Source organism: Ciconia boyciana, chromosome 6, assembly GCF_034638445.1.
Source record: "Ciconia boyciana chromosome 6, ASM3463844v1, whole genome shotgun sequence".
In the NCBI taxonomy this organism is placed as follows: domain Eukaryota; kingdom Metazoa; phylum Chordata; class Aves; order Ciconiiformes; family Ciconiidae; genus Ciconia; species Ciconia boyciana.
The window spans coordinates 17,803,056-18,379,771 of NC_132939.1; the positions used below are offsets into that span (position 1 = coordinate 17,803,056).

General features: G+C 41.5%; 6 protein-coding genes across 21 annotated transcripts; 2 read left to right on the plus strand and 4 right to left on the minus strand.

Annotated features, from left to right (window-relative positions):
- Window positions 1-686: 686 nt before the first annotated feature.
- Window positions 687-367,225, minus strand: KCNQ1 (potassium voltage-gated channel subfamily Q member 1). 3 transcript variants are annotated; one of them, XM_072864542.1, is made up of 18 exons: window positions 366,741-367,225; window positions 319,048-319,138; window positions 278,376-278,502; window positions 276,523-276,601; window positions 275,479-275,575; window positions 274,719-274,859; window positions 262,395-262,505; window positions 259,740-259,835; window positions 257,326-257,448; window positions 256,189-256,330; window positions 254,843-254,869; window positions 252,392-252,457; window positions 248,999-249,119; window positions 114,310-114,385; window positions 107,235-107,329; window positions 106,498-106,544; window positions 105,619-105,680; window positions 687-2,767 (listed from the first exon to the last, which is right to left on the minus strand). In XM_072864542.1, the coding sequence occupies exons 1-18, from the start codon at window positions 367,136-367,138 to the stop codon at window positions 2,567-2,569; spliced, it is 2,100 nt and encodes a 699-aa protein (XP_072720643.1). In that variant the 5' UTR covers window positions 367,139-367,225; the 3' UTR covers window positions 687-2,566. The 3 variants fall into 3 exon arrangements, with proteins under 3 accessions (XP_072720643.1, XP_072720645.1, XP_072720644.1); XM_072864544.1 differs by lacking the exon at window positions 366,741-367,225 and adding an exon at window positions 366,410-366,485; XM_072864543.1 differs by lacking the exons at window positions 252,392-252,457; window positions 254,843-254,869.
- Window positions 367,226-381,288: 14,063 nt separating this feature from the next.
- TSSC4 (tumor suppressing subtransferable candidate 4) lies at window positions 381,289-443,804 on the minus strand. Of its 11 annotated transcripts, XM_072864557.1 has the most exons (5): window positions 443,573-443,776; window positions 443,092-443,218; window positions 442,159-442,231; window positions 440,257-441,089; window positions 381,289-381,398 (listed from the first exon to the last, which is right to left on the minus strand). In XM_072864557.1, the coding sequence occupies exons 4-5, from the start codon at window positions 440,999-441,001 to the stop codon at window positions 381,304-381,306; spliced, it is 840 nt and encodes a 279-aa protein (XP_072720658.1). In that variant the 5' UTR covers window positions 441,002-441,089; window positions 442,159-442,231; window positions 443,092-443,218; window positions 443,573-443,776; the 3' UTR covers window positions 381,289-381,303. The 11 variants fall into 11 exon arrangements, with proteins under 11 accessions (XP_072720658.1, XP_072720650.1, XP_072720649.1 ...); XM_072864549.1 differs by lacking the exon at window positions 381,289-381,398 and having other exon boundaries at window positions 438,637-441,089; window positions 443,721-443,804; XM_072864548.1 differs by lacking the exon at window positions 381,289-381,398 and having other exon boundaries at window positions 438,637-441,089; window positions 443,684-443,781.
- Window positions 393,449-436,534, plus strand: TRPM5 (transient receptor potential cation channel subfamily M member 5). The gene is made up of 24 exons (XM_072864541.1): window positions 393,449-393,565; window positions 395,155-395,335; window positions 399,827-399,993; window positions 403,374-403,554; window positions 406,020-406,084; window positions 407,939-408,130; window positions 409,468-409,570; window positions 410,469-410,587; window positions 411,213-411,563; window positions 414,009-414,140; window positions 415,317-415,440; window positions 417,428-417,573; window positions 418,348-418,460; window positions 419,926-420,021; window positions 422,449-422,707; window positions 423,788-423,906; window positions 424,428-424,560; window positions 426,992-427,166; window positions 429,692-429,860; window positions 430,536-430,714; window positions 432,013-432,145; window positions 434,204-434,276; window positions 435,306-435,396; window positions 436,434-436,534. The coding sequence occupies exons 1-24, from the start codon at window positions 393,449-393,451 to the stop codon at window positions 436,532-436,534; spliced, it is 3,519 nt and encodes a 1,172-aa protein (XP_072720642.1).
- A 10,139-nt stretch (window positions 443,805-453,943) lies between the features above and the next one.
- Window positions 453,944-487,592, minus strand: CD81 (CD81 molecule). Its single transcript, XM_072864949.1, has 8 exons — window positions 487,432-487,592; window positions 474,455-474,569; window positions 462,363-462,460; window positions 459,258-459,332; window positions 456,368-456,475; window positions 455,356-455,454; window positions 454,934-455,023; window positions 453,944-454,206 (listed from the first exon to the last, which is right to left on the minus strand). The coding sequence occupies exons 1-8, from the start codon at window positions 487,495-487,497 to the stop codon at window positions 454,144-454,146; spliced, it is 714 nt and encodes a 237-aa protein (XP_072721050.1). The 5' UTR covers window positions 487,498-487,592; the 3' UTR covers window positions 453,944-454,143.
- Window positions 487,593-496,106: 8,514 nt separating this feature from the next.
- TSPAN32 (tetraspanin 32) lies at window positions 496,107-529,686 on the minus strand. 4 transcript variants are annotated; one of them, XM_072864633.1, is made up of 8 exons: window positions 529,549-529,686; window positions 527,361-527,475; window positions 525,930-526,027; window positions 517,951-518,025; window positions 504,033-504,134; window positions 502,413-502,505; window positions 500,705-500,788; window positions 496,108-498,001 (listed from the first exon to the last, which is right to left on the minus strand). In XM_072864633.1, the coding sequence occupies exons 1-8, from the start codon at window positions 529,612-529,614 to the stop codon at window positions 497,906-497,908; spliced, it is 729 nt and encodes a 242-aa protein (XP_072720734.1). In that variant the 5' UTR covers window positions 529,615-529,686; the 3' UTR covers window positions 496,108-497,905. The 4 variants fall into 4 exon arrangements, with proteins under 4 accessions (XP_072720736.1, XP_072720734.1, XP_072720735.1 ...); XM_072864632.1 differs by lacking the exon at window positions 496,108-498,001 and adding an exon at window positions 498,520-499,808; XM_072864635.1 differs by lacking the exon at window positions 500,705-500,788 and having other exon boundaries at window positions 496,107-498,001.
- Window positions 529,687-537,678: 7,992 nt separating this feature from the next.
- ASCL2 (achaete-scute family bHLH transcription factor 2) lies at window positions 537,679-538,447 on the plus strand. Its single transcript, XM_072865613.1, has 2 exons — window positions 537,679-538,205; window positions 538,311-538,447. Exon 1 carries the CDS (start codon window positions 537,679-537,681, stop codon window positions 538,192-538,194), a length of 516 nt encoding a protein of 171 aa, XP_072721714.1. The 3' UTR covers window positions 538,195-538,205; window positions 538,311-538,447.
- Window positions 538,448-576,716: the final 38,269 nt, after the last annotated feature.

The following is a 576,716-nucleotide window of genomic DNA, read 5'->3' on the forward strand; positions in this document are numbered from 1 at the left end:
TAGCTCCAGGCAGCTGCATGGCAAATTTGGATGGCTCATTTTATGACGTATCTCTTCAGCTGGCGAAATGGATCACCTTCTTTTTTTTAGGGTGAGGTGGATTATCAGATTTGAAGTAGCAGGTCTCAGAGTTGGTGCTCTTTCTGAAAGGATCAGCTGGACCCAGGTGAGGAATCACTGACCTCGTGAAAACTTGCCACCACCCTTGGGAATCTGTAAAACCTGGTTATTCCCAGGATTCTGGTAATGGTGATTTTCGGATTGATATAGACCAACTGACACATCAAGAAAGGGAAATTGCCAGGCTGTTATCACCAAGATTAGCTGCCAAACAGAAAATATAGGTATGGTCTTGGGAACAAACAGGTAGGAATGGATGCATTTTCTGGTTAACACAATGCCCTTAGAAATGTATAGACCTGGCTGCTTTCAGCAAGGGCTACAAGACACACCTTTCTCCCCAAGGCCACCCTGGCGGATTAAGTCCTGTTTTTCTTTTATTTCTCTAGTAGAGAATCAGCAGAAGGTTTCCAGTCCTGCATTGCAAATAAGGCATCTGTACACTGTACAGTGGGCTAAGAGAAAAAAGAAGAGCAAAGCCAACAGCTTTCCTGTGTGGATCAAGTGTCTGGATTTTAGAATAACCAAAAGACATGGCACTCTTGTCCTGTATTTTATTAGGAAATTAACAGGCTGATTGATAACCTGAAATTACATAGTGAATCTCATTTAAAAAATGTTCAAAATCATGACAATAATTTTGATTTCTATAAAACATAATGCCCAGATACAATTCCTGTTTATGCCTGTAAATTTTTACACCCTTAACGTTTATCTACCGTACAGCAGCAAGGCTGGATAATTGTAACATAATCTGTAAAGTTAAATACAGTATACTTTTCTCTGCAGCCCAAGTGAAAGAGGTGAAATGTTGAAAAGAAAGCCCGGAATATGAGCAGCACTATGAGAAGGTTCCCTGCGATCTCAGTTCATTACACATCAGTATTTCAGACTGCTCAATGATATTAAAGACTGGTAACGTTAACTGCTGTGCAAAGTTACGAGGCTTTAGGGCATCAGTTTTCCAGGACAGGGAGAGAGACCGCCGTGAGGTACAAGGCTCTGCAGTGAGGGGAATAGGGTGCACTGGATGTGTATGATGCTCAAAGTGCAAGAGCTGATAAATCTGCCTACATCTCCCTCTTTTGCCAGTGGCATGGGCTACCACCACACCACATTGGACTAAAGAGCTTTTCCTGACACTCTGTCAGCTTTAAAGATGTTCCATATTCAAAGCAGGGCTATTATGGTACAGGTGCTGACTATCTGCAAGGGTTGAATTTCAACCTCAGTAATCAAAGCCCAAATCCTGCTCACATTGTGTATGTGAAAAATCATACTGAGCCACACACTGCTGGCTTTATTGCCACTATCATGTGGGGTAACATGGTTCAGCTCGGTGGGTTGTAGCTGAGGCCCTTGGTCCTCTAAATTAGAGCTGGCACTTTTCAATACCAAGTGACTCTTGTAGGGAGTTGAATTTCTCAAGACATTATTCAGGAAACTGTTCAAATTGTCATATATGCTGTCTGGATGAGAGATGCTTTCCTGACCTCGGGCCTCGATTCCTGCGAGAATTATGGATGCTCCATAAGTGGCCAGCTCAAGCACTTGACCAGCAAGTCCAGTCACTTCAGCCTCTTGTACTATTCTTGGCCATGGTAAGCTAAAAAACAGTAGACTTAAGAAGTAGTCGGTCTTCTTTTTAAAAAGTTATTTCAGGACAAGTACATTCAGACCACCGTGTTTTCTATTTATACATAAATTCTTTGGCAACAATTTTCTAGAAAGCAGAATCATTTTTTCTATGTAATACTTTATTGTCTCCCCATGAAAAACTGGTATCTTAAAAAATCTATAGCGCTTTCCACTATAAATAGTATTGTTCCAGATTAAGGATTAGATCCTCCCTGAAGAAAAACAGATTTAAAAAACCTGGTTATTATCTGATAACTGTTTATGCAGCAATGTTAAAATAAAACAGAAAAAGAAAATCATTCAATATGTGGTTTGTCATTCTCTAGAATGTTAGTGCACGTTTATACAATAAAAACAACATAAGTTATCCTAGTTTGTTTTAAAAACTTTAGTAGTAGAAATATATTGCTATCTGCAGATTTATAAACAATGCACTTTTTCCATCTAAGTTCAAGTATTATTAGAATATTATTATTACTATTATTATTATTAAAGGAGCTCTAAATCCTTGCCATTTTGCCTGTCTTTACATTGTTTTGGTCTTTCTGAGAAATAACGAGTTGTAATCATTTGTTCATGAACAAAATCAACGTGGAGCTTCAGTAAGTTTTTCCTGGTAGAAGACAGCCTGGCAATCCTTCGGCTATTATGAGCGGCTTTAGAAGAGCGTATTAGAGACTAGTGGTATAGATACAGTAGTCACATGTTTTCTTGGATGGCTGATGAACTTAATTCCTTCCAACTTCTCAACATTCAGTCCCATTTAAAGGAGAAAGGTGGGAAAAACCCAACCCAGACTTATACCACATCAGGATATATCATCTTCATTTCTTCTTGGTACTGTCAGTTGCTCATAGGTCGGCAGGGTGTTATTGGGGAGGAAAAGATCTGAATTGACATTGTTGCCTCTCTGAGATGACCTGCTGTTCCCTTGATCCCCCTGCTGACGGGAAACCAGATGATGCAGCATATCTGTAATGAGATTCAGTTTCTGGTCCATTTGTATAACCTACAAAGGCAAAGGGAAGGCTTGTTTAGTAGCAGCACGTGAGAAAATTGCAACAAACCATGGGATACAAATGCAATATTAAAATGACAGTTTTCTTAGTTAGGATCACAACAACCTCTACGAAGACACCACAGATTCACGGTCCATCAAACAGATAATTAGAAATTTAATGCAATAGGTCAGAGTTGGATGAGGACAGGCCTGTTAATACTCACCTCTGGTATGTGCTTTGACACTCCTTTTACACCTGGATGAACACATGACAAATGGGCTTTCAAAGAGACATGCTGGGATAGAGAACTAAGTCCCAGAACTGAGTTTCTGTGGTTTTTTGTTATTATTATGTCCACATTTTTTTGAAAACATGATAAACTTCTAACACGCTTATATGCCTTAATAATATCAATATGCTCTAGTAAATGTCTGCTCTACTTGCAGTGATCTAATCAACTCTAAGCTAGGACTGACTGTTGCTCTTTGTTACATTTGGGCCCAATTACCAGCTCAGACCACAAAATGCCCCACAGATATTTTTGCTGATGCAAGTGTAGAGCAGCTGGGGTCTGTGGCAAGGGCTAGGAGTGGGGCATGATTCAGTTTTACGCTCTCAACCCCCAATGACACAGTGTTCACTAAGATTGCCGTTTGAATGACATGATTCACAGCAAGCCAGAAACTCTTCTAAGAGGGGTGGAAGCTAATTTTTCAACTGGAGGGCTGCAGGGGAAGGTTCAGACTGAATCCATAATGCTCATTTTCTTCTGCTTTTAGACAGAAGCCCCTTAAATTCTTTAATTCCTCTTTTTTACTTTTTCTTCTCTTTCTTCTAATCTTTAGGAGAAATATAATGAAGAATCAGGATACTTAATAGAGACTAAGTTATGGATTTATGGAGTTATGAAGTTATGGAGACAAAATTTAGACTCTATTTGGTGTACACTTGTGGTACTCAGAGGAAAATCAGGAATGAAATGTTTCTAGGAGCACCACAGATTCAGTCTCTGGTTTCTTGCATTTTCCAATCAAGAAGTAATCTGTACCACCCCTTTTATCTGGCATGGGAAGCCTCCTGAGGGGAAGATGGGCGCTTCCAGCTTCAAAGTCTTGCCCGCTCTCTGCCCCCTGGCATGGCAAGCATTGAAATTGGGCAGTAAGAGTCTTTCTTACGGCCTCCTACTCCCTTCTACAAGCTTAAAGAGAAAGCCACGATTTTGCCATTGTAGTCTCTGACCCATTGATCCACAGGGATCCTAAAACACTAACTAAATTCTAGGCAAAAAGATGTAATAGGTTTTAAACAGGGAAAAGAAAGTAAGCAGAAAAAGATGTGACAGGAATAAATTGCTGCCTAAAATATCTGCTAGAAAGTAGTGAAAGGCACATAAAACCACCAGAAAGAGCATGAGTGGGAGCAATTTATATGTGCCTGGCTATCATCCAAGTATCACACAGGATAGTAAAAGACAGTAAGGCTGAGCAGAACATCAACAAACCTGGAGGATTTCAGCAGAGACTAAAATGTTTTTCCACTGTAGAGAAAATGCTGTTTTTTTCAAACACTTTGTACAACTGGTAGGGAAGCAGATACAGTGATTTAAAAATATGAGGTGCCAGAGATTTATACTTTGCAGCTGGTTTTGAAAATGTTAGGCAAAGCACCCTAGATGGTACATGAAACACTAGTAATTCTGGATGGAAATGGCTGTTGAAAGATGAGATTCTTCAAATGAGGAAGCTGAAGAACACATAAGTTCACAATTTCTAGAAGAAACTACAGATGGAAAATTGAGCAGATCATCCGGTTTTCATTTCACCACCATTTGTTCACTCCCTTAAAAAAAGGCATGCTTTGCCCAAATGGTGCCCATCACAGATGGCAAACTCATGATGCTCCAAGCGTGACAGTACAAATCAGTGCTAGTGAAGCCTGCAAAAATACTTCATTCCTCTATCCCTCACTGCCCAGGTATCACTTGCTTTCCAAGACAGCTGTGCTGGAAAGATTGAAGTGGAAGACTGCAGACAAACAGCTATCTTCAGAGTCCAAAGGACAACTTTTTCTCTAACAAGAAATGCCTTTTTGCTAATTATTCTAAACTAACTAGGGGATTTTTATAGATATATTTCTTAATTTGTAATTCCAGTCAGGGATTACCAGAGGAAACACAGACTGAAGATATATCTGAAAAATGTGCTTTTATGAAACTCTTGCAGTGATGAGCTATTGAACATGACAGTAGATTGGACTGAGATCTGGATAGTCCTTCAAGAGCTATGCATCTTGATGATGAAGTACTGGAGAGAAGTGAGATGTGAATATTCTTGCTGGGAAATAAATTCCCAGAGATAATTGTCTAATTTTTTCTAGGGAACAAGGTTTGGCTGCTGCAGCTGTGGAGTGCAGGAGGCCCACAGAAGCAGAGGCAGAAGCTAATTACTATTGAGCTGAGCCATATGAGATAAAAAGTAAAGACCTTTGTCTTCCACGTTCCTGCTTATTAGGGTAGGGCTCTAAAGCCACAAAGCTTTTGTGGAGGGAGGTCCAGATAGCTGGTTGTGTTTAATTGTTGTTTAATCAGTTTTGCTTTCCAATAAAGCAAGCCATTTCCCAGGGAGTTCTGCGCCCGTGAGGGGCTTGCTCCAAGACATGCTGAAGTCAGTGGTAGTTTTTGGCAATATCACAGACTTCCAGTGACTTCAGCAGGCTCTGGATCAATCTTGGACTGAATTGTCAATCCCAAATAGTAACATATTTTTTGGATATTACAAAAGAAGGAGCAGTCTGAATTTCTGTACGTTGCTCTGTTCTTGCTTCTTGGGGCTGGATCAGAAAAGATAACATTTGCAAATGAGATGGCAATAGGACAATGGGCCCCCATCCTCAGTTCTGCCAAAGGGCTGTCTGCCTAAAGTATGAGACATTTTAAACAGAGAATTGAAAGCCACCAGAAGGCAACCTCTACTGTCATCACAGGCCTCTGATGTACAAGAATAAGAGGTTTGCTGGTGAACGGCCTTGCTTATTAGCATGCCCAATCTGCCTGTCATCATCCAAATACACATCCTGAAATACATCGTTCACTTGTTTGCTGCAGAGATAATTATACCCACTAGAAAAATGTCATTGTGTGCAATACCCTTTTTATTAAACTAGCTTTATGCACTTAGCATGAAGTGTATCATCTCCCCTGAATCAAACTTTCAAACACATTTACTTGATTAGAAATTAGCTATGATGCCAGAATGAATAAAAGTAAAGCAAACAGAAAAACTGCTGATGTTGCTATAATCTTAACTGCTTTGGACAACTCTGATCCCTCTACTTAAAACAGCAAACAGCGTTAATTACGTAGAAAAATAACTCAGACTGATTTGTTTCTTTTAGGAAAAACTAAGTAAGCTCTTTCTAGCTGATTTATGTTTTATTAGAAGCATGATGTTTGGATGATCAAATTCTTTATATGCAAATAATTTCCTTTGTATTTTATAGTTGTTGGGGAGGGGAAGCAGTGTTTGAAACTCTTCAGAAATTACACACCACAGTTATTCCGAAGTCTTACTGAAATATTATATGAAAACAAGATTTTTCCATCTTCGAGATAAGTTTTTTTTAAAAAAATATCCAAGGATCATAGATTGAGCACAGACGGAGAGAAGCAGATTTAAACAAGTTTTGAACCTAGCTCTTAGAAATGAATAAAAACAATCCCATCCATGCAGTGCACTGAGAAAAAAACCAACCAAATAGTTCTTCACAAAGGCTGAAAGATTAGAGCACCAATCTTAAATGGCACATCATGAAGAAATGTAGCTATGTTACAGAACAGATTTTTGCTCTCCCTAAAGAGTCACAGAGGCACATGACTACTCTGACACACAACAGACTAGTGGCGATGATGTAGTTCCTATGAACCACAAGGTCCTCTTAGGTCATGTTTCCAGGAGCAGCAGTTCTCTACAACTGGATCTAAAGCGATATGCCAACTTTTATAAAGGTATCAAAGGCTTTCCAGGAGGTGCTAGTGAACAAGGCAGAGACTGTTTTTGTGAGGAGAGGAGAGAACAAAATAGTGACCAATTTATCTATTAAAATTCTCCAGATCTTCACATTATATTAATTTTAAATGCCCTGTAATTTTAAGCATTCATAACAAAATCATGGTATGCTTTAGAACATAAAATGTAACACTGAATTTCTTTCCTTGCTTTTTTTTAAAAAGAAAACAAAGAAGCCTGAGTGGCTCCGGGGACATCTGGAGGAAAGTCTCCTTCATGCACCCCTGTAATGGAGAACTAAAGAGCAGCACTCTGGAGACCTACTCCCAAAACTGGGAAGGGGCAAGGACAGGTGGAATTATGGAGCTGAGGGGAACGGTATTTTCAGCCATGGATATTCAGGATGGTGGGGAAGCTGAAGGACAAGATTAGGAGTATGGCATAATTTAGGCCACAAAGACCACAAATAAATTATGCCAAGCGCTGCTCCATGATCTAGAGGGATCAAGTCTGATTAATGCTGTCGATTAAAGCTGTCTCTTCTGCCCTTCATTCTCATTCTCAGAGATTTCAAAAGTAAATATTATTAAGGGTAAAAATCATAGTCCCTTTGGAAAGAATGATGGTTTATAACTACTTATGTTCTTAACACGGTTGACTGATTAAACAAATAATTTCTGCTTAATGAAGAGATTTTTTATCAGCACAGTGCTCATGCAGTGGGTTCAGGGGGACTGTGCTTGTTCTTAATACAGAAAGCCGAGTGTGAAGCTGCTAAAGGAGAAGAGGAAAACCAGAACGCAAGCTACACTTGGCTGAACAAAAATGTGATAAAGGAAAATTTCAGCTACTTTTCCAACATTAGACTCCCAAGTCTGCTATCCTGACTTATCCTGAGTAGCACTCATTCCTGAGGGTGCAGCTTTTTAGCTCAGAGGGAACCAACTCTTTAAGGCACTTTTTCAAAATAACTGAAGATGACTGGGGAGATCTCATGTATTTATCACTCCTGGTGGCCTCTTAATAAGGAGGACCCTCATGCTCTGTAGTGTGGCAAACTTCTAAGGAAAGAAAATGACGCTTTCTTCACCTGTGCATCCTCATAAGCGATGTTGTACAGAATCCCTAATGTGTTTGCTATTCAATACTATACTTAGTAATAAGCTAGCTTTATATTTCAGAAAAACGCAGAAAAATGTCCTTTCTGTTAACAAAATCATAGTCAGGCACACTAATTACTCAGTTGAAGAAAAGATAAGAAGCAAAAAATATTCCAGAACTTATGATACCTGTTAATGGCAACGATATGAAGGAAGGTATCAGTACCAAGAGGTACTTAAGAAAACAGTGAGTGTGTTCTGCAAGTGAAGGTGTGGTTATAAATCATGTTTTTCTTTGGTGGGATCCATCCTATTTAGGTACTGTTCTTGAGAATATTTGAGGAAACTTCAGAGAGCAGCTTCCCTGACTCCTCTTCTTGCTAAGTCCCTGCACATTTTGGTATCTCAATATTTCTAAAAGTTAATGCTTTAGTTTTGAGGGCCCTGTGGACAGGAACAAGTATGATCTTAGGAGTGGCTTTCTAGAGAATCTCAGGGATAGGTATGGGAATCTTCACAGAGGATTTATTTTGAACATTTCTCTATAACTATAATAGTGGCAGGAGAGACCAATAATTTCAGTATTATTAAAGAAAGTTTCTTTCTTCAGGTACATGATTCTTCAAAAATCATGGAAAGAGTCTTCCTTCCACTTACAGTACCCAAGATCCCAGATTCTTGCGAATCCCCTTATCAGAGCTTCTGGCTTCCATTTGTTTATTTTGTTGCCAGAGATTAGGCAGCAGTCGTGCTGGAGGTTATATGCCCGTCACTGAGGTGTTTATAGGAGAATGTAATCTGCACGAAGGAAGATTCGTTCTCCAGACAGACTGTACTTTCTCTTGAAAGTTGGCCAAAGAAGGGAGTATGTGTGTGGTGTCTCGGGGAAGGAGAGAGGAAGTGGAGCCAGTGAGAAAACACTCTCTTCTAATATAAGATTACTCATCCCTAGAAAAATATAAAGGCTGAGCTTCTGAGGAATAAAATTAACAGGTTTTGAGGGTTGCATGTGACAAGTCACTTTCTAGTCAATGAAAATATTACAGGAATATTGTAACCACTGTCTTAACTGACAAATAGAATGGATAACTTTGAGACAAAAAGCATCTTTGGAAAGAAAGGCACTTGCTACGCAGCATGTCCTAAAATCAGCTCTCTTGCATAAAGCTATCAGTGCCAATCTCTTTTTCGTGTTGAGATACTAAAAATTGTTCTGTTTTTTCAGTAGACTGTTGCTGGTCTCATATTACTCTGTATTTTTATAGTAAAATATTTCTACTACACTTCTCAAAAGTGTAAAAAAACCCTTACTTTTTGTAGTAGTAACCCTTAAACAGCTGCTGAGAATTCAACATTAATCAGAGTGTGCCGCTTGTGCTTTCAACAGAGGGTGATGACCTGAGACTGGGAAGAAACTTCTGAGTCATTGAGTCAGGGTCAGAGCTCAGAAACAGCCAGGTTTTATAAGCCAGTCGCTGGCTCCGATTGTCCAAAAGTTACCTCGATATCAGTGAACTGCTATTAAAAAGGGCTTGACTTGGCATAGTAAATTTCTAATGCACCGTATAGAAACTCAGTTTTGTCACACATTTTTCTTAATTATGTTGGGAAGTAAAACAAACTGGTAACACCAGCATGTGGCCATTTGATTACTGGCTGTAACACTTGTGTCATTTTAAAGTAATTTTTGTTTGTTTGAGGAATTTTGTCCTGATTGTGCAGCACAAGCTCTAGGGTACCAGATGCTCAAGCTATAGGAAATGGGAGAAATGACAGGGTTGATTTATGCATTCTTTCTTTCCATTAGAATTGGGAAAGCAATTTTGATAAGCAAGTAACTATACTGCAGAGAATTATTTTTCCTTTCCAAATGTCCTTTTCTCCAAAGAAAAACATCTTTTTCTAAAAGCTTCCTCAAAGTTTCTGGAAATATGACATCTCTGGTTAACTATTCACTCAGCTCCATTTCTTTCATGTGGAATTTTCACGATTCTTGGAAGAGTGTAGATTACAACCATAATGCTATTTTTCAGATTAGATGTCTCCCTTGAATTTTATTTGAAATTGACAATAGTCAGAGACATGCTCTGACAGGTCAAAAACTGAAAAACTGTTATGAAAAAGCCACTTCAGTAATACGTGATTAAATAAATAATATAATATAAAATACAGCATATATGTTATCAAACACAGAATATCGGCAGCATGTTTTTATTACTGCCTCTTTTATGATACTGCCATTTTTCCCCAAATGAAAATGAAGGTACAGCCTTCAGGAACAGCAGTAGCTGAAGAAGATATTACGCAATAAAACAGAAACCTTCCCAGCTATCTTTGACTATTTCCAGCCACTTACACACAACTCAGGTACACAATCCTTATGTGAATAAATGCTGCAGATCAGCAGCAGGCAAAACTTCAAGGACAAGAGGCACTATTAAATGAGACCTACAAAGAAACAAGCGGCAACAACAGATGCTGTGCTTATATAAGAGAGCAATTTCTTTAAGATCTAAAAAATTATGAGATATAAATAGAAATCAGAAGTTACAAACACACAAGTTTATTTGGTTTTTACATGTCACCTTCATAAAATTATCTGGCTATAACTTGCTGCTTGACTAAAGGTAGCAAGGTAAGATGAATATATACCTCTCCTTCTAACAAGGAGGTTGGTAGGACACTGGCAAACGGAAGAATTAAGTTACGGGAGAGTGAAATACACTTGGCCATGGACTGTTGGACTTGAGTACAAGACCTCAAAAGGTGGAAAGCTTTTGGGGCAGTGCTTATTTTAGAAGTGGAGAGGATTCAGAAAGGCCTGAGGGTAAAGAAAGTTGGAAACGGATGACCTAAAAAGCTGCTAGTCAAGACAGAAATGAGGACCACGATGGATGTGGCTGGAGGAGATAGTAAGAAGCAGAGACAGGATATGGCTGCTACTTGAGAAGAAAGAGCTGAGAACGGTGGCCTTGGTTCTGCACTTTTGTTGCTGCTATTAACAACTTCTTCCAAAAATATTTGGCCTATTTAAAACACCCAAACCATTGGAAATCAGCTCTTCCTGAGAAAGTTTCTTTAGCTCTAGGTGTAGATTTGGGCCACGAAGCCCCTTTGCTTGCTCATCGCTCCCCATGCTCCCAGGCCAGTTCTGCTGGCCTCGCAGTACTGAGTGCATGCCCAGATGTGCGCAATGCTTGCAGATCTATCTGGCATCCAGAAGGCTATAGCCAAGCAATTAAAATTTGTGGTCGACTCTTGTTGTAGATAAATGAGACAAGACTTAAAACACATGGAAATTTTCAAGTTAGGACAGTGTCCAAAATCTACAGTCTTTGGCCCAGCACTGCCTCAGGATACAGCATTTTTTCCTCTAAAATATTACAAAGGTCAGATACTTATTTTTTTAACCCTTTCCTCTAAACTAACAGAGTATCAGTAGATGAACAAGGGAGCTTGGAATATTTTTGTCTCCTTGCATGAAGCCAGGAAAGTGAAGTTTAGGGTCTTGTCTCTAAATATAACTTTTATCAGAAGCTACTAAAGAAGATAAAATCCCCCTATCATATTAACTGAATACTCTGGATTTTTCAAGAATTTGCTTATCTTCATTTACTATAGCCCCACCTTCAGGAAATAATATCTCTTTGACCAGACACAACTGTCTTCCATCTCCATTTAAAAATGAGACACAAGTTGGCAAGAAGAGAGGGATTCTTTCCTTACAAGTGAATCAATGATACCAAAAGTATGAGAAGTTTATGTATCCACAGAAATCACTGGACATCCATCTAGCACCATCATCATAAACAGTTTCCCAAATTATGCTTAAATTGAAATCCAGCCTTATGGGGGATGTCAAACAGGCTTGAGATAACAAGAAATATAAGGAAAGTATTGATCAAAGAAACCAGGAAAAAAACCCCCTTATCTTTATGCAATAGTTTGGATATAGTTATAGAATAAATGGCGGTCATTAGTGCATCTTATATCCAAAGCACCGTGTGAACCTTTGTGTATCTATACAGTAGAACACTGCAGTAGATAAGTACTGTTATTGCTAGCACAAAGTGGGGAAAACTGAGGCAGTAAGGTTAATGGCCACCTTCAGATACGCTAAACATCTTTAACTTCAACTTGGGAGGAGAAGCTCTAACAAAACCTTAAAAATCTTTTGCCCTGCCTTGGCAGATCTTCAGATCTCAAAGAAAACTTCAAAGCACTTCTTTGTTTTTTAATGATACAGAAGGTTAGAAAACTGATTGCTTTCTCATTCTCAATCACATTCTTGTTCAGCAAAACATTCCTATGTTGGGTCCTTCTGGTTGAGCACCCCAGTACCTATCTACAGAGGAAAGGAAGACTCTCTGTTTAGCTAACAGGCACATTTCAGATGCTTCAGTTCCACAGATGTGAAGAAAATTCCTCATGGTACTTGCCTCTGGAGGACTCTTTCTGCTGGTTTAATCATGGCAGTACAGTCTCTGCATATCTCTCCATATTTTTGTTGTCAGAAGTTTGGCTATCAGACACAGCTTTCTCCTAGCTGTAGATTCCCATTTCCAGTGTGGAACAGTGGCATATTTACAACACTTTAGGGTTAAAAAAAAAGTAGAAGATCCAACTAGCATAAAAATATGTCCCAAACTCTTCTCCACAACAAAATAAACCCCAAACCAAACCACCCCCGCCCCCACTACCCTCACCAATTAAAGAAAACAAAAGTGACTAATCTTGACCTCTTTCCAAAGGGGAATGTTTTGCTTCTTGAATCCTTGGCTCTGGCTCTCGTATGATACTGGGACTATGACTAATAACCTCTTGCTGGAGTACTGCTGATAATTTCACCATTGAGTAGCTGTTCTCGTTCTGGATCATCATAGTATGCGCTTACGTTGCCAAGATTTTATTTTTAAAAAACAAATAATAAGATATACACTCATAATCCCCAGTGTCAGAAATACATTTTTCAGCTTTAACTCTTAGGTTTTGCCTGACAATTTTTCCTCATTCCTCCAAATTGTTATTTTTCAGATGCCTGCTACGAAATGGTTCCCTTTTTCCTTTCTTTCTCTCAAACACTTTTCCTAATTCAAAACAGATTTGAGACTGCTGCTCTTTTTAAAGCAAATATGCCATGTATCACATTGAGTTAGGTCAGCATCGCTTATGTTATGTTTCACACTTCACCCAAACGAGGCATCCATACTGCTTTTCAAAGGGAATAAAGCCAGACTAGGTGCACTGGGTTTTCTGGTTGGAATAGAAAGTGAGACACATGCACAGGTTATGGATCTAATCTTATGGCATGGCATGAGTAGGGAAGGGCACCACTATCTGCTTTTTGCTTAAAATGTTAAAAAACAAGATTACTCAACTGTTTTTTCAAAAAAAGATTTTTGGTGAGGTCCTTTTTTAGCATCCATAATCTACTCATTATTTATGATTTGATAGTTACTATATGGGCAAAAAAGGTAAACTCCTTTGTACCTAAAAAGAGCTTAAAAAATTAATAACCATACGATGACTTCTGCAGCAATCAAAAATGGAAGGGGAAAAGGAGGGGGGGGAGAGAAAGGGAGAGAAGCAATTATAACAACAGTGAGTTTTGAGATTCCCTGAGGGCTGCTGGTAATTAAACCAACGGCAACATGAATCTCTGTTTGATGTGGTCATGAATTTGTTTTCAAAAGAAAAATCTTTAAAAAGATTCTTTCAAGAGAAATTTTTAGAGAACAAGCTCAGCATGAATAATTAGACCAGAAATACTTTGATAAATATTATTATGGAGAAGTCATTTATGGGCCATGGCATTTGAAGATTAGAAATCCTGGTGATAAATAAGGTGGCAAGTTTGCACCCATTCTGAACACACAAAACCAGGGCTGTATTCTTGTATGCTTGAGTCTGCTCCTCAGAAAGGAGGTGGCCTCTTGTTTTGCCATTGCATTAAGCTTTACAAAGACACAGATGCAAGACAGAAAATTTCAGTGGGAAAGCTCAGTGGAACGAAAGAAAACCACACACAATTCCAAAGGCACTTTTCATTCCCAGGGGCTGCTCAGAGATCAGAGGTGAAATTTATTGGTGATAAAAAGTCTGTGAGCCCACTCTACTCCCCCAGCCTTTCCAACCGCCATTCACTTCTGCTGAAATCATATCCTCAGAAATATCTCCTTCAGAATACTCTAAAAATAAAAGTGCTTTCATTTTGTAGAAAAGTCAGCACCCAGCAAAACCACTGAAATCCAGAGAAGATGCAGGTGCTCTGTACTCTCTAAAATCAAGTTGCCTTGGACACCCCAAAACAGCATTTCATTTGTTTACTGACCACTTCAAAAAGTGGAGGCAGATGCAATCAATCACAAGCCAGCAAATAACCAACGAGTGGACTAGAATGTAATATATTTACCAGTGGAAACCCATGTTTAAAAGGAAAAGAAACTGCTTGTTGGCTGTCATGGTATTATTCATAAAGGCAGACTAGTAGATCTTATGGATACCAGGAGCAAAACTACAACAAAGGCAACCAACTGCTAATGAAGTAGGGTTTTCAGTCAAATTTCATGGGTCATACAAAGTCATTACCATGCCTGCAGGAGTTCAACAGCTCTGCCAGTTGAATTTGGGGGAAAATGAAGTGATTATTTTGTTATGCATTTTGTAGTTTTAGACATTTTTCTTTAAATTCCAAGTCCTGAAGCCAACCAGCTATGCGAGAATACCAGCTTCAATTTCCAGAGTTAGCTTCTAACCAACATCATTGTAGAGGAAACCTTGAAAACAGGTCTTCTGTGTATGCCAAGGTCTCAGAAACCAGATTTTAAAGACTCTGATATCTGTTTCCTTTTTTTTTGCTTAAATACAACCTTATGGCTTTAAGCCAATTTCCTAACACTTTGGGGGTTCGACTCATTTTGAAAACTAAGAGGCAGATCATTTGGCTGCTGCTGGTAACAAGTTCTGCATGGGTTAACTTTCCAAATTGGTTCCATTGCAGGTTTCCCTCTGGTTTTGAGTCAGTTAAAATATCAAGGCTCTTCTCCATAACATTTTAAGTTATAATGACTTCAAAAGTAAACAAATGTTTCTGATAAAATAATGTGTTTGAAAAATGTAATGGATGACAAAGATAACAAAAAATCCTTAGTGCTTTTCTTTGTCGATAACTTCTTCTAGGAATATAGCAAGGCTGGGCATTTATTTGGACTGGTAAACCATGACTCAAAAAGTGGATCTATTGGCAGTGTAAGCAACTGCTCAGTGGTGGAAGCAAAAGGCCCACAGTCTTTCCTAGCCAATTAATCATCACGACGGGCTTGAAGACTAAATGATCTGCCCACCTCAAGACGTTAGATGTGCATCCACCTCTTGCTATTCTTCTGGTTCATAGGCAGTAACCTGGATTATTCATTCTTAAGATAATTATGACAATTACTGTTCAAAACAAAAAGGATTTGGGCTTTGTAATTTTATCCTATGATAGAGGAGGCTTCTACACAAGATAACACAGTATGTATAGTCTAGACATGATGAAATACCAGAAGATCCTTCAGGCAGAGGTGGTGACAGTCTCGCACATAAAGCTTTGTGAAGTTTCCCTTCTCCATTCCACCTCCTACCAGAACTGTTATCAATTGCACAAAGAAGGAGCATGAATATGTAGCTGGATCTCTCCCCTCAAGCCCCTGCCATGAAGGGCTGCACTAGCCCCTGTTAAATCAATAACAAAATGTAGCTTCTCTGTGTTGGGAGGCAGCATCTGTTTCACAGCACACGGTAACACTCCACAGCATTTACAGATAGGAACAAAGAGTAGTGATATGACAAAAGCATAGGAGAACATCACGGTGGCAGAAAGAAGCTACACAACCCTGTGTGAGACAGACAAAGAGTACTACAGGATCTTCATTGGTTGCAGGTGATGAGAGACATCACTTTAATTGTCATCTAAAGGATGGTCCTCCACAGAGGGACCAAGTTTGTCTTGGGCATCAGTCAGGAAGGACTTCATTGACAGTGGCACTCCGGGAAGGGAACACCAGAGAATCAGCACCCTGCTTTCTGAAGCAAGCAGCAGCCTGCTCCTCCTGGATATTGATCATTTTTGTTCACAGAAGCCAGACCAAGAAGCTTTACTTGGAAGATCTGAGTATCAGCGCACAAACTGGTTTAGCTGCAGGATTTTCTTATTTTCCCTTTGCATATTTTCCTTGAAAGAGTGAAGGAGGTTACTATGGAGTTATTTATTTTCTTTCTTCTGCTAATCTCTTTTGCTAAGTAGTATCCTTCCCCCCATCCAACAGAGAGTAATCAGCTACTGAGTGGAGAAATTCATTCACCCCTAATCATGTAACCTTTGAAAAAAGGTTGTCAGATAGCACCTACTAAGGACTTCACAGATTAAAATGCTAACATCATTCTGAATTAATTAAGGCATTTTAATCCATTTTCATGGATGGTTTTATGTGATTTGGCTAACCATTTTAGCTCTGACACATCTGCTCTGAAATGTGAAAGGAGTTTAATTCAGTCTCAAGCATCACGGTTCCTTTCAGTTATAAGTTGCTCCTTTTTACTTTACAGTACCTGCATTGTTGATTTATATATTCAAGCAACAGTCTTTCCAAATCAAGAAATAATCTTCTCAAATTATATCTAAGTTTTAAGATAGATGCTGAACAACAGTGGGAATAATAAAAATGATAAAAATACCAAGTGCTTCTGTTTTTATTTTTGACCTCCAAGCCTCAAAATGCTTTATGATACCCAGTACTCACGGCTAAGGAAATGGAAACAACAGAAAGTGAAATGACTCGCCTCAAGTCCTGCAGAAAATGATGGCTGAGTCAGGAACAGCACCCACACCACCTGAAAACCCCACAATAACCACACCAATGCGTCTTTCTAGATGGGACATAGACTGTCGTGATGACACAAGTGTCTGACACTGCCTTTTAAAAGCTGATTTACAGAGAAGGCAGAGGAGGTCTGGTTGCAGTTATTCCTCTCTGGCTCAGACAGTACTCGCAGTGTACTTGCAAGTGAGAAGACCACATGTGACCAGCTCTGATATGCATTATTTATATAACAGTTCTACTGACTGAAAAACTAATAAATCCACAGCCTGCAGACGATGTGCAGACATACAGACACATCATCACAAATATCACTTTATCTTGATTCTTTGTCTTTTTTTTTCCCCTGCTGCAGCATAACAGAGCATCTAGTACAACAGCAAAATAGGCCTCTGGCTAAAGCAGCAACTTGTTTAAATCACAGCATTTCTCCACATACAGCTGACACATAGGAATAAGTGTCATTTTCCAGGGAAACATTTCTATATGAATATTTCATATAGGTCAAACTTTGTCAAACCCATTTGCAAGACAGTGCTGCAAGGTGCTCACTTACTTACTTTAACACTTCCCTTACTCTCTGAGCGCCCTCAACTCCCAGTCAGCTTTTCAGTGAGGAAGGTCCATGTATTTGGGAAGAAGTATACGTGAAACACATAGTCTATAACTTTCCGTAACAGTGATTGCACAATATAAGAGGTCAAAATTAGGTTTTTCTCCTTATGTATTGTACCTATGTTCTATTTATAATTCTACAGTTAATTTAGGGCTTGTATATCTGTGCTGGACAACGAAGCTTGCCATGTGTAGAAAATGACATGAACTCAAATCTTTGCAGACAGTCCCAGAGCCTAAAAATGCTTTTGTTAGTACAGTGAACACCTGTACTAATTAGGTACTTCACTCACTCGGGGGTCATTGCTCATGGCAAAGGTTTTAAATCAGCCACCCCAGGAGACAGACATCCTTATATTTCTAGAGCAGTCATTCTGATGCTGCAAAAATAGGCAACCCTGGAAACGTACTCACACTCTGAAGTCTCTAAAGGTGAAAGACTAATACCCCATTGCTGAGCACAAGAAGACAGTCCAGAACTTTTGAATGGATAGAGAAAATGAAGTGAGTAATCAGATACTGTTGTTGAAATCTGAAGTTTAGTGTTATTTTTAGATTTAAGCATACATTCTTCTGACTTTCATGTAAATGACATTTTTTCCATCTCTCATTGTATACCAATACCTGATCCAGCAAAACTTGTAAGCATGTGAGAAATGTCAAATAATTTCATTTTATTCACTTTGTAATTCATAGGTGCTATTTATATATCTAAAATTATGCTGGAACTCAAATGCCAATGTCAGCACTCATTTTTTTCACTGATGTAGTTCCCCAGTTGAAGTAATCTGCAGTTCTCCCCAGATGGTCCCGGCTCACACTTCAGTGCAAGTACTTCCCTTAGCTCGGTATGCAAAACCTGAAGAATCAATGGTATATAATCTGAAAACCAGCATCTAACCGGTCAGAGGGGGCAGAGATACCTGCATTTCACATTCCTCTTCTATTCTGTCAGACTGCACGTAAAACCTGTCAGCAGATTTCTCACTGGGAAATCACAGAGCGGAAAGTTACTTTAGGTAGGTGCTTCCTTCAATTAAATACACTCCAAGGTTTCATGCTGTCCCCAATATAAAACTAACACCATTTCTACCAAAGGCAAGGAGCACTGACAGCGTGGGCAGGGCTCTCCACCCAGCTGTTTACAGCCGCTCAGCACCGCAGTACCGTACATAGCGGGGTAAGTAAAAGGGGAGCAGGAGAAGAATTTGTTCAGAAACAGCAAAGAACAGGAGCAAGGGCAGAAAAATAATGGAGCAAGGACAGAGAAGAGATCTTTGAAGCGTTCAGCATTTTCACAGTTGCCTCCTCTGTGAATGCTAAAAAGGTTTTCAAGGATACAAATGACCAAATACACAAATTCTTCATAAGGTGCCTAGGACCTCTAACATTCAAGCTAAAGGCAATGAATCGATTCATTTTCTATCAAATTATCTCCGAACTCTTTAATCTGTACTTCATCTTGTAGTTTACCAGCACACAGTATAACTTTTCACAGATATGTAGATGCAATTTTTTTCTACCATTTGTGTGACCCTTTTCAGTCAGATTCAGTAGGCAACATTAGAAAAAAATAATCCCTTGAGCTCTGTGTACCCCATGCACCTTTCTCCCTCCCTCCACTGTGACTCAGGAATGGGACATGCTTTGCAACAACGTATCCTAAATATACAATGGTCCCAATTCGCTTCTCTTTCACCCCAGAGTAAATGAGGAGTAAATTTATTGACGTCAGTGGGATTAAGGTAATATAAATGGCCTGAAAACACGGATCACCGTTAGCACTCAGAAGAGTACACTCCAAAGGCCTGTCCACTTGCACACAACATATCCCCTATAATAACAGTATATAGTACATGTCACTGCAAAAAACTCATACGACTAAATGGTGCATTGTTTAAAGCAGATCTTTCTTCAGTGCACAGAGACAGCGTTTTCTTTTACTTTTTAAAAAAACAACCCTGTCATGCAAATTCTAGCCATGTCTTCATTCTTCTGTTATTTAAATTCCTTGAAACTTCACAACTTCATAGAAAACATGCTATAAAAGAAAAAAAAAACAAAACAGAAAACACCAAACCTGGCAGGATATATTCAGAGAAACTATAGTTTTGGAAAAGAAATTGCAAGGTTTTTAGCATACACTGTAAAAGTAATGATAACCAAAAGGTTTTCTGAAGTGTAATTTAAATAAATGTGTTTGCATCGTTTTCAGATATAACAATCCCAAGGCCATGTGTAAAAGTCCCAAACTGCAGGACAGTAATGAGTTTGTGAATCAGGAGTGTAAATTCCCTGTGCTGCAAATGTGGGAGCCATCAGGAGCACACACGATTGAGTCAGCAGTTACCAAGACACATACATACAGTACAGGCCACTCAAGTCTCCAAACTGCCATTTATCATTTCCTGAGAGAACAGTTTCTTGGCAAGCCTCCTTTAAAAACATTTTTTTTCCAAAACAACCAACTATTCCAGCAGGCTATGAATACCACTATAATTCGGTCTATTTTTCATATCAAGTAGGCTATGGGCTCTGGTTTTCAGTTAATTAAAGAAACCTTCTTTTCAGATTTCTAAACGTTGTTTGCAGCAGGGTAGAAATGAGCCAGCTCTAAAACAGTGCCAGTCGCAGCCGAACCGTATGGAGATGGAGAAAAAAAACCCCAAAACATAAATAAAACCACGGTTTGAAGCTGCAAAGCCCAGATTACATAATGCCAAATTCAGTCACCCTGCCAAACTGTTCACTTTTGTCTCTGATGAAAATAGCTGTCTTGGGCTCAACTGTATTTCATACTCCCGAATGTGTAATGGCTCAGAGCTGTCAGAATTTGAACTCCATCTGTTGTTATTATTATTATTGTTATTATTATTATTTTTACTACTACTACACACTAATAGCACTTAGGGGCCTTGTCTGAGATCAGAGCCCTGATGGGCTATGAGTTGTCCACACACACACAGAGAAACAGCCCTTGCCTTAAAAAATGCATGATCTAAATAGATGAGATTAAAAAAGGGGTGGGACAAAGATTGCATTTTCATTCCTGTTTTATACATATGGAACTGAGATACGGAGGGATTAAATGTCTTGCCTGTGCTCACACAAAAAATATCTGGGGCAAAAGCTAGGAATTGAACCAAAGTATTCAAGTTCAAATCAACTTTGCCTTCCTTCATTAACCCTATGCTTACTAACTACAAGATTGTACTCAAATCTGTATTTATACATCAGAGCTACATTCAGCCTTTGGGCATACAGGGCCTAAGCACAGGAAGGGAACAACATGCCTCTAATCTCTTGCAAGAATATATACGTTCGAATAGCAATAGTTACTTGTGGCTTTGCTTCTTGAAGCTTTAGAAAAATTAAACTTAGGAAATAAAGTCCCATATTTTGATTTCCTATTTGGTGAAGGAAGTCTGGATTCTGCTATTTCTCTGCAGAGTCCTCTATGCAAGCAGCCACAGAAACAACAAACTGTGCCATGCTTCAGGAAAAAAGTAAATAATCACTTAATGGGTTTCTCTAAACATCTGACCTGCAGTTCACACATTCTTACTAAAAAAAGAAAAGGAAAAAATGAGTAGTTATATACACGTTTTAGTGAAGAACTATTATGTTACTTTGTCTTCAGAAGACTTTTGCCTTCTGAAAAAAACAAGTAGTTTTCTACTTCAGAAGTAGTTTCCTTCTGAAAATCAAATAGTTTTATTTTTTTTTAAATTCTTATTTAGAATCATAGAATCATAGAATATCTCAAGTTGGAAGGGACCCATAAGGATCATCGAGTCCAACTCCCTGCTCCTTGCAGGAGTACCTAAAACTAAACCATATGACTAAAAACATCGTCCAGACGCTCCTTGAGCTCTGACAGGCTTGGTGCCCTGACCACTTCTCTGGAGAGCCTGTTCCAGACATCGACCACCCTCTCAGTGAAGAACCTTCTCCTAATGTCCAGTCTGAACTCCCCCTGACGCAGCTTAATTCCATTTCCTCGTGTCCTATCGCTGGTCACCAGAGAGAGGAGATCAGGACCTCCTCCTCCGCTGCCCCCCTCTACCCTAAGAATGTATGATTTTAGAGGCTCTTACTTTGGCCAAATAAAAAGTCACGTTTTTTTGTTGTTGGTTGGTTGGTTGTTTTTTTTTTTAAGAGAAAGAATAAATGTACCTGAAATTAGGACAACTTCCAGACAAATTTCAAGTCTTCATTCCAAAGGATGCAGGAGAGCATCTCAAAACACTTACAAGATTTAAAAATAATCACAATAATATGGGCAACATTATGTGTGTCTTCCTAACTTTCTTCTTGGAATGGCTGAAGCTTTTCAGCTGAAACATCCCCAAAAATTTTAGTCTGAGATGCCCAAAATGGAAAACTTCAGGTCTGATGGTTGAAGTTGCACACAACTAAAACAAAGTCTTATAGCGGGAAATGTCTTATAAAGTTTTAGTAAGGCTCCGAAGTGCTCCCAATGCCCAAGAACAAGCAGGTGAGTATACATAATAAATCCCAAAATATGTTTACATGGGAGACAAACTGTTCTTCATTACTTGGCTTCAATACCACACTTTTGGTTACTTTTACAGAGAAGAGGACTGTCATTACTTGCCTTGGTCAGTAAACAGAGTTTCTGTTTTATGGGAAATTATGGCATATCACAATTTTTTTAACCTCTCAAAATATTGAGATATTTCAAGGAGTGGAAATTGCAAACTATTTTAATTTGGAAACACATAAATGGCTTTAGCTTCATAATGAATGTTGATAGTACTGAAACATTTCATTAAAAAAGTAAAAACTTTTTTACTACCACTATCCCAAAGTGCCTAAAAGGAATAAAAAGACAACAAAACAGACTAAGAACAGCATTTCAATGTCCTTGGATTAAAATGCTGATCACAATGAGAAAGTCTAAGTCAATGATTCCAAGAAGGTTTGACTGAAAATGTTATCCAAGTAACCTTGTTGACATGTAACAACACAGAGGTTTCTAATGGGACTTCTATTTTTTTCCAAAAGGGTATTTTTTGCCAGCTCTATCTAAAATAAGGCATTTAGGACTTCTTACTTTTTGAATAACATCCCCTCTCCCTGACAAAACCCAATCATTTCTCAGTCCTTACTTGCCATTAGCTTGCCCTCCTGCAATGTTGACACAAGTGCCTGCTCATTGAGGAAGCGCTTTGGAGCGGGCCTCTGAAGCACCACCTGTTATGAGGGCTATCAGTTTTAAAATAATTTACAAAACTGCAGAATTTCCTGTTTCTTTAAGTGGCTCTAGCTAGCTCTTTCCAGCAGAAATCTCTGGAGAGGCAAATTGTTTTCCCCTGTACAGAACTGCAACTGCTAATGCTGCAAAGTAACAGGACTGCCAAAAACCTATGTATGGTCCTTGGACGGTTGAAGTACACCTTTCCATCTCCAGCTTTGCCCAAGGTGAGCAGGTAGCAAGCCCTGCCTGGGAGCCTTCCAAAGCAGACTGTGTTTTGGGATCACTGTGTGAAAATACGATAGGTTGGGTGTCCTCTAAAGCCAGTGAGACCTTTGCCATTGACTTAAAAGGAGCAGAAGCACAGTTGAGAATAATTATTTTTTATCAACAACATATTTACTTTAGGATTAGCCCCAGGAGCATTCAGGTCAGGGCTGGCCCTGGAGGTGCTTCAGTCTGAACAGTCAATTAGTGTCAATACTAGTCTACCTTTTCAAGTCTTGATAAAAAAGTCTCTCCAAGACTTTTAGTTGTGGAAATGAATGGAAAATATAAATCCATCCAATTATTAGAGGTGAAAATTTTCCATTAAACTCTGATGTTGTGCAGGTTTGGTGATATAAGAAACCATCTTGATCCTATAGCCCAATTTGTTAAGCCAGTCTTGTACACCTTGATCTGATTACCAGGGAAAATACAGAGGGGAAAGAAAACAGTAAGAGCTGGTCATGTGGTTTTATGAGACACAGGTCAAAAATCTTAGACCTGATTGCCTCTTGAGGACTGTATCAAACTTGGGTTTACCAGGAATATCCCTGCTCAAGAATAAATGCAGTGAGATCTGTAAGCTGCACAGGATAACACTGAGCTCCATGATGCAACTGGCAATACCAATGGAGACTTACAACCACACCTGACGAGACTAATGTACCACCAGAAACACTGTGTAGAGGACATTTAACATGGAAAAGGAAGGTGCTGAGGATTGCTGTATGGAAGATCCAGTTGCACAGAGCAATTCTGGAAAACATGGGGGGCATTGCCCTTTGAAGAAACCTTGCTTGGGAACTCCAGCATATTCTGTCCACTTCCCAGGAATGCCTGCACCTTGATTTGTATTCAAGGAGTTCATAAGGATAACATTTATTTCCTGGAAATCAGGGTATGCCTGCTGACTGTCTGAAATGCTTTCTTAATGAAACCTTTACCTCTGCTTCTGATAGCGCTCTTGTACCAGGCCGCCGACTCAGCTGCTGGAGACCCTCCTCCGCATCCAGAGGGATCTCCCTCTTTGGCTATAGAGGTTTCTATATAATTTTTAAAATCCTGTTTGCTAGACAGGCTCTCTACTCTGTGTAATTATAACATTGTTTCTGATATGAATGGTTCTCCTTGCCACCAACCTCCTCCTTGCCATTCCCCCAGAATAAAAAATCCTGGTTGAAAACCAAAACAAATAGTAGATTTTTATCACATAGAATTTGTTAATAATACTTTCCCTGAAATAGTTCCCAGGCCTTTTTTAATGCTCAAATAAAGGCCCAGACATTTACAGCCAGCACTCTAAGCCAACTAATAATTTATTTGGGCCATACTGAAAAGCTCAAGAGGGATTTTGAATGAAAAATCTGGTGAATAAACTGATAGCCAAATACTGCCTTGGAGTCCTGCCACTGTAACACACAGGATGCATGGAGCTCTGCCGGTGACCAAGGCATACACTGAAAAACAAACAGTCAATCAGATAATAGTTAAGTCTTGTCAATCTAAAGCAGAAAAGATAGTGTCTTCGAGTAAACCATGAGCCTTAATATTTCCTAACTTCAGTGGCACACAGACGACTGGGTGTTAAACCCCTACTGCTTAAAATTTATTTTTTTTTAAAAGATATTTAATCATTTGACAATAAGATAAGAAAGGCAAAACTCTGCTTTCAAAACTTCATGGGAAACTTACTAGATGGAGAATTCCCAAAGATTTTACTGAGTGTTACAGAATATGCATGTACAGAGCAGGATTAAATCTTGTAGTATTAGATCAGAAGAGACAGATGTATTTAAAGTCACTTCAGAACTTTAAAATTGCTTTGAGGTAGCTAAAACAAGATGATTTTCAGGGCTCTGGCTGCCATTTTGCCAAATGTAAAATAAAATATATGTCAAGAAGTAAAAAATTTTAGGGCATGTAAACAAACAATCTTCTCAACTTAGTAGTTTGTTTAAAATGTCTTTAAATTCATTATTTTGCAGCATCATGAACTTAAGACAATGGAAAAGGTCATTCTGTAACTGAAAAGGTTTTTGCTTCCTCCTTTTGTTTTGTCTCAGATTTTTCACCCTATTTTGTAGCTGAAAGAAAATGAATTCATATAAGAGCAGCAGCAACATGAAAAAATAGTCTTTACAATTTACTGCACGGTAGTTTGTTTCCAATATTGCAACAGATTGGAGTTTTGAGCACCCTGTGGCTTTGGCTGGACTGAGAGGGCTGGTTTAGCCTTGATTTGAACCTGCTGTTTACAACACACTGTAAGCCCTTCCCATACGGCAGACTTCTAGTGAGGGCTGTGTGAAAAAAACCTCACTGCTAACCAAAACCAGGAAAAAGTAAAATATTTTGCATGTGTATATTTCTTTTTACAATTACTTTTGAGTGCAAAATGAAAGAATTTATATTCAGAGAAAATGTACAATTTTACTCTGACAAAATAATTGTGCTGCTCTTTTGCTTGCTTTTTGGCTTGCATATAACATACAAAAGATGTGAGAAACTTCAGTTGTAGCCTATGAAGAGACTGGATGTCCAAACTGTTGCAGTCTTTGCAGCTTTTCTGAACTGGGCTCCTGGTGCCTTTTAAACCTTCTGCACCATTAACCACCTCGGGGATATTCTGTGCATGTGACTATTCACATGAGTGTATTTAATTGATTGTTTCACCTTCTGAACTACTCGGAGATCTGGAAATTACTTTCAACGAGCAAACAAACCATTGGAATCATCTCTGGAACTTATGTCAACCTCTGGAGACTCCAACGCTGAGCTAAATAGACCAGGAAGCCTGGATTTGTATTTCAGCACTTCTATTTCTAACTACAACCCAGAATCAAAGATGAAAATTAACAGGAAAAGCAATTTATAGCTAGAAACAATTCAAAGATAATTTAGCAAGGCTAAATCGTATAGTATTTCATGTGTCCCAACTGTCCCTTTGCTGTGTATGCTGAAGCCCTAACCAAGACTTATGGATGTGAACAACTATGTGCACTGAGAATATTCCTCATCCACTTTAATGGTATTTCTCAGGGTGCAGAGAGGTAAGCGCAAAGGTACGTCTCAGTGGTGCCTGGGCTCTAGAGCACACTCCACCTGAGAGCTGCAAAACAACCTGAAGAAGACACATGCTGTCATAATTAAAAGTATACAGCGTGGGCTCATGAGATTTGGGTTAGTAGGATCTTGAGTGGATTGTTTTAGAGAGAGATTTCTGAAGTATGTAAAGAATTTAACTACTAGTCCCATGGTTTCGCTTCAATTTTTCATGCTCAACTGTGCACGCTTTTCCCTGTCGCCACAGTTCCCAAAATATAACATACATCTTTGACTCATAACGACACGGTTGTGGACATAAATGCATCTTGTCTGCTGAGTGTTCACATTAGGCCAATAGACGCCTACCAGCTATAGAGGTGGGAGGAGAACAGACTTACAATTGCAAAGGTGGAGTTGAGCCTCCCAAATAGAAATGAACTGGAAGCAAACTTCTGAACTTTGGGAAAGTTTAAATCTGTCTTTTCTCAACTCACAGCATTCTGACTCAATACTCATCTCAATGGCTCGCCACAGTTTGGGGAGACAGGGAATAATATTTTTATTATTCCCATTCTACAGATGGTCGAACTGAAGCACTGCAAGGTTTATTGACTTACTCAGAGTTGCACAGCATGCTTGAATGGAAGCAGAACCCCAGCTGGCCTGATTCCCACTCCTGGGCTTTTAGCCGTTACACTGTATTTGCTCCTTTTAACATCTGATTATTTTACTGCTCTAATCAGCTCCCCATTTTATACTCAAATTATTTCTTTAAGTTACATTAAACCCCTTTGTCTCAATACCCAGACAAAACTATAGACATTTTTTTCCAGCAATGCATGGGCAGAAATTTAGTTTCTTTTGTTTAAATGCAAACATGCATAGGGTCAGTGAGAGGATCCAGCCACTGAGAAATTAATTCTCTCCTCATTTTCATGTTCACAACATGAATTAAATTACGAGCAGAAATTAGTCGTTAGTATCTTCCTTGTATTTACTGCAAAACTAATAAAACATCAAATTTTAAATGCTTGTTACTGCATACTTTTGTTAGCATATCACCTCTCCCAGTACCAATGACTAAACAACTAACATAGCACAGTAATGTTTTCCCTGTATGACTCTCTTGCTTAAGCAAATATGAAATAGCTGGATCTTGGCTGAGGCTGTTATATAACAGCAGGAACACTGGTGAAGCATCTTCCAAAAGTGAGTTATTTATCTGGCCAGGGAGCTTTCTTTTCCCCCCCCCCCCTTTCTCTCTTTCTTTCTATGTGCGCTCATGAACCTGACCCAACTTGTTTCCAGAAGAGACTCTGCGGTTGTTGTTGCCAGACAATGCCTGCAATCATTTTTCTCTAGCCATACATCCAAACTGGGGGGAGGGCGAGGAGGAAGGAAGAGAGAAAAGCTCTTTTGTTTGGAAGTGTGAAGAGCTCTGTTGAAACACTTCTCTTCAGAGTAGTTTTAAGTTGCAGAACTGATAAGAAAAAAACAACGTAATGATTTCCTTCTGCTTGCTGTGCCTACCCTCCAAGCACTGTCCTCTGCTCCTGGTGCCCATTAGGAATGAGGTAACTCTTGAAGAAAAGACCCTCCCATACCTCAGTGGAGATGAATACATTCACTACACACATTTTTTTTAGGTTTTCTAACGTTTGACAAAAATCTTGTCCCTATAATTCTTCCCCACACCACCACCAGGTACTTCCCAAAAGGGCTTCTGTCTCCACATTAAATTGATGGAGTGTCCCAATGTATCGGACAATCTCTGCTGACCAGGCTCTTGTGTTCAAAACTGATGGACTGTGGGGCTTTCAGAGGGGAGGGCTAGTGCTTATTTGGAGGCTCTCTTCCATCCTGACTCTGAAACATGTGAGCTGGGGAAACTGCCGCTGGCCAGAAACCAGCCCAGAGAAGTTTTACTTGAAAAAAAAGTCTCTCAATGGCTTAGCAATAAAACCATGGGATCTGCTGGAGCATCTGAGAGTTAGAGAGAGTTAGCTTGCTACTGATTCAACTTGGTTCACAAAATTGAAGGAAAAGCATCATGCATAAGCGAAAAGGGAGTAGGTTCATGCATAAGCGAAAAGGGAGTAGGTTGCAAAAGTGGTATATAAGAAGCGATGGAGCATCCAACAGGCAAAAGCTCTTGATTGTAAGGAGAGCGGGAAAACAAGCCAAACGGTTCTTTCCACACTAATTAATTAAATAAATAATATTCCTGCCAAAAAGTTGCCAACCACCTTCAAACGGAAGAGTAACGTGTTCACACTGGATCAGCCTAGGAACGTAGCAGTTCCTGTCCATTCCTGTTTACAAATGTCTTTTTTTTTTTAATTAAATAAAAAAGTGCCTTTGCTTTGGAAAGAATTTTCTAGTGTGTGACTACTGTAATACATAATAAATCAGTCTGCTTACTCTTTTTATGAAAGATGAACAAAATAAATCAGTTTTTGTTCAAGTTTGTTCTAGAAAAGAGCTGGACCTAATCCTTTCATAAAAAGCCCTGAATCTGTTCATAGACTACTTTAGCCATTTTTCAGGGAAAAAAATATGTACCTAAACTCCAAGGTACCCATGCTGCTAATCTGGATCCTGCTATGCTAGGCTAATTTGTTAGACCAGGTTTCTTTTCTCTTTAAGAACATACCAGAAGAAACAAACGGGAATGAACAATCAGAGGAAAAACTACAGCTAGCTTGGGGAAAGGCTCTTTTCTAGTTTAAATGGATGTGCAGCCAATTAGAAGCCGTTTATGCAACGAGCATCATCGTTTTACCCAGCCTCTGCCAGGCTGCACTGTCTCACTGTTTAAAATGAAAATTCACTGCATGTATCTGGTCTGTATCTGGTATCTGTATCTGTGCATGGAATCTGGTCCAGGTGAATAACATCCTTCAGAAAGGCAGGATGGCTTGTTTACTAAAGGCTGTGGAAACCTTTTCACCTTCGGAGTGCTTGTCTGAACTCAATGCTAGGCAGTATTGACCCAAGTATTCTTCCCTGCAAGCCTTAACATACACAGGAGTTTGGAGTCTCAGTGCAGTTTTCCCTGGCTGAGCTGTCAGTAGCAGACCTTATGTTCAGCTGAACCTTGCACACATAGCTCTGGATTGATGAACTCTGCTAAAATACATGGGAGAGGCTTGACTTGACTGGAGTTTATCTCCAGCGCAGTCAAACCTGCCTGTACTAACTTTGAAAAGAAAAAGGAAAATGTTTAGACTTTCCCTCTTCTCGACCTCAAGGACAGAGTTTTGCCTTTCTATATGGTTAAAAACAGGTATGAGGTAGTCTTCAGCTTTCCTCATGTGGTAGGGAGGAAAATATGCCTAGAGGATACTTCTCTCACCAATCCTAATCAAATTAATCAGTTACTTCTATGGATTAGTAACTTGAGGAAAAATAGGCAGGCTGAGATAGGGGCTCATGCAGATGCAAGTATCTACCACATCATGAAGAAACTTCATACCTTCTTCCTTTACAAAGTATGTCTGAATAGTCTGGGGACATCTGGAAACTCACACGTTCCTTTTGAAAAGGTTTTACTTTTGTTTTCTTCAAAATTAATAACAATTTTAATGGGCTTTTTTTTTCAAGTCAGAAAAAAACCCACCCAAAACCCAGAAAAGTTTTGATGGCTTTAAGGAATAGCCACAAACAACTTCAGGGGCTTTTTTTGGACATCTGATGCACACAGACCTTTCTCCACAAACACAGATGGTGACAATAACATGAACCTTTGGCACTGATGGAGCCAAAGCAATGCATAAGTTTGTACTGCTGCTGATACGAGCTTCCTCCTCACAACTTCTGTAAAGGACATGGGAGAGGAATAATGTCCCCATCCCTTTATGCTGATTCAATGAGCAGGTTAGATAGTATGCAGCTGACAAATGTTTCTGGAGGGCAGGGAAGATTGCTTTTGTTTCCACATGCAGCCCAGGGTCCTGGCTTCACACGAGACCTCCCTCCTGTGACATCTCTTGGGCCAGCAGATTTCTCTCTTACCTAGATGCGATTCGGAGGCCAGCAGAACTCAACTAGAGATCAATATTTTTTTATTCTTAAGTTTTCTGGGGCAAATTGTACAACAGCTTCATATATCGAGCTCTGCAGATATGTCAGCACACTGCTGTTTTTACACAACATGCAATGATAAATCACTGATCCCAAACTAGCTTCTGTCCTTCACAGAAGTTTCCTGTTCTGAACGCCCTCCTGTGCCTGATAGGTTCATCAGCTGCCAGAGAGATTGTGAATAAACTGTTCTTTATTTATGACATGCTTTTCACTTCTCTGGACATGTGTTCTGCTTAATTTTACAGCTGTAGAAATCCTTCAGTAAACAGATTCCTGTTTAAACATGGCATAGGACAAGAGCATCAGAAAACACTGTTACTCCAGGAGCAGAGAAGTGACTGATACAGGGGCTGAGTCCTGAGGCTTATATACTGTATACTACCCCAAACAACGCTCATGTATTTCACACCAAATACTACCTTCGACATACTTACATGTCATGAACAAGCCACTTTGTAAACCAGCATTTGGAGAGTGTAAATTTTTGCATTAACTAAATACAACAGCGAGAAATAACACTGTAAGTTCCCTGCTCACATAGCTAATGGCTAGACTTTATGAAGGGAGTTATTCAGATAAGTAAGAGCCTCCAGCTAATCTTTTCCTGAAACCATACAGAAGGCAATAACCTCGTACAAGCTTGAGCCAGCTGTCCCTTCCACTTACATCTTCAACTTGCCTGACAGTAAATTTATTTTTCCTTTTATCAAAGAACCCTTAACTGACCGTTTTATAGGGTCTGATTCAGCTTCCAATGAAATAAATGGCAATTGAATTGCGTCCTTAAAATACTTAGAGAAGAAAATGAAAATAATCTGAAACCACTATGTAGGCAAAAACCTTGCAGTGAGTTACCTTGCTTACATTAAGCAAGGTAACAGGCACGTACAACAGCGTATATAATTTCTAAAGGACACAAAGGCAAGTTCAGAAATTGTTCTGGTTCTAAATGATAGCTCAAACCAAAGGTCGGTTTACTTTCATCTTAGTTAAAAGACACAGAGGAAAATCCCTTCTCAATCATAAAAGTGAATAATTACAAGATCCTTGCAGTGACAAACATTTTCCATTTCAAATCCTTTCTTAAAAGTTAATTTCACAAGTATGAAGTCTATGTGTCAATGTCTAACCTAGCCCTCTTTTGAACTTAGTTTCCTATGAATGCAATGACCCCCAATCTTCCTCAAGAGTTAGCAGGTCTGTTCCCAACAACAGTAAACCTGGAGAAGCTTAAGAAGCCACAGAAACATTGCTGTGTGGAAATGCAGTGTGAATGTACACTGGAGGAGTCCTTTACACACTTATACCACACGCGTGACAATAACAACCATTATGATCATTTGTACTATGTATATATTATCATAGTTCCAGGAAAGACTAACCTGATCAGGACTTCAGGTGTGCTAGACTCCATATTAAAAAACGGAAGGGAACAAGGGGAAAGACAGTTCCTGCTTCATATGTCTTCCAGTCCAAGTGTCATACAGTGACAACAAATAGATGGGGGACAACAAGGCCATAATAGCAGCACGATAGGCAGTTTATACTGGCATGAGTTTTACAGAAGGATCTGAAAAAGCAGAATACCTTTAAGGTTGTTATGGAGACCGACTCCGAGCAGATATATATATATGTGTGAGACAAAGTACAAAAGGGCTTCACTAATGACCTAGGAAGTAGGTGACGCAAGCTGGTGTGAGCAACGAACCAAAGGCAAGGTGACAGACAGGAAGGAAATAGATCATGAAAGGTCTTGAAAATGAATATAAGTGCCATATACTCAGTATGATGGTGAAGGAGTTAGAAGGATGCAAAGAGAAGGATGAAACATCAAAGCTGTGGACTTGGAAACTTGGAAGCAGCAACAGATACTTTAATGAATTAAGACAGGGTGAAATTGTTTCTTTTAACATCAGATAAAATAACGTTGCAGTAACTGAAATTTCAATGGCAACAGCCTAAACAAGTCTTAATATTAATTAACATCAATAATTAATATGGTGTGACCCAACTGAAAACAAAATGCTAGAGATTTTAGGGTGGATTTTCATCTGGGATAAATCACTATTTCCAGTGAGTAAATGGTGTTACAGCAGCTTACACCAGTTAAATACCTATGTCCTCACAATTCAACAAAATTAAAACATTTTAAAAAATGTATCAAGTTTTTGAAGAAGTTACTCTGTCTTGCTTGGAAAGGGATAGGTTGAGTATGCTTTTAACATCATTGAAGAAAAGTCATGAGTTTCTATGCTGTTACTCAGTTTTGCAGTATTAAGCTCTGCACTATAAAAACATACTCTTTCAGGCATCACAGGTGTTCAAACATACACATTCTGGCATCCCATGTCCATAACTCATGTTACAAATGTGTACAGTTACAGCTGTTATTTACTTTTCTTCTGTTTGTTTTTTGTGGTGTTTTTTTTTTTTCTTACAGTGAACCTGATTTATGTTAGCACTGACAATAAGAAGTAGGAAGAAAAATAAAATTTTCATCATCTTTAGCTTATCCAGTTTGTGATGGCTATTACAAAGACAGATGAAAGCCTGAAAGAATCACCCACGGATTCTTCATAGGGAATTGGATTTTAATAGGAAATGGCACAGGTACTCTGGCAACCTGGAAGCTCAGTTGAAAAAGATTTGGAGCTCTGAAGAAGATTTCACCATCTTCTTCATGGTTTGTGCTTTGTGTGACATTAAGTACAGACTTTGGAATCACCTGTACTTGTGTCTCAGTACAGCATATTCCATAAGAAAGACTGGATTTAATGCATGACAGTGAGTTAGTATTAGCCTTTAAAGGCATGTTTTAACAAAAATTTGTGTCAGCATACAAGTATATGTTTTAAGAAATATCTATTTTACATTCAAAAATGACAAAACATATAATTTTCATACTTAGAAAACCCCAATAATCAAAACCAATTACTTGAGACAGCTGCAAGGATGAAATAGCTATTAAAAAACCCAAACATGATGCTTTTGAAATGTAGAACAAACTTCATCCATCCAAACTTTACAAACTAGCAAATAAGTTAGGGAGACTCACACATCCTATAAAGCCTTCCTTTTAATTTCTAAGAAACACTTGGTCAACATACTCAAAAGCTTAACAAAAACTTCCACAGAGATGTTGCGTATCTTCACTTTATATATATATTAATAAGTATTACACATGTTAAATGTATATTAACAAATCTACGCTTCCAAATGTTGCACAGTCAATGCTTTTGGGAAATTATTTTGTCTTCACACTGCTAAGGACACTGAAAGATTCATCTATCAAATAAAAATGTGGTGGCTTCTCCTTGGTACAGTATGAATGTTCTGGATATAACACAATCCAGCACCTCTGGAGCAATGCTATATGAGTGGTCTACATTACTGGCAGAGGTGTATAAAGAGAAGTGAATGATTTGCCAAGACAAATTGGAGAATAACCTATTTCTCAATGATTCAGCTTTCAAGAGTGTAAAGCTGTGTCATCAATAACCCCAAATTAAACTTAAAAAAGTGAATATTATCACTTATAATAAAAGCTATGCAACTTCTTACTGGGTGGAACTTGTTTTAAAATGGAGATTACCTTGAAGTAACCTCTGTTCCTTTTACAAGATTGCATTTCCAGCCACGCCAGCTACTATTGCTCACATGTAAAATTAGCACCAGAAGAGTAGATGAGGCTTTGAAACTCTGCATGACTACTTACATGGTGAGACCACCAGTGGGAAACACATCTTTTGAATAGGCTACACTAATTTTATGTGCCTTATGTAACAATAGTTGGCCATTCATATGGACAACTTGCGTAATTATATACCATGTTAACCGAGAAATCCAACCTACAGACAGTTTGTGTTTCTATCCCTTTGTCACCTGAAAGAAACTGATTGTGATGCATCCTTCAAATTCCTACTGTAAAGTTAGGACTTAGCACTGTAAAATCTCACAGATTTTTACACTAGAGACTCTAAAGCAAACTCTGGAGCTGAGCAACACAGGAATTTCTTGAAGTTAGGGCTCTACAGTCATACTTTACTCATAGCTCTTAACTACATCATATCTCTACTGTTTCCCAAATTCTGAGAGAGTTCAAACCCCAGTATTGGCTTATCACCAATTCATACTTTAAAAATAGCATTTATTAAAATAATTGAAGATCTCTCCTTTGACTTCAATGAATTTTGAGTCAGACCCATAATCCATCAATCTCTGGTCTTCCCCCTAATCACAAAATTACCTGCAGGAACACATTTTTGCAATACAGACCTCTGTTTGGCAGAACACTGGCATGGCTCCACAAAGCTCACTTCAGAGACGATACAAGTTCTTACCTCTTTTAATTCTCTTATGTTAGAAGCGAAACACTTGCTGAGTTCATGGCCCTCAGATTAAGAGCTATGACATGCACAAACCAACAATATACTTGTCTTTGGTAGACAACTTAAATGTTAGACTATGAGAGAGACTGGGGGGTGGGAGAGGGGAAGGCACACAAAAACCTCCAATGGTCTGAAATACACGAAGAAATATAATTTAAAGAGTGAGCTTTGAAAGTTAGTGTCTACTCACTGTGGAAAAGTCTTAAGGTTACGTATTTACAGGGATTTTTAAAAAATGTGTTCCCTTTTCATGCTTCGTTTTATTTTTGGAATCTGCAAAAATCTGGGTTTCACTGTTGATCAATCAATACAAGTGAATTGAGTTTCTGATGTCAAATAGCCCATGTCAGTACTGAATCATCTTTATGTAACAAAACTGCTATCAAACCCATCATGTTAGATGTCACAAACCAAAGGCCAAAGCAAACCCTTGGATAAAACTGACTTTCCTTCAGCCGTGTTTTGTGCTAAACTTCTCCTTGCTTGGAAGTTCAGTTAAGCCTTATAAACATACCAGGGCAGAAATAGTTGCAATTAATTACAGGAAAATGGAGATCTACATCATTAATTCTTTCACTGGCAAAAATATACCAAATGCTTTCCTACACCTCATATGAATATATAATAACAGTCAATTACACCACAACAGACAGGCACTGTAACTTATTTTGGAGAATTTCTTTCCTGTTTAGCTGTCTCTCAAGATTCCTGCTTTGGGGCTGGAGAAACAGTGCTCTGTTAACTTTACATTACTTGACAAGTTACTTTTCATTTCACCTGTTTCTTCCTGGAGTTACAGCTACTGGTTCACAAAATTGCCTGAGCCTGGAGAGATAAAACCCAAAATAAAAACCAAAACAAACCACCCCCCAATCTTTGTCTCATCCTGAAATATCTCAGTTTGATAATAATGCAAATAAAGGGAGATATATCTCTCCCATGAATAAATTTTTTTCTTTCCTCTCCCTGCAAATCTTTGTAGTAGTGGCAGGTTTTATTAAACTGCATCTTGCAAGATTCAGTGGCTAAAGTGACTTGGGCATCATTGGAGCTCAAGGTTTCTAAGTCTTTTGTCAAACGGTTAATACGCATGCTTTCCTCTTGGCAGGAAGGAACAGATACAAAATCCTCTTCCTTCTGCTTCTGAAGAAATGACAGATCCGAGCTAGGAAATGAGCTCACTTCTGCACCGGCATGCTCCACTTCACTTCAGACACTAGCCTCCTTTGTGACTGCAACACCTGAAGTCAAAAAATTTCATTTCAGCCACAGTAGTCATTCCAGTTGTCATAAAATTCAAGGCACTGACTCATTCAAGCAACCGATGGCAGTTCCATGTGGCAACATATGGCTCTTAGTTTTGGAAAGGACATTTTAACGCTATAACCCTCACGAGGGAAATCAGTCTGCCAGTCGAGAGTACCATTTCCTATCATTATGGGGTTAAGGACATACTAAGTGGGTCTCATGATCTATAGAAATCTCATTAAGGGGATGTAGACATAAACATAGTAATGAAATACTTTTGGTGGAAATGTGACAGCTCCAAGCTACCCTATGTTTCTGCACTGATTATGATCTTTGAAAGAAACACTTGCTTGTCAAGGAAGCCTCTTCCAAGAAAAGTAGAATAAAAACATAGAAGTAATTTAGTAATTCAATGGCTTGATTAACACAACAAGCATTGTCACCAGTCATTGCCTCATCCAGTATGTCAGACAGAAGCTCAAACATGGTAGTTTTATGGCTAAATGTAGACTCCCCATGATCTATTTGTTTAAGTCCTTTGGATGACATAATTTCCAACAAATAACAGGGAATTACTAAAAAGAAGCCAAGAAAAATTTGACTTAAAGCAGGGTATATTTTAAAATTTCCAGTGCAAAGAATTAATCAAATTAATAAGATTTAAGAATATTTCATCCTGACAGAGTTAAATCCTGGAGCAGTGGTGCATACTTGCTTGCTGCTTGCATTCCCTGTCCAACTGGAGGATTCCCTTTCTCCAGGAGAGTCCTGGGTGGTGGAGAAAGTTGGCATATCTGATTTTATCACTATAGGGAAGTGCTGTGTGGAGGAAGCATGACCAAAAGCTAATGATTATTTGTGGAGCAAAAAGCTCCTTAGTTGATGCTGCAGCTGAGGTTAGATGACAACAGCCTGAAGGCTGCTCCATGTAATGTGCAAGCTCTAGGGCACAGACCACCTATTTAAAGCTGCCTTTCCACACTTCTAGCCAGATCAGATGAAGTACCAGCCCCAAAGGAGAAGTGATAATGCTGGTCAAACATCACAAAGCACGTTACAAAAGTTACTTAAAAGCACCACTCTACCCACTTACTAGAGGACACATGGAGAAAATAAGAAATTAAGTTGCTTTCACAAGGAGCTGGGTAGAAAATGGCTTCCCCATCTGTTCAAAACAAAATATTTTTTATTTGTCCCTTTCCACTAGGGACAACCTGAAAACCTTGCAAATCTGTGAGTGTAAAGCCACAGAGACAATCTCAATTCCCTCCTCCCTGGGACAGCAGAGTCTAGTGGTGAGGATGGTATCAGGAATGGGGGAAAGCCAGGCCCACATCGGTCCTCTGTGCAGTTCAAACCAAGAACCAGCCTTTCGCACCCCAGGTGGTGGCCCCAGCCACCATGACATTACCAAGTCCCACAACCTCCTCTTTATGCCAATCGTTTGCTGGAGCAGAGATTTCAACAACAGCCCCCTCCAGTGCATGTGAACACTACTGGCTCCTCTAGAAGAGCCGAGAAGAGGAGTTCGCTTGCTTTCTGGTTTTCCAGGAATTCCAACCTGGGCCCCGAATCATCTTCCCATTAAAGCTTTGTTGAAACTGGCATGTTCCTGATTTTTTTTTTTCTCCTTATTTTCAGTTTTTACTAATTTGACACTCTCTAAGGAAGAAAAACCAACAGCATGTTGCTGGAAAATTTTTAAACAGCTCTTGTTACAAACTGTGGCGGTGCCAAACCCAGGAGCAGAACCGAGGGAGTCTAGCAAACGGTCACAGCTCTAATCACTCAGCTGCGTGCTTTCATACTACTAATTTGTCATAGAAAAACAGATGGTGATGGTGGTGAGCTGGGCCAGATTCTTACACCTCTTTAACATTTACGACTTGTATTGCAACAGCATCTTTGGGACTTCAGGAAGCCTGGGGCCCTGTTATGTTAGGCACTGTACAAACAGAGAGTAAGATACAGTCTCTGCTCTTAAGAGCTTCCTGAGAGACTAAATAGACAAGACAGATAAAGGAGGGAGGAAAGGCAGAGAAGCAATTTGCCCAAGGTCACATAGGAAGAGCTTGCAGAGCTAGGAGTAGGTCTCCGATCGCAGGTCAGTATATTTCCACTTGTCCAAACCTCCTCTGCAAACAAACAGCTGTGACCATTAAATCACTTGCTGAGCCTCCAAGAACTTTAATGCAACTCGCCACTCCATAACTACCCTGTGTATTTTTTCCTACAAAGTTACCAGGAGAAGTTCACCAGCACGGCAAAGATGGGCATCATTGTTGCTGTACTCCACAAGGACACAATCAGTCCCAGAACATGGGGTGTGCAGTAGCAAAGTACTGTGCAAAGGGGAATTTTCACATCAGAGTGGCTTTATGCAGAAAGTTACATTAAAATACAAGGACACTGAGTACTAGAGCAAATGCCTGCTTCCAGTAGACCCCAAATACCATATAAACTCAGATGGCCAAAGGCTGAGGCACCCTTTGCCCTCAGGTGTTTTGCTCTAATATCAGGTTCACTAGAGACACCAAGTGCACTTTAACCCCTTTTGTATCATGCGTTCATAAAAATACTCAGCAGATGCAGGAGTGTGTGCGTAAAGTTTCCATCTTTTAAAGGTTAAAAGAACTGTCTTACAATGAAGGCATTACTTTTCATGTGGAATAACTGAAATGTAATCTCATGGGAGGCCACAACTACTGCAAGGATGTCCACTGTATTCCACAATACGTGTGTTCTACTCAGGCTGACAAAAACCTTAGTTTTTCACAAGAATTTCAGTAGAGGCCAATTAACAACTGCTTTCCCAGAGCCTCACAAAAAATTACATATACTCTAATAAGTTCAAATGTGGTTCACTGCTGCTGCCAGGACAGCCAGCTAGATGGATTTCCCTTCTGATCAATAGATCGCCTCTCATGTCTCATGATAAATAGAGACCTGAGGCACGATGGCATCAAGGCCTGGATGCTACCCAGAAGTGCTTTATGTCAGAAGTGGAATTGGTTTAGATTCCCAGTGTGGCCAATGCAACACACACTGGAAGATCCTATTTCTAGAGGACTTTAGGTGACAGGAGGGTAAACTCGTGTGGAATGAGTCCAGGTTGTATGACTGTATAGCTTTGCCTAAAATAATGCAGAAAAATATATAAGATTAGAAACTGAATCTAAGCCACCTGAGTCCAAGGGGTTCTAACCACAGAGCTATCTTTGTTAGCTAAGAATAATAACTAAATAAAGCATAATCACAAAACAAGTCACAGATATGCGCGCCCTCTCCCTCTTACCCTTCAGACTGGGCATTCCCATTCGGTGCAGAATAAAAGGTAAGGGGAGAGAGTTTTCTGCATTTGGGAACCAGTGGCTGTCTCTGCATCAGCAAGCGAGAGAGTGCAGGTGAGGGAGATCTCTGCAGCAGAGCAGCCAGTGTGGCAGAGCTGTCATCACCACCCCACGCCTCTGGAGGTGGGTTTGCTCCAGACTGGCTGAAGTCCGGACGCAGGGAGGGAATGCCCCTTAGGGGTGGGAGTGCAATAAGTGTACTCCTGGAGAATATGTACAGTTTGATTTAATTCATAACTCTCTCATGTTCTGAGACTGCTCTCAACAAAACCAAAACCGTAATAAATAGGGATTGTCAGATTATTGCTTCAAAAGTGCATTCCTGCTCTGAGCTAAAGCACCAAGGCACCAGTGACCTACACTGCAGTATTACCATTGATTTTTTAAAATCAAACAATATTAAGTAATTTAGTGTTCAAATTTTCATTAGGTTTTGTTAAAAACAAAAAACAAACAAAATCCAAATTCTTAATATCCTTAGGAGTGTTTTCATCGCTTATTTAATTGACTTTTCCCCTAGAGCTTTTGCAATCCCACTGCACTAAACTGTGAAGCAGGAAAGAGGATCTTCACTATAATAAAGTCTGACAAGTTAAATTCTCCCAAATTGAGCAAGCAGAACAAAGTTAAACAAGATTTAGAACAACTGTATTAACCCAGCATATGATAAGCAAAAAAAAAAAAAAAAAAAAAGGCACTTAAAAAAAAATCTTGATAACCATCCTTAAAAATTATTGGAGTAAACAGAGATGGGTACTGGTAGCAGCTCTCGTTGGGAAGTTTACGTCTCTGTGTCACCATACACTTGACTACCCATCCTAACATCCCACTGAGCATGGTGAAAGAAACAGCAAGAGTTTACAGAAGAATCTTTGGCGCTCTCAGTTGACAGTATTTTTTTTCTTCTACCTTTGCTAGTTAGTGCTGCAATTCTTGCAGTGTATTAGGCTATCACTAGACATTTCTGAAGCAGAAGGATCAAAAAGGACTGTTTTTGGCACTTGGCTGGAAGGAAGCAAGACCCTTCTCTTTGTGTGAGGACACTGCCACACATGTAGTGCAACTGCTGCCCTTTCAGGCTGGGTATTTGCCCCGTACTCCACCTGGGATGCACTTTCAAAGCACCTGGCTACCTCTAGTAATGCAGAAAATGACAGGTTTTGCATTGAGCAGTACTTCATGGACCAAAAGGTTAAAGATACAGATTTTGATCTATAAATCGCTACGTAGCTAAGAGAAAAGGGGGAGGAACTACCATATTCCATAATTGCCTGCAGCCCTAAAGGCAGCTGGGATCTGAGTCCTAGCAAGAAACGTTGAACAGATTGTAGGTGCTGGCTTTGGGGAGTGGTTTCTTGTTGGCATGGGAGCTGGATGTTGATTCAGTGCTAGCAAAGCTTTCCTCTGCACCCACAGAAGTTAAATCCTCTGTCACCTCTCAATGAGTACATAACGATGGCAGAAGGCTTTTTTTCCTAGCTGATGACAAGGAAGCCTGTGAGGCTTTTCGAAGATCAGAGGAAAAAAAAACACAACCTGATAATGCCTTCTGTTTCTCTAAGGTGATCCTCAGCTTCATGTAATCTTGTTTGTGAAGTGAACGAGATACCATGGTGAGCTGGCAGGGAGTTGTGCAGAGCTCCTCTGAGTGGGAGCAGGGAGAGGATGGGTGGGCAGGATGTCAGATGGGAGGTACCACTCACAGCCCATGTCCGAGTGACTCTACTTCCATCCTGTGTCACTGAAACAAGGAAGCTGACAGTATAGATTTTATATTTTCAGAATTTATGACTTGCATTTTAAATTTAAGGAGGCAATGAAGAAATAAAGAGCAACCATCCTTCGTGATAAAGCATGGCAAGTCTCTCCAACAGCAGTCACCTTGTGCTGCCTTAGAGAATAGCTGGGGGACTAGCTGATGTTTACATTATAGCATATAAAAAAGTGACTGCAGGTTTGTATTTATTACATGCACACATACCACTCCAGGAGCTGTGCTTCTGTGTCCACTGCTGTTGGGACCCAGGGAAACTGCTTTCTGCAGTGCGTGGTTATACTCAATAACCAGAAAGACAGACCTTGCAGGGGCAGAGTTGGACCCAAGAGAAAGATCAGGTGGCAAAATGCTGCCTAAAGGAACAAATTAGCCAACAGAAGATGAGATTAGTTTTAGTTTCTTCTACTACAGTATAACTTTTTCACCATATGTTTGGATGAGGTAAGAGAGATTAACTGTATCTCAGGTGCAAAATTTCAGTATAATTTTCTGACAAAAAAATTAATAATCAGATTTTTATAATAAAAAATTGAGGCTTAAAGGGAAAACTATTAGTGATCTGTCAAATTCAGCATCATGGGACACAGTCTTTATGTAAAAATCTTTTGGGTTTGTTGGGTTTGTGGGCTGAGGGGTTAGGTGTCCCTTAGTTTCAGTTCGAGGTTTTGACCCACAAACCATGTGGGAGCTGGATTTTCCTCATGTTGCCATGTGAAACCAGAAATCAGCTCCAGCCTGAGTGCAAGAGGGCCCAGTTTTGCTGAGCAGTCTGGAGAATAGTCGCAAAATTTTCCACACACCTGGACTGAGCTTTGAGTCTGTAACAAAGCTGAAAGTTGGCCAAGTTTCTCCTGGCTTTGTTACCGGGCTTTTTGCACAGATCTATTATTCACTGCATTAATTTTTTTTTTTTTCTTCTTTTAAAACTGAACCATTGGGGGAAAAAGGTTGGGGGTGGGGAGGAGAGAACGTAAAAGAAACAAGAGCGTGTGTTTGCCTGCGGCAGCGAGATGCAACGCTGCAGCAATCGGTACCACTACATGCACCAGCAGCTACAAACAGGCCGATAGCTTCAAATGTAGGACAGTTCAGGGGAAGAAAAAAAAAAAAAAGAAAAAAAGATAGACGACAGCATGAGCGCTGTTTGTCTTGGCTGGTTAGCACATAATCCCCACCTGCATTTGATTCTGCTCAGTCTCCAGACTCCTCCCTCACTTCGGAGCCATGGCAATACAGGAAGGCAGGAGGGGAAGGGAGACAGAACACTTTGTACTAGCAGCCAGACCACTGTTTAACTTCTTCAGCCAAAAAACAAATATGAATATGGAAAGATTTTATGGAGAGATACATCAACAGACTGAAGCAGTTCTGAAAATCTTTCTGCAGTTGCTCATTCAAGGGTTTCAACCTGCGGACTTTTCTTATGATTAATCCCAGTGTTTGTTTTGTAGTGGTAGTACTAAGTATTTACGAAGTGATGTGAACCATCAGTTCTGTCATACAGAGCTCTGTGTGCTGGGAGTATTTTCTGGTCTTCATAATTTGTACTCATATCCAGCCCTCGTTGCTTTTTCAGTTTCACTATGGTTTGAAAATGAAACCCAGAAAATAATCTCTGTGCTTACCAGCAGCAAAGCCTGGGTGCAGTGCACAAGAAATACAGCAGCCTTGAGCTTTTGAAAATGCACAGAGCAAGCAAAAATTCTGTTGCAAACTATACTTCTGTATGCACGGTAAAAATTACATCACTCCTTTATTTACTTTAAAAAATTCTTTTATGTCAGCCTGCTTTTGCAGATATTCTCCCTCTAAATGCAGAGCAAATTTTAGCAGCACAACGGCTGTGCACAGGCCTTAGGTATGCCGAATCTGGCAATATCCCCCCAAATGATGCCGTGCAGAGCAGACAGAACAACAGGCATCTTCCTCCTTCATGCCATAAGAGATCTCAGAACTAAAAGTTCATTTTTTTAATGGAGGTGCCTCACATAAAGAGACAACAGAGAAATTAGAGGTAAAACTTGCAGGGCACCTGATGGTGCTGTGACAAGCGCTTCTCATGAACCAGAAAGTCTCTGGGGACAGCTAGATAACAACGAAGTGTCTCTCTGCATCCACAGGCATCACATCATTGAAATATCCTGATCTCTTCTAAAGCCTTGGGGATGGTAAACAAGGATCAACTTCTCATCTCACACTCAGAAAAAATAAAGTTTCTAGAAAGTTGAACAAAACAGAATTAGAAATGTGAAAACCACTATTTTCATGAGTCATGAGATTTTGTACAAAAAAGCCCATCACTGTAAAACCATGGCACCTAAAAGCAATTGCTTAAAAACTGTTGAAAATGAATGTCCAAATAGATATTATAGTACAACTTTACACCTATCCTGCACGTTACATATAGATTATTGATTTTTTTTGTTAATTTATTTTGAATTGAGGGAGGGAATGGCACTCTTTAGTGGAAGCTGCAATGTTAAATTACAAACCTTTGAAAATGGGGAAACACAAAATTAAGATAAGTGTTAAATGAAAACAAACAGCTAGAAAGAAAGGAAGAAGGCTAAAGACCAATTCAACATGCCTTCCTCCTTCCCATCTCCTCCCCCTCACAGGCACAAGGGAGCGTGCAAATGGAGGGCTTAGGAACCACAAACAAACAATCCTGATCCCTGAGTCACTCCTGAGTCTCACATAGAGGAATGTTGCCGAATATCACTATACATACTGTATTGTTGTCCATAATGTAACAACACTGATAGGGTGACTTTCCAGCTAAATACCATGGTGGAGCTTTTTTCATGTCATTTCAGTCCTCTCCAGCAAATGATCTTTCTGTAGGTATCAACATAGATGTGTGTCTTGGAGCTAGTCATATTGATGCTTTTTGTAGTCAGTGGACAGAAATGGGCAGCTAGGTTGTAGCCCATGCAATTTATTTAGACGTCTATTTTAGGATGAGATGCATCATGCTCTAGATATGCCTTTTTCCCTCCCCTGACCATAGAGTCTAGACATACAGATCAGAGGTCATTGCTTAGAGTAAAATACCCAGAGAGTCAAGATGAATCACCCTCCCTCTGGGTTGAAACCTTTGCCCCGTTGCAGTGAATAAGGTTCTGCCATCAACTCTGATGAAACCAGAATCTCACTTATCGTTGCTCTGTCTCCGTTTCAGCTGCCCTGCCATACCATGCCATAGCACAGTCAGCAGACCAAGAGTCACAACCTTTTGAGGCTGTGGGCATAGCCTTTTCCAGTTTAGAAGCTAAGCATGTTGTCCAAAACCCAGTAGGAACAAGGATAAGCTGCTAGCAATAATAACTTGCCTTGGCTAAGGCAGTGGCTCCTACAGACCTGGGGCTCAAAGAGAGGCGAGAAGAGGGAGTCAGTGCCTAGGTTCCCAACAGCAATAATGCAAACCTTTACACCTCAACCGGAACTGCACAGGATGAGCTTGGAGTGCTCATCCTTTTCCTTTGCCATTACAGGAACATTCACCAACACAACTTTTTAATATCTACAAGAATTTGGCTTTTGGTAGTTCTTTAAATGGAGCATCTTAAACCCAGCAGTGAAAGAAACAAACATGGACTTTCAAAGCAGAGCCATTTTTGTGACAGCCTTCCAAAAAACTATGAAGACATACTAATTTTTCTCAAATCAAAAATACCTTTTCTTATTCTCCCCAAATTTCATTATCAAAGCTTAAGTGGATGGGGTTGAACATAAGAAATTTTTGAAGACTGATGTCTAAGAAAGAAACCTAAAGAGAGTCAGAAGAAGAAGAAATGGTTTTCTAATGAAAAAGTTTGACACACTATTCAGGAAAGAGAAGCTATGGGATCACAATAATAGACCATTTTCAAACAAAATTTCATTGCCTTTCACTCTGTTAATTATGCTTCAAATTGCCCTAGACGGTGCCAGAAACAGTCTTAGAAGTAGAATAAATGATGATAATAACACCAGTTTGGTTTTGTGGAGCCTCCATAACTGGGTGGCACCTAAATAAAAGCATCTAAAGCGCCAGAAGCCAATTTGTGGTTTGGTTTTGGATTCATTTACAATTTGGTTTGGCTTTCAAACAGATCTAAGTATGATTGGGGTAGGGTACAAGAACACAGAGCCCTCTTATTTCTGTGGGGTGGGCAAGATTTATATTTCACCATCACTGATTCGTGGTTAGCCTCTTCTTTTGGCTATTAAATTTAATCAAGATTATAGAACTGTTGGTTGCTTAAAGCACTGCTAGAGTTAGTGATGCTCTGCATATGTATACCTCTAGGCTTGTGCAGATGTGGCTGCAGAATCAGGCCCAGAATTTGGGTAGCCTTTAAGTACATACAGAACAGAATACGGTGACATTTACTAAAATACAAGATGGGTAGCTAAGTAAGTGCTGACTGCCTTAACAAGGTGACCCAGGAGAAGTAATCCAAAATACCATTTTAAGTCTTCCACAACATAGCAGTTTCAGTGCACAGCTTTCTATCAAGAATTTGCAGGTAATGAAATCAGGGGAAAGTACTGACAGCTATATGAGCATTTAAGCCATATGCATTTATAAGAGGCTTAAACAAGGAAAATTAAAACTAGAATGGCATAACAGACAGAGTTTAGTGTTTTTGACAATGTTTAAAATATTAGTCAGATCCTTATGATTTATGAAATCCCTTAAGATGATTGGAGTGTGAAAAGTGACATGATAACAACATGCCTGGTTCCAGGGTTTCTTTATGCTGGAAGCCATACGTGTAGGGGCACATACCAACTTTCTAAAAACGTTAACTAGGTCAGGTTACACAATTCTTAGAAGAGAAGAGAAGGTGGTTATTGTTTATTGTATTTAGATCTGCTTTGATTGCCTTTGTGCTGCACCTTCCATCTTGCTACTTAAATGGAGAAAATGGGGACTCCAAGAGGTCTGTCCAGCACAAGTACAGGGGTAAGAGCTTGGCAAGACCCTGAGCCTTGATACTTTTCCTTTCATTTTAAAATACATGTGTAGGTATATGTGAAAGTGCATCATTTATATGTTTTAACAAATGCACACACACACTTACTGAACATTCATTGAACAAGTTTCAAGTTTCCCAGATACCCTTTTTCTAAATATCTTAAGGACAATCACAGCATTTTAGAAGAAACCATGTTTCAAAGAAGGATCACAGAGATTATTAAGGGAGAGAGAATGCATCCTGTGACAGGAAAATGGAAGAACTTGGCTTGTTCAGCCTCATAAAGCAAAGGCAGAGAATCATGGCCCTGTATGACTATGTCCGTAGAGCATAAGATCAAATTGCAATAAACTGGTCATGAATAAATGTAGTTAAAGCTAGAAAAAGGTTTTTAGCTGTCTGAAGAGTGAAATTCTGTAAGCTGCTTCCACATGAAACTCATGGTGACAGGATGCCTAAATGGCTTTCAGATGGATTTTGAGGGGATTAGGGAAGGGACTGATTAATTTATAGAGAAAAATTCCCAGAAAATACGTTTCTGATGCACATCTGTAGGTATCCAGCGTATTGGTACATACAAGGGAGTTTGAAAGGGGGATGTATCTCTGTTTGTAGTGTATTTATACCAAATTAACTTCAAGCTTTCATACCTTGTGGTGGCCAGGAAGAATTATTCACCCTCCTGCCCTTGTTTCTCATATTTTCCTCCCTCCGCTGAACGACTGGAGACTGGCAGTAAGAGATGCAGACACACTCACGCTTCATACCATTACATTCCCTTCAGTGTCTAGTTGGCACGTCCCACTGGCACTCACGAAATAGCCCACATTTTTCCTTCAGGTCATACTGGCAGGTACCCTACTGGGTTTCCCTCTTTCCTCAGAAGCAAAGGATATTAGCTTTTTTGTCACCTGGGAGTTGTACTTCACACATAATCTCATTTTGCAATGCCCTTGATCTCTCGTGTTACGTTCCTATGACACATTATAGCGTGGCTTTTGACCTTCCACTATAAATCTGTATTTTTAGAGGCTGATAAGAAATATTTTGTGTGCTATGATTACAGGAATGGAAGGTCTGTGCTCTCCTGAACTGGGCATCTCTCTCATTGTTGCAACTGTGGGAGTATAGCCTGAAAGGTAGAAGGTGGTTCTTTCCAGCCCGATGTTCCTGAATACCATGACAAACTATTATAAAAGACCTGCATATCCATGAACACAGGGATTGGAAAAAAGTCAATAGACAAGTCTTTTTGGCTTGGGTGGCATTCAATAACTGCATTTGAGAAAACAGCTGAAAACAGGTTTAGCACGGATTCATCTGAATTAGGTAGAACATCCAGTTCCTTCCTCACTTTGGCCTCTCTGAGGGCAATTTTCAACCCAGACATTTCAAGGGCCTCAGCTTTGAAATGCACATAAAGGGAGATAAAACAGATAGCTTTCTGGCAGGCAAGAAATACCACAAGTGGAACCGTGATAGGAAGTATAAAAGGGGAAGAGAAGTCTGGCTTGGGAAGAGAAGACAATGAGGTTGGAACTGCAGTACCCCAAGGAATGGAAAGGCCAAAAGGACCTGACATTTTGTGATGTGCCCCTACTACAAAAATACACCTTCTGGATCTTCAAAGAACCGCAGCTAGTTTATATTCAGAGATATGCTTTGAAACAGGTACATTTCATTTTAGTGTTAGGAGAAAGCAACAGAGACATTTTCCTTCTGAGACATGAAAAATCACCCAAAACGAAGATCGGAACTCAGGACCTTTTTCCCCTCCGTCCCATATTTACTCCTCTAGAGGACACTGTTGTATAAGAGCAGATGCACAGTAAATGCTAAAAAACACCTTTTCTTTTTTTTCTTTTAAGAGACAAGACCCATGAATGTCTGGTATTCCAGGGAAGTATCACTGCTGAATGATTTTTGCAGCGCACGTATATGTTTCTTGGGCATAAGAACTTGCTGAAGCTCTGGGTAGGCAATACGAGGGTTTACCTCTCTGTAACAGCACACCGCCATTGCCATCACTAAACCATGGAGCCGCCATATATACAATGGTGCCTTCTCCTTCAAAGCACCACCTCGCCATCCTGGTCTTTAGTTGAGGGGGATTGGGTTGGGTGCAGTGGTCAGTCCTTCCTCTGTGCTCCCCTTTCTAGCTTAAAAAACAGCACAATGACCACATAATTGCACCATGGAAAGAAATGTTTAGAATTTATTAATGGGGAAAGAAAAAGGAAAGAAAAAGCCTGTAGCTTCCTCAGGTACTAGGGTGGAAATGGGGTAGATGCTAACTTGGGTACAGCTCTTTAATGAGTGAATAAATAGCAGTAACGAGGCAGTTCCAAAGTTTATCAGATGATTGTATTCGTTTGCTCTAAATATCGTATTTAGTGATTTGTGCTGATTCTTCAGTTTGTGGGATTAGTTACAGTTCATTGTAAGTTCTAACTGTATTTCCATGTATTGTGTTAAGACCTGATTCAGAGTAGTTTGATTTGATAAAAACCAGATGTTCTTAAAAGAGACTCTCTCCTTCACAGTACAAAACATTATTCTTAGCAATTGTAAGTACCTTACAAAATTAATAAGCACAGCATCTCCCTGCGTGACATATGACATTATTATATTTTTCCCTGTTGAGAGACTTTTAAGCCGTTGGGGTCACGACCTCTGTGCCTTATGAGAAATGGAGAAGCACATGGTTCTAATTTTATCTTCAACCCTGCCCTCCTGCTGACATGTATGTTTACAATACGGTTCATCTGTTGACCCTTCACTCACATTTAAAATATTAGCTAACATTTTTCAGTCCCAATCACAACGGTGCATGGAGATTAGCTTTTAAGACCAGTTGTTTTCTTTATTGCCTTTTGACATGCACATCTTATCCAAAAGCCCTTGACTGTTTTTCTAATTTGAAAACAGCACCAGCCACAAAACCAGCTCCAGTTTGCCTGGACGCTTCTGCTCTTGTTATGACGCAGGGCACTTCAGATCTTTAAATACATGATATCGCCCCACTCACAGAGGAGACGGGAAACGTCCTGCAGTGGTTAGAGATATCCCCGAGGAGCCACCCGGCTCAAACCCCACTCTTGGCCGCCCTTCAGTCCCGAGCTGAGGTGGGTCGGGGTGAGCTCAGCCTGACGCGTGTCCCGGGGGACACAGTCTGCTCCCCAAGTCCCCCCGCACAAGGCTCCCTGAAGAGAGCGGCTGGATCCTGCTACAGGCAAGTCAGGAAGAAACCGTTCCAGAGAAACTAGCCCTTTCCCTGGTCTGTGTCGAGTGCTGAAAGAACACACGCTCACTTTTCAGCATGAAGTGAAAGAAAGTGCAACCAGATAAGGCTGACTTTTTGAAGGGGGGGCCCCCTAAAAAATGAGAGCGCTGTTTATTCTCCACTCCGTTTTCCCTTACATCAGAAGGAAGGTGAAGGAAAAAGGAAAGAAGGGGGGGGGGGAGAAAGAGAGAGAAATAATTTCATTTTTTCTTTTTAAAAAGTGGAAAATTTTAACAGGAAAAATAACAAGTACTTTCCTTTTAAATCAAAACAACATAGAAAATTTAGAAAGATACTTTTAGCACTTGAATCTCTTCAAGATTTTTTTATTATTTTAAATTATATTTTTAAATTTTAATCATTTACATCAACAATATATAATGTGCTCTGGTAACATGATTTTGAAAAGAGCATAAAGCAGTTTCACTTATATAAAGCAAAATTATTTACTTGGTTATTTTCACCATACTGTATTAAATGATACCATATTAAATGAGCTCATATAAATATATGCCTTAGCTTAAACTGCATAATTGGGCATCACATTCATCATTTTCTCAGTTCAAGACATTTTCATAATTCTGAAGCTCAGCACTCTCAGTTTCCCTATAATCCGCTGTCCCAGTAGGTATTTTCAATGTGTTTATTAATGTATTTGGCTGCCTATAAAAATTCTGTAAATAATTTCCAGGCCTGAAATGTACCAAGCTTATTACACTGCTAAAGAGACCTTCAGAAGTGTTAATGCCTTATTTTTAGGGAGTGCGAGCGGGATCTCTTTTCAGTCGTTATTATGGGAAGACATTTCAACGAAAACTGGGCAGATTCAGGATTACCCTGTTTCTTGGAGGAAGGGATATGGATATCGCAGCTGTAAGTCAGGCTCTGAAAACACCTGGTTCCTGCAGGTTTCAACCATCACATATATGTCCTCAAAACCCTTGAGAAGGGCTGAATAACAAGGTAGGGGAAGGACAGAAAGAAAAAAGCTTCAGGCAGCTGTAGGCTAGAGCCATTGCTTTGTACTGTGGAAAGAACCAGCAGAGAAAACTGAAGAAAGATGCTGTCTTCACCCTAATGAGCACAGAAGTACACCTAGACACCATGGAGACATTGTTGTGTACAGCTATAACCTCATGATAACTGCAGAGAGATTTCCCATTCTATATATTTGGGTAATCCCATGCACCCCCAGGATGTAATTTGGCTATATATACATACAAATAACCATATGTATATTTATTTAATAGCAACTGATATACTCCCAAGCTATCTTGTAAGAGTCCAATCCATAAATAATCCTGTTGAAGTGTTGAAGTCATTGCTGTTCACAGTGAGTTGATATTAGCTGAAGAACCAGACCCTAAAATTGCCTTACTTTGTCACTCCTATAATTCCTTTAATCTTCCCCCCCGCCCCTTTCTTGATGGCTCCAATTGCCAGAATGGCAGATATCAGCCAAGAGACTTGGCAACCCTGTGTCTCAGGAGCTGATGCCAATGGCAGTTGGGGGAGCAGCACTGATGTTCAGCATATTTGGCTTTTATCCTTTGAGTAATGAAGACATCATACTGTTTCTGCTCTCCCACCCCCATAACCTCTGATCCTGGATGTGGTGTCTCTGGGCATGAAACATGGAGCCTCTCACTGCTGCATAAAATCAATCAAAGCCAATGCCACCAGGGAGGCTGTTACTTGCCATGTTGGCAATTCACTAATAGCTTCCATTATCACTCCGGTGAGGAGGACAGATGGACGTAGCACTCCCTGAGTCAGCTGCAAACTGTGATCAGTTTCCACATACAACTGTTTCCAAAAACTTCTAACATAACCCATCTTTTCTTGTTTGCGTCTTTGGCTTATGCAGAATTTAAAACTGCATCATTAGCATGTTGAATCTGTGCCAGTTAGACAGGCATGACAAAGCCATTTTTCCCTTCAATAGTTGGGTGCAACTCAGCTTTTGAAGAGAAAAAAACAATCCATAAATTCACCAGCTCAAAATTATACTGTAATTTATTAATCTGTCACTGTAGGAGGTTGGATTTCCTGCCTTCATTTCCACCAATACAGAGCAATGCAAGTAGAGTACTTGAAGCTTTCTTAATGCCTGCTTGCTCACAATTCCTATAATCTCGTGACAATGAAGAGCAGATATATTTGTTGCATAATACTGTCAATAATGGTCAAATAATTAAAACATGGCCATACAAGTATTCTTTATATGCTTAAAGAAAAGGATCAGTAGCAGTAAGGCATAGAGATCACACAGCACTTTGCATTAAAGTCTTTCATATTGTACCTTTCCCATGATTTCTGAGCTCACCATGGAACTACTTATATTTTATCAATAAGGAAAAAGACACAGAAATTTTTCCAACGTGACAACTTTTCCAACATGACAATGAATGACTTAATACAAGAAAGAAAATCTAGTATGTCTCAGGTCTCAGTCTTCTGCTTTTTTCTTTCCACTCTGTCACTCCAATCCCATAGCCATAACTTAATGAATGTTTTACTCTTCATGCAATGGTTTACAATGCTGAAGCTACTTCCTAGAGTAGTTCATTGGTACATACAGCTTTCAGCTATGGAAAACAGGTGGGAAAACTACACCAATAGCTACTTCTACTAAGGACTGCCTTTATGCCAGAAAAGGTCTTTGACTGCTCTGGTTCTGATACAAATCTTTATTTTTGGTACATGGAAGAAGAACAAGTTCTTAACCTTCTCATAACAACATGAGCATGAAAGTCATCACATAGGACCCTGCAAGATGATGAAGTGCTTTCATGGATGGCTAAGATACTGATGTACATGAATACAGACACTTCTCTTCTGTGAACAAGGCTACCACTATCAGCACAGTTTGCAAAATGTCAAAGAGAATTGTCTGCATAAACTGAATAAAAAAATTACACAATATAAATTCCAATATAAAATAAGCTACTTCTCATATGTAAAAATTTGCCACTCTTGAAGTTAATACTGTTAAGAAAATTCCCATTTTTGCTTTAAAAGAATCTACTTGTTGATATCCACCAGCTCTTTAGAAGATGGAGTCTTTCTAGCTTTGCAGTTGTGTGAACCAACTACTAGAGAAAAAGATCCTCATACAGAACATCTCTCCACTCAAACCTTCGCTTGCCTGATGCCGAAGAGCACCACTAAACATCATGTATCACTGCTGATCCATGAGTTCATTTCTGTTCTACTGTAACACGCATATTTATGAGATTAGGAAATGTGATTAGTAAAACACACGAGAAGCCACATTTTGCTCACTTTTTACGTCAGCCTCATGGTTTCAGGGCTTCTGTGGACCAAGTTTACTGGGAAGACAGTGTAAGTGGTGGTGCTGTAGTAAGCAAAGTGATCAGCAAGAACGTGCTTTGTAGTCACACTGGCTAAGGCCCAGTATATCCAGAAACAAAAAGTCAGATGGGACTATTTCATCTTATGTCTTTATGCTGGTTGCATTTCCTTGTTGTCTGCCTCTGGTGTACAAACACTAACTTACAGTCACACAGATTTACTTGCATGTAGTATATCCCAACTACATCTGATTTGAATTCGACACCACATGCTTCAAGCCTGAGGCTTAATCCATTAAACCAGTCCTTTTTGATTTCAGGTTGGTAAACCCAAACCAGACCTGCAGGGCCTTATTTGAATAAGCCCTCGAAACAGAGTCCTTCCAAGGGGAGTGGAGGGAAGTCAGGAGCAAGGGCTGCTTGCTGGGCGTTGCAGGGAGTCCTGCCAGCAGGGAGGGGAGATGCGCTGCAGCAGGGACCCTGGGCTGGAGCAGGGACCCCAGGGCTGGAGCAGGGACCCCAGGGCGTACTGAGGAAGGAGCTGCAATGTCAGCAGCAACACCGCAGCAGGCTCTGGCTGGGAAGAGTGCACTTGTCCTCTGTACTCATAGAGGGATTACTGAACAATTCAGTATCAGTTACTGCAGTAAGGCATACAAGATCAGATGTTTAGCAGGGATCAATGTAACTCCTTGTTAAGCCAATATATGAAGGGTTAAGACTCGTCATTCTGTTTCTCATGCACTCTTGACAGCTTCTCATTGCTACAAACCTCCTCTCTGCTCCCGCTGCCAGTCAAGAAGAGGATGTACAAGACTCCTAAAAGCTGCTGACCTACTTAATTGCTTCTTGGCCGTGGCTGAAAAGCCTGAGGTACTGAGCTGAGGTCAATACAAGTACCAGAGGTTCAGCCACATTGCTACAACACATGCAAGAGTATTCAAATCTATTTTACTCTCCAAATCAATCAAACTTGATAATTTCTGATTCCTCTGACACATGTGGCATCATCACCAACAGTTCAGCTCTTCTGATCTGCTGCAGCTCACTGTTCCTTCTCCCCACGCCTGGTTTCCAACTGATCTTTTGTCTGGGACGGGACCCTCTCTTTACCCTTTTTTGTAAAAACTTAGTGAGAAGAGGGCTGGGCCTTGAGGTACTACCATAATTCAAATATTATGGTTACTATTAATAATAACAAGAGCAACAAGAATAGGCATATATGTCACATTAATATTAGAAGCGCTGTGTTGACAGCTTCACTTATGCAGAGGTAAACACTGATGTTTAAAACCATAAAAAGCAAGGGAACGTTAAGTGTATGCTGACTTAAAAGGAGCTTGCTTGAACTGTTACAGCACTGTGGAAGACATAACAAGAAATGCTTCAGATACTACATACACACAGATTTATGCACACATATACTTTATCCATTTTTGTGCAGTGGATTTTCACACAAATCCTTTGCTGAAATTCAGAAAACCATCAAGTTTTCAATTTACTCAGATAAAACAGCTAAAAAACATTAACTCTACCGAGGGTGATTTGAGCAGATAAAGGAACTCAACAATGTGAAAAAGTACTTTCAAATTCTAACTGCAGCAGATGTTGTTTTGGTCATTTCTAGCTGGCTGTGAAGTTAAAGCCCCAGAACTGTGGTTTCGTATGTGGTTCAAGTGTTGGCTGTATTTATGCTGGGGGAAAAAAAAAAAGGATGCTTGCATGCAGGACCTGGCATGCATTGTTTTAAAAAAAACAAAACAAAAACCCAAACTGTGGCTGTCTTCAATTATTTTCCATTACAGCATTGTCTGCATATAATTGCTCCATGTTTTCCATTAAGGAGTGCCAAATGAATGAGTATGTTAGAGTATAGGATGTACAAATTCCACTGGTAATGCTGCCCTGTATCAGTAAATAACAAGAAACACAATCTTCCTTGACCTGTATGACGTTTTCATACAATTAATCTGCGTTTTTCAAGTGTCCAACATTATTTACCATATCTTCCATCAACAGCTGAGACTGGGGACTCAGAGAAAATCCAGGCAATGGGAAGTTAGACAGTGATTTCAAAGAGGTCTTAACTGGGGCTAAATGGTCAAATGCCTTGTGAATGGGCTGTTGCCAGAACATGCAGATAGGGCTGGTTTGTATTTTTTGTCTTGTTTTTAAAATCCGAGAGAACTCCACATCACATAGGTCTTTTCTGTGTGTGAAAGTAAAAGACTTCCACAGGTTTCCACAGATTTGAAGATCAGGCCTCACATGTCATTTTGGTTGCTCCCCAAAGTCAACATTTTTATCATTAGTCTTTCTGTAAAAGGCTTTGTCTGCTTCTATATTCTGGCTACTTGGATCAGACTCATTAGGCTGGGGACAACAGGAGCCCCCAGGAGCTGGTGCCTGGGGATCCATAGCAGACCCCGTCTGAGCTGGGCTTGGTCATCCCTTCCCAAAAGCAGAAGGCATGCAGTAGCAATGCACACCAGGAAGCATATCGTACCAAACACGATGCAGGGTAATTCCTATGACGGAAGAATCCAGGAGACATATTGTCATTTGCCAGCTGTTAATGTCCTCCTGCACAGAGCTGAGCCTGGACTCAGCTCAGCTACCGTGCAGTTTTGCTTTTTATTATCAATACTTATTAACACCTATAACCAGAAAATATAGTACACAGCCGAAAATAATTACATTGTACAGCAGAAGTTAATATACCTGACCTGTAACAATACACGCATGACTACTTCTGCCAAAGGGGTCTCAGTAAGCAAATTGGTTAGGTTTGGCAGTTCATAAATAAGTTGTAATTACACACTGGAAACAGCATAATTACACCTTAACTGCAACATAGCAATACTCTTCCCTTATTACTCTGACCAAGCTATCGAGATATATACGTCTAAACAAAATAAATCCATGATCTTCACATTATAAATATTGTACTACTGCATCCCTTCCTTTTTCCTCATGTGTGCACTACCCCCCTCAGCAGTGTTAGCTGTAAACTCAATACTGCACACTCTTGGGTATAACCAGCTGTGCTGCAAGATGGGAAATTTGAGCGTATGCACACTCTAAAATGAAACTCAAAAAACATCAGAGAAAACAAAACAAAGCTTCTCATGTAAAAGAAGACACAGTCACACTATTTTACATTAATGAGGGAATGATGCCCGAATGCAGACTGATACTCCATCACAGAAACGTCTGCAGAAGAAGTTTTGAGAAGGTGAAGAAGTTATGATTTGCTATGGAAAAATATTCAACTGCTATCTGAGCTGCTTAATTGAACTTGACAGAAGACGTGTGCACTGACACTACTAGGACATTCAGAAACTGAAGCTGGATCAACTTCCTAATGGAGCAAGAGAGAAATATATCAACTGTTAAAGAGGCTGAATTTTCACTGGAATGGTTGTTTTTTTTTAAAAACTTGATGTGATGGGGAACAACAGCAATTACAGCACACATTGAATAGAATACATTTTAAGTACAGCCGCTAATTCTTACTTATTTTGAGGGGAAAAAATTAAAAATACAAAATATACACAGAGTTTTTAAACTAGTGGTATGATTGTAGCTGAATATTTGGTTAAAAAAAGTAATTGATTATTTGTTCAGACTACTTCCAAAAAACAAATGCTTACTCTGAAAGCAAAAAGCCATTGTGCTAACAGAGCAGACTTTTTCTCCTACATGTACAACAGCTTTCTGTGTGCTATGGGCTTTGAGCTCCTTCAGGCAGGATAGCTGCCTTCTGTGCCTTTAAGTAACTCCTAATACAATGAGGTCCTGATGCTGACTGCATCCTAGAGAAAAAAGAAACAAACCCTCCTGCCCCCCTCAAAAAAAAGAGAAAAAAAAGAAAAAGACTATATATCTGAATCTATTTTATTACAAGGATCTGCTTCAAAAACACATTCATACTGCAAAATGGAACCAAGTCCTATTCCCATGCCCATTTCACATAGAGCTTGCATCTAGTTAGCAGCTAAAAACACATTCCTTAAATATTTTCCTTTCCAGAAAGAAGAGACCTCCAGTATCAACTTTCTCTAGCCCATAACACGGTGAAGTAGCCTTTTCCAGAGCTTTTAATTCTATCTCAAGCACCTTATTCTGTGAGCAATCTTACTGACTACAAGAGGAAAACTGCTAGTACCGCTCAGCATGTTGGGATGCATGCAAGGACACAGTTTTAGACAGCCAACTTTGAAACAGGCCAGCTGGCCATATTTTTTTGAGATGGGAATCATTAGATTCTCTCCTCAGATGCGCATGCATAAAACCAGAACTTTTCCCACAGAAGGCAACAAGTGAGGGTTGGTACATGGACTCAGTTGGGTGGGGACCAGAAGACCCCTTGCAACTCTTCGGGAATATGTCACTGTCTGCCAAGTGCTTTGTAGCATTGGGCCTTTGGTGGTAGATGCTAACGCTTGCATAATCTTGCCATCATTTCTTTTGAGAAAGGGTAGGAGTAAAATCCTGGTCTAGCTGAAGTTGAAGGAATTTTTTCATCAACTTAATTGACTTACATTTGGATGTCCCAATCTGTGCTTTGTGGTTTTTCACAAAATGGGAGTAACAGAAATCAAAGGTGTGGAAGTGTGACTGGCACATTTTGCAAAACAGCACATGGAAATGAGTCTGACTGAAATGCAGAAGCTGTGTTCTCTGCCATGTCTGAGCTCAAACCTGCCGCATCTGAGCTCAAACCTGGGCTTCATAATAGGGGATCAGAAAACAAGAAATAAGGAACTCTGTAATCTATAGTGACCTAAAGAAGAACAAGAATAAAACCCCCAAGTTTCTCATGATAGGTGAGAAATGAAGCAAGTAAAACGCTTCCTCTTACCCCTAACTCTACCAGTGCCTTTCCAGGTCTTTTCTACATGTAGGAATGGCACGTGTAACTGGGAAGTAATAATTTTCGACAGCGTGCCTTTTCAGCAGCTGTTAGGACATCTGGATAGAAATCCATCTGGTGCTTAGCATAGCAAATGCCACCATAAACTTTCAGAGTCCCCTTCCTTTTGCACAGTTACATGAACATGAAACAACAGCAGAGCTCTGAAGTAAGTTCTGCTTCCAGGAGGGGAGGTGGGGAGCTGTGAAAAGAAGGCAGCTTTCAACATGGAGCTTCGGATACTAACAGAAAAAGTCCAGATTCCCTACAGAGTCTCAGGGACAAGCTTTTGACTAGGTACTCCCTCTACCCCAGGTCCTCCACAAAGGCAGCAGCCTCTCCAAAGAACTGTACAGAGTTTGATTTCATCTCATCCCATCCTTTCCTGGGTATTTTTCCATTAGGGTTTTTCACAGAGCCCGCAGGATTAGGGAAGAGCCAGATCTGAGTCTGTCAAGCTGTGGTTCTGTTTTCAATGGTTATATATTGTGTTCTGTGTTGAATTAAAACTACAATAAAAGTCCTCTCACTTGTTACTGTATTTGTGTAATGTTCAAATTAGTTGGGAACAGTTATTTGAGAGAAACTAATCAAATGCATATCCAAAACCACATCAGGTTTTAATATAGAAGCTATCTACTAACACACTGCATGGTCGAGTGGGGAAATTCCACCAGGTCTGTATTACTCAATGTCAAAGACCAGCAAAACTGGCCCTTCTGACTATCATCTCCCCCACTGCCCAGGATAACAACATGAGTTCATATAAATGCACAGTGTGAAAATCTTCCAGGTCGGATGATAGCTTAACATGATTTTAGGCTTCAAATGATCAGTCGGCTGCCTTCACGTTCACAATGGAAGTCGTGGCACCTGAGAGGTGAAATGTTAGGAGGTGGCTGGGCTACGCAAGAGTTACAGATGTGTTTTACTAGAAGCAGAAACATCTGAAATGTGGAAGGAGGATCCCAATTCAGGTTCCTGAGCAGTGCCATATTAATGAATATGGGACTGAGTTGCAAAAGAGCCATGGTTAGAAGATAGGCAGAGGAATTTATAGGCTCCTTGAAATATTTTGGCCCTTCATTTTCTGTATATGTGTAGCCTGGCCTATATAATTTGGGTGGGGTCCAGAGTCCTAGGTAGCCAGTTGCTACATATCAGCAGATAACACAGGATCTGTTAATCAGGGTTTGAGTTCGGCTATGTTAAACACCTTACTATTTTAAGCTGAAAATAGATTTGCTACTTTTTTTCAAGAGCGATGTGGATTGCTTTGTGTACACACACTGGATTTGCATTGCACATGCAGAAGTCAGGTATGCGGTTTTAAAAAATTATCCTTAATATTTACATAATATCTATTATGACAGTTTTTGATGTTTAAATTGGTACTAAATCATCTTTCATTAACAACCTGTTCACTGCTAGCAGTAAAGATCAGAAATACTAATTGCAATTGAAAGTTAAAGATGACATGGGAAAAGTCCATAAAGTTTAAAACTGGAACTGAACTGCAAAAATTAGAAACATATATGAACTGGAGCTGTTGTTCAACCATTCAGAAGATGGACAAAGACTGCGGGGTGTTTGCATTAGCAGTTATGATTGAGGACTTCTGGGGACTGGTACACTTGTAGAATTGGATCAGAACTTCAGTACATTACTGACATATATCTATTCAGTTTAAACAGTAACATCTCCAACTTGAACAAGTCTTTTGGCAGATCAACACCAGCACGATTTTGTTTTTAGAAAGAGACAATTAAAACAAGCGCTGCCCAGGACTACATTCTGCCCTGGAGCTCTGACTGAATTAATTTCTCGTGTTACGTTACGTAGTTTATCAGGATCTTATCCATGGAATAGTTTGCTAAATTAACAGCTCAAACAGAACAGATTGCATTAAAATGTTGCAGGTCAGGGGAAAATTAACTCCAAAGTATTACACTCCCGAGCCCAAATCCTACACTTACATTACTGTGGATTTACGCCAGTGTAAATGAGAGCAGAATTTGGCCCCTGACCTTCTCCAAGCAGGTCATTATAGTTGAAATAGTAACTGATCTTAGAAAAACATTTTTGCTGTGAGGTATTTATTTCTGTATAAAGGTTTATGGAACATCATATTCTTTGCCCTTTAAGACTGATCTGACATATGTAAACACCACTGGGCTTGGTGTGCCATAGCTTAATCCAGCCTCTCTAAATCTGGCTAAAACAATGGAAATATCTTCTGAAACCATTGTGGGTTATATCCAATATAGTTAAAAACATCTGACTGCAACCACAAATATGCTGGTATTCGGTTGTGCTATAAAAACATTTTTATGTCAAATACAACTGGGACTAATACAGTAAACTACAAGTACAGTTAACCCTTGGAATGAACCACACTTAGATGCTTGAAGGTTAAGGTAGTCTGCATTGGTTGCATTTTCTTTTGAAGAGCATAAAATGAATGTAGGGTATAAAAACTAATTACAAGTACTAATAGAGTAATTGATATTTATATAGCACCTTCTACACTATACTATAAACACACCAGCAATGCTATTAAACTCCTGTAGCTACTAGCTATGGACCTGATCATGTCCTGCGTGCTTGAAGAAAATCCCCAGGAGTGTTGAAATGCTGCTTCTGTTAAGTGAATGAACTTGTGCCCTCTTTCCCCTCCACACCTACACGTACTCACGTGCATACACACACAAGGACCTTTTCAACTCTCACCAACATGTGGTTCTGCCAGAGGGCTAATCAATGCTTAGAAAAGCACAAATGAGGAGAGAAAGGGAAAGCAGAGTTAGTTGGGGTTGCAAGGAGAGTGTTTAGCTGGCAGAGTGGTATTACATGAAAAGGCAGGTAGGACACCTGGGGCTCTTGGTTACAACTAAACAAAAAATTTGATTTACATAGAAGTTACTGAGAAACTTTGTTGAGAAAAATGTTTTCCACGTAAGAGGTGTTCCAGCACGAGACAAGGGATAGTGCTGAGCATACTGCAGGATCTCGGTTTGCTGCTCTGCAGTTCAAGGCCCCTGGCAGCGCTGTGCTGGGCTCTGGCTCAGTAAGAGCATCTCTTGCGACGGTTCAGTCCACCATCATCTGTTCAATACACAAATAATGGAAATGTATGTGGTGTACAAATACTTTAATGTATATTTTTAGATAAAACTAGTATCTGAAAGTTAAACTCACATAAATGCATAATCTACAATAACATGTTAAGACATGCTTAGGAGCCCCTGTACCATTATCTAAATGGACTCAAGCACTGCAAATCCTGCATCTCATCAAAAGCCTTTTTGGACAGAGGTTGGTGAAAAGTCTTGCTATGGTGATACAAGAAGATACTATCCCTAACCACCCCCTCTAGGTGAAGTTGTTGGTCTTACAGCCAAGTAGGTAGAAGGGAGCACTGTGCCACTCCAGGGACACTTCCCTGCCAGTACAAGCATCGTGGCTCAAAGCCCTGATCTGTCTGCAGTGCAGATACTCAAACACTTGATAAAGCAGGGCTTGTGCCCTTGCACCACGGCAATGCTTTGGAAATCTGCATTTTGTTCTGTATTATATTAATAAGATATTTATTATGTATAAAATGCGTGTTTCATTCTTTGTGCCATTCCTAATTCTTCTCTGTACAGCATTTGGGGAGTGAATGGATGTTTTCATCTACAAGGACTCCTCATCTCTTCCCTGAGTGGTAACAGCTAATTCAGAGCAAGCCTTGTATATAGCAAGAATGTTTCTCTCCATATACATTGCTTCGTATTTATTTACACTGAATTTCATCTGCCAGTCACTCAGTATCATGTACCTCCACACAATTAGTTTTAATTGCTGTTAGCTGGAATAACCTTGGATCACTAGCAAACACTGTCAGCTCACTGTTGTGCAGATCATTTACGAATACATTGAACAGCTCAAACTCCAGGCCAGATCCCTGTGGGAATACACCACTACCTCTCTAGCCATTTACTCACAGCCATTGCTGTGATCCCATCTTTCAAATCTGTGGGTGATCAATGAGACTGTTCTGAGATGACTTAAGAGTCCTTTAGCAGGCATAGTATCAAACCCCTCTGGCAATTCATACACAGCATTTCAAACAGGTCACTCGTCCATGTGAGTGGTGGCTCCTGTGTGTGCTCTTACACTATTCCCTGGCTGGGAAGTCATTAAAATATTGTTTCCTACTATAATATAAATGTCAGTTTTACACTTCTAAAATAAATAAACAGGACTGCTATGGACTTCAGCAGTAGTCATTTCACAGTTACATGTAGAAACAGTGCAAATAAGATAACCTTCTCCAGCTGCCTGCAAATCCAAACCTGCCAAAGTTTCCTTGACCTTCGCTACTAAGTCATCAGTAACTTATTTCAATTAACTTACAAATATTAGTGCCATCTGTTTTTGTATCAGGAAGCAGCCAGTGGTTTTTATTTGCACATTCACTACAAAATTCTTCATCTTCAGAGTCTAACTATTTGCATAACTTTAATAAGATCGTATATATGGCTGAAGACACTGAATACCCCGACATCAGTTCATCAAAGCACATACACAAGCAGGTTCCTCATTTAACTGCTATCCTCATCCAGCCACACACCGGGTCTCACTGACCTTCTCACACGTCTCTGCCTGTGAAGAACATGAACAACACCCGAACATGGACCCGATCCTACTCCATTCAAGTCAAGGGCAGTTTTTCCAGCAACGCTATAGAAGTTCAAATGTAGTACTACGAAAGTTGTCAGCTGCTCAGCTAAAGCTCTCAGCACCTTCCAGAGTCAAGCCAACATCTCCCTAACAGTTACACAGTGAACCTGGATGCTAATAATTCAAATTGCCATATCTGAAAATGGCGACACATTTAATTGTTACTGAGTTTAACTCAACCATTCTGCCTTTTCCTTCCATAACAACTTTATAATCAGATGGCGAGTACTGAGCTCCTGTCTTAGATCGATGGTCAATATCCACCACAGCAAGAAAACAAATAGCATCCCTTAATGCGTTTCATCATTAGGCATCCTTTTTAAATGAGGTGTCAGCATTGTTAAATGCTGACATTTGAATTGCAGATTGGTTGATCCTTATTTTCCAGGTGGATAAAGCTGAACAGACCCAAATGTCAAAGGTTCTGTTATCAGTTCACATCATAGTTTATCAATAGCTTCAACTGCATTTTGTTAGTCAAGAATATGAGTCTCTGGTTTAATACCCAATACAGAAGAACCAAAGTTACCCTCTACAAAATGAACAACAAAGTTTTAGTAGCTTATCACAGTGATGCATTTGCTTACGTCATATTTTGATTTGAGTATTTAAACTCAGAGTTATATATTCCAGTATAGAAAAGCTTTGTGAACTAGGCAAGAAAGCATAACGTGTATTTTACTTTTTGATATCAATGAAATAGAGGAGCAGGCTTAATTGTGTAACTCCTCTGATCTTCATAATTGAGACCATCCTGTTTGTACTGTATCTCATATGTAACTGATGAAAGCAAATGAGTGGGGGATGAATTTATTTGATTTTCAGAGCTATAACAGCAGCTGGTCAGCAGGCTCAGTCCAGTCCTCTCTCGTAAAAGTAGTTCAGGACCAGTGAGGCTTAGATCTTTTATTAGAAGAGGTTTGGGGGAAATGCAAATTATTATTCAAAACCAGACAGCTGGAGGGCAGGAAAAGTGGGGAGCAACCACAAAGCATTAATATGTACTTGCTATTCTAATTAGTCTGCTAATGAGAAAAGAGTGGGATATTTTGTGTCTATTACCCTCTACCTACATATATTTTAGCAGGGTATTTATATATACCCTGCTACACCTATATATATTTTAACTTGTTTCTTTTAAGCAAGGGTCAAATTATACCAAAATAAAAATCCTGCCAAGTTCTGCTGAGAAGTCCATCCCCTTCCTGCTTCTCTTCCTTCCCTCATATGGATACTGCCAGCACAGTAGTGCTGAGCAACAGCTGAGAGACGGACAAAGAAAGTACAAAACAATCTTAGTGTATCAGCAGTCAAACACTGAGATACAGGAGTGACCTCCCCAAATAAATATCCTTCTGGCTCCCATAGAAGAAATTAGAAGGATGAGTTAGCACAGCTGAGCTCACGTATATGGAGGACAACACCACGTATCTCTGTAGGAAAGGAAAGAGCATAGCAAATAGCCCTTTCTGCATTCATCTGATTGCCAAATGTCTAAGCTCTGTGGGGTCACCTTCAGTTTTTCCCCAGGACAGAAGGCAGGAAGCCCACAGCCTTCTGCTGGGCCTGGAGAGAACTTAAAAGCAGACTGTGATTTTCCAAACTGAAGGTAACTCGTCCTGTATTATCTCTAGGCTGCCTTCTTGGAGAACATGTACAGAAAATAAACTGCACAGTGGAGGAATACTTTTCATGCCTTCCATACTGGAGCACACAAAGACTCCAAAGATTTTATTAATTCAGTTCATCCGCACTCTCAAACCTTTAGGCTGTAGGGAGTAAGCTATTTATCTTTTGGTTTCTTGTAAGGAATTCACACTAGACTCGCTGCTAAATCATTTTCCCTGTACTACTAGTACAGGAAATTAACTATAAATGAACTATGAAAACAAATCATTCTGCTACAATTTTCCACTGATATTACTTTACAGTTTTAGTACATTTAGGAAAAGCAATATAGATTCTAAAAAAGAGTTACAACTTAGTTATATACTGATCCTTAAATTATGCTCTTTCCTCTTTTAACGGGCCCTACTTAGAAGATATTTCTTGCTTATTCTGCATTGCAATACTGAAGTTGGAAGCATCGTTATGACTACGGCATGATAGCATGATTTCATAGTTAACACTGAAGACGATTTCACTTTGAGACTACTATTTACTGAAATCTGTGGGGGATGAGATAAAAGTCAGTTCCTTGTATTCTTTACTATAAAGCAAACAGCTTCTGTTTATATAAATGGTAATATTGAGATATTCTGTGTTTTTTCAGCAGTTAGTGATTTATTCATAATTTCCTCCCTGAACAAACACTACTGCATTTCTTCATAAAGATTAAACACCAAGGATTTATGCCTTCATTAAGGCCCATGTTTTTCACCTGTTTGAAGAAATAAGAGATGGCGTATTCTAAATATGGAATATGCAATTTGCTCTGAAAATGTTTTTTAAGCAACACACAGAGGTAATTGTGGAGAAGTTCTACAGTTCTGGGGGGGTGAATCTACTCCATACTGTTTGAAATTCCATTGATAAAGTCTTACACCAACAGATTGTCAAATTATTTAACACAGAATATCTGCTGAGAGATATTGACTGGAATTTAATGTTAAACTACGAGTATGCTACAAGTTTTTTAATGCATATTTACAAGACAAAGAAATCAGAAATGACAATGCTCTGATCTGAACACAAACAACAAAATATAAGTTCTGCCCCACTGTAATGCAGTAATTTCAGGAAATATAGAGTATTTAGCTTACACATTTGTGCATTCCTATCAGGGCTGTGTGCTCTGAAGCACTAAGTGCTAGTTGGAGTGAAAGCAGTGGGCAGCAAACTGAGTGCCTTTGAGTTCATGGCAAAGGCAAGTCTCCTGTGCTGCAGAAAACAGGCAATAGACATCTTGTTCTCCACACTTTACAGTAGATGAGCCATGTGGAAATGAGGGCTTCCACTGCTACAGATTGCAGGCTGGGACTGGTGGCTACAGTCGTGCCCATCCATTTTAATGTAGTTTACCATTTAAATAGCTAGGGTCAAGTTCTACAGCGAGGATTTGGAGTTGAAGTCTTTACATGGATGAGTGGGAGCAAAGTGTGCTCTTGTTTTTTTCTAGCAGTATGGTGGTAGCTGTTAGAACTGGTGGAGAAACCAATTTTTTTAAATTAAAAAAATGTAAACCTGCAAATGGAAATCTGCAATTCAAAAAGCAGTTTTCTGTGAGAAATCCTGAGGCAGATATTTTTGTGTGAAACCCCGACTCCACTGAACTCATTGGAAAACCATCACTTCCTTCACTAGAGGCACCATTTCACTTTTTGTTGGAATTTCTTTCAAATTAACATTTCCCTGCAGAAAATGTTTAAACTACCTTCCCCCTCCCCCCCCCCAGTAGGAATTGCTTTTTTGCCAGAAGCATTTTGGTCAGACCTACAAAGGAGCTGTAGACAGAAGCCATGAACAGATGTACTCTTTGGTACCCTGCTGTGAGTTGGAAGAGGTTACTACTCTCAGCTGCTCAGCACCATCCCCTGCTCTCCTCATTAGGGATCACCCCCACTGATGTGCTCATTGAACAGTTTGTATGAACACTTCCTACAAGGCCCAGCTTCAGGCTAAGCCAGTTATCTTGGTGCAGACCAACAACGAGCAAAACAAACAGAGTTGATTTTGCTTAAAACAAATGAGGGAGCTCCTACACAACTTGCTGTGTGAGTAGATGGAGAGGGCAGCAGCCTTTAACAGGGGAAGAGCAGTGAGTAGTTAAAGGTTAACTTATTCTGGTGACATGGCTGAATTTGGAGAAGTCTGTCTGTAGCCTGGAAACTAGTAGTCCCTCCGGTATGTAATAGAGAGTTAGCTTGACTTCAGGAGGAAACTGGCTCCGAGACATTAAACTAAAAGAGCATTTGTCCCGAAAGTGATACTACAGACATTAAAAGCTACTAGCGAGTAACAGAAAGCAGCTACGCAACATGTAGCTCAACAAGAATCAGAAGTAAACTAAATGACGGTGTGACTTCCCACCGAAAGACACATTCTTCTAGATTCCTGAACATAAGCATCCTCCAACTACTTTGCAACTCTCGGGTATATTTTGGCCTGTGAAATCTGCCCCACGTAAACCCTGTGCTGGAACTCAACTGCCCTCACTAGACAAGCAAACAAGCAAGCCTCCACGGCCATGCATTCCTTTCAGGAATCCAGAAACATTCATAGGAGTTCTCACATCTTCCTAACTACAACAAATAGTCAAGTTACCTTTGTTAAGCAAACCAATTTTCATTGCTTTCATTCAAACGGCCTTAAAATAGAATTCTTGCCTGCTTTATTTTGTCAGATGTAAAGAAAACTGAGAAACTGTATCCATTGTTCCTTAAAAGAGCTTATTAGTGAAACAAAGACCTTTTTTTCCAGTGAATGCTGTTTGTGCAGTTACTTCATGACATTTATTTGGATTTGGTCCCAGGGGAAAAAGGCCAAATTCGGTTTCAGCATTTGCCTACTACAGCATAAACACAGTCATTAGTTAACAGATCTTTTTTGGCGGTCTTTATGTAGCCTCCAACATCAAAGCACGTGATATTCATGAAATAATCAAAGCAACATATGTACACTGAAGCACTGTACGTACATTATTTTTCAGTAGCCTAGCAATCCTCAGAAATTTGAAGAGGTTCTCCTAGGCCTTGAGCCAAAGCCCTTGGAAGTCGATGGAAATTTTTTTTTCCTTTGATTTCAATGGATGCCGAGTCTGGCCCTCAGATAATCACTGCCATGTTAATGGCAAACTACTTTCCATTTTTGTATTAATTTCCTGCTTGAGGGAGATACAGGGCCAAAAGCACTGGAGAATGAAATCATTTGCCCTGTTTCTATGCAGGGCAGAGAAAGCCTGGGTAACAGCAGTCAAATCCTCCCCTTAGGGTTTCACTGATTCATCCTAACCGTGGGATGGAAGAGCAAGTGAATATTTCCTTTGCCACAGCTCCTCCCCTTACTAAGGACACCGTTAGCAGTACAAATAACTGCAAACCATCACAGTGGTTTTTGTGCCGTGCCCTCTAGAATTGGTAATAAGGCTGGTTTCTTTTCTCCTGTAACACCAAGCTGCTGGCAGTCACTTCTCCTCTAGGTCCAAGTTTTAGGGAGATCCTAGCTATCTCATACCTGACTTTGCCTCCCATTTTTCTACATCCTGCCATGGTACTGGTACTGCCTGTACTTTCAGCTCCTGTGTAACATCACAGCTCCTTTCCAGGCCCTTTAAAGAAAAAAAAAATCCAACCAAAACCAATAAAGTAATGCATTTGCCAATCCCTCCTAACATGAATGAGTGACGTTATTTGACATGAGTCAGGTGGGGGAATAACCTTTCCCTGCTGTTAGCATCAGAGGGTGCATATGTCCCTGTGCTCTTGCTCTGCATCTGCTCTTGGGCACTGCTGAGAGCTGTCTGGCTTTTGAACAATGCAGAAGTATATCTATATAACCTGGGTGTATTTCCCTTTAATGAGATTCTGAACTATCAAATTCCTTTTCAACTATTTAGCAAAAAACCAAACCAATGAGAAGGTTTGTTACAGCTGCTGAAAGGAGGACCTTGAAAGAACAGTTTTTACAGAAATTAAGTGGGTTTATTAGGTCCTGCTTTAATAACCATTAACTAGTCTTGAGTCCAAGAAAATTGCTAAGACAGCAGAAAAATTGCAGATATGAAAATTAGAGGATAATGGGTGGCAGAAGGATTTAGGAGGGACATTTGCAAAGGCACCAGTATGACTGACCTCTCTTAATACCACTGTGGTACGTGAAGAAAGGTGATTTTTGTATTGCTAGGGGTCTAGCTCGGAAGATTGAATGCACATTCAATCAGGAAAAACTACATGCTAGCACTGAGAGGTGGTAAGTGATAGCAACCTTTAGACTTAAGATTTGAAAGGTTAAATTCAGTTTTGCAATACTAGAAATGAAAACCAATGCCTTTGATTTAAAAAAAACCACCAAAACCCCAAACACACACATGGGGAGCCACACACACACACTTTAACCTGGAAAAGGAAGGTGGACTGGTAAAGATTTTATTTTGAAGTGGTGGCCAGTCACTTCAGCTGTTTGAGATGGAATTTTTGCTCTCTCACCATGTCTGCCCTGTCTGGTTCAACACTGCAACAGGGGCTGCTCCTTCCCTCTGTGTGTGCATCAGTCCACCGCAGCCAAGCACAGATCTTGGTTGTAGCCCCTCCTGCGCTGCAGTGTTACAAGTAATAAATGAGGTGACGATTAAGCAAGGTGTGGAAAACAAGACTAATATTTAATAAGGCTCTCAAGTTCACTGTCTGAAATGACTGTGAATACATGGCCTGATTTGATTAAATGAAATCTATTGTAATGAAAGAAATTTGCAATGTTTACAGGCAAAGAGGCACAGTAGACAAGATTTGCTGAAGTGGAAAGAGGTGGCGGAGTTGGCTTGGGAGGGACATATATCCTTATGGAGAGTGAAACCTAAAACAAAACCCCCATAAGGACCAATGATAAGTAGTTTACTGTTAGCTGAGTGAAAACAGAGTTCTGAAAAAGAGAGTGAGAGAGTGGGAAAGTGAGCACATGGGCAAAGGACTGCAACAAGGTTTGAATTTTACAAGAAGCAACTGATGGAATATAAAGATGGTATTCAAAAACATAAAATCCATGAAGGTCAAATGGCAAATCATAATGAATTTTAAAATAAAATAACTTTGAGATGTACTTGAAGGTTGAAAATAAAATGAACTTAGTGGAACTATTAAAGACAAGATCCAAATCCCAGTGAAGTTGGTGGAAAGACAATCACCGACTCCTACGGAGTTGGACTGGGACCAAAGAGAACAACAAAGAAATTTCCAATGACTGAAAAAGAATCAAGAAAATCTCAGTGGTTTCTTCACATCTGTGTTTGATAACAAAGAACACTGGCGACGTTCATGAAGGATGTGTTTGTGGGTACTAATGAGGACAAAGTAAAGGAATCTGTGAAGTAACCAAGTACAGGAACAAAATAAAGACAGATAATAAGTAGTAATGGATTACACCCAGAGATGAAGCACAGCATTTTGTGAGTGCACACTGTAATATTTGTCCTGCTCTGTTGAGGAAAGTCCTAGAAATAGATAGTATATAGTGTCTCTGAGCACCCTGTGCAGCTAATAATTAAATGTCAGTAGATAAAAATCAAATAGAAGGCTAATATTTTTAAATACTTTGTGGTTTTGAAAGATTAATATATATTTTGGCAATAAATTAGTAAATGAAATCGACATTTTTAGCTATTACTTTCAGAAATAGTTCCTTCACAAAAAACAAGCCATGACATGATTTGTGGTTAAACAAGAACGATTTGGACTGAAGGTCTGGACTCCCACTTGTTTCTGGTGACTTTTTTTAATTAAAAAATTGTATCAACAATATGCAAGCTAAAACATTTCTGAATATGAAATACCATGTGTGATATGGGCATAGAGCACACTCATTAGATTTAAATACGTCATTATCAGAAGGAGCTTAGGCATGTCTGAACAAAATTCTCTGTATCTTTGTGTATGAACATGCCCACTGGCAAGCCACGGTTCTTTGTCTCAACACATCTTTACGAACTGCAGTGAACTCGAGAAGTATAATTCCCTAGGCTAGCACCTTAATCATCCTTTCCTGTGTGCTGTGCTGTTCCTTTGTTCCTACAGGACACTGTCACAGCTGAATGCAAAAGTCTGGACTGGTGAATACTGCAGGTTAACTGCAAATTGCTAAATGTGCTTTGTACTGTACTTTGCTGTTAATCGTCCTTTACCTGCTATGTCTGTTCCAGCTGAAGAAGTTGGGAAGACGGGATAGACCCCAGTAAAGCATGCATATGCAGTGTAGTGGAAGAAATAAAGTGGTATTTGCAAAGTCAGATGCTAATGCTTTTTAAGAGAAAACCATCAGGATGTTATTCCTTTGGGTAAAACAGAAAAGAACAGACCATTCAGAGACATAAACATGCAGTGCTACTCCACAAGCCCAAACTGACTGCAATTCTTCCATCAGTTAGTCCCTGTGAAACTGTTATAATCTCATGACCCAGCTGTGAACTGTTCCCTTCAAAAGCAATTCCTCTGGGCATTGGGCTTCTGATTATCCAAGAGAGCCAGATGCAAACAGAAGACCTGCACTACATATTTTAGGTGCTATTGAAATGCAAATACATATAAGGTATATTCCTGCTACTGCTCCTGGAGACACATATTTCAAGTTGTTTCATTTGCAATGCAAATTTATTATGGGAAAATATTGGGCTCTAAAGTCACAAAGTGGTAGCTTACTCTTAAAGGTCTACAGACATGATCCTGATTTCTGCCCTCCAAGAACTAGGAAGACTTGACCTCTGTGGTTTCATAGGTAGGATTGCAAAAAATGCCCTGTGGTACAAGCTCCTACGCTTCAGTCTGAGCTGTTTTAAATGTCCCAAAAGATGTAGCCTCTGGCTCTCCATCATTTCCTCTGGGAGACGAGTTCTACTGTGTCAGGGCTTTTCTCTCTGTTCTGTAATACATAGCCCCTACTGATATTTAATGATATAAACCACAACAGATGGCTGGCAGAGCACTGTGCTAAACTAATAGCAACTCTTTTAGGCATTTAGAAGCTTGAAAAAACTTGGAAGAATGCTCGAGTATGGATTGTAACTAACATAAAAGTTTATGATATTATAGATTTTTTTGTCCTACTTGAAATGTAGGACCTGTCACTGTTACCAAAAAAACAAGAAAGATTTTATTAATAAACTGAAAGGGAGTCAAGGAAAAACCCTCCCTATACATAAACTGAGTTTTCTTTGGCACGTAGTAACATTTTGGCCTGCTTTCACAAAAAAAACCATTTTGTATATGCGGCTCATTCAAGGAAAGGCAAAGTAGCAGGTGATGGTGTTTCATGGTGTTACCTGTCCAGGCAGCAAATTCCTGAGGGAACATCCCAGTTTGGGATCCCAACAGGGAGCACCAGCCCCGTGTCCATTCCTGACTAGGTGACTGTGCAGATTTGGCGGGTGCCAGGTACATGTCTGCAGCTGGGTACCTGAACAAACGAAGAGGCACATCACTAAATCTGACCTCGAGACAAAAGCCTCCAACGCATTTGCTCTATCAAGGTGAGGTGAACTTCAGTGTCTCTGAAATCCTTCTCTTGTACTCTAACACTAACCTCTGAAAGATATTTAAGCGTTCCAGTCCCACTGACTTCAATGGCATTTAGGTACCTAAATACATCTCAGTACCTGTCCAACAAGAACAAGAGCTACTTGCTTGGATATTTTAAAATCTGAATCGAGTCATTTTTGCCTCTTTGTCCTCCCAGTCCTTCCAAACCCCAGACATTTTACTTTCTTTAGCCCAGAGCTACCAAAAATCAAGTATAGCATTTTAAAATACTATCCCTTTTGCTCCTCACATTTCACTGACTGTGAAAGAGGACAGTGATGTATTATGTGCCTTGGCTAATGATGCTGCAGCCTGTGCTGCTGTGGCGCTGGACAGCTCGGCCAATAACCCGTCACTGCGCCGCCCCGGCTCAATCCATTTTATGAAATGCTACTGTATTTTCTTACATGGAAAACAAACAATGCCCCCGAGCTGCGCCCCGATCCCCAGCAGTGATGCTGGGGAAACTAATAACGCCAAAGCTTGAGCTACAGGAGCGCGAGGCTGAGTTTTTGTCATAACTTGCATAGTATAATGGGGTCTGGAGAGCTGCTGATTTCTGAGAAAGAGTGTATTAAATAGATTTTTATAGCTTGAAGGGTGGGGGGACAACGACTTCTGTGAGATTTTAATGAACAGACATTAAGGCTCAGACTATAAATAAGTCACTTGGAGGACTGGTATGTACACACACTTGTGTAACATTCCTGTTGATTTTATTTCCTTCGATTACAGCCCCTGGGTGGAATGACAGCTCACAGTTACGGGGCAGGGGCTGGCTTGGCCAAGCACCCTCTCCAAGGTGGGAGCTCTCCTCCACGCAGGCTTGGCATGCAGAAAGGGATGGGCTGAACTCAGGCAAACAGAAGTTTAAAAAAATAAACACTTCAATATTTCAGTACTTTCAAAACTTCACAAGGTTTATAAAAGGGAATGTGAAATGCTTGTCTATATTTAGGTGACTTATGTAGGGCTGCATTTACTTTGTAAATCTACCACCTCTCTTTTTTCCCCCACTCCTCTCCATTCAAGCCAGGTGCCTTTCATTTTTCCTTTATATACTTAGAAGCACTTATTTGGTGTACGGCACAGTCTTCTGGCACTCCATCCTACCTTGAACTTTTGGTAGGGGAAGCTGGAAGGATTTGCAGGTAAAGAGTAAGAAAGTTCCTTTCTATGAAAATCCCCTTTTAAATTAGAAATTTCAGAAAAGTAGAAAAACTTATTATACAATGGTTTAGTTCCCAGGTCCACACCAGAGTCTGGAGGACCACTGGTCTGGGCCTTCTCCTTGGAGCTTTTCTGCTTCCTAGCTACCAGCTGGGCTGGAAGAACATTCCTGAGATGAGTGGGTAAAGCTGGTGTATCTTTATACTTTGATGGGTTTTCCCTCTTTTTTAGTGTTTGCTGAACCAGAAAATCTAGGTCACGGAGAAATAGCCAAATCAAATAGCAAACTGCACTGACAAGAGAATCCAGAAATGACCATGCCAGGGGAAAAAGGTGCACCTTTAACATATTTATCAGTTGGTTTTATGATTTTTCTTGTTCCTGGGACACCAAAGCGTGGAAAAAACAGGAAGGCAGAGATTTGAAAGAGAAACAGTGATAGATCAGGAAATACATAGTTAGTACTTTATATTAAGTACTTTTAATACTTTTTATAATGCTTTTCCAAAATATGCCTGAATTTTTATGTGTTCAGCTGAGATCTATTTTTGGTAGTTGAATAAAACAGGAATTTTGCCAGTGATGTCTGATCAGCTAGGGCCTGACCATGGCTTTGTCATGCATTATTAAAGTCCAAGTTTCTAAAGCATGGTTCCTTGTGCATTAGAAAATCCATGTAGCCTAAAGTAGTTTCCTTGTACTGCCACTGTATTGCTTTTTGCCACTGACTTCTAACACTTACCTGTTTATCTAAAAATTTTTGGAGAACACCTACTGAATGTCTCTGAATATCTCTGAATATTCCTAGAACTCTGACTGCCGATCTTCAGAGAAGTCTAAAACCAGCCTGGGCTCAATGAGACTTACACACCATCTGGGAAGTTTCTTTTTGGCTTGCTATTGCCAAATGTAGGTGCAGTGCTACAAAATACTTAGTGTCTTTCATTTTTATGTTCTCAGTAAACACTAACAGATGTCAGCACCCATCTACTCTTAATCTAAAAATAAAACTCATTCACACACTACAGAAACACTCTTCACTATTACCATAACGTAAAACCGCCTTGCCTTCAAAAGCTCTGAACTGCTGATAAATGTAGTGGCATAGTTTTAAAGTTAGCTTAAAAAGAATGAACAGCAGCAAGTATTTAGCTTTTTTTTGGTAGCTCTTTCCACTTGCAGATCAAAAAGCACTTTAAAAAGCAAGGAAGTATCATTATCTTGGTTGCACAGTCAGGTAAACTGAAAAAAAGGGAGATTATTCTCCTAGATACTCCCCCACAAAGCCAGCGCTGGAATACAACCTTATGGACGTCACCCAGTCTGATGCCCTGCCTGGTTCAAGCAAGCCTCAGGGTGGTAACGTGGCACCTTAGCTGCCTGCCAGCAAAACAAACATTTGCCTAGGACTTTGGTGCCTGTGCATCTTCTATGAAAACCTATACTGACTATTCATGATCCCAAGTTAATGACGGGACTAACTCCCCTTGTTCCTGCTGATTTCAGTAGAACCTGAAGACCCTTCAAGACATGCTTGGCATGCTGCACAGCAGGGCTTTTCTTTAAGAAGAGAAAACAAGGATGCTAAAAGTACAGAGTAATGTACCTTTTTTTCCATTTTAAACAAGAAAGTGAACTGAGTCCAGCTAGGATATCAGTGAATAAAAATAACTTTCTTCAGTAACATGCAAGAATCACTCAGGTAAATTAAAAATCTTTCAGAACTAAAGATTATTCTGGTCAGAGAAGCTGTAAGCTGAAGCATCCTCACTGGAGCAAACTCAGCATCATTACCTGAAGCTAGATTTAACAGAAGCATAACCTCTCCATGTGGTTGGTAGGGCTAGCCTTGGTTTCTTGAGTGGTTGCTTTGATGTTACTAATTGTGCACTATATTTAGGAATTCAGAATAAAATGGTGGCCAGTTGGCTCTTTGATGAGCTATTATTCATAAGCAAATGGGGAGGTCACTGTGAGGACATGCTGGGCATAGCTGAGGTTACACACACCAAAACAACTGTTCTGATTTCTAATTTGAGCAACGCAGCCATTACTTCTCCCTGATCTGCCTGGAAACCAAACAGAAGAGTTCATCCCCTTCTTTTATTGACCAAACAAGTTTAGTCACACGTTTTACTTATGCTATCATCACCACATAATTGCTTACAAATTTTTAAATTAGCCTGATACTCTGACAGACTTGATATGGAAATGGTAACAAAAATCCATTACAGAGTTGCTCCAAACTAAACGAAACGTAACCTCACTTTAGGGTCTTCATTTTTCCTTAATGTTAATGCAAAATTCCTTTTCAAATCATTATACTTTTGCTCAATTGACTGCGATATCCTTTGAGTGCAGGATGAGCAGGAACAACCCAGGAGGCAGGTGACCCTACACTCGGAACCTGATCAGGGGCTGGTGACTGTATGCTGCAGAGAGGTAGGATGCCAAAGAAACTACAGGCTGTATAATTCACTTATTCCAGAGCCCTGAAAAATCACACTTGCTAACAAACCGTAAGAGTGTGAAAACTAGGGACTAGTATGGAGGACAAAGAGGATGGAAATGAAAGAACCAAAGCATACCCTTGGATGAGAAGAGCACAACAACCCCTGCCTGTTCGCTGGGTCTTGCTCATTCATTTAGCGGTGTCTGGTTCAGTCAACCCATACTACCTCTGGTCTTTACCACTGCTGTGATGATAAATACTGAGCCCATTATTGTGAATGGTTTTGTGAATGCATTGCCCGCATACATGTCAGCTCTCAGGCACATGGCTAGTTTTTGTCCCACTTTGCAACACTTTCTGCTGAATGCAGAAAAGGCGTGAGTTTAACTCAGTTTCTAGCATACACATTACTTGTCTACTGAAGTAAACAACACTGACGACCAAGGTATGCAACTCTGATGTCCTAAGCCAGGAGCTTCAAAAGGACCCAGAGATATTGAAGGACCTCTTTCTCGAGACACTTTTCCCTCAGAAAGCAGGCTGACATGGTTTCTAGCATTCCTACTTACTAGTCACTTCGAGTTCAAGCCCTTGCTACAAGCAACATCATGCCAGAAAGCAAGCAGCAGATTGACCGGATGTGCCACACAGGCTCCATGATATTGCCACTGGGACAAATATGACCCCTTCAAACTGCAGTTATCAGTTTGTTGGGGCCCACCTGAACAAGCAGAGCTTTCTCTTCTGCAACCTGCCCGGGCTTGCCCAACATGGATGTGTGCCAGAGGCTTTCTGCCCAGTGCTAGGGGAGGTTGAATTTTGTGGAGGCCGGTGCTTCGTTTTGAACTTAGAGGTGGCACTTCCTATGCAAAACAGAGATACCCATCACAGCCGGTGAGGCGGTGCTCAGACCCCTGTCCCTCCTACACACTCCCTCTTTCAGTGGCCATTAAGAAGCTAAGCCCCTTAGATTTGTTTGGAAATCCAAGCTGTAATGCACGGAAACAACATTTATTGCCTTTCTGTTTCTAACCTGACATATTTTCTGCCATTGTATGACTTGTTTCCAGCCTAATAGTACCTGTGTTAAAATCCTGTCCACCCCAGAGCTCACACACTGTATGTGAATGGATATCGTCCAAAGATCTCTGCATAAAATGCACTCTCCGCAGCGCGTCTTACTGGTAAAAACAGTTAAATGTTTTACCATCTGACCAGCTGCTGATGCACATATTTGATTTTCCTGGCATTAAGCGAATTTAAGTGTTCTGGGCACAGAATCAACATTCTGGTAATTTTCTTATACTTTGGCTTTCCCAAGGGCAAAGGCAGAAGAACACAGAAACCATTTCACAGGCAGAGTCACTCCGGATTCAATTCTGCAGGTCCAATTGGTATTAATGCAACCAAAAAACCAGGAAATCTTTTCATATCGGTATTGCGATACATGCTTTTCTTTTTCGTAATGTTATTTTCATCCTGTGTCAGACAAAAATTTACTGCAGATCTGAAATACTGAAAGTATTTTCAGAGAATGTGATTAAACAGAAAAAACCCAAGCAGAAAATAAAATCCACCCAAAGATCAATAATACAGCATTCCTCATGCCATGAAGTGAAAGCCCCGTTTACCTAGGCTTTACCAATGAAGGGAATGTCTGCATCTTTTAATGACTGTCTTATAAACATCCTTTTCTAATACTGTCAAAACACAAAACAGACCCCAATCTTTAAATTAACTTGTCAGCATTTGTGAGATGCTAAGCTAAAGAGAAAAATACAGAAGCTGTATGTGGCCACATATGCAGATTTTGTATATTCATGATGTTTTCTTTTGCTATGTTGACAACCTCAGTCCTTCATTCCCATTAACCACAAGAGAGATGCACCTGTAGCAACTCAGAGTCTGGAAGTCAAGCCTTTAAAAATCAACTTCAATTAGCATGCCTCTGTGTCACCTGATGTACCTCTGAGGCGAAAAAAGTGGATATGAAAGTGTGTTTGTTTTCCTTTGCCATGCCTTGCAATAAGAAATTTCATTCAATATTTATCTAAGGATTTCAGTAGTAAGTAGAGAGTTTGTGGCAATTCAGTGAATGTTTTCACAGCGCTGTTGTTACTGCAGTTGTAAAGTTTCACTTATGATTGAATGTTCGGGGCTGGTAAAACCCTGTGTCTACTGCTCACAGATGTGTCAGAAAAAAATTTACTAAATGCCTGGTTTTTATTACTGCTCTGGTGATCCTTTTTCTGTGGACATTCCGAAATGCAAGTTAAATCCAATGGTGAATGTATCTTCCAGATATTCACATTAAAGGACGTAATTCATGTAACATAAAACATACTACCATAACAAAGCTGTAAGATTTAAAAACAGATTTTTTGGAAGCAAGATTTAATTTCATCTCTCACAAATGTTCTCAATTCAATTCTTGAAATAAATATATACATGTGTATATATGGTTTATATATATCTACTTTATAAAAATACATGTGGATAAATGTAGCTATCTGCGAAAGGTACCCACAGGTTCTGCCAGTTAGATGTCGATGTAACTGCCTGCCTCTGAGGGAGTGTTTTACAAATTCGTACACAGACATTAAAATCTACTTTGGTGTTTTGTTCATTTACTTCATCTGACTTTGAATCATTTACGTAGCAACTCCTGATATTTCATGGTATCACAGCCAAATCTCAGAACTCATCATACATCCAGCGCAAATAGTCCTTTGGTTGGACAAAGCTGTCAGGAATTTTCTGCACGTCAAAGGTCAAACACACACTGACTGTTCAAGGTCCTATTTTTATAAACATTAATGACCAATGAATACTGCTAAATTCTTTTCCTCTTTTAGGCCGATAACCCACCTTTTTAAATAATAAGTTTTAGAAGGATGGCAGGAGCCTTCCATCACCTCCCAAATTATATCAGGGTCTATTCCACCAGTGACACAGGGCTATCATCATGGCTCACGTGTTGGGTTTTCTAATCTCATTATGACTTCTGTGGCCAATTGCACAGAACAGATATAACTGGACAGTTTTTTTCTGGAAACAGATTAGGCAGGGAAAAAACCCCCTCACTTTTTCGATAATCAGAGAGAAGAAATCATTGACATCTCACAAGACCCATTAATTTAATGTACTGTATTCGCCTATAACACAGATGCTGGTAGAAAAATGTTTAAAAATACAGCAGCCCAATACAACTCTACAGGCTCTTAATCTTTTATGTAATTGAGATGATGTAAATTTGCACAAAAACCTGTAATGTGTTTCATCTAATAAAGTACAGATAAGATTGAAACTAAAAAAAGTCCATACCACCATCCAGACTGGATGTTAGATGTACCACAGAGCAATGCTACAATCAACATCTTGATTTAATAATTTTACTCTGCTTTTGTGAACATACAATCAGTTATTTACATTACCAAACCGGATTTTCCTGTGATATATGACTAATAAACACTGATGCTCAAGCACCTGCAAAAGAAATGTCACTGCTTTGTAGTTTCTGCCATGAACATTTCACCTTCTATCATCTGAAATGATCTTAAATTCTTCTCATCAAAGTATATGTTATTGAGGCAAGGAACCTACTTTAGTACATTAAACACATGTTATAACATCCACTCTATTTAATCTTCCTGCTTTTTCCCTCTGAAAAGGATGCTGTCATGTATGAATATACTGTTCCTTTATGCAACTTCTGCTATGAAGCCAACCACGTATTCCACACAAGCTTTTGCCTTTGTTGTGGTTCACTGTCTTTTGAAATGATCTTTTCAGCTGCATTGGAATTAGTTGTCATCCATCATGCTACAGACCCAAATAATAGATCTAATGAAAACAAAGGTTAATTTCATAGATTTTGTTCAATGGAAACAAATCTCCTTTATGCCTGTGCTGTTGCTAACCAGATGACAATGCAGATGCTAAACATCTACTGAGGTGCCAGAGGGGTAGAGAAGTGGCATCTCCTTCCAGCTCTCAGGAAAACAATCCGTGTCAGTACTACAGAAAGAAATTAATGTTAACCATACTGAGGTAAATGCCATTTGTATAGTGATAAGATAGAACTGTCTTATCGGATTGAGTCTCTGTGACCAAATACCTGCTTCTTTCGATCAGAGCACACTTACTGTCCTTTAACAAAAACAGCTGTGAAATACATCAACTGTTATGAGATGAGATCCACCATATATAAAAAGAAAGCTGCAGCAGTTCAGTATTAACTAGTTTTGACACAAATTACATGTGGCATGCACCATCTGGCTTCCTCAAAAAAAAAAGCAGACAAGACAAGGAATAGGCTGGGAGACTCCACCGCCTTTCGTGACTGAGCATGATCAGAGAAAAGCAAGCTCAAGCAGTGGAGATTTGCTGCAGGTAATGGTATCAGGGTATAAAAAATGGCAGCTGTCAGAGGGATCCTGAACTTGTTTCAAAAGGTGCAGTAACAGAAGGACCTTTGCTAATTAAATATTTTATAAAGCAAAGGAAAAGTACAGGACAAACAATAAATCACACAGCTCCTTAGAAGTCATTGCGCTTTGAAAAAAAAAAACCCGGTGATTTTTATGTGGGGAAAAATATTTCAAAGTGAGTATTCTGTGCGAAGCCACATGCAGAAAGTGTTTCTGTGTCGTGTAAACTTGATAGAGTTCTTCTGTTCTGTGCTCTGTGCCTCTGGGACCCAGTCTGGCACCATTTGACCTCCAAGGAGCTTTAATGAAAAGCACATCAAGCCCAAGCGAGGGACTTTTTGATGTTAGCACTGCACATCACTAAAGAAACCAATACTTTTCAAGTGGTGTTGCACCTCCTCTGGTAAAAGCAGCTTGTACTCAGACAGCAGCATAAGAGTTTGAAAATGCAGCCACTAACTCTTGCAGCTCTCACACTTGCACAGAAATGCCCATGAGTCCACTCACAACAATTCCCACGGGGAAAAAGAGTATCAGTGCGTTTATCTTGCAGTCAAAGTATACCTCGGTATAAAACACAAAGTGCCAACAGTGTTGTACATGAATACAAACTCTGTTTTGAATGAGTAAAATAGACGTTGTCAAAATACTATTTCTGAGATTGGTAAGACATTACATGATGTCCACCTGGAGCAGCAGAGCTGTTCCATGGCTAAAGCAGTTCAGATGGTCAAACCCCCCCACCCTTCCAGATGGACGGTGCCCTTTAGCTGAAATGCATTCCTTGTAACCACCTGATCAACCAACCCTACACCACAGAAATCCCTAAGCACAGAACTTTTTAGGGTCTTAATCCAGTAGGAAACCTGACAGGATGGGAGAATGAAGATGTGTCTTCCAAACTGCAATTAGATAATGCAGTAGCTCACCTGCACATGCCAGTACAAACTTAGCTCACCTCCAGAGACATTTTAAATAGTGCTTAAGCAGCAGGCAGCATTGTCTGGTCATCAGAAGTTTCGACTGATTCCTCAAATGAAACTTAAGCACTTCAGCCAAAATGTACTTTTAGAAATATAAAACATACATTGTGAAATGTATTTTTACAAAAACGATTTTTTTCTGATAAAGTACCATACTAAAACTTTCTTGCACAAAATTCTCAAATAGCTTTTGAAAACAAATATAAAAATAATTTTAAATTATGAAAAAATGTAATGAGATTTCTCCCAAGCATAATACATACATATTTATAATCAGTGTTCAGTTCCCCTCAGAGCAGAATACAGGTCACTGAAATTTAGTGGCTTTATAGGTGCTACTGTCCTGAAGTGTAACATTGCCTAGCTTGCTCCTTGTGATCCTACTTCTGATCTTAGAAGCAAGGTCATGATCCTACAACCTTAAAGTTAATTGGCAGGTTTTCCACACACTTTGATGTGAACTGAACTGGGGCTCAAGGCAATCCTGGATATACTTAAGTTCCTTTAAATCAAAGTGACTGCAGGGAGGGGAAGACAGCAGAAGCACTGCTCTTCAGAGCCACCCTGTAAAAATGGAAATTCTCCCTTCCTGAAGCAACTCCCATTCCCTGCATATCTGGAGACTTTGTCAGCAGTTAGTAAATTAGTTATACTTTCTCTCCCATTTTTCTCTTTTGACTGTAAGACATCTATAAAAGTTCAGAGGTTGCGCTATGAAAATGTACATTTAATAATATACAGTGGAAAATGCTCAGTGTCATAGCTCCTCCTCAGCATTTATTTAACAAACTATTCTTGATTGACAAGTAGTTACTCCATTTAGAAAAAAACCCAAGACATTATCCAGAGAACAGCTGGGAGAAATGCCAGATTATGTACAAGCACACAGATGAGTGCTTTCATTGGAAAACAATGGACAGAGATGTCACGTTTGGCTTAGGAAGAAGCAACAGCTATTGATATAATCACATTAAATGCAGAACTTCCCACTTTATATCATTAATTATTATTGTTCTTATTTTTTAGTCTTTCAAGGCTTTCTGGGTTGTATCTTTTTGAAGAAGCTGCTGAAGAAATCTCATATTTTAAGCAAAATAGTGATTTCACTGTAAAATAATGAATTTTGGGGTTCAAATGTAAAGTTCACAATGATTTAGCTAATGGATTTTTTTTTTGCCGTAATTTCTGTAAAGTTACACTTATTGCATGTAACCAAATGACTTAATTCTACAATAGTTCCATGAATTTGATACAGTTGTTTTGACTCTGATGGGTGCACCATGACCCAGGTGTCTCTTTGAGCAAGTGGCATTTAATTCAGAGACCAGGGGGCAACAAGAATGAAGTGAGACAGGAAAACAGAAACAAAAATACCAAATGCTCAAAATGCCAAATGTCAAAACACTGGGAAACCCTCTGGAGAATATGAAACTTTGGTGGTTATGCATCAATTAACACATTTAAAAAAAAAATACTATGACACAAATTCTTTCCTGGACTGTGTGTGCTTCCTTGCAATGTCAACACCTCCCATTCCAGCTCCTTCCCTGTCGCCTCAGCCAGCCTGGGTTCTCATACTCTCCTTTGGGCACATCCCATTTCAACCTGCCTTCTGGGGATGCCTGCCAAGTCACACTTCATGCCTTGCACTGCTTCTCAGACCTCTGCACAAGTCTGCCAGCAGATTCAAATCGCTAAAGGGTAGGAGCATGGAAACGACTTATTTAGATTTTTGGCCTCTCTCTCCCAATTTTCTATTTATTATCAGCTACACTGACAGTAGAGCAAAGAGGGCTATCAGCCATGACCTGAATGCTGTTGAGCCAGCTGAAAAGAACTTCTTGGTTTAAAAAAACAAAGAAGGTAATGAGCGGAGGGAAGGAAATATCCCATCACCCACTACATTGATAGGGATTTGATGCACTCGTATAATAAAGACCTGCAGGTAGACTTGGGCCTTGCCAAACCTAGTGTCAGAACCACCAACCTTTACATAGGTGGCCTGCAATTTGAGTTTGGTATTTAGGCTCCCTACGCAATGCGCGGTGAGAGACAGGTGACTCAGACTGGGGAAGCTACAGGCCGTGTTTTGAGCTGTTTTAACCAGCCAAATGTAGCAACGTAGAGAGGAGTGCATGCCACATCCTACTCCTCTGCAGCTGTAGGCATCTAGCAGGCTGCTGGGAAATATCCAGCTAATCTCAAGGTTGACTGCCCATGACACACCGGGAGATGCCAACATTTGGCTCTGAATTTATTTACTGTGAAAAATGTCATGGGGAAGGAGCTCCCATGTAAGTCTTCTGAGCTTTATTGATACCTAAAACTCATCACTGTTCCTCCCTACACACCCAAGCAGCAGTAACTTTCTTATTTTTCTTTCTAAGCAGCCTTCACAGCTATTTTCACTATGAGGGATCCTTTCTTTGACTAAGATGTGATAAGACTTTTTCATTGCAGAAAATAAGAGAGAAATTACACATGGACCTACCTTGCGACGTCTCAAAAGCACTTCCAGCTCTAAGCATACCCTGTTTCCACTAATCTGTACTGCCATGTGAGATTTATCAGTGACTTCCTAAATACTGTACAACAGTGCTGACTGCTGAAAAGGAGTAAAGGGCTGGAAGGAAATCTCATGAGTCCTGCATAAATGAATGGGACACATGGGACTCTGCTGCTTTTCAGCAGTCAACACTGTAATATGTAACTTATTGGCACATAAAGCGAGCTTCTGAGGTTGTTTAGCCCTGATTTCACTGCAGTGATCTGATCTTCGGGAATCTGAATTTTTTGTCCTGGCAAATTGTCTAGCCCTTATCCCTGGAGATAAGGAAGTTAAAAATTTCTAGCCATACATGGATTTTAGGACATGTGGTTAGAATCCTCTGCTTTCACACACTAAGCAGGATTTATACATACAGAGACAAAAGGCCACAGCAGTCGTGATTCAACTCTCCTTGTAAAAGCTGGAAGCTTCTTAAAAACAGTAAAGTCACAGTTGTTTTTAAAGTTAGGAAAAAGAAACCTAACTACAAATGAGGACCTTTGTTCAACAAGCTACTTAAGCAGAATATAAATCTGAAGCAATAGTACTTCCAACTGAAGTGGACAGTAATCATTTATACTTACACATAGCATGTACTTAAGTACCTTGCTGAATTAAAGCCAAGTGTGCAACATTAAATTTGGGAACAGTCTTTTTCAAACAAAATGTTTTTACAATGAGCAAATAACCTCAAAATGTGCTACAGCTTTAAGCTAGCGCTTCCAGAGAACGCAACCTGCTACAGTGAAGGTCAACGGAGTCCAGTGGGTTAAAGCAGCATAATTAAACCACTGTGTAATTGCTCACTTGGAGTTTGGTCAGACTTACAAGCAAATGCCAAGCAATTCTGTATTATCCTAATGCCTACTCTCTATCTCTGATAAGTTTTATCATTCACATGCATTTTATTTTTTCATGTTTCAGGGAAGTATTTAAAGCAGAGCATCTCTCCTTTAGATTAAGGGTTAAATACAGCTATTGCTGTTCAGTTCCTGGTGCTTTTCAGAGTCAGTTCTAGAAACTTACTGCCCTTTTCTCTTGCGTGCTTGTAGCCCTATTGACATTAATGAGACTTACACACAGGAAGGTTGAGTGAAAACAATCTTTGAAACGGCTGACTGATTTTTAAGCACCAGTGTATTGCAACATCATCATTAATGCTGAGGAAAGAGCCTGGCAATTTTACTCAGATGGATTGTTGTAAAGGTACCCACAACAGTAGCCCACGGCAAGTTTGCCTTTCTTTTATCTCCTGGCTTCCCCTTTGCTTTTTAATTCCACTTCAGCTCACCCTCCTTTGAAGGTGCTGGCTGGCTGGTTACAAGGAGGCACGGGGCCCTGGAGTCCCCCTGCGCATAGTCTGCTGCGCCTACTACAGAGATGTGCTGCCTGATGCAGGCCAAGAGGACAGTGACAGATTTAAGGCGCTTGCAGCTATGGATATTTATTTCTTTATTTTTACTACAGCTCATCTTTCAAAATCTTCTACAAAAAACAAAGTAACACTTAGGTAGACATGTATATGTATGCATGCACACACACACTTTTAGCACAGAACTATTTTTTCATTTCACTAAATCCTCCTATTTTTTGAGCTTTCCTGGAACTATAGCCCTATTTACCCAGTGCAGTGAATTGTTTGTTCACTGATAAATAATACTGACTCACCAATACTGTTTTTTTGGTAGAAGCAAATATTAAAGGCTTTAGAAGACTGACAAGAAAACTCACTTTCTACAGTTATAAAATCAAATCCTTAAGAGGGCCTTGCATTTCCTCCTTCAGTTAGTGCTTGACATGCTCAATTGTAAAAGGTTTTATAACTGTAATCAAAATGTATATTTAGAATTGTAAAATGAGTCAGACATTCACTCAGGTAATAAGAACAGTTGTAACTAATATGTTAGCAGTTGTATAGTCTATCCCATGCTTCCTGTTAGGTGATAACTCTTTAGTAATTCTGCCAAAGTACAACTCTTGGGACCAATTTCGTTGATGCCGAATATCTGCCTCAAAGTCTTTGGGAAATTTCAGACAAATTAATTGCCTTTTCTAAGAGTGATGTCAAGGAGAAACCTCAATTCTGATAAGACAACATTTTGGACGAAGGATGTGCTTTCTTGCTAATCATGTGAAAACCACAGTATTACTGTCTGGAAAATGGCAGGTTTTACCTCCCCAGTACAGAGGTGCCAGTGGCAAATATCCCTTAGCAGTCTGTTAGCCCATGCTCCCAAGCAGCAAAACCCCATGACTTTTGCTTTGCATGATATTCAGGTCTGGTGTGGGTTATGCCAAGACTGAGATCACCACAAGTGAGTGCAGGAGACTTACCCAGCATTGCCAATTAATCCTGTCTGAGCCAAGACAACACAGAAAAAAACTCTGATTCAAAGGCAAACGAGAAAAAACACATATAAGGTAGAGTGGGAAGCACCTGGGAAAAAGTTATAGCAGAGGTGAGCCTGGGCACAGTGGGGAAATGAGATGATAAACATGAGTGAGGACTGGAGAGAGCGAAGGAAATCAACTTCCAGGCCTCAGGGCTTCAGAAGAAAAAAAAAAATCTGGGAAAAAAATCATTGAAGAGTACACAGTAGAAGACATCAAATCTGGCAGAAAATAGAAGGAAAAGCCTGCATCCATCAAAATATCACTGCCTGTCGTAGCCTTGAATGGAAACCACAGTTACCAAGGCTCACCAGTCCCTGATGGCAGCAAGCAACAGCAAACAAGTGGGTTGTGCGTCTGTCCCTGGGGCTGGTCTGTGGAGTGGATAATAAACTACTGTGGTTTATTAAGCTGCTTTATTCATGTAGGCAACAGAAGTCTGTGTGGTTGGTAGAGGAGTCTTCAGCCCAGTTGATGAGACATCACATAACCATACAGTTGCATTTAATGAACCTTCTCCTTCGTTCTGTTAAATTTCTGAAAACATAGCAAGTAAAAATTTCACTGCATGCTTGTGTTTTATTTTTTTTCCACAAGCTCTCTCTGTCTTACTAGCACCCAGGATGGACAGCATTCAGGGAATTAAATAGCAGGGACTAACAAAGAACATGTTACTTGTTGGATCCTGCTTTATCCACTACAAAAATTGTAGGTGCAACTTTATCTTGCAAATGTATTGATTCAGTAAATGAGATGGTCCAGTTCTTAACACAACCTTTACTGCAGAAATTTTCCTCGTTCCTTATAGTCCCTACGGCTTACAGCTGCTCCCGCTGAATTCCAAGTGAGGTACATCACAGAGCTATGTAAGAACATTACTGCATTCTCATTACTGAAGCTATTAAATTGCATTTAATGTATTTGTGATCAAGTTTACTTCCACAATATGAGAGAACTCAGTAGCTCTTTTTCCAAATCCTACTGTGTCAAGCAAGTTATTAAAAATAACCCCCTATCCAAATAGAAAGGCAGAATGATAATCCATCTATTCAAGGACTTTCCTTATCTAGCAAAACAATTTTATTATTCACTCATAGGCTATAAGAGTTTCTTTAGGAAAACCAGAGAACCCCAAATCTAGCCATTTCTAGATATTAACCGTAATCCCCTTTGCAAAATTAAGAAGAAAATGTTTCTTCAATAGGCAGTATTAAATTATTTCCTTGAAAAGTCTATTAAGGCTCTGGACAACAGCAGAAAGTGACATAATAGCAGAAAAAGTCAGGTTTATGGTGCCTGCATGTGATATGCTGTGGCACTTGCACCCAAAGGAAGAATTTGGATCTGAACATGGTATAGTCTGAGTATTCCCATACATGTCTGTCAATAGCAGGAATGCCTCACCAGTGCTTTCCATCCCACTTGTGGTCATGTGCATTGTATCCCTCCTCCTGGACACTGTTTATCATCAACCTTGCGACTCTGCACTGATTGCTTACAAGAAACAATAAAATACCAATAAAATAATAAAAGAGTGGTTTATGTGCTTTGGCTTCTTTTTATTTATGGATTCACAAGCTGGAAGAAAGGAGTAAAAGCCTGAACTATGTGACTGTCCAGATCTTGACTGGACCTGAGTGGACAGCCCACAGGCTGCCTTCTAGAAATTGTTATATTACGGTGTGTAGGTCAATATTGGCACAACACCTATAGCTCAGGGGCTAGGGTTACATGATGGTACTGCCTCAGAACAGACAAAGCTGTAGCTTGATCTAGATGAACCAAAGAGTGGGGGACCTACCAAAATTAGTCAGAAAAAAACCCAAAACCGAAAACCTTCAGCTAGAGGTTGAAGAAACAAATCTTGTAAGTTCCACATTTGTGTAGTTTTTATCCAGATTTTTGCCCAACAAGAGAACAGGAGTAAGAAATAGATGAAGCACAAACTATATACAAGTCAAGGCAGGGCAGAGCTTCTTTAATTCCTGGAGGACAAAGGGAAAGCTAGAAAGAGGGTATCAAGAATGATACGACAGGATACAAACATTAAAATGCAAATTCTGTTATATGTAGATGAAAGGCTTTTTTCTTTTAATTTGGAAAAGATATATCTTTCAAACATAGCAGAAACACTGTTCTGATGACAAATTATATTTTTAATTTTATTATAATTATTGTTTTTGTTAATTCAGAGCTGCTTCTCTGATAACATTTTATGTGCTTTATTGAGATAAGTTGTATCATCCCAGAAACTGAATTATTTGCCTCTTCCCCTCCCAGGAATTCCTCCTAGCAAGGCACTTGCAACACAAGGTCAATATAATTCATTTCCCAGTGCTGTTCTGACTAGCAGAGTTTTGTAATTGGTACAGACGCTAAACTTGCAACCAGAGATGTAGGTAGATACATTATTGCTGAATAAACATCACTTAAGTGCAAAGAAAAACAGGATGAGTACTAGAATTGGGTCAGAATTCTCTGCTATAAATATGTATATTAAGAGAGTGTGTGTGTGTGTATATATATCTATATAAGAAACTGCTGACACAGCACTGTGGAAAGCACTGCTAGAGAGCTTTCGGCTGTTGCCAGCAATGTCATCATAAATCAGAAGGATTCTCAGGAGCAACTCTGCGGTTAACCTGCGAGAGGATACTGAACAACAGCCCATTGTTGCCAGAAGAGGACTACTTGACACAGCTTGGCATCACCTTGCACACTTAGTGAACTAGACTTTATACCTATTTCAGATTTCTTGCTTGGTTTAAGCAGAGAACAAAAAATAATTAGTATTTCATAAAAATCAAAACAAAACAGGCACCAGTCAATATCAGGAAAAACACAACCCTATCTCCCTGATGGTTAGCACTTCTCCAGCCCATTTGTTTAAAGACAAATATTCAAACATCTTTGTATCAGATTACTTTTAGAAAACCAGGAATTGAGAGAAAAAGACCACAAGAAATGATTACTTCTGGAAAGGTTTTATTGCAAGACCTACCATCTCTGGATACCCCTGCAAAAATCCAGCTCAGAATAGACCAGCTTGTAATATGAGCAAAAGCAAGAGATTGCCAGGACCTCGCAAAGCCACCTGGCAATTGCAGCTCAGCACTCACTGCACATTGCAGCAGCCTTGGGTTCATCCCACCTACTCTGCAGAAGCTGTCTTGAACATAAAGTCTTTCTCAGCTGCCTGGAAAGGGATGTTAGTGCTATGGTTTCACGTGCCTAAAATTGCATGAGATTAATTCAGGCCTTAACCTCACAGTTTTACCAAAACCAAAGTCCCACAAATACTCAAAAAATACTGGGGCTTTCATGAGTTTGCTAAATAAACCATCATTAATTTGGTGATGTTTTCTGAGTAGCAACTGATAGTGGAAGAGATGTGTGGTGCTCAGGAACAGTGAAAAATCAAGTTTTCTAATATTTTAAAGATACATACTGTAAATGGCAAAGTTTAGAGACAGCTGTGCTGGCAGAGTTAACTTGCTGATATTCAAGGATGAGCTTACACACATCAAGACAATTTGCAAACTTCTCCAAACCATGTGAAAAGATGGTCAGAATCAGATTCCTAGCATTTTATTTTCTTCATGATGGAATTTAGTCTGTAAATTACTGCAAAGAAAGAATCAAATAGCATGCAAACTTACCGGCAACTTACCGAAAGGCTACAATGTACCAATGGATAAAGGAGCAAACAAAACAGGGGATGCATTTCCTCACTAATTTGATGAAATCAGGAAAATGAGATTACAAAAACACAGAGCTTCACTACTGCGTCTCTGCCAATGCAACTATAAGTTGTCACTTGAATGCAAGGTTTCTAAGACCATGTTTCTTTTCTTCCTGTCTTTTATTCTGCCTGAGGCAAAGCTTCTGTACCCTGGAGTAATATATGAATGTGATTTAGTAATTGTAGAGTGACACCTTCAGTTTCAGAAAGATGGGAGCAAGGTGAATCCTCTATTTGCAGGAATAACTATTTAAGATCCTTAATCCTCAGACTCTAGGTGCATCAGTGCATTTGCTCCCAGAACAATAGTGCATCAAGATATTTTGCATGAGATACCATTCCCCATGTGTATGCATGTGAACAACCAAAGCACACAGGACTCACTGGGAAGGAAATGAAGATGTGGGTAGCCCTCACCTCTTCTGATTCCCCAAGAGACAAGGAACTTCATAAGGATCATCAGATTTGCAGGAAATTTTTTCCTGTTTTGTATTTTCTGAAGTTTTGTTTTGTTATGTTCAAGGGTGGTTATTTTGCCCCCTGGAATTTTTAGGAATTTTGCCTGCTCAACACTGTCTTGAGACAAGGCACTGCTGGGATCTTAAAGACCCCAAACTGATTTCATTGTTGAAAGAGCCATTCACCCTGCAGCCTTCATGTACCTTGCCTGGTTACCTTCTGACCGAATACACATCTCTCTTTATATGGGAAACTTGAGACTCCATGGCACTGTTCCAGAGGCTAAACAAAAAGAGGTTGTAAACTTTAACCAATCTGCCTCCCTACACATAGCTACAGAGCCTAGTTTTCTGAAATCAAATCCTCTTGTCTGGAAACAGAACACACTTTTGGAAGGGCCTTAGGTCTACAGACTACCATGAACCAAAACCAAGCTATCTTCTTCTTCTTGCCTTGGGTAAACAAGGATAAAGTCAGAAAGTCTTTGACAGAAGCAGTCAAATCTGAACACTTAGGGAAAGCATCACCACCAGCAGTCACAGGGAATGGAAAAATCTGAAATGAAAAAGACGACGAGAAAAAAAGAATGCAATGTACTGTTCCCCATTGTGGGGAAAAGCCCTCTTCTCCGAGTCGAGAAAAAAATCACTGGGGAAAATATGGAAACTTTTGATCACAGCAATCTCTTTCAATATTGTGTTTTAGAGTAGTTGATTATTGATGCATAGGAAATAGCTAGGGATGACCAAATAATGCATGCACAAGAAGTTCTCATTTGTAATACTCCAATACTACAGTGATGGATCTCTAGCAAAAATATGCAAATAAAAACTCATTAGTCAACTCCCCCTCACCTGCTTTTTTTCCTTTATATTCAGGCTGGGCCAGTTTCCTGTACCTATATAGGAAAAGCAAAGTGTATACTCTTCTTCAGCCTCATCCCTAATAGCATAGGTAGCATTTACCAATTTCATACAATGAATAGAAAACAGGAACAGAAAGGTCCCTCTTAGTTACTTTCTAGTTGAAGTTGGGTCTCCTGTTTGTACTTCAATAGAGCCTGGTACAGCTATCCATGCTTATCCATTTCACGCTATTATCATAAGGTTAATGACACCATTATTCCAAATTACAGATCGTTTGAGAACTTTGTTGAACTCTACTCTTTCTGTTTTCATAGAGATCAGCAAGGGCGGGTTTAGCTCTTCTGATGCTCAGTGTCGTCAGTGTGAAAAGCAGCTGTCTCACCAAACATGCACAGGCAATATGGCATTATATTCCTTTCCAGAGGAGAGGTAGGGGCTGATTTTTAAAGTGATGCTGAGCACCCACAGTGTCTGCCACCACCTCTGAAAACCAGGCTACTGAGAGATGTAATAGGGAGCAACAGAACTAGATCCTCCTAGCTTGACTTTACTTCCTTTAGCAGCACAAACAATGGAAATCGACACAGAATAAATTGCATCCATTAGACAATTATTCTAGAGTAAGTCAGTTCAGCTGACCATTATTACAGCACATATATGGCTTTTCAGGTTTTTTTGTGAAAGGTTATCACTTACTTCTAGCTGTCCTGAGTAACCCAGTCACTGTAAGCATACCAGCAGAGGACCAAAATCACGGTAGAAAAATTCACTAACACACCACCTGGACAGTCTTGCAAAAAAAATCTCATAACATCCCTCACAATTATAATGTTTCTTTTTCCTTTTTTTCCCCAGGGACTTTCTTTGTTCTTAAACATCTATAGCTGTTAAAGGAATATTATCAATCTAAAAGCAAAGAATGTGTTTGTTGTTGTGTTTTTCTTTAAAAAAAAAAAATCTTATATATCCAGTGGAGCTTTTTGATTCTATGCCCAGCTACCTACATTAGAAAATATAAGACAAAATTATAGGTACATAGTGAGCCAAGAAAATCAACCCAGCGTGGCTTGCCCAGGCTTTTTGAAAGAAAGCATGCATAGTGTGTCACCATTATGATTTAAAATAGCTGGGCCTCTAAAGTCATAACACTACTGTACTATAGTACAAGGTGCCTGCAGATGCCTGTAGCAGCAAGCCAACTGATTAGCTTCAGGACTGCGATGAAAGTACGACTTTGATTTCTGTTCAATGTGAGTATCTCACAGCTTCATTTCGGTACAAAACAAACCTACAATGAAATGAAAGAAAGCTTAGGAGGAGGGCGGAAATAACCTGAGTCTTTTACAATAATCCTCGTTATTATTTACTACGGAGAACAAACATCTCTGCTTCAATGGAGAGGGCAATTTTCTATGGTAAAGCAGAAGAAAATGGGGTTTTGCATTGTAAAAGGACTTCTGCTTCTTTTGGGTTTAAAACAGCTCAGAAAAGCTTGCAGTTCTCTGAGCTCAAGGCTTGCTAGAGGTAAAGAGGAGTCTGTATCTATGTGCACACACATTTTCCTGCCAGAGAGAGCCCTCTAGCATGCTTCCAACGTTACCTTCTACCTTCTGCATTGCTGAGAATCAGGACAACACCCAAAGAGCTTTTGGATGTGCTCTGACACTTTACCAAACAATTTTTTTGAAACTGGAAAGGAATTTTTATTTGTTGGCACCATTTTGGTTTTTTTTACAATGCCCTCCAGCTGCTCTGGGATCCAGGTTAGAAGCAAGGTTCAGGCTGCTGCAAGTTCACAGATGTCACAGGATTCAATACAAGTACTCACTAGCACAGAGAGGAGACACACTCTGACCCCAGCTCCCTCAGCTTCATGTGAGTGAGAGCTATTCAGCAGTGAGAGGAGGATATAGAAATGACAGAGGAAGGAGAGAAGATCCCTATTCCATGAGTTATTGCCCGATAAATGCCAGCTGAGCTTAGCTAATACAATTTTATCCTTAATTAAACCAGTCTCTGCCCTTACCTTTGTACCACCTTCAATTTGTGTTAGCTTTCTTAGATCATTTCAAAAAGGATGCTTTGCTGACTAAAATATTGGTACTGTTCCTACACTTTTCCAACTGTGGCCTAAAAAGAAAGCATTTCTGAGTGTGACCAGTATGTACGCTACTCTACAGACATCAGTTTACTCTGAAGAAACACTTGTGTCGTTAAGGAAGTAATCTAAATTACTCAAAATACTAACTTTTATTGTGAATTAATAATAGACTTGTAAGAGTTTTGTACCAGAACAAATCTCAATTTGAAGTTATCCTGCCTGCCTTTTCCAAGGTTAGCAATTACTTCTTCCAGAAGAAATAGCAATCAAAACATCACACAAAATTTTTGAAATAGTACTATATATGTAGCAATTGCATTTTTCTGGACTTACATTTAACTGGTTTCCTTTTTTTCCCCCCCTTCACTACAACCATACTACAAAAAAGGATGAATCCACATTTTTCTATAACAATTTCTGAAGCTCTGTACTGTTTTTTAAGAGTACTAGTAGCTATCTACCAGTTATGTAATTAGCACAGAAAATACCTATGTTTTGATTTGTTACTGCTGTATTTACATTGTTTCTATTTTATGTTTAAAAGCCTAGGCATCTATAATACACAAATCTTCTGGGCTAGAATACTGTTTTACTGTTTGGCATTGATAATATCCAAATTCCAGCACCACTGGAAAACAGAAAAGTCCCATCTAAACACACAGCAAGGCTGGAGCTCAGAGAGCTTACAGCCTAGATGAGCACCCCAGGCTTCACTCAGGAGCAGAAGCCGAGAGGGGTGAAGATGCCTGTTCAAGGTTACGATACAGGTCAAAGCTGTGGAGAAATACAGGGCAGCTGTAAAGAGAAAAATGAACTGGAATTATTATCAAGTGGGGGTTGGACTAATTCCATTCCATTATAATGTTTCTGCACTGCAAAGAGGCCATAGATCTCAAAGACTTCAACTCCCTGAGTGCATCTCTGTGCCTCTGAAGACAGAACAATTCATTTTTCTCTAAGTTTTTCTGCTGCACTTACCAGTTTAACAGTTATTTGCTTCACAGTTATTAATTAGCACAAGTGTCTCTCAGGAAGGGTGTGGGGACTGTACGGATGGGGAACTTCAGTGCGGAAAATTTAAGGTCAATTTTTTTTAGGGCTTCGTTTCACATATAATTCACACTCCTTTAACATATAGCTCTTTGAATAATAATATAAAAGTAGCAGTCACTGATGTATCTCATGAATTTGCTTGTGTCCTAATTTAATTATACCTTCAGATATGCCATACAATAAAAACGAAGTTGTAAAGGCTGCTGCATTCCTCCTCTTATCTCGCAGCCCTTCCACCAGCAGTGGAAAGAAAAGGTGCCAATCCTGTAGTCATCAAAATCAGTAAGGCATTTGTAAACAACTGCTACGCATGTGCACTGTGCCTGGTCAGGTTTTTATTACAGCAGCCATCTCAGGACTGAATGACAGCTGGCCTGTGTGTTCACTGATAATAAATATCAAAGGGACAGGAGAAAAAAAGGAAACTATTTGTTTGGACTTAGCACAAAATAATATACATCAAGCTGGGCTCTCTGGATTTACCACAAATAACATAACCAAAAAACCCACTCCAACAACAAAAAAGTTCTCATTCTGTTTCAGGTCTAATATGATGATCCACTGCCTTTTTTTCTAGCTGCCATGAGATTCAGAAATTCTTCTGCACAGAGATTCAGAGAGCTTGGATTCAAAACCAGCTTTGTCGACCACTATCTTGGAGCAGCCTATGAATGACCCATTCATTCTGAGCATCGTTCAAGTTGGCTACGATCAAAAGCATGCTGCAAAGGGAGCTGAACCAGTGCTGCCCAAGCTTAAACCAGAAACAGCTGGACCTTTGCAAAGTATCATGCCCAAGCTAAGAAGTCATCCATGGATGCAGTGCCACCCAAATGCTGCTAGATGGATCTGTGGGCCCTGGGCCAGTGCGCCTGCAGTGCACCGTGTTAGGTGGAAGAGTATGGGATTAGTGCAATAGCAGAAACCGCTGCTCCTTTGCATCGGTGAATAGGCACTGTGTTCCTCCCCAGTCACTTCTGCTACCAAAATTCTGCTGAGAGTTTTTGGCAGCATCTCTGTGGGACTGATTATTTGACCTCAAAGCTTGGCCAAAACTGCCTAATGTAACTAACATGAGGCAAACACAGAGATAGAGGACCCATGATTATGGCTCAGCCAGTCTCTTTTTGCGAAGTAGCAAAAATTATCCTTGCCCATTTCCTTTCTAAGGTGTTCTCCTGTAAAACTCCTCTGGTTGAAACTCTCTAGAAACTTGGGCGCAGCAGAATAAAAGCTTCCTTCAGTACCCTGATGACCACAGAATGCAACCACAGACACTGGTGGCAGAACTAGAAAGTTTCCAGAAAACTTCAGCTATGATGAAACACAGACCCCATCTCCATTCAAGCTGACATTTTGAATATATTTTACTCTTGGGTTTTTGGTTTTGACTGCCTCATTTGGCAGGATTATCATACATGATAATCAAGCCAAGTCAGATGTCTTTGTTGCTAACATTAACTAGAGTGGCACAACTAATACTCACATATCCAGCTACCCAGGGACAGTTAAGCTATGACAACCAGAGACAAAGAACCATCAGAGAATCTGCACAAAGCCCAAGTGAACAGGAGGGAAATCACATACGAATGGTGGCTCCATCATGAAATCATAAAACAGAGAAAGGACAGCCCAGGCAGGGCAAAGAGCCAACCCACACTTGGATTGGTAGACACGTACATAGACATATATGTAGACGTAACTTCTATTGTCAACATATTTTTTTAATAGGGATAATTTTAGAATATTTATAAGGCTGTACACATTTTCAGTTTGAAACTGTATTTATTTGCTCTTTTTCTATGGCTGGACAAAGGGCAGTATTTATTAGGTGTAGTGTCTGACAAAGCCTTTAGTGCTGTTAATCACACCAGCTTCCTTGATATATTAAGGCTATTAGGACATAACTAGATAACGATGCACATGTTACTAAGTGAATCACCTTCTATCTGTCTAATGGAAACCAAGTGTTGATTTAAGTGGAGTCATCTGTTTAAAAAAAGAGAGAGAAAGAAATTGAAATAAACCCAAGATTAACAGATGTCGGAGAAGGGTCAATGGCGAGCAGTGCTAGATCCAAGACTTTTAAAATAGAAATGTACATGAATATTTGAACTCACGTGAATATTTCTTTCTGCTTGACTGTGCAAATGTGGCATTTAATATCATTTGTGTAGCTTTAAATATTACATGAATAATTTTCTATATGTAGGACAGTTTCCATGTCATGTAAGCATGTTCAGTCCTCTCCACCCCTAGGCTCCTGGGCTACAAAATGATGTTAGGAGATTAATTTCTAGGTGATTTAAAATCGACTGTCTAAAATAGTGCCAGTACATTTATATTGGCTGGGTTGGTGTGGTTTATATGTTTACATATACTGTTCTCAAGTACTGGATGGTTTTAGTATTAATGGGCTATGATTATGTTGAACACTGCACTGGCCAACATAACTATTCAAAACTAGAGGAGCTTTTAAACACAATAACAAAAAGGAATGCTGATTTGTGGTTAAGTCCCAGACATGGCTTAAGTTAAATTCCTGGCTGTCCCACAGATGCCACTGTGATACCTCGGGCAAGTCACTTCCTGCACTTTAGCTGTAAAAGAGGGAAACACTATTTTATTTTTCCCTTCCTTTCCCTATTTTTGTGTGTTTAGTCTGTCAGAGCAGGAGCTCTCATGTGATGATGAACCTAATGAAGCTACCACAAAGAAGGTCCATCCTAAAGGGAGGCAGCTCATCAGTCAACACGCCCATGGCATACAAGGGCAATTACACTCTGCCAGGTTGTGTTGCTGGCTGATCACTGGAGCTACCAAGTGTAGTATCAGTTACTCTGGGATAGAAAGAGAACCTGTGAGACAGGTTCACAGCCCTGTGCTAACTGCTGAAACAGTGGGATACTTTAAAGACGTGTAAAAAGTCGTCGTAATCGTATTTGTTCTAGATTTTTATAGGAGTAATGCAAATCTTGTTTTTCATATTGAAAGAGGAATCGTGGTCATTTTGCAACCCCAGTGGGTAGGATGCAGGAACAGAGAAGGATTTGAGGAAACTATATTTGTCATCTTGGTTTCCTGAGCTCTAGGAAGGGTAAGTATACTTTCAACCAGGTGTTCATATTCTACTTTTTATTGACTGCCTATTTTTTTTTTCTTATCTTCCCTTTGACTCCCATAGCTCTAAGTAGGAGTCAGACAGCAAAGGCTCCTTCTCCTGTTTCTCTTCCTGCAATCTAAGCAGCACAGGATCATTTCTGTTTTGCAATTTTTATTAGGGGGGGGAGAGCAGATAGGTTGACAGAAGGTATGGACTTTGCATAAGAAAGGAAGTATACCTTCCTTTACTCTGAATCTTTTCCAAGAGCTGAATAGATTCCAACCTGAAGAGACTGCAGCCTGAACAGAGTCCTTTCAACTCCATGCATTTTTCCTCCCTGATACTCAACTGCAAATTAAAATAAAATATTTTAATTCTAGTGAGATCACTCTAAAAACACATCTTTGACAAGGAACAATTTCAACTTTGATGCATCTAACTTAAGTAGATGTTCATTCTAGTGTATCAAAACCAAAATTTGCCATTTATGTTAGAGTGCTTTTTGGTTGCTCATCTGCAACACACACACAAAAAATAAAATGCAGAGATGATCTTATGGTAATTTATTTTCCTTTAACCTATAAGAAAGACAAATAAAAGTCTTCTGTGTAGCACACTGTCCACATGTGTTGTTCACTTAAATCCCTTTTCTCTGATCTGCTCTACAAGGTATTTAGTACATACAACTCTTCCACATTCTCTCTCATATTCACCATGCATTTCCATTCCACATCAAATGTAAACAGTCTATGCACAAAAATGATGGAGGCTATGTTTCAAATCTTGCTTGGGTTTATCTTTCAATTCCAGACAAAATAGGCTTTATGTGGTTTAATAAAAGATCGAGTCATCTCAATTTGCAGACCTTACATCCACTTGCATACCTACTCAAATATAAACACAAACAGTTGATCCCCAAACCAGCAACTAATCTGAAGATTGTTTAAGAGATTATCAACTGGTAACAGATTATTTCATTCCTCCTTCCTCCCCCACCCCCCCGATTCCTAGATTGTATAGGATATATTGCATATTACCTAAAATTCCTCTGGGATTTCTGCTCTTAATAAGCAAGTAGACAGCTATGCAGATCACATGTATGCAGCTGTTGCCAGTGTTAAGAATTCAAAAGTCATTAATCAGATCCCAAACAGGGAAGAAATCAATGAGATTAAAAAAACCAATACATATATATAACACTTTGTATTTGTAAAGGTTTGCACTCTGCCTTCAGCGTCATGCTTCCAAACTACTGTCTGCATCCAGAAGCGTTAGAAATTTGGAGCAAAATCTATAGCGACTCACTTAAACAGGAAGTATTTTCTTTAGGAATATTTCACTTTTGCTGTTTTGCTTTTAATAAAATATGTAGAGGAGTATCACAGATGACTGCATGTGACTATGATCAGAGCTTAATTAGTCATTGCTTCTGAACACTAGCATGGCAACTGTGTGCTAGTTTGAACTACCTTCAGTCACTATTCTCTAGAATACAGTTAATATGTTGTCTTGCTTAACTTTGTTCTACAGGGTTGAGAGAGCGTATACTCTCAATTCCTGCAACTAAGCTAATGAGCTGCAGTATCCTCACTGGCTGTGGCTATTTACGTTCAGATACTAGATTTGGCGTTTTTTATTTGTTTGTTTGTTTGTTTGTTTTATATCATCACATTTCCTGTGATCCAAGAGCTGACACTACAGAAATAGACCATAAAACATAATGATAGCTTGTAACACTGCTCTGTAGGCCAGGTCTGTAACTATATCTAAGCTACTGCACCTAGATAATAGCCTAGAGGTTACAGGTAGTACTTAACACTGAGTATATTAAACAATTTCAACATTAACGCAAAAATTGATTGTTTTTCATTTGTGCTGCAGTAGGATCTAATGATCTTCAAACAGATAAAATTAGTGCTAACAAATAGTTGCAAGTGAAGGCTATTCCAAAGACCTTCAAGGCACAGTGCTGCAAAAACTCACATGAATGTCCTCTAGACAGGCATAGTGGTCTGCCTGCACAGCCTTCATAAACAGATCAAGTCTAAGACACTGTACAGCAACGTTCAGCTGCATAGGGCTGTATGGGTGACCAAATCCAGTAGCAAGCAGCTGTGGATAACAACCTAGCATAAAAACGGCTGTATCAAACAAGACTAAAGTTTATCTCACCCAGTTATCTTGTTTCTGGTGCAAGCTTGTAGCCAAGCCTTAAAAAAAGAGTGTAAGAAAGTACATATACATAAAATCATGCTTTTCGTCTTTTTACCAACTCATCGCTAACTACTGTTTAAAGTACTTGCTAAACTGGAGTTTACATACAGACTTCCTGTTTAATAATCCTCAAGTGAGCCCTTCTCCATGACTTTGCCTAATCTGTCTCTCCGTTTGTTTCTATTCTGGCTACCAAAGCTTCTGGCAGCAGTGAATTCTACAAGTAATTATTTTTTTTTTTTCATTTTTAACATGTATGCCTGATAATTGTATTTCACTGTAGCTAGGGTGATGGAAAGTATAGGATACTGGAAATGGAAATCTGCAGTCTGTCTTTGTTTACCCACTGAAATATTATCAGATTGGTGAGAGAAAAGCTATTAAAATTTTAAGGCTGCCTAATGACCTAGATTGATGAAAGATGTGCTTAGTTGTAGTCCAATTTATAGAAAATAGGCATCCTCCATCACAAAGTTCAGCACCAAAATTGCTTCCGTATGCTTGTACTTCAGCATCTGGAAAAAGACTAAGGATTAAATTAATAGGGATACTTAATCTTCCATATGCCTCTTAATATTCCTCCACATCCCCTACGTTATTACTTCTGTGTTATTGCAAGATCTATATACAAGATGAGTAATGGCTTGGCAGCGGTTATTTTGATTTTTATTGATATTGCATGTATTTTAAAATTTCAATCCAAACCCACAGTTTTTTGTTCTGTTTCTAGCTATCAGGAAGGCAAATCCTCACACACCTATTGCAGAAGCTGCCAATATTCAATACCTGAACTGCCTCACATATGTTCAGCCTGCAAAATGCTGAATATTTCTACACCAGACACTTTCTGAAGCCATCTCTTCCAACTGATGACTCATGGCTCTAACCATGGTTTCCAGCACCGACCAGAAATTCAGAAGATGGTTGGCTGTCAGTCTTTTACCATCAATTTTTCAGCATCATTACTCAATTAAAAATAAAGCCAAAATGTCCCTATCCATTACACACTGATGTGAAAGAAGGCCATCGTCAGTCAAGGCCTTTTTTGGTTTGCACTAATTGCTTTGTTACAGCAGGAAGCAGAGTAACTGTTTCCCACAGGCTACAAAATGCCATAAAAAATAGACAAAAAAACCCACCAAGGTTTGATCCTATATTAGATAAGGCAGATATTTCACATAAAACTGGAAGACTGGCCACACACGAAGCATTATTTTAGGTGACCAAGCTGTCAACATGAAACCTGGTCTTTGTGAACCCAGGAAGAGGTAGATGAGATAATACTTTTCTAAGTAAAATGTTAAACTACCTAATGTATGCTCTTAGGATTGTAAATATGGAGCATCCAATAATGAGACACACATATATCCAGACTTATACCTCCATTTATGACAGAAATGCTGTCATGGAACACATTTGTGTTACTGAGCAAAACTGTATCATATTAACCAAAAGAAAAAATCCTCTCAAAGGCATACAACTTTAATGAAGCTTAATGCTTCTACCTACCCTGATGAAGGAAGGCTGAAATGTTGGCTTATCAAGGCTACCTTATGTTTTTATTAAAAGGCCTGCTTCACAGCCTGACAGGTCAAAGGAAAGACTCCCATCACCTTTAATGGGCTCTGGAGCATGTCCTAAACCTTTCTGTGTTGGATGGGCTGGGAGTTTATTATTAGAAATGGCATGATTACAATTTACCTTGTGATACAATGAAACATCAAATTTAACATTACAGTGAAATTCCTCTGCAATATATAACTCAAGCTCATATATTTTTGAGAAAATCAACAAAAGAAATAAGTTAGATGTGAAACTTTTTGCAATGGGGAACTATTAGTTGATCAGAAAGCAAGAGCAGGAAAGAGCAAGAGTAAAATTAGTAACTAGACCTAGACTTATCAATGGTCATTCTGTTCAGCTGGACTGTGTTTAACATGGTTCCAGTCAAACTGGTTTCTAATACACATATGGATAGAATCAATGCTCTGGTGAAACAATTACAGAAAATTATTTGGCCAGAAGAAAATGTCATATCATGTATATAAATGTTGTAACATACAGGTCCACCACTTTTTGAAAGCCACCTCAAATAAAGCCTTTGCACTTACTTATCTTTAAAAGTTTCATACTTGGCACTCACAGTGAAAAATGTATCAAATATATATCATATTCTTACAGTTTTACTGAACAGGGGATCTATATATTTAACAATCAAAGACATTGTAGCTGGAAGACAGAAAACACAATCACCATAATCAGACCTTCAAAGAACTGTGCAAAGAAGAGAACTTCCTTTCAGTTTTGGTTTCCAAGATCAGTTCAGATTTCCAGTAGGGAACTCAGGCAGTACAGTAGCATCTATTTTAGGATAGATGTTTTCATGTGATAGATTTGTTTTTAATTGATTTAAGAAGTTGTCTTCTTAAAGTTGTCTTTATAATCTGCTTATAAAGTAAATCTGAAAAAGTGAAATGATCCTCTGTTCAGTGCTGCACTGCATGTTTGAAGTTCTGCATGTTGCTCTTTGGGTTGGTACTAGTCAGAATACAAGGGTTCACATTTTCAGCGGTGAACATGCAAAATGTGCATATGCTTGGAATGAATATTGTCTTGCAAAATTGTTGGATTCACATCAAAAGGTGTCACGTCTCACTACTACATACCTTCTGTATAAACAGAAATCTCCATTTAAATCTCTACAACTTAAAATTTAGCAGTAGATAGCATTACTCCTAATATTCCTTATAATTGAAAAAGACTATTATAAGGTGTTAGTAGTGACCTTGTCAATACTGATATTAATACTGTACTTCCTGCAAGGTACAGGAATAGTTCTGAGTATATAGAAGGGACTTGCTATAACTATGGATTGCTATAACTATTCTTAAAAGGCAAATTTTGAAGTGTCTAAATCATTGCAGAAGGTTAAGTCCTATTTTTAAAACAACTTAACAGACAATAGAGCATAATGTCTACTGCTCAGAATGGTTTTTAAAAGTTTTTTGTAAATCTGGGTTCTGTTATTCTGCTCTGGGAGGTCCACAGGCAGGACCTACTGACATCTGGGGGAGCCTGGTATGTAGGCACAACAGACTGGCGAGAGTCCAGGGACTGTCAATTTCAGCTCTCGCTGTATATTCTAGATGATTTTGGCAGTGCCCATATTTAAGACTGAATTATCTTAGGGCAGCCAAACAACAAGCCTGCCTGACTACCTAAAAAGTGCAAGTGGTGCCTGTTATATCTAAGTTAATGGTCAGCAAAAGGTTGAAAAAGAACAGATTAATTTATTCTAAAAAGTTAGCATTACAGTCATTTATAGCCAAGCTACAATTAAAGCAGTGAAAAGAAAAGAGGAGATGTAGCATACAGAAGTTTTTGAGTGCACTATGGGCTTGTTCCTGGATCAAGCTGCTGGGCACACCCAGAATTAAACCACTGGCACGCAGTGCTCTCTGTGTGAGGATTAACAGTGCTGCGCACACACAGCTGTGCCTATCTGGAAAAACTGTTTTTGATTTTGATTTTGGTAGCAAGCCAGCAGTGGCCAGGTTTCTTGAGTGTAGGCTGAATAGTCACTCACAGATATTTCAGGATAAAAAGAGAGAAGGCTGGTCACCGCAAATAAATTGATTTGCTGCTGTAATCCTGCTCAACAACATTCTCTGAGGGACTGGATCGGCGTATCTACATGCACACACTTGGACCATTGCTACTTAGCAGGGTTTATGAGCTCAGTCTAGGCACTGCACTACTGCAGCTACATGCCTTCTGGACCAAAGCTGGCTAGTGTCCCAAACAGATTGGGGTGTGGGCATGGCGGGTGCCTGCAACTGCCTGCACTCAGCCATGGCAATACAGCTTTAGAAGAAAATAGCATTTGCTACCCTCAGCTTTATAAGCAACAGAGAACAATGGCAAAGTGAAAATATGCTGTGATTACATGTTGGATTGTGATTTCTTTTCACGAAGGCCTATCAGGTTGTGCAGTTTCTAGTTACATTTACAAAACCTCCTTTTCAGTTGCTTGCCAAAATTAAAAAATTCTACTGGAAGGAATCTGCGGGAAGGTTCCTGCAAGTGTGATTCATCCTCCTGGCTTTTGCATATTAGGAAACAATATTTAGTTACATTATCACAAACGGTATATATTACAAGGTCAAAGTTTCACTCAGTGCACAAGATGAACAGACTCTACAGACACTGCCCCCCCAACATATTCCTAAATTTAAAAGAAGAAAACATGATTTTTTGCTGATTTCAATACTTCAAAATTCAGATTTGTGCCACAAAGTATCATAATTCCTGTCAATATAGTGTTGTTTGACTCAAGTATTTTATTTTTAAGATGTCCCTTTCAGGTGCCATTCCCTCTTGTACTGCCAGCCATGTATGTGCCTCTAGAGCGTGTTTGCTTGTGGCACAAGTACAAAAGCTTTGCAAGAGTGACATGATGTCCCAGAAACACGATTAAATACTCTTGAAGACAGAATTAGCTTTATTTGTAAAAGCTTCTCAACTTAAAATCCACCTCCACAAAAGCCTATAGGAATATACATAAAATTGGATTCTGCCTCTGTGATGTGCAAGTAGCAGATCCTGTGCTGACAGCAGACATCCATAAGCAGAAGCACCCAAAAGTGTAAAAAATTAAGGTTCAGGGTTTCTTCTCTGACTTTCTGCTTTAACGCATTCTGACAACTGTACACCAGCCTTCTGCCGCAATGAGCATACTAACAATCATTGAGAAAGATCTGTTAGAAGAACTCAGCTTATTCCTGTGGCATGGGAAGTACCGTGTCATTTCTTGCTGTAGCAGGAGTGTCCAAATAATTTCAGAAGGCTACGGCTCATTTTAAAATGACTTAAAGGAGATTTTTCAAATGCACAAAAGGTGGTTAGATGCTAACAATAGCCTGCACCCCTGAAAATCTCTCCTTCAGAAGTTCAAGATTCAAAACTAATTCACAAACAAAACGGGATGTAACTGTTTAAAATACGTAGTCACCTTAAAAACCAGCTGATACAGATTTCCTTTATGTAGTGCTCAGCTTAGGAAGGATTTAATTGTATGTTGAAAGCATACCATGTACCATGTACTTTACAGGAAAGAGAAGGCCAATCTTGAAGAGCGAAAATACCAAAAAACTTGCTTTGGCCACCATCTGCAGCTGCTGCAAAAATGTGATCTCAGCATTGCCAGTGTGTTGTCATGTATACCACTGTTTGCCGAGTCCAACTGAAATTCTCTATTTTTAGCCTTTCAGCTACTTTCAGATAAAATTCCTGCAGATAGGACTAGCTGTATAGGGCAGATAACATACAGCTCTGAAACCACAGATGACCTCATGCAACTGCAAAGAAAGAAAGGTCTGTTACTTAAAACAAGGCTAAAATTTAACCCGGCTATACTAAAATTAAACAGGGAGTGTTTTACAGTCCCATTACAAGACATAAAACAACAGTCACTATAAATTCATGGTGTACTTATTTGTAAGGATGTAAAAAGAATAATTAATAACCCCAAACCAGCTTATCTCTGAGCCAGTACAACACCAAAGCTTTCCCAGGCTCGTTGGAGATTTTACAAATAGCACTAAGAAGCTATTATAGCTGTCATTTGAGAATTATTTGTCCAAACTGAAAAGTCATTGCTCTTTGTCACAAGTCACAAGACATTTTTTTGTGTTCCACATTTTCAGTTGACATTATGGAGGGAAAATAAATAAATGTAATCCAAACTTTCTGGAAAGGGCTTCCATGTGTAAGAACAGTTACCAACCACAGATCTGAGCGAGCACTGCACAGTGATTCTTCTTTGTGCAAAATGCACTGTACCTTCCTATCTTCTACTTCACCCTTTCTGTGTGTCACCCTATATAACAAAAGGCACCTGTTCCCTTTAAAATGCCATTTATTTCCAATAGATTGAAGTATAGTTCTGAGTACTATCATTCAAGTTTATCTTAAGTATTTAAGGAGAAATGTGTAAGGAACGGATATGCCACAAGTGAATCGATACAGATCAGAGTGTTCAGTTTGCATCCTTTGGGATGTGTTGCTCACACCTCTTTTGGTTTGCAGAATATTTGCTGGATATTTCTTCAGAACAAATCCTTCATGAGGTTATCACATACTTCCAGTTGTGGAAGAAACACTCTGTAAGCTCTTTTCCTCAAGAAAAATTTTCACTCCTTAATACCGAATGAACAGTTTAGATATATGAGTGAAATAATCCTAAGGTAAAGAAATTCTTTCACCCCCTCACCAAATCACTGTAAAAGATCAGTAAAGGATTCAAACCATTTCTCTTAACTCTCCCTTTCTCTCCTTAATACCAGCATAGGCAAACCTATATTTTTTAACAATGACATAGCCTCTACCTGTCATCTAATTTTTCCAGCACAGCCAGCATTGAAATAAAGGGTTATGAAGCACTTAACTGTTAATTTGAGATTATAGAACAAGTCTGATTTTTTCTGGCTTCACGTCACTTGAAAGAAGAAACTCCATTTATCATAAGGAACGAAAACCAGGACAGAACATGGTTTGCTATCGCTCTTTCTAAGGAATTGTAGGTGGAGTTATATAAACAACAGAGCAACGATCAAAGGGAAATCTTAGGGACCGTAATATACTGAGGTATTAAAGGAACAGAGTCTTTTATCTATTGTGGAGGAAGGAAGTAGAGCATTGAGACATGTGTAATATATACAGTTAAAAATCAAAAACCCAAGCGAGCCCCAAAAGAGACCGAAATCAATTAAAGTCTGTTTTCTTCTTATTCTGTTAAAATGACAAGAAAGAACCAAAAATGCAATCTGCCACTAAAATTACGCTCCATCACCTGGAAAAGCCAGGCATTCAACTCTATTTTAAGCTGAATTTTGCCCCACATCCTATGAAACAAGCACTGTTCGATCACAGACCATGTCCTCATTCACTGCCAGTCTAACTGAGGCTTACCTTGTCCTCCACTCTGTTCAGCCTGGCACCAATCGTGTTATTCCCTCGATCTTTGCTTTTTTCTGTGGAACAAGAAACATTTTCAAATTAATATATGGTGGTATAACAAAATAGTAGCAAGCCACAACAGGGTGTGTTTAACTAGCCCACCAACGCAGTGTAACTGAACACCTTTGCCAGGCTGCTAGTTCTATTCCTTAAAAGAAGCTTTTTGTTTCTTTTTATAGCATTAGCCCATGCCATGTCTTTTAATAGCCCTTAAGTTTAAGGCGCCTTCAACCTTAGTTTTATGCTTTAACCTGTGAGAACAAAACTGTTCCCAATTTAATTAATGTTTTAACTGACATTTAAAAACAATCTGCCACTATGCAAAAGACTCTTGAACAGCCTACTTGAACAATGCATTTGGTAACATTTTATCTTTTTTCCCCTATGAACTATATAGAAACATGCTTTTGAAAATGACATTAACAAAGAGTTTTCATTAGCCAGACTTGTCGCAAACAAACTTAGTACTTTGTGCTCCTTTTCCAGTCTCTTTTCAAAGCTATCAAAGCTCTATGTGAATATTACTGATTTCATAGGAACTCCGTAATCATAGCATGCCATTTTATTGAAAATATGGTGAGTCTCGGAGAGATTAGAGCCAACATTTTGAAAACTTCAGTGAAAGTAGGTGCTTTAAATATCTAAATAACAACAACCCTATTTTAAAGGTGTTGATGACTAAGTATTATTGTGGATGCCTAAACTTCAGACCACAATTGGCTGGCACTGTTTAAAAACTTGGCAACAAAATAAAAATTATTTTAACAGGTATTTTCCATTAATTATATCTTAATCAGATTAACTTTAGACACATCCTTCATATTAATTTACCTGAGACAGAGATAAAAAGAGATGGCTTCCCTATGGATTGGTCCAACCTGTAAAACCAAAAGAATCATTTTTAGTTTTTATCAGCCTGAACCAGCCTTCACACTTTCTCCAGCTGGAGAGGGGAGACCTCTTCACAAACAAGCAAAGTGAAGTTCAAATAGTTCTGGTTTGTACTGTAAGTGAAGCAGTTGCTTTGGGCTAAAAATAGCTTCAAATTAAAAAAATAATAACAAAATGGGATTAGACTTAGATTGGTCTTTAGCTTCTTTAACCACTGTAAAGTTTTACCATGCCCATCGCTTTTCCACATGAACAGCATTGTCTCCTCTTTTCCTTGTTCTTCTGCAGCTTACTTGTTGCATCTATCTGTCATCTCTTAGTTTGCTCTTATGTGCAATTCTACCAGAGCAGGCAACAGTATTTCACTCTGCACATATAATACAGCCCCTAACATATAGGAAATACAGTGTATAGTCAAAGCTAGCAGGGACTGAGGCAATACATGTAAGTGTGATGAAAATTGTAAGTCCCGATCATCAGATTTTTAAGCTCTTTGCCTTTTCCTTCCTGTGTGAAAAGAAAACTTTACTTGAATGCCATTTTATATTCCGTAACTTTGCACAGTCCTACCAATATGGCACCTGTAACCCTGTCAGTTTTTGATCCCCGGCCCCAACCACTGACTTATTTACAAACATCCCTCTGCTGGATACAGACACTGAACTTTATTGACATACCTCCTCTGTAACTCCTTGATTCGCACCATCAGGTTGAGGTGACCCTGAGAATACTGCTCAATAACATCTCGAACATCATAGGGCTTTCTAGCTTGCTGTAAAATAAAAACCAAAACCCATGCCTTTAAGCAACAAGGATGTAGGAGTAGTCTATGGTAATGTAGATTTTTTTCAATAATAAACAGTAAGTTCTTTTAACCCTTTTTAACACTGTGTAAACATTTGAGATATTTTGATTGTTGCCATGATCATACATTTTTTGTGGAATAATTATGACAGTTCTGATTTCCTCCACCTTTTTGTTACTGCAGGTCTACATGCCTTTCAAGAGATTACCCATCGAACTTGAGGCCAAAAGAACTTGGGGCCAAAAAAGTGTATCTGGCACTTTGCTCAGAAGTTTGTGGTCAGTCTAGTTTCTTCTGGAAATAAGGTTCATACTCTTCGGCCACCAAACAGTAAAGAGGTCTTTCACATGCACAAGCCCTTATTCTCAGTCAGCAGCAAGACAGCTGGAGTTCTCAGTTCAGCTCTTACCATGGGAAGGTTAAAGCAGAGTCCTGGCTGAAGGTGCAGGACTGATTTCCTCTTCCAGAAAGACTGGCTGAGCTTTCAATTGTACTGGGAAATACTGGGAAAATATTGGTGCAAGGAATGACCAGGGAGAAAGCCGTGCATCTGTAATTTGCAATTCATACATGGGAAAGCCTTAACCTGACCTATTAGTAATAAAAACACTTTTGTGTAGTATTGAAGATAAAGAAAAAGACCATAATTTTAACCAATAAACACCAAGACTAACTGGAAAGCAACTGAATGAAGTTGTCAAAGTGCAGTGACAAATTAAAAGTATCTTAATCCTACATCTAGAAACTAGAGTCCAATCAGTGCCAGAGCTACCTATAAGAAGCAGCAATGAAGCTCTAACACAACAGAGGAGAGAGGAGAGGAATATGAGTAGGGTGTAAACCTCACACATTAGACCGAACAATAACACCTGAACTTACGATTTGCTAGAAAACTTTTTCTTAAAGATGTTAATCAAATCAGTCGAACAATACAGTAACAATAAATATGCCAGCAGGTCGAGGGAAGTGATTCTGCCCCTCTACTCTGCTCTGGTGAGACCCCACCTACAGTACTGCCTCCAGCTCTGGGGCCCCCAACATAAGAAGGACACGGAGCTGTTGGATTGAGTCCAGAGGAGGGCCATGAAGATGATCAGAGGGCTGGAGCACCTCTTCTATGAGGAAAAGCTGAGAGAGTTGGGGTTGTTCAGCCTGGAGAAGAGAAGGCTCTGGGCAGACCTTATTGTGGCCTTTCAATACTTAACGGGGGCTTATAAGAAAGATGGGAACAGACTTTTTAGCAGGGCCTTTTGCGACAGGACAAGGGGTAATGGTTTTAAACTAAAAGAGGGTAGATTTGGACTAGATATAAGGAAGAATTTTTTTATGATGAGGGTGGTGAAACATTGGAAGAGGTTGCCCAGAGAGGTGGTAGATGCCCCATCCCTGGAAACATTCAAGGTCAGGCTGGACGGCGCTCTGAGCAACCTGCTCTAGTTAAAGATGTCCCTGCTCATTGCAGGGGGGTTGGACTAGATGAGCTTTAAAGGTCCCTTCCAAGCCAAACTATTCTATGATTCTATATTTCTGACTCATTCATTATGCTGTCTATAGATACTCTGTAGATAATTTTCAAGGTTTGGTAAAAGCCTTGGTAACACTAAGTTACAACTTTTCCTTTCTTGCATCTTTCGAGAACAAGGAAAAGAGTTTACAGTGGTAGCTTCTAACATACCAGAATTTGTATCCTATTTGAGGTGTCAGAAATATTTTGTCACCTATACTTCAAAAGCAGGAGATGTCTCTGCACTGCTTAACCTTATTTCACACACTGCAGCTTCTCCTCAATTCCATGCCACAAATACCTTATTTTTTAAGCCAAAGGAAAGTGAGATACAATATAAAACCCAGGCTGTGGCACCTTCATGCAGTCCCCTGCACCTGCCTGGGAGGTAGCTCCCACATTTTAGGAATCATTACTTTAATAATCATTACTTTAATAATATCACTTCATCAAACAAATTATATTTCAGTCTGCCAGATTCCCCAAAGCCAACTGCAAACCTTGGGTGAAGGTGAGATAGTCTCTAGTGGAAGGCTAAACAGGAATGGGAATTGCGTCAATCTAACCAAAGAGCACACAGAAGAATTCCCAAGAACCCTGACTGCTTACACACATAAATCATAACTAACATCCACAAAGAAAGAAATATGATTCAGTGATGGCATAAGCCCATAAGTCTTTCCATGGACTAGTACTGTAAACATGATGATATTAAAAAAAATGAATTCTTGGATTATTTTTGTGCTATAAATAAGCAAGAGAGAAATTGGCAAGATCAGCTTGAAAACTCCAAGTTCAGAAAAGCTGTTCAGTAAGAATAAAGATGCAGAGCTTTCTCCTGCCGTCCTCACACTCTGACGCAGGTGTGTGACAGCAGAAAGAGTAGGTAAGTCCCTGCCTGTTTTTCAGTTACTGGGCTGCTTTTTTCTCTTTAAAACAAGAACTGAAAACCTGGAGTAAATAGAATTTATGAATGAAGCTGAATTTCTGAGAAGGATAAGGTATTTAATAGTCAGTACTGATTATTCTGTAATTACTTCATATTGAAAGCTGATCTTTCAAGAGAAAATACTCTTGATGTTGACAACATGTTAGTTTTGTAGAAGAAAAAAAACCTGCAGGAGGCCATGGATGAGTATTGAAGATACGAAAGTAGAAGGCAACCCCACAGCTTTCCTTAACTTCTTCTCTTCCTTACTTTCGTCCCTCTGCTAATTAACCAATACTAATGGAAAAAATCTTCTTAAATGAGTTAAAATTTCCCCCATCATATACGGAAGTTTGCAAAAGGCACAAAAGCCAATGTCAAATATTAAATGTGCACCACTGGCCATTGCTGTTCCCTAGTAACTGCATGTGCAGGGAGGCAGACCCGGGAGAGGGGAATCCATGCAAGGGGAATTTCTGGGAAATGTAACCAAATAACAGTCAAATAAAATGGGTAGAAATCCTTTGAAGCACAGGACACTCTGAACGACATTGTTTGTACAGACTAGTATGGAGATTAGAAAAGATTACACACACATTTCATGATTCATACCATGACAAATGAATTACATAAGATGATGAATTATAAGACTATACATGCAAGATTTTCCAGTGAAATTGTAACAAACCAGGCTACAGTTACTCATGCCATCAGTGGAAGTCCAACCTGTATTTTTAGTTTATGCTAGGTATAGAATATTTGCCATGGTGAAAAACATAACACAAGTTAAAAACATATTTTAGAAGGAAACTGATTTACTCAACAGGAAGAATTTACATGGAAAGAGAAAAAAAAAAGATTTCAAAATGACAATGGGAAATCAGATCAAATCCCTGGTCTCTGGATCTGTGATGGATATCACAGTTGTATCCATGTGCGTAAGTCTTAAGACATTTAGAAACTTTCCTAATTGGAAGACAAAGGTTATTTACTCATGAATCCAGCTAATGGAATAACCGAGTATGGTGATTTTCTTTCTGAAATTCAGTTGTAAGGTTAGACTGTGCCAAAGACATCTGATTTATAACTAATATATGAAATTCATTTTTGGTAGGTGGAGTGAACAAAGCCTAGAAAACCATTAATTTCTAAGTACTGTTTTCCCTATAACCTACAGAACCCTTCCTTAACCATGAGCCATTCACCTTAACTGATGCACAGGACTTGTGTTGATTACTAGCAGAATATAATCTTTCCTACACGATTTGAAACAGTCCTACAGACTTTACAAGAGCATAAACACATCCATAAAAGAGGTATTAATTCTTTATAATATTATGCTGGGTTCTTACATGGACATCGTCATATGGACTGTACTCAAACCTGGACTTTAAAACAGAACATAAGTTTATCTCCTTCTTTTAAAGAGGAAATAATGCCCAAGTGTGATGCTTCACAACAAATTGCTTTTCATGTCCTTTGAAATGTCTTTGTATCTCTGTTTAGCTTCTCTTTATTTATTTTATTTAATTTTTTTAAACAGGAAGTCTCTGCTTTCTCACTGACTTTCGTCCTTGTGGTGCCATCACTCTCTGTTATTAATCGAGCTCTTAAAAAAGATAATGTATCTACACAAATTCAGGCATACAGGTGTATCCTGCAAACAGCTGGTATAGTTTAAGAACCATGTTGGGTTCATGCTGGGACCTATTTTGCAAAATCTTCCTCTTCCTCTCCCTCTTCCTATGCTTCCACTCCCCAAAAGCTTCAGAGGCATCTCTAAAAAATACTCCTTTTAAGTGCTGGCCTTGCAATTACTTACGTTCCAGCTAATTTTAAGCATGCATAGTCCAATGGACTTCAGCTGGGGTTTTTTCAATAGTTATAGAAAAAAATCTGAATTTTCTTTTAGGAAGATACATTTCACATAAACACAAAAAGCTTACAAGGCAAAGATCTACCAGAAAAAAGCTATGCAGACCTCTTAAATGCTGAAAGATAGATACATTTTAAAAATGCATCTTCTGCTTTACCTTAATTTAAGATATTGTGTTGGACTGGTTATTAGAAACTGTATAGTGATTACTTGGCACATGTTTAAACATTTTAATTTCTTATGACTATTTTATGCGCACACAATAGAACAAAGCAGATTTACAACATACTTTTGAGGAAAGAATAATGACAGTGGTTATCTCTTAATTACAGGAGAGATTTTCAAAAGCACCTTGTGGCTTGAATTTCAAGGTGACTTTGTGCATTAATTTACTTAGGTGCTTTTGAAAAGTGTACCTTCGGTTCTCTCCAAATTTTTAAACTCAGTCATAACCTTGTATTCCCAAATTATGGAGAATTATCAGATATACCCTGTTACGTTCTTATTGGAAGATTCTGCTTCTGACAGAAACAGCAGCGTATCACTTGTATGCAGGAGTGGCTTGAGATACTTTTCACTTCAGCTTAACTGACATTTTTAGTTCTTTAGTAACAGCTAATATTGATAGCTCAGGAAGCAGAAAGACTACTAAAGAAGGAGGAGAGACAACCTTGTTGAGGGATTTTGTAGATGGCCAGGACCAGGTCTTTTGCAGATGCGAAAGTGAGAGTACAACTGAGAAGCCAGATTAGCAACCGGGACACCGAGTACAAACAAGTTTTAAGTATGAACTGAATAGTCCCATTCTATTCAGTCAAATGCTTTTTCAGCTTCTATCAAGTCATCTGCCGCAGGGGAGTTTCATTTATTTGCCAGGTGGATAATGTTGCACACAGTGTTCAGGCATTTTCAAAATCTGTTTTTGACAAATACCACTTGGGAGGTAGATATATAATGTGCAGATTTCTTGTTTCTAGGCAGTTTAGTTAATACCATGGCAAGTATTTTATGATCTAAATTTATGAGAGCAATGATTCAGTAATTACCACAGAGCAAAGGATCAAAATCAGGTTTTAAAATGAGAATAAATTAAAGTTTAATGTAACTGGCCACATTTAGGCAGTTTTTCACAGAACAGCTGTGGACACATCACTGGAATGGGCCACATCCCTTGCCAAGTTACAAGTGCTGACCACCAAGTGTTAAGGAGCTTCTCAACAAAATGACTATAAAAATTATATTCAAGTAGTCCAGACATTGTGCCTTTCTTAATTTTAGTCCAATAAAAAAACCAGGTGAAATGTGCTAGCAGAAACTTTCTGAAAGTGCTCCCTCCATGACCCTGGACATGGGAGAACCCTGGACATGGGACATTTTAACCTATATGGTGACAGTCTGAATACATTATACATAACTGAAACAAATTTCTGAAAAGCTCAGGCAACCTTAGCCATAAATTAGCTCATGAATTTTAGTAAAAATAAAAAGATTCAAAGTAGGAAACTGCTAAGAATTCAGGCAGTTCTAAATTTCAATGAGGAAGTCACAATCACAGTTTTGAAGTAGCAGCAAGCATCGCCTTACAGAAATGATGCTCTCTTGGACTGTTAGTCATCATCATCGTAATCTTTTTAATCCTAACTTTTTGCTTCAAATATTTGAAGGAAAAAGGACACCCTCCCCTTTTGGGGGGGGACAGATTAAGGGCAGGAAAGCTTTTTAGTCTACCGTAAGCAGTAGTGCTGTGGTCATATATGAAAATGGATGTGGGCAGTTAGGCCCCTCTGTTTCTTTGCATTTTAAGTTGTGAAGCCTGTTCTCCAGGGATTGTCCCTTATTAATTAATTTTAAGTAAAGTAATATATTTCTTTCATATATATATTCACCTGGTTTAAATCAAGCTGAAGGCTGTTGACACATGGGTGTTTACTGGATTAATGAAATTGATTTAGAAACCACATTCTTAGAAAAATTGCAGTCAGAATTTTTTATTCAGACCAGGCAACAAGGTTAATGAGCTACCATTAAATGCTTATGGTGTGGCAATATCACAGCAAGTGAAGTGGCACACAGGAAACATATGTCATTGAGGGCTAGAGGAGTAAAGAGAACCGATATCGCACAAACTCGGAAGCAGGTCTCATACCTATGCAGAGGGATGAAGGGAAAAGGAAGGAGAAGCCTTCCAATACACCAACAAATTTCCACCCCAGTTTCTTATCAGGACTTCATTATCATTAAGTAAGAGACAGAAACAAGGCTGAGGTAGTGTTTTAATCTCTAATCCTACTGACTCGGCATGACAGTAACATACAGCTCAGAATTAATGGAGACATATGAGAATGTTTGCACTGCAAGAAAGAGACAGCGATAACAGAGGGTTAGGGGTCAAGTCCATTAGCAGAAAATAACGTTTTAATTCAGACTGCATTTCAGGAGTTTAGCCTATTTCCAGTGCATCCACAGTTGACTAACCTGCTGCTAAACAATCACCCTATTGAAAGAGGGAGAGAATAGTGGGTGTAGCTCACCATTACTGAAATGAATTGTGTTAGTCTCTCTTAAGTTTCTAAGAGAAACAATGAATCAGGAGAATAAAAGGGTTTATTTAGAAAAGGAGCTTTCTATTCACAACTCACCTGAAACTTTTTCTTGGCCACAAAATACTGCATCCTACGAATCACCTTAATTGCAGCACGGTGGTGTTCTCGAAGCCTGTGGGAAAAAGGAGGAAAGTGAGTGGGGGGAAAGAGCATCTCCATCCAGACAATAAAAACAACAGCCTGCAGTAATTGCTTCAGTAACATGTGAATGTGTAATGTAAGCAGATGCGATTCAGCCTGGGAGCACAACACGCTATTATGTTGACCTTCCCCACCTTCCAAGGCGGCTATAAAAATCCAGGATTTTATCTGACCTATGCTAGGTTTGCATACATTTGACAGTAAAAAGCGGTGTCCACATAACCTCCTACTATGTCTAAGCAAACCTCCACCCATCTTTCCTAATTTATTCTCAGAAAAAACCCCAGCTATCAAGTTCCTGCATATTCAGCCATACACAGCTTTTATACATGGTCACTCTAGAATTCCAGCTTTTGGTGTTTTTTGGTTAGGTTTTTGTCGTCTTTTTGTCTGTTTGGTTGGGTGGGTGGATTTTGGTGTCGGGTCCCCCCTCCCGCCCCCCCCCACTCCCAAGTCTTGTACAGTATGTTTCTTCACATATATGAATTTATTTTTCAAAATTTATTACAAAAAAAAACCACTTTGAAGATTTTTGAGTCAACTGCTAAACAATCCAAATGATCTTGTGATAGCTGAATGCAACACCTACCTACACATGTATCCCAAACCCAAACTGTAAGTGTATATAAAGACAAAATAATCTGGAAAATCTTTAAACAAACATATCTCCCTTTTCAAGCACATGTATATTAACTGAAAACAGAATTAAAAAATAATAATTTGCTCTTTGTACTTAAAATAACAGATTTTCATAGTGTCCGATATTAGTTTTTAAACAATTCATTAAGAGCAACAGATATTTTAAATTTTTCCAAGTTTGCAAAAATGATGGATTTTTCTTCTTAACATTAAAATATCAAACCAAACATTTAAGCTATGCCAATAATTTATTCTACTTGCTCATTCTATTACTCTTATCAAGATGCGCTCATATGACATTATTGCACAATCTTTCTTTCCTTTTTAAATGCATGAACAACTAGTATTTCTAACTCTCATCCCAAACAGACTTCTAGTGATGGCTTTGGGGAAGCAGCAGTAAAAGCAGAGTTAGATATCCCAGATGTTTTATGTTTATAAAATTATTATTAGCAATGATGATACAGAGGCATATTGAGATGTCACTAGGCAGTGCTTTCTGTCTGTACTGAACCTGACAGCATTCATACTCACTATGGGATGGAAAAATCATATTTAAGTTCTGTATAGGTTTGGGTCTTTGGTATGATATAGCATGGTATCACCCAAGCCTCTTCAGTTAAATATAACCTGGAATTTTAGTGAGTATTCACATATTTCCTCAGGACAAATTTCCCCCAGCAAATAGAAGTTCTGCATGTGCAAATGGTGGATGTCTGTCCTCTGAACTGCATGGCAGGTGTAGCTGGGGCATTCCCTTTCTGAAAACTCACACTTTTTAGTGGGAAAATAGCTTTCTCCTAGACCAAAAGCAGAACCAAAAAAAGCTCTAATTTTCTACTTCTAGATACTGCCTCTCAGGTGGTTTCTTTTCGTTACACAAATTGTTCAGATTTAGCAATGACGTCAAGAAAAGGTTGCTTTCTCCAGATACAGTGTAAAATATGGTTGCTTTTCAAACTAATAACGTACAGCTTTTCACCACAGGTCTACAGATCACTAAGACTGTAAGTGCATTTATATAAAGTGACTGTGCCTCAATAATTATCACCGATCCATGAATGTGCAGTTGGATCTGTATAGGAAGGCCCTTCCCTCTTAATATCTTACTGATGTGTCTTAGTGAGACTCTCTCTAGGTCCCTGCTCCTGCAGATTTGACTGCAAGATCATGTCAATTTGTAACAATTTATAACATCATGATCAATGATCAATGATCTTTTTATAAATTTTAAAAATGTATTTTTAAAACTTTAAAATTTTTATATATTTATAAATTCATGATCAATTTATAACATTTCCATGTTATAAAAATGGAAATTCGCTCCTCCTAACTGGGATGGCTGCCTGTTTGGATCACGTCCTGGTGAACAGAGTTAGCTTGATGTTAATTCACGGTATTCCCGTTCTGTGAGCCCTTGCTGCATCTCTCTGCTGCTAGGGACAAGGACAACTTCCCCAAAAAACAAAGGAAATAAAGTGTTTGGGGTTTTTAAGTTCTGCTTCACAGAGATGGGAGCCAAAAAGATAAACGCTGCTTAATTTGCTATTAAACATCAAAAGTGTGAAAGTGTAACTGGCATGCAGCTATACATCCTACACATAAATGCACACAAAAACATCTTATGACAAATAGAAATAAATTTCAATTGTAATAAAACTGCTTGTAGTATTTTGGTTTATGCCTTGTTTCCTCTGGGATGTTCTTCACAGTTCATTATTTCTGAGTAAAGTATTTTTCTTTTGGACAGACGGTCACTAGTAAAGGACACTAAATCCCTCATTCTCTATCTAGATGACAAGTCTCATCTATAAGCAAGCCAGCCGGATAATAAAAATGATATTCTCCATTCAGTAAAGTAACAAAACTATACCACCAAAATGATTTTCCAATGCAGCCATTTTACATCAATTGTTGTTCAGTGCTAACATGAACTTCCATGCCAGGAGGGAAAGTTAATATTCTCATTTTATTCCTTCCTATTTCCAGCTTCAGTACAAAACCTTACAGTAAGCTTGTTTCTGCTTATGCTGTAAAAGCTAATTCTGCACAACAGGCTGTCCTGATTCCCCAAGATTAAATGCTTCTGCGATGAGGGAAGGGAATAAAGGATTTAATTAGTAGCCAAGGTTATGATTCATGGTTGTTTGATCTCTTTCGCAAACTGGTAACAAATGCTTTAGTAAATTGAGAGTTTAACCATTAACTGGCGATACTTGTTTGTTCAGCCCCTTGTGACATCTCTGAATTCGGGTTACAGAACGTCTGTCTGCAACCTCTGGGGACATACAGCATGTTTAGATGCCAGATAGCCACCCAATACATTACTGTCCTCAGAGCAAGAGTTTCATGAATACTTCTTTAGGAGTGTGGCAGGAAATGACATCATCTGAGAGTGCTTACAGACAGCAGCAACATACCTTCGCTGTGCATGCATCCCCACAGCAAGTGGGAGACACCCTTTGGAGAAGTACTGCCGTGCAGAGTGAGTCTCCGATGGCAGAGTTGCCCTCCCTCAGCCCCTACAGACAGAGTTTTCTGGGACTACTGGGATACTCTGGAGAGCCCGCCTGCTTCAATATAGCTGTGTGAGCTAAGCTCTCTTGTGACTGAAATCCCTTATTTTTTTTTACACATTTGGTTTTGCCTAACTTTGGGAGAAAGCTTGTTTGATAAGTGCATTAGAAACAGGGTCAGCAGACAAGGTTTTTGCCCTTTTGTTAACAAAGCTGTTTTCCTCTCCTGAGCATCCATCAGGCTTAGAGCCTCACCCTCACCATACCCATTAATCTCATGATAAGCGGCATCTGCAGGGACTTGCCAATCGCCATTTGAGTGACTCCAATAACCATCAGCATATTACCTTCAAAAATAAACTGAAGTAGTTTGTATGCCTGTAAAATCAAGCTAACGATTACTGCTTCCAATACTAGACAACATTTCAGCCTGCACCTTTCAGAAGAAAAATTGTCAATGGCTTTCACTGGCTACCAGTACTTTTCTTTCTCAAATATAAACAGGACATCAAGATCACCTTGAACACGGCATATACTACATGACATTTCCTGTGGACTTCAACTCATAGAATTAGGTCCCAAAGCTGCCAATGAAGCCATAACATTGTCAGACCCCGTAGGAATGTTCCAGAAGGATGAAGGAGGATATAACAACTCATCAACAACAGAAAACCATCCTGGCAGTAATAGGGTCAATAGATTCATACAAACCTACATTATTTGTAGGTATAAACTAGGTATGCTTTATTTGTGCACTGAAAAAGTAACCTGTTGCGGATGCAGGCACTCCTCAAAGCATAAGAAATGGGGATAAAAAAACCCCTGGCAACAAAATACAATGGATTGAGCACCCACATTACAAAATAAAGCCTGACAGAATAAAATGACTAGAAATCATTACTTTTTCCTGCCTTCTTTTGTTGTTAGGATACTAACCTACAACAAGTTGTTTGGAGGAAACCTGATCTCTTCATTAGTCCATCAGAAATCTGGACTGGAATTTCATATAATTTGGAAAACAAGCATGCTGAAGAACTTCAGGTAATTTTACAGAGGTTCTCATTTGGTTGGAAAGTTGTTATACATTTATAAATGCCCCAAACTATTGTAATGGAGCCATTTGTACATTTGACTGCAATATTATTCATTTTTCATAACACAGCCAGCCAAAATCTCAATAGGTTACTCAAGGTGTGGCTCACTCCCCAGTCCTGCACTCACCGACAGCCACAGTGAATGTCACCAGCTTCAGCCAGCACCCACCTGCCCTCTTCCTGCAAGGGGACTTGCAGGGCCACCCCAGAAGAATGCTTTCTGGGACCAAGGCTAAGATTTTTGGTTACAAAAAACAGGTGGCTTTACAAAAAAGGAAGTAAGCAGTTGCATGGTTTGGTTGTTTTATGTTTAAAAAAAAAAAAAAAAAAAATTTAAATGAAGTTTAACAAGATTAATCCCTATTCTGAAATACACAGTTCTTTCATTAAAGAACAAGAAAGGAAAGACAATTACTAATTAGAAATATTTATTGTCCTTACAATCCTTAGTAATGCCATTAAAAGTTTGTTCCCCTTTTCATCTCAGGAAGGTGTTCTACATATTGGTTTAGTGTTAACAGAAATATTAAAGCAACAACACAGAGGAAAGGTGGTGCTAATTTCCTATTTATAACACCTGCCTTTTTGTTCATTTGTAGAACATTTTATTATCAGGGCCATAATGTCTGGCACAGCCCTCCCAACATACACGGTTGCTGATATTATAGGAATTAAAAAAATCAACGCTGTCTGTTCAGAAAGAGTTTAACAAGAACGAAAACTCAGTAGGAGAGCGCCACAGATTTATAATGTCTTTTACAAAATACCCATTTCTCAGTAAACCTAACACTGATTTGAAGTCAAGCTCAGTTTTCAAACATATTTAAATTCTCTGCAGTCATCTTTAATTTCTGACTTAGTACAGAGCTAAAGTACTAAGAAAGAAGGCTGAAGTTGGTTGGCCTGAAGATTTTGGCACTAATAATTATTTAGACTTGAACTTTATCTTTAACACATCAGATTTTAATAATCTGTTGTGCATGTAAACCGAAATATTTTTTCCATTCAGGCACTGAAAAGTGCTCCTTGTCACAGAATCTGATGGACAAGATTCAGAGTAACTACATTAAGCCATTTCATTAGTGCATTTACAGCTAATGAAATCTTTCATTGTTAGTCCTCCAGGGGCTTTTGGTATAGAATTTGCTGTGGCTCAAGGTTATTCTTGTCTTTTCACACATTCTGTCATTCCCTGCCCATTACAGTTGATGGAAGTCTCTCTGTACTGGGGAACATTTTAGATGCGATAAATTGGAAGGGATTAGGTTGCATCGCTGTGTATTCTGTAATAGAAAATGCTTGGTCATCATACCCAGGAACGAAATCAGAATCACTGATTATTTCAAATAATGTGGGCTACCCAGCTTTTCCTTTCATTTGTTGCTAGAGCTTGGCAACTGTTGTTTGCCATCATCATGATACGTTTATCAGGGCCCTCAAAATATACCCTCACCCATAAACGATTCACAAAAACTATCTTAAGGACAAACCAGTAAAAGCTGCCTGGAAGTGTTAGAAAAGTATGACACTTGAAGAGCACACCAGTTACAAAACTGAAGTTTTATTAAATGGGCTTCAGCCAAGCTTAGCGTTTACTTAAATGCTCCCATAACATTTTCAATGTATGAATGTGTTTATTTTTAATGGACAAACATTCTTTACTAGTCTTTGCCCTCTGGACTTCCCATCCATTCATGAATGTAAAATTAGAAACTAGTGACAAGACAAATGAAATTAATTCAGCTGCCTCCACAGTCCTCACCTCCAGGGTCTTCACAGGTTTAAATGCAAAAGGAATACAGAAATAACAGATATACATAGAACAAGGATAATCACAAATAGCAGGTAAGCTAGATTTTTAAAACGTCTTTGGTCTTAGCAGTCAAAGGCATTCTAGTAATTATTGGTGAACAAGCAATCTGGCTACGAAAGATCTATGTCTCCTGAACTCTTACGCATGCTTCCAAATTGGTCATGAACAGGTAAGTTTTCATCAAATGCATTTGTTCATCTAAACACTGAATAATTCAATGTCAGCAGCAAATGATTTCTATGAAGACATTTGATTAATGATTTCTACAGAATAGTATGTTTCACGTGTTTAATTTTAAAAATACAAGCTGCTTTGACTTAAATGCATGTGTCTCCTATATGTAATTTCTGTTCCCTACCTAGGGGAATGCAAGGGCTGACTTCCCACAGGAGAATTAGTTATTATAAATTTAAAAATTGCTCTGCAAGAATACTCTGTAAGAGTAGTGTCAAATTCACTCTTTTGGTGAACCCTTCAGCCAGTGAACATCTTGGTTATTATTTACTGAATGTGAACATAGCCCCAAGGGAATTAGATTAAGCTGAATTAACATTTGTAAGCTCCTCCCCCCCATGTATTCTCCTAACTATTTGTGGTTGCTCTTTTTAAAATTCAAAATATGTAATTTTAAATACACAGTCATCTTTTAATGGATTTGTATTTTATTTTACAGCAGCTTTCATGTCTCCGTTCTCCAAAGTCTTAGGCTTAACTCAGAAATACTTTCATGTAGTTATAGCAATCCTCTTTCCTCTACAGATAGTCTGGTTTAGCTTGGTTTGTGAATTTCTAATAGACATGCAAAAAAGAACAAGTTTAAAAAATAACATTGCCTTTGGAGGATTTTGGTGTTTTAATATCTTCAGTTAATAATAAAAATAGCCTCCTATTGTAAGAAATGTTTTAAAAAGGAAAAAAATTGTGTAGGTTTTTCACAGTTGTGCCATTGGAGCATGGTATATAAATGGAGGAAGCCATCAGAAAGATGCAGCCTCCCCGTGGGGCGGGCAACTCAGCAACCACAACTTGAAGTGTGATGTGATCTCCCCAGCTCTCACCTGCATCTCAGCAGAGCTGTAACACTGACATACAACTGGGGAAGGGCATACACACTAGCTTCAGCACAGCACTGGGGATTGTCTCCTGCTTTGGGAGCCTTCACGCAGCTGGTGGGAAACTTGATCAGCCACATTCGGCAGGTCAGGAAGAATCTCAAGCTCTGTGCCGGTGGCCTGGGAGAGGTGTCCAAGGGGCAGTGGGGAAGCAGGAGGTGGGGGTTCATATGGAACGAGGAAAACAAGCTCAAGTGACTTGACTTGTTTCAGGCATTAATGGCATTTTGAGAGTCAGAACGACTCTGGAAAATACAGCTAATCAGTCTAGCTCTTTAAAATATGCTCATATCAAGGCAATCTGAAATGAATATTTAAATGCAAGACTGAGAAGGGATAGAACCATTGCTCTCCTGACCTGGAGTTTACACAAGTAAAAATAATAACTGCCATGTGGATCAGCAAGAGATAGCACAAAGCACAGAAGTTTTTGGAAGGTGTTTTTCTGAGAGGGAACACAAGTCTTACAAGGGGCTTGGCTTCATAACTCACCCGAAGTACAAACTCTCTAATATCTATACTGCTGCACAACGACTATATTGCTGTAACTCAAGGTGGATCCTTTTACAACTGAATTTTCAAGAACAGCTTTCTGCAAAGCATTCATGTGATACTGGGAGACTGGACACAGGATAAGGAAGATAAATGCACCATGAATAACAAAGTTTTCAAGCATGCTGACCCTCTGCTCCATCCCCAGTTGTCCCTCTATTCCCTAGCATATCCTGACAAACAAAATAAAAACTCATTTCCAACTAAACAGAAGAGGATCCAGAATAGCTAAACAGCATAGGTTTTAGAGTGCAACGCTCAAATTTGTTCAACTTTTCTTAAGGGAAATGGTCCAACACATAGTACGTCTAGAACCAAGACAAATTGCTGTAGCTAGAATAAGCATCATGCATACGTTTTCAGAACTAATGGTATGCTGGGGCAAACAGATGTAGCATCAGAGATTTCCTTTGTGGTCTGCCCACAATGATGCTAGCTAAGAACATAACCCTTACTATAAAAGTTTGTGTTGAAATCAGGCAAGAACATGAGATTTCTTGTACATCCTAAATCGCCTTTGCTGTATATTTTCACAATTCTGTTTTTACTTATGTCTGTTACCAGGGTATGAAGAGTTGCACAAAGGACATGGGGAAAAAAAAATAGGAAGTCAAAATTATTTTTGGAAGGGACTGAAATATCCTGTAGAGAAAGCAGGACAAATATAAAAACCAGTTCCCATTTTATCAGAATTGGCTGTTGTTCCCCAACTTTGGTGATATCATTATCAAATACCAATTGATATTGATACCCATATCAAATCACAGCGAAACTTTATTCAGCTCTTCACTCTATGCATCTTGTTGAGTCAGAAGGCAGTTGCTCTTTTACGTGGTTTCAAGGCCAAGCAACTTGAAAGTAACTAGACACAAATGAGATCACAGATAAGTAAATAATAATGTACGGCATTGTCTTACGGATGTAGTCTGACACGTTAAACTCCTTTTCTAAAGAAGTTGAAGACAGAACACAATGGAGCTGTAGTTCAGTGCACACAGAAAGCCATGGATATTATTATTTTGCAGCATCTGGTTAAGAGCAATCTTTTCAGATTAAAAAAAATATTTTTTGCAGAGCTTGTCATTCATGGCTCTGAATTATACAAGGATATGCAGGGCTACAATCAGTGATACTAGGAAGAAATAACCATATTGCCTATGGTTACTTGCCTCGCTATTGTTAGCCTATTAAACTTACAATAACCTTTGAATATTAAACCGGCTGTTGTTACACTACTTCGTTATGCTCAACAAGCTGTTAACGCTATGTGGTAGCTCTTTGTCATATTCATCATAGGGAGTTACAAGACCACTGCAAGCTCAAGGCTGAGCTTGGCTTTTCTATTTGGCTTAAATTGCATTGTCCAGAATACACATCAGATACAATCTGTACACAAAAATATCTAATGCCGAGTATGAGATGTAAAAGCATCAAAATTATGATCAATTCATTAAGAAATCTCAATTATTTGTCTCCACTCTACAAAATACTTTAACATGCTAATTTAATATATGCTGTATCCCACATCTTAATTAAGACTCATCACGTAATACTACTAATAACATCCCATTTAACCTTTTGTTTTGAGACAAAAGAAATAAGCTTTTATTAGGTCAACTACTGACGCAGTTCATAGGGGATCCATGGAAGGTCAAAACAATATTGTGTTGCTACTTATTTAACTTCACACAATGACTTTAGACAGAACCTCCTTCAGTTTTTCCCCTCATTTCAGTAATATGTGTATTTTTAAATAATGGTGAATAGAGACAAAAAAGTTGTTTTTTCTTTGTAAAACCAGTCATAGGCAAGAGGTTAGATTCACTCATACACCCTCACAAGTTCAGGCTGTTCTACCAAGGCAAAGTAAGTAAAACGAGAGAGTATCTCAGCTGTTCAACACAAATGAAAGTCATTACTCAGTTGTGACTGACAGAATAAAGCAGCTCCCCTATTGCAGAGACAGGAATTAAAGCAGGAAAAAAAATCTGAAAGGAAAAGGCCACTGACCTGAATAGCAATACCAAAATCAGTGATAATACTACTTCAGAAATCCTACCATTTTCCATGTTGTTTTCTGCTACAGAGATGATCGGCAAATTCTTCTGCCATTTAATAATGAAAAAGAGAAGATGGATGTTGCTGCTGTGAAGCTGTTTCTAAGTACTATATTCTGAAATCATACCGTATCAAAAAATACCCCATCATTGCCACAGAAATCAACTGAAAAACATGAGGCCAAATTCTGTGCTGATTTACACCATGAGACGCTAGAAGGGACTGGAAGCTGATGGACTGTTAGGTCACTGTGGCTTCTGGCCTGCCATCTCTGTAGGGGCTCTGGATGTAACTTATGCAGAATGATATAAGTGTCTGCTCACAGCTGTACTTTTTAATGGGTGTATCCTCCAAAAATAAAGTGATAGAAGACTATAAACATAAGGGTGTCACTACAGTTTGTATAAGCTACAATGAAAAGCATGGCAAACCTTGAACGGTTAGCATTACGACAAGGGGACTTCACTTCCCATGCCAATGCCATCACTTAAAAAAAAAAAAACAGTTACAAATGTAGTTCAAAACTGCAATTTTTGCAACTGGAGCATTCTCAAGGATTTGTTATTTTACAATGGTGGAGAAACACATGGGATTTCAACTTGTGGAGAACAGCCTTTTCCTATAAATCACAGAGAGTAATCTGAAACCTAGAAATAGCACAGGGGCTCACATTTATGGATTTAAAACAGATGAAGAGCAAGCATGCTCTTAACCCTTTCCCCATAATTTCTTCCCAGTACAAAATGAAAATGAATTTGCAAGTACTGAACAGAAATTAACTTGGTAAAAATCAAGATGAATACAATTCTGTAAACACTGAAAACTTCAGCTCTTTGACCGACTTCCCTAAGGACACAAGCACAGAATTGTCCTAAAGCAAAGCACTGTAAAACAGTTAAGCATAATCCACTATTCGGACTGTTCTTTCACCAACTTTTATTTAAGCAGTTTATCTTGTTGAGATTAGGATCTCTCTTATAGAGCAAGACCTGGCAAACACAGGCCTCTGGTTTTGAATATCAGGCTATATTTCACTGGGAAAGAAGTAACTAGCAGCCTGTCATCTCACCATAAGGTTATAAACTCCTTAATCAGGCAATAGGAGAACTAATACTAACACATTAGCAGTAATTTCTCTTCAGAAATACGTAAGAGTATTAAGACAATATAAAGAGCTTTTATTTATTGCCTTTTAAGATCCCCAGTCATTTCCCTATCATTTTAGCCTTTCTCATGGCTCACTGGACAAAAACAACCCAAACCCAGCATACCCTGTTCAAACTTGAATCCTCAGATCCAGCCTTTTTTTTTTTTTTATTTGAAATACAAAAACGCAGTGTAAAAGAATGGATTGGAATATCAGCATTGCCAAGAAGCATTAGTCTTTACCTTGTCAGGGTCAGAGTTCCAGTACTTCCAGAAATTCACTCACATACATCACACAATGGTATGATTAAAAACAGAAATGGGCTCGGACTTAAATAAAGTATGATGGTACATCATGTTAAATCTCTACACCAATGTAATATTTTAGAGAAAATCCTAAACCAACCAACCCAGGACAGTTGAAAGGAGAAGAGGAGAGATAATTTTAAGCTTACTGCAAGACACTCATCTGCACACACAATATTTGCCTGTGGTAATCCAACCTCTGTCCCTTTATTGTCTGCAGTTCAGTGAAGTGGTACTTTTGTCCATGTGTCCTGATGAAAAGCTAGGGTAGTACATCAGTGAAAAGGTTGCAATTCATAAGAAAAATTTGTCTAAAGTGGCAATGATGGGCAGCTGAATATTTTTCAAGTGAAGAAGTAGCTACCTGAGAACATTACAAAAGCACAGCATGAAAATGAATTCAGTCTTAGCTACAGGGCATGGTGTGGGAGCATCCAAAAAATGCAATCATGGCTAAAATTTTGTGCTGCAATAATCAGAGAGACAACGTAAAAAAATCTGAGTCCTTTTTTTTAAATAGCTTGCTAAAACTGTTTTATGTAATTGCACTTGCAAAGAAAGATTTGGGGAAAACAGAGAAAGTAAGAGAGAATTTATGTTATTAGCACAGTTCTCTCTTATGACCAACATTTGATATGTGAAATCATGCGTTAGCAAATCTCAATAGCCAGAATAGTCACCATGACTTTTTTTTTGGAGATTGTTTCAAACCAAAGACTGACTTTTTCACAAGCTCATACTTTGCTGAAAATTTAAGATTAGACCCTCAACTGCTTCACCTTCATCTTATTATCGCTACAAGTCTTTAAAGCCACAGTCCAATTTCAAAGGCAATCTCCCTTGCTTCGCTTTAGTCCTGCAGATGCTCAGATCCAGATCTCATCTTTTTCTTTTGTGAACCCAAGATCATATTTGTACACAGACACTTATAGATGTCCCCACTGGGATTTCCAAAGGTGTCTATCAGCCCTTCTAATTAGGTTGGGATACATAGTTCTGAAAAATCTCATGAGATACCTAAATAATTGTGACAATCTGACCTATTCTATAAGTAACCAGATGTGCAAATTGTATGACTATGAAGGAAGAGGCACTTCGCAGCTTGAAAGCCACTTAAAATATGGACTGTATCACATTTACTGAATTAGGTGTTCAAAATGGCTAGCTAGATAACCCTTCTTTAAAGTACATCCTGTGCAAAAGTTCCTGCCTAAAGGTACCAAGTTGCTTTGAAGCCCCCTATCTCACCAGAGTGGGTGTAGGACTTGATGTGCATGTATAGCCTTATTGAAGTCAAGGGGAGAACATGTGCCTGAACTTACACGCTTGTGTAAATCGAGGGATCAGTAGAAACTTGAAAAATTTGTACATACAGGAAAACTTTTAAGATAGCAAATATAGATTATATATTGAGGAGAATTCTAGATACACATTTACTAACTAGGTTCATATCTTTTGTGTGGAAAATCTGACCTAAAACATCCGAGTTCTCTTCTATCTAACAGTTAAAGAATATGCTGTGTTATTACTATTGCAAAAAGACAGGAGAAATTTTATGAGCTGATATGCTGGAGGCAGAAACTGGCTGGGACTAACTACTCTGGTATGTGAACTTCATTTCTTTCTGTGTCTTCAAAGCACAAGCACAGCTCAACAACATATTTTTTTGGCCTAGAATTATTCTCTAGTAAGTTAGATATGGAAAACAGCATGTGTTTTAATTACTTTCTCTGTCTCAATTCAGAAACTGTTAACAAGCCTGTTGTAACTTTCAACTTAAGTTCTGTTACATAGAAAAGAATATTTTGCTTAATATTCCTATCTCATTGTTTAAATATGTGATGATGGGTACAGAATGATTTACAGTCAAGTACTTTGTTAAAAATATCATCCCACTTTGTAACTTTACAGTTTTGCGACACACATTTCTGCAAAGCAACATTTCCTCAATAAGGGTTGAGCATCAGCTGAACTACACTCAGTGTAGCAGAGAGGAATCCCTTGATCTTGGCCAGTTTTAGGTGGGCTCTATTAATTCTATAAATCTTTTTTTCTGCGTTATCAATACAGTCAAGGAATCCAGTATGTAAAGAACTAATGCGTTTCTCTTGGCAGTATCAGCACAGAGTTAAATGGAAATGAAAACTGAACTCCCAATGTCCAGAAGAGTGACTAAAGTCCAGGACGGACAGTCATTCAAGGGAACATACTAGTAGTGGAATTAAAGAGGACTCAGCATTGCCACCATTTGTGTTATATCTGTCTGAGAATCAGGAGATTCCCACCTCAAGATTAACATTGTACATCATACCACAAAACACATGGCAAATGTTACCTAGGAAAGGGGAGAGACATATTGCTTGACTGTGATACTGTGAACTACTATGACAATTTACTTTTTTTGGATGCGGGATAAGACATATATAACGTGTATATATATACACACACAACGCTCAAATGTCTTACCTGCATAAGAGGTAGAATCAGCAATTAGCCAGACCCTCAGCTGGTTCAAATCAGAACTCCACTGATTTAATTAGATAAGCACAATCCTGAAAGTCTTATTTAAAAGAGCACTGCATCAGGCTCTCATCTCTTCTTTCCCTGCATGCTACTATAAGCCAGCTCTCTTTTCTAGCTGCCTTCCTTCACATTAGCTCTTGGCCCCTCTTCTTCTCCTCTGACTTTCCTACACTTTCCAATTACCTTTTTCTCCCCTTTACCTTTATGTTTTCTGCATCTGTCCTGTGGTTCCTCCTCTCTGTTGTATCAGTCAAGTTACTTATCTCCATTTTCACAGCCCTTCATAGCCTACTGTGACTCTAGCTATCAAATCTCATAGGTGTCTTCACTCTGTGTGCCATCGCTCAATAATCATGCAGGTATGTTTCCACATTTCCTTCCTTGCCACCTTTGTACTAAACAACACTGCAATATAACTTTTTTCTATTTCTCCGTACTCTTTGGCTGCACAGCATCTCTTCACAATGGAACACAACTCAGAGAATATACCCCTCATATTTTGAGGAGCACAAAGGCTAATTAGAAACATAGCAAAATTAGTCTTTCAATGTAGTTATTAGTTTTGCAACTGTGCTTTCTGTGTTAAACTAATGATAGGGATGCCCTAAAACCAAGCAAAAACTCATACATTCAAACTTTTGTGAGATCCCAGACCAAGTTGGGGTTTTTTTGAGGAAAAAGGACTTACCAAATCACACTAGCACTTCCTCTAAGCACTTTACCGATACAATGGTAGTACAAGACCATAAATTATTTCCAGCTTTGAAAAATTATTTCATAAAAATATCCAATCATATAAGCTAACATATATAGTAATATATGTATATGAAAGTATTCATTTAATACAAGGCAAGTAAGTTAATGCAAGCTGCAAACAAGAACTGGAGAGAAAAGGAGTAAATTTTGATTTTGAAAATACCAGAATCAATAAGATATTTTAAGGTAATGAGAAGTCAAAATCATTATTAATAAGAAGACTTTTGATAGATATCAGCAGTGATTCCTCACTGAAAATCTTCCAAGTGGGGAAAATCAGGAGTACTTTTCTACCAGCTACTTTTACACCTTGTATATGCCTCTATATCCATGAGTTCTGCACAGGCCAAGAGCAGAGAGGAGAGTAGGCTAAGCATACGCAAGAACACTGAAACAAAGTTAATCTCATTTGTATTCTAGGGCATCACAGAGTTTTTACCAGCACGGTGCTATGTACAATGCCACCCTCAAAGGAAGAGCGGAGAGCTGACTTGACAGTTTACATTACACAGAATCACAGAATCACAGAATCGTATAGGTTGGAAAAGACCTTGAAGATCATCGAGTCCAACCGTTAACCTAACACTACCAAGTCCACCACTATACCATGTCCCTGAGCACCTCATCCAAACGTCTTTTAAATACTTCCAGGGATGGTGACTCAACCACTTCCCTGGGCAGCCTGTTCCAATGTTTAATGACCCTTTCAGTGAAGTAAAATTTCCTAATATCCAGTCTAAACCTCCCCTGGTGCAACTTGAGGCCATTTCCTCTCATCCTATGACTTGTTATTTGGGAGAAGAGACCGACACCCACCGCGCTACAACCTCCTTTCAGGTAGTTGTAGAGAGCAATAAGGTCTCCCCTCAGCCTCCTTTTCTCCAGGCTAAACAACCCCAGTTCCCTCAGCTGCTCCTCCTAACACTTGTGCTCTAGACCCTTCACCAGCTTTGTTGCCCTTCTTTGGACACGCTCCAGCACCTCAATGTCTCTCTTGTGGTGAGGGGCCCAAAACTGAACACAGTATTCAAGATGTGGCCTCACCAGTGCCGAGTACAGGGGGAAAATCACTCCTCTGCTCCTGCTGGCCACGCTGTTTCTGATACGAGCTAGGATGCTGTTGGCTTTCTTGGCCACCTGGGCACACTGCTGGCTCATGTTCAGCCGACTGTCAACCAACACCCCCAGGTCCTTTTCCACCGGGCAGCTTTCCAGCCACTCTTCCCCAAGCCTGTAGCATTGCATGGGGTTGTTGTGACCCAAGTGCAGTACCCAGCACTCAGCCTTGTTGAACCCCATACAATTGGCCTCAGCCCATCGATCCAGCCTGTCCAGATCCCTCTGCAGAGCCTTCCTACCCTCCAGCAGATCAACACTCCTGCACAACTTGGTGTCATCTGCAAACTTACTGAGGGCGCACTCAATCCCCTCATCCAAATCATTGATAAAGATATTAAACAGGACTGGCCCCAAAACAGAGCCGTGGGGGACACCGCTTGTGACTGGCCACCAACTGGAGTAAACTCCATTCACCACCACTCTTTGGTGGTGATGAATCATTCACCACACCACACATTATCCAGGTCTTTAATTTCAGTCTTTATTACTACAACTCTGCTCACTTTGGGGATTGAAAAACAACTAGGAATTTGGAAACGATGCTGAAAAGCATGGGAGTAGGCATGGCCTTACTGAGTCCATTGAGCAGCTTTCTGTGCAGGTTTAATACCACTTTCTTCCCTGGCTTGTATGGAAAGAGAAAGCAAGCCAAGTGTGCAGATGGTGCAGTTTCAGCTAAGCCAGGCTCTGAGGCTGTATTTGTTCTTCCCCCTCATATGCCCCTTTTATTAATATTATTTTCCTCTCCTTCCAGTTAATGAAAGCATACTCTCACTGGATTAATCTACTGAGACCTTAACTAGAGCTTGAGCAATACCATAGGTATTTGTGCAAACAGGTAATCATGAGGATCTAGGCTTTTCCACATTCAAAAGTGGAAGTGCATGGGATATTCCCCCCTCCTTTGTCTTCCTCTACATATTTTTATTACTCAACTTTTGCAAGGCTTTTAAAATACAGAAGAAAGAACAAACATTAGAAGAAAATTAAAGTTGCTTTTTCTCCCAGCATTTCTGAGTTTGTATTACTTCTCCTGGAGATTTGCTGATGAACAATTCAGGTATCCTGAATTCCACTTAACAATCCTATTTAATGTCCTATAGTAAGCAAGTACGAGGTTACCATAAGAGTTAATGTCACATCATTAAGGCTGTTTTAAATATGAACTGACAGCCTAGTCAGAACACAAGGGAAAACAAGCTGATAAATTGCTTAAAATTCAAGCAAAACCAGACAAATTGCAAACAAGTTTGGGTAATGGAGTAGGTGACTACAGGTGGAGACTCCACCCTGGAGTGCCGTAATGGGAAGCTGTTAAAAATCAATGTTTATTTGCTGGCTCACGCAAAAAGGCAGAGCCAGGCACAGCCACCTCCTCGTGGGCAGAAAATGCCTGATGACAGCATGCAGGACACGGTGACTCCGTTGTGCATTTCAGAGGTCAGGGACTCAGCAATGACTTTTTTCAAGCCAGGCCTGATGTCTGTTGGCAAGCAGCTCTGTGGAGCTGTGACTGCTGCTCGTCCTGTGGGCAATTTATCCCTGTAGCAACACCAGTGTGAGACCTATGAAAAGTTACATCTCTTAAGAATAGCAGGGCTTAATGCACAGGGCTTACGTGCTTTTTGCAAGTAAATGAGAAGTTCAGCCTCTAGCACTTCTTAGTAACATTGGATTTTTTTAAACATACTAAGTAAATTCCTAAAGATGCAGACAGACAACTAACTACAAAGCACTTAGGCAAATCCTACCGATTACCCATCTGTCTCAGAATTGTTTTATACCTTTAAAAGTGTGGTCTTTCATTCAAACAGAAATAATTTCACTTAATCTCAGACCAAACCAGAAATAAATGATTTGGTCTTCGGAAAAGTCTTGGACTTTTCACATTTAAAAAGGTTTAAGTATCTTTTCCTCATACTATTTTTTCTGTTTGCAAGCCAAGACCTAAAGCACCAATGATTAAATGCCACAATAAAGAACATTTTCACAGAATTTACAGTCTGAATTGGAAGCAGGAAAAAACAAACAAACAAAAAATCAGCTCAAACTCTTTTCCCACAAGACTTTTATGACCCAGTTTGAAAACTCATGAGATTTGGATGAGTCTGAGAGATTCCATATGAGGCAATCTTTACCCAAATCTCCGAATGTTTATCCACTGCTAATTTTATTGAGAAGACTAAGATGACATTGCTCTCTAGAACGGATTCTCAAATTGGTATTGTTTGTCCCGTAACCAGACAGCCCCTGCCTAGGTTTAAGTGGAAGTCTAAATATACCCAAGTATACTTTCCTGCCTATTTTCTAAGTTTAAATATTGCTCTCTTAAACAGTACTTACATGTGTTGTCTGTGTGTATATGTATGTAAACCAGATAAAATAGAGCAACGACAAACAAATTACTTATATTGGTATAATCAGGTGACTAAATTGAATTTGTGCTGTTTTTTTTTCATTTAGCTCCTTTTTTCTCCACCGGTATGGAATGCCCCGAAATGTTTTATCCTACACAGCAGCCTGTACTGACACCTCTAGCTGCTGCTTCCCAAGGACACATTAATACCAAGCTATTATGGCAAGTATTTGGTTGCAGTCAGGCCTAAAATGAAGGCCCCATAAAATGATTTTTCATATAAGATTGCTTTCCTGAATCTGAGTGGAAGCGAATGCTGTTATGATGTATATTACTGAAGAGCAACTGCAGGGTCCTTAAACAATACTTGCCGCTTAAGATTCACATTCAGATAAAATTAAAGTGCTAATGGGCTAAAGACAGTTTTTTATAGTACAAAGACCTGTCCTAAAGCTTGTTTTTATTCTAATACTTGAAATTATTAAAGCAAAGCACTGTAAAAGTTCACCTTCAACTACAATAATGGGCATTTCTTAAATAATTATAGCTGTGTCACAAATTAAACTATGTCCAAACTATATCTGGACAGCCCTTTACCATATTGACTTCTTAGAAAATAAGTACATCTAATAAGGCTAAAAAACCCTATCTGGTTTTTAAAAGATAGGTTTTTATTATTTTGAATTTCGTAAACATGAACTTCTAGATAAAAATGGAATCTCACTTCATGTTAAACAGCACACCACAAAACGATTTATCAATAGCAGTATCACAATCCTCACAGTTTTAACAGAAAAATAGCTTTATTTTCTTCCCCTGTGTGTGTGTATGTAAATATATATATATTTGCGTGATTATTGTTGGAGTGTTTCTACTGAACTATGGGTTTAGTTTACTTTTTTTTCAGGTAAGGGGAATATTAAAGCAGTTGGTTTGAAGGAAAAAAGAAGTGGAATACAAAATGGAGGAAATGCTGTATCCTGTAAATGAGGTCACGCCCTTTCAAGTTTGTTGGTTCTTGCAAGGATTTTATACACAGGACCAATGTGTAAGCTTCACGGCGCTTTTCCACTTCAAAACAAAGCAGATATACATCTAACTCGAAGGCCCGAAAGACAGAAGTCCAAGTATCCTGTTCAGTCAGTGGCAATTCAGAGAATTTTAGTGAGATAGCTAAAATAACTGGTATGAATCCACTGGAATAAAAAATCTGCCCTACTATGTGTTACTCACGTATGTTACTCAGTTACTAAGACAGCCTTAAATAAAAACATATGGATTATATAATAACATATAGTAGGTTAGCTTTTGTAATGTACTTTCACCTAAGTAGATAATTGGCAATGAGGACTGAACATGAGAACTTTTGACCTGAAAGCACATAGTTTTTTTCTGAATTCAACAAGAACATACTCTCTCTTTTCTCAAGACTTCAAGCAATTTACAATGGTAATGAATTTTTTATTTAAAAAATGTGCTTAGAGAAGATTGAATAGTTCTTGGAATCTCAGGAAAGGTATCTAGCATGATGGTATCTATCTTCAAACAGGAAAAATGACAACATAGATGCTGGCATTGCCAGTGCTCAAATCAGTGTTCATGAAGTATCAAATGTATAATCACCTGTTAGTGAAAAAGAACCAAGGGAAGGTCAAGAACAGCATTTATGCTTTGTTTTTCTCACACATCCTAAAATTAAGTGTTCAACTATGCATTCACACCAGTTCTTGAAGAGAACATAAAAGGCAGAGAGGTCATAATACAAGAGGATGTGCTCTAAAATTATTTCTCATCTTCATCCATTTGCTGAGAGCTGTTCTTTCACAAGGGTTAGCACAGATCTGTGATGGGGTAAAATCTTGGCCTGCCGAAGTCAATAAAAGTTTTGCTATTGACATCAGTGGGTTGGAATTCCTTCTATTATCTTTAGATACCTGGATAGCTGCCTGAACATCTGCTGAGATTGTCTCTAAAAAGTCATAGCGCAGTTTCTTAGAAATACTCAGATCTGCTGATGAGGATAATTTCATCCCATTAAAAAACATTTACAAATTAAGGGTTCATTAGAAGTTGTTGTGCCTGACTTGTTTGGTAGATTTACTATGGAGATCTCTCATTTGAGAAAACATGATCAAATACTTCCTTGCTTCACATAACCACCTTTTTCCAGACCCCTGTCAAGATGTAGTATATTAAGCAACTTGTGCAAGGTTAGAGAGGAAGCCTGTGGCAAAGCCAAAAATTCTGAGTCCTATGAAATTATTTGAACACCTTCCTGTTCTTTTGAAATACCAGTCAAGAACAAGAACATGAGGGAAAAAAGAGGGAGGTATATACTGGTGAACTAACATTTTTCTAGCCCAACACTTCCTACAAGCACAATGAATTAAAGTGCAAAGAAAACATTGTACACGCACATATGCACAAACATAAAACAGGTAATTTCCCAATTTATGATCAGATATATAACAATATTCATCCATAACATATTCAGGCATCTCTGCTTATAAAGGCACAAAGAACAAGCAGTGGTCTGCACAGGAAGAAAGCCCTGGTTTATGGTTAGAGACAAAGCACAAAAGCCAAGCGCACCACTGCATCTGCTCTCAAACCTGCCTGTACAACAGATTTTCTCAGTCCCCAGCTCTCCTACCTTTTTCTGTGCCTATGAATGGCAACATTTGTGTGACCATTTATAGCACAGTGACAAAACAAGAATGCAAAATCTGTATTAAAACAAAAAAGATATTTTAGACAGATTTCTCCATAGCTGCTAATTTTCTCTCCTATTAACACCTCTATTCACATTTCACTTCCATTGCTCACTTTTTGTATTTAATGTAGTTTTCTTAACTAAGCTTTGCAATTATACAGATTTCCCTTTAAATTTGCTGTTCCATGCAAGAAATCAATGCATTTTCTAAAAATGACTGTTTTTATAAAAACAGGGTCATTGGCAGGAACACAGTCTCACTACACTTGCTGATGTTAAAAATAAATGAATGGTATAGTCTAAGTTCATTAGTCCAAAGCAGAATTGACTGATATATGGGTGACATTAAACACTGTTCGGCCACACGCTCTTGCTATGTTGATGTTCATGCAGACTTAACAGTACCTGCCTGTCTCAAGGGTACGTGTCCTGAAGAATGTTTTCATTCTTTTAATATTTCACTTTATCTGCAATCACTTCAAGCAACTTGTATTCAGCTGAGCTAATACAAGATGAGTAATTTGACAGACCATTTTCAGAAATACAGCAAGAAACATCCAGCCTTGCTACAAGTCTGTTCAATGCTTCAGCAGGACACAGAACCCCTCCACCTCTCTCCACGCCCCTAAAAATCTCCTTTTCTCCAGACTGTGCAATGCACTTGCTTAAGGGAGCATAAGGCATCACAACAGCAACAAAACATACAGTAGTGTTTAAACTCTGACATTAAGCTCAATCAAGTATGTTCAGGGACTCAAGAAAGATCTTGGCTGAGAGGAAAAAAAAAATTGCTGGGAAGACTGAGGAACATAAAATTTAAAACTTTTGTAAATGACCATACTGTCAGCATGTTGGAATCAGACATGTATGGGGCTCCAAACTATGTGATTTATTTCCTTTTAAAGAAAAAAAAAAAGAAGAAAAAGAAGTGTTTCCGGCATTTAGAGCATTAGGGCAAACTCAATGTTTTCTTTCAACTACTTCTTCATGGGAAATTACAAATCAATTGTCTTGAGGAACTGGGACTTGAACTGACAAAATGAGCCAAAATAGACATGATGAGACTGGTCATAAAAAGTCATGAGAGCTGACCCATGTCAAAGATAGAAAAACAGGTCCCAAACTATCTTTTAGCTATGCATTTAGCACTGGCTGAGGAAAAGCAGGATTAAAGCAGGGCTTTAATTAAGGGATGTAAAAGCTCTGGAAGGAAATGTAATCTATATCAATAGATAAAACAAATTGGTGCCCATCCTTTGGCCCTGAGGGCAAGGGCCAGCACATGGCATGTGTCCTTACAGTTTGGCACACTCTCTAAACAACTCTGAGGCTTCTTAGTTCCAGGTTTCTCATCTGAATACCCTACACACTGTAATAAGTGGAGGCATGGGTCAACATTAGTTTTCAAATGTATTCTAAATTGCATATGATCACTAAGCCATTGACTTTTGTGATCATGAAATAAATTCATTGAGGAATATTAGCTGGGTAGTAATTAATCTTCATATTCAGAATCAAATAAATGAGTTCACAGACAGGATCTTTTGTTTTGATTTGTCATCTGCAATTCCCGTAAAAACAACAGGAGTTCATTAAAGTGGATGATTAGCATCTTCTATTCCAGTGAGTATGTGCATATTACCTTACCCCCCCCACCCCCAACGTGACCATGTACTAGTTGTGTATTAACACATACATTCATTATGTAAAACACAGATTTAGAGTATGTGACTACTTTGCAATTAAAGTGGTGCATACAGGTGACTTCCTGCTCTCTCCATTAAAACATGTCTCCCAGTATGAAGAGCAAGATGTTAATACTCTTTCCATACTATGTTGTACATGTATGTTGAATTTATTACTTCGACTCCTTTGGACTGCTTTGTTACCTAAATATCAACAGTCATTCAAATTTTCCATGGAGTTTGCACACACACAAACTTGATGCGTTTACATGAGAAAGAGTCTCTCCAGGAGTCAGAAACAAAAGATATTGTAATTTAACTGAAAAGATCTTGCAGTTGCAATTCCATGTTGCTATGACTATATGAACACTTCCACTGAGTGCACTGGGCAATATCTCATGCAAGGTAGAGCACCCTTGTAAGATTTTGCAAGGATGAGGCCTAAGGTTTTTTGCCCTCTTGTGAAGAGGAAACAGCTCACTGAAAGATTGTTTTAGGAAAAACCAGATTAAACAGAGGACTAACACATTAATTTTGCAGAACTTGATGTTATCCAAAAGACTGTGGACTGTGCTGAGATACAAATATTCAGCCTGATAATATTTATATATTGAAGTTAATACCTACAAATATAGTGATAAAATGCAAAATACACAAAGGCCATGCAAGAAGACTCTCCAGATAAAGAGGCAGTATGAGACGGCATGTTTCTACCTGAGGTGCTTTGTCATCTACTTTCAAATTTAAGATTCTTCTGCTACAACTTCTACCCCAAATACTGAGGTCTTGCAATGTCCAAAGCACTTCAAGACAAAATTTACAGCTTCTTGGGAGATGCTGGTATGAGTAAAAACTTCACAGCAGAAGCGTTAATACAGTGAAGGGAAATACCGCTGGCAATTTTAAATTCAGATCAAACCTTTGTTCCAAGCTTATTTTCAAAGTGCAGTAAGTCACTAGCAATTTTCTATTACAATGCCATGCTGTTAAATTTAAAGTGGTTTACCAGATTTATGGAAATCTGATGTACTAAAAAAATACAAATAAGAACCCACTATTCTTGTAATGAGTAATAATCCTGTTTTTTCAGCTCTGCCTTCAGCATATCGCTGTCACTGGCAGGAAGGTAGAATTCAAGCAAGAAAAAGCAAGATTTTACTTTTGTCCTGCTTAATTTGCAAAGCAATTCCATTTCTTGTGAATTCAGTAACATACTACAGCCTTTAGTGAACAGTAATCATTGGAAGTATTAGGAAACAGAAGTTAAGGATTAACCTTGCATTAAAACTACTGTTGACCTTATAAGAGTGATTATTTATTAGTCTGTGAAAATCATGACATAACCTCACAGCTCATATAATTATTCAGGTGTATTATAAAAATAAATAAATACCATCCTTCTCCCACCACCAACAGTACTCCACTTGAAATCACTTGCACTTAAATCACTTGAAGTTTTAATATTGATGTTTAACAGGTCAACACAAATACAGCATTCAGCTGATTGTTAAGATTAAAAAGTAAGTTAATCAGTAAATTTAATAATTGCTGTATGATTAAAATCTGCCCATAAAAAAGAAAGACTCAGGCCTGCTTTGTATTTAAGATGTGTAAGGAATTTTGCTTAGAATATATAGAGTTAAAAAGCAACTACTTGGTCGTACTCAGTTGTTTGTGCAGCACCAAATTTAAATCCAAGAGAGATTATGAGAAAATTTGCTGCAGGCTGTCAGACCTCATTAAGTTAATGGAACTGGTAAATTGGCACATTTCCAGCACATTGTAGAAAGAAAAGCGCTTTCAGCTCAAGAGCGAAGGAGATCTAGTTTCGGTTTGGCAGCTAAACGAGATTATTAGCTATAAATAATGGCTGCACTGAGATGACTTATATGGGACTGCTTGACCAAAAAGAAGGTGAAGAGACAAAAAACATTAACATTTTGAAACAAACAATACAGTCTTTTTGTTGGATGGAATCTAGAACAGCTTTGTAGACATTTTCCTTTTAAAGCCCTACTATTAACAAAATAATCTAAAAGTCTTCGTAACAAGCTTAGCTACCACTAAACTCATTAACAGCGAGAAAATTCTTTGTTGGGTCTTTGAATTTCTTTAAAAGATGTTATGAAACCAATGGTTCAGTGTGAGGTGGTGATGTACTCGCTAATATAAAAGTATTATATTATTTTGGTCTGAAATACTGCAGAGTGTTTTCAGAGCCAGGACAGCAGAAGGGTATCAGTACCCAGGCAGGGCAGGGAGCAGAAATCAGTAGACTCAGGAGATACTAGTTCCCTGAGCCACCAGAGAAGACAAAATGTTGAAGAATGTGACAGAGAGAAATTTCTCTTCGGACAATGAGATGTGCATGGTAAGACATTTTTCTTACCTCAAATTTCTAAATGATAAACAGACTTTGAACTAAAGAAGACCAGATTATCCTCTGAATTTATACCAATAAACCCAAAATTGTATATGCAAAAATTAACAGTAGAACATGTGTCTGGATTGCAAACACTTCAAAATTCTGGGGCTTACTTAGATACTGAGATCTGCAAAGTTCAAGTCAAGATTTCAAACACCACTACGGCCAGGAATTGGTTCTATTTATTTATTTATAGTTAGGTGTATCTCTGCTTTGAAGTCGACTGAGTATTATTCCATTCTTTAGTGATGAAGTTTTTTGAAACAGGTATTGATTCACAGCACTAAAAAAAAAGTGCAAGCCCTATTTCTTCTGCATAAAATGAGAACAGGGATTCTACTGCTTACTTCATTCTTTCTTTGTCCTCTTATTGTTTCTCAGGAACACATTTTGAAGGAAAATTAGGCCAATTTCTATGTGTATTTTGGCCTCAGCTTCTCTGTCAAGCGGTTGGTGCAGGGGTGCATATATGCCTCTGAGCTAGTTAGGTAAGAGCACCTGTCACCTTGCAAACTGGATTAAGATCACATAGATCCCTTGTCAGCATTGCACGGGAGGGACTTTTACTTCTGAGCAACTCAGTCCAAACTGAAGCCAACTACCTTCACTCACAATAGGACCAACTTCCCCAGGCACCCAGTCACAGTGGGTATAGAAGGCACTTCAATATCTGTATGCATCTGCTTTTACTTTAGATTTACTGGTGAGTGATTGGTGAATTCTGCCAAAAAAAGTAAACATCAGGTTCCCTCCTGATGAATGAAAGCTTTATTATGCTCTAAAAATTTCTGCACAGAAAAGGCTGCCTCCAACAACCAGCTGAGCTAAACGTGAAAAAAAAAAAAAAATTAAAACATTAATGCAGTAACACACACTGCTGTCACCAGGGATCTGGGGGAGGAATATATCAGACTGTAGGAACACCAGTCACGTTCTGATGCTGTGGTGCCGATTTGAAGAGTTAGGCACACTAAAAAACCCGTAATTCACTACATCCCTTACACATAGGGTAGAAATTCTGCATCTAACACTATTACTTACACTCCCCCCCCCCGCCACCCCAAAACCCCAACCTGAAACCACTTTTTATTTTTAATACTGTTCAAGACTAGCTTACCTCCTGTAGACAATAAAATGCAGCGTGTGAATGTTTCTGGAGGAATACTCACTAGGTAAATTTACTGCTTAGCTACTCTGAAACATGATATCAATTTACTTACATTAAGAACAGCATTCCTGCATAAAGTCCTCTCTACCCTTTAGGAAAGGATACATGTAGATCATAGCTAAATAGTTTACCCAAGTGTTCAGTTTGAATAGAAAACAAAATTGATTCTTTCTTTTCTAAGCACCCTGCATGACAGAAGCCAGAGAGAAGGCATATGGAATTAACAGCTACCATCATGAAGACTAAAGATTACACATCCAAAAAAAGGATGTGTAATCCTTTAACCTTTTTTTCCCACACACACACAAAGGAGTGAAGAAAGACTGACCACAGTTTCAATTTAATGTTAAATATCAATTTAATATTTAAACAACTAAGTAATAAAACCCCAAGCAAATATAAACAGGAAGTTTCTCTTACTCATCAAATAATGCAAGAAAACAATTTTTTCCTTTGTAACTTTTCAAGTACATAAATAGACTTAATTCTCTCCCATTACATAATTATACACTTTATGTACTACAGATTTATAACAAAATATCTCATTAATATATCCAAGTAATGCAGACAGGATCCTGGTCAGCAAATACACCCCAAGAGACGTGAAGCACTAAGTACCTTCTGATATTCTTCTCTAAACATCTAAATTAAATTAAGTAAAACATATATCCATATCCTGGGCTGCATCAAAAGAAGTGTGACCAGCAGGTCAAGGGAGGTGATTCTACTCTGCTCTGGTGAGACCCCACCTACAGTACTGCATCCAGCTCTGGGGCCCCCAACATAAGGAGGACATGGACCTGTTGGAGTGAGTCCGGAGGAGGGCCACAAAGATGATCAGAGGGCTGGAGCACTTCTCCTATGAAAACAGGCTGAGAGAGTTGGGGTTGTTCAGCCTGGAGAAGAGAAGGCTCCAGGGAGACCTTAGAGCAGCCTTCCAGTACCTGAAGGGGGCCTACAGGAAAGCTGGAGAGGGACTTTTTACAAGGACATCTAGTGATAGGATGAGGGGTAATGGCTTTAAACTGAAAGAGGGTAGATTTAGATTAGATATAAGGATTAAATTCTTCACTGTGAGGGTGGTGAGGCACTGGAACAGGTTGCCCAGAGAAGTTGTGGATGCCCCATCCCTGGAAGTGTTCAAGGCCAGGTTGGATGGGGCTTTGAGCAACCTGGTCTAGTGGAAGGTGTCCCTGCCTGTGGGAGGAGGGTTGGAACTACACGATCTTTAAGGTCCCTTCCAACTCAAACCATTCTATGATTCTATGATATATGACAAGGTTCTCCAAACCCAGCAGCATTTGATATTTTGCAGTCTAGTCAACCTCATCTTTTAACTGAACTTTTTTGAACACTTTGGATTACGCATTAAATTTAGGAAAATCTTCTAATGAGCTGAACATTATAAACCTTGACAGGAGTGAGGACCGTTCCTATTTCCCATGATAAATTTACATCACTGTTTTATATGGATACTATAAGCCAGAAAAAGTAAACAGATGCCTGAAGGCAGGGGTCTCCCAATGAAGGTAAAGAGTAAGAATGGTTATTGAGTAACCTGGAAGGAGAGAGAGAAGGAGATGATGCAGTCCCATCTGCAGGTTGGGCAGGAGCCCAATGCCCAGCCACAAGGAACAAAAGGCAGGGAAACAGGGCGAGAAAGGAAGGAGCAGAGAAAGACAACTGAGAGCTGCTTGAGTCGAGGGAAAAGAATTCAGGAAGATATTTGAGCACATGAATACACTTAGTTGATAGAGACTCAGTTATATAGTTCATTTCTTTGAGGAAACAAATTTAAAACAGCCTGAATAAAGTGTCCTATTTTGAGTGCAAGATATTCCAGAAAAAACAATATTCAAAGAACTGTAATATTCCTGCTTTGATATGTACGTTTTTTTTCTGTAGCTGAAAGTGTCAGTATACTGAATTTTACTGACTTTGTAGATCAAACTATAACCTTGCATACTATCATTGTATCAACTGCCTTCCTACTTGGACATATTAACGGGGCATTCTTTGACCACTTGTCTACTGTAATTACATTGATTTCCATAGAGTTTTCACCCATTTCCAGCTGTTAATCATGAACTTTTCTGTCCTTAATGTATTCCAAACAAAACAGAAGCCAAAATTACTTGCTTGCTACTCATCATCTGTCTTTTGGGTGCATATCAAGACTGATACTCCAAACATATAGTCATTAAAGTCACATGCTTCTTCATTATGACAATGACAAATAAACAAACAAGATTCTTATAGTAAACTTAGTAAAAAAAAGTCTTCTTCAGTCACAAATTGCTAATCAATATACAGATAAGCAACAGGAAAACAATAGGATACTACAGCAATCACTGCTGTAGCAGTGAGTCACTGCTGACTCACAAATATCCATCTTGCTACATAAAATATGAGTGAGTGGTACCTGAATGTCAGCTTCCATGAAACATCTCAGTGGTTCAAGGCTGATACAATTTATCAATGTAAATAAGCTGAAATAGTTCATTCAGCTCTTCCTCAAACACAGAAATGTACTAAAAATCTTACACCTGCTAAAAATTTCCCAAAGAAAAAAAACATCGATTTTGCACATCCCAAATTTTAATCTGAACTTATTCCAGTCACTTCCATACATCCGTTTCTTGGTGACATTTAATTTAATTTTCTGCCTCCATATAGCCAAAGATAGTTACTCATAAATAGTACAGAGTGAAAAAATATTTTATAAAAAAAATATACACATATATAGCCTAAGCATGAAAGATTCAAACTGTTTACAAAAAGGAATACATCTAAAAAAATAAATTACAGCCAAACACATGTGTTTTCAAAGTGCTGCATGTACTGCCTAGCAGAAATCTACAGATGTGAGGGGAGTTTTTATAAAAACTATACATGAGGAACTTCCTTCCAGGAATGAATTATTAGGAGTATGTACTTAGAGACACTGGAAATTAAACTGAGAATAGAAGAGCATACTAAATACATCTTATTATAGCCACTTTTAAAAAAAAAATAAATCTATCTAGCTCTGATTGAGAACTAATGCCTGCATACACAGATCTAGGACACAGAGAACATACAGATACCCTACCTTCCACATATAGTCAGATACGTTTGAAGCAATGTATCACTTATACTCAAGGTAAGATAGGACAGAACAAATAGGCCTACATTCCTTCACAGAACTTAATTTTCAACATTGAAATTAATTTTTACAACTATTCAGGATTAAAGAGAGGTCAAACAACCAATTACTTTGGGCAATGGCACAAAATAAGTACTAGTAAAGTAATTAATGGCCTTTTCATTGTTTCCACATCATGCAGTGTTAATAAATTGGGCTTTTCTCACTATTCGGTATTTTCTTCACAACAAATTTCTTCACTCCAATCCATCTTTTTTTATGGGTCCCTGTTAATACTTTAAAATACCAGACTAATTAGATTTGCATTTCAACTGTTAAGTCACAAGCTCCATTTTCATCTCTGTTCAGACTCTTTATTTTCTGATATTCCTAATGAGGCAATACTTTTATTTAAAGGGTGTGATCCTTTATAGAATTTCTAGTGGCTTAGTAGTTATGTGAAGAGGATCTTTCCGGAGTTCCCACGTATATCGCTTAAGCACAGCATAGCGGCACACACATTAGCGATGAACGCTAGCACACCGTTAAATCCAAGACCTCCTATAGCCTGGAGTTCATCTTTTTACAGGATCAGCCTGTTTGTAACTGCAGCACTCTAATTATTCCCTTCCCTCATATGATATTGTGATTCATTTCATCCATTTGAAATGTGTTCACTTGACCATGGCACTAGTTAAACATCTTATTTACTTCCAGGAAAGGTGAAGAGAAAAAGCAGGACTGGGCAGTGTTGTCACCTATGAAGACTGCTTCAGAAATGAGTGCTTTCCCTGTATTTCGGGTGAGTTCTGTATCTTCCAAGAGAACTATCGAGAAATACATAACTCAGTAAGGAGGCCAGTGTCACAGACAGCAATCCACCCAGTATTTTATAGAGCCGCCCACATAAAAAAGGCTCCTTTTCTGTAAAACACAACTTACCTCTTTCCTGTCAGGAACAAGAAAATGGGAAAAGACAGTAATTTCTCTTCTGCAGCATGAACTGATGTAAATTTTTACTCTGAAAGGGACAGAGCATCTGCCTTTGAAAAGGAAATTGCAACAGTAGGAGGAGCCTTTTTGCTGAAAACACTGTGTAAACCAAAAATATTTTAAGGAATTTTTCTTCCTGGAAAAAATATAAAAAAAAATTGCTAGACTCTCCCACCTAGCTGCTACTACTGAGATTTATAGAGAGAAAACCAAGGTCACACCAACAGCAAGGCTTGGACCTCATCATATATATGGAAAAATGAGAAACCTCGCTCCAAGCAGGCAAGCCAATCAAACTGCAGAAAAACTGGCTTCCTCCAGTCCTTGAAGAAAACTCAAGGATCTCTGCAATCCAGGCCTTTTGTATGATAAAATACTCTGCATGGCAGCATCATGAGTTAAATCAATGGTCAGTGTCACTGTACCCCAAATGCTTCCCATGCCTTGGAAACATGTTTGGAATTAGCCCTCCATCATCAGATGCTGAGATGCTACAAGTTGGCATAAATGCTGTGATGAGTTAATATACACGCAGCACTGAGGTCTGAGCACATACGTCAAGCGTTTCTGAAGCCAACAAGAATTATGCCTGTACCTCAAATGTAACTTTGGCCCATGTGCATTTCTGGTCCTTCTCCCATTTCTGAGTAGCTTGTGGTGAAGAGAAGGAAAGGATAAGAGCCAAGCATGCCAAATGCAGCCTACATCACCATCTCTGCTTCACTCAGTGGTGAATGAAGTCATTAGCTTGAAAATCTGGATCTGGAAGAGGCTTTGAAACCACTTACAGCCTCCAGAATTCCACCTGGGAGATAATTTGCCAAGGTGCTAACTGGAGACAGAGCCAAAGCTCCTGGTTCAGCCAACCCAGCTGCATGGCAAGAGCCTCCTGCCAAGAACGTGGAGGTACAGAATTGCAAAACCAGATATAAGACTCTACAATTCCCACAATCATACACCCAATTTAAATCCCTGCACTGATGTTTGTAAAAGGCCTTGAAGATGAAAAGTACTATATACAATAAGCCCTAAGTAAAATTATTAAAACCAACACTTCATGAAAAGAGATTAATTATGCTATTACTGTTTGCACATGTGAGTTTTCCATAAAAATAGAAATCTGGGCCCCAGTTCAACCAAGCATTTTAACATATGTCTAACTTATAAGTACAGGAGTAGTCCCATTTAAGTTAATGAGACCACTCTTGCTTAAAAGTTAGGCATGTGCTTCACTACTTGGGGCCTTGGGATTAGAGACACAGGCATAAAGAGACAGGTACCTAACACCTCTTTAGGCATCTTGATCTCAAACAGTGACGTGTTTTCTTACCTCAGAGGAACGTAACTATCTAGATGTCAAATTTTCTGCCCATAACCATCACCTACACACCTAAAAGTCTGCCACATGGAATTTGCCAGTATGTCCTGATATTGTCCCACAGGTAGGCATCTACACATTCTCAGGCAGACCTCTCCAAAGGTGTCTAGTGTTAAGGACATGACTACTGGATGAGATCTTGCCCAGACCTTGGCTTTGAAAAGGTAGTATCGACTTCTACCACTTGCCGAGAATTTAAAGCACTCACTTGGGAAGAGTGAAACCAAATTTCCTTCTTCCTTTTCCCAGCTTTGCTCAGTACAAACAAAATTTAATGGAGATGACTCCAGTTCTACAACTGCCTGTAAAGTTTTTAACCACTGTATTGAGTTTAAAGGGTGCAGAGCTACATTTGAGGGACAGGGTTAAATACCATTAAAATTGCAAATACTGTTCTTGCAGTTCCTTTATTGTATGTACTTTTTACTGACTTGAAAGCACAGTTAATACTATCTGCACTTACCTTGCTTGTTTAGATTGAGGATGAAATATAACAGCAACCAGAACTTTATGGTCTATCCTATAGTTCATGTTTCTGAAGATATTTATTACTTTTATGCTCTTAATTCTTTAAAGGGTTGCTCGGGCTTCTCTTGAACTGTTTTCTTTAAAAGTTAAATTGAAGGCGGAAAACAAATGACAAAGCAAAAAGAGCTCAAGACTTTTCTTTGTTTTTTACTTTGAACAATGCACAATAACTGCCCTTTCCTGTAGCCACAATCATTGCAAGGAGACCAGGAGGAGGTTCTTTTCATTGATTTATATGCAATTGCCATCCTGAGAAAGAGACCCTACAACTGAATTTTCCTTCCTGGAATGGCTTATGGATTATGTACTGGCACATGGATTCATTAAAAGAGAATCAAAGGAAATTTCTCAGAAAAAGAAACCCCTCTCTTCCTTATTTTAGTGCTACATATATTATTTCATGACACAAAATCTGTCTGATACTTATTAGTCCTTCAAGTGAAGTATTAACTCTACTCCCAGAGATCAAATACTTTCTGTATTTTCAGATCAATATAGCAGCAATTTTTTCAATGTCCAAATAATCTACAAATTAAACCCACACAAATGTTGACATTAGGCAGCCAGAGCTCTCTTTACTGCTTGAGGAATATCTGTTTTGCTTTGCCAGCGTCCTTCAAGTGACACAACTAAGAGCCCCCAAAAGCCTTCAAGAAATAATAATGGGAGAAAGAAGGCAATTCTGGCAGACAGAGAATATAATTTTAGGTAAACAAACTTTGCACCTGGTACACTCTTTGTAAAAAAAAGTAATTTATCTGGAAATAAACCCCACTTTGAAAGAAAAATCTGGATAAAGTGAATACTAGAGAGAAAGTAAATCACTTATCTTTTTGGAATAAGAACAATAGGGCTTTTTAATTACATATATGTTATACAGAAGTAATTCAAATGCTATGTAATGAAAACAAGAGTGAAGTACAGAAACTAGCAGGGAACTTGTGAATGCTGCATTTCACAGCCATGTAAAATACCTTTATTACTTGATGTCCTCTTGTGTAAAAGCCATTGATAAGTTTTTCTTCCTACTTTTAATAATATCCACTTGCTATTTTACTCTGATTTGACATTCTCTTACACACACACACACACGTGTAGATACACTCCTTATAGCCAGCTCTGTGAGAACTCTCCATCTGGTCTGCAAACTGTAGAATTTCCTTTCCCATCTATCTCAGAAATATAGTCCCATGACCCACGGGTCACCATCTGCTCAGTTACACTGGCACAATGCCTAGTATGCTTGAGGTAATGCCACCATCCTTTCCTCCAATTGTAAACTCCCAACAAGGCAGACATCTACCAGAGTGTTTGCACACAATGAGGCAGCTCCCAGTGAGATTATACTTAAGACACCACAGAAATTCCCTTCATCTACAGTAGCCTAGGATGTGGGAATGACCAAAGACACATGCAGTCTCTCTTGATCAAAGGTCATTCTAAGGAACAAAGCAGTCAGTGCTGATGTGTCCAAGATAGCATAATATAACACACACACATAATTGTGTCCAGCATGTGTGGTTCCCCCCCAGTTCCTCTCTTAATGATCTTTGCTTCACTCAGTATTCATTTGCGTACAATCTCCTATTCTCAGGATGCCCTAGAGCAGAACAAATTATACTAAACATAAGTGAAATCAAACAAAGTTTTCATTGAGTACCATTCATAACATTTACAAACAAGTCTCTTGTGTTAAGTTTCTCAGAAATAATTGGCAGGTTCAGTTTTACACAACTAGATTTTCTTTTTTTTTTAAGGTGTAACTATGCAATACTGTAACAAAAAATCTCACATGACTTATTAAGAATAAAGATAGTGGAAAATTGAGACAATTTTTATATCATAGAAAACAGTAGATAGGAATAAATATTAGGAATAAATCACCAAATTAGACAATGTGTGTGCGAAGATGTTTTTCACTTTTTTTTTTGCAAGTGTTATTAGATATAAAAAAACTCTATGAATGAATGTTCACCAGTTTCTGCAGTAGAAATTATAGTTAAAAGTCTTCTTTTAAAGTGCTCCAGTATTTTAAGTCCAGAGTAACTCCAGTGGCTTAAGTAGAATTACTGCAGGTTGATATACTTATTCACTAAAATCCCCCATAAAAATTAGAATTCAGTGTTCTGAACTTGAGATAAACATTATAATTCTGCTTTTGCATCAGCTTCAGCTTTTAGCTTTGATAAACGCCTTTTGCTTTTCCATACATACTGGGCTTATACTACAGAGGTACATCTGTTAATGAACAGAGAAATGCATTTGCAATTTACCTCTCTATTGTACTTCCCTTTTCTGTCCTGCTACTCAGAAACACTCTGTGCAATTTTTGTTATGTACTTACCTGTGGCTCACTAGCTAGTGAGTGGGATGATTAGCTAGCATGGTGGGATGACTCACACAACTGGAGTGCTGCAATGGATGGCTATAAACTTTTCAGAAGGGATAGGCAAGGAAGAAGAGGCGGTGGGGTACCCTCTATGTTAGGGAGTGTTTTGATTGTCTAAAGTTTAATGATGGTGATGATAGGGTTGAGTGTTTATGGGTAAGAGTCAGGGGGGAAGGCCAACAAGGCAGGTATCATGGTGGGAGTCTCTTATAGACCACCCAACCAGGATGAAGAGGCAGACGAAATATTCTATAAGCCGCTGGGAGAAGTCTCACAATCGCTAGCCCTTATTCTCGTGGGGGACTTCACCTTACCAGATGTCTGCTGGAAATACAACACAGCAGAGAGGAAACAGTCTAGGAGGTTCCTGGAGTGTGTGGCAGAAGATAACTTCCTGACACAGCTGGTGAGTGAGCCAACTAGGGAAGGCGCCCCGCTGGACCTCTTGTTTGTGAACAGAGAAGGACTTGTGGGTGATGTGACAGTTGGAGGCCATCTTGGGCATAGCGATCACAAAATGACAGAGCTTTTGATTCTTGGAGAAGTAAGGAGGGGGTCAGCAGAACTGCTACCTTGGACTTCCTGAGGGCAGACTTTGGCCTGTTTAGGGGCCTGGCTGACAGAGTCCCCTGGGAGACAGTCCTGAAGGGCAAAGGAGTTCCCGAAGGCTGGACATTCTTCAGGAAGGAAATCTTAAAGGCGCAGGAGCAGGCCATCCCCATGTGCTGAAAGATGAGCCGGTGGGGAAGAAGACTGGCCTGGCTGAACAGAGAGCTTTGGCTGGAACTCAGGAAAAAAAGGAGAGTTTATGACCTTTGGAAGATGGGGCAGGCAACTCAGGAGAACTACAAAGATGTCATGAGGTTATGCAGGGAGAAAATTAGACAGGCCAAAGCCCAACTAGAACTTAATCTGGCTACTGCCGTAAAAGACAATAAAAAATGTTTCTATAAATACATTAGCAACAAAAGGAGGGCTAAGGAGAATCTCCATTCTTTATCGGACATGGTGGGAAACATAGTGACAAAGGATGAGGAAAAGGCTGAGGTACTTACTGCCTTCTTTGCCTCAGTCTTTAAAAGTAAGACCAGTTGTTCTCCAGGTACCCAGCCCCCTGAGCTGGAAGACAGGGACAGGGAGCAGAATGAAGCCCACATAATCCAAGGGGAAATGGTTAGCAACCTGCTACACTGCTTAGACACACACAAGTCTATGGGGCCAGATGGGATTCACCCAAGAGTACTGAGGGAGCTGGCAGAAGTGCTCACTGAGCCGCTTTCAATCCTTTATCAGCAGTCTTGGCTAACTGGGGAGGTTCCAGTTGACTGAAGGTTAGCAAATGTGATGCCCATCTACAGGAAGGGCTGGAAGGAGGATCCATGGAACTACAGGCCTGTCAGCCTGACCTCCCCTGCTGGGGAAGGTTATGGAGCAGATCATCCTGAGTGCCATCACACGGCATGTAGAGGATAACCAAGGAATCAAGCCCAGCCAGCATGGGTTTAGGAAAGGCAGGTCCTGCTTGACCTGATCTCCTTCTACGACAAGGTGACCCACCTAACTGATGACGGAAAGGCTGTGGATGTTGTCTACCTAGACTTTAGTAAAGCTTTTGACACGGTTTCCCACAGCATTCTCCTGGAGAAACTGGCTGCTCATGGCTTAGACAGGCATATGCTTCGCTAGGTAAAAAACTGGCTGGGTGGCTGGGCCCAAAGAGTGGTGGTGAATGGAACTAAATCCAGTTGGCAGCTGGTCACAAGTAGTGCTCTCCAGGGCTCAGTATTGGGGCCAGTCCTGGTTAATATCTTTATCAATGATTTGGATGAGGGGATTGAGTGCGCCCTCAGTAAGTTTGCAGATGACACCAAGTTGTGCAGGAGTGTTGATCTGCTGGAGGGTAGGAAGGCTCTGCAGAGGGATCTGGACAGGCTGGATCGATGGGCTGAGGCCAATTGTATGGGGTTCAACAAGGCTGAGTGCTGGGTACTGCACTTGGGTCACAACAACCCCATGCAATGCTACAGGCTTGGGGAAGAGTGGCTGGAAAGCTGCCCGGTGGAAAAGGACCTGGGGGTGTTGGTTGACAGTCGGCTGAACATGAGCCAGCAGTGTGCCCAGGTGGCCAAGAAAGCCAACAGCATCCTAGCTCGTATCAGAAACAGTATGGCCAGCAGGAGCAGAGGAGTGATTTTCCCCCTGTACTTGGCACTGGTGAGGCCGCATCTTGAATACTGTGTTCAGTTTTGGGCCCCTCACCACAAGAGAGACATTGAGGTGCTGGAGCGTGTCCAAAGAAGGGCAACAAAGCTGGTGAAGGGTCTAGAGCACAAGTGTTAGGAGGAGCAGCTGAGGGAACTGGGGTTGTTGAGCCTGGAGAAAAGGAGGCTGAGGGGAGACCTTATTGCTCTCTACAACTACCTGAAAGGAGGTTGTAGCGCGGTGGGTGTCGGTCTCTTCTCCCAAATAACAAGTCATAGGACAAGAGGAAATGGCCTCAAGTTGCGGCAGGGGAGGTTTAGATGGGATATTAGGAAAAATTTCTTTACCAAAAGGCTTGTCAAGCATTGGAACAGGCTGCCCAGGGAAGTGGTTAAGTCACCATCCCTGGAGGCATTTAAAAGCCGCGTAGATGTGGTGCTTAGGGACATGGTTTACTGGTGGACTTGTCAGTACTAGGTTAACGGTTGGACTTGATGATCTTAAAGGTCTTTTCCAACCTAAACAATTCTATGATTCTATCATTCTAAGTGTTTTGAAACACCAACAAGTCAAAAGCCCACTGGCAGAACAAAACTGAAATAGGCCTTTTTCTAGAACATTGTGCAATTTCTAGCATGTGCTTCTCCCTAAGCCATCATTTCAGCTTCATTACTCAACTACGTAACTCTTTGTTCAGGTAATGTTATACTGGCAGAGTAATTTCAGCAACATTATGCTTATTAATCTTCAAGAATGCCAGAGCTAAAAATAAAATCCAAACAGTGTGAGAATCTAGGCAGGGTTACAACAGCATTTCTCAAGGGATCAGAATGTCATTACTTTTACTCCTTAGAGGGAATTTTCTTCTCAGCCTTTAAATCTTGCAAGAGGAGAGGTCAGACCTCTAGCCGGCTGTGCATGCATGTGCACATATGCCAACATAGGTGTTTTCATCTGTATAGCTAAGTACATTGATAGGGATGATGCAAAGCTTCAAGGACTGTAGCCTGAATTCAACCCATACAACTAAAGTGGGTTTGGGTGAAAAGTAATACACACCAAGGAGATTGCCGGCAACTCTCTCCTTTTTAACTGTAGGAAAATGATCTTGTCATCAAAATAACACAGAAGCTCAGATCCTTCTTGAAACTTTCCTTGACAGCACTAAATAGTAGCATCAGTGATTTAACCCAACACTTATCTACATTTTTCATGGGAAAACACCTTTTTCTTTCTAACTGGGATTTAGCCATAGCAAGCCACTTAAGCTGCACTGTCAGACGAGGCTCCTGGGATTCATGGCATGTTGGTCTCCAGGAGGTAGATTCCAACTTGTGGGGACAGGGGACAAAGCTGCCTAAAATGACCTGTTTCTACACAAGCTGAGTGCCTAAATAGATTGATTATTTTTGGTAATCCAACTAAATATGCACTTACTTTGGTGTCTTAATACCGTTGAAATGGTCTAAATTCAGAAGCAGCAGAAGCATAGATTATTAGAGACAGAGAGCTGGAGTTGGTAGTGGTAAGGATGTGTGTGTCATTTCTACATACACATGTATGAGAATTATCAAACATCAAGGAATGAGGAACAGCTTTCTTAGCTGGAAAACAGCTGTAAGTGAAATTAGTTGACTCCTAGAACCTTTTCCTTGTTATATATTTGGAGTTAAATGTTGATTTTGGTAGTTAAGATCCATATTATTTCTCAACCTCTACTAGTGTTTCCGCATGTGACTGGATTACATTTTCTTTTCGTTATGCTAAATTGCGTTACTAAATTTTAAATTAAGGGACAGTTATGGCAAGTGACTGGCTACAATCTTCCTAATTATTTCCTGCATTGTTACTTAATATTAAACATCCAGGTGTCAGAGAACATAATAGGAAAACAGTCTGAGTAGATATAAGCAAGGACTTCACATGGGTTATAAAACATCATAGGATGAACTTCTGTGTCTTTCAGATAAAAGAATACTATAAGCATATTAACATTAAGCAGGTATTTGCAGCAATTACTACAGGAAATTAACTTGAAAAAATCAAATTGCATGGAAAGGTCATGACAAACCCTCTGAGCATAATTTGGAAGGAATCAGAGATTTACTTCGGAGCATGACAGGGATCCATGTTCTCATGTATGTGCTGGTTCCACACCACGCTCCCTGCCCCAGGGGACATCATGACTTGTCCTCACTGCACATTTCTCTGAAACAAGTTTGTTACAGAATTAACTGGTTAAAAGAAAGGTGACCATACAGAGCAGAAAGATGTCTGAAAGATGAAATTTATTTTTTCCTGGCTCAGTGTGTTTATTTTTTTGCCTTGCTTAGACCATGCCAGTAACGTCGTTGGAATATAAATGTAATCCACAAGTATGAGACTAGATCGAATGCTGATTAATATAAGTGTCTTAGATCCACAGCTTCGTGTATGAGCTAAGCTTGGGTCAGAAATGCCAAGTTAAATAGTGGCACAACTCTTAAGAAATAACTTGTGACTTGGACAATCCGTAAGGAATCAATAACAAATTAAAACCAGTCAGTAGCAGTGAACTGAATAAATGAATCATTCTTCCCAAAACAAACCTAATAGTAAAGTTCATTTGTCTATCAGGAAATTAGTGCTGTATTTTTGAAAGATGCTAAATTACTTTTTAAAGATATCATAAAGCTGATATTGAAAACCAGTTAAAAGGCAGCTTTCCACATTGCTTCACTCTTACTTAATAGGTAAAAGTACCATGTTTATGCTTAGTATTGCATTCTTCAAAAATGTGTAGAAAATTCTTTTGTTTCACTTTTGAAATGTTTACACAGCACAGCTTTCCCAAGAAGCCTTCTGGAAAAGTTTCCAAAGGATTTGGGAAAGATTATAAAATAGTGTAATTGTGGATTAGCTCTGAAGCAGTAACTGAACCCAGAACACCACTGGAAAATGGGCAAAAAGTAAGACATTCATTATGCAGTGTTAGCTGAAAATCTAGTTTGATAAGAATCAGAGCTAACAATTTTGAAAATTTCCCAGGAATTCCAGGAATTGTGACTAAGTATGAAATTGTTGTTCAGATTTAAAGGACTACAATATTGGGTTATTCCACATCAAAATAACATTTAACTAATTTTAAATGCATGTGTATTCAAAACGTTGGTAGAAGGAAAAAAAAAAGACAGACTTGTATTAAAGGATTTTAATAGCAAATTTGTGCTAATAAACTGTGCTTTAATTGAGATTAATTGTATCCTCGTTCTGCAAAAAATTGTGAATGATACAACTAAAATCATATTTAGCAATTAAACAACTCTCTGTTTTGCTGGGAACCTTTCAATGAGCTTTGAATCAGTTCCTAACTCCTGATTATATTTCAAGTATGCTAATGGATAGAGCAAAATGTTTTCTTATTCTGTCAAAAGACCAGGTCATGTAAAACTGACCAAGAACTTCTTTTCTTTTGCATGTTTAAGTATTTCCTCATATCGTTTCACAGTATTACACCTAGAGAGCAACCTCTTAGCTGAGGTAGCTCTACCATAACTTGCAAGAACTGTTAGAGCTGGGCAGATCTGTGCAACCAAAGATCCAGCCCCAGTGCTCAACCCACAGCATAAAAACGCAGTGCTATTCAGCAATAAGCGCCATGAAATATACTGCAAAGTGTACCATTATGCAACTGCTGGCTTTTCCCTCCAATACCACAGTCTATTTCTTCTTACTACTGCAGAGAAAATTCTAAATATGTTTACACAAAATAATTTACTCAGTAGAAAACACTGTCTTTCCAATGATATTTTTTTCTCCCAATACTCCATTGAAAACTTTCTATAAATAATTCTTTCCTCCAATTAACATGTCTTATAAGAGCAGCAGAAAAGATCATAAATTACTGTAGCTGTAGGCTTCTCAGTGTAATTTATTACTGAAAAGTCACGAGCGCTACTTTGGAAATGCCAGCCTGTGAATCTGTAAACCTCGGAAATTATGAACTAAGCTGGTCTCTTTTCCCTGAGGTCAATTAGAAGTGACACCAGCAGACTTCTCGGTGACCTGGGGAGATTTATAGCTTACCATGTTAGGCCTATGGTTCAGCCAGAAGATTAAGATCACAACAGCACCTGGTAGACTGTCATCAGTTAAGACAGGCTGGACCAATGGCTCCAGGCTAAAATGTGCACAGGAAAAGAGGTCATGTCATGGAGCCTTTGTTTTTACCAGGGCTAAGGCACATGTGGAAGGTACTTGTTTGAGAGAGAGCGCGAGCTGGGCTAACAAAGGTCTCATATACGGGCATTGGACTGTCCTGTAACAGGAACAAAGGCAGCAAGTTGTCCAGGCACTCTGACTTCTCTCATTACTAAAAGTCGCCTCCAAAGATATTTGCTACTTGATGAGGCCTCATGTGATTTACAAATCTTGTTTTTTATTGCTTTTCCTTTGTTATTTTTAGAAATGCAACCATTAGCTATGGAATGCCTCTCATCATAAACCCTCACGATTGAGGATAAAAATTTGATCACTTCACTCTGCTGTGAGAATCTTACAGGAAAACAAAAAAGGCTGTCTTTTAGCCACTCATAAATATTTTATAATTTGGTAAGAACAATAGGCTACAAGGTTAAAGTTCAGGATCGGCGTAGTCAACAAGATCCTTGCAAGACAATAAAAGGGAAAGCTACCCTTTGTTTTATAACAACTTTAGAAACAACTTCACGGAGGCAGTGGAAGCTTACAGACTTTCCATTGTATTCAAGTCATTTGTGCAAGTTGCCCTTATTACAGCTTTGATAAGTGATGTTTGCAGTGGAAAAGGTGTTTAGTGTTTCTGAGCATCGTGAGTATTTAGATCCATGTCAAGTATTCAACAGGGACGTACAGAATAGTGCACAGCTTAGAAAGCAAATGTCATTTTCTCAAGTGACCACAGTTCTGGCTCAAAGAAATATTTGCTTAATTTCTTCTACTGTACATAGGCCCAGATAGGAGGACAATTAGAGAAGAGGAGAGCAGATCATAATGTTTGGGTTCTCTGTGTCTTTAAAATGGGGGTAAAAGGAGACATCTGACTCACAGTGCTGCAAGGCTAAATGAATGCTCAGAATGCTATTTATAAGCTGGATAACTGAAACCCCTGGACAAGCAATTACTAAATTTTGTTACTTTTGAGAAATCAGTACAACAGGTAAAATCTTTGTCTCCAGTTTTTTCTATCTTTCACAGTATAAAATTAAGCCGTCTAAAAAAAAAATCTGAAAATGCCCTGAGGATTTACTAACTTAAGCCATGGTGTTCCTCATTTTGTTATTCTCTCATGGTTTATAAAGTCATAGGCAATAACTCTAGACATGAATCCAAACATTAAGCTGTATTACTTATTTACTGGATTAAAACATATCTTGCAACTTGCCACATGCCCAGAAAAGATGAAACCCAAACTTCTCTTTCCAGCTTCAGACTTGTGGATGTCACTTCATAGCCTACCATTTTTGTGCACATAATTTCTCATTTCTGCATGAAACGTTGAGGCTTTCACAATGCCTGGACAGTTAGATTTATTCTTGTAGTTAAATACGGACGAACAAAAATGCCTTCATTTGACCTTGTTTGTATTCTGAGCTCCTCCTAGAATTCTTTGACCCAGCTGAGCACTACCGTACTCTTAGATGGAATGGGAAATTATGGTCCTTAACAGTGCTTTAAATTAAAATATATTTTTTAAAAAAATCACTGAAGCTTTACAAGTTTTTGATAATTTTTTTTTAAATTGTTTTTTCTAGGTTTGTTTGATGTCCTTAGAATCAAAGAATAGTTTGCTCAACTAAAAGAACTGAAAAGCTTTGCTATTCTTCCATCAACCTTCTCTCTAGGAAGGAGGGCCAGTGCATGCTACGATATACTTGACATCAATCTACTAAGCACTAGAGTTTTGAAATGGGTACCTAACGAGTCTCTCTGAAGTTCTATACATGCAAATAAATGTACTATCTGTAGAAATAATACTAAATACCCACCTGCTTGATAGAACTGACCAAGATGACAAAAAATATTACAATTAAGTTATAGGCATAGCCTCGGCAAAGTCAAGAAAGATGGAGGTGTAACAATGTCAGCTGGCTGCAGCGTTCATACGCAGTGATGTTCCTCACAGTGTATTAAATCTCTCCACAGTAACCACAATCAGTATAAAATTTAAATGTTTTTAAACATTTCAAGCTGTCACATCTATGTCCTTCATGAGATCGGAGAAGGAATAAAGTCAAACAGCTCTTCTCCTGAGGCAACTTTTCCCGAGTGATGTAGTCCAGAGACTAGCTTGTTGGCATTTGTTATTATAATCAACTTTCCATAGCTTTTACCAAGGCATAATCCTTAGTTTATGTTTAACCAATGCAGATAGATTTTCAAGTCATACAACATAAAACAAGTGCACAGGGTGTTATGCATCATCAAGAACACAGTGGATAATGTTCAGTTATCCACTTCTTTTCTACTCCAATTCCATCCCCTTGGATAGTCTCAACTCTTATTTGAATGACCCCAGTGTTTTAGTCTTAATAACCTTCACAGCAGCCCATTCCAAACATTTATTACTCCTGGGTTAAAAAGCATTGCTCAGCTACATCTGTTCTTAATTTGCTTTTGTAAAAGTTTTGGGTTTGGTTTTTTTTTTTTTAAATGAGCTATTTTCAATGGAAGAAATATTCCTAAAAGCTCTACTTAGGGAAAAAATTACACAGGCCAATGCATGTGAAAGGGTGTGGCAAGCATGCCTTTTGTCAGAAAGCCTAATTAATGGGCACTGGCTGATACTAAGAGCTTGTGGGCTTTCTTGCCAGATAAATGTCTGTCATTTCTGTGGATGTCCTTCACTCAGAAGTTGAAATATATACACACAAAGGAAAAGGTTCATGCTGGGAATCCTACTGTTGCTCTTATTTAAGTATGTGATGAACAAGATATCTTGGACACATTCAGCTCTTTTTCCTTGCATACATACCACAGACAGCATGTGGCAGACAGGTCTGGTACTGCAAAGATACCAGGGTAGGTAGGTATCCTGCAGCTCCAACTGCTGGGGGCTTTGGGCAGCTATGCAGACCATAAGGAATTCTGGGGAATCTGATGGAAACTAAAATTCTCTGAAGTATTAATAAAGCTATCCTGTGCTGTGATAGACCAGAGTGTTACTTATATACAGCCAGCTTTCCTCCTACTTTCTCACCCTGTTTTAATGCACAAGCTGCGCTCATCGCTACATTGGGGACTGGACGAGTCTCTGATCAGCTCAAGAGGGCTGTGAAGGTGGGACAATAACCCACCTCGGTGCTCCTTTGCTCATGGGCCATCTGCAATTAGTTGTTTTTTTCAGTATTGGCAGGCCTGTCTCAAAGATCACCCATGGGCATTGTCACACATTGACAGACACTGCAAGTTAATGGAATTGTTCCTAGCATGGGCTGCCCTGGATAAGCTGTAATGGGGTGGAGGGAAAAAAACAAACCAAACCAAAACCAAAGTTCCTGCTAAGGTAACAAGCAAACCCAAGAAGATTCACACAGACACATTTTCTATTCTATTTCACTTATCATGATTAGTAATGGTTTCTGTTTTCCTCTGAGTCACTCTTTCAAAGAGCACTTTTTAATGCTTCATGGAACGAAAAGGTCTCTCTGCCCACCGAGAAGGAACTTTATGAAAGTTCACATCAATTGACAGCAGCAGCAGCAAAGCAAACTGTGCTCCATCTTGCTTCAGTGCCCTTCTGGCACTGCTCTGATTGCAGCGCAGACTGTAAACAGTAGTGTGTTTGTGTGCAAATAGCATTCTCCTGAATGATGTCTGCACCTGTGTAAACTGACATCAGTATTTTTTTTTAAATTCAGTTTATTTAAGGAGTTCACAAGAGACACCTGTTCCATGCACAGGCACAAATGACATTCAATGAGCTGAAAAAAACATGTTTGGGGGGAGGGCAAAAGCAACTTGCAGGGCTTTATATGCAGGCATGTCTATATCTCCTGGTCCTACAACAGACAGCTGCTGTTGCTTTAATTTCTGGTCTTCCTGGTCTAAGTTCGTATTTGCAAAATAAAATACAACTACACTGAGTTTTAAATACTGGCATGTTAAAGTGAATACCTAGATAAATACTGGGGAGGAATGGAAGAGAAGGGCTGGAGCAGGCAGAAAACAGCCTGGCCCAGGCCATCATCTCCGAGAACAGCAGCCCCCTCCACCCCATTCCCAAACTATATAAAATAAAGACAGTGAAAGCCTCAGCCTGATGGCTTATACAGGAGCTGCTGTGGCAGATTTTCCTGCTTCACTCTCAGTGGCCATGCTCTGTTCTTCTCTATGTCCTTTTACAGGTGGTATGCTACCTGGTTTTGGTGCGTTTTGGTTTGTTTTGGGTTTTTTTGTTGTTTTGTTTGAGAAAGGGCACAGTAGGCTCTGAAGGTTTGGTCTCCACAGCAGTCACACTGTTCTGCAAGGACACCGCTCCCATTCAGGACACCTGCCTCAGATATAATAAAGCAGGAAAAGACTATTTCTACTCTGGAGGAAATGGAGAGACAGAAGCTGCTCACATCCCATTTTACTGAAAGCATTTTAAGGAAAGCAACATTGATATTCGCAATTGCTAGCCACCTGGTGGGTTCTCTTTTACCGAAGCAATAGTTTTAAAAGTATTAGAGATGTCTTTTTCAAACTCACTGTTAAGATCTCAATTTTTCAATGCTGTAGACTGAAAATGACTGAAATAAAGAGGGATAATTATCTCTGGCATATCGGACGCAAAGAAGAGAAAATTTCTGCATTCATTAACAAGTGGCAGATCCTATCAGGTGGATATTCTCTCAGGACTATTCCCCACCCTGCCCAGAGGAAGCAGTAGGCATCAGGTCTGTGCCCCCAATATGCAATACTTCTTAATAGAGGATCAATGAAACAAGCTGATTTACAGAAATAGAATCCGTTAGTAGTCAAAGCTGGGGGAGAAAACTAGCTGGAAAGATAAGGATTTAATGTAAAGAAAGGTATTTTGAGGAAAGTCAGGTGGCAAGGACAAAGACTTCCAGATGACTGTGGTGGACAGTGAGGAATTAATTCCCACCTCCTCTTATCTCTGCAGGATTAGGGACAGGGACCACTGCTGCAGGCGTACAGTGAACACACAGTGGAGAAACTGAGAGAGTCAGACAGATAGTCAGAAGCACTATGGCAGGAAAATTAGGTAAAACTGAAACATAGCAAGGTGGAACAAGACAACAGAATGTGTTTAAAAGGAGGAAATAAATGATTTTGAAACACATCACAATTTTGAAAATTAATATAATACCCACAAAGTAGCAGAGGTTGAGTTATCATGTACAGCCTTTGTAATACACCTGTCAGAACAGTCACATTTGGAGGAAAAAATGGATTTGTGCCTTTAGACAAAAGCAGCCTTCCTGCCAAAAGAACAGCCTTGTTCCTTTCAGTGAAATAGGGATGGAAATCAGGTTTGCACCATATCAGGACTATGATCCCCAAATCACTGAAATCTTTTGCCTCCTTCTTCTATCAACAAATAGCACATCTCATGTCAACACTTTAGACTTTTCAAAAATTAATGTAGACCATGTCATCACCTGAAGTAGGGCAAATGCAACAAAAGATAACTGGAAGCTTATTTTAAAGGCTATCAAATGTACCCATTTTTATCAGAAAAGCACACAAGACCTCACACCTCATTCACTTTCTACTATGTCCCTTCTTTGCTGATAAAAAGCATTTTCCTGAGCAAAACATCACTAATGTTTAAACACTGAATTTTACTTCAATGGAATTTGAATGTTTTCATTTTACAAGTAATTTTGGCCATAGTACTGGATTAGGAACTTACATCCTCTAGATGTCTCAGTGCCATTCCAGTGTCACACCCTAGTCCTTTCCAGACACTGTGCCCTTCCCTTAAACCCCAGTGCTACTTCCAATCCCAATACGCCAGTCCTCTGTTTCCATGACAGTAATGATGGGAGGCAGACAGACAACTACTTCTCAATCACTAGGAAGACCACATCACACAACCTGCGATACAGAAACAACAGAAGTTTAATAGTGAAGATCCTCAACTAACTTTACAGTATATAGAGGTGCAAAAAGAAAGCACTTGAGAAATTAAGTCTGAAGTATACTTTTTCATGGAATCACAGAATAGCTGACGTCGGAAGGGACCTTTGGAGATTTTCTAGTCCAACACTGCTGCTCAAAGCAGGGTCAACTTGGAGCAGGTTGCTCAGGGTTGTGCCTAGTCAGGTATTGAATATCTCCATGGAGGGAGACTCTACAAACAGCCTGGGCAACCTCTGCCACTGTTTGAGCACTCTCACAAGCAAAAATGCTTTTTCTTATGTTTTAATGGAATTTCCTGTCTTTCTTGACAATTATTTACAGCCATAAAAATACAACAAAATACAGTAGAGTGGGGCACCTGTTCCTTGTGAAAAATAACCCCTTGTCATTTGTCCATAGGTCTGTGCCCTGACACCACTTAACTGCAATACCGTCATGCTACCTAAGTGAGAGCCCAGGATCAACAATCCATTCACAACTTGTACACTAACAACAAGTTTATAGCACGGAAAAAAACCAAGCAGGTTAACTGCTTTTTAATCTAGGCCTACATTCTCAATGACATAGCACTCTGCACAAATTCAGGATGCCGTGGATGCTAATGGAAACTGAAGACAAAGTTCCTTTCTTTTGTCTTGTGCCAAAGTCAAGCCAAAGTCAAGGCTTTGACATTTTTGCAGTGATTTTATTTTATTTCGACTTTAAAAAAAAAAAAAACATGCAGAATTGCCAAAGTCAAGTCCAGTTCTACAGAAAGAGCCCATCTCCCTCTTGAGGATATTTTAATTCTTTGAGATGACAGTCTGGAGAACACCACGATTCTCAGAGCTCTCGTCTCAGCGTTTCACATACAAACCCTTTTGTGCCCTGTCAATTTTAACATAGTTTATTGGGAAGTTCAATCTAACCCAGATGTTTGCTGACAGAAATTTTACAGGTGACGACAAGATTCCATTAACTCAATGTGCATGATGTTAGTTAATGTGAGTTTCAGAGAAATCTTATTCTATGCTCCCGGTCCTGTATCCACATCTACTGCTGTGCGAAGCCTTTTTACTGAAGCAAAAGACAAAAACAATGTTTGCATGAGTTAGAGATTTACTTACCCATATATTTCTTCTTAAAGTGTGAAACAGACATGTTATGTGATGGTTTGTAAAATAAATTGCTAGTCTGACAGCCAGATTAAAAATAAGAGTAATTGCATGCTTATAGACACAGAATTAGACAGCCGGATAGGATTTACAAAACCACTTAAGCAAGCCAGGTTCCTAAGTTTTCTCTGGTATTTCCCAGATGCAATCAGCTTTGAGTAACTCTGCATGATGGTTTGGTCTTCCTTTTTCTTTTCTGACTGTAACACACTGGCTCAAGAAGGTAGCGACTTGTCAGTATGGCAATTCATTACCTGGGGCTGGACCAGCCTCCCAATACATGCTCTGCTCAAAGGTTTGGGCTGTGAGGGGCATGCAACACTTTTGAAAACAAAAGCCTTCTTTCTTAACTATCCCAACTCAGCTTGATAAATTAAAAATGTATATCATTAAATTTTCTGAAGTATTACGGGCTATTTTTGTCCAATGTGAGGAACATATCCCTAATTCCAAACCCAATACAGTTACTTCTCTTCCAGGGCACATCATCTCTCTCACTGTATGTTCCTATTCCTCCTTTTTCCTCACCCTCTGAAATCTCCTTATTGCTGCAATGAGATACAGCAACTTACATATTACGATCGAGTAATGACACTTTGATTGCTCATGGCACAAGGCCAGACAGCTCCTAAGGCAAGTCATTATTAGACTGCAATACACACCACGTCAAGTTTCACCACTGAAATGGATGATGGAAAGGAACACAGTAAAATGAAAGCAGAGGCACTAATTTAAAACTATCACTTAAAGCAGCTAGGAATCCTGCAGTGCACAAGAGAACATGCTTCTCACTGTATCTTGGAACCCTTAAACACATGGATGGCAGAGCAGAAGAGATATTGAGAAACTACCCTTAGCCTCTTAAAAATATAAGGTATATATCAACTACGCATGTACCTCAGTCACATGGAAGTGGAGTACAAGAAATGTATCTTCTTAAAGAGTATTGATTCACAGAGTATTGATTAAAAAAAACAAACAAAAAAAGCAGGAAATTCAGATTCTGATGAACATAAATCTGGTATTTAAAACAATCACTAGAGCACATGTGACTAATGGTTTAGGTTTAACTGTCACTGATAATTTCCTTGATTTAACGTTATTTCATTGTAATTTATTTTAAATTTCATTATATTATCTCAAGGGTGCAACAATGTAAGTCTCATTTCTTGACCATTAGTCTTTCACATAAAGACAGAAGTTCTTCAATATATACTATCTCAGAGAAACAGATTATCTCACAACTCTCTCTTCTGCAGTACCATAAATTACATGGCAGTTAAGGAAAAAAAAAAAGCTTCAAATGCATGGAAAAGGTCAAACAAACAATTTGCTTTCACACCAAGCTCCTTTACCTCCAGTCACTGCAAATTTAGTAAGTCAAAGTTGAGGGAAAACTCTCAGAAGAAGAAATCCTAATTTTTATCCTTTACCTAAGTGTGATGACACTTGCGGCCTTTTTTTTAAGCCTCAGTTTTGACAGTGATGTGACAGAAGAAACCGGGCAACTTGCACTCATTTTCTGACCTTCCTCCAAGCTATCTGTAGTGAAAATTTTTTTATGCAACAAACACTAAAATATTCCTAGTGACCCCTGGTTTCAAAATTAGGTCTTTAGGGGGAAAAAAAAAGAAGGAAAAAAAAAAAGAAAAAAAAAGAATCAAATGTTGTGAGAATATTCAATAAAATCATAAGAACTGGAATGCCTGAGTAGAAGCTGGGATTTAATTTTCTGTCCAGACAGACTACAGAAATTAAAGGCTCTGAAACCTCAATTGATAACAGAAGCCTCTGGTATTGTTTGTTGTGAGACTACTGTTTCCTAAATTTAAACTTTCTATGTGCAGTGTAAAGACACCTTAACAGTACAAACACAGTGTAGGAGAAAAAAGAAAAGCAAGCAACAAATGACACATGACTGTGGAGCAATCACAGGATGCATCTCCAGCCTTTCACGATCCTTAACTTTTGGTAGGAATTCTTCCCCTTCTAATTCAATTATTCCAAGGAAAGGCAAGGAGGTGAAGAAGAGAAGCAGAAATTTGAGGAACGTTAAGAAGTGATTTCACAGTCACATTTTACCTTAAGCCAAATAAGACTTTAGTTTTCAATGATGAGTGCATTTGAGCCATTTAAATGGAAAAACCTGCCTTACTTTCGTCTTAAAAGGCTAAGCAAAGTTTTCAGCAGATGACTTTTAAAAGTTTCTAAACACGTGCAGATCACTTTTTGGATCTAACTGTTGAGAATACAGACATGCAACATGTGAGAATTTACTTGGTAAGGGAGACTTCATGTATCAATTAACAATTTTGCACCTCTTAAGCGGGAAACATAGCAGTCATTTCAGAATTCATAACTCACTATGGCTGCCCTATTTAAATTAAATATATCCCCAAATCCTGCCTCAGGAAATAAGTTGCGAGTTCAGTTAGTTTCTGAAGAGCTTAAGTATATCATTAGTATGAAAATGATCCCTTTTTATGAGGTGCCGTTATTTCATAGGATATACTTAATGTTTAGGAATGTGTACATCATATACTGAAATTATGTACAACATATAATGAAGCACATGTAAAATTGCAGTAGCACTAGGAGCACCGCTGCAGTTAAGACTATGACAGACTCTCCTTTATAAACTTATATTTTAATAATACAGAATTCCAAGATGAAATCTGAAAAAACCACCAAACCAAACCCAAAACATTTGGAGGATACAGGCTACAATTTGTGTTTACTTCATACAGAAGCAAAGAAATGCAAACAAAATTTCTGTCCTTATTCTGTGGTACATTTTCTTGTTGGAGGGCAAAAAAAAGTGCTTTGCAGATTACAAAGTTTCCAGTTCCTGGATTTGAAAAAATACATATATTTTTATTTAGTATATTTCCTCCCCTCCTCCCCCACTTTTTTCCCCCCTGTGAAACTCAGCAAATTTACCATCCACCATAAATAAAAGCCTGCTTGTCGCTGTGCTTCCTTGAGAGAAGACCTTGTAAGTAAGTGTGACTATAATTCCCTATAATTCCGAAAGCAAATGTTTCTGCCTTGCACTAGATCAGTAGAGATAAGCAATTTAATCAACAAAAAGAATGTCTATGAATATACTTAAATCATAACATTGGTGGTGTGTGTGCATAAGTGAAAAAAAAAAAAATCACAGCACACATACACTTTAAAATTGAATAGTTTGAATAACTATTTGATTAATTATACTAATTTCTAAATGCATATTTTTATGACCAAAAGCAGGATGTTAAGTACATAATCTAAGGTGGTGAAGGGCAAAGAACGTTTAGAAGCTGTCTGTATGGCTATAGGTATAGATATTTCTCATTTCATGGGACCATTGAACACACACCCCTGTTACTTTCAAAGATATGGCTCAAGCCACCTTAACCAAATCATATAGAAGTTGCATCCTCTAGTGCTCAGACAAAAGTTAATTCAGAAAATAACCAACTACCTTGGAATAATGATAGACAATCTCCTGGGAAAAGGTTAGTGAAGAGTAACTGTACAGCAGATTTTTGTGCAATGACTTTAATAAATACATTTGGTCCAGAAACACGTAACCTGAAAAAACTCTTGCATGTCTGATGTCAAAACCAAGACAATTTATGCCTTAGTACATTGGAGAAATTGTTCATGCTTATGTAACGATTTCCCCCATGGTGTTTCCAAGGTCAGTAATTTACATAGAATTTGCATCAGAACTCAACAATGCCTGTGGAAAAAAGAGACTCCTTTCTCCCTATTTTATGATGAAGTTCAATACTCAAAATATTTTTTTCCAAGTTATATTTTCAAGTATAGATCACTTCTAAGAGACAAAGAGATTTTACATTGTCCTGTTCCAGATAACACTTCTGTTAATTTTATAAAAAACTGTTTATATACCACTGAAGTGGGCATTTGTTCAACAAACTCTAAGGCTTCACATCATCCTTCGGTAAGAAGTTAGGCAGCAGAATCACGTTCCACCTATTCATATCTTTTTCAAGAACCAGATTTTCTGTCCTTTATTCAACCAGAAATCAGCTATCAAGGACAAAGGCCCTCAATTAAGAAACCTCTTAAAGTCTAACCGTGTATACAAAAGCAAGTGGATGCTTAAACCTTTTGCTGAATCAGCTGAGTGGAGAGAAACAGGCTACACTGCATTTACACAGGGAGAACTTTCTTAAAAGCAACCCCTATATTGTTCATTTTCTCCAGAAGTTTACTAAAACATATCTACCCATATGAACTATGAAGTGAAATACTTAACATACTTCCTAATTAAAAATAGGACGCAGTAATGATCTACAAGTCTCTCAAAATTCAGGGGAGGGGTGGAATTTAGCCTTGTATATTGTAAACCATTAGATCAAAATTAGACATACGTTACCACGTTTCCTCAGTAACAATCCTCATTTTAATAATTCATTAATTCTTACAAAATGTTCTATAATAGAATCTTCAAATTTCCAAGTATAAATTCCCACTTGTCTTGCCTACTTATAAGCTAAATTTCAGAGACTTGAAATGGAAAGTGCTAGGTAAATAATTATATACCATCTAGAAAAGTATTTAAAGTGTTATATTAAACCATGTTATACTTGAATGTAAAGTTGCTTAAAAGACTCAGAAGATTTCCAGAATCTAATACTGGAAGTTAGCATTTTGTTCTAACTGTTTCTCTTTTGATTATAATACTTACACAGCACTCACCAGTAGGAGAAAATAAACTGTGTGTTTAGCACTCTCCACAGTTTTTGAAGCAGGGAAAAACATGTTTCTCATGTTATAAAAGGATAAAAAGAGCCTACATCAAACCAGTTCTAGCTAACTGAAAGGGAGATCCTGGAAACAGTCCTGAGCAATCATCCTCTTGATGGCATTACCTGCAGGCAGGTCAGCTGGGCTCCCTGTGTTACTTATATGTGGGGAAGGAGCAGCCATACTCCCCAGCTAATCTAGTGAAACAGTCCAAAAGTCTGCTGGACAGAATGAGCATTGTTTTCCTATGGTCCACAAAGAGAAATGGTCATGCTCCTGCTCAGTGGTAACAATAAAAGCAGAAAGTAATTGCTGGTCCATTGATTTACCAAGGGAAAGCCTTAGATTTTCTAATGTCCCAAAATATTATTGTATGACAAATTCTGCCAAGTTTCAAACAGTGTAAGAAACTGGAGAGCCCAACAGGTAATTCTCTTTCTAAAGCTCTTAATATTACAGATACTCTTGCAAGTTACATCACTGGTGACTTTCAGCCCTTACATGCACGCTGAGGCTGTATTTCACAAGAAGGAGACTAGACCCTATGCCAGAATATGAAGCGAAGAATTCTAAAAAAGCAATTGTGGACAAGCTGAAAACACAGCCAAAAAATGTCAGGGAAAAAACAAAGAACAAATCAAAACATGTTTTAGATACTAATAAGTCAACAATGCCTCAAAGGTATCATGTCAAAAATATGATACCGCCCTACAAATCTAAAAACAGGTCTAGTATTTCACAGTGAAAATTAATGCAACAGGTTGTACGCTATACAGTTTTAAGACAAATTTGTTTTCCATTTTCTGGCTACTGGACAAAGCTATTTCTACATCCAAATGTAAAATCCAATATTCTATCACAAAATTTTTCCTACTCTTTTTCGTTGTGGTCTACAAAGCGCCCTGGAAGAGCCCCAAAAGCAATGTTTGCCCTTATTGCTGTACTTTGTTATGTTGTGCGCTCTGCAATTATTTAGATGGTTTAAAAAAGGAGAGGGAGAACAACTGTGAAATGCATTGTGCAACCGCAGATGACTTCATGTTAACCCCTGTTACTGGGTTCCACCCTCGGGTCAAATGCCTATGAGTCAGTGTCTAGCACAGATGAATGATGTCATCCTCACACCACCTCTTTAGCAAGAAAATGTGGTGGAGCCTTTCATTGTCTGATCTTAAGAGACCCTGGGTTACTAAATGAAGTTCCCAAGATAAAAAAGAATGTGCCTGAACTTAAAAAGACAGGAAATGAGCACATCATTCCAACGCCTTTGAAATATGTTCTAAGAAAAGGATGGTGATGGATCATATACAGCAAAAATGACCAACAGGAAGCATGTGTTAAAAGTCAAAAAAAGATTTGCATACCCTGCCCCCCAAAAGACAACATAAGTACCTCATCTATCCATTCTAATACAGGCAAATGACCTAAAATAAAATAAAATGGGGCAATGGATGTGATTTCTCTTTCAGGTACCCAAGCGATGATAGATCAGATATGCAAGGAAAAACTCGAGTTCAGTGAAACCTGAATATAGTACACCTGTGTGGACTTAAGGAGATAGTTCCATATTGTTTTAATACACTGCAATGTGCAAATAATTGGTTTGATTGCAGTGTAGTTCTTTGGTCAAAAAAATCTTTGAGAAGCGAATCTTCAGATGAAGAATTACTGCATCTGAAACCATCAACTAATTAATCACTTTTTTAAATACAGGAAAGCATAGAAGCGAGAACGAAGTGGAAGGGGGGATAAAATAAAATGTACTCCTGGATAAAGAACACATAAAATGACTCAGAAAATATTTAAGGTGGTATTAGGTGGAACTCAATGCCACTTTAAACATGTTCCACAGTGCCCTCCTGGTTGTGAAAGCTACTCTGTGTGAGGGCTGGTATGACACACCTTTGCAGGGACTGAGATCTGCAAGAAGGGCATCCTAATCTCCTCAACTCCAAAAGTGGAGTTTCACAGGGGAAGGAGGAAGATGCATCAAGTAAAGCCATGAAGGGGAGCCTTCGTATCATGACTTTATAAAGCCTGACTGAGACTTCAGAAGTATGGATTTAACAGCGTTTTTATTAAACAGATCCAAGGTGATCCAGCTGCACATGGAAAGAAACAGCAGCAACTACTGCTTTCTGTGAAGTTGTGATAGTAGGACAGGATTTTTATTTTTCTTCCTAAATGTAAAAATCTATGTTATTTCCAAAATGTACTTTTAAATAATGCGACAGTTTGTATAGGTACTGACAGACTGGTGTCTCCATGAGGCTCTAGCAATCGTTAATGTAACATTGGTTAGGGATACTGTTAGGACGCTTGCTCTCTCTGCTAGAAGAAATATATTGTCGTCTTTTACTCTGCTCTCTGAAAACGAACAAACATTAAACCAGACCAACATTCAAACAAACCATCTTTCAGAGGAATTCCAGTAGGAGTGAAATATGTATAACTAGGAATATAAAGTATCAAATTCCATTTCTGTTTGACAACGTGGCAGCTAATAAATTCAAATATATACATACATAAAGGTCCGCCCTTATTTACATTTTCTTTTCTTTTTTGTCCAGTTGCCATTTTTTGGCATATAGAAAACAATCCTCTTCTTTCAAGTTAGATTCCACTGTAACAATGCCCTTTCTTGGTAGTCCTCCCTCTCACCCTACACCCACAAATCATGATAAAAAGCTGCTCAAAAATCAATCTACACTTGAGCAAACACAAGCCTGTTATCTTTGTTTTTTTTACTCTTGTCTCTATTCATACTAGGTTTTTTCCCTCAAAAACCCAATCAATTGCTTCAAAGAAGAAAATGATGCAATTTGCCTGGATTTGCAGCTTTTCCTTCCCACAGTCATGACAATTCTTATCCCCTCTTTCCCCATCCACTTTCAGAAGGTCTGTGGTTAGATGGTCTTCCTCTACTTCCACAGCTCCTGCAGTTGGCTACATCCTATCATTCTAATCCTAGGTCTGAGTTTCAGTCTTTCATGCTATACTGAAAGCCTTCCCTCATCCTTCAAACAGGTTAGTATTTATGCTAGACCGTAATTTTCAACATTCCTTGAGCTCACTGTCCTCCATAAGCCTTGGTAGCAACCGAAATCATAGTCCTTGATAGCTACCAGAATCTCTTGTGCATTTTCTCCAAAAACTGAAGGTTTCTTCCAGTCCATAAGGATAATTTCCTTCCTTCTCTCTGCAGAGTCTGTTTTAAAAGATGAGCTGTACTAATAAACAGAGAAAGGCTATTTAGAACCAAGATTTACTTTAAAAATGAGCTGGATGTAGCTCAACCTCCACAGTACAGAAAGTGGTCCCCAATGAACCCTCTAGAGCCTGGTATGTGTGTTATATGTAAAGAAAAAGATAACTATTGTGGTTGCTGCACCACATTATTGTCATTTTAAAGTGACTAGTATCAGATGAAAAACACTGAGGCTACAATAACGCAAATTATTACTCTAGTCTAAATCACTCAGACCATTTAATTTATATGTGTATATTTTACATGGCATGAAGAATCATCTTTCCTCCCTCCAATGGTGTTCCTCTGTGCAAAGACGAGATCAACACAGGACTATTGGGCTATTTAATCAACGAGATCAACATGGGCTATTTAAGGGCATAATTGTGTACTCATGTCTAATTTTAATATAATGCCAGGTGATCTGAGCGTGCAAAAATTCATTACTAATGAAATGACACTATCATCAATAATATTTCTTTTGTTTATGTATCAGCTTACACAAGCGTGTTAACAAAGCAAAATGTAGTAGTTCTGGATTTGGCTTAAAAAGTCCTGGATTTTGGCTTATTAATAATTTATATGCATAAGCAAATGAACAACACTTTAGTTCAAGTAGAAAAGATCTCTATTTCCAGAACTAAATGCCAAGATCTGAGGTAGCAAGAGTTTCAGGTGTAGGTTCTGCATCATCCCTGTGGTAATTTCGTCTTTCTCCCCAACTCTATGGGTAGATTACACTTCCACTTCTTGAAAATCAGTTTTGCTAAATTATAATCATTGACATGCTAGCTGGGGAAGGAAGGGTTTCAGGCTTGCTTCTTTATTCTTAAATCGAAGAAGCATGAACACAATAAGATAAATCTATGCTCTGCTCAGGTCATACATTTCAGTGTCTGAGTATTCCCATAACCTGCAAGCTCTTCAGTGCACAGCTCAACTTAAACAACTTAAAATAGTGTAACAACACTAATATAAAATTACTATACCAAACTTCTGACTGTTGGGCTTCCAGGACCAAATACTCACCTTTGAGAAGAGCAGATGCTCTAGTTGTTTTGAGGTCTAGCAAATTTGATCTTCTTGCATGATTTTGGTATTGGTAAGAAATCTGGTGCACCTGGTGCTCTTACCCTTGGCAACAGTATGAAACACTGAAAGAGGGCTTGTGCAGTCTGGCTCAGAAAGAAGGAGGGTTTAGCCTGTGATGTCTCAAATCTTAGTACAACTCTCTGATGAATTGCAAAATACAGCTAGCAGTTCTAGTGCTCAGCTTTTTTTACTGTAAACTTCAGATGACAGTCAGGCTGAAAAATTCCACTAGCTTTTTTCCGTACCTTAGTAAAGAACTGAACTCTTCAAGCACTGAAAATGTTAATGGGTGCTTTCAACCTAATAAGAAGCCAGAAACTGTAATGCTGGTTTAGAGGCAGACAGGGATGTATAAATAAGACTATTGTTTCTATAGAGTAAAGCTTAAATATTGTTATATGGTGGTTAAAGTAGAATATAATAGTCTATTGTTTCTATGAATAGGTTCTCCCAAGCACCAATCAACACCTTATCGTTAACATTAATCGCTGGGATATCTTCTCCAAGATCAGATAAACACTTCTTGAGAGTTCAAACTTTGACTTCAGGAAAGTTTTAGTGTAGTAACAGATTAGATTTAAATCCCGGCAACTATATCCTTATTCGAATCTTATTTTAGTGATTAAATGTTACATAAAGCCATTGGAAAAGGATTAAGAAGATTGTAAGTAAATGTGCAAAAAAAAAAAATTCCAGCAACTAAAAGTCTATGTTAGCCAAAGAATCTTTGGTTTTGCTCTTAACGTCTGGTATATGGAACCATAATCTCATTTCTATAAGGTAAGATTTTTAGAATTGCTCTGATTAACAGTATCAGCATCTAACAATATTATTTTATCAATATACCAGCTTACTTCATTTTATCATATTTGTAAATATGTTTTAATATTCTCTTGTTGTTAGCAATGAACAGGCTTTTATTTTTAGAAAGAGGAATGTGATTCTGGATCAAACTAGTCTGCAGGGCAGCCAGGGCCAGATGCTTCAAAGAAAGAAATCCGATTTCCAGGCAGTTTTGACAAAACATTCCCCAAGAGCTCATATACTGCAAGGCTCAACAGTTGTCTGCAAACTGGTATTTCTTAAAGCATGAGCTTTTATACTCCTGTGATTTTTTAAAATATCGATTCTGCAGTTCCCAGTTCTTTTTATTGATATACATTTCCGATTCAGCTCAGTACTCTTCTCAGATGCTACAGTCTTCTATTCTTCTAAAAGTACAAGCCAACCTCTTCTACACAATGCAAAGTTTGATAGTATTTCAAACATGTTGCATGTAATTTACAGTTTCTGTAACCTCCACACAAAATTTCCCTACTTAATTTTTCTTACTTATTTATGTTGCAAATGTTGTTGCACTTTTATTTTTCCCTTAAAGGAAATATTGGTGTAATACTGCTTCCATCTACAATTTTTTCTGGGATCACATGAAGGTCCATGCCAAGTACTTGCAAAGAGTTACTTTTATAAGTAATAATTTTGTTCCTCTGTCTTTTCATTATTCTGCATTGAGGAACTGTTTTTGCATTCAATGCAATACAAAATCAGTAGGAAGGAATAACTCTGTATTAGTAAGGGTTGCATCAGTTTGCAGAGGTAGAACACCTGCTCTGAAACTAGTCCAATATTTCTGTTACTTTTATTCATCCCAACCAGAAAAAACGATGTGTTTTCCAACAGCTTTACCTGTTACCAGTGGATATTTTCCATTAATGCTGGCTTCAGGATCTCCTTGAGGCTACAGGCAGCTGACATGTATTAGAGAGCAGCCCAGCTCTGCCCCCCACTGCGTTAAAAGTGTCTCACCTCATATAAAAGATACCAGCTGCCCTGGCTGGTCATCAGCGCACTCTGAGGAATACAGGTCACAGCAGGACAGGGCACAAAAGGCTGCCTTCCGAACAGCCCTGCTTAGCTCCCGGGCATAAGCAAGGGGCTAACCCAAGGAGAGCACCAGCACAGCTTCCTCCTCTCAAGCCAGCTTTTGCAAAAGTGAGAGAGTGCATGCGTTAGCACTCCAATCTTGCATGAAAAAGGGAGAATATAATTAATTATTCCCTAACATCATTCCAAGGGCATACTTCAAACCGATGCAAGACAATGGAGATAGTTGCAAGTTCCATTTTATCGTAAAATCCAGATATTTTGATTTCACTGAGTTTTCTTCTTGAAAAATTTCTCTACATCAGTAACCCTCAGGTAACAGCCCCCGACAACTTCATGTTATTTTTTTGTGCCTGAGAGTACCTGGAGGCCAACTGCACAAAAAATTACTTAGCCTTCTTTCAGAAATATCTTTTCCTGAGATAACAGCAGCAAAATCCCTTCAATAAATGTTTAGTCCCTCCACCTGTAGCAACAGAATGTAAAACTGTTTGCAGTTCCCCATGCTTTCCAATGGAAATGAAATAATTTGAGAAATTCTTGAAGAATACAACTATACCAAGGTTTAAGCCAGGGAAGAACAAACTTTCTATTAGAAAACAGTTCATGTAGTACTCCATTTCTGCAATATGTCCTGTATGCTTAGGAATGAACATTTTTAAGCAACTGAAAGACAGGACTACTTAATGGTTTTGTGCTACTACTCGAATTAGCAACCAAATCCTTATCTTGCAGTGGTTCAGCAGACTCCACAGAGGAGCAGGCTGACCAGGACTGTACTTCTCCCAGTTAGTTTTCTTTCCAGAGGGCGGATTTGGGATTCAGCTTTTTTCAGTTTATCAACCTGACCACATATACTGTGGGCATGAAAAATGAGCAGCATTTTTGGATCTGCTATACATAGTATACTGATCACAATGTAAAGAAAAAAAGAAAGGGTGAGTCGCAAAGTGAAAATGAGGGTGAGTTGCTTAGGAAAAAAGGACATAAGCATCAAATAGACAGTGCAGGGAAACAACAAAAGACACAAAGCTGATAGCGACCAACAATAATTCTGTTTTGTTGATAGTGGTTTTCATTGATGAAAACAATATAAAGCGATGGCCTGTAACCAGCAGGAGGTAAGCTCTGTTAGACAAATCTTAAAGACAAGTTGTTGCTATGGTAAGGAAAAGTAAGGTGTGGAAATGGAATATTCTGTAAAAGAAAGGAACCTGTTAAGAACACACTATTACACTTCTGGTTTAGGCAGTTTCTGGATTTGATTTTGGCTAACAGAAGGAACAGCTCAACAGGACACAACTATTTCTTTAGAAGTTGCTTTAAACTTTTAAAGCTCTCTAAATTTAAAAAAGAAAACAACAAAAGGTAAAGTCCTCTCCTTCCCACATCCACAGTTCACAAGAGAGCCTCCAGCCCCAATTCCATCAGTTTCTTGCTAATGTTTCTTTTGTGCCTTAGAAAACTGGGTAAGGCGATAGCAGCCTCCCAGCTAAAAGTTGGCCAGGATCCTTTTGAGAATCTACCAAACAAGACATGGCAAACTCCCTCCTTCATGGGAAGGACTATAATATTGACATGAAAATCCAATAGTCTCCTATGATGAAATAAGTCTTGGTTTTCTTTTCCTTCTGAAGGATGAGGAGGGAAATGAGTGCTGTGGGTCAGCAAAACACCGTACAAAATAAGTAATGAACTATTCAATCTAAAAGGCTCTCAGGTAGGATGGGAGACCCATTCCATATAAAATATTCTAAGTTTTCTGACAGAAAAACCCTTAACCTTATCATGATCTCACATAAAGTTTTGCTTTTGCTGAGAGTGCATTTTCCCCTGATGGAAATTTAGCTGGAAGTTTCCAACAGGATCATTTTCAGGATGTATGCCAGCACAATTTGATGTCCATGATGTCATTTGGGTTGATTAGTCCAAATGTGTCAAACAAAACTGAAAATGAATCCAGTCTTCAGGAAGAAGTATCAGTTGCCTCCTGTAGCTAACCCAAACTAATGTTTATAACAAAACAAAACCAGCATATGCCTCATGTAGTTGAGACAGTGAATAAAGGCATTTGGAGCTCTGAAGCTTTCTCACTGGCTTCTTCATAACCTTACACATACACTACACTGCCCTGACAAGAATTTAGCACACTGTTTTTCTTTTTTTGCACCCTCATTCTCAAACCCTAGAAACTTTTTTCTTATCTACTACCTGTTATCCACATAAAACTGAGCATAAAAGCTTAAGAGTCTGGACTGAGGATCCTTGGTTTTTTACCAGTATGTTTGTATGGAAATATTTGCCTCAGCCAGACACTAAATCCAGCAAGATTTTAAGTAAGGAACTTCATTCAAAAGACATTATAACATCCAGCTCCCATGATGGCAATGAGGTCTTTATGTTTGTTTTCATTCCTCCTCAACAGCTGAGAAAGAAATATTTTGCTCTGAAAGTTCACAGAAACTAATATACGCTGCTGCTAGAGAAGTTCAAAACTGCATGACAGTGAATCCATCAAGATGCACCTTGCACTCAAACATGCTTGACACTTTGTGCCATGAACAAACACAATTTGAGGTAATCAGCTACTTTTCTCTCATTCTCATCAGGCTTCTCTAAATTGTGAGAAGCAAGCAATTAGAGACACGTGTCTCTAGATCACTGAATGAGGTTCTATTTTTGGAATCGCCAAGTGAGCAGACTTATCAGAAGAAAGATATAAGAAACAATGCCAATATTTTTGGGATCAATTCAGATCAAGTTCGCCACAGTCAGGTAAAGTGGCAACTATTTAGCTGTTGTCTCATTGTCTGAACTTACAGCAAACAGTGGTTTCCGAGTTCTAGCCACACACTGGATGCTAAAGGCGACCCATAGCTGGGGTGATGCATCAAGCAGTTGTACAGACTGCAGCCTCTCGCAGCAAGGATCATTTTTGTTACTACTAAATCACCATTAAAAGTATTTTATAAACCCTAACTGCATTTATACATGCATATGAAGATATTCTGAACATTTGAGAACACTTGCTGATTCACATAGTACCTGCTGCTGAAGCAAGGAAGGCTAACAGGATTAAAACCTTACAGAAGGAACACATTGGCCAAAGGAAAAATTGAAGGTGATACTTCTAAGTTGAAATACTGGACACAGCATTTAGCTCTGCCTCTGTTGAAAGCCACCTCTGACATTTATAAAGCTTGTAAGCTGTCAAAATTTCACTTAATGCTTCAACCCAATAATGAGACATTAAGTAGCATAGTGCCTTTTCCTACACATCAGAGCAGGAGCTTAAATAGCATGGGATTTAGATGCAAGCACAGAGGCATATCGTGCTATTTTAGGCACTTTTATAGTATCCAAGACACCTGCATGGGGTTGGCAGCTATGGCATCAGACCCATGCCCTTCTGGAGAGGCAGATGTAGATCAGGCAAAAATAAGTTAGGTCACCTAAAATGGCACTAGGTATTGACACTTGAATCTCTCCCAGTAGAGTCAGTTTATCCAAAGCCACCGAGACCACTGTTAAAGTCTCTAAAGTGTAAATCGTGATTTGAGTTTTGCTTTTAAAATCTGAAGAGATTTCCATGAGGATGATTGTCTGCTCCTCATAGAAAGCTTGCTGTACCTATTTGTTTGTTAAAATGAGATATCTGTTTTGAAAGTACTTTGCCAGTGCCTGAAAGGTTAATCCCTGCATATGAAGGGCAGCTTGCTATAACTCTATATTCCTTGCTATTTTCTGCAGGCACATTGCTAAATATAGTTCTTAAAGTACTGAGTCTTGAGTTTATAAAAGCAGATGGGCTCGCCACTTGCCTAAATTGGGAGGCATTAGTGTTGTGTGCAAATGGACTGTCGTACAGTCCTCTCTGTACATAGCAGCAGGGGAAAAGGGGGGACAGGGGCTGAAGCAAAGAATGCATTGAAATGAGCCTGACCCCAGAAGGAAACTGAAAGATGCTGGCAGCTGGCAGCAGTGCGAGTAAGGTGGCTTCCTTCATTTTGAAGGAGTTAAAGTAGCAGTGTATGAAAAATATGGAACAAAGTTTATTCTTAAGGGAAAACAGCACACATGCTTTATTCACAAAGCATACATGCTTTATGCATGATGCCAAGTCACTCATTAGCATCAGTATACTCACATGAAAGGGTCAAATCCCACGCAATTTAGTGTGACCAAATGCTTCTCAGTTTCTCTTCTTTGGGAAATGATTACAGGACACTGGCTGCCAAGAAAGGGGGATCTCTTGAAACAGTGGGCAAATGGACACTCTAGGTAAGGAATGACCGTATCGGAGGGTGGTGGGAGCTATCCTGAGGGAAAGCAGGGAGGTTTAAGTGAAAGGGTGTAGCAGCACTGAAAAATACAAAGAGAGCCTGCTGACAGCATGTGTCGTATATAGGCCTGCCCTTTCCTCACACAAGCTATTGGCAGGGTATCTGTTTACCTTTCATCTTGCAAAGTCCTAGCTGAGGTTTGTTTGAAGTGCTCTCACTTCCTACTTGTGCACTGCTCTCCCTTTTGTCTAGTTAAGAAACCAAGCAGTTTTTCTGGAGGTGCTCTGTAACTCTTCGCCTGCATGATGGCTTATTTCATGTAGCATATAAAAATTTCCCTCTGTTCCAGAAGCTTTACTGAGGTGTGACTAGACTATCCAAGATCTCTGACCAGAAAAGAAGGTTTGCATTTAAAACTGTGAAGGTAAGAGACTGTGTCAGCTTGCAGGCTTGCTGCAGACTCCTACAACTTTAAACCACATTGGAATGATTGCACAAGCCTGTCAAAACATCATTTATCAACCTTACCTAAACTTTCTGCTACTTTCTGGTCATGGATTGTTTTTTACTCAAGTTAGTTTTGTCCTTTTTCTGTGAGCATTGTTTTGAAGGCATAAACAATTACACCAGTTTTACACCTACGGTTATTCTTGGGTTGAAACAATTTCATAGCAAACAATTCTCGTCATAAATATTACTCCAAGAATAGAGCCACACAACAGATAGACAGATATCTAAGTAAGATCACTTGCATCTACTGGAATGCCAATTTCTGGGAGGAAAAAAAATAAGTTCTTTTAATAACAACAAATTCTAAGTGCTTTTAAATGTGTTGGTTATTCCCCATTTTGCATTAATAAACTGAAACTTGGAAAATTGCTTTTCTGATATTTCACAGCATCTCTTATTGAATGCAACTTAAATAGGAGACAGATACAGACAGAAAGAACTCTATGACAGTCCGTTTGCACACAACACTAATCACACTTGACATGTTTGTTTAGCGATCTACTTGTATACTTCAGAGCTTGGATATATGCATTTTTAAAAGTCTCAAGAATAATTATTTATCCATGGTACCACAGCTATATGCGTGAAGTAGCAGTCTGATCTGGTAAAATATGGATATATTTTGTTCCTCTGTATTTGTCCCAAGCCAGGCTACTCTTTGCTAGAATGCTTCGAATGAGGACGTACCCTTTCATATCCTTTTAGTTACACAAGCAGGAGTTTCTATTTCCTTGTTTATCCTCAATGAAAGGGTGAGCAGTCAAGTCAAGCATTGGGCAATGCAGCAGATGTGCACAAAGCACCCATCTGACAATGGCCAGGGTTCCCACTGAGGCTTTTGAGTAGAGAATAATTGTACTTTCTTTTGGTATGAACCAGGGGTACAAAATCACATTTACGTGTGCAAGCCTTTGCCCTCTCAACATGTGTTCTCAGCTGCATTAGAGTAGCTGGCGAAGGTCAATTTGATTTTCAGTCCTAAAAGCAATGAGTGATGGTAGGAATATGGCAGATAGTAACATTTTAAAACATAGTATTTCCTCTCCCCCCAACTACACTTAGCTTTTATTAATTAGGGTTTGCAGGAAAAAATCTTTTAGAAATAACACTCAATAATAAACAAGCTCAGGTTTTTCAAAACCCAGAAAGAAGAAAAAGAAAAAAAAATCTGATATTGCACAGAATTACATTTTTTACACTATAATTTTCAAAAAAATCTCTCAAATTAACACAAAAGTTCAGTATTTAGTTTCAGGCTATGTGCTGTTTTCATAGAATGACTCCTCCTGTGGTTTTCTTGATGTTATTTCCCTTTCTGCATCTCAATTCTTTCTAAGCATAAAGGACCCTCAGTCTAATCTTCCATCTGTTACGTTGTCTGCCCTCTTTTTCCTTTCCATTTTTCCCTCCCTTGATCTACCTTTTTTGTCTTATCTCCTTTTCCCAACCCCTGAATTCCCTACTACTCCTTCCCATTTGGGCCTCCAGTTCTTGGAGTACTAAGCTTTTTTCCATCCATTAGCAGCACAACAAATTTTACCTGAATCTCACCTCTTGAAATTGAACTGAAATACATTTTGATTTGCTACATTTTGGATAAGAATTAAGCTGCAAACCAAGAACAAAAAACCCCCCAAAAAACAAAAAAACCCCACGCACACAACACTCTGGAAATAACAACTCCTAACATATTTATGACATAGCAAAGAGTTCATCCTTTGAGGTAAATGTGTGTGCTAGTTCCACATCTGAGTAGCTAGAGATTTGAAAGCAGTACTCAGTCAGAAACAAAGTGAAATTTGTGTGACCAATACCTACTGTAAGACTATTTCACTTACCTTAAAATTAACAGCAAGAAATAACCCGCTTTTCATACCTTTGTAAAGACACAGAACTTCTGACTTCCAACTATATGCTTAGTTTTCATGCTGTTTTGTTTTCTTATAGATACAATTTTGAGAAGACAGTAGCAGATATCCATCAGTCTCCCAACTTTTTTACTTGGCAAGACCTAATCACATATGATCTTATCAAAATAGAAACCCATGGAGTACTTACAGGTTCATACAACCCATCAAACCCAAGACAGAGAAAATAGATATATTTCTTGAAAGGTAGATGAGAAGGCCAATTAGAGTGAAACCCCTTGACTATCCAGCTTCTCTGCCCTCCCTGCAAACTTCTTAAAAGGTCACAAACCAGATATTTGAGACCAATCTACCAATTTTCTGTCCTTTTAGTGAAGAATGCCCAACCCTTTAATAACAGGATTTTGCCTCAGCTCACTATTAAATTGATGGTACTTCATACTTCATCCAGCCTAATTTTCTCCTGCATTAGACCCTTCTGTTGTTCTCCCTCTGAGTAACATGCTACCCCATACTACCCTCATGTACTTCTTTCCTGTGTTGTTAACGCTGGAAATGCGCCTGCACAAATGCAACCAGTGCTCAGTGAGATATGCAGCACCACCACTTCGTTTCAAATGACTTCTAACAGAAACTGCAACTATTTTAAGCTCACTTGAAAAGGATGTGACTTGCAGGGACATTTAAATGATTAGGTAAGTGTTTAGAGTAAAACCCCAAACAAAGCAAGTTTTGTGGAACCATTTTGTGGGACCTGTTTTTTAATTTTATTTTAAGAGCTCCCTCTGGCTCTAGACACGATCATACCAATATTTGTCAGGACAGCTATTCTGAAGTCAAGATGCATTGACTGTCCGTGTCCACTACTCCCAGATCACTCTGTGCTGGCCATCCTATGGGAGTGGCAGTTTAAAGGTTAAGCAGCAGAGGGCACAGAACACCACCACCTCCTTTACTGAGCCCTGAAGCAGAGCTGCCCACATGGACCGAAGCCTGGTGGGCAGCGCTGCCTGCCCAGCCCTGGCCGCCATCACAGGCATGTGATTGTTTCCCACCAGAAGGCGGGAGATCCCCCTTCTTCCCCCCATCATTCTCTAAGCTCTTTCTAGTTACAAAGGCAGTAAACAGTACCTTGCTGAGCTGGCAGGGATGGAACTGGTCCATTGCAGCTGCTCCCAAAGCGTCAGACCTCATTGGATTGCAAAATTAACTGAACATCCTCCCAAACCATCTCTTGCCAAATCTGTAATTTGCCAAGTGCAACTTACTTGGCATTTACAAGTCCAGGTACTATATTTTGGTCTCATCTGGGAAAGCACGGGCAGACGAGATATAGAACATGTTTGTTATATATCAAACATGCTATTAAATGATTGGTCACATAACTGGGGACTAGGGGGGAAGGAAACAGACCAGCCAAGCCCCAACTGCACAGAATAATGTGTCCTCATGAACAGTCCAGAAGATGTGACAGATTCATATGGGTAAATGTATCCTCGCATCTGTAAGATGCTTTAAGAGGGAAAGAGACATGCACTCAGAGAAACAGCAGAAAGACAGCAGTAACCATCAAAACTCTCAGCTACTGAAATGCTTACGGTGATTTCTATGCTTTCACAAAAATTGCCAAGCAGGGTGTTATGAAGCTGGTACATTTATAAACTCAGGCCATGAATGAAAAAGCTCAAATGCGAGTTAGATACACCATGTATTTAAGAAAAAAACAACTCACAAAGACAGGGAAACCAAAGCTGATGGAAGCTGAACTGAAGTTGAATTAAGAGTGAACTCAAAGCTTCACAGCATGGGATGGTTTATTAGCAGCCTGAAGACAAAGGCCACAAAGCAGTTTTATTCCCTTAGAAAGAGGAGCCCTATTATGGAGCCTTTCAACTCCCCAAGAATTGCCTTTTAACTCTCCCTCCACAGTAGGACAAACAGGGGAAAGAAATTAGTCTTGGATGATGTTAGCTGTTTTGTAACTTGTAGTGCTAGTCCCACTGGAGCACTTCTGACTCCTGTCAGATTTATCCTCTTGACATTCAAAATGGATTAACCTAAGGTATCTTTTTATAAATAAAAAAAAACCAAACCAAACCAAAACCAAACCCATAGCATTTTCTCCCTCTGCCTCCAAAAAAATGGGGATTAGTTAGATGGCCAAATGATATTTCCTGGATTTAGTAATAATCTCTCCATGACTGTAGTGCTACTATTAAAGGAAATGCTATATGCTTACACAGAACCTGCCCAATCAACTACATTATGCTGTCACCTACCTACAGTGTAAAAACATAAAAATATCCAAAAACTCCTTGTGCTTTCAGAGATCTCTAGGTCATTGAGCCTGAAACATTATCTGTAGCAAAATGCATTCAATACATCAGTATATCCCACTCAGATTGAACTAGTGCGTTCTTATCAAGAAGAGAGAAAGCTATTATTTTTCAAACAATTTAAGATGAACTCAGACAAATGACTCAACCTTATTCTGGCTATCTGGTGCTGCTTACTGAAGAGAATTTTCTTTAGATGTGCCCAAATTCTGTCTTCCTGAAAACAGCTCATCCTTAGGTCTTTTGCTCTAATGACTAACATACAGCTAAGTCATATGGCCTCTCATCTTATATTATTTTGTTACTGTAGGATTGTTTGGGGGGGAAAAAAAAGCAATGTGCTAACTTGAGCATCAGTTCAGAGCAAAAGTAATAAATATATATAACTCTGCTCCTGTAAGAAATGGATATGCTTTATAAAGTGGTGTAACTTGGGAGTGAATTTGCTTCATCTAAGCAGGTAGAGCTCAAAGCAGAATTTGGCCCACATCATATGGAAAAATACATTTACTGTTGTAGAAAGTAAAGCAGTATGTTAGAGAAAAAAGAAAATCCACATGACTTATGGTGGACTCAGCTGCAACATAATGGGCACATAAACAGCTTGAATCTGCTCTCACAAGACACATTTCATGATCTTGTGTCTCTGGTCACAGGCTGCAATGCCCCACGAGGTGCCACATTGCTTCAGGAATATTTGCAATAAATGCCTCTAATAGTATAACGCATTTTTCACCTGTAGGGCACCAACTAAACATCTCAAAACAACTAGCTTTTTTGCATTGTCACAATAGATTCTCATGGGGCTGACATGCTGAAAAAAATAATCTGACACCATGAAAAGCTTTCAGAGGCAGGGATATCTGATCAACTTTCCAACTTTTATCATGCTCCTGTTTTTACAGCATGCCCAGCACCATAGCATCTGCAAATGATAACTCTGAAAATTGTCATTGTGGATTTTTCCATGTGATTAGCAACTATGGGATTCATGTAACCAAACCACTGCACAATGCCCTAAATATCTAAGGTATCAAGATAAGTCCTAGCAAGACAATAGTATATTTCGTATTCAAAAAAGGAGCATAAACATTTAAATGCTCAGCAAATATACAGTGGATTTATATTTTTATAAGAAATGCCCAGTATTTCAAACATCCAAATTTGAGGTGTCTGTTGCAAGAGACATCCTGAATCACTACACTTTCAGCTATAATAAGGTGGTCTAGTCCGAGAGTCTTGTCAGTAGTCTTAGAAGAAGGATTGATGCAGAACAGAAATTGAAACAGCACAGAAAAATTGTGAAAGAGGGGAGAATGGAGAAAAGAAAACTTGCACTGGCAAGCATTGTTTCACATTTAAACACTAGAGTGCTAAAGGAAGAACTAATATGAACTTGTTATCACAACTATTCATACGAAAAATAGTATGACTAAGCAAAAAGTAAAAAAAAAATTATTACGCACTCAGTGTAAATAAAAGCTTACTGTTATTTTTACACAAATGCATGTGCATCCCTATATACATGCATACACAGAGAGGGCAGGCAGTCAAACGGGTCTGTCACTTAGAGAACATTTCTTTAAAGTAGAGATGCTACTTTCTGAACCTTTAACACATATGTTGCAAACTGTATTGAACCTGTGAGGATTTAGGTCAAGACCACACACTAGCAAGGACTCCTCCAGGATTATGGCATGATAAGATGAACAGGTTAAACAAGTCCTATGCAGTAGTGCATGGTAGTATTTAGTGTTCCACAGCTGGCCCCACACCTTTTGGTTTTTGCTAGCAGGACATAAAATTTGTTTTCCAACAGCATCTCCTCTCAGTGCCTGATTTGTTGTCCCTGACAATGCATCTGTTCACACAGTTATATTCCAGCAACCCCACAAAATAACAAGCATAAGTTTTGCTGATTTGAAGCCCTATTTATGCTAACCTCAAGATCACATTAACAATTACTGTTCAAGTCTGACACTCATAGTTCACACCAGCATTTATGCATTACTTTGACGAAACTTTTTCACATCCATCCTTCCTGTTATTTCAAAGTGTGCAGAATAATCTTTTTAACAGTCTCTGCTGAATGGCTAAGCACGTACTTCATGTTTTGATCAGGATTCATTATACAAAGTGTAGCAAAACACTGAAAAGTGTGCTATTCATTTGGTCATGTACAAAAACACCCTCCAAATCATCTGTATGAGAAGTGGAGAGTTTTTAAACTGGATTTCATTTCTTAAAATGTGGGGTCTTCCATTTTTATGGCTTACTATAATTGCTTTTCTCTTAAAACTGGAGATTTTGTCTAGTAATGTAGCAGTGGAACCGATCAGTTAAATGAAGCATGAACTGCAGCCTGCAGAGAGCTGGATTAAAAACTGCTGAGTTTTCAACATGATCCTTAATCAGAAAGGGTTTCTTTTAGAGGAAAGAAAATGTAAAACATAGGGGGCAGGGAAAAAAGGGGTAGGGATGGAATAATAGTGTTCTTTTTAAAATAGCAATGCATTTTCATTTTTATGTAATACGTAAACCCACAGCACCACAATTCATAAACTTGTACTTCCATTAATAATTATTAAAGACTACAGTCATGGCTTAATTCTGGCTTTTTGTATGTTCATACTACAACTTGTCATGCAGGCTGCCCACAAGAGTTATACAAGAAAAATCATTTAACAGCAGCAGCGGCCTTAACCTGTTTTCACCCGTTCTAGCTATAGTCATCATATACATTCACAGACGACCCCAAGATGCTAAATTCACAATGTGTATTTTAGTTTTGCATTGCCCTGGAATAAATAACCTTAAAGGATCAGGAGGCATCTGTAAACTGTGCCTTTTGTGCAGATGAATAAAGCCCATTTCTCGAATAGCTGGCAGAGTGAAAAGAATGGGACAAGGAATGAAATGAAGAAAAAAAAGAGAGGAAACGTCACGTTGCTTGCCTGCAAGTGCTGCCAAATGGACATACTTGGAGAGCAACCCATTTCCCCAGTTAATGTTGAGGCCACTTTCACTATGCCTGAGCTCCTTTTTCTTTTTGTTAATCCTGTGCCTTGCAAGGTTCATTAACCCTGTTTACACAGAAAGGTTGGGTCAGTCTGACATGCTAACAAAATACACGTATATCTGCACATACACATATATACTTCAGTTTCTTTTTAACAAGCTTTCCAACCAAAAAAAAAATCCCTGGAACGTATGTGGGTTTTTTTCCCACTTCATATAGAAAAAAAATCTAGCAAATATAGCACTTACTTTTAGAGAGAGAACTGAGCAGGAAGCATGAATCCACAAGAAACTTTTCACTGATACTTGTTCCCTTCCTTCTCTAAGGTTTTAGAGAAGCAGCACGTTACTCCAACAGAATGGCACCTACAGATGGACCAGAACACTACCTCATCCAAAGGGGCTCCGGAGCACAGTATTAAATCCAAAGACCAGTGCAACCCCAAAGCAAACACTGAACTGCAATTTGCTGGTTTACCCGGGGCAGAAAAGGGATGCCGCAGCAATTTTCAAGTTGAATGCCTCTAAACCAGTACTGGTATCTGGGCTAACACAAAACAATGTTTTGAACATCTCTGATTTAATACGAATACGTGAAAGCCTGAGATTACATCAAACAAAATCCTGACAGGGGGCTTAACAGAGATTTTTCCCTCATGGGCTATACTAAATCACATGTAATCCTGTTTATTATAAGGGCACTTGGTAGGTGCCTTCCACTGGGTCTGGAAGAGCTGTGTGGACATTTTATGAGTGTACTGTACACAAACAGAAAAGGATGCAGCCCAAATCTAAACAGAGTTTAAACTGCAGATCTTAACACTTCTGGCTTGAGAGAGGCTGAAAGCTCAGAAGTCTGCCTCTCAAGAAGCACCATGACAAAAAGAAGGGATACAGAGCAGTTCCCCAAGAAGAGAAGCATCTTTCCCTAGAAGGTAGAAAGGTAGCACTGCCTTTTCACTTTAAAAACAGAGCATTTTTTCTTCCATTTTCCTGACAGAATTGTCCTGTTTTTTCACAGAGACTGAGGTATACATGAAAGACTCCTAACACAAGCCTGTTGACTTTGTTAACCAAAATTCCAGTTTTATGAGATTTGCAGGCTCCTTCATGTAGGGAAATAAACTTACCATGATTTTAAACAACCCAAAGGCTGTTGAACAAGAGCTGGATATCAGAGGTACCGCGAGCCAATGTTGTACACACTCAGTGTCTCATGAAAAGCAGCGTGTGTTTTTTTGGAAGTCCCTTCCCACTGCTGATTCAATAGTTCATGGTTATACAGTAATATATAGAAGAACTGTGCCCAAACATTAGCACAGCAACAACCTTACTGTTCATTCAAGTCTCCTACAGTGAATTACCTCAGCCCAGTAAGGAGTCTATTAGTAGTCTGCAAAAAGGTATTTGGAGAATCTACAGAAATTCCATTTATGATTTTGTAATAATACTGTCTGTATGTCTTGATCTTGCCAGAGTTCACTTGAGTTTATGGGAGGAAAACTGCAGTCAAATTCTTCTTAGCCAGCTCCATTATGGAAAAGAATAGGATACTGATAGGCATATCAGGTACAATTCTGCCCCACATTAGCCTTGTTTTAATTAAGCCAGCTATGATCTCATGGCAGGATAATTTTGTAACGTTGGTGTTTAGGAGAAAGGCTTACATTGAAGGCTAGTTTGGCTGCCTTTAGTTAAGAATGTGATTCATGTGAGTGGGAGAAAACAACGCAGCAAAATCCACATTTTTCTGTGCACATAGAAAATAGGAGATTTGTACACCAGAGAAAGAAACCAAAAAATAGAGCATGCATCTTTTGTTTACTTACACTGTAAGGAAATTCGCTACAGGAAGTGATAGCTTGTCGCAACAGCACCATCACTATTAATACAATACTAGGTCTATAGTGAGTATTCATGTGCCATACGCATTTGGTGCTTGTTTAAACATCTCTCCATCATCTGAAACATGCACATTTGTTTCACTGCTCTGAATTAACAATAGTATACCATGCTGTATATTTACATTTGTGAACACAAAAATAACTGACCCAGAATGTTTTTTTTTTTAATAAAACATAACATAGTCTGAACTTCTTACCAATTACCGTAGCGCACCTTTCTTTCTTTACAGAAAATATCTTTATAGAGAAATTCTGAATATTTCATTATTGAGGCTCATCATTTTAATAAGAACGGGTAATCTGATGGTTTCTCAATGCATGGGTTTTAAATTCTGAATCTTCTTATGTAATCCATTTTCAAGGCAATAACGCACCTCTTCAAATAGCCAAGCTGAACATAGTGTCCTATGAGCCATGCAGATTTCCACTAGTAACTTGTACAAGTGAACTGGATAAATGCATTAAGACACAGTTTGTAGTGAAGTGGAATGTAAGCGCTGAGTTTCACTGGCCTGAAACTCCTGATTCTAATGAATTTCCATGTACCTATTTAATACAGGGAAAAAATCCCCTCATTATAAAAAACAAGTTTGCACTGTAAGGCAAACAGTATCATTTACAATATTATTCTGTCACTGACAAAACTTAGAATTTCTTGTCTTAATTTTGAAATACAACCAGATGCAGAACTGATAGGCAAAAAACCTTAAAGCAATAATCATCTGTCTCAAGCCACTTTCTTAGTAAAGATACTCTAGAACTGTTCAGACTAGTCTCTTCATTTGAGTTGTTGTATTGAAAATTGCTATATTGCCATACATTTTCCTTGTTTTGCATCATGCTACCTGAAAAAAAATAGTTACCCCTTACCTAGCTTACAACTTCCAAGACCAGCTGGGACTTAAATGTTTTTTTCAAAACAATACTTTTGATAAAAATATTTAGGTTGTCCCTTAATAACACAGGAAACTAAGTCATGTTTTCAGAAATTACTTAAGAACTTGCTAGATTAAAGGACTGTCTACACATGGAATTATTTAGTCATGACTGCTCAAGAACAGCTATTCCTGAATAACTCCATGTGTAGACACACTTATTCCAGAATAAGGTTGTCTTATTTCTGTTTAATTTAGCCCATCAAAGTGTGTTAAGCTAAACAGAAACAAGAGTGTCAGCACATGGAGTTATTCAAGAATTGCTGTTCCTAAATAATTCCATGTGTAGATGAGTGCTTGCAAAAACTGATGATCAGCTCTGTTATCCCCAACCACGTTATCTCTGGTATCACAATTAACACAAGGCACTTTCTGGTATATGTACTGCTTCTTATGCTGTTGCTTTCGTTACTTCAGTTCAAGAAAAAAAAAGTCTTTTAAATTCAATGTTCATTGTTAAATGTGAGCTGAACAAATACAATTATATAGTCACTCAAATACAATTCTTTTAGAGATTAAGTACACACTTTGGCATATTTTGTTTTCTGAACAAATAAATCTTTAAGGATGGCATTTATTCTTGTAAACTGACCGTGCACAAAAAAGCCAGCTCTTTATGAGGTACTAGGGACAAATGAAAGTAATTGGGATTTGGTTTTCCTGAGATGGAAACAATATGGCCAACTGCTGAATTAACATTTAGATAGACATTCTGTTTTGTTTCAGGTATTAAAATAAAGAATTAGTTCATCTTGTTAGACAGACTCACTACTGGGTAATCAATCACAGCACATGCTAAAAATCACATTTTCAGCAAGGCACAAATCTGTCAGAGAATGTAATAATTACTGAAAAAAAATCACAAATACCTATAATTATAGGACTTAATAGTAATGTGTTAGGCCTGGCTGGAATACAGTGTTAGTGACCTCTAGGCTTCTACCTCTGGAGACCAAAGTTCAAATCCAAAGTGATAAGAAGTGACAATGGATTTTTATAGTCCTACAGCACCTAGTAGACCAAATCACAAAACCACAACCCAGCTGGGTCTTATTGGAAGCCTATTGAAAGACCCCTTGCTGGAATATCAGAGGTAAACCAGATGCACTTCTGTGCATCCCTGAAACTCCTGCAAACTGTGCTTGACTCTAGCCATCATTTTTAGTGACATTTTCCATGACCATGTGAAGTTGTGAACTACAAGAAATTGTAGCTTTTATATTCACCTATAATGCCGTATGTAATAAAACCAGTATGATAGCGCTAGTGTTTTGTCTAACTGGATCATTGTTTTGTATTAGCTAAAACAAATGTACGTTCCTAAAAACATTTGTAACTTTATTCTAATTTTGTGCAAAAGCATGTGCTTACAGCTGAGAATGAATGTGTGCCATGATTTGCCCTAAATATACTTTAATAAGAGATAATCTCAGAAGGGAATAAATAGTTAACAGAAGAAAAAACCCAACATTTTCATTGTTATAATAATCTTATCTGAAATTGAAACTAACTACTTTTTTTTTAACTGAGAAGGTTTACTACAGGTACACAGTGAAAAAAGTGCTAGAAAAGTATATGCATGGAGGATTATTATATATAATCTCTTATTGCTGAGACATGCAATCAGAAGCTGAAAAGTACATAGTACTAGTCCTCTTTCCTTTAGCATTATCATCCAGACTTCAACTAAATGTTCACTCATGGCTTTTGTGCAACAGCCCTGGAAACCTGAGTTCACAGAGGGGACCACTCATTCTGTAAGCATTTTGTTTTCTCCTACTCATGAAGTGTGAGACCCTTTCTTTATTTGCTTCACACTCTCCAACCCTTATGATGAATACAGAATGATTAATTACTTCAAGGTCCTTTCCATGAGTGAATATAAATGCTTTAGAAATATCAATACATTTAGCTTCAAAACACTCCTGGCAGCTGACTGGTATGACACCACTCTCACTTTGCAGCTCAGAACTAGAGAGGCAGTGTGATTATGGCCAAGAACATCAACTAACTTTACATGTGTAAAAGCTGGATTTTTCAAAACGAAGGTACCTCTCAGTTTCCATGATCTGATCGACCCAAGGACAACTGCAGATACTCGAGATAATTCTACTGGAGTCAGCACCAGGACCCACGGAACATCTATGCTGAGCCCCTTGCATGTCTTTGCAGCATCTTTTTCAGTATCACCTTACAGTGTATCTGCATTTTTGGTCATGAAAATGAAGAATCAATTGCAGTTAGCATCACATGACAGTTGACAGAGTCAAGTACAGCTTCCATTGACTTCAGCTGCAACTATTAATGTCAACCTTTTTCAAATTCAGATCTTTAGATCTCACATTCCATGTCCAGAAAATGGGAGTGTTTTATATTTAGAGGAGTTCAGATCACAAAAGAATTCAGTAACAGACATGAGATAAAAAACAGTGAATGCTCCCCTGGGGAACCAGAATATCAGTGTTTAACTTTTTACCCTAGCATTAACCTAATACCAAAAAATGAGTGTAAAAATGTTATAAAACCCACATGTGCAATATTTTGTTATGAAATCTGAAAACAGTGTTGGTGTTTCCAAAAGGTTAACTAAACTTACACAAGAAGATATTGGGGAAAATGTGATGGCATTATAAGCACTATTTTAGGAGGAATCACATAAAGAAAGTTCAAATAACAAGTATAGAACTAATTTTTCCTAGTTATCATTGTGACTTAGTACATGCTTTCTAAAAGCTGAGCAAACAGAAGATAAAGGACTAACTGGGGGCATTTCCACAAAATGCAAGCCTGTATTTACTTATTCAATCTAGATATTCATTTAAAATAGACTTCGGCAGCGCAAAGTGCCATTAATGTGCTGCTAATTTCAAAATGCTGTTAGATCCATGCTTAGTATAAAACACCTTATATACCAGATCTTTTACTCAATCATTATTGTCACTGAATCCAAAAAGGATGCAGCTTAATGGTTTACAAGGGTTTTTTAAATCAAAAACTAAGCACAATCTTTTGCAGTTTAATGAAATCTATTCACTACCAAAGATGCTCAAGGTGGTTTTTAGTAGAACTGCTATGTCTGTGTTTTAAAAAGTACATTTATAGCTCTCCATTTCTGAGATCTGGGTCTGGATTTTACATTTATGATTTGTTGGGTTTTTTTCCAGTCCAGAGCACTTACTCTGAATGGATGCCTATAAAAACAGAGATGAATTTAGATTATCTGCCTCGTAATTATAAATCAGAACTACCTCCTCAGCTTAGGCTTTTAGTAAATTCCAAGAGATAATATCTGAATAAACTGCCAAGATTTTCTTATGGCAGTATTCAGGAAAAAAAAGTCAGCGTTAGGCAATTTTGACTTAAAAACTTTCATAGGCCACTGTGGCACAGCAGTGCCGAAGCCAAAGGACACTTTGCTAAACCTGAGGAAAAGAAAAAAGAAAAATGAGGCTCCCTACTTTTGAATCTTCAGTGAAGCCAGGATTAAAAACAAAACCCCCCAAAACCACAGTATTTGATATGCTCATTCTACTAGTGAAAGCTTGTCTATCACAGAAGCCTGGTTTGTAATGAAATAAAACATGCTAATTATACAAATGGAATACAATTGAAAGAGATAACAACTATCATCCTAAAAAGAAAAGGAAAAAAAATCAATATCAAATTTTTCAGGTAAGGATCTCAAACCTGGGTTTTTATAGTTAAATATCCATATTCATAGATTGGTATTAAAAAAGCTCAAGTAACTTGATTTAAGAGCCAACCATATATGAATTCTAAATGTGTCAGAAAAAAAAACTTTTAGCAGTCAGATTATTTTTATTCAATATCTACAGAGAAGTTTAATTACCTGATTCTACCCTCCAGGTTGGAAATCACTGCCTCTCTCATTTATTTCCTGAGCAGCTCTAGGTAATATTTCCAAATTCTATACTTTGAACACCCAATCAGGTCACCCTACTGCAACGACTGGTGACACCAGATGTTTCTTACATTGTTTGCTCTGATCTTTTATGATTCTTCTCCATTAGTCTAAGAGCAGCTTACTACCCCACCTCTCATCCTACTACATCTGGGAAAAAAACCTCCCATTCTCACTTCATTGCATGGAAAAGCTGATGGTACAGCCTGTTCTCAACACTCCACCCCATGAAAACATCCCTTCTCCTCCTTCCACTTCCAACACCACCAAGGCTCATTCTGTAGCTTTCAGGGAGGAAAGCTCTGTGCAACATGCCCCTCTATCAATGTATTGCACTCACCTTTATAATGGATAAATTTTTGTGTATTGTTCTCAGGCAATATTATCAAAAAGCTTGAAAACTTCTATTGTCAGTAGAAAAGTGCAAAAACATAGAAAGGAACACAATTTTGTTAAAATACAGGACTTTCAAAGTTCAAGTTAAATGTGCAAGAAAGCCAGATCTGTAAAAATTGGTTTTAAAAGTTAATAGTGTCACACTGATACCACTCTTCCTCCCTTTTTAGTGTCCCTGCCTTTTTTCCTAATAAGCATGCATGCCTTTCTTGTGAGTGTTACAGGTCTTGCTGGTACAGTAAACTGAAATAAGCAGGGCAAGGACATTTTGTCCTATTGCCATGTTCATGGCTCTAAAAATTAGGTGTCGATTAAATTTCAGATATCAGCAGAAGTCTAATGGATTTATCCCGCAACTTAATCTACTCAAGTAAGTTCAACACTGATTTTTAGGTCAAAATGAAGAGAGCAAGCAAAAGCAGCAGCAGGTAAATGCTTCTGTCAAACTGTCACAAGTGGGAACTCCTCTGCCCTGTTTATAAATTAGGAAAAGAACATTTATCTCAGGAACAGGCTTCTTCTATCAGTTTGGAAGTAGACAATGTAAATTATTTATAAAGAACATTGAAAAAGAAAGAATGCTAGAGTGAAATGTATACATGAAATTTTTTTTCTAACTTTGAATCTAATTCAGTGTCCAAATTTTACATTTATTCTCAAACATACAAGGCTATGCCTACCATTCACTGTAGTAACCTCCAAATATATAATAAAATTAAATTTCTACCTCAGCCGCTACCCTTCATTCTCCCCTTCAGAATCCAAAGAAATGCAGAAATGAAAGCACGTGACTCACTCCCAGTACTATCAAAACTGCTTAGCATTTATATATTAAATCAGAGGCCTCTGCATTACCTCTTCTGTCAGACATGCTTTGGGTTTGTTGGGGTTGGGTTTTTGTGCATATAAAACATGCCATAAATTCTTACTTAATCTACTAGAGTATATCTATAATTTACCAGTAAATCAAACAAAAACTAACATAACAGTGAGTTTAAAGTGTAACTATTTTATTTCACTATTTTTCCTCTAAGTATAACAACCACTGGATTTAGAAGCAGTTAGCTGAAGTATCACTCAAGTGCCACGGCCAAAACTAAAGGCATTATCTTTGGAGTCAATGAAGTCTGCAGCTGCTGGAATCTGGAATGGAATGCATCTTTTCATTAGGCTGGTGCCAAATTAGAAATGCCTGCTCGTCCAAATGAACCATGAATGCAGTACTTTAGAAATATCTGCTCTTCGCATGTAACTCAGCATGCTAGAGAATGTGACAAGCCTAGTAACACTCCATCTTTGGCACTTGTGAGGCAATGAAAAATGTCACTGCCAGTGTCCTTGTCTGAGCACTCACACTGCTGCCCTGTCCTAGAGGTGCAAAGGCAGACTGAAACTCGGCCTCCATTTTCAGCTCCATGCTGCTGCTCAAAATAGAATACTTTATTGTTAGATGACTTACACGGAGAGAAGATCATAAAAACCCAGATAAGTAAAAACAGATCTGGAAACCGCAGTAAGAACCAAGAAGCTGTTATGCTGCTTAATTAAAGAGCATGGAAATATGACTTGCTACACATCATGGTACAAAAAAAATCTCCCTCAGCTAACACACTGATGCTTACTTGCTGCCATAGCAGCCTAAGACACTATCTGTTCTTTGTGTCTCTTTCTCAGAACGTGTTAGCCCAAAATCACAGGTTGCAGAAGGATTCAAGGTATCTAATTATGCCTTTTCTTTTTTTTTTTTTCCCACCAAATACACTAGAACTTTCTGCCTTGCTAGCATTTTGTACTAGCTGAAATTTCTCAAGCAGTGAAGGATTCAGTGAGTCCAGGAACTTTTACATAGGCACAGACTTGCTGAAAAAATAATAGGGGGGGAAAAGAAATTAAGCAAACTCTTTTGTCTCTCTTTCAGCCAATGTTCAACATATATTATCCATGAACATTTTATAGCGTTCAATTTTAAAAGCCTCTAAGCACAGTGATTTCAAAGACTGCTCTGGGGACATTGTTCCATAGGTTAAGTGCCCTTATGAAAAAGTCTTTCTGAACTCCTGAATTACAAAAAAATCCTTTAATTTTTATCATGTACATCTCAGTGGATCAAAACTTGGAGTTTGTATGCTCTGGACCTTATCCATGTAACTACAATAAATTAAAAATAAAAGGGTTATTTAACCCAAACTCACTTGCACGCAATTCTGCTGATATTTTACTGATTATATCTAGACTTATTAAGTATTAGTCACAGAGTATGGTTAAATTTCTCTGACACTTGCACATATAAAATACTCTCATTAGCTGATGCAACAAACGGTAAGGGCCAGAGCATGCGAACATCTATTACACAGAGTCATGGTGTTTATTATCACAAGCAGTCCCACTGAATATCACAATTCATAACATTCATTAAAAAAGAAAGTGCTAGAGTAGTGAACATTACAGCCACTTTGACAATGCTCATTTGCAACAAGAATTCACTAGGAATCAATTGTACATGGTATACCACACCGCTTAGAGGGAAAAATGCAGCAAAATAAGGGCAAGGAACCTGCCAGCACTTTCAGCAGACACCTAAAAAAAAAGTCAAACAAATATTTCCCATAACTATGGTTGACAGAACTAAGACACAGTGTAGCCTCCTCTCAAGAAATAGCAACCTTGAGAGTTGTTCACAAGTTTCATGCCACAGACAGCTTCAAACAGCCAACCCTATTGATGCTACTTTTCCAATATTTAAAATATTTATTGTCACGAGAAATTGAAGGAGAATTCAGTGTGCTCCTTTCTTTGATTTTACACACATATACACACAGACATAAATGTGTTAAGCAAGCAGTGAATCAAAATAAGAGGTCTATGTTCCTGATGCCGCCATGGAAGGAAGCACACTAATAGATGCGTGTAAAGTACCAAGCGAGCAGTTGCTGCTTGGCAAACATCAGTTAGTTTGGCAGACCAATGATAGCTAACTGTAAACATTGCTATTTCTTACCTCTAATACAGAGCTTTCAATCAGTAGATCAAAAGCACTTTCTGAAAAAGACGCATTACTTCCACTTATTCAAACAGACAATTGAAAGTTGCCTGCCACTATTTCTTAATGGCAATAACAAGCAAAACTAGTATTACAACTGACAAAATCTTATCCTAACTGGAGCTAACAAAAATACTGGATATTGCCAAAGAGAGAATATGCAAGGCATGCAACCACTAAATATGGAAGTGGAAAGAGAAGATCTAAGAAAAATCTGAATAAATAAAAAGATCAAACTCAAATCACTGGTTTGTTGCAGACACTGAATTAAGAGTCAGTGCACCTGCACTGTGTAGTGCCAGGGATGAGGGTACTCTCATCATGCCCTCTGTCACTATCAGGAGCTCCAGAGACAGTATAGAAGAGAAATATTCTTTCCATTTTGGAAGTATTTTGTAGAAGAACATACGTAAAGAAATACTGCTTTTGTTATTCCCATAGTGCCCCAAAGAGCACTGAAGCACGAGAAGCTGTCCACAGCATGCAGACGGTGCCTCCCTCCTGTACCACAATACAGAGGAATCTCTCCTTTTGGTGAGTCATGACCCATTTTGGCCATGTAGTGAAATCCAGAAATTACGCAGAAAGGCATGCACAAAATTTCTGTTCTTAATACAAAGCCAGGCACTTCAGAATGTGCCACAGGGTATCTACAGCATGAGACTAAAATAAGGAAAAGCAATTACAAATGTAATGAATTCATTTTCAATTCCGCTGTTCATGAGTCTTCAGATTTTGCTAGTTAATTATTGTACAATATTATATCATAATGATAGCTATTATATCTTGTAACTATCATTGCCAATAAAAGACCACATATTGCTATTTAAATTTTAAGAGATTAAGAAATTGACTACTTGAGTTAGGGATGTGATTTAGCAGGTGACAAATCTTAGCTTTTTTATTGCTGCAAAATCAACCAGAATTCAAGAGATAGTTCATTTATGTCCAATAAGTTTTACCTTTAGGCATAAAATTATTATAATAGACATCATTCCAATCAACTATGAGCTATAAAGACATTACAGAAAAGAAGTTACAGTCTACACAAATATATAACAGCTCCACTAAGCATAAAGATTAGATCCACATGTGACTTTACTAAATGTTTCAAACATTACATCACTAATTATGTGATACTGTCACTTCTGGTAAACCACAGATGTAACATGAAAAATATTCAGCTTGGTCTCATGTAGATCTTATCTCAATGTGCAGGTTCCAAAAAAAACTGAACCAACCCTTTTGATCTCTGCACTGTATTAGCTGTTAGCTTAAGAGTGAGCTTGCTGAGCTTAGGAATTTTTGCAAGACTTGCTTCAAATCTCCACATGATACAGGCAAGAGGTTGCACTTAAAATATGAAATGCTAACTTTCATTTAAATCACATATTGTAGCATTTATGTAAATCATCAAGGTTAGCTTATGTTTTTGGTATTAGATACAATGTCCTTTAGAAAAGTCCTCGTCTCTCTCATTCCTCTGGATTTTGAGTAAACAAAAGCAAAGTTCAGTTCAACAGCTTGCTGTCATGTAACTAGCTTAAAATTAAAATTTCTCCAAAGGTTTCAAAATTCAATAGCCACAAAGGCACTACAACAAAACATTTTATTGGAAAAACCTGCAGGTACAGGTAATACTGAATTAGCTGTACCTGCTTTAAGTAACAAAGGTCAAAACTTCACCTAGGTTACGATTTCATTCTTCTGTCTGCCAGCGCCATTGGCCTCCAAGGTTTCATTTGCAGTGCACATGAATGAGGTTTCAGTGAACAAGATTTCACTTGGACACAGCAGGTCCCAAAGCAGGCACTAATCCAGCACATGGAGCATGGCTGCTGGGTGGGGAAAGGGACAGCCCAAGAAATAAAAAATGTCCCAGTAAGGGTGCAGGAAAGGGAGCCAATGTTCAGCGGAAGGAGAAAAACATCAAATGAGCAGAGCTGGGAGAGAGAAGAGGAAAGGGGAGACAAACATCAAACTGAATGAAACTACAGGAAGACAAACCAAAATTCTCAAGTTTTATGTCCAGCAATTAAACAGCCCATTTCTAACAACTACAAAGCCTCTACTCTTTGGAGCACTGCCTTTTTGATGATTCAGAGTAGTTTACACAGACAGGATTTGGTACCAAAATTTTATTACTCATTCAGGTAGAATATATTTCCTATGCAGGCCCCTTGGCAGCTGAGGGGCTACAAGCAACGCCATGAGAGCTGTTTCCAATCTCTGCCTGTCCCAGCGCATGGCTTCCTGCCTGCCAAGATAAGAGCTCTCACTGGCCCCCAACCCATTCTGCTTAGTGGACGTGAACACATCTGAAGCACTGATGGAAGTGGCTTAGCAGAGAGAAAGCTTGCTTCTGGCAGTCATATAATGCCAACATCCCAGTGATGAGCAAGATCCAGAAAGGTGTTTTTTTTCTCTCTGTTATCTTCCTCCATCTTACCAATTTTATTTTAACATACAACTGACTACTACACAAATGTTCACAAATCTCTACAGCAGCTGCTATCATCATGCCAGCCACCCTCTGAGACAGGACACTATACCCTATAGATCACTAATTTAGATCTAATATGATGACAGAGCAGCTTCATCCTGGAGCCTGCTGTACCTGAACCTTCCTGAAGGAAGGATGATGGGGGAAAATGGAGTCCTGGCTTTCTCGCCTCTAATACCTACAGAGTGAAAATTCAGTCTCCATCGTAGCCAGCAGACATTTCCCTGTGAGTTCAACAGCGCCAGAGCGGTGTAAACAGGTTTTCATCTCCTTGGCCACTGGCTATAAACACGTACAGGGGAAGAACAGTAAAGAGAGCCCATAAAGCAGGGTGCTAATATTTTCTTCTATACGGGAGAATAAAGTAAACAACATTCAACAGTCATTCTATTTGGGGTCTTCAACCCTTCTGTAAAACAAAGTAAAGAGGAATAGCACTGAGGTGTTGGTCAGGCAGTGCAGAAATTCTCCTGAGAACGGTAATCTGGAGAAGAAACAACCATGGGCAGTTTTACAAGGCCGAGCTGATTTTTGCCAGGGGTTTAATAACTGTGCTATGTCCTCTGCAGCAATAGAAGAGTAAAGACAAGGAAAGAATAATCTCAAAAAAGGGAGGAATTAAAAGGTGCACAACAACAGGCAGAGAAGCAAAGAAATCAGAAAAAAAATATTTATGAAGTTTCCCCTCTTCGTCTTTCGCTGCAATATACGTTAATCAGGGCTCCTGTCTCTTTTTGGGACCTTGATGAAGATGAGGTGAAACCAAATATGTTTAATGATGTCTGAAATGAGGCATGAAATTGAACCATTGTTTGATTCTGTGTTGCCTTTGCTTTCATAAGCACAGCAGTTCTTTAAGCCTGGGTGGTATACCAGCATTCACTGGGAGGCTGCTGAAGAGAAAGATATTTTGCTTTAATATATTGTTCTTTCTCCTTTCTAAAGCTTAAACTGACCAACCCATTTATATACATCATCTGAACCTGTTGCATAGATGACAAAACATAATATTTATTATATGTAGCTAAGGACAAAGAAATGTCGCTACTTCATAACCTGATAGGAAAAATGGAGAAGAGAAAGAATATAAACAAAGAAAGGTTATCTAGGAAAAACTCACCATGAAGTGATCTAGAATAGAAAAATTCTAAATGCATTGGAAAATTTTGGAATTAAGGTATTTTAAAAAATGAGTTTTGATGCCTTTAAAATACTGCTCTGATATAAAAGCTTAAAGTAGGGGAGTTACACTCGAACAACTAAGTTTATATTCATTTGCCTCATACTTAACTTGATTTCTAAAGATACTGATATAATAGGCCTAGAGCTACTCTGTATTCATTTGTTACTAGTTTATGTCAACCTCACTGCTGGGATTAATAGCAATATGATGGGATTAATAGCAGGAATCAGACATGGCTCTAGATTTGGTATACTTTGCATTGGCAAAGAAAGCCATAATTGTCATTTTAAAAAGAACTGTGGGGTGAAGGAGGTGAGGACAGAGCAAGGTATTCAGAGGATGGGAGCAGACTTTTAGCTTTCTTCTGTGGTGGCTGGAGTTAAGCCTGCAGTTCTGTGAGGGGACAACAAGCCTTATATAAGAAGGATGCATACATTTAAAAGGAGTAAAAATTATTCCTTTAAACACTTTTTTCCCAACTTTGTTACTTTAAGAAATGCTAATCCCACCGTAGGCTACCAACAGGAATGCTCATCTTTATTTCTACTTCCATTTGAACCTTTTGGGCAAGCATAGGTGATACACAGGGTACAGTGTCCCTGAATCTGATAAAACACACACTGGAGGGAAGGACCACCTGCATTTATATGATTTCAGCAATCACATCACAGATTTCCTCCATCAATTGACTCAAGAGCTATGCAAGTAGCTGTTTGGTTCCTGCTGTTCAAACTCCTGTTGGAGGGCAGCTCCAGAACCTTACTTTCTTGTAGTCAGATTTTTTTTCTCCCTTTTCCAGCCTCAATTCATTCATGGCTAGCGGATAACAACTTGTGCTTTTCCTAGCAGTTCACTCTGCAAATCCTTTCACTTTCGGTTGTTTTTTCTAGCTATTAACAGAACATGGCTAGTGGTTGCTCTTTAGGGACATGGTATAGTGGTGGTCTGGGTAGCGTTAGGTTTACGGTTGGACTCAATGATCTTAAAGGTCTTTTCCAACCCATACGATTCTGTGATTCTCCATATATTCTTCAGGTCTGAGTCCTAACACTTAAAAGCACAGCTCTCCTGTTTCTGGTTGACAAACAGGCAAGAGGTGCGTACAGTTCAGTTCACTGTATAAGCCACACGGGACTGATTACTGCCCTGTAAGAAAAACAGCCCGAAAAAATAAATGTGGTAGAGTTTTGGACAAAAATAGCAGCAGCAATGTCAACTGTCTGAGAATGTTTTCAAACTAGCTTTCTATCCCTGCTTAGCCACAGAGTACACACATCAGGCATAAACATCAGATATGTAAGAAATGCATGTTACATTCACCCTGGCTTTTTTTTTTTTTTAATGTATATATTTACATTAACTGAGTATATATAGATGTACACACACACATATTTTAATATGAATTTTTCCTGTTAGAACCCCTGCACATTTATGCATGCAAATGCAGCAAATTTTCCCATGGATCACAGCAGTTAAATTTGTAGAACTCAAGTACTGCATGTTTGCATGCAAATGAAAGAAAAACAGAGAAACACAGCAGGAATTGGCATATTCCATACAAATGATGTGTTGTGTGTATTAACAAATGAACAGCACACTCCCAAGGGAGCTAAAGTGCATGGACCAGAAGTTCACTTCCTTGCCAATTTATTTCAAATATTTCACTAGTTGTTCTTGCTGCAAAGAGCACACAAATACATTTGATGTCCAATCAAATCTCTTCAGTTTTTAAAAAGTTTGCTTTCTATTTTTAGAAAAAAATATGCACTAGAGAAATAAACAGAACATTAAAAATTAACTATTCCATGTTCTGTGGCAGCATAACATGCATGTGCCTTTGATTAGCTGAGGTAAGTGAAGTTAAATGTATCAAAAGGCTATATTATGGTTGTAATTAATTCATAACAATGGATTTGAATACTTACCCAAAGCAATGGCAGTCACAACTGAATGTAATAAAGCAATTCCAAAAGTAATTTGCATGCATAGTTTATAAAAGTCCCAGAACTCTTTTAAACATATTTCTTTGATTATAAACAGCTGACGTACAAGAGTATATTCAATTTTTCCAGCTATACTTCCAAAAAAATATTACATTCATAGCATAAGGTGAACTAAATCATATTATAAACACAGGCTTTGTGCGTGATTTTAACAAATCATAGTCCAGCTGATTTTAAGAATCCGAAATATATCAGTGCATAAAAAGCTCGATATCCAAAAAGTTATTATAAAGTTTCCCAAGCAAGCTCAGTTATACCAGTTTTCCTTAAATGAAAAGCCTGCTGGATTTTAGCAGATTTTGTGAGTCAGTAGCATGTGAAATATACACAAAACTACCAGTGCTAATGCTCCACTTTGCCCACTGTCCTCTCTTCAGAAGAGGACTACTCCCTAAAGGATCAGTCTTCATTAAAAGCACAACTGAAACAGATCCACTGCAACTCAGAAGTTTTTTGAAAACATCCTCTAAGGTGTCAGAATACATACATTTGCCATTGAAGCCAAAAAATTATAAGCTCCTATTTGCAATATGATTTGGAAGTCAATATAATGTTAAACTCCACATAAACTAAACCTTTCAAATGCAAGGTATGTTCTCTTACCAAAGCAACAACATTAAAGAAAAAGTATGCATGGCTGAGCAGGGGGTGGAGAAAAAACCCTATATTTTCTTGCAGCTTTTGATCCTTATAATAAAGCAGCATAGTACCCGTAACTTCTGCATCTTGTCCAAACATATGGTAAGTACCATTTGTAAGTAAGGATTTTAAAAAATTTCGGTATCTATTTATGCTGATGAAGACTTTCTTCTATGAATAGTTTCTGTGAAATCAGTGTGACTTCTAGGCAGCACAAGGCACTACTTCAGCGTGAGTATGGACCTCAGAATGTGACCCTACATCTCTGCTTCCTTTGAAAGTGATATAGCTAACCCACACTTCAACAGAATATCAGGTTAACACTTTAAGGGGCTCATAGAAGTGTATGGGGCAGATCCACAGCTAGTGAACAGATTCAAGAGCTGAGTGAAAGAGAGTCTTTTTGTTCTGTGAAAACATATATGATTTCAGAAATCATTCCATCCCAGAAGACGGGGGGAGACAAAAAAAAAAAATCAAAAGAGGATTTTCAAATAAAAATGTAACAATGCTCCAGTTTTCATCAATCAAAGCACTTTAAAAGTTGGTTTTCAAATTCCAAGATAGGTTAGCTTGTACTTCATTACAAAGTGTTGCCTGAACATGAAAGGTCTTTTTATTTAAAAAAAATGTCGACAGGGACATTTTAACTATCTCAGATCTTTTTTTCTCAATTTTTTTGAGTTGAGCCATAGATCAAAACAGACTGTGTTGTAAAAGCTTTTTTAAAGATGAGCTAGATTTCTTTTTTGACAGCTCTCCCCTCTCAGAAATTCACAAGAAATTGCTGACTAGTTCTAATGATTGAATTTTCCTGTGAAAATTTTCCCAAATCTATAGCTGAAGCCAGACTTCATCAAGAGTCATCCATGAGCAAGTCAAAAGCCTCTAAGTAATTTAAATGACGTTCTGTGAACAGTAGGGGATTATCGTCATTGCCAGGAGGAAGAGAGATGTTCTTTCCTGGAAAGTCCTGACCAAGTTTCTAAAGAGACCTTCATACTGAGAAGTCTAGACCTCAGACTAAATCAATGGGATTATCTTCTTCGGGGCCTTTTCAACATGGAATGCGTGTTTCAAAATTATTTAGGTAGTTTTTCAAATAATACATCCCCAAATTTCAAAGCTTCTGAAGAAGACTATATATGCAGATACTAAGGGACAACATCTCTAGGCATTCTGACTACTGAGGAAGTAAGTTGAAGGCACAGGATGAGCACTGAGTTAAGAGCAGTCCTCATGGAACACAAGGATGAATGGGAGATGACAAGTTGGTGTTGCAGCTCATGAAAGGACAAGAGCAATAGTGCTGTGCCTCAGCTAATAACCCCATCTGATGCTGTTACAAAGAATGTAGAGACATCAGAGAACCTTGAAAGAAACAGCCTAATGTTCAGCAGGGCCCGTACTCACAATAAGCAAATAAACCTCACTAGAAATAAGATAACTGTATAGTCAAATAACTGTACAGCACTGCCTACTGTGAGTTAACTGGAAGCTTTTAGCTCATATTATCCCAGATAGTAGGGGTTCAACAGTTAACAGTTATACTGGTCCACCCTACAAAATACTTGCAGCAGGAAGGACACAGGGATGAACAATTCTTGACCATGCATGAAGTCACTTGGCATGTTCAGTATTATCTACTGAATGAGACAGGGAATTACAGAAGAAGGGAAAGCCTTATGCTTGAGGCAGGGCTATATATTCATCCAAGAAAACTCATTTCCCTCTTTACCTTTGCAACACTGAGCACAACATTTCAATACAATTTTTGGCTTACAGCCCTAAATTGTGGATGTACAAATTGAGACACCTGGGATCTAGTACAGTCCTCCAGTGGAAGTCAACAGGACCTGTAGATGTTCAAAATTTGCAGTAAGGAAGTGTAATTTTGGGGAGATCTTAAATGGACTTTAAAAGGTCTTGAATTTTAAGTCTGGGTTTGTTATTGATACACTTTGTTATTTTTGAAAGAACTCTTCCTGCTATTAATGGAGATAAAGCTGATAATACATGGCTGGTGCTCAGTGATGACGCCTGCAAAACAGAACAAAAGTATGTCCTCTGGATTCAGTAAACACTGAATGTTGATGATAAATATCATTAAGCAGCTGTCCTACTAATTAAGTCCTGATTCTCAAAAGCACTGAAATCTGTGCATCAATCAAACTGCTAATCATCAGTGCTCTGCCCTAACAGAGCTTTTGCACTCAATCCCAGCCCTTCTACCTCCCCCTACATAGCCACTGAAACTACAACAGCCTCTGTATATCATAAAGACCTCTGGGCTCATGAGTTGGAGCTGAAGGGGCCAACAACTTCCTTAACACTGTGACTCACCAGCCAGCACCATTTCTATACATTTACACCTATTTTGAAAAAGCAACTGGTAAGAAAATAATGGTCACTGACACCGGGTTACTGTTAGGCAGAATATCTTTTCTCAGACAAGCCACCTGAGCAAGAAACAAAGCTCTTGAGCTGGAATGCAATCAAAGGAAGGTCTGTTACAGTAGAGAACAGCCTGCTTGCAGATTCTCCGTTAAAATCCATGAAGCATTTGTCAAGTATACTGTCTCTGGATCCTTCATCGTGTCCAACATGTCTGTCTCTCTTTTTGCTTCCTTATTTTTTTCCCTTTTACTGTTTCATGATACAGGTTTTAGCTGCACAATTTATTTGAAAATTGCAGGGAAGGGAGGAACTGGGTGAAGCATCACCTTTAATAACCCATTTAGTGCTTTAGAAATCCCCAACACTAAGTCAGGACAGTATATTTTTTAGCAGAGCATCTGGTACAGAGGCGTGTGTTTAGAGATGGTCCTTGTGCCCAAATTGAAACTCATTATAGAACAAGTCACCATTCACTGTAGAGATGATCTACGGTTGTGTTCCTGGCTGGCGTTCACAGGATTCTCCTATAAGCATCTCTGAGATGCTGTTATATGTCAACCTAAACTCCAAGGGTGACAGAAAAGGATTGTGGTCTGGAATTCTTGATTTGCATGTGCTGAAGCAGAAAGGCAGATATTTGTTGACCTAACCAAATTGTCCTAAAAAAGTACATCATGATTAATGCTGTCTTTTGCTGACTTTTTTTAGCTATGTGGCTGAAATTACTTTTGCTTCACCACAGAAGCAAAATGATGTTTAAAGGGACACTCACTTGAGTCAAAAATATCCAATACTTTTTCCCCTAAAACTAACTTCCTTAAAAAAAAAACCAAAAACCAACAGTGTTTCTCACACTGCCACCCCCCAACAAAAAAAACCCAACACAAAACCAAAAATGAACAAAAACCAAGCAAACAAAAACACCACCAAAAACAAACAAAAAAAAGAGACCAAAATGAAATGAACCTAAAATAGTGAAAAAACTAAAAAAGGTCTCACTGGAATCAAGACGGGATGAAGATTACTGAGCTTAGCAGTGATTTAAAAGCTGCAGTTCAAATGTCTGCTCTAGAGATATATGCTACTGCTGTCAAACCAATTACTGAAACCTACTTGAAGAGGAATTATGCTAAATATTTTATTACTCTATAGAGCATAGATATGCAAAATTCTATACTCTAGACTAGGAAAAAATGTAATAGGCCAATTCTGAAAAATGGCATGATAGAATGAAAGACAGCACCTTCTGTACTTACGATGCTTATGTACTTCTGTACTTATGTATTAGCTGAGTCACAGTGTTGATGTTTCCCCATATTGGTAAAGCCTTTTGCAATACTGCGAAGCTGTATTTCAATGGAGAAATATGAGACTGGCATATTACTGAGGTCTGTTTGATATATTCTCTATATGAAAATTAACAGAGCAATTCAATCTCTGGACTCAAGCTTACAGATCTTGATTACTTTTCAGAAAGATTTTTAAGTTTAAAATTTTATAAAAACAAAGTGAATGATGAAAGCAAAAGAAAAAAATCAATCACATTAAACATTGTAGCCCTAGGGCACTGTTGCCTACTCTTGCTATAAGGAAATACACAACTTGGCTTCTGCTGCAGATGATCTGTGATGTCCCTTCTATGCTTTATTATGAAGCTGATAAATGACTCACTAGAAACATGGTGAAAGCTTTTGGAATTCATTGTGCTATGGAAAACAAATTAGAAACTTAAATTGTTGCATGAGGGATTACCCTTCACAGCATGGCCTTTACAATGTGAAACTAATTATTGCAGGGAAGATTTATGGTGTTTACAGTCAAGAATTCAGGGTCAGTTTGACCAAATTCATGTAACTTTAGACCTCAGGCTTGTCTGACTCTAAATAGAATGATGACTTCAACAAATTTAAAGACAAAAACAATACTTTTTTTTCCTATTGAACTGCTTAGTAAGAAGCTTGGAAATAGGGTCTAAACAAATCTAGGTTTAAGTATTTATTCTGAAAGCTTTTTCTTTCTGAATAGGCAGATAATGCAGTGTGTCAGAAAAATGTATTTTAATTTCTGTAGCTAATTTCAGAAGAATCCACCAAAGTGTTAAACCCTGGAACTCTTCAAGTGTTTTCATACAATCATTCAATTATGATCAAAATATGCGCTACTGATCTGGAAATACGGCTGGCTGCATAATGAAGAGGCCAAGCTGTTTATCTTAAGTAGATCATCAACAGTGAGTTAAATTTTAGAAAAATTAAAAAAGCCAACATTTAATACACAATATCTAACAAGGAAATTGGTTTCTCCTAAATTAGAAAGTGAAGCAAACACTTAACAGAATAGCAAGTGATTTGTGTGTCAAGAAATTATTTCTAGTAGATAAATATTTAAGTGTAGGACTTACTGGATTCTAATTTGTTCTTAAGATATATAAAAAGTTTTCTACCCAATTTATCATCCCTTGAAAATTATTTTTGGTTTGCTAATGGCAGAACCCCTGGCTTATGAGCACAACTTGAACAAGTTTGAGACAAGTGTCTTATACTTAAGAGCATCCTGTAACATCCTACTGTAGCTGACCTACTATACATTTTTCCCAGTCCCTCACACATTCAGAAAAGCATTTAAGCTTGCACTTAATTGAAATAATACAGTAGCTCCTTCAACATGATTTAAGAACCTGCTTAAGCTGTATTGAACTAGGGCTCCTGTATCTGAACCTGCAGATGCTGGCTACATCCAATGGAATATCTTCAGCTTCTATGAACTCACACAGGATTTAAGCAGCTGTATGAATAACATTAATGACAATAGCTAACTGTGATTTCAGTTATGCTTCCAGCCATGTTAAGAACTTGACAACCGCTGTGAAAGCAGATAACCCCTGAAGTAAAACACAGGTAAGCCTACCAAAATCAGCATCACCATTTTCAGATACAATGTCTTACCTCGCTACTGTTGATACAAAGATACATCACTGTTTATGAAAGACTGAATTCAGTCAAACCACTCTAGTTTATCTCTATCCAAAAGAAATGCAGGAAAGTGAATCTTTCAGACTGAAGAGCTGACGCATAGCTAATCCAATTTAATTAACTGTGTGTCTAATAACATTTCCCTTTTAAAATACAATTTATAATGTTTTTCTTGGAAAACACTAGCTCATAGATTTAGCAATGGCCTAAGCATGACCTGAACTTTTCCTGTAGCCTTACCAGGAAGTGATACCCACTAAGTAAAGAATTTGGAAGAAAGCTGGTCGAAGCCAAGAACAAAACACTGACACTAAAACCAACACACAGAGGAGAGTTACAATGGGGCCATACTCTTATATTCCTTAAAGTGATGATAAAGACCTTCTGCTGATTCTATAACTTAACAAATATTACAAGCTTATAGTAATAATTACTGTGATAGGTTTTACTTATCATAACTTATATCCATGTTATTGCAGGCTGTTTGGAACTGTATTGTGGTGCATCAAAACATGGTCCTAGTTATAATTTCTTATTTATCACCAGCAATGACACAGGAGCAAAGAAACAGCTCTTGACTTTCAGATTCCTGGATGAGTTTGCAATATTGACAATATGCATATTCATTTAGAAATCAAACCATTTGACAGGTAGTGAAGTGATGCCCTTTTTATACTTTTTCATTATACAATGACTTTAAGTCAGCCACTTCCAACAAAAAAAAATTACATATATGTATTATCTGTTATCCATATTAGCAGCTAATGAGAAACAGAGAAATCAAGGGGAAAATTTTTTATTTTTATTTTTTTCAAAAAGGGTCCACACAGGGGTAAAAGATGCTCTATTTTCCCTGAAGGATCCCACCCTTTCCCAAGCCAGTTCCTCCACCTCTATCAGGAGTAGTGCTACTGTATGTCCACAGATTTCAGTAAAGGCAGCTCCTTTCTGGGCTTCTGGAATCCTGATCAGAAGCAAGAGCAAGATCTCAGTACCACACTAATGTCCAATGCAGGGGCAGGCTCCAGCAGACAAAAGAACATGGTGCCAGTGAGAAGAGGGACTTTGAGCACTAGCTCTAGAATTTAGTGCTATGGGGACAACACAGCAGGTGATGTTAACAGCAACCAACTTTCATCAGTAGAGTGGGGCAAAGAGACAGAAAAACTCCAGGGATGTGAGGCAGACCAGAGGTGCCAGGGTGACTTGATGAAGAATGAGAGAATACATAATTTTGTGGTAAGAGGGTGAAAGGAAAGGGTACAGTTCGGGGCTTGCAGGTACTTTAGGACAAGACACAGGAGGACAGGAGCTCTACCGTGGAAGGAGGTCTAGATTAAAGGAGGGAGGTCTACTGCAAGAGAGTTGGTAGAAATGCAGTGGCTTGGAGCCTCATGCACGTAGCTACTGCTCAAACAGAACTGCTGCCTCTCCCCCAACACACATATTTGGTGTCCTGCTTTTAATGTTAGGCAATATGGTAGCCTGATTCAGAAGCATTCAAGGTCTCTAAACTAATAACCACCTTGACCATAAAACCTTCAATGGCCCCATGAACTGAAAGTTGAAATAATTCTTATTATTTTCCCTGTTACTTGTGGTGAACTTCATGTTGATGTGTATAAGATTTAGTTACTATTAGAAACATTCTTATTTATATAATTTTAACTTGGCTATTGTAACAAATGGAAATAATTTATTTTTATATACAAAAGGTATCACCATTTCTTAAGGGAGCTTATCAGCTATGTTGCAGGTAGATTCTATCACATATTAAAAAATAATTCCAAATTTGGATAATTTTAGAACAGCTGTCAAAGTATGGTTCAAGCAGCTCACAAATGATGTATACAAGTCCAACATATAATTTAACCAGACAGTACTCCACAGTCCTGAAATGGAAACACTTATTATACTCTAAATGCTTTCATAAGGGAATAGTGTTATCAAATTATTCTTGCTATTCTCCAGAATACTCAGAGCTAAAATAGAGCTACATTTTAAATGAAACCACAGGCACAAGAGTAATGCATTCAAGCCATTTGCTATATATAAAAAAATCTAATTAAAATTGCAAAGCATGTAAGAAAAAATAAATCTGCTAACTGACTTTTTGCTGCTGTACACAAATTCCTTTGAAGGAACACTATTTTTAGCTTACCAATTGAAACAAACATTTCATACATGGAAGCCCCTAGAATGGACACTCTTCTGAGTGAGGTTTTCTAACACACATTTCGAACACACTGCAAGTTCAAGAGATTCAAGATCCTCTCCCAGTACATACAAGTATTTGTCAGTTATTCAGTCTCAGAGACAAAGACAGCTGAAGAGCTAATGCTGTAACATTTTCTGATTTAAAAAAAGCTATAAATCAAAGCCTCAGTCTCATTCAGTTTTTACCTAATTATTTGCAGAACTTATTAAGCAACACAATCTTAGTATTTCAAAGATCTGAATCCTATTTAAAATGATCAACCCTTCCCCCTTCCTATGTACACATACAATTAAAATTATACTTGCAAATATAATGTCAGTAAACCTGACAGGCCACATACTGGCTATTCCTACTTTGCATGGCATCACGCATTTGGGTTATGAATCACCAAAGTCAGGTTGATGAACAAGCATCTAAGAACCAGACACTTTGTAGCAAATTTCTTATTTGAATGGAAGGAACAATGCTGGCAGAAGTCCCAGAACTGCTCACACCACGAAAGGAACAATGTGACAACAGCATGGCAGGTTTATGATAAACACTTCAGAAATGTGTCTTTTAGCAAGAAAGGATTATTATAGACCTTGGGGATAAAAACATTCCCAGTAGTGTCTAGTTGGCATCTCTTTTATGCAAAATAAAAAACACAGCGCAGAGAGTAATTTCTGTTTGTTTGAATGCAAATTCATAAATATTAGGACCAAAATAAATTGTAATTAATTTATGGTCTTTCACTGGGAAAATCTGAAGAAAACTTTGTCATTTAATTTATTGTTAAGAAAAGCTCATCTGCGCATTCTTTTCCAGGATTTTTAATGTGCATCCAGTGCCAACAAGTAGGAAGGAAAATCACCTTGACAGGACATGGGTGAACAGTTCACCATCACCATTTCCACCATTTCATTTCAATATATGATTTAGCAGTTTTCACTTAATGGGGAACAGGGGTTACACACAAGACACTAAAACGCGGAGGAACCTTGCAACAAACCCAAAAGGCACTCCATTCAAGTCTGTTTTGCTAGTCACCATCGTGAACTTGTGTCCCCAAGTAAATAACAAGTAAACCCCTCTATAAAACAACAGATAAAAGAACATTTACAACATTCAGGTACAGTAAAACAAGCTACTGTCAAAACTGTAAATGCTTCTGTGTGTATGGAGTGAACATTGCTTAATGTAAGCCCCCTCTCTGTCAATCTGGTAATGAACGTGAGATTGTACTATTTGGCTGTACAGCAAGAACAGCTGTCTGTAAAGTAAAAACACCACTAGATCTAGTTAGAATCTGGAGGAGGTATACTGAACATACAATACAGATTATTTTTTTCCTTTATATAAAAGGAAGGCCCTGTACTGCTAACTCAGGCTCACAATGGCTTTAAAATTCACTAACAAATCTGTCAGCATTTCAGAGAAATTACATGAAAAGTACAGCCTAGGAAGAAGCTGTCCCTCACAGTGAAGTTGCACTTGAAACAAAGTCACACATCTCCAGTGTGTTTTTTTGCTTTTCTCTGTAGTAGTTAAAGTCAACATTCACTCAGTGTTAGGCAATGTAAAAAAAATACTAGAGAGTGCGAGCTGGTGAACAGCTCGCTCTGACAAAAGCACAGATATTTCAGTAACAAAGATGCTTTACACTGAAGTTCTAAGAGCAATATTTATTAATAATGTTATAATTACAAAATTTAGACTCTTAATATTTATTTTAGTACATATTGTTTTAAGGCAACATTGCTAGTAATGAATTTGTGTTACTTCCCTGCTGGGGGGGAAGAAAGAAAGGTCTTTAAAAGGAAAAAAGAAAAAAAAAAAAAGGCAAATATTTTAACATAAGCTTTTGCTATCCAGTGAGGTTCAAGCACAATTAGTTGATAAGACGCTGAACACTATCTACACACTGCTCTCTGTTGTTCAGATAAATAAAATACTGTAAAGTGATTTTCATGTTTTGGACTATTTCATGCACCACAGCTCCAGGTGCCTCTTTTTTTGCTAACCCTACATATAGTTTTAGGCTTTTGGACTGCCTCTACCAATGCAAAAATGTTGATTCTTTGTGCACAGGAAGATTGAACTCTATTAATAAATATGTATGTATGTATAAGGCATACAAGTCCAAATGCACTTGATATTACATTTTGAAACTAAAGAGAAAAATGCATGCTATTATAGTCAGGGTAGCAAGGAATACATAAATAAAAGAGCAACATACATTCTGTTAAAAAAAGATGAGTGACAAGAAAAGGTAACCCAAAACAACCCTTAACATTAACCCACTATTACAAATTCAAGACCAGTCATCTTTGATCATATGAACGTTGTTTGCATTATTTAGTATATACAGTTTGATTCAACTGTCACCTTTAAAGAAAAGTATAGAGTTCAAGCATATAGGCACTTTATGCAGCATGGGGGGGTTGTGAACATGCCAAAACTAGTATTTGTTACTAAACCTGGGCAAAGCTCTTAATTGCTATTACATATAATTTGTCATATGGATAGCTCTTCTTGGCAGGCAGTGGAACTATTCTCTCTTGTCTGTCCTCTTCCTCCAAAAATGCTCCAATTCCTTCATGTGACAGTAACACGTGAAATATTGGTTGAAGTTTGCACTTTTTCTAAGCTAGCTATTTCTTCTTTTAGTTAGTTGTTTTTCTACAGGTGATTTTTTAAAATTTTTTTTAACTAAGTGATTAGACATTTAATGGGAATTCCACTATCACCCCACAAGAGCGCACAATACACAGTGAGAAGGCGGTAGTTTGACAGGAAAGCTAGCGATCCAGATCTTTACCTAAATTTACTCAGCTACTGACTCTAAGAGACCTATGCCTATTACACTGATGATAAGCTTGATCTGTGTCCAAAACAGAAGCAGTATGCCAAAAAAGAAGCTAGCTAAGAGCTCTGACTTCACCACCAAGTGAAATCAAGTACTTATTAGCCCAAGCAGAGCACCTGAAATGGAGAAGTTGACAGAGCACATCCCTGTAACTCAGGAGCCAATGTAACTGTTGATAAACCTTTTTTGCTCTTTTACCAACCAACATCACTTGCCCATAGATCACAGCTTAAGGAATTCTTAGTCCCATCTGTAACCTCACCTAGACACCACTCAAACACACCTGGTGGGTCAATGGAGACATGCACAAACTCAAACCTATGGACAAACTGGTTGTTATTTTCATATGCCTCTCAGCTATTGACACCCAAAATGTCAAGAAAACAACACGATTTATAGCCACAGCAGAAAAGCTGCTTGCAATGTTCATGAAAATACATATTAGCTATGGATATGAGTAGAGTACAACACTGTGCAAACAAAATGTCGTTAACTTTCTTGATCATATTGTTGAAGCAAGAGCTAGAATAATAACTTTTATTATTTTACCATTAGCCACTTTACCGTATGTTCCAAAAATAACACATTTTACAACTGATCATTTTAAGTTACAAGTGAGTGTTGCAAGCACAGTATTACTGGTTTTGCTGATCTGTGCCTATACACATAGGGCCAAATTCATTTTTTGTCACATTGATTTAAATCTGGATTATTTCCCCAGCTTTGAGTGAATTTGGGATATTGTCAGCATGATGTAATGAGAGTTTAGTTTATCCTGATGTAGCAATCACATGTTTTCTGATAATTTTCTAATTATCATCTGAAAGTAAAGTTTAAATAATGCTTTGGATTGACCCACTGACAGCTGGATAACACATGATAGTGAAGAGACACATAAATGATGGGGCAATCTTCATAGCTCCGTAGATGGCACTAAACTACACTGGCACAGTTGTATTTCAGACACATGCATCTTCCTGACCCTCAAATTTTCATGTGATCAAAAATCCTATGATACATCACGTACCTTGGAAAGCCAACACAAAACAGCTTTGAGAAATGTTCACATACACTGAACAACTGCAACTCCATCACCATGGTGCCGTCCTGCACGGTCTCAGCAGTCCCTCTGGTTCAGTCCTGCTTTTGCTGGTAATAAGATGTATTCCCAGTCTAAGAGCCACATGCATCTCAAGTATTTTCTCATGTGATGTGCTGATCACCCTGATATATTTAGTATGAATGGACTGAGTATGTATTAAAGACAACATACGGCAATAAAACCTGTGCTTGTACTATGCATGAGTAAACAGGTTTGGAATGTGACTTTGAGGGTAACCACTCATATCAAAAAATCACTTAATTTTGAAAAATTAATCTAAAACCCTTCAGTAATAAAACGATAACACAAGCCCAAAATATTTAGAAGACACTTGGCTCTGTATGCACTTGTAATCTTTTCTTCTTCAACATGAATCATAGTGGGAAAGTAGTCTCTTAATTTCTTCAAATTTCTTCACTCTGAAGTGTTTGGCCACATCAAAACACATGATTGTATGACATCCCAGTCACATAACCACAGCAACCAACTACCATGACCTAAAAGCAGGGCTGGACATTTATGGAAGACTGCCCTTTATACCACAATTAAGCAATTATACAGTAATTAAAGATGTAAGACCTATTCAATACATGGGATATTAGTAATTTTTGTCTGTCTTTGTTTTGTACAAAGTCCTAACAGTACTTGCACTGACAAGAAACAAAGGCAGGAACAAGAGAGCAAACACAGACCTTATCACCAGGATTATCTAAGTAAGAATTTCTTTCTTTAAACTATCTCCATTTCCAAAGTAATCTGCAATAAGGATGGAGACTTAGTGCACAGAGTGAAGAATCTATAAAATGAAGACATACATGAACGCGTAACTGGAAAGCCATAGGATGAGAAGTCAGTTTGAGTTTCATGAATAAGCACACTGCTGATTTATGCCAGATTTAAACCACTATTATTGGCCTCCTGACTAAGAACACCACTGCCATATTCCATGGATAAAGCACTTCTAGAATGGCTTAGTATGCAAAAGAAACCCCTCTCTGGTTGCAACTGCAATTATTAATCTTCTAATACTAAACCAGCTAGACTCGGTGTAGTCAATGCACAGGCAAAGAAGGACAATGGGATAACAAATGCCTTAATGAGAAGTCAGCATTGTTGAACTCCAGATTCCCAGCCAGTTAAGCAAACGTAATGACCCTTGATGGAAGCAGTAAGTGAAGTGCTGTAATATACAGAATACTTTCCCATTGCCTAAGACACGGTTTTGAATACTCCAGTAAATGAAAGTCCTAATATAAAAACAAGACACTTTCTAAGCAGACGATTTACTGATTAGACAAATAAACAAGTTATATATGAAAAGTAATACTGCAATTGCCCATTCACAGATTTTTTTTTATTTAAATTATTTTTTTTAAAAAATATTTATACCAAAAAATATTCTGAAATACTTCCCTATTTTTAAAACCATAAAGGCAAAACAAAGTATCTAGCAATAGCATATCACGGAATGACTGCTGCAGATGCAAGAAGCTCTCCATCACACATTATCAGCTAGTATCTCTGTCCCCAAGCTAACATTTAAAGCATTCTTTTTAAAGAATTAAAGGAAAGAGGAGATAGAGACAAACGTGTAATTCTTCCTCTCAAGAGGATGGAGATTCAAAGTAAGGACATAAAGAAGGTGCACATGTTCTGCTGAGGATACCTGTAAAGGTGGGGCATAGGAAGAGAAATAGTCATACTCGCTTTTAAAGTACTAAATATTATGCAACCCACTGGAGTTGGCTGCCTACTAAAAGCAACAACAGGAAGTGAAATAAGAAGCTGTCCAAACTTTTGCCAAAGCCTGAAAGTGAATATATTGATAAATATATTGAACAGGAATGGCCCTAGAATTGAGCCCTGAGGAATACTGCTGGGTGACCAGTCACTAGCCAGATGTAGCCCCATTCACTACAACCCTTTGAGCTCTGCCCTTCAGCCAGTTCTTCACCCAGCACACTGTGAACCTGCTCATCCCACAGTTAGACAACTTGTCTAGAAGGATGCTGTGAGGGACAGTATCAAAAGCCTTACTAAAATTCAGAAAACACACATCCACCGCCTTCCCTTCATCCACTAGGTGGGTGACCTTATCATAGAAGGACAGCACATTAGTTAAACAGGACTTTCCCTTTGTGAACCCACATTGACTGTGCCTGATGACTGCATTATTCTTTAAATGCCTTTCAATAGTACCCAGTATGATCTTCTCCATAATTTTTCCAGGAACGGAGGTTAGTCTAAAAGGTGTGTAGTCTCCTGGGTCTTCCCTCATGCCCTTCTTGTAAACTGGAATAACATTGGCTAGTTTCCAGTCAGCAGGGACCTCCCCAGAGTCCCAAGACCTCTGGTAGATGATCGAGAGAGGTCCTGCTGTAACATCCACTAGCTCCTTTGGTACTCTGGGATGAATCCCATCAGGCTCCATGGACTTGTGAACATTCAGCTGATACAACTGGTCTCTTACAATTTCAGTGTACACAAATGGGAAGTCACTGTTCCCGCACTCGTGGTCCTCCGACTCAGGGGACCGGGCAGCCCAAAGTCTATCCGTAGTATTAAAGACCGAGGAAAAAAAAGCCATTGAATGCCTCTGCTTTTTCTTCATCCCTATTAGTCAGGTGATCATCTTCAACAAGTATTGGTCCGATGTTTTCTTTAGACCTCCTCTTGCTATTAACATACATAAAGTTTTTTTCTTGTCTAAAACAACACTGTCCAGTTTCAACTCTAATTGAGCTTTGGCTTTTCGTGTCTTCTCCCTGCATATACAAACCATGGCTCTGTAATCTTCCTGCAAAGCCTGACCTCGCTTCCAGAGATACCCAGAGGTAAAAGCCATTACCCAGACTCAGGAGTCAGGGAGCTGTTAACATCATCACTACAGACTAGTGTTTTTCCAGGAAGCCAAACCAGGTTGTGACGTCAGCCTTCCAACTTCTTATTCTCTTCCAAACAGAACCAAACCTAGAAGCCTTTTGATTTTTTTCCAAAATCCAATACTCAAAAATAAATCAAGCATTTCTGAAGACATAATTCTAAATGGAAGAAAGGACAATGCTGACAGAAATTTTATTTTTTGAAAGAAAATAGTAAAAGGGTCTGACACTACCACACTGCCTAACTGTTGCCAACTGAATTTAAACAAAAGGTTGGCCCAAAAGTAAGTGTCAAGTCTATACATCCTCTAAACCTGGGGGAGGAGAGTTTAAGATTTGGATCCGAATTCTGCAGCACAAGCCCATCTCTAATTAAAATGAATTAGATTTAAGAAGGAGAAGATAATAAATACGTAACTTAGACTCCTGTGTTGACAGCAGTCTGTGTGCCAAGTTCTTGCCGAGGGCAAATTTCTATGGTCAAGCTATGAGGCTATAAAAATAAGGGTTTATAATAAAAGTACTTACAGATGCTTAACTACAGCAGTGCTTTCAGAGACTACTATAACAAATGCCACCTTGAAAAGACAAGGTCCGCAGTCCATTCACTGTACAGCCTGTATTTAATTGTAATGCTGATTCAACATCCCTCTTCCCAAAGAAACAACAGAGCATCTCTATCAACTGTAGCATCTCAGATGTAGTACATTCCAGCAATTCCGCAATGTTCTTCTACTTACTGATCAGTTGCAAGAAGCTTTCTGAACTGACTTTTTTCCATCTAAAGATAATGTACGTAAAGCATGGGTATAAATCAGCTCCTGCAAAGTCAAATACCTAAATCAAGCACAATGATTCCACAAGAAGTACAGGATAAACACATAGCAAAAAGGAAAGCAAAAAGTTCATCCAAAGACATTGGAGAATATAGAGTGTAAACTTTTTATAAGTCTAATTATGGAAGACAAAGCTTTTCAGTTTGTAATGAGACATGTTGTTTATAACAGACTAGAGTGCCAAAGGTAATAAAAATAAGGCACTACAACCTTGAAGGTTATCTACAGCTGCCAGGAAGCTTCTAATTAAGATGAGCCATTTCAACCAGTAATCAGAGGGGAGGCAGTAGGGACACGCTACCACATTGGCCTTCCATCTCCAGGGCTCTTATCAGGTCGTAATTCTCTCTTCCTGACTCCACAATAATCACCTCTCCCTTCTCTACCAGGGAAACACAGTGCTGGGTCTTTATTAGGCATAGAGGTATATATTTAAAAAAGACCATCCACAGCCAAAGTAAGCTAGAGATGTGGTTTCAAGAGTAGTCAAACTTTGCAGGAATTCTCCTAGAAAGCAGCTGTGAAATACGACTGTAGACACCTTTATCTACTTACAGTCCTGCCACATAGTGCAAAAGGGTACCTCCAAAAGCTGAGCTGCCAGGCCAGTGCCAGCCATATGTCCATGCAACTTGCACAGGCAAATAAGACTCATTCATTGGGGCTAACACAAGCATTGTGAATCCTATCCTTGTGTCTATCACTTTAGATCTGTGTCTTAGAGATCTGTCAGACCTCACAGAATAATTTCCCATTTCGCATTCTCCTGCAGCCAGGGGCTGAACCTAACACAGTTTGGGAACTGCACTTTTGTCTCTTTGTCCGTGCATCCCTGTGTCCTAGATACAGCTAGGTGGCAAGGCTGATGGTTCAAGGATATCTGCTGGATTCCTACTGAGTTGATAGCAGTATCAACAACTGTTTGTTTTACCCCTTCTTTTTACACATCTTCCATACCTACAGGTCAGAGATGCTGCAGAGTCTACGTAGATCTCCCTAAACTGGGAATATGCCAAACAGTCAGTTTTATAGCTCTTTTAGGTTACCAGGCTATTGTAAAGGGGCTGCAATTCCTTTTAACATCTGGATCAAAACTAAACAGTCCAATGTGTGATTAAAAAAAAACCAAAACCACTAAACCACAAACACCCACCCCCCCCCCCCGCAAACCCAAACCCCAACCAAACTACCAAACCACCCCTGCCTGCAGCTTCATATGTCTTCTGTATTTCTGTCACTGTGTACACTGTTACCTTTAAACCAAATATACAGCATAGGCTACATAGCTGAGCCACAAGTGCTGTTATAAACATGAGGCTGAATTTCATCACAAACTTTTACATAGTTACAGTGGAAAAACACCAGGTTGATGAACACTCAACTGGTATTTTGGGGTTTGGTTGGGTCCCCACCCCCAGGGAAAAAACTTTATGCAGTAGCATTTTTTCTTTAATGGCACAATTATTAGACTTACAGGTACCTGAATAGTGTAAACTGCCAAGGACAGCAATGGGAATTACTTAGCTTAAGTTCCTTTAGATTTGTCTCACAGTAATGGTCTGAAGTTAAACAAAGTTAAATTTAGTTTACAGAGCAACAGAAAATTTCCTAACAGTAAAATCTATTAGACTGTGAAACAGTCTCTTAGGGAATGCTTTATCACTTGAGTCAGATAAAAATGGACAGTCTGACACTAGAGGGAAAACACAGTAGGACACAATCCTGCATTGGCAAGAGTATTAGCCAAGATGATCTAAATGGTTTTCTTCCTTCTTTGATTTCTGTGAAGTGTGAATTCTCCATAATGTGATTGCAGTGGAATATGTTAAAATAAAGTATTCAGGACCCCACACACACATTGGCTACCAGTCATTCCCTTTCAGCTTGCCACAGCCTTCTTCCTACCAAATATAACAGTACCTTTTAACCAGTCCAAAAGGAACAGAGCCTTTCTGCAAGGCTGCAACATCACCCTTTCAAAGCCTATGCACCCTGGAGTCACTGCATCCTACCGAGTACGCACACTTTGAACTTTTCAACAATTCTTAACACCTACTGTGTCTCTGCTTGGTCTCTTGTAGTAGGATTAACACAAGTATGTGTGACAGGAAAAGCAGCTTTGATTTGCTTGTCTTCAATTCAACGGTCAGTGTGCTATTTCTGAACTGCTCAGACTGCAAACTAGCAGTGCACTAGTTCAGAATAACCATCAGAAGTTAATTATTTTGCAAGCATCAGAGACATTTTTTTGGTTGATTTCAAGTCAGCATTTGAATTAAACCTGAATTTTTATCTTTAAAAAAAAACAACAACAAAAAGACAAAACCCAAACCTGATTTCTCCTTTGCAATAAAAATGTTCTTAATCTCTACTAAACCAGGTACATACTGTTCAATCTCCATGCAGAAGGGTTTACCATGGTTATGAGATGTGTACAGCAACAAATCCTTTATTCCATTCTGCTTGCAGAACTGACTAAAATATTACTTCAAAGGAGTAAAGTCTCAGTTCAGAAAAATATTCAAGAATGTGCTAAGTCTAAGCATATCAACAATCCCATTAACTTCAGTTAGATTTAAGGACATTGCTCAGTAAGGATGTGATTTATAATGTGCTTAACCTTAAGCATATACCTATACACCCTACAAAACGTACATACCACTTGACAAATTTACCCAGAAAGCATTAAGGTAGTAAATACTAGCAAAAAGTATGTAAAGATGCCACAGATAAAACCTTTTGATAAAATTAGACTTTCAAAATAAAGTCCATTCCTGCTTTACTTGAGAATATTGCTTTAAAAAGCTCTTGCAGATGTAGAAAAAGCTCAGGCACTGGAGGAGACACAAGTGACTCAACAATTTTTTCATACTCAGAGGAAAGAGAAAGAAACAGTAGAACAGTCCAGGTACAGTTCTCTGCCTGAGGCCACAAAATATAGTTCTACTACAAACCAAATAGTAAACATGAAATATTATTCATCAAAGCACACGGTAAAATAGTCCAGGACAGTTTTTGTCTTTGCTGTCAGCTCCTTCTCAGCGTTTAACATACTTTGATAATCTGTACAATATTTTTCACTAGCAGAACATAAAAGGATAGTAAAAGTGGGTATTCTCCTTAAAGTTAGCCAAGGGCATCAGTCACAATTTCCTATCTTGAGGCTTTCATTCTATAGTTTTTAAGGAAAATGTCAATCAAATTTCTCTTAAAAGCTTACGCTAGCATTTGCTAAATTAAGATTTTAACTAAAAGATTTTTAAAAGTTCCTTTTCATCATTATCTTGTCTTTTGCACAGGTTCCAAATGGACAGTTATATTAAATTTCTTCAATTAGAATTTAATTTTACATCTTCATCCTAAAGTGCTATAAAGCTCTGCACTGCTTAGCAACTGGAATGAACACACTGTGCATGGTCAGTACTGCAGTGCAAACTTTTTATGTAACTTTGTGTTTAGCAGGCGTATATCATTTAGCAAGTCTCTCCTGTAAAGCAGCTTTTTTTAAAAAAAAATACAAATTTAAACCTGTTATTAGCTTAGAATACTATTTAGGTATCATGAGAACAAATGAAACTATGAGTGCTGTAAATTGAAAATAAGTTGTGGCAAACCAGTACTGGCAGAGTTACTACCTGTACTTCATTTGTTAGTTGGTATACGTTCCTAATTTAGCATGAAGTGCTTACTTTACTGATGCTTTGTTGAATGAGGCACCCATTTGCCAACCTGATGCACTCTCTAGAGAGGTGTGCTACTTACCAGGGCCTCATAACAAGGATGTCACCGACACGCTACCAAGCCTCATACAGACCACTATTTGCTGCTGCTGCTGTTTCACGTGGGCACCAGCGATACAGCCAGGAACAGTCTGAGGAGTATCAAGAAGGATTATAGAGCCCTGGGAGTGGCAGTAAGGGACTCTGGAGCACTGGTGTTTTTTTCATCAGTCCCCCTGGTCAGAGGGAAGGGGTTTGAAAGGGCCAGTCAAATCTGGCAAATCAACAAATGGTTACAGGACTGGTGCTACAGCCAGGGGTTCAGCTACTTAGACTATGGGACTCGCTTTGAGAAACCTGGTTTACTAGGCACTGAGGGGGTCCATCTGTCAGAGAAGGGGAAGAGCATCTTTGGTCATAGGCTTGCCAAGCTGGTGAAGAGGGCTTTAAACTAAAGTTGCCATGGGAGGGGAACCTCAATCCATCCCACTCCTACCAGTTTGATGCTAGTGCCAGCGATAGATGCCCAGAGCCTGGAGAAGGATCACAGGTCAGGAGAGCACCTGAAGAGCAGCCCAAAGGAATTCCAGCCACTCCAGCCAGTAAGTCAGCTTCATCGGAGGCCCAACTTAAATGCCTCCATGGAAACGCATGTAGCATGGGGAATAAACAAGAGGAGTTAAAGATGTGCACACACCTGCAGGGTTACGATCTTATGGTATCACAGAGACATGATGGGATGGCTCTTATAACTGGAGTATTGGAATGGAAGGATACAGGCTCTTTAGGAAGGACAGGCAGGGGAGACGAGGACAGGGTGTCGCCCTCTATGTTAATGACCAGCTGGAGTGCATGGAGCTCTGCCTGGGGATGGATGAGGAGCCAACCAAGAGCTTATGGGTTAGGATTAAAGGGAGGGCAGGGACAGGTGACATTATAGTGGGGGTCTGCTACAGGCCACCCAACGAGGAAGACCAAGTGGATGAGGCCCTCTATAGACAGATAGGAGCAGCCTCATGTTCACAAGCCCTGGTCCTCATGGGGGACTTCAACCACCCCCATACCTGTTGGAGGGGCAACACAGCAGGGCATAAGCAATCCAGGAGGTTCTGGGAATGCGTTGATGATAACTTCCTTCTGCAAGTGATAGAGGAGCCAATGAGGAGAGGTGCTCTGCTGGACCTTGTTCTCACCAACAAGGAGGGGCTCGTGGGGAATGTGAAGCTCAAGGGCAGTCTTGGCTTCAGTGACCATGAAATGGCGGAGTTCAAGATCCTTAGGGCACCAAGGAGGGCGCACAGCAAGCTCACTGCCCTGGACTTCAGGAGAGGAGACTCTGGCCTCTTCAGGGATCTGCTTGGTAGAGTACCATGGAATAAAGCCCTGGAGGGAAGAGGGGCCCAGAAAAGCTGGTTAATATTCAAGGATCACCTCCTCCAAGCTCAGGAGCGACGCATCCCAACAAAGAGGAAGTCAGGCAAAAACACCAGGAGGCCTGCATGAATGAACAAGGAGCTCCTGGACAAACTCAAACACAAAAAGGAAGCCTACAGAGGGTGGAAGCAAGGACAGGTAGCCTGGAAGAAATACAGAAAAATTGTCTGAGCAGCCAGGGATCAGGTTAGAAAAGCTAAAGCCCTGATAGAATTAAAACTGGCCAGGGACATCAAGGGCAACAAGAAAAGCTTCTATAGGTATGTCAGTGATAAAAGGAAGACTAGGGAAAATGTGGGTCCTCTCTGGAAGGAAAGGGGAGACCTGGTTACCCAGGATATGGAGAAGGCTGAGGTACTCAACAGCTTTTTTTGCCTCAGTCTTAACTGGCAAGTGCTCAAGCCACACCGCCCAAATCGCAAAAGGCAAAGGCAGGGACCGGGAGAACGAACAGCTGCCCACTGTAGGAGAAGATCAGGTTTGAGACCATCTAAGGAACCTGAAGGTGTACAAGTCCATGGGACCTGATGAGATGCATCCGCGGGTCCTGAGGGAACTGGCGGATGAAGTTGCTAAGCCACTATCCATCATATTTGAGAAGTCGTGGCAGTCGAGTGAAGTTCCCACTGACTGGAAAAGGGGAAACATTACCCCCATTTTTAAAAAGGGGAAAAAGGAAAACCGGGGAACTACAGGCCAGTCAGTCCCACGTCTGTGCCCAGCAAGGTCATGGAGCAGATCCTCCTGGAAACTATGCTAAGGCACATGGAAAATAAGGAGGTGATTGGTGACAGTCAACATGGCTTCACTAAGGGCAAATTGTGCCTGACAAATTTGGTGGCCTTCTATGACAGGGTTACAGCATTGATGGATAAGGGAAGAGTGACTAACATCATCTACCTGGGCTTGTGCAAAGCATTTGACACTGTCCCGCACAACATCCTTGTCTCTAAATTGGAGAGACATAGATTTGACGGATGGACAACTCGGTAGATAAGGAATTGGCTGGATGGTCACACTCAAAGAGGACATCAAGCTGTTGACTGCCACAAGTGGAGACCAGTGACGAGTGGCATTCCTCAGGGGTCAGTATAGGGACTGGCACTGTTTAACATCTCTGTCAGTGACATGGACAGTGGGGTTGAGTGCACCCTCAGCAAGTTTGCTGATGACACCAAGCTGTGTGGTGCGGTTGACACATTGGAGGGAAGGGATGCCATCTGAGGCACCTTGACAGGTGGGACCATGCAAAACTCATGAAGTTCAACAAGGCCAACTATGAGGTCCTGCACATGGGTCGGGGCAATCCCAAGCACAAATACAGGCTGGGCAGAGAATGGATTGAGAGCAGCCCTGAGGAGAAGGACTTGGGGTGTTGGTTCATGAGAAGCTCAACATGACCTGGCAATGTGCGCTTGCAGCCCAGAAAGCCGACCGCATCTTGGGCTGCATCAAAAGAAGCGTGACCAGCAGGTTGAGGGAGGTGATTCTGCCACTCTACTCCACTCTGGTGAGACCTCACCTACAGTACTGCATCCAGCTCTGGGGCCCCCAACATAAGGAGGACATGGACCTGTTGGAGTGAGTCCGGAGGAAGACCACGAAGATGACCAGAGGGCTGGAGCACCTCTCCTATGAAAACAGGCTGAGAGAGTTGGGGTTGTTCAGCCTGGAGAAGAGAAGGCTCCAGGGAGACCTTACAGCAGCCTTCCAGTACCTGAAGGAGGCCTACAGGAAAGCTGGAGAGGGACTTTTTACAAGGACATGTAGTGATAGGATGAGGTGTAATGGCTTTAAACTGAAAGAGGGTAGATTTAGATTAGATATAAGGATTAAATTCTTCACTGTGAGGGTGGTGAGGCACTGGAACAGGTTGCCCAGAGAAGTTGTGGATGCCCCATCCCTGGAAGCATTCAAGGCCGTTTGAGCAACCTGGTCTAGTGGAAGGTGTCCCTGCCTGTGGCAGGAGGGTTGGAACTACACAATCTTTAAGGTCCCTTCCAACTCCAACCATTCTATGATTCTACAAATAGAGACTTATATCTTTGAACTGCTCTGTTCTGATGCTTCTATGCACTCCAAAGCATGTGTTTGCCCTGCATGAAATTACACCATACCAAGTACTGATTCAGAAAACTGGATGTGTTAGAAGTTTCTAATGTCCCTAATATGAAGCTTTTTATTTTGGTCTGTGTCTTTATATCCAGCTTTCTGCAGGCTGGTTTCTAAGAAATACATCCATCATGCTTACCTGCACTTCTACCCCACTAATCAGGCCCTCTCCCTTCTTGCAGCACCATTCATTATCTCATGACAGCTGTTGGGTTGTTTTCTGGTACGTTCAACTTCAATTCCAGCTTCAGTACTAAAGTAATTCACAGTACATTGCTTTCAGGTCAGTTTAAAAACCATAATCACAAGCACACAGATCCTGTCTAGATTAGCATCATTTCTACTGCAGCAGTGTCCAAGACCCTCAAACAAGCGCTAAGTTTTGATTATACCATCCATGCACCGTACAAAGCAGCTACTAAAGACAGTCAGGCACATAAGGTTACAGTTCAGGACAAATTCTGGAAACAAAACAAGGCTGAAAACTGTGGATAAAATCTAAGGCCTGCTCAAATTTCTGGCAAAAACCCCCACTGACTTCCACGAAGCCAGGAACTATCCACCTTGTACCTCACAACAAAGGAATGCTATCACTGAATATGAATTTAAATGTTGGCTGCACTGCCAGGGCCATTTTTGTGCAGCACACTAAATACACATCACTAGTTTGCAGCACTGAGCTACCAACTCCCAGGGATGCCCAATCTGCCGAGGCCACTGATGCTGTGGAACTAAACCCAAGGTAAACAAGTGTCAGCCAAACTTTTCTTTTCTCCTTCCCTTCCCTGAGTGCTCTATTGAAAACACCGGGGGAAGGAGAGCAGGAGGAGGCACAGATTATGTTTCAAACAAAAATAAATGCAGTTGTTCCCAAACCAGTCTGCAGCTGCTATTTGTCATCTTCTCGGAGCCACAATACAGGTTGTCACTACTTGGAGCCACTGACTGCCAGCTCAGAAGAGTTCAAGGACAGGAATACACAGGTTACACTACTGAGATACAGAAAAGCTGAGTGTGGGAAGCCCGTACCAGCCACCTGCACCATGCACTCAGAATTTCCTGAGCATCTTTTAATTAAATTACATTAATGAACCAAAATAAGAAAAGCTGAGGAGAGGAGGGAGAAACAAAGAAAAGACAGTCAGAAATATATCCACTAATAGGGAAGAAACAAAAAGGAATTATAAATTATTTTCACACTTTTTTTAGAATGAATTGGTAAAAAAAATACTTTAAAAGCTCTTTAAGCCAATTTTTTTTAAAAGGCGGTCTGTGTTACATACAATATTTCTCAATGGAATGCCTTCTACCAGATTTCACTCTAGCATGTAATGCTGATCACCTCATTCCTTGTCCAAGACTGCTGACTTCCCATCAACGTTTACCACCAGGATTATCATCTTTAGGAACTGCAGAAAGAATTGTATAATAAATAACGGTCAATGAATCAGGCATGACTTCACTGCTGAATTATGCAGCTTCCCTGACAATTGCCTACACTCACAGAACCTTAAAGATTAGAAGGTTTAGCAACAGAGTTTAGAAGTGTCATTGGTAATAGAAGACACATTTGGGAAATTAAAAAGCTTTCAAGCTATTACTTTAGTTTGCTTCGAATCCCAGACAAAGGAATGGAAAAGGTGGCAACTTCTCCCTCTTAAAAGAAAATTAAAAGATTCTTACATTTTTTACCAAACTCCCAAACTGGAGTTGCACTATTTATAGTAAAATTGCTTTCAAGGCCACACGTGTTCAACAAATGCAATGAAAACAGCAGTGTGGATCTGCACTTTGTAAAAGAGGCTTTGTGGTTACATCTTTAATAATTCTAGTGAAAGAAGAAAAAAAAAAAAGGAAGTAATTTGGTGAAAATGTCGATATGCAATTCCACATAGGTCTGATTTCCCATACAATGTTCCTATTGTTGAGCTAGTGCTTCAGCCAAAGCTGATGGCCCAAGGTACAGCTACACATGCCCACAAACAAAAATGTAAAGACACCAATTAATTATCATGAATTCTTTAGAAACAATCATCACTGTTAGAAGTGCCAATATACAAATACCCTACCTGAAATGCAAGTTGCAAAGTGACTTTGCTTCCATCATAGCTCCATATTAAAGAGTAAACAACATTACTTTGGGAAAGATTTTAAAAAGAAATGGGTGATAATTTATTAAGTGTTTTGCACTACTGTTTTTCTCTTTTGTGAACTTTGCTTTGGCTGGTTTGCAATAGTAGGGAGTAAGGGGAAACTAGCTGAACATAAACTGTTTGATTTGAAAGTTTGCATCTGTAAACTTCTGAGACAGCCTGAGGGAGGAGGTGATAATTCAGTATCTTATAATAGCAGGCAGCATAGGGATCAAAGAGAAGGAAGACTTGGCTGAAACTAACTATGACTGCTTGACTGTGTGAGGTACTAGTAAAAATAAGATATTTTTGATGCCCAAGGAAGACTGTCTGAATTGCAGCCCTGTACACCTTCCACTTTTCATGCTCTTTTGCGCTTTGTTGCAGCCACACTGCAGTAAGAGCCTCCTGCTGATGTATGTGTCTTTGATAAAAAGTTTGGACTAGATGTGAAGGCTTGACATTGTATTTTCAATTAAAAGACTGTGCAAGTGTAGCAGTTTTGTGTACAATTAAAAGTTGAGGCTTTTTTCCCAGCATACAAAGACAGAAGCTAGGAAATTATGGAAAACACAAGCTCCTTGTGGTACAGGTAGAGACTGTCTCACTGTGTAACACAGCGATGGGTTCCTATGCACCACCTCAGCATATGGACTAAAGTGCCAGTACTGAACACTGACTTTTTCTAAAAAGTCAAAGCAGACTATTTCACAAAGCCTGTGTTCCATTTGGGTGGGTCTTTTGCTGATGTTCATCAATTATGCCAGGCTACAAGCCTCAGGGTGTGATTTTGTACATCTCTGGGAAGACCCTGGAGGCTGGCTGACCTATACACAAACACACAACTTCTTTCTGTAAACCTAAGAAAATTGCATGTCTAGTACTGCATGTGTTTATCCAAATACTACTTAAAACTTTGTTATGCAATTTTTTCAGGGCATGCAATTGCCAAAGAGTGGCTAGACTACTTCACTTCAGCTTTCCATCTACATCCTATCACAACGGCAAAACAGCAAGTGATCCAACACAAACGTAGACATTTCTTGAGATCAGAGAAATATATCCAGGTAGAATACACAGGGTTCAGGATGCCCATTCAATTTCATACATGCATTATGCCGTTCCTTTTTATTCACAAAGTAGCCAAAAGGATTAGGTTCTGATTCCCTTGAGGTGCGCTCTTCTTTTTTCACACCTTGCTGCATTGCCCAATGATGCCGTTAGGATGGGAAGATCTTGGATGATCCAGGGGTGTCACACAGATGTGGAAATGGCTTTTGACTTAATTCATATCCAACTTGTTATAGGCATGAGCCCAGGGGGGGAAAAAAAAAAAAAGCATTTGCTTATCCATAAGCTACAAATCACTTGATGCTCCAAAAAACACTTAAGATAGTGCTTAAATCCTACCCAGGCCAATAGCTGCCTAACCCCCACTTTGAACAAGCACGTCAAAGCATTTTGCTGAACTATAGCTTTGGAAAACAATGCAAGGCCCATTGAATTCCACTGGCGTGACCTCAGTAAGTGAAAAATAAAACAAGAAAAAATTTCCTTCCCAAAAAATAAATGAAAGTATGACAAAGACAGAAGGAGTGACATCATCATATACTTGTGCCAATTATAGCTTAGGTGCTAAAATGACAACTCCACAAAAAATAGCTACGAAAAAAGTGATACCCCATTACATTGATATGTTGGGAAAAATAATGCAAAAAGGATTTTTCATCCTATATCAAGATATCCAACGTTGTTACTGATAGTTAAACCATTTGCAATTCTGATTACACCACCACCTCAAGGCTCCGTGCAAATAAAGAAAAAATAACTTATCTATGAAAAGTAATTTACTAATTAATTTGCTGATAAACAGGTTCTTTATCAGGTTATTTATCAGGTTATAAACAGGTTATTTCTTATCCTTCCCCAGACTTTTAAATATGTATGCTGAAGCAAGACTGCATGTTTCAGATCAGTAAGGCTTTTTTCTGCCCCCCTTTTTTGTTTGTTTCAAGGATGCTGATTAATCTAAATTACTACATATCAGACTTTTTAATTGTGAATGTTTTCAAGCCAGTGTCTGCCTTACATCTGCATTCCCATTTAATATATAAATATTACGATAGAAAATACTTTGTATATAAAGCACTGAAAAATACATCACACAGAGAAGAATAGCCTGTGTTGTATATATACAGCAGACAAACAAAATTCCATGGAAAAACACACACTGTAAACATCAATGCCTTCCCATTGAGGACAGCTGCTGTAACACAATCCAGGGTGCCTGCTGCCAGGATTTTCCACATGAGTGCATCTTCTTTTAACCGCTGCTCAAACACTGGCTGAAAGAGGAGCTGCTAGACTGAACATGTGTCTGTGCTCGGACGACAAACACACAGCACAGCAGTGGAATGCAGAGCAAACCTCGGGATTTGGGCGGGAAACGAGCTACCCGCTGCCTACCTTTGGGTCGAGTTCACAAACACTTTTGCTCTGGTTTTCAGAAATGCATTTTATACTTCCCAATGAGAACTAAGTGTGCATGTTTGTGAGAATGCACGCAGTTGCAGAGATTTTAAATAGAAATTGTCAATAAATTAATCACAATTTATGACAACAGTACAAAATATACATCTCCTATTGCTTGCATTGGCAGCTGAGTAGAAAGGAAGGATAACCCTGTTGGACACATATATTAATTTTCTTAGATTAAAGAAAATGGATATTGGCAGAAAACTTCAGAGATATAAAATGCTTGGGGGAGGAGGTGAGAATAGGTCACTGCAAAGAATCTGTTCATAATATTAACAAAATGCAAAACAAGTCCTAGATTAGATAGAAAATGGAATCAGGTTTCCCTGCACAAAAAGCACCTCAGCTGCCAAAAGTACAAGAGCAATTAAGGAGCACAAATCAGCTTAAAAGCAGAGAGGAATAAATGGTGTAGAAAAAGGGAAGTGCTCACTTGAATTAATGAGTTTGTAAACGAACATACACACACATTTATACATACACCCGCAGCCTTCCATGCCATGAGGGTAAAGCATCCTCACTGGATGTACACCAGGCTCAGGGGTCTGCTTGACACTGGGCTCGGATGCTCTCTAGTTTCCCCCAGCTCAAAGGGCCGAGGTGCTGGTTTTTTCCTTGACTTCTGCTGCATACTTCCTGCTACACCGTTGCAAAAATTGAATTATTTTACCCAGATATTCTAGGCAATAAAAAAACCACTGTCAATTCTTGACATATTTCTCACAGGTTAAGCTCACAAACATTCTAGATTTAAAATTCCAGATATGTACTGGAATATGTACTGGTATTCCTCTCTCTGGGTGACAAAAGTAAACAAAGACATAGGACATGTGTGTGTGTGAGAAAGAGGATATATAGATCAAGAGAAAGAATTCAAGAAAAAACTGGAAGGATCGAAACTTCAAGGATTTATGGGAACATCTTCTATTTTTAAAGTGTATTTCTAGCTTTACAGAAGAGCTTGAACCTATGTATAACCTAAGTGTTAAGAAAACAAAAGGTTAAAAAGAGATGCCAATACTTCCTTAAGTCTTGTGATTCAGCAGGGTCTAACTCACAATTTATGACCTTTTCGAGGCTGGCAATGCTATGATTACTCAACCTGGCAGACACAGTCCAAACAAGAGAATTGGAGAATCTCAATTCTAATCCCTGATCTTTTAGAGGGATTCAGCTGGATCTGATTCAGCAACACATGCAGGCACATGCTGTACGTTAAACAAAACATTACCTCCATTGAAGCTATTAAGACTCAGAAAGCACTCAAAGTGCATGCTTAACCAATTACCTAAATCAGGGTCTACATGTTCACAAGACAGCTACTGCCAGAAGTTGTGTATTTTTCCTTTGGCTTAATTACCAACTCAGCTGAGTGTGTTTGGTATTTTGTGGGAAGCATGGGATGGTCAATACCAGAATTATGGTCCGATAAAATGCATGCTACAATATTTAGTTGTAGCAATAAACAAAATTATCAGTGCAGCTACTAGGGCAGAAGAAGCAGAAAGCACAGCCTGACAGCTTTCTGCAACCTTAGAACCACCCTTTTAGTTCCACCATACCTTGTCTAAGAAAATGTTTCCCAAAACTTCCAGCTATAGCGTATCCTCTGGTTATTGACTAACCCTGCTAAGTCTAGTGGCTTCAGTCTTGGCATGATTTAGTCCTAACACCTCTCAGCTTCAACAGGTGGGGAAAAAAAAAAAACAAACATGAAAGCAAACTGTTCACAATCTTAACAGAACCCAGAAGGAATCCCACATTGATCTTAAGATTCTTTTGGCTATAAATGGCATCATCACATAGGCAGAGCTAAGAAATACATGAGCTGTGAGATCCGTTTTAGAAATCTTGATGAAATGTCATTAAAGAATAAAACTAAATGGAACTATGATGTTGAAAAATTAAAACTCTGAATACAGGAGATGGATAAATGATAGAACAGAAAAGAATAAGCACAAGATGCAAGGTCACCAATTCCCAATACATGAGTTGTTGAGCACCCCTTGAAATACTAAAACTTTATGCTTTCCTTTAATGTTAGAATTGCTCATGATTCCCTCATTGACATGGTGGGGTGCGTAGTAGGCCAGTAAACACCAGTACTTTCAAAAATAGAATCAGGTACAGCTGGACATTAAAAAGCCCCCACTTTCTGGATCTCTTAAAAGATCACCTAAGAAAATGGAAGAGCCTCAAACAATTAAACAGAAAAGCAGTAAGAAGCACGTATGTGCATGGGACCAAATTCATTCTTCTGTGAAGCCACACCATTTAGAGACCTAATTTCTTTTGCATTTCACATAAAAATGTGAACCCCTGCCTTATATAGTTAAAGGGATCATGGCATACTTTACTGTGAGGGGGACCAGTGAAGTCTGCATCCCTGTAAATGAATATCCACAATATCAACCAGAGACGAAAAGGTAGCTGGTGGGGGGGAAAGCTCAGCATGAGCACCAAGGGTCAGACACGGCTATGCACAATCAGACATTTAATGAATTTCTGCAGACAGCTGCTTACATAACTGTCAAGCTGTCCTACCAGCCCTTCAAAAGCACTGAAGCATTTCCCCTTCTTTAAGGAGGGGGGGGAAAAAATATCCCACTCTAAAAGATAAGAAAAGCAAAACTCATAAGCTGCAATAGTTGCAATTACTTATAATAGCTTATGACTACATGGATTAAGCTTTAATTATTACACTGTTGCTGTTTGTCTACTATTGGATGTGTGGAGAAACCAGTTCTAACCTGTCAGATATGACGGACTCATGTTTTCTAATGTTTAAAGCGTTATAGTTTGCCCTTGCCTTTTGCCAACAGTATATTTCCACAATTAAAGGAAGTTATTTTATACTATTTTAAACAAAGGTTGAAGAAATTTGCCGTAGGAACAGACTTCCTGAGTTTTATTATCCAAAGCTTTAAAATGACTGGCAAGCTTCACTTTTGAGTCATATAAGTTAATTGATGACACCATAATCATGAGAAATAATGCTAGTCTAGTCAGGTATTCTTTCTTCCTGGTAAATACAATCCAGGATACCCTGAGGGATTCTGCTAAGCACAGATGTAGAGAAAAGCACACAGAAAAAGAGGACAGGAACACATTTTTCAACATGTCTGTTCCCCTTATTCAACTGTCGAAGAGAACAAACGCATTGTCCAACAGGGATTATAAATGAGCCTCTGCCCAAAGTTAAAACTGAACTTCTGAAAATATACATGCTACCACTTTGAATTTCATCCTTCAGATATTGACAACTTTTATCCTATGGCAAAGATTTACAAGAGATAAAGGTATTTTTAAAATCATTTAAATCCACAAAACAGATTATGAAATTATATACTTTGTCTTTCCAGTGAAAAGAAAGGACAAAAGGACAAAGGAATCCAGCCACCAATTTATCCACGGATTTTCCAACTCCCATGACAAGCTAATGAACAAACCTTTAACTTTATTCCCATTTGATAAAAAACTGTAGTTTAACAATCTTATAGGAAGGCCCATAAGAACATATTCACCTACTTTTAATTAACCAAGACTAATTAGCACACTCTGTAGCTTACTTCCCTGCCCATAATGCAGCAGCACTTTCCCTCTCATGAATGCATCAAAAACAGGGTTAAGATGCAACAGCTAAGAGGAACAAGTATTGGAAAAAAGTCAGTGATGGACTCCTACGCAATCCTTATGAGATGTAATTTCAAGAAAAAGAAAATTCTTCAAGCCCTATCAGAGAATATGGATAGTTTTGGCATGTGTACCTCGCTTGTTTTGTCCTTTCATGGAGATGAGTAAAACATACTGCTGTCAGAAAAATGAATTACTTTGACTGATACTCTAAGCCTTACATTGTCAAAGAACTGCTGCAGTATCTTTCTCCCTATCTGTCCCAAACAGAGCTGTTATATCTACTTTTCCCTCTACAACCTGGAGTAGAATATACACAATTTCACATTGGGAGCAGATAGATGCTGGAAGTGAAAATACCTAGTTCAAGGTTAGTGTAATCTCACTAGTTAGGCTTTGAGTGAGTGTGAAATATTCATTCCCTGAATCAAAACATCCATCGAAGTGTCATATGAAATCAATCTGAACGTACTTATCAAGAAGAGGAGAAAAATTATGGGGGGGACAGGGGTTGTCCCCAGGTGTCAACCATTTAACAGCTGTAAAGATACTGGCTTACTACAAGAAGTGTAAACATAGTTGAGAAAACAGCCTATTGCTGCAATCTTCCCTAATGATTTCATTGCTCATGTGGTGTACAGATGTATATTTACTGTAGGGTTTCACTTCCTTAAATTATAGGCATTTCCCAACTTTCAAGCTTAGATATCATCTCTCTAACAGAAGAAATAGCTGTATGCACAGGAGAATTTACAAAACTTGGTTTCTTGTGGCTCCCTGTGTGGATTGTGCCTTGTCTAACAGAAAGACTGAATGCAGACTAAAACCTTTCACTTTAGTGGAGGAACCACCTGAGAGCTTTCCCTCTTCCTCCTCTCCTATACAACTGCTTATTTAATGAAATTGAGTATCATTTAGATTTACCTCCTATGAAATTAATGTAAGACCGGACAACATGTTAAAAAGCTATCTGGGGATTTGTGACTGGTGACATGCAGACAAGAGGATCACATTGGCCTTGCATCCTTGCAAAGAAATGATTTATGCAGCAGCATGCCTGTCTATGTATTTTTCTTGTTAATCTTACCTGGCTAAGGAGGTTAAAATAAGGGAAGTCATGAAGGAGAAATAATCTGAATCTTTTTTTTCTTTTGTGCCAGCAAAGTATGCCACACATGATGAAACTAATAATCAGTCCAAAATATATATATATAACAAAATACTGTCAGCCATGTTAAAGAAATCATTAAAAAAAATGCAACTTCCCAAGTACCATAGTTTTCCAAGTAAAAGCCCACATTCTACAATAATGACCTCAAGCAAGACACACTAGGAGATGGCAACATAAACTTTAGGATTATCACCCATCTGAGTCGCTTACACCCTGTTTACGTGTAGTTGGAAGGCTCAGTGGTTCCAGCACTATTTATAACATTTTGTCTCATCTTTCAATGGATTTTCCTCCTTCTGTCTACCAGGGAGATTTCTGACATGCTAAAGTGGCCAAATGCTATAGGTAGGCTTGTTCAGCAGCAGAATACTAAAGCAATTAATTATCAGGTCTATCAGCTTTTAAATATGCGATCTCTCTTAATAGGAAACAGGTTCCAAACTTAGAGTTATATAACATGCTAAGCTGCTAACTACTTTTCCTCCCTGCATTCTCCTCTGAGACCTATTCTCACCATGGACCTATGTTTGAAACTTGTATGCAAGGCTATGTTTGAGACCTATGCTGCAAGACTTGTCCTGATGTGTCATGACAGATTAGGATTAAAATCACTTTACTTTAAAACTATAGTTCTGGAACTCTGTGCTCATGCAACCTCACCTACAAGGCAACTCAAGCAGATTCACTTTCATGTTAAGTGTAGTTGAATCTTTCAAACAAAAAACAGAAGACGACCTTGACCCAGGTAAAACGTTATCACTATCTGCCATCTTTAAATTTTAATGCTTCCCAAAAAGCACTGAACACAGTAATTGTACTGAGTCTTCGCTAATTGTATTGAACATCACCCAACTGGCCTTTCCAGGAATGCAATGAGCAAGGATGTGAAAGAGGGAAATGAGGGTTCTTGAGTGCTATCCTATCTCCTGTCCAAAACAAATTTTGAGAGATCTCCTACTCAATCCCTCTCAAAGAACCAACAATCTTTAAACCAAGTCCACTTTCTAACTAAAATCCTTTGTATCCAGAGTTTTTAAGAGATATGTTTAGATTTCCTCTTATTCCCCTGCCCTGAGGCTATATTAACACTTGAGTGAGATGCCTGTAGGTGACAAGTGTGGAAGTACTGCAGTCATCTCATCTAACACTTACATTATCATATACATACATACATATATATATTTAACCTGTAAGAACAGTTTATCGTATACTCACAGACTTTTTTTTTTCTTAAAAAAAAAAAGATTACAAATAAATCTTTCCTAAAATTCTGGCAACCATTCTACATGGAGCATCAGCAAATCCTGCTGAAATGTAAGACTGCACTTACGCCACCCTACAACACTAATTTTGTCATCCAGTTGACTATTAACTCATGGTTGAGTAACTCAAAAGTAGACATAATTTCATATATAACATGACTGCCCCCTTGTGTCAAACTAGATTCCCTTCCTTTAGCAGGGGGATTTCTCACATTTCTAACTTATTTCTCTTAATATTGAAAAAAAATTAAACTACTTTCTTGAGCATGAAACTACAGCTCTACAGTTCTTGAAACTATGACAACAGAAAATGTAAGGTATGGATGACAGAAAACAATTTGGAAAATAGCAACACATATTTCCAGTGTGATACATTCCTAAATCACTGACAGGCTTATTCACAGCAAAAAAAAGGAAAAAGCTGTTTCCATCTCAAAGGCTGTTTTCTGTACATAAGTCCTTTTTTTCTTATAGGTCGGTTATAAAATTAATTATATGAAATCATATAGCAAGATTGTTAGCTAACTTCACCAAGTCAGACATACAGTATAATTCACTAGTAGCTCTGAATACAGAAGCCTACATCAACATGTGCAATATACTATACTACATGGGGAAAATTCACAAAGGACATCAGAGGTCCAAGTGGGCACATAGACATATACAGGATATACATTTACGTTTAAAATTATTTGCTCAAACAAAACAACACCTTTGCTGAACACATGCAGTTTGCAAGTTCCGAGGGATTCATAAAGGCTGTAATATCTTTCTAATGAGAATTTGGTCCCATGCAAAATTTACATATATTAACACACTATGCATGTGTTTTGAAACTTAGAAATTATTTCAAATGTGTTACAAAATGTTATGATCTGTCCTTTAGCATAAGGGGCCAAGATAGGTATATGGGGTTTATGCAGGCGTCAGTAACCCATGTGGCACCTCTGAAGTGCTAAACAAGGCTCTGGACTCAGGCCATAGAAAAGCACTGCCATCAAGGAAACATGGACAGATTTTTATGCTTTTTTTGCCCCCCCCCTTTTTTTTTTTTTTAAAGCCAAGAGGGTGAATGTCAGTGAGAGCCTGTCGATGATGCTGGCAGATAGCAGGCAGTCAGAGCTAGACTAGATGTTTGCCATCAAGAACCAAGGGAAGAACTGGTTACCTTTCTTTATGACTAAGGTAAAGGAAATTTAAATAAATAAATAAAGAAGAGAGGCCCTCTGTCTAAGGAAGACAATCTTTGAAAAGCAGCATATAAACTGAGTCAGAAGATTGAACTAGAACTTTTCCCCCTCAAAAACCCAGGCCACAATACAGCCACAGAAAATGCCTCATTTTTGCCCATTTCACCCATCTATCAGTCCTTCGCAAAACTAAACCAAAAAGCACTGTTATATGGATATTTGGATATGTTATATCCAAATGACCAGACTGCTTGCCCTTTGGCCTTCAGCACTGACTTCAGCTAATGGATTGGATCTCCCCTTCGGTTTTCCCTTGGTGCTCTCTAAAGTTTGTGGTGCCATCAGGTACTCCCTTCCTTTCTTCTAAGGAAGCAGCTGTCTCTGTCCTACTAGCACATGCCCTGTGTGAGCACACACAGTAGTTGGGAGTGACAGCAGGCAAGATGAACAGGGAAGACAGAAATAATTTCCTATCTGCAGAACTCCAATATCTTCTCTACATAGACGTCTGGAGGCAGGACAAAGCACTGGTGTGGGGAAAAATGCTGGGCCAAGGTGCTCCCCTGATTCTTGGAAAAGGGAAACACTGAGGGCAAAAAGTGAAGAATTGAAACTAAGCAGAAAGAAGTGAGTTGAACTGATGGAAACAAGCTGCATATTCTAAAATATCACTATTGTTCACAGCAGATCTCTCAGTTCCATGCCAGGAAACTGGAAGCTTTTGGATAGAAACGTAGGAGGAAAAAATGACAGTTAGTTTCCTAGAAGTTGCTTCTTCTGAATATACATCCGCATCCACACAGTTCCTAGAGGAGTACCAAGTATGAGAATGTAGCATCACAAATTTAACATCTGAAGAATATGAAAGCCATCAAGCCAACTTTAATAATCTGAGTCTCTGAAATATACCAATGCCAACAGAATTAAAGGCATCACTTTCAAAGCATAAATGTGTCCAATGGTATCACCAAGATCAGCCAACTTTTCTCCCATATCCTCAGCTTGTTTCCTCCTTCTATCACTGCTGATATGACTATCCTTCCTGTTCACCGAAGCTTACATCCTTCAAATTACTCTCTTTCCTCCTCTCTCCTTCTCCCACAATCCATCTGCTTCACCACAGCATCTCCAAGACTTGTCAACCCTCCCCCCCAAAAAATCATGTATGCGTTTATAATGCTCTAGCCTTTCAATGAGCTGACCAGAGGAAGTACAGATGGGACAAAGGTAAGCCAGTAAATAAGGTACAGCTTTCCAGCTCGTTTTGCTTTCCTACTATCAAAACTTTACCTTTCTCTTTTTTCAGTCTCTGTGCTAGATCTGTCACTACTGCCACATGCACTTTGAATGTTTTCTCCACCATGTGTAACTCTGTAGAGCTATCAATCTCATTCTCTACTGCATGTTTTATATCTTCTGCATTCTACACAAATGCCCTGCTTAATCAGAAAGGAACTTAACTCAAAAGCTTGCAATTTAGATGTGAATATTCTCAGACTTCAGACTCTTGGCTTACTCTGATCCTTTCCTCCCTTTCTCGCCTTTTTTTTTTTCCCCTCTTTCAGTTCTTTTTGACACAGGGACACCTTGCATGCATAAAAATGTGTCTTTAACAAGTGACAGACTCCTGCCATCCAAATATTTCTAATAATTCATTCTTCTCTCAGGGTATCTGGAAACTATAATGACTACAGCTCCATTAGGTACGATTTATATTGAACTGCTTTTTGAGAAGTTAATACCTTTAAACTGTACTTCCCTCAGAAAAAGAGAGTTCCTAGCTGAACCGTATCTCAAACATGCCATTGGTGGTAATGCTGCAAGGCCTACAGTATACATTATTTGCCAGTTCATAATTTACAGTAAAAGACCAAAAGCCTTCAGACAAAAAGACAGAAACAATTAAGAGCTCTAATAATCTGAACCTGCTGTTTGCAGCACACAGTGATTTAAAATTATTCATGTGTTTCAATATGGAAGTGATTTAACATACTTTAGCAAACCTGAGACCTACATTAAGATGTAATAATGATGAATGGATGAGACACAGCACACACACTTACAGAAAACCTCAGAATCCTGCAGAGTAAAGGAAGTACGCCTGAAGACCTGGCAGGTGCCCCCATGTGTGTGGCCAAAAAAAAAAAGGAAGACTGCAAATAGCCTTTTAAAAAACCCAACAAACCAAAATATAAAAGATCAAGACTCTAGAGTGTAACAAAGGGTGTGGATAAGAATGCATTCCAAATTAGTATCTGAAAATTTTACATAGACAGGACTGGATTAGGTTTCCAAAATAAAAAGCAGATGGACTGAGAGCACTTACCAAATTCACTAAAGAACAAATACACGGTCATTGCATCCCTCCATTATTTATTATCCCAGCAGCCATTTTAGGACTCAAACACAGCTATTTCTTGTATACTACTTTCCACGTGCACAGGTCGCAGCATAGGCTGCATATACACCAGCAAGCACAGTGAACATCCTCTAGGACAAAGCACATACGCAAATCTTTACCTTTCCTTCTAAATAAAGACATTTCTCACAAAGCCTAAACATTTTGAGGTACTAAGTAATTAAACAACAAGAAGAAGAATGACTGGTATTTCACCTTTTTAGTGTATTTATCACAGTTAGAACATGGATGAAGTTTTATAACATCTGTTTAATTATGCAGCTGACTTCCTATTTCCCCTGCATTACTTATTCTACGGAATAGGTAATAACAAGGATCATTAAATGTTGCACAGTTTGAAAAACAGCTAAGAGTATAGGGTGGAAAGAAGAAAGAGGAGAAATTAACGTTTGTGCTGCTGAACCAGAATTTCTCAATATCAGAGTGTGTTTTTTCTAAGAACAGATGAGTACAGGAGAACAACAGCCCATGATACAGTCTATTAATCCCAGTTCGCCAAGTTTTCCTCAATACTGTGCCAAGATAGAGTAGTGCTTTCAAACCAAGCTTTCTGTCTCAGTTCCTTTTCAGGAGGAACAGGTACAGCATAACATCTCCAGACAGGACTCATTTTTGTTGTTTGTATGCATACTGCCAACCACAGCAGGACTCTCAATCCAGAATGGGGTTTCTGGAAACCAATACAATGAAAGCATACACATGTGGCAGCTCAGCACCCTAGACTTTAGGTAGGACGGGAGAAGAAAAGGATGCATTTCACCTCTGCAACCTCCCTATGCTCCCAACACAAAGCTCTTGAACACTTCACATTCAACAATGGAGGGAATTTGACCCCTGACTTGCAGACCTAGGTGAATAACGAATGCTTCATACAAAGCTTGCTTCTTTGGTTTTTCAACCCCAACTGTGGTCAGCTAAGCACTGCTGCCAGCTCATGTCACTAACAAAAGGAAAACTGACATCCTGCACTGCTCTGGTGCTGTCCTGCATGTCCCACCATCTGTGGGACAGCTCAAGACAAGCTTCTGTTTTGTGTTAAAATCAACTTTAAAATAATGGATTGTGAGGATTTTCAAACAATTCACCACTGCCTAATGCCTGTGAAGTCCACCATACCAAACCTACAACTTGAGAAGAGTTATGCTCAGTTTGAGCACTTCTGGATCCCACTCTTACTGCAAAATGCTTTTTAAACAAGCAAGGTAGGGCTCAGCAGTCATTGAACAGAGGCTAACTTGCATGGAGAAAGCCTGTATGGCAAATGTGAGTATAAACTGGTTGCCCTGGAACTCAATTAGTACTTTTCTTTACACGATATTAGTAATGATATTTTGGGGTTCTCTCATCAAATAAAAATGAGGAAATATTTTTTAAATACTAGACTTATTTCTATAATAAAATAATACCCTTTAAAAAGCACTGTTTGTTCACAATTTTTTGTTTGCTTTTATTAAAAAAAAATAAAAAAATCAGGTCCTGTACATATGGGGGTCAAATTTTCAGCAGCACTGGTATGACTTTGGTGTCTATGATCTGTTCTCAAATTCTAGCCAGTGTCTAAGTAGGGGTTGATTTAAAAAAAATAAAAAGCTAAAGGTTCAAACTGCTTTCCAGAGTAATAGCTGCACTACAGGAAAAAAACACCATAATCATGGGGATAATTCAAATAAGTTTCATTATCTGTATGTTAAAGGTTTCGAAGTGAACTTACTGTCAGATGTAGACAAACAAGTAATTTCTAAACGTGAGATCTCACCAGATACAACTCTCTGTTCATTGCCCTTCATATTCCTGCATGTAAACTAAACTTTTGTAGTGACCACAAAACATTTTTAGCATCCCCTGGTATTTTCCATTCATACACAGCCTGTATTATGGATCTAGCCTGCCTGAAAGTGCCATCCCTCAAAAAAACACTGCACCTACAAAATGGAGCATGACAACCTCTCATAAACCCAGAATCACATAACAAGTGTTATGTTTTTGCTGTGCTCTGATCACTTCATTGGCTCTCTGCAGGACATTGTGTCACACTGAACATCCCCTGCCTTTATTTTCAAGGCTCTCATTAATGTGGGCCCAAAATTCCTAAAAGATCAAGCCCCTGGGATGCCCACCACTCCCAGTAATTCCCCTTTTCAGGAACAGTGACAATTCTGTACCAATGACATTTGGCTGCACAGGAGATGGGACTTGGTTGTGGGGAGGCCCCTGACCAAAAGGACATGAAGACAGACTGACAACAACAGTTACCACTTTCTGATCCATTTCCCTTTTGGCATTATATTTATGCATTTTACATGTGGAGAAAAGGGAAGAACATGAACATAAACACATTGGTTTTCCTTGGGAAACACAGGCATAGAGGAATAACCGGACACAGCAATGACTAGCTTCTGTATTTACTTTTATCCCAAGAGGCACTCAGTAACCACAGAAATGGGTGTGATACAGGAACCTGAGAAAAACACAGACCAAAACACAACCATGAGCAACAGGTCAAGTGCTTAGCTTTAGTTTGCTAACAGGCTGACAACTACTGTAAGGTATTTAAGCTATTTTGTCTGCAACACAAAGAAAATGCTTTAGCTTTTCCTAGTTTAACTTCCGGCAGTGAGTAAAATAAAACATACAGTTCTACACATGGGAATGACAGAAAGTCCCTGAGACACTGAGTGAAATCACAACTATTTTCAGTCCTTGCAGTCACATCAAGAAAGTAAATTTCAGTCAATAGCTCCATGACCTGCCATGGGCTCTCTGTCCGGGGCAAGCGACCAAGGCCAGGCATGCTGCACTTCACGCATACAGCATCTGAGATGATGCGTAGAGCTCCCTACTTTACTGCTCTGCCTTGAATTTGGCAAATGTTTCACACAAAACCTTCCACCACAGTAAGCTTTGCTACATCAGTAGGGCGTTAAGCATACTTGACTGTGTTTTTAACTTCGGAAAAAAAATCATCAACAGTGATCAGAAACAGCAGCTGCAGAAGAAACTCTTTAATATGTCAATGCTGTAAAAGGATTTCCAGAGAAGTACAGCAAGAGGAAAATACTACATTAATTCTGAACTGGGTCCTGGTCATACTGGAAGTAGCATTTACTTGTGAAAAAACCTGCACCTGCAATATTTATCTTTGTAAAACACTGTGGAATGAAGTTAACAGGAAAAAATCAACTGGTATTGATAATATGTTCAAGCAATTTTCAGATCACTGTTACCCACAGAATGTACAGCATGCACATTCATTCCTGAACAATTATAGTATTACAGCAGGTAAACTAACCCATTTACACCTTTTGGAATTGTTCCCTCTGCATTAATACTGTTACAAAAAGGTATTTTCCTTCAGCATTGCTGCCCTGTTGCACTATTCAACAACATTTAAACCAGCTGTTGATTTCCATTTTTCCAGCGTAATGTACTTTACTACAAAAGATGCTCTCACAAGACCTTATTAGAAATTAAATGTTATCCAAGTACTAAAATACAAAGGTCCCTTGGGTCACACGTGCTATTGGGTTTTAATACCATAATGTTCCATGCCTGGATTTGATAGTTGAGCCTGGAATTAGATGATTAGGTCAAAAATACATTAGACAAATTATTTGCTTGTTACGTTTTGTTAGTTTCCAGCTCTGTCTGCCCCAAACACAGACGCAGGTATCTGTAACTACACTCACATCCACAGCCATCATTTCACTAATGAAAAAAAAATATGTTTACAAATGCTAACATTTTGACCAATGTTAGAATTATAATTTTGCTAAAAATGCTCATTTACTAGTTTGTACCCGCACATGGAATAAATCTCAGTGGTCAACTATGTCTCTTGGTTGGCACATATCGACCTTGACAGGTATTCCTACAACCTTGTAATGATATCAGATTGACTCCTGCTGGAAAGCCGTGATGCCAAATCACAGGTATGCTTGCTACACTGATTTAGTATAGAATATGCAGCATGTGTGGCCATAATGCTGCCTGTAGATTTTGAAGTATGCTAATTTAACTGCTATTTAAAAGAAAATTTTACAACTTCATAACGAATATTTTGTTACCACATTAGTAGAAAACTATTATTTGTCATATAATTAACAAACCATTAAACAAAATTTCTATCCCGTTTATTGGATAAAATAACTCCCAACAAGAGAAGCGCGCACATTATAAACTACTCAAGTTTTTAACTTCTTCTGGTGTATCCACCACATCTAAACAAAACGTAAAGCCATCCTCCAGCTTCATAACAGAAAAAAAAATGTTTATTTATGCTTTGAATTTTTAGTTCTGGAGTTAACTCAAGATGATCATAAATTTAACTTTTTAAAATGCTAGATAAAAGTGGGACATTTTTATTGTCGTGTCCCCCCCAAAAAAAAAAAAAAAAGTTTTTGCACTTATTATTCATGGTACCCAAACTAAACAATGATAAAAGTTAGTAAGTGGGGAGTTGCTTGTTGTTTTTACAGCATAGGAGCCCTGTACTTCTGAATCACTAAGCAGCTGGAGTCTGGTTTAATTACTTAACATCAATCAAGATGTAAACCAGTACTTGGAGACCAAGGAATGCAACATTCATCTGCAACACAAAAGAAATAGCTAAGCTATCTTAGCTTCTGCCTAGACGGTTTGTACACTAGGAAAAGTCAACACATTACTTTTATACTATGTCTGTAACATAAAATAGCCAAACAGTAATTTTACGCTGTACATCAGTGATAATTTGTAGTAAGGGAGAAAAGATCATGAGAATATTATTTCATAAAGGCTTGTAACCTCTAACACAGAACATATTTGTCCAGTACTACCTTCTGGCAAATAGCAGCATCAGTATATGATAGCACTTCCCTCTCCAATAAATAAATAGATGGAAAGTTAAAATTAAATAAAAGGAGAGATGAAATCGCAAACTCTAGGGTTCCTGCCTGAATTTTTCACCTGTTCACTCTCTAAGCTTGTGAAATACAATTCTTTTATTGTATTTTTGCTAACATTAAGAACACAGCACAGCAATGCTGCATTCAACTCGATGGAGCACTATAGCCTGTCTTTTACGAGATCAAAGGAGATGATCTAATTATCCCTTCTGGTCTTCAGATCTATAGATGTAAACTACACACTATCTAATCTATGCAAAAAGCAACCACCCACCGTAGTACACAAGAACTTCTCCCTAAAGATAAAAGAAACAAGTAACCACATGCGACAGATGTTAGCCACATTACTTATTGGGCTGTCGGAAGCAGCTCAGTTGCTACACTTTTGAGGGTGAAATAAGACACGGTGAAGATCTGCCCAAGTTCTCAGCGCATCTCAGGTAATCCATCTATAAAAACAAAGATTATAACTAACTGACTGTATCATGAAAGACACAATCAGTCAACTTTAGCCAACCCTATAGCAGACATCGGATGCAGAATACAGAAACTGTTCATGTGCTGGGATCCCACATATTAGATGTTATACAAACACAGAACAACAGTCCCCAACTCAAAGGGCTTCCAATCTAGGCGTAGGAGGATGACAGATTAAATATATACAGACAGAAAGATGCAAAAGCTCCTGGAAACAAGGTACCACGTCCGTGTCAGCACAGCAGTGGCTACAGTACTCTTCAGGTGCAGGGAAGATTTTACAATCAGGGCAGCTCCACATGAAAATGCATAACACTGGTACTTTTAGCTCATTGCTACAGTGGGAATGCCATAGCTATTTTGGCAGTGCTTCTAGCTGGTATCAATACTCATAAACCAGAAATAAAGTTCTTATAAAGTATGATGAACATACTAAAATACCCATTTGCCTTTCAACATTTAAGAGACAAGTTTGCTTATGTCCTGCTCTACTATAACCACCTAGCTCTTGAGCTGCAGACAAGCTTTGCAGCCCCCTAAAACTGGGACTACCTAGCAAACTAGTAATTTCTTAACTTAAATCAGAGATGCTTTGAGTCCTTTTTGCTGACTATACCGTGCTGATCATTGCTTACTTAAGGGATTAGCCATATTTAGGATTGGATTGCCACAGCTCTTTTCCCCTCCCATGCAACCTGCAATGAGAAACCAGAATGGGATGATGACACTGACATCACTACAGTGTCTCGTTTACCACCGTTCTGGAGTTTCCTTCTGAAAAAGGAGCTTTCCTGATTGCTTGGTAAACCAGCTTTAGGGACACTTCATATCCTCAAGTGGCTCAAAGCAGCTGAATAGATGAGAAAAATCAGATTCCTGATACATCCAGAGTCCTAAGGTCAATTTTTATGGCCAAGTTTATGGTAAATTTATAACAAAAGCACAGGACATAATGATGCTTTTCCACATCAAAGGGAATAACTCAGGGAAACAGTCCTCCCCCTTTTTAGCAACCTATTAAATCAGCAGAGGTTGTAAGCAGCATACCTAAGGGAGTTTGATGACATACTGAAATGTGCCAAACAAAAAAGGGATGCTGCCCAGCGTACAGCAAGTACTGAAGACTTTCTTGTTGCAAGTTAAATAAATGACTGGAATAACAGCACATAACAGTAACCAGCGATGTTTGAACATTAAGCTCTTGTCTTAACTCAAGCACGTTCTTACATACAGTTGCTACCACTGCTATTCTTCTAACATGCCCTGTCATTAATGATAAAATGGACCCCAAGCAAATCATGGTTTAAATATTGTTAGCAGTGTTTCAGAGAGAATTCTTGTGACAGCAGAAGTCAGTTGTTACATCTGGCCACTCGAGAGTGAAAAAGAAATATTTGCCCAGACTTCAGAGGGTCATTTTGGTGTAGAAGAGGAAGATAAAAGCAGGAATCTTTTACAATATAAGCTAGCAAATCAAAGCAAACAGGGATTCCACTCACTGATAATCCAACAGAAAAGAGACAGTTATAAAACGCATTCAGTGCTGTTTGTTCTAGGCAATGTGGTTGTATCCCATGCCAACAGATTATATGCTGGTAATTAAAACATAGAACTCTTAATAAAAATATTAAAGAAAAAAGAAAGAAAATAATATTTCCAAGAAAAGCCAGTGGTAACTGCAGCACCATGGACACTGCACTCTGTGTTTACCAGCACACTTTATTTCAATCATATTTCAAAGTGTTCAAAAACATTCATTTCAATCATTCAGAAAGATCCATCTGTTATCATTTCCTCTTATCTGGAAATTATTAAAAAGCACTAAATTTGTTTGCTTAATTATTCCATCTATCATGCTGTTTAATAAAGAAAGGTTTATTTTTAAAAACACCTCCACCATTGGAGCCTCCCATTTACTCTTAATACAATGCCCAAAAGCTTCTATTATTATTTTTGTTTCCTCAAAGTGATAGTGACAAATGATTAACTGGTACAGTAATGTTTCCACAGGAAAGATTTCCCATTTCTAATTCCGCAGAAATAGGGCTACATTTAGTACAATATTTATTTCAAAACAGATTTAAAATACAGCCAGAAGTATGTCCTGCAAAAAACCCCACACCTGCATTTTTATTATTAGACACAAAACCAGTCCTATTAAATGCAGTGAGAATATGCACCTACATTTACAAAAAGAGATTAATTTTTGCATAAACAAGCCGGGCACTGAAATTCAATTTAAAGGGGACTTTAGGCCTAGAAGCCTAAAGCCCTTTGTCATAAGGGCTGAAAGATGGCATTTTCTTTCCACAACCTAATGCAAGTGAGGAAACAAACTTAGCCTCATTTTTTTTTAAGCCACAACAATGCCAAGTGTTTGCCTGTCAGTAACGCAGTAGGTACCCCACACTTTTGCCAGATTTACACTACCTGTCAAAAGGAAATATTTTTCATACCGTCACCTAAAAGTCACCTTCCAGTTGCATGTCTCCAATTAACTATGTAATATTTACTCATGTATTTCTAACTTTCAAAAATTAATGTTTATTCTGGAGTCACCTTTCTGTGGTTTATGGATAAGCTAATTCATATGTTGCAATAAATATATAATTGACCAGGAAATAGTTCTATGAATACCAAATCCAAGCACCTTAGATCAAGCGTTTTATATTATGCTTCCACTTCTGAAACTGTCTTCATGCTTCTGTTCCTCTGATAGAATATGAATTGCTTTTAAGACCTGAAACTAGAGATATTTGCACTGAATTTGACTTTTCCATAGTAATTTGTTTTCATAGCTGGTGCTGTATTTTTGTTAAGTACTTGGGTTTAGACTTGCATATGGTTGCTTATTTCCTTATCAACAAATCTGGAGCCATCATATGATGGCTTTAAGGAAATAAAATGCTTCACAACTGGGGACATCAAAATAATTCGTCCTAGATTCTCTCAGGCACAGCATAACTTCCAAGCCTGAATTAAACACACATACAGACACAGATCTGAAATTACTAACCACTTCTATTATACAGAAAATCAGTATGTGGCTTTGCACACAGAGATATGAGATATATCTATTGCATGATTCTAAATTTGATCCTTAATTCTATGCCCACGTCTAACATGCAGGTCCTACTAACATGTGTTACCAGCTCATAAATATTTGTTCCCTAGGACTTTGAAATGCAGAATGAAAAAGAAGCATTTGTCTAAATAATTCACGGAAATTGACTGTCTTCAGCATCCAGCAACACAGGTACCCAGTGAAATGCAGCACAGCAGTTTGCTTTTCAACCGTCTCAAATGCAAGCAGAATGCACAACCCAACAGTAAAACAGAGATTAGAATATTTTTCATTTCAAAATATTTGGGAATATCTGTTACCTGAATGCCAATACTCCAACTGACATTACAAAACACAGGGTTTTCACTAACTTTTTGCCAAACCCTTCTATCTATAGGCTGATCTGGCATTGTTTCAGGCCTTTTAATAAACTCTAAATGCACTTCGAAGTGAACAGTTCTCAGGGTCTACAAGATTTGGGCATCCATGCTTCAAAGAGACACATTTCAATTAATATTTTATTCAGTTTTGCATTTAATCCAATTTATTCAGTTTCGAATCTAAAACCAAAGTCTTAAAAGAAACAATGACTTCCATTTTTTTCCACCCTAGCAGAGACTCAATTCAAGCTATATATGGGGACATGTTTTGTACCATCCCATCAGTCATGACCTAGAGCAATCTAGGGAGATTTCAACAAAGGTTACAACCAAAAATTAAGGAAGTAAAAGAGAAATATGTAAGTTACTAAAAGACTGGGGTGTTAATTCGGTAAGGTTCTTCAGCTGATACACATTACCTATTACCCTACAGTGTCCCTAAGTAGTTCATAGGAAAAAAAAACCCAAGTCTCAGCTGTTACACAAGTTGGACTTAGAAATGATGGAGCACCTTATCATTTGAAGTGTATCAATGAAGATGACAATGAGAAATAACTAAATCATTCCCCCAAGTCCAACAAGGATAATGAAAACTCCTAGCACCAAAGCTTATGTCTCTTAAAGAAAGCTTGCAATGTTGTGATAAATTAAAGTTTAAAAAAAGCTATGCAAAGGAAACTTCCAGATCTGGTTTTGCTGCTCCGTTGTTCTTGTCTAAGGCTTGAGGAAATTTATGACTTCCTCCTCCTGCTTGTACCACTACAAAAATCTTCCAGAATACAAGTCTCCTAAATCCTCTGCCTACAAATATATGTGTATATATGTATATATTCCTGCTATGGTAAATAATAAGCATTTGTCAGGAGTTTGAATTAAACAATGACAGAAGATTTTTTTTTTTAAAGGCATTTGAATAAAAATCTTATGCAATTATGAATTTTTTAGAATAATCTGAGAACCTGGAAATAAGATTTTAGCATAAAAGACGTGGAAAATCTTCTTTTAAAAGGAAACAAACATCAAAATAAAAAACACAGGCCTATTTCAGATCATTTTTATATACCACAAAGCAGTAATAAAGATCAAAACAGATCTTTTCTTCCAATGCAGATCATCATTTGACCGTTAGAGAAGGTGCTACTGAAAGGGAAAGGCTGGTATTTCATATAAGTAGTATTTAAAAATTTGCACTTTACAGCTATTCCACTGAAAAGGGTAGAGGGAGTAATATAATTCTCAACAGGCAAGTACTCCCACACATTGTCTCCATGTGAAAATCTTGAGGCTATCAACGACCAGCTGCCCAGAGACATTAGCTAAAAACTAAAGCCTTGTGTTACAGCCAGTTGAACTTTTCTTTAGGTCAACATGGAGATTTACTGGCATTCAGAACAGTATACACCAGCTTCAAGGTAAAAAGAGTTTGACACAAATATCTGAGATAGCCCTATCAGCTCCATATTTCAGCTCCTCCCACCTGAATTGGCTTCTCTTGTCTAAATCAACTAATGCACAATTCAATAGTCTTGACTTACTGCGAGATGTGAGTTATTGGGGTCAATAGTGTCTCACCCTCCAGGTCAAGTTCATCGGCAAAGCTGTTGGTCCTGATGAAGGGTCCTGCATTCACATCTAAAAACGTTGGGCTTTTTTTCACTGTGAGGAAACATGCAGATAACAGTTAAAGCAATGGCATTCGGCTTTTTCAAGAAAGGTCTACCACTCATTTGGATCTCTGAAATACTGTTCATTTTAACAGAATATTGAAAACAAAAGTTACTACCAAAAAATTGCATATACTGCAGAGTTCATGAAAAGTAAAACTTTAGCTCTTCTTCTACCCAAAGAATTTCAACTTTTTCTGAAGACTTAAAGTTAATACGTTTTTCTTTTTTTTTTTGTTCATACTCTTCATACACCATAATGTAGAGTATCTATATCACAGACAGCTTCATGCATTATAAAACTTCTTGTACAATACTCAGCCACACCATGAACCATCGCTCTACAGCAACAGTGCTGGAGTGCAATTCAATGACAAGATTAGTTCCTTTTTAATATAATCTCTACTTCGTGTTTTAGTTTACAATACCAGTTTCTGGGGTGTAACTACTGTGACCAAGATCAAGAAACCAGGCCTATATCAACAAAGGAGCCTAGGCATTTTCACAGTGAGCAGTCAGCTCCTGTCATGCACTGTCTGAGCTGGTCTACTCGTTCCCAATCCCTCTCACACTTAGGCACAAGGATGCCTCATCTTTGAGCCCAGACATGAGACAGGTGGCAAGACGTTCAGTTCATCCAAGATGAGGTGCTTAGTGGGAAGGCCATTTCACAAAACTTCAGATATTGAAAGATTTTAGTGGCAAAATTACTTGTATACCAACGCTTTCATGCATCCAATAAATTACACAGAGTATTACAGACTTCATTTTTAAACTCAGGCTCCTAAATTCTGCCAGACTCTAATATTAAGAGGCCCAAGTGCTTTTTCCAGCATGGTCCTAACATTTGTTAGACAAGCCACAAAATTTACATATAAATAAAACTATTATTGTATTTATACATGACTGTAAATGAATTTTATAGAGAACAAAAACAACAAGTAAAATTCTATAGAAATCGTAGGTAGATTGTGGCACCTCCATAGAAATCTTTATCTGTGCAACTGGCTGGATCATTCAATGAAATAATTGTAATGTTGTAATTTATGAAGTCTCTACTGTATTAAATAAAATACTTTATAATATAACAGTAATTAATGCCCTGCCAAAATGCAACATGAAAGCTAAAGGAATACAGCAGAAATAGCTAACTTAAATGTAGCTGAACTTAATGAGAATAGAAGGGATATCAGGAAACATTTTTTTTTTTTTTTAAATGCAACCATTTTACTCAAGTAAGTAGATATCTTCATATGGTAGAAATGGATTTGAACTTTTACAAATAATCAGAAGAGAAAATGTTATTATATCATCAGGCACATGGCCATTCAAAATGACAATGGGAAAGTCTGCTCTCCTGCAGCACTTAAAGCTACCTGCAGCACTTAAAGCTACCTGCAGCACTTAAGAATGAAAATTCTATAGTAAGTTTTAGCAAATGTTAGTTTCCTATTTGTGGTTTTAGTATCATGTTATTTAATCATTTTGCTGCAGCCATCATCCAAGATAGTGGCTGTGAAACAAGCAATATAATTCCAATTCAGATATGCAGCAAAATGTCTTTAAAACAGGCTCCTTTTGGCTTTCACTAAATTAATTTTCACTGTTTTCATTTCTACAAGACACAAATGAAACTTTCCCAGTTTCTAGGAAAGGAGGACTCACAGCCTTTTTAGTTTTTCTGATGACAAGTGATAAAACTGCTGAACCTAAACCCATGTAAACTGTTTGCTGAACATTCGCTAAACTGTGCTTATGAAAGATACAAGACACACAGTACACACGTGGATTTGCAGAAACGGCTATTCTTGGATCATTCACAGTTATTCCTTTTCAGTTTCATGGGAGGGGAGAGGAGTAGCACAATGAAAAAGGAACAATAAGTCAAGACTGTACCTCAGCCTATTTGAAAGTGCTGTTATCTGGAGGATACAGAGATGAAGAACTGCTTAATATGAGGCAATCATGGTATCTCCCTCCCTCTTTTTATCTTAAAATTTTCTAAGAAAATCATGACCAAGATCAGTCTGTTCTGGTGACCAGTGCAGCCCTCTGCTCTTTATGCTCGCATTCTTAAATGTATGTTGCTGCTTCCAACATGAAGGAGGAACCACTCCAAAACACTACCATGCTTCTACATAATAGATCTACTTGCACAGAGAGGAAGGAGGGACCAAGAAGAGAGCATGGCATTAATGAGAGCTTCCCTGCCACAAAGTGCCTTGAAACAAGGCTCAAGCAGAGCACCAGGGAGCATATGCTTCCGCAGCATATTTTTTTATTTTTATAAAAATAAATTCATAGCCATTTGACTTTGGAGGAGTCTTTCTCACAAAGCAGTGTTTAAAAAAAAGTATGTTAACAGAAGACACCAAATTTCTAAATACAGAGGCTAAAGGAAAAAAAAAAAAGAAAGCTTTAGAAATTCATTTTCAATGGATAATAACAAGTGAAAAGAACCAGGAAACAGGTGTAGCAAGGGATATTTACTATAATTCAGGGGTCCACAACCTTTATGTTCTCCGGTTTTGATAGGTAGCAGCAGCAACTACGGTAACAGGCATGACTATCCAACGGATAATGCTGAGCCAAGTACTACTTTGAAATGGCAGAAAATACACTCCCCACACTACGAGAACCCCTGCTTTAAAACAGAAATTCTGAACTTTCTGGAAACATTCAAGGTCAGGCTGGATGGGGCTCTGAGCAACCTGATCTAGTTGAAGATGTCCCTGCTCGTTGCAGGGGGTTGGACTAGATGACCTGTAAAGGTCCCTTCCAAACCAAACTATTCTATGTTTTTATGAACTTCCACAATTGAGGATTATAAACACAATAACAAGAAATTTCTGATGGTTTTCTATATTACCAACACAACAATTTTATATACAATATGACGTGTATGCAGATGCTTTTCTGGTAGTGGAGTATTTGGCTAGTAAGACAGAAAATATTTTACACTTCCTCTTTTGCAAGCACAGACAAAAAAATTAAAACGCTTTAAAGCATTTTTCATGGGAAATCTGAGTTAATTAATGCGTTTAGAAAACATCTGTTCTGCAGAAATTTTTTTTTTTTATTTAAACATTTGCAGTTTACAACCTGAACAACTTTCCAAACTCCAAATTCTACTGACATGCCTATGCTTTCTTTAAAAACCAGCACTATAATTTTCTGTGCCACAGCAGGCAACTCCAGACAGAGCATTGCAAAGATTTAGTAATTAACAAAGGTGATGGAGCAATGAAATATTATAAGCTTTACCTGGAGAGGAAGGAGCGCTGGAAGACTGCTGGTCTGTGGAAAAGGATGGCCAGGAGCGCTGACAATCTGAGTCAGAGTAAAGACGCACATAAAATAAAGAAAGAGAGTAGGGAAGGTGGGGGGGGGGGGAAGAAAAAAGCTCCAGACAGGGAGCTGAGGAGATGCAGACATACCTAAAATACAGCATGTTGTACCTGACATCTTTAAAAACAAAATAAAAAATATTGTGGAAAAGAGTTTGCATGAAACTCTTCTAGTGTGCATTACATGTTAGCAGAATATTAAATCACCACTAGGGGAGGCATCATTGTCTCTTCAAATCCATTCTTCATGACAGTGTCACCTACTGCAAGATATTCCTCCCTACATGCCAGTCCCATTTTGAGGAAAGTAATCTATATGTTTGCCCCATCCTTCCTGACTTTAGGGTTACCTCAAGTGTTTCCAAAGCATACAATCTCATACAAGTCAGACCCCTCTTGCTCTGGTTCATACTGTTCATGGTGTAGCTAGCTCCTGGTCAGATTTCAGTGCTGTCAGGTGGACAGACCAGTACTGCCACCCACATTTGAAGCTGCCTGACACATCCCATAAAAAGCATTTGAAGCTGCCCACTTCAACCATTTAAGCCAAGTGCCTGCATCAGGCTGAATTTCTTGGGGGGAAGTTTCAGGCAAGCAAGAGGAGTCAATGATGAGAAAGAGACTCAGCAAAACATAACATTTATGCTATGTTTAGTTCTTTTGAATAGCGTTATCCTTTTAATAACTATTTCATTAAGAAATGTCTGTTGACTCACACACTGGGACAGACTGATATTTTTCAGAATCATTGCATTACTTTTATGCAAAGAGAAAAACTCTCAAAATATAAATGTATTGAAGTTAAAAAGATCTGAAAAACACTCATTTTGCAAGAGCTCTGTCAGTGCCAGGCATGCTCCAGCCACGGCTCTTGGGTCTTTGTTGAACTGATGATGCCAGGAGAAAGGAGGAGGGGAAAAAAGGAGGTGGAAATCTCTGGTTGCACAAGGATGCTGGCAGGCAAGCCAGATGGGGGATCCAGGAGTGTGAAGGCTTGAATATAAGTGGTCAGCCCAAAGACAGAACCAAAATTTACTGAATATGAGAAAGCAGCATATGGATATGTGACTAGAGGCTTTCTGAGGACCAAATTAAAGCTGAATGAGCATCCTTTATTCTTGTACTTCCTAATTTCTTGTTTCTGAGCTTTTGACTTGGCAGCTTCAGTTTTCTGTGTAGGTAAATCTTATTCACTGTACGTACAAATACACACTCTCCTCTTTATTTCTTTGAGTCACAGTGAGAATAGTGTTAGGTAACCTCTCAGGTCCACTGAGCTCATGCTGCCTGGCTAGGAAATAGAAACTGAACCTATGGTGGCTGGCAAAGCTCCTCTAATATTTCCCCAAGATGAAGTAATTTATTGTTCATGTAAAACCGGTGACTTCATGGCTCTTGCTGCTCTCCTGAGCTTGTTCAACCATGCTCACCCACAACAGAGATGCACCGCATGGAATACAGGAGAAAAGTGGAAACCAGAAAATGGGCAAATCAAGGATTGGTCAGGGGGAGTCAAGGAGATTCAGTTTGTTTTCTGCTATTTTACCACCTTAATTCACCTGTGTTCCATGTGGGTTCAGAGGAGAAACTGAACCTTGTATTTTCAGACAATTTAATCCAAGCCTGAGCATCCTTGCTAGCGATCACTGAAAAGAAGCCTCTATTGTTTTTAGTGGATGCAGAGCAGATAACTTACAGGTGGCTCACAGCACTCTCACTAAATCACAGAGTTTTTTTGCCCAGACCTAGCTCTAATCCTAGAGTCTTTGGGGAACACTCAATTGTTAAGAAAGTGCCTAAGCAAGCACATTAGAAACATCACAGGACTACATGGCTGCTTAAGTGATCACAGAATCCAGACAAACAGTAAAATAAATTATTTAATTTATGGGTCCCCATCTGTTCACAAATACCTACAGAGCATTTTTACAGGAACAGATGCATGTACTTCAGTATGCACAATATTGGAAAAATTGGGAAATTTTTCTTCTGTCCCAATCTATTTGTTTAGAAATTAATTCTCAGCTATATGCTCAGATAACTTAATTACTGGATGAATTATACATTATTTATATGTAGATTATCTTTTTCTATTGGTTATATATACACAATAATTTTTTTTCAATTGTTAAAAAAACCCAGAGATCATCTACGTACATAAATGAGTGCTCACTTTTCTCTTTGTAATGAAACTGTGGGTGCAATTGTGATTACATGTGTGAGAATGTACATTTTTGTCTGTCTAGATCTCCTCAGCTGCAAAAGATTTCTTAGAAACTATATGGCACTAGACACACATGAAAAGCACTGCAAACATTACATTGTCATAACTGGCATGCCACAGATAGAACTGTTTTCCTCAACTTACCAAGCAATTTTAACATTCCTGTTTGTCCTGTATACTTGTAACAGTTTAGAGAGAGCAGAACACAGATAAAAAAGAAAAAAAGATAAGTGTCAGAAGAAATTAGAGAAAATCCTTTTATTGAAAGCTATGCAGCTGATTTTTGAAGTGGCAGTAGTAGGCTGCCTGCAAATCATATTGTCCTTTAATTAGCTTAGAAACTTAGTGATAAAAGGTTGGACTTTACAAATCTAAGCCTTTGTATAGTTCATTCATTGGATTGTTTTGAAGAAAGGTATCTGTACTCAAAGCCTAAGACACAGACTAAACTTAGTACTTGCCCACCTTTTAACAGCTATGTCATTTCTACCCACCAGATGCAATTTGCAATCATTCCTTAAGAGAAGCCAAGAAAGAGTGGAAAAGCATGGATGTTACAGAACAAGACAAGACAGAAGCGTACCAAAAAAGTACATGCAAGGTGAGACCTTCTGCTTGAATTAAAATATGCCTGGTGCCAGCCCACATTGCTATCTTATTTTAAAGGTCATTAAATTTAATCAAGTCAGCCAAATATTTAAGGAGAAAAAACCCAAGTACTTAAGGTATCTATAATCAATTAAACACACCTTAAAAATTAAACCTCATTCTTGCTGCCAAAATTTGAGCAATACAAATTAAAAACTTCTAATAAAACTACATTTGTAAAAAAAAACCACATTGTAAATTCAGAGTTATTTTGGAAGTTCATTACAGCTAAAGCAACTATAGCTAAGCTATTCATTATAAGGACTATCAAAGTCCTTCTTTTTCCTCATACCGTACCATTTTGTACAGTGACAGTTAATACAGATGGATCCACATTTATCCTAAGTAATTCTGCTTTCAAAATTTGATTCACAGCCTACTCCACTGAGCAGATGGCAGGAGCACATGATGGTTTCATGTAGCAGACTATGTTCAGTGCAGCCAAGACATGTCAATCCTTTTTGGTTGAGGTACAAGCACAATAGTAACACATCTTGGGTAAATTTCACTTTTTTGGGAAAAGCTAACAGCTAATCCCTGTAGTTTCAATCAATTGCAGAATTGGGGAATGTATGCACCAGCCTCAGAGACAGTAGCTCTTCTGGCAGGCAGAAATGATAAATAATCTCAGTTTGTCTGCAGTGGAGCATGCTCATTAAAGGAATGGTTGAATCTCATCCAGACAAGCCAGCAACCAAAGTCCAAAAGCAAAGTATTCTTGCTTTAGAATGACAAGAGCTTGTTCTGTCCTCATTCCCTCTCCTACGATATTAGAGGACTTGTGTGTAAATCACTAGTAGAAGCCATTACAGTTACTAGCATTTTATAATGGAATTTCTTACCAGAATGTTCATATGCTTCGAAACTGAAATCAGGTTTCCTGTCCTCCGTCACGTGGTCATAAGTGATGTGTGGAACAGTTAACATCCTATCTGGAGAAGAAGGCCCATTGTCCTTGTCTAATTTAAATTTCTTCTTTTTAACCTAAAAATAGACGTACATTAAATTACTCAAACCAAGGCACATTTAGTTGTGTCTTCAGTAATGTCTTCAATAGTAATGCAGTCCCCAATGAGTTATAACCAGTCAAAAGAGTGCCTGACCAATTACATTTTCATGATGCCACACTGTGCGTTTCCCATCCCGGCAAAACTGGCTAATCACTAGAATTCTGCACATTGTCATTAGCAAATCTCTTGCCTGCAGGAAAAAATCTGCTAGCTCTGCAACAGTTTATATAAAATCAAACTATTCTAGAATATCTTTATCATTTTATGGATGCAATAAATCATACCTTCAGCAGAAAGCAAATTGATATATTGCTACTGAACTCAGATGAACCTGGGACACTAGGGAAGATTTCTGCACATCCTCCTCTCCTTCCAGCTTGAGACTACTGTGCAATAGTCTTACAACAAAGAGGATGAATATTACACAATCTAAAGATTCTGACAAAGGTTTTTTGTTGCTGTTTAAAAAAAAAAATTCTTAACTTATGGAATCAGTTGATATGAAAATAATACCATATGTAGGCACAAGATGTCTTCACTGTAGAAGCTTAGAAAGCCACAAAATCAATAGCTGAGAGAAGCAGAAGTTTTATTGTTTGGTTTTTAAAAAAAAAAATAAAAATTTCAAAGTTATTGTTTTGGAAATACTAATTTTCTTTTTTTTCCTTTGCTTATAGTTTTCCAAACAACAACAGTAAGTTACTGATTGATGTGCCTGAATCAGGTCATTATTGTTCTTTTCCAAACCCATAGATCCATTTAAAAAGTCAAGCTTGGGAACTGAAGCAAATTAAGTTAATAGTTTAAAATGTTTGTATACTGAAAATTTCAAACTGAAATGAAAATAAAACTTCGAAACCAAGTAATAATCTGTAAAACAAACACAACAAATAGCCTCTAGATAGTAAACAATTTCAATCTAATTTTAAAATGTTAAATTACTATATAGGAAATGTTAGTTACTGGTACCATCACTGATTTCTTCGGTTTTGGACTGGGCGAGAGCAAATGATAATTTCTGGCAGGTTTTCGAATGTATATTTTCCATGTAGAAGAGTCTGGGTTTTCTGCTGCATAGCATCTCCATGCAGTCTAGAACAAATGTTTTAAGCAACAGAACAATTAATGCAACTGGACTTGTAGCTATCTGTACTATAAAGTAACTTCCAAGTAGCACGTTAGTCATTCTTTATTTAATAGAATTCTTGAATTTTCCCTCTGGAAACAAACCCAGCATGGTTTAGAATCCTTATTTATTAAACAGAAACCATATAGTTTGAACTGGGCAAACCAGAAAGGAAGATCAGTCTTTTCAAGTGCAACTTTTGTTCACATTAGCAACAAAAATAATAAGAGAGAGACTTATTGAGTCTAGACTGGACTCAAAAGATCGGGGTTGGATTTCTTGCTCTGCCCCAGTTTCCCTCTCTGACTTTGAGCATTTTGCCTATTGCATCCTGTGTTTCAGGCTCCGACTCAGCAAACAAAAATCGTTCTTCCCTGCCTCACAAGAGTACTATCAGGAGAAAAAAAGCAATTGTGATGTGGTCAGTAGGACTATATTCATATGAAGAAATAAGACTGAGGGCACGAGGGAACAGCATCAATGGTTAACCAGGAGCCAAAACCCAAAACCAATCCTCCCTCCTTCCAACCACCGAAGATTAAAGTACTATGTTCTAAGACAAAAAGGAGGAAAAGCAGAGCTAGGAAACAAGATCAACCAGAGACAAAACACTACTGCATTCTCTCTTAAATGTGTAAATATATCAGAGTTGATTAATAATTAGTCTCCAAATTAAAAAGGCAGATCCTCACTTACACACTACATGAAAAAAAGGACACACGTATACATAAACAAAATCTAAAGTGGGAAAGGCCAGAAAACACTAGATGAAAGAAACAAAGCAAGGCAGAATGCAGAGGAAAACAGACAGCAGTTGGAAAGTAAAGGATCAGACAATCACCACATAATTCCCACCACGGTTAATAGGATACTGGAAGAAACGACTGGCCTCTAAAAGAAAACAAGAAGGAATTCATGAAAAAAGTATCATTCATTTCAGATGCTGTCTTGTCTTGTACTTATTTCAGAAAGTTCTTTGTTTAAGAATAATCTTTTTGTAAGTTATTTGTAGACCACTTATTAAATTGGGCCTTTAGAAGTCCAAGACTATTAGTAAATCATAATTACCACTATTAAGAACAGGTAGTCAGCAACTCGTTGCCTATCCTCCACTCCTCCTTAACATTTCAGATGGAGCCAAGTACAACATTCTGGACATGCAATCTCAGGCTTCCCAATAATTTGGGGTTGATTTCCCAAAAGAATCAGTGGGAACACTAAAAATCCATTCTTTGCAAAACCATACCTTTTTCTGGCCATGCAATCCAAACGAAACACACTGAGTCTGAAGATTTTTGGCTAATCTCTGGCTATAACCAGAGCCCTAAATTTAAACCTTTTTCACATTAACTCTGGGACTGTTTAGTTTCGAGCATAAACTTTACAGTTAGCTACTGTTTCCATAAAGAGCCTGTCCTGGAAATCCACATTCACTCATGAAGCTAGAGAAATAAGTCATATGAGAATGCAAAAATGATACAGCTTAGGTGTATGTCTAGATTTCTTTTAAATTTGATCCCTGTGCTTCTAAAGCTACATGCAGATACTGAGTGAGGGAGGAAAAGCTGGAAAAACCTAGAATGAAACAATATTAATACTTCTCCAGGGTGAAATGCTGGCTCCACTTAAGTAAAGGATAAAATCTCATTGACCTTACTGATGCTGAACTGCAATTGTATTTTTAACAGAGGGGATCAAAATTTTTCTGCCTACATGTTATCCTACACGAAAAGACTGATTTTGCAGAGTCCCAGTGGTTCCCAGCCACCTATCCTGGAGCTGAAAAGTTCAGACAAGATTTTCCTATTTAACATTCTGACTTAATTCTCCTAAATTTGAGATTTTTAAGAATTTATTTTTCCAAAGAAAATGAAGCTTATCTGACATTTGTCTTTACAAGCAACAATGTATTTTTTAGAAGTACAATTTTACATGAAGCTTCCTCTCTGTTTTTCACTGCTGCAAGCATAGTATTTCATAACATTTTCCCCAGGTAAATTGTTCAATAACTACAGAATAGCCTTCAGTTTTTATTTTAACCAGCTGAATTAAACAGTTTGCACTGATTCGGGAGTGAACTTTTCTGCTCATTAGTTTACATTAAAGGTGGGATTTCCAAAACCGTTTGAAAGACTTGCATCTGTAACTCCTATACAATTTTTAATGGGAATCAGGCATGGAAATACTGCCAACAGTTTTTTAAAAAAAACTATAAATGGAAAGAAATGACAGTATGCAAAATGCAGGAACTCAGTACCTGTATGAGAGAGGCAGCAGCTGGAATTTGACGGTTGAAATGCTTCTGTCTTTGTTTCTGCTGTACCTTTAGGGCAAAGCCTGAACCAAGAATTCCCTGTGGGAAGAAAGAAAACACAGATCTAATTTTTTTTTAAGGGGGGGGAAAAACCACGCGTAAGCTTGCCAAATTATGTTGTATTAATAAACTTCTATTCAGGATCATAAAACCCAACTAATTATTTAGAGGAAATGACTTAATACTGTTAGGTTTTTAGACTTGGTTAGCATTACTTGTTGAAACAAACTATGAATGCTATCATGCCCTGATCCAAAGCCTATTTAAGTCAGCTGGACTCAAATGCTAATGAGCAAGCAGAAATGATATTTCATACTCTCTAAAAGCCTCATAAATGCTTGTGCAGGGGAACGACAGAATAGGGAGAAACATTAACCTGATGTGCATAACGTTATTTTCATGAGAAATAAAGCTTTGGCATGGCATGATTCAGGTCACAAGAAAGACCTTTTAACTGTAGTATGGTAATTTCTATTTCCATATGTTAACGCATGCTGGGAGAGGAAGACAAAAGAGGAAAAGTAATATTACAAAATAGTCAGGACTTCAGTGAGTTCAACATAAGGCCATCTAATCCACTCTCAGGACAAGGGACATGGACTAATGGCACTGGATGGTGTACAACCCAAAATAGCCTCCGAACATAGTGTAACTACTAAGTCCAAAATTAAGTATAGAGCAAGTCATTTATGTAGTCATTTGCATAACTATAGACATATTTAACAGAGGGTTTAGTAACACAGATAAAAATGAGATCATCTATAAATCAGCTTACATGACTACATGTTAGTTACCTAGTCCACAAAATCAGAATTAATTTTCTACATATGGTAGTCAAGGTGTCAGAACAGCCAGTGATCTTGGCTCAACCTCTAAGAACTGTATTAATCATCAAGTGTTTTGAAAGGAACAGGAAAAGCCCTTCCTATTATGTTCATTTAGTAAAGATCAAAGAGTTAATGATGATCAATCACGACTTATTTGGGACATGAAGGATTGTTGGTACATCCAGAACCCATACCAGTTGTGTTTAGTCACAACAACTACTTTTGACTGTGATCTCAGCCAGCTCCCCTTATTTAAAACAGCAACAAGGCAGCAAGGCAGCACCTATCACCTATTTCCTGCTAGAGCTTCAAACCCTAAATTTCCCCCTTGGGCCAACTCACAAGAACAACTTAATTCAGTAACAAAATCACACTGATAAAGGGGTGTTTGTTGTTGTTTTACTTCTACAAACAACTAGGGAAATCTGACAGGTAAACATAAAAGCATTGCTGTGAAGGTGGGGCTGCTACACAATTCTTTATTAAAAAAAAAAAAATCTTTGCTGGCATTCAAGTCTGAGAGAAAAAGAAAAAAAAAACCCAACCCTTCAGACAAAATATTAGCTTTTGACATTTTTCTTACAGATCATTTCATTTACGAGATCTCTCTTCTAAACAAGTAATAAATGTGAAAGAGATTAGAATAAGGAGGGGGGAAGAATATGCTTTAAAGGCAAACTGATGCTGGAGAGTCTAAAAATCTACACTTAATTACCCTCCTTTGCAAAAGGTTGCATACCTTTAAAGTAAGCGACTAATTTTAAAAAGCCATTAGAGTTTTAATAGTTACTATTTCATGTTGTGCAGAATTTTTGCGACAGTACTGGCATAAAAGTATTCTTCTCATCCCTCCTGTACTTATCCCCACCACTTCCCTGCCACAACTACACTAACTTCTGCTAACACAACTGTTCTTGTCACTGAACTGAAAAACTTGCTGAAAAATAAACATTTTAACAGCACATTTCAGGTTTCACAAACATTTTAACAGCACAATTCAGGAGTATTGCTAAATTTGTGAAAAAAATACCCTTAACTACCCTTGGCACTGAACATTGTGGGTTTTCAAACCACAGTCCGGGTTTCGCTGATTTTGAATGTACTCTTGGTACTCAAGTGCCTTGTTTCTTGTTAGAAAGTACTTGAGAGTAAAGTTGGGTTTTGTAAAGTCTTCAGTGCAAACAAAGTGCCATAATACCTTTAAAAGCTCATCCCTAGGTCACTTTTGAAAAATGGGACTTTGGCCATGGACATATGCTAATTTGGCAAAGAGCTGCATCAGTGTCCCTGGCTGCTTATTGTTGTCTCTCTGCCAGTGACACCTTTTCAGCAGCTTTGCTAGAAGAAGGATGTGTATGAGAACTCTAGAGTTCACCCTGGACCTAATCAGTGAGTAAACTCTGAGTGAATGCCTTAACAAGCCAAAACATCACTAAGTCACTGAGTCCAGAAGTAATTAGCATGAGAAATAATTTCCTTTACACTTCTGAGAGAGGCAGAAAAAATATTTTGAATTAAACATCTTGTTCTCAAATACATACCAAATCTAGTGTTGCATACAAGAAACACTACATATTTACTTTTTTTTAGCTACTTGCAGAAGCTCTTTTGCTTCTACAAGCTACATATATTTTAACTACAATGTAAAAGTTCAATACAAAGCTTTCATAACATCAGATTAAATGAAAGGTTAAAGAATCAATAACAAAAGTTTCCTCTGTCAACTAATGAGTCAACACCAAATTGCCAGTAAAAGCACAAGATAACCTACCGCAGGTAGTGCAAAAAATGAAATTGCGAATACTGAAAAACAAGATGCAATGGTCTTTCCTATCCAGGTCTGAGGCACTTTATCCCCATAGCCAATAGTTGTAACAGTCACCTGTAAAGAGAAATGCATAGAGCATTACAGCAAGTATTAATGTAGCAGTTTTGGGTTGTTGCTCTTTCTTCCTTTTTTATTTATTTTAAAGAAACTTTAGTTGCATTCCTAACTATCCCAATGACAGTCTGTGTGACATTAATGAAGGTAACTCTCCTCTCCAGGTTTGCTTTCCCATCTATAATAGATGGAAAAAGGTACAGGAAATTGAATTACAATAAAATACATGTTTAAAATCTTGTAAAGTAAAACCATTAATTTAAGTCTTCATGGCTGAGGCAACTTTACAGCCTATGAAGTTACTGGGATATGGGTTGCCTGTCCACGTCATACACTTTCCTTAGGGGGAGGCTGCCAACAGTTCTGAACTGCTGATTTTCTTTATGGGCAGGAGATGTTTGCTGAGAGTATTACAGGGCTGTTGCACAGAAAGAGCATATATATACTGTAACCATGGACTATGACTGGGGTCAGACATGAAGTATTCTAGAGAATAATATTGGCATAAATAGCAAGAGAAGCTGAAAAATTTCCATGCAGTAAAGATCCTGAAAACATAGTCTAACGAATCACTAATTCATATAATACCTTGAGAGCAAGAACAGATAATTTAATGCACACATGCAGGAAACATCTGTTGAGTTTGGGTTTCAAAACACTGAAGTAAAGATTACCACCACAGTGATGTAGCATAACAAGGCTTAATAAGTCATTACTTGCATGAGCTGAAGGAAAGAATGGATTTGTTTGAAGCAGAACGATACATTTGGCATCTGAGAGCAATTTAAATTTACCTATGTCACAAGCTATTTCTGAATTTGGAAATTAGAGAGATTTTTATCTGTGACTTTGAAGAAGGCTAACCAAATCAGAGCCTTTGAAACCCCATGAAGCTCTCAAGCAGCTGAGGCAGACCTCAGCTGCTGGCTGTTCAGATTTTCTTCTGACAGTATGGGCTTCAGCTGCCCAGGACACAGAGGATGTTAGTCCCAGACAATAATATACACAGGCCATCCCCACCTTGTCCTGCAGTTGCTCCTAGTTCACCTGTCTGCTGTAATGCATACTACCCAGCGACCACAGAAATGCAGGCAATGCTCAGGGCAGCATCTCTAGGGGAGGAGAGAAGGGAAGGGCAGATTTATAGAGGCAAGATGTTTGTTAAGGGGGTGAAGGGACGGAGAACCTGGGTTTGGGGAAATAAAAGGTGCTTCAGGAAAAGCGTGGCTGTTGGCCACTTTAATAATTGTCCATTCCTACTAAAAGTTGAGACACCAGAGGGAAACCCTGTGGATGTAAGTTCCAACCTGAGCTGTACCTCAGAAACACATGAAGCAAGCCATCCATACTCAAACTGTCCACCTTCTAAGCAACAACATTACATGTCTGTCAAACACACGACAAAGGGACAGCTCTAGCTGCTTGAGGTGGTGATGTTAAAAGTTTATTGCAAGTTGCTGATACTCAAAACATTCAAGTATTAGCATTTAATTTTTAATACAAGTTTTTAAAATGTGGCTTATTTCCAAAACTATTTCATGTACTACAAACGTATTTTAAGAATTAGTAAGGTGAGTTAAGTACCCAAGTACCTTTGCCTGTATTCCTGAAATTGTTGTTGAAATACCACCTTAATTCAGGGTCTGATGAGGAACTGAAGGGATGACATTATCTCCTTACCTACATAAGAGGGTCAGTTTAAAAAAAAAAAAAAAATCTCCTAAATTCTAATTACAATTTCCCATTCAAAAATATGGTATAAAAAAAGGAAATATAGTGATGGTCTCCAATACCTTATTACATAAAAGATTATGAGAGAAGATAGTGGTTTATGTCTCAGGTTTTGAAAAGATTTACAAATCCTTGTAATTGAAAAGTTTTATCAACTATTCTGTGTTACAATCTTAACGCCATTTTGAAATATATACATTAACTAGAAATGTGAAAAGAAATAGGTGCTTTTAAGCTGACTGAAGTATAACTGAACTGAATTAATATACAACTGAGATGTATTTTTCTCCCCTTTCCACCACCACCCCACCCATTCCTTCTGAATTGGTCTATATGAAGCATCAGTGACACAAGAAAAGTATTTTCTGTGCTGTTTGTTTAGGAGTTTTTTAAAAAAACAACATTTTGGAAATCAGGTTGCAAATCAAAGCATGTGTTTAGATTAACATTTTTCTCTGCCCTCATAACTCTAATCCATCTACAAATGCATTGTATTCCAAAATTACATTTTCTTTTTTCCCTACGATATATACTGTTGAAACCTTCCATGCCAAGTTTCTGCCCTAAATGAATTTTTACAGCCAGTTTATAACCCCCTAAAGAGTACAATACTAATTTTACAGTTGTAAAATAGGCTTTTATAATGGAAATACTGACTCAACTTCTACTCTAGCATAGTAAATATGTTGGCATAATGAAATTAAATTGATACAAGAGCTCACACATTAAATTTTCATTGAAAAGCAGCATGTAAAACTAATTGTTTTAATTAGGAACAAAATCATATTCATCCATTGACTATTTCAGAACTTTGATCTGATGTACATCACCACAGGCTTTGGTATTAAGACTAATCTTGTTCCTATTAAATATGCATCAATAGTCTGAAGGAGGAAATATGAAGCAAAAATCCACACAGCAAGAAGAAACAGTAATGTTCGTCAGCACTGAATAGGGAAGGGATTTTATTCAAGACTATCAGGCTAAAGGGAGCACAGCAAACTAATCAGGTGAGTAACAATGCTCTGTTGATGAAATGTGTGCCTTGCAAAAATTCGGATAAACAGCTACAAAATACAAGAATGCATGATTCAGAGGTATTAAAAAGGCAGACATCACAGGACTGAGGGAGCAAACACAAGCTAAAAGATTAAAAAAAGCCAAGCATTGAAGCAAATAAGGGAAAGTCACCTTATAGAAAATACCTTAACTACTTTGTTTCTAAATTTGCAGCACTGCAACTTCAAAATCAATTGCACTAGATATTGTTTTGTATACCAAATACCACTTAATTTTCTGACCCACTCACAATACCCGCCTTGATTAAATCAAGTAATACAAGAACAACATCCAGTGATATACCAGAAACATCAACTGGCTCCCTGACTTCTTTGCAATTGAAGTATAGTAAATTGCAAAATGGTTTGAATGCTCTCCCATACGCCTAAGTGTAATGAACACATTAGAAGCCTTTCTACTGCTTGACATCTTATTCAGTCAACTGCATTCATGCAAGTTGAATATAAAGTAGAATCTTTCCAAGTTGCTGAAATCCATGCAGCACAAGTGCAAACAGATTAGACACTCATGCTTTTATTTTACTGTGAAGTATGCAATCTGTATAAAGCTAAAAAAACCCTAGTGATCTTTTGATATTTTGAATTCTTTTCCAAATGACAATATTTTTCTTCCTTGTGCATATAAGGATGTTAGCGATAAGAACCGATTCATACAACAGAAATTCCACTTTCTGCTCCCAATCACCTCTACGTACATTACAGCACTCTGAGAAGATTCAAATTACATCCTTCAGATGACTATGCTCTACAGGACACAAATGTTTTGAAACATTGGAATTAAAATTGTAATCCAAAGCTGAAGAAAGAACTTTCTGGTCACTACTATTACAAACATTTAAAGGGGATGTCTGGATTCTTTTTCTTCTTAAAATTTTGAAGTTGTTTTCATACAGTTATCACTGCAGGCTCACACCATCATTCTTGATGCAGTTGAAGTACATAAGCGCAAGAGCTCTCAATCCCCAGATGTAGGAAATCAGACAAGGAAGGGAAGAGACCAGCATGGCTGAGTCAAGACATGCTAGTCAAACTAAAGAGCAAGAGGGAACTGCATGGGCAGTGGAAGCAGGGACAGGTAACCTTGGAAGAGCACAGGGACACTGCCTACTTGTGTAGGGATGGGGTCAGGAAGGCCAAGGCACAGCTGGAGCTGAACTTGGCAAGGGATGCAAAGAATAACAAGAAGGGCTTCTACAGGTGTATCAACCAGAAAAGGAAAGTTAAAGAAAGTGTATCTCCACTGATGAACAAGAATGGTGACCTAGTATCAACAGACGAGGAGAAGGCTGAGGTACTCAACAACTTTTTTGCTTCAGTCATCCCTGGCAACCCCTCCCGAGTCAATAGACAACATGTTGGGGACTGGGGGGGTAAAGCCCCTCCCACTGTAAGGGAAGATCAGGTTCATGACCACCTAAGGAATCTGAACATATATATAAGTTTATAGGACATGATGAGATGCATCCCAGAGTCCTGAGCAGATTGGCTGATGTAGCTGCCAAGCCACTCTCCATGATATTTGAAAAGTCATGGCAGTCAGGTGAAGCCCCTGGTGACTGGCAGAAGGGAAACATTGTGCCCATTTTCAAAAAGGGTAGAAAGGATGACCCTGGGAACCACCGACCTGTCAGCCTCACCTCTGTGCCTGGGAAGATCATGGAACAGATCCTCCTAGAAGCTATGCTAAAGCACATGGAGGACAGGCAGGTGATTCGAGACAGCCAGCATGGCTTTACCAGAGGCAAGTCCTGCCTGACCAACCTAGTGGCTTTCTGCGATGGAGTTACCACATCAGTGGATAAGGGAAAAGCAATGGATGTCATCTATCTGGACTCCTGTAAAGCCTTTGACACAGTCCCCCACAACATCCTTCTCTCTAAATTGGAGAGATAAGGATTTGATGGGTGGACCATTCAGTGGATAAGGAACTGGCTGGATGGTCACATCCAGGGGTAGCGGTCAACGGCTCAATGTCCAGGTGGAGATCAGTGACAAGTGGTGTCCCTCAGGGGTCCGTACTGGGACCAGTGCTGTTCAATATTTTCATCAATGACATTGACAGCGAGATCGAGTGGACCCTCAGCAAGTTTGCAGATGACACCAAGCTGAGTGGTGCGGTTGACATGCCAGAAGGACGGGATGTCATCCAGAGGGACCTGGACAAGCTGGAGAAGTGGGCCTGTGTGAACCTCATGAGGTTCAACAAGGCCAAGTGCAGGATCCTACACCTGGGTCAGGGCAATCCTCGGTTTCAATACAGGCTGGGGGATGATGTGATCGAGAGCAGTGCTGTGGAAAAGGACTTGGGGGTACTGATGGACAAAAAGCTGGACACGAGCCAACAATGTGCGCTCGCAGCTCAGAAGGCCAACCGTATCCTGGGCTGCATCAAAAGAAGCATGGCCAGCAGGTCGAGGGAGGTGATTCTGCCACTCTGCTCTGGTGACATCTCACCTGGACTACTGCGTCCAGCTCTGGAGCCCTCAGCACAGGAAAGACATGGAGCTGTTGGAGCGGGTCCAGAGGAGGGCCATGAAAATGATCAGAGGGCTGGAGCACCTCTCCTACGAGGACAGGCTGAGAGAGTTGGGGTTGTTGAGCCTGGAGAAGAGAAGGCTCCAGGGAGACCTTAGAGCAGCCTTCCAGTACTTAAAGGGGGCCTACAGGAAAGACGGGGACAGACTTTTTAGCAAGGCCTGTTGTGACAGAACAAGGAGCAATGGCTTTAAACTAAGGGAGGGCAGATTTAGACTGGATTTAAGAAAGACATTTTTTACAATGAGGGTGTTGAGGCACTGGAACAGGTTGCCCAGAGAGGTAGTGGAGGCCCCATCCCTGGAAACATTCAAGGTCAGGTTGGATGGGGCTCTGAGCAACCTGATCTAGTTAAAGATGTCCCTGCTCTTGCAGGGGGGTTGGACTAGATGACCTGTAAAGGTCCCTTCCAATCCAAAGCATTCTATGATTCTACATAACTGAGACACAACTACATCTGAAGGACACTGAAAAGGTTCTAATAACTTAGGATATGAAGTTAAATGGAACTACACATCCAATTGCAAATACAACAAACAGAATATATTAACTTCAGTGTCATGTCTCTCAAATAATAGATCCTCAGTGCTGCCTAGCCATCACTCTTTGATAGTAGTTTAATACCTCCTCAAGGTGTCATTTTTAGCCATCAATCAGTTCTGACCTGTCTGGTCTCACTGGTCACTCTAAGCCTCCTAATCAAATGGTAGCCCAAACTAAACATGTCCACTTGTGAGATCTCAGAGATAAAACTAGACAAGTCTTAAAAAAACCAAACAAAACTGATGAAAATTAAGTTGGAGGGTTGAGCTCACCTAAATTTGCAAAGTCTGTTCTGTGCAATGAAAAAAGGGACTACAACAGCTTTAACCAAGTCAGTAAGAATACAAAGGTTGAAGGGATTTTCTGGTTGCTATTTTCTGGAAGTAGTTTCTGGCTAGTTCAAGTCAGCCACATTATGTCATCTCATTCACTATTTCTTGAAAATGCAACTCCATCTGAAAATGAATTGGCTTTCCCCTCGCTGTTCCTGTTGGGACGTTATTCCAGAACCTCATGCTTTTGATGGTACCAGACATTCTTGTAGGCTCCTGTCTTCATTTCTGGAAGATGGGTTTCCAGCCTTGTTTTTCTCTTCCACCATTTCATGGTCTCAGTTTATCCCCCTCCCCTCTTCTGTTGCCTCACTCCTGCAGTACACACATCTGCAACACAGCATGCTCAGCTGAATCCCTTTCTCAGTGTGTTTAGCCTCACAAATAAAAGCTGTTTCACTTGCTCTTGTAAAATAGTCTATTCATCCCCTGGATCATGCTGGCAGTAGTTCTCAAGGATGACAAGATACAGGACAAACTTGCATAAAAATAGGGAGAATTGTTCATTATTAGTGAAGGCATAGGCAAATTGTTGGGGTTCATCTGAGCTTCCCCCCGCCAAAATACAAGCACCCCTACCAAAATGCAAAGGTAACTAAATTAGGAAAACATAGTCCAGCAAAGACTTAAAGCATCCCAGGCAGATGGTTATTTGATCATTTTTTCCATTTGACCATTATTATGATAATTTTTACTTGGAGTGAAGAGACAATTTTAGATCTGAAGTCCGTAGTAAACATACACATGGACACAAGCAATGAAACTCATAGCAGATCCAGTAACTTTGTATCCTAGCCTGATAATTAACCCATCATCAGTTGTTTAGATTTTACAGTACAGCGATACCCACTTTCTTTGGGAGGCTGCAGTATGCCAGCCCTTCTCTGCTTACTGATCAGATGAATGGGAAATGGTGGGAGGTCTGACAGCCACCATCAGTCACACTGCTGGCAAAGTCAACAGACTGCTCTGCCTATTGGACTTGATCTCACCCGTGTTGAACTCAAGCACATATAGGTCTTAATCTATAGTAGAGGAGTTTCTCTAATCTAGACCTTGCTCAACAGACCACTTCTGTACAAAAAATGTCAGAAAAAGCAGCCAGTTGAATTAGTACCCTTTATATCTCAGTGTGATATTGAAGGAAGTGCTGGGGAAAGTTATCAACATATGCAGACAGTTTGACTACAATTTCTGAACTGTTCATGGGAATTCTACAGTTATTTATTTTCCATTCAATATTAGTACTACATTACACCTCACAAAGTATAGTAATTATACTGAAAAGAAACAGCATTATCTAGGTACAAGGGGAAAAAAGAATGCTTAAGCATATATAAGGTAGCCAAATATCTTAGGAGGGAAGTTTTAAAACATATTCCTATGAGGATAATTCTAGCCATACGACAAGAGGAAAATCAGAGTGAAGTTAGTTTCAGCCTCCTACAGACCCATTTCAACAGGAGCACAATTTGTGCTAATTATTGAATTTAAATCAAAGCTAAATTCCTTAATTATAATTATTTTTTCTAGATCCTGACATAGAAAATTATCTATATTTTGAAATAATTTACTTTTATTTAATCAAATCAAAAACAACTGTTGAAAATTTCTGGATTCTTCTAGATATAACTTTTTTTCCTAGCTCCTTGATATCTTTTGATAGAGGTTTAAAGATTTGCAAATTAAGAAAATGAAGTCCCAAGAGTGTTCTCTAGATATAAGAATATCTACATCTGTACTTTGTAAGTAAGAATTTTAAAACGTTTCTCCACATCTGCCCCACAGATTTTCATTAAATGAGAACAAAATGTAGTTGGAACTGCTCATCGAGTTAAAGCTCAGAGATGAGAAGGCAGTTGCAAGATGCAGATTGCATGCAAAAAGCATTTAAAAATACTAACCCTTACATCTTCTGACCCCTGCTCCAAAAATTCTTAAAATAACCAACTCCCTCCCCAAGAACCCAAACACTTCATCCCAAAAATTAGGGGAAAAAAAAGAAAAAAAAAAAAAGGATATAACAGGCCTGTAGTTGGTATTCTTGACTTGTAAACCACAAAAAGAATAAAAATGAAGTGTTGCCTTCTGTCTAACATTGAAGTCAGTGTACAGTACTCAACAGCTTTTTTAATTTAGAAAGGGGGAAAAGTGTTCTGAATAACACAAGATCCCTTTTATGTAGGAATTTTTCAATATTTATGTTCAACTATTTACAAATTAAATCAGATCTGTTCTAATTTAGCAAAAGTTCTATACACGTGTAGTTTCAAGTGGTATTTCCCGCAACTGTTCAGCAAAGCTTTCCCACAATTTTGATTTTAAATTTACATTAAGCACATACTGATAGGCTTTGCTAAATAGGAATATGGTTTTACATATGCTTAGAAGTAAGCAAACTCATCAATGTTTTGTTGAATTCGGTCCCTGGTGAGAAAGCATATATCAATGAACTAAAGGAACAAGAAACTCTTAACTAAAGCTCGTACTTGCAAACAATTGCTTGATCCAATTCAAACCAAATCAAAGGAACGGGCATAGTGTAATATCCATGCATGGCTATATTCAATAATTGCTTGTGGCAAATAGTGTTCATGATCAAAGAGACTGTTAGCACAATCCACATAATGGTTTTCCTGAAGGATGTTTGTTCAGATGTGAAGGTTGGAAATTGTGTAGCATTCAGTGGATATCAAAAGGAGAGCTCCCCTCAGTCTGCCTGAGGCATGACTGAATTTAATACTTAAGGAGAGAGGAGGAGGAAAAAACCGCACACAAACCAAACCAAACGAAAACAACAACAAAAAAAAAACCACCACAAAAAAAAAAAAAAGAGACAGTGAGCCAGTAACATTCCCTGAATGTGGTCATCTTTGACTGATTTGGTGAGAACATTTAGCATCTTATTTGGGTTTTTTAGCATTTTTTTTTAAATTCTTGTTTTTATTGTCCAGAATCTATACTAGTTCCTTAAGACTGTTAGTCTGGACATGAAGTACAATATAAGCAGACTAATTTTGAATACTTGCACTGGGGCTGAAAGACACATCATGTTACTTGTATTTTACTTGCAAATATTAAACTTGTCTTTTGAAAGGCATAAAAATATGCAGCCATTGGCAGAATTATTTGTACAACACGCACTGCATTCAAAACCAGCAACAACACAGACAAATCTTTATGCCACAAGGTAACCTTAGGTTTCTTCAAGCCCATAAACTGGCATGGCGACTAGCTACAGCCCAGAGTTCTCAAGGAAATTCAAATAAAGCCCAGGAGGCCAATTTACATATGGAAATTGAAAAGCAATATAGATTTATAAATAACAACAATGACAATGAAGAACATTTAATTAAAAGTTATGCACCCTATGGGTACGTCTATAGTCAGCAAAGCACAGTAATATAAAAGTACCCAATTCCAGATGCAGTCTAGTTGTGGTAACACAGACCTTTCATATGTTTTACTTTATGCTATGCTACATATTCTATTGCCACTACCCAAAGAACTTGTTTAGCAGCGTAGCTATATGCTGAGAGAACAAAAAAAGTGCAATGCTGTAGAGAGAGAGGGGGGGTGAAAACATTATCAAGTACTTTTCTTTTAAAAGTATTCTCTACTACGTAAGGTAAGTGCACTTTCAGAGAAGTGAGATCAGTTACCTTGCCAGACAGATCAAGTATCTATGACAGTGTTTGAGACAGGAGCTGTGAATTACCCTCTTCTGCGTGTCCAGTTCAAAACAGTCTGAGACAGGTTTTCAGTGACCAGAATTTGTGGTGTTCAAGCGATTCTGAAAATTCTGGCTACAACATAACCAAAACTTTTGAGACCTAACACTTTGAGAAGGTTTTTGTATGAGTTTGAGACCTTCATTAGGAAGCATCCTGATACTTAATGACATCCCAATTATTGTCCTAACTTTACAGGGCTTTTTCCTAGTAGAAAGCGTGAAGAATATTACAGTATCAAAACACCAGAAATAGATGGACCTGAACCCATTTCAGTTTTGTTTTGCTAAATCCTTTTAGCAGTCAAAATATAGCATCTGCGTTTAGAACAGAACAAGGACACTAAATTCTATTTTTAATATTAAAAAAATTACATTATGGGTTCGTTGAATGCAGTCTCACACTTCAAGTGGCATGCTACAACATAATAGAAGTTATAACAGAGAAAGAATATTATCATGATTAAACTTATTGATTAAATAAGTTTATTGTAATTAGAAAAACAAAATAACTGGCATGCCTGTTAAGTGAGCAGTAATTCCCTGAAAGAAGAATATTTCAATATCCTGACAAATTGTATTGCTTTTATGGAAGGTTTTACTGCATTTTCAGCAAGCCAGTCTGGTCTGTCACATACTCAATTTTTAATGCTAACGCCAATGACAGCATGTGTTTTTAAATGCAGCTACATCTGCCACTGTTAATTACCAAGTCATCTGACCGCTGTACTGGAAAATAAAAATGCTGTGATGACATGAAAGCATTGAAAAAGCTACTTGCCAGAAAGCCACTTCCTTGTGCTACACAGCAAGTTTTCTGATCTTAAGAGAGGCTGTATTTAACTATGGCAGACAGCAAGAGGGAAGAATTCTGTAGCAGATCTTAGTAGCAATCTAAACAAAACCTGTTGGATTCAAAAAAGGCTACATATGCATTTCAGCACCAGGAGACCTGCAATAGACTTGCTCAATAGATCTTTCCTTCCTGAAACAGCAAGTGGTTAGAGAGAAGACTATATAAGTACATACACGCAGAGGTTTATTAAAAATATGTCTTAAAAAAAAGGTTTTATTAGTGAAATGGAGGTGTTAGTCCTATCGTTCTTGTACATAAGACTTACTAGTAGTCTCATTTTTAAACAAAAAAAAGAAACTGCCTTTTGATTTAAAATGGCAGAGATGAGCAGCCAGCACATTTTGAAAATGCAAGCATGGAATCATTAGCGATGCCTTGCATTTTAAAGATCGGTAGCACTTAACGATGACAGTTTGTTTTATTAAGCTACACACAATTAAAGCAGACAAAAACAAGTCATTGCTTGAATGCTAATGATAAGGAAAAACAGCTTCCAAAAAGTACCTTTCTTTGAACTGTAGTAGGAAAAAGAAAGGGAAGCAATTACAGACAGGAAATCCCAGAACAGAGCAACTAACCTAATATTTGCATATCACGTGAGAAAAGAAAGAGGGGATTGTTACTAGCAGAAGCAACAAAATTAAAAAGTTTACTAAAAAATAATCCTAGATTAGAGCTGCCAAACTAGTAAGTACATATAATAAACGAAAATAGAGAGACAACTGTCACTAGCAACAGCAAGAAAGCAGAACTTTATTAGCAGAACTAAAGATCCATTTACACCACGAAGTGTGGCAGCACCTTAGAGAAACCTGAGAAATCTCTGAGCAAGATGGTATGTTGACATAACACAGACAAATGCCACATAAGGATACTAAGTGCATTCCAAAGCAATATAATCACTTCAAAACAGTCCTGTGCTGGATTTCTTAAGTATCTCAGATGCTCCTTGTTCTGGAATTAGTCCATTCTGAATAAACAGAGAACAGACAAAAAAAAAACAAAAACCAAACAAACCACAAACACACACACACAAAAAACCCAGAACACCAGCCCTGATTTAGCAAGACTGTTACCACCTCAGAAGGTTGAACCCTACCATAAGAAAGGTAGCAAGAAGTAATCACTTTAACAGAAGGGAAGACAGGTTAAAGAATTAAGAATAGATGTTTCTACATCCAGTATACATAATTTGATCACTTCGGATCACATAAGACTAAAAACACCAAATAGAACTACTGATCATTATACTATTTTCTTAGTTTCATAAAATTACAAAACCAGAAAGTGTATTGAAGCAATAAGAGGCCATTTGAAATTGCTGTTCTTACTCCATGCTTACTTGAACTTTACTCCACATTTGAAGGAGTTAACTACTTTTAGTACATGTGAAATTGTTATACTTACTACTCCCCACCACAGGGCATCTGCATAGCTGCCAAACTCTGTTTCTCCAGAGTCATTTACAGCATCTTTTTCAGCCAGGTACACAAAATAAGAGGAAAAAATCAGGCCCAGAAATCCAATGTAGAGTGTAGTTATCAGTTCCTGCAAAGAGAATCAAAATAACAGCATCATGGTATTGTTGAGACACTTAAATTACCTATCACTGATGTTTTTTAAAAGATAATTGGAACAGAAGAATGTAATTTCAGCAATTAATAAACATTTACACCAACTGTTGGCTGTGCAAATTAACAAAAATCCACTGAGCTCAATGGTGAAAGAATTTACACCATAGCTGATGACTTGGTCCAGCATGCACACTTCAGTCAAAACAACCTCCTCACTTGCAAGCATGATCCATTAACCTTTTGGTCATCAAAAAGTAGTTGGGTAGCTTTTTCAAACAGTGCCACATTCAAAACAACTTTGGAATTTCAATACATATTTTTAGAAATATTCAGACTACTTTTCAGAAGTCCCATTTTCTGTGGTTAAGTCCAACTACAAGTCAAAAGTTTGCCAAAGTGGAGATGAATATTTTTAATCTCTTAGGAACTTTTTGTCCCTTGAACAAGGCAGAACAACCATATTTGGTTAAAATAAATGCCTGCCTCCATACTAAATATATTTGACATCATCAGCATGTCTGCATACATGCTGTTCTGAATATAAGGACTTTTGCATCAATTATTATGTCATTACTCAGAGTACTCAAACTTACTTGTCTGTGTATGAACACTACTGATCCCAGCAGCCTCCATGTACCACCCTGACGGTCAACATGCAGCATTCGTAAAATCTGCAGAAAACGGATGCCCCTGGAACACAATTTTTAAATTAATTAAGAGACTAAAGATACAAGAGAAGAAACAGAGGCGGAGAGGGGAAGTCTGTCTCTTCCAAAGGACCATTTTAAGAGACACACATAGTATTTTATGTTAGACTTAGCAGCCTATCTTTTTTCACTCCATTGACCCATCTTTCATCTTGTTTGTTATGAAGACAGCATGGGGAGATTGCACAAGAGAAGGACAGACCTTTGCACACATGGCTAGTAAGGATAACTCATGGATTCGGGAATTTTGGACACAAACTGTGAATGCTCTAGAAATCATTCATCAACTCATATTTGACCTGCTCACCAGACTGGGAAACAACATACAGAAACAGCCAACTAAAGATCTGAATTCCTCACCTTTGAGGAATTTGAACTAGACAGCCCAATAATATTTTAAAATATTCTTTTTATGAGAGTCACTGCAATCCTAGAGCATCGCTGCAGCTAGTGCACAGAGCACAGTACACTGCCCTGTACTCTCTCATTCAAGAAAACCAAGTGGTGGGACCTTCCTGAGCACAAGGTGGTCCATCAGGAATTCACAACCACTAACCCCAGGCATTTTATAAAGAAGCAGCCTGAAGATGACAGAGACATGAAGCACAAAAGAGTTGCTATAAAACTGAGCCAAGAAACTAAAACAGGATTTCGGTAGAACCCACGTAGCTGGGGAAAGGGGGCAGGGGTATGTGCACCTCTATCCCCACCAGACATAAATGCATTTCAACCAGACAGACAACCCACACAAAATTATTTCCCCTACACTTAATGGGATCACTGTTTCATGCCCATACATGATTGGTGACTTGCTCTGTTACATGTGTCATAGAAGTGACTCGTTTCCTCCTGCAAGAATTGAAAGAGGAGGTAAAAAAAGAAAAAAACCTACCTTACTCAGCACTATTTTCTTTTATTGCATATAGTTACCTGATCGCTGAGGTTGCAAAGACTTGACCTTTAGAGCCCACACAAAGAACTATCATGGAAGCAACAACTACAATTAAATCTGGAAAATAAAAGTCAATTGGAAAATAAAAGTCAATTGAAAAAAGGAGTTAGCAGCATCTTGCAATACTTCTGCACAACTGTTACTAGAACCAATGCCAATATTACTTTTATGATTTGAACAGTCACCCCAAATTAAGATTTTTGTTTATATATCAGAGATGTCTATTGTAACTTGTAAAGAAAATATAATTGTGTGATATGATAGAAAGATTTTACTGGGATGGATCCAAGACGGCCACGTCCTAGAAGAATTACGAGTGATATGAGTTGCTGTAAAGCAGCCTCAGCAGCCTGGAATCCTTATTAGCTATAACCTATGAGGAATTTCAGCAGTTTCTACCTATTATCTCTTCTGTATATCTTATCTTCTCTGCTATTTCAGACAGTATTTTATTCATTGACCAAGGTTTTGGGGTTTATTTCATATATAAGACAACTGCCTTACTATTATTTCATCTGTCCAGGTCTAAAAGGGAGAGAAAAATTGGAATTAGTGTACGAGTCTAATTTAGTTTAAGTCAGTCATTAGCCTGGCACAAATCTCTGTGCCTCAGGCCTACTTAATTTTGGAAAGGAACTCTGTATTTTGGAGAATGAAATAGTTCTTGGGAAAGAACTGGGAAATCTGGGAATCTGGAACTTTGTTTTGCTTTCCAAGCTGAAATAAATTGGATGATGTTTCAAAACCCATAGTGTTCTAGGTCTCAAGAGAAATGGACTGTGGAGAGGATGCAAAGATGCAGTCAAAGCCATTTTATAGTTGTAGTCACACCTGGGATACAGTTGTTATTTATATACATGCACAGAGAAGCTAAACTAAACTATTTTATGATTGTAAAAATACGCAGGTACAAAATTTTGTAATTTATATTCAGCAAAATTGTAGATAGTTTATGAAAAACTATATCCTCTACTCAACAACAAATAATGTTTCTGAGTAGTGGAAAAAACTATGTCACAGAACAAGAATTACTATGCTTCTATAACAATACTCCTCTTCCAAAATCTGGTTTGTTTAATCCATTTATATTTTCAGTGCTTCAGGGCACGGGTCTTTACATAGTTCTCTCAATATTGGCTAACAAAATATATATTGATTTTGGATTATTATGTTTCTTTCAGTGAAACTGTTAAATGCATGACAAGCATTCTGAAAAAAAATAATGATTTGTGACATATATGGAATATATGGATGCAATTTCTAAGAACGCTGACGTCATGTTAGGAAGCCAACTGCAGTGAACAGCAAGGAAAGTCAGGTGCCCAGTTCCAAACACATCACTGAAGCCCATATTTTAATCCAATAGATAATACAAAGTAACTACAGTGCATCTATCATGCTCCACCATGTAGTATGTAGCTCAATTAGAGTGCAAAATAAACTCATAATAAATTATTCAAACAGCTGCTAAAAGAAAAAAAAAGGCTGTTCAGTATCTTTAAAAAAAATACAGTTGTAGCTATTGTACAGTGTCTGGGATCCTGAGGTCACAGAACACAGGACTATGGCCAAGATTTATTTCTGGCAAAGCTTCAGATCACTCGTGCAAAGAAAACACTCTACTCTTCTGGAAAAACAAACCAAGCCACATTTGTTCTCAAATGACAATGCCATGGATTCCTGAAAGGAAGTACAGATCTACGCTAACGCTAATGACAAGAGCTCTTGTTCTAACTTGGCTTCAACTACTGCAGAAATTCCACTTATCAAAACTTTCAAGGACAACTTTTACTCATTGTTTATGTCAACTTTGCAATCTGTACATACTCACCAATGATTGAAATAGGCTTCCTAGCAAAACGAAGTCTTCCCCATATTCCAACATATTTGCTGCGGCATCCTGCTGACCATAACCGAACCACATATTCTGTTCCAAAGAATACCACTAGTACAATTTCCTAAAAGAAACAGGGAACTAGGTTAATCCTCTACTGTAGGTCTTTCATCTTTTTTCAGAATGTACCAGGAAACACTAAGATAAAATGTAAAATTTGGAAGGTGAAAAAAATGTCAACTATATCCAAATTATCTAAAGTAACAGAAAAACCTGTAAGAGTAAATAAAGAAAAGATTAAGAGTAAGTTTAAATACTTTAATTGTATGCAGTTTGGCTTGTCTACATGTACTAAAACTGAAAACCATTCTGTGCAATTCACTCGGTCTAATTCAAACAAAAGGTTTCCTGACTAAGCCAAAGAAAACAAGCACAGTCTGTATTGAGAAGATGAGTATTTTGCTAGTGTATTTCATTTTGGGAAGAGGTGTGCTTCACATACCATTTACCATATCAGCTTAACCTCCCACTTATTTTTACTTTTTCAGTCTTCCTTTAATCTCACATGGATTGAAGAAAGATTTCTAGTACTCGTTACCAATATGTCTGTCTCCAGGTGCACTGAAAACATAGTGAGATCTCAAGCACACGTTTCCTGTCCTCTTGTCAACAATTAGAGACTTCAGCAGAAACAGAGGTCTGGTCCTGAAGCACTGCTGGTATCAAGCTACGCGTTAACCACAGACCTACGCTAAAGTATGACTTTGGAAATGCCTACGAAGTGATAAATGTCAAAGATATCTGACATCCTTGTTGATTAGACAGAGGTACAATTATGTCATATTTGGAACTTATTCAATGTGCAGATCAACCTTGCTTTTCTACAGACTGGCTGAGCACGGCATACTCAGTATACGTTTCCTCAAGTATCAGGGAGCTGCAATACTGCCTTATTGGCCAACTTGATTAATAACTGGTCACGTTCTCTATCAGAGACAACAACAAAATCTACTAACTGGAATGGTAACAGTGGCTTGTAATTGAAAACACAGAGCACATGGCATATGGAAAGAGTAAAGCAGAGAACCAATCATAAGGTATCACAGTTACATTGGACAATGCAGATTAAGAGAACGAGCTGCTTATTTCATACAGTGATTTAATATAAAGAGCAACTGCAGAGAGGATGACATGCTGCTAAACATTTTATCCAGCCTCCTCACACTTCTGCAGGGCTCATTGCTGTTTTTCATAACAAATGGGCAAACGGGACTCAAGATGGTACCTATGATTATTTTCTAAACTAACTGAAGTAACAAGGATACAACCCTAGTCCAGTCAAGATGAATGAGAGTCATATTATCAACTTCAAAAATGCATGGGACATTGCCCTGAATACAGAGTAAAATAATAGGTCTGTATACAGCAAAAGGAGGGGAAAAAATTGTTATGCATTAGTTGACTTCGCTATAATCTTTTTGTGGCTCTAAAATGCCAGTCTCCTGATGGCATAACAAACTGTTCATCTCAGGCACTACAGTGTTGAAGTTCAACACCGTGACACTTTTAGAAGAGCTAGGAGAATATTAGCCAAGACTCCTTCCCTTAGGTTTGACAGTCTTCTAACCTGTGCAAGATGTCAGATGCAGCAGAACAGCTATGACAATTGTTTATAGTCACTTGTATTCCAGTTAGATTTTCAAGATATAATGAAACTGTCCAGATCATTGCTTGTAATAAACATGAAGCTCAGACCCTTTGACCCCGCCAAGAATCTCTTCTACACCTTTGTCCTGAAAGGATCTACCAGGACCCTTCACCTTTTTTTTAAAAAAAAAAAATAATTGGACTATTATTAAGTATTTTTCAATAAAATAAAGTCTTAATGAATGTCATAAATCTAAAGAAACAGCACCTGCATCAGATGCTTTAAGGAAAGCCCATGTCTTATGACAGAAGCTTCAAATGCAATGAAACTCTCCCTTTGTCCAATTTCACCTAATGTCATCTACGAAGCTACAGTGAATGGCAAAATTATGAGCCCTGCTTTACATGAGGTGCTGTTGAATTGTCACAGCAAAATAAAGCACCAGAGGCTGTCTTTTCTGACCAGGTGATTGTATTCATTTCACAGACATGGTCAATAAACTCTAATATCCAAGTACTCTTCTGTATGCAGAAAGCTAGTACGTTTCCTTTCATCACTACCACGGAGGAAACTCCCTTAACAAAAGGCAGTAGCAACTATACAGGGAGCTAAAACTGTCCTTCATTCAAAATAACTAATTTGAGGAAGGGATGTATGGCCTCATATCATATGCGATAGCACAGATAATACTGTTCAGATATCCCTAAAAGCAATTACCAAAAGCAAAAGAACAACAACAACAAAAATTTATCTTGGTAGGCAAAGAAAACCCCAGAGAAAAGTTAATGTTTTAGCAAAATGAAACCACAAACAGCACTCTGACCAGGCACCGTGGCCTTGTCAGGATCACCGTTTCAGTTTTATAGCAAGAAGGTAGAAAGTGAAAGCCTGAATTGTGCTTTAAAGAAGTGCGTATTCTCTGCGTAGGAAATTTGCATCGGAGTCGTGCGCATATGTTTTTTTAAAGGCCCTCCATGGTTCATTGGATAACAGGCACACCGGCAAGTATGCAAATGGGGGCTGTCCCAAAGACAATGCGACAGACACGCAGTCAATGGTTACTGTCATCCAGCTCTTTGCATGACATGCAGACAAGCTTAGAGAACATTGATTGTCCTATAGACTCCGGTGACTGGAGGGAACGACCAGTCGGCTTACACCAAGACACATTTTTCACTCCTGACGTTTTGATAAAGGCTTATTGACCTAAATGAGACCCAAGTTATTCAGGGAACATCAGGGGTGAAAGTGCACAAGCTGTTCTTCATGGTCATACACAAAACCTCCAGGTATCCATTAGCAACTGGCAAATTCCCCCTCCCCTGCCCGTGGCTGTGTGACAGACAAAAGTGGTTTTAATATCACGTGTTGCATAAGTCTAATAAGTAGTCTCCTGGGGGTGGGAGAGGCTGATGAATTTCTGTTGGTACACACTTACATTAGCAGCCACAAACTTGCAGACAAGGAAGAAATACCTTAGAAAATTATGCCTTCCTGAGCTACTAAAATATTGCCTATATTTTCTCAATTAATAGCTTAACATGAAACTGTACATTAACTAGAAGGATGCCAATCTGATCCTTAGTTCATTTATGCTGGTGGTAATTAGGGCTAATTCCATTTAATAGGAGTTACACTGGCAGAGAGCAGCAATGCTTCACAGATGAGAATTTCAGCAAATCTGAGTTGCACTACAGATTAATTTGGTCCACTGTTTCTTCAATGCTTTCTCCTAATTTCCCACTTAATGCCTACCTACTAAGTGCACTGTATAAAAGTTTGTGCTTCTCGCAATCAATCAGCTAGACTGAAACATGGCTTTGAGAAGCTGATATAGGACAACGGAAAGATAAAGTGCAGACAGAAAGCATGTAAAAAATGAGTGAAATAAACAAAGCAGCATTCAGCACAAGGGAAAAATTAAAATACAGAGAAAATAACTGCCTGCAAGACACTAGTAGGAGTGGGGATTAAAGCTCAGTGGAGGAGTTTTCTTGGTTAAAATTACAGACACACAAGAACTGCACTGTGCAAGGACCCACTCAACCCTATGTAGCTTAACTGTGATCTCCTTTCTACAAGGTAAAAACAGAAATACAACACTGAGATAAAAAACTTAGTGACATGGTAAAAAGAGCCTTCTGAGATGTGATAGTCGTGTACCTTCATACTGTAGGCATACAGGAGCCCTCTTGCTTAAGAGGAGAGACTTTTTTTCCTTTTAATTATGGATTTGTACATGGTACCCTCACTTCTGTCATCCTTCCTGTTCAGCCCAGGCATATGCTTAATGCAATCTTCATGCCTTCTCAACCACATAATCTCCACACAGTCAAGTACCAGATTAACTCTGGATGAAAAGGCAGAGAAGATGAACATGAGATACACATGTAGATCACTTTTCTTGAAGAACTCTATCAGTGTTGGTAACTCTCCAGCTGTGAGCAACTTCTCACACGTAAATTCACAACACTTTCAACTAAAAGGAACAGGTAGACAAGACTAGCCTAACAAGCCTTGGGCATTTCTACTGTGGTACAGTACTTGGTGAAACTACAATAGATCTCCAAGTAGACATTTAGCAGATGCCAGGGAATGAAATATTTCTCATAAAGACCAGTAACGGAGCTTGAGTCCTCACTGGTGCATTGGTGCAGGAGTGGGGTCAGCATATGGGATCCATTTCAGAAGTCTCATGACAGATTTTTCAGTGCATCTCACCACTCACTTTACGGTTTTGATATGGAAACAGAAGTTCCTTTGAGTTGATCAGGTACTACATGAACAGCTTTGGGAATTGCTTCAAGTATAATGAAAGAGCCATCAAAACATAAAAATTATCCTCAGCCTGAGACAGATATGTCATAACTTAATCACCTGTCTAAAGTACAGCTCTCATCACATGACAAAGGAACTTAGGCAAGATCCATAAAAACACAGTCCCCTGACAAACATACCCATGCTATCTGTCATTACAGCCCATATTTCCACAGTTCCCATGGATTAATCACAGTTTCATAAGCCCACACAGGGAACACATAGAGAAGGGCTCAAACAACAGCTGTGATGAAAAGCCCATGTATTAGGTTTGACTTACACCAAAGAACTGGACCTGCTATGGGTAAGGACACTTTAACTATCGCCTTGACAAACTTTGGGATGCCATTAGGCAAAAGGACAAGAAAGTCCCTTCCATCAGAGTACAACAGGGAAAAGTCATTATGAAAAGGACTGTGACCGAACTGAAGGAGGAACCAGACTTCTTTAGCTGTGTGACTGGATAGTCAGATCTATGAAAACAAATACACACAAGTATATTAGCAAAATTAATATCTGGTTTATTTTGCTAATAAATACATCTTGAAAAGCCCTTCCTTTACTACTCCACCCCCACCGGATGGGAAGAGCTACGATCCAATGTTGGGAGGCATCCAACATCAACACTGCGAGATAAAGTTCAGTAGCAACTCCAAAAGGAAGGACAGAGTCCCTAAACTTAGCTGAAGGAGGTGTTTTTAAGCAATTAGATTAATAGCTTTGGGAAAAACAAAAACCAACACAACAAAACCCTGACATAGAATGGATCATGACACCATAACAACAGCTATTTAACACATAAATTGTCTGTGGAGGCTGAGAAAGCATCTGCATAGAGAATATGTTGCCTGAGGCTCTGCCTGTAGACCTCAAAGCTGTAACTGGTCATGGAGCATCACAGAAGTTCATGCAGCCATTTGATGTGGGAGGCTAGATGACATCATCTGAAACCTGTTATGAACAAGAATGCCCTTACTCTAAGTCTAGACTTTTTTTTTTTTTTTAATAAAGTCCATAAACATAAGAGAGGTAAAATACACGTTTTAGGAGCAAGGAGACAAAGCATACCACTGTGTTATTCTGATTGGCTACTGAAGACCAAAAAAATCAAAGACGACATACAGCTTATTCCATCTGCCATAGAGGTGGCTGCCGTAAGAGGAAAAGGAGATAACAAGCACAGGAAAACAAGAGGCATTGATGAGGGTGATGACTTTAAGCCTCATAAACACACACTTCTTGTACTGTAAGAATTTCCTCCCACCACAATGTTTTACTGGGAATACAACTCCTACCCATCTCTGCCGTATCACAAGCTCTATTACGTTATCCTCATTGGAGGAATCAACCACATTATTCCCACAATTCTTTCAAATCTGGCTTCTTTCAGATTCTAGTTTCAAGGATGATAAAGTTCCCATGAATTCCTTTAAACAAGGAAAGAAGCTTTCCCATAGCTTATATAGGGATTGCATGCCAACCAGCATTACCTCGGCTGTAAGATTCCTGTGGCACTACTTGCACCGATACCTATTTGTAAAGTAAGGGAATGGAAGAGCTCTACTATTGGCGCACTAGCTCTGTAGCAAAGTGGGACAGTAACCTCCTCATAATCTCAGGCAGCAGTAGTGGAGCGAGGACACTGCCAAAAGTTTTGTTCAGAAGTCGTGACAAGGAGGTCTCTGAAGGAGCCAAGAGAGGGGACAATAGATCTGCTGATGCTAATGCAAAGTGACAAATGGGGCACTTGCTGTCAGCCAAGGGCTGTGGAGCTGGATTGGGCAACAGAGAAACAGGCTCAGCATCTTCACAAGCAGGGAGGCAGCATATCCTCTACAGCCACCGAGAAGTCAAAAAAAGCAGGAATGTGTCTTTCATGTAGAGCAATAGGTTGCATTTACACTCAGAGAACGGCAGCATGCAAAAACACAAACCACTGCAGGCTACGCATTAGCTCAGAGAGAGCTAGAGTCCACTTCACAGCACACTGTTCACTGACACATCAGGGCTTGTAAACTGCTTCAGACAGCACTTGTGTATAGCCCGAGCAGGGTATGCAAATTAAAAGCAGCGAAGGCAACTGTTTCTTCTATCTCACTCACTTTGTATAGAGAGGCCCCTCTTTGTTCTGTGGAGAAAGGCAGGGTTTTTTTCCTGAAAGCTGTACTGTGTTTTCTAAGATACACAGAACAGCAAAATCAGATGGCCTAGGCAAAGAAAGACAGACACCAAGCTCAATAAAGTAAAAAACCCAACTTGATGAAGTACAGATTAAAAATAAAAAGATAAATGCTTTTTCATATATATAAACACTTACTGAGCAACAGCAAGTGCCAAAAGCGCTATTTAGAATTGGGGATTTTTCTCTCCCTACTTAATCTCCTCACTTCCAAAGATCTTGTAAATTGCATCTTTTAAAGTGAAAAACAGTAAAAAGTTTTTTAAAAATGTTTAAAGCCAGAACACTTGTTGTTCCTTCCTTTCAAAAAGCCTAGTATCATTTGCTAAAATTCTTTATCTAGCATACTTGGCACCAAATGATTAAACAGGCAATGGAAAACAAAAAACCATAATGTCAGTATCACACTTCTATCTTCAGAGGCCCATAATTAATCCTAAGAAGTTACTGGACATCATTAAAGTCCCCTTATTAATGTTTTTAATTAAGCTGAAATAATATTTACTTAAGTGTTCATGTTCTGAAAAAAAGGGACACTTACTAGGAGACAGAGTTAGAACAGTTGATTGTGCCAAAGCTTTTCTATTTTCCCTTAATCGGTGCAGAGAGCACAGAACAATAGCACTGGGACCAATAAAGAATACTGCAGGCCTGCAATTTTAGGTAGAGATATTCCAAAGGCTCCAAGCAACTAAATCCTATTGAATTTCAATAGGAGTCAAGCACCTAACTCCCTTAGGTACATTCAAAAAGACTTTAATTGATTTCCTTAGCTCTCTTCTCACTAGAGGTTTCAGCTAAATCCAAACGCAGGCAGCTGAAATTTTTCCACCAACTACAAAAGGCCTCAGATGTCAGTGATGTAACTTTGCACGTGAAGGCATGGTCTCAGAGCACGGACGTGTTAGAACAACTTTCCACACCGTCACCCCTGCAGAAGTCTCTTCATAATGCAGTCATCTTTAGCTTTTGAACTTAGTTGCTGATGATATCCACCAGTATTTTAAAGAAGTAAATTAAGCTGGGCTTGCACATTTAGTTTACGATACTTGTTTTAGTGTGGAGTTCTCCCCCATCACAAAGTATGCTCAAGAACTAGACTTTAAACCCAAAGTATTTGGCAAGAGAAATGAAGTGTCAACATGCTAACACTGGTGCAAAAATGATTAAAACACCCACTCCTTTCTGTTTATTTCATGAACCTCTTATTCAGGGCTTCATGAAAGTCTCTAGAAGAAATTCATACAGGACCTTCTCCTTCAAAGTGAAAAATGCCCTGGCTTCTACCCACTGCAGCATATGCTTAATTTTATATTTCACTGAATTCAAAAGAACTATTCACCTACTTAAGATTAAGCACACATACACACAGTTCACAGATATGCATACTCATTCATTAGTACATACAATATGCTAATACGAGTAGAAAGGAACTGTTACAGACTATTAAAAAAAAAAATCAGTCTAAGCCAAGTAGTCTATATTTTTATGTCACAGAGAATTTTTCATATTAACACTATTTACACAGTGGCTACTTTCCCTGATCCGATTATTTTTATCCTGTCAACTGTCTTGTTGCATGCTTTTTAGTAAATAAACCTTCCTCACTCATTTTTAAAAAAGCTACTTCATATCCACCATGTCCTACACTGAGCAGTTCATAAGTCTTCCCTTTGCTCACAGCTAACATTGAATTTACTGGGGGACCTCATGAAGAGACTGTATGCCTGTTTTTTTCCAGCTATAAATGACAGGGCAATAAAAGCTATTGTGTCTTCCAGCAAACCATGTTTCTCTTATTCCCTTAGACTACCACTGTTACAACACTATTCCTTTCTGAGAGAAAATAACTATTGCACAGTATCTCTTACCCGAAAGCAGTGCCACACAAAAGAAAGAACCTAGCCATTATCAGCCCAGCTTAACCTGTCAATAGCTTCACTTTGTATACTTAAAAGGGAATATAATGGTAGATGGCATTTTTAAGATGTAATGGCCAAGCTCTGGTCACCTGCTATACAGTCTGGTAACAGCAACACCTGAAATCTAGTGGTTTCAGACATACCAATGTACTGGTTTGGTTTTTTTTTTTTTTTTGAGGCCACACTGTGGTAGCGGCCAGGAAGCAACAATATATTTTAAAACAGAAATTAGAAAGATTATTGATGAAAAAAATATTTTTCTTCCACTGGTTTTGAAAAGTGGAAAATAACTTAAAGCTTTCTGTGAATATTCTTTTTTCCTCCTTACTCATCTCTTTTCATTCTATTAGAAAAGGGCAGAAGAAAAGAGGAAAAAGACTGGTAAGGATGGGAAGCTAGGAACCTCTAGTTTTCAATTGTCTTTTACACTGAATCAATGTTCGCTCTTGAAAAATTGTGTCTTTCAACAGGGTCATATTTTACACAAACTGCAGCCAGGTTTCATTTTATATTTAAATTTTAGTGATTTTTTTCTTTTTTTTTTAATGTATAGAGTTTTTAAACAAAAGATGTATGTCTGCAGAATCATCTGTAGATTTAAGGCATGAAAGGGAATACTTTTTTATTATAAAGTAGACAATTTAGGAACTACATTTTTCTCTCTAGAAACTTGCAAAACAAGGACTGTAAGAAAATAAGCTTTAATGAAACTAATTTTCCTTTTATGTTGTTTCGCTCCTGCTGTACAGTTACCAGTTGACCAAGGATATCTACATTCCCACTCTGCAGTAAACCTGACCTCCGAAGCTCTACTAGTTCTTTAAGAATCTCAGTCCTCCGAAGTTGACAGCACTGCATGTGCATCATGTCAACCTTACCCACAAGCCCAGACATTCTGACCTACGAAGATTTCTCAACTTAAGGGCACTATTCAGAGTCTAAACAAAGAGAAAACATGCCTGCAAGCTGTACTAATGCCCGTCTTCATTCCCTGAGTAGGCAGGAAGACTGAAAAGATATGGGAGATCAGAGCTTGACTTGCTAGTCAGCTACAGGTTTCTCATACAGTTTTGAGCAAACCACATGCAGTCTTTAATGCCATTCCAAATAAGAGAAACCCACTACTCTCACCACCCTCTTCCGCACAAATGCTCCAAGACGAGATAGTAGCACTATGAATGGAAACGTAGCTGGATGCGCACAGCGACATCATGAGGCCCCCACATCAAAATCCCATGAGCTATTAAGAGCTATTTCAACAACTTGCTCCTGCAAAAGCAAGTACAGAGTGCCCCGAAGAGGAACTCTTTCTGATGAAGTTCTAACTTCTTACCTCTCTTGTGTAGACAAGACATCTCCCCCAGCCCTGCCCTACCTTCAAGAAAGGAGTTACAAAATGGTACTGTGTGCTAGACAGCCTTGCTTCAGGAGTCTCAGCTCTACCCTTCCAGCTCCTCTATGTGGTTTCCAGCTTTATGGGACCCTCTCTGGGATGTGATATGTGTTCCACAAGTAAGACATTTCCAGAAGAGTGAAAGGTCACCAATAGCAGGACATTACCTCTACTTCTACATATACTCATTATATCCTCTTTTTCTAGAGGCAGCATGTTTTCAAAATTAATCCTCCAAAAGTAAGATTTCTGGCCTGAGCAATGACCGTGCTCTTCAATAACAGTTTAACAAGAACTAAATTTCAAAATTTCAAGTGGCCTAACGCTGGTTTCAACCACCTCCATCCAGATAACAGAGGGAAAATTTTCATTTTTTCCAGACTGGCAGGACAGCATTGCAGGATACAGCCATCAAGTTCTGAAACAAAATCCTGTGCGGTTAGAAGTGGGGTGTTCCTTTCACACACCTGGGTGACCACTGCTCAGTTACCAGTATCAGGCTCAGTGTTGATAAGAGTTCAAGTGCCATATTTCTGTTTGACATTCCCATAAACACAACCTGCTTCTGCCTCAACATACTTGAGCTCTCTCCCAGGCCTGCTCCAGGGAATACGCATCATGCTCTTCCACACAGCTGCCAAAACAGTCACACACTAAACCTGTAGTCCAGGCACTTAATACTCCTCACAGGAAAACACATGTGCTAGTTTAAGCTAATAAAAAAACCTCTCAGATGCCATATGTACACAGCCCATTCAGTCAGCATTTTACAGTTGCCTCTAAAATTTGTGAAGGAGAGGAGAATTATTTGACATGCAAAATAAACCTAACCAAAGGCAACAAAGTCAGCATTTTCAGCTAAGTGGCAAATACATTTCACATACTGAAGGCAAGTAGTTTCCTCCTTGTGCCAATTTCCTGTGCTCGTTCCAATCAGCGAGCATTAAACAGTTGTGGCTATCATTCAGCGCATCAGGATTATAGCATACCAAAATGGGAAGTTAATTTATACCAACCAAAGCACATGATTAACTCAGTGCAAACTCTCCCTAGAGCTTTGATAATGTTCCAAATAGACCAAACTAAACTTAGACTTGCAAAATGAAGATATAAGCCAGATCTTTCTGAAGTTGCATACCCCATTAACCAAGCTACCGTTATGTGCAAAGACTTATATTTTTACTTGGATTCATGTTTCTATCAGTTTTAGGTCCAACATAAATAAATGGTGCAACAGAGGCAGCTCTTTGCAGAATTCAAAGTTACGAAAGGAGAACTCCAGCTCTGTGAAACTCCGTTCACTCGCCATCACCTTTCCCCTGTTCCCTTTACAAATAAAGGACAAGTGCACTATTCATTGCAGGAAGAAAAAAAAAAAAAAAAAAAAATCTTAAAAAAGCCATGGCCTCAGTGGCAGCTGGTCTGAGCTTCAAGACATCAAATACCTCAGGAAACTAATAGGCATTATATGGAATGAATTTAACAAAAAAAAAAAAAAAACCAAACTGATATTTGGCAGAATTCAGTAACACTGTACTCCAAAACTATTTGGAAAAGGAGAAACCTTATAAAAGCAATGCCTAGGACATATCAAGAATAAACTAAAGGCTCTGCAACAGTACACAGGCTAGCAGGCAGCTGATGTAGCAAGCAAAAACCACCCAACCAGAAGAATCCCCTCTATGGAGGGGTACTTGAAGAGGGAAAAACAATTGCAACTTAAAGGAAGGGGCGCAGGGAGCATGGTAAGAGACAGATGAGCCTTTTCTGTGCTGAAACATTGGGCAATGCAGGACAGATTTAGAGTCCACTTTAAAATACATGTTATTAGAACAACCAAAGCACTGGCTATGCATTTTAAATGCATTAACATATCAGAACATCCAAGTGGTAGCAGTGGAGCAGGACTTCATATTATTGCATTACTATTGCGCTCATTTTTCTAAAGCTTGAGGCATATCTGCTTTTTATGTGAACTATACTTCCAGGTGATTCATGGTATGATTTTTTCTAGGAATAGCTGAATTTTCTAGGGCCTTCTCTTTGATCTGAGATTTACTGTTGCTTAAATTAGTAATTAAACTAAACACATCTTTGGAAATGCCCAATTTCCAACCATTTTTTCCCCAATACCTTATGTGATAAAGCAAATGGCAGTCTTACTCCACAGCTAGACAAATCCTGTCAGTAATTATAAAAACTTTTTTTTTTTTTAAATGTCAAAAGATCATCCAATTTTTTAGCCTTCCCTTTACACCTTCTCTGCAGTTCTTGATACTCACTGTTTCAAAAAGTTGGTTTTAGTGTGTCTGTCCTGCTTAAGCCTCTCAAGATCCCATCATGTTAGATGTGATATTAACAAAAAACTGTAAGTCTAGTCTAGACACCAAAGGTCTTACTGCCAAACCAGAGAGCTAAGATTACCCACTGGAACCAAAGATGCTCATCCCATCCAAAAAGATACTTGTTCAGCAATGGAGGAACTAGTAAGAACCAACACTTGCACCAATTGTCTTAACAGAAATGAAGCAAGAGCTTACATTAAAGAAAGGTGACTCCTTGCTTTAAACCTACTGAACCCTAGTATTTACTAACCCAATATGCAAGCCACCACTCTATGTGACAAGCAACTGAAACATGTGACATTTTTGCATCATGTCATTACTGAGAGACGATAATGTTCTTTCCACTGCAAAACATTCTTTTAAAGCAATCTTTTCTCAGTATGCAAAATAAATAATTACCAAGGTAAGTTCTTTTCTAGGACTAAGGGGGAGGAAAAAAAAAAGGGACTCCTGATGCACAACAACCAAATACTGACACATGAATAGTGCATGTAAAGAGTTCGGGTTACATCCTTTTTTAATGGTTTACAAAAGAAATATCTCAAGTGGCCAAGACCTCTAGAAATGATCGAACAGCAAAGGTTTTAGCTAACCTTACAGATCTTACAGGAGGAAGAGGCTACTTAAACTGCAGTTCAGTTTGGATAGTTTTCCAGTTTTGTTAACGCATCAGTAAAGGTGGTTAAACTATGGAAGCCAGGGTCAGAGGCCTGTTCTCCTCTGCCGAAGGGAGCAAGGCAGCAAAACCAAACTCACCCATTTGGTGAGTTCCTTCTTGGTGGATGAAACAAGTGGGTCTGCCATGCTTGGATTTGCATCCTATTTCCAGCTCTGCTAAAAATGGCTTTAATGACAACCTCGTGTTTCCCCTTTCCCAAACACATAACACATTGCACATTTAACTTTGTACAGAAGCGTCAATTGCTAGTACTGTTCAGGCTGTAATTAATAACAATTACACTACACTAGAAAAGCACATAAGGGACTGCTTTGTGTACAATGTGCATTTCCTCATCAGCTGGATGGCCAAAGGAAACCTACTAGACATAAAAGTATGGTACAGCTGTGTCCCATAACTGGGTATTTGAATATTTATAAGCTATTGCACTTGGGATACCAAAGCTGATGACATGAATGCATGTTTTAATAAGTCCATCAATAAAGCTTTCCTCATTAGAAATCTGCCCATAGCATGTTACATCAGAGAATTCTGTTATCATGAACTATATTACTTGTCCCAAATGGCATACTGTTAAAGCCAGAAACATTGTGCCTATTTAAACAGCATGCTTTAGGGTACTCAAAAAGTGGTAGAAACTCTCTGGTAATACTATCTGTGGTTTCACACCTTTTGAGTAATAGTAATGAATATTTCATGCTATGAAGACTTGAAATGTGTTTATCTCAGGGGCTAAATCACCCTGAAAAACACTACAAAGGTCCCCTTTTTAAACACTTTGCAATTATTTGCAGGCTGTGGGAATTATCTCTTCAACAAATTTGATTATTTTTTGATGTTTAAAAGGTAGCAAACAATGGTGGTTGTAGAATAAGCAATCAGTTCTCAGTGCAACGCCGAGTAGTTACCACCACGTGACTCCTAGTATTGCTATGAGAAGTCATGTTTGACTGTTTCAATCTTAAGCATAGCGTTAAACATGGATAATTTTTTTTAACATGGAGACCAGGGTCAACAAGCTGGGGGGGTGGGGAGTATCTATTGCAAACTGGAGGTATTTGTATAACTGGCTAACTGGCTACTACACTGATGTTTTCCATAGAAATTCCAGCCGCATTAGTTTTGGCAGCAATTAAAGACTACTTTTGGAATCCTTAACAGCATTCAAGGAGTTCCTTTTAACTTTACTTCATGTTCTGTAGTTCTTTCTACTCTTTAAAGCAGAGAAAGCAGGTGTTTGTTTTTTTCAACCTTCAACTTGTTTTACTGTTAAAATAAATACCAAGATAAGTCAGTCAGAATTCAGGCTCAAAGGAACCCCACTGAAGTATTTATTCCTCTTTGAGAGCTGAGAAGCTCCTCTTTTGCTCAGGTTGTACCTCTTACTGCTGCTCATTACATTGTGCAACCCTGCCTGTAAGCCAACATGATCATAGGACTAAATGATAAAAGAAGCTATTCAGAGTTTTGGCAGGAAGAATACTTCTGACATTTTGTTTCATCTGGATCACAGGATTAGACTTCGGCTCAGGGCTTTAACACTAAGCTGCCCATGCTACACCACACAGAGCTGATTTCTGACACCTCTTCCACTGTATATGACTTTATTCTTGAATATTCCCATCCAAGTCAATGGCATGACCCTTGAAGCAAGGTGCAATCCATAACAAAGAAGCACAGTTGAACACCTCTGTTGAAAAGGGAAGATTATACCCTCACACTATGTATATCTAAGTGCTGAGACACATAATCAACGATTTGTGCTTCTTGAAAGAAAAATACAAACAAAAGCCAGCATGTATCCAGGCATCAGAAATGTAATTGTGCCATATTCCAAATACCAGCTGAACTGTTAAAAACCTCTGTGACCACGTGATGTATTTCAAGCATGTTCATAACTACAAAACAATTATACAAACAACATTAGTATTAATACTGATTAACTAAGTTAATACTAACTGCCTGGCTAGAAAGTGACTTCATGGAGAATTAAAACTCCACGTACTTGAATAGGGTAAACATGCATGGCTTTTTCTATAATTAATGGAGACAAATAGGCACATACAAAGGGAAATTCATCTCAAGTGTCCTAGGCACCTTAAGATGTAATGAACTATGCTTTCAGGAGTACCTATCCTTTTCCATGAAGGGAAAGCCTATGCGATTGACTTATACTACCTTTTAGACAGCTAAAAGCTGCAAAAAAAATTCAGAGTCAGCCTAGAAGAACTGCTTTGAATTACCTAATAAAGTATTCTCAGCTTGGAGCAATGGTATAAACAGCAGAGGAAATTTACTATTGGTTCTCACTTGAAAGAAAGCTTTATGAGGGGTTTCTATTTTGGGGCTGGTCTCCCTAGAGAGGTCTGTGTGATTACCTTGTCTACCTCCAGTTTCCCTCTCAAAAATCCCAAATCCACTAGTTCACCTGGACAGCTCAGAAGGTCAGGCATGTCAAAGGAGATTTAAACTTCCTGAAAGTGTTGTGAAAATAAGGAGCCCAGCAGAAAAGAAATACCGTCTCTACACCCTGAGAGAAAAGATTTCATGTTAATAATCACACTCATTGGGTTTCTCTAATTTTTATCAACATCCAGCTCCAGGAAGACTTATTGCAAGTATCAACCGAAGCCATTCAGCTTCATAAAAACAAACAAATAAAAAAAACCAGAAAGGCAAACAACCATCCACCTCAAGACACCCAAAGCCCCCTAGCATCACCAGGTTTTTCTATAATAATATCGTTTTTCTAGGATTAAGTAGAACTTTTCCTATTGATTCCTGTAACCTATGTTTACTGAAACAAAAAAGTGAATAAATGCAAATCACTTTCAGAAAGAAATTTTTTAAAACTATGAAACCAAGAGGTTTATTTTTCAGTTTCAAGGACAGTTCACTTGCCGTGAAACTCAATATGAAGTTAAGAGTGAAACAGGAAAGACTTCCTCCATGTCCTCTCTACCACCACCCACCCCCATATTTCTTCATTGTTACATGACTGTTTCCAGGTAGAAAAAGGAAGCATTTTGCGGAAAAAATGTGACACCTAGTTTCAATGGTTTAACTCCACAGAGAGATGTAACTCTTGATTCATCAGAGCATGAGCTCAGCAGAGAAAGCAAATCAATGAATCTTCATTCAATAAGGAATACGTATTCATCATGTAGTCACTTCTTGAATCAACTCAGATTGATTAAACTTCTTTCATTAACTGATTTCAGCTCATCTGGTTTATTAACATCTACAGAACCCACCTGAGGCTCTTGAACATCTGCTGCGCTTGTCTGACTTGTTTTAGGAAGCTCAGGCCCCTTTGTTTATTATAAGCATTTCTCAGATTTCTGTTAAGACCTTTAGATTCCCCTGATATTTCTTAAGAGCTATGGCAGCTAGAAGCTCTTATTCTTCACATAATCATTTATGGCTGTTGCCCAGCAGAGCCGAACACACTTCTCTCATTCAACCACACATGCTCAAACAGACATCATGGGTAGGGCTTCTCAGAGATTGACAGCTTTGCTGGTCTTCCATAAAGGGAGACAAACGGTTCAGGCTTATGCCTGTCCACACATTTTCATTTTCTAGTTCATGATGGTCACAACAACCCACTGAGTTCAAATATTTACAACCAGGAGTAGGTGTCAGTAGTGGGCAGGGGGTGGTGGAAGATCAAGCATTTATTTGTGCCCCACGCATTTAGGATGTTGCTCTTGGGCCTCTTATAAGACACTTTTCTGCATGCATTATACTTACAGAAAAGCTATTGTCCACTACATTCATTTATTGGCATATGAAAAATACATAATGATGTCCTCACATGCAAATGGAAAAAAGTTTCCATTCTTCAATTTCCTCCAAATTTCTGAATGTTACACAGGATAGTATGAGCTGATAAATTTTACAGTAAACAGAAAAAAACAACAGCATACCCAACCACCATATCCTCAGTATAGCCTCTGCATATTGGATGCAGAATTTGTTCTGCAAAAATCAATTAGGAATTTTCCTGTATTGTACACAAAAATATGATCTGTAATTGATTTCACTGATGTTAAATAGCTCAAGACTTTTACACATATTCAACCAGTTATTTTGAGGTTTATTTGTAGCTGTATGAGCTGTTCAGAATATTTCTTTTGAAAATAGCTAATAGTTAATTGACTCAAGATTTTGGGGGTTGGGAGTGAACTTTCTAGAGTACAAGCCATAGTATGTTAACACAGTATCTCACACTATATTGAGCTCCACTAAGATGAAAGGCTTAGAAGGTTCACTGTATAATAAAAAGAGCTCATGTAAGCAAAAGAAATAAATATTTACAAAAAGAAAACTGCCTTTAAATTCCTAAAACCCACCCCACACTGAAGAATCACCATCATATTAGAAACATCACCAGTGGGGAAGAGTAGGGGGTGGGGGAATGAGCACAAGCAATAGCCTTCCTTAAAAAAATATTTATCTAAAAGCAGTTAGATAATCTTTGACTTTCGAAACTGCTGAGCCAGTCAATTCTATCTCATGTTCAGCATCATACTATTAAACTAAGTCAAAAGTTTCTGTGGTTACTATCAGATGAAATGAGCTAATTTCCCCTGAGAATTGGCTACACTGACCAGATGTCTTTAGCCAGCTACTCCCCAGATCGAGCAGGAGCAGCACATGCAATGCCTTCTCTGTTACTATGGAGATGGGTTTTCCCATCCACTATGCAGCCGGGCTTATAGTAGCTACCAGCTGTTGTCTCGACTCAAGCTCCATCAGGAGAGACTGAGGAAAGCAAGTGAGAGACGTAGGGCTGAGCTTCTCCCAGCCCCGAACCTCATAAACTTTAACCACAGAATCCAACCCTCAATTTTCTTAGCTGACGCTTGGGCTCATTGCTATTGTTTAAAGCCGCCTTACAGTGCTTCCTCTGCTGGTTTTACAAACTCGTAATAGGTCAGCAGCAGCACAAAACCGCTTGGTATAACATGTTTGATTGCTGGGCTGGAAACTTAAGGCTTCCCCAGCTCACACTTCTAGCCCAACATTCCCATCTAAATGATTCTATGAGCTTAAATCTAAATCTCCAGCAATAACCCATTTCAGGTTCCTGACATTATTCTTGTTCCATACTTTCAAAGAAAAACTTTGTGGATTAATGGCTCCCTATCCTTCCTGCAAGGCTGGTTAATGCCTTCAATTCCCATTACTTTTTAACTCCTGTGGAACTTTAATCCGTCTCTGACCATGCTGATGAGCTGCAGAGAAACAACACTGGTTAGGATTTTCATTCTTGCTTTTTCTTTTTGAATGCAGCCAAGTTCAAATGTCTAATTATAACATTGCAGAGTTAATGATCAATTTAACAAAGGCTTTAGAGTATCTTTGAAGTCATAACAACAAGCCAAAGGGGGGTTTAAAATGTTAACATGGAGCCTACGTACAGAGCTTTCTTAGGATTATCTCTCTCACTTAACAACAAAGTTGAGTCATTTCAGAATACTTCCAGCAACCCCATGGCTCGATCTGGTTGCCACATAGCACAGAGCTCTAGTTAGTGTTTATTTTATAACTCCGAGCAGCACCAATCATTACCCTATTAATTCAAGCATGTTTAATTCAATGTCCTTCAACTACTCAGTCATGCCTATTTGTAACTTTTAAGCAACTACAGAAAGGTACAGCTTGTCACCATATTTATACCTAACAGGCGCTAATCACTAGGGTTAGATATACAATGTAAGTAGGGTATATATTAAGACAGCTACAAGTGATATTCACTTAAATGTATGATATGCAGCCTCTGCTGCTTTTGCTTAAGGCATACTTTTTTCCACTTATCACACAGACTGAATTTGCCTTCAGATGTATGTAGCTCCTGCTGATGTCAGTGAGCTATAAATACACATCAGAGAACACACTCTGACCTGTTTACTTTTTAATCTGACATATGTAGCCACTCATATTTTGTATATATTAAGCACCATTGCAATGCTGAATCAGCACATCCAGAAATAACAATAAGGGCATGCTCAGCCTGGAGCAGCACACAGAGAAAGCAGTCAGGCTCCTCCTCGCTTTCCTTTTACAGCAATCCTGCCGGTCAGCATCACCGGACACGTTTTGCAGAGGGTTTTTTGTGTCCCCACTCAGGTATCAGACAAGGGTGAAGGTGAAAGGTGTCAACCTGTTGATAAAAGGTTAAGCAAGGAGTTAAGACAGCAAAGGAGTTATAGATGAGGGGGCAGCCGTTGTTGGTCCTCCAAAGTGAGCTGAGGGGAAAAAAAACCAAAACCAACCAACCAAACAAAACCACACCACACACAAAACCTCAGGCTGCCTGCAAGATCTCCACCAACATTTTCCTTTGCACTACATGGAAGACCAGGGTTGGACATTTTTCCCGTTTAAAATTACTAGTGAGGAAAAATTCCATAGCAAGAAGCAGAGACAGTCTCTAGAGCTGGGCACTGTAAGAGGAACGTTTCACAGGTATGACCAATCAATTTAACAGCCACCCTGTGGCTTGCACAGAATGAAGAACTTCTAGGCACATAGGATTTATACATGGGGCATTATCAACAAAGAAAATTTATATATCTTTTTTTCCCCAGCGCTGCAGTTACAGACCACAGTTATTGTATGGTGACATGTAGGATAAGTAAAAACTGGATAAACTACATCAGTGAAAATCAGTGTTTCCTCTCTAAATCAGCCAGTGCAATCACATTTCCTTTCAGATCTCCTGGGAGATTGCATCTTGCTGCTTTCTTCATTTAAACCCAACTTCCCTAGACCTTATCTATGTGGGAATTTCCACTTCATGGTGAGTTTGTTCATTACATTCAGGTACTTACCCTTACAGCCCTGCCACAGCAAAGGATTACAGATGCTTGAGTCTAAAGATCACTTAAGTTCTGATAAAGCAATAAAGAAGTGAGAGCAGTCACTCTGCATCATGCTAAAAAAGGCTTTCAATGAATACCCAAGTACAACACTGCTGCAACAAGACCAGGGAGCTGGCTTCCCATTTAGCGGGGAGTTCACTTAAACTCTGAAGAATACTAGTCCTTCCATAGATGATCAGGGCACTTACGTTCCACAGAAGTAAAGGGATGATATTTTTGTTCTATTTTTAAAGCAATTTTGCTGGGGGTGGGGGGAGAATCACATCATGAAATGGTATTTGGACATTATATCACAACCATCCCTACCATTTCAAAGTGTACAACACAAACATTGTACTGCAACAGCAGTACAGAACTGTGTATTTTTAATAAAATACAACTGCATCCAACAAAAGAGAATGAAGTATCAAATTTGTTTGCTTCTCCATGCTCTGAAAGCATAAGGACTTTGTTTAAATCAAAAAAACCTAACAAACTCATTAGCTCTCCTGAGGGCATATAGGACCCTGAAATCAGGAGGTACATCACAAGGCACATTTTTGGTTGATACAGCTACACAACAGCTGTAAATATGCATTATATCCTGAGACAAAGTCTTCACAAGTGTTTCAGTGGTTTAGTAACCTCCATCATATCTTCCAAAGCGATGTGAGCACTAGGAGCAAAATTTGCACACCTGTAAAGAAAGCCGGATTCTTTAAGCATAAACTGTGCCAGAGAGATGGTGGTGACAGGACATCCATCAACTGACACTTCTTCACCTACATCAGAAAGATTCACCCATGCTTTTTAGAGATTTTAGAAGCTTATATTTCATTTCAGAAATGCAATTAGGCCTGCATTCATCCCACCTCACTTCCTGCTCTTAGCTGGAAAACCCATGGCTCCATCATAAATCTGTGCAGGAGAGGGGCACCTCCAGAAAAATGCTGAGACCCTAACTTTGACATCTCAGCCTCAAGTTAGACGGCATATGTTCATACTTGAGCCTCAAGCAAATGCAGAACTCAGGTTCCTGAAAGCTATGAAGCACAAACAAAAACACCCCACCCAAACCAAAAAAGAGCTTTGCCGTACCACAGTGAGGTAAACGCACTGATTTTCTGCCAGATGCAACAGCAAGGATAAGAGACGTAAGTGCATGCCAGCTCTTCAGTAGGCCATAGAATTCTCATTCTATTGTATTAAGTTAATCTGAGACCAGCAAAACTTTAAACCAATGATTCAGGCTGTGAACAACTGCAGCAGCAAAGGAGCCACTGCAGATGACTCTCTCCCACCTCTTATGGGAACAACTCACACCCAGGGGGATGGGCAGGTGAATTTTTGCATCCGTTGATACTAAATTCAACAGAAACCGTCTCATAGATGCTGGCTCAAACGTTTCTTTTTCAGACAGAACCACTGCCATGCAGTGCAGCCTCTTACAGTTCCTTCTCATCATTTATGCAGCTCAGATTTTGAACACCTAAAAAATTCAGGGAGAGAGATTCTTCATTTTTAGGCATTATGTTTTGTGGTGCAACGTATATTGAAAAAGCTGCTACTGCTAGCTTGTGACTCTTTGTGCCAAGTTATCAAGTGGTTTTTATCTAGCAGATCACAGCTTTAAGTTTTTGGCACAAGCAAGCTCCTTAATGTATTTATATAATGGCAAAGGTCTCTCCCTGTTTAAGATCAACAGTTATGTCTTTCTCTGTCAAAAAGGGACACTGTTTTGAATCATAATCACTGCAGACCCTACAAGTGCAAAAGAAGTGGCAAGCAACATGACAGTATCTCACAAATACTAAGGGAACCACCTGCAGTACAAGGCTCTTGTAGCTGCAATCTTTTATATTTCCCTCCAGGAGGCTGCAATGTAAAGGTGCTTGAGACAGTACAAATGCTGTCAAAAGCTGAAATCTCTATCCAAACAGGAATAAGTAGCTAGGTTCAATATACCCACGAGAGGTTAGACAACATCATAATTTCTCTTAACATTTTCCTTAAATTAATGGTTTGGTTATGTAACTGAATGATGTATTTATTGCCAGATGTGTTTTTAAATGCACTTACTAAAATATATGCACATTGCACTACTATAATTCTTGATTAATCATATCAATTTCTAAAACAGATGGATACGTAACTTTTAGAATCCACCTGTTTTGATTCATCTAATGCCATGCACTACAGCAAGTCAGAAATAAAACGCATTATTTAAAGCTTTCCATAACAGTACATTTCTCAATGATACTTGATCAAAGCGTTTGCTTTGACTGTGCCATATTTGTTTAACTACTACTACTGCTTATTTTAGCCCATACTAAAGAGTTTTGAAGAACATAACCTGGGCAAATGCCAGAAGAATGTAGCTTTTAAACATAACTGTATATTCAAAGAGTGAAATCAAGCTCTGACAACATAAGCAAGCAAAATTCTGTCATGTACACAAACCTTTCCTGTGTGTTTTTTTCTTTTTCAAAAGATTTAGTGGCAAAAACAGGATTTAAGTAGTTTTCCTTATAAATATTTCAGAAGACAGTAGAGATATTCATGAACGGCTGTTGCTATTGCAAGAGCTATTTGAACAAATTTAGGAGTTTTACTTTAGTATTTTGATAACCAGAAAATTAAGCATTTCACATCAGAGTAGATTTCACTGACTTCTGTGTGGCTTGTTTTCTTGAGGTCAAGTGTTTTGGGAGAGGTTTGTTTAGTTGGTTTTTTAATCTGGTGTGTTTATCTGTTTACCAGAATCACATTCTCACACTTCAAGGTGTTTTCTGACTTTATTACATAAGCAGTAATTAATCGCCATCATTTTTCATTTGATAATGGTCATTGATTCTGACACATTGCTTAAAATAAATATAATATCTTTCTACACTCAGTGTTCTCAATTGCTCTTAACTGTTCTTTCTAAACTGTAAGGTACGCTAACACAAATGACTGCAGAATAAGAATCATGTGATTTAACAAAGTACATTCATAGATAAGCAGACTGTTCTGTGCACATGTACTTAAAAGCCGAAGGGCAAAGATTAACAATTACAGCAAATCACTACATTATAATAGACAGTCTTTTTACACATTTATTATGTAGAAAGATGTAAACATTTTTCTTTACTGTGAATTGGCAGTAATGCTACTCTGAATCAGACAGTAGTGATACTTCTCTAAACCCCAAAGCTCCACAAAAGGCCACAACTTGATTTCAAGTGCACTGAAAAATGTAACAGGTAGGTATCAAACCTGAATCTAAAATCCCACCCGTGTGCGAAGAGGGAATAAGCATCTGTAGCTCACCATTTTAAATTACAAGTGAAGGTTCTGTATCTAATAAAGCTTAACAACAGTGCTGCAGGCATTGACATTTTGGGCTTACTAATCTATTTTCAGGTCTGGTCCATATATATTCACAGTGCAGCTGGCAGGAAAGATCAAAGCAAAATGCAGCTGAAAATGGCACTTTTCATCTGACATCAAGGTTTGTCATGTTTCACAGGGCTACCATTGCTAATAATAAATCCGTCCCTGCCAGCTGAATTAATTACATCCCATGAACAGAGATTTCACAGTGCAGGACCACTGAATGTTTCAAAACTTGGAAAGGTACTTCAAATTTCAGGTGGTGACAAACATACAGGAAACTTTCAGGGACAGTTCCCGACCCACAGCGGTAGTTAACTGTTAAGGGTCCTGAGGGCAACCTGTCTAAACAGCACCTACATCAAGACCACTGTTAGCACCAACCCTAGCAGCAGCGCTACAGGAAAGGAAAACAAAACAAATAGAACCCATCATTCTTGAAATCAGCCACTGAAAGTAAGATTTTAATGTACTCTTCTAGACCACCCCACTAGCAGGGTATCTCTCCTTTGCACTCATATTAAAATTATGTTTTCTACGATTCCACTTCACACAGAAGAGGACTCCTGGCAATCCAGGAGTCAAAAGCACGCAAATATTTTTATTTCTTCTAGACAAAAACAAATCTCCTCAAAACCAGACTGCAAAGAGCAAAGGCCTTTGCAAACATAGTAAATGCCTTCAGCTACTTAAAATACAATGTTTATTTTACTTCAAAGATTTTTAGACTAAATTACCTTAAAGCAAAAAGTGCAAGCAAAATAATTTGGTCTTTTTTTCTTTTCTTTCCCAACCTCTTAAAACATGCCGGTTGGTCTAGACCTACATATCACAGGCTAACATAAATAAGTGCATCTTTCATAAAATTTATTCCACAAACAGGAGCTAGACCACTGGACAGATGCAGCAGTTATATTTTAAAAATTTTGGCATCCTTTTTCACCCATTTCCTTTTCCCTGCACCTTCCTTTTGATCTGGTCCCACCCTAGGAGTCAGTCATCTTCCCTTGTGGGTGGATGTACTGGCACAGCTCAGCTCAGCCAGATGTTTTGAGGGAAGTTTTATTCCCTCCCTGCTACTTGCTCAAGAGACAGAAGAGGTACTGCTCTAGGCTGAGCTTCCCCGTCACTGGCTCTAGTCGAACTTTCCAACTTGTGAATTAATAAGACCTAAAATAAGAAGCCAATTCATGGAAGAAAACAGAGGGACAGCATATGAGAAAAGATACCCTATTTATTTGATGGTTCAGACCTGTCATTAGTGCTAACAGGTACTTTGCTACCTACAAAACAGAGCACAGATCTGGGGAAGAGTGTCCTTCAGTCCAGCCCACCTACTGCTTTTATTCTTCAAGTGTCCACATTATGTTTGGGCCCAAAGCACAAAGGGGCCCTCATTTACAGCCAACTCCCAGGCACCACAAGCAGTGCATGAAATAGCAGCAGCAATCGCAAAAGCTCACAGGAAGCCCAGGGTGGAGATTTGTGAATTCTTCTCTTACTCAAGGACAGGCTTGCCTGCTTTCCTCCAAGGTCTTCCCCAGCTAGGAAAGCATGGAATACCTGCAGGCACATTCCCAGAAAAGCCTGACAGCCATACAGGTACTAGAAGAGGTGGAAGGCAGGTCACAAATTTTAATAGCATTTAGTACATTAAATATTACAGATTTTTCTTTCAAGAACTGACATCAGGGAGTTTGAGAACCCAGCTGTAGACTCTAACACTTGTTTGTAGTCTTTCCTGCAATCACACCTTATCGTTCCATGGAAACTTTAGCCTTCATTTTGTAAAATGTTAAAGGAGACTGAAAAACCACTTTTTTAGAATTGGCCCATGAAATAAAAAGCTATATATTCATCTCAGAGACATGCTCAAGCATAATCCCACAACTTTCTGTTTTATTATGAATTTTCTGGCTTTTGAGGTGAAGGCAATGAATCTAGTAGTCTAGTACAGTTTAACAAGTGATACAGTTAAAAAAAATTTTCTCTTGGGAAAAGGCTTATCTGGTGACATTGGCAGCACTGGTGACAGACCCCTAGGGAAGTGGGACAGTCATACACAGATGGGAAATAGCTGGGAAGGAACTACATGGAAGCACTGAAACATTAGACCCTACCTAGTGGCTGAAAACTCGCATGCAAGGTCCAGATGCTAAAGTCTGAATGTGTTAGCATCATTGTTAGGGAACTGATACTAAGTGACAGATAGATTATATTACATAAAGTTCAATTTCTGGCTACCCACAATGGCTCCTAATTCAAACAAAGGCTTGACAAGCTACCGACAATAAATAAATCAAAGTAAAAAGCACACTGCTTTGAAACTTTAGCCTTATGGCCGGGAACATTACAGTAAGCTCATTTATTAAAAGGACTGCTTGATTTTGACCTAATACTACTTTACTAAAGCAACTGAAAATTATTGATTTCCTGTGTTATGAAGTGAGATGAATAAAAAACTAAGAGATTACAAATAAAAAGCCTTCTTTGTTCTGTATATCACTTCCACTATGCTGGTCAGTCAGATGCCATTGTTTTTCCTCCTGGTCCCACAGCACATGAAAGTTCTCTTACGAGGAAATAAAACAAAATTAAAAGAGAGAAACAAAAATCTTTTCCAAGATTTTACTGTTTGTTTTCAGCCTTAGATCCAAGACTAAGAATAAACAAGAAAAACAGTAGCAGTTTTAAAGAATGCCCCACACTAGTTCAGTTTGCATTTTTGTTTTCAAATGTTCACAATTCTTTTGGTCCTGATGCCTCTTGGGATAGAGGCCAGGATTAAAACTTATATAAAAGTGATTAAAAGACATTTTAATTTTAAAAAGCTGACATGCAAGCAAAGTGATACTGTGCATGAAAGCCTAGATGCACATTCAGAAAGGCAATGCAAGTCACTCACAACTCTAAAAGGGCAGAAGCCCCCCAAATTTTAATCGACATTGGCTTTCTGTGTGTTTGATTTCTCCACGCCTTGTAGACTACTTCAGTCGGTAATGATTTTTAAGTTCAAGCTAGGGAAGGAATGACAGAAGAGACAGTTCCACAATGAGTGACATCTGCAATTCACTAAGGAATTATAATACTCAAGAAGTCCCTGTTCCAAGAGGTGACAGAAAAACAGAAATGACAACAAGTATCTGATCATGCGCTTCATCCCTCATCCAAGCCACTTAGCATTTCTTCCTCCACCTCTTACACCTTTGCACGAAAGGTTTCACTGACAGTCTCCACCATCTTGCTCCAACTGTCTAAAGCAACTAGTTTTTGTAAGTGAAAAAGCTCTAGCTCAACATCTCCTTTAAATATTAAGAAAAAAGAAATACCTATTAGCAACTTTGTCATTGCTGCACCAAATTTAAAAGCAAGGAGAGAGAGACAGCTGTTTCAAGGAACAGACAACTCAGAATGAGGTAACAGTCATCAGAAAGAAGAAATTTTTCTCTGGCTTGTCTCCTTGTTCTCTCCATAACAAACAGTCATCTAACACTAAGACTACTCATGATGCTGTCCTGCATTTTTATGCCATTTTATACTCAAAGAATCTCCCACTTCTCATCTGCTATTTTCCAGATGATCACCCTACCAGATGCAAGTAGCAATAATCTTACACATTTGCAGGAAATCTACAGGAACCATAGCACTGAGGAGTTCTTATATTAAAAAGACATTAAAATCTAGGCCCCTGTTACCTGACTCTACTTAGTGGAGATTTAAAGTGCCAGAGGATATTTGTCTGAATTGGCATCGATTCCCTCTTCCTAGAAAAGAGAATAAGCAACACTGCAGTGAGAAAAGGACCAAAAGAAAACGCCTTACCCTATGCATTTACAAACACTAGTCTCTTCTTTCCAAATGAAAACTAATTGCAGACACAAACTCAGAAGAAATCAGCAATTTAGATACAGATCAGAAAGCTCATTAGATATTTACAAAGATATGATTTGGTTTTAAAGAAACATCCCTGCACATAAGCTACGAAACAAATGAAGCTGCCTGAGACATGAAACCTAACAGTCCCTTGTGTCCAAACACTTAGAAACCAGAGTTCAGATGCTTTCCAAAAGTGGGATCAACTCCTCAAAGAGCTTTCACTTAATGAAACTAGCATTTCAGAACCATGGTTTGTTGACCTTGAGAAAGTAAAGACTGACAGGCTGCCTGTTTGTTTTGGGATTTGTTGTTTGACAGAATGGCCACAGTGTGCATTTATGTGCAACTTGACGCATGGCTGAGCTTCTCACCTCTGACTCTCATTGGCCATTAACCCGACATAATCAATTACGAAAAGAAAAAGAAATGTCATGTTATCACTATACTACCTGAAAGCATTTTTCCAACATTTTAACATGGAGATTCCTAGTTTTGTTAAAATATAAAAATAGGTCTTTCTTTACAAACAGTTATTCATTTTGACTACTGCTGCAAACCTTGTTCTGCTTTCAAGGTCTGCAAGATCCCAAGATCTAGTCCCTCCACCTTACCCACTGTATCACAAATGTATTTGTAAGTGCATACCAGTGGAAAGTTTGACTTCAATACAGCCAGTATACTGCCCCTAATTTTCTTGCATTTTTTTCATTGCGGATGAGGTAGCAACTCACTAAGCTTCCAGTTCAGAATTGTGAGTAAGGGAAGAATTTTTTCTTTACATCCTTTTTAACTCTGTTTGCTTTAAGAAGGCACATGACTCATAGCGGTTAAATATTTAACTGTTTCACTAATGAGCTGGATCCTATCAGGCAAGTACAAAAAGACATGTCATTATGTCTGAAAAATCCCACTCTTATCCAAGCAGCTTATTTTTTACATATATATACACACACACTCTAGGAATCTATAAGGTAAGTTGCTATTTTAGGACTAATCTACACACACATTTAGTACTGGTATTCTGTGTAGAGATATGTGGGGGTTGGGGCTTGGTTGTGGTTTTTTTTTTTCTTTTTATCAAAATAGTTGCAGTAATTCAAACCCAAACATGCCTGTGATTGTATTAATAACGATGACATAATAGTACAATTATACCTTATGGGACTAGGCTAAACTGACACGTGCAACCACGTGCTCATGATCACTTCAATGACAGTAAGAGATTGAAGATACTACCACACCCAACTCCTCATTACTGCACCTCTCACCTTGGAGATTACCACCCACAAAGCTGAACAACAGTAACCCATTGTGGAAGTGCTCTTAGCCCTCTTCGATCTAACCAAATTGTTTTTAACCATCTTTGGTGGTAAACAAAGCTTTCTGAGGCAGCTAGGCACTGCAGCAGACTATGGAAGCAAATGCAGTACAATCCAATTCTGGGCAAAGTAAAATCGCGTTGAGGGGCAGCAGCAAAGAGCTAGCAGATGACTGCTTCTTAAGCTTTTCCAGAGAGACGTGCTTCTGCAACCCTATCTACACCCTGTCTGTTCTAGCAGAGTTTGAACAAAACAGCTTTTGTTTGTAGAGACAGCCTAGCTGCCAATTCGAGTTCAATAACTGGCTCTGGATTACAGTAGGCATGCCTAGACCTGTAGGATAAAATTAATTTCAGTCAAGTTGGTCTCAATCAGCTGTCAGGCTGATATCCTGCTGTCCTGCAGCAAAACAGATGCAAAATAAACATAAAATGCTACTTAATTCATTATTCAGTCAAATCAATACGAGAGGCACAAACAGAGCTAAGTATGTAAATTAAGGGCCAAAATCTCAGCTTTCATACAAAAAAGCTATCAAAGTTCTAAATTAAGAAATGAGAGAAGAAATTAAATATATTTCTCTTTTCAGTGTTATGATTGCTGAGGCCCATCAGTGAACCAGAATGTGTGGAGCAGGCCAAAGCTAGGACTTCTGTAAATTATGTTCTTCCCCTGCTTCAGTGCCTGGCTGTGCAAGAGGCTACTCACGCTTCCTTCCACTCACCTTTTCACCACGTTGTCTGTTTAGGATGCAAGGTCTATGAGGGTAGGAACTATCTTTTAGAGAGTGTGGGCCCCTGCTCTACTAGGTGTTGTACTTGATCTTACAGGTAGGGCCCTTTGAATGGGCGGGCTGTAATGTAAACAACAATAATATCATCCTTTCTCAGAAGGATAGCACACAAGTCTGCTTGTAAGTTGTGTTGCAGATAAAGTTTCTATCACACTTTTAACTATCAAAAGCTAATAAATCTTACTCTACTGTTCCACAAACACTTTAAGCCAGCACTGTTGCCAAAAGAAGCAATCTCATCTGGCCAAAAAAAAGGTTAGTTTGAACCCATCTGGGTTCTCCAAGGCAGTTTACAACATAGCTGCACAAATGCTTGTGTTGGCACAAGGAATGGAGCAGCAGGACCACTTCTTCAGGTGGCAGTGCCAGTTTATGCAGGCTGAAACCCATTCTTTAAAGTGCAGCCTGGGTTCTCTGAAGGATTTCACAAAGCCAAGTTAGGGTGGAAAAGCTATGGGTCACCCAATTTTACTCATAAAACTGCTAATACTCACCTCCCAAGAATGCTGCGAGGTTAAGTACATTCATGTTTGTAAGGCATTACAGAAGATTAGTAAATATTTAATTTTCTCTCCTCCCTTTTCCCCTGCCGTGGCCACTAAGTATAACTCGTTCTGAGTTTCATATACTAAATCAATGACTTGAGCAACTCCTAGAAGGCGGCTGTCAAGCTCCCTGCCCATAGGCCAGATGGAAGTCAGTCATCGTATGCACCTATTCTGATTTACAACTGTTCTGCAACGTTGCAGCCAAAACAGCATCTAAATACATTGTACCCACCCTGCTGCAGGGAGTCATGGAATAGTCAGATTACCTCTACAGCAAACATCCTTTCTCACCTTGATCTGGGGAACAGCTGCAGAGGGATAAAGGACAAATAAATCAACTCCTTTTGCATGCATTCCACGTGTAAACACATCCTGTCAAGCTCACAGAAACAACAATGAAAAGGAGAGTTTCTGAAAGGTACATTAATAAGGATGTTAACAGCATGCTGGAGGAAAAAAAGCGTCAGCCTCAGTGTCATTAGCATAAGGGAAACCATCAAAGTGAGGCAGTACATAGCTTGCTTTCACAGACTAGGTGTGAAAACAGGCATTTTGGTTATTTTGTTAGCTTGCTGTTTCTGAGAGCTAATAACAATTCTTGACTCCCTATCATCTTAAAAATGCGCTTATGTTTGATGGGTTAGGTGGAAATACCCGATGTAAACAATACACTAAGGTACAAGTCCCTGAAATCAATGAACAATTGGGATAGCTGAGCAGTGCAGAAGTTTTAGGACATCTATCCCAATGTTTGGTCCCTAGAGGCAACTCAGAGAAACCTACAGAACTTACTCCGTTGCACAGCCTCGGACGCTGTCGCTACCAGGGCACATGGGCACCCATCCTTGTCTGCAGCCAAGGCACAGGACATGCCAGGAGTGCGGAACAGAAAATGCAGTACATGGCAGCTCTCTGGGCTATCAAGACTTCTCCAGCAGCTCAGAACAAACACCAAGTTCTAAGCTCTACAACAAAATTGATTTATTTTATAAGCTGAGATAAAGTGTAAATGCCCATGCTATGTATTACTAGCCACTGAATCAACAGTTCTAATAAACTCTCACAAGACCTTTCTAATTACTGAGATAAAATAGGACTGGGCCCCATATTACAACAGGAACAATCCTAGAAACTCTTTGTGCAAGAAAAGTCTAACAGAACTGACACTTCAGTCATGCTGACATTTTTCATACTACCAAAAAAAAGTAAATTAGATAAAAATAAATTTAAAACATTAAATGTGAGATAAATACAGCTTGTAGTTACTTAAATCAAACTCTCATGCTTCCTAGGTTATCCCTAAGTACAAGCAGACACTGTTCAAGAAACCTTTCCTATTACGCCCCGATCCTGTTAATATTTATGCACACAGGAAGCCACTCTGAAGTCATGATGACTACTCATATGCACAAAGTTAAACATACTGCACAATTGCAAGTCTCATGCCATAAAAACTTCACTTATAAATGTAGAACCTAATTTGGTTGCCTATACCCATATACATAAAAAAACCAAGCATAGAGGTTCTTGCCTTTTTTTTTTTCCCCTCTCCTAAAACCATGGAGTAAACTCTCAGTACAGTGGAGTTGCCAGAGACTCTACTTAATACAAATGAAATCCAGCTAGAAGTATTTTTTCTAATCATTGCTAAAAATAAAAATGTTCTATATATAGAAAAATATGTATGTACAGAAGCATACACAAGTAAATATATATGAAGAAATAACAGGGTGATCTCTATACCTTCTTGTTCCTTCTCTGTGCACCAAGTCAGATATTTGTCACTTTTTTTTTTCACGGCGTGGCAAATTTCTAACAGGATGTTCATTTTCTCATTCCCCTTTCAAGAGCAGTTAGCGCTCAATGCCAAGATGCACTTTCTTACCATCAAACACAGAAATCAAGAAATGAAATAATGAAGTTTTTAGAAAATGAACTCCTAGAAGCTTAGTTTAGAAACTGCCAAGAAAAAGAAAGCCACTAAGAAGTCCAGTTGCTTTTGTTTTTTAACCAGTTAATTGAAGGCACTTAATCCAACATCACAAAATAAAATTCTTAACGCATTCAGTTTAGTTATTTTCTCTCTACTAACTCCTGGAACCTCCTTTCTTCTAAGACATTGGCACTCACTGCTCCTCTGCACTACAACTACACCACACCTGCAGAGTTTATTCCAGTTTTGCCTACCAAGGGCCTCTTAAAGCCATTCAAGAGCCACCAGCTAGTGACAGCTGGCAAACTCAAACCTGTCTCAGTAGTCTATCATATGTAATCAATTGCAAATAGAGCTTCAACAGACTCATCCTATTATTTCCTAGCTAATTCCCCCCGGGAAAACAAGCCAGCAAGCTTCCACTTCAAATCATGAAGCTAGTTTTGCCCCTGTCCCTCCTTCCCAACTTCTCCCTTTCCCCTCTCGTTGCATCAGTTCACTGCACTGTTTCAGTTTTTCAGCTTGATATCCGTTATGTTATGTCAGCTGTTACATTACGCTTAAAACAATAGACTCCAGCTGGCTGAGGTCAGATGTGAAAACAAGGACCTAACAAAGCCATAGACCCTCCAGTTATACTGAAATTGAGATACACACTGAATGTAGCACTTAATGACAAACTACTTTCCAGACATTTGGGCAAAGCATAAAGGAAACACCTGTCACTGCAAACATTACACACTAATCCAGATAAACCCTAAATTTAAAAATCTTTCTTTTCACTGCTTGGCTCAACTGTGCACCAGTATTTCACAGTTTTAAATTTTTTTTCAAGATGGAATTTGTATTACTCTGCTTGTTTAATAAAATATTAAATAGTGAAAAATGTGTATAATTTCAAAGAAAATGTTTACCATGTTTCTTTTAGAGTTTACCAAGCAAATGCTCTGAGTTTGACATGGATTTACACCCCAGAAAAGTTTAGTCAAACTTTAACCCTTAAGTAGAAAGCTTGACAAAAGTGAACAACAGATGTAACAGTGAATGAAACATACTTTTTTCAGTGATGGTATTTTCTTAGACACAATGTTGAACAGAATTTATTGGAATGCATCTATACTAAAAAGCAGGGAAACAAAACACCGGTATACTATGTGACTTATGAGAGCAAACACAAGCTCTTGAGAACAGGTGAACTACTAACAACTCTGGATCACATATCCCCCTATTTTTCAAAATGCTGCATACAATACAAAAGCAACGTTTTCTGAAAACTGTCACGCTACTGTAGTTCATATATGAAAAGCTGGGAAGCTTGCTCAGCACAAAAGGACAACTTGGCACTGTGCTCATTTCAGTCTGGCCAACACCCCCACGCTGCCAGCGAGGGAGATCACCATGTCAGATCATGTAGGCCACCAAGCAGCCAGCAGACGGCACCAATCTATCACCAGTGGCTCGTGCTGGCCGGCAATCTGTCACCAGGTCCACGGTGAGCTTGAGGAAGGTCGCTCTTCCCAGAGCCTGTCTTAGTCTTCAGTTTGAGCCCCAATAAATGCTTGACACTTCATAGCCATCTCATCCCAACATACTGTAGAGATAAATGCTAAATGCCAATTCCTTTACTCATAGTAACATAGTTGCAGACTTTATTTTAAATGACAGTGTTCAGGTATGCCACCACAGAATTCCAGGTACAGAAATCCAAAAAGAGGGATTATTCTTTTTTCATAGTTCTTAGAAAAGGCAGAAATGCAGGATGCAGAAACCAATTTTCTGCATCCAAGCTTATCTTTATCAAATACACACTCCAATGTAGCAGACTAAAATAAGAATTCAAACTCAGAACTTTTGAACCTGCTAGAAGAAATGTGTGCAATACATATAAAAAGAGCTTTCTTTTCTATAAAAAATCACTGCTTACTCTTCTCATATACATCTAAAAGTAATTTTTGTCAGTAACTTTAGAGAAGTATAGCCAAATAAACTTTTTCTTTTTTACCCACTGAAAAGGAAACATCTAAGGCAATAGCAAGGGCATACCTGGAAGGACATAACATACTGGAAATCTTTCAGTGTGTTAACAAGTTTAGTATCTTTTTCTTTTTCCTCCATGCAAATACTTGTCCATTTCACTGAAAGCTTTAATTGTTCTCACTTTTCTCTAAAAGCTACCCACACGATGAGAAATCAGGGAGGCCAAACAGCATGAATTTTGTGGCTACAAGCACAAAGTGGCCAGAGTTGTCTCTGGCAGCAATGTTTACACAGCCCTTTTCTTCCACCCCTCTCTCCCAGAATTATTTTTGTTGATTACTCGTATAAAATTCCCCAAGCCCATGTGAAAAACCATCTCTTTATTAATAGTTTACTTCTTCCAAAAGATATTTTTATCTGCTTCAGGACACCATCCAAGGTCTGAACTCAGCCACCCCAGATGGGGCACACTGTGGTCCAATGCTGCCCTCTACAGATTTTAAAGGGAAACTATAGCTCCCTTCTACAAGTGTTTGATTTTTAGCGCATGTAAAAACAAAAAGCATCTTTTCCTTACTGGTCTTAGCATACTTTCCTTCCATATCACCTCTTCATTCCTTCCTGACATTCCTCTTCAGCTCAGAGTTCACCTACACCAAACAATAACAGGCTTGTCATTGTTTTTTTAAAGCCCATTTCATTAAATTGATTCAGCTGTCCCTAACAGACAATCTTATTTCCACTTTAGAAGCATATGATTTGGCTCCCTCAGACCTGTTCAGAATGGACATAAAGCAGAATTTAAGCTGGACTAAAAGCATGTTCACGAAACCTTCTGAACCAAATTTATTAAATCCCTTTAACATCACATTTACATTAAACACATAATTCTCCTATACAGACCAGGGGAGCTGACAAGGGATTGCTTTGCGAACAGCTGGAGCAAGTTAAGAGGTTACTACCAGCAGCATTTCAAACCAACACAGCTGATTTTGCAATGAAGCATATTAGAAGCACTCACATTATCTGCCAGCACAGCTCAGCTACAAATATCAGAACCACAGACTGAAGCACAGCGAAAAACACCTGGGTTCAGATTCAGAGGAAGCTCCTTGTTCCAGCTGCTAACTATACTGTCACCTAATTAAAAGCAGGGAGGGCGATTTGCATTTCTATTCATGTTTCTTGAGCCTTTGAATCACTCACATTTGGCCTTTTTACTACAAACTAAAATGTAGAGAAGCTGGCTTTGAATGAAATCTGGGATTCTCAACTTCAGCTATTGATGCAGTGACAGAATGGAAATGCTGTAGTGATTCCCTGGACAGATCTATCTGCAGGTCCAGCAAAGGAAAAGGATTAAAGAGCACAAGTCCACCACACACACGTCTTCTACACCAGCTGACCTCACTCTATCAGACCAGGGGACATTGCTGAGGCTGCAAAGACAATTTTTTCAGTTTCTCAGCTACAGTTGTTCCTTAGAGAGAGTCTGTAGACTGGATCAGTCTGTAGAGCTATCACCAGGCATCCTTTACAGACATTAATCCCAATTCATTTTTCAAAAGGATGAAAATGCACAATGTCCAGATCGTAAGTCTCTGTCTTGGCCTTCTTAACCAAGGAAGATAATCAGAAAAAAAATGCTGGAACCACTTCGAACTATTTGAACCATTTGTTCTCTGCGAAGACCATCTTCAGAACCTAAAGCTGTAGGTATTTCTCTCTTTCTGTCTCACAAGACCCACAAAACATTCCAGCAAACAAAACCCAAGGCTTATACTCAAAACAAAAGATTATATTTAAAAAATAAATAAAATCTATATTTCTCATAGGCCTAGACTCTGTGCCACTTTCTCTTAATTGTGGGAATAATTTCAATGCCAATAACATAAATGTTAACCACCCAAAACTATTACCTTTTACCTTAATTGATAGTCTTTTTAATGTTTAAAAATTATTTAATCTCTTCAGTAAGAAGTATGCTAAAGTAGAAAAGGAACTTAGAAAACAGAAAGCTGGAAAGAGCTTATACTTTCATCATAAAAACATACCCTTTTTTTTTTTGGTTGGAATCAATATTGAAATGAGATTCCTACCAGAAAATAGCTTTTTCAGGCACACTAAATATCCCTTGGTTCAGCAGAATATTTAATCCCCTTGGATCAGGCACTTGGATTTTCTTAGATCATGCTGAGATAACAGCATTCTGCTGTGTTCTGGCACCATAAAAACCTTGCTTATGAAAATAAAAGAAAAATATGGCCTCTCTGGGAACATACATCTCTGAATTACTTTTTTCCATACTTTAAATATTGTAGTCTCAAAATCAATTTTTACACAGATATACCACATTCTCTTTATGAGTCATGGCAAAAGCTCTCCCGGACCACTATTTTAAATGGGCCAAGTGTACATATACCCTTCAAAATGATGATCCTTTCACAGTCTTGGCTCAAACTCCAGCTCACGCTGGGCAAGTGCCAACGAGTAACTGGCGTCAAACCCCTCCAACAGCACCATCTAGTGAAAAAAAAGATAACAAACACATGCAAATTTAAACAGTTTTCACTGCATTCTGGAAACTAACAAAGGGCCAATTCTCTCCTAATCTCCCATTACAACTGCATTTAGGTATAGCTTTCATCAAGGCTCTTTGCCTTGTGAAGTGTGGTGACAAGTAGAGAAAGATTCAACAGCTAATTGTAAGCTTTTTGTCTAAAACTGGAACACCACTTGGAACACATATGAACTTTCCCTTGTTTATTTTTCCAATGTTAAGCTTGCATTTTTCTTATTCTTATGAAAAATAGAAGCATTTTAAAATGCTCTAAAATTATTGCTAACACAACATCTTCTATTTCCTGCTCTGGTAGTGGGAGGTGATATTGTAAGACAAGCAGCTCCAGAATAAAAAGGAAATAATATATACATACAATCTCAACAACCTAAATCTCAACAACAGCTAAAAAGCTCTTATTCTCATATAATTGTAATATCTTGTATGACTATGTTATTGAAACATGAAATTCTTGTTCATGCAAAAGGGCACACTCAGCTTCCATCTGTAACTTTAATGTGACCAGTCTCCCTGGTTTCAAAAAAACTATCTGCTGAAGTTATGTAGGTGCTTAGATCTTTCAAACGGTCAGAGCAAAAATACTTTGGCTACGTGGAGGAAATAACGCAGTATAGCTCTTAATTGTGAGTGTTTTCAAGGGTCTTGTTTGAATAGTTTTTCAGTTAGGAGGAAGAGATTCTGTACTTTTCCCAATGTGCGTCTTCAATGCCGTGCAACTCACAAGTGGGCTGTAGAAAGGATTTTGTAACAACAGTAGCTTGCAGATAACATACACATGTGCTTTTACAGATATTCCATCTCATTTTCAAGATGAATCAGATTTACAGTGCCCATGCAGTAAGCTCATCTAATCAGACTTGCTCCATGGGGCTGTTCAGCTCAGCATACCCACACGCTAACTCTGAGCACTCATTTCCAGACATTCAGCATGATATAGTAATTTCTTGCATTTCCAGACCTATGGCTGCCCGGTCAAAGCCTCTCCCCCTCAAAATACAAGTCCACAAATCTCAAGTAGGCAAAATTTCAAAACATGACACTGCACATTTGGTACCACTAACTATCTCAGCGTTATATTTGATGCACTATACAGCATAATTCATTTAGAGAGAATTCTACCCTACATAGGAAATTATGTCTAAATAAAAGGCAATCTGCTCTTGACAAAGCTTCAGTCATTTTACCTTTGGAATGCAGATAGGGAAAGGTGGACTCAATCTTATAACCTTCAAAAGAGAGAGTTAAAGGTCTTTAAGTGTTACTTTAATTACTTTAATTTCACGGAGCACACACTCAGGCAGTATAACTCAAGTTTCATGGAATGACTTGAGGTCTCATAAACCTCAAATTTCACATGGCCAAAGGTTCCCTCCTTCTTACTGTCCCAGTTAAGCCCAAGCAGAAAAGCCTTCTTCAAGATTCCCATACTCCTGGTAGGTTGTTGCTACACCACTTTGAGGACTCTCACTCAGTGTTAGTTTGTAAATCAACTTGTTTGCCTTTCTTTGCTCACCCACAATGATGACGTTACCTACTTTCATTGTCTGGCTCCAAATTAAAATTATTATTGTGATATAACTAAAAGTCCCTCTACAAACACAAGATAAATTAATTCCTACTGTGAAGCAGTAGAAAGAGTGCTCTCCTAAGCTTTAATAAGTCTCCTTATATCACCATTTGGGTTGGAAGCTTGCACTGTGTTTTTTCCTGTTTTGTTTTTTAATCCCTGTATGCTGTTACACTTTCTTTTACTTCTTTCTTTGCATTTTACAGTTGCTCTTCAACAAGTCATCTGTGATTAACTCCTGCCTTAAGAATTCAGTTATATCTAATTTTGACAGCTTGTAATGATATATTAGAGTGAGAGTAAAATCTTAACATAAGAACAGAATAGGAAATTTTACTGGGTAGACACTAACAGCAACCAGATTCTGATACTTATATTTGTGTTTCAAGGTGCCACAACTCCTTTGAAAGTCCCACCAAAACTGGATAGAGCAGAGAGCACATTGGCCCATCTACTGCTTTGGACTGATGGGTCACCATAATCCCCTTATGTTTCTTGAAAATTACCATAGTTAATCCTGTAAGAAAACAATATCACAATATGCCAATACTGAACAAACAAACACCTGCTGAATTCCCAAGAAACCATGATAGTAGGATTTCAATGTTAAAAATTAACCATAGTTTTTCTCATTATATGGAACAGGAACACTGATTCACTGTACTTAGAAAGCAAGATAATACAGAATAGTATGAATACCCAATACATACTGGGTATTACATACATTGTATGTAATCCTGGACACATTGCATACATATTACACTGAATGTATTACACACATACAGACAATACATACTGCTTACAGTATGAACACACAAAATTAGTTCCATGATTTCATGGGGGGAAGAAAATGAAACATCACTGGTTATGTTCTCACTAGAAGATACTTCACTGAAACAACACACATGTAAAATATTATGATACATTGCAAAGATGAGTGAGATATTACCACAAGTGAAAATCATGACAGAAATTGCCAGAAGTATCCATAACTACTAGTTATGGATTAAAAAAAAAAACAAAACAAAAACAAAAAACACCGAACCACAAAACCCTTAAATCTGTACAGAAAGAAAATCCCAAACCACAAAACAGAAAAGGTACTGGATGCAGAAATACATGTATAGACTTTCTTAGCTGGCAACTAATTATAGTGTTACACCTAGGAGTTCAAATATCTTACAAGTTAGTTACAAATAATATACCAGGCATGAAGATACCTTAAATAGAAATAGTGTGATTGACACTAAATTTCATATACTACATTCTTATTCTTACAGTATTCATATTAGGTATAAAACCTTAGAATGTTGAATAGATAAACTGAAAAAATTTATTATAATTAATGGGGTTTTTAAGTGAACTTTTTCATGCTAATAATGATATCATACATAACTGATATTACTGGTGCAGTGCTACAAGAACTATTTTGAACAAATGTTTGAGTTGCTAGTTAGCATTTTTTCAATACAGTGGCAGCATTTTTGCAAGCGAAATAATGGTAATTTATTTACAAATACAGAGAAATCAATGATTTAGCAGGGGGTAGCCCACCACTGAGGTACAACAAATTCATAAATTTTTTTGTATGTTTAAAATCATGCCTCTCCAACTTCAAAACTAAGGCTCTTCAATGAAATCTAAGCTGGCAGGACAGTAATACTCTTGGAACATCTCTCTATTGAAGCGTTGGTCAATAGCTGGCTGAATATGGGCCAGCAGTGCGCCCAGGTGGCCAAGAAAGCCAACAGCATCCTGGCTTGTATCAGAAATAGTGGGACCAGCAGGACTAGGGCAGTAATCGCCCCCCTGTACTCAGCACTGGTGAGGCTGCACCTCAAATACTGTGCGCAGTTTTGGGCCCCTCACTACAAGAGAGGCATTGAGGTGCTGGAGCGTGTCCAGAGAAGGGCAACAAAGCTGGTGAAGGGTCTAGAGCACAAGTCTTATGAGGAGCGGCTGAGGGAACTGGGGTTGTTTAGCCTGGAGAAAAGGAGGCTGAGGGGAGACGTTATTGCTCTCTACAAGTACCTGAAAGGAGGTTGTAGAGAGGTGGGGGTCAGTCTCTTCTCCCAAATAACAAGTCATAGGACAAGAGGAAACGGCCTCAAGTTGTGCCAGGGAAAGTTTAGATTGGATATTAGGAAAAATTTATTCACCGAAAGAGTGGTCAAGCATTGGAACAGGCTGCCCAAGGAAGTGGTTGAGTCACCATCCCTGGAGGTATTTAAAAGATGTGTAGACGGCGCTTAGGGGCATGGTTTAGTGGTGGACTTGGCAGTGCTATGTTAATGGTTGAACTTGATAATCTTAAAGGTCTTTTCCAACCTAAATGATTCTATGATTCTATAAACAAAAGGTAACTATGTCTTCTCTACTGAAGGGAAAGTGTGTAAGACAGGCAGAACAAGTTGTCTTAACTCTAAAGTCAATGAAAATACATGAGTTTTCTACTTGTGAAAGCAAGCTGGATCTGACATCAACTAAAAGAAAGGACTTCCACTTACTTTTTTTCCCCCCTTAAGGTCAGGTGTCTGGTCTTCAGTATGGCTGAAAAATGGAGTAACGTGACCAATATGAGGGATTCAAGCTTCATTAGAACAGCTCTGTGTATTGGACACAACATAGATGCCCTCAGTATAGGCCATATAGGATAAGACTTTGTTTTTGTGCTACCGTGACTTTTGGTGCTTCTGTGGCTTTACATACTCATTAGGGAAAAGCAGAAAAGCCTCTTGTCAATTAAACCATAAGGAACATTCTGCTTGATATGGTATTAGCTCAGGAGATCAGAATTCGCACTTTAAGAACAAACATGCATCAATCACATTAACGTCCAGATACATACCATCCAAAATAACGTCCCTGTAGCAAGAGCTGCATACTGTTCAATTGTAGAAAGCACGCTGAAGATAAGGCATATCAGCACAATAAGGAAGCTGTAAATAAAAAAAATTAAAAACAAAATAAAAATAATGTAATGTAGTCTAGTAAGAACCTAGAGGGAGAACAGATAATTATGTCATTACAAATTATCTGTACACACAGAAATGTCTTTGGTATTGGATTATCTTAAAACACAGCTGGTAACTTGTGAGTGATCCTGCTTCATGTTGGATAGTTTATTTCTCTTCAGACACTGAGTTTTTGGGTTGGACATGAAACCGCACAATAACATTAGCTTTAGCCTACCTCTAGGACTTGCTGTTCCCTAGCTCCTCAGGAAAACAGCATTCGTTGTTCTTTCCCATTGTAAGGGCTACTACAAATGAATCACCACCACACCCCCACACCCCCCCCCCACGTTTCAAATATTTGCTTTTTTGCTGTTCCAAATTTTAATAAACTGCAAGGAGAAATCCCGACTAAGCCAGAGCTTAACAGGCTCTGCCCACAGTCTTTTACAACCAATCCCCAAAAGACCTCAGAAAAATAAAATCTGACATTTGACATCTGAAACACAACCTAGGACTGATTCCAGTTTTAAATAGAACAAAATTTCAAAGCAACTATCAGAGAGAGAGTGGGAATATAAGGGTTTGTTCCTCGGTCCCCCCTGCCCAAGTGAGTCTTTAGGAAGGCAGTCCTGGTTCCCAAGGTAAGACTCGGGATAGTCAGAGAGTTGCAGCAAACTCAGCCTAGCTGCCTGTAGCCCCCAGAAAGCCTCTTCCCCAAGCTAGAGAGCAAGGCTGCCCAGCCCTGCAGCCGCTGCCTTCAAACCCCTTCCCTGAGCAGCTTCAGTTGTGCCCACCACCCCACAGGACTCCTGCTTGCCTTAAAGGAACATAATGCATTTGGGAATCAAAACATTTAAGACCCAAACTGGATGCTATCTACTACACACTGGGCATAGGCAGCTTCCAGTTCCCAAACAACTGTGTGTTTCTTTTAAAAACATGACATGAGCAATGAAGACGACTTAAAACATTCACTTATTAAACACAGAGCTAGTTGTTAGGGATATTTTTCACAATTCTGTTGAGACAAGCAATACCAATCCCTTGCACTTGACAGAAACTTGCTGCAAAATCCAGTAACTAAATCATCCCCCCCATTACAGATCTCTAAAATGGTTAACCAGATTTTTTTCCTCAGAAAAACAACAGCAAAAAAGAATTGACATAATGAACAAAATTGAAGTCAAGAGAAGAAATATTAAAACAGGACATCAGTGGCTGCAAATTGGCATGGCTCAGCTGAAGTCACCCAGAGCCTTTATCTTTTTTCACGTAAGTGAGAACTTCATTGGGTGAATCTTTTGAAAGGCCAAGCACTCAAGAAAACAAAAATGTATCAAGGTTGACATTATAAGCTAGACTACCCAATGATTGCTTCCAAATACAGCGCATGAAAGTGCAATGCACTTATAGACATAGATATTGTAAACACATTACAAAACCATAGATTTTGTAAACACATTACAAAACCGTGGAGAGGAAGTTTGCAGGTAATTAGGAACAAAAATCAAATTAGTAAGTGATAACGAATTGAAGTTAAGAGGATAGATATTATCACATATTGACACAAACTCACATATGAGAATATACTTTTACCTAGGCAAAGTATAAATATGTGGGTGTTTCTGATTTATCTCTAAAATCATTACATTTTACCTTGTATTTCTAACTTTGGCCAGTCTTAAATAGAAGTAAGGTGTGCAGACAAGGCAGGGGAACGCAAAGATGAGCCGGTCATTTGAAACATAACATAAATGTTCCCCAAGTGTCCAGCCCTTCTATCTGCAATATTCCCACAATTGCTTAAGACTGATACACATGACAACATGAACATAAACTGGTTCAGTTACACAGAGGTAGCAAGGGTCTCTGGATAAAAAGTCCAACTTACATAGAAGTACCAGTTCAAAGCAAACAACGAGTTGCATGGGATGATGTAATCTGTCTGAATACACCTTGAGCAGTTACAATTAATACTTATTATATCCCTTAATAGTAGTAGACTTCTAAAAAGTCTAACTCGGCCAATACATGAAACCACAAGAGGGCACCAAAGCAAAGACCCATCCCATTTCCGTACTTTCCCTAAACACACACAACTAAAGATGAATCTAATAAGGATTAAAGGTGAAAGTTTGTGCGCCTAAGTGACAGGAAGATAAACTTTGGGTAAATCGTTTGCCAAATCTCCTTGCTTGTTAGAGAAAATTGAAGAGAAATTGAAGGCTGACATAAGGACTGCATCAAGTGCCAGTCACTGTACTACCCACTTTTATGGGTTTTCATGCACATGGATCCGTTTCAGTCTTACTAATTTATTTTTGTTTTCACCCCCAGAAAAACTTTTGAAATGTATTGTTGTGCTTTTCCAGGCTGAAGCATGAGACACCTTCATACCCACAAATACACATTATCCCAAGCGAAACAATGATGTTTGGTCAGATATTGCTGCTTCTCATCTGTTTCTTCAGCATTACAGAGAAGATGCCCCCACTAGTACAGCCGTGCCACCGGAGCACCACAGGTAAGCTACTAATCTTGTCACACTGGCATCACTATTTTGCTTCTGAGACTAGATCAATTGCACATAAGGAACAGAGGGTGCAAAATTAAGAGATTAAAAAAAATACACGGTCCACCTCTGACATCAGCCTGCTGGTTGTTTCCTTCCAATACTCTGTTCTTACCCTATTTTTGTTTCAGTACTAGCGGCTTCCTCCACTTCTGAAGCGTAAGAAGGGAGTGAGGCACCAGGAAAGTGGAAAACAGGAAAAGTTTACCACTTTTTTTTCTGGTTTTGATAGCTACCTGCCCTCTCTTCAGCCAGAAGTGGAGCACAGATTCTCAGTTACTGCCTACTTTCACTTGTCGACAGCAGACAAGTCCACAGTAGTTAAATAGTCACGAACAACAGTTGCAAGGACAGACTCTGCCTCAAACTTGAATTTGCTCTATGTGAAAAATCATCCTGGGGAAATTTAACTGTCAAGCCTCAGAAAGGTTCCACTACTCATGTGAATGCTGTGATTTTTTCTCCAAGTATTTAGAATGTAACAGAACTTGTGTGAATTTTCACAGGGAAAATCAAAGGTACGACCCTGACAACAGAAGATAAAATTTCAAAGCCCCCAAATTGGTGTATTTTTTCAAAGCAAACATTACAACTTTCACATGCCCAAAATAACCTTATCACTCTTAAATATCACTTTACTGTAATCACTATTACTACATCCTCCCAAAAAAGTCCTCACCTTGATACAGATGTTAAGCATGTAAGCTGTTCATCCAACCAATTAATATCAGACAAGCTAACGGACAACTGAAACCAACCTTACAATAAGAAGCATTAGACAAATTACTAGTAGATAGATGTATCAGCCCTACCCTAATCGACCACATAATTCCACATAGCTAAGTTGAGAGCTTTGTTTCAGACAAACTAAGCCTCACTTGCACGACAAAGCTCTGTTGTCGGTGGAAAGACACTGAACACCTTCAGGGAGCAATTTATCTCCCATGTGAAACAAGTTACCATGCAAAACGTTTAGTTATTTCAACTGTTGAGCGGGTGAAGGCTCTGAACATGGACATTTAAATTAGGCAAACAATGTGGGCTATCCAGTGTACATGCTAATCCCAAAATACTTACTAGACTTCACAGAACAGTCATTTACTCTTCACTGGGTTGTAGCCAAGCTGCTTTACTGTAACATAACAAGTTGAAAAGCACGTTACTTCTCCAGCCTTCCTTCTCTGTCTCTCAGTAAAAAATTAAAAATAACTTAGCACCCATATAATATCACTCAGGGACTTAAGGATCCAAGACAGATGAATCATTTAACCAGCTCTGATCTAACTCTTAGATTGTGGGGCCAAGCAAGCATTAGAGATGAGGTGATAGTGTGTGAAGCCTTTCTTATCGCCTGTCCCAGGTCACAAAGTAGCATCTGCCTGGATGTAGATAAATCACAGATACTGCATCAGTAGATGCACTCAAAAATACTTAGCTTTGTGGTTAACTCATACCTAACAGTGCTACATTTCTTTTACCACCAAGAATTTTGCAACTGTCTGATGATCTCTGTACTTCTGGATGTGAAACCATGAAACCACTATTAAAGCAGTGTGGACACTAACACTTACAAAGCAGCAGATATTTTCTTTCATGGACTCTGTTTTCAGTAGACTATTACAAGGTGATCTGTTTCCTCTCAGACAGTCAGCACGGTTTTACTGGAAGCTAGTTTCTGTGGTTGTCTTTTCAACTTAGTTTTTACAGGCACTGCATACCTGGTGGAGTCACACCCAGAAGTGGAGCTATCTCGGTGCGCATGAAACGTCAGCATGCAGCCCTCCAGTAACACTTTGAGCTCACATACATCCAAGCCTGTGTATAGACTTGAGATGCGTGTCTATGCTATACTACCCATTAAAGAGAAAAACATATACATAGACACAGGTGTATATAGAGTTACATGAGACAGTGTGTGCACAGATATGCGTATGTGAGCAAACATATAATAAATAATAAAATTCGACTTATTCCATGAAGTCAGCCAGACGATTTAGATACTTTTATTTGCCTCAAACAGGTTTGAGAAGTCAGATCATTTCCAGGAAAGAATAATACAGCTGATGGGTAAACTTGACCAGCTAGTATATGCGCTATATTTAGCAAAATCTAAGGAATATATAGGGAATATAATAAGACCTAAAGGTGGATTTAATATTTTCTGACTATTCTAGGATATATTTCAACTTTCAGAACAGATCCAGACTTAGGGCTTTTTCACTGACCTCAGTGGCAGCTGCAGAAACTTGACACATTACAGGTAGCTATCAGTACTTTGCAGCCTCCAGCCCTGAGCTGCTGCTTTTTTTCTGTATTTAACTATGGTTTTAGAACATTAGTGTGCAAATTTGTTGTGGCTTGAAACAATGTGTGGAATGATCAAAGGAACAATTAACCACTTACTGAGAGATAACAATGCTCATTTAGTAAGTGTCACAGGTAGGAGAACTGATAAAGGTTTATAAAATATGTCCAGTGATATGACCAGGAACATTCAAAAAAAAGGTGCATGAGACAAGCTGGAAGTACTTACTCACCAGATTAATATAGTCTCATGCACACGCAGCCATCGTTAGCAAAACCAGTATTAAAATATGGGTAGATATGATTCCTTCTTGCAGTGTTTCTTACATACTCTCAATGGGATTCTTTCCATGAACCTGGAAAAGGTTGGCATTAAGCACGAAATTAAGCTGAAACCTCAGAAACATTTAATAGATGAGAAGGGAGATGCAAAGTTCAGCTCAATTTATATAAACCCAACTTGAGTTCTAACCCTCCAGGAAGACAGCCAGTTTTTCCTTGTTCAATGTCACGTAAGAGCTGACTTAAGTCTGCTCTTTACTTTCGAACAACTTTTATTCATTACAGCGATCAGTCTTGAAGGTATCCAACTATCAGTGCCTTTGCATACAGAAAATACTATTTTAGCTTATAAATGCTGGATCTGTGCTCTTTTTTTGGCATGATATCAATGGCCACTTGTAATTCATCCTCTCTGTCTACTGGAGAAAATAACTATAACTAAAAAATAAATATTTTGTAAATAAAAAAAAGTCTTTTGGGTCCTTCATGTCTTTGGTAACATTCTACCTAAGCCTCCTTCCTGAACCTCTGTCTGCACCTTACTGGGCAACTGGATTGTCTTTCTTTGAATGTACAGCTTTGTTCAGTCACGTGCATGATCAATCACCAACTGTGCAACTTCCTCACCAACCCTATAACTCAGTGGGTGGGTTTGGTTTTTTGTTTTGTGAGGTATTGGTTGGTTGGTTGTTTTTTTACAGAATAAATAACTTTTTTGCCATTTAGATTTTAACTGTGATAGGTTTCATACGTAAACAAAAGTAATACAAAGCTTAACCACCTCTAAACATACAGCTTTAGAAGAACTGGAAGGATGACATTGAGAATGAACGACACGAGTGTGCAGATTAAATATGGGCAGATTCTTATCTTGATCATCATAATTTGCAAACTATAATGCTGCTGCATATACAGTTCATGTTAGTTCATTAAAACATATGACAGCATCATTATTTCATCTTTCATCTCCATGGCTTACACATACTGACACTTTTCAGACTGTGAACACAAAGGTCAATGGTATCATAAAAGGACATTTTCACACAGCTTTCCAGGCAACAAAGAGTTATTGCAATGAGGATTTAGGTAGACAACTTCAGGTAAGACACACACTGAAAACAGGGGATGACTCTCTCACTTTGTCATATATTCTATCCCATTACAGGCCAGAGAAGTCATTCCTTACTTAATTTTCATCAAGAAAATCCTGATGAAAAACCTGAACAGGTTTATTTTACTACAAGTCAACATAAATCCCTAACCACCTCACACAGTATTGCAGTCATTTCCACAGTACAACTAGATAAACATTTATACTAATCCATATCAAGTAATTCCTTACTGCAGCTAGGCACCAGGTCTTTCTTGTTCTTTCATTCAAGGCATTTTGGGATTGCGGGAGGAAAAAAATTCTAATAAAAGGCAACAGTTACAAGGGGAATAGGTAGAACTTGTCAAATGGAGGACAGCTGACAATAAGAGACAGGAAAGGACTCTAGATCATAAACAGCATCGCCAGGAAGCCTATACAGGATAGTGATTTATTTTATGGGATCACCATCAAGGTATAGTGTCAAGTACAAACACCAACTGGTGCTTTTAAAAGTGAGAAACTCAGATAGGGTTGTTTTTTAAAAAAGAAACAGGATTTCACCATGCAGAGAAAACTTTCTTCCTTAATGAAATTCACACACATAAATATCTGGTATATGTAGGTCTTACGCTGAACTCTTTTAGCAAGTCTGAACTAAACACTGGAAAGACACTAATTCTGTCATGACTATAAACCACGGGAGCACAGTGCCAGTCTACTAATAGAAGACTAAATGAGCATTCAATTATGCAACTGGTGGACGTCAGAGGTCCTCCATCACTTCCTCCATTAAAAAAGTGTGTTTGTTTTTAAGAGAATGGTCTGGTAAAGGTACATGATTAGAATGAAGGAGCCCTGTAATTCAATTCATCTTTGCCCATACATTTGGCCAACTTTGAAATTTTTATTAACACTGTATTTTTCTTCCAGAGTATGGCTGTGAACTCTCTAATCTTTGAATGAAAATTGCATAACAACTGCATTAGCTGTGCTGCCTAACCAGTTCAGCTAACTTGCTTAGGAGAGAATCGTTCAACTTCCTAAAATATACAAATTTTAATTTGGGTCTAAATCCATTAAATAGGGCAAAGTATGGGGAAAAAAAAAAGTCACTGTAGCAAGGAATTAGAAGAGACCAGCAACCTTAGTCCTGATAACAAAAAAAAGAAAGATGGGGGTTTAAATCTCTGGCCACGCAAGCTCTTTACATGGTTTTCCTCTAAGGATTTGTCTTATCTTTCTCTGTTTTGTTTTTGAGGCAGGGGAAGGAAGGAGGGGTACAGCCCCTTCCCATCTTTCAGCCTCTCTGCAGCATGAGGATGCCCAGCAGAAGGGGAAGTATACTTGCATTCATGCAGAGAAGCATGATTCCCTCCAGGAACTGGCTACAACAGTTTCCTGTACAACGCACACTTCCTCTCTGTTATGTCCTACACAGGTCAAGCTACTAGACAGACCACTATTCTCAGTTGTCACTTGCCATCAAAAAACCTTCAACAGACAAAGCGCGAATGCTCTGTTTGTGTTAGCTCAGGTCTATCAGATGGAGCTTCCTGTTAATATGTATTTGTTCCAACTGTAAGGCAAAGTACAGTTGGTGCTTCCTGAAGGAAACAATGGCATAATTTTTAACCAGCTCCTTGACTCCTTGTCAAAGAAATACTGTCTTCTAGCTCCCATGTGAGAAAGCAGTTCTATTGTACAAGAAAGATCATATACAATACAGGCTAGTCTGATACTAAGGAAAACAGGTTAGCTATACAGCTAAATAAGCAAGACTTCTATCACACTTACATGGCTCTTCTGGGAGATTAGAGTCTGTAAAAATAATTTAAATTACGGGCAGTGTACCAAAGCACAAAGCACACAATGAATCAAAAGTCATTTAGGATACAGCACCAGAATTATTGCAGGAAAGGCCTTTAAGGTCTTGGCAAAGGGTATGATTGCAGTAGAAATGCAAACCAGACGTCAAGATGCTTCAAGAGGAAAGGTTAACTACTCACAAAAAGGAATGTTATTGCATCCTGCAACAAGGTATTGGTTCCTTTGAGAATAGGCATGGTTGAACAGGAAAAAGATAATAGGTACTGTGTAAGAAACTGGAAAAAGTATATGCTACATTTAAAACAAGTGCATGATCCAAGAGATGTGAACCACTGGACTGCAGAAGATTCATGATGGATCCTAAGGTGGTCCATAAAGAGCTTCCGATGTGCCTGATCATTAACTTGAAACCCCAATGTAGCAACATGACAGCCATGGAAGGACTAAGTGCACATGCACAATGGGGAAAGGATGTCACCCAATACCACAAATCAAAAGAATTTTTGCAGTTCTTTTCACATGCACCTCAGGCTTAGCAAGAGAAAAATATGTCATTAGTGCTCTTACTTGAAGACCAGAAAAGTACAGTGAATGTACTATAAAACAATGAAAGATTTTCTCTTATTCTTGTGGTTTGATGAAATACTACAAAGCAGGAGAGACAATGTAATTTTCACAGCTTATTTTGCTTGGAGTATCTCATCCTCACTTTTTGTCACTCTACAATACCATTAGGAAACCAGTACAGTCCTGTGTGCTGTCCTCATCCTCTCAATTCCACATTCAGGTTTGCTGAAGTCCTGTAGCACCCTGTCATTCAAAGCAAAACCCATCATCCAGCAGCATGTTCCAAAAGACATCCACCGCTGCACACTCACTGCCTGCAGCTCTAACACACTGCCCATCTCAAGGTGAGCATCAATGCCAAATTCAGCCTATACTTGGTTTAAGTATAAATGCAAGCATAAGCAGTGCTGAACCATGGCTTTTCAGCTGCCCAGGCCAGCTCACTTGGTAGTGGCAGCACCAGCAAGAGAACAGGTAGCATCCCTCAAAGGGCCCTCAAAGGATTTGAGACTAAATCACCCTTACGCTGTGCTGCAGTCAGGGTGGGGATGGACATCTGCCTTATTTTACACAATAGGCAGATTTAGGCAAAAACGAACAAGAGTTGCAAACAGGGACTTGGGACAATACATCAGTTGCACACGACAGCTGAAAGCAAAGGGTTTGTTCTTACTGCAATAGAGGACTTTCCTTTTTATCAGCCAATTCTGGATAAGTTTTCATTTTAATGAGAGGGGGAAAAAAGATAGGAGAGAGGTATGTTCTAGAAACTGAGTGCCACAATACCAGTAAAACTTGTTTTCTAGGTGGAGTTTTATACAGTCAGTTTGAGGGCTCACTACATCACTATTCCACTTTTCTTGTAACAGCAGATTCAAGGCAGCAGAGTTTAAAATAATTTAGTATCCAAATATTAAATGAAAAATACTAAAAGCTCTCTGAGACTTTGTAAAACCCAGCTTCTGAAAAATTGCCAAGCCTAGACTATTGCTCTGCTTTGCTGTTATCAAACCTAAATTAAGTCTTTCTAAATAAAATACTGTACTTTTTTTTTTTTTTTAAATAGACTTGAAATTACTTTCCTTAAATACACACTATTTCTTTAAACAAGCAACAATATTTATTCTTAATGGCTTATCTTGTTTGGGCTGGCCAGACGCTATTTTGATAGCTTCATCTCACAGAGCATTTTCAAGAGCTGTATGTATCACCCCTCTTCCCCCCTCCCCCCGCCATTTACTTTCATCACAGCAGTACTGCTACAAATCACTTTCCCTCCCTAATTAAAAATCAAAGGACATTGTATTATGCCTCTTAAAGCATATATATCTTATAATACCGCAGAAAAACTAGACTTGGTCAGCTTCTCAGCTCACAGAATTGCTTGCTTAGTAACCAGCTTCTGGATATTGCATGTAGCCAAGTAAGAATGCTATCCTACCCCAAAGAAGTAAAACAAGGCAGAAGAAAGGAAACATTGACTCCACATCTAAGGAGAGAGGCACTACCCCACAATGTTGTACAACTGATTTACTAGCGCACGTAAACTCGTATACTAATTTTATTGCAGCACAAATCAGGACTTACGCTTCTATATGTTCTATAAAGAAACACTCACATTGCTAGCTCACTAAAAACCCTTCACGACAGGAAAACAATATTGACATTTTTGACAGCATCTTTTAGCTTTAGTTGTGAATAGAGTGAAACAGTGACAGGGACTAAAAAGCCACAGATAGCTAAATATACAAATGGGGAAGAAGTAATCAGACCTTGAGCTACTGAGCTGGATAGATGTTTAATTTGATTTATTCCCAATATCACAAAAGTGATACAAGACCTGAGCAACTCTGACCTACCCCCTCACCTGATCCCCCAAATGCCTTTTCGTGCTCCCTTCTCCTGAAACAACTGTATCTGAAAGGCACTTCCATCAGTGCTGGCAAGTCAGATGAAGACCGTGAGAACGACCCGAGGCTGGGATAAGTACTCTCACCACTGTTTCCATTATGATCCTCTGCTTTAATTATCTAAAGGTACAGTTGACAGATGCTTTCACAGAAATCAGTATTGCTGCCTTCTTTTAAGCTTTTCCACATTCATTTCTCTGCTGCATGTTTCTAGGGGTGTTGGGGGGAGAAACATGGCACCCTTAATGCATCACAGCTTAGAAACAAGGAAGAGAAACTACATGACAGGTTAATATTCCTAAGGTGAAAGCAAAAGAATTCAGCAGATAGACATATTTCCATTTCCAGAGAGGAGAAAGTGTTTGCTGAAGGAAAGACGTAACACTTGGAAGCTATGGCAACTTGACTTTCTTAGTTTGCTTCAAGCATGATGGAAATTTCAAGTGCCCCAGAGGAAAAGAATGAAAAGAGTCTAGAAAGTGACAGGCAGCTTTTACATTTACAGCAACAGAATCTTTCTGTAAATACAAAAATCTCTATAAATTTGTGCCATGAAATACAGAAACGCTCAATGCTCCTTTTCTTCAAAAAAGCCTAAATAGATTAAATTTCCAAAATGCAATCATTGCTATGCTTAAAGAGCTTTAGCTTTGTGCTCTCATCACACAATAGACAGTTTTCCAGGCTGAAAATAATGAGGATAATTATATCCATCATTCCAGCAGTCAAGTTAGCTGTTTGTGCAAATTCCAATTGTCTATCACTGGGCTAAAAATGCTGCTGTATCGTTTGAACTTCCATTAAAACCATTCAAGACTTTGAGCTATAAATTGATTCTACCCTTTCGGAAACACATGTTGCTAATCTACACAATATCCCCACAGTCACTGGCATATTTGTTAATACCATACACTTTACGAGTGATAATACAGGAATCAGTGATAATACAATCACTCATAGCTGAAACTGAAGCAACACAAGTTTGGCTTGTGTTGTGTTTGGCTTGTGTATCAAAGAACAAAGTATTTTCCTGAAAGTGCAAAAATGGCATGACCTGGGTCAACTGTTTTTGTTAACTGCCATCAGTAATCATTTGTAATTCAAGAGCAGGTTGGCAGTGTCAGCATATGAGAAAATCTAAAGTTCAGTGGAAAATCATAAGAAACTTAACACTCCGCTGTATCAGTAGCATTCCTCCAACAGCAATCATCTGTTTGCCAATCAATGGCAGTGGCTGTGGTGTTGTGACCATAGCAAGCTGAGTACATGAGTGAACCCAGATTCACAGAGAAAAGTAGCATCTTTTAAAATGAACTGATAAAGGTGGAAGAAAATTAGGCAAACTGTCAAGCATTGAATGACTCTGAGTTTATCTGTCTTTTCCAGCCAAACTGAACAGAAAAAAATGGATGAAATTCTAATAGGATACTCAAGGAAAGCAATAAAATTAAGAAAGAGAAAAAAAATCCTCTGCCCCAAAGAAAACAAAGTAACATTATAATTTTCTTGAACAATTTTCTTTTCATCAGTTGAGGCCTGCATCCAAGTGACATTACAAGGTGATTTAGTGTCCAAAATACTTAAGTTTCAAAATGCGACTTCAAACTTGTACACTCAACTACCAAAGAATATCCTTGTAAGAGAGGTTAAGATAAAGTAATCAAAAGTGTGAGATGCTTAATACACTGAACCTTACAGGAAGGCCTTCTATTCAGGAATACAGTGGCTCTACATAATATAACATAACAAAAAAAAAAAATCAACTATTAACTATAAGTGCATCATAATTGAACCATTACACTTCACATGCATCAAGTAATCCACAAAATTCTTCCATGTAAGGATCAGATTTCCATGTATGTTCATCATCCAGGAGCTCAGCCATTCTTTTGAATAGATTTTCAAAGCACTGAACCCTTTTGAACACGTCGTTCCAGTACAGGTCCTAATCACTTCTGACCACTCAATCTCTAGTGAATTTAATAAACTACAAAGTTAGTCAAGTAGAAGATTCAGGATCCTTATTCCATGCTAATAGATAAATTTTACAATAACTAAAAAGAGGTAAAAATTACGATATTCAGGACATACTAGTCACCTTGCAAGTCACAAGACAAAGGAAAGAAAATTACAAAGGACAAAAATAGCTGACCTTCCTTTTCAAACTGCAGCTTTAATGAAGTATTTACTTTTTACTTCCAAATGATTTTAGCAACAGGCTTGCCCAGATTAAAGCGCAACTTCATTTTTAATGGATTTTTTTCAGAACAGGCTAAGAAAGTCCTGTACAGCTCAGAATTTCAGGCCAGACCATGAAGACTTTTTTTTTTTAAAAAAAAAGTCTTTTTTTAAAAAAAAAAAAAAAGAAAAAAAAGCTTAAATAGTATCATGCTTCGTTTCCTTGAAGTCCACAGGACCAATTGGAGATAGAGGGGTTACTCTTACTGTTTATCAATGTCAAAACTCAACCTGCAATAATTAATATTGGTTTTAAAGCCGCAAAGCACTTCAAAAGCTGCAGAAGGCTGAGGAACACCAGTAATGCCAAACAGCATTAGAAGAAAAGTCAGCAGTACAGCATAAGCCTGAAGAACATGGTTTGATTATGGACATTATTGAAATGGCACCTGTGCCATTGGAGAATACTTTTCTATGCAGTTTCACCTTCGTCAGTACAAACAACAGCATTGTTCTACTTGGAAAGTCTTTGGCAGCAGATTTGGGAAAATAACAAAGTATCTCTAATGTGCATAGCACATAACATTTGTTTCATAATCTGATGGAGCAGAATTAATTTCTTGACCAGCTGACAGGATATGCTTAATTAAAAAAAAAAAAAGTGGAAGGGAGCTTTCTTAGTCTATGTACTCCTTTTTTTCTTCTCCAAGCAATTGTCTGGGCAGATTCCTACTCTACGCAGTCTGCATGTGACTACCGCATGAAGGAACACTGAATGCCAGAAACTGGATACCAGTGCAAGCCTCTGGCTTTTACATTTCTTAGCTATTGTTTATATTTTTCTCAATATTTCTTAGATAAATACAGTAGATGGTGACACAGATTTTGACTATCTGCTCAAAGAGCCACAACTGTTAAAAATATAAGTAAATAAATACCAAGTTTCCATGCCCACAGTGTCTTCCCCATAAAATAATCACTTTTAGAAAAGAGAGTTATTACAACTGGTCTCAAAAAAAAAAGAACCTAAGGACAACTAATTTATGAACTTCACATTTCCAGATTTCCTTTTATATACAGTTTCCCTCAACAAATACCAAAAGAAAATCATGCTACTGTGAGATATCCTAACAAAGTCTGTTGATGTGAATTCTTAATTGGAAAGGAGGGAGCAATTTCACACCATCCATCTCTGACACAGATTTATGGGAGAACAGTATTTTATAATAAAAATATATTCTTTTCAGTAGAATTCTGACCCCAGACCTTCACTTGAGCTCAGAGAAACCTAGCATTGCAGATAAAGAAATAAGTGTAGCACATCAGCAAACAAAATATTTATGTTTGAGCAGTGAAGTCATGAACTCCCTCAGCAATAGACTTCAACAAAAAACCACCATTATTCTGAACAGTGAGAAGCTTCTTTATCTGAAACAACAATCCCTGAACTTTTAAAAGTAATCCATGAAGTTTTTGTGCCCTGCTCAAGTTGGCATAGAGACATGTTTCTCATTCACCTCAGCCACTTAAGCATAAGTTAAAGTAATATTATCACTCCCACAGTAAAGACGACTTCCAGAAACAGGCTCCTTTTTAACTGATAAAAATCACCTATGCGAAAGATTTTCTTTTTGAGACTGACTCCTTTATATAAAGGTAATTGTCAGATAAATTGTTGTTGTTCCCTATCATGATTAAGGGATAGGAGCACAGGAACAGTTTGGGGATGGAAAGCATTAGAAGTCGAGCATTCGTAAGAGTCGGGGCAAAAAAGGTTCAGTGAAGAAACAAATAAAGTCTGTCTGGAGTAACACAGGCGTGGGAGAAACGAGGCTCCTGAGGGGAGACTCCAGCAGATGGCCCCAAAGCAGCAGCAAGTTTTCTCAGAACAGCTCATGGACAACGACTGCCATTTCCAGTAGTTTTCTGTACACGCTGCAAAGCCAAGCTGAAGTCCCAACTCCAGTTTAATCTGCTGGTACTGATGCATTTGAGAAGGCACCCTTGTTTTACTAAAATGAGTGAAAGCTTTATTTTATTTATGTATTTATTTAAGAACATAAATTAATACACAAAACTAAAGCTGGTCACAAGTTGTGATCACTTAAATGGGCATTTATTTTTTAAACTTAAATTTTCTATGCACATTGTTTCTATTTTTTATCCTTCCCTCTTTCTGGCTTCGGCAATAAAAGACAAGCCATTAACTGTAAGAAAAAAGCTTTTTCCCCTCCTTTTTTTCCATAAAAACGGAATTATTAAATTTCAGAGAGAAATTAGAATTATCTACAGTAAGTTTTCTCTTGAGACAAATGCTTTTATATGGAAATGTTTTTCAATGGATATCCTGATCCTGCCCTTCATAAGCTATTAAATATCATTTCAATGTGACAAAAATCACATGGTTACAGTGCTGCACAGCTTTTCAAAAGCTTCTTCCATTGTGATTAAAAAACTTCAAATCACTGTAGAAAGTATTTTAGGCAGACATTTTCCAGTAATAATGGGTCAGAAAGAGGGTACTGCACATATTTCATTACATGTCATTACTCACACACTTCCAAGGTTAGCTGTGTCAAAGCCCTTTTAAGAAACTAGGAATGGTTTCTCCTGCAAGAACATCTAAAAGGCACATGCTCAAAAGCAATGCATTCTGGTTAAAAATTACTGCATTCTGATATGGGACTTTCAGCTCTCTCATGAAAATGTCTTCCTTAAATCTATTCCTTCAGAAAATTTGTTTCATTAATCACAGCTGAAAACCAAACTGGCCTTCCTCTGTGTTCAGGAAGGCATGCTTGGCCCCAACACAGCTGTGCTGATTAATGAACTTGCTGTCTAAGAAAATAAAAAGATTAAAAAGAAAGAAGTTTCCAATTTTTCAATTTTTTTTCAATCTGACAATGGGAAAGAGCAGCAGATGCTAACATATTGTCTGGTTATCATCTATATATCCTTTAGGCAGACAAGTCTGTCACAGGGGAAACAAGAAAAAGCTTTTAGAAGTCTTGGAAAGCTGCGGGGGGGGGAGGATTTTTATTTTTGTTGTTGTTCAGTGTTTACTCAGCCTTGTATTCCTGTTTGCATTATAGCTACCACCACTTGTTGTATTATTGCTGCACCATGAGAAGGCTTGGAGGATAACTTTGTTTTCACCATTAACAATCAGCCTGTAGTTCATTAAAAGTGGAAAAACCTATTCCTAAAGAGCCATTTACAGCTCACCTCTCTATCTGTAGTAAACATACAGACACTAATGATTATTGAGAACCTCAGAGTTACCAAAGCAATTAACATAAATTAAGGATAGCCATCTTTTCCATGCTTTGCAATATACACTGTGACAAGATAGGTCTTAGTTCTAGGTGAATTAATTTACAGTAAGAGACCCTCCATGGCCTTCCCTACTTCGTATTTTAAATAAATTCAGTAGTATCGAGTTCTCTTACTCTACTTTTTCCTAAAATTCCACCACCTTTTTATTTGCCAACTATCATCTAGTCATGCATTGAAGTCTGATACTTCAAAAATATGTTAAACCAAGAAATTAAAGTTCTGCATAACTTCTACCCCAATATATTTCCTGATCTCAGGTAGTTCCCTTGTTCTTATGGACTGACCTTTACTGAGAACATACTGCATACTATATATTGCAAGTTTGCAGGTATAGAGCACATTCTTTGGTCAGGTTAAGGGGGGGGGATTTTTTGTGTACGTAAACCTCTACTGCAGTGACCTATGTAGCAATTATTGTCTTCATTTGCTAGCAAAGAAAAACGAACAGCAGAGAGATCAAGCGGCTTGTACAAGGTCATATAGCAAGTCTAATGCAGAGCTGAAGATAGATCCCCAAGGACCTAGATTACAGTGAGTTTCACACAGTTAGATTTCCACATGCTGGCTGGGCCAGCTCTTAGCACCAAAGAAACCAGCAGGCAGGGGGAGAACAGCCTCCTGTCTTTGCCCAGTGTGGCTTACATTTAAGTTAGCTTTCACCAATTCCAGTGCAGGCACCACCAAGCCTGGGCACAGACACTGCAGGAGATGTTTCTTGCCAGCTCAGCAGGGACAAAGGCAGCTGCATCCCAACAAGTCCAGCACACCCACTAGCTTGCTGGCCATCTACCCTGGTGCCCAATGCTGAGGACCCTGCTGCTCAGTAATGTCAAGGGGGGAAGCCTGAAGGACCGGGACTACCCTCAAGAAAGACCCTGACCCAGTCCTTATGCATCCCCGGTACCCTCTCCTCCTTGTCTTCTAGGGAAGGGCTCCATACGGGGAGGGCAATCCCTGCATTCCCCCTCAGCAAAGGGGAGGCATCCTGCCTGGGGGCTGGGGGCATGGAGGATGTGGGAACATAAGGACCGAAACTGCTTTGGCCACATCAGAGGTTCCCACCTTCATTTTTAACTCCCATCTCTGTATTTTCCTTTCCTACAACAAACACCACTGACACTCCCCACAATGTACCACTGATTATAGGATGTGGTTTCCCATCCCACATTCTCTTCTCATCCAAAGTAGTTTCCCAACTACTTTGTCATGACAGCTAGGAAGTAACTTGACAAGCTATGTAGGTGTTTAAATAGTAACAAATTTGCATCTTTTGGGGGAGGCTTACAAAAAGTCACTTGTAAGCATGAGGAGAAAGTATTTGCTTGATAATTTCACTCAAAGGAATGAAAGCAGAAAGCAAAAGTTGGTAAAAGTCCCTAAGCTGGCCTTCTGACATTGAGAAAATGCTACAGAATGGATAAGCTGAAGGCCTTAAAAAACAAAGTCATGTAGCTTCTATCTGAGACAAACTGAAAGAGAGAGACCACTGGTAATGCTAACAGAACAGTGAAAGGGCAAAATCATCTGATTTAAAAAAAAAAGGGGGGAAGAAGTGCTTTATAGCAGCATCATGTATGTTTACAAGCAGAGCAAGGCTGCATTTGTCAAAGATGAAACAAAGCAGTAACTCAAATACAAGAGGATATTAACTTAGATGAGTTTTATGTGCCAAAAGGGACACAGAATGCCATATCTCTCCTTGCATCTCATACTAGAAAATGTTCAAGGTATAGACGTATGCAAGGACTTAAGAATCTGTATTGAAGATAAAACCCCATGTTAAAAGCTTGAGCAGTAGGGAAGAATCAGTGTTTCCTGTCAATATTTGGAAAGATTACTATGCAGCACTGTAGCCAGGTGATTTTTGCTTACTAAATATTTTGAGATTTAGCTAACAAAGGGCTGAAACACACCATTCTCTGAAGAAGCCTTTTCCATTCCATTAACCTCCCAAATACCAAGGGTGTATTAATTTTGCACACATGCTGCACAAGCCCGTTGTTTGATTCAGGATTTTGTGTAAGCAAAAAAGACATCAAGAGTCACACCACTGCAGTAGGCACAGACACAAATCCCTTTGCATCACTCAGTCTCTGCAGCAAGACAAGTCCTCGCATGAGCATTCTCTATTGGGATAGATAGAAATTGATTTATTATAAGGCAGTCAACATCTGTTGGGGTTTTCATTTGCTTTTTTTAAACCTGTGTGACCTTTCAAATGTTATGATGCACAAATCTTCCAGTATTTCTTTCTAGCCTTGTTAACACTGTAACACTGTCCACTGTTGTGGAACCATGCAATGAGGAAACAAGCATTTGAGCAGTGGTCAAGCCCGTCAAAGACATACAGAGTGACAAGATCTTCAAAGCTGTATTAGGTACACAAGAAATCAAGGGCAGGTGTGAAATATGAAAGGCTTTTTACTTCAAGTAAATGACAGGAAGATTTAGGTTTTCTGATTTTATTTTGGGAGAAGGGGAACAAAGAAGGAGAGAAGCTAAAGCAGTGACTTCACTTCAGGCATTTTACCCAAGTCAGCAATAAAGCCATCTCTAATCCAAAGCCAAAGTAATACAAATACAGATTTACCTGTATTTGTGCACATCATACAGAGAGAAAGAGAGAGTGGCTGACTTGCAACCATTTCAGTGTATGATAATACAGCATTCTAAGTTGTTACAACATCAGGCAGTACCAATACAGAATAATTAGCCACTGTCTTGTCTTCACTCAGAATGAAGTTTAAGACAGTTGTTGAAGTTTAAGACATTTGTGGCGTGTTTAAGGATAGAAGGAAAGCAGGATTAAAGACTTTAGCCATACCATTCGTTCCATCAAAGATTAAGCTTTATAGGAATTACTCTGAATACCTCTAAAATTATAGTTCAAATTGTGTTAAAGTCAACTTATCTCAGTCCCATGAACCAGCATTTATGGATCTGTGTCCCAAGTCAAAATTTATCTTTCCACAGCTACATGCCTCCAGTCTTAGAAGGTGAAAGACAGCTGGTTGCTGGAACTGCACAGAGCCTGAAAGGGAAACCACAGCATACCCATATGCAGACACACGCTTACATTTTATATTGTATTTCTTTTAGAAACTGAGGGATTATTTTACTCTCTGAAATCACAGAATGTTCTTAAAGTTCTATCTCTTGTGGTCTATCATCACATCACCCTGAACACACTTGATATCGCCCCTCTTGGAAACTAGACAGCGTCAGGCTCAGTTACTGCTTGGACGGGACACAGCTTGTGAATACTAGGTGCCATAGGCTCCCAAAGCTTGGCTGGAGTTGACACTTGGATGCAATGTCACGGGCAACCAGAAGAGCTTCTACTTCTACATTAGTAATAGAAGACTAAACAAGGGAAATACAGGCTTATTGCTGAATGGAGTGAGTGATTTAGTGGCAGTAGAGACAGATAAGGCTAAGGCACTCAATGTCCTCTTTGCCTCAGTCTCCACCAGCCAGGTCTCCCTGACCTCTCTGCTTAGACGCAAGGTTCAAGGAGGAGATAAACTACCAGGAAGAAATCAGGATCAAGTTAGTGATGACTTGAGAGAACTCATGCTACACAAGACCATGGGACCAGACAGGTTGTGTCCGAGGGCACCAAGAGAGATGGACTGTGTCACTGTGATTTGCCGCTTGGAGGGTAATGGAGGTTGGGTAAAGAGTCCCTTGACAACTGGAGAAAGGTAGACATTGCACCCATCTTCAAAATAGCCAAAAAAGAATATAGCAGACTTTTCTCTATGCAATAGCTAGAGCTGAAAAAGTCACAGCCTACACCACTATTTTCAGTGTTCTGCTGTAGCTAAGATTGCCACAAACTGTAAGCACTCTCATTCAACTCTACTGGAAGTTCACCCTCAAAAGCTATATCCACCGAGCCACAGACACAAGGGCAAGAAGCCAACAATGGAGCAATCAGGAAAAAGGAAATCCCTTGCATCACAAGATTCATCTGCCTGAAACCATCTGGAAATTGACTCTTCAGGATATAAAGTTCACAGCATACTTTCTAAAGAAATCCAAGCAAAAAAGATTCATAAGTTTCCTGGGCTTTGACCCAGAATAGACTCAAACATCCTTCTCTGGTTTGATACAGTTCAGAGGAAGATTTAAGTGAGAGGTAAAAATTTTCCACACTAAGACAGACAGCCCTTTCCTCATCCTTCTCCAACCAGTCCCACTTAGTCTACTTATTTCCAAAAGGATGAAATCCTGTTGTTTCATATCTCTGGGGTGCTAAGGCGTACAACAGACTCCATGAAGCCAAAAATCAGGGAGAAAGTTGCAACAGCTACTCCCTTCAAATCAGAGGTTTGGAGGAATACTATGAGTAACTTATCAGCCAGCACGCAATCAGGAAGACTATCTGCCTGGAGTAAGCCTGCTGGCATTTTGCAACTTGTAACATTTTTAGCATGAAAGACACTGAGGATTCATGGTGCAAGAGTTATGATGCTAGTAGAGTCTCACAAAATCCTAACAATCTTTTCCCACAGGTTTTGGGAGTTGGAAAAGTGACTTTTGTTTCCACCAGCAGAGAAATCCTTGCATGAATGAGTCCATTAGATTTAGTATAAGAATAAAGCCACTGGTGCTTTTACCTTTGTCCACAAGCCCAACACAAATACAGCAGGAAGTGATAATTGTCACTCCCCTGTTCTTCCTGTGTGAAACAGTATGTCAGTCCTCATAGGGACCAGAAAAGAAAAAAAATATGCATTAATTTTGTCAGAAATGGCTCGATATTGTTCTTAAGAAAGGCATCACTTGTTGATGGCAACCCATCACAATACCTGCTACACTGACGTTTAAGAGTGTAAAAAAAAAAAAAGAAAAAATAGTACACTTAAAAATTAAACCTCACTTCAGACCAAAGAAAATAGAGTCAATATAATGTGCTTTAACCAGCAGACCTAGAAAAGTGCCCTGAGGGTAAACAGGACAGATTTGTCAGGTAGCATGCAGGGGTTAAAAAAAATTGCATCATGAATTTCCTAACTACCAGTTATTCTTCCAGAGAAGATCAGCCTGGTATACTATCGGATCACAAATGTTCAAACACACACTCCTTTAGCAGCAGAATTTACCAAAAGATCTTAAATGGTAGGCTTCCAGGGACTGCCTCTGTCATGTTTTGAGGTGCCCCACCATACGCTGTGACCAAATCCTACTCAAGACATTCAGGGCATTTTCCTAAAAGCTGTGGCATCTAAATCCTGTCTCTGTCATCTAAATCCTGTCTCTGTCATGACTTTAGGGGGAAAGGGTTGGTGATAATTTTCTTTTCTCCCACGCCCATTTTCTAGTCTTCTAAACTCACTTTTTTCCCCTTTTGCTCCTGCTCTGTCACTGCTGCAAAGGGAACAAGCAAGCATGGAAAAGTGACCAATTGAAAATATTTTTCATGGCCCACTTTCAGTAATTTTGAAAATAAAGACAGAAGCAGAAATTTTCAGAAAGGGAATTCTCAACAGGAGGATGTTTGGAGGTTTGCAGTGTGTTTTGGATTTTAATTAGCACTCTAACAGCATTTTTTAGAGTTAGGAAGTCTTCAAGCCAGGTTAAAAAAATGCAGATATAGTCCAAGGGGGTGCCCTCAAATGTTCATTGTTTGGTATCTCTGGAAACAATATCCAGTATATCTGGGGAATTAATGGAACTTTCAGGCAATCAAAAATAATGCATTTAATTTGGGCTTTTTCACATGCTGTTGTTTATTCAGTCTCTCAAAGTAAACTAACTTCATTGCACTTTTGATTCTAGGTGAAACAGATAACCAAATACTCAACCGACTTCATCAGTTCTGATTCCTGTTTTACACAATTAATCATCTGCAAAGACAGCACACACACACGGGCTCAAGAAGAATGGGCTCAAGTACACACAGATACACCATAGTCACAAACTGAAAGAGACAGCAACCATGGATTACCCCACTGAATACTGGCAGCTGTAGCAGACTCTTAGGTTTGCAGATGCAAATGGCAAATAGCTGAGGGCACACCATACTTACAGGAGGCAAAGGGAAAAAAAAAACAAACCACCAAGCCCAGAGAGCAGTGTAATGCAATATGATGTCAATTTGCAGAATGCCACACGTATTTAATCCTCCGAGGTACGCTGACAGCACTCAATAACAATCCAGTTTAGATGAGCACACACCAGACGAGCAACCCGTCCTATCATCATGTGCTATTGTTCACACACACAAGTTCTTCCTAACACTGTTTAAATACGCAACATGGAAACTCTTGACGCAAACGGCCTTTGTTTCTTCTGCAAAAGATTTGTAACATCACCTCATTAACCATAAATATTTAAAGTGCAGCTTGTAACATTGTTTCCCCTAGACCACTATGCTGCTGTTAAGGTGCCACTTTCAAACTTGTGTTTTATCTGAATGGCTTTTTACCAGCAGTTCCCAAATAAGGCAAGGAAGCAAGTCCAACACGTTCAAGGTCACTGTTTGCATGTCAGATTGCACTGATGGTTATAACTGTTGCGGTTTTCCACCTTGAGAGGGCAGGAAACTAAAGGTCTTCTGGGTAATCAAATGCACATGTAGAAACAATAAAATACACCCATAAAACGAGGAGTGCCAAGCTTATTACTACAGTTTGCTTTGCCAGAAACGGCAGCTAGCTCTAAGTGTTCTTAGACACCTTTTGCCTGATTTTTTTTTTTTTTAAGTACTACAGAGGTGCAAATAATCAATGCCCCTAGAAGCCACCACAGCAAAAAGCAGAAAAAGGACATATGAAACTTTCAGTGTGTGACTTATCTGCACGCACTGCATTTTTTCCTCATTCCTGGAATATTGTGTTTAACACAACACAAGATGGATAATGAAGGTTATGCTTTGTTGTCATTTCTGCATAACACTTTGTTTAACAACAGGTGTTATGAACAGGTTATTCTGAACAACAGATATGTCAAACCAAGCAGAAGAAAGCAGAATCTTTTTGAAGGAGAGTTTACCAATTTCTCATGTAGCTGCTTTTCCAATACACCATCTTGTTGTTGCTTTCATTTGAAAAAACACTTACAAACGAAGATAAATTATTTGCAACCACAGAGGACAATAAGGAAGCACAGGGACTCCACTGAACTAGACATCCTCCAAGCACACCCAGAATAGAAAGATACTGCCTCCTCTGAGGAACTCATGAGTCTAAGAAAAGAAACAAAACTACAAAAAAGAGGCAGGTAGGGGACTGAAAAGCAACACCACAATATTTTCTAGGGACTGGTGGGATTTCTACATGTCATCAAGTCCTCTTCTAGGCATCATAGGATGAAAGGCATAACAAGAGACTTGAACAATAAACTAGCCTTGGGAAGAATACACTTAACATCTCGCTTCTTTCAAGAAGCTATGAGGAATTGCTTATCTGTGATCTCCCCTCAAAAATGTTCCAAATATATTAAAAAAAACCCCAAACCTAGAAAAAGTCTTTCTATAGTTTTTAGTCCTTCTTGAGGATTGGAGGGGTGTTTTTTTTGTTCATTACCTGAAAGATACAAGAGTTTAACTTGAATGCATACTCAAAGTTCTTCAAAGAGAGGAACACAAGTGCGTACAACTTATCTAAGGATTATTTTCACTTTATTCATGCTGTTGAACAATTTTCCTTTGAATTTTCAATCATTAGCATGCATTTATTTTGAGGTTAAATTGACAGTGCTGAAGAAAAAAGTTTTTTGTTCCAAATTAGGGTTTTAATTAATCATTAAGTACTAATTAACTTCTCATTTATCTGGTTTGAGGAGTCTTAAGATATACTTCTATTATCTTATAATTTCAGTCATCTAATGAAATAGTGTGGGGAGTTTTGTGTTCTTTATTTTTTTTCCAATCCTCCTTTTACAAGTGTCAATTGTTTCCTTAATATAGGGAAAAATTCACAATTGCTTGAACTGAGCATATTGTTCTTGGAGGTCTGATCACGAGACACAGGCTGCTAGCATTTCTGCTTGCTTTCCCTTTTCTCTTCCAAAGTATCCTCCCCCAAAAGAAAAACGGATACTGAAATAGAGAACAAAATGTAGGCCAAACATAATTTAGTTTCACTGGCCCTGGTTTTATGTTACTTTAGAGAAATAAAACCAAAAACGCTTTCCAACATTTTGAGTTAGTTTTCACCATCAGCAAGACTGCCTTTACAAGAGACTCAATAGGGTGTTCTAGTTCTAAGTACCTGAAGAATATATAACCATAGCTGTTCAGCTTAGATTATTTCAATATAAGTTTTCTTCCTCCCTCCAACTTCGTCACCTCAGCTACTGCAGACCCTGAAACTAGATTTAAACATAACTGTTTCCCACCACCCCAACCAAACGGGAAAAATAAATTAAGCCTGAAGATTATGTAATGACAGGTAACTTTCAACATTTTAACTGTCAAGATTATAATCAACAACACTAATGATTGGAGTCCCAGTGCAGCCTGGCAAGAAAAATCAATATGTGGTAATATCAGAACATTCCTGTATCAGCTGTAATGCTGAGCAGTGAATACAAAGGTGAGATTTTTAGGGGTTTGGCTTGTTGTTGTTCTGGGTTTTTTTCTTCAGTATTTTGGGTTTATTTGCTTTTAAGTTCATCAGGATGGGTATTTTCCAAACTCCTAAGTGCACAGATCCCTTTCATTGCCAGCAGAACTGTGTTGTCTAAGCTGCAATGAAAATGGCACCCACAGTTCATAAAAATCAATTAAAAATCTGTTCATTACACACAATGTATTATTTATACTCTAGATACAAAAGTACAACTTCCTGTAGCAAATGAAATTACTTAAAGTTCAGTTGTTACCACCGCCTGAAGCTTTGATGATCCAAAAGCATACCAGAAACGGAACCATTGGCCAGCCTGGTTCCCTGGTCCACATTTGCATCAGGTACCACAAAGGATACAGCCTTGAGAATGACAGATTTCCGGATCTGATCTTTGCCTCAGTTGATAAGTTCTCAAGTAAAATATCTGAAAAATATCTCTGAGTTAACAGTACAACATACACATATTGAGTTCCAAAACCATTTTCAGTTTGACTCAAAAGGAAGCACATTGTTTTCTTCTGTTTCTGGGCACTTTCTTTCAGACAACGAAAGGATAGGTTCACACAGGGACTCGAACACTGTTTACACACAGGACGAACTAATGATAGTACTACCAGTGGTTATGAGGTTCATACACTGATTAGGTGATTTAGGTGATTAGGCTCTGCAACTGCAATAATCCATGAGTGAGAACTACAGTTCTCATTCAAGTAGTTCAAGGATTTGGAATAAAGATGCCTTTAGATTTTAAGGTCCAGTGATGCAGACAGCAAAGTATACTTTAGCTTAGGATGCTTTCAAATGTGTGTAATGGGAGAGGAGGGAAGATGATGATCAACCTTATTAAGAGTTTCACTGCAATTAGTTGAAAGTTGCATGCATATGCCAATTTATTTGCCAGGTAGCACAGAAATTTACAGCACAAAATTCAAGTTGAGTTAAGGAAACTCTATGCCAGCCAGCAAGAAGTTAGCCATATGCCTACCCATGCTGGCTTCTAAGTACACAATACAGACACCCTACAGCAGTATTACAGCAGTACATACACAATACCCAATCACCACCAAGTAGATAAAGAGTCACTGTACTATAGGGACAGAGATGTTTTAAAGAGATCTGAGAGAATGTATAAGCAAAAATTAATGCTGGGTTCTGGGCTTCTTTAAGTTTAACCCTGGCAGAATATTTTTCTTGAAGGAGGGGTTAGGTTGATTTTTTTGGGGCCTCTTATTTCCTGAAACTTTAGACTTACCAGAGGTGGTTCCTGCCAGCTGCCTGAAAACCACATAGTAATAGTGGATACATAAAAGCCTTCATCACACACCTGAAATCACAGCTTTTAAATGCCTCAAGAGCTAGAGGATTATAAAAGAATGCGGACAGCAGTCTTCAGGTGTGGTAGCTCCATTTAGCAAACACCAAGAAGGCTTTCCAAGCTTTTTCAGCCCTGCCTCAGCCTCTAACCACACACTAGAACAGGCTTTCTATGCTGTGGAAACACATATCGGGATGGTAAAGGAACAGGGATAAACAAGTACCCCCCAGTGTGTTACTGCAGTTATCTGGCCAAAACATTTGAGAGAGCTTGAAGTGCTCTTCAAATAAGGATATCTAGACTTAATAACCTTCCTGTTGGGTTAACGTTGCCACCACACCGAAAACTTATCTGTTTAACTTCACTGCTTTAGCTGGTATTACACAAACCTCTGCCCCTTCTTCACTCTGCATTTCTCCTCGGCTTTCTATCTCCTCTTGTTTTTCCTAAGATATGTATGATATAATCATAGAGCAAACATGCCTTCGGCAGGCCCACAGGTCAAGATGACAGAAAACAAATGAGAGTGCATCTCATCAGAGGATAAAGTATGTTTGAGTACTCTCTGAATGAACACTTATACAGTGGCTGTTGATTACTTTCTTTTTTTTTCTTAAATACTCAACATTTCAAATATTGTATCACACCGAAATCAGCAAGAGTCCCACCTACAGGGGAGAACTAAAACTCAAATACAAGCTAGCACAAAAGGAAAAAAAAAATATATATATATATATACATTAAAAAAAAAATCACTGAAAGCAAAACATTGTCACACATAACTCCCTGGCAGAACTCAGAAACTGTGTTATTCAGCCCGGAACCCTCATCCCCCTGGCTGGGCTGCAGGGCTCCACATTCCCCAGGGTGCAGGCTTCAGCGCACTGGGCTGGCTCCAGGCAAGGTCCCTTTCATAAACATTTGCCACTAATGTTTTCTGGTTGCTTATAGCACCTTTCATTCCATGCACTGCGCTCTGTTTTGAACAGGATGTGTCCCAGCCTTAGAGAAGATAGCTGTGCTTGAGGCTAGCAAAAAAGGAGCAATTATTGTGGAGCCTGTCCCATCCTACACTTCATCAGGAGACTCCAGCATGATCCCTATTATTTATTGTTTGCATTGTGCTAGAACCTAGCAACCTATACCATGAAGCAGTGTGGTTTGGTGGTAAACACTGCACACACACACACACACAAAAGACGACAACCTGACAGTAAAGTTGTTTAAAAGATCAGCTGTGTTCAAAACAGATTACAGAATATCTAATATCAGCAGAGGCCTGAGAAGGTAAAAACTTGGTGCCTTTCAAAAGGTGCCTATATTCAGCCAATTAATCTTCAGAATATACACTCAGATATTCATAGCTATGTGTATCATACCTTCTGCAGAGCTCATATTCCTTGAACTCCCAGCAAGCCTCCTGGCTAACAAGACTGGGTATGTAGATGCATTTGTATTACATATTGGGTTAGGGAGAGACTTTCCAATCTAGAAACAGTGTATGTATTAAGCATTAAAGTTGGCTCTTCAGAGTTTATTTCAACACCAGAGCTTACAAGCAGTTCAGAAAGCATTTGGTTGTCAAGCTGTTGATACTATAGAATTGCTGTACTGGTTATTTTATTATAATTACATAGCAGAAACCCGCCATCTTTATTAAAAAGCCACTCCTGTTTCATGAGTAACAGGAACTGCTTACTCCAAACAAAAATGCAAATCCATTCCCTGGCTAGAACTGTGAATTCTTAGAAAAATTTTGCTCAAAAGGTAAATATTTGCTATTTCATGCCAGAAAAACAAAAGCCAACAAATACAAGGAAACAGTAAAAGAAAAATCAAGATGAGAAGTGAAAAAATACACACCTCCTATCCATTTAAGCAAAGGCAGCAGCGTAGTAATGCTGCCAGGGTACTCGGAACTAACAGACATGAGCTGGTGACCACTTGAAAACTGACTGATTCCACCTCCTGCTTCTGTTTAATCACGCACAGGTAGCCAGCCGGCAAAAGCTTGGCTATGTATTATTCCAGTAGGAGTGTTACCCTCCATAAGCTAAGGAGACATCAATAGTTCAGCATTTCATAAGCCAAGGCAGTTTCAACTATTAAATTCCTCATGGAGGAGGGGGAAAGAAAAAAAAAAAAAAAAAAAAACACAAAACACCACAAAACATACCACCACAAAAAAACCAACCAACACTAACATTCTGGCAACTGGCAGTCACAAGGAAAAGCAGTTTCCTTCCACTTTAAGCATGGACAGAGTTTAACACAGTAAGTAAACAACTGCTCTAGCTTCTTGTTGCTGCTTTTTTGAATCTAATACACAACTGCTCCCCAAGAGTCCAAAGAAGCTGGACTTCATACACACACAAAAAAAAAGGAGAAACAAAAATGCTGAAGGAAACAGAATTTCAAATGAAGACAGATATACAGACAAAGAAAGGAAAAAGAGAAATGATGTTTGTATGCTATTTCAAATACCAGACATCAAAACAGCACATTAACAGGCATACACATTTGTAGGAGAGGTAATGGCATCTATTCTCTATAAGTACATGTGTGGCACCAAAATAAAGATGCCAATGCCTTTGTTATCACTCTTTTAGGTGCCAACAGGACTGTTCTACACATTATTTTATTCCCCTTCTCCAGTTCATCTACATGTCTTTTGGCAATAGACAGTTGCAAAAAAGTTGCCCATCAAACAACCACCTTCCTTGACTATCTCAACAAAAAGGATGAAGCATGAAATGCAAACAGCCACACTCACACTCCTAGAATTGGTTATTTCTGGTCAAGTTTCACTTAAAGACTTTCAAAGCTGCTACAGAGAGTGAGTGAACACAGCTCTCATTTCAAGTCATTGCGAGATGTGGCAACATATCTTCCCTAGCCATGTGTGAAAATCCCACCTACATACCACACTGATTACTGTGGGACATAGCTGCTATTTAAGGGGTAGAGCTGAGATCAGAGAAGTGGCTTCCATTGCAGCTACTCCTCATTAACTAACTGCTGTCAATCTGCTCCTTGGCAGCTGCCATAAAGTACACATTTTTTTCATATCAGCTTCTTGCTTGAAAGTTGCAGTTCCAGAGTAATTTTCAAACTAAAATCCAAGGGGTTTTCTTATTACTATTTTGTTTAAAAGTAGCTCAGATGCACTTTTAATTGCATTTAAAATGCTTGCTTGGCATTTCAAAAACCTGCACATCTACCAGTTTCTACTGATCCAGTTATAGACCCATGTGGAATTTGATGCCTGCTCAAATCCAGCAAGCTGACTTCAAAAAAAACTGTCTCTCACGGGCAAAGCCATCTACAAACATTGATGCAACTGTTCAAAGTGACTTTATCTCTGGCCCAGTTCCCTAAAGGTAGCATGAATTTTAGTTTTAAGTGTGTGGCATGAATATAGGACCATTCAGTGAACATTAACTTTGAAGTTTCTATTTTTACATAAGTGCATAAGCATTAATACAATGTTTAAAAATGCAATCTAAAAAGATTAGGTAATACAGAACTTAGTTTCAGCAGCAATGCAAATTAATTACAATATAGCAGCATCTATAGTTCAAAAAACTGACTGTCTAAAATTCGACATCTTAACATTGCACTATGCACCTCCAGTCAATCTTTTCTTAAGACTCCATTTTGCATTTCTTTACCTGTCAAATTCAATTGTTCAACCTGAGTTCTTCCTGAAAACAAAGTATTTCTGTTGAATTTAATTTTACGTTCAGCAGAATATTGTTTGCCAGAAACACCTCTCTAACACACAGTGTAAAACAGAGTTGCTAATACCAGCTGACGTTAAACAAACGGCAACTCTCCACTGCCCAGCAATTAAAATTGATAAGAAGCCTGTGTTCTTCACGACTTCTTTTCAAGTCTAACAGTAAGCTCTGGAATTGCCAGCCACTGAAGGTTTTTATGACTTTGCTTTTTATGAATGCACAGCCTAACAGGAGATAAGCGCTTTTGTGCACTTGGCTGGTGTTTGCCCATGATCAAGACTGTTGACTGGGGGTTTATTGCTGTGAAAGATGCCAACAGCACCCCAAGGACAGACTGGGACATTCCAGCACCTGTCAAAGAGGTGCCAATTTCCCCGTAAATCAAACACCACTGTGATTTCACAGAGCCACAGCAGTGCTGATAACAGCTTTAGACTTGGATGCCAGGGGAGAGAGCAGACAGATTGTGTTATTCACTACAGCTAGAACAAACAGCCTACAACTTCATTTTAACTTGTGCATCAGGGAGGAAGAAGGATCAGACCTTATCTACAATACAGTTGTCGGTCAATCCTCGGGATGCCACTGCATTAACACATACCCTGGGGTACTGAAAGCAAAGTGCTCTAAGGTACTAGCACAATATCAGGGCAGGGTACGCTCAGAAGTACAGACTGTATTGTCTGTATTGTCATTCCACCTTAGAGCCATGAATATTCCCACAGTACCAGATGCTGTAAAGACATACAAGGCATGAAGATCCCTGCCCTAGAAGGTTATGCTATAGTATATAGCAGCGATGTCTACCCAGTTAGGTGTAGTCACTACCTCTGTCAGGCTCAGTGTCAACTTCGGTCCCAACACCAGCTGGAATTGTTAGTGCCTACCTGTGCTAATAAGCCCTGCCTCTCAGAGGCTTTGCTGGCACAGGCGCAACCCTACACTGTTGCAGCTATCCAGCTTTTGGGCCAGAACCAACTCGCACCCTGCCAGTTTGGCACAAGTGCAGGGTTTGCATATATATTCCCTCTACCTTCATGCTTAATACAGCTTTATCCAGCCTGATCTAGCAATCACAGCTCAATTATAATCCACATTTAGGTCTAGGAGAGCAGTGGAGACATCTTTTAAAACCATCTGGACTAGTATCAAATTTCTTAGCGGAGGGAAAGCTACAGCCAGTAAATCTCATTGTTTCATTCAGGTCCATGGGGTGTTGATAGAGCTTAGTCTCCTCTTTTCCAAACAAAGTTATATGAAGTAGCCAGTAAAGCTGACTTGGAGGAGTTGTGAGGAAGAAGTAAATTTACAGGCAGTCCTTATTCCTTAGTGTCTAGGCTCTTTTTTTCCATTTCATTCCATGTATTCAAACTTATTCCAGCTCATTAATATAATGAAGTCACGTTTACACTTTGGGAATGAAAGCATACATTGTCTGGCTTTCCCATGGCTATTTATCTTCCTTGCATTGCAATAGCAACACTTTCCCTACAAGTATCCTGTAAAAACCACTTAATTCTTCCCTACGTTTATCATAAGATAAATGGAAGAACAGGGAAAAGTGAAGAAACTACTGTCACCACCATGGCCTCTCCTAACTATATAGGAAAACCACTTATTCAGAGCAGAGCTCAATTACTAAATACCTTTTAAAAGACATGCCCTATAATACTAGTTTTATTTTACAAGGTAGGTGCTAATCTCATTGGTGCACCAAATTCTGTTCTGGTTAATCATTTGCCACCTATGAGGCACTTTACTCCAATTGATTTAACTTCTGCCTTCAGTTCCTGTCCTAAACTCGCACAATTTTCCCATGGCTGTGGTATTTCACAGCCACTGGTGGCTAAAATTCAGCAGAATACAAACTCTCTTCTACATACCACATGGCGTGAGCATTTGGGAGGGGTGGGAGGGTGGGGAGCAGGCAAAAAGAGGCACCATATAAAAAGGAGAATGACAATGAAGTCTGCTTAACAAACGGGGTGGGGGTGGGGGGGAAGAGAGAGAATGCAATTCCAATAAACACACAGAGCACTTAATTTCAGCAACCAGACAGAAGCATCATCAGATTGCATTTGTTATGGGGGGCAGAGGAAACCAAAGATACAGATGGCTGTTATTTTCCTAACATCGCAAGACTGCTTTTCTTCCTTCCTTCTGAAACTGCATTTGTCCTGAAGCCAGGTGCAACCAGTACACCTCACAGCTAGTGGTAGTTGATGGATTGGATCAAGCTCCCTATTACTGAGTTTTGAATCATTAAGTATACAATTTTAAATGAAGCTGTACTGATTCTTTTTTTTTCCTCTACACAGGTGGCAATTGAAACATGAGGAGCTCATAAAAATATCTCTTTTAACAAAGGAGATATAATTGATAAAAACAAACAGGAGGCATGACTAAATAATTGTTTAAGTATTTAAGATCAGTTGAACTACCACCAAACAGGGTAAAACTTGAGTTTAACCTTATGCCTTGAGTTCCAATTTGTCAAAAAAGACAGAATGATGGCCTCAATCTCCATTATAACCATTTTTGCAAAGTGCTTGGTAACACTCTGAGAGTTATGTACACATATGTGCACACATAGGTGCACATATAAACACACAATCTGGAACATCACATAGCTCACTGCACATCAGAGATTTACTTGACAAAGAACCACAACAAAAATCCATTATTGTTTCTTGATTCAGCTGTGGCAACAGACTTTTTCTTTTATTAAGTATCTGGATGACATTTTTGCCTTCGCCTCCCTAAGTTTTCATTGATAAAATTATCAATTCAACTTAGGCAAGCACTGGTTAAAAACAACTATAAAGTTTCAGTGTGGGGAGGAGGAATTACAAAAGTTAAAATCCAATTAATATTCTTACTTTATTTTTTTTTTAAATCAGAACAAAAAATTACTTAAAAAAAACACTTAGAACATGCATTTGTGGATTTTCTTTCCCCAAAAATTTACACAGAAAAGAGCTTATTAAGCAGTAATCAGAGCTCTTAGAAATACATAAATTACATGTACAATCCATCCACTGTAGATATATAGGCACCCCACCATAAGCTGAGTATCACTGCAGCTTTGCCATATTTAGCAAGTGAGCCCATGGGGTGTTACCTCTACTCAAGACACAAGTGTATCTGATGAAAGGTTTGTCTTTCCTTTCAACTCCCTATCAAATACAGAATTTAGTGCAAACAAATTCTTGTGGGAAAGAGAGTGGACACAGTGGAATTTCAGCATCTCAGAAGTCTTCAGCTGACAGTAGATAATGTTATTACCCATTGTTAGAAATGGTTCTCGATAAACACTTTCAACTAGCAACTTCCACATACCGAGTCCTACCCGTAGGCAAAACTCAGAGTCCTTCAGACCAACAATAACTGCAGAACTGCTCGGTGAAGTACCACACAAGCTCTAAACATAAGTGCAACAGCACAGAACTTTATAAAGGTAAGGACACTGCTCCAGGTCACCATGTGACAGGTCATAAAAAAAGGAGACATTAAGGTAATCAGGTATGTTGAATTCTGGTGAATTTTGACCAGAATTCAGAAGAAGGATACTTCATTTCTGCAGTCTCATGAAAGATCTTAACATACTGCATTAACTCAGACCCTGCAGAGAGATTACTATATTCTTTGATCTCTTTCAGCTTCACACAAATGACCTTGAGGATTATTGCCAAGGCCTGAGTTTATCTGCCATGGAGCATCATACAAGTGAATGCCACCATGTATCTGTGACAACCAGGCAGTACCTGGTTAAAGCAACTCCTGCACATAGGTACATCTCAGCTGGAGAGGGACCAGCCACTAGAGAGTCAAAGGTCATGTCAATTAACCCCAGTGACTGAGAAAGAGACAGGGTGATTTTGTCACCTCTTCACCTGTTACAACACAACTGTTGATGCCAGGTAACCTGTCTTGATGATCCCATTAACCAGCTGAATTTCAGGGACACAATCACTACTGTTAACACCTTAGAGATGGCTCATGGACTAACAGAAAGCCTAAAAGAGCCTCATAAAAATAGTCACATGCCATGAGGAAACAAGTACTGCTCATAAAATAATCTGCTGGTAAAGTGAGGCTTAAAGGCTGAGAGACACAGAATGCCCTTCTTACAGACTTTCAAGGGCACAGCTATCACCCATCACTTGAGGATGAGATCATTCAGCTCTGTTGAGTCCTAGATGGGTTGACACCTCCTTTCATGCCAAAACTAGAAAGTTTTTGCAACAAAACCCATCAACCCTGAGATACGGGAGAATCTCTTCAACAGCATGCTCAGTTGTGAGTCTATCTATCTCCTACAAAGAGGGGTACCAGAAAAGGGGTGGGAGTAAACACAATACACACACACACACACACAGAGATAAGCACTCTGGAGAATGACAGAAATGAAGTAAATTATTTCTGGTAACTCTGTCCAAGATCCAGGCATCTGATATTTGCTAACAAGGATAATAAACTAGGCCATTCTCAAAAAGCTGGGAAACTACTTTGAGATGGAAAAAAAACAAAGTTGAAAACAGTAGTAAACAATGTAGACCCAACTTCATGCACGCTACCAGATGGGGGAGAGCTCTAACAATCAAGATGCTCTCTAAACTTCCCCATAGTGAGACCAAAGTATAGATCCACTTCTCACGAGATACTCAAAGCACACAAGGTCTTTGCTTCAACAACAAAGCTGTCACTGCTAAGGATTATGATGCCAAGAGAGTAAACAGAAAGGAGACATTTCCTTTGAATCCCTGATACAACTGTCACTTTTCTTAGCTATGCGAGAAGAGCCACCCACCCACCGCAACCTGCTAGATCTCCATCAGCCACTCACTGTTAAATCAGGCTGTAAATTCAGATATGGTGGCTTCAACTAACAATCTACAATACGTAATATTTAATCCCAAAGATCTTTGACAGTTCTTTGCCAGTCTTTGACAGCAAGACAGAACAACCTGGATGGGAAAGGAGCAATTCTTGTTACCACAGCAGCAACGCATTAAAAAGTCTTAAAATTTGACTCCATCTTGCTGTAAGAGCATTGGAAGGATCAATAGACGAAGCATCTAAACATCACATATCCTTTGTGTATCCATGCAGCTAAAGCCCCCAGAGTCAAAGGAATCTGGCCATCATGGGTAGCACAAAGGCCAGAAGATTACCTGCAGAGATGCCATCAACAGCAGAGAAGGTGGCATGTTTAATAAACCTGTTCTCAAAAAACTCATAGCGGGTTTTGGATTGAACTAACATGAAAGGAGCAAAGGTGCTTCAGGGGAAGAAACAGAAAAGCTGGGGACAGAAAGAGCGCCAACTCTCCACCTTACACACACACATGACAAATGCAGGAGAACTCAAGTGCCGCAAGGTTAAGAAATTGCCCAGCTCCCTGGATCTGCACATATTCCTTTCACAGTGTGAATGCAGAATCCTAGACACATGTCCCACAGCAGGATCAATTACACCTAGATGAACCCTGATAAACATTCGTCTAGCCTGCGCTTAAAGCCTTCCCGGGAGGAGATTCTACAGCCTTTCCAGGCAATGCAGTTCATTGCTTCACTATCCCTCCCACGCAACAGGAGAAATTCACAGTGTGCTTTAAAGACCATTACTTATCCATTTCATGTGAACATGGAGAACAGATCTTTTTCCTCCTACCTAGGGCAGTCTTTTTTTGAAGACTTCAAGTCACCCACCTTCCATTCTCCCACTGTTGTTCTTTATGCTAAGCTATCCTTCCTCAGATCACAATATCACATTTTCTAGTCCTTGGGTGGCTCTTAGTCTCCCCCAAACAGGTTGTTTTTCAGTTGGTCTACACCTCTGCTGAAATACAGTACTCACAATTTCCGTTTCCTATCCACACAGTACCAATTTCATCAACAAACCATGTTCATAAGCAAACAAGGGAAGTATCAAGAATCTGATAAAAGATATATATGGCAACATCTGGTTTTCCTCTAGCCACAAACCCTTTTACTCCATCACAGTCTGAAATTAAATTGACAGATTACTGGGTTTTGACCAATCCATGTTGACTGCTAACATATGTTGTATAAACTAACAGACTGATTTCCTCCAAGTGCTTAGAAATAGTTTGATTACTTGCTAGGTAGTTTCCAGCAGAATCCCTCAAGAGAAGAATCACATGGCACTTTGCATACATAATGCATACATTACTTCGATAATGACAAACACAGATCACATGCACGTTTCCTGAAATGAACCCTGTTTGTTTGAAAAGAAAGGCATTTGATGTAAAACTTTCCTCAGAAAAAAGTAGACCACCTCAGCAGAGGCTAACGGCTAGTATCAAAACCTGCTTGAATGTTAACTACACTATTTTATATGAGATATAAGCTAGTGTCCCTTTACTCCTACAGATACTATCCACTGAAAATGTCTAGAGATTATGCTCTTCTCACAGTACATCACATTTTTGCAGTCTGCTCAATTTCTCAGTCTCACTTTACAGTGAGACTTGATGAATGTATAGTGTTTTATATTAAAGCCACACAAAAAACTGCCACAGAAGTCATCAAGAGATAATCTCAGTGTTTGACAATCAGAGTACAACAAGCAATTCACATGCCCAAGAAGGGCTAGCATTAACACAGTACAGCTACAGCCCTGCATTTGCTGCAAAACCCGCAGAATCTGAAAGCCTTCTCTCCATTCTTATAGCATTTTTCTCATTTTTATGGTTCAAATACAAAGTTGTCCAAATAAGATAATGTCATAATAGTAAATAAAAGCTACGCAGAGTTGTCTTGAATGAACAGAACTATGAAGGCATACAACTAACATGACCGTGTAAGAATTAGACGTCTGTGCCTGTCATACTTTACATACTGTTGAAACAGGGAACTCAGACTGTTTAGTACTAGGATGCTGGATGACCTGTTGACATAGAAAACATCAAGTGAGCCAGTTTATTTTGTGTGAAGTGCTGAGATAATCCATTATCAATACTTTCTGGGTCATGGATAAGATAAGAGCATACAATCATATGAAGTTTACTCACACTATGGATAAAGCAATACACATTTATTTATTTACTCATTGCCAGGTTTGACTGCATTTCAGTGTCCTCTAAGACAGGAGTGAAAAACAAACAAATCAAATAATCTCAACTAGATCTACTTAGGAAGGATATTAGGAAAAAAAAAATTAAGAACTATTTGCCAAAGTTTGTAAAGGACAGATAAAGCCTTTGTTCTACAGAATGCAAACACCACTGATTCTTAACATGATCAGCACAGGGTGTTCTCTTTTTTTGAAGCTACAGGATGGCAGATCTTTCCTCTTGTCTCTCTCCCCTATCTCCATTGCCCTGCACAGATAACTGGGCAGAGGCATTTGAAGGGTGTAAGAATGAGATTAGCAGCAGCCACTATTTCCTGCATCCATTCTCCTTTGCTCTACTTGTCAACGTCCTTACTGGAGATGAGGCACCTTTACTTCAGCTCTTAGTTGGACTGCGGTGCCCTCAGGGGTTATTCTGAAAAAGAAGAGTCTAGCCAATTCCAGCCCATTTTCAGATGAAGCAGTTTCACTGGGAATGGGATAGCTGCTGCAGGAACAAATATATTCTTTGAAGGTAATTCCTTACTTTGTAGAAGGAAGATACTTCCACTACAAAGACTGCAGCCTTTGTTGTACTAGGGATGAGCAAGGGTTCTGTAATCTTTGCCACTGGTACCATGCCTCTGCTATTAAACCTAGTGTCTTTGGAGAGAATCCAGGGAAGTAACCTGATGGATGATTTACATTCTGTTCCTGAACTGAGACCCAATTTTTTTCACTATCCAACCCATATAAAATTATGTAATATTAACATTGCAATGAAAAATATTGTTAAAAATTGAAAAAAGCTAAATGTATTTCCAGGACTTCAGGGAGTACATTTGCAGAGGAGACTAGTGACTTCTGAGCACTGGAGTTATACTTATCCAAGCTAGCGCAATCTTCTTGTGCCAGTTCAAGCCTGCTGCCTTACAGCGAGCAGCTTATTGCAAGTGTGACCACTCTCCAGTCTAAACAAAGGGGACAAGTCTGTGTTCTTGCCCAGTCTAGAACACATGCAATTAGGGAAGGACAGAGGGAGGACCATTTATATTTAGAAATCTATAACAGAACTACTGGTGAGATGGTGAAAAATGGGGGTATGTTATGTAATTTCACATATTTACTACAGGCAAGAGACAACAGCCGCATGGACAAAGTAAAAGTTCATACAGAATTAGCACCGTAAGAGGCTTAGTCTTTCGGAAAAAAAACAAACTTATTTTAAATAAAATAATTTTAACTGAGTTCTACGCATCCTGTGAACAACATCTGGCAAGTAATTTTAATTGCTCTAATTTTGGAGATATGTATACAAGTTTTTGTCTTTACTAGCTGGTCGTTACCTTTTACCTTTAGTTGCTCCCACTGGAAAGCAAATATCTATTCACATGGCGAAGTTAAACACATGGTGATCATTTCTTGCAGAATCAAAACAGATATACTTCAACAAATGTATTATATTTTTCCTATTATTGCAAAAGAAAACATATGCTCTATTTTTTTCAGGGTGTGTTAGAGTAAAGCTAATGGATGATAAACAAGAGCACAACCTGTTAGGATAAACAAAGATTTTCTACTATTTCAAGACATTAGTTCACTAAGAACAGTATATTTCTCATTTGAAGTAAGCACTAGTCAAGTTATATAACAAAGCATTTACTTTTTAAATAACCCCAGCAGAAAAAGGCACGCAAAAGAAAAGGGATTTTATAGTTAGAAGTAAAACCTTTCAGTTTTCTATTACAACTATGACAAAATTGTATTGTCAAATGATGTATCATAAGTCCATTGGCATTAGCAAGACACGTGTGAGATTTATGTTCCTATTGAAAACTTTCATATGAAATTCAAAGATCAGGATCAATATTTGCAGAAGAAACTTAAAAGGATACAGAAACCCTGTCCTAGGTTTATTTGGCTTTGGTTAACATTTTTCATTAAAACAGTAAAACATCACATTGGCTGTGAAGAACATATGAGAAAAACTAAAAAGACCTACTCTAGGCACATTACTAGGAATATCTAAAGGCCACCTAGACATTTCAGTATAATTTCCTATTTTTGGTAGTTTATAGCTTTCAAAAGAATAAAATTCCAAGGCTGCAGTTTCTAGTGCTTGATATATTCCTTGCATAAAGTCACACACACAGACACATTCTTTTCTTAAACTCAAAAAGGATTCAGCCAGTTTTGAGAAAATGTGTGTCCATTAACTTACACCACCAGCAGTTCTGACACTGAAGCAGTTCAGAGTAAAAAATTGCTTTTGTCATAGTGGTTGTCCTTTAAGAAATCATTGGCTTCCTCTGTGCCTGTCTATTTTTACTGTAATTTTTCCAGGTTCTAAGTTTTCTGGTGTGAAGTGTGGGAGTTAATGAAGGAAACTGCCATTTAAGAACTGTGGGACAGTAATTTTGGGTTTTGTGGAGTTTTTTTGGTGGTGGTGGTGGGTTTTGTTTGGGTTTTGGGTTTGTTTGAAAAAAACAACAACAACAAGTACTTCCACTATTCCTACACACTTGCACAGGCCCTGCTTTGCACTCTGTGCAATTTCTTACAGCTCCTTGAACACAGAAAACAGCTGTTACTTGACTATTCCATACCATGAAGTGGGGAAAAGAGGAAGATGAAAATCCATGTGTCCTCAAAAATTGATCATGCCAGACAAGGGAAAAGTTCACACCAAGTACCTCTCTAGTCCTCCAGGTGTGCACTAACTAGTGCCCAAAGAAAACTACTTGATTTAGAGCAGCTTTAGAATTTCCTATTAAAAAGAACCAATCAAACAAAAAAACCACACACACAAAAAACTACTGTCTAAAAACATACAGTAAAATTAATATTAAGTTTCACTACTAAAGCATTGAACACTCCCTCTGTTATTTATATATACATATACACACACATATATATCTTTCTGGTAGGAGGTAAAATACAGTAGCTACTACCATAGTAGAAACTCACAAATGTGCTGTCCCATTATCATTACTGGTATTATAATGGTTCTCACAGGCCATTATGCCAGATGAAGCATGACCATATGAGGAGAGCTAGTACCTTACCTAAAAACTCACTAATCTACACATTCTTCTCCTGTAACTCAGCCTACCCATCAGGCTTATTTGCAACTGGCAACTTTCCAATGCATTTGAAACTTGTGTTGGACCTCTTGGTGGCAGGCAGAAAACACCTTGCCTCCAACAAGACACTATTTTCCATCTGGAACTGAATGAGAAAGCATTCACAGCTTTTGTGTTCAGCCACTAATGCACATTAAACAATCTATTAACACACAAAATTAATGAGGTACTGCCAAGTTTAAAGTCAGCAAAGCACTGTGCCTGTGCATACTTCCCAACAGCATATGTTGGCACCATTGTTTGTAATACATCCAATGCTCAGGCATTTGGAGCTCAGCCTAATTAGTTCACTGCAATTGAATCTCAACTCTAGCCTTGATTCAGCTGCAATTAAAGTTTTGAAAGAGGCCTATCTACACAGCCTTGCATGTTTTTTCCCTGGCACTTGGAGAGCCAGGGCAAGGAAGTGTGCCAGAATTGCCCAACCAACCATTTGACAGATATACAGAAATGTGAATACTGCACTTACTGGTTTTCTTAAGATCATTCATGTGCAACTTTTAAAGGTAGAATAATTCTTTTCCTGGAGGAAAGCAAACACCAGAGGAGGACTTGAAACGTTATACTGGAAGGATGATAGGAAAAGAGAGAAGGCCTGCCCCCAGAAAAGCCTGCCCAAATTTAATACATTTTTCACTTTTAGGTGTACATTCCACAGTGTTGTTTCTCCATTGCATGCAATCTGTCTCCACTGAGTATTAGTGTTCAGAAGTTTACAGCCTTCTGCTTCCACCAGTTACTTGAAAACCTAAACATCAGCACAATTACAAAGTATTTTGTGCCCCCACAGAACTCCCTCCCCTCACACAGCTTCTGTGTCTGCCTGCAGACCACAGGTCAAGATGAGACTCAAGTTTTCCAAGTAGCCGACCGTATCATGTTATCCATTTCAGAACAGAAACTGAATTTTCATAATTATTGCTAGAGATACTGTGTACCTTTAAAAGGCATTTTAATTAGAAGATGCCCAGCTTTTCACCTTCCTTCCCCTTCAACAATCAAAATATGTTCCCACAATCATTTTCATGCAGCAATCATTCAATGTGACTAATGATGCAAAGATGGTGGTGTAGTCCAAGTGACTTCCAGGCATTAACTACTAGTGGTTGACATTGAGAGGATCTGGTTTCCAATACTGCTTTTCTTTCTGATGACAGTCAATTACTAAGTAAACTGGGATTATTTTTTTTTTTTTTTTTTTTCATTTTTAGTCAGTTATGCAGTTATTAGTATCTGTGTTTCTTATCCTGGGAAATTCTACTGTCCCACTGGGAGAGAGAAATGGGGATCCCTCCTGACCTGTAACTACACTGTCACTCCTGAGGTCTTCTTGGCACAGACTTGGATTGGTCTCAGTCACAGGACAGCCCTTAGCAAAAATGAAACTTCTGTCAAGTTACAGATGGGGAAACATGGCACAAGGCAAGAGTGGAAAGCTGTATACTGGCCAACCCAAATACTATCTCAATCACACAAGTCCCAAAGAAGCACCTTCATGCAATATTGTAGCTAAGGGGCTGCACTGTGGCATGCAGCAGGGAAGGAGGAAGCAGCAAAACCTTTAAGTCACTTCTCCACTTGTATCCAAAATCTGCCAAGACCCAAAACTTCAGTATCTGGCTGATCAGTAAACAGGGCTGACCCTGCAACAGCAATTCCTAAACATTAGCACACCATCTTACGTGTATGACCAGCCACGATAATGGGACAGGCAAAAGGTCTTCCCTCCTCTCTGGGAATATGGAAAGTTGGCTTTCCAATCCCTTTTTGTCTCAGATAGAAGTGTTACCAGGCATATTGATAGATACACAGTGCTAGGTTGCAAAGATGTCCACTCTGTTGCAAATCAAAACACTGTGGAGTAGACTGTGGAGTAGAGCTGGGGGGGGGGGGGGGGGAAGGAAAAAAAAGCTACAAATATCACCTTGTTTCCACTTCATTTTTCCCAATTGTAGTCCTTGGCCATGTGTGCAACCCCAAAGATCTATACAAGCCACTGCACAGCCGTAACACACTATGCTCTTGAAAATGTGAAGTGACAAAGTGGCAGATTCCTATTATTACAATTGTATCTAACATGAAGGGATGGGAGTACCAGGCTCCAGTAATACAAATAAATACTAAATGCTGGTTGCAAGCAACAGGAGCTCATAGACAAAAGTCATCTAGAAATAAAACAAATATTTGTTCACATCAGCATCTGCATGACAAGAAGCATAAGCTCTCTCTCAAACATGCCAAAATGAAGGGGACAATTTCACCTCAACTAAACTACCTCAGCCTTGACGAGACAAAAAAAAGCTAAACCTGGGTCTTCCTGAAATTGACTGCAGCAGAAAGAATATGACCATGATCAAATTATTTTTCTTCCTTTCACTTAGAAAAACCATGCTTATTTTGGAGGATTTAAACCTCCTTTTTAAAATAGAAGTAATAATCTGAAAGTCTGACTCCAAGCCACAAAAATCTCTAAACATCCCAATGTTCATGTCCAAAACATAGTACTTTGTATGTTTTGCCCCTTTTTTCACTTCGTTTAGTCAGTCTGAAAGAAAGCTTAATCATGTGTGAGTACACGCACACACTAATTATTTTATGGATCTTCTTCCCTCCTCGACAGTTTACACATCGAGTATGAACCAGTAGGTTTGGAAGTATGTTCGCAGTACATTTGGAAACATGACAAAAATGGGATTTTAAGTTGGAGCTATGCTTCTTCCTCACAGTATTGTATGTAAACAGCACTATTTAAACACTGCAATGCCTTTAATAGTTGATTACTGTAAGTCCTGATACACACGCAACTGGAATATTCTATCTACCCTTGCCTCTTATCTTTGCATGCGTACACATGCAGCCACACTTCTGAGAGTTTGCCTGTTTCTAGAGACCAGTCTCCCAAATCTCAATCACCAGCCAGTCCAAGCTTATGTAAACATCTTGGGATTCAAACAAACTCAATGACAATCATTGCTGATTAAACCAAATGTATACAAAGGCAAAGTAAATTGAACCAGGTACACGCATGCAAAGATAAGATAGAAGCTGATTATCTTGCATGGCAACAAAGGAGAGCTGCCATACCGGAACAGAACAATGGTCCATTGGTTTCCGAATTGTTCCCTCTGGTAACGGCCAACACTTCAAAGAACATGGGGAGTCAACATGCAGCGTACGTTGCCAGAAGTCATTATTTGCCATACTGAGAACAAGAGAAATCAGCAGAAAGCTCATAATTTAAGTTTCTTCAGGCACATTTTAAGATGTTTTATTTTAAACTACTTAAAGAGGGTGAGAAGCAGCTCTTCCCTCATGCACTCAAATCTAAAATAATTTTTTAAAATATCTGCAGAGTTCACTTGTTCTTTATACTAATTTCCAACACTGGGACAGAGTCTCAGGATTTCAGCAGGCCACTATGAGGACAGAATTTAAGCTTCTTTCGTCCCTCCACCTCTCTTCACATAGCCTGAAAACTTATTTGTTAAGGCCACAGAACATTTCACCTCTCAAAGCCACTATCCCAAGGTGCACTACTATGATAAGTGTGATAAGATGCCCTAGCTCCGAAGGTCATTGAGAACAGTGGCACTCAGTCATTTCCTCACCTCTGACAGCCAAGGCGGGTTTGGTGGCTCTGGCAGGATATTACCATACATACAGCCATACCACAGGGCAAGCTCTTCCTTGCAAAATCCAAGTTTCCAAGCAACCACCAGCTGTGTTTGCCAAAGCCACGCATGTAAATCTTCAGCTATTGAGCACAATTTACTTGCACTGGTAAAATTAAGTGTACGTATACCATATACTTCATATATTTAAATGAAATTTAATACAACATCAAACCAAGTCATGTAGCTGAAATAAAAGTTTCTATCATCTCCACTAGTATTTTTAGGCAGGTTTTTTGAGTGGTAAATTAACAGCTGATTCCTCATTCCTTCTTCCCATAGAGACTATTTCCACAGCCTATAAAAATCTAGTATAAATGAGGTACAATAATTCATTTCTTATTCTGCTCACTTGAGATGTTTCTGCTCTTTGGTCTGAGCAAATAAGACAAATGTCAGAAAAGACCTGTGCAGAGTTCAATTGATTTAATCAGGGACTGTGATATCCAATTATCCTGGAAGATTAAAAACATCAAAAAGAGAGAAATAATATATTTTGCATCTTGGAAAACAGGTATTTCAGCTGCCTTTTGAAAGAAATAACGATTCAGAAGTAAACAGGTCATTGGCCTGATCTAGTACAGCAGCCCTCTGTTGCTGTGCAAGATAACCAAATTCCATCCTTTAGATCAAGGGGTACACGAGGGGCTTTGCTGCACACCAAAGCATACAGCAATCTAAACAGTATGAAACAAACATACCAACATAGAATCTGTGGATTAAAGCTTGGTGTTCAACTTCCCTTTTCTAAACATTACAATATAAAACTGAGGAAAATCAGTTCTGAATATTAGTTCTTAGCTATTAGTATTCTAGATACCACTGACTTAAGATTCCTGAGCAGGAAAAGGGTGTGACAGGCAATCAGTAGATGTCGCTCTTATTGCTTGATAAACAGTGTTTCAAGAACCAGCCAGAGATACATGTCCAGAACAAGTTACATGGACTATTCCAGGAGTTGTTTCTAAATTTATTCATTTCAGCGCATAATTAAGAACACAGCCACACACTCTGCACAGCGTAGAACAGTGCAATAAATAGAAAATTAAGAAGCCCGCAGTGCTCGTTGCTCCCATCTTCGGGCTAGATCTTGGCCAGGACCCTCTACTCAGCTTTGGTCTTTATGCCCTGATTTAACACCAGTCCTGTTCCCTTTCCTTCCCCTCTGAACCTTTAAGATAGCAACCGAGACCTCCCAGGCAGCTGAAAGCCCCCAGAATAAAGCTGGAGGTAGCCAGCAGAGGGAGTCACAAAGAGGCAACAAGCAAATGACATCAGTCTCTTAAGCTCATTTTGGCAGGAGACAAAACCATCAGGGTCCTTGCACATCACAAGGTAAAACACAGCTTAGCTCTTTATAAATATGACAACAAAATAATCAAGTTATTTCCTCCAGTGGGAGAGAGGTGCATGACATGCATGACAGGGCAGGGCAGGCATGCCTTATAACTGAGTCCTTTTTAGCTCTGCAGCTCATCACTTGTAACCAACTGCTTGCAAAAAGCTAGCAAACCACGTGCAAAAGTCAGGTCCCATGCCTCCTTCAGAGTAGAGGCTGAGACACAAGAGCTTCTCTGGATCAGACAAACTGTCTGCCTTGTCAGTTGATTTTAGTAAGAAAATTCTGCTTTGTAACAACTATTCATCTACCAATACTCAGCATCTGGCTGGCAGGGGCTGTACTCAAAGAGGACATTCCTTGGTGCAGCAGAAAGCAAGCATCCCAGGAAGTTGTTCTGGGAGCTCAGAAAGCAAGAGAGTTGGAGAGGTATGGATCAAAGATCAGTAACCTAAAACATTATTTAACGGGCACAAAAACTGCAGGCTTATCTACCACATAAATAAGGAGAAGTTGGGATAGCTGAGGAGAGTACAGACTCAATTCCTCTGCTGGTGGAAATCAGAGTGAGGCTGCCTAAAAATACACACATGGTACTCACAGATTACCTTGCAAGAAACATATGAGGGTGTTAGTACCCTCTTCTGTCTCTTTAGAGTCCTAAGAGAAGGAATTTGCACAACGCTTAGTAAGAAGCTTGAGAATATTTACTGCCACTGTCATTTACCACTGCATCAGAAGAGATCTTCTAGAAAGAGGGGAAATGCTGGGGCTAATGCTTACACTATGGATAAGCATGTATTCGGAGGAGAGACAGTCAATGACTTCCTGTACATACTACAATCTCTTTCCTAAAGTAGAACTACAAAATCTTAATTCTTGCACAGATTAATCCACACTGCTAATATTTGCAAAAAAAAAAAAAAAGTTAAAATTCAGGCTACAATCTTAAGTAGATAAAGGGATCTAACAGTTTTTTTCCTAGGCCTACTGTTAAAGTTTAGAGAAGATTAGTTAAGATATTGAACACAATTTGCTGTCCCTTCTATACATAATTTGAGACATCTGAAAGAGGTCAGAAATCATAAAAGACGGCTGCCTAAAACTTCTTTTTAGAGAAAAAAAAAAAAAGGAACTCCTATTCCTGAAAATGTTTTACGTTGTTCAACCACAATTATTAGACACTTTATAATTATGGCCATTAGCTGTTTTGTCATCTAATGGCATTATCATAATGCTAAAGAGAATGGAGCCCGCAATTATCTCAGCAGCTGCACAGTCATTCTACCGAACTAAATACATTCAGATGACAGCTGTTTTCCCTCCACTAAAATAAAGTTGGTACCACTTACCTGACTCCCTAAAAACTCCAGAATCCTCAAATCTGGAATATAAGTACACAATCCTGAATTGACTTAATAATAGTTACTTAGAATTTAAAATCGGAATACAATAATTGGATCATAAAAACTGATTTTTAACAAAGTTTTCTGTCTTAGGATTTTGACCATAAAATGTCTTTACCTCTAGCTGTTGTAACAAGCATATATATATGTGGTGTATATGTATACATATATGTGTGTTTGTGTATGCATACAATAAACAGACACCACAATTCTGCCTGACCTTATTACCTACATTTAATATATGCAAATTGCTCATGGGTCATGCAAGCCTTCTGCAACATCTCGATTAAAAAGCATTGATTTCTCATGGAGGCACTTGTTGAGATCCTTGTACACCACAGACCTACCACACGCTGGCTCAGGGTGGATGCTGTGCTCCATAGTGAATATTATACCCAAAGCAGTTTTCAACTTGCCTGCAGCTAAGCGGCTTTAACATCCTCCAAATATTGTCGTCCTCCTCCCTATCTAAAAATAAGAGCGATGGCATTCGTACCCGATAGGACAAGGAGTTCGAGCAAGGGGCAATAAAAGAGGCAAGGAAAAGGAGCATCACCTGTCTCTCATCCTCCTCCACCAGGGCTGCAACACTGATAACACACCTATTCAGTCAGAAACAGATGCTGTGCAGTGAGCTGGAAAATCAGGAGTCACTGCATTAAAAATTACTAAAGAATGGACGACATTGTTACCTACTTCATTTCCACGCTCAGAATGAACAATTTATTTCAACTCCCAGGGTAACTTTCAGAAGAAAATTGCCTGAAGCCAGCTCCTGCTCTATCTGATAGATACATCTAAGAGCTCCTGAACTGAAATACAGCATTTCTGTTTAAAACAAGAGAAACTTTACCCTGGAGCATAACTTTTTTTTGTTGTTTTGCGTCACACCTGTGAGAAAAAAAAAAAACCACCTCAGAAGACTGTATCTGCAAGACGTTCAAGCCTTGAGCACCGGGCTGGTCTGGAAAGCTCCGTGACTGAGGAGATGCCGGGGCTGCGGGGAGGGAGCACGGCGGCAGCGCGGGAGCGGTCACCTCACGCTTCAGGGACGGCGGGCAGGCGTGAGGGGCAGCCCTGCGAGCCCCTCGCACCGATCGCCGCGCCGGGAGACAGTTTCCCCGCTCCGGGCAGCCACGGCTCGGCGCGGGCAGCGGGGCTGCCACGGCTGACAGGGCAAGCTGCTGTAACGGGAGCCCGTCGCGGAGCAGGTGGGCCCGGCGGGCGGCGGGGAGGGGTACTCACACAGTGAAGTGGTACACGAAGCACTTCCAGCCCGTGGGCCGCTCCAAGAAGTTGTAGACCCTGCCCTGGACGCTGCTGCGGCTCAACAGGGGCTTGCGGAGGCTGTAGATAGAGACGCGGGGGTCGAGGCTGACGGGGGGCCGCGGGCAGTCGGCGTTCACCACCACCACCTCGTTCCTCAGGCGCAGCGGCCGCTCCCGCTCCGTCTCTGGGCTGCAGCCCACCGGCGGCTGCCCGCCCTGGGCGGCGGAGAGTGGGGCGTAGTGGGCGTTGGGGGTGCTCTCGGCCAGCTCCAGCGCCGAGGGCTTCTTGCCGAGCGTCATGCTGCCTTTCCTGGGCAGCGACAGCCGGCCCAGGCTCCGGCTTTTCTGCTCACCCGGAGGGGAGCTGGAAGACATGGCTGGGGCAGTTCGGGGAGGCAGGGCGGCGCGGCGGTGTCGGGGCTGCGCTGCCCCAGGGAGCTGCGGGCCGGCGCCAGGCGCCCTCTCCCGCCGCCGCCACTGGCCCGGCCCCCTCAGGGGCGGCTCCTGGCCGGGAAAGGTGAGGGGAAGCCGCGGCGGGGGCGGGCCCGGCCCGGCCTTCAGTCCCGTTTCCGTCCCCCGGGAGGCGCTGCGCGGCGGCCGCGGGCCGGCGGGGCGGGAGCCGCGCTACCTCAGCGAGGGAGCCGGGGCGTCCCCACAGCCTCACCCCCGGCACGCCGCCTAGAGGGCTGCACCTGCCTCAGGACCCTGCCGTAAGCCCCGGAGGACAGGGGCTTACGAGCCCTGGCTGGAGGGCAGCGAGCTGGAGACTGGAACCCCTCTCCATGTCAGGCCACTCTCCTTGTTGCTGACCTCGACCTGTTTCACCTGTCCCCTTGTCACTGACGTGGCTGCGTGGAGGTGGCCTCTTACCTTTGCAAGGCCCAGCGCACTGCAGGAGGTGATAGGGTGGGAACCAGGGAGAAGCCTGCCAGCTCCCCAGAAGCCCAGCAGGCTTTCCCGCCTTCTCAGCCCGCTTGGCATCTGTGGGGACAAAGTGCCCCAGTAAGTCTTTCCCAGGCCTCTGGCCTGACAGTGGCTTGAGCTTCTGGAGTGTAACCTCTTACCTCAGATTTAGGACCACCAGAGCCTTCAGGGGCTGCTGCTCTGTCCCTTTTTGCAGAATTTCAGCATCTGGGAGCAGCAGAGCTCTGCCAGACTTGAGATCCTCCAGGAGGCTCTTTTTCATACCAGTAACAGGGCCTGGCCAACAGGCCTTGCAGTTGTGGTTGTTACTGTAATATAAGGGACCAAATAGCTGAGTAACTGGGCAAACTGTAGAACACAAAAAACACAGTTCTGCAGACTTGCATCCTCTACAAATTGTGTCTCTCACCAACACCAAAAACATTTTGTCTTTGTGGAAGGGTGCATGTGTTTGGCCATTAATAACAGGTTATTTTGAGGGCTTGGATAACTTTCCTGTGTAGTGGAGTACGTTATGACTTACTTAACTGTGGTGTGAATCTATTTGTCATGATAATAAGAGCCTTTTTTGCACCAATTAGTTAAAAATTTCTATTTCCAGAGCGAAAGAGGAGGGTGCTCTTTGATCTGGAGTGCTGGGGTTTTTTTCCTTGTCACTCAAAATAGAACAGAACTAGTAAGAGCTATGTTGAGTTCATGGTTGATACTGGTACTCGGACAAGAATGTTGCAGGAAGATAAGGTGCTAAATAAAGTTAAACAAAAACAACCCTGCTAATTGCAGTTCCATTCAAATGTCAGGCTGCACGCGTGGTGGGGGAACTGGGCAAGATCCTTCACTAGTGTAAACAAGCAAGACTGTAGGCTCTTGTAAAGTACTAATTTACACCCGTGAAGGATCTGCCTCCTTCTCAGGAATACAAAACCAGAAGTGTTAAAAAGAGAATTTGCAAAACTTGTTTCTAAACCAACAACGTACTAACCAGGCTTTTCCCCCTTCCACCAGAGCAAGAAGACCAAACTAGCTTAATAAAAACAGCATTTCAAAGGAAACTTTTCCTGCATCTGGTCAAAATAGAGCCAGGTTTCTCTATTTTGAGAAACTGTTTTTTCTTGCAATAAGCCTGCAAGAAAAATGACTAATGGAAGAAAGAATGTAATTTCTACCCTTGAAGGCTCACTGTTTGAGGACTAGCCTGAAAAGTCTTGATATTAAAGTTAACAAATGTGTTTCTTTATGTAAGTGTTCCACTTTATTTTAAAGACCAACATATTGTCTGGGTTATACAGGACCTTATCCTGGAGCCAGCTGCAAAACATAATTTACAGAGTTTAGCAAAACAAGAGGCTGTATGTTCATATGTACATTATGTTCTTCAAAAACTGTTTTCAAAATCTTTAAAAAATATTGTGGCATTTTGTTGTTATTTATCCATTGATTAACAAAACAGGGAATAGAAACCCCAATATATCTGAACCTAAGAAAATGGAATTTCTGTATTACTTATGCAATTTCCTTCCAAAACAAAAGTTAGAGTGGTATTATGTACTTAAATAGCTAAGCAGGGAAGAAAATTGTTAGGAACTAAATTTGATCCTCATTGTTCAGTGAGAAACTGTTCCAAGCAACCAAAGTTTGTTTCAATGATTTTCTCACTGCAAAACAATAAAAGTCTTAAATATATTCCATAGCCAAATATATTGAACTGTTTCTCAGGTCAGAAATATTTTCACAAGGTTTTGGTTTGGACCTCTAATGTTGGCTAAATCTTTCAAAGAATCATCACAAATAAAAGAATTTTAAAATATTTATAATTAGTATTTAGGCAATATCTAAACATCTTTTCCTTGGAGTCAAGGAATTAATCAAAATCCACTTTTTTTTAAATGTGTTACTGATGGATGATGATGTTTATTTTGTATAGTAAAAATAATTTTGTTAGATGATTCCCAGCTAGTTCATGTTACTGAATGCTAAAACATCTGTCTGGCATAGGTGAAGGCAAGAGCATACTTAAATAAAAGTGTCAAATAGATGACTACTTAGTGATGAGAATCCAGGGGAAAATTATCTTTAATATATATTAAGTTACCAAAACTGTATTATAATTTGCAATATTTTCAAGATGAATACTTTAACATGGTAATGGCAATTCCTGTTTTCCTCTTCATAAGTAGCCATGTCTTGATATTAATCATGTTCATTTTACAAAACAACAGAATTATTTAAGTGGAAGAAGAGAAAAAATCCAGAGAGTATAGTGTATACATGGAAGAGCTAAAAATGGGAAGAGGAGGAAGATGAGTATTAAAATATGTTTATGGAGCGAGGTAGCTAGGCTTTGATAGTAAAGAGATTAGGAGAATATGTTGGATAAAGAGGATATAGGTTTTAAATATTAAGTTGGAACTACTACACTGAATTGTTTCTTAGAACAATAATAATTTAGTCTGAGTATTTACAGAACTGTAGCAAAATTAATAACAACCATGATATTTGTTATTTCAGTTTGCAAGTACTGTTTTAAATCTTGATGTCTTTAAGAGGATTTTGATTCTAGAAATGAGACGTCGTAAGTCACTAAAGTATGATGATAATACACCAATGAAGCTGATGGTAAAGCTCCCAATTCTAGTAATTTAATCAGAGCAGGACTAGTAAAGCATTTGTGAAAATCCCACCATTGGGCTATAGTAGATCAGAAATGTTCGTACCAGATTGGGGCTGTGTTTCTGTTATCCTGTACCAAATTATGACCGATATTATGTATGCATTGTCAGATATGCTCATTACATGCTATATTTTCACTTTGTGCCTGCCACAGTGTCGTGTAAGGTCATACTGCTAAATCATTGCTGAATGTTTACAAGCTGGAATTGCTGCAGCCAGTTATAAAGAGACACCTTGATCTTTTATGTGATTACTTCCCTGTGGAAGCTAAGACTCAAACAAACAGTAAGTATCTGAGTGTTCTCTGTCTTCTGAAAGCCTTTAACACTTAGGTTGCAATTACAGGTTGCACCAGTTCTCCAATGGCATGGAAATCATCTTGTTTGCTGTTAGATTACTTTTGTTTGTTTTGTTTTTTAAATGCCACTTTCCATTTCTGCCCAGCTATAGTAGGGGACATGTTAAAGAATTTTTTTCAAGGAGAGGAAAGACAGAGTTGTTTTCTCGTAATTTTTGGATTATTTTCCTTGAATTAGAGCAAATATTTTGTTGCATTCCATTTCCTGGAGAATCCAGTTTAATCAAGTCAGTAGATCATTTTAAAAACACAGCCAGTGATGAAGGTAAATGCAACTCAGTAGTGAACTGAAAATAAAGTCCTAGATTTTTAATATACTTTCATATAGCAATAACTGTATGACAATAACTTTTGAAATATTCTCTATCAATTAAAAAATTCTGTTCACAGAGGCGTGTCATTACTTCAAAAATATTCCTATTAAAAGCTACAAAACAACTAAGTACCTAGACCTCAGACACAAAGAAAAGCTTGAAAACACAACAATAACATATTGAACAAATAAACCTCAGCCTTATAATTCAAAGCAGAGGCAAGGAAAGTGGAAAGAGATAAAAGAGTTTGCTTAATCTTTTAAATCCTGGGAAGACTATGGCTCAGCCATTTCAGTGGGGAGATAGGGAGATATATGTAAGTTTTCATTCATTCATCAATTTGCAATTAAGAACAGTTTTCTTAGTACCTGCACACATTTTTCATTGGACACCTTGGTAATTTTATTTACCATTCTTTTTATTTGATCACAATCTATTAATATACAACTGGTATGCTTTTATGCCAGCTTAACTTTAGGTTTTAAATTTAAGCAAAATCTTTGTTACAGGCTCTTGAATACATTCATGCTTCTTATGTATAAATCCAGCAGATTTTCCCTGATGACAGGCATTGCTAGTCAAACAAATTAGGTAGCACACCAGTAGAAACTCCAGATGTGGAAAGTGTAAATAATTTGAAACTGCAGTATGTCCCAAAAGCCTGGCCATTAAGATAAAATTTCTATAATGTGCAGTAATAACTTTGTCCTTCTCCACTAGTGCCTTGTGGTCCCACAGCTGTATGGCTAGGGAGAATCCTCAGGTTAGTTCAGCTCACTTTTTCCTTCAGGTGAATTTATTCCAGCTTCCTTGACCAGGAAGATCCACAGTTACTGTGTCATTGTTCTACATGCAATTTAGGCGTCTATTAACAATTGTTGTCTAGGCTTTCTCTGAGTCAACAAAAGCAGTAGCACCATCAAGAAGTACCCGGGTAAGAATGTCTGGGGAAGGTGACACCTTTGCCATTCATTTGAAAAGCAGCACAGTACAGTGCTGGTAATTAGGACAAGTGCTGCATAGAAAGACACAGGAGATGTTCATCCTTAAGAATTACAGAGACTACAGCAGCCTAGTTGATGGGCAAAGTATGTCCTGGACCATACATTCAATAAATTGTTTCCTGAAAACTGGACAATATAGCCTCGTCGATTCTTAAATGCTGCCTTCTGTGGCAAATTAACTAGCTACAGACAGAATAGGACTTGGAACAACAAAAAGAAACCCATGTTCCTTCTCTTGAAATAAATTAACAACGCAGGAGCAACCTAACAAGTTAGCAGTTGATCAGTCGTTAAGTCAGAGACCACATTAATTAATCACTTTATAAAAAGACTAATCAGTGTCAAAAAAGACACACTTTTAAAAGTTGTTTATGCAGTCTGCTCTTCTATTAGTCTCTTTCAAGACAAATGGGGCAGACAGAAAACAGCAGATGACTTTCTATTCAGAAAGTTTAAACTGGCTTTTAATCCTCCCCCCTCTTTGTTGTTGGTTTATTTTTAACTGTGGATGCAGTAAGTTTAGGAATCTGGTTGGTAGAGAGAAGTAACGTTGCAGAAGATAGTAGCATGCACTAGATATCAGGAGTTTGGAGGCTATCCAGTCCAGCAGCTGACAATCCTGATTAACATTATTTGTTTGAATGCTGTCTTACTGCATGGTTATGTCCACGTTTGTAATCTCTTTTTACATTTTACATAGATTTTCAAAGCATATCGGTGTTGTTCTGGGAAATAATGTTATTGTCTACCAACGCTCAGGTTTTAAGTCCTAAAGCAAAGTTTCAAGAAAGGTTCTGAGCATATATTTAGACTTACGGCACACAATTTTTTTGTTTTGTTTTCATGTGTTCAAAGTTATGCATATGTTTAAATGCTTAACTGCTCTGCAACTTAAATTTGAACCTTGCAAGGTGAAAAAAAAATTATATATATCTTTGCTATTTATCCATAGGATTAGTCCTGCTATTTACAACAATATTTCTATTATTTGTCTTCAACCAAAAAAAGTCCAAAAAATAAAAGTAAAAACCCTTCCAAGTAAGACTGAGCAAGCGTATATCTGCAAAAATACTTGGTAAACTCTTAATTTTTCTTATTAATGAACATTCATTTATATGAAACGCCAGTACCAGCCTTCATAACTGGAATTTTGGTTTAGGTCAATAGAGATTCAAATTTTTTCTACAATGTTAGCCTGTTCTATTTGCTATTGTTGCTGGTTGACCAAAAGCTTCCAGGGATAAGTGATTCTGAAGAATTCAGGTCCTAAATGTTTACTTGTTTAGGAGCAGGACTTCAGGGCAGAGCCCTTGAAGGGCTCACTGGCAGTAAGAAGAAAAAAGTGGAGCTAGAAATGAAGCTGAACTGCTTTAGTGCATCACATCTTGTAAACATCCCTCTCAACACTTTTTTCCTGCTCCCAACCTACTTGCAAATCTTGAATAAAGTGTCAGTAGGAAAAACAAAAATCTAAAACTTGTGAAATCCCAGTAAAACTAAGAGAGGATACCTTTAGGAGATCTCGGTTATGATTTCTGACAGCCAGACACTCTTGTGCACACATGCATATGTATCATCTCCAGGCTGCTTCAGCAGTTGCCCATGGTGTCCCATCCTCCCCAGTTCTTTGATGTAGTTAATCATTCAATGGTTTTTCATAATTGAGAAAAATTATGGTTTCCCATAATTTTTTCATAAAAGAGTATCACTCCAAAAGAGAAAACTAAAGAGGCTGACAAAACCCTGCAACATTCATTTTCATCATTAAGGCAGATGTTGTACGTTTTAATCTCAGAAGCATGTGAGACTCAACAGGCATTTGATGACTCACACAATGCCATACAGGATACAGTATGCATATTCTTACACATGCAAAAGTATCTGAGGGCAGAGTGACTAATGGCATTCTTCAAACGAAGAGATCGTTACATCATCTTCTTGCATCAAAAGAAAATTCTCCTCCTTGCATCAGTCACAAACCCTTTCGTTGTTAGACTAAAATCAGTATCAAATAACACTGCTGAATAAGGTCCAAATAAATTAACTGAACTTTTGAAATTCTGAAATCCCCCCCAGGTTTTTGCTCCATAGTTACTTATGGAGCGGACTGTGCTTAATAAAAGGACGTTCTGGTATTTCAGGAAGGATTTCACTCTTAGCAGCTGAGAAAGAAATCACTAGTTATCACTAAATCTCTTCCTGGTCAAGAAACACTTTCTGCCTGTGACCGTGTTAATCTGTAACATATAATATCCTACTTCATGTGTGTGGAATGACACGGGATAGATAATCATTCCTTTTCAGCAGGGCCCACTTGGCAACCCACTTTTGATGTCAGGAGTCATCAGTCTGCCAGTTAAGTGTAACTGTGGTTGAATGTGTCTTTTAATTGCGGGTAGTTCACTAGAAAACTTCAGTGGGAGGTTATACACGTGCAATGCAAGGAATATAATGCTAACTCTGTGGCAGAAGTGAAGATTTTTCAAACAATAATTAATCAAAGAGCTTTCTAATGCCCCAAACAACAACAAAAAAACCCAACAAAGAATAATAGAAAAGGTACTAGCAATGTCTCCTCCCTTGCCACTACACCTTTTCTCAGCAAGTAACCTCTCAGTGCAAGCAAAATGGAAACTATAAAACTCAGTGGGTAGACCACAGGAGACCTGTGCAACAACCAGCTCTGTCAAACTGGAATTTCAGGTTGCTTTCATCAAAATAAGAGTTTTCATTTTGCTAGTAGCATTCTAACAGGTAAAGCTAAAAAATGCAACATAATTTAAGGTCTTGCAAAAATTCTTTTAACCTGTTCCATAATTGTGATTTAATGCCAAATTCTAGTCCCATCCCTGACCTTTTGCTAATTGGGTTAATTGCAGTTATTGTCTTGGTGTCCTCACCTTCAGTGTCTCAGAAGCACTGAATATTAGCAAGGATTTCATGTTTTACAGTAGCTACGCTAAAGTTAAAGCTTGCTGAATTTGTACTCTGCTGCAGAGCCCCAAAACTTTGTGTGTGAAGAACACCACAACTTCTATATTATTGCAGAAGTATAAAAGGGAACATTAGAGCACCCTTGTCATCTCCCTAATTGATTGTTAATTACAAATCCAGTGACCCAAGTAGTAACATAACTACTTTTTAGAAAGCACTTGCATGCATGGTGAGGCATTAACATCTGTTGATTGGGCTATTAAACTGCTGTTAAAATTTGAAATAAGTTGAGGGCTCTGCTAAAGTACCATTCACTGAGAAACAGCTTATTGATTGCAGACTATCTGAACCACATCTGAATCCTATTCTTCTCAGAAACTCTGAAAAGAGCATAACTGTATTCACTTGTAAGAGCATAACTGTATTTGCTCCTCAAAAGAGCAACACATAACCTTACTGCTAAATTACAAGTCTCTTGAAAGTGGATGTGCTAACCTCACTAATTCAGTGAAAAGGAAACAACCCTCCAAACTCATATCTTACCATGAGAAAAGAAATTGCTTTTTCTTGACAAAATCTATGAGATAATTAGTTAATTAATATTTCCTATTATTTCAGAGCTCATTATAAACAAACGACAATTCGTTTGACCTGCAAAGCTTTTTTGTTTTTCTTTAAAGACACCTAATACTTCAAACTAGCCTTTGCAAATGTTTTTGTATATTCTATTCCTGGAGGTCCCTCTAGTGGCTAAAATATCAAGTTTATCTGGTCTGGCTTAATAGGCTACAGGTGTTTGTCTCATTTTTTTGTAGATATTTCTCATAATAGACATAAATACTTTCTTAACATTGGTAATTCCTCCTTCTAAATAAACTGAAAGTGAAATTAAAAGATTTGTCACATTAAGAAAAAGGAAAAATAATTGGCACTTTAAGAATAAGGAAGCTATTTCATGCAGTTAGAAAATTATGTGTTACTGCTTGCAAGCCTGCTCAACTCTGCCATTCAACCACAGTCACAGGTGGTTTTGGTTTTTTCTTTTACAGGTCTATTTTAAGACAAGGAGAGATAATACCTTATTATCGGAATGTCCACTGATACAGTAAGTCTTTTACTTGAGAAGTCTGTCTTGTTCAGGTATGACAATTGAATAATCTGATGTGTAAACCTGTTTTTAGGGTATCTGTCTTTTTAAAGAGAAGTTGAGATACTCTCTGAGGAGTAAGCTTGCATTCAAAATTCAGAGTTTTTTAGAACCCAACAACTGTGGTTCTAAATTATAGGCTAAGGAAAGACAAAGTTCGTAGTAGACAGTCATTTGTTGCTACTTTTTTAAACTGGAGATACCTATGTGACTAACAGGCAAATCTCCATGTGAGCTCTAGGCTAGAATTTATCATGCTAGTTAAAATGCCTTGACAGGTGACCAGAAGTGTAGACATACTAAAAATACAGTTGTGCAGAGATGACATCTTAAGCAACACTGCTTCTCACTACTCTCCCAGTTCCTCTAATTCTGCTGTAATAAGAAAGAGGGCTGTTTATCTCAAGATCCCAGAAGCATCTACGAAGACTGAAAACTTAGTATCATCTCCTTGCTGTTATTTTCTCCCCACACCTGGTACAGGAACACTGTCCCTGAAGGGTACTTCCCCAGACCTCCCCTTCACTGCTCAGAGGAGTGTCTAGCTCCTTTTTCTTTTTTCCTCTTTCACCCGAGGAGCTCTGCTTACTGTACCTCTGTCTCCACTTTCAGCTGCACCCATTTAATATTAATTGGCCACAGACATTCATGCCTGTTTCTAGTGCAGAGCTAGCTGGTCACAGCCTAACTGGTCATCAATGGGACAAGCTGCCTTATTACAATCACATACATGGCAACAACAGAATTGTTCATTGAAGTGTTACATTTTAAGCTAGGGAAGAAATAGGACAAAGTAGCTTATAGAAATCATCCTATTTTTGAATACAGGAGACCTGATACTCTAAAGGGAGAGTGATTCAGTGACTTCTTTTGATGCAACAAACCCCAAAATACAACTCATTTACTCATCTGCTATAAACTGAGTCCTAATGTGATGCAGCTGGGGATCTGACCCTAGCATCTTTTCAGTACTGACTTACACTGTCTTTGCAGGGTCTTTTCAATATAGAGGGCCCTCCCATCCAGTTTTTACATGGTGTTGTAGATTATGCTTAACAGCAGATGAATCTCTTTACTCTACTTGTAAAACAATGGTCTCTCCTGCACTAGTAAGTTTAGGACTCCCAAAATGCTGGTGATGGGGCAGAGAACATGAGAGTATTTTCTAAGAAAAAGGCTGATGGCTTAGCCCATGTTTCCCACTGAAAACATGTCTGTGATTTGACTTCTGTTAATAATCTAGGCAAATACTTTAAAGAGAATCACACAATATTTGACATTTACCATTACAAGTAATGATACATGAAAATTAAACCCTAATAAACTTAGTATTTTGATGGGTAGCTGGCAATGAAAAAGGAAAAAAAGAAAACAAAGAAAAACAGGCTGGACTTTAACTTGATACATTACCCAGATTTGCATAATAAATAATAAGAAATTATCAAAGAGAGCACCAAATTCCTGTAACTATATTGAATTTAAGAAAGTATTTTCAGTCCTCCATCAAAGAGGAAAGTTCCAGTCTCTAACCTCAGACTTGAATGACCGGAGTTCAGCTCCCAGTTCTCCCACAGACTTCCTGTGTGACCTCTGGTGTGTCATTGTTCCTATTTGTGCCTCAGGTTCTTAATTTCTAAATAGGATAATAGCACTGTCCTCCTTTGTAGCTGTGATGATAAATGTGGTTGCATGTTAAACACCCGGATTTGCTGGAGAACAGGAGAAACAGGGTAAGTCAGTATAAAGGTAAGGATGCTTTGGAACACCGTACAAAGTTCTGGTGTGCAGACAGAACTAATAACATTGGGATTTTAAATCAAGACATTGTGTTTTGAATGGAAACACAAACTTGAATGAATGCTTTAACTGCTGCTGATACCATACAGAGATTCTTCCTCTTCCTTGCATTTGCCATTGCTGTGAAACTTCACCATGTGAACACGGAAATGGATATAACCTGGTTTATCAGCCCCATAATAACAGACTTAGTTGTCACCGATAACACTGATCTTTTACATTACAGCCAACCATTGTACAAAGAAAAAACAAACACAGGCCATCACCACATCAGTGGCTGGGGTTAATAATCGAGGGGGGAGAAATGGGAATCTGTTGAGGATGCAGCAACTCAAATGTTATGTTAGAAGACACAGTTCAACTCAATGAACATTCAAATGAAAGTTTCACCTTATAAGACAAAGGAATGTAAGTAATAAGTCATTGCACATACATTGGCAGCATGAGCAAGACAGTGGGAAGAGCTGAATAAACAGTGCCATGAATTTGCAGTATAGCAGGCGCATTCAGCAGCTTACAAAACTTTTAATCTCAAGCATCTGTAAGACAGTAATCAGTTATGAATCTTCATACTCAAGCATTATTTCCCTCTTAGCAGATTGACATGAAGGCTGGAAAGCTACCAGGAAGGGAGGCAGATGCATGGGTGCAATAACTGGTCAGAGTGGCCAGCAAGCCTCCTTATTAGAACTCTCCAGAAAAGGTAATGAAACTGTCTAGGAAATGGGTTAATAATAAACACATCTGCTTTGAGCAGAAGGGAGAACATGCAAAAAGGTTTGCCTGACAGAATACTGCAGTTTAAATAGTACTTAGAAAGATAAAAACATACAGGATTCAACAAAGAAGACACTTGCAGAAGAATACTCCAGGAGGGACTGAGATGGGCTTACTCAGGGTCTAGTACATGAAGAGTTTAGCCTCAAACGCAGTATTGCTCCTTAATTGTAGATTAAGCTAAGCAAACCACTCAGTTCTATGCTAGAGGAGAACTTCTGCTTGGGCTATGACTTTCACAGTCTCAGCACCTAGTACTTTCTGACAAAACCGTTAGTCAAATCTGGACAAAAATAGCCAGTGCCTTCAACACCATACATTACAATCTGGTTCAGCTCTCAGAGAACACTTCTTGATTAAGGTCCTGCTTAATTTCAGGTTTTTATACTTCAAGCAACTCTAACAGTTGATCAAAGATAAAGGACTTTTTATAAATGTGATGTAATGGAATTTAACACAATTATATTCCTAGAAATAGAAGCATTAACAGAAACATGGATAGTTAAAAAATAGTGACATATAGGGGAAATTTTAGAGCAATCCAGAATAATTACACAGGTCATCATGAGAGAAACAAAATCTCCTGTTCTCTTGAACAGATAGAATTTGGATATCTGACTGTCTTATGTTATTTTATATTCTAATCAAAGAGGTGTGTCAGAGATAAATTTTCTAAAGGTTTTAGAAACAAAGCACAAAGGAATCCAGACTTGCAGAAGAAAGGCTAATTTAAAGCCTATGAAAATAGCAAAATCTGTATTGAGGACACTGAATATTTACAGCATACATCAACTTATGCCAAATAACCCAAAGCCCAAGTACAAACATATAGGAATCATACCACTTATTTTGATAGTGAAGGACAAAAATATTTGAAGAAACACATTACTATGATCATGAAAAAGTTGAAAAGTTTGGGCATATCTTTGACTTCTTCAGAGTAGCTTTGATTCACAACAGTCAATTGAGCTGCAATAATTTATACCAAATGAGGTCTGATATGTATCAAGAAAGCCCCACAGGCAAGTTACCTAAGGAAGCATGGTGATGCAACATTTGTACTCTAAATACAGAATAAATCCCTTAAATGAATTCACTTTTAAGGCTGACATGCTGTGCACCAAAATTTGAAGTTATAAATGAAGATAAGTGGACAGTGTTTGTTTAGAAACCTAAAACATTAAGAGAGCACTTAGATGGCACACGTGCTCTGGGAAATTTGTTAAAGATTTCTGTAGCTGGGGAAAGCATGTGACTCTTCTCAAAGGGAATGAAGGATTAGTTACTGATGCAGTTACTCAACATCCAAGTTATTGCAATAATTTGAAAAGTTAATTTAGAAAATACATTTACAGCTAAAGTCCATTCCTGCTAGTTGTCTGCTTCTGATAACTCTATGCTCCACTACTGCCGCAGAGAAATGCTTATTATTTGCATCTCCATCTGTTTCACAGGGCTTATTTTCATCCCAGAGAAAAGCTACCAGTATAATTATACAGTAGCAATGTTTACTTTTATTGTCATAGGGACCGGTGTGCCAAGTAATCTGGTAACATCTTCCTCTTCCCAAATAGGAAAAGGGAGCAGCAGCAAATAGCATTGGTATAACAATAGCCACCTCAATGCAACCTCAGCCCTGCAGATGGATGGTCATGCCTGTTGCAAAGGACAGCCAGCAGGTAGGATCACTAACTATACTATGTATATTAAGAGATGCTTGTGATTCAACCAAGAAGAGATCATTACTTACTCCACATTTTCTTTCCCCTTCATAATCTGTGACTAATCAGTATCAATATAAAACAGTCATTGCTACTCTTTCTTCCTTCTGAATAATGAAGTATATGTAAAACTTCCAGATTTTCTGTATCAGGAATTTCACAAGCTGTTTGTGGCTGTCCTTTCTCTATGTTCTAGACCGCTTTCTGTAGTGTTTTTTCTGTTCAGTACTTTGGTTTTCTTACATAAATAGTAGCTAACTTACTGTATTTGTCTTGTTCTGCAATTAGACGTCAGCAATGTTCTACTATTGCGCTCTCCACTGTTTAGACAACCTTTTAGCTTGCACTATGAATAACCATTTGAATCTTCATAGACTCTTGTATCTAGCTGATCTTTGGCTACTGTTTTGGCCTTATATTAGCAGACTGCAGAACTATTAACAGTCAGGCAGTTGTCTACTATACAGATGTTCCTGAGACAGTAAAGTACAGAGGTTGACCCTTGACTTCTACTCTCCTGCACTGTAGGTTTTACTCTATGGGGTTCTTCTACCAGCCCCATGAGCTTAGGACACAAGTATGCGCTAACATAACTGTACACTGTGCTACTCTGTTTTCCTCTTTCATGTGTTTACTGTTCTCTCCTCATCCTCAGCCCTTGAAGACAATTCCCAACAGTACCTTGGGGCACAGATGATGTCTTCAGCTCTGTGTCTATTTTAATATTAGCTTTTCTAAACTTGTCATGCAATTTTTACTTTACAAGATTGCATTCAGAACAGCAGATTATCTGAAAGTTAGGTGACAGAGTTAAGGTAGAAAAAGCCTTCTTTATTTGAAGGTTTCTGATAAAAGGCAGTCAACTGCCTGTAAATACTCTACATTCAGGCAGGATCACAGGGAACGCAGCCAGAAATGCTGACAAGCCAGAGTTTGGTTAATTTTGTTCTTCGTTAACTCGTCATGTTCATCTGGGAAAGCATCTTCTCCTGGTGAGTTAAAAAAAAAAATAAAATAAATTAATAATAAAGGTGAAAGTTATCCTTGTCTTTGGTAAATTCTTTGAACTTTGTATAATTCTTTTTATTCTAACAGATAGCTCAAGGGAACTGCTCATGTAAATAAAATTAGGTACACACATTCTCAAAGCACTAGGTCTACTATCTTGAAAATAGGCTTTTTAAGACCTTCATAGAAGTAAACTGAATATCTGCTAATTAGTATCACCCCAGATGAGTATGTAGCCTGCTTCAGTTTTATATTTAATATTATTCAGCATTTTACGCTACATATGTTTTTGTTTCATCAATGTTATAATCATAGCCAATGTGGAATAGGACACAGCATATTGATAGTAATAGTAGAAGTTACGCATTTCTATAGCTACCTTTTAACTTTGCACTTCAGTAGCCAATAATAATTCCATGGAGTTCTAGTTTTTAGCTGTTTTCATGAGACTTGTGGCAAGTAAGAAAGTGGCTTTAAAATCTTTTCTAGACTTGTATTGGGTAAGTAGCTGTAAGTTACATGTTCATCTACATGGGTTTTGTTCTTTTTTTAAACAAATGTAAATAGCACTGTTACATCCTCAACATATAGCTCCACACTCTTGACAAAATTGTAAAAGCTTTACCCCAGCTATGTTATGATTCAGCTTTATAGCAGAAATATTAATAGGAATTCTGTTAAATTTCAAACATGAGCACCTCTGACAATGTAGTAACTACTGAAGTGCTATTCTCAGCTCTTGCCTCCTTCATAGCCCCACACTATGAGGAGATGGCTCATGGACCTAGCATCAACTGTGAAACCTTTTAACTTCCTGGAATAAAAAGCTTACTTGTCAGGGTGGCCGATTTGAGCTTCTGTTTGCTTGCCTGAGGAAACCTACGAAAGCACCATACAGTATACTGTGTAAGCATATTTCTAGTTTTATTTAGCTACTAAGGGCATTTTACTGATCATACAGGTTACTTGGAGTAATGGGGACTTTTAAAAATCTCTTCTTCTGACAGATGAAAATTCATTACCCCTTTTATCTTTAACATATTAAGTATTCCATTGTCTAGATAAAAGCCTTGCCTGTGTGGCAAGTGTAACAGTAAGGCAACCCATTAAAGTTGTGGTACATCAGAACACTACAAAACTTGTCCCTGCATAGCATCATGTATTCAAGATCTGTAGCTACATTGCTGCTATGATAAAACAGGACCTTGCATTTCCAGAAGCACTGGCATCTCTTTACTGAAACTGTGCATCTATTCACCTCTCTGTAGAGTTCCATCTATAGAAACTGGATTGATACAGTGGTTTTTTGTTTGTTTAATTTTTTCTCTCATCACAGCACCTTGGATTGACAGGTATTGAACCCCCCCAACCCCAAACCACCCAATGTTGTATTATACACTGTAGAAATGGGGGAAAAAAAGGCATCTCTTGTAATAGCAAGTTTACTCTGTAATTGCTCTTTTCAGGACCAAATTATGTTGGGTGAGGCAGAAGCCAGTCTAACACATCTCAAAGTTTGGCTGTTGAAGACAAAGAGGTATTTCTAGAGTAGTCAGGAGGCATATAAGGCTTAATGGTTTTGTTGGCTGGTTTGACAGTAAATTTAAACAGGCCTTGATGAAATACAAACAAAAAAAATCACTGTCTACTGTCTAAGAGAGGAAATCTTTTGTTGCATATAGCTTCCTTACAGCCATCTGAGAAGAGTAAAATTCATCTATGATTTACAAATCAGTTTGGTCAGTTATGGAGCAAATCTTGAGAGATGACAGGGAATTTTTAATTATTCTTACATATAATTATTCAATATAAATATTCTTGTTCATTCCTTCACCTCCAAGTTTCATCTCAATAAAAAGCAGAGGTTGCAAGGAGGAAAAAAACTGACCAGGGCAACACTTTGAATGCATATAAACATCAAGTGAAGGGAAGCACCTGTTATTCTATTTCTCTCCTACAGCATGTTAACCTCTGTCAAGCACAGAATTCACCACGTTTGAAGATTTACCTCCTGCTTATAATTGGTGATTCCCATGAGTACACCTGCCAGCAGAACTGTTATAGACATAGGGAAAGCATGTGCGTATGGGGAAGCAACAGAGGCTTTTAGTACACAGTGAATTTGGCAGACCTGGAATCCCCGTGCCAGCACATGCCTCTTGTCTATCTGCAGGCAGAGATGTTCTTGAGTATCCCAAACATATAAGAATAAGTGAGGTCCCTCTTTCTTCTATACACTGAAGCAGTCCTTAACAACCTTAGGTGAACCATTTTCATCTATATGCCACGTTCAGATGCTTTCTTCTGTGCCTTGCAGTTTTATAATCTCGTTCATTTGGATCTGATCTGAACCTATCTGATAAGTAGTCTGAGGAAGAGTGCCAAAGAGCAAATTGGCTATGATTTGCTGCAACTGTGGGTTAAAAATCAATACTATCCAGAGGAAAAAAGAAAGGGCAGGCTTCCTTGTAGTGGGCAATAGGCATATATTTAAAATCGAGGGTTGGCAGGGCTTGCTATATGCAAGAGATCCAAATTTCTGTAAAAAATATTTTAAAAATACACTTTTACATTTAAAAAAATTTACATTTTTAAAACTTTTACATTTTTAAAAACACATTTTAAAAATACACATTAAAAAAAATGCACAATGATGTAAAAATACATCATAGTGCATTCAGTGGGTCTGATTTCTGTATGTGCAGCACGGCCCAGTGAACTCAGGTGCTTAAGCCCAAGGCTTCCTGAAATTCACAACCACACCCAAATGCAACTTCAGTTTTGTAGTTAATGGAAAAGATAGAGAGAGATTCATGACTTATCAAGGGAAAAACTTAAAACAGCTGATGAACAACTTTGCCACTACCATTTTTGTACAATGCACTAAGTTCAAAATTTGTGTCTGCAGTTTTGTTATATTTAAGAAACAAAACAGAGTAAATTATTTTCCTCAATTCTCTCGAAGTACACCTTGTATGTGGTTTATGCAAAAGAGATTCTTGGTTTTGAATACACTTCCCCTTCGAGCTTACAAAATTTGCCTAAAGCGCTGAACAAGCTCTTATAAACAGAAGATGATTAAAGCAGTCCCACAAGGAAACACAGTGAAGGGTTTTTTTTCTGCCTGTAAAAATTGCTCTTTTCTGTAAAATAATGCATGGCTACAGGCATGAAATTGAAAAAAAAAAAAGTGTACATGACAAACTTGAAAAGAGGTAAAGATTATTTTAGCATATCTTGTAAAGTGGAATTCGTAAAGATTGGTACTTATCTTAATGCTAGGAGCTAACTTTGTGAAGTCAGCTGTTGGCATCAAGAGAAACATTTGCAAATTTTTGCAGATTCTACAAGTATGATATATTAAGATCTTAACAAATGAAATACACTAGGTGATCTGAGCAAAACCACACTAGATTATTTCAAGCCTTTCCAGTTCCCAAGTGGTGGTCCTTTTTATTTTCTAATACTTCTGCTTTCAGTAGTATTCATTGTGTCCTTTGCTTTCAATAGTACCCATTTGCCAGTGTCCACATACAATCCGGATTCAACTAAAATTTTCAGGTATGGTTTTGTCTGCCTTATCTGAACATTGCCATTCCTGAAGCACTTGTTTTGAATTGGAACTATTCCCACGTTCTTGTATTTTCTTCCAGCACGAACTATGGCTGTGGTTTCACAATACATTATTTTCAGGAGTTTGCGTGTCATGCTATGTACCACATTAGTGAACTGATTTTGCTGAAAAATGACCTGGCAGAAATTAGTTCTTTTTAAGTGAACTCATTCTGATTCACTGTGAGGCCACACAAAGAGTTGTGTTGGCACATCTTCAAAGTGGCATGCCATGCTGTGGGAACAGAGCAGTGAAGGTCCAGGAGTATTTGAAGCTAGCGTCAGCCTCCCCCCACACCCCATATACAATGTGCTATGTAAGCAAAGCCAATTCCTTTATTTTAATCGAGCAGTGTTGCTGTGTGTTTTCTCTCATCTGTTCCATCTGCTCCTTCCATTGTTTACTTCCCTATGTCTACATTTCCCTTTTATCACCTCTCCACCCTCTCAGGTTTTCTCCCCAGAATAAATCCACTTCGATGAAATTCACTGGCTGACATCCGTATGCAAATTTCTGCAAACTCACTAGAAGTACATTATTCAAATAGCCTCTGGTGCTCTTTACTCTGTTAAGCAGATGAAGACAGAAACAAAAAAACCAAAGTACCTGTATTTGCATTAGCATTTTGCACATTCATTTATTAAAGGCTTGGTGCTAACCGTATCCAAAGCAAAGCACAATCCATTCTCCTAGAAACTAATGGGAAGACTCCTGTGAATACTTGATTTGCCTTGCATCCTTGTGTCCTGGCAATTACAGGAAGGATCAGGCTCCAGAGACATACCCTAGAAATGTTAAAACAAAGCCTACACTGGTTCAGTAACAAGGGTCTCTTCCCACACATCTTTTTATAGCTTGCTGTTGTTGATGGGGGTTTTAAAATAATTTTTTCCTCCTCTGACATTTTGTTCTGATTATTGACTACGCACAGATAGAGTAAAGAGGAATTACTTGAAATAACATTCTATAACAACGGCTGTTCTAGAAAGGAAACTGACAACAGTGAGGTTTTTGAAAGCTTCTAGTGGGGCCAATTCACATAAATGTATCTGGAAACTTAACCCAAACTTCTATTTTACTAGGCCACTTCTATCCTTCACTTCTTTGCGTGATTTTGCTTCAAGTTCCTTGTTTCTATTAATGTTTGCCCCTGTCTGACCCTGTGTCTGCAAACTCATAAAATCTCTGGTTAGTGAACACATTCCCAAGGTTGCTGTCAACCTCAGCTAGCCTCTCTCTCTCTGTCCTAGTCAAAATATGGAGAAACCTTCCCATAGGTTATTTGCTGTGTACTTGTTGCATCCCTCCAGCTCTCATCTCTGGCAGTTAATGACTTTTCTTAGCTCTCCTTGTCTGAACGTGAGAGAAGTATGGTGTACTACAGTTCAAGTTGCACTTGTCGTGACAGGCACATTTCTTTTGTTCCCTTTTTCTATTTGTGCAATTCTCAAAGATTTATTTCCTACAGGCATGACAAAGCCCTGTGCAGGACAGCTGGCCATGATTTCTGCTGGTGTATTTCACAATCCCTAGGTCTTTATGCTTTATTTAACAATTCCTTGGCAATCATGGCAGATGATTCTGCTTTGTCATTAGGCTGTGATGCAGAAACATTTCATGCATCATTACCAGAATTTGAATTTGCGAATTCCTGGCAAACATTTTCCAAAGCTGCAACATAAATATAAGCAAGATAATGTGTATAATTGCACACAGATGTATATACATCAGTCTCTCACATAGATATGTATGCATTTATTTTCCCTAACAAATACTTCTTTTTGTCTCACATCATATATTCCCAGGTTTAGGTATTTTTCCCTTCCTGGATTCTATTTAATGCCTTCTTATACCTACCCTTCTCCGTTGCATTTACCCTCAATTAAAATACTGGTTTTGTTTCTTCACACTTAAATGTACACAGCAGTTAGAGTCCATCCAATTCATCTTTGGAGCACATGCTGAAACTAAATGTGAATTTTGCAGTCTTTACTCTGCCCTTCACTTCTCTGGTTTTCTTTATTCTGATCCCCTGCATCTGCTTTGTTCTTCATATTTATTATGTTTTAATTCAAAACAGGAATGAAAATGTGGTTACTATTGGAAGCAAATAATTCCATTACACTGTTGCTGGCACTGGCCCAGTAAACTCACTGATGCAATTTTCCTTGAGTGCGTACTTGCGCTAAAGTCAGTAGGAGCATTTCCATTAGTAAAGTTACATAAGCATATGTGTATCTTGAGGATCAGAGCTGCGGATAACATGCAGGTTAAGGTCAAGTTCTTTGGGTATATACAGACTCCATCACAATCAAGGACTGCGGCCTGGTTGCTTTACTTGCTCCCTAACCAGTGGTATAAAGGTTTCATTCTTTCCAAGGAAGTATTTCTCTGAGTGTGGTTACTATTGTCTCCCTGGGTAGCCTTGTTACCATTCTTCCCTTGAGCCCGTTACTTGCTGTCCTAGCCAAAAACATAAAGAACACATCCTTCCTATCGTCCTTTTGCACCGGTAGGCTATTACATTCTCCTTTTCCCTTCCTGCCGTCTTCTCTGCTTTCGGTTACACAATTCTAATTTGCTCAATCTTTCCTTCTCTTTTAGTGCAAGGTCTCTGTCTGTTCTTGTTGCTCCTACTCAAACCTTCTCCAGCTGGTCCATAATTCCCTTGAAACCTGGCACCCAAACCCAAACAGAATATTGCAGCTAAAGCTGTTTTGACGAACAGCTGAGTGACTTCACACAGGCTATCCTGGTTATACTGTCCTATCTGGCATTTCTCTCTTGCAAGAACAGCATAGTATTTCTCACTTATGTTTTCTCTGCCTGTAACCCTTAGATCCTTTCCAACAGGACTGCAGTTTAGCCAATGGTATCCCATTATGTGTGTTGGAAGCTGATTGTTCCTGCTCCAGCAAAGTTCATTGTATTTGTATCCATTGCAGTTTCCCCCTTACTATTCACTTGCACCATTGCTGTAAGCCTTCTCTTTTTCTGACCAATAGTTAAGGCTTACTTTTCGTTAGGATTGCTAGTTCACCCTGCAACAGTAAGGGCACAGTAACTGGTGTCATTTTCTTTTGCTCCACATGAAAGCTTCCTTTAAAGTTTATAAACTAATGGATTTGCTCCATCTGCCACTGAAGCTAAGGGGGGGCTTTATGACTGATTTAACATCAACAATACTGGGCCTACTGTATTACTATATTTAATCATTTCACCTACATATTCGAATGTACTCCTTGAGTGGGTGGAGGAATCCGATAGTGATTAAAAATCAGGGTGTGTCCCAGCCTGCTGATCAGCATACTGGTACAAAGGAGAATTCTTACTACTGCTAAGTCCTGAGAGCTAATGACTACCATACGCCTACTCTCTTAATCGAACCATTACCCTTGAAGACAACAACTGAGGTCAAGCCATCCCTTGACCAGGCCGATTTTCACAAGATATGTTTGAAAGGCTCAAATTTGACCTCTCGTCCTCCCATGGACACAGCCTAACCCTGGTTAAAATCTGAAGGAAGGATGAAATGGACCCACATTCTTGTCACCCATCTGGAGGTGAACTGTCTGTCATTTGTTACTACACAAGGAAGAAGAGCTGCACATTCACAGTGGGCTAAGTGGCAGTGACAATAGCTGGAAAGAGCCTGTGGAAAGCTGGGGGAAACGGCAAGAGAAGTTGTAGGGGAAAAGGAGGCTGGGGAGAGAAGGCATGGCAGAGGAGGGGTGAGGAAGCAGAGACAGGAGCAAGAACAGTCCAGAAAGGGATGTACATAGGTGTCAAAATGTTTCTCTCTGGTTCTGATCTCATCACTTTTTCTAGATAAATCCTTCAGGAAAGAATCTCTGCCGGGATCCCCCTTGTAGAGTTTCCCTACAGCCATCACAACTGTCCCCCTGCAGTTATACCTCCCTGCCAATTTCCTACATCCTAGAAATCTAGAATGCCCAAATAAGAAGTTAGCACCATCCAAAATGAAGGACTAAACAACATTAGCACCTGCAAACTCCAGCATCACAAACACTGGTTGTACAATGGTACAAAGTTCTAACAGCTCCCATTTACGACATTAAAGAAATAATGATTCATGAGACTGGCTGACACCTGGACTGATTTAATCAGGCCATCCCTAATGTAAATGACATTGACTCACATTTCCAGATGTAGGTGGAACTGGCAATTGTCTTTTCCTCATAATTGTCTTAACTTGCTTTGCTAGTTAGGAATAGTTTTCTAGGTTATATTTCAAATCTGGTAATCATTAGAGGTACATTCTTTCCATAGATGTTTGAGAACATCTAGGACAGAATTTGACCTACAAACTTAAATATGTAGCAGCAACCTAGATAGAAAAATCTGTACTTAAGTCTGAACCAGAACTAAAGTAAGATTGCTTGATATATACATACGTACATGAAATTTAAAATATGAATGCACAGATTGGGGCAGGCAAGATTTTTGTGGCTTTTTTTTTCCCCCACCCCTTAAGTATTTCTGATTGCTTGCCTTTAAGTAATCTTTTAATCAAATTTAATACAATGGCATTCTCACAGATAATGGAGGGGAAAAAAAACTTTAAATATTAAGATTTTTAAAAGTTGGAATTTTCTAAAAAGTTTAAAAGAAAATAGTATATGGAAAAGGAGAAAATAATGAAGTACTGGTCATCCCCCATTGTTTTTTCATCCAGCTGTGTTTATAGCTTTTGTCTCTTCTTTGCTTTCCTCCCTACCTTTCCTCTCATCCAAAAAGTGCTTAGACCATACTCCTCTTTCTGGCTATGTGCCTATTGTTTCCCAAGGCATGGACTTATTCCAGACCCTTGCAATTAAACAATACTCCGTGATGTTACAGTGATGCAAGCTGACTGTAGTTAAGCTGACTGCACTGGAATGTCATGACTTCGACCACAAAGATTTGACCCAATTACTGTGACCTGACACACTTGCAATCTAGTACAGCCTGAAGTCTCAAAGCAATAGCCCCTGAAACCACTAGAGACTTACGTGAAAGCTGGAGCCAAGCAGAACAAGACTGAATTAAACCCAGAAGAAACGCACTGCAAAAAACTGAAATTATATTACATAGTTTGTTAATACAGGCTTACTTTGCTTGTTAGGGGACATTGGGTGAGATGTCCACATGCTTTTTAGGAACAGAAGTCTTAACAATCCAGGAGGAAATGACAGAGCTGGCTATATCCTCTTCTGAATATATACTCAAATATTAGGGACATAATGCAGTCTGTGTGCTGACTGATCAGTATGTAGTGAAGCTCCACTGCAGTGCAAAGTGGTGGTAAGGCAATGTGCAGTACTTGAACAGATCCAGTGTGCAGTGTTCTGTGGTTCTGCCCATAACAGTGAGGGCTTACACTGCAGTAGCTGAGACAGCTATAGAGGAAAGTAAGGAAACATTTAATGTGGTCAGCCTTTGTGCTTAAGAACCACATCTGCCAGTCTTATGCATCAGGTTTTTTTCTGGTGATTTTGCAACATTCATAATATAAGGAACTCTTGGTTTTGTTTTTTCCCACTTGTATAGTAACTATAGAGCAGCCTTTAAAATCTTCTTCCCCACCCTTTCAAATACCAAAGCAACATTTCCTTGCTCTGTTAGCACCATTGAGTGGAACACTGCACTGATGTGGAACATTTGTACCTGTACATTACTGCAATCATACTGAAAGTCACAGTATTTATTCCTTGGAAGTCAAACAACAGGTAGAAGATAAAGCAAGAAAAACTGTCAAAGTATCAGACCTCACTAAAAACAAACAAACAAGAAATAAAAAAACCACCAACCCCCAAAAAACCAACCCCTCAAAAAGCAAGCTACTTGGCACTGCTCATTGTCTTTGTCTGTAAAAGCTCCTGAAAGCTGCATGCAGAAACTTAGGAAATATCACTGCATAACAGTCCAGCATCTCATCTAGTGCAGCTTCTCAGCTCCATATAGAGCTACACTATATTCTTGCAAGGATATCATTCAGAATCCTGCATAATTTTTGGACTTGTTTTGCCATTCTGTCAGTACTGCTTTTCTGCTCTTGATGCTGGAAGACTTCCTGGCTTGGAATATGAACACAAGAACAGCTGTAGAAGATCATAACAAATTCCATTTAGCTCTGTATCCCATCACAGACAGCGGCCTGCAGGGATGCTGAAGAAGTGGTATAAGAACAGGATGGAAAGATGAAGTAATACTTCCCCAAAATAAGCTCTCAGTCTCTAATATCATGGTTCAGAGACAGCTTGATTTAAAAAAAAAAAAACAAACAACGGGAAAAAAGTAGTGCCCTGTGCAGTGCCAGTTACCAGCTGCCTATAAAAGCTTGTGAACAACGCTTCTCTTTCTGCATCTTATCTATTTTTGTCTCCTTCACAGTAGTTCACTACCATTGAGAACCAGAATTCCTAAACTGAAAATCAAATAATGTGCTATTTCTGGAAAAAATTGTCCAAATGCAAGAATATTCCTTATGAATCTCTGCAGCTCAGTGTCTTTATTCCAAAATAGAAGTCACGGATAACCACATGATCAAATTTTGCAAGCTAGGATCTAGAGCTAGACTTAAAATTAACCACTTGGGGCCTATCTATGAGGCCAAATTATCCATCAGATTACTTTGTAAATTGCTGTTTATTCCAAGTTCATTGCATGCGTGTAGATATAAATAAATGTGTACCATCTAGGATCGTGATAAATGGTGACTAAATGTACCCTGGAAATTCAGTTCTGAATACTTTTTTCTAATCAAATCCTTTGTTCTGTCAGCAAGTTCCAGGAAGTGATTTCTGTACTTTAGAATAGTCAACATGTGTTATTATGACTTTGTATTAACTATTTTTTCCCACAATACTGTCTTCTATGCTCTTAGGAGATAAAGCTACATCTCCAGTGGAAAGTGGACTCAAACAAAAAGGTGGGCTTTGCTGTGACTACCATTATTGATAATCCAAAAGAAGTTCTTTTAGGTAAGACTCTTAACCAGACTAGTCTGATATCCTAGTGTTCAGAATAAACACTTAATTCTCTCCAGAAGTGACATGCATGCAGGCAGGGAGAAGAATGAGAACAGCATCTTTAAAGCAGTGATTTCTGACAGAAGTCGGGGGGGTAGATACAGAGGCGTGGAATAGCTGTAGGGGAAACAAATAATGAGAGGGTCCATAACCACTTTTCAGAGGCAGATCAGAGAAAAACGCAAGTCCAAACAACGTTTTCACAGAAAACATAAAAGAAGAGAAGAAAATACAGAGGTAGCAGTGGTGAAGCAGCCAGGATACAGGCTCCCAAAAGACTTCCCAGCCCAAGGGAACAGCTGGAGGGCTTGCTCCCTCTACTGGAGCATCCTAATAGATCTACAAGAGACTTGCAGTTTGACCCACTTTTAAATCCACAGCAAATCTCTTGGACTAGGAAATAAAGATTAACGCAGAGTTGATTACCATTGCTGGCTTACTATCACAAGGATTTTTTAAAGGACTGAATATGTAGTTGAATATGCAGATGAAGGCAGAGGGGAGAGACCTATTTCATTGCTTTTGTTTTGAAAAGAAACAAAATATGGCATACAAATTGAAATCTGTATTTTTCAAATCACATCAGTTCAGTCAAACTGGAACATAGGAAAAGCAAGCAGACCTTTTCAGTGGCTCATGTAGTGCAGAAGAACAACTCTTTTTATATGACCTTTGCTCTAGGACAGATTACTTGCCATCATTCCTGTAGCCACATAGAGAGAAAACGACCTGCCTTTTTGAACTGTATGTTCTTGTCGAGTGCAGCCTGGCCTTAAATACTTTGGCTTATGAATAAATAGCCTATTCCTACAGCAAACAGAGAGTAAACCTCTCCTAAAGTATCTTCAGATGAATACAATGTCATCACTTAGTTATTTAGTGTTCATGTTGGATAATATAAGTCATAGTAGCATGATGCATAACAACATCAAGAAACCATGACTCAGACACTCACTGACACAGCTCTACTCTTGCTTGCAATAGTTTATGGATGAGGCTCCTCTTTCTCTCTTGTAGAATTAGGCTCTGAGACACCCCACGTGATGTTGGACAGATTGCAGGATCTTGCACCTTGCAACTCAGCTTTCTGTCTGCTGAATGAGAGTTGAGAGAGCCCTACTCCTTCGTGCCTTTTTATTACTTAAGTTACATAGTTTTGGTGTGGAGTCTACCTCCTGTATATAATGTCCAACATTCGGTACAAACACCTCCAATTTTAGCTGAACCTTCTAAGCACAAGTAAAAGAATAAAACATTTGACTAAAATCTCAGCTAGATGTAAATTAATGGATTTTGTGGCCTCTCCAGTTCAAACAGCTTCTCATTTTCCACTTTTCTGTCACCTCAGTGAACACCTTGGTCTACTGGTGATCGCCTTACAAATTCAATGGAGGAAATGGAAACCAAGCTCTGCAGCAGTGACAAAGAGGAAGCTTTCAAAAGAGAACTACCATACTGCATAGGAGAAATAGACTTCACAGCTTCTGGGAAGAAACGTGGAAAGGTACAGCACTGAGAAGTTTTAACCCTTTAACACTATTGCTGTTGTTCAGCTGTTACTTCTTAGCATTAAATGTAGAGACTGTAATAGTGAGGGTCAATGTGCAACAGTGCAAGGCACTACATTGTCCTCAAAGTAGGGACCATACTTTCATGAACATGAATGTGATTTAAAATAAGGGCTATTAATATACAGAAATCAATCACTTGACTTGCACTGACATGCCACAGGTACAGTTGATTACTTTTTCCTTTCAAAAAACAAAAAACAAACAAACAAACAAATCAATCCTGTGCCCAGCTTCCTTCATTTTGCATCATTTCCCTGTTTTAACCTCTTTCTGACAAAAATTAATCACTATGGATTTCAACATTTTAAACATACTTTTGAGCCGTTTCAAGACTTCCCTTAAAGTTTCTCTCTCTGTTCTGCTAATATGCAGAGAAGGATGTACATGGACAGACCCACCTCCTCACTAGTCCCTTGCATACATTAGTGCTAGAGCAGAAGGAATTCCTAGGATCAGAAATCTGCCTTAAGATTTTGTTTCATCATAAAGTCTTAAGCACGAAGCCAAAATATATACATATCAGGAAGAAGCGATAGATTCATGTAACATGTCCTTGAAAAACAGACATGAAATCAGGCAAATATTTCAGCTAGTGCAGTGTTGTGGTTTAGCCCCAGCCAGCAACTAAGCAGCACACAGCCGCTCGCTCACTCCCCCCTGGTGGGATGGGGGAGAGAATCAGAAGAGTAAAAGTGAGAAAACTCGTGGGTTGAGATAAAGACAATTTAATAGGTAAAGCAAAAGCTGCGCACGAAAGCAAAGCAAAACAAGGAATTAATTCACTACTTCCCATCAGCAGGCAGGTGTTCAGCCGTCTCCAGGAAAGCAGGCCTCCATCACACGTAACGGTAACTTGGGAAGACAAACACCACCACTCCAAATGTCCCCCGCTTCCTTCTTCTTCCCCAGCTTTATATACTGAGCATGATGTCATATGGTATGGAATAGCCCTTTGGTCAGTTTGGATCAACTATCTTGGCTGTGTCCCCTCCCAACTTCTTCTGCACCTGCCAGAGCATGGGAAGCTGAAAAGTCCTTGACTAGTGCAAACATTACTTAGCAACAACTAAAACATCCGTGTGTTACCAACACTGTTTTCAGCACAAATCCAAAACATAGCCCCATACTAGCTACTATAAAGAAAATTAACTCTATCCCAGCCAAAACCAGCACATTCTGAAACAAGAAACGCCTAAGAAATTTGCTGGCTTTGCTAGACTGCTATGGAACTGAAGGCAGTTCAAGGGGAATAGCAGCATTAAAGGAGAGAGCGATATGTCAGTCTGCAACACAGAATTAACCCATGGAACTGACTCAATTAGTGAGATGACAATTATACAGAACCCTGCTAAATTCATCCTAGTGTTTACTTCTCTATCAGGTCTTGCTCAAATAAATTTTTCTTAAATAACCAAGCTGATAATAAATTTTTCTCTGCATGAACAGAGAACCATGAACAATATCTCTACTGTATCCTACTGTCCTATTGTTATTCAGTGTTTTTTTGTTTTGTTTGTTAAAGTTTATTAAGGTCCCGAGTACCACTCATCCTGGAATTATATTCGAAGTTATGCTCAACAAATGGAAGCTACCTGCTCCCAATTTGGTTGTCTCTTTAGTAGGGGAAGAAGAAAATTTCCAGATGAAGCCTTGGCTACGGGACACCTTAAAAAAAGGACTTATAAAGGCAGCTCAAAGCACAGGTTAGTGCTTTAGGCTTTAAAGAAGGAATTTATATTCCTACTGGATTCTCACACCTAGCATCCAGGGATCTTTTAATGTCAATAGGCCTGCTCACATGATTATTTTTGGAAGTTCAAGGCTTTGCTGAATGCAAATTACAACCTGTATTTACATAGCTTTGAAAATGAAAGTAATTGTATTAGAAATTGCAAAAATAAGTTATTTCAAACCAAATTACTCTAGGTAACCATTCCTGAAGTGTAAAATTACCTGATGTTATTCCCTCAGAGATGACATTAGAGAGAGAGCATGAGATGGGACCAAATATCTTGTCCCTCTTTGGTGCCATAGCAAAATAATTCTTAAGAGAGCATAGCAATTTGACTTCAACAAGAGTGAATTTAGGTCAAAAATAAGAATTCTTGTTTTCTCCATTCTCACTTTTTAGCTACCAGTCAAAATCATGTTACAAGAGTTTTTATTTTTTGAAGATTGTTTTCTTCAAATCTAAGACTTGAACAGGCTTTGTTAGTAAAACAGACTATGATTAGACTCAAGTTTAAACAAAAAGACCTTGGTAATGTATAAGACAAAATAAGTCAGCTCACTTTCTCCCTGGCTGTTCACATGAATGACAAGAGTAGTGAAAATGTTCTTCTATGAAGGCATCATCCTTCATAGGAGTTCTTCTATGAAGGAGACAGACGACAGCCCAGCTGAAGTGCCTCTACACCAATGCACGCAGCATGGGCAACAAGCAGGAGGAGTTGGAAGCCATTGTACATCAGGAAAACTATGATATGGTTGCCATCATGGAAACATGGTGGGATGACTCGCACAACTGGAGTGCACCGATGGATAGCTATAAACTCTTCAGGAGGGGTAGGCGAGGCAGGAGAGGTGGTGGGGTAGGCCGATACGTTAGGGAGTGTCTGGATAGTTTAGAGCTTGATGATGGTGACGATAGGGTGGAGTGTCTATGGGTAAGAAGCGGGGGAAGGCCAACAAGGCAGATATTGTGGTGGGAGTCTGTTACAGACCACCCAACCAGGATGAGGAGACTGACGAACTATTCTATAAGCAGCTGGGAGAAGCCTCACGATCGTTAGCCCTTGTTCTTGTGGGGGACTTCAACCTACCGGATGTCTGCCGGAAATACAATACAGCAGAGAAGAAACAGTCTAGGAGGTTCCTGGAGTGTGTGGCAGAAGATAACTTCTTGACACAGCTAGGGAGTGAGCCAACTAGGGAAGGTGCCCCGCTGGACCTCTTGTTCACGAACAGAGAAGGACTTGTGAGCCATGTGATGGTTGGAGGCCGTCTTGGGCAGAGTGATCACGAAATGATAAGAGTTTTTGATACACGGAGAAGCGGCAAGGTGGGTCAGCAAAACTGCCACCTTAGACTTCCGGAGGGCAGACTTCGGCCTGTTTAGGAGACTGGTCGACAGAGTCCCCTGGGAGACAGCCCTAAAGGGCAAAGGAGTCCAGGAAGGCTGGACATTCTTTAAGGAGGAAGTCCTAAAGGCACAAGAGCAGGCTGTCCCCAGGTGCCGAAAGACGAGCCGGCGGGGAAAAAGACCGGCCTGGCTGACTAGAGAGCTTTGGCTAGAACTCAGGAAAAAGAGGGGAGTCTATGACCTCTGGAAGAAGGGGCAGGCAAGTCAAGAGGACTACAAAGGTGTAGCAAGGCTGTGCAGGGAGAAAATTAGAAGGGTGAAAGCTGAGCTAGAGCTCAATCTGGCTGCTGCTGTAAAAGACAACAAAAAAATACTTCTTCAAATACATTAGCAGCAAAAGGAGAGCTGAGGAGAATCTTCAGCCCCTAGTTGATGGGGGAGGGAACACAGTGACCAAGGATGAGGAAAAGGCTGAGGTACTTAATGCCTTCTTTGCCTCAGTCTTTAATAGTAGGGCCAATTGTTCTCTGGGTACCCAGCCCCCGAAGTTGGAAGATAGGGACGGGGACCAGAATGGAGCCCCCATAATCCAGGGGGAAATCGTTAGTGACCCGCTGCACCACTTAGACACTCATAAGTCTATGGGGCCTGATGAGATCCACCCGAGAGTACTGAAGGAACTGGCAGATGTGCTCACCAAGCTCCTTTCCATCATTTACCAGCAGTCCTGGCTAACTGGGGAGGTCCCAGTTGACTGGAGATTAGCAAATGTGACACCTATCTACAAGAAGGGCTGGAAGGAGGACCTGGGGAACTACAGGCCTGTCAGCCTGACCTTGGTACCGGGGAAGCAGATGGAGCAGATCATCCTGAGTGCCATCACACGGCATGTAGAGGATAACCAAGGGATCAAGCCCAGCCAGCATGGGTTCAGGAAAGGCAGGTCCTGCTTGACCAACCTGATCTCCTTCTACGACAAGGTGACCCACCTAGTGGATGAGGGAAAGGCTGTGGATGTTGTCTGTCTAGACTTCAGTAAAGCCTTTGACACGGTTTCCCACAGCATTCTCCTGGAGAAACTAGCTGCTCATGGCTTGGACGGGTGGACTCTTCGCTGGGTAAAGAACTGGCTGGATGGCCGGGCCCAAAGAGTGGTGGTGAATGGAGTTTACTCCAGTTGGCGGCCGGTCACAAGCGGTGTCCCCCAGGGCTCTGTGTTGGGGCCAGTTCTGTTTAATATCTTTATCAGTGATCTGGACAAAGGGATCGAGTGCACCCTCAGTAAGTTTGCAGATGACACCAAGTTGTGCGGGAGTGTTGATCTGCTTGAGGGTAGGAAGGCTCTACAGAGGGACCTGCACAGGCTGGATCGATGGGCCGAGGTCAATGGTATGGGGTTCAACAAGGCTAAGTGCAAGGTCCTGCACTTGGGCCACAGCAACCCCATGAAATGCTACAGGCTTGGGGAAGAGTAGCTGGAAAGCTGCCTGGTGGAAAAGGACCTGGGGGTGTTGGTTGACAGCTGGCTGAATATGAGCCAGCAGTGTGCCCAGGTGGCCAAGAAAGCCAACAGCATCCTGGCTTGTATCAGAAATAGTGTGGCCAGCAGGACTAGGGCAGTGATCTTGCCCCTGTACTCAGCACTGGTGAGGCCGCACCTCGAATACTGTGTTCAGTTTTGGGCCCCTCACTACAAGAGAGACATTGAGGTGCTGGAGCATGTCCAGAGAAGGGCAACAAAGCTGGTGAAGGGTCTAGAGCACAAGTCTGATGAGGAGCGGCTGAGGGAACTGGGGTTGTTGAGCCTGGAGAAAAGGAGGCTGAGGGGAGACCTTATTGCTCTCTACAACTACCTGAAAGGAGGTTGTAGAGAGGTGGGGGTCGGTCTCTTCTCCCAAATAACAAGTCATAGGACAAGAGGAAATGGCCTCAAGTTGCGCCAGGGGAGGTTTAGACTGGATATTAGGAAATTTTACTTCACTGAAAGGGTTATCAAGCATTGGAACAGGCTGCCCAGGGAAGTGGTTGAGTCACCATCCCTGGAAGTATTTCAAAGACGTTTGGATGAGGTGCTTAGGGACATGGTATAGTGGTGGACTTGGCAGTGTTAGGTTTACGGTTGGACTCGATGATCTTCAAGGTCTTTTCCAACCTATACGATTCTGTGATTCTGTGAAAAGCATTTAAAAACAAAACCAAACAAATCAATGTCTGGGAACATGCACGGAAGTGGCTTTCATTTAAGATGACATTTTTTTCCCCATAGCTTTATAAAAATACCTGCAAAACAAAGTGAAAATATCTGTAAGCATTTCACAGCAAGCTCTTGCTTTAGCTTCACTGGTCCAGACAAGATTGTAACAGTTTTGCTTTTTGTAATGAAACAGCCCAGTACCAAAGCTCTTTTTGGTACTTTTGTACCACACATATTATCTATCTCCAGCTGCCTTTTATACTTAAGACTGGACAGCATCAAGATCTCCAGTTCCTTTATGTTACATATTTGAAAAAGCTTGGTTAGCTGTTTACCTAGGGTTCTCCAAATTCTTTGTCACCATAACAATACTGCTGTAAATCCTGCTCTCCTGAAGAATTCACTCTACAACACACACAAGAACAAGAGAAAGAGAACACCAGATTACGCAGGTTATGCCCAAGCTCTTCTGCTACCAGGTGATTGCATGGAACTGTTTAGTCCTCAGTTCAAGCCAACCACTTCCTCCACCCTGTCCCTTTGCTCTTCCTTGTGCAACAATCAGACCTGCTTGGTATAGTGATGTTTCTGCTCATATTTAGACAGTAAGTGAGTCTAGACTGGACACAGCATTCTTGATGGGTGTATTGACATCAGAGTAAAGATGGCAATGTTGCATCACACGATGTGTGAAGCACATTTGCTTGGGCATATTAATTCTTCTTGTTTTCCTTATTAAAGTCTTACATGCTTTGTATGTATTTTAATTCTAAAAGTTACAGTCCAGCAAGACCTGCCTACAGTTTATCTATCTAAAAAAAAAAAACTAAAATCCAATCCTGCAAGTAATGTTACTTGACACACAAACATGTTCAATTATAAAGAAATTATCTAACTATTTTTAAAATATAATTTCAGGTGCCTGGATTTTTACCAGTGCTTTACGTGTAGGAATAACAAGACACTTAGTGCAAGCAGTCCGAGATCATGCACTGGCTAGTACTTCATCCAAAGTAAGAGTGATTGCCATAGGAATAACTTCACTCAGAAAAATTCAGCACAGAGAAATTCTGGACAACACAAAGGTATTTTTCGCTTATTCTACTCATGAGACAGGATTGTTCAGAAGTAAGCTACACCTTTACAAAATTTGGAAGTAGTAGGCAGAACAACGTTGATCTAATTTAAAAACAAAAGTGGGGTTTAAAGTGTGTTTTGGGGGAAAACAGAAATAAGGAGCAGGAAGAATTGTTAGACCCTAACGATTCTGTGCCCTGCGCACTCAGTATACTTGGCAGCAATTCTGCAAATATCCAGCAGGTGACAGCATTAGACATTAGCTCAGCGACCAGAGTAAGGCTCAACGTCAGGAAAAAATCATGCATCATGAGGTACCTTTAATATTTTTTTCCCTTGTCCACTTACTGCAGAAGCACCTGCTCCAAGCTATTTCATGAATACGGTAAAAAGTATATTTTCTAGTATGGAACACAAGCCATAAATATTTCAAGATCAAGTTTTCTTAAGTATCATTGAATTGGTATCTAATATGCAAAAACTTGCTGAACACACCAGCCCAAAAATGCTAGCCATGCAGGATTTCGTCTAGTTATTGGGAGCTCTAGGGACTTCAAAATTCAGGTCAAAGCAATGAAAGTTCTTGGGGAAAAAAAAAAACAAACCTCACCCAACAAAACAGTTGCTGAAAATGTCAAGACAAGTTGATGATGAATTGACCTGGAGGTGGAGAAAAAAAAAAATTATGGTATGACCTTCCTGTCAGTGGATATACAGTCTGTCCTAAGCAGAATATTATAACAATAAAGTAGGTGTGTAATGACAGTGAATGACAGTTCCTCTGTGCTATTTTATTTCCCTGCAGAAGCTAAGAAACAAATAACAAACACAGCCCTTTGAACTCGCACCTAGTTCTTCTCTCAGATAGGCTAGCAAGTACCAGCTAGCAGCTGGGAGACTGCCAGACCATATCAGCAATTTATTGTCACTAGGCTTCCCTTTTTTCCATCCTTTTTGCCAAGGACAGCTACCTGTGTGCTCTACCAGGCAGGACTTTTTAGCTGGAAGACTTTAACCTATTTCTGTGGCTGAACTGCTCCAAAAGGACCTCAGAGGAAAGAACTCGGTTCATTGCATTTGTGGATTTTGTTTAGGAAAGTTGCTTTGGCAAATGCAAACTAACTAGTTCACCTCCCTCCCAGGCCAAGTGATCAAAATGCATCTGGATCTTTCCCAACCAGCAGCTACAAAACAATGTCACTGGTCTTTTTATTGCATCAGATTTTCTCCCCCTTAACTAAAGCCCAAATTCTTTGTCAAGGAATATTTCATGTAGAGCATGCCTGACCTTATGACTTTTGGCACTGCTTCCACCCAAGACATTCTGGATTTTAGTCAGTAACTTTAAGACAAAGGAACTATAGACAGGGATGTTGGTCTAAACCCAGTTCTCTTTACACTTGGCACTAACACAAGCAGCTTGTTGTGTAAAATAGAGCTAACAATCCACACTACCAAGAAAAAAAACAAGCCCTGAAATCGGTGGATCTCTCCCATCTCTTCTGCGTTAATGGTATGCTTTAAACATCATTGAAAGGTCACTTCCACGTTTCAGAGGATAAATAGGAAAATCCGTGAGGGCCTTTTTCAACTGGTTGTTGTGCCTCCAGGTCCTAATCAAAGGCCAGATCTTTGGCGAGCAGGCTTAATGTTACATGGCAGCAGAATATAGGCACACCCTCTTTCAAAACAAAATGTGAAGGCAAATTAATTGTGTCAAGAAGCTTTCCCCAACAAATGACAGACAGAGAGAAGGAGGTAAAAGAAACTTGTCGCACTTGCTGTTTGTAAAGGACATGCAAATTTACTGCTTTTTTTCCAGGAACAGCCTCTGACATTCCTACTCTTCCCAGAGCTGCTGACAGTTAAAGAAGCCATAGGAACACACCTGATTATAGCCTTTTTAACCTTGCTTTGAAGGAGATTTCTCTTCTTCAGCTTGACTGTATGCAGCTTCATTTCAGAAAGCCACTTAGGGGCATACTATGCAGTGTGCTCAATTTTTCTACCTGCACTGTGAAGGAGCTTGTCCTCTGGGTTAGTTAATGTTTTTATGCCTTAGTAGTGCTGCTATGAGCTCCTGGTGATATGTTCACTGCCTCTCCAACATCAGCCTTAGCCTTGGCTGTGGAGAAGAACCTGGATAACCCCTGGGTTGGACCCCCCCAGGATTCAACTGGGCACCTGCTCTTCCTAGCAGACACTGCCAAAAGCTGAGATTAGGAAAGGTTCTACATAAGATATAGCTCTTAAAAACCAGAACATAAATCTCTCTGCCATACCTTAATGACAACTAGGTTACTTGCATAGTTACACTGCTATGTCTAGAAAGGCATTAACACCTGTCTGTGTCCACAAAATCAGTGGGAGGAAAATGCAATACACAGGCACAATAGCCAAGCTGACAGTCTGAGTTTTGTTCATCAACTCAAAGGCTGCAGGAAAAGAGTTGGAAAAGAGGCATGATAGAAGGAAATGCAGATTTTAAACAATTGCTTTAATCTGGCTTACTTGCAACAGAACAGTGATTATGAAGATGAAAAAGAATAACCAGGCATTTACAGCCTGGCTTGCAGCTAGGAATGATATATCAAAGTGGATGTGCAACAGTGGGAAAGAAAGATTTATTAAGGAAGTAAGGGGAGCTTGAAAAAGTGTGTGTATGGAAGACCATATGTAGCACAATCCTTAGAACAAAAGACTATAACAGGGGTTCTGTTTTACCCAGGCAGTGATTTTATGCAAAAATAAATTAATAAATAATTTCAAGATATAACACCCCCTCACCCAACATAAAAGATAATAAGATTGCACTTTCTAAAGTCTGTCTGTCACTCACTCTTTTAGAATGCAATTTCCAAAATGAGAATAACCATTAGACCTCATATAACCCTGTCAATTCAATAAAACTGCATTTAAATTGGTATGGACATATAGCAGGCTAACTTATCTATTGGGCTAAACATGGACAAAATGCTACTGAAATGAATAGGTTTGCGCCTGTTTATACCAGCTAAGACTTTAGCCCTCCGAGACATTACAGCTCCATCCACAATTATTGGGTCTCATGGCCCCTTTCCATTTGTCCAACAAACATTTCCGAAATCTCAGAATGAATGCCTGCATTCCAGAGATGATGACTGATGTCACTATATTTTGCAAAGCCCAAGAGGGAAACTTCAGGGACTTCAGCTTTCAGTCCTGTCAAATCTGGCACCTCTCAGAAGGAACACATTCTCCTTCTCTACCCTTTTCAAAGAGTCTATTCCAGGGTCTCAAAGGTGGTGTCCTATGTCATGGTGCAGACAACACAAAAATGGGGATGAAGCACATAAAAACATGGACTGTGTTTTGCAGAGAACACTAATATCTCTCATCCTCTCTCTAGAATGAAAGTCTTGTACACTACCAATCAGATGATAGTATCCAAGGCCCACTGTATTCCCTGGACCACAACCATTCCCATTTTATTTTGGTGGATCACATAACACCAGATGAGCCAGATGGAACCACTAAGCTACGTCTCACCTTGGAAAAGCATATTTCAGAACAGCGTACTGGTTATGGTGGTAAGTAGACTCTATATAGGCATCCAACTTGAATAATACTGATATTACAGTGATACTTGTGGGCCCCTGGCCTTAACAAAGGCAAGTCCAATCCTCAAACTGGACAATCATCTACATAGGCAAGATCAAGTAAACACATTTGTCATTATGTAAGAGGCAGAACTAAGGTGACTTTTGAAGTTGAGAAAGCTGCTCTTTGAACCAAAAATTCTGACTTCTATAATATCTCCTTAAACATAGTTCAAAGCTGATCTTCAAAGCATAGCTCAGATTGCCTTAAAACACAACAAATGGAAAATAAATCCAGCTTTAAGTTCCTTAACAAGTGGCTCTAAGAGATGGATGTTCATTGTTGTATACTTTTATCCCCTCTCACACACAGGGTCTTGAATTGCTCCCACACTGGAAGAAAAGACTTGTTCCAAAGCCCTGTGAAATATTTTAAGCCGTATTTATTTCAGGATAAAATCTTATCCTGGGTAAACAACGTAGCATCTAATGGCCATCTAAATCTATGTGACCTTTGTTTATAATGAGAACTGAGTATTGGGCAGGCCTCCTACTGCCATTTGTGGAACTGATTCAGTTGTAGTGCTAATACAATTACTTTTACCTTTCCCTTGTTTCTGTAATACCTGCAGTGCTAGCACAGCTGAAACAGAAGAGAGAGCTTACTTATTCGCACTTGTATGCGTCAATGGAATATTCAATTACGTAACCCATAGTATGGTTGCACAGATGTACCTGAGAGCATGAATGCACCTGAAGAATGCTTATCTGGTCACTCAGATAGGAAAGACCACAGGTGGACTGTAATGGTCAGCTGAGGTTGCAGTACTGAGAATTAGAAAGTAGCCTCATTCTGCTTGCAAACCAAATCTGTTTGAAAAAATCTCAGTGGAACAATTTTCTGTCAAAAAATGCTGATTCATTTGACAAATATTTCACTGGAACGTACTGAATTCAGTGATATCTTCTATAAACAAAACCCATGTCATTCATTTAAGCTCATTTATATTCAAGCTGAGCAAAGCAATGTGACTTTACTGAAGTAAAACACTTTCATAAGGTCATGCAGAATTTCCCTATTTTAAAAAATACCCAGAGGTCATTCAGAGGAAATTTTTGATATGCTGAGTATTATTTGCAATTAAGGACTTCCCATGTTCCCAGCATAAAGTCACAATCCCTCCCCGCCCCCCCACTAAATTTTATCTACATCTATGGTAAATGAAGACTATTTGAAGCCATAATCCTATCTTGAGGAACCTGTGGTTACAGAGCTCACTCTTCAAACTAGAACACCACCTTATAGAGGTATGGCAATGCTATGCCATTCACTAAAACAAATGAAGTTACTTGCCAATCATGTCCTGGCTACAGCTCAGTTCTATCTTATCTCTGTAGTCATCCCACAACAGATCCAACAAGTAGTAAGTGCCTATCTGTACACTGCTCTGGGAGACCTACAAAGGGAAACATAAAAAAATTGTTTGAACCAAATGCCTTTTATCTTCCAATTGAAAGAGGCATTCATCTCATGATGCTACTGTTTTGATTGAGCTCTTTTAGGCCAATCTATAGTCACCTTTGGATTACAGAGTTCAGCATTTACAGTACAAGCCATCTAGAAATAAGTGGGCCCCTGTGGGAGGATGGCTAAGGACAGGGATGACTACATCATTTCTTCCCCTGCTGCCGTGACATGTTAAACATTTCATTAGCATTTCTTTTAAATGTATAAGATTATGTTATTAATCATCACCACATTAGACTGTGCTGCATGAAATTCTAAGTTGTTTAAGCAGAGTAATAAAGAGTATATGGTTCCTATCAACTCATATCTGACTCATGTCACCCTAGCTCGTCTACATAGTCAGCCTCTTCATATTCTTAAATCCTCCTTTTATCAGGCTTTTCTCCTGGATTCTACTACAGCTTCCTGCACATGCTAGGCACATGCATGACACCTGGGACAAACTGACAGCTTTTCACTTCTAACTGTATCTTAATATAAATAATGGTAGCTGCCTCTCTGAAAACCTAACAATCTTGTCTTGCACCCTAATACAGCTCCATTACTCCACTATCTGATCACCTTGCAGTAAACAAATACCTTAAAAAATCAACAGTGCTATGACATACAGAAGTGCCAATAACCATATTTTGCAGCTGAGGTGTACTGAGGTGAGAACAGACTGGGCTGCTTGTCAGGGATCACACAAGATGTCTGAGGCAAAGGCACCTTCATCTCGAATCTTAGACTAGAACCCTATCTGCTAGGTCACAGTGTTATTCTCTTCCTTTGCCACTTGCTTCTGCAATTGCCTGCCTTCTGCAGGCTCACATTCTGGTAGGTACCAAACCAGCACATAACAGGAGAAGTATTTTCAAGGGGTTGTCAAAACCACGATAGTTTTGTGAAAGCTGTTAACTTTTTAAAAGTTAAACAATTTATTTCACAGGAACGGGTAGTATTGAGATCCCTGTGCTTTGCTTACTGGTAAATGGAGGACCAGGCACACTTCAGGTAAGAAGCTGTTTGCAACTTTAGAAAAATAAATTAACTGGTGCTAAGTATTTAATGGAAAATTTGGCTGGATGACAAACACATGTATTGACACTTTCCATAAAGTCAAAATTCATATCTATACACCATTAAGGACTGAATTCTGTTAATATTAAATTTGCCAGTATTTGTTTGGGATAAATATTTCCTTTTGAATAGGCACCAGCTGATCATTAAAGCTTCCATTGCCAGCTTGTACAGTGGGAAGAAGGAATCCAAAACCAAAACAAACCCACAGAAGCCAGCTCCAAATCTAGGGAAATAGAAATACTGTGCTATTACTCAAGATCACATACAAAAAAAGATTAATCATTCAGTCCTGTCCAGCAACAGTGAGACAACTGTCTGTCACAGAGCTCAGAGGAAGTACAAGACCAGGTTTGCTAGATATGCCATTTAAAACTATAGTGTCCTACTTCCACTCAGCAAAAATACATTGTAGGATAGAAGACTGGAGAGTTGTCTGCTAACAATCCCATATCTTTTTCAGCAAAGGATCAGTTTTGATTTTTTTCCTGAGCAGTTCTACAACTTAAAGAATCTGTTAACTAGGAGATAATCTTTGATTTCTATTTTACTTTTACTGGTATTTTATTTTGCTGCTTTGTAGCAGCCTGTATGTCCACGTGGCATTTTTTTTAATAATACTCTCAGATGAAAAGGAATACTCTACAGTACCTTTAGAGAGACATTTAACCGTAATTTAAAGTTTCCAGGTGATGAGACTCTGCCACACAAGCTGGTAACCTCCCTCAGAATAATGACTCATTTCTGGTGATGTTTTCTAGTCTCAGTTTCCAGTCCCTGTATCTTGTCATAACTTTGTCAGCTGGACTAAAACACACACCGGTATTAGAAATCTTACTGTTTAAACTAGGATTATCACTTCTTGAGCTTTCCTTCTAGAAGCTGGATATGGCAGTGTTTTCTATATCTTGGGTGTTGAAAAATCACATATCACAACCTATAAATCCTCTTTACAAAGTTTTAGAGAACAAAGTGACTTGGAGACCAAAGGTGACTGGCTGGAGCTGCCCTAAATTTACATGTGCTGGGAATGGATAACTGATTGCACTTTTTTAGAATGTCAATCGCTTAAATACAAATTGGATAATACACACCAAGGACTATGACAGTTGTTAAAAAAAAAAAAAACTAAACAAAAAAAACCCCTATGCAACAAGCAAATTAACAGTTAGATTCTTACAGTCTCATTAGCCTCTTGCGTAACTCCAGAGTAAGAAATAGATTGGCAGGAAATAGTCATTGTTGCTATTATGATGCCACAGCCTCTGCTCTCCTCTCTCAACAACCTGTCTGACTCATTCTAATTGCACAATAGAATTATCATCCTTTAACTCTTGTAGTTGCTATGCTTCAGTGGTTCTTCCCTGTGGCCCAATGTTGTATTCTCACAGGCAAATTCCTGATTTTCAGAATGTATCACCAGGTTTAGCAGCCAGAGAGCTGCTGAGAATTTCTGTATAGTGCTCCTCTTGCACTTGACTATGCTGAAATACAAACTGCAGGGGAAAAAAAAAAGTCAGGGACAAAGAATTTTTATGCATGGTTTGTCCAAATCAGGTTGCTTAGCTACTCAGCAGATGTGTCTTGAAAAGAAGTACAGTCAGGGGCCTATACGTGGATGATCTGCTATGGAATCAGAAAAATCCCAATAGCTTAGAGGAGTCTGGACTGACTCCATAGTGAATCTCATTTAGGTATACATTTATTCCTAATTTGCAAGAAATCCTTCTTTTGAATAACATTTTCTTTCCATATATGAACTCTAAAAATGTACTTTTTAAACTACAGAGAATTTGCAGCGGTTTGGAAAATTCTGCTCCCTGGCTTATCTTAGCAGGGTCTGGAGGTACAGCTGACATCTTAGCTGTGTTCATGAACGACCCACAGCTTATCATGCCAGAAGCTGTTGAAAAGCAACTTAAGGAGAAATTCCCTGCAGAAAGCTTCTTGTGGGAGGACATTCTCCAATGGACAGCAACAGTGAGCTCATGTGTTTGATAATTACATGCATCATGTTCACAAGCTCTCTCCTACCATTTCTAGCTTTGGTAGTCCATTCAGTACAGGTTTGACAAGAAGCCACCCAGAAGTTGGGGGGGGGGGGGGGGGGGATACTCCAGTGCTCTGACACTAGAGTCATAGAATACCTCTCTAACATTAAAATCAAGTGCTCAGTTGATCATACAAACTACTTTGTCCTAGTGATTCAGCTGAACACTTAGGGCTCTGTCCTTCCTCAATTATTTCCTCAAGTAACAGCCAGCACCCAGGAACCCCACAGTCCTTCTGGAGGACATGAAGCATTATTTATACTCCACAGCTGTGGAGCTTGTGCAGCTGTGACAGAAGAGACCTAATTCATGATTTACAGCTGTTAAATGGAAACCTAATTGTGGATAAGCATGAATAAATTAAAAAGAATGAAGGGTGTTTAGAAATTATCCTATCTCTTCTCAGTTATGTGTGTTCTTAAAAAAGAAAGACAAAACAGATTCACAGATTTTGCTTACTCTTTGTCTTGAGGCACACTTGCTGGACTTAAACTGAGGCACACTTGCATAAGTGTTTAAGAAAGAAAAAAACACTTTGAGATTGTCTTTATGTGAAGATTGAAGAGCACCATGTGCCTGTGAGATAAACCAAGTCCAAGTCCACTTGACCTGACCCGCTACTTATTCTTTGCAGTCCCTCCTGTAATCCTTAGCTTTAAAAGTTCCACATATTAATTCCATTATGGAGGACTTTGCAAGATCACTAACACAAGGGGACAGAAGGGCATCTAGAAGCAATATTGTCAGATGCTCACAAAGTCTCGGTGCAGCTGCACTGCAAGAAAGAAAACTCAATAGAGAAGCAGAAGGAAAGGGTACTGTATATATCAATATTTGATGACTTTTACTCAAAGAAGATTTAGAGACTATGCTTTTAAAAAAACAACTCTGAGAGCAAAACTTAAATGTCAAAGCAGGAAAAGGTAAAACAAAACTAGTGGTATGCTGGCCACACCATGACTATGAGTCAAATAAGAATGTGAGTTAAGGAAGGCTCTTTTAATTAAAGCACTGCTCAGGATAACCAAGTTCTGTTCCTCCTATCCTGCTAGGTGATTTTGGAAAAGGCAATAACTCCCTTCTTGCCTTAGGACTTATTTATATATGGGAAACTAATAGTGTTTGTCTTCTTGCCAAAACTCAGCTTTACAATTAGAACGTAAGTTTTGGGAAAATACTGTATGGGTGATCTCCACTGGGCTCTTAGGCATTAATATATAGCAGTAGGACAACGCGTAAAATGATGTTCGTTTCAACTCCCAATAGATTCAGAACATTATTTCACATGAACATCTTCTAACTCTGCACAACTTCGAGCAAGATGCTTCAGAAGAACTAGACACAGTAATTTTAAAAGCTTTAGTAAAAGGTAAGAACAATAAACACAGCACAGTGTAATACTTGTCTTATTTGAGTTCTTCTATGCCATTAATGTATTTCATTCTTGTCCAGAGCAAGTTCAGTTGGCCATTGGATCAGATTTCATTTCTGATGCAGAGTTCTTCTGTTTGTTTATTGACAAATTAACTGTGGCAGTTACCATAGCTCTTGTAACCTTGCTTTAAACTAGTGTTTGCTTTTTAACCTCATACTATTGTATAGTACTATTTTAATCGCTCCTTTATTTCACTACTTGCTTCTCTTAGTAGTAGAGGTTATAGAAGAACTGAAATATACTGGAGCAGTTATTCCAATTACAAGCCATTTAAAAAAAAAACAACAACAAACAAACAAAGAAACCAAAACCAAAAAAACCCCACCAAAAAATGCAAGTAGACCTGAACTGCCTTAGTTCCAGAAACAATCAATTTCTCCTATAAGAAATCTTCACTCTGTCTTCTGAAAGAAGACATTACTTGCTCTGCCACCCATTTCAGTTTGCATTAACTTAATTGTTTGTGTTAGCCTAAATTTAGCATGGGGAAAAAAAAGACATTCTGTTCCTAATGTGCTAATTGAAAGAAGACAAAACCAATAGCCAGTCCTGTCCCCCGCTTTCCGCAAGCCAGGGTCCCTCTTAAAATCCTACAGACATTTAAACTTAATGTTTTAATAGAGAATTCATCTAGCAAAAATTAAAATTTGTAAATATTAATATTTCTTAAGTTAGGGAAAAAAATGCTGTGAAGGGCTCCTGATTAAGCAACCCACAGATCTGTGGTAGCTGAAGGAGAGCATGTATTGCTAATCAAATTACCAATACTATATTAAATTAAACATAACAAGTGTAAAGTACTGAGTTTATTTGCATTCCCTATTTTTGCCAGCCTGTAAAAGTCACAGTCAGGAGGCTCAGGAATATCTGGATGAACTGAAGCTGGCAGTGGCCTGGAATAGAGTGGACATCGCTAAAAGTGAAATATTCAATGGTGACGTGGAGTGGAAGGTACCAGGTTTTATTGCCTTAGAGGACAATCAGTGTATAATCCAATGTGTACAGGACACTGAAACATCCTGATAGAAGGCTTCAGTTTTTAACACTATCTGCATTCTCCACTAAAGAGATTGGGCAGTGGTAGTATGCTTCCTTAGGCTGTTTGTCTTTCTGGTCCCCTAACTGATAATAGCTAAAGATAGAGGAATAATTCAGTGGTCATAGTCTCTTTCTTGAGCTCTGTGCAGCAAGAATCTTGCCCCCCACTTCTGTACAGGCCTTTAAAGCAAACAAACCTGAGCTTACAAAGCAAAAGAAACACACAGATATTACCGTTAGAAGACAGTAGGAAGAATGTCACTGTTTCCAACTGCTGTATATATGCCCAGTGCGGTGGGTACCTAACATCACCACAACTCCTACAGCATGCTGTTTGTTTTAATGTTTTAGCTTTAATGCTTACATAGACATTTTGTCACAGAGAAATGAAGAGAGTTCTACCTCTCTTTCTCATTGTACCCACTGTTGACCCTGTGGAAGACAAAATGTGCACATCCTTATGTTAAATCTTACCTCCCTCCTCATCCATCCATGATTACCTCCAAAAACTTCTTTTTTTTCCCCTTCATCAATCTAGTCCTGTGACCTGGAGGAAGTGATGATGGATGCTCTGGTCAATGACAAACCAGAATTCGTAAAATTATTTATTGACAACGGGGCTAACATATCCGAATTCCTGACATATAGTCGTCTGCAGAGACTCTACTGTTCCATTTCTCAGAAATGTCTCCTCTATGAACTTCTACTGAAGAAACATGAAGAAAGCAAGCTGACCTTGGCAGGGCTCACTGGCCAACAGCATAAGGAGCAGAAGGAGATCTGCCCACTCTTCACTCTCAGTGAGGTCTCTAGAGTTCTCAAGGATTTTCTCCATGACGCAGGCAAAGATTTCTATCAAGATCTCAGACATGGAGGCAAGAAGAAATCCGTGAGTTACAACTTTCCATCATAGTCCTGCTCCACTCCAATTTAGAATTTGAAAAATTTTAACTAGGTCTAGCCTTTGGGGGTGGGGAAGGGAAGGAAAGGGAACATGAGAGAAAGTCACTTCAGTTTCTCATTCCTTTTTTTCAGCTCATTATTATTACAGCTAAAATGGTTTGATATTTTTAATTTCAAAATTAAAAAGGAAAAGAAGGGAATTTCTAAGATAGACAGATTGTGATTCCTCTTTCTCCCCCTCTGCACATGGGGTTTTATGCAAAGTTTTACTGTACCTTGAACTAGTGCTAAGATATGGCCTCTGTTTCAGGATCTGCAGAGGCCCCTGTATCTCACCCTCTTTCTAGCACAACTTCCACAGACCATTCCTCGTTCTAGCACCTTGCATGTGGAGAACAGTTTGTTGATCTTATTAGCCTCACATGCATAAGAACAGATTCAATGAAAGATATATGGGGAATATGAAGAGATAGATTTATGTTTACTAAGGAGTAATTAGACATAAAAACAGAAGTCTGCATTTTTCATACAGAACTTCAAGCAGAAGTACCTGAAAGACAGTATTTTCTAGGAGAAAGACAAACAAGTGATGGCCATTTTCAATCCCAGGTCTGAAAATGGTGATCTTTGTACGTAAAACTATTCCCAGATTTATACTGTGTAGGAGTAGACTGGATATTCAATAATGTGCAGTACATGATATTTGCCTTTAGATCATTATAGTCTTGTTATTGAGTGACATAACACACAGCAAGAAATAAGAACAATTGCATGAAGTGGCCCTGGCAAGCACCCTGGCCAACACATGGTAAGAATAACATGTGATGGGTACCACTGTGGAATGCCTATAGTGCATTGTCCACAACTGTGCAATAGACATATCATCATTTTTGCATTTTGACAGTGTATTTAACATTTGAAACTCATAACTACCAAAGTTCTTGCAAGAGCATTGGAAATAAATTTGGACACATGATTTCAAAACAGAGAGGTATAGAGAAATTTCATTAAGATCAGAGTTTTAGACAAACTAAACAATTAAACCTTTTGATATTCACCAAGTTCTAGTTTCATCTTAAAACTGTTTAAACTGAAAAATAAATAAGAAAAAAAAAATAAATTCTCACTCAAAAGCTTCAATCACTTTTGCTTTGATAAAGCCTAGCTAAGTTAATTAGTAGTATGAAAAGCTAAGTTTGAATCTAGTCAGGACTTCTTTGTTCACAAGGACAGACAATTTGGGGCAATACCTGTGAAATCATTAAGGAGACTCCAGACTTACAAATTTTACAGAAACAAAAATTTGCCCCTGAAATCTCACTTACCTTTGTGGGATTTGGCAGTAAGTGAGCTAAAGCCAATTTTCTGTTAATAAGGCCTAATTCAGATATCAGATCACACTGCCTACTAGCTTTTTTTCCTTTAAAAGCTTCTTCCCACGGCTGCCACCAGTGGCTCAATCCCATTATCACTGGCAACAAAAAGAGCACCACTGTACTGGGATATGAGTGTCACTGCTGCTAAATTGCATGTCTTGTTTCAAGTTAGGAAATAGTGGTTACAAAGACTGATGAGACTTTGAGGATATCTTTGTCTCCTGCAAAGTTTTCAATGCAATTCAGTTGATTAAATGACTCACTACAAACTGAAGAGAAAAAAAACCCAACACCCCCCAAAAATGACATTAAAATAAATTTGAACAGAATCCCATAGTTTAAGTGATTTAAAAATATATCCTCACAAAAACTTATTTTATTAAAAAAAAAAATCCACTCTGGCTGCTTCTAATTAACACAAGAGATATAAAGGCAGTTTTTAAATATACTTAAAACTCAGAACTTGACCTAGGTTGCCATACTTCCTCTGGAGAGTTTTTTATCAAATGCTAAAGGAATAAGCAGTGTTCTACTTAAAATACTCCCTGCATGAGGGAGAGGTTTCTCAAAGGAAAGACTAAAAAGAGGGTATTGACGTACTCCATTCTTGTCCTGTACAGGGCCTTGGTGAGATTTATTTCTGTTGAAATAAAATGCCTTTTGTTCCCTTTTCTCTGAAACCATGTCCTCTGTGGCAGTTGAGCAGAATCCAATATAACTGCAGGCAAGCTCAAATTAGTTAATCACAGGTTTGTCTTGTATGATATTACACACCAGTAGTGAAACCCTGCCCTTAATAAAGTCAATGAGAGCTTTACCATCGACTTCAATGGAGTCACGGTTTCATCCAGAACGTTCTCACACATATTGAATTATATCGGGGACACAAGGGTCCTTTGATTCAGTACAGAATGAACTAATTACCTTCAGTCCTACAGGAAAGAAAAATCAAAAGAATATGAAGTAGCTGACAAGGCCAAGAGCAGCTTAGATCATGTCATTTGCATGGAATGAGACTGCAAAGCAGATTTTAATTTCTACAAACCATATTTCAGGATAAAATGAATACAAAGCGACTACCTGGGCCCTTGGATATGAACCAGAAAAGCAAAAATCCTTGGAGGGATTTGTTTGTATGGGCAGTACTTCAAAATCGGCACAAGATGGCAAACTATTTCTGGGCTATGGTAAGCTTTGAGCTATAGCTGCTTCAGGTGAAATATTGGCATATTTCAAGTATATGAGATGTTTTTTGCTCAGCCTTGCAGCTCAGATGACAGATAGGTTTGCTTCTAAAATACAAGATGTGGCATATAGGGTCTTTCACCTCATGTGGCTCATGCCAGCAGGGGCCAGAGGGCCTGACAGAGAGGGAGGGCAGAGCAGCAGCAGGTGTAAATCAGCACAGCCTGAAATGCTGCTGATTAACTTCAGCTGCAGAGTTGGCCCTCCTCTTTCTTGCTGCTGATGACTCACCACTCTAAGTCTCAGGTTTTGTTCCTTCTACAATAGGTCAATTGTTTGGGTTCTAGCTCGATGGAGAGGGAAGACAGTGCAATCGAGCATCTTTAGCTTACGTGCTGCATGCGTAGGGAACAACAGCATCACGCTCTCAAAGGCTGAGCTTCAAGCTGGCATAATTGGCTCCTGTTTTACAATCCTCCACAACTGAGGCCCTGTCTCGTGCATCTGGAGTGCAATGCCATAGCTTCCCTCCCCCCACAGAGCCAGACACAGCTACCAGGCTCCATCCCTGAGCTTCCAGATGGCTGCATCTGGCATAGGGGGAGGCATGGGGAGGGACAAACTGCAGCACAGCTCTTCAGCCAGTGAGTGTGTGTGCATGTGCTTGCAGACACATCTTCACCTTGCAGGGCCTTGTGTTTGTGGAGCCCTATTACCAGAAGGCACGTTTCTCTTCTGTGTGCCACTGTTGTGCCTCTGACAGCTGTGCTCCCTCCTTTCCCATATGTCCTTATGCAGGGTCTCAGCACAGCCATGTTTGAGGTATCTTGGCACTGTGAGACTGTTTTGCTCTATTTCCATAACGCGTTCTTCTCCTTTCAGTCTTTGACTGCTACCCCAAATCAGGCCCATCTAAAGTCAATCAAACCCAGAAGTCTCCAGCCTTATAAGACACAATAACTACCAATGTGTGGTTTTCAATTCTCAAATATAACCAAAACTGTCATTTCAATCGACATTTTGGACTTTCAAGTCTGTATTTGAGGGAAGATTCCTCAAAGGGGAGGCATGCATGTTTTGGTTTTTTTTTTTGTTAGATGTGTTCCTTAGTGAAGTCTCCCCAGTTCAGAAATGCCCTCCAGCGTATGGTAACGGCAGCACCCCTTTCAATTCTACAGGGTCAGGAGGGTGTAGCTTCAGCTCTGGCAGCCTGCAAGATCCTTAAAGAGATGTCCCGCCTGGAGACAGAGACCGAAGTAGCACATATAATGAAAGAGGCCAAGTATGAGCAGCTCGCTGTGGGTAAGTAACGGCACCTTTTTAACAGCATCAAAAATTTAAGAAGTAACTGCCATTGGAAGGCAAGCAAGTGAAAAAAATGCTGTTTCAGTTGTAAAAGGTCAACTGTCATGAATAATTTAACAGCCTTGCAGAACAGGCAGTCCCAAACATTCAAATATCACAGAAGAAGGACCTAAAAACCAATCATTTTGGAAAAATCACTGTTCCAAGACTGGCCCCTGGGGTGAATGGAAGAAATTACTCTTCTGCTGCATGTTGGTATTTTAAGCATCTGATCTTAGTACAAGGTGTGTTAACAGCAATGGGCAAGATAGAATAACCAAAACACTTTCAGGCTCACAGCAGCTTGGTTTTCCTGCAATATCAAGCTTGCTCTGTAAGGGCCACTAGAGCAACAAGTTTTAAGGTTTGTCTTCACTGCTAAAAATAATTTGAGATTACCTCACCTAGAAAAGGGCTAACTGCACTGCAAAACTGCAGTGACGCTGGTTTTGCAGCGGACAAGCCACCCCTCCCTACAGCGTAAGTATTCAGGCATCTGCTATGCTGGAATGCCAAGCCCTCTCCCCTTTGCCTGGTTTAAAAACAGATGTCTACACACAAGCTTCTCTGCTGATCTGACTTCAATCTAATCCGTACCTGAAGGTAGAACTGCTGTGAACAGAGGGCTTTAAAGTACGCCACACGTGGAAACGCAGAGGTTCTTTCTCTCCCTTTAGAGCTAGTACATCAAGCAGCTGAAGGCTCATGCGGACATTGCTACATTATTTATACACAGATCACATTTTCCCCTCTTCTCACAGGGACATATTATTTACAAAAAATAAAAGTCAGGTTCTCATATAATCACAGAGCTCAAGTAATTTAGTCATGGAATTACAGGGCCTAATCCAATACACAGAAGTCAGCTCCTTGGCTTTAGTAAGTATTAGATCAGATCCTCAATTTTAATTTCTGGCCTGGATAACACTGCTAATATTAAGTAGAGCAAACATTCCTTAAGAATGATAAATACCACATCAACTGCAAAATAAGTCTGTATATCAGCTTATTTTAAGTGAACTTGATCTTTCCCCAGCCCTCACAGTGTAACTACAAGGTGTAGGCTTGCGTAGGAAAGGTACTGAGATAATCAAGTGAATTAGCAGAATGAAACAGACACAAGAAGTCAGATCTTGTCTAATGAGAAAACCTTGACTTTTTGGACTGTTTATCCTAGTTTCTGAGCTCCAGGACCAGCTTCTCTGGAAACAAAACTACGCCATAACACTCTACCAAGGCTAATATTATTTTATGTCAAATAGTTATGTCTTAAACCCAAGGATTTGTTGGCTACAAGCCAAAGCTGAGCTGCTCCTTTTGTTTAGTCTATTCAGGAGAGTTGGGGGCAGCGTGGCAATTCATCCTTCAAAGTGTAAGAGGATCACCCAACAGATACAGTTGTGCTTGATATTGCCTAGAGGTCCACATGAGGCAGCTACAAATGAGGGACTATAACAAATACTGACATGTTTCAGTAAGATTCTTATGCTTGTCTGTAGAAGAACCAAGAAAGAAAAATTTATCCTCAGATCAAACAACAATAGGAAAAAACCTGAAGAACAAACCTGTTAGAAGCTCCAGGCTGAGAAGGGAGCATGCAGATAGAAAGAGGTGAGAGGGAGGTACTGAGAGATTTTCTCCCAAATAGTAGGAATTTTAAAATTACAGTTTATTTTTTTTTTACCAAAGCAAATCTATTTCATCTGCCCTCTGCCCCAACACATGTACACACATGCATAAAGCCATAGCGAGTTATTCTTGTGTCCAGGCTCTTTTCAACTACTTCAGCCTTGCAGAAGTCTGGTGCAGCAAGGAAAGCACCGGCAGTGCTCAGGCTTTGCTGCCACCGTGCTGCACCCTACACACATCACTCTCTTGCCTTACATTCATTTTTTAATTTTTTAAATTACAAGATCTGTTTGTCTATGTTTCCTTCATTTGGTAGAACTGTTTAGTGAATGCTACCACAACAGTGAGGAGAGAGCTTTTGCTCTGTTAGTGAGGAAAAATCAGTACTGGAACAAAACCACTTGCCTTCAGCTGGCTACAGAAGCGGATGCAAAGTCTTTCTTTGCACATGATGGCGTCCAGGTAAGTTTTACAGACCCTTCCCTCACCACCTCTACCCCCATGGCCTTTAAGCATAATGTTGGACACAGAAGATAGCACAGCAACTGAACAACCCCATGAAACGTATTCCCGTAAGAGACATTCTTTGGAGAGGGGACTCTTCCCTCTCCCTAGCACCATACAAAGAGGACGTTATACTGCATTCTTGACAAAGCAACACAGTTCCCCCTTTCTCCTCCCTTTCATCCAGTTGGCCTGCAGACCAGTGCACTGAGGAGAAGGTTTAGCCCTTATTCCATCCTGTGCTTTTTCTTCCTTCCTTGCTCACACAGAAGCATCAGGAAAGCACTTTGATCTGCCTGAAGCATAATGAAGCTGCTCCAAGATGTGAGGTAACTCCTTGTTCAGATTCAAGGAAGAGCTCACTGATAAAAGTTAAATCAAATTACTATTCAGCTTTGCCCTCACAGCCTGAGTTCTCTCCACATACACAAAGCTAAATTAAGAGTGATGGTGCTTTTAGCTCCCAGTGCCTGACTTGCACTTTCTTAGTACTACAGATGTTGCTTAATTCCACTTGACTTGCTGTTCTTTCCACTGTCCTGTTTATAACTCTTTGCATACTCAACATCATCTGCAGAAGGACATGCAGAACACCTGTTTGCTCTGAAGGTGTGCCTGCTCTTTAGGTTTCCAGAGCATTCATTGTCTTAGGAGCCACCGAACATGGATGCACTTCATCTGCATGTATGTTTTTGTGATGTTAAAGCCATCTCTTGTTTTCTTGACTTTCAGGCCTTCCTGACAAAAATATGGTGGGGAGACATGTCTACAAGCACACAGATCCTGAAGTTAATCTGTGGATTCTGGTGTCCTTTCCTAATCTACACAAATTTAATAGCATTCAGGTACAAACATAACTATTTGGGTGCAAGAGATAAGTAAGGGATGAAAAATAAGCCGTAAAAAATATCCAGATTCAAAATTTCTCACCTAAGTGATAAAACCAGTAATATCGCCTCAGACTGTCAACAGAAGGACTGCACCACTATTAACCAAATCCGTTTTCTATGGGACTGAGTGATTTGTGTGTCCTGTGCTAGTGCCTATTCTAATACTTAAAAGATCAATGCTGCAGTTTAACATAGATCACTTCTATTTTGCACAGTCCACAGAAAAGCCTGTTGGAATTCTGTCAGCTCCAGATTCTACACAGTAATGTGTAGAATATCTCCAGGTATAGCACCATCTATTTCTAGATTTGGAGATGCCTGGTTCAAACCTCAGTATCTTATCTAGAAAAACAGCCATAATAAAGCAGTATTATCAGCCACAAGCCTTGTATCTTATCAAGTAAAACAGCCATCACAAAGCAGTATTATCAGCCACAAGCCTTGATAACCATAAGTCAACCTTAAAAACAGAGGACTGACATGAAATCAATTAAGATTTTCAAATTCAATGTCATCTCTTTGTTAGTCTTCTGCAGGCATAGCTTTGGAGTTCGTAGTTTTCAGATTTTTGTCACAGTGAAGATGGCTAGAATCTTAGGTTTTCTTAAAAACAAAAACCAAAAGAAAAGAAAAGAAAAGAGCAGCCAAGATGCTCAGGCAGTCATAAGAATCCAGGAACTGAAACTTTAAGAAAACCTCCTAATATTGTGAGAATCATATACAAATCATCAGAATTGGCATTATGGAATGACATGCTATTATGAAATACATGTTTCTTAACTGTCAAACTACTTAAAAAGCAAGAGGAAAACTTGTTTGGCACTGCTGACTTAAGATTTTCCTTCTGCCAGTATCACTAAAAATGACCTTCTTGTGAACCTGGCAGCCACTATGACAAATTCAAGTAATTTAATGTGAAATTTTGGCAAAGTTTTCATGGAAAGGTTTAAATTATGATTCATAATCAAAGTCAGCCTTTCCAAATTTGTTCTGTTGAGGACATTTTTTGCCTCCTTTCCCTGGAAATGCAAGAGTTGATACCATGTTCCCTACTGCTTCTGGCACTTCCTCTCTTAATTGCTACTAAGAGTAACCAGGAATGGAGCATTGTGGTATCGTCTTCTAGGGCTGACTGAGGGGTTTATTTCTGCTCAAATCCTAAGTAATTTGAGGAAACTGAGCATCCTGCTCCATTTTGTGAAGCATGCCAATTATCAGTGCTCTGAATCTTGCGGGTGACTTCTGCCTTCTCCTTAGAAATAAACAGAATTTGCAGAGGTAAGGATTACACATTATTTGATAGCTTCTCAGTGGAGCAAGTCCAAGATAAGTACATGCTATCAGTTCTGTATGAATGCAAATTTAGTAGTGAAAAATTGCTAACCATCATCTTTCAACTAATGAGTTTATTTCCTTACAGTGAGGAAAAACAATCAAAGAATGAGCCAGAGCCATTTAGAGAGCTGGACAGTTTAGATACAGAGAGGACTCCCTTTTTTTCCAAGGAAGAAGATAGGTAAGTTTAAAACCATTAGTTAATATAATTTTTGTGACAACAATCAAAGAACAGGACACTTCTTGTGGATTAGTGAGCAGCTAATGATCTAAGGAGCAGCTGAAGGACCAAGAAATTCATTACTCCTCAGAAAGTGCTGTGCCCTCTGATTATTGCTGTTGTTGCACTCTAAAAGGAATATAGAAAAAAAACAGGGATATATCACTGTTTTAAGGAGACACAACTGTACTTGTTCTGAGCAGATAATTTCTACAGAACGAGGAATCTGCTTAATACTTGGGGAATCAGAAAGCATTTCTTGAGATTCCCTTCAGCTCGTAATGGCTGATATACACTGGATTTAGGAACTAAGCCCCTATCAGATTACTGAGCTGAGCAGAAAGAAGGTTCTCAGCAAAACCTTACATTATTGGAGGGCATCACTACATACTTTCCTACACAGGCAGCAACAGAATTACTTGCAAACATCAGTACCTGGGAATTTTATATTAAGCCAGCTTTCCACCATACTACTGCTCTTCATTTATATTTTAAAAGATGGGCCCTGAGGAACCTGAAGTACAACAACAAACTTATGATTTAGAGGGAGCATTACACAAACGGGTAACTGAGCACAAAGATTTTATCAGTTGCTTGTGGTCATTCATAGATCTGTGATGCAGAACTTCTGAATCCTACCCTATACCTCTGCCACACACTCATCACCAAAACCTGGGAGGCCACAAGGACTTAAGTCAGGAGAGGAAGACTTTTGATTAGCACAAAGTCCTCTTAATGGCTAAATAGCCACTTATATTAAGCATGTGCTCTTCAGTAGTTTAAAGAGACCTACAGAAATACATGAACAACGGTAGCAAGGAAGCATCATCCACAGCAGGAAGTGTTGGACCAAGCCAGAATTATTAGGTTCTATTTTTACCTCTGGCATTTAACGGCTGGTATATTGGAGAAAATCATTAGTTCTTCTCTCTCCCTCCCTAACCTATAAAATAGGTGTAAAAACATCTGCCTCTTGGGAGCTATTTGTAAGCAATGTCAAAAAGCACTTCCATATCCAGAGTGAAGCGTGGTTTGGTCATTACATTGTGCATTCCAATTGCTATTATCTTAGCAATTTATTTTAACAAAGAGGATCTCTCCCTCCCAGATCTATTTCAGCATCTTACGGTAAAGCTGCAATTATCTGTTTATGATATTAGCCTGTTACCATGGGAATGTATCTTATGATGTCATAAATTGAGAGGTAGTACAGAATCAGGCACATAGAAAAGACTGGCTGTGAGGAGAAATTTTTCGTTGTAACAAATGTATTTAATAATTATCAAGAATGTCAGGGGAAATTAAAAACCAGTGAAGAGTCATTGTTTATTTTTTGTGAGGTGAAACAGAAAACATACCCTAGTGTGCACATCCTTCATTAGAGATCACACCTCTCAGAGTCAGAAATTAAAAGATCCAATAACATCCCTAGCTTACACAGGAGAGCAATTTATGTGGAAACAAAACCTCATACTAAAATCAGATTGCTATCAAATACAGGTAACTTGCATTCGTCTACACAGGATAATTTCCATTGCCAATAGATAGCACTTCATGTTCCAAAACACAGCCAAAACAGCTGTAGGTGTACAGGTCAAATTTCCCTTCAGTTACCAAAATACTTGTGTAATTCCACAATAGTCAGACTTAATAAATAATTAACCTTAATAATAAATAAATAACCTTAATAAATAATTTATGAGGTCAACTTTTTTTTGCTAAAAGGCTTCTATATTACTTTTTCTGCAATTTACACTAATTTAATAAACGGCAAGATGACAGCGCTTACAGTTGTGTAAAGGACTAAAGTATTCCTTCAGTAGTACTCTCAGACTTCAGTAAGGATAGTCAAGAAACACAGGCTTAGTGCGATCCAGCACTTTTGAAACTGGGTCAAAAAGAGGAATTGTTTAAAGTCACAGCAACAACAAGAACTTCTGCATGCAAACACTGCAAGAAATTTTTAGAGCCAAAATAATTAAGAACTGACTTGCAAACTACATTGGCCATTTCCTTTTCTTTCCTATTATTTAGGATGATGAAGAGCACTTAGCCCACTTCCCCCTCTCCTTGTGTATTTGCACAGTGTTTGTACTACATGCAGGAAGACAATGAAGTTACAAATAAAATTAACCCAACAAAACTGAAATAACAAGAATATGCACTTAAGTCTGATGTGACTTTGTTTTTCAAAACCTTCTTTTTGACTTGAAATATTTCTGCTATGGTAATGTGATTGCTCTGACTTCTACAGTCTTTCTCCTTGCCACCCCCAGCATCTGCCTGTTACTATCTTACAAGAAGCTTTATATAAAATAATACTGAGCCTATTCCCATGAACTAATTTTAGGAAATTGTCACCAACCCTACATTCTTTTTGTTTTGCAGAGGAAATGGTAAATTGGAAAAGCAGAACCCTTCTGAAAACACAGCGTGGGCGACATTCGTGTTTACTCGGTGGAGAAAATTCTGGAGTGCCCCTGTAACTGTATTTATGGGGAATGTTATAATGTACTTTGCTTTTCTGTTTCTATTTACTTATGTCCTTTTACTGGACTTTAAACCACCTCCACCTGAGGGACCATCTGCTAAAGAAATTATACTTTACTTCTGGGTTTTTACCCTGGTCTTGGAAGAAATCCGACAGGTCAGTAACCTACAACATCTTAGTAGTAACACAGTAAAACTTAAGGCAATATTTTGAATAGATTTACAATCTGTGTAACTGCACAAGCATGAAGATTTCAAGTGTCAGGTGCAGTTTTGCACAGAAGACCAATACAGAAATTACCTTATCCAAAACACTCCACCTCTCTCTCCCAGAGCAAGCTCTTCCTCCACCATATATATAAACCTGTAGCTCCACCTCTGTTTTTCCATTCTGCTCCAGCCATAGCCAAGTCAAGTAGGCTGCTAAGATTCACATGTCCTTCACTTTGCAAAGTATCTCTCTGATTTCCCCAGAACTAGGTCCTCCCACCACAAATAATGCAAGTTGGAAGTTTCCTACACCTGGAAACACAGCAGACAAATCTACATCCTCTTAAGAGATTCTTCCCCGCTGGGGACTGTTTAAAAAAAACAAGTAAATGAATTCAGATTATTTGTGTTTTTCCTCAAATACTTCTCAACTCAAAACATTAGCAGATCTCTTTTTGGTTTGCTTTTCTTAAAAAAAAAAAAATTGTTACAATTTATTTGAAATTATGCAGCAAGGCCATAACCAGAGGAGGACATGGAAAAAATTTGGATCAAAGAACATTTCATTATAAACCTGTAAAGCATGAAGAATGCCAGGCTAAAACCCAATTAAGAAACCCAAGTCTTTGCCTACAAATCAAATGTGCACTCACTGACAATTCCAGTATACAAATGCCAAATCTGTTCATGCTGTTTATATAGCAATGTTTAGAAACTGAACTTTGACTGGAAGTTGTATTGTTTAACAGCCCAAATGCTGACAAAATCTTAAATCAGGCCTCAAAAATTCTTAAGGCTAATATCACAAGAATAAAAAGATTTGATTTTTTTTTCTTTTTCATCCAACTTTTGTGTTTCAAGACAGTAAACTGAGCTTATATTTTCAAGCTTTTTACCTATTACATTAGAAATTTGGTTTTGCTCTTTGCAACGAAAGAGAAAAAGGAAACAGGTGTTATGTTAAAACTCACAATGAAATAGTGAAACTGGAAACAGATCAATACTGATGATTATTTCTCTTTTTCAGAGTTTCTATACAGATGAAGACACAAATTTAATGAAAAAATTTAAGCTGTATGTGGAGGATAACTGGAATAAATGTGATATGGTGACCATCTTCCTCTTCATAATTGGGGTAACCTGCAGGTATATATCTGTTCCATGTGACGTGGTCAGCATCAGTAACAAGGGCTATGTATGTCAACTGACAGGAGAGTCTCATGCGCATGTGAGGACAGGCTGTGACATTTACTTTTACAAGCTTTGAGACATGTTTCTGTAATAAAAGCCTCTAAAATTCTGTGGAATCATAGAAGTTGCTCCAGAGACCACAAAAAGACATATTGGTATATTCAAACCCATGTACAGAAAAGCTCTGCTTTTTTTTTTTTTTGGTTTTGGCAATCACTTTTACGCGATGTACAATATCTTTTTTTTTTTTTTTTTTTAAATAAATCTCATTGAAGCCAAGACAGAGAATACAGTGTCCCTCCATCTTTTGGCTATTTTTCGTCAATATACAGACATTATGTTACATTCCTCTTAGAGCCCTGAAGCACTTGCCTTTTCCTAACTAGGCTATGCCTGGAAACTGAGTGTAATATTTGAGAAAATATTTCTCAGCAGTACTTGCTGAGATCTGATATTTCATTTCATGTGTTCTGCAGGATGCTGAACTCAACTTTTCAAGCTGGCCGTACAATACTTGCCATTGATTTTATGGTGTTTACACTTAGACTTATACATATTTTTGCAATTCACAAACAACTTGGACCAAAGATCATAATTGTGGAAAGAATGGTAAGTGTGCAATCTCTCTCAGAAAATACCTGTGCTTTCTAAAAATTGGACAGTAGGAAATCTTCTCTTTACAAAGGAAATCAGTTTATAATCTACCTTTATATTTTTAAGGCTTGTCATTTTGCATATATTCCCTTATTTGTCATGAGTATTAGATGCAATAAGTTTGAAATAGATCCTTCCAAAGACCTCTGTAGTCATAAGCTGGTCCCAATTTACTAATCCTTGTACCCTACCTAATAATTTATCCTCAGATCTGGCAAATGAAGAGTAGAGTGTCTTTGACTTACTGCTGCTCCTCCTACTTCATAAGCTGTGTGCATTCAGAGCAAAGACCTCAGACAGACAACAGGCCATTTACAGAAGGGCAGGGCGTTTACTGAATGACTCTGCTCTGCTTGGGGAAACATTATGTTATTTGCAAGAAGTGTGAAAAAAAAATCTGTGAAAAAGGATAGTTGCAAGTTTCCCACAGGAGTTATTCTTACTTGTACTTTGTAGCTCCAAGTTACAATGAAAACGTATTAGTACTTTGTGAGCATATGTTGGAAGATGTTGATAAAAGATTTTTATTTATTACCAGTTTCCTGCAAGAAATGAGACATTAGGACTACAGTTACTGTGCTTGGGTATGCGTTGGTATGTTGAAGTAGTTTTTTATTTAGGCATGTTAATCCTCTAGGCCAATTAGCTCATGGTAACTGATTAATAGGAGTTGATCTAATTGTAAGTGCTGTTATAGAATCTACAAGTATTTGATTTGTGACTCACAGCAGAGCTCAGTAAAAGCCCTACAGTCTAAACAAGCCTATACATTGAATAAACATAACTACCAAGCTATTTGGATTTGTCTACAAATGCAATAACTGGAACTCTAACATGACATTTGCTTGGAGTAGCAAAAGGGTAAATGGCAAATAAATATTTGTTCTTGAACATTATCTGGCTTACAGCATTAGCAGACTTTTATTGTAAGGGAACAAGTCAGATCTACAGCTCCTAACCCTTCCTTGCTGCATACCAAGCTAAACCAGGGCCTTGAACAAATATGGTGATGTGTCTACTATGTTGGCATCTTAAGTTGTATGAGATAACACAGATTAAGATGCAGCAAATAAGAACATAAACAGCAGCCTAGACAAAACCATGAAATGGAACCTTTCATCTTCCCCCCATCCAAACCAACACAATGCCTTAGCTTTGGTAGTTCTATGTTGTACCTTACATCAAATGAAAGAACAGTGCAAGTTACTTCAGTAAATGATACCTTCTCGAAAGGTTCATCCAGTGGGTTCAAGGAAGATCATTTCCCTTACTTAAACAGAGAAGCAATCCAAGATTGTCCCTTATTGTCTTTCTCCTTTTTAACCTTGCTAACAGAATTGCTGAAACAAGTCTGGTAGCTGCTAAAATGGCAGTTCAATGCCAGAACAATGCCCGTTCACAGAGAGACTGCAGATTGGAAAAAAATATTTCCAGACTTGCCACCGCTTTTTCGTAACTATGACACCATTACAGTCCTGCAGCATTGCTAAATTTTAAATCATCCAGAAAACAAAATACATTGGTGAAAGTCAGAGAAACACCAACTAGGTCTTGCCTGGCTTAGATACCGTGTTTTTTAATAGAACTCCAAGTAACATGCTGGAGGACTGAAATGCCTATGCTTTAGGGTAACTGCACAATCCAATAATCTAATTGAAATGAATCTACAGTCCCTAATGAACTTTGTCAGATTAGATGGGAAGAGGATGAAGTGTTCCTGTTCCACCAGGGAAAAATTATTGCACTTGAAATACATATTAGTTTTTTTTTTTAAAGTAAGTGTTTTAGGATGCAATTACTTCTGCTTCTGTAGAGAAACACAATGTTTACAAGCAGGAAGTCCTGAAAACAATCCCTCAGATGCATTACTTACCTTGAAAACCCAAGACAGAAGCTACCTGATCCTTGCAGCCTTCAATGTCTGCTGTATTGGTGATTCAGTATTCATCAATGAGCACTGACTGTTACCAGGATTCACTGCTGCAGCAGAACTCTTGTAATTCACAGTAAAGCAGTCGATGGTACTGAGATCTCACAGAAAATCTGCATTTTAAAGGTACAATGAGATTCGCTTAAAAGATAAAATGTATTTCATTTTTAAATGTTAGATGATTGAAAAGCAAGGTTTTAATTTAAAACACGCCTTTATCTAAATGAGCTGTCAAAGAAAAATGCTGATTACAGGCCAAGAACAATATGATAACAGCAAGGTCAAGAGAGAAATTCTGTGCATGGAACTGTATCCTATTACATCTCCTTTGACCTAAACAAGCTTGTAAAGAAATAGATTTATTTCAGTTGTTTTCATACAGAAAGACTACTGTTCTTTGACTATGCTATTACAGTCACCTCTCCTCCTTTTCTCCCCTCCCCCTCTCTTTTTTAGATGAAGGATGTTTTCTTCTTTCTGTTTTTCTTGAGTGTGTGGCTCATTGCCTATGGTGTGACAACTCAAGCTCTACTTCATCCTGATGACAGTCAAGCAGAATGGATATTCAGAAGGGTGCTTTATCGTCCCTACCTTCAGATATTTGGCCAGATTCCACTGGATGAAATAGACGGTGAGGAAATTTCTTTCCCCTCTAACTTGGCCATTTTTGAATGCACACTTCTGATTAGAGCATGGAATTCCTTTCCAGTATTGTGTTGTTTGTTTTTTTTAATCTTTGTCTTGCAGGCCAAAGCTTTCACATTACTATGATATAAATAACGTATTTGCAAGAAGATAATGTGCATTGTGGAATTCCATTAGAGCATAAGGGTTGGCCCTATTTAGACAAGCTGTCTGAAATACTCACACAAGGATTTGCAGTTTTAAAGGCTGGCATAGCTTCTTTCACTTCAATCCATTTCCGTTCAGTTTAACCTAGACCCAGATAACCCTCTGTAAACTGAAATAATAGCACCTCCATACATTTTGGCAGTAGTTTAACATGGCAGTGTTAAAGCAGTACAGTTCTGCCCGTAAGCAAACACTTATGTTTTAGAATAAATAGTCCTGTAGAGCATTTATTGACTCTGGAGGTAAAGCTGTCCAAATCAAATAAAGCTAGTAATTGCATATGTGCCACATTTCAAACAAAACAAAAATAATCACAAGACACGGAAATACTTGGACATAAAAGTTCAAAGGCAACATTTCTCATAGGTAAGCAGGTAAAATACAGAATAGGTCATCTCCCAAAGAAGTCTGAAGTAATGCCAAAGCATTTAGCCAGAATAACAGTGCTAAATGTCAGTGGCAATATTGAAGTAGGATTCAAACATGAGGTAATATAGATGGAACAAAAAAAATCCCAAAGAAGCAAACCAGTAAGCATTCTTTCATGTTCACTCTGCTTAGTAAGTAAAGGCATATGTCTTGGAAAAGCCAAAAAAGTCTGAATGAGACAAAAGAGCAGGGGTGTGATTCATCTCACAACTTTAAATGCCTACGGTGTAAACATGCACAGCACAACCAGTCACTCTTATTTCCATTAAAGCAATTGGAGAGAAACAAATATTTCTGGAATAGGATTAATCTCATTTGGAAATAGGTCAGATGTAGCATTCCCTAGAAATGTGTGTTTCTCTCCATTGAGACTCCAAAGGGTGTCTTCACCTGGATAAATAACTGGTTAAAAGACAGAGGAAAAAAGAATTAATTACATGGGCAACTTCCAGAAGGGAGTCATTTGTCCTGGGGCCCTCTGGGGCTTATTCTGTTTAACATCTTTATGAAAGATATGGAAAAGGAGATGGGTAATTAGGGGGACAAAATTTGCTGATGAAACTACATTACTGGGTAGTAAAGACTAAAGCTGACACCTAAGAGTTGCAGAGGACCCTCATGAGTGCTAAATCATCAAATTAAATTCAGTGTAGATAAATATAAGGTAATGCACTTGCTGAAAGCAGTCCCAGCTGTGATGAGCTTTGATATAACTGTATGCTCTAAGGAACATGATCATGGGGTTATCCTTAGGAGTGAGGAAAAGAATTATTAGTGAAAAAATGGAGAACAAAAAAGTAAATATTATGCTACTCTAAATTTGTGGATTTAATTCATAGCTAGAGACAGCATACAGGGCTAGACCTCTAGTCTGATGCAGTAGAACCATTCTTACTAACCTCGACTGCAAGCTCAGATGTACAAAGTAGTTTAAATTTAGAATCAGGAACCCCATTCCCAGCTTTTATTGAGTTTTCTCCTCTAACATGCGTACCAGCATGAGGACTGCGAAGACACAAGTATGTGTGGGAACACAACTGCTAAATACTCAAAGGTGGTTTGACTTTGGGAACTCAAAACTAGTCTAAAAAGGATACAGCCTTTTCAATACAATCCCCCTTTGCTGAAAGTTACTAAAAAGCCAGTTACAGCCTTGTCAATACAACCCCCCTTTCTGAATGTTACTAAAAAGCCAGCTGTGACAGCCATCTTGCCACTGAATGAGCAGCCAAGTTGTGGAGGTCTGCATTGTCCTAGGGTTGCAAACCTCTTGCACATTAAAGCAATGTCTCTTCATGTACACAACATGATTACATTTTCACAAAATTAAAGACATAGGATATTAGTTCACATAAATGATCTTTCAACTGCAAGAACTAGCTCAGTAGCTCAAGCAGTCAAAGAACTGGCCTTTTAGGGTTAAGAGAGTCTCGTAATTTACGGTCCTGCTAGTAGTCAACAAGAGCAGTACAAAAATACTACCACAATATTGGGTTTAAGCTTTTAATGACTGTAAAATATTCAGAACAAAATTATGCTGCCAAGTTAAATCTCATTTTAGGAATCAATATCATCATTGTCCTTGATTTGCATCTTAACGGTAAAGGTACTAAATATACGCATCCATCCATGTCACTATTTTTTTTAAAAAAGACATGTTTAGAGATATTAATTCAGTTTTTATAGCTATGCATTGAAATAGCTATGAAATGCATTACTTCAGACCTCAGGAACAATTTGCAATTCTTGCCATTCTTTGTTGAAAGTCAGAGATTTGCTCACCAAAATGTAAAGCTTTTGTCTCCACTCTAAGAAATACATGTAGCAGTAGGATCTGTCAAAACTATTCTTTTATTTCTCTATCTTCCTTTGCAGCATCACGAACATATCCCAGGAACTGTACATTTAATCCACTGCAGATCCTGCAGGAGAACTCACCATCGTGTCCTAATAGCTATGCCAACTGGCTTGTCATACTTCTGTTGGTCATCTTCCTACTAGTCACAAACGTTCTCCTTATGAATCTCCTGATTGCTATGTTCAGGTAAGAGCGATTTCAGTAAGTATCAAGACAGAGGCTGCAAAGGTTTAACTGAATGCCCACATTTACTACATTGCCATTGGCTATTAATTTTGGAATACGCTAGTAATTTTCCTAATGAATATTATTTGGGGATTAATAGGTAGACTTCTGTGATCATATAGTTCTTAAATTCTCATCATCCTTACTCTAGCCACATTAAAGACAAGAAGAAAAGAAGCCTCTCTGACTGCTAAAAATTCAATTAAACATGCATAGAAGGGTCTGGATCCCTGACTGTGCTGCAGCACAAGTCTGCAGGTGCAAAGCAGCTGTAAACTTGGCAGACTTAACAGTGGATAATCTGCACGTAGGGGAAATGCTTGATGTCAACACGGCTAATAATGATTCATTTGGTTGAAGAACTGACGTGGCATGTTTGCTAATCTTTCCTGAGTGAAGTGGAATTACCTTTCTTTTAAAAAAACCCCAAAACCTAATGTATTTTTTAACATTTGAAGACTGCAACTGCAATTATTTTAATATCTAAGAATTGGCACAAACTTTAGATTAAATTAACACTACTTGCTGAGCTCGCTGTTCCTTTTTTAAAGTAAATGTGAGACTAAATTTTGTAATAATAAGCTTTAGCTTGTTGCGGTAAAAACAATTATATACTTTTTTTCCCCCCAATTACAGTTACACTTTTCAAGTTGTTCAGGGCAATGCAGACATCTTCTGGAAAATTCAGCGCTACAACCTGATTGTTGAATATCATGGGCGGCCTGCCTTAGCACCACCATTTATCATTATTAACCACATAACTCTGGTTCTCAGAAGAATCTTCAACAAAATGGAACATAAAAAAGAACATCTGGGTGAGTTGTTAACAAACATCTAGCAACTGGAGACCCTGACACTCTCCTAACACGTGCTGCATAGGCAAAACAGAAGAGCAGTTAAGATTTCCTTAAGCCAAGAGTCACAATTTATTTTTAACAAAGAATGCCAGGAGAGTACAAATGAAAAATTAAGGCTTATAATGTATCCTCTACTATAAACAGTTTCCCACAATACATTTCTTTATCCACCATAGTTATTACAACAAAGGTGTCGATATGAAACTGGTTAAAGGGATTTGATTTCTGAAGAGATAACAATGGATAGGTTTAATGAATAGTTATTTCATTTGCTCCTGAATTTTAGTAATTATTAAGTATGGACAACCCTAAAAACATATGTCAAGTCTAAAAATCTACTAGGATCAGTAGAATTTCCCAATAGAGACACAGCGAGCATGCTTAGAGAAATGGTGGTCCCTTAAAAGTTATAATTAAAAATTACAGAATGCATTTGGGGTGATGGCAAACTTGGCCCATCTTGTTTAATAGTGTCTGATAATAAGCCTATTTACTCCTCATGTGCAGGCTGATAATGGGCTTTGGAGCAGAACTGTTGTCGGACTGGACCAATTCAGAGCCCTTTGACTAAGCTCCCTTTCAGACTAACTTCTGGCTATCAAAGTATACTGCCAAAGATTCTTCAAGAAAAATATAAAAATTCTTTTTTCCCCTAAGAAAGCAAGTACCTGACTGCTCAGGTTATAGATTCTGTAGCATTTGGAGCATGCAGCAAGTGTGCCCTTTTACCAGTCTTTACAAAGATACAAACTAGTATGTTACATTCAAAATATGTCTGTGAAATTGAGGTTTGTTGTTGGCTGGGACACTTGACAACAACAACAGGCTTTATACTTCAGGGTGGAGGGATTTATTCATAGTTTGTCCTTCCTATTTATAATTGTTCTAATAAAGAAGCTTAGATTATAAAGTGCATCTGAACATAAAGCTCTGCTCATTAAATACTTTGGGGCTAAAATATGTCAGAAGTCCAGTAAGGTTGTAAATGAGTTTAGATGGAACCACAGAAATTGGTCCCTGCTGTTCTTTAGAAAACTCAGGAGTCATATCCAACTACAAAAAGGTCTATTGCCTTCCACCACAAGAAAAAAAAGTAGAAAATACTTATTTTACTCTGCATTTTCATAACATAACACTCCTGCAATGGCAAAGGGCCTGCAATGGCAAGACTTCATTTTTCTTTAGCATAGCACCCTTCCATTACTAGTATAAGAGAAAAGGGAGTAAAATATAATTCTTAATTTTTTTTCCTACAGAAAGAGAACTTCCAGCTGGCCTAGATCAAAAAATCATAACATGGGAGCTGGTGCAAAAAGAAAATTACCTTGTAAACCTTGAACAAGAAAGGAAAGAAAGCAATGAAGAAAGGCTGAAAGCCACATCTAATAAGTATGCTATTCTGACCCACAATAAGTGTACCTTGCAAGTCTTCAGCTTTGAATGAGATGAACATTCAGGTGCTTGTAAAGCTTAAATGAAGAGTCCAACTAGAATGCAGTTAGGAAATACGCAGTCCATGAAAAAATGTGAGAAACCAGCATCACTACGGTATTACAAGAGTTTTTGGCACTCTTGAAGTATGTACAGACCTGTAAGCTCCAGCCAGATCTTTAGCCAAGCTCAATGAAAATCATATTAATGAAAAAATGGTGGAAGAATAGTTCCTTTGCTATACTTCCATCCCCTGTAGGAATACAACACAGACTTTTGAATTAGACTTTTAAATGGCTTAGACTTTTGAATGGAAGTTTAAGATATCTTGAATTACCCCCAGCCCACAGATGCAGAAGAACAACTATTTACGGCTTTATGGCATCAGACTACAGTTTGCCACAATAAATTAATTATATTGGATCTAAAATTGTATTTAATTAACTGAGTCTCCATTTAAATACTTGTCTAAAATATTTCCCCAGTAGGAATATCACTTAAATTGGTTTAGTATTCTAAAGAAAAAGTCCTAAATTATTATTATGAGGTTTACTCCTTTAAGTGAGAAACAAAGTAGTTATATGTAGGGAAAACAGAAACATCTAAAGCAATATTGAAAACCAGACAGCAAAGCATTCTTTAAAGAAGCTTTTAACACCTGTTTCAGCTGTTTCCTCTTATGATAAAACTTACTTCAAATAGAGGCCCAATGGGTGTGAAAGTTATCATAAGAAGAGAGTTCCATGAAATATTCTTGTGCTGTCTGTTTTCTGAAAGACAGCACAGGCAATACAAACCTCCATCTAACTCACAGAATGGCTGGAGACCAGAATACCGTACTTGGGCATGTTCTTGGAAAATACTCTTCTCCCTCTAATCTACACAGACTCTTAATTCATAATAATTCAGAATTATTACATTGGTTTAAACTTTATTCTCATAAGCAGATCACTGACAAACCCTAGGAATGAGAGCTCAATTGTTGAGATCAAGCAATAAATATGTATTTGCCTCCAAAGGGCACAATTATATTCTTTCTAGCTCTAAAGCTAGAAAGCTTTAAAGATGGTACATTGTAGATGAAGTTACTGCTTGGAGGGGAAAAGTAAGAATCAGTCTGGCTTCACAGTATTTCAGGTATAGCAGAACCAGAAAGAGACTGGAAAAGGTTCAGATGAACACCACTAAACCTGTGGCTTTTTATCTTTGCTCTTAGGTGGTAGCAGTGTGTATCTGAAATCTTATGAAACCCTCAAAGTGATTCTTTGAACTTTGCATTGAACCAATCCCAAAATGCATTAGACCCATTCCAGCAGCAGCTTTTTCACATAGACCTGAATGGAACGTAACCTGTTAGAGGGAAACTTTGAAATCATGGTTAGGACAAAGCAGAGAGGGATTTGAGGAGCCTATAGGGAATCAGATGCTAAGAATAAGGAACTGATGGGAGAAGAGGTGAAGGATGCAGAAAGCATGTGGACAATACAATGATTTGGAGGCACCATATGGACTGCATGGAAAAAGGGATTTGAATGTCAAGCCGGTTTCCAAAAATGAAACCTCATATAAATTTTGAAGTGGCTCATCTCCCCTGTGTTGATGGAAAATATTGTGGCCTCAGTTCTCACACCAGGATCAGTTCACATTTGGTACAGGTGGGATGTAAGTGGCTGGATAGACAGAGCTGGACCTAAGGCTCCTTTCTGCTGTCCTTGATTTCCACAGCAGCTGAGGCTAAGTGGCCCTCACCAGAAGCTGAACGACTGCTGTAATCTGTGTGAGTGCATGAGTCTCTGGGCAAGAGGTGCACGAGAGTGTTCCAGAAATGCTGTTCTGTTCAAAAATACTTGCAGGAACACCTCAAAAGGGCAAAACTTTTAGGGGGCTCTGGGATGTCTCAGCAGCTCAGAACTGCCAGCGAGGGGCCATGGCTCTAGTAAGTTATGCGGGTTTTGTGTTTTAGGATTTCTTCTGAGGCCTTTCCTTTTGCTCAGCATGTCTGCTTTGTTTCCACAGGGTGGATAATTTGTCTAAATATTTTAGTGGATTGAAAGAACAAGAAAAGCGTTTTAAAGTTATGGAAGCCCAGGTAAGCAGTAGTTTTATAGGCATCTATATCAGCTTTAGGATTTCACCATGTTTCTCTCATTTAATGGTGGTTTGGCAGACCCTATTTAGGGATAAAGGGAAGGAGGAATGGATCTGTATTATGGTTTTACTTTCCTTATTGTTTTCTCTCTGGTGATATACATATGTAAAGAAGCATTTCTGACCTCTAGTAGAAAGGAGAAAGGGGAATACAGTATTTCTTGCTCTCTTTGCTAGTCTACTTGAGAAGTGTTTATTTCCTTCGTTAGGATGCTTCTGGAAGCAAACGCTTCATCTTCCCCCCTCCATTCTCCTCCTTCTCCCAACATCTTCTTTCTTTAAAGCCGTCAACTTTGAAAAGACCCCTATTCTGTCTGATCTGACCTAGACTAATCTTCTTGGACATCAGTTTTTCTAATTTTCTTAGATACTAGATACCAACGTCTCAACAGGAAGTCTCTAACATACAAATGTGAAACACAAATAATAGAAGGAAACCCTATCTTGAGCTTTTGATGACAAATCCTTGAAATATAAACAAACATTTTTTAAACAGTCTGAAAATGCTCAGCATTACCATGTGCTATGTAGCACAACTGTTATTGTTTTCTTTGTCCCTAGAACTCTCCAGTGTGATTTTGGCCTTGCTGAGAGCTCCTTATCTTAATACTCCCATTGCAGTTTCCCTCCCCTTTCTTATCCATTTCATGGCTTCCTGAAAAAAGACATGCTATTCAATGAACAATGTTGACACCAAATACAGGTCTGACAGGAACACACAAGAAGTGCTTTAATAAATTTGTGCCAGCTTGAGGTAATGCAATATACCCACAAAAAAGGAAAGGTATTTAATACAAATCTTTCTCCAAGACAGTCCAACTATTTCTTTAAAAATAAATAAATAAATAAATACATGTGGTATCTCTAATGCTGCTTCAGTCTGCTGCCTAGATTATCTTTCTTGCAAATTTAAGAATGGATAAAGTACTACAAAAATTAGCTGATGTAGAAATCACTACCTATTTTGTAGATTTGCTACTGTACAGCTGTTATCTCCTCAATGGCAGAGGTTTTAACCAAAACCAACCTCTTGAGCAATCAACCAGCTCCAAACTATACATGTAAGTATTGAAAACAACCATGGACAAGCTAATTAATACAGCTGAAATATTTAGTTTAAAAAATGCAAGGAAAAAAAAAAGATTGGAAAAGAAACACATAAGGAGGTACCTACCTAGAGGTAATGGGAATATAAACAAGGAACAGAATATTCATACTTCAGAATGAAAAAATTACCTTTTGCAAAATATATTTAAAATAGGACTGGCCTGTGACTGTGAGTTAGAATGATCTCACTCAATTTTAAGCATGTAAATAAGTATCTATTTGCCACAGGGTTTCTTGAGTCAATGAGATAGTACTACCAAAGTATTACCAAAACATTTAATGTGGATAACAATAATCATTAAAAATAAAAATTGAGCAAGCCTCCTACTTTGTTTTAATCAGCACAGCTCGTTTGCCTTCAGAGCTGCAACTATTTCTGTCAGTTAAGAATCTTGTCCTGTGTCCCAGGGCTCCACTGTTTGGAGTTTAAAACATTAGAGACAGAAACAAACCATTTCTCAGCCACCACAGGATACCCAACACAATAAAGATTTGGGATATTCCTCTTAATGATCTATTTCAATATCTACCTATTACTATCTATGACACAAAAAGCCCTCCAAAAACTATAAACTGAACATATATATACCACAAGGGAAAAAGAAGTAGTTGGAAACTCAGCAAAGTCGTGACATGACAAGACCTCAAGTCACTCAGACTCGAACTAACCTCAAACTTGACTTAATTCCGTTAGAAGCTTATAAAACACATATGTAAATTGCTTCATCATCAACATTCCAGTAAGAAAAACCGTCCTGTTCCCCAGACATTTTAATACTGTAACTGAATAAAAATCAGAAACTTAAATAGCTGAAAAATGAAGAAGAAACCGGTTTTTATCATTTACTGAACAAATGCAAAGTAATAGAATCTACAGTATCTTTTTATTGTGTATTATTTTCAACATTTTAAAGTTTCTTAAGCAATTACTATTATATGCCCCTTGTCCTAAGGCTTTTAACCAAGCACATGGCTTTTACAATCCTATTAGGTGTGATGAATGCCAACACAGAAGTGCCTTTGCCAGAAAGAAGTGAAAGAGAAGAGCGGGTAGATCAGTCCGAGACTAACGTCACGTACATTGACAATTAGATTTTCTTCTCATTTCTTCAGATTAAACCTTTTGTCCTACTGAACTACTGTAGAAGTAAAATCCTAATCTCATGAAGGCCTAAGGCCCAGCTCTCAAAGCCTTTATGCCAAGCACTGCCAATGTTTGACACTACTGAGGATTTCTTGGTCTTCCTCCTTCAATTTCTTGGGCTTTCTTCCCTCCTGCTCCTGTATCGCTCAGTCCTTCTCCAAAACTCTATTCCACAAATCACACTAAAAACTTTCTCCTCCAGGATGACTCTACCACCTTATTTTCTAAATATGATCTGCCTTCTGTTCTCCAAATACCACACCCTCAATCCATCGTCATCATTGCCAATTTCCACATTTCGCTGTTCAAGGGAGTCTCCCTTTGGAAGGGTGATGATTTATGCACTAAAACCCAAGCCACTTCCTTGGCCAAGAAAGCAAGCTCGTATTTCTGAGTTGCTTAGAAAGGAAATCAAGAAATAGTTTCCACAGGAACGAGCCTGGGATACTAAACTATTACAATCCATACAGTTCCTGCAGTTCTTACAACCCTCAAATGATTGCACTCACCATCTTCTCTTCCCATGCTGGCTTCTGTGAGGTATTCCTTTGTTGGTATTCCTTATTGAGGGCTCCTCACTCATTCCCAGAAACTGGAATCTCATCGTGTGCTCCTCAAGTGTGCAGTGGCGTGCAGTCACTTTCCAAACAAAGCAGGTGACCCTCCCGCAGTCAGACCCCCAGCCTCTGCTGCTTGCTTTTTTGTTTCAATGCCAGATCATAGCTGCTGTTAAAGGTGACTTTGCCTTTATGTATCACACCACACAGAACACCGCATCTACACCTAAGCAGTCTTCTGATTTCATTTTACTTTTCTCTCTCACAGGTTGGGGGGGGGGGGGGGGGGGAATCACTTAAAGACTGTAAAGCAAGAATGTGTAGCAAGAATTTTCCTACAAACTAGGAATTTGGACTGTTTGTCATTTTTTTGATTACTTAAACTGGTATGTACGTTTTTAGCATACAAAAGCTAGCTGGCTTTCTTAGAATTTTGTATGAAAAGATACACCAATAAAATGAATATTACTACCGTCCTTTACAGGGAAATTTCTTTGGAATAATATAAACAGCATCAGATGGAAGAAGTATTGGGTTGTGGTCTTTCTTACACTGATAAGTTTCAACTGAACTTAACGTCCTCATGCATATAACGCTGCTTCTATGTAACATAAATGTAGGCTGCGCAAAAGATTTCTCTGTTACCAGAGGCAGAAAAAAACGCCTCAAATCTGATAAAAATACCTTTCCAACATGAGTCTTTTATGAATAGATATTAATCTTGTTATGATGTCTTCATAAAATAGGCATTTTCCCAGTGTATTCAGCTGTGCCCCAGATCTCAGTGACTCCATTAACAGTGAAGAAATTCTGGTACTGTCCTACCTGTTCTTCACCCTAGGCAAGCAGAAGTTATAAAACCAGTAAGTTTGTACTGAGCTACATTTTTTGTTAGGAAATAATGCAGATCATACAACCAGCACGCCCTCCTCTTGGAAGCAGCTTCCATTCTGAAACGGCTACTATTTTAATTGTGATCAGCACCTTAATTATCCACTGGAAACCCAAATCTATCCATTTGGAATTGCTGTTATGTCCCACTCACATGCACTGGAACAACTGATGTATTTAGCAATGACCCATTAATTAATGTGCATCAAACCATATACTCATGAGAAAATACATTCTGCTTTTAAAATTAAAAGGTGAATATCAAAAGATGGAGCACTATTACTCATTTTATGTTGCTTTCTGCTTCTGCTGCCAAATGATGCATGTGTTCAAACACAAAGACCCAAATGATTCGGGCCTACCAGTCAATTATTGATAAGATGCTAACACCCCAGAGGAAGTAACCTCCTCAGATATCCTTCAGAGTTTGAGCAAGAACAGTCTAGCAAGAAAGATCACAAATTCTAAAGAAGCAGTCTTTCACTACACGGTTATAAATACCAACATCGGGGTTGGTTAATTTAGAATACTGGCAAAAAAATGTCAGTCCAAACTGACCTGAACTAATTTGAGTTTCAAATCATATAACCTTTCAAAGAATTTAATCTTTCAAGCTTATTTATAAAATTTATTAACATTCTGTGTGAAAAACTACTATGTTTGACAAACACTACAATGTGATTCATTGTATGAGGTGATTCATTGTATGAGGTGATTCTCTATATATTGTAAAATGATTGAAGATGTTAAAAATGTGAATTCTAGAATCTAAAATATAAGACTTGAAGGAGAAGTTACAAGACGGTAAGCTTAGAGTAACATTCTAGAAGATTTTCAAGACAATTCTAAAATCAAATAGACTGAGTATTTGTTAAAACTATAGCTGCATTAATCAGAATGGTTCAAAGAGATGAAGAAATCAAGCTACAACTGAAAGTTTATTGAATCCCAAAGAACAAAAAAGTGTCCAGTTCTGGTATAAATACCTCATTCCCACCAAACCCACACACAGAATCAATGTGGACACAGTGCCACCTGGAAAGGACATACAAATGTGCAGGCCAAGAATCATCACATCATATCATACCAATAAGAGGAGAAGCTGCAGCCCAACTTAACAACTGAAGCTGTTGCGAATTCTGACCTACGCTCAATGTGGTGAGACTTTGCTGAAGCCATCCTGAACATGTCTTCACCAGGATGTATCCAGAGTTGTACCTCTCCACAGGAAACATTGTGTTTTTTTAAATCTTTATCAGGTAACACTACATAAGGCAAAAACTAAGCAAACCTTAAAAAAAAAAAAAAAATCGGTTTTGGCAGTTCCCACCTGGGCCCTCCAAACTCATGACTGGGCACCGTTGTGCTTTCACTCTCAATGGCAATGAGAGAAGGATGTATTCAAAAAAAAAAAAGTAAAAAAAAAAAAAAAAGATTTTACTCCCTGGGACAGGGCCAGGAGAAATCACATCTAGTGGAAGACTAGGTTTTATTTTCATTGTTTAAAAATCTCTACATAATGAGCTCATCATACTTGTTCCAGGATTCTACAGGATTTGGGAACAGCTCTAAATCTGGGGGTTAGTAGGAAGCCTTGCAGCCTTTTAGCTAACACATCTTTTTCTTTGGCTACTTCAGCTCCAGAGCAAGGCCCAGGGAGCTGCTCAAGCAAACAAAGCACACCTTATTCTCTCCTGCTAGGGTGCAACTATCCTGTGCCCACAGACTTTTCACAAACAAAAAGTCTGGAGTGTATTTCAGGTAGCTTAATTTCTAACAATGTAAAATGTTCTTGGTGGCTATGATGCAAACCGTTAGACAAGAAGCTATCACATGGTTTCTGGACCAGAAAAAAAAGTCAGAGAAAAAACCAAACATATCCAAAGACAATATAAGTCCCTGGATGTCTCCAATGTGCTCCATCCTTCAGGACTCTTCCTCCTCCCCTTCACTGTCTACTTTAGGTCGGAAATTTTTCCTATTCTTCTTCTTACTGCAATGAAATCCAACTGTTTCCACCGATGGCTCTTCACCTGTGCCACTAAACCTTGCACTAAGCTTACCTTCTGTATCCAGGTCCCCCGCCATCATGCACTCCTCCTCCTCTGTTGCCTTTCCACTTCCACTATCTAAGTGCCCCAGCTCTACCTTATCTTCCTCCCTAAAGTCATCAGTCTTCTTAAGAGATTTTCCTTTCAGATCTGTTTTCATGTGTTTCTTACCATCCTCCCCTGCTGATGTTTTTTTTTCCAGTCCATCAACACCCCTTTTTGCTGGTTTGGTGAAGACAATCCTCCCAGCTCCACAGCTGGAAGGGTCCTGGTTGAAGTATGGGGTGTAGCTATCTTGGGTAGCTGAGCTTTGTTCCTCCCCTCTTTTCTTCAAACCCTCTAGAAATTCCAGGGCCACTGCCCTGTTAGTCTTGTCACTAGACTCTGAAACTCCATCCAGGCTGTATTTGGTCCAGCGCTCTGGGTGTGCCACATAGTCAGGCACTGCAGGAGAGGTTTTGGGAGCCTGCACTTTGGGAGCTTGCTTTCCCAGGCTTTCTGGAACCATGTTACCTGAAACTGTGGTTGGAGGCAATGGACGCTTAAACCTCCCATCAACAACATTATCTTCAGGCATCGAGGGCACAGACAACTTGGCCGCCTCTTCCAGGCAATCAAAAATGCTCTGACTACGGAGAGAGAACATAGAACTCATGCCCCTCAGATGGAACGGCTGGACAGGAGATCTGTGACTGCTGTTTGAAGAGTCAGGGGTCTCCCCTGATCTGCAATCCCCATCATCTACAGGTGGCTCCTCAGGAGATATTGTATCAACTTCCGCTTCATCCGCTAACCCCAAATCATCAGAATCAGAATCGCTGAGTGACACTGTGTCTGAGGGCAGAGCTCCTTCGTAGTCTGTGGCACCACCAGCCACTATCCCCAGAAAGGGTTCACCTGCATCCTGATCTCCCATCTTTGAGATATCACTCCACTGAGGTCTTTGGTGTAGGCCCAGGAACAGCTGCAAATACAGTTTTCCAAATGCCCAGTGAGTTTAGTGCCTAGAACACAAAGGAGCATAAAAATTCAACTGTGAAATGAGAACCAAGTACGAGACTATAATTCTGTGCCATACAAAATAATTATTACTGCAATATAACAGGCAGCTGTACTTCAGGCATTCCTAAGCAATTTTGCTTGAAATAAAAACATTATTTAAGGAATTTACGCACATTAAAATTAAAGCCTTACACAAAACTCAATACAAGAATATGAAGTAATTAAAAATAGCATTGCCCACCAAATTTCATTAAAGGTTACAGCAGGTCCAATTACTAAAAGATGAGCATGAAGTTTTTGAGCAAATCTGAGTACCCCATAACTGTCTTACACATCTTCCAAGAGACAACAATGACCTCTCCGAATTACACCCTGCATTTATCATACTGTATAAATCCACAAAAACACATCCTCATCTCTCACACTTTCTTTTGGCCATTACAATGCTTCATTGCATTAGCCACTGTACCTCCTGTCCCAATAACCATCACGTTCTGCCTATTATACAGGACACTATCACTGATCGAGGTCAGTGGCAGAGAAGCCACAAAAATACCAGGACTACAGTTTCAGGATTGCTTTAAAGTGACATAAAGTACAAACTCCACTCCTTCCTTGGGTTTAAGCTCTCATGTCACTACTAAATTGCTGAAACCAGAAAATGAGCCAGCTCAATAAATCAATCCCACTGGATTAAGAAAACTAATTGCACATGCCATACTTGTGCACGGAAACAAGGAGAGACTGCAACCAAGGGTCTGCAAGAGCTGGCCCTTCAGTCAGTAAAAAGGCAGTATGATCTGAAGCCTGACTTCCAGTAGCAGCTGGAATACCTGATTCACTCTGCCACCCGCTTGAAGGGAACCTTGCAGACCTGAGGCAGTTGGCGATCACATGACTGCTTGCCAGGCAATCAGAAAGAGTGGGCAAACACACGCTTCAGTTCAACTCACAAAAACATGAATTACAGAAACCGTTCTAATACATTATTAGAATAATCTCAACTACTTAATTATAGGTTCTTCTGAAATGATGCAGTAAACAGACATGGAAAGTCTGTTAGTCACTCACTTTCTCTTGAGACTGAGTCGGCTTCCCCTCCTGAGGGTCAGTTAAAGCCACCAAAGACCTCTGCAGTTCCACCCTAGAAAACAAACATTTCCATCAAGATACTGGAAATGTAGTTTTAAAAATAATTCCTTCTTCCTGAATCATCCAACACTGCAGAACTGAGTTCTAGATCTGACACAAACTCATGCTGGTATAAAAGTCTGCAGATATTCCTGGATTTTTGGCAAAAGACACACAGCCTAATAAGGCAGGCACCACTATATTTACTCAGTCTCCACATTCACATTGCCAACCTTATTCTGTAGCACAGAAGAGAGGTTTTAAAAAAATAAAACTGTAATTTGCATGTGCAGTAAACCTCTACTAAATGAACAGTATTAAATGCAGCTAAGAAAATATAAAAATAATACTTATGCATTGCAAGTAGTAAGTGCTGCTAAGTACTTAAGACCATAGATACCACAGAGTTCTGTTTTCAAAGAAAGGTCATATTGACAGTTAGGGCTAGATCTTCATGAGGCATTAAAACACAGAGAAAATTCTGAAGAATTCAACAGACCGAGTGCTATGTTCCATGTAAAGTCTGGCTGTCTTTGACAAAAGGGATCTGATGACTGCTTTTGAAAACATTGCCCTCAGCATAACCCCTAAATGGGAAATAATCATCTGAAAATCATACATTCTTCCGCTTAGTTTTATAACACATGAAAAGTAAAGACTACAACCCAAAAGAGACACTGAAGTGCATAACTGACTAAAGTAGCTGTTTTCAAATGGCAGTATAAGCGTTCATCACAGGCTGTGAATCAGGGTATCTCTTGTCTGAGGAGAGTTACACAGAAAGAAAAAATTTTGCTCCTAAGGAGATGTTTTAGTCCTAACAGCGTTAGTAGCCAAACATACTGACCCTTACAGCACACCAGACAGACTCACAGGCTTGTTACGGTGACGTGATCACAGCACAACTCGGATAGGATGGCGTCTCTCTGGATGGGAAGGTCCCCATTGGACTCTTCCATCCTGGTCTTACGCAAACAGGCTCTGTGCGTCTTCGTGCAGCCTGTGCGGAAAACAGAGACCCCAGTCACTCCGAAACACGGCCACGAGTCTGCTCGCATCGCAGAGAGAGCACTGCAGCAAAGCCTGCCAGCAATCCCATGCCGACAACAGCACGGTCCTTCGGGACGGTGCCCACACACGCCGCCACACCAAGGAAGAGGGCCCTAGCTCACATCTCCAGTGGGCACCCCACCCCGAGGAGGGGGAAAGGACAGAGCCCACAGCCTCAGCTGTCCTGCCTGTCCACCCAGGGCCCAGCTCCCTTCCCCGGGCCGGTATCCTGCTAGATACAAACACACACACCCCGCAGGCCTCTGCGCCCCCGGGGGCTGCCACCCTCCTCTAGCCCCCACACCTTTCTCCTCAGGACACAGGGGCGCCTGGAGCCCCTCCGCTCGCCGTCCCCCGCTCCCGCTCAGCACCGCGCATAGAAGCCTCCAGCCCACCGCCACATCCGGGCACACACCGCGAACCGGTGGGGAAAGGGGGGAAGCGCCCCATACCCCGACACAGCACGGGCCCAACGCCTCCTCACAGCGGCCGCCCGCCTTTCCCGCCTCTCGCCCTCGCCTACGGCCGCAGCGACGGCCCCCTCGTGGGGCGCGCCGGGACATTGAGTCCCTACCAGCCCCTACGGGGCAGCAGCACGTGGCGGCGAGACTACAACTCCCAGCAGGCAAAGCAGCACGGAGGGGGCGGGAAGCGGGAGGCATCCGCCCCTCCCCGCACCTCCTCTCTCCTTTGCGTCCTGGGAGTTGTAGTCGCCCGCCTTTCCCCCGGCGGGGGACATTTTGAGAGCCGGGGCGTGGGGAAAATACCAGGGGCCTGCCGCAAAACACGGCTGAGCTCTCCCCTCCGTCGCGGCGGCGAAGGAGGGACTACAGCTCCCAGGGTGCACGGCGCCGCCCGCCATTTTGCAGCCTGTGAGGCGATGCGAGGTGCTGGCGCGGCCGCCTGCCGGGGGGCGAGTTTGGGGCTCACCCGGCACCCAGAGCGCCCGTGGTGCTGGCGGCTGGGAGTGGCGGCGCTGGCTCCGCGCCGCGGTGGCTGAGGCGCGACGGCCACGCTCGGGCTGCTCGGCGCCGTCAGCGGGTCGGCCGGGCGGGCACGGCGCCGCCTCCCTAAACAGTCTGGAAGAAAACATGTCAGCAGAGCTTTTTTTCTTATCGGAAAAGCGGGGTTTGGCCACAATGAAAACTTCGGAGGAAGTGTCTGGTTTTTTGTTTTGTTCTTTTTTTTTTAAATATGTATTTTCTAACCAGAAAACCCCAAGTCACTTGGGGCATAAAACCACTATCCATCCAAAAAAGAAAAGTTTCTATTTTTCTGTCCCAGAAGAACAGTTTTCTGTGTGTGCGTCAGGAAGTGGAATTCTGTCTGAAAATGTTTTACTGGTGTTGGCCAAAGATGCCTGATTTTTTTTCCCCCCTTCTTTCAGCGAAAAGTTTAAATTTTCAGTGAAAATATATTTCCCGAGTGGCTTCTAATATTTAGCTTGTTCACCTTACGTTAAGGAAAAAGAAAAGGCAAGGTTTGCTGTGCCGGCAGGCTGCACCAGCATGTGGCCCAGCAGTCTGCGGGGCTCATCTCCGCCCTTTCCCCAGGCTCAAGCTCTCTTACTGCCCTGGGGCTTCATCATTGAATTAATGCCTCCGCAGGGCCTGAGCCTCTAAAGGTTGTGCCTTTACCTCTTCAGACCACCCTGCTCTGAGGGATTTGCTATAGGCCTTGAGTATCTGTGCCATCGTTTTTCAACAAAAGAAGAAATTACAATGTAACCCCACTTTGTCTGATTTTAGTGGCACTTTAATTTTCCCCCCATGGCATCCCACCCTGCTGCATCACCGGTTGTTTTGCTGATGTGTGTGCTAGAGTTAAGGCTGCACCCCCAGCTGAGGAGACTTCACTGGATCCCTTCAAGCAGGGCCTCGCTGTGAGTCACCCGTAATATAAACTGCAGCCACTTCATTTGCATTGTCAGTTTTTAAATATATACTTTCACCTGCTGGAGCATTGCTAACTACGGTAATTTATGAGATGAGGGCTGCGTTTGGAATACATTTGGCAGCAATGACAAGGTTAGCGCAAAACGTCTTCTGTCTGTCTGGAGTCGTGCTGTAGTTTTAAAACAGCAGCTCTGGAGGTGTTTCCCTGTTTGGTGATCCTATTTTTTTAAATGTATACACATATGGTAGTACAGTCACAGGCATTCAAATGGGTTCCCGGCTGGAGGGGGGAAGAGAGGACAACATGAGTCCTCTGGTAGGCGAGCACTAATGGATAGGAAGAGGGTAGTAAACAGGCAAAGGGAGCCAAGAGTCAACCACGGGCAAAGGCTACCAGCACTGTGTAACTCTGTCTAGGGTGCTGGGGACACACCTGCCATGAGCCTCTGAGGGTACTAAGGAGCAGGCAAGAACATGTGGAGTAAGCAGCAGCACGCCCCGTTTTTGTCAGGCATGGGTGTGCCATGGACTGGTGCAAACGATGGCGCTCTTTTGTTTTGAACTCTGGTTTTAATGCTAGATTAGGAGCTCAGAGGGGCAGAAGAGGGCTACACTGCCTCCACCATCTCCATCACCTGTGGATGTGGGTGCCTTCAGAGACAAGCCCCATTCCTCCATTTCCAGAGGCTACGAGTTCTCGTTTTTCATCTGGATGCCATGTATGTTGATGACCAAGATGACCTTCAGAACCTAGCTGTACCCTTTTTTTCCTTCCTGGCTTTTTGCAGAAGATTTAGTATTGCACATTGCGGAGAACCGGGAATGAGCTGCTTTTTCTCTGGTGGCTGAGGACAAGACAGTTTGCACTGGTAGATATGCTGGTGTATTGGGATTTTTGCTATTGCTTGGCGACAGCTGAAATAAAAATAATGAGTCAGACTCTGAAGACAAACAGATGGTAAAGTGATTTCCCCTCGCCGGCATGAACTAAGGTGGCTTGAAGACGGGGGGGGCTGGAAGTGGGGGGCTGGAAGATGGCTCTGAGCTGCGGAGCGAGACATCATCCAAGCGAGTGGGCCGTGTCCAGTGCACGGGCTCCAAGGGGCCGGCTCCTTCGCAGAGATGGCCCCACGCGTCTGCAGGAAGCCAGCATGTCCACGAGTGTGGGGGCGGTGTGTGCAAATGCATACCAGTCTCAGCCCATTACTGGGCGCATGGTGCTCCTTTCTTGCAAATAAATCTGTCGTTTGGCCCCCATCCGGTAACTGTTTCTTCTGCTCACTGGCAGGCTCTTGCTGCTTCTGCGCTTGGAGCCTGGGGTTCGTGCCTGGCAGGGACCACTGGCCCCTCTCCTCACACCTATAGGAAAGCAGCGGGCAATTCCCTAGCAGCCACCCGGATCCTGCAAGTCAGACAGAGCGACTGGATGCATTTTCACCGTCTCCTGCATCCGGAAGGAGTATGGAAGTTAGTGTGGTATGGCCACACGCAGCTGATGCTGGAGCTCCTGAGGGGAGGCGGGGAGGGAAAGGAGTATTTTCCTGCAGGCAAAAAGCAAAAGCACAGTAGTGACCACCACATCCTTCTCTGTTGGGAGAAAGCAGTCACACCAAGCCAGAATGGGTACAGGCTGAAGGAAATAATTTGAGTTGCCCTCTCCCATTTGCAGGAAGGAAAGCCTACAAGTGGCCTTGAAATCCCCCGTGGGGTGAGTTTCCAGGATTCAGTGCTTGACACTGCCTCTCTTCTACACCGAGCTTCGCTTACCTGTTTTACTTTGCACTTTCATTTGGTCCTCACCTGCAAGCAGATTTGATTTATTCCAGTGCTGTTTACCCATGTTGATGCTTTTTCCCCCTAAGGTAACTACATAAAATTAGTTCCTGCGGAGTGAGTTTTAATGCAGGCAGGCTATGAAGGTCTTTATCAACTTGATTCTTCACAATAACAATGTTATTGCTGGCCTGGAGAGGACCTGCAGGGAGAACCCGCAACCCCTTTTCTGTTAGACACTGCATGTGTGGGAGGGAACTGAAGTCATCTGAGAGCAAAATTAATACTCTCTGCAATTATTTGAAATTTTAAAAAGAAACAAAAACAGTCAGGGGGGTCTCTGTTCATTTTGATTTAGCTACAGAATATTTGTACTAAAAAAAACCCCCTTCTCCTAATTCTTGCTTCTTTTTTTTTTTCTTTCCTATCATTGGCCCCAGTGTGCCTGATACGAATAGCAGTAGAGAAGGGCTGAAAGAGGTTTTTGGAACCAGCTGAGGGCCTTGAAGTTAACATTAAGAAAAAAACCAAAAACCACAAAACCCTAAAACTCCCCAGACCTCTTGTTAGAACATGACCTGTAGGAGCTCCATTAACCAACACAACTTTGTAGCCAACACAGGGCTTTGCATTTAACACCACTAACCCTTGCCAGAGGAAATCTTACCAGTTTACTCGCAGCCAGCAGGCAGGGTGTTGTGCATGCGCTGTCTCACCTGGCCTAACACCAACACCTCTTCAGTACTCAGCAAAGCTGTGTTCTAACATGAGGGAATGCCCTAGCAAAGCAGCACCAAGAAACACCTTTTTTTTTTTTTAAAGGAAAAGGTGTGATTAATTAGAAATGTTACTTGCAACCACTGGCACGTGAGCTGGGTCATCTAAACCCAGTGAGAAACGCCAGGTGATCCACACTAGCATGCCTGGCTGCAAAGTTTATGTACTCTCTAATGCATCTGCAAGTGTGAAAACAACTTGGGTTTTAGTTATGCAGCAGTTTTAGTGGCTGGGAGGTGTTTTCTGTTTGCTCCATGTCCCTGGACTCTGAAGTGAAAGCATCAGGCCACCTGTGTCAGACGAGCTTCCAGAGGTTGGCTGAAGAGCTTGCACCGGAACAGTGCTTCTGCACCCTCCTGCTTAGGTTATGCCCTGTGCAAGGTAATCTGATGCTCCCCAGGCTGAAACTGGGAGGACTGGTCAGACAAAAACACACAGATTAACACCGCGCCTCTAGTTCAACTGCACAGTGTGGTACCTATGGGATTTGGGGTTTCTAGCCTGTGTCTTTATCACTTAATCAAGAGCTGGTCAGGCAATTGTTTCCCTCTCCCCTTTGGCACCCACTGATGGCAGATGTTCCCTCACTGGGGGCTGTATTTCCACTCTTGCCTCCTCTCTGGTGCAGCCACAGCTTCCCAGCCCTACCACGGCCCTGCCAGTAAATGAGGTTGTTGAAATATTCACCTTTTTCTTCAGAACAGTCTCCTTTGTTGTCAGCAGCTTGCCCTGGAGCTGAAACTCCCTCCTTTCCCCTAACTGGAAGGGCCATATTGCCATGCCCAGCAAAGGAAACGGCGGTTCAGAGCAGGAACGTGAGCACAGCCGCTACCTAACACATCCTTCATCACTGAGCCTGGGAAGTGGAGCTGGAAGGAGGTGGGGAGCTGGAAGGCAGAGGGGGGGTGCGGCCAGGATCCAGCAGTGAGGGTGCTTTCCTCTACAGAAACCTCCGCCATAAACAGCTCTTGCATGGGAGAGCTGGCTGGGTTTTTTCCCCCCCTGTGGGAATATTGCAAATCTTGGTTAGAGCTTAGACAGCCTCTTATTAGGGAATGGACATAAGCAATTTATACACGTTAGTCGCAGCTGTCTTAGTAGGAAGCAATTAGGCACATTGCTACTTACAACATAAACAGCCCAGAAGAGGCTTGCAAAATAGAGCTCGTCAAAGCAAAAAATACCTCCAAAACTTCTCATTAGAAACAGTCTAGCAGGTTTTTTTTAAAAAAACAGTTTAGGAGGGAGGAGGGAAAAAATTCCACTGGAAAAAATCCCAACGTGGTCTAGCTTAGAAAAATTCACGCTTATATTTTTATTTTGTGAAAATCCTTGTTTAAAAAAAAATAAAAATTACACAGTCATATTCCTAGGAATCAGAAGTCCACAGTAAGGTCTCCAGTAACTTTCCAAGTCCTTCAGACCTCTGGAGAAATATGTTTAAGAGAAGCGTAAGCCAGAGTTGTCAGTGCAATATGAGAACAAGCGGGCTGCAAGCATTCCACCCACCCCTTCCACTCACAGTCATTTATCCATGTGGCCTCACATGCTCCTACACAGCGGGACTGCTGTTTTCCAAGAATAACCCATGTCTTCACTTAACAGCACCTTAAAGGGGCCTGGTTTGCCAGCTCCACTTCCCAGGCTCAGTGATGAAGGATGTGTTAGATAACGGCTGTGCTCACATTCCTGCTCTGAACCGCTGTTTCCTTTGCTGGGCTCGAGCATCTCAGCTCAAGCGTCACGTACAACTCATCTGTTTTGAGCACATCAGTGTTAACACTCAGACCTGAGGTGCAAACAGAGGGGACTGCATTTAGCCAGGGAAGGTTTAAGATCCCAGCTATGCTTCCAGGCTGAGGTCCCAAGGCACACGCCCTAGATGCCAAATACATGCTGTGCTTTGCCAGTTAGTTTCCACTATCGTTTCTCCCCCTGTTGTGTTCAACCAGCCTGAGTCTGACAGTGACTCACATCAGCTTAATCCTAGCTCCAGAGGCAGGAATAATTTTATCCCCATCTGGAACAACACCACAGCACCACAGTACAAATGTTTTAAGGCATGAAGCGAAGAGCATCACATTCATGGGAAACCACCTAGAGGGTCAGCTAAGGACTGCATTCCCTGCAGCCCGATTTTGCTTGAATACAAGAACAAGTCAAGCCTGTTCCCTTGGAAGACGTGGCAGAAATCTGTACACGATGGAAAGAAACAAGATCTGACAACACATCATTAAAAATCCACTAACAAGGGGTTTTGCTTTTTTTTTTTTATTGTTTTTAAATATAACTTGTTTTTTTTCTTTCCAGAAGTCATTATGTCCAACTCCATTAACATTCAGGTAAACAAGTGAAAGAACAGATGGGCATGATCTTATAGCACGGGCGCAGCCGCTGGGAGCAGGGCTTGCCTTTCTTTGTGGCAGCTGAACATTGCTCTCCCTCGCCCGGCATTCCCTCCCTCTCCGTACCGGCATGGGCAATGGCTGGCGGCTGCCACGGGACTTCTTGCTTCAAATGCAGCGAGAAGTCCAAGACAGGGCAGAGAAAGGCAGGCAGTTGTGGGATCACAGCACTTGGCCTTCCCCCTCTCTCAGCCAGGCTTTCCCCTGATGGTGCAGAGGCGCAGGCGGTGGCATTACCAGACCATCTGCAAAAATCAGACCAGCCCCCAGCTGGATGCAGCAGAGGGCATTCTGGGCCATTTTTGGTCACTTCAGGAGAAGCCCCTTGAGTGTGAGCAGTACTGCCACTGCAGCCCCCCTGAATTTGAGCACAGTCACCCTACTTTGCAATCCACATTAGCTCCCCCACAGCTGTGCCCCCCTTCCCTTGAGGGGGGGCACAATTGCGGCAGCCACCGCTGCTGGCAAGCAACCTTTTTGCCTTCCCTCAGCACCATTCTGGATGCGTCCCCAGCCTGCGTGCAGGCCCCCCTCCCAGAGGCTGGAAAAACCCATGCTGTTGAAGCCTGGTTCACAAAGCATCCTGGTGTTAAGGTTAACTGGTTGTAAAACTGCAGTGGTTCATCACACTATTGCACACTATGAGAAATATTTATTAACTTGATTTTTGTTTAATTTCTTTAAAAAAAAGGCAGAAAGAAGTTAAACACACTGCTTTGTGGCATGCTCCACAGTATGAAAAAAATCCCAAGCATTCAGTTAAGCTGTCAGCAGCTCTGTTTGACCTTTTGATGTGGTCTTTGAACTTAGACCTGGACAGTTGACTCTTCTCCTCCTCCTCACCTCAGCTCACAGCCATTTTCTTAGCTGTCACTAGCTCCACGAGGATGCTTCCCTGGAGAGGGAGGGGTTTGTATTTACAGCCCACAATTTCATCCTTAGTTTGTTTTTTGGGGGTGTGGAGGGGAGCACGATGGGGCCCCATGTTGCACACACAAATGCGCAGGTATGCAGGAGAGGGTCCAAGGCCGGGCAGGGGTCCTACCTAGTGTTTTTTGCCCTTCATCTCAGCCAGCTTTGGGACCAACCAACTGGCAGAAAAGCCCTGTTGCTTTTGGATCCTGAGTGCTTGCAACAGGGCGAGTCCCCTCAGCCCTTCACAGCTCCCTCTCTAGTTTGTGTTAACTCAGGTCCAGCTTCACAGGAGACCAGACTAGAGGAGACCCAAGTGGGTATTTTTTTCTGTGAGGGTTTCGCAGCTACTTCATAGTTCTTAAGCACGACGGTTCCTCTCTGTCCCTCTTCTCCCAGGGCTGACCCCTCCTGCTACAGCTGATGACCATTCCATCAAACATGGGGACTCTCAGCTAGTAACTGAAGAGAGCATTACCCTCTCCCTGCAAAACTCCTTCTGCCCCCTCCCACGACCTTCCCAGCCGCTGGCTGTTCCCCTCCCGCAGTGCCTTTCCCACAGCAGCCACAGGGACAGGAGGTGGCCCAGGGAGCTGCCTCTGGAGCTCCACAGAGTGACAAGCCACCTCTGAAATGAGCCAGAGAGCAAACTGCAGCCTGTGTGGGACGTGGTCTGAGCAAACATCCTGCTCTTCTTCCTTCCACAGCTCTCAGACTCCCTCTCCAAGTACCACTTTCTCCCAATTGCTCCTGCCCGGGACAACCCAGACCCCTAAAGCTACAATGTCCAAGGACACACCTGACCTGTGTCGAGACCCAGTCCGTCTTCAAACAGAGCTCCAGCTACATACACAGCATCAACTGAATACTGAACAATATCAAAAATACGGTATAAGGAAAGAAAACAGAATTGAAGTGCTTAATGGCATATTTATACACATTTATCAACAGTCAACAAAAAAGGCAGCAAGTTACACATCCATTCTGTATGCTAACAATTCCAATGCACATATATGTAAACACACATGCTTGGTTGATGCATATATGTATAGCCACATAACAGAGTAGATGACCTGAAGGAGCTACGCTGGGGAGCAGGGGAAGGGGTTACCTACTGCAAAACCTCGTCTCATTCTCGATGTGCACGACATGGACATTCAGGGCAGTGTTGCTTTAAGGCTATTTCTAAGGCTGAATCTTTTCTTGTCCAACCCCTCAATCCGAAGGTCTGTTGAAGCACGTCCTCCTCTTACCCAGCACAACTTGATATATATATATTTACCTATATACTTTCTAAAGGCCCTATATACTAAAAGGCAGGAGCAGGAAAGGGGGGAGTGGAAGGGGGAAAGAGCCTCCAAATGGATCAGTTTGCCCCAGTGCAGGAATTTCCTATCCTGTAGTGGCAAAGGCCATGGCAGCCACATGCAGTGGACAAGGTACTAGTTTAAAATGATCACGGGTCTCCCTCCCTATCCGATCTGAAGCTCTTCATTGCAATGAAGGGGGAAGAGAGAAATACTTTAAGAAACAGAAATATTCCTGAAGTGGGGAAGGTGATCACTAGTTTCAACTCCTCCCCTTACCTGCTTTGAGGTGGCAAAGAGCTGAGAGATACTATCATTTCCAGCTCAAGTGCCCACAGGGCTAAGGAAAAGGCTTTGCTTAAAAATATATATCTATAGAACTATACATATAGATCATCTTTTTAGAGACACTCTGATTTTATTACATAGCTCCTGGGTCACTCTTGCCCTCTATCTACATGGTAATGGAGTGGCATACAACAGAAGCCACGTACATCAAATTGGCAATCAAAGCTTACCAGGTCACAAGAAAGTGTTTCAACTGGTACAATCTAAAATCCTGAATTCCCTTGCTTTGATAAGCTGATCTCCTGCCGTTGATGTAACTGGAAGTGGAAGGTCTTAAACTTTTTTTTTTTCCCACAAAATCTGGTTATGACAATTTCCCAGCAACGTTACAGTGTGTGACAATATGCTATAAGTAAGGAAAATTTCACTGAACAAGAGAGTGATGCAAAGATGAAATTTTAAACATGTACGCATATGGCTGGGAACCCCCAGGCATCATCCTGCAATACATAAATGCAGGATTTATAAGGTTAAGGACTTTTTAAAAAAAGTTTTCTTCTTTTTTCCAGTATAATTTGTATGCAAGCATTAGCTTAACAGTGGAAACTTAGTACAGAACTAGACTCTCCCCAGAACATACCTCTATAAAGAAATATTGAAGGAGGTTAAAAAAGTGACTTAATTTTCAGTTTGTTATATTTGAAAAATTAGGACTAAAATTCACCCCGAGCTACTGACCCTTTAATGTAATGAATCACTGGAAATGAGCCAATTTATAAAGTTATAGCCCCAAGAAAAAAACTCACAAAAACAAAAAGCCAAAAGCATCCCCACTCTTCAGAAAGTAAAAAAATTTAAGCATGACTGCTGTTAAGGATTGACCTAGTGATGCAAACAGGTCGTAGAGGAACAACGCGCCTGCGTTTCCCCCGGGACACATCGCACCCAGGTGACAGGGGCTGTTTCCTCCCTTCTCCTCTCCCCCAGCCTTTGGGCAGTCAGCCAGGCTTCCCTACAGACAGCTTGGAAATGCCAGGGAGCTGGGGTGATGGTAGGAAAAGATGAGTACAAATGAACAAATATGCTAAATCCTGCTTCAGCATCTAATTACGTATATAAAAAAAGTCAGTGTTCAAAAAGAGAGTAAAAACCAAGGCAAAGTTTTCTGGTAACAGGCTGCACCCTTCTCTGTACATCTTTCACCAATGTTATTTCTGAGTTATGGGGGGTGGGGAAGGGGGAAGAAGGACTCGATCTCCTGCTACAGCAGCTTTCCCCATCACACAAAACTGATGTGTAACTAACTCAGCCACAAGGATACGGGAAAGTTTTATTTATTTAAAAAAAAAAGTACTTCAAAATAAAAATGATAAGTACTGTATGGTAATATTGGAAGTGTTTATATACATAGTTTTCTTTGTCTTTTGTTGAAATGTCTCCTGGTCACTTGGTGGCACTTGGGGTCCCCTCTAGCGCCGTCTGCCCTGCTCCCCCCTTCCCCTCCCTGGCTTTCACGGCTCAGTAGACGGAGCTGTTCCTTATGCCACAGCACAGCACCATGCTCAGGATCATTTCGAAGATCTGTCGGGAGACACAGGGGCACCAGTGAGGTGCCGACCAGTACGATGCAGGAGCTCCCCCCTGTCCCAAGGTCCCCCACTCCACATAAACACTCTCATGCCAGAGATAAGGGCAGAGATGCTATGTCTTTGCTGCTGTTTTCATTAGGAGTCAGCCAATTCGAGATAAGATGTTCTCCCCTCTCTCGCTGGCAGCAGCGGTGGTATGTTGCAAGCCTCCCGGCTGCCACCTAGGCAGCAAACGCTTCGAGATCCCTCCGGCATTACAGCCCAGCCTTTGTGCAGGCACTGGGTTACCAGCCCACGCCACCCACCGCTCACTGGGGAGCAAACCCACCGTGGCAAAGAAAGAAAATCCCCTCCCACTGCAGACCCCAGCAACAAAACATGGCATCCTGACAAACAAGTGGTTTTGGAGGCAGTGAGGAGGTTCAACAGTGCTCTGCCCTTCTGGATGGGGTTGCAGGTTCTCCTGCTTTACTGCGCTCCCCGGGTGCCTGCCCTACCATCCCGACCCCCCGGAGGGATGACGAAGGTTGACGTGGAGGGGTGGCGTGGTCTCACCACGTCCCAGAGCAGCTGAGGTGCAGAGGGCTGGCGCTGCACGCTGAGCCATGGGGGCATCCGGAGGAGGGGGACGGATCCAGCCCAGCTGGAACAGGACCGGGGCACCCTGAGGCGGCTTCTCCCTGTCCCACAACAGCAGGGCGCCGCACAGTCACACTTACCATGATCACGGCAACCACGATGGCAGCAATACCAATCAGGTACAGCTTCCCGGAGAACAGCTCGTCAATTTTTTTGTGGCAGTTTGAGGACTGAAGCAGAGAAGCATGCCGGTCAGAAAGCCTGCTTTCCCCTTGCCTGCCCCCAGCACCCAGAAAGGCAGGTCTGCTTCCCCTCAGTCCTACTTGCGTTCCTGGGTCCTGGCTCTAGGACTTCCCACCAGACTTCACCCCTCCGCGCCTCCCAGCACCCTCAAGCAGGAACAGCAAAGGAAGAACCAACGGGAACCTCTGACATCCCTCTACACCATCCCCAAATAAATGAAATCTCTACCCTTTATCTAATTCCCAGTAAATCCACAAATTTCCCTGGCAGCTGAGTTTCCTCACAGGAGCTGCACTGAGCGAAGAGCAGCCGTGCCTACCTCAGTAAAGGTTTTCAGGAGGGATTCCTTTGGGCAAAGGTCTTCTCGCCACAGGGGAGTGATAGCTGCCATTGCACTATCAGGACCACAGCAGTGCAGCTACGTTGGGGTGGAACAACACAACAAAAAACCAGCATTAGCAGACAGCAAACACTCGTGCAATGCTCTCCGCACCATTAAACATCCTTGAAGCCACCCAAGACCAAGGAGGCATCTTGGAGGGGGAAACAAGGGAGGGGGAATAACTCTCCAAATTCGATTTTTTTTTCTTTCCATGCAATGCAGCTGCTTCCTACAATAGTCCCAGACAGGTCTGGCATTGGTATCCTGGAGAAGAGTGAACCCAACTCTCTCTAGAGATTTTGTTTCCTGCTGAGCAGAGGAAGTATCAGGATTAGTTCCTCAGTGCAACATTTTTCTTCCATTGATTTTTACTTAAATCAGGGATGCTGAGGTAAATGAAAAACAACTTAAGTAGAGCTCGGGCCAGACTTCCCAGCACAGGATGAAGGCCAGAATATTGAAGAGGGCACAACTCTGTTTCTAGACATGTAAGAACAGCAACCTTGACAGGCTAAGACCTGCATGTAGCATCATCTGCTTTAAACCCTGCTTTTCCCATTCATTTTCCTGACCCCCATGTTTAATTCTCCTTCCTCCCACATTCTCATTTCTTCTGGCTGCAAGAAACTCCTATGGAGAGATTTCTACACAGAGCTTGGAAAACAGGCAGCAGAATCCCAGCGCTGAGGACACATTTGATCCAGTTTGCTCCTAAGCATCAAAAAATCCAGCGTTGCCTTCATTCCCTGCCCAAGGACTTGTAGTTCAACTTATTACCTCTGCCTCAGTGAGAGCGACAGTCGCTCCTCACCATTTATGCACTGACAAACTGCATGCAGAAGTTAATCAGGTGTAACTGGCAGCACGCAGGATCCTATCCATCAGTGGTTGCTTTGGCCAACTGCACGTAGCCTAAGCAGAGCATGCAGCAAGACTGCCGACATCTTACCGTTTCATGAAAGGTCTTCACTACAGCTTTCCCGTTGTTCGTCTCCGATTCTGCCATGAGCGCTTGTTGAAACGCTTGATCGTAGAACTGCTTCACATCTTTGGCTATCTAGGAAAGACAAGGGAAAAACTCCCTTTCAGCCAGAGGAGAAGGAGGAAACCCACCCAGCAGATATGCCTGAAGCGGACAGGTTCCCTCTAATGGCACTCGCAGGTAGATGAGCAGTTTTACAATAGATTTGGACCCCGTTTATTTGCACAGGTGCGTGAAAAAAGGCCTGTCTTTCATAGGGCTCAAGTCCCTCCAGCAGTAGCATGTTAAGAGCAGCAAATATTAAGAACCTCATCCACCAGCCAGCAGGTTCCAGCCAACGCTATCCAAGTGCTCCCGCGAGCTCCTTCTAGCAGGCAAAGACAGCCAAGGCCTGGAGGGTGAACCACAAGATCTGAGATAGCTTTCAGCCCACATGGATTTGCTGTTGGGCTCAGGAATGCAGAAACGGCTTGTTCTGAACCACCTGACACATGGAGACAAAGCAAGCAGGCAACGTGTTTCCCACCGAGGCTGCAGAGGCAGGACATGCTGGGGAAGTCAGGAGGAAGTGGGGTGCACAAGCAAGGCCGTCTGTAGGTATGGGCACCTCGCCTGTCTGGCTCAGAGGGGATGGCAGGAATTTGGGGGAGATTGCACACTAAAGCCTAGTGAGGTGGCTCATTTGGGTCAGGCAGCTTAGGTACTTTTAGAGGGATGTCAAACTCTGGCTGGGTCCCTACCTGGAGTTAGGCACCCCCATCCTGTAAATGGTTATATGAGAAGTCTCATCTGTACTCTACACCCTGCCACCTGGGCTGGTAAATTGCAGCCACCCATGGGCTCCACAATGCAAAAAACCCCCTTATTTTCAGGGAAACTGGCCTTGTAGCTTCTCCTCTAACACCCTCCAATAATTTGGGAGAGACAGATAAAAGCAGGATATGCAAGAGAAGCAAAAGAAAAAAATACAGGCAAGTACAAAAGGGAAAACGCTTTCCAGAACATCTGCTCTTGGCAGCGCAGGCTGGATTAGCACACAGAAAAAGAAACTGCAGCAAGAAGGAGTGTGATTTAAATCAATTATCCCAGCATTTCTCCGTCACTGCTCAAAAAAGTTTGCTTTGGAGGGCGATGTTCTCTGATGAAACCATTTGATGCTGGTACATGGAAAAAAAAAAAAAAAAATAATCCTACATCTTGCCTCCCCATCCTGTATCTAAAGCATCTCCAAGAAGGCAGGCTGAGGAAGAAACTGCCTCCAGCTTCATGGAAGAGCATCCTGTGCCCACATGATAGGAGATGACTGTCCCGCCAAGGGGCTGCAAACCCAGGTGAACGGAGTTCCCGCTGGGAGCAGCCCTCGGTGCCTGGGATCATTCAGCGCTTCCCTCCCAGCCTGCATTGTTCCTGAGATGCCCCCGACCGAGGCAGGGAGAAGCAAGCCACCTGCCTTGTGAGCGGGGACTTCCAAACAGCCCATTCATCATCAAGGCTGCAAAAGCAGCTGAGGCCAACAGACTGCCACTGTTCATTTTAAACGGCAAAATTAATTTTAGGGGCTGAGGTCATCGCTCTTGTATTGGCCAATCCTAACCTTCTCATCTTTATGCTCTGATGGCCAAGCGCCTTCTTCCCAGCACAGAAAGCAATAGCCATGGGGTCCCTCCTTACTCAGGCTTCACTTTTTTTGCTGTCAGTTCAGTCACACATCTTGGACTCTTCAGGATTCACAAACTAACATCTGCAGGAGGCACAGCCCCTCTGCAAAGGTTAATGAGCTCGCCAAAGTTGCTAGGAAACAGCACCCTGCCTGCATAATAATATGTTTAGCCACGGAAGAGTTTATTCCGGTGAAGTCATGCTCTCTCCAGTGAATGACTACAAGGGTGTTCCCATTCGCGGCCGAGCTGGTCATCTGTGGCCTACGTGCATGTGAAAGCTGAGCAGGCTACCACCTACTTACACAGCTGGCTTACGTCTCTTAGTAAAGTAAACACATTTCCTACTCTGCCAGGAAGTCTAACCTTTGCTTTGAGCACAAGCAGTCCCCTTCTCTCCTCCAAATCCTCAACGGCTGAGTGATCAACACCCAGCCCGCTGCTTGCTGTAGCACAGCCATGGTTCCCATATACTGATAGTTTTGCTCTTGAGGACCAAACTCTGCATATGTGCAAGCACATGTGACCGTAGCGAAGGGAAGGTGAGCAGAAAGAGAAGGTGAAAAGCTGCAATTTTCAGTCCTACCCTTTAGCTAACCCCCTCCAGCCAGAGGACCTCATCCAAGCAGTCCCTAGCAGGGTGCCTGGGACAGACGCATGACTTCTACGCCTCCTGCATGCACAGCATATTGATCAGCAGCAAGCTCAGTCCTGGCAGACGAACAGCCCGAAGCAGGTTATACGATACTGGCAAAGAGCAGGAAGCATCAGGCAATCCCCTTAATGCAGACACAGGCTCTCCCCATATGGTATTCCCTCCCCTCGGGGCCACGCGGCTGGGTTGGCTCTCTGCTCTTTGGCACCTAGGACATGCAGATGGCTTTCCTTCACAACTTCATACGTGAATCAACTCACACTGTGACTGACAGTGTGACAGGCAAGGAGGAGACAGGGCTATTTTTATTCCAGATGTTGCACTATATACCGTAAAGGGCAGCTGCTACCATCAAGTGCTCACATTTAAAGTTCATCAGCCCGGCCAAGAGGAGTTAGGTGACCTGCCCAGGTCACACAGCTAATCCAAGCCCCCATGACTCAGTCCGGGAGCAGCTCGTGAGCAAAACAGCTCATGCTGGGATCTGCTGCGGTTCTGCCCCAGCCTCCCAGTCCCACAAATGCAGGTTTCAGAATCATCTTACTTGGTCTTTGTTGACAAATCCCCAAATTCCAGCCGCAACTTCACAGGCAAACAAGATCACCAGGCAAGTGAAGAACTGCAAAGACAAATCAAGAGAGGGACACTTAACGTATCTGGCTACAGGCAAAAGCAGCAATTAGGTGGGTAGAGGTGTGGAGCAGCACTTCTACTGACAGACATCAGAGCAAGGTGTCTCCTGACTTCAAACTTTTTTATCTCTCATACACGTGCTTAGCCCAAACACGTTTTCCTATAACTCATTGGATGCCACCCCACATCCAGACTTCCCGCTGGGATGGCTGAGCGGGGATTAGCAGAGCCCTTCTCACACAGGACTGGCAGGGATGAGGATGCCCTGTGCACCACAAGACACATTGCTCCTCTACATGCACCTGCAGGGCCATCCAGACAAGCTTCTTGCTCTGCTACAGATGCTCCAAGGATGGGAATTGCCAGTGCAGGGTTAAAAGCACATTTCAGCTGCTGAGGAGCTGCAGGGTGTCAGGGTGTGATTTATGGCCAGCTCTCTTGGCATCCACAGCCCTGCAAGGCTACTGCAGTTTTTTGCATAAATACTAACACTGATGTTTTCCCACAGTTCCCACCCTGTTCGTGCAATTCCAGCACTCCTCCTGCCATCCCCCCAAAGCCTCCCTCCATCTTTTTGTTCAGATCTTGGGAACATGTTGTGACAGTCGGTCTGTTAGACTGGGAATGGGAAGCTGTAAAGCTCATACATCAGAGTCAAGTGGGAAGGCACGGACAGGCATGCTCCACACGCAGCCAACATTACCTCCACGACAACATCACCCTCAGTGACTTCTTCCTAAGAAAAGCCCCAAATTGGGAGAGTTGGCATGGAAGTAAAGAAGCAGAAGAGGTGAATGCAGTCAGGGGAAGACATAAAATGACAGTACAGGATGGGACAACAGCCCCTGGATCCTGAGCAGTCTCTGTTCCAGACACATTCAGGACATTTTCTTCAACAGCAGAGGAAACAGGAGTTTCCAGAATGATGCTATGACCTGGCTCTTATGTGCAAGAGCAAAGGGTTATCAGCAAAACGGAAACAGGACTATTGACCTGACAGCAGGCAAGGACTTCCAACATCCTTGTGCAGTCCCAGAACAACGAACTGCTATTTAAACACCTATCTATCCCTGGTTCTCCAGGAACATCTTTAGGGGATTGGGTCCCACATCCCCCCCAAGGAATCACATCACCTTAAATCGCAGGTGCGAGGTCACTGTAATTCTCTGGTTAAGCACTAGGGTTCACTCTTGCAGTGGTTACCCTCCAGTGAAGGATGGCTCATTTATCCCAGAATTGGAGGTACAACTTCCTGCAGACTCAGTTCTGCGAGCTGGTTGCAAAACATCAGAGATGCAGCTTGACGCTTTGGGAACATGGCAGTGTTCCTGGCCTGGTGTTCGGATGTGCCCCTGCCCCTTCCTGGCGAGCAGTGCCCGCTCCATGCCAAGCAGCTCCCTCCTGCCTTCCTTGGGTCTCGCCACTCAGCTTCCATGCTGCCTTTGGCATGGGATTTTGATAGCATGGAGGTTCCTGGTACTTTCCCCTTTTGCAGTAAGCCTATAGTCACTCCATCAGCTGGCTGCAAGAGAGGGGAGAGCAGCTGCTTCACTGCAACACCCTAAGGACGCTGCCTGGAAATGTCCCTGGAGCACAGTGGGAGCCTTGGCCAGTGGAAAGCATCATCGTGAGCCATCTCCAGCCTTCTCATGGCAAGCCAAGGTGTGAGCAAACACGGCCAGCGCACAGCAGCTAGAGCTGCTAATTTCAGCCAAAGCAGCCGGTTTCCCTGTCGGGCCTTGGGTACGTTGTACCATCTGCCCTTCTAATCCTCTTTCCAACTCCAAGAGGGAGTAAGAGGTAATTCAAGTTCTGTAATCACTTGCATTAACAAAAAAAAATAATCCAAAGCTGCCAGACCTCGCTACAACAACCCCTGTTGGATTTGTGCACCGGCTCCTCCTATTCTCAGCAGCAGTGATAATGCCTGCAAGTCCTACAGACTCCTACAGCAGCTCTCATCCACCAACATTCAGAAGTGCTTTATAAAAGCTGGTGAGAAGCACCCCCTTCTTATTGGGAAACAGAAGCAACTAGAGGTGAAGCCATCTGCGAGAGCGAGGGAAAGCAGCTCCATTTCCCTCTGTCCCAGTTGAATCCACACCCATGGGTCACTACACCACCACCAAGAAAATTCCAGCCCAACGAAGCCAAGTGCTGGAAAGTCCTTCCATATTTTTTTTTACCATTTCTTTTTAATTGTTGGTTTTTGTTTGTTTTTTTGTTTTACCCCTCCAATTTTTTTTTTTTTTTTTTTTGCATTGACTTTAAAGCTGAACCACATATGAGAACTTGCTTTAAATAAATGGGTCTCCCTTACCCCAAGGCAAAGGTTTTGGTGTGGCTACAGTTTACACAATTAAGCTCATCCCGTGCCAGGAATCCCAAGCTGCTGCCTCACATCAAGGACGCCTGTAGCACTTCAGTAATGGATTTTCCAGGATGCACCTAGACATCCTCACTAAGATACTGTGGGAAATCTTTGCTGTTTCCTTGTCCAAACAGATAAAAATAGTAGGTGATTCCTTAAAAGAACTGGAATCACCACAGACAGCCTTGAAACGGAGTGAAAGGGGAAGCTGTAGGGGACATCAGGTAAGAAAGAGAGTTTAGTGGGTGTTTGGTAAGACAGCCAGACCATGATGGGGAAAAAAAGCATGGGGAGGTTTCACATACAACAGAGAAAACGAATATCCGAGAATCCTGCTGTTCACACCTCTTCTGCTATGCTGCTGGCTTCAGCCTCTGTCCTGCAGCCAGGCACAGGCAGCAGCTTGCAGCGTGCCTGCCAGCTCGGCCGGAGCTCCAGCAAGCTGGGCAGAGATGCCCTCGGCCAAACAGCGCTGCCTTGCTCCTTGCAGAGGTCAGCTGGTTCCCACCTACATGCTCAGGCACCCTCCCAGCCCCGTTCATTGCAAAAGTCTCCAACAAGGGAGGCACAGCCGTGTGCCGCCCAGCAGGGGTATGGCAGAGACATCACGGTGCCAAGCGGCATCCAAAGCTTTGCACCTCTTACCGTTCCCAGAAGGCACTGAGACTCCTGAATAGCACCATAGCATCCCAGGAACCCCACGAACATCATGACAGCTCCAACCGCGATCAGGATGTAGATTCCTGCAAGGGAGAGCGAGAGGCAAATGCATTACTGCAGAACTTTGTACGGCAGCACCCTAGCGCCTGGCCAGGCATGCTGGCTCCCCGGGGCAGCTAATTAGGGGTGTGCAGAATTAAGGCCTAGGAGATATGAGTAGAGGTGGCAGAAGACATAGTAGAGCAACAGAACATACACAGGTCAGATCTCAAAGTGTTTGAAGCTGCTAACACCAAAACTTAAAAACCCCATCACCCTCAAAAATCAAAGGAAACGCAGAGAGCTCGAGCAGTAATAGGCAGAGGACGTAGCAGGCAAGACAAAGGCTTTACAGCACCCTCAAAGCTGCTGTATGGAAGTTCCCATGGCATACATACTGTTTTAAATATTTAAGCAGAGGCAATGAAAATTATAAGTTAGTTTATCTTTTAAAATAAACAATAAGGCATATGGTTTCTTTATATAAACATCATACAAATATTTATCTGGCTAACACTTTAAAGACAGACGAGCCACAAAACTAAGGGGAAAAGCACTGCTTAAGCATCTAAATTAATATAAACTGGCTTTTGTTTGTTATAGGTTCTTCTACAGCGAGGAAGACATGTTTTACTTCAACTTATTAAATTTGCACAGTCAACTTACTCCATAACTAGTTCAAAGCTTGGAAACTAGGCATTGCGGGGGCTCAGAAAACAGAGGAATGAAAGTTTATTCGTCCAGGAAACATGAGCTTAGCGCAAGGCTCAGGTCTCCTGCCACTAGTAATCACCATGGTCTCACCAACCATGAGATTGGCGAGACCATGGTGATTACTCAGCCAAATGCTACCAGCTCAGTTAAATTTGTTTCCTCTTCCAAAAACACAGCTTTCTCCTGATGTATCCCATATATTTAGTGCATTTTTGGTTAACTAATATTCTCAAGTATTGTGGTTCTACTACTTTGTAAGTGACTCCTAGTTTCCATCCAAAAGCAATTTGACACATGCAAAAAATAATCAAAGAAATAATTACAAATGAGGCAAGACTGCAGTCCCCATTTTTAACTGATGGTGAGGAAAAAAAAAAAATCAGGATGAGAATAAACGTACAGGGAGCATCCCAGAGGTAACAGCAATACAGTGCACCTTGCTAGTGCTTGGGAGACACATCCCTTCAATTAAATGTTTTCTTTTGCTAGGAGTCAAAATGTTTTTATAGTTATTAATAGTCTGTCAACTCTCCTTTAGGAACAGCACTAAAGTATAAACACAGCTCAAGATTAAAACTGCTTGTACATGTCCGTCATGTTTAAGGTTTTTCTTATCTTTGCAGCTTTTAAACAACCTTCTGATAATTAAAGTGCAAAGTCTAAAGGGCACGCACTGCGAGCAGAGTTGAGCCAAGTTAAACCCTTCTTTAACAAACCAGACACATAATAACAGTCTCTCCTTGTCTAAAATCCCCTTACGGACATGTCAAACTTGGGAAAGGGTCAACTTTGGCTCCCGCTGCTTCTCTCTTTAAAACAAAAGTCACCAGCACCCAAACAACGCAAGCACCAATGCAAGGTCCAACCCGGCGAGAGGCGGTGACAGAAACACCGCCCCAGCAGCCCCGGCGCTGGGACCCTCCGGACGGCGTTTCTCACCAGCACCGCGCTCGCACAATGCCTCCCGCTATATTTAGGCGCCGCAGGAGGGAGGAAGCCAGCTGCAGGGGAAGCGCCGGCACAATGGGGCGTGCTGACCCCTCAGGAAGCCCCTCTTCACAAACCCTGACGGGCTCTGCGGCCGGTGACGCCAACATCCTTGCAGCACCACTGCCAGCAGAAAGAGGAAAAAAGCGCGAGTTGCACCTCCTGCTGTGGATCGAAGGGGCTTCAGCAGTGCCCCGTAGCTGCAAAAACCCAACGGGCAATTGGGTTGCTGAAGCTCCCTAGGAGGGGACGGGACACCTCCTTGCTTGAAGGTGCGAAGGGAAGGGAAAAACAAGCAAAAGAAAGCCCCCAGGAGAGTTTCTTGGAAAGGACAGGCCAGCAGTTACAGTTTTGTGGGCCTGCCTGAAGTAGAATTAGGTGATTTTATCCCAGTGGTTGGAGATGACGTGGGGTGGAGGGACTGGCAGTGGCAGCCGGGCAGAGAGCCAGCGTGGCGAGCAGCGGGCTGGGGTGTGTGCGGGAAGAGGGCCCCAAAGGGGCTAGAGGTGACGAGGAGGCATGAACGCATCCTGTAAAATGAAAGCTGTCTGCTGGACGCCTGCCAAGCTCCAGAGAGACTGATGGAGATTTTTGGATGCTACATAACTGCTGTTTCAAGAAGAACAATGTATCAGTAGTGGGCTCTCAAAAAAAGGTCTGCTTATTGTCACCAGAACCTGCCCAAGAACCAGCCCTCACCGCTCCAGCTTGTACCAAGGATGCTGCTGGTTTCGGTTTTCAAGCCGAACTGCGTCAGGTTTTTCCATCTTACAGCCTGGGGTGGCTCCACTGGAGAGTCCCCATGGCTCCACTGGAGAGTCCCCATTACAAGGTCCTCCGGGAAAATCAACTTTGCTCATCCCCGAGTGCAGCAGCTTCTGACTTCTCCTAACATTAGGTCAGCGGAGGGAAGACAAAGCTGGGCTGGGGGCAAGTCATTTCAACGTCTGAGAAGTCACCATTCATGCTAAGCACCCCGGTAGATAGGTAACAAGCAGATGCAGCACATATGGAGACCAAGCAGCATGATGCTGCAGGGACCCCAACAACCAGGTCACTCTCACAGATGGACAGAAGATTTTATGCTCAAATTCTTCAAAATAAACACTGAAGGCAACTTCCAGACTGAACAAATATAACCAGGAGACAACAGAATCACAGAGCAGCCCAGGTTGGAAGGGACCTCAAAAGATCATCTGGTCCAACCTTCTGTGAGAAAGGGAGCCTAGATGAGACTATCTAGCACCCTGTCCAATTATATATTGAAAACCCCCAGTGGTGGTGACTCTACCACAGCCCTGGTGAGCTTGTTCCAGTGAATGATTGTTCTCACTGTAAAAAAATGTCTTTCCTATACTGAGATCATCAGGAAAACATAAGAGCCACTGGCAGCTAGGAAAGTTTTGCTCTGAAAACTAGGAGGTAAAAGCCCAGCAAGAACCTCAAGTGATGGAGGAGACTAAGAGGGAACAGAGACATTTGCTGTTTTATAGAAGTCTTCCAGAGGCCTCTGTACTTGCTTCTTGCTGGGATTTGTGCAGCTTAAAAAAAAACAAAACCAAACCCGACCTGCTGAACTCCCACCCCAACAGGCTATGCAGACCTTGGACAGACAAGCGAGGTCCCGGCTTCCTGCTTCTCTCCCCACTCATGCTCTGCCAACTCCTTGCCAGAGCCAGCGCCGCTGTCAGGCAAGCAAACAGCAAGAAGTAAAGGAGGGAAGGGAAGAAGACATGCACCACGTGCGGTTTCCTGGCCGGAGCTCAGGGGATGCGACCGGTGGGGTGGGAGCAGCAGGAACGCACAGCCAGGCAGGGGAGAGGGCAGCGATGACTGGCCTGAACTCTGAAAACCACAAAAACCCCTGGAATGCTTTTGGGATAAAGGCCAGCTTCATTCCCAGGCACAAACAAGTGGCCGTTATGGAGTTGCCTTTTGCTACTGAGGGCCAGAGCACTACAGCCTCCTGGGAGGCAATGGAGCGGGACTCTGCTCTGGAATTGATTTAAAAGCAAGCATAAAATATTTAATGCAACGATAACATCTTGTACAATGAATGGTAGTGGTGTTTCTCCATGGAAATGCCATGCTGAAGGCTGCAAAAGCAAACGAAGGCAACCAAAGCGCCCAACCACATGCTTTGCATGGTGTTTGTTTTCCCACACCCATCCTTCCCCTCAAGGGATGGGGCTGGTGGGGGTTCTCTGCCTCCAGACTGGGTGCCAGGCAGCCGGGGGGCTATTTCACAGCAATCACAGCCCAGACAGGATGACCAAGCCCTCTTCCCAGAAAGCAGCCTGACACATCTTAGCTTTCATTCCTGGCAGCCAGCAAGAATGACGGCCAGCATGGTTTTGGGCTCTGCGTCTGTGAGCAAGGCACCTGTCATCCCCATCCTAAATGGCACATTATCTGCCTTAAAACCAGAGGAGACTTCCCCCCAGCCCCAGCCTCCTCACTATTTAAGCATCAGAGATGGGATTAACTCCTGGTAGCCTGTCCTCGATGGGAAACTCTTCATTGAAGCAGCATCCGCTCCTTCAGGGCTCCACCCGAACTGGCACGATTCTGCATGAGCAAGGCTCCATCTGCCTTTCACATGCCACTTCCCAGCTCATTTGTATTGCAGCTTTCTCAGGGGTTTTAAAACAAGAAATGCTGTTTGCCATAAACAAAAAATAAAATCAGAGAGGTATAAAATGCAAACCACAGTGCCTACAGTCATGCTGGTCCATGCAATGGCAGCAGGAGATAACCCTGGGAACTGCCAGAGCTGCAGCAACGGGTACAGTGAGCAAATAATTTCTAGGTGTTCATGGTACCAACATGCCTCCACATCCTTGAGCAACGTTACAGTGTGACTTATAACCCTACGGTGCAGTTCTCAGACAAGGCAGCAGTAAGCACGATTGCTAAAGCTGCCACATGTAACCAGCCACCCGTGAAAGCAAGCCGTGAGCCACAGGAGTTGGGGAAATCTTGGAGTTGGGGAAATCACAGGAGGACACACAGGGACGGGTGCTGTCAATATTGCCTGGAGTCCTCTATCTTCCTTTTGAGATGGAGCCTTAAAACAGAAAGCTTTAGGAAAGAGGGCCAACCAGTCTTAGTTTCACCTCCTTGTTACAGAGAGATTCAGGGTCCTGTCTGAATTCAAAGCAGGAGCATAGCAACCATGATAGGATCTCTTCGCTCAAGAGCATCAGTATGTAATGCATCAGAAAAAGCAGCAGCAATGGACCAAACATCACCCCCCCCTTCCCTGATGCAACCAGGATGCGTGCTGCTTTGGGCTGCGGGGACCTCCTAGAGCTTTAGCCACATGGAAAGCGCCCGAACATCAGACCCAGGGGACTGATAGTCACTGAGCACTTCTCTCTGGATGGTGCTAGGTGGGAAAGAAAAAAAAAGCAGCCAAGAGGCCAGCTTAGCTCCCAGCTCACGCAGATACCACCTCCATGGAGGGCCCTTTGCCTCCAGGCCAGGTAGGAAGCAGGATGGTTAATTCTGGGAGCAAGGAAGGGAGAGAAAAAGGAAGTATTCAATGTCAGTACTTGCTCTGGCATTACAGCAGCATAGCTGGTACCTGCAGGGTTGTAAAACCCATGTCCTGTCCCTGCTGAGAAGTAAAAAAACAAGTAGAAAAACTAGACCTTTTTTAAAAAAAATAAATAATGAAAAACAAATAAAAGGAGGAACAAGCACAGCAGAATCCCTCTAAAACAAGCAGGGAGTGGGCCAGCCCCAGCCAGCCCTCCCGTGCCCCACCATCCCCATCGGAGATGCTGTACAGCTCCAGGCATGGGCATTCCCAGGCAGTGCCCTACCTCTTCCCCCATTTCGCCCCTCTCCCAGCAGCTTTAACTCATTAAGCTAATGGAAGCCAGTCTCTTCCCCCAGGTCACCATGGCAATGTTTCCAAAAGACAAAAAAGAAAAAAAAAAAAAACACAAAACAAGAAAAAAGAAAAACCCCCAGCACCACACCATGCTTCCCAGGAAGCCCGGATGGCTCTCCAAGCCGTGCCTGCCCTCCCCACAGGATGCGCTTTAAAAAGGGGCTGAGAGCAGAGGGAAGAGAGATTTTCATGTTTACTCTCCTGACATGACTTCCACATGGAGCAACAGTGTCGCAAAGCATGGAGAGCTCTCCTGGGGCCATGTGGCTCACACGGGGAGATGAAAGGCTGTACATGCTGCCCTTGTCTGCAAGAACAATGCAAGAAGGAAGGAAAGGACACACCTCTCAGAAAAGCAAAGGGGAGGTGGAGAAAAGCCCAAACAATGTCTTTGTGCGTGCATACCCATACCCAAACAGACTCCACACAGAGATGCCACAGTCAGATTTTCTCTTCTGCCTACCCAGAAAACGCTCTAAGGAGGTTTTAGTTTCATAACGTCAGCGTGCCCGTGAGAGCTGGGAGGAGGTCTACTACACATCTCCAGCATTGGGATGGACAATGGTAACGCAGCACAGGAGACCCAGGCTGGACGTGCCAGCCCATCCTCTGCTGCCCCAGCCTGCAACACTTCTGGACACGTCTACGTGCCCCGGGGTCTCACCCATGGACAGAGCCCAAATCCTGCTGGAGGATTTCTTGTGGACTTTGCATGCCTAAGCATGTGCCAGGTTTTCAAAGGAAAACTGCAAAAGCTACGGGTTTAAACAGCTCTGAAGAGCAAGAAGCCACCTTTGGCACAGGTCCCCGGTGGCAGAGCCAACAAGAGGGGAAAAAGGAGGAGGACAACTACATTATTTGTAGTTGGATAGATCTGAACCCAAAATAACCCGATGGCACCAATTTATGGCCTTAAGTCATAACCAGTTTTAGTCTGCAGAGTAAATGAATCTCAGGAGCTGGTCACAATGAAGGTTGACTGAATTACAATTAAATACAAGTTGCTTTTTTAATAGAAATTGAATTCTATGATAAGAATACAAAAAAAGGAATCCTTGTATTGTCAGCTGTATGGTGTAAGCCAGATACTTAGAGGGAAGTACTGACAAAGTGTTTTGCCTCAAAAATACTATTTTAAAATGAATTTCGCTATTATTGAAGGAGTTGATCTGAAAGTGATTAGAGGAAAATCTAGAACCAGGAAATCTCAGCCTTTTTTTTCTTTAAGGGATTAAATAATTAAATTGCCCTTAACTGTAAGTAAGTTTATTTTCAAGAGAGAAAAATGCATGTACTACTACTTAAAAAAAATCCACATATATATTATTTTTTAAATAATCCATTTTACTCACTGTAGTTCAAGGCCAAATGCAAACCTTGGTTTCTACTCCCAAGCACGCAAACCTGGCCCCAGCTCGTGTCTCTACTGGTAAACCACCCTCACACAGAGCCTTGAAGAAGCAGAGCACAAACCCAGTGCTGAACCAGCTGTGTGCATCCGCAGGGATTGCTATAGTGCCTCATGCCAAAACAGAAGGTGGTAAAAACCCACTAGTGTTTATTACAGGACCTAGAGACCAGGACTCTTGGGCTTTTCTCTAGCCCTTTCACAACAAGTTTAGCAAAATATTTGCTGTTGAGTCTAACCCCACAATATATAGAAGTTGGCACCACCTTTGAAAGATGCCTAACATTTCCAGAGGGATCAGGACAAGGGTGGGAGCATGAAGAGAAACCAAGAACTCCCCATTGCTCACAGCAGGTCCGCACTCTGTAGCACTGCTGGCTTCCAGAGCCTTTGCACCACACCAGAGCTCAATGCAACCTCCTCTGCAACAAAAACCACATCTCTGAAACCCTGGACATCACTGCTTTTTGTCCAAGGCAGTCCTGAAAGGCTAATTAAGAAAAAAAGCTGCTGTTATGGATAGAAGGGACAGCTCCTCCATGACTGCTTAGCCAACACAAGTCTGTTTGGATGATGTGCCAGGATGCTATGCACTGCTGGCCACATCTGGGACCCACGGCAAGAGTGCCCAAAGCATCCTCACATGCCGTAGGGACGGCGGGCAAGCCCTGAGGAAGCTCAGGCAGGCGTCCCAATCCTTGCCCACGTACACACTGCCACTCGGCAGTCCCTCCTCACCACGAGGGTCAGACCCCCCCGAGGCCAGCAAAGCCTCATGACAGTGCTTCCAAAAATCCTGAGGACACCCACGAAAGCTTGCCAGAGATGGACACCGCGCTGACTTCAAGGACAAGCGTGCAGATGCGATTGCAGTTCAACTCAGATGCGAACTCGTTTGCGAGAAAGACTTCAAAGCATCCCTGTGCTTTCCGGCCCATTTCTTCCAGCCCAGCCTGCGTGAAAAGCAGCTTGAACTCATTTCCAGGGCTGAAATCATTATCCTGGATTGTATTTGTACGGAGCAGGATGATGATGAGAGTCTGTGATTCACCTCGTTAGAGAGCCTGCGCTCCCGTTAACCAGTCTCCCCTCCAGCGCTACCGCAGCACACCGCTTCGCAGGCACGCTCACGGCCTTAAAATTAACCCGAAGCCATTGCTGCCCCCAGCTGTCCCCGCCTCGTCTCCCACAGGCTTTGCTGCCTGACCTGCTTGGGAGCCAGATCCACAATCATCAGCTTGGCTGCTAGGAAAAAAAAAAATCCAAAATAATAATTAAAAAAAAGTGGCCTTTCTATCAGGGCAGCGATACCCAGCAGGACAGTGGAAAAAGGGAGCAGCAGCAAGCAGCCTCAGTTGCCAAGTTTAACCTGCCACTGCACACCCGTCCGAAACCTCACACCACTCCCAAGAAGTGCCGGTGCCGCTGTGCTCCGCGGAGGAGACACTGGCCAGCAGAGGATTTACTAATGAAACATGAAAAAACTAAACAGAAGCAAAACCAATCCCCTCCTCACCCCCAAAGCTACAAGGAAAACCACACCCCAGCTCTGGATGCCTTTGCACTCTTCCTCGTGGCTGGCCCCGCTCCCAGGGCCGAGCTAATTAGAGCCGCGGGTCATGTTGCCCCGTCACTTGCTGGGAGCAGCTGGATGCAGATTTCCTATTTTGGATCTGGCAGGCGAGAGTGAAGCCGAGACCATCCGGCTGCCGCACTCCGCTCCTCACTGGGCAGCTTCAGGGAAAGCATGGGAAGGGCAGGCAGCGGGGATGAGCACCAGGCGATGCTCCCAGCACACAGGCAGCCCAGCAAGAGGGGAAATGTGAAATCCAGGGGTGGGGATTCAAGGCAAACAAGAGCCAAGACTTTTGTCCCCACCCTGCTGGACACATTTCACCTGCAGCAGCTGTCTCTGGGCATCACATAACCAAATCCTTGAAGGATGGGGAACCTGGCCTTCCCCTGTCACATTATCCCACCAAGACGGGGCAAAAGCAGTAAGTCCAGTGTCACTTGCCTCTTCAGGGTCCCCAGGGGCTCTTAAAACCAGTGACACTGCAGCACCAACTTATTATGGAGAGATCAGACTGCTCCAGTTCGTACTGGTATCTGCAGAGATGGACCAGCTCAGCCTTTTACCACGGGCTCTCATAACTCATTGAATCACAGTTTTGTTTTGTTTTTTTTGTTTGTTTGGGTTTTTTTTGTTTTAAATGGTACTTTATGTGTAGGGTCAATAAATATCTAAGAAGTGGTTAACCAGTTGTTAGCATCCGACTTATCAATGCCTCTAGCTATCTTGAAGGATGTTTTCTGACCTTCTGTCAACACCTTGTCCGGCCTCCAGACACGGAGCAGTTCAGATGCAGTGTTATGCAAGGGCAAGAAGGGTTTTAGTTTTTCAACTACAAATAAAGCAAATAAATGCATATTAGACCATAAACCTCGCTCAGATGAAGAGCAAGTATTTTCCTTTATAGTCATGAAAGCATGAAACTAGGGTGCTCCAGCTATCTCCACCCCTGGTACTGCTTGGTCTTTACAGCGCTGAAGCAGTTAACTTGCCATTTGCTGGAGCATTGGGTCCACAGCCAAAATAGAAGTGCTAAAAGCCACGACTGCAACAAGTGGTTAGGGGATCAGATGGTTTGCAAGCCGTGCGGAGGAAAAGCCCATGAACAAGAGTTCGTTTAATACCCTCGCAAGCCAGCCCAAAAGACAACTTGTCGGATGCAGTGCCAAAGTGCCGGGGGGGTGGTACCGCTTGTAGGAAACCCCAGCCCCAGGAGCTCCCTCCTCGCAGGCTGGACAGGTGAGTGGGGGCATCAGTTGCTTGTGCCCGTGGGGGCTGCAAGAGCGGCTGCCTGTGGCCATCCAGCTGCAGGGGAAGCTGAAAGCACGGACCGCTCCTCTCCTCCTGCTCCCTTGCATGGCCAGAGCCTTTCCTTCCCAAGCAGCTCTCCCCTTCACCGGCAGCAGACTCTGCAGTGGGGCCCAGAGGAAGCCTGATCCATGAACGAAAGTTGCAACCAAGAGACCTGAGCGTCAGCCCACTGTGGTGAAAACCTGCCTTATTTCTGAGGAGAGATTAAGCCCTGCACAGGCTGAAGGCAGATAAGCATCATGCCTGGTACCTCGGTAGCTGCCCTGCTCCCCACATCCTCTGTCTCCCACTTCTCCATTGCCTTCCCCCACACCGACCACCTGTGTTAATTATTCTTCCTCTGCTGTAACACACAGACACCCTGGGAAAACAGCCTTTACAAAACAGCTCTAACTTTGGGGCAGGGGAAAGGACACAGAGAGAAACCAGGAGACACCAAAGCACCGCTTTCCCACTCCTCCTCCTCACCAAGTACAAACCCCACAGCGCAAGTTTTCCTCCTCCAACAGTTTTTATTGCTTTCCCCTGTCCTGCAGTGCCGTGGCAAAGCCTGGCCGGCCTTTAAAAGCCTCCTGACAGATCCCGGGACCAGCGCCCTGTGCCAGACACCAAAAAGTGGTTTGCAAGGCCAGGGTGGGGGCGGGGGGGAGGAAACCAGCTCTGGAGGCCAACCCCAGAGAGGTTCCCGCTCCCAAAGCAGGAACATCGTGTGCATGTGTATGTTGGATGCCAGAGGAGAAAAAGGAGGGAGTGGCGGTTGTGGAGGGGGACAAAAAAAGGGAAAAAAAGAGGAAAAGCAAAAAGAAATCCCAGCCTTCAGACTCCAGAGGGCTGGCTGGGAGAGGCAGCAGCTGAAAGAAATGCTCTGCTGTTATTACTGCATGGAAATTACAGCCGCCAGAAGGAATCCAGGCTGAGCTGTTGCTGAATATAACTTTAAAAAGACAGCCAGCATCAAATCATGGGCTGTTCATGAGCATCAGAAAGCCAGTGCGGTGGTGAGACCCATGGTCCATTCCCCATTGCCTTCTAAATAGCGAAGGCCAAGGACAAAGACAAAACAAAAAGGGGTGGAAGAGCAAAAGATGCCCAACAGGCGGGAGGGGAGGACTCGGCCCCTGTGCTCCAGGTCCCCCAGGTTTTGGGAGAAATGTGTTAACGAGGGAGACATCAGTTGTTGGCCCCCAGAAGGAAGGAGACATTTGGGCCGGTTCCTGGAAAGGAGAGAGTTTAACTTCTTAAGAATTTCCTTTTCTCTTTTTCAAATTGAAAATCTACATAGGGGAAATGCTGTAAATATAGCTCTGGGTGCGAGGCAGGAGAGGGGAGACAGCAAGAGAGGAAAACCCACCACTATTTACAGCAGGAGCATCTACTGTAACCAGGCATAGCCAGGGAGAGGGCTCAGGCATGCTGTTTCAGGGGCAAGCAGGGAAAACCAAAGGAAAACCCTTTCCAAAAGGTAATTTCAGCTACAGGTGAGAACAGGACAACGGATCAGACAGGTCCTCGCCCCAGCCCCGGCAGCTTGCACTCCAAGCCGGCCCCTGCCTGGCAGCCAGCTCCTCCTGCAAGCTGCTCCCCCTTGTCCGTGAGGGACTGTTGGAGAATAGGGCAAAAATAGGGGTTTTCATCTTCCAGAAAGCCAGCATGCTGTCAAATTAATAAAAATCATGCTAAGCTTAACCATAACACACAGAGGCTCCACGTGCCCCTCCTGGAGAAGATGAGTCACGAGCTCGCCGAGCTTCACTTTCCAGTGCTAGCCGCTCTGTCGGCTACTTTTACATCCCTTTGGATAGGAAACGAGACACGCTTCCAAGAAGTCCCCCGTCTTCCCAAATGTGCTCCAGGGGAGACGGCAGCAGAGAACAGCACTGGAGAAAACCTGCTATGCTGCAACACGTCTTTTTGCGCTTTTAGTCGCCGTGTCTTTGGATTCTGCGCTTGGGCCATAGCCAACATTTAATGAACACTTTGATTGGCACGGCAGGGGATATTTTGGGGAGTACGGGGAAGCGGGAGGTATTTTTAGTCCGACTCTTTGCTGCTTACCCAGAGCTTTCTGCCCTGCTTTTAGGCATGCCGTGGTCCACCCTGGGGCATGACGCCCACGCAGCAACGCCAGCATCCCCAGATCTACTTACCGACATAGAAGGTGCTGGGGGCCTGCTTGTCTCCCAGCTGCAGGTAGAGAATATTCGTTGTCTGCGAGTCATGCCGAAGCCACAGGGCCACTCCCAGGATGATGCCTCCGGCCAGCTGGGGAGAAAGCAGAGGGAAGCAGGCGTTACCCACTGCTCTGGCTGCGCCGGACCCGGAGCGGCAGTTTTCAGGCAGGAGCAGAAGGCTTGCTTTTCATCTTTCTGCAAATTCTTATTTACTCCTTTCACGTACAAGAACATCCTTCTAACCATCACCCCACCCCTGCAACATGCTTTGCACCCCATACCACCTGAGCCATACGATCTTCCCTGCTTTATGAGAAGACCCCTCATCCTGGGGATGTGCAAAGCACTTTCCAGTTCTTGCAGGTGATTTCTTTCCCAAGAGCTATTTTATTACTCTATTAAAATGGAAGGCTCAGCCTTACCCAAGAAATACAAGATGTGCAACTGAGGCTTTTAGGAGAGCTTTTGAACAGAAGTTAGGATCAGCCCCAATTACTTCCTTTTCCCAACAGGTTGTTATCACCCCATTTCATCTCTCTGTGATGTACAAACAGGGTTTTGGGGGTTTTTTTATCTGCTGAGAACTGGGTAGGAAGGATGGGGAGACTGTGGCTCAGAAAGTGGGGGACCGTCAGTTTTTCCCTCTGCCCCCAGTTTCGCATGCACATTACTTCCCATCCAGGGTCAGGCTTCCAGTCTGAGCAGACCTAGTGGGACAGAGCTTTCTGCACCCCTAAAAGCTGCTCTGCCTCAAGGAAGACTTGCTCAACCAACACGACACCAAAAGGCAGTAAAACTGCTAGTAATGCAGAGCAAAAGTAGAGACATCGCAGCTTTGAGCTGCCACCGCATCCATTCACAGGGGATCCAAAATGCCTCCAACCCCACCAAAACACACTCTTCACAATGTCCACATCTTGACATTTAGCACAGTGTTTAGGAGCACACAGATGACTACGAAACCATACTCAGTGGGACATGGTACCACTTCCAGCAGCATCTTTGTGCTATATCCCATTACTCCCCTCCCCATGGGTCTCAGGGATGTCCACATCAGGAGGGGACAGACAAGGATTCACACCAGCTGCCCTCACAGCATTGCTTTGATTAATATCTAGTTTTCTTCCAAAGTGTCCCATGAGCATGGGAACCCCTGCAGCCATCACTTCCACTGCTTGGTTCACTGCCTGTTTAATTTCATAATGCGATAGAAAAAGAGAAACCATAACACAGGTCCCCGTGGGTGGGCCATGAGCTGGGACGGTGCTCTGCTGCTCCTCCAGCAAGTACAGCTTTCCTTAATGTCCTAATACAGGGATTGAAGCAGAGCAAAGCCTCGGTTCAGGCGAAGGCACAACCACACTGCTTTCGGAGGCTACCATGAAGATGCTCAACAGAGCTGAGCAGCTCTGCGAGTCGATGAGGCTGAAACCGCTGCCTTGCCCATGCTGTTGTCCAGCAGAAGAGCAGAGCACTCACACACACACGTGTGCATGCAGACACATGTGGCAGAGCCCCCAGGTCAAGGATAAAAACACGCTTCAAACATGGGAGGAGATGTTCTGCGTATGGAGCATCAACCCAGCTTACCACTGGAATATTTATGTCCAAATAATGGGAAGTTTTATGACTGACTTCCTCACTGGTTTCTCTTTCAGAGAGGGGCTGGGAATGGCAGTGGAGGATGGGAGCAGATCAGGCACACTGCAGTGGGGAAGGTGTCACTGAGAGGAACTCGAGCCAGAGCATTTCCAGCAGGACTTGCTGTGTTCTCCATGACACCCCCCACTTCCATTTAAAACCATGAGAGAGAGGGGGAAAAAATAAACGCACATGTAAAAAAAAAAAACAAAAACCAAAAAAAACCCCCAACCCTTAAGAATTCAATATCACTTCTACGAAAGGCTGGAAGCGCCTGTTCAAATGCCGATTTAATTTTCATTGTCCTAAATCCTCAAAGCCATTAATCTTAAAAAAGGGAAGATAACTACCAAAGAGTACAGAAGTGGAAACAGGATTTTTTTCAAAAGGGTCTGAGTCGGGTCAGCTACAGGATTGAGAGGCACCATGAAAGTCACATTAAAAAAAAGAGAGTTTGTTCAGTAAAAGTGCAAAGTCTCCAGCTGTGCAAGTGCAGCAGAGCCTCGGTGAACACACGAGGACTAGGATCTGCAAGACAGGCTGTTGGTGGGAGTCCGGCTTTGCCCCTCGGGAATTCAGCTGATGGTTTTCCTCCTTGCTCATTTCTGTATACACCAGCCAAGAGATTTTTACAGGGGTTCCATCAAAGCTGGGGCAAAACCACACAATTTGTGCAAAACTCACAGGGCAAGCTGACCTCTGGGCTTTTCCACTTATCAGAGGGAGAAAATCCCCACCAGCTCCCTGGAGAGGGAGGGAAGATTTTACAAGCCTTTCCCCAGTTTGCCACCAAAATAATCAGCTTTTAACACTTCTCCCACAGCAACCAATGCAACTTCCCCACTGGCATGGTCCCTCATCCCTCTTGTGCTTGGGAGAGCCCGAGGTTCTCCAAACACTCGCTAGGGAGAAAAGTCACGAAAGCCAGTCCATGCTCAAATCCAGCTCCAAATAAGGTAGCTCGTGGCTTTGCAGAAAGTTACCCAAATCCAGGCTGGCATGGCTTGTTCATTGTCTGAGGACATAACGAAGCCCGTGTTTATCCTCTCGGGAGAAGGAGAATGTCCCCAAATTAATCAGTGCTACTCTTAAAGTAAAGGTCTCTCGGTGGCTTCCAGGGGAGAAGAGACCCTGAGGAAGATTGGGGTTTCTGTGCTGGCTGGGAGAGGTGAAGAAAAGACTGCAGCCCTTTTTGGTTTGGTTTTCCCTCTGCAAGGAAACATTGCTGTGCCCTGGCACTCTGCCCTCTGCACTCAGCAGTACCCACCCCAGCACCCCCTGCCACCCATGGCCAGGCTGGGATGACACCAGTGCGAGGAGCAGCAGCTGCTTTCCAATCAAATTTGCCCCAAAACGCCCGACACAGAACGGAAAGCAGGCTGCAAGCTATCCTCAAAATATTTCTTAATCGTTTGGGAGAGTCAGCTGAAGGGGTAGAGCCTCTTCCAACTCATCAAACCCACCCCAGCAGTGAGGTCTGCCTATGGCAGCCAGCTGAATCATCTCCAGATGTTCCTGGTTTCAGCCCGAATGCGCCCCAGGAATGCCCCACGTCCATCCCTCCTGTACTGCCTGAGTCCGTTTGCTTTTTTAACAAAGCACAGAAGACCTCTGAATGGAAGTTTTAATCCAACAGCAGCTGGATTTCTTAAGAGAAAGCAACACTCACTTACTAATGAAAACAGGGTTTAGGCTACGATGAGTAACTTTTTCCATTAAAACCATACATGCTTCCACTACCAAGAAGCACACAACATAATTAAGGCATCTTTCTTCCCAAAGGAAAGAATACAAGAGAGAAAAAACATCATTGGCTCACCATAGTAACCCTGCCTTCCACTGCACCTTGGTTGGGATAATCTAATTTTTAACACAACTTGTTCCAGATATAAGCTTGGTATTTTCTCCCCTCCCCATCCTACAATCAGTGCTGTTTGCTGACATGAGAGCCAGAAGAGCTCCAACCACCGATGGCAGCGTCACGTTGGTCTCTAGGCTGTGTATCCTCATACATTAAATATCCCTTTTTTTCTCCTGTAGGTATCCATGATCTCGTGCAGGTTACCTCATTGCTCTGTGCTTGCCTGGCTAGCCAGGCAGTAACGTCTCAGAGGCTGGGGCCATCACATGTTGCAGATATACCCTGAGTGCCCAGCACAGCTCTCCATTTAAATTTTTGGGGACTGCTTTAATTAAAGCAATAATCTAAAAGCTGCAACTTCATCAACGCCAGCACTGCATCACTCTTAGATCTGCTTTCCACAAGCTGACCTCCCCAGCCAGCTCTTCTCCTGCCAGCACGAAGGCACTTGCAGAGGTGGATACCGCTGAAACAAGCAACTGCTTGGACTCCAACTCGGAGCATCCAGATTATTTTCCAGCATTTTAAGTGCTATTAGCTTTCCCGGCTACTTTTACAGCCTTGCACTTTCCTTTGCTCTGGAATGTTTTAAGTTCTCATTCTGCTGCCTTTCCCTACCTGCACTTTTGTATGCCTTTGTTTAAATTAAAAAAAATAAAATAAAATCCCACAGATACACCCCCCGAAATCCCAAAAGAAAACAACCCCTCGATGAAAATAACACCTCCTCCATCTTCCCTGCCCCTTCAAAAATCCACTGTGAGCCTAGAGGGGCACCCAGTCCACAGCACGGTATCCCTGCTGCATCGCTAGTGCTGCCCAGGACTGGGCTGACCCTGGAGATCGCACCCCGAGCAGCCTGCTGGCACAGCAGAGGTGGCATGGCAGGCTCCAGCATTTCCTCTTTACTGCTATTTTCCAGCTTCCAGAGATTTATTGCTTCTTCCACAGACAGCGAGACTTTTCCAGCTGGATCCTGCCTGCCCAAGGCTTGCTTTTCGCAGGGACACCATTCCTGTTTGGCACGGTGGGAGGAAGCCCCCATCGGATGCTGCCTAGGGGAAGGCAAAGGCAGCCCCCCAGCCCCCTGAGAGGTGATGGAGTGGTACCCCACATGATGGGGTATCACTGTCTGAGCATCACGATAATGGCAGGTACGCAGCCCCGGTTTGCTGCCCCATCCACCGTGCACATAGTGGGACTCCCTCCTGGATTGAGCCTCACCAACTGATATGCCATTCACCCTAAAATTTCCCAGATCCAGCTGTGGGGCAAGGGAACAAGCCCTTCTTTCACAGCTTAGTCACACATCCCCTCCACAAGAAATTCCCATGATTCAGGGGTGCAAGGAACGGCCCCATTCCCCCCTTTAATGCAGAGCATCCCATATCCAAGCTGCCCCCACCTTTGCCTGCTGCTCCCCAGACGCTCGCGTACGCCAGGACGTGCATCACCCTCCCAGTCCCTTCCGCTGCCCCCAGCCCTCTTCCTCCTGCTCCCTTCCCTCTACCCCTCTCCAAAATGGGTTTCCTGGCAGGGAGGAGGAGGAGGAGGAGGAGGAGGAAGTAGTCCTGGCTATAAGGCAGCTTGCCAGGCATGTCAAAGCAAAGCAGACATCCTGCGGCTCAAGCCAGAGGAGGGAAGTGGAGGTGCCAGCAGTTTCACAATGCTGTATTTTTAGCAGCGCCGCTTCCCACAGCCACGGCCGGTCCTGCTGCTGGGACGCTGCTTCCCCAACCCGCATGAGCCCGAGGGCCGGGAGAAGCTCCTGCCTTGCTGCAAAAACACCGGTGGTGGGGCCTGCACCTCAATGCCTGTGAAATACCAGTTACTTACAAGAAGCAGGATGCTGCCAAGAAAGCTTAACAGATTTTAGCTGGTTTATGATTCACGTAGATGATTAAAGATTTTAAACAGGTTTTGATGCTGCACAGGCTTGTGGCTTCCCTTAGACAGCCTGGAAGCTGCACCCTTTGCAAGGGCGGCACCTGGACCCAACTCAGGGAGCCCAACCAGGGCTCCCCATGGCTCCCCTCCAGCACAACCTGCAAAGCAGCCGAGATGGAGTAAAACTGAATCCTCCTCCTTTTAGGCATGGGGAACCAGGGCACAGAAGGATGAAATGGCTTGCCAAGGCTGAAGCATCTTGCCAGGCAAGAAGCCCCTCGCATGGCCAGGAATGAATTGCTACTTTGGGGTTGAATGCTTTGTTCCCAGGTCATTTGTGTGTCTCTAGTTGGAGCAGCAGGTAACAGATTCTCCAGTATGTGCAGCATAAATAATGAAACATCATTGTGTTGCTGAACCTAGTGTGAGTGGGGAAAAAAGCAAGGAGCTAGAGATTCATAACTTGATGGAAATTACCTTTGGAAGGGCAATACAAGCCCTCACAAGATGTGTGCTAGGACCTTACAGGTTTTGTACTACCACCTTGTCCTGTTTTCAGCTGGGACAGAGTTAATTTTCTTCCCAGTAGCTGGTATAGTGCTGTGTTTTGGGTTTAGTATGAGAATGATGTTGATAACACACTGATGTTTTAGTTGTTGCTGAGTAATGTTTCCACTAGTCAAGGACCTTTCAGCTTCCCATGCTCTGCCGCATGCACAAGAAGCTGGGAGTGGGCACAGCCAGGACAGCCGACACCAACTGGCCAAAGGGCTATTCCATACCATATGATGTATATAAACTGGGGGGGACTGGCTGGGGGGCAGTGATTGCTGCTCGGGGACGGGCTGGGCATTGGTCAGCGGGTGGTGAGCAGTCATATCACTGGTTTTTTTTCCCTGGGTTTTGTTCCTCTCTCGCTCTCTTGGTGTTTTCATTTTCATTACAATCCCCCCCCCCAGTTATTAAACTGTTCTTATCTCAACCCACAAGTTTTCTTACTTTTGCTCTTCCAGTTCTCTCCCCCATCCCACCGCAGGGGGAGGGTGAGCGAGCGGCTGTGTGCTGCTTAATTGCCAACTGGGGCTAAACCACGACATACCTCGAGGAACGAGGTGAGCAGCACATAACCGTTGGTGGCAGGTACAGGCGTACAGGCAGTGCCGAGCCTGCCCACACCCTGCACCTCGCTTCCTGGAAAGCAGAAGCTGAATTTCTTTTCTACCGCAAATAGATGTGTCCTGTGGAAGTGCTCAAAGGGCTCAGGGTGCAGCAGGGTGCTGAGAGCTGAATGGCAGCCCACAAACCTGAGAACTGTGGTTTGATGCTGCAACAGTCTTCATGTTACAATGGCAGGACTTCACGCCAAAAATTCACTTAAATTTTAAGGTGAGAAGCACTACAGATCGCCCCCGTGCTACTTGTTGGGGAGGACCGTGGGATATGCTGGAGCACCAACACGTCAGGATGCCCACAAGACTTTTTGGGAGGGGTGTAAGCAGAGGAAGTGACTTAAATCAGACAAATGCAGTTGCAGTTTGACAGCCGCACAATGTAAAAGCTTCTCTGCCGAGCTCGGCACAGGCACTCCCAAACTGCAGCAACAGATAGGACTCTTCTTGGAAAGTGCAGGCAAGCTCTTTCGTTACCTTCTGCAGCGATCATGCTCGATGGCCGCCAAAGGTCAGCCTGAAACCTTGCAGGCAAGGCCTGCCCAGAAATTGCAGAAGGGGCATTTGTAAGGAGGTTGGTGTTTTGCAGGCAGGAGGAAGAAGGCAGCCTGCAGCCCATGCTCTGCACCCAGCAGTGCAGCCGCTGCCACCTTCCAGCAGCAGCTATTAATAGAGCTGCCGGTCGGGGCAAAATTCTCCACTGGTGCCTATGGTTACCAGTCCCACAACACTCCAGGTCTTTTCAAAACAAGCTCCAGAGAAGCAGCATGCCAGAGGCCAAATAAAGCTTGATGGATGGGAGGAGAGCAGGAATCCAGCACCAAAATCCAGGAGCGGGGTCCTCTGATGGGGAGCACCGAACCCACAGGCTGCTCCCTGCCTGGCGCAGCCTCATCCCCACTGTGGATAGAAGTATCGCTATACACTGACATCTACCAGCAGGGTTTAATCACCCTTGGCAGAGAGGAAAACAATTTCAGGTATTGCTTTAAAATTAGTTTGGGCCCATACATAAGCATTTAACTACAATGGTAATACAACTGCTTTCCCTTTTTAATAATACAGTGAAAGGCACTTGCATAGTACAGGATCAAAGTGTTTCTCAAGGCATCGTATGTGTGTTAATGCAGAAGATAAGCATTATGGTGGTTGATAGAAGAATAATCTCAGGAAAACAGAGTAATCCCCCCTCCAGCCACCAGCAATGCTCCCTCCTTGCGACTGCAGCCCAGCCCATTAACTGAAATTGGGTACACCCACAGGGCAGGGCACTGGTCTCTTCAAAAGACCTGCTTAAATAACCTTCTGCATGCAGAACTTCAGAAGAGGTTTCATAGTAGGTGGTGGTAGGACTGTGCTCACTTGACAGAGAGCCCAGAAACACATCCCAGAGAGCCATCAGCAGGAAAACTTGGGTCCAGGTACTGAGCCTATTAAGAAAACCTCTCCCTTGCCCTTCAAAGACAGGCAGTAAATACCTGCAGGGTCAAACACATGTGGAAATATGCTTGCCTGTACATCATCCCAGGATACCGAACCTAAAGTTGGTGGAAGATACTGGGCCAGCATCACATCCTCACTGCTTGCAAGGCTCTCTGTGACTCCCAGGGAGACCAATAACCAAACCCCACGCTCTGCAGCAGCACGGCCTGCTAGCCGCTATCACTAATAGCATTTCAGCTCAGTGCAAGCCTCCACCCGAAACAAAATGCAAGCTGCTTTGTGAGCCCAGGGAGTTATCCCAAACCTGTGCTTCGGAGCTGCACGCCGCATGAACCACCGGCTCTTCCATTCTCCATTTAAACCTGTGAATAGCGGTACCCAACCGCCCTCCTCATCACATCGAGAGGGTCATGAGGAGTTCAGCAGAGTTGTCACCGTGGGACCAACACCACAGAGAGCTGCCACTTCCCTCCACCGTCACCTCTCGTCACCAAAGCCAAATATCTTCAAGCACGCTTTGCGGACTCCAGGGGACAGCTGACAGATTTTTCCAGTGTTGCACAAGAAAATACTCGACTCCTCCACCCCTTCCCTTCTGACCACCGCTGCCGAGACAGGCTTTCACTTCCACCTTACCTCTGCTCTTGCCCTTCCTCCCCTTTGCACCTTGACTGCACCACATCCCCTCAACACAAGCAAGAGAAAAGAGTTATGCGGTGCCTGGAAAATGGCATTAGGAGCAAGCTCTTTCTTTTAATTAGACACCTCTCTGGTAGGGCAGTCAGCGGTGCTCTAGACCTGGAAGGCTGCCACAGGCTGTATTAGCTAATAAGCTGGGCGATCCTTCTCCAAGCAAGCCAGTTTCTCCTTGGTTATGTTTAATTACATTTTAAAATAGCTCTTTGGCTTCCTTTGGCCTCTCCAGGGACTCTTTGCAGCGGTGGTCATTTCAGCCCCATGCGCTGAGCTCTGCTATCAGATTTGGATAATTCAGGACAGCAGTCGAAGTCCAGCCATCTGCTGAGAGTGGGATGGAGAAGCAGCTCTGCCTTGCCACGTGCCCAGCCCAGCCCCGCGCTGGGCTGCAGGCTGAGCTGGCACTGCCCATCGCACCAGCAAAACCACCCAATAAACAGGTACACCAATGCTCCCTCTTGCAGGGCAGGGAAGCAGAGCACGGCCTCATCACTGGCCACCCCAAGGTTTCAGGACAAGTCTGCAGCACAGAAAAGCTTTCGTCTCACCAGCCCTGTGTTCTACTAACCAGGTGAGATCCCTAGGTGCTGCCTGGGGCTGCCTCTGCTGCTTCAGTCAGCGGATGCCGCTGTGAAACATGTGGGGACCCTTTCTTTCCCGGGATGGGCATCCGTTTGTATGCGTGGTCTGTGCAGCGGCCACTGCTCCCTCCTCAAGAGCCACCCTGGACCGAGCAGGTAACCCCGGCAAGCCTGCCATCTTCTTTTCAAAAATGCATGTGCAAAGGAAAAACAAGCCCAAAAATAAAATAAAACCAAAACATCTCGGGCAGAGAGGGCTGCTGAGGCGCCCTGGGGACCTGGCAGCAGGGCTGCCTATTCCTTTTGCTTTTTAACACAGCGGCTTTGTGAAACTCCCCCTGCACTGCCAGGGGAAGGAAGCAGGGGGGAAGCCAGAGGGGTGTCAGTTTATTTACAGTCTGGCAGGACAGCAGGACTTCTTTAAAAAGTTATTGGAGTTTCTTTCTTATTAACACCGTTAAGGCTGAGAATTGCTTCCTTTCTTCCTCTCGGGCACTGGAGCAAGCTCTGTGCAGCACGATGCGGCATTTGCCAAACTTTGGGCTCTGCCTCCTGCTTGTTTTCATCAACAGCGCCAACCTCGGCTGGATGCAAGGCAAATGATGATAAGCAAATGAGCGTGACGAGCCCAGCAGCCCTTGCATGCTAACCAGCTGGCAGGACCGCAGGGCTACAAGTGCCCCGTCTCACACCTCCCTGGGGTCAGATCTGGGGTCCCGACACGGCCAACGTGCAGCAAGGGTGCCCAGCACCACGTCCTGCCTTTAAATGCCACCCCGTAAAAAGGACCTTTGCGCTACAGTGGCAACCAAGGCATCCCTCCCCAGCTGGGGATGCAAGGTTGGCTGCTAACTGCATTCACTTAGTGGTAAAACTAGAATTCCCCTCAACTACTGGTTTAAAAAACAACACAAAAGGGCTTGAAAACTGTAAGACCTGGTGTTCAACCACACTCTAGCTAGCCAGCCTCACAGAAAGCATTGTTAATTCCAACAAAGCCCAGGCTCCCCATCCGCACAGGAGGTGGTCCGAGGTGACTGGCTGTGGGCAAGCCCAGTGCTGGGAGGTGTTTTGGGGAGCTGGTGGGTCCCAGCTCACAGGCACCCCTCCTTAGGAGGAGCTGGAGCATCTCCCCCCAACTCTCACAGGGAGCAGGCACCAGGCTCCCTCCAAGCGGTAGGGCAAGGCACCAGAAGTCCTAACAGGGAAATTAAATGGATTGGCTGTTCCTCTTGGAAGCAAAATGTCCATTTATAAAAGATAAGCTGTTTTGCAAATGCACACTGGGCGAGCGAGCAAGCTTGCTCAGGAGCAGTGCCTGTGTAAAGCCCCCTGCATCCTTCCTGCCATCCAGGAGACCCTTCCTCCCTCGTATCCACACCCAGCGGCTTCACTGACAAGAATGGCAGGAAACTGGGACCAGAAGGGAAGAAAAAGCCCCGGGATAAGCGTGATAACTCGGAAGGAACAACACTTCAGAGAAAAGCCTACCCACCTCCGTCCTGCCATTTTAAAGGTGGGGAAAGATGTGGCAAAAAAAAACCAAACCCAAAACAAAAACCCCAGGACCGTCCCGCATTCATCTTGCAGCTGGCAACCCATCAGGTATCAATTAACACTGTGTGCTGGTTTTGGCTGGGATAGAGTTAACTTTCTTTACAGTAGCTAGTATGGGGCTATGTTTTGGATTTGTGTTGATTGGATTGATAACACACTGATGTTTTAGAACACACTGATGTTTTAGTTGTTGCTGAGTAATGTTTCCACTGGTCAAGGACTATTCAGCTTCCCATGCTCTGCCAGGCACACAAGAAGCTGGGAGGGGGCACAGCCAGGACAGCCGACCCCAACTGGCCAAAGGGCTATTCCATACCATATGACATCATGCTCAGCATAAAAAGCTGGGGAAGAAGGAGGAAGGGGGGGGGCATTCGGAGTGATGGCATATTGTCTTCCCAAGTAACCATTACGCGTGATGGAGCCCTGCTTTCCTGGAGACGGCTGAACACCTGCCTGCCCATGGAAAGTAGTGAATGAATTCCTTGCTTTGCTTATGTGTGTGGCTTTTGCTTTACCTATTAAACTGTCTTTATCTCAACCCACAAGTTTTCTCACTTTTACTCTTCTGATTCTCTCCCCTGCCCCACTGGCAGGGAGTGACCGAGCAGCTGTGTGGTGCTCAGTTGCTGGCTGGGGTTAAACCACAACACGCTGCTGTTCTCAGAGCTCATCATCTCTCCCTTCGTCAGTGTTATACCCAGAAACAAGGCAAAGAGGCCTGAAATCAGGCTGGATTTGACAGCGCTCACTCCCATACAGCAGTAAGCCCTACACCTCCCAGAGGTGGGGACCCCCCAAGAGCTTCACCGTGCACCCCGGGGGAGAAGGCGGCAGGCAGGGGCTCCAGCCGGGCAGAGTAGCTCCCAGTGCAGAGGCAGGGTTTGCTCTGGAAGGCATTGCTCCCTCCCCACCTCTCCAGACCTCCTTGCTGCATTCGCTGCTGCAAGGAAACATTAAGAAAAAATGCAAATTCCTCGTCAACAGAGCGGGATGTCAGATAAGGGGCGCATCCTGACCACGCAGCCAGTGCTCAACAAGCGGTACCTTGCCTCTGTCGGGTGGGGCTGGGCTTGCTGGCAGGAAAAACAGCATTTTGGGGAATGGAAAATAGCTTATTTAAAAAATAAAAAATAAAAAAAAGCAGCCTGCTTGGGCACATTTTGTTGCTCCCGGGCGCAGGAGCAGGGAGAGAGTGTTTCTTGCCACGCCAGCCCCTTGCTGCTGGAGGGTGTTTCTAACTAGGACAAACCCAGTTTGCAGGGAAACCGGGATATGCCACTTCTTGCTAAATTAGCCACATGTCTGGATGGATTATTTCATGAGAAACTTTCTCAGGAAAGGCAACCTCTCCAGCCTGGGTAAAATCTGCATCCTAAAATAACTTCCCAGGCGGCAGAGGCAGCGGTCCCCAGCTCGGGCACGACCCAGACACAGGCGTCGAGGCCGGCTCCCAACACGGTGCCAGGGCCGTCGAGCCCCGTCCGCTCCCTGCCAGCTCTCGGGGCGGGAAGAGCAAAACCATCCCCCATCGCCCATATTTTTTGAACACCCTCTCCTCTCCGGCTCCTCTGCGGCGGACGGCTGGACCAGCGCCTCTCCTCCCTCCGCCTGGCAGCATCCTTCCCTCCCTCCCTCCCCGGCTGGCTGAGGAACGCCGCTTTCCCCGGCGCAGACCCACAACAGGGTTTGGGAGCGCAGCCCTGGGAGGGGACGCCGGCCCGCCGCGGCCCCCGCCCCACCCCAGCTCTGCCCCCCGCGCGGGAGCGAGGCACCCCCTGCCCTTCCGCTCGGAAAGGATGCGTGGAAACATCTCTCTTTATATATCTCGATATAAAAATACATATAGATAGACATGCATGTGCAAATAAAAAAATATATATATGCATGCATTAAAAAAAAGGCAAAGGCTAAGCAGACACCCCCCCCCCCCCCCCCCAAAAAAAAAAGCAACCCCTAAGGCATACCCCAGGCAGGAAGTCTTAATATTGGGCGGGGGGGAAGGGAGGGGGAAGAGGTTAAAACCAGGCGCAGGCAGACGAGCCATATTGGAGCCCCGTTATTTAAAGCGCTGGGGTGGCTCAGCCCCCCCAGCCCCCCCGCTGCCCCGGGGCTCACCCAGAAGATGAAGTTGAAGACGAAGAGGAGGTATTTGATGCACTTGGTGCAGCCTTCCACCCCCATGGCGGCGCGGGCGAGGCGGGCGGCGGCGGCGGCGGCGGCTCCCCTCAATCTCTGCTGCGGGGCTGGGGCGGCGGCGGCGCGGGCGGAGATAACGCGCCCCGCCCCCTCCGCGAACGCCCCGCCCCGGACACGCCCCCGCCCCGCCGCGGGAAGGGGCGATCGGCACAGGCGGCCCCGGCCCCGCCCCGCCCCCGGGGCCGGCTGCGGCTTCTTCCCTTTTTTCTTTTTTTTCCTTTTTCTCCCCCCATTTTTCCTTTTTTCCTTCTTTTCTCTTCCCCCTTTTTTCTTTTTTTTTTATCTTCCCACGTTTTTTCTTTTTCCTTTCTCTTCCCCCCTTTTTTCCTTTTTTCTTCCCCCCGTTTTTTCTTTTATCTTTCCCGCCCTTTTTTCTTTTTTCCTTTTTTAAATTTTTTTGTGTGTTTTGTTTGTTTGTTTGTTTTCCCCTTTTTCTCCTCTTTTTCCCACCCACCAGGGGTGGCTCACAACAAAGAGTTTCCTACACGCAAGTGGCAGCCACGGGGAGGGGTGTTGGGGGGCTGAGGCACCACCATCTCCTAAACCTGACTGCCATCTCTTAACCTCACTGCTGTCCCCTAAACCTCACCAGGCAGCCCGGGGGTGGGGGAGAAACCGCTGTGAAAGGGTGCAGGGTGTGGCAGGATTTGTATTTCTAGATACAGAAGTTTTAGGGTGCATCCATGAGGGGACCACCCCTCCCCCCAAAAAAAAGAGAAAAGGATTTTTACATTAAACCTCGCAGTTTGAAAGTCAGAGAAGCATTTCCTCATTCATTTCCCCCTCCTATTTTATCCTAAGCTCTGATCTGCCCAACGCTTTTTGCCTAAGCTTGTGGCTTTATTACAGCAAGCAATTGCATCAAGTTCAGTAGAACCACTCAGGATGTTTTCCCTCGGTTATTGGGTCACGTGAGCAGCTGGGGGGCTTCAGGGCTGCCCACCAAAGAGATTTGGGTCTCACGTGTCAACAGTTCAAGTAAGCCTCACAGTATGGCTCAGAAATTTTAGTTAAATTTTAGTTTAAAACCCCCAAAGCTGCGCAACAAAAGCGCAATTAAATTTCCCAATCTTTTGGCTGAAACCCACTTTGGCCCACTTGCTCATTCCTAGGAATGTAACTTGCTCTCACCCCACGTTATGCTTCCAGCAAGCTCATTAACTTCTAGGGGCAGGACAGTAAGTCACATAATCAGAGCGTAAGAGGACTTCTGGTAAAGGCAGCAGCCAGCAGCTCCAGCAAATGTCAGGACCTTACCATGCTAAATATGAACTTGGCGCCCGCCTGCAGTATCATACGTGGAAACCTGCCCTCTTTCTGCCTGGGCACTTTCCTCTAGCAAAAGCATTTCAGGGAGCAGCTTCTGAGCCAAATATTTTCACACTCGATGGAGTCTTCCCTGCCATGCATCCCGTAAGCAGGAATGTGCTGTTAGGTAAGCACACGACCTACACATGTATGCTGAAAATGAGTCAACTTGTTCCAAAATCATCCCATGCCCTCAGTGATGAGTTAGTCCAGGTCTCTGTCGTGTTCATCAAACCCTTCTTTGCCCCTCAGTAACAGCCCACAGCACTCCAGAGATGAATAGAAGTTGGCCCTGTTCCCCAATTACTTATGCTGAGTACATCCCAGATTGCGGGCTCGCCATGGATGCATAAACCCTTTGTCTCTAAGCCACATTCACTCATCCAGCCTTACCAACAAAGCTGGAGGTTCATGAGGCTATTTATGCATGTAACTGCTATCCCAAATTATCAGTACGACCCATCTGGTTATGGCAATAGCCGTAATCCTGTGTGGCTCCTTCTCATCAACCCAAAGGATAACGGCAGGATCCCGAAGCTGCTCACTTGCTACATCATAACATCCCACAACATCTTTTTTTCTGCACCTTCATCCTTTCCAGCTATAAATATTAAAACAAAAATACCCCCCTCACCCCAACCAAACAGAGAGGTTGAAGATAGGAGGCTACATGAACCAAGGAGCTTCTCATGCACTTAGCTGGCTGTTTCCAGAAAAACTCTTGGAGGTGGCGCTTGGAGAGTCTGTGCAAGAGAGAGGAAGGAACCAGCTGCAAACCGATAAGGCCTTCAGCAGCAGTGGCTCAGCCGACTACGAAGGAAAACGACTCTCAAATCAACTTTTGTGCACTGGAGAGCGAGCAACCCCAGCTGCAATCACTGCCACAAAGTTGGCATTGAAACTACTTCTAGGGAGCTCAGGATTGCTTTTTTTTTTTTGGTCACTGTTGCTTTTCTTTTCTTGCTTTCTGCTTTTTTCTCTTCTGTTGGGAAGTGAAAAAAAAATGGAAAATGAGAAATAAACCTTTTCAGTCCCATTTCTGGGACATTCCTTCAGGCTGTGTTGGAGCCAAGTGCTGCCCAGGGCTCAGGTACAGATGTGGCCCTGGCAGGGGGAGCAGGGGCACAGCCCCACCATCTCCTGCATCAAGTAGCTCCCAGTTACAGTCTAAACTGGGTTCACCCATGTGGCCGTACCAACAAAGTCCTCTCCAAAACTTGGAAGTGGAAAAGGATTTCAAGCTTTGTCCAAATTTTTTTTTTTTTTAAGCAGCCCAGCTGGGTGCATTTGAAAACTTTGGCCTTAATGTACAAGAAGAAAAAAACCACCACCATGGTACAGTGTCAAGATAACATATACTGTTTCCTAAGATTATGTGTGATTTCAGATGTTGTATATTCATTTGTCATGCTGTACTACTTGTTGTACAGTCCATAAAGTGCCAGAACTGCGTTTCAAAGACTCTCAGCAGCTTTATCAGCTCTTTATAAAATGCTGCTGCACAAATAAGTAAAGCTAATTTGCACAAATTCAGTTCATGTGTCGGTGTCACATGCCGGTATTGAGTGTAAGCGCTATGAATAGGGCTGATGACTTCCATCTTTAGGAGGATGGGCTTGGTTTGAGTGCTCACCAGTGCGCCATGCTAATGCACAGTCGTTTACAGAGCAGCCAGCTGCAGGCAGGTCTGTGAAGAACTTACCGACCTCCCAAGCCTTGCATCACTGAAAGAAAAAAGTAAACTCTAAAAAAGTAAAAAAAAAAATTCCCAAAACCCCAAACAAAAAAATCTCCCTGCCCCTGAGCAGCCATTTGAATTTACTTTTGCAATTGGGTTTGCAGGTAGAGTGAAGCAGCAGAAAGCGGAGGCGCTTGCAGTGTTGTTCCTCTGTCTACTGGGCTTGGGTTGGTTTTTTTGTTTGTGAACCTGTTGTTTATAAAAGTCAGTGTCATGCTTGTGGGTTTTGGCATAGCTGACCTCTATGGGTATGACTCACCAGGGTCTATTAGAGCAGATGTGGCTTGAGCTGCCTCCCAGCCCCGGGTTTAGCTGGCAGTCCCTTACCAGCAGGACTCGGCGAGCCCAGTCCCCGGGACTTTGAGCCTGCTTCTCCCAGGGAGATGCCTGCCAGCCTTCCAGCAGCTCCACCTAAAAAAACCCCTTGTGTTTTATAAAAAGCAACAGAGAGGGATGAGCAGAGAGGACAGACCAGCATCCTCCTCACCTCGTACGCGTGCCTGGAGAGCTGGTGACCAGGGTGTGAAAAGATTAGCATCAAGGCAGGCTCTAAACACCTAACACCCAGGGTCTCCAGGAGATTTGGGAGAGCAGATGGGAGTCCCTCCTCCACCAGGGACCACAGGATGGCCACTGACTTGGTACTCTGGCTTGCATGGCTTGCGTTTGCATGGCAATCCCCCTGCCCTCTTCACAGCCAGGGCAAAAATGATGGACAAACTGTGAGAACAAAATGCACATTTTACGGGTGAGGTCCTAGTTAGCTTTTAACCACCGCATCTTATTTTCTGTGGAAAATATGACAGAAATAGCCTGGATTTCCAATTTACCTGTGGTGGTAAAAAAAACCCCAAACAACAGCAGCATCACCAAAAATCTTCAAATAGGACATTTTTGAGATGCATGAAAAGAAGCTCAGAAATTCCTCCTGTGGGAGGCTAATAGTCCCAGAGCACATAAGAATAACTTCCTAGGCAGCCAACACCCCACAATACTGTTTTTCAAGGCAGGGACTGAGCAAGGGCAAGCTGCTGGACTGGCCTATGGCAGTGGAGCTCCATCACCTTGGGAGAGGCCTGCCTGCACCCCTGGGGAGCCAGCCAAAGCCTTCATTTTAAGTAGAAAAAATAATATTAAGAATCTCATCCACATATCTAAGGGGACATCTCCAGAATATCATTTCTGTGGGCGCTGCTCATCCAAAAATCCCTGTGCCCAGTTCTGCAAATTCAGCCAAAGCACCGTGATAGCCCGTGGGGTCACATTTGCCTTGCAGCCTTTGGAGGGGGACGCGGCAAGCAGAGACCTGTAGCTGCGCCTGAAGTTTCTGTTTCTAATAAACTCAACAAATGGTTTCCCTCTGCGGTCTGTCTCTCTGCCATCTTTAAATATTTATGTCAACGTATCTATGGTGATGGGTCAGGTTATATAAAGAGGAGGAGGAAGGGGGGGCAGTGGGGAAGGGCAGCATTGGCTCCCGTTGGAGCTATGGAATAGGGAGAGCAAACCCAAGCGGGTTTCCCCATCCAGCCCAGACGCTCCCTCTTCTCAGCTCAGGCTCTGCTGCTCATGAGCCCAGAAAGTGAATGCTCATTTTTCTCAGGGCATCAGAGAGGGCTGAGCCGCAGCTGGGCTTAGCTGTGCTTTGCGAGATGCTGTGTGGGAGAGCAAGAGCCTAGCCCATCAATGCAGAGAGCTTCTATTGTATAATCAATGTATAATTCATTAGTAGGTGAATAAAGACTGGAATAGCTTATTGCTGATGTAACGGGGCTAAAAAGAAAGCGAGCACGTCCGTGAGCAAGCTGGTGCACACGGGGGTTAAACAATAGCACTTAGTGATGCTGAGGGGAGAGAGGGGGGATTTTGCCTTGGGATAACATAAACAACGCAGCTAGCTGGCTGCCAGTGACTCCAGGGAGAGCGACACAGGGCTATGCATCCTCCTGGCAAAAATGCTGGGAAGGACTTTTCCTTTTCACTTGCTGGAGTCTAAGGGAATAGCATCTGGTAGACAGGAGGGTATTAGCTGTGGGTGGGCACCTCCGGGCTTGGCTGAAAGCATTTCTCCCAAGATGTGCCAATTCCTCGCAAGCTGAGCAACTGCCCTGTATCTCTTCCAGATAAAGAGATGAGGTTTTTTTTCCTCACGATTCTCCTGGAAGGGGTAGATATGCAGGTTGCCTCCAGGCATTAATTTGTTTGACGGACCCCCGAAACGCCGGGTGACTAAAGATAGCACTGGATTTGTGCTGGGCGTGAGAGGGACAGCACGGCGGGGAGTGGAGCAGCCTCACTGGTAGGTCTGCAACTGGTCATGGGTTTGGCAGCTATGGCCGAAAGCTCCAAAACACGCATCATGTGGTTTTTTCCAAAACAGCCTCCAAGGCTGCTCCGGGGCCCCCCCTCCTCACTCCCTGCACTCTCCCCCACCGTACCACCCGGTGCTGCATCTCCCAGCGGACAGGGTTGATGCTTGCTACTGGTTGCTCAGCCTCCCGGAAGAGGAACTACACAGTTAAAAAAATCCCTTTTTGCCCCAATATAGCATTTTACTAAAAGAGAGAACTGCAACAACAGTTCATGTGAAAGTTGCATGGTGTGTGTGATCCAACTGTATTCAAAGCAGCTTCTGACCTTACCCACCTTCAGCTGTGCTGGAGGAGATCTCCTGCGTGGAGCATCTACCACCTCTGGCTGCATTTCTAGAGGAGAATTACAGCCAGATGCTTTTGCAAATGCATTGCTTCTGCACCTGGTTAAAAAAAAATATGTCTATCAACTATTTCTTAAAAAAATATTTCCTATGTCTGCAGCTTGGAAACGCAGCTTTACCTTGGCAGGAGATGGCTTCCTTACCACCCCAGCACTGCAAAGGTCCACCCAAATTTACCAAGTTACAAGGCTTCGGAAGGACTTGCTCAGCAGTATCTCCTTTAGGAGCTTGCTGCAGGCATGAACTGCAGTTGCATAGCAAGGGGCTGTTGCATGAGGAAGTTATATTTTGGCGGCAGTGGGAACTGTCAGACACACAGTCAATAGGGCAGGAAATAGCAAAACACTTTAGAGCGAAGCCAGCACACCACGAGGCTGAAAGGTTCCCACTCTCCTCACCACCGTATCCCTCTAGAGAGTCAGTAAATTGCTTAACCTGTGCTTTTCACAAGTGCTCTAAGCTCCCCAGGCTTTTTCCAGGTACTGAAAAACCCAATTTGCAGAAGCCCTGAGCGTCCTCTGCTGCTGTGCAAAGCTGTGCCCTGCTCACCTGCCGCTCTGCATGAGAAGCATGTCAAAAAAGTGGCATCTGCTGCCCGCGGAGCAGGCACTGGGAAAGCTCCCCTGGCTCATAAGCAAGCTGTGGTCGGGCCACCCATGGGCACACGGTGACCCCCACGTACATCCTCCGAGGAAATTAATGCTCATGCTGGCAGAGAAAGACCTGAGCAGTGTGTGGGTGATGAAGGACGGAGAGCAGCACAAAAGGCTTTTTTTTTTTTTAAATGCTCTCCAGTCCCGTAGGTAATCACCTGGGCTTAGGTTGCTCCCTCTTCCCATGTCCTCAGATAGAGCTGGGGGTTTGTCTAAAATAAAAGGAAAAGGGTAATGCATGAGCACAAGCTAATGCATGCCCATAGAGAGGCCAAACTGTGATTGCTCGGGTGACCTTAGCGGAACTAATTGATAATTGCTGGAGCTTAACTGACAATTAATTGGAGCCAATTTACACTTAACTTTGCACCTTTGGTCTCTCTTTAATTTTTTTTTCTCTTGCCTATGCCTACATAAGTAGGGATCTCTTTCCTACCAGAGTTTGAGTGTTGACATGCTTATTATAGCCAGCTTCCGCTTGTGCAAGCCCCAGGAAGGCTCAGCAGGTCTGCAGGTGTTTCCTAGCCTGACGGCTGGCTTTGCATCCCCACTGCTCAACTCCATGCTGTCATCCCGATAAAATCTTTCTCTTGCTCTTCTCAACACTGGGTAAATCTCGGCAGCGCTTACAAATAGGTTCCTGGGATTTTGCTCCGTTTGCACAAGAGCTGTAATTTGCCCATACAAAGCAGCAAATTAGGGACTGATAAGTGCAAGCACATTGACTGTAGGACAGGGAATTTTTTTGTTGGCACAGGTGGAAAAAAACCTGCTCGACACCTGCCTGTCTCACAGCTTCCATCCAGCCATCCCTGGGTGCTGCCATTTCTATGACTGTGAAGAAAATGGTAATGCTGCACTTTTTCTGCAACAGGTTTCTAAAAACCGAGGCGTTCAAGGTATCTGCTTTCCTGCTCCTGAAAATGGCAACGGGATGCCATTGCAGGGCAGCAGGAGCCCCTGCTGCTACACACAGCATGAGCTCTGGTAGAAGAGTGTGTCCAGCCGGGCACTGCTCCGCTACCCGTTTGTTAAAGGTGCTGCTCCTTGCAGAGGAACTCCAGCAGTGGGTGGAATGGGAATAAAGGTCAGGAGATGGCCAGCACGTACATACAGAACAAGGTTTGCTTTTTGTTTATTGTAGTTTGTTGGAGTCTTTCGTACCAAAAAAATTACCTAAACCCTATGGTTGGCTATCGGAGGAAGAAAGGGAAGTTCCAGCTCCTTGGGACAAGAAATTGCATGCTTCCAGTCTGCTGCTTATTGGGAAGAAGAAACGACGACTCTCCAGGCACATTATCCCCTTGTGAGATGGTTTGGTGCAGGCCATGTTCTCATCCCTGCCGCAAGCAGCAGTAATCATTACAGAGCTGTGAAAACAGCAGCTACACACACACACCTATATGGCCAATGCTGGAAAGGTGCCTGCTTCTTCTGATGCAGTTTCAGTGATCACAAGTGATTCAAGGGAAACGAGAGCTGGGGGAGGGGGATACGATAGCCTTTCAGGTTTCTTTATCATATATATGCTACTCCTGTCCATAATCATCCCTTTACGTTAAACACTGACCTGGGAAGGAGGAGTACCTAAAGCTTTAGCAGTCCTCATGGTGAAGCTTTAGCAGAGATCTTTCCTGCTAGTTGATGAGGCTTACACAGGTAACCCAAACCAATAACATAGACTCCACTGATTTGCTCAGTCTCCAATGTTTTTTGATATGGCAGAATACCATCAGTTGTCCAGCCAACACAGAGCAGTGGGCAAGACCTGACTATCTAGCGTTCAAAAAAGTGAAACCACAGAGATTTCTTTCATATAAATACTCAGGTCTTTATTGCTTAAACTTGTCCTTAAACTTTTTTCCTTCTCCTGCTTGCATTACTCCTCATGAGGTACCTGCCTGCTGCCTCAGCAGCTGGCGAAGGGTAGGATGAGGCTGATGAGCGGCTCCTTTTCCTCCAAAGGACCAACGCCATCCTCTCCCTCTTGGATGCTAAGGCACACTGCTGGGACAGGTGAGCACCAGCTGCCTGGGGAATATCTCTTCCCAGCACTGAAAGAATTACTGAGGGCTCTCCATGACGCAAACCACCGAGCAATGCAGGCAGCCTCATGCATGGCAGAAAAAAGAGAAGGGATGACGGCCTTTTGCAAGAAATTCATCTTTATTGAAGCAACCATGAGTCACATGAGCTGCCAGATGGCTGAGGAATAACAATAGCAGTGGCCTGGACAATAGCAGCTGGAGCGCACAAGGGAGATTGTCTCTCTCCAGAGAGCGATATACTTAATAGTACATATATACATATAAGTGAATCTTTCCCCACTGCTAGAAAGTGGGTATGTTGGCAAGTGCATATCACCACTAAATCCATGCTAGACCGAGGCATGTTGGTGACTGCCAGGAGGTATCTTGAGTAATACTCTGGAGCAGTTTGAACTTGTCCTGCTTCCAGTGAAATCAATGGTGAAGCTCTGCTGATTCCAAGGCAGCGGAATGAGGAGCGATAGCCCTTTCCCCCCACCCCAATGCAATTCTTTCCAATGCAAGGTATTTGCAGCCGTGTTAAAATGCTAACCAGGTGCTGTAGGCTGTACTGCTGTTCTTGTATGTGTAGCAGCCCCTGCCTGAGGGCCAGGACCTGTCCTGAACATCAGCACAGGGGTTTCCACGTTTATCTCAATAAACAATTGCTACTTACTGTTTTTCATGGCTAAAAGCCACAACAAAGGAGAGGGGTGAAAGCTGTTGTTGGTTCAACAGACATTTCACATAGCAATATAGTTTACAGCAGGTTTTCCAGCAGGTGGAAATTGCAATGATAGGTTTCAGCTCAGAAGCAGCTCTGCCTCCTTGCAATGAGGGCAAAGCACGCCAGGGACCCGTTGTTTGAGCTAGACTGAGAGCCGAGCTCTTCAGTTGATTGAGGCTTTTTAAATTTCTGTTTATTATTGATAAGGTGATGTAAAGAGGACATGGATTTGGACTTTGTATTGTTTGACCTGGCTGGAGATCAGTCCTGTTCTCTTATAGATTTAAACTTCAGTCCTGCATGTACGTGTAGTATCAAAGTCCTTTTGTATTGCACAGCAGCGCAGTGGGTTAGTGAAACTAGATAAACACAGAGCTAAGGCTGGAAGTTGAACAAGCCCCTGTGAAATCAGTGTGGCATCAAGCTCTAGGAGGTTGACTAAATCCTAGGAGTTAAAACATAATGGTTTATTGCATTAGCAAGGAGGAATAACAGAGGAATATGTCCTTATGCTGGTCATTTGTTTCAAAGCTCATGCACTGCTTTCTGATTTTTTTCCCGATCTCTACCGAAAGCTCTGTAAATCTGGCAATATTTGAAAACAGAGGAAAAACAGTTGACGGTCGTTGGATGCCTACATACTTGAGCATGATCAGAAATGTGCCCAAAGTTAATCATTACAAGTATCCAGGCTAGGAGAGCACATTTCCCATCAGCAGTGACACACTTTGTGTCTATGTATTTGCCAATAGCACAAGATCGTTCCTGGGCTGTGATCCAAAGCCATCTTCTTAGAAACATTGCATCTTTGGGGGTCACAGGGAACTGCTCAGATGACAGTGCAAGAGAAGTTTGGTTTAATGCTGTGATTTTTGCTGGGCTTTTCTCTCCATTTTTGTCCTAAGGGGTTCTTTGTGTCTTGCTTGTGGAACTACAGCCCGTATATCCCCCAGCAAGGTGATCTGCATCTCTGAGCCCAGGTGCGTGTCTCACTCCTTGTCTGTTTTCAGCAAAGGTGTGGGGCTGCTCCTCCTCAGAGCATTGTCCACTCTGACCAGCTCAGAAATGCACAACAGCTAGTAGTGCAGGAGGGGGAAATGCGTGACACACGTCCCACCGCCTGACCCCACGCAACGCCTTCCCAGGGATTTTGTGGGTGACTTCAGACATCTTCCTCCGCCAAGAGCTGGCTCTACCTGGTAGGGATGCCCAGGTGGCAGGTTTCTACCTCTCTCGCAGGATGTATTTGCCTTTCCGGTCCAGGTTGCTGCTGAAGTGGATGGAGAACCAGAGTAATGAAGTCAGGATCATCCCATAAACCTAAAAGGAAATAAATGAGACGGGCACACAATTAAATGCCAAAATGATTATGATGCTCCATCTATGCAAATAAGTGATCATAAATGTTGCCTGTTAGTCCACTTGGCACTTCTGAATTTATGTATCAGGATGTCACATTTTTCTTAAGAGAGCTGTTTTCCAGTAAAATGTTGAACAGCAATTCCAACATGGGAGGAAAAAACCCCCCAACACGTGGTTAAAGCACCTCATTGGAATTAGCACAGTCCGGCTCAAACCCAGTCCTAAAAATACCAAGAAATGAGACCAAACCAGGAATTTCAGATTTCAAATTCCTGCCACAAAACATTCCTCCTTGCAAACAAACATATCTCTCTCATAATAATAGCCTTTAGTAAAGATAACATAGGGAGAAGAAACAACAAACCTCATGTATTGTTTGGAGTAAAAAACCCAACAACCCCCCCCCCCAACAAAACCCAAACCCCACCCCATGCACGTGCATGGTTGTGAATGCAGAGGACAGTATACTTCCTCAGTATTGTGATATTCTGCCTGGTATATCACACATCAGGATTTCCACAGGCAACGTATCAAAGGTAAGGCTGCTGTGGGAAGGATAACAAGGGCTGTAACAACGTGCTCTTTCCTAAAAGTCTGCCTTAACGTGCAAGCACCTTTGCTTGCAGCTTGATCTGGGAACATGTGCGCATTGTTGGCCAAGGGACAGTGACATCAGAGCATCTATAGCCCTTGTAACGTGCTTCCTTTGCATCCTGCCATCACAATAGTGAACCGTGCAGCGAGATTTCCTCTAGCCCGCGCTTCAAAGGCAGCCGCCCTTATCTGGCTATAGCATCAAGCTGTGAAAAAAATATATATATAATAAAAACGCTCTTGCTTTTGTCTGAATATAACTGCAGTGAAATTCCTCCTATACCTGAGAAAAATTAGAAAGCGACACCAAATATTCACACATGACTTTACATTTATAGCTCCATAGCAATGACTGATGGTTTTCCTAATTTACTACTAGCAGTATAAAATACAAAAGTGTTTGTTCCTCTGGGTTTTATTTAGTTGGAGAAGAGTCTTCTAACCCATAATTGTGCCAAGGCGGACACAAGTAGTAAAACAATCTCCAAATACACATTCAGTCAGGAAAGGTCGCCCCAGCTGGGCAGCAGCATGGAGATACGACAGGAGACCAAACCTCTCTTTGTGGTGAAGAAACGAGTCTCCTGGCGTGTACTATTTTCTGGCATGCTTCACCACACATGCAAGGCCCTCGTGTAGAGGTAATTACAGTGATACACCTCTGCCAAGCAGTGGGTGGGCATACGAGCAGGCTTGTTCTAATTAGCAGTGCTCTCCAGCTCTGAAGGGACCATCCCCATGCAGCCACGGAGCCCCCTCACCGCTGAAGGGCACACTTCTCTCGCAGCATTTAATTTTTTCTTTTGTTCTTCCCCAAATAAGACTCACAAATTCAGTACAGACCCCTTCTACCCAAGCCATCCTCCGAAGATGATCCTACCTGTCCTCTGCAAGATCCTCCTTCAAAGACGGTGCCTGGGAGCCCAGGCAACACGCTCTGCTCCTCTCCTTTGCAGCCTGCTCCTTACGAGCCTCTGCTTCACCCACCCACTGCCCAAGATGCACCTTACCGGATTCGTTAGTGGTCATTAATTAGCGTGTCCAGAGAAGGGCAACGAAGCTGGTGAAGGGTCTGGAGAACAAGTCTTATGAGGAGCAACTGAGGGAACTGGTGTTGTTTTGTCTGGAGAAGCGGAGTCTGAGGGGAGACCTTATCGCTCTCTACAACTACCTGAAAGGAGGTTGTAGAGAGGTGGGGGTTGGTCTCTTCTCCCAAGTAACAAGTGATAGGACGAGAGGAAATGGCCTCAAGTTGCGTCAGGAGAAGTTTAGATTGGATATTAGGAAAAATTTATTTACTGAAAGGGTGGTCAAGCATTGGAACACGCTGCCCAGAGAGGTGGTGGAGTCACCATCCCTGGAGGAGTTCAAAAAACATGTAGATGTGGCCCTTCGGGACATGGTTTAGTAGGCATGGAGGTGTTGGGTTGACAGTTGGACTAGATGATCTTAGAGGTCTTTTCCAACTTTAATTATTCTATGATTGTATGATTAATAGGATGAGACCTTCCCTTTCTGCACAGCTCTCTGGCTCCACTGCTGGTGCTCAGTAGCTTTCAAGACCTTCCAGCTCCAGCTGCACAAAGCGACTTCCCAGGCTGAGCTGGGAGGCAGCTAGCGAGCGCTGGGCAAGGAGAGGCAGCATGTTTCCTAAAATATGGAGCTTTTACTGCATCTCCTTTTCCACAATTGCTGCTGGCTTCCTACCTGATCCGCAAGCCCTGCACCAGGTGACATGGCCTTTCGCTTGCAGGCAAGCCTGGATGGATTAAATGCTGCTGCAGCCCACTCCCGCTGCTCCCCGCTCCCAGCTGCTGTGCCTGGTTTGGGCAGAAAAACCATGCAGCGAGCCTATTCCTGCAGGAAAACCCCTCCACCCATCAGCCTGGCCAAGACAGGTCCTGGCCCTTTCCTAATTTCCATGGTGGAGTCCACCACCGCTTGTTTCTCTGCTGCCAGTCTCCAAAATCACCCCAAATCCTAGCTTCTGGGGGCTAATTTAAGATACACTTTTCCCACTGGAGCCTGCCTCTTGGGGCCAAAATGCAAAGGAGCAGACATAGCTACCATGAAGCCGATGGTGATGCCCAGGAGCGTGGAGACAAAGTCCATGTGCTTCTTCAGGAAGTCCTGGATCTCTTGCAGGCAGTCCTGGGAGGAGAGAGACACCCCTTGCAGCACAGCAGCAGCTCAGTGGGGGGCTTCATCCCCCCAACAGCACTTGCCACAACCCCAGATAGAAAGGGAGGCAAGAGGGGGATGCAGCATTGCACAGCTGGGCTGCTCTGTGGGCAGCTCTCCTTTTTTCTGCTGCTTGCTGCAACTTGGGAAGACAAACACTTGTGGTGTATTTTCTATTACTACAATATGCCTACGATTTTCTTGGTATGATGTGTTTTGGACTGTGGAGGATGTGTGTATGCACAGGTAACTGTGGTCATGCACAAGCTTTTTTCTTTCCACCCAATGGAAAATGGAGAGAAATGAAAAGATGGAAAAGCAGAGCACACCATAATGCTAAATACATTCCCCAAAGATACTAATGAACAGCTCAATTTTGCAAAGTGTCACAAGCATTAATATACATTAGCCTTAAGCATGCCAGCGGCCCCGTGGAAATCCAGGAGGTGTTAGCCAAGAGAGTCATTTCAAAAATGGAAGAGCATGCCCTTGATGAAGTGATTTGCAGAGTGAGGTAAGAGTGCTCAAAGCCAGAGTGAATGTACCGCAGCTTCCAAACTGCAGTTCCCCGGGTTGCAAAATGCATCCTCCCACCCACCTCCCCCAGCTCCCCACCAAAGGAAAGGCAAACCACTAGTGGAGGGGGAACAGAGTCACCCCTACGCTGCCCAGTTCTGCTCTGCTCTCCCTTCCTGCTCTTTGAGCTGAGTTCGACTGTGCTTCGAGATGTGACATTCCCAGAGGCAGTGCTTTGAAACGCTGCCCTGCGGGCTGACGCATGCCTGCGCATCACGGCGTCCTGTTCACAGCGTCCACATCTTTGCCTAACAACAATGTTTTTGTATAGCTGTAGCAACATGGGTTTTTTTTCCTAGGGACAACATACATACTGATGCTGGCAGCTTTAGCTGCTTCAGCTGATTTGGCTACTCCAGTGGAAGAAAAATAATCATACAATAGATTTGCTTAGAGAGTATGAAGTCTACATTGTGACTTCAGAACAGAGGCAGTCTAAAACTGGTGGCTTCTCCATCAACCTCACTGAGATACTGCAAAGAGGAGGAATGAAGTGTACTTGATGAAGCTACTGCTGGGCATCATCATCCTGCTTCATGAGTTTCTCATTTTAATACCTATTTAATGCCCTGGGAAAAACGAATTACAGCAAATTCCACATTATTGTTAGTGGGACACTTTTTAAGCCTCAGAAACTAGCGTCATGTCGAAAAGTCCAACAGCTTTTTGAGCTCAGATACATGCACGTGATATCTCACACACTTTGCAGAGGCAGGAGATGAGGAGGGAGCTGGAGGGAAGCTACAGGCTGCAAACACAAGCATTTCAAAGGCTTTCTAGAGCTGTGAAGAAAATCATGACTGCAGATCTGAGACCTGCGGATCCACCAGGGCTCCTCCAGTGGGTGAGATGCCTCCTTATTGAAACAACAAAACGTCAACAAAACAAACTCCAACAAAGCAACCCCAAACCATGAAAAAGCCAGAATTCTCATTAACACTTAAACACCAGTGAGGTTTTAACAGTTGGCGAGTAGCAGCACAACCCCACTGTGGGGTGGAAGAAACTTTTCCCTTACCTTTCCCACATTGTGCACCTGTCCGGATGGGCACGTCTTGCGCTCGACGTTGGCTGTGTCCCCAAATGGAGAGCGCTTCCCGCAGCACAGGAACTGGAAGAGAGGGAGAGGTCTGCCAGCTGCCTGCCTGCCGGGGCTCTCCCCTCGCCGCCAGCTGCTGCGGCAGGAGGTGTCAGCGATGGGCCACCCTTCCTCCCTGCTGCCCCAGGCAGGGCTGTACAACCAGGGCTGCGAGGAGCAAAGCATGTAGGCATACAATCGACAACTGCAGCAACAGAGGTTAAATTCAGAGGAGGTAGATGGATCTGGCCCCAAACTTGCCCATGCTCCACCAGGACTGCTGCCTGGGACTGGGGCCAAGCCCTCCCTCCATGATCACACCAGCTCTCACAGTGGCTGCTCTGGAAAACCCAGGGATGCAGACTCACATTTCCAGTGCTTGTTATGGGCTGGGGGGGACACCCCAGCAACACCCACTGCGGAGCTGGTTTCCTATAGCCAGGGTGAACCGGCCAGCTTGGAGCTCTAGCAGAAGGAGAGGAAAAAAAAAAAAAGTAGAAGGACTGTTTCTCCATCAGTTAAAGTGGCTAAAATAAGCAACTGATGAAGCTGGGTATTGTGTCTGGTTCTCCTTGCCAAGGGGGAGTCTGGGTGTGCTGCTCCACAACCCTGCAGAGCAAGCACCACCACGCCTGGTCGTGGCTCTGAGGGCCACCACCATTGCTGCAATGAGAAACATTTGCCCTTTTCCACGTTTTGAGAAGCACAGATGAAAGGAGCTTCAGAAAGTACTTGTTATGATGATTTAAGAAAACACAGAAGGATAAAGGGAGTTGCATGGGAGGTGTCTGGAAACAGGCAAGCGGAGCTGACCTTCCCGTCCAGCCCTGCTGCGTGCCATGAACTCACTACCCAAACAGGCTCTGCTGTGCAAGGAGACGGCATCTGCTTTACTCAGCGGGGACTCATGAGTTTCTCACCACGGGGGACATCCTCACTCATCTCCTGTGACTTTGAAGGCAAGTGTCCTGCCTGTGCTCTGGGCAACCACCCTTGCCCACCTACTGAGACAGAGAAGTCTCCTGCACCAACAGCATCCTGGGTGGTGGTTTTGGGGAACTTGCTAGCAGCCTCCAGCATTGCAAGAGGCCACATAGCCTCCAGTACTCCTCAGCCATAGGCTCAAGGGTAAACAGAAATAACGAAGTCCAGATACTTCTGCTGGACAGTGTGGAATTCCCCCCTGTCTCTACCTGACCGGGGACACCAGAGGGGTGTATATCTCCTTTCTTGTACCACAGATAGGGAGCACAGCAGAGGGCCTGCTGAGAGAGATAATATAGATCAGCTACAGTGCGGAAGATTTGAAGATCTCGCACCCGAGTGATGCTCAGGTAGGTGGCCCTTTCCTCCTGCTGATAATCTGGTTGGTCAAACATGGGAAAGGAAGAGTAGGAAGGGAGGAGCAGACTTCACAGCAGGCTGGAGGACTCGGTTCCTGAGGGAAAATGGCATTGCAGTACCCATGAGGCAGGGCACAGGCATCAGCCCCAGCCTGCTGAAACCATCGGGAAGATACACCAGGGCAAGGTTTTCTGCTAAGGCTGAAAGACAACTTACCGCTTCGTGGATGGCAGTCAGCTCGTGCCTCCTGAAGCTGGAGGCGTTCCTCCTCACCTCCTCGTACACAAGATCGTACACATCCATCATGCTGTCTTCCACCTGCAATGAAAGCAGACATTTGTACATGGAAAACACTGACTGTGGTTGTCTCTGGAGGGCAACATGCTTCTCTCGCATCCCCCCAGAAGGTCTCCCAGGTATAGCGAGACAAGTAGCGCAGCTATTAAACGACCACCATGCAGCAGCAGAGGCTGGTATATGACCCACCACGCACCAAGAGGCACCTACAGCATGGTGAGTCCCATGCGAGAGGCTGCGATGCTGCACATGTACACCTTCTGCTACACGTGGACCCTTTGGCATCATGCCAGGGTCTCACCAGCTGATGGCTGGAGCTTTTGGCCAGTTTTGGATTTAGGGTCAGAGAAGAACTCTGGTGCCTGTAACCAGTGTGCCTCCAAGTCCCTCTGCCAGGCAGGGATGACACCGTCTCCCTGTCCTGATGGGTGACTGTGAGGACAGGCACACATGACCGTGAGATGCTGAAATAAAAAGGTGAGAGGACCTCAGATGGCTGGCATTATCCCAGTGATGGAGGAGTTCCTCCAAATAGAGCCAAAAAAATAACAGAGTGATTCAGTGGTGAATCAGACCCTAAATATTTACAAAATGTGTGAGAACTCGCAGCCTGACAGATCCCAGCCAACTCCCGCTCGGGTTTCAAAGGGAAAAAATATGACAATTGCCTTCAGCACCTGGAGTCAAAACCTTATTTCTTCCTTTCGTTTCCCGTCGCTTCCTCACCAGCATTGATCCAAGCGGGCCTTCAGGAGGGAAAATCGATTGGCAAGACAGACGGAGCGGGTGGCCATGAGGGGAGGGACAGGCACTCCAGGAGCAGAGCCATCTCTCAGCGAGGCTTTTCAGCTCAGTCTTAAGAGGCTGTGCTTGGAAATTACTCTTGGGGAAAAAACCCCAATGCCGTGTGCTTGGGGGCGAAACTGGGGTCATTCGAGGTGATTACAGCCATCACTGCAATAGTGCTCTACCACACCTGGCTGTCCAAAATGCAAGCAACTAACAGAGGTTGATAACCAGGGAGGGGAAAGAGGGAGGTTGAGAAGATTACTTGTATTCAACTTGGCTCTTTGCCACCAGGGATAGAGTTTAAAGGCTCACATCAGAAGATTTTCCATGGCTATCAACATGGCATAGAAGTGGAGGGGCTTGGGAGTTTCTCTGCATTTGTCTGCAGCAAAGCTGCTGTCCCCCCAGGACGCTCCATCACCTGTCACAGAGCAATCAGTAGGTGAGGCAGGAGCAACCCAGCTTTAATGGAGGAGGTCCGATGACGGACAGGGCACAGATATTCTGAGCCAAGGACAAAATCCTCCATAGCAAGGTGCGTGATGCTGAGCTGTCCCACACAGGTGAGAAGGGACGATGCTCATTTTGTCACCCCCGTGTATCAGAGTGCATTGAGCGGGATGGACGCAGCAGTAAGACAAGATCTCTAGCAGGCTTGTGCACCATCCTTTGCCTGAGCAAACCTTAAACCCCAATAAAAAGGAAAACATCCAAGCTTTGCTAACTTCTTGTGGGCCATGAAATAGCTTTCCAGCAGCAGCAATTAAATAAATGGATTCAATAAAAAGAGTGTCCATTTCCACTGAAGAATTGGATTAAGAAGAATGAAGAAAGAATAACCTTTTGACCTCCTCTTGTGGCCTTGTGCTGCTGAGGAAGGAAGGAAGAACAGGGCAGCCAGCTTCTTAACCCAAGAGATTACTATGTTTTGAATATGCCAACCCCAGTCTTAAGACACAGGAATAAAACCTCTTTTGTGTTGTGACAACATACATATGGATCTCAGTAAGGTAATGGTGCTGCATGTGCAATTTTTGCCTTTTCATGTTTATCATTTGGAGGGAAGCTCAGCATCCTGAGCCTAAAGGCCTAAATTTTGATGACTTTAAAAAAAAAAAAAGAGGGGGGGGGGTTCAAGCAAGTTGCTAGGTTCAAGCAAGAGTTCAAGGGTTGAAAGCAATCCAGAAGTTTAACACTAAAGGTCTACTGAACTCTGGGTCACAAAATGCTGGGACAGGTAGTTTTAAGCCCTCTGCCTTGCCTGGGCACATTCCCCAAAACCTCACAAAACCTGACAAAAATGCTCCTTTGACTGCAGTGAGTTTTGGGCCAGATCTGGCTGCTTACTTTACAACTGTATTCAACTTAAACCAAGGTAAGATGAGACTTTGTCCAGTGATGTTTCATCTGCAAAGACCATCACAGGCTCCCTAGCAGCAGAGCAGGCTCTGACCACGCCACCAGAACCAATTCACTATGCAGGAAAGTCAATGCTCATTAGTGTTTTGTGCTGATAATAATCCTCAGGGCCCAACTGAGGCTGATGTCCTCCTCAGTAGCTCCTCAGGTGGTCGTGCTGCACTAAGCAAGCTGGGAGGAGAGCAGGTGAGCTGCCCAGTTGTTGGCAGCTGCTGGCCGCTGCCCATAGCCTGCGCAGCTGCCAGAAACCACAAGAGGATTGATTTGACCAGGAGAGGTCCTGCCTGATGCAGTGGTGCAGATTTGCACCTTCCTCATTATTTTATGGACCATGCAATGGCATTAAACATTGAGACTAAGGCTGTTTGAAGGAAAAGGCTGGCTAGGAAAGAACTGAAGGAACAAGATTGCCACAACAAAGCTATAGCATAAAATTATTCCAACTGTTGGAAACAATAAGGGAAGAAACCACAAGCGGTCACCGTTTCACAGCCAGCTCAACTACTGTGATGGTGATGATGATGAGGGTAATTTCCAGGTACATCATGACTACTAAAGACTTCAATTGCACCCTGTTTCTGAGCTTGCTTGTGAGCTGGCTTCTCAGTTATTTACTGATTTTTTTTTTCATTTTGTCAAGCAGCCGCCAAGAACTGAAAGCACAAAGGATTAAGTGTAAAATGTTTTATAGCAATAATTTCCTTTTAGAATGTGTGTCTAGGCAAGCCTAAGAGTACAATTTGCTGATTAGTCATTCTCAGCATTTCTATCTAGCAATTATATCTATCATTTATATCCAGCTATTATCTGAATACACTATTCAGGTCCTGGTAAGGGAATATCAAACTACAAAACAATTTTTTAAAGAATGAATTGACTGTAGTTTCTCTGTATCATCTTTCTGATTTTTTCTAGGATCATTTGATTTTGGAGGGGAAAATTGCTGTCTTCATACAATGTGGTGGTCTGTTTTCAAAGATTACTGCAGAGAGCTTTCTCATTTAAATATTTTAGAGGTAGGTATAAAGTACTAAATCTCAGTATTTATCACTGGCTGTTTCCTTCTGTGCAGGACATCATACCACAGAGCATACGAGATGTCTGGTTTAACAAGGAGACATGCAAGAGCAAAAAAGATTGCACTAACGAACCATCATCTTAGTAACTTTTCTGCCTGGGATGGGGTTATGTTTATTCTCAGAGCTGCAGCCGAGCTCTGAAGCACCAGTGATGCATGGCAGCACCTATCCAGCCCGAAGTGGCATGCTAACTCATGCATGCCTAATGACGTAAAAAATAAAACCTGAAAGCATGAGACAAAGTCAACAGGTGGTTTCATAACCTGTCTTTATTTGCAACATTATTTTATCCAGCAGATGCAAGTTCATCCCTATATTTTCCTTTGATCTGGGATGTAACACAGTGAAGAGCTAGACTGAAGCACTGCTTTGTGCCGTCCTCAACAGATTCCCATCGCACACTCCACTGACGGACAACTTTCAGTCCATTGCCTCAAAGAAATTTTTCAATTTCTTACACCAGGTGTTGGAGAAAAAAAAATTTAAAAATAATCAGGGTGCTTTCCTCATGGTTAAGCAACAGGATGCCTTTTGAGTTTAAGTGGTTATGCTGACAGTGTTAATAACATGCTTTAAGAAAACCACAGCTGTGCCCCATCCCTTAACTCAGACAGTAGTTAGCACCTAACAGACCAATACAGCTGGAGAAGAGAAAGTCTATGTGGGCTTCTTTTAGAAAGGTCTTACGCTCCCCCCACACATTAGCATCATTATAGTCAAGTGGATTTTCCTGTTCCTAGTGACATGCTGTGACCTACTGCTGGAGGAGTATTTCTGGATGAAGCTCTCCCTTGGAAGGAGGCTGTGCCTGCAACGCTCGTCAGTGAAAAACACCGAGAGCTGAAGATAAAACATCAGCTGGGCTTTGACTTAAGAAACATCTCAGGGTTAAGTGATATGGAGGTCACACCTTACAGTCATTCTTTTCCTGGAAGAAGCTGGATGAAATGTTCCAGCTCTAAATTAGTCAAATAATTGCTGCCTCCCATTTCTGTCTGCATTCCTTAATGAAACATTCATTTAGGGATGATATCGATGGGTTGTTGGATACAACAAATGGAAAATCACCACTGAGATTGATGTGGCTGACCCCAGCTGACTCAATAGAGCAGCATTTTTCACTTAAAGGAAAAGAAAGAAAGAATTTTGAGATTGTTTATCATCCTCTAAATCCTTTATCCCCCAAGAAGCAGAATTTATGACTACAGGAAGGCATTTACTCTAAGCCATTAGTGTTCTTGCCCTTGGCTATTAGAAACTAAAGCAAATTTCAATCTTACCTCCTTCAAGAGGAAAATTGACATTTTTGACTTCGGTTATTTATCAGGGGTAATTTTTACCTGTAACTGGATTTGGAACAGAAAGATCAGATGAGGAGATCAGCCTTCAGTTCCTGATCCCTTTGCAAGCCAGAGGTGTCAATGAATCCCCCTCCTGCTGCCAGCGAATACGCGTGCCTAGGCAACCTAAGCTAGTCGCTTCGATGTACGCTGGAAAAGTCATGTAGACTCATACCAAGAAGAACAGTCTGAGACCTACTCAGTGAGCCATCTTTGCAACAGTTGTTGGCCAAAAATCTCTCTGAAGAGCTGGAGGTCAAGGAGAACATAGTGAAAGGAGATGTCTGGATTGTCTCAAAGACAAGCCTACCTCTCTCCTTTCTGCCTAACAGGAATGGTCTTGACATGGCAGAGGAGAAAGGCAAGCATGACAAGCAGAAGAAGGATCCTCCTCTCCTGTGGCTCTTCGTGCCTTTGAGGTACCAAACGGAGCACACGCACCGCAGCCTCAGAAGAAACTGCCAGCTCAGCACTTCATGTTCTTTCAGCGTCACCAAGAGGGATGTATTCACTAGCACCACTCAGAAATATCCCTTCAGCAGCAGCTACTGCAGACTCCCTTGCTTAGCTATAAACCACGAGTTAGTCAGTTAAGATGTGAAACTGGAATAAAGTGGGTGACCCACTCAAAATCCTTCCTTGCTCCAGTAAGAAAAACACGTCTGCATTTCACTATCCCTGTCTTCCCTTTCCTCCCCAGCATGCAGAAATGCACGTTCACAGCATGTCAGAAAGAGGGGGCAGATGCAACTGCTTGGGTTTGGATAAAGCAACGATGCAACCGCAGTGGAACAGAGGAGGGGAAACTACTCCGGGTGCTTTAGCCAGGTTGCAGAGCAACTCCCACCATGTGGATCGAGCACATGGTAAGACGGGCTCTCCCCGCCCCGTGCTTGGTGAGGCCTTCATTGCTGTATCTAACACAGTCATTACAACTTGCTGCAGCTTTATATTTCCTTAATAGAATGTCAACCCTCCTCCTCTCCAGCTTTCCTGAAGCCAATCAATCCCAGCTGCAGAAATCCGGCCAGTGCTGCAAACCAAAGCGGCCTTTGAGGCCCCCCCTTGGAAAATGGCACAAGATAAGAAGGTGCTGCTCCCCCTCTGACTGCTGGTGGTTAACTGGGGACCACTGATGCGAGAAGAGCAAGATCCAGACGAGGCTTTTAGCTAAATGGTTTTCACCTTTTTTCTCCAGTATATATAAATACATACACAAACATACACACACATATATAATTTTTTTTAATAACTCATGCACTTCCCTTCACTTTCTGGTATTGGAAGAGGACCAGGCAACCCCTGACCATCTTTTGGTCCATCACTGAGCGAATACACAGAGGGAGAGAGAACAAAAAGCATCGTGGAACCAAAAATTCAGGAAAAGTGAAGCCTTACAAAGCTGTTTCTCTCCAATCCCAGCGCTTCCATCGGGTCCTTGCGCAAAACATTTAAAACAGGAGAAAGTGCTGAGCTGTTACACTGCTCACCTCCTCCTCATTTCCCATTTCCACACCCCAAAACAACAGCAAAAGTCTAGCTGTATGGGCGCTATACAACCCACTCAGCCAGTGGGCGGGGAGACATCACAGCCCCATGCTCAACCAAGCCATAAAGCCCCGAGGCCACCTCTGTGCTACTCGGGTGCAGCCAGGAGCATCGCTTTGTGACTGTGGCAGAGCACCAGATGCTTTACAGGGAAGCACAGAAACCCCAGGCAAGCAGTTAATCAACACCAACAAGTTTTCTCCCTAAATCCTCCAGATCTGGGGCTGCATCCCTTGTGAGTAACACCAGCCTCAGTGTTTCAAGGTCCTCTTGGGGTTTTGGTGGGTTTTGTTTGTTTGTTTGCTTTTTGTTTGGTTGGTTTTTTAAACAAACTTTAAGTATTTCAGTCCATTTTATAATGGTACTGCAAACCCAACATGCTGCCAAGTGCCCACACCGATCCTTGGTGATCCTTGGTGCTTGGTCACTCAGACACACAATCCATCAATTTATGAACCTCCTAACATCATGGTCAAATTATCTCGGTCATCCCCCCTCTCTCACCAAGTAGTACTTGAAACCACTGCCAGGCAAGACTGCTTCCCAACAGAAAGTATTAAAAAACATTGAAAAGAGTTTTGCTTAAAAAAAGTTGTATCAGCAATAGAGCTGGCCCCAGGGCAGCACTGTCACCTCCGAGCTGGTGGTGGCTGCCCCGCTGCAGTGAGCATCCTACAGCCACAGGAAGGTTGGATGTGCCACGGTGACAGCGACCATCAGAGTGGCCTTGGGTACCACAGCTGATGCTGCTGGAGACAGGAGCTCCGGCTAACACGCTGCCATGGAAAGCAGCAGAAATGGAGCCGTGTGGGTTCAGTATCAGGGCAATGATAAATTATAAAACCTGTGAGTGCGAATGCCTGTGTGGCATGTCAGACGAAGGACAGCAGAGTCTTGCTGGGGGGGAGCAGGCTGTTATTGTGTGATGAGAACATAAACGCTAGGAAAGAGTCACGATATTTAAAAACACTTTTTTCCATAGACTTCAGAGACTGGGAAAAGCTCGGTGCTTACTTTAAAGTGATTGTGCCTGGCAGAATAACAACAAGAGCAAGGGGGACATCAGATTATTCACTGTGTTTTGGCAGTCATACCACTGCTTTTTGAAAATGGTCTTGAAAGACCCCCATGAGTGGCTACAATCCTGATCCAGCTCCACTGAATCAGAAAACAAAATGACACTACCTGTATGCTTCTGGTCTGGTTTCAGAAAGCACCTGAACACACCTTCAGCTTGTGTTTAAGTCCCATTAAAATCTCTAGGACTTAAGCCTGCCTTTAAGTATTGCCTTCAGATGAGACGGACTGGACCCTGTAAGACTTTGTGCCAACACACACTGCTAGTGGGAGCGACAGAAACAAACACACCATGGAAAAACCACAGACTTGATTTGCCACTGGAAGGACCTCTACGATTCCACTTAAGAAATTACCTGGGAACCGCTGGGCCACACCTTGCGTACCTGCAGAAACAAGCAATGCACATGCACGTGCTGGTTTTGAGCACACAAAGACAGGATTCGCCTCCTGGGGACCCAGGCAATGCTGTGTCTGGCATTGCAAAGGTGCTGGTTAGGAGGAAGAGCCACAGACAGGAGAAGACAAGCGCTGATCCCATATGCAGGGAAGGGAGTAGGGAAGCTGCTCTTTTCAAGAACAGACCCCATGTGTAGCAATGCTCATTATTTAACAGCTGCAACTGTTAATCCCAGCTTTGCACCCCAGGCCCTGTTAGAAAATCACCCCCTCAAAAGATACCACCTTGCTCACTAACAAAGCTTAAAAGAGACTGTTTCTCCTTCCCAGTATGAGGAAGGGAGAGCAAACAGGTTCCTCTGAAGAAAGTTTCAAGCAGAGCAAGACTGCAGGAGAACCAGAGTGTGCACGAGTGGTTTGTGTTCCCCATCCCATGAAAAGCTAAATCCTCATGTTTATTCTGAGTACATGCAGTGCAATGAAAAGATGCTAATGCTTTTCTATGCATGAGGAGCCAAAAGCCACTGGTGAAACCTCCTTTTGAAATCACCCAGCAACTTGAGAGACCATTTGAAAATTAAGATATTGCCATATCATTGCAGCCAGTGCAAATTCAAGTGACCTCTTCATCCAAAGGACGTGGGAAATCGGGCCTTTATACCAGAAGTATGGGCAACTATTTGCGCCAGTGCTTAGTTTCAAATTTTCCCCTGACTTGGGAAATCATAATTTAATCAGTTTTAAGCTAACGTTTACCCGCAAATGAATCTCTGTAAAATGCTTGTCCTGCTGCAAAAGTCCTTTCATGTTGCAGCAATTTTATTTTTGCCGATTCACTCTGCCATCCTGACCGGCTTATGGGGCCAGCATCGCAGGGCTGCTGGAAGGATCTTCTAAGCTGCTGCAGAGAAGGGGAACAGCAGAAGATGACGTGACACTGAAACTCCTCCGGCCTCTTTCACAGCAGGGCCCAGAACAAAACCCCAAACCTATTTTTGTGTTGGCTAGCAAGGATGCCAAAAGTCTTTTATACTGCAGCTGCAAGGCTACCCTTTCCTCCAGCCTCTCCAGGCAGGTTTTTAAAGCAGCAGTTAATGGGTGAGGAGAGAGGGAAAGCTGTGGAGGAGGAGGAAGCAGCAGCCTTCCCCACCAGCTGTGCCAGATGTGGCATAAGTCTCTCCTACATCCTTCTCCGCAGGTTCCAGCTGCATTGGGCTGCGCTGGGAATGACTAAAAGACCTCACCTAAACAGGCAGTGGTTTGTGGTAAAGGAGCTGCCATAAAAATAACTTTGGAAAACAAGACTCAGCTCTTTGGCTTCAGGAACCAGGACTTCTTAACGTGGCTGAAAACCAGCTGAAAACATCATCATTCCGTGCATGAAAGGTGCTCGTGTAGAGGTCACCGTCCCTGCCCTCTCTTGTACATCGTTCTCTCATTGGCTTTGATTGCACCACCAGTGTTGATCCTCAGACAGATTTGTGACACTTTCCTACCCAGACCACATTTTGACCAGATGGGCCATAGGGAGGGCAACCAAACGTGCTCCTCACCCTTGTGGAGACCCTTGTCTGCACTAGGTCGGACATGGAAAGGGATCAACTCTCTCAAGTGATTCAGGCCAGGCAGAAAAGCACACTAAAGTTTCACAGGGGCTTGGAGGCTGGGCTGGGGTGTTTCTGGAGCCATGGCCTTGAGAGCGTGATGGGACAGAGGTGAAGGAGGAGTGCTGGGCGCAGCAGGTGAGGATGGGGCTCAGGAAGAAGCTGAGCTAGAAAATACTGAAACGTGAATGGCTCAGCACTGCAGCTAGCGGGAGAAAAGGTCCTTCAACAACCTCCAGATTGCAAATATTTTCATTTCAAATTTTCCTCCAAGCAGCTGACCTGCCCAGAGAGTTTTTCACACCTCTGCAAGTGACAGCAGCACCTTTTCTGTCAGCGCCGTTGGCTAAGAGACCAAGTGTTTCTTTGTAAACTGGGGGTAGACCCTAACAGAAAGGCTGCATTACACATTCTGGCAACACAGGGAGAGGATCTGGGATGTTACTCTGACTTATTTGTTCTTCCCCATTTTCTTCCCCATTTTCTTTGCAGAACCTACCAAGCAAACATACTTTGTGAACGAGTAGTTTATTAGTTGCTCATTAAAAGTACTTTAATGCAGACAGATGGTAAAAAGCAGCCTGAGAAGACAGTACGGAGGAGGCCTGGACCTCACAAAACCCATTCACTGGCTACATGGATGGGTCAGTAGAGCAGGAATAATTACAGTGCTGAACAGAGGGATCAACCTTTTAGGGTAAAGCACAATAAACCTCAGAATCATTATTTTTGCATGCCTGGTATATGTTACTTTAAGAATAAAGACAGGTGACACTGAGTCTATCTGGGATGCAGGTAACTTGAAATTAAAACACATGACATCTTTCTGAAAGAATTCATTCAGGAACTACAGAAGGTCACAAAAGCAGAAAAGAACAGGAAATGAGAAGATTCACAGTTTGTTTACAGTGCCCATGTCTGAGAATATCGAACATTTACAAATAACTCTTCTTTTTCCCCTGTCTTGCATAGCTTCTCTGTAAGAAGTACTGTAAACAGGCCTCTAAAGCAGTCACAAAGGCAAAAAGGGCATCTTGCTTTCATCATGTTCAAATGACATTTTTATCTACTGCCTCTTGAACATAACCATCAAAACAATTTTTCAGCTGAAAATTGGGCTTTTCCATTTTAGATGATTTTCTGTAAGAAGAGTCTGCTTTATGAAGGAAATTTAGATTTCTTATTTTTTTTTTGATCAAGAGGAGTAAACCACTGCGAGCATCTGCCGTGGTTTGGTGCAGGAGGGACCTCCCATCTCTCGGCTTGCAGAGGGAAGGGACGGCTCCGCTTTCAGCGCTGTCTGCGTTTGGCACCTCACCCGTGGGGCAGGAGAGGATGGGATCTACCAACGCCAGCTCCCAGCTGGCATTTCCAAATGCAATAGGCTGATTTTCTGTCTGGCTTTTCACTGGAAAGTCAATGTGTTTTGCATGGAAAAAATGCAAATTTTTGTTTTAGCCATGAACACGGGGGCAGTAGCCCCTCGGTGCTCTCAGAGGCACTGATTCAGGCACGTGTAATGGGCATATTCATCCATATTCAGTTTTACATCCCCAATTTCTCTTCCTTTCTTGGTAGCTGTGTACATCCCATCAGGCTTACAAGACGCCTGTCAATTTGGCTGAGTTTGATTTTTCCCCCTAATTACTGCAATTAACTATTTCTGACAGTACCAACACGCAGTAGGCTGGGGGAGGACACCTGCTTTAATTTAGCTCTTTAAGAAACTCAGACAAACAAACGGCTCTATAATGAGACTTCAGGAATCTCCCCACTGCTCCATTTGGTTTTCTGTGCCACTGCACTACCTGTCTTTCTGTCCTGGAGGGGGAGTCACATCTGCATTTCTCTCTCACATCTGCATTTCTCTCTCACATCTGCATTTCTCTCACTGGTGAGACAGGTTACCTTTCAAGCGAAACCAAATTTCCATATGTTTTGTAAGTGACACTCCTAATTAAATCTTTCCTCATTTATATTCCCTGTTTCTCTTTGCATTTGAGAAAGCAGAGAGACCCAAGACAATATCTAATGGTATTTTAATTTTTCTGTTGTCAGCAACACTGCTGGTTTTCTTTACCCAGAAAGTAAACATTTTACAAAAACCCCTTGTTTTGCCTAGTGGAAACCCTTTCGCTTAAAGAAACCCAGCCAACTACTAAAGTTAACCATAACACATGGGTGCATTTATGGGCAGGGCACTTAAAGCAAAAAACCAGGAAAATAATTTGAAGTAAAAACAGATGTAGTGATAAAGAGATATACAGAGAAAGTAATTTTCCTTTAAATATTTTCAGCAAAATATTTTTCTGAATGGCACATCCCTGTATTAACCCAATACACAACTTTTTCTTGCAGCCTTTTTACACCCTACTCCATGTTTGTGGATTAAAAGTATAACTAAATAGTCTATTTGGATAACGCAATTTCACAAGACCAACCAGACACACTTTCTGGTGCCATTTCTCCTTCACTAACACAGCTTTTGTTTAAATCTCTCATTACAAACTTCTGCAGAAGAAGGAGGAAACTGTGCTCGAGGCCTCCCTTCTGTGCTGGTCATGAAAACAGAATTATTTCCATATTAAACTGTTAGTGTGAAAATAACAAATTTTGATAGTTTTGCCTGAAACCTGGGAAAATACATGCAGAGGCTGTGGAAAGACTCTTTTTCATGGATGTCTCAGCTCTGATTGAATCTGTTTCAGCCAGCTAAGTGTAGAGGTAAAAGATACTGCTGTGCCATCAGCACTCACCCTAACATTTCCAAAGCAGCTGGACAAATTCATGGAGGAAAAATCCACTGAGAGGATTACAGGCAAAGGCACAAGCAGGTGCCACCAGCAGGCACCTGAGCCACAAGCTGTTGGCATCTGAAAAAGCATTGCTTTGTGCTCGCTGGGTTTTTTATGCTCCTACCTGGCCAACAGCGGGTGTGCCTGTCTGAGAGCGGGTACCTTTCGTCTGATCCAGAGTAGCCATCTGCATATTTCAAAGGATGTTCAGCTACTGTGGCCACTGGTTAGCTCTGGACAAACTTTCTAGAGAAGCAGGAACTTACCCCTCACCTTAACGTTGACTTTGCCCTTTAGATTTCTGCTTCCAAAAGGACTGGACTTTAATTTTTGCACAGGACACCAAACTGTTATGGGACAGGGTTTCTTGTCCCTGAGAAGTGCAATTGCCGGAGTCCTAGCATGGATCGAGTCTTTGGGGTTTTGATGGACTGCTCCTCCAGCAGAGAACAAAATCCCTTCCGACGCTTTTTTCCTGGCACACTGGTCTTCAATCCCCCACAGTGTCTGTAACCCTAAAGAGATCAGCTGGCAGCATCAACGCGACCCTAATCCATTGGGATGATGTTTCATGTTACTCATATCCTCGTTGCTGGCCAGAGCATTGCAGGTTGCAGCACATGCCTGGGGCTGAGGAGGAGCAAAATGGAGATGGGGACTGACCTGCTGCATGAAACATCTATCAAAGTCCTAAACACTTATCTGAATTACTGTTAGATAATTTGGATACTTGCTTACAATACCAGTGTTCTGCTTTCAAAAAAGAGAAGTCATGATTTTTTTGCAGCCCTAAGTCTCTTAATTTTTTTTTTTTTGAGTGTGGGGATGCAGGAAGGGGAATTAAGACCAAGCAGCAACATATTGCTCTGAATGAGGCGAGGAATAAATATACAAAAAGCAAATTATATCAGATCAGGGAAGGGTTAAAAAAAAGTCTAAACTTCTTCAGGCTACTAAATATTAAGTTCAATTTCTGCTTTCTCCAGCAGCCTGCTACCCTGGCCCCAGGGGCATCCTGGCCCTGGGGTAAGGGTACCCACTGCGATGCGCAGGGCTGTCCCTTAGCCACTCTGCATGCCTCGACTTAACTTCCCCAGCACCTTGCATCTCCAACACCATCCCTCTACCACAGTACCAGAAAGCTCTGGGTTAACAATTCAAAACCCAACTTTCTGGCAAATTTGACTGCATACAATCTTCTCTTTCTGGTCCAGCATGACCGCAACACAAAACACCATTTTTCACACTAGTGTTTTTACTGTACCACTGCTTCCGGTTAATAAACACGTCTCCTGGCTGTTTCTCCTGGCCATTGCCAGAGACAACCTGAACAGTCAGAACCTGCCACTGCCTTTGAATAGAGGCTCCCAACTGACGCTAGAAGGAATTAGAGCTAGCTGAAAATGACTTTTCAAAAGCCAAGCATCTCATTTAAAACAAAACAAAACAAAACAAAACAAAACAAAACAAAACAAAACAAACATCCCCTGCAAAAAAAAATCCCAAAGCTATTTAAAATGAGACTTGCATTTGTTTTGCCTTCAGGACAAAGGATTTGCCCTGTGTGAGGGTTTCCGTAGCTTCTCCCTTCAGATGACCCCATCAGGCAGCTGATGAAGGCGGCCCTGTTCTTGCAAAGGACGGATGCGACAGAGTATGCATCTGATAGACCTCGGCATGGACGGCTTAATTACCACCAGATGTCCCTTTTATGGGAGAAATCATTGCTACAAAAAACCCTCCATCTGACGAGATGCTGGTGGTATTTCCTAGCAGCCGAGGCTTACCTCTGTGCTGTGCGTGTATCTCCAGCAGGCAGCTGGGATCAATCCACAGAAGGCCAGAGCAAAACAGAAAAATCCCTGAGGATAAAGAGGAAAAATACCATCAGTTACAGTATGGGGAGAAAAGCAGCCATTTGAAAACACCATTGGGACACATTTAATATGCTTGTTTGAGCAAGTTTAGTTAAAGTTAGAGCTAAACATCCCCTTCTTTTAATATACCTCATAATGCTGGTTACTTAAAAGAAATTAGATGGATAATAATGTGATTCTCTCTCAGGAGCCCTCTAATTATACTGTGGCCGTTTGAAGGGGTTGACCAAAAAAGCACCCGGCTTCCTGCGGAGCGGTTAACCTATTCTGCCCAAATTCCCCTTGGGAAAAAAAAAAAAAGGAGAGAAAAACATATTTACAGTATGCTCCTCTTCTGCAGCAGGACTGTGCCCCAGAACAGCACCTCCTTACTGAGGGGGTTCAATCCCCCGTGTTTAAAACTTGGCTATCCATTTCAAAGAGGGGAAAACCCACATGAATAGTCCATAAAGAAGCAAGTAATCACGATGGAGAGCAACCTGCTCTGGAAAAGGAGCTGGACTTTACCCGGTTAGCAAAGTGGCAGCTGCATGGCCAAGCCGCCTTCCTTAAATCAGCTCCATCCTAGTTAGACAAAAGGACGACAGAAATATAATCAAGGCCAGCAACTGACCCTGAAGTGTCTAAACAATAACAGCAACGATGCAGGAGGCGGCTTGACTTTTGTCTTCTTCCCTAGGCTTGCAGAGCTGGAAGTTAGATGCGTTGTCTCTTTATTTGAACAGACCTGATCAAAAAAAAACCCCTGATGTAAACAGTGTTTGCCTGTTGTGACAGCTGGACCAAAGGATCTTGTTCACATTTAAAAAATAATTTAAAAAAGGAAGAAAAAAAATGCCTGTAAAGCCTTTGAAAGCCAAATGTGGATTCATCAAATATGAATCCACAGCTTAGTCTTGGAATGGCAAAAGATGATGAATAAGCACCCGTCGAAAATTATTGCCCTTACAAGTTTTTCCATGCAACTGTCCCTCTTCCAACAAGAAGTTATGAGGCCGGGGAAAATTACCCAACTGACTGCAACTTATTTTGGTTTCTGATTTTTTTCTGTGAGTGTTTTAATAGTATGATACAGCTGAAATCACTTTAAAAAGGGTAAATCTTTCATGAAAGTTTGTCACATTCAGACTTAAGGAGAGGAAGAAGAGCGTTGCTGCTAGCAGTTCTGCTTCACCAAAAAACTTTTGCTTAAAAAGTATGGTTTAAAAAAAAAAAAAAAGCCCCAAACTCCTCCATATGCAGCAAGAAAGGAAAATGTGTTACTTTAAATCCTGGAAATGAACGTGAACATGCCAATAAACTGCCTTTTGCTGGTTCTTGTCCATTTGCTGCCTGCTGTGTTTCTCTGCTCGCAGCAGGACAATGCCCTGCCTGGGGACTTTGCTCCAGGAACAAGACCGCTGTTGGCATTTCACCACTTTTTCGGGGCTGCCTTGCTTCAGGCTCTGCATCAGACGCTAGGGAAAACCCTGGTACGACTCTTACGAAAAACCTTAAATTATGTATGTCCAGTCTCTCCTTTTAATTTTTTGGCAGATGGCTGGCCATATAGGTGGTGAGATCACTTGCTGCCTTGCCAAGAGCTGAAATGGGATAACAGAAGACCCTAAAGGATATGAAAGGAAAGTCTGATCAAACGCTGACGTGACAAGGGGGATATAAGTAGTGAAGATGGGGAAAAGCCACAGACGAAAGCACAGCATGACCAAGTGCGCACCCAGCCAGGGTGTGCGGTTCAACCCCTGCAGGTACAGCACAAATTGGAAGGGGGAGGAGGTGAGGTTATATGGGCATTTCAGGTTGCTCCTCAATAGGACCAGACCCTGCATTTTGCACCTCCTCCAACAACTTCCCCCCAAAACAAATAGCGTAACGAAGTCAATGTTTTCACCAAAATCAAGCTCAAAGACAAGAAAAAAAAGAGAAAATTATGGCAGATTAAAAAACAGCACTGATAGCAACATGAAAGCTCTTCTGCACATCGTTCCAGTAAAGGTTTAATTGAGAGGACCCACCATGAACCTGGAGAGTGAGAACAAGACCGTGCCAGTGGCACCACCCAGATTTCTCCCCCTTCCCCCGCCGTGCTCTCCCTTCCTTCCCCCACCAGCTCCAGCACTTACGACATCTCTCTGGGGCCAGAAACCCCAGCAGATTAAAATCCTCCTTCTGATCTTCCCTTCCTCAGCTCCACCCCACATCTCAGTCCTTCACCTCCAGCATTGGCTCTCCCTTTATTTCTGTCTAGCTGCTCTGGGAATACCGAGACGTGTCCCCTTGGGAAGCTCCCCCTTCATCCAGCCGGTGTGGAGCAATTACATGGCTCCGAGAACAACTTATAAATGAATTATAAGCTGCTTTTTCCCTTCCCAGCCAAAAGGCATTTGGAAGAGCAACTTTCTAATTACATTAGAAGACATTTGGAGGAAAAAAGAAAAAGGCAACGCGTAGTTTGCATACAAATGTGGAAGGGTCGAGGCTGGTTCACCATATCCCAGACCCTTGGAGCTCCTTGGAGCCAGACAGGGCCTGCTGCCTGCTCCCTTTGCAGGAGGCAGCCACATCAGCCCCACGGAGGGCTGTCACCAGCCAGACATCAATTACTCTTTTATGAATGACCTTGTTTCCATCCTTGCTGCAAGGAACAATTTGTCTTCGAGAGACCTGGCAGAATCTGCAGAAACAGCGTCTTGTCTGTTGGCTGGTGTATCTTTTAATTCACCTTTCTGACGCTTCCCCTTTGGTTAAGGGGGTCCGCTTCAGATGAGGGAGGGATCCTTTAGCTCAGACTGGGTTCAGCAGCTCTGCCAAACCCCCACACACCCAGGGAAGGAGCTGACCTGTGCCCTGCTCAGCTCCAGCTACTTTTTGGTGCTGCTGTGGCCATCGCAAGGGCCAGCTCCCTGCCAGACTTCACAGCCCAGTGGCAGGGAAGAGGGGAGCTAATTTCAAATTGCATCCATCAGGTTGCATGCCTCCCTCCCTGACCCAGTTCATCTAAAAGCACACAATGTTTCTGCCTTTCCATATAGCAAACACGAGCCAGTGATCTCAGTCGAAAGGAGGAAGCCATCCTTGGGTCCAACTGAGCATATCAGCTCTGCCGGTGCCTGCTCCCCGGGGACCACCAGCGCACGGATGCCTCGCTCAGGAGTGCTGCACCACGAGGGAGAGCACGGGAGACAGATTCATTGTGAAAGCAAGATGCTGAAGTGCACTGTGGTGTTATTAAGGACCCTCTACACACTTGCCTACAATGATACACCTGGGAACAGTAAAGCAAACAGCCTGTGCTGTGTGCTGGCCCTACTGGCACATCACTCTCAGTGAAAAACTGGGTTATATCGGGCATTCACTGAGGCTTTTTTACCACAGAAATTGTTTGAAACTGGTGCTTGGAACAGCTGCTCCTGAACACAAATTTTGCTCTAGAAGAACGTTTTTTTTAGGCTGGAAAGTTAAGGTATAAGAATTTCATCTGGGATATTCTGGTTGGCATGTGGTCCCTGCTTTTTTTTTCCCCTCCCCTCTCTCTGTCTGACCAGATACCAGCACACCATGCCTTAGACCCCACTGGAGCCAGAGTCTTTCCTTTGTACAGCAAAACGGCAGTTTTCCTTCCTTCTCCTCCCCTTCAATAGTGATATGGCCTTCAGGGGCCATGAGAGCTGCAGGATGTTTATGTTCAGGACTGACTGCATGATGGACCACGGATCACCAAAAAGCAGAGCTTGCCAGAACTATAGCTGGAGGACAGTCAATAAACCTGTCACTACTCTCCCTGTTTAAGAGGAGCTTTGGGGATAATAGTCCAGGATTTTAGAACCTTTTTTTTTATCCTTAAGTTCTCAGTTACTCTCTAGAAACCAGCTTCCTCGCAAGTGTCAGTGGAGGCACAGTGGCATCTGTCAGGTCTGGTGATGCTGCTAATGCAGCTACAGGACAAACTCCTGAGATATGTGTGCTTTAACCAATTTGACCTGTTCTGGTTTCTAACCACTGTGTACCCATTATCATTATTAGGGCAGCACCAGTAAGGCCTGCAAAGACCGAGGCCCCTCCTCTGTATACACACAAACCTCCAGATAGCCAGGCAAGGTGAGCACTTATGATTTAAATAGACCCAAAAAAAAAAAAAAAAAAAAAAAAGTCAGTAGAGAAACTGAGGCACAAGAAGGAGATGGGATCCACCCAAGCCAATGACCAGGGTAATGCTCCTCTAAGCCCATCTGCATCCTGGCTAGCATTTCCCCAGGATAGCTGGTTTATCAAGGGGCATTGTGGTGGATTAGCCACATTGATGCAGACATCCCCTGAGCGTGGCTCGGTTTCCTATACAGCCACAGATGTCAGGCACCAATAATCTGGTGTCTTCCCTCTTTGATTAAAGAGTGAATTAAATGGTCTTCTAAACAAGACACACACTTTGCAGGGGAGGAAAAGTCCTTTAAAATCAATAGTGGGGGAAGGTGAAAAATCCTCTCTATTAACAACCAGAAAAAAAAGCTACAAGCAGTGGGCTGCACAGTTCTGCCAGCTACAGCCCAGCGGGGATCAGCAGGGCAGGATGCAACGCCGCCGAGTTTCAGAGCCCCACAGGGCTGAGCCCCACTCCTGCCTGCGATTACATCTCACCGCAGCCATCAGGGGCTGGCTCTCCCTGCCTGCTTTTCTTGCTTGCAGATCAGAGATTAAATAAGAGCCTTGGGAGGGGGTAGCAACTGGTGGGAAAACAAGGAGCAGGCTGGCCCTTGCCGTAAGATACTGACAGTTAGACCGGGGGGGGGGGCAATTTATAGGAGCAAGCAAAGCTCCCCTCTGTGATTTCAGGTGCCGATGAGCTCCTTGAACAAGGAGGAGCAGAGGATAAAGTTGCTGGTGACCAGCTCTTGGGCATTTCCCAGCGCCCCCCGGTAATTTCTGAAGGGCTGGGGACATGCCACCCCCGGTAGTGGTTACGGCGGCTGCTCCCTTGCCCAGTGCATTTCCCCGGCAGCTCCCGGCGCCGAGTGCCACGGCCCGGCGCGGCGGGGAGCGGGGAGCTCGGCGGGCCCGCGGCCCCCTCCAGCGGCCGAGGCGCAGCCGGGCCGGCCGCTGCCGGGAAAGCGCCGCGGTGGAGCGGCCCCTCGCCCGGTGCGAGCTGCCCGCCCTTGCACCCCGCCCTGCACCTTCACACGCTGCCGGAGAGGGTGGAAACGCAGCTTGAAGGCAACCAAGGGGCACCCCGTCATCCCTGCTGAGAGCGGAGTGGGAGGAATGCCTCGTTGCCACAGCCGCGGAGAAAGCGCCTCGCAGCCTTCCTCCTCTTCCCACAGGCAGATGATGCCGTGTCTTCACTGCAACGGTATCATCAGAGATCCAAAATGAAGACGGCCACCTCCCCCAGAGGACCAGACTGTGGATGCTAAAGCAAAGGGAACAGGATGCCCTAGGAACCACAGAGAAAAGTAAATAGCTAGTTTGGGGTTTCTGCCAGCCAGGGGTTTCTTTGGTGGCCAGAGCTTGGCTGTGTTACTCCAAACCGGCCAGGCTGGGGGAGTCCACGGGGCGCTGGAGAAAAGGACCTGCTCGCCCTGACACCCACGGCAAGGGGAAAAGAGAGCAGCATCAGGTGGCCCTTGGAGGAGGGACAGCAACGCTGGAGTTCGCTGGATATGTTTTTCTTCAACTATCCCTTCAGGAAACAGCTATAATTTTAACGTCTTTTACTAGCGGCATGTCCCAAACCATACTGCACACAGAGTAGGGCAACCGAATACACATTACAGAGAAGTTCAACTATATTTTCAGGCAGCCCTGACAATCTCCCTAGCCTGCACATACCCATCTGTTGTTTTAGATGTTGTAATTGCAGGCACGCATGAAAATATACTTCAGCGAAAGAGAGGGGAATTATATGTACTCTGCTAGCAGTATTCATGGGAACTGTGTCACTCAGGCCCCTTTGAGCGTCTCAGACAGAGAGAGGAAGACTGCGTCATGAGAAAGTGAAAACATTAACTTCAGTAGCTGCTTTGCACTAAGTTTTAAAGGTGTCTGCTTCTCATTCCACCATCAGTATCGTTTTCTCTAATTACATAGATTAGATCACAGAATCACAGAATCGTATGGGTTGGAAAAGACCTTTAAGATCATTGAGTCCAACCGTAAACCTAACACTGCCAAGTCCACCACTATACCATGTCCCTAAGCACCTCATCCAAACGTCTTTTAAATACCTCCAGGGATGGCGACTCAACCACTTCCCTGAGCAGCCTGTTCCAATGGTTGATAACCCTTTCAGTGAAGTAAAATTTCCTAATATCCAGTCTAAACCTCCCCTGGCGCAACTTGAGGCCATTTCCTCTTGTCCTATCACTCGTTACTTGGGAGAAGAGACCGACCCCCACCTCGCTACAACCTCCTTTCAGGCAGTTGTAGAGAGCAATAAGGTCTCTCCTCAGCCTCCTCTTCTCCAGGCTAAACAACCCCAGTTCCCTCAGCCGCTCCTCATCAGACTTGTGCTCTAGACCCTTCACCAGCTTCGTTGCCCTTCTCTGGACACGCTCCAGCACCTCAATGTCTCTCTTGTAGTGAGGGGCCCAAAACTGAACACAGTATTTGAGGTGCGGCCTCACCAGTGCCAACTACAGGGGCACGATCACTTCCCTAGTCCTGCTGGCCACACTATTTCTGATACAAGCCAGGATGCCATTGGCTTTCTTGGCCACCTGGGCACACTGCTGGCTCATATTCAGGCGGCTGTCCACCAACACCGCCAGGTCCTTCTCTGCTGGGCAGCTTTCCAGCCACTCTTCCCCAAGCCTGTAGCGTTGCATGGGGTTGTTGTGATCCAAGTGCAGGACCTTGCACTTGGCCTTGTTAAACCTCATACAATTAACCTTGGCCCATCGATCCAGCCTGTCCAGATCCCTCTGTAGAGCCTTCCTACCCTCAAGCAGATCAACGCTCCCGCATATCTTGGTGTCATCTGCAAACTTACTGAGGGTGCACTCGATCCCTTCATCCCTTCATCATCTTCATCAAGATAAATGTCTTGAAAGCTAGTTTATGTATGACAGCAGTGCAATTATTTTATATTAAGCACAGCTTCATGCACAGCAACCTACCTGTTAACTTCTGCCCTTCCTACAACACAGGCGAACATGCAGTGAGCAGTGCTTTTCTGCTCATCCCTCCAGCCTCGAGGCTGGAAGCTGCTGTGTTCAGACTAAACCCTGTGTGCAGCCTGGACCTGAGCTCACAGTCCAGTTTACTAATGCTGGAGCGGTCCGGGCTCAAACAGGCACTTCGCTATGGATGATGGAGAGGAGAAAGGTGGCAGTTCAGTTCTTGTGGTACCCTTCTGCCTTCTCCTTGGAGGCTGAAACTGAGGGTCCAGCCCAAAGCCCCCGTGCCTGCTGCAATGCTTTATACACCCTGCACCATCACTGTGGTGGATGTTTGCAGTGAGGGGGGAAAGAGGGAGGCTAACTTTGCTGTCACAAGTCAGAGGAACAACGTGGGACTCAAAATCGCACTGCTAAGATTTTCCCACACAAACCACGTGTTGACTTGGTGAGAAAAAAAAAAATGCTGGGAATCGTCATCACTGCAATTGCTTTGGCAGAAAAACACCTCCCTTTGACCCTTCTCTGAAAGCTGCATACACAGCACCTTGGCAAAAGAAACAAGGTGCAGAAGGATGCAGTCCTCAGCTGGAAGAGCTCTGCAAGGTCATGCCTTTTACAAAAATGTCCCCTTGCAGCACAGGGTGGAGCAACAGGACATCCTTCCCCAGGCATGCATGCTCCTGGGCACAAGGCAAAACAGCCCCCAGCACCACATTTTAAGGGTATCAGCCCAAGGTTACAAAAAGCCCCTCCCAGGCAGTCCCTCCTGATACGCACCATGGCGGTGAGGCACTGCGATTCCCGCACCGTGGCAGCAGAGCTCAGCAGGGCTGCGAGGATCAGAGTCATGCTGAGGCAGATCCCAAAGTAGAAAGCTGGAAGGAAGTCGGACATGGGAGCTGCGGTCAGACACCAAGACTTTGGGGCTAACAGAGGCCTGGTCTGATGCTTTCGCCCAGAGAGGGGCCAAAAAGTGCATTTTGGGGAGCTCGTCCAAGAGGACCATGTTGCCAAACTGAAATTGTTTTATAATTTATTCAGTACCCCCCATCTGTGTATGCTTTGCTTGTCCAGCAGGGCTCTAAACCTCTGAGTGGTTCCCACAGCTCCAGCAGAGCGAAGCACCCTAAAAGGGTGTCTGTCCACCCAACAGACCACAAGCTGTCAATAATTTCAGTGCTCCGATAAGGATCCCCCTGAATGGGGGGTGCTGATGCGCAGCAGCTGTCCCATGGCCCCTATCAGGACTTCATGCACTGCTAATCTGGTGCAACACTTGCCCTCCGGTTTCCTCCTGGCTAAGGCAGGGTCACAGCCGGTACCCCAGGGTAGGGCTCAGGGACCACAGCGCTGCGAAGGGCTTTGCAACCTTCACTCAGGGCTAACCGTCCAAAGACGTAACACTTGCAAGCAAAGCAAGTGGAAACATCGCTGGAGAGGGGTGGCTGGGAAGGGAGAGCCTGCAAGGCTGCATTAAGTCCAATCTATATAGTCCCTGGTGTGTGTGGGAAAGGGGGAGGGCTGTACCTTAGCTTTGGACTAACATGGGTTTTACACCGGCCTTGTTAAACTGAAGTTGAGAACCAGGATCTAGAGAGGGTAAGAGCATGTTTAAGCCCAGAGTATAGCTTGGGAGAAGAAGCAGATCCAAGTGCAGCAGAGGCAAGCAAAGTATTTTAGTGTCTAGGCTGTTCTCATCTCTTTGCTCTAGCCTTGTACCCAAGACTCAGTTTATATTTCTCCCTTGTGTAGGGAAAAAACCCTACATTTCCTCCAAAAATAGGTGTTTCCATGCATTTCTCCTCCCAGCTTCAATTTTCTATGCTCTGCTACAACGCCTGTAACAGTCCCTCTTCCCACACTCCCAGGGCCCTTCCAGCCCCACTGCACCTTTAGGTCTGTCTTTGGCTGACCCCCGCCCCGTGCTTTCACTGCAGAACAGGGAAAGGATGGGGAGACAGTGAATAGAGGGACAGGAGCAAATGCAGCAGCACCTGAGCACCCTGGGCTCCCACAACACCCTTCAGTGCCAGGCATGTGGGTCTGATACAGAAAAAAGTGTCTGTGGGACTGCATTAGCTCTAGTGAATCCTCCAAAAGCCAGCCCGTCTCCTTCTGTGATGCCTCTGCATTTCCTTTGACTGCTCTGGGGGATTTTGCAGCTCCTGGGTTCACCAAAGGTCTCGCTGGGATGCGACCGCAACGTACCTGCGTGGTGGATGACCCTGTAGGAGTTGCTCTCCAGGGAAATGTCACTGATGAGGGTGAAATGGAGCCCGTAGTGGGTGACTGTGCTCAGTGTGGCAATGGACAACCCCAGCAGCTGGAAAAGAAGGTTTTTAGGAAGGGATTGACAAGGCAGCAGCCCCTGCTGAGTGCACACAAAGCCAAAGCTTTGCGTGTATCTGGATACTCCTGAGCCCCATGCAGATGCAGACAGCCTGTCCATCCAAAGACCACTGCATGTACCCCAAAATGCACATAAAAGGACAAACCCTGGACACTTAAACATACTAAAGCTCTGTTTCTCTCTTGCAGAATGAGTGTGTGTGACTCCATGCTGCCTGCAGTGTCTTGGCCACTGTATGTGGATGAAATTCCCACCACGTGAAGAAAGCCTAGAGGATCGATGCTCTTGCAGCACACTCATGCAGTCCCACACAGCTCTGCAGGGTACGCACGTGCAGTTATGAGGGCTCCCAGCTTCAAGAGTAGTTTTGGGCTGGGATGGTGTTCTCTGCTTTGCTCTTCGCACTGCTAGTCCTGTTGCCTGCTGTTGGCTGTATTTCCTATTGTAGAGTGCAAAGAGCTGGGTGTTGTACTACTCTAAGTAATCCGTGCTGGTTTCTGTCTCCGCAACATGTTGCTGGGCCATCCATGTTTCTGTCCCATCCCTGACAGCACTGGTATGCCTAAGGCACAGGGTGACTACCAGCATGTTGCCCTCTGTGTTGCCCAGAGCAAGTCCAGGTGATGGAGAGGGAACATTTCTGATGGCACCTGGCTCTAGGGGAGGGGTCCTTGCAGCATGACTGGTGGCAGAGCTGGGACAGAGGCACCGCCAGCGGGACAGTTAAAAACAGCTCCAACTCTAGTGTAATGAACCTAGAAATACAAGATGTGAGGCCACTCCTAGGTCCCAAGATAAGGTTTCAGCATTTTGTGCCTTTACAATACGGAAACACAAGGCAGCTATCCCTGTGTCAAAAGTGAGTCTGGTGTCAACATAATCGCCACTGTATGACATTTTCTTCCAGAGTAGACTAATAGCTTTTGCTGGAGAGTTATAGTTTCAGAGAGTAAATACATCCAAACTGTAGCATTTTCTGCTTATAAATAACCCCATTTGTGGCACCTACTGATCCTTCATGTTGTGCATTACTGCATATCTCGATCCACGCCCAGCAAAATGCTAAGTGCAACACTGTTAGCTCAGATTTCTGAGAAACACCAGTCTAAAATCCTCCCAACAGCAATAACATGATTCTTGCCATCCACAGCGACTGTACCTTAGCATCTTCCCTAAACACATTTGGCACCAATCCTCCTTTGATTTTCTCCAAATGACATATTCTGCTGTTTGGAAGAGAGAACAACGTACAGCCACTACAGCCAGCGGCCCTGAAATGTTGAAATTTGGACAAACTATAAATTTCACGTGTGGCCCAAAATAGGGCATCACTTCTTAATTACACTCTTTCCAAGCCACCAACCCTCTTTGAACTGAATACAGATTATTATTATTTTTTAAGCTTGCAAGTTTTGATGAAAAGGCAACAAGCACATACTTGAAAAACATCCATGAGAAGCGTTCCCAAGTTTCCACTATTTCCCATCAGCTCTAACAGCAGATGTCAAGAAGCTCCCCTTGAATTTGCTTCAAAAGGTGATTAAAAGGCTCCCTAGAATTGCTTTCGCTTTGCGGTGCAGATCCACAGGTTGCTCACATACACTTCCATCGAAGTCCTGCAGTTTCCTGCCCTCACCGATCCCACCTGCAGCTGAGCACCCACCCAGCAACAAGTGTGACTGTAGCAGGTCCATCCTCCCTCTTTTGCTCCAAGGAGACAGAAGCAAATATATTTTTGCTGAAAACCACCCATTCTGCTGGCAGCGACCTTTCCTTTCTCCTTCAAGGCAGCCGCCGGGTTGTGAAAGAGCTGCAGCAGCATGACAGCCCTGAGAAACCAGAAGTCTATCAGCGGAGGGGGGGCGATGCTGGCGGCCGGTGATAACCACCCAGGCGCAACGATAACTCAGGCAGTTGGCTTTCCTTGCCCTCCGCCCGCGAAAAACCGAACGTGGGAAAACCTGACCCTCTCCGAGCAGGAATGGGAAAGGCAACAGTTCACCTTGCCCCAATTTTGCAGAGATCCCCCCAAACTTGCGTGCTCACCATGACACAGAGGCTGGTCACCAGCAGCTGGCACTTGGTGGTCCTCATCCTGCACCTCAGTCCCATGGCTGCTTGTCCTCAGAGAGAGCTGGCAGTTGGTCCCTCCAGCTCTTGATAAAGCCTGGGTTTCCACCAAAGGGAGGCATGGCCACAGCGGGGCCTCTCGGGAAGTGTAGTCCCCACCACATGCCGATGCACCTCCTCCTGCCCAATTATTAAATCCTGTTTAGAGCAGCTGCCTTCTGCCTGGGCTCTTGGTGGGCTGCCATCAGCTCCGACACGCAGCCAGCTAGGAAAGGAGGAAAAGCATACAGAAAAACAGCCTTTCATGGAGTTTGGAGTAAAGCTCCTTAAAAAAATTTTTGGAACTGTTCAATCAAGAGTCAGTATCAAAATACTCTGTTTGTCGCTTTCACTGGGACACAGTTTTGCGTAATGAACATTGTCACTAACTATTTTTTTAAAATCTGCATAAAAAGTATCTTGGGAAAAAGTTTAGGAAAATGTTATTTAGAAAAAAATAACCTGTTGTTTAAAGAAGACATCAAAACCCCCAAACAGATCTGCATAAGAGTCTTCCCTCCACGTTTAAAAACCACCACACAGCAATAACCTTTGCCTGAGACTCTATCAAAACTTTTATTTGCAGATGAGGGAAAAAAATCCCTTTGGTAGTATTTTATTCAGGAAAATGGCTATATGTAAATATAACCCCCTGCTCAGGAGACCCTCGCCATCCATGGATATTTTGACTCCCTCCTTTCCCCTCTCTTAGCACTGAAGACCCCATGGACCCATGGCTACAGAAGACGCAGGTGACTTGTGCTCTTCAAAACCAGCTGCCTGCTGGATGCATATTTCCTGAAAGTAAATCGCAAAGAAGCCTCAAGAACAATCTGGCCAAAGGGAGACTGAATGACCAAGTGCCTTAATCATCCCTAGTTTCAGAGCTAGACTCGTGGAAAAGAGGTGAAATGGAGTAATGGAAAATAGCCGCACTCTCCCCCAGGTGGCAAAGAATGGGAGGAAAAAGGTAAAACCATCCCATGTCAGTAACTGTAGCTACGGGAAAATTACAAAGAAGAAAGAGGAGGGGAATGAAAAAAGGAAGGAAGATGCATTTTGTAGAGCAAAGAGAAGCAAGAGAAAGTGAGTTGCACAAAGCCATGAGCACAGGAAAAAGCATGACATGATTTTCTGACTACATCACTAGCTTTCTTGCAAGCTTTCTTGCAAAACACCTTCGTTGCAACCTCCCGAGACACCAATGAGAGCTGCCACAGCCGTTTCCAAAAAGAGGTATCCCCCATGGCTCATGGGTCCCTGCCCTGGTGGGGCTCACTGATACCCAGCAGGAGACACAGATGTACCCATGTGCACACAGAGCTTCCTACTCCAGCCACCAGCTGGAAACCATCTGAGAAAGACCAACAGATGGACAGCAGGGAAGGAGAGCAGTGGGGAGAGGACTACAGAGAGAGGGCAACAGGCTGGGGAGGCAGCTGATGACCAGCCACACATGTCCAGGAGCAGGAACCAGATGCCATCTGTAGCAGCGCAGACCCCCCGGGGACAGGAGTACAGCTGCAAAGTGACCGTGTCCACATGGTCCCCACCATGTGCCAGGTGGGGAAAGTGCCTTATAAAACACTGTGGTGGAGTTAGGACTGCATCCCAACACAGAGCTGTTAGCACCCACCATTTCTTCTGGCGCTACAGGACAGACGGTTGTGTTCTCACCTGCGTTTCAAGGGGAATGACCACCAAAGGGGCGCGGGTATAAAGGCAGCAGGGTTGGTCCACAGGTGGAGTTACAGGTTAAAGTTACAGGAGGGGTTGCAAGAAGGTATGAAGCAAAGCTCTGTGTGTAAAACCAGCTACAGAAGCCCGACCAAGAGCGACGGAGAGCTAGAAGCGAGGGCGCAGCCGTGGTGCACACCATGAGCACACCTGGAGCCTGTTTACAGCAAGGGACATGAGAAAAACCATGCAGCCCATCTTCGTTTTCCCCTAAACCCCAGTTTCCTTCCCCAACCCCAAACGCACGCTACTGGAGACCTGTGCAAAGGCACATCTCACACTAGAGGTCCCCACAGGCCAGCAGAAACCCTTCTGAAGGGAACTGATGGGCAGTTCCCTTCCCAGCTCCACAAAGGTCTCCTCTGTCCGTACAGGAGCCCCGCACCTCACTGCAGGACCACCTGAGAGGTCACAAAATCATCTACACCCCTTGGAAGTGCTCCTAGTCTCTCCACAAAAGATGCTCTACCTCCTTTTTTCTCCAGCCATAAAAACAGGCACCTTCACTGCCTCACCAAGCTCTCAAAGCACGTCTGTAACTTTAAACACCTGGGTTTAAACAGATGTTTCCTCTGGTTTGGTTGTGAATGCCTATTCCTGGTAGTTTGCCGATGTCCTCTGATGCTTCAGATGCTTCTCCCACCGCCAGTGCTCGGTGCTCTGCCTTTGTGCCTGCTCCCTCGATTACCTGCTCCAGCACTGCACTGGATTTGGGGGCGGAGGCATTTTCTGCTGTTTCTCTTTCCTCCATCTTACTCTTTATCCCATATAGGTATGGCTTGAAAGATTTCTCTTTGGGGCAGAAAATGTGAATTTCTAACATCAGCAAGTAATAAAGAGCAAAAGAAGTTACTCCCTCCCCCAAAAGAAAGTCAATTGTAGGAGCATTAGTAGACCTGGGGCATTAAGAGGTTGGGCTGTGATTGAAGCAAGCACATTCGGCACATGCAAGAGCACTACTGAAGTGAGCGCAGAGGGAGCATGCGTGCTTATCTTACCTGTGGCAGCCAAAAGGGGGTCTTTACAATACTTCACTTTCTCCAGGATTAAGTTTCCTCTGGGTGCCATGTCACTGGTATATGCTTGCCTCAGCAGCTCCCTACCCAGGGAGCCCTGGTGAGAAGGAGGGTGTCCCCCCAGCCCCATCCCAGCAGGAAGAGAGGCAGGGCTGGAGGCACACTGGGGAACCATCCTCACAGCCGGTGTGCAAGCTGGACGGCAGCGTGGCTTTCTGGGCAAGAGTCGGACTCCTGCCCACCCTGGCAGGTTTTATCAGTTGATCCTCTTTGCAAGAACACAACTTATCGCTCCCAAATGTGGTGCAAAACCACAAGGTGACCACAGCTCCCGCCTGCGGCTTCCTCCCTTATCTCTGCTTATCAGCCAGAGCATGGAAAGAGGGTAGGGAGGCTGAAAATACCCCAGGGATCCCAGGTGCCCTCTTTCTCTAGCCTTGTGGCAGCTTGCAGCCTTCTGTTAGGCTGTGAAAATACATACCGGCATCCTCAGCTGCACGGGTGTCGGAAGGAAGTGCCACCTCGTCCAGAAGGAAAGGATTTATGTAAAAAAGGGAACAAAGCCAGATCATATTTTTTGCAGACCTAAAAACCTCTAACCCTCTTCCGAGCTGGAGGGAAAAACTGCCCACACTGTCAGATGGACATCCTAAAAGAGCTGAGGGATTTGATGCATGGGGTGAACTTGGGAGACTAAACATAAAAGGAGGAGAAGAGGCTGAATTCATGCTAGTGCTTTCTCGCCGTCCACTTTTCTGGCTCTCTCTCCATCGGTGCAGCCCCCAGTGAAGCAACAGCAGCACCCCAGCCCCAGCTGCTTGAACTCCAGCCAGGCACTAGGTAAGAGAAACCTCCCCCTTGGCTTTGGGGTGCTGCTGCTCGTGCTCCCATGAAAGGATGGGCTGGAGGCAGGGGAGAGGAGGTTGCCCTAGGAGGCAAAACTAGACCCGTCGTCCAGGCAGGACACATCTGTGACAGATCCCTGCCACCTCTCAGGAGCCTCCTCCTTTACCAGCCCACACCACCGTTAGGGAAAATACCTCTCCTCCATGGTAGAAAATAGCTCAAAATGTGGCAGATTTATAAGTGTCACTGGCTCAGCCCATTCGGTCCCTCAGCTACTGCCCGTAACACGGCTATATTCACCCTAGAGCTCGCTTGTAAATAAAACATGCCCATATCAAACCGCACCAAAGCTGTATGAATGACAGGAAGCCAGGGAGACCTCACACCCCACGTCTGCCTTCCCGGGCGCATCACAAGGATGCATTGTAAAGGCTGCTTAGCATTCATATAGCACATATAGCACAATCAAAGCTAAAAATCAACTTTTAAACCCGGGGCTGTCTCTTTTCAAGAAGGGAAGGACAGGAGAAAAGGGGGAGGTGCTGGGCTTTGACAAGCTTCAGATGCACCATACATCTCCGCTGCGAATGGAAACAAGGCTGGCCGGAGGCTGCCTTGGAAAAAACAAAACCGGAGAGAAATCATAAAATCTCCAAATGACTTTTTTATTTATTATTATTTCCAAAGCGTGTCTCAGAAATCCTCCAGTGATTCCCAGGCATTTTGAAATTAACTGTAGGTGAGCAAAAAATGTGTCAGAAGAGTTATTAAAAAAAGTTCATCAAGCCCAAGAAATCTAACATTTGGAAAGAGTGTAAGCTGAAGACAGGGAGTTCCCTTCAAAGAATAAACTCAAATAGACTTCTTTCTCCCCCAAAAGTGAAACAAGTGTACTCATAGCTCTAAACCACACCCCCCCAATTAAACTAAATTATTTTTTCTTTTCCACATGGTATCTAATGGCAAACCATAACTGCCTGGGAGCCAGCTGTGCTGGTGATAGACCTAAAGACACAACTCTAGCCCTGCTCCCAGCAAAACCAGTGCGAGCAGAGCCCAGCCTGGCAAGCAAGGATTCACCTGCTCACCAGAGAGAATGGGGCTGCTTGACTGCCCCTCACCATTTATTTCTGTCATTTGCTCTCTCAAGCCTTATCACAAAGGGACCTCTATTGCTTTCCACTGAGGTCCAGAAAGTTTTGGCAAAAAACTTTCTCAGAAGCTCACGTCAGCTGCCCGTAACGCACAGGTCATGGTGGGACTCACCCAGCGCCTCGTCTGCCGTGTTCCCACCGACACATGTGCCAACTCAGGTGGCAGCGTTTTGCCCTCACCTTTGGCAGACGCAAGAAATAACACGTACCGTCAGGGCTTGGAGGCCCTTCACGGCAGAGTTACCCTCTCTCCGAGCAGAGTTCGCCCACCTTGCACCACGCTGGTCGAAGCCACACAGGGCTACGAGGTGTCCACACCAACCATGTATTTATCACTTTTGCCTTACCTGTGCCAGGAGAGGAGCATTTCCTCTCCCCGCCCTCTGGGGATGGGTAGCACATCGCTGGATGCTCTCTCTCCCCAGATTACGATCAGGAAGTTGATTGTGAACACAGACAGTGTTTAATGATGTCTTGTTCTACTGGATCTTACATAGTCATTAACTTTATAAAGAGATTTCAAATAAGATTACATTTCTCAGAGTAGAGATATACCTACCTTCCTTCAGACTATCAGGAAACCAGCTGTATTGTTAAGAAAGCGTAAGCAGTTGCTTTGTGCTGCGCTCAGGCCCAGACCCAGCAGCCACATCTGGCTGGAAACACACGTCGCGATCAGCAGCCCTGAAGCCCATTTGGATAAGTTAAGTTAGTTACCGAGCTGAGCGCGGAATCACTGGGGCTGGAGGCTGCACGCTCTCCCTTGAGACTGGATTTACTGATGTTTGAACTGTGTTATTAATGAAAGAAAAATCCCTGTAGTTATTTTTGCATGATAAAAATCCAGTTATTACTCTTGAGCGTGGCTCTTTGATACAGAAGGTTTTCTCTTGAAAAGCTTCAAAGACAGCAGCTTCCTCTTTCCTGTGAGAAAGGCTTGCATCAGAAATTAAAGATGGGGTAATAAAAGAACATCGATATTACTTCATTGCAGTAATGCCCTTTCTGCCTAAGCCACTATTGCTAGTGAGCACAAGGGAAGCCCCCTGCGCCTGCCAAGACAGCTTTGCAGGTGCTGAAGACAAGCCCCAGTATTACATGGCTTGGGCTGAGGAAGTGATCCTGTGACTGCTCGTGCACACAAGCACGTTTATACGCACAAGCAGCTCCCCTGCGCTTCCCAGGAACCCACCAGGCAAAACACTCCCAAACCCTTCAGAAGAGCCGTGCAGCTGCTCACCATTTTTCCCCCAGGTCTACGGCATAGCCAAGAACGTCTCGAAAGCCACTGAATTTGGGTGCTAAGCCTGATGGGTGCTTGAGTGGGATTACCAGAAATGTGAAGCACTCACAGGCCCCTTCCTGTCACTTCCAGGAATTTCAGTCCGGCTGCCTGTGATGCTGCAGCAGGGCTCGCTCCTTCAACCTGCTGCCATTGCAACCGATCCCTGGGAAAAATGTTTCTCTTCCAACATGGTGGAGCCTTGCTGCTCCCTAAATACCCCACACAGGTACAAAAAAGCCCCTTCTGTGTCACATCTAGAAATCATGGATGGCTCTTTGTATTAGTTTTGTATTAGTTTTGTATTAGTATACTGTTTTTGGCTTAGGTACACCCTAGGAGCAGCACCAGAGCGGTTCAGGCTAGCCAGAGCGGTTCAGGCTAGTCTCACTGGCACCTATCTGTGCGGTGACGGCTCTGCCGCAGGCACGCACACGTTCTTGCCACCAAGTTGTTGCCAGAGACGCTGGCTTTGAGCATCTTCCTGAGAAGGGGTTATGCTCCCTGCCAAAAAATGAAGCCCCGTAACTGAACTGCCTGAAACCTCCCTGCCTGCACACCTCTGGGTGGAGGGAGACCCTGCAGAAGGCAATTAGCACTTCTCTAATTAACAGCTGCTGCAGACCCTCGAGTGGATGAGCACCCTCCACCTCCTGCCGACAGTCATGCTGAGGGGCTGCATGAGCACCAGCTTGGCAGCTGGCACAGGGGACAAGGCAGAAAGAGCCTGAGCTGACCCCACCGAAGCTAGTGAAAGGGTCTGTCGGAGGTGGGTTAGCATCACACTGGTTTGGTTTGTTTTTTAGGGCTGGGCAGGAGCAAGGCCCCAAGGACAGCACAGCTTGCAAGCTGTGCTGAAGCCAAGAGCGGACCGCAGTCCCTGGGCAGTGGGTGCATGTAGCACCCCCTCCACCCACCCTGTTTATTTAGCAAAACACCGTGCAAGTTATTTCTCACCACAAGCTCCTGGCATACCGAGAAGCAGCTCCTTTGTCCTCGCCATTAAATTCAGCTACTGAAAGCACCTTACCCTGCTGCTCTTCCCCCCGGAGCTGGAAGCAAGGCTTGCTGGACGGACAGCCAAGCAGGGTTGCTTGCCACGGCAAAGGGAAGCCAGGGTGCAACCGCCGAGCCACAAAATCTTTGCATTTTTCTTCTCCTCTCCATGCCTTTATCCTTGAAACTCTCATTTAAGCCTGGAAAGTCGGCCTGCGGAGAACGGCCTTTGTAAGGGGACTCACGCAACTGCTATAAATTTTTTTTTTTTGTACATGTAACGAAGCAGAGTCCCGGTGTATCCCTTCGCTTTGCAAAACGAACGCCAGCCGGCAGCCAGGTGCCCGCACCGCTCCGACGCCGGTGTTTGATGGCAGGGCTGCTTCCACTCGCCGCTCCGCGGGGAAAGCCCCGCGGGGTCAGCCGCGCTCCCGGCGCCGCCGCCTTCTTCCCCGACTCTGTCACCCACGCGGGGAACGGCACATCTGAAGGGACAGGCCCGGGGCTGGCACCGCACCGGGGGCAGGGGGAGCCGGTGTGCGGGGGGGAGGCGGGGCGAGAATAATCATAAAAACTGAAGGAGAAGAACGTATTAAAAATAAAGAAATGGGAGCGGCGATTAAAGGCGAAAGCTGCAAAGCGAGGGCAGGGCGCGCACCCCCGTTCTGGCGGGCGGGGCGGCCGCGGCGGGGCAGGGGGAAGCGGGCTTTGCCGGGGCTGGCGGCGCCACGCGCCGGGCGCGCAGGGGCGGGGCGCGCGCGGGGAGGGCGGGCGGGGGCGCGGCGGCGGCGGCGGGCGCGCGTGGCGCGGCGTGCGCGGCGCGTGCGGCCGGCGGGGGCTCGCGAGCGGCGGCGGCGCGTTGATAAGGGCCGTCCGGCGGCGGCGCCCGCCGCAGAGGCGCGGAGCGGCGGCGGGGACGAACGCCCCCGCGCTGCCCGCCCCTGTTCCTTCTCTGCCCTTCGAATTCAGCTCTTCCTTTTTTTAAAAAAATTTTTTTGGCGCGCTTTCCGCCAGCCGCCGCCGTGGCCGCCCGGCGATGAACGGCGGGGCCCTGCCGCCGCTGCCCCCCGCCGCCCCCCGCGGCCGCCGGCGGCCTGCCTCCCCCGAGCTGCTGCGCTGCAAGCGCCGCCTGGCCTTCGCCGCCCTGCCGGGCACCGGAGCGGCGGCGGCGGCCGCCGTGGCCCGTCGTAACGAGCGGGAGCGCAACCGCGTGCGGCTGGTCAACCTGGGCTTCGCCGCCCTCCGCCAGCACGTCCCGCACGGCGCCGCCAGCAAGAAGATGAGCAAGGTGGAGACCCTCCGCTCCGCCGTCGAGTACATCCGCGCCTTGCAGCGGCTCCTCGACGAGCACGACGCCGCCGCCGCCTTCCCCGACGGCCGCGGGCGGGCGGCCGTCGGGGAGGGCGGCGGCGGCTACTCCTCCGCTTCGCCCTCCTTCGCCTCCTCCGTGCCCGGCTCGCCTTGCTCCTCCGAGGAGAGCGGCTACGACGCGGCGCTCAGCCCCCAGGACCGGGAGCTGCTGGACTTCACCAGCTGGCTCGGGAGCTACTGACCCGGCGGGAGGTGAGGGGGGAGCCGGCGGGGAGGGGGGTGCCGCTTCCCCCGTCCCCCGGCGCTCGGGGGAGCGGGGCACGTACCCATCGGGGCTCTCTGCAAATCTCTCCGCAGCCGCGCTCAGCCTGCAGTACCTCAGCGCCCTCGCTCTCCGCAGCAGCCAGCATCCCCCCCAAAATACTCACACCACCACCACCCCTCCCCGGCGGGACCCCGCTGGCTGCTTTCCTCGCCGGCTGCTTTCCTCGCCGGGTTCACCCGTCGTCTTCGGGCTGCGGAAAGTGCAATGGTGTAAATGACTGGCGGGGCTCCGCTACCTGCTCCGGGGCAGCGGCTCCACCTGCCCTCCCGGAGCTGCCGACGGAGAGAGGAGGCCCGAGCGACCCCACTTCCCCCCACGGCTGCTTTCTGGTGTTGCTTTGGAGGGGTGGAAAAAAAAGAAATTAAAAACACTTGATGCTTCCTTGTTTCTGGAGGGGGAGGGAATTTTTTATCATCTCAGATTCTATTTTATATGTAACTTGAACTGCCTGTGGGAACACTGGTGTATGAAGACTTATTTTTGTACAAGAAACCTTAGAGAAAAAGGGTGAGGCAATGGGTCTATTTTTAGCAAGTCCTATTCCCTTGTTCTTGAACACTGCCAGCTAGAATGTTTTGGGAACATACACGGTTTAGATAAAAAGGTTTTTTTTTTTCCCTCTCCAAACACTTTAGTAAAAGGCTGTAAAGTTATGTTTTATCTTAATATGGTGTCCGAGTTTGCCTGGTGTGAAGGTCCACTTCTCTGAAAACTGAAGTTTTTTTTTTTTAAAAAAAAATGTATTGAAGGCATTTTTGTATGCACTTGCTAGGATTTCTTAAGTTGTACATATGCAGTTTTTAAAAGAGTATCATATTTTATGTAAATTGACTTTATAAATAAAAATCTATTTATAAATGGCTTCGGGGCTGTAAGATGCATGTGTTTGCCAGAAATGCCCAAAGTAACTTCTGTCCGAGGAGGTGGGAGAGGGGAGTAACAAGTGATAGAGCAGAGAGGCAGTTCTCCTAGACCAGGTTTCACATGCAGAAGGGAATAAGGCATAGCATAACCTCCAGGCTTGCTTTTTTTTCCCCATTCAAGTTTTATGAACTCAGCACTTGGTGCAAGTACTGCAGAGATGATGTACGAGGACATGCAGAGGTATATATGAGACAGGGCAGGTTAAGTGCTGATAACTCCTTTCCAGGGCATGCAGAAGGTGCTGCAGGCTGTGCCGCCCTTGCCTACGGTGATGGGAGAGTCAGGGGATGGTAAAGAGGGAGCAGGTATCTGAAGTTTGTTTGTCCTGGCAGCTACTCTCAGCAGTTAAGTTGGTGTTCCTTTATTCAGGGGACCTGCATCTCTGAGAACAGTGTTGTCATTTAAGACCCACATGTTAACAACAGTGCCCCAGTCTGACCTACTCAACTTCAGCTGCATGTACATACACTTTATCTAAAGGCAATAAGCAAACATGAATTGCCCCTTAGAAACTATTGTCAGAGACTCCTAAGCATTGTCCATTACTTTTGGGCTCATGCTGAAGACCTGCTTCAGTAGAGGTGAGCCAGAGCTGAGATGGATTGCTGTGAAACAAAACACAGTGATGATGGCATGAAAAACTACAGCAGAGGCTGTTACTTCCCTTAAGTAGCTTTAGTGAATGTTACTAGTCAAATGGAGCAAAATGGGCTGGCCTATAGAATATGCTGAGCAAACACAAAGTGGAAAGGGTTATTAAAATTGACCTACTTTGCAGGGACTGTGTGTATCATCTCTCTGCTGTGTTAGTACTGGGAAGGTAGACATTTTCAGGAGTATGATCACTCAGCAGTCCCAAATTCAGTAATTGCAGCAGGTGCTCTGTAATCCAGATCTATAGTATTATTCCACATACATGATTCCATTTGAAGAGCAAAAACAACCCCTAGGAAAATGCAGGCTCTAGCAGCAAGTACTACTTAAGAGCCTGCAAGCAAGAGCAATAGTTATTGTGCTTCAAATTCATTCCCCAATCAAAGTTGCTCTAATAAACATGCTCTTTGAAAGGCCCTGGGAATTGAAGTGCTTAGTAAATTGCTTGCAAAGGTTTTGCCCTGTATGGTTCTTCAGCAGCCCCACAGATAGGAGTGAGAGCTGTGAGGTGACCTGGGTGTTAAGTCTTCCTCTACACTTGGCAGCAGCAGATGGAGCTGGTGGGTTGGGGGGGTAACATGGTACCTTTCCCCAGTGGGGGTTTAGGGGCTTCATCCTCACAGACAACCTCCAAAAATTCACTCTGGCATAAACCCATGCAGGTTCCCACATACCTATTCTCAGCCTAAGACAACAGCATGCCACCTTTTCCAAGCAATTTAGAAAAATCAGGACTGCTGTGTTTATCTGCACAAGTGTCCCATTATGGCAGAATGCATTTGTTTAGAGAGTTTTACTACTGCTTGGCAGGATGTTTGCTTTCCTTCCTTAGGAGCACTGATCATTTTTGTATTTCCAGAAGCAATATTTAGCTCTCAGTCCAGTAACTCCCAGCATTAGTTCACTGGATCACCCAAGATACTGTTGCAGCAACATTAAAGCAGCATCAACTGTAACTGTATTGGCAAGAAATTAGCTGTGAACAGTTTTCACTTAAGCAATATTAATATTAGGGGGAAAAAAAGAGCTTAGTCAGCATCATAGGTTACCTTAAAACTCTCAGCCAATGTTTCAGTAGAAACTAAATAGGGGGAAATCAGGAATATACAAGTCACTTCAAAAAAAACCAAAGTGGTCATGAGCCTTCCAAACACTTGAGGGAAAAGAGGGTGCAGGGAGAAGGATGTATGCCTGTTTTAGAAACAGAAGATGGATTTCTTTCCCCAACCATGATGACCACAAGTCACTAGCAGATTCTCAGATCAAGCTGCTAAAGAGGCTACACCAGAGAGAAGGGTATTGAATCATTCTTCCCTTTTAAGAAAGCGTTAGGGAGGATGCAAGGTAGGTTCTTTGGCAGCTGCAGAGGCAGTAGATACCTTCAGCTGGCCCGGCTACTCCTGTTCTCTTCAACTGCAGCCACCTGAAGACTGCTTGGACCAAGCTGAGAAGATTCCCAACTATAAAAGCTCACACCTAGACCTCTCTGCTCCATTTATGCAAAAGTGCCAGAGCAAAGACTTGGAGATTAAAGCCCTCTGACCATGAGAGTCACCTGTAAGCAGCAAGAGTAACACCAGATCTGCCTTCTCAGCCAGGTGCTTCCCTTGCCTGGAGCCACCTCCATGTGACAGTGGGACTTTCAGTGTCCATCAATCAAGGGCTGCTGTGGGGGCTTCCAGGAAGCCTGGGTGCCTGCCTAAACTGCTATCCAAACCACTTGTGGCAGGGATGGGGAATATCTGATAAGCACATCATTTCTCTTTAGATGTATAACTAGAAATTCAGTGCCTAAAATGGAAACTCCAGCTCCCCAGGAAGACACAAACCAGCCCTAAGTACAGGGCTGCCAAAGAGTCAGATTCAGGCAGAAGAAATATGCTGAGGAATTCTGAGAATTAAGCAAAAAAAGAAGAGAGCTGCAGCAAGGCAAGGGCACCAGGAGGCACAGGCTTGTCAATATGCAGCTACAAAACACAGTTCTGTAAACCTCTCATATCTACATCCACTGACAGGTTCCCATTTTCCTGTGCAGCATTTCACAGGTCACAGACATGTCTAATGAAGCAGAAAAAAGTTGCAGGATGGCATCAGGATTAGTTGCCCCCCTCCCTGGGCTGAAAGAATCCTTCAGTTTTCAACCACATTCCCTTCCTTTGGCATTTTGAGTTGCTCAGGCTGAAGCTTTTCTTGTTACCCAAAGCACATAAAGCCCAGCACCTGGTAAAAATAGTTCCTTGCAATGAACCATGCATTATTGCACTGTAGTGTTTAATGTAGCGAGGAGCTGTCACCCCTCATGGGCAACATCAGGTTCAACTCCATGGCTACACTCCTTCCAAATTTCTTCACATGTTATTAAAAAAGTAATTTTATAGGAAAGGGCTATGCATTCTGCTTGAAGGCTTGCACACCATGAGAAGCGCTGGGAAGCAGGCGTGAGGGTACTCTGCATCATCTCCATGGCAGGATGGCATTGCTGGTCCTTCTTGCAGGGCAAGTGGCTATAGCAGAGCCCCAGCACTGCGGGGGTCTCCAGGAGATCCCCGCCTCAGAGCACATTAAGAGATAAGAGTCCAATGGAAGAGGGCTTTCTCCTGTTCTTACCACCACATGATATCACCAGCAAATACCAGCTTTACCACAGATCCTCCTGCAGAGAACAGCCAATGGTTGGTTTCAGTTTATAACAACTCACTTTTACATTAACACCTCATAAAGATCTTGTTACAGACCAAGCGCAGCAGGCAGCAAGGCGAGCTTCTGCATATCAGCTTGCTTCTGCCTCCCCTCCCATCTGCGGCAAGCAGCCGCCAGGAAAATACTTGTCTTGCCAGCCTTTGGTCTGCGTACCAAGGCTTTTTGCCTGCCGTGGTTTGTGGGCAGACGACTGTGTGCTAAGACTAGTCCCGAGGTCATTTCACTCTTTTCATGCAGGTCACAGAATAGCCAGTTAACAGTAACAATTTTCAGTAATTTCTTATCTGGATTGGATGTGGGCCAGGAGCCTGGGAGTGTGCATAGTTAAGAGAGAAGGGCAGCCCCTTACACAGTCAACAGCAGGCAGAGCTGGCCTGGCTTTGCACAGTTTGGTCATCAGCCAAGAAGAGTTCGGTTTTCTTCCCAGAAACTACCATCAATGAAGCATTAGCCAAAGGTATACCTGGGAGTAATGGAACTAACAATATTAAAGCAGCACCAGCTGTAATCACAAGTTTATATTGCACCCTTAAGAGGCTATCAGGCAGTGTAACAAATGACTTAAAATCCTGGGGACACCATGAATCCCCAGCTCCTTCTGAGCTCTGTGCACACCCTGGCACACATGAACAGAGGAGCTCTGCCAGGTGCTTTCAGAGCATCCCTTGGGACCTCACCACAGGTCTTCTCAAGCCGGTCTCTGGGGCTTGCTCTTTGGAGAAGCGAGTGGATGCTCCTGTAGCTGAGTCTGAGGACATTGAGAGGTTTTACACTTACCAGTGCTCAGTCTTTATTGTATTCAAGTAATTTCTTCCATCCATTATTTTCCCATAATAAAGATCTACTGAGGAAGAGGCTAAAGCTAGTACAAGAATGGGAGAAGTGGCATAGCTAAGGCACTTCCCAGTAAGAGGGGCTGCTTTGCACCTCTGCTCTCACCATCATCAAGAGGGAAAATTGAAGGGGAGCATTAGCATCCTTAGCTTAGGGAAAGTATGGCAAAAACATCAGAGACTGGGATTTCTGCTGTATTTTAAATGGAGATTCTCCCCTGTTCTTGAGAGCCTACAATCAGACAGAGATCATTGTTCAGATCAGGATGAATAAATCCTCATTTTCTGCAGAGTGCTGCCTGCCCCCTCACTCCTGTTGTCACCTCTTTTTTTGTCCCAGGGCACAAAAAGGCGGAAAAAGAATAAGTGAAGTGACCCACACAAGTTCTAGCATGGCTGTGCTACATACAGGTGAGGCAGGAGAGAGATCCTCAGAGAAACCCCAGCCAGCTGGTAGGCTCCAACAACAGCATCCACACACAATGAGCAGAAAAAAATCAAGACAAGACAGACATTTAATATCTGCCCAAGTTATCAGTGTTTTACAATAGAGGAGAAATAAACAGTCACGTAGAAGAACATGGAAATGAAAAGGAGAAACAAGTGCAAATAGTGGTCAGCAGTGGAAGGCAAGGCGCATTAAGTCAGAGCAAGAAGCACAGAGAAATGACTTCAAGTATTAGGCTGTGACACCCCCCAACTCTATAAATGCTTCTATTTATGGGTAGATGTTAGTAAGATCAGAAGCATAAAAAGCAGAAAAGGAGAAACTTCTGGTAAGACAATTGTTTGGCTGCAGGGACCAAGGCAACACTTCAAGCTTTGACCTACAAGCATCCACCTTGCTGCTGGAAAAGCCTCAGTTCTCTCCCCTCTTGATCTCCTTTCATCTCCTGGCCTCAGCCCCACCACTTAAAGCCTGCAGTACAATAGTTATCCAGTCACCAGACCCAGTAAATTGTGCTTGCTTTTTAAGTTGTTTGTTTTTGTTTTTTAAAGGCAAAGAAAAACCAACAGAGAGGCATGATAGCCCCAAGGGGAATTTTCTGTTAAAGTCACTGCCAAAAGAATGACCAATTTGTAAGTGAAATGTTGACACTTTTATAACACAGCAAATATCTTTCCCTTGAGTGAAGCACTTCAAGACTTTTTTTTAAAAAAGATAAATTTTGTCAGGATATTAAATACTAGGAGGAAGTATTGCAATACTGTAACACATTTTCCCTTTCTCTCTGTTTCCCACTTTCACACACACAATTCCTTCAAGACTCCACAAAGGAGCCACAGTCCCTTTAGCAGACCCATACACAGAAGGAGCAGGTGAAACTCACTGGGTAAATAAAAATCTAGTTTAGAAGTATTAGTAAATACCATCATCCTCTTACCAGCACAGTACTTGCAAAGCCCTCCTCACAGGCTGCTGGCTCCCACATCCCTAGCACCAGCCTGCCTTCAGCATGGGCTTGCTTTTATCAAAGGGAAGCCAACTGGTGTCAGTGGAAGTGGCTGCTCCCCTCCGTGAAGCACCTGCGCACGATTCCCTGCCGAGGGGGCTCTGCACCGGCCAGCCGGCCCCATCATTGCTTCTCCTTGCCCGGGAGACACCTGGCACCAGAGGGCAATGGAGAGGGCAATGGAGAGGGTGAAATGTGCTTTAGGCAGCTTGAAGTTTGCAGCCCACACTGTATTTGGGTCTGATTTGAATGGAGGCAAGGATGGGGACCCGGTCTGTGTGCACCCCGGCACGGCTCTGCACTGTGTCCTTGCCTGATTCCCCCAAAACCCCTCTCCAGCAGCCGGATGACAATCCCACAGGCTGCATCCCTGCGTGCTGCACAGACCTGGGATGCTGCTGAGATAGTTTATACCTTTCAGTCTTTGGTCTTGCTAGAGGACAGCTAGTAAAGAGAGGTGAGAGTAGAGAGGCTTTTGAAGTGGGGAGACCACAAAGCTCATTTAGGATTCATATACCACCAAAAAAACCCCAACCACCAGACAGTAATAACTTCAAACCAGTGCTGACTGGAGTTGAAAACAGCAACGTACTGGCAGAAAAACTAGTGCCTAAGCCAAGTTCAGACGTGGTGTAAGCTGAATTTGACTCTGTTTACGATGCTGAAGAGAGCTAATGGTTGCCAGCAGGCAAGTCTTGCCATTAAAGAGAAGCACACAACTTGTTAAAGGGATCTCTGAGTACTCTTTCAGGCCCAGCAGAAATCATAACCAACCCCCTCTGTGCAGCCAAACCTGCTGGAGAAAGCAAGGGCAGTGTCCCTGTCTTGCACATCCCATGGCTGGTTGGGCCTGAGCTACATGAACAGGACCCTTGGTGGGATCTGGGGTATAGGACAGGGGCTGCACTTGGTGTGCACATGGCAGAAATCACCCAGAGCTGGACAAGGAGCAGAAAACAAGGGCTTCTCAGGCTGCCGGGGACACAGGCTGGGACAGCAGGTGAGGCAGGCTGCCTGCAAGTTGTTTTCTTCTGCTGCATTTGGGGGGACAGGATTGGGGACTGTTTTCCTTGTGAGTGAATCAAACGGCCACCCACGTTGTGCTGCCGCCTTCCCATCCCACCTTCTCACCACCATCAGCCTTGACCTGATGAAGCAGCATCATCACCGTGTTGGTACACCATTGCACCACGGCACCTTTGTACAGGATACAATGACCAGGTGTTGTGGCTGCTCTCTTTAGCCACTGTGGAGGGCACTCGGTACAGAGACAGCAAGGAGCAGCTTAGGCATTGCTGAAGGATACAGCGTAGGCTACTTCATCCTGCTAGAAAGCCACACGGCATGGCTGGATTAGCCCTGGCTCCGGAGCAAGTTTCTGCATAGCCGGGCAGTGGGTTGTGATGCACGCCTGCTTGAACACAAGCAATCTAAACAGCTGTATAGCGCTTTCCTAGCAAATTGTTATAAGCCAGAAGAGTTAAGATAAGTGAAAAGTAAATTTCTTGTGTTAATTTATCTGTGCCCGTTTAGATTTGTTTTGTTCTATTTTAACAAGAGAAGTGAGTTGAGACTTCTGTTGGAGAGTTTAAATAATTCACTTCAAGCATTGCTTGTTAGCGTGCAACAATGCAAGTAATGACCTTCCAACTAAGTTCTGAGCTGAGCATTATGGAAGCTATTAGTTTGCCAGAGCTGATTAAGTTATTTATTGAAAATAAACTAAGCGGGGGATTTGTTGCTGCTTTCTTTCCCCTGATAATTTATTGTCTGAATGGAGATTTTTTCCCATGTAGCTTTTTTTTTTTAGTAAAAAAGAAGATGCAGTGAATAAGAAGCATTTTATAAGTGCAGCATTTGGGTTACAAAATTATTCATTTTGGGAGTTGTTTGGAGGGAATGACTTTTGATTCCAAAATGCTAAACATTTTATTGAAATCTCCAAAGTTCTGCATGGTCAAAATACACAGCAGACCGTTTGCTGAAGCAAAGACTCCACTTTGGGTCAGCTTATTTTAAAATTTCAGTTTTCTGGAAATTTTGAAGCACCTCTGAATTATAGCATCAAAGTACAGAGACGACACCTGAGCTACCAGAAAAATTCTGGGCTCTGCCTCTTTCTTAACAAAGCGCTAGCAAGTCTGTGTTGGAAAAAGTCAGGTGGCCAGCCGAAAACCGGCAGGTTGGAAGAAAAAACGTGTATGGTGGGGTTTTGGTTTTGTTTGCTCGCCTCGTGTCTTGACTTGAGGCAGTAAGACTTTGGACCTCCTTCCTTACTGAGGGACTAGAGACGTCAAGGAGATTCAAGCCAGGAGTGAGCCCTGGCAAGTGAGGGGCAATGCCCCAGGCTGCAGCCACCCCCACGGCAAGAAATTGCCCCCAGCAAACCCTGTAACAGCAGCTGGGGGCATCTGTAGAGGTGTGGATGCATGGGACAGCTTGTCCCCAGACTCCTCCAGCCAAGGGTGTATCCTTGATGCTCCAGCTTTATGCTCCTAAAGCACCTCAGAGGGCCGGGGCCCGTATGGCATAACTGCCCCAAGCACTCTGCCCAGGATTCAGCCCTGCCGTAGGATCTGCAGTGCGCAGCTTGCACCAGGGCCCAAATAACCATGCCGAAACACAGACGTCATGGCTCATGTGTATGGAGGGGGTCTCCTCATAGGCTCCCCGAGCCCATTTTTCTCCACCGCTGCCTTCAGTCTTCCCCTCCCCACCTCTACTTAAAATTAACTTTGCATCATATATCACTCCACATTCTTTCTCAGTGCTTTCACCACGGGAGAAAGAGCTGGAAGCGGGAGGTGGAGTGGGGGAGTGAAGGAAAGAAAGAAAATGGAAAAAAGGGAAGAAAGTGAGAGGCTGGGGGGAGGAGGGAAGAAGGGCTTGAAAGGGCTGGAGGGGGACAGGGGCAGGCTGGCCCCCGGCCGCCCCGCATTGTGCCCGGCTCTATCCATCTAAATAAAGGGACCGTCCTGACCTGTGTCCCAGCTGGGAGAGGTTTTGTTGCCTTTCGGGTTTTGGTGTCGTCCCCTCCCCCGTTTGCTCCTCCCCCTTCTCCTCCCCCCCCCCGCCCCGCTTTCATCCAGAACGCATCAAAGTGCCCCCGTCTCCCCGGGCCTTTCCGCCCCCTCCCCGGAGGCACAATGTCCCCTTTTGTGGCCGCCACCCGGGCGACCTTTTCTACCTCCTTATCCCCATTTATCCCCGCGCCCCCGGGTAAAGAAACCCCGGGGCGAGGGGAGGGTGGAAGCCGGGAGGGAGAGTGCTGGCACTGGGGCGCCCCGGTGCACCCCCGCTTGCCCCGGTGTGGCAGGGGTGGCACCGGGTGGCACCGGGGGCACGAGCACGGGGACGCTGTTAGGGGGTGGAGCGTGTCCGGGGGTGGATAAACCTGCCCAGCGTCCTGCAGTGAGCCAGGGGGTGCAGAGAGCTTTTGCAGATTTGGCCCCAAAAGAGAGCGCATCCCCCTTTCCACCTTATATAAATGCCCATAGCAGTCAGCCCCGCGGGAAGCGGCAGAGCCAGGTTTGGGTTGGGGTGGCCGAGGGCACTCCGGCATGGGCCTTTGAGGAGGAAATATCCAGCCACAGCCTGCACCGAAGATGTTTGCTGGGGGAGAAACAAAAACATTTGCTGGTCTGGGCGCAGCAAGAGCCTAGCCACAGCTCATCCTGTTGTGCCTGCGGGCTGCTCGCTTTCCCCCTGGCTTTTCTCCCCCTGGCATTTGTTTCCCTTCGGTTCCTGCTGGTTTATCAATCTTTATTAGTCTCCGCTTGCTTTGGCGGAGCTCAGTCACCTGCTGGGGCTGTGGCCCTGCATGGAGACTTCAGCTGGCTGCAAGGGATGGCGGTGCAATGGGGTCCCCTCAGCGAGCACCACAAACAGTCCCACCACTCCCCTTTTTCATTGTCAGATTACCTGAGAAACACACCCTGTCCTGCCAGCCCCTTGCTTCCCTGCAGGCAGGCAGCGAGGTGGTGCAGGGCACCTTGCTTTCCCACTTACCAGGCAGGGATGAGTCTGCCCATGGGAAGCTCAACCTGCTGTCGGGAGTGATGGCACAGCATTAGATGTGGTGAAGAAGGTGGTCTTGTTCACAAGTGTTTCCCATGGGGTTATTTTTCTCCTAGAACAGGGTTTAAGCATCTGTCACACTGGCCTCTCCTGGCATATAGATTTTAAAGCCAGTGAAGGTATTTAGAAGTGATGCCCTGGGCCTGCTGTAGCTCTGCTGGAGGAACGAGAGGCACACGGGTGTGCCATGGCAGGGCCATGCTCGCCACTGCTGAGGCTGCATGCCTAGGGCTAAAGCTCTGCATTAAATGCAGTCAGCCTTTTTCTCCAGGGTACTTAACAGGAATCAGATCTCCAAGAGATGGGTAACACTTGTGCCCTGAAGTTTTTACAGTGGATATTTTCTTTTAGAAAACCATGAGCAGCTCTCTGCTTTGAATCCCCTATTGCCCAACACCCCCAGCCTGGCATGTATCCCTGAGCAATCACAAACGCACGGAGGCACGAGATAGCGCTCCAGCTACGAAATCCTAGTAAAAGCCCTTATTCTGCATGTTTGATGCTCTCAGGCCTTGACATTCAAGTGGCTGCGCCTCTGCTGAGCTCTGCTCCAGCTGTGCATGCTGGCTGCCCTGGGAGGGCAGGGCTGGGGTGGGCGCACGAACACCTCCTGTCCCCTGGGGCAGTCGGGGACGTCAGAGACGGCTTGGGTGGCTCACACCGCCTGAGCATCTGGCTCGTGTTTCTTCACCATCTTTATTTGTAAAGGCAGAGCTCAGATCCACGCGGTGCCTCAGGTTGTCCAAAACGGAGGAGAACTCTCCACCCCAAAGTCCTTGTCTCCATGTGTTTCAGATCCTATTATGCTGCCCAAGGTGATACAGTCAGATCCTAAATTAGCTTCTTATAATCTAAATTGAATTTAGACGCAGAAAATCCCCTGCTTTCAGATGTTTCTGGTTACACAATAACCCTGGCTCTCCTCAGAGGAGTGAAATGGCAGGATTTTGAAATTCCTTGTTGGTTCATGTTTGCATATAAATGCTGATTTTATCTTTTCTGTACACAAAGTAAACACAAAGCTGTTTTACAATAATGTTGCCGTTGAAACATGCAACCAGGATGGCAAAACAACCCTGACTTAGAGATGTTTCCAGGCTCAAGGACCGTGTCTCCCTTCACACAAAGAAGCCGCCCGCTCCGAGATGCCCAGCCCACCCTCATCCCTGTTGATGCAGTTCAAAAGGCAGATTTCGTAAGGCAGGAGTAAGATCCAGAAGCAAAAGCGAGGCAGTGATGGTAAAAGATGTTGATTCACCCAGGCTTCCTGAGCCGGTGAGCAACCCTAAGCGCAGGTTCCCAATGGAGCTGAGTTTTTCCGTAGACCCCTGCGAGCCGTGGAGCAGGCTACAAGTGCCCAGACCCACTGCAACTGGGCAATGATGGCACTCACGTTAACAGGGACTTATATCTCTTATCTTTTTTTAATGCTGGTCTACACAGGGAATGTAATTCAGATTAAAATAGGGGCTTGAAGAAAGGTAGCTATTGATGATTAACTCTCTGGGAGAAAACTCTTATGCTAAAACATCCTGGTTGTGAAAGGACTAAATGCAGTCCTGGACAGGAGCAAAGAGAAAGGAAGAAGTGCTGCTGGGAGGAGATAACAGACAATGAGTAAGTTAATTCAGCATAATTCCTGAATTACAGAGCCCTACCTGAGGATCAGAGATGGCTATACTTAAAAAATGACCAGGTCCACAAGCCTGACAGCCTTAGTTATGGCAGGTATGTCGTAAAATCAAAGAAAACCACATTTTCTGATGATTTCTTCTCTGTCAGTGGATGTTGCAGAAACTCCATTTCGAAGTCAACAGCCTCTGGTGAAAGAGGCGCTCTTGGGTGCAACTGGAGAGGATAAAAATCCAGCCCCAATATCTCCCTTTGGCCATCTAGGAGTGTGGTGTCTACTTTAAGTTAGTCATTTGACTAGTCATCTACTTTAATAGCCCACGGAGACAGAGGCATTTTCTGAGAGCAATTCATTCCGCTTGCTGTAGGATGAGTATTTGACATGGGATCAACCGCCCCTGGGTGATGCTCGTCCCTCCTGACAGCTGTAGGTGGGTCCGTGGTGAGTAGATGCATCAGTTGTAGCCAGCTTTAGGTGGTCATGGGTAGACGAGTTGCCTCCTGCCCTATATACCTGAGTGCTCGTGGAGGCTGAAGCACTTCCCCCATCCAAGAAGTCATCTCTGAAATAACACGTATTCAGCCCAAAGCTCTCTGAAGTCCAGGTTGCTGTAGCTTTCAGTGGCCTTTGCATCGCGTCTGTAGTAACGCATCTGAGGCAGTATCAGAAATGGACCCCACTTTATTGCTGGTGGTCACCATACGTGATCTACAGCACAGATCAGACTGAAAAAGCCTGCAACCTCACCCACTGGCCATCAAGCCTTCATCTTTAAATGACACTAAATGCATCCAGCAAAAGCTGGGTTAACATGTTTTTCATGTCCTAGCAGTCATATGGGATTCAAACACTACTGCCTTTGACATTGCAAGAACAAAACCTGGAAATGTCACACAGCTGTCTCGTGAAACAATTTAAAAAGTGAACTTGCAGGATATTTCTGTTAGAAACCACACTTTCACTCTTGTTGCTTTGGACAAGAGGCTTAGGAGAAGGACTGCACACGTTCTTGAGGCACTAACTACTGTGGCCAAGGCCAGGGACATCAGGAGGTGGGATGAAGACGGGAATTGAGAAATGTCAGATCGTTTAGCAGCATGAGTTGTCCTGCAGCCCATGTCAGAAGCAATTGCAGTGGGACAAGTGAATTATCCCAAGCCTCCTGGCACAGCTGCCCGAGCATGGCTCATACCTCTGCAGTGGAAATAACAGCTTCTGTAACGCAGCAGGTTACATTGCAGTGTGTCAAGCCCTGCTGCAAGCCCTCTCTATCATTTGCAGCCAGGTAGTTAACGCTGATGCAGATTTCATTACTACAGGCAGAGCCTCAGCCTGTCTAGAAATGTGAGCATCAGCTAGGACCAGAATGAAGGAAAAAGCATATTAAATTGTCAGGAATGATAGAAAATTCACATGCCGGTATCCCATCTCTAAATGGAGTCACCTGCCCACACAAATTCCTCATCTGACCTCACTTGGGTGGCTTTTACTGTCTTCATTGTTCCTATAAAAACCTCAGATAGATAGATTTCAGTCCATAAAGAAGACGGAAACTCTATTAATTGCCTTACAGCTGCGAGACAAGCCCACCCCTACCTTGCCCTGAGCCCTCCTCCTTGCCAGAATCCCAAATCCTGATCCCTAACCGAAAGCCACAGGGAATTTCAAAGAGCTGGAGAGACGTTCTTCTCTCTGCCTCCGCATCTGTCCTTTGCATTGCAGGAGGGCATGTATATATCACACAGCAAGTGAAGGGACAGATACACTTCTCTGCCTTTAAAGAAGCCCTATCATATATATTTTCTGTAGGCGAGCAGATGTGGCAGCTGTATGTTTCCCAACCCACGCTGGCTGGGTGTCACCGCTCCTGTCCTGGTACCCTCTCCCTGTCCCCGCAGCCCCCCCAGTGCTCCTGCCTTACCTCCAGCCTCTCTGGGCAGTGATTAATGGTGCCCATCAATCAGGCACCACTGCGATGAATGCGGCAGGCAGTTTGCGATTAACCTTGGGGAACCTTGTCCCCCGCTCCCCCGGCCATCCGTCCCCCTCCAGAGCCCCCCGCTGAGATTATCGGGTGAAATGAGGCTGCATGCGTGCGTACGTACAGGGCCCTGGAGAACAGGTCTCTGGTCTTTTCATATTGAAATGGCGAGGTCTGAATCACTCCTTTGAAGTTTGTTCTTCAGGGGTAAAAAAAAAACCAAACCCCAGTGTTTTCCTTCAATAATGCAGGAGGGAACCAGGACTGGGACAGTCGGGGTTAGTGGCAAACTGCAGTGCCAAAAGGAGTCAGCTCACCTGCCTCGTGCAGGATGTGAGATTTATTTGGAGAAGAGAAAGTATAAAACCGTGGGGCAATTATCATAGGGGACAGAATTTCACTTGACCTCTCCCTGTTTTCATTCCTGTCTGGGTAGTATCAGGCAACCCTGTCTCTGCTAGTGCTGCACCAACACAGGATGAAATATTGTCCTTGCTTTCAAGAAACGATGGCAATGATTTCTTAATTACGCCATTTAATGGCTTCAGCTGGGATTGTTCAGCCCTGCCACTGGAGAGGGGTGGAAAGGGAAGGTGCTCGCATTTCTGCCTATGCCAAGTGCTTATATTTGGGGTTGCTCAGCTGAATCCAGACTGACGTCCTTGCAAACATCAGCGTGGCTTGCCCTGATATGGCACAGTGCATCTCACGTGCTGTCAGGACAGAGATAGCATGTCTATATGGAAACAAGTCTCCTGTGATTTTTTTCAGGTTCCTAGTTAAAATGGAGCCACTGCCCTGAGCTCGGCCCAGCCTCAGCAGCGTGCACAGGGCTCCCAGGCGCTGTGGCTTGGCAGGCTGCGGCAGGCTGAGGAGGAAAAGCCGACGAGACTGTTTGAACTACAGCTGCACTTAACACACGGCGTTTCGCTGCCGTGCTCTGTGTTAACGCAGGGTATTTTCTACTTGAAGGTGTTCAAGGCCAAAGTTTACACCTCTGGGTGAGAGGGTTTGCTCGCCTGCCTGCCTGCGTGGTGGCGGCTCATTGCTGGCGTTTGCATTTCTTGGGCAGGCAAGGCTGTTGGTTCAGGGCGAGCATCCGATGGGTCACACACCGTCTGCCGCAGCAGGGGAGTATGTGAAACAGCCAGCACCTTCAGTAGGGACCAACTCAGGGTTTGTAATCCCAGGAGGGAAGCTCTGGTGGGAGAGATCAGGCTCTGGCAGATGGGGTTCACTTCTCCTTTCTCTCCTCCAACAGTCCTTAGTGCTCCCTCATTTGCTTATAATCACCAAGAGGCTTTGTAGGTAAGAAATAAAGCTGCACATGCTCCCATTAGAGGCCCATGGGGCCCTTTTTGGTCTTGTCCCTTGCTGATAAGTATGCAAATTAACAAACGAATGCAATTAATAGCCAAATCTCTTTCAAGAAACAGCCTCCTGCTCGAGCATTTCTGAACAGGGTTTTACCAAATATTTGTCTCTTATTTGAATGGACATTATGAACATTTTGAACTGTGTTGTTTATATATACATGTATGTATACATGCAGTCCTGCATGCATGCAAATATTTGTGCATCCAGTCGGTGTTGTCATGCTCAGGAGGAAGAAGGCTCGCTTTGCTCGTGGATTTTGGGGGAGCCACTTAGGCTGGCATCTGTTTAGGGGATGGCCTCCAGCATTAGCCTGTTTCATCTTCTTCTCCGGCCACCCCATCCCTCCTCACCCTGGATCGTGTGTGCTTCAAGGGTGCCATGGGGCGGCCCCTTGCAGGTGAGCGCTCGGGGGGAGCGGGCTGACTCGCCCCCCAGGGAGCTGCTGAAGAGGCTGGAAAAGTGAGGCCGAGCTTCACCACAGCACCGGGGGAGGTGCAGCGAGGCAGGGATGGTGTACGGCTATTAAGATCTCCCTTCAAAAGTTATTAAATAATATTTTGCTGCTGCAGCACGACAGGTGTGGAGGCAGGTAAACACAGCCCGGAGCGGGGCAGCCCGCCAAGTCTGTTTCCTTACATAAATCTCTCCACTTCAAGGTATGCAATTAATCCCGGCTCCAGCCTCCGTTCACCACAGACCTTCTTTGTACACATGATGTATTAATCACCAGAAAGGACTTTTGCGCCTCTGCTATCATTCCTGCTTTGCGGGCTGCTGCAGAGAACTTCTAGGACCAGCAGAGACCCAAGGACGTGGTGGCAGAGGTGGGTTGGCAATGGCGTCTCACACCAGACAGCCAGAGGACAAGCGTGTGCGTGTATGTGGGTACACGCACGTGCGGGTGTGCGTACCTCTCTGCCATACTATGGCGTGCTGCAGCCCATCTGACACTGATTTTGCCAGCAGATCCCCTGTTCCACTTTCCCTGGAGACAATGGATGTTAATAAATAACAGCTCCCCACCCTGAGTTTTATGGTGGTGATTACAAGAAGTTCTCATTAAAAACCAGGAGGACAGCAGATCCCCATCAGGAAGCCTGAGCCTGCAAGAGCCTGCATGTACGTCTGCATCCCCAGTGTACCCAGGCAGCCGGGCGAGCCATAGCCCTATCTCCTGCATCTCAAGGGAGGTAGAGGGCATGGCCAGCAGACCGGTGGAGCCTGCCTGCACCACACCGGTCCCCAGCACCCCTGTCCTGGCCCCGTTTTGGCAAGCCCAAACCCTTTGGGCTGCCCAGGGTGAGCTCTGCTGGGAAATGTCTCTGGGGCCACTGCAGTGTCCAGCTTGGACTGGGAGCCCAACGTGTCCAGGCAGCTCAGGTGTCGAGCCCTCTATTTTCCCCATTTCCCCAATATAATTCCCCATTTTGCCCTCCACAATGCACGCTGTGTATGTCTTACATCCCTTTTTGAACAGGCAGCAACAAGACCCTGGGAATTAGACGCTCGCCTGGACCCTGGTGCCAGCTCTGATGGCCCCTCCGGTCCGTATTTCCCCAATAAGCCCTGCAGCAGAGCATGGCATTTCTTGGAGGCACAAAGCATTAGGGTGATGGCAGGGTGAGGCCAAGCAGAAGACACCCAAGCACCGGCCTTGCTCGTCCATTTGTCCTGCCACCCTTTCGGCCACAGCCTGGGCTCCTGGCACAGCTGTCCCTCTGCTCTCCTCCTGCCCTCCTCCCCTTGGTTACCTCCTTCCCAATTGCCTTAGGAAGGAGCCCAGGACCTTGAATCTACCTGGCTCGCTGTCGGCAGGTACGGCCCTATAAACCTTCACTGCAATGGCAATGACTGTGGCTCGGATAGGGTCAGCAGGGAGGGATTTGGGGGAAAGCAGAGGGAGAGGGGAGCAGATGGCCAGCGTGGTTTAGCGTGTACCCGGAGCGCTCCTATCTCTAAGGCCTTGTAAAGATTACAGATGTGCTTCTTCAAAGCGGCAGAGATTGGAGCGTGGGGCAGGCAAACGCCCACCCTGCTCCCGCCGGGGCCATGCAAGCCTGCGGGGATGCCTTTCTGCCCCATCTGCTTGCAAGGGGTCAAGGGCTGAGCCTTCAGCCACCCCGATAAGTGGGGTGGGAGGGAGTCGCGAGCAAGGCTGGAGCTCCTTGTATGCTTCCAGCTGTCTCAGCTTGCCGTTCAGTGCGGCCAGAGCAATGTCCCCGTCTGGGAATACATTTGCATATGGGGCACCTGGGTGGCAGGTCTCCTGCTCCAGAGACTTTACCCAAATGCTGCTCAGAGCCCCTCAGAAACCTGGCTGTGACCTCAGGGTGAGGGGTGAGGACTCGACACCTAATGCTTGCGGCTCCCCAGCTATACCTGAAGTTTTTTTGGACGTTGCCAGCCAGTGCCTGGTTTATGCTGGGGAGGCTCTGCAGCCCCGCAGGTAACCCCCCTGCTCCTGAACCTGCAATGTCCCCCTGCAGCGCTGTGCTCCTTAGGGGAACCACGTACAGTGTACAAACGCATGTCCCTTGCTCTAGGGGCCTGCCAGCTTCTCACTTCAAGCCATGCATTATTTTATGAGCCTCTTTCTAAGCCTGCTCACCCAAAAGCTTTCCACTTGTTTTCCTTTGGCTCTAATGCTTGTCCCTGGATGTACTCAGTGTCTATTCCTGGCAAGGTAAAGACAGCTACCAAGCTTCTCTGGCTGCTATTTCTCTTGCTGTAGCCATTCTCTCAGGTGAGAGGCAGTCTGCAAGATGCCGGTTCAAAGTCATTCCATAGGAACTTGAGCGAAAAAGAGGCTTTCCCATTTGCACAGCAAAGACTTGCCGGCCCCAGCCACAGAGGACAAGGCACGGTGCGAAGGCAGAGCACCAACAAAGTAGCCACTCATCCCAAGATAAAGCTGCTGAAGACCGATGTTAATTAAACGACGAGAACGTTTTTGTTTCGGCATGTTTATTAATTATTATGATGACTATTCACAGTTTATATTGCAGTAATGCCTGCAGGTCTGAATTAGCAGCGTGGAGTCACTGTGCTGTCCAGTGAGCACGCACCCAGGCGGGCAGAGTCCCTGCACTGAAGAGCTTACCCACGACAATACCGCGAGCTCAACGCAGCTTTTCAGCCCAGATCCTGACAAACCACCCACAAACTGTTCTTTGCACCTCGGGGTGCACCTGAACTGCCCTGTTTTAAGCAGTGGGGGACAGAGGTGTGTCCGTGGATCTTGCCCTGAGGACCGCGCTGGACCACTTCTGCCATGGGGCCGCCAGTGGGGACCCAGGGTGGGGGAGACCTGCAGAGCTCACGAAGCGGCTGGGAAAGAAGTCCAGAAAGGACACTGAGTTACTAGGTCACCTGTTTTTGCCGGAGTCATTAGTAGCAAAGGGCTCATCTCCTCAATGCAATGTTTTCTCTCCTCAGGCTATTTTTTACTGGTTTGTGATGCAGAGGCCACAGAGAGGGAAAAGCAGGAAAAAACAAAAAAAGAAAAAGGAAAAACCAAAGAGGCATGACCTTCTAGGCCCTGCAAGCGTTGCAAAGTTTGGGAGCCATTTCTCCCCACCAAGGGAGCCTTTTCTCTTTCCAAACAGGGCCAAGACAGGAGCAGGAAGTGGGAGTGGATGCAAGGACTTCACGGCAGTGCAGGCACAGTCCTCTGCAGCGCCCCGTCACCACTGGTTCCCATGCAGGACAGCGTGACAGGGAGCACCTTGCAGGTGAGAGAGTGGTGATGTGGCTCCCTTGCCGGGCAGGAGGCAGCCAGGGGATGAGTGAAGCCCCACAGCTTGTGGCTTGTAGCCCTGGGCAATGGCAATGGGTGACGGCTCCTGCAGACTCTGGGGGTTGAAATAGCAATCCCAGAGCTCAGAGATGGCAGAGGCCAGAGCTCCTGCTGCTCTCTAATTTCCTGGGCATCACTAATTAAATTGGGGGTGTTTCCTCCAGCTGTCATCCATCACTGCTGCAAAGGGAGGCAAGCCCTTGCCTGGCACCCTTGAGCAGTGATGGAGAATTGCTGTTGAATTGCAAAGCTCCTGCATTTCTGACCACCTCTTCTTGTGTCTCCCAGCTTCCCAGTGAGTTGCTGCTATTTAAAAAGCAGGCAATGGCCTTCATGGTGTGCCCAGGACAGCGGAGGGACCTGGAGGGCACTGGCCACTCTCAGCACTGGGGCTATGCAGGCACCTGCAAGTCCTGCTGCTGCCCTCCTTGGGGGCTGCCTGGATGCTCCCCACTTTCCCTCTTCTCTCCCAGAGCAAGCCCTCCTGCCCCAGGACCTCATTGTCCCACAGGGTACTGCCACCCCCTTTGGCTGACTCTTCAAATCAGAGCCTAGAGGAAAATGTTATCAGCATGTACCTTGAGTCCCTCCAGAATATATAGCTGGCAAGCCTCAGGCAACTGTCTAGTGAGGCCATCTTGAAAAAAAGCCTGAAAATAGGAATCTTCCTGCTTGTTGGTGGTTTTTATTTCATGTAAGACTAGGAAGGAGAATACAGCTGTCCTTGTGCCCTGGCTTTTGACAACGTCCTTGTAATCAGGCCACTGCTGGGGAAGGAAGGGGCGTGGATGCTGTGTTAGCTGGGATCTGCAGAGGATGGGGCCAGGGAGGAGCCCCCAGGGCCCCTGGGCACAGGGCTGCCGAGCGGCTCTGTGCTCATTCATCGTGCATCTCCACATCCCCAGCTCCCCCAGTGGGACAGAGCTGATTGCAGCAAGGGGGGCACCCACCGAGTCCTGGGCAATAGCTAGGGACCTCAGGAGCAAGCCGAGTAAAAGTATGCATGTCCTCTCTCTCCTTTGCCTCCCTTTGTCATGCTAATGAAGAATTAGATTCTTCTTTTGAAGTCTCCCTCCTCCAGCCCCAAATAAGCCATCTCCTCACCTTGTCCCCCCTCTCCCGCCACCACCTGAGCTTTTCAAGCTCTGCTTCTTGACCCATGCCTGGCTCTGCACCACCGGCCAGGCCTGGAAGATCCCTCCTGCCGCCTCCCGTGCGCTGCTATCAGGTTCAACCTGTTCAATTAGTGGTGCCCCAGGCACTGCGGGTTCCAGCTTTCTCTTTCTGCTTCATTTAATTTGAACACACCTCTCCCTCCCTCCTCCTCCCTGCTCGCTTCGAGGCCCCGGGCTCTGCGCTGTGAAAGGTGCAAGGCAGGGCATCACTTACACACCTGGAATATGTTGCAACAAGCCCAGCAGCCTTTTACAAGGAAGTCTTGGGCCCAGACGATGAGTTAGAAAGTCCTTTGCAGAGCTGCCTTTCTTGGGTAAAAAAATGCGCAGCTAAAACCCATCCACTAATTTCTATTGCTCCTTGGGGGATTGGTTTTCTGCCCTGCTTTCTTCTTTTTTGGGGGGGTTTAACATTCCCCTGTGCACACGTGGAGAGCCAGCCAGCCGTGTATGTACACAAACAACATACACGCCAAGGGAAGGATTAGCTGAAACTGCTTGCTGGCTTTTTTTCTGGTTTCAAAAGGAAGCCGCTATTGAAACACATCAGTTGCTTGCCTGGTTGTGGAGAGTCTTGTAATGGGCACCTCTCTTGCCTCGTTCTGGCACTGGCATGGAGAGGCCTGAAGAAGATGCAGAACAGCTGCTCAAAAGCATAGGTCTGACTTGCTCAACTGTCCGACCCCAGGATTAAAGCCTCCGCCTGTGGGGTGCAGCCTGGAGGAGCCCTATGCTCCTGCCAAGGGTGGAGGGAGCTCCCTGAAAAACTTCACATCAACAGCTTCTCCTCCCAGAAAACACCTACCCCTGAGATCTATGCAAATATGCAGACAGATGCACACACTGTATATATAATGCACCTCCCCTGCCATCGCCGGGCAGAGAAGCAGACCCCATGTTGTGGGCATGGTCCCTGTCCCCATTGCATTGTCACATAGGGCTATGGAGGAGGCCGAGTCTCGCCGTTTCCCTCTGTGTGTGCACATGGGCAGCATTATCAGGGCTGGCATGGCTGCTTCTCTCCCCTGCTGTGACCAGCAGAGGAGGTGGGAGCCACGACATGGCAGCTGCCTGCCTTGTTGGTCTCTCTTCCAGGTGTTATAGCTGCCTTCCTCAATGAGGACCAACATCTTGCTCTGAAAATGAACCTGTCTGCTCAGCAAGAAATATTTATGCATTGCAAGCGGTCTGTTTCAAAACCCAGCCCTCTGCAAAAAGAGGGCAAGGATTGCAAGAGTAAGGCTACATAAATGATGGCCAGGCACCGCTGGCTCTGGCGTGAGGAGGGATGCTGTGCCCGTGCGCAGTGTGTTGGAGCAGGGCTGCTCTCACCAGGGGAAATCTGGTGGTGGCAGGTGGAAGCACCGTGTCCTTTGCGTGAGCAAGGTGACCTGACAAGCAGTGCCCTGCTGCCGGGGGCTTCGCTCTGCCACGGGGCTGTTTGGAGGCACCAGGCTGAAGGGGCTGACTTTGAGCATCCGAGCCGTGCAGTAATCCCCTGCAAAGGCACAGCCCACTGTGCTCTGGGACGAGTAAGAAATGAAACTTAGAGCTAAAAATAAAGAAAATAATCTGACCCATGAAATTGTGCGTTCAGGTGCTGCCCAGCATCAGCAGGAAGGAACTGTGGGTGGGGAGCTGCTGGTGGCTCGAGAGCCATTTCCCTGCCTGCAAGCCCGGCTGAGAGCCTTGGCCAAGCGGAGGAGCCACTTGCAGCTTGCTGGGCAGTTCTTTGCTGGCTGCCTTAGCTGCTGGCTGCCTAATGGCTTGCAGGGCATTTGCCCTCGCTGCCTGGCTGGTTGGAATATTTCTGCTGTGATAAACCTGTCGGAGACGTTGAACCCAGTTCAGCAGGGATGGGACAAAGTGCTACCAAAATCAACACAGCTAGGCCTATTTTGCTGGCAGAAACACTGGCTGCTGGGCTAGGACCAACAGCAGCAGCAGCAGAGACAATGACGTGACCATAATGAAGTGACAGAAAGTCATAGGGCCTGTCATTTTGAGATGAAGATTTAAACATCTCTCTTGCTAAAGATCCAGCTGGAAATATTATACCAGTCTGTGCAAATCTCTTCTCCACTGCCACTATACCCAGCTGTCCTGATCATGTGGTGGCTATACATTGCAAAGCATAAAAGCTTGCATGTCTCATTTTGTGCTGGGCAGTTTCTCCATGTGGTTTCTTAATGCCTCAGGAGTTTATTCTGCAATGTGCCATTTTTTCCTACTGATCAACTTAAACAGTTGTTTGTTTGCTTATTTTACAGGCAGAGAACTATTCGGCCAAGTTATACTGCTGCAAGAGTTTATCCAGAGCATCTTTTGTTGTTTACCAGAACTCAGCGACTGGGTGGAACAAGAGTTCAGCCCAGCAACCGCTGCTTGGGAGCCCGAAGGAGGAGCTGAGTAGATGCAGATGCCATTCAAGGTCACCTTCTCCCTGTGAGTGGGTGTTAGTGATGCTCACTCGGCATTTTGCGATGGACTCCTTCAGATGGGGAGCTGCTGGAAGCCCCCCTCTGCACTGCAGGGAGGAGCACGGGCTGCTGCTGAGCAGAGCCATTTCCACCACGTGGAGTGAAATTTTGGTGGGGGTGAAGTTGGTGGGAATTTTTGGAACAGATTTCAGCGCTGCCAACTTCTTCTTGCCTTTTTAAAATAAAAATGAGTGCATTGTTACCTTTTGTCTCAATCTTTTGCAACCTTCAAACGCTGCCTCAAACCTGTTTTGGACGCTTTCTGTTTTGAAATGGTGAGAAGATGGCCGTAAAGCTCTCTATAATCTGGCTGTCTCACTTGGTGACTCACTCCGAAATGCCACGAGCCCACAGTGGTGGCTCCGTGGTCCCTGACAGTGACTCAGAGCGAGGACCAGGCAGGGGCGGACGGGAGCGAAGGGTGCTCCCAAAGCCTCATCCCCATCCACCCAGCGCCTGGTGGGAGCAATAGGTAGAAATGTGCACCCAAGCAAGCGGATTTGAAAGGCAATAAAAGCTTTTAATGCAGGAACTTGGGTAATTTTCTTTTGGTAAATCCCTCTTTTTGCTATACATACCTCTCAGGAAGGTGATACAGCCAGCTATCTAATTTTTCATGCCTTTTACCATTCAAGAGGCATGCTTTTAAGAGGGTTTGAAGAAAAGAGGCTGTACTTATTCCATTGACCCCGTGCTATCTCTTTATAAACATTGCTGAAAGATTTCTATTGCTGAGATGGGTAACAAAGGAAAGTGAAAGGCTCTGCAGAGCCACAGCTGGGATTTTTCATGCTCCAGGAAGAGATGAGCATCCTGCATCCCCCTGAAGGCTTTCATTGGAGCTGCCCTGCTTGTTCTCACCTCCTTCCCCTCTCTTTCACCTGGGACAACCCGTGCTGGTGCTCCCCGAGTTGGAGGAGGAGGGGGAGAGGAGAAGGATGGTGGTGCAGGGGGGGGCTGGAGGAAGAGGAGAGGAGGAAGGGCAGGAGGGATGGGGAGGGGGCAGGCAGCCTGAGTGCACAGCCAGTGAGAGGAGAAGGGTGGAAGGGGTCTGGCGGGCGAGGCGGGGGTCTGCAGCGAAGCGGAGGGGACGGGGAGCAGCCCCTTTCACATGAAAGTGGCTTTTCAGATGGAAATGGCAGGGTCAGCAGCAGCCCTTGGACAATGGCCCCCTTTGCTCCACTCTTCGCAGGCCACAAAGAAATGGGGGGACGCTGCCAGAGGAGCCCCTCTCCGCTCTCCCCTGGCCTGGGGCAGAGCAAGGGGCCGAGCCCTGCTGGGCCTCCCCACTCCTTCGAAGGCTGCAGCCAGGCTTGTCACCCAGGGCCCGCGGGGCACGAAAACTGGCTGGAAGAATGCTAACAAGATGGGGGGAGGGAAACGGGAGGGGAAAAAAAGAGGGAGAGAGAAAAGCCAAAAGATTTCAACACAAATAATCTTCAAGGAGTGTTCTGTAAACAAAACGGAGGGCATCGCGCCAGGAGCACCTGCCTCTCTGCATTGACATTAATTGTTTGGGGAAGGAGAAGAAAAAAAAAATCCTCTTGCCGTGTGTGCGGCTGTGTGCCCATACCCCAAGCAGCTGGGGAGGCGAGCCAGCGCGGGGCTGCATCGCGGTGGGTGCTGCACGCCCCAGAGGCAGGAGGGGATGCGATGCTGGGTGCGGGGCGTGCGAGCGAGTCTGTGGGTGCTGCGGCAAAGCCAGCCCTTGCACCCAAACCCATCGGGTGCCAGCCCCGCATCCGCTCTGCCTTCCCCCTACCGCTTCATTCCTGGGTGACGCATGAGGATCTGCATGCTTTCTAAAGCTCTTGGTGGTTTAAACCTCTTAGCGTCTTGTATCACTCTTGGTTCCCGCTATTGTTTTCTCTCCGTGTACCGTGTGTAATCCCTTGCCGGGTCCTGCCAGGCTCCTGACCTCACAGCTCTCCTGCATTGCCGAGTTCCTCGGGCGCAAGTTTTGTCCTGTTCTGGGGGTGGGTATAAAGGAGCTGGAAGGCTCCTGCACCCACGCAAGCAGTGCAGAATGATTAGACCATGCATGAACAAGTCTCTAATCATCCAGTTTGGCAATCTCCCGGTGATACATCTCACCCCTCTCGGCAGGGAGTTACTCTCCAGGTCTCAAGTGCATGGCACCTCCAGCAAGCAGCACCAGCGCTTGCAGGGGCTCGGGGGTGGATGATGCTGTGGCAGGTCTGCTGCCATTTCCCTCCCCTCTTTCCAGCCCCAAACCTGTGCCAACCTCGTCTGAAGAGCCCTCTGCCTCTCGTGAGCAGGACTCCAGGGGCCTAAACCATTGACACACCAGTGCATGCATTTTAGGTTGAGACCCTAAGAGCACCAGTTACGTACAGCATCTCCAAGCGACAATAATCTGGGAGCTGCTTCTTCCATTTTAGCCATGAAGCCTTTTTAGCCATCAAGGCACACAGGGTTATGTGACGGCAGCAAGGATGTGGGTGGCTGGACACAATGCAAACGCAGATGGGGCACAGGGCTGAATGCTTGTCTGGTGTTTGGAGTGTAACCGAGGCTGCCAGAGCTGCCTCCAGGGCACCTCTTGTCTCCTTGCTTACACAAATAACGCTTGCCTGAGGCACACAGCAGGCCTAAGCAAAGCAATCGAGAAATCATCCACTGGTGCTGATGGATTTGTTAGCTGGTGTAAACGGTATACTGGTTTCATCTGAACGCTGTGGGGCTGATTACAACTTGCTAAAGAGCTTTCCTGGCTATTACATTCAAAGATCTTCCTACAGATGCAGCTAATACCAGCAAAGGGCCAGCGGCTAGTGCTTGTTTGCTGCTCTACCTTGGAGCTGGACTGCATGACTGAATTTTGCAGGCATTGCTCAATTGCCGTGAAACAGCACATCAAAACCACTGCATTTGCTCATCTTATGCACACAGAAGAGTCTGGGTAGCCTGTGTCACTGGAGGTGGCTAACTGTTCAAAAAGTCTGGTTTGGCAGCCCAAGCTGAAAAACGACCAGCCAAGGCCCTGTGGTGTGGAGCAGTTCTTGTAGTGCTTCCTTGGGGGAGGGAAATCTGCAGCAGAATTGTATTCGTGGTGGCATCACCCACCTTAAAGTAGGATTATGTGGGTGCAGCAGAGTGCAGGGAACAGCACAGTGCTCTGTTGGTATTACATTAGTCCGAGGTTTCGGCACAGATCAGGTCTCTGAGGCTGGAGGAAAGTCAAATGTCTCCTGTCCCTTGCTTTGAAACTAGGTTTTGTTATTTTATGCCCAAGCTTTCAGTTTTCTATCTCCAAATTTCTCCTCTTGATAGTCACCCATCCTTACTTAGGACACTCCCCTTCTTGGCCTGCTCCTCAGTCTGCCTTAACTTTTTTCTCTCCTGCCTAATGTCCTCCTCTGTACATCCTAAAAGCGCCTCTCCCCGCCCCGTCACTCCTCTTTCAGGGATGGCCGTCCTACCCCATACCCTGGCGCTAGATGCTCCCCAACAAATTGCATGTCCCCAAGCAGTCAGAGACCACGCTCAGGGCCCCCAGCCAACAGCAGGGACCCGTGCAGAGCTGCGAGCCCCCGCAAAGGATGGAGAAACCTGCAGATTTGGGGAGGGCAGGGGGGGCGGGGGGGGGGGGGAAGCTGCCTGCGGCAATGCCTCCTTCCCCCCATCCTGCCCACTCCCAGTTTAACCATTAACAGGCTGGCTGGCCCCGCCGAGACAATGGTCTGTTTGTTTAGCGCCAAGGGAGCTCGTATCGGGGGCCTGGCAGATTTATCAAAGTGGAGTGATTAGCTCTATTAGAGAAGGGATTTGTGTAAACAAAAAGACAGGTGCAAAGAGACGATTCCAGCTGGCAAAGGCTTCACAGAGCTTGAAGCATTTCAGTGGCAATAAAACTTCTTCCAGGAAACAAGAGTCAGACCGGAGACAGCATGTGTGTTTTTAACTTATTCGGCTGGCCCTCCCAAGTGCTGGCCTTCCTGGCCACTCATCCCTTTGGTGTCCCCTCATCCCTCACAGCTCCTCGAGTTTGCAGGTGTCTCCAGGCTTCACAGGTCCCCTCCATCCTGGGCAGGAGGAGGATGGGTTACAACGCTGGTGCGTGGTACCATAAGCTTTGCCTCGGGGACGTGCAGTGTGTGGTAGCGTAAGCTCTCCCTTGGGGACGTGCCACTTGTCACCCCTGAGCCAGACGATGGACCCCACTTTGTAGTGGGAAGGCTAAACCCTGTCCCTCTGTCCCAGCGGTCTTCCTTCCTTCATCTGGGGAGGTCCTCTCCATCCTCAACCCATCCCTGTCCTGCTGGAGTGATGTTGGACCACTGAGGTCCCATCAATCGTCAGCAAAGATGTTTGGCATTTGCTTCACCTGTGCAATGTGGCTTGTCACAACAATATGGCCAAGCTCTGCAAGAAGGGATGAAGGTTGAACCCCAAAAATGCACAGACCTTGACCTGTATTGAGAGCTTTCTTTGGGAACAGAAGTGGAAAACCCTATTGACAGCATAAATACCATAAGCTACTTGTTCAAAATACTTACTTCCACTGCATTTACTGATTTACTGTAATAACTGCTCTGAAATTATTATTCAGTTTAGACTACACTGAGACCAGAATAAGCAGGCTTTTTATCTCCTTTCCCAAAGTGAATAAAGCTTACTCATAAGAAACACTTCAAAGCAGAGCATGCAGATCTTCCAGGCCAGCTCTTTGGATCATTGCTGAGCAGGAGCTGAAGTTTTGATTGTGAAAGGTTGTGTGAGTGAAGCTAGTCAAAGACACAGGAGGAACCTCACCATGGGCTGAGTTTCTGCTTCTCTGATTTGAGATTTTGGCAAACCTGACCCAGGAATGATTCAGAGAAGAGAAATTTGTCACCCTCAGCTGCAGTTCATTGTCACAGCAGAGGACCGCTAACACTAGTCTGTAATTTTTTTCTTCTGTAATAATCTTCTCTGCAATAACAGATACGTTTTCTGCTTCCCATGCTACCTGTGTCCTTAAAGGATCTCTTCAAAGGAGCTATATTGATGCTATAACATTTTACTGAGTATAACATGGATGAAAATGTTTCTTCAGACATGTTATACTGACTAAGTATGTACTAGCAATGCTGACCAAGGGCTGGGTTTGCTAGCTGATTCAGGCCCATGTAGCAGCTGAGCACCTACTAAGCTATTCAGAGGCCTACTAGATTACAATCTACATTTTTAGGTACTGACTTGTCTATGTCTTTAGGCACCCAAGTCAACACTTCAGCCCTTAAACGTCTTTTGAATGCTCCAAAGGCTTCTAAAGCTTTGTTGTGTGTGTGTGCATATATATAAAGTTTCCTATATGACTCAGTTTTAGAATTTTAAGAAGTCCTTTAAAACAATCTCCCTCCAATTAACCCCAAACCCAGGCAATTTCCCATTGCACGCGTGTCCTGCTGGGCTAAGGGAGAGGCAGGTGCATCCCTGTGCAGGCAGGCTGGAGGGTGGCAGTGCTGCCCACCTGGGCATGGATCCAGTCCTGCTCCCTCATTGCACAGAGTTGTGGTGCTTAAGGAAAGGCCCCAGCAGCTTGGTTAGGCTGGTGCAACTTGGTGGATGAAACCTCGTCTACAAAGGGGTGAGGCAGCTGTATTATAAATATGCTCAAGCCCTCCTAATGGGATAGTTTCAGAAAGATCCCTGTACTTGCTCTGGTGTCCAGTGAAAAATCCAGCCTTATGGGTGGCTCCTGAGACCTCTTGTGCACGCAGGTCACTGGTGTACCAAAAGTCTGCAAGCAAGGTGCCACACTATGCCACTGATCTACTGCACGACCTTTGGGACTTCATTCCACCTTCCCCTGCCTTGGCTTTTTTTTATACCAACAGGGATGATAGGGTTGATCTCTATTTGCAAAGTAGCTGGAGATCTTTGGGAGAGCATGCTCTATAAAAAGACTTCATGAGCTATTGTTCTGCTCGCAGCTGGCCACACTCGTAGCTGCATTCTTTGGCTGGTTGGAGGTAGTGTTTATCACCAAAGGCAGCTATAAAATAAAGCCCTTGGGCTATGTTTTCAAAAACAGGTGCCTCAAATGTGGTCACAAAATATACACATCCCAAAAGAGAGCTGTGCAGCAAGCACTGGGCCCTGTGCACACGCTACCTGCATTGCTTCAGCAGTAGATGTTTTGACTGCCTAAGGTCTGGTGCCACTTAAAGTTACCCCTTCAGAGTCCAGCCTCTCTCTGAAATGTACAGTTTTGCTGAAAGTTACTTTAATAAGAGATCCAATGTGTCTCTCAATGCTTCTGTGTCTCTGTTGCACTTGCTGTATGGATGACACGTGTTTGGGTCCCTGGATGAGAATTATCATCATTTGTCCTGCTGCATTTCCCCCTGCTAATAGTGACCTGCTAACATCTTGCTCCACACTATTTATCTGTTTATGGGATATGTGGGGCTAATAGTGGCACTGATGCGAAAAACAACTCTCTAAGCCTAAACAGGTCCCAGCATGTGATTTCCCTCTACCAGGTCTGCAGTGGTGCCTTTTGTACCTTCCTTCATGCTAATACTATTTCACCACCCCAGAGTGTGCATGCCCTCTCTCCTTCTCCCTTCCCACCTTGCTGGTTTGTGACCATTTGCTGTTGATCATCTCAGCTGAAAACCAAATGGAGAGTAAAGGTCTGTGTGGGAAATCAGAAGTTCAGGCAGTGAGAGCAGAGCTGGTGTCAAACCGAAGCATGACCTAAGAAGAGCCATGGTGCTCATGCTTTCCACCCAGCGAACAAGCCTCTCCCCTGCTTATAGGTAAAATCTTTCTTGTAGAAGTGTTTCTGTTTTACTGGTATCACATAATTTGCATTGACAATGAGGAGGGTCAGTTCCACTTTGCTGTGGCGTTGTATAGCTGTTGAAAACAGAAAGCTCAGAGGCTCTGCTCTTGCATCAGTCTTCAAATAACAGAGCATATTTACCCCATTAATGTGAAAGCATCAGTTCTGCATTCAAATGGCAAAATAGATCCATCAGCATGACAGAACTGACATATCTGAAGGATCTTCATTTATGCCTGTTCCCCAAGGGTCAAATAATGGAGATAGGCGAGAATGGAAAGAAAACTGGGCTCATGAAAATTCATGCAATTATTTCTTGGCAAGTGATTGCTACCATTTTGCTTTTGGGTCAGGAGGATGTAGAAATGCTATTGGCTGGGCAGAGACCCTGCGAACCTGGGCTGCCAGCTGCCTTGCACACCCCACCAAGGAGTCTGAGCACAACGCACTGCAGTGAAGAAATGGCAAACCTGTGATTTCCCCTGGTCTGCACTCCTTCTGGGCTACGCTTTGCCAAAGGGGTCTTTTGTTGCACCATCAGTCAAAACCTTAGTTTGCACAAAGGCAGGAAGTGAAAAGGAGGAGAAGGCAAATGAGATGTTCTCTTTATGGCTTCTCAACAGAAAGGCTTGAGTCCACTCTGCCATGTAATCAAATCCATGCAAATTCTGGGCATCAGCTGTGTCTAATGGTGGCTGTTTCATGGAAGGACAAGGTGCTGTTTGCTGAAATGTGCAACGGCACCTGTACGTTATAACCTATGGGTGACCCACTGGCAACCCCAAGAATTGCAATGCATGAGCAAAAGGTGCATTTTGCATTGCCTGAATGTCACAGATCACAGCACTTTGATGAAAGGTGCGGTCCTGGAGGTGTGTCACAGCTGACATTGCTCTGGGTGGACCTGGGCTAGCTGAGAAGATGCCAGTGGCCCTGTGCAGCCTGTGTTTGATACCCAGTAATGTAACATACAGGTTGGTCAAGTCTTATTCTGAGTGCAACTCATGCTGCTACATCCATCTCCCTGTTCCCCCAAGGGATACATTTTTGGCAGCCTGTGGGTGCAAGTGAGCTGGTAGGCTACACTCACACAGGGAGAGAGATGGGACTCGGGACCACACTGATCTCTCACCACAGTCAGAGGGCTCCCAGCCCAGGACGCCCCCCAGTCTAGGGCAGCCCAGCTGCAATGCGTTACTCATTTCACACTCCCCATGCCAGGCAGCAGCAAAGCAGTGCTTTACACTGTTCCTCGGAATGGAGCAGTGCAAACCTGCAGATGCCTTATTTCTGGGTGCCCTATTTGTATTTTAGCCCTCCTCAAGCAAGGGCAAACAACAAAGCAGAGACTGAGCCTGATGCAGCCTCTCTCCTTGAATGCCATCCTGGTGCTTCCCCCAGCACGGAAAGGCAGCAAGGCTCCCAGAGCCCTGCACGCCTCTCATCAGGAATATATACTTGTGTGGAGAGGTACAAGTACTTCCTATTTGGTAAGTGCTCTTAAGAGCTGATTAGAGCTTGCAGACACCCTCAGAAATCCCTGGGAGGATGGAGAGGGAGCTGCCACCCGAACCCCTGCTACTTGGGATTAATTCATGCTTTGTGGCATGTTTCCCTGATGGAGCGGCAGTGGCCCTGGGCATCCTGCACTCGCTAACCCGCCGGCTGGCCCCAGCCCCACTCCTCCTGCAGGCAGGGCTGCTGCTCGGCAGGACCTGCCCCTGGTTGCTCCATGGCCCCCAGTCCTGGGTTTCCATCAGAAAGGATCAGCTGTGATGTATGGGCTTTGGGCGGGTAACACAGCAAATTAATACCTTTCTCTTCACTGCCTTGGAGGGGTGAGTGTTTCCTGGCATCCTAATGGTGCCATCAGGATTTGCTATAAGAAAACAAGCCTAACAATACCAACAGCAACAAAAACCAGTGCATGCCTAAAGGAGAACTGACAATGCGGCTCATGTGCCATTGCAGGTTGTGAGAGCCCTTCAAGGACACCCTTAGACCTCAGCCACCTCTGGGGACATTCGCGGTCCTTCTGGGAGGACAGACTGGGTTCCAAAGGGCACCAGCACTGCAGCTTTGTGACAGAGAGGTGTTGGGCTGCTCTGACACCCTCCTGCCAGGCACTCGGCACCTTTAGGGGCCATGCGAAGACCTGCTCAAGCCATGATGATTAGGAAGAAAGACTTTAAAAAGAAGATTTGAGTATGTGGGAAGACACAGAAGTTATGAAGGCAAGAAAGGGTTCCCTCACTATCTTTTATGTGCTGGCTTATGAGTCTGGGTTGGCTGTCCAGATGGTTTGTAGGGTGTGAGCATCAATGATTGCAGTGGCCTCTGCTGGTCTTGATAAAACCCTCACTTTAGATCATGAATCTCTAGCCTTGCCTAGGCTCTCCTTTCCCTTGTCTTACTGATTAGGGGTATTCAAGCAGCTTTGCTTTACTCCTACATATTAGCAGCCAACCTACAGAGAAAGGTATGTGACAGAAGAGGAGCATTGCAACCTGGACAACCAAGCTGCAATGGAGGGGTAGTACTCCTTATGCCAGAGCGCAACATCAAGCCTGCCAGGGCAGCAGAGCACAGTTTCTGTTTAGAGAGGGCATGTTCCTGAATTCCTCTTCTCTGCCATGAAATCACTTATTATTATACTCATCGCTTGATGCAGACGTTGGACTGGAGAGCCAAAGCTAACACATGGAGGCAGCAGCTCCGGGGCTGAAGGCCACCAGGGAAGAGGATGATAGGGTCCTGCTGTGCAAGTGATGGAGACATTGGCAACACAGCTCTGCTCTCATGGGTGTAAAGGTGTCTGGGTGAAGCAGTGGCCCTTACCGAGGCAGTGGCCAGCCTCTCCTTGCTGCAGCATGAGTGCTTGACCAGCTCCCTCATCCTCAGCAACCCAGAAACCCCTGTGGGCCCTTCCACCTCTGTCACTCCATGAGTGGCTGCGAGCCCTTCTCATATACACCTGCCATTGGCTTACCAGCCTTTTTTTGTTTATTATTTTATTTTATTTTATCTTATTTTATTTTATTTTATTCCAGGCAGCTCTCCTATGGTTTGGCAGCATCTGCAGTGAACCCTGGCCCATCCCGGGGTGGGGGGGTCCCGTCTGGCGAGGGCTTTGCTGGGGACCAGCTCCTCTCTGCCTGTGGAGCGTTCCTCATCCACCCTTCCCATAGAGGTGTGCATGCCTTTTGTTACCTGCCAGGGAAGCGGAGGAACAGGATTGCTCAATTAACATATATGTACCTTGGCAGGGCACCAGCCCGAATCGCTCGCTCCACCCTGCCTTCCCTTCCCCATAGCCATATCGCTTTCCCCCTCCTTCTTTGACATACCATTCCTCCTCGCTATCTAAGCTAATCTTCATCAGTCATTGCCCTGATGCTCTCCTGCTCTGACACGCTCTGAGTTTCAGTACAATTCCTGCGGCAGGTCGTGTCATGTCCTCTCATGCAGGCTGCTTTACATGGATCCCCGCTGAGGCACCGCACAGCCTTGAGCAAGACTTCTTCTGCTCGCAGTAATTTAGGGCGTCTTTCTTTATTGCTGGCTGTTCAGCTCCCTGGGAGGAGGAGCCGGGGCTTTTGGTTTGCTTTGGAGAGCTGGCTAAAACACGGCGCAGGGCAGAAATCAGCTAGCGTGTTCCAGCTTGAGCTCCCACCTGTGTGATTTAGACACTAAGGGATGCAGATTTGTTATTTCTGGAATGTCACAGAGTTTCACTTGGGGTGTTTTTTTGTTTGTTTTCTAGAAGGGCCCAACAGATACCCTGTTTATGGCCAGCACACCAGGCTCTTTTGAGCAAAAGGGGTCTGCTTCCACAGTGCTCTCTGCCACATCTCTGCTGCTGCAGGAGGTACATCACTTCCCTTGCCAGCTCTATGCAGAGGCAGTGATAGGGGCTCTAGCAAGGAAAGGAGTCGATCTGTGCCATTCTTTCCTCCCTGCACTTCTTATCCTGTCCCTGCCCACCTCAATCCGGTCCTCCATACCTCCAGGCCACACCAACCCCTTTTCCCATCCTTCACTTGCGCTCTCTGTTTCCGTATATCCTTCCCTGTTTGCTTCATAACTTTGCGGGGTTATGCTTTGTCATGTTAGATGACACCTTGCCTTGTCACCTTGCAACTCAGTTGTGCAAGCCTCAGTATGGCATATAAAGAGGTGCCACTCTTTTTTTGGTAAGGGGTCTGTGAAGATCTTCCCCCCTTCCCACTTGAGCCACGTCTTGCTGGTAGAGGTGGGTTTTGCAGAGCACCGAACAGTGCATTGCACTGAGAGACTGGTGACAGGGAAAATTTTGGTAGTTTTGATTGTGCGGGTGAAAGAAAAGAAGTACCTTAGTCAGTATGAGGAGAAGCCTCCCACATCTGGAGGACACAGAGGTGAAACATCTCCCAGTACGGGCCACAGGAGCAAACCAGGAGGCTCACTGAAACCAAGCCAGCATGCCCGTGTCCATGATTGCCCTGGCTGCTCAGTTAACATGCAAAAGAGATTGTGCTGCCTTCGTGTTAACATCGGTATTGCTTCCCCTGGCAAGTCACAGGGCTGGGCAATGGCCGGTGTCACGGGCTGTAATCTGTGGTCTTTGTGCTTTGTTATATAGCGGTTACGCGAGCTGATATTGCAGGGCGCTTTGAATACTAACAACATGTTTGCATGTTATCTTTTGCCCTAAGTAATTGCAATGGACCTGACAGACGAGGCGTGGCAAGAGAAGGCTGCCCCAGAGGGAGCACACACGGCATAGAGAGGGGTGCAGCCATGGAGATGGGGACCTGTCCTTACCCTTTGGTAAGTTCCCAAAGGAAGTTTGGAGCCAAGCTGAGAAATATAATCAAATCAAGTTATAAATATACCAAATTATAGCAGTCCCACTTCAATTTTCCAGGTGTTTCTTTCTTGGTGGTGTTACTGCTGCTGGGTAGCAAATAAACTCCTGTAGACACCAGAAATCCACTTTCATGAGGGACTTCGAGTTTCCCAGATCTGTGCCCTCTCTGACCTGGAGCTGTTCTCCCTATGATCCTTTTAGCTCAGCTGAAACCTCCCACATTTATGCTCTTTAGGGTTATATCTCACCAACAACATGTAAAACTCCAACCCCAAACTGCAGAAGGGAGAGCAGATCCCGAGCCCTGGGCCCCCCGGCTGTCCCACCTGCTCCATCAGGGGAGGGAAGGAGCAGGGCAAGGAGGGACAGGACACCCCATGCCTGATGGGCAGTCATTTTATGCCTCCCCCCCCTTATTTCCACCCCGGCAACCAGCAGTTACTACTATTTTAATTAACAATAAATAAGGAAGGAGGAAATTCTGAATCCAGGCTTATAAAAAAGCTTGGCCAAAAAGCAGAAAACAGAGAGAAATGAGTTCGAGGAACTAATTTCCTTTCATGGTGACAGTTTTATCCCCTCCTGAAAAGAAAAAGGCAAGAGCGAAACATGCCTAGTGCAACCACTAAACCACTACAAAGGCCAACAAAAATTGGTTGCTTAACAGCTGGTCTTCAAATAAAGGTGGAACAGAGCCGTGCTTGTTGCAGGCCTGTTCCCCTATCTTTGCTCATGATGACTAAGATGTTTATCACGCACTAACCCCAGAGCAAGTTATTGCTCTGCATGAGCAATGATGACCCTAAATCTGGTGGTACTCTGTGGTGGTCTCTTTAGACCTGCAGTCCCAAAGCCAGCCTGATGTAGGTGCTTAGCTTGGTGTTGCTGGACCAGCCCTGAAGACCTTTTGGGACCTGCATCCAACGTGGGCTGCAATCCTGATGACAAGGGACCCGTTGAATCCTGCTCCCCTTGTGCCTGCTTGAGTTTTGGCCAAGCCTGGGCAAGGACGAGCCTGGCTCTGCCCCCGGCCCCTCTGCTCCCCCTCTCTGTGCGACTGGCCACTGCCTGGCCCCTGAGACGATGGGGAGGAGGAGGGCATTAGGCAAATATCCCCAACTTCTTAAGATTCCTGCTTAATGAGCACATTTGCTCCATACTACAGTTTTGCCCCCGTATCAGTAATCTTATCAGGCTGAGCCTGCCTCTGCCACCTGCAAGCAGAGATATCAGAGGGGGGGCCCATAAACCAGTTTGTTTTAAGTTCTTAGGCGCTAAAGTCAAGAACAAGTTTCAAAGTGAACTTATCATTTTATTTTTGTCATAAAAAAAAATAGAAAAGGGATAAAACACGACCGGCTTGCTTTATGATTCACTGATTGCAGATGTTTCCTGCCGGGTGCCCGAGGTGCTCGGCTTTCTGTTTGCCACTACCGAAAGGCGAAGGTGCTTAGCACCATTTCGGGCACGTGTCGTGCAACTGTTGAGCCACCAAGCCTTGCACGCCACCTCCCCAGGAGGTGCCAAGTCCTACGGCTTCACCTCTCTACGTGCCTGTGTGCGCACAAAAGGACTTTTGTATCTGTACTCAGGCTAAAACCATGTTTCCAAAAGGAGTCGTAGGGACTAGCAGAAGAAAACAAGGTGTGGTAACGTGTAACTGCCCACTGCCACTTCAAGTGGGTTTTTAAATATTTTCTGGCCAACTGCTCAGACATCTTACTCTTACCAGGTCTGGGCCGGATCCTGACCAGCAAACGGGCAGAGGATTACACTTGACCTCACCTGTGGGCCCACTGAGTCCTGCAGCCAGGGGTTCAGTGGTGGCCCACTCCTGACTGCATTTGTCTTTTAGCCTGGCACAGGCTTTATCACAACCAGGCACAAACTAATACACTGGCACTATCTTCATCGTTAAAGAACAGAACAAAACATAAATCCCTTATTTCTACAAATATATTACAAATATGTAGGACCTCGAGTATTTCAAAGTAATCTTGACCAATTCTGTCCTACCTTAAACAGGTGAAAATTCTGTTTTTTAAGAAAGTTTTGAAGCCATATCCTTTTTTCAAGTGGTAAGTTGCATCAAACATCTCAGAGATCTGGAGTGACAGAAATCACAGAGAAGACATGCACTGGACACAGCGCTGGTGACATGAAAAATGTGATTTATCTCTCTTTTGACTGTTTATCTTGGGGATACCAACAGCATCACATCCAGGTACTCCCTATCTCCCTCATTAAGCATGCCATGCCTGTGTCGAAGGAGTGTAGATACATGGTATATGGAAATAGCGTGTGTTTCCAGGCTTATGACTGAGCAGCAAAGCTCAGCATCCCTCAGCAAAGCAACACAGCACATGTATATGCCTGGCGCATTGCCATCGAGGGCATTGCAGTCTGTATGAGCACAAAAACTCATGTATTTTAAGCTCTTTAGCGGGGTCCGCCTGAGGATGAGCAGTGGCAGGGGCATGCAAAGCCAAACGATGAAGCAAGGACGGGATTTTCGGTATCCACCCCTAACTGCCGGCCCGTGCCTCTGCCCAGGCAGGCACGCTGGTGCCGAGCAGCCGGGCTGCAGGTACGCTGGAGAGCTTGCAACCCCATGACTCCACGTGTGTGTGCAAAAGTTGCCGATGCGGGTCAGGATGAGAGATGCCAGCCTGATTTTGGAGATAGGGAGGGAGCCTTTTCATCTCAGGGATCACTGTGAGCTGCCTTCACACACAGGCTCACGTCTGTGAGCAAACCCTTCAGATGAACACGCTGCTGAACACATCACTGAGTTGCCCTCTCAGAGCCAAGACCTCCATCCAAACGCCAGCTTGCTGCTATATTTGAAGGGGGGAACCCGACAGAAAAATGCAAGGCTCTAAAGGTTGTTTTTCCCCCTCTTTCTCCCTTGCTGAGCCATGAGGACACAGGGTAGCTGGAGGCGTCGCTTGCTCAGGATCTGTCAGCTCCCCAGCCCTACCCTGTGCTTTAAACAGGACAAACAGGTTATGACATTAAAGTTTCAAAACCTGGGGGGTTCATTGCACGGGAGAGGTTAACGCAGGGGCACTCCAGGACCCCGGAGAGGGGAGGGGATGCTTTCAGGTTTGAAATGCAGACGCAACTTTTCCAAAATCGGAGCTGGCTCAGAAGAAAACCAAACATGCTCTCCCCGCCCACCTCTCTCCTCCGGCAGCTCTGCGAAGCGCTGTACGTTGGCAGGCAGAGGCTCGAAAACGCATCGCCCTGGGCGAGGCTGTATCTCGCCCTGATCCAAGCAGCCCTGGCTGGGGCAGCCACCTCCAGCCCGGGGCCAGGCTTCATGCACCCACTTGGGGAACGCTTGAGCATCCAGCTGCCAACCAGCTGCGGGGGGAAGCTGCATGGCCCCAGCACAGCACCCACCACCATAGTACAGAGCTGCCCCAACGGGACCAGCAAGCAGGAGTTGGGTGCCAAAGCACCTCTCCACAGGGTGCATCGCTGCACCTGCTCCGGCAACCCCAGAGCAATCTGCAAAAGAAGCACATTCTCGCTAAAAGATGAGAAAAGCCTTGGAGAACTTGGAAAAGTTGCTTGCAAGATATTAACTGAACTGCAGACTAGGTAACATACCTAAGAGTTGCTGCAATGGGAAGGACCTCTTTGGGGTCCCAATCTAAGAGATGCCCTGGGAATAGCAGTGTCCAAGGAGCCAGCTGGTGTTGGC

Excerpts from the sequence above, each read along its gene's own strand:
- TRPM5 (XM_072864541.1), top strand. The coding sequence starts at position 393,449 with ATGGAGGAAATGGAAACCAAGCTCTGCAGCAGTGACAAAGAGGAAGCT. Across the intron at positions 395,336-399,826 it reads AAAGGCAGCTCAAAGCACAG|GTGCCTGGATTTTTACCAGT; the intron begins GTTAGTGCTTTA and ends ATATAATTTCAG. Across the intron at positions 432,146-434,203 it reads CTGAAAGCCACATCTAATAA|GGTGGATAATTTGTCTAAAT; the intron begins GTATGCTATTCT and ends TTGTTTCCACAG.
- KCNQ1 (XM_072864542.1), bottom strand. The coding sequence starts at position 367,138 with ATGTCTTCCAGCTCCCCTCCGGGTGAGCAGAAAAGCCGGAGCCTGGGC. Across the intron at positions 274,860-275,478 it reads TAGTGTTCATACACAGACAA|GAACTGATAACTACACTCTA; the intron begins GTAAGTTTGAGT and ends TTCTCTTTGCAG. Across the intron at positions 254,870-256,188 it reads CGAAGCATATGAACATTCTG|GACAAACAGGAATGTTAAAA; the intron begins GTAAGAAATTCC and ends ACAAGTATACAG.
- TSPAN32 (XM_072864632.1), bottom strand. The coding sequence starts at position 529,614 with ATGGGACTGAGGTGCAGGATGAGGACCACCAAGTGCCAGCTGCTGGTG. Across the intron at positions 526,028-527,360 it reads CAGGGTCATCCACCACGCAG|CTTTCTACTTTGGGATCTGC; the intron begins GTACGTTGCGGT and ends ACTTCCTTCCAG. Across the intron at positions 499,809-500,704 it reads GCATCACCATCGGCTTCATG|GTAGTTGTAGAGAGCGATAA; the intron begins GTAGCTATGTCT and ends ACCTCCTTTCAG.
- CD81 (XM_072864949.1), bottom strand. The coding sequence starts at position 487,497 with ATGGGGGTGGAAGGCTGCACCAAGTGCATCAAATACCTCCTCTTCGTC. Across the intron at positions 474,570-487,431 it reads TCTTCAACTTCATCTTCTGG|CTGGCCGGAGGCATCATCCT; the intron begins GTGAGCCCCGGG and ends CTTTCTCCCCAG. Across the intron at positions 455,024-455,355 it reads TCCTGAAAACCTTTACTGAG|TCCTCAAACTGCCACAAAAA; the intron begins GTAGGCACGGCT and ends TCTCTGCTTCAG.
- TSSC4 (XM_072864552.1), bottom strand. The coding sequence starts at position 441,001 with ATGGGAGATCAGGATGCAGGTGAACCCTTTCTGGGGATAGTGGCTGGT.
- ASCL2 (XM_072865613.1), top strand. The coding sequence starts at position 537,679 with ATGAACGGCGGGGCCCTGCCGCCGCTGCCCCCCGCCGCCCCCCGCGGC.